The following is a 571,596-nucleotide window of genomic DNA, read 5'->3' as shown; positions in this document are numbered from 1 at the left end:
AACAAACCAGAGAAGCCAGAAGAAAATCTCAGAATCTAGGTTCTCATCCTATGCAGGACCAGTGGCACTATCTGCTTTATCTCCTGCAGTGTGTTTGGCTGATAATTTGTTGAAATGCTTTTCGTAATGTGAAGTAATCCCATTAGGCTTCCTCTGGAGAGGGCAAAGCAGATTACCAATGTCAGAGTAATCAAAACTAGCTGGCCGTGTCGCCTCACTACAGATTCCAATTGTCACGTTGATTGTGACAGACACAACAAGAAAGATCCTGAAATGCCTGGTGAGAAGCTTTATATAAAGTTGAAACTAGAGAATTTAGCATTGAGCAAAAACAATGCAGCCATTTGTTGTTATTTATAACAATATTGATTTAGTGATATGCGGTTAAATTAGAAATTCATTCTGGTTATAGGCAGATTTTTTTAAGTTCCAGACCTGCATGAACATTATAAAAAATTAATGAATAATTAATAAAAATATTTAGGTAGTAATTTTACATGATTGCAGTATATTTTTCCCAGAACACAATTATTAAATAATAATAATAATAATAAAACAGTAGTAGGCTACTTATTCGTAGCCTTTTAGACATAATAACTACTACTTTGTTTTGTTTGAGTATTCATTTTAAACTCAAGTAATCTCATAATGACAAATGTCCCACCTTGCAGTCCAACTTAATGTGAACTTTCATGTGGGACAACAAAAAGCCACTGGGTCATTCCAAACTGTTCACTTTAAATAACCCTTCAAATGGTAATTCTTTAATTAAAAGAAAGGTGTACTGTTCAATCTTTTTTTATATTAGGTTATTGGGAAGTTGGGATTGGTGCAAGCCCTGCTGCTGAGATGGTTTCAGAATCTAGCTTATGAATCAGTAGCATATTGGCAGAAATGGTACCATAAGCACCCATAAGCACAATGCCACAACTAAACCTTAAAAGGTCCTAAGTTTAATCCTTCTTGGTTACTATATGTGTGGAGTTTGACATGATTTACACAGTATAAATCTAGGTTCTTTTTTTGTAAAATGTCACACCTATTACTTTCCAGCTCTAAATTATATACTGGTGTGAGTGAGCAAGTAAGTGATTGGTTGAGTGTGAAATTTAGTGTATTCTTACCTTTCCTTTAGTGTTTCCAGGAGGTGCTGGACCTGCCACGCTCATAATTAAGATAATACTGTTACTGAAAATAAATGAACAAATAAAGTCATGTCTTGCACTGTTTTTGCTATTTTTAATTTGAAACCAAAGTTTGACATTATTAAGTTCCAAATACTAGTGATATAAAAATCTCCAGCGTTCAGGTACTTTGATGGTCTGTCAGTAGCTACAGTATATTGGCTACTTGAAATTCACCCTGGTGTTAGTGAGTGACTGAAGAGTGTGTAATGCCCTGTGATGAACTGATACCTTGTCCAGGATGTATTCCCACAATGCATTCAGTTTTTCCAGGTAGTCTGCTCAGGATAGGAATAAATAATGTAATAAATATACGACTTTTTTTAACGAATTTTTAAAGCAACTTAGAGAACCTGTTAATGTTAGAAATGTTTATGTTTATATTTGTTGACAATATTATATAGTTTATTATATATTATATTTAGGGCTGTCAAACGATTAAAATTTTTAATTGCGATTAATCTCAGAATTTCATATAGTTAATCGCTTTTTTTTTTTTTTTTTTTTTTTTAAAGGAGGTGGTTTTATTGTTATGGCTGATCGGTGTACATACACTAACATAAACAAAAACTCATTCACAATCAACAGTCTTGTTCCTTGGGTTCTGACAACTCATACTAATGACTTGTTTTTGCACCTTATTCTCACATTATTCCACCTGCTGCTATATAAACCCTACGCTGCTAACTGGATATCAGAATACGTTTTTATTAGGGCTGTCGAAGTTAACGCGATAATAATAACGCGTTCCAGTGTTGCCAGATTGGGCGGTTATCCGCCATATTGGGCGGATTTTGTTGGAAAACAATTTAATAGCATTTAAATAACACTTCTGTTTAAAAGAAAATATTCAGTTTTAAGAAGCACCAGCATTGTAGAAGGCTATTAAAAATAAAGTCAATTTTCAATGCTGATTTGGCTTAATAGTGTTGGTCAGTCTGTATCATATTCTTGAAATGATAAAAGTATTGCAAAGGAATATCTTTGAAATTCTTCCTCATAATGTTAAGGTTGCAATATTTTGGTTTTTCACATGTCAGGGAAAATTAAGAGAGAAAAAAGCTTATTATTATTATCATGCGTGTGATATATATCATTTACGTGATCTGCGTATCACGTTACCACTGTGTGTTGTACGTCACTGAGCTGATATGTGTATCAGGTGACCAGCGGGTAACGGCGTGTTATGTTTAAGTGTGATGCTCCAAGTTGTGGATTAAGCAATAAAGACAAACTCGTTCTCCACATAACTAGTGTCATTTGTATTTCGTGGTTAAGTACAAATCATAACAATGCGGGTCTTCGTGATGTAATTCTACATGGCACTTACTGCCTGTATAGGTGAATTTTTCCTGTATAGAATTTGCGTTAACGGCACTATTTTTTTTTATCGCGTTAAATTGAGATCGCGTTAATGCGTTATTATCGCGTTAACTTCGACAGCCCTAATTATATTATATATATATACAGGCACTCCAGAATGGCCCGCTGTTTTTTTTTCCATTCTTGCACACCAGGGGTGTCAAACTCTTATTCACTGAGGCCCACATCTGCATTATGGTGGCCCTAAAGGGCCGATTGTAACATATCCTGCTGTGATTGCAGTCTGCCTTTTAAGTCATGGACAATTTGTTGTTTTTCTTGGAGGCTAAATTCTGTGTTTTGTGTCAAAATTTCAAATTTATACTGTATATTTATAATGTATCTACATTTATATTGTACTCCTTTACCACAGACACGGCCTCATAACACAAGAGACGTACAGATTTTTCTTATTGAAGCACAAACTATTCACTTTCCCATCCTTCATTCAATTACCTTCTGCTTCAGTTTCCCCTTATTGTACATTTTGGGATTATTTGTAAATATTTCTCAACATCACTTGTTGGAAAACCACCTCAGTTAAACGCAGGCCTTGAGTTTGACACGTGTTGTACACTTTCAGATGTGAGTTTTTGGGTGTTATCCTGCAGAAAGACCCATGACCTTTAACTGAGGCAGATGTTGCTTTTCTAAAATGTCTTAATGCTCTTCTTACTACATTGTGCCTTGCACAGATTCAAGACACTCAGTGCCTGAGGCAGCAAAGCAACCCCAAAACAGGGGTCACTCTTGACCATGTATCACAGGGGTCACTCTTGACCAAACAAAATCACTCTTAACCATGTATCACAGGAAGCATTGTGTTCTTTTCTTTAAAAATTTTCTTTTGACTTCTGGCAAACACAGAGTTGATGTGACGTATTAAAAAACTCTGATATTGTATCCAATGCCCATGCCAGAAGGACTGTGATTTGACATCATATATTGAGTTTAAAGATCCGCTTGAATGTGTATTGTTTTTCTTGATACATTTTAACCATTCAAACAACTGTTTGTTAAATCTCTGGAGGTTTGTATGAATAAAATGCAAAGGTACCAACATTTTTGACACTGTGGCACATCTAAGAGCTTATTGTGACATCAGCAGCGAGGTATTAAATGTCTATTTATTACCAACACAGTCCGGACATAGACCTTACTTTCATTTTTCTTGTTATATGTTTATGGGCAGTATGTCAACCAAGAAAGGGTCACAGTGAGACCATAGACTACATGGCATATTGTTTTACAGACATGTGCTCATATGTTTGGAGGAGATAGTTTTACCCTAGTTTTACAACCCAGTACATGTTCCTGAAAGCGTGAGCCTGAAAAAAACACAGAGCTGTAAAATGGTTGCACAAGACCACTGGCAGTTTTATAAGGCTTTTTATAGGCTGGTCACTGTACCAGTATGAACAGTAAATCCAGCTAATTCTTCTGACGCCTTACATGCAAGAAGATATACAAATTTATGGGCAATCTGTTCCCATTTGTAGTTCCAGCTGGATGACATAAGAGTTCGTACTTGTAGCAACTTCCAGGATGTCTGCAGAAGAGCAATTTTAGCATCCACAAAAACAGAGTAAAAATAAATTGCAAGTCAACATGCTGTGCCACACTTTCATGCATTGCTAATTTAAAGCTGTGCCAAAAGGCTGTATAGTCACTCCACACATCGATCTTCCATTTCCATTCTCGCAGTGGCAGGGTTGAGATGCTCCAGGACCTCCTGCTGAGCTGAGAGGTGAGACAGGACATTCTTATCTTTATTCAGCTCCTCAGAGCACTGACAGGAGCAGAACACACCATACTGACCTGACCTCTTTATATGACTTTTTAGATGATATTAATATCACATCAGAAGACTTTCTTTGTGTTAATCTAATTTTGCATAGGATTTAATAGGGTTTTATTGTGGCACCAGTATTTAAGTTTTGCACAATTCTACGTTTTTAGGTTTGATTCTCAAACTTTGTTATTGACTGTGTAAGATTTCTGCATGGTCTCCCCATTGCTGCATGGGTTTCATCAAGTGACTCTAGTTTTGTCCCACTTTTTGCAAACATGCCAGTAATGGAATTGGCTCAACTTATTCACCCCTTGGTGAGACTGACTGAGTGAGAGTTTTTTGTGATAAATATCTATAACTCAGAAAATAGACCTGCACCATGTTCAAGGTTTCCTTCTGCCTTGTACCTGTGTTCCTGGAACATACTCTGGAGCCACCACAACCCTGAACAGAATATGCTTTTAATTTTGCAGCAACAGTTCAGGAAAGACCCTTACCTGTTCCAGCATAACTATGCCCCTCTGTAGAAAGCAGGATCCAGAAAGATATGAAAAAGCTTGGTTTAAAGAAGGCGGCACGGTGGCTCGGTGTGTAGCACTGTTGCCTCACAGCAAGAAGATCATCAATTGAACATCAATTGAGACTTTCTTGACCATTAGTCCTCAGCCATACAAATGCATACAGACAGACTTCCAAGTCTTGCGAAAGGCCTTTTCTGGCTGTTGTTATAGCTATAAAATCACATTAGGTTCACTTTTAATAGCATTTGTTTTTTGAAATGGGAAAATTTAAAGGTAGAACTAAATTAGGGTAGAACATCACTGTGGCTTAAAAGCCACAAACAAAAAGGCTAAAGGGAAAATGAACCAGTGGCCAAAATAACAGAAACAAAGTAACAAATTAAAGACATGAAAAAAGATTTGCAGCCCGTGACAGAAAAAGTCAGTAGAAAAGGGATAGCACATATGTAACCTGTTTGTCACAAAACAACCAGAACATGCTGGCAGGTTCTTTGTTCGAGTGCCATTCTACCCCACCAACTGCCAACTTGCAGCCACAAATGTGGGGCCCACTTCTGAAAAGAGCCTGAGCTCATCCAAGGTCATTTGAAAAGTCAGTAGCCCAGCATCACAGACACTTAAGGAAAAAGCAGGTTTCCCAAATAAGGGGCAGGCAAATGAGTGATAAAGAAACTGGGATAAATAGAAACACCAACATGTAATTGTTGGTTAGGAGAAACTGATATATGTCACTGATCTGCACCTTCATGCCTCCTCTGCTGATCATATCTGACAAGGCAAAAGAATGTGATTCAATAACATCCATGGCAGCTGGACCCATTACAGGTCATTCTCTGGAGTGAAAAATTGTAACACATCAAAAAAAACAAAACATCAAAAAAGATTGTTATATTTATCAATAACAGACACATAGTGTGCCACCAGTGACTGTGACACTCATGTAAAAACTTTTTGTGAATCCATTAAAAGCATTTATTTTTCTGTCACCCTATTTTCTGTCACCCTATTTACATGATGAACCATTTACGCAAACTAAAAAGAAAGCCATAAACAATTTAGTTAGCAACACTAGATAATACCTATAACCTGATTCCATGTTATCATTGAAACTAATTTAGATACTGATAATTAGTTATAAACAAAAGAAAAAAAACAATGTGGGTGCTTTGTTCAGACAGGAAAAAGTACATGATTAAAGCTAAACATATCTGAGAATTCTGGGACAGATACAAAGAGACAGATCACTTGTTATCTCTCAAGCCCTTAGTCCTTCAAAAAAGTAAAGTCTGTTATTTGTTATGTGTGTAATTTTAGGCTAATAATATGCAATTATACTAGCATAATTAAAGTAATTATATGAAGTAGAAGGAGCAACAATAGCTAAATCAAGAGAATGCTTGATTATGACAATTACAGAACTAGTTTCAAGGTGAGCTCACCTTGTAATTTAGAAACATTTCCAGTGGTGCCCTAGAAATGACATACAACCCCGTATTGCAATTAAATGTATACAGTGTATCACAAAAGTGAGTACACCCCTCACATTTCTGCAAATATTTCATTATATCTTTTCATGGGACAACACTATAGACATGAAACTTGGATATAACTTAGAGTAGTCAGTGTACAGCTTGTATAGCAGTGTAGATTTACTGTCTTCTGAAAATAACTCAACACACAGCCATTAATGTCTAAATAGCTGGCAACATAAGTGAGTACACCCCACAGTGAACATGTCCAAATTGTGCCCAAATGTGTCGTTGTCCCTCCCTGGTGTCATGTGTCAAGGTCCCAGGTGTAAATGGGGAGCAGGGCTGTTAAATTTGGTGTTTTGGGTACAATTCTCTCATACTGGCCACTGGATATTCAACATGGCACCTCATGGCAAAGAACTCTCTGAGGATGTGAGAAATAGAATTGTTGCTCTCCACAAAGATGGCCTGGGCTATAAGAAGATTGCTAACACCCTGGAACTGAGCTACAGCATGGTGGCCAAGGTCATACAGCGGTTTTCCAGGACAGGTTCCACTCGGAACAGGCTTCGCCAGGGTCGACCAAAGAAGTTGAGTCCACGTGTCCGGCGTCATATCCAGAGGTTGGCTTTAAAAAATAGACACATGAGTGCTGGAGGTTGAAGACGTGGGAGGTCAGCCTGTCAGTGCTCAGACCATACGCCGCACACTGCATCAACTCGGTCTGCATGGTCGTCCTCCCAGAAGGAAGCTGACGCACAAGAAAGCCCGCAAACAGTTTGCTGAAGACAAGCAGTCCAAGAACATGGATTACTGGAATGCCCTGTGGTCTGACGAGACCAAGATAAAATTGTTTGGCTTAGATGGTGTCCAGCATGTGTGGCGGCGCCCTGGTGAGAAGTATCAAGACAACTGTATCTTGCCTACAGTCAAGCATGGTGGTGGTAGCATCATGGTTTTGGGCTGCATGAGTGTTGCTGGCACTGGGGAGCTGCAGTTCATTGAGGGAAACATGAATTCCAACATGTACTGTGACATTCTGAAACAGAGCATGATCCCCTCCTCTCGAAAACTGATGAGGAGCCCCACAAATGTGGGGCCCACTTCTGAAAAGAGCCTGAGCTCATCCAAGGTCATTTGAAAAGTCAGTAGCCCAGCATCACAGACACTTAAGGAAAAAGCAGGTTTCCCAAATAAGGGGCAGGCAAATGAGTGATAAAGAAACTGGGATAAATAGAAACACCAACATGTAATTGTTGGTTAGGAGAAACTGATATATGTCACTGATCTGCACCTTCATGCCTCCTCTGCTGATCATATCTGACAAGGCAAAAGAATGTGATTCAATAACATCCATGGCAGCTGGACCCATTACAGGTCATTCTCTGGAGTGAAAAATTGTAACACATCAAAAAAAACAAAACATCAAAAAAGATTGTTATATTTATCAATAACAGACACATAGTGTGCCACCAGTGACTGTGACACTCATGTAAAAACTTTTTGTGAATCCATTAAAAGCATTTATTTTTCTGTCACCCTATTTTCTGTCACCCTATTTACATGATGAACCATTTACGCAAACTAAAAAGAAAGCCATAAACAATTTAGTTAGCAACACTAGATAATACCTATAACCTGATTCCATGTTATCATTGAAACTAATTTAGATACTGATAATTAGTTATAAACAAAAGAAAAAAAACAATGTGGGTGCTTTGTTCAGACAGGAAAAAGTACATGATTAAAGCTAAACATATCTGAGAATTCTGGGACAGATACAAAGAGACAGATCACTTGTTATCTCTCAAGCCCTTAGTCCTTCAAAAAAGTAAAGTCTGTTATTTGTTATGTGTGTAATTTTAGGCTAATAATATGCAATTATACTAGCATAATTAAAGTAATTATATGAAGTAGAAGGAGCAACAATAGCTAAATCAAGAGAATGCTTGATTATGACAATTACAGAACTAGTTTCAAGGTGAGCTCACCTTGTAATTTAGAAACATTTCCAGTGGTGCCCTAGAAATGACATACAACCCCGTATTGCAATTAAATGTATACAGTGTATCACAAAAGTGAGTACACCCCTCACATTTCTGCAAATATTTCATTATATCTTTTCATGGGACAACACTATAGACATGAAACTTGGATATAACTTAGAGTAGTCAGTGTACAGCTTGTATAGCAGTGTAGATTTACTGTCTTCTGAAAATAACTCAACACACAGCCATTAATGTCTAAATAGCTGGCAACATAAGTGAGTACACCCCACAGTGAACATGTCCAAATTGTGCCCAAATGTGTCGTTGTCCCTCCCTGGTGTCATGTGTCAAGGTCCCAGGTGTAAATGGGGAGCAGGGCTGTTAAATTTGGTGTTTTGGGTACAATTCTCTCATACTGGCCACTGGATATTCAACATGGCACCTCATGGCAAAGAACTCTCTGAGGATGTGAGAAATAGAATTGTTGCTCTCCACAAAGATGGCCTGGGCTATAAGAAGATTGCTAACACCCTGGAACTGAGCTACAGCATGGTGGCCAAGGTCATACAGCGGTTTTCCAGGACAGGTTCCACTCGGAACAGGCTTCGCCAGGGTCGACCAAAGAAGTTGAGTCCACGTGTCCGGCGTCATATCCAGAGGTTGGCTTTAAAAAATAGACACATGAGTGCTGGAGGTTGAAGACGTGGGAGGTCAGCCTGTCAGTGCTCAGACCATACGCCGCACACTGCATCAACTCGGTCTGCATGGTCGTCCTCCCAGAAGGAAGCTGACGCACAAGAAAGCCCGCAAACAGTTTGCTGAAGACAAGCAGTCCAAGAACATGGATTACTGGAATGCCCTGTGGTCTGACGAGACCAAGATAAAATTGTTTGGCTTAGATGGTGTCCAGCATGTGTGGCGGCGCCCTGGTGAGAAGTATCAAGACAACTGTATCTTGCCTACAGTCAAGCATGGTGGTGGTAGCATCATGGTTTTGGGCTGCATGAGTGTTGCTGGCACTGGGGAGCTGCAGTTCATTGAGGGAAACATGAATTCCAACATGTACTGTGACATTCTGAAACAGAGCATGATCCCCTCCTCTCGAAAACTGGGCCTCATGGCAGTTTTCCAACAGGATAACGACCCCAAACACAACCTCCAAGATGACAACTGCCTTGCTGAGGAAGCTGAAGGTAAAGGTGATGGACTAAACCCAATTGAGCACCTGTGGCGCATCCTCAAGTGGAAGGTGGAGGAGTTCAAGGTGTCTAACATCCACCAGCTCCGTGATGTCATCATGGAGGAGTGGAAGAGGATTCCAGTAGCACCTGTGCAGCTCTGGTGAATTCCATGCCCAGGAGGGTTAAGGCAGTGCTGGATAATAATGGTGGTCACACAAAATATTGACACTTTGGGCACAATTTGGACATGTTCACTGTGGGGTGTACTCACTTATGTTGCCAGCTATTTAGACATTAATGGCTGTGTGTTGAGTTATTTTCAGAAGACAGTAAATCTACACTGCTATACAAGTTGTACACTGACTACTCTAAGTTAGATCCAAGTTTTATTTCTATAGTGTTGTCCCATGAAAAGATATAATAAAATATTTGCAGAAATGTGAGGGGTGTACTCACTTTTGTGATACACTGTATATACTGTATATGCATACATACATTCTCTCTCTCTCTCTCTCTCTCTCTCTCTCTCTCTCTCTCTCTCTCTCTCTCTCTCTATCTATCTATCTATCTATCTATCTATCTATCTATCTATCTATATATTTACCATAGAGAAGCACTTAGTAGTTCTACAATTACTGACTGTAGTTCATATATTTCTCTGCATGCTTTTTAGCCTGCTTTCACCCTGTTCTTCAATGGTTAGGACCCCCACAGGACCACCACAGAGCAGGTAAAAGCAGGCTAAAAAGGTATGTAGAGAAACAGATGGACATCAGTCAGTAATTGTAGAACTACAAAAGGCTTCTATATGGTAAGTGGAGCTGATAAAATGGACAGTGAGTATAGAAACAATATTGTATACATACAATATTGAAAGGTGCAAATTTGTAAATAGGCTGGCCATTCAACTGAAATTAGATTAATATGCCAGTATAGAAATTATAACTATTTTATTCCTCCTGATTGATTTGCTTTTCATGTGTTTTTATAACATCACCAAATTAAACCAGTGTTAATAATCCAAAATGCATATTGTAACATATTGTTAGGAAAGCTTTTCATTAGAATTATTATGTTATGAAATATGAGAGCCATACTTGAGGATGCCATAAAACTATAGTTGCAATATTTTTTACAATGTACTAAAACTGTCACATTTTACCCATCCACCAAAGAATTATAGGCAGAGCTGCAAGAACAAACTTCATACGTCACCTGCTGCCAATTTATAGCCAACTATTTCTTCATTTTTTAGAAACAGTTACATTATCTGGGTTTTAAATGGCCTACTTGTATTGTATACACTGCACCAGTATATTTAGCATGTAGCAAATATTGAGGCAATTATGTTTGCCAGAAATGTGAAAGGGGGTATAATGCACTCTAGAACTGGTTCAGCTTTTACATAAGTACCAGGACACATTTTCTTCTCTAGCAAACATTGAGCAACTGGATTTACCCATATTTTGCTTAATCTATATTAAACATGATAATTTTCTCTGGACAAACAAGGCTACAGTTTAACTCTGGTAAAGTAGCACAGTGATATTCTTGAAGGAAACAAAAAACTTAAAACTAACATCTTTCAGCTTTATTCCAGTTGTAAAGCATGGTGGAATCTTTTTACTTTGCGGCTGTTGTTTGATGCAGGGTCTGGACAGCTTACAGTGGCTGAGAAAACACTGTTTACAAAAATATCATGGGAGAATGTCAGAGTACCAGCCCACCAAAAGCCTAATAGATGTTGGATGATGTAACAAAGTGCATGAGCTGGAACATGAATTGCAAGCCAGGCCTTCTCGGGCAACACCAGTGCCTGACGCAAAATAGACACAACTAAGCGCAGACTCACTCAAAAGTGAGGCCTAAATTTGGGAGGGGTACTTTAAATTAATGGCCCATGGTATTTAAATATAATGTCCAACAAGCTCTTGATCAGGTAACAACATACTTTCGACCTGATAGTTTAGTACTGATCACACAGTGTTTTTTTGCAATAATTTAAATGCTACTAGTCAAGGCATAATGTGCCTTTTTATTTGGATAAAAATCAGGTCATATAATGGGTAATTTATATACAAAAAAAAATAAATATATATATATATATATATATATACAGTATATATATATATATATATATATATATATATATATATATATATATATATATATATATATATATTCAATTTATTTGTTACACAGTACAAATATGTACAGTATATGTACATATATGTACACATTTCTGCAGATATTTAAGTATATCTTTTCATGGGACAACACTGACAAAATGACACTTTGACACAATGAAAAGTAGTCTGTGTGCAGCTTATATAACAGTGTAAATTTATTCTTCCCTCAAAATAACTCAATATACAGCCATTAATGTCTAAACCACCGGCAACAAAAGTGAGTACACCCCTTAGTGAAAGTTCCTGAAGTGTCAATATTTTGTGTGGCCACCATTATTTCCCAGAACTGCCTTAACTCTCCTGGGCATGGAGTTTACCAGAGCTTCACAGGTTGCCACTGGAATGCTTTTCCACTCCTCCATGACGACATCACGGAGCTGGTGGATATTCGAGACTTTGCGCTCCTCCACCTTCCGCTTGAGGATGCCCCAAAGATGTTCTATTGGGTTTAGGTCTGGAGACATGCTTGGCCAGTCCATCACCTTTACCCTCAGCCTCTTCAATAAAGCAGTGGTCGTCTTAGAGGTGTGTTTGGGGTCATTATCATGCTGGAACACTGCCCTGCGACCCAGTTTCCGAAGGGAGGGGATCATGCTCTGCTTCAGTATTTCACAGTACATATTGGAGTTCATGTGTCCCTCAATGAAATGTAACTCCCCAACACCTGCTGCACTCATGCAGCCCCAGACCATGGAATTCCCACCACCATGCTTGACTGTAGGCATGACACACTTATCTTTGTACTCCTCACCTGATTGCCACCACACATGCTTGAGACCATCTGAACCAAACAAATTAATCTTGGTCTCATCAGACCATAGGACATGGTTCCAGTAATCCATGTCCTTTGTTGACATGTCTTCAGCAAACTGTTTGCGGGCTTTCTTGTGTAGAGACTTCAGAAGAGGCTTCCTTCTGGGGTGACAGGCATGCAGACCAATTTGATGTAGTGTGCGGCGTATGGTCTGAGCACTGACAGGCTGACCCCCCACCTTTTCAATCTCTGCAGCAATGCTGACAGCACTCCTGCGCCTATCTTTCAAAGACAGCAGTTGGATGTGACGCTGAGCACGTGCACTCAGCTTCTTTGGACGACCAACGCGAGGTCTGTTCTGAGTGGACCCTGCTCTTTTAAAACGCTGGATGATCTTGGCCACTGTGCTGCAGCTCAGTTTCAGGGTGTTGGCAATCTTCTTGTAGCCTTGGCCATCTTCATGTAGCGCAACAATTCGTCTTTTAAGATCCTCAGAGAGTTCTTTGCCATGAGGTGCCATGTTGGAACTTTCAGTGACCAGTATGAGAGAGTGTGAGAGCTGTACTACTAAATTGAACACACCTGCTCCCTATGCACACCTGAGACCTAGTAACACTAACGAGTCACATGACATTTTGGAGGGAAAATGCTCAAATGGGACATTTAGGGGTGTAGTCTCTTATGGGTGTACTCACTTTTGTTGCCGGTGGTTTAGACATTAATGGCTGTATATTGAGTTATTTTGAGGGAAGAATAAATTTACACTGTTATATAAGCTGCACACAGACTACTTTTCATTGTGTCAAAGTGTCATTTTGTCAGTGTTGTCCCATGAAAAGATATACTTAAATATCTGCAGAAATGTGAGGGGTGTACTGTTAGGTTCCGCCAGCACTTACCTTTCATTTTCAGGGTTTCCCAGCGTTTTGTTTTCATCCCGGTTTGTATTTTGTTTTTCTCCGTTTTCTTTAGTTTCCCCGATCGCTTTTGTTCTTGGTGGTGGTTTGCGTTTGTTTTCCCGTTTTGCTCCCTTCTCCCCCTAGCGGCCTGGAGCGGTACTGTTTTCGGAGGTTGCTGCGGTTCCAGCCAATAGATCGCTGGAGGGCGGACCCCACACACACCTGCGCCTCATTCCTCATCTCATCAACTCCTGCATTTAAACGCCGGCTTTTCTCTCACTCGTCGCCAGATTGTCTGCTTGCCATACGGTACACAGACGGCCGTTCGTTGTGTCCTTAAACCGTGAGTCTTCTTCTTGTACCTTCTCCTCGTTAACGTATTTTGTTTTTCATCGCCTCCTAGACCTTCCCCCCGTTCCTGCGTTCCTGCCGTTCCTGGTTCTCCTGTGTTCCTGCCGTTCCTGGTTCTCCTGTATTCCTGCCGTTCTTGGTTCTCCTGCGTTCCTGCCATTCCTGGTTCTCCTGCCATTCCTGGTCATCCTGCATTCCGGTTCATCACTCCTGGTCATCAGTCCGCCCTGCAGTTCCCCGGCGCTTCCAGTACCGCTCCTGCCGCTCCCCTCTCGTTTTCTGTTATCTTTTTGGTTGTTTGTTTTGGTCGTTTATTTATTATTTGTTTAAATAAATATCGTATTATCACTTCTGGGTTTTGTTGTTTGTGCACTCGCCTTTGGGTTCCCCCCTAGTCCTTGGTGGGTTATTAACTAACCCTAACAGTACAATCTGGCCAACATGGAACCCACGGGTGCACAAACGGTTGAGGGGATCCTTATCCGCCATAACCAGATGCTGGGGACACTCAGCCAGCAGCTCGCTGACTTGACCCAGCAGGTAGTACATCTAATACCTCCTAATCCTGTACCTCTTGCTCCTTCCCAGGTTCCGGTCGTACCTCCGACGGGTCCCGTGGTTCCAGGGTCCTCCGTGGAAACACCTGTCCCCAACCCCGAGCCCTTCTGTGGAGACCTGGAGAGGTGCAGAGGGTTTTTGTTCCAATGCGAATCCATTTTCCGTCAGCGTCCCACTACCTTTGCCACCGAGGCCAGTAAGGTGGCCTTTATTATTGGTCACCTGAGAGGCAGGGCCCTGACCTGGGCCGAAGCGGTACAGTCACAGACGGACCCTCGAGAGGGCTCGTTTGTTGACTTCCTCGCCCGGTTCAGGACAGTGTTTGACCACCCGGATTATTCGGGGAGTGCCTCTTCCCGACTATTTTCCCTGCGCCAAGGTTCCCGGTCCGTGGCTGATTATTCTATTGAGTTCTGGACCTTGGCCGCCGACTCGGGGTGGAACGACGAGGCCCTCCGGGAGGCTTTCCGGCAAGGTCTCATCGACTCCCTGAGGGATGAGTTGGCGGCAAGGGACGAGAGCCCCGACCTCCACTCCCTGGTAGCTCTGGCCATCCGCTTGGATAACCGCCTCCGCAGCCGCCGCCATGAAAGGGCGGCCAGAACCGGTTCCAGGCTACCTTCCCCTTTGACCTGTTCGAGCCCCTCAGAGCCCTCAGGTGCCTCCAGTGTTGCCCCTATACCCTTAGTACCAATGCCTGAACCCATGCAGTTGGGGCGTGCCCGGTTAACCCCCCAGGAGCGGGCTAACCGCTTCAGGGCCGGGCAATGCCTTTATTGTGGTCAGGCAGGCCATATTCTCCGGGCATGCCCTGTCCGGCCAAAAGAGGGCGCCCGTCAGTAGCCGTGGGGGTACTGGCGGGCGACTCTCAGCTATCCCCCCTCCCACAATTATCCCAATCCTCCCAGCAACGCCACCTCCGCATGCAGGCAACCCTTTGTTGCCATGGCTGCTCGGTCCCTCTCCAGGCCTTGGTGGACTCGGGTGCGGAGGACAACCTGTTAGACGAAGGGCTGGCAAGTCAGCTGGGGGGGACCCTGGAGCCCCTGGACCCTCCTATCACTGCGCGAGCCCTGGATGGACGGATCATTGCCCGGGTGACCCACCGTACCGCGCCTTTGTCCCTGATCCTCTCAGGAAACCACCGGGAGACCCTCTCCTTCGTAGTTATCAAAGCTCCTCAGACCCCCCTGGTCCTAGGCTACCCCTGGTTGGCACGTCACAACCCCCACATCGACTGGGCTCGTGGACGAGTTGTGGCTTGGAGCGACTTTTGCCACGCCAATTGTCTGGTCTCCGCCATCCCTCAGCCGGGGAACGGGACAAGCACCACCCCCTCTGCAGCATCCCCTGACCTGTCCAAGGTGCCCCGGGAGTACCACTTCCTCCGCGAGGTGTTCAGCAAGTACCGGGCCCAGTCTCTACCCCCTCACCGACCCTACGATTGTGCCATCGACTTGCTGCCTGGTGCCCCACTGCCTACCAGTCGGCTCTATAACCTCTCTCGTGCTGAGAGGAGCACGATGGAGAGCTACATCTCGGAGTCTCTGGCCGCCGGAATCATCCGCCCCTCATCATCTCCCTTAGGAGCTGGTTTCTTTTTTGTCGAAAAGAAGGATAAGACCCTGCGGCCATGCATCGACTACCGGGGCCTCAACCAGATCACGGTCAAGAACCGGTATCCCCTGCCGTTGATGTCGTCGGCCTTTGAACCCCTGCACAGTGCTACCATCTTCACAAAGTTGGACCTGCGTAACGCGTATCACCTGGTGCGGATCCGAGAAGGCGACGAGTGGAAGACGGCGTTCAACACCCCGCTCGGCCACTTCGAGTACCTCGTAATGCCCTTCGGGCTTTGTAACGCCCCAGCAGTCTTCCAAGCCTTGGTCAACGATGTGCTCAGAGACTTCCTCAACCGGTTCGTGTTCGTCTACCTTGACGACATTTTGATTTTTTCCAAGTCCCGGGAAGAACACGGAGCGCATGTCCGGAGGGTCCTCTCTCGGTTATTAGAGAACAGATTGTTCGTCAAGGTCGAGAAGTGTGAGTTCCACGTCGACTCTGTGGAATTCCTCGGGGTCGTTCTGGAGAGCGGCCAGGTTAGAGCCGACCCCCACAAGATCCGAGCGGTCACAGAGTGGCCTACCCCTACCACTCGGAAGGAGCTCCAACGCTTCCTGGGTTTCGCTAACTTCTACCGACGATTCATCCGAAACTACAGCCACGTGGCAGCACCCCTCACTCGCCTCACCTCGACTAAGATTTCCTTCACCTGGCCCCGGGAGGCAGAGGAAGCTTTCCTCCGGCTCAAGACTTTGTTCACTTCCGCCCCCATCCTCATCCAGCCCGACCCCGACAAGCAGTTCGTGGTGGAGGTGGATGCATCCGATACTGGGGTAGGGGCTGTGCTCTCCCAGCGGGTGAGTCCCGAGAACCCTCTGCACCCTTGTGCTTTTTTTTCACGTCGCCTTTCTTCAGCTGAGGCCAATTACGATGTCGGGGACCGTGAGCTACTGGCGGTGAAACTGGCCTTGGAGGAGTGGAGGCACTGGCTGGAGGGGGCCGCTCAGCCCTTTGTCGTCTGGACGGACCACAAGAATTTGTCTTACGTCCAGACGGCAAAGAGGCTGAACGCCAGGCAAGCCAGATGGGCACTGTTCTTCGCCCGTTTTGATTTTACTTTGACCTACCGGCCTGGATCCCGGAACATCAAACCGGACGCCCTCTCTCGCCAGTTTGCCCCGAAGGAAGCCCTCACCTCTTCCGAGACTATCCTCCCGCCGAGTCGACTTGTTGGGCTCCTCACTTGGGACGTTCGTCGTCTAGTCACCGAAGCCCAGGCCCAGGAACCAGACCCCAGGACAGGAACCCAAACCCGTCTCTTCGTCCCGGCCACAGCTCGCTCGCCGGTCCTTCAATGGGCCCATGAGTCCCGCGTCGCCTGCCATCCCGGGACTAGTCGTACCTTATCCTTCCTAAAGAGGCATTTCTGGTGGCCATCCTTGGAGAAGGATGTTGGGGAATTTGTGGCGGCCTGTACCACCTGTGCACGCAGCAAAGCATCCCATCAATCTCCTGCGGGGCTACTTCAGCCTCTCCCTATCCCGAGTCGCCCATGGTCCCATATTGCCTTGGACTTCGTCACGGGCCTTCCGGATTCCAACGGGAACACAGTCATCCTCACCATCGTTGACCGGTTTTCCAAGGCCGTACATTTTGCTGCTCTGCCGAAGCTCCCCACAGCCTTCCAAACAGCAGAACTTTTAGTTAATCTAGTTTTTCGCGTTCATGGAATACCATTGGACATTGTGTCAGACCGAGGACCCCAATTCACCTCCCAGGTTTGGAAGGCCTTCTGCGGGGCGCTGGGCGCCACAGTCAGCCTTTCCTCCGGCTTCCACCCACAGTCCAACGGTCAGGCGGAGAGGACCAACCAGGGCCTGGAGTCGGCCTTACGGTGCATGGCTGCTCGCAACCCCAAGGCCTGGAGCTCCCACCTGGCCTGGGTCGAGTATGCCCACAACTCTCTGGTGTCATCTGCCACAGGATTGTCCCCCTTCGAGGCCTCCTTAGGCTACCAGCCACCACTGTTCCCCGAACAAGAAGCCGATGTGGCAGTCCCCTCTGTTGGGCACCACCTTCGCAGGTGCCGAAGACTCTGGCGCTCCACCAGGACCACCCTCCTGCGCACTCGGGACGCCAACCAGCAGTCGGCCGATCGTCGTAGAAGACCGGCCCCCCCCTATGCTCCTGGTCAAGCTGTCTGGTTGTCCACCCTTCACATCCCCTTGCGTGTCGAGTCTCGGAAACTCTCCCCCCGCTTCATCGGCCCCTACACCGTCGAGAAGATCATCAACCCCACGTCGGTACGACTGAAACTTCCCCGCCACATGCGGATCCACCCCACATTCCACGTCTCCCAGCTCAAGCCCGTGGTTTCCTCACCCTTGAACCCTCCGACCGAACCCCCACCACCCCCCCGGCTCATCGATGGGCATCCGGCATACACGGTTCGCCGGTTGCTGGATGTCCGTAGACGTGGTCGGGGCCTCCAATACCTGGTAGATTGGGAGGGTTATGGGCCTGAGGAGCGGTCGTGGGTTCCCCGGGTTGCCATCCTTGACTCCAACCTGGTCCGTGAGTTCCACCGTCTACATTCCGATAGACCCGGTAGGCCACCTAGAGGTGGCCGTTGAGGGGGGGGTACTGTTAGGTTCCGCCAGCACTTACCTTTCATTTTCAGGGTTTCCCAGCGTTTTGTTTTCATCCCGGTTTGTATTTTGTTTTTCTCCGTTTTCTTTAGTTTCCCCGATCGCTTTTGTTCTTGGTGGTGGTTTGCGTTTGTTTTCCCGTTTTGCTCCCTTCTCCCCCTAGCGGCCTGGAGCGGTACTGTTTTCGGAGGTTGCTGCGGTTCCAGCCAATAGATCGCTGGAGGGCGGACCCCACACACACCTGCGCCTCATTCCTCATCTCATCAACTCCTGCATTTAAACGCCGGCTTTTCTCTCACTCGTCGCCAGATTGTCTGCTTGCCATACGGTACACAGACGGCCGTTCGTTGTGTCCTTAAACCGTGAGTCTTCTTCTTGTACCTTCTCCTCGTTAACGTATTTTGTTTTTCATCGCCTCCTAGACCTTCCCCCCGTTCCTGCGTTCCTGCCGTTCCTGGTTCTCCTGTGTTCCTGCCGTTCCTGGTTCTCCTGTATTCCTGCCGTTCTTGGTTCTCCTGCGTTCCTGCCATTCCTGGTTCTCCTGCCATTCCTGGTCATCCTGCATTCCGGTTCATCACTCCTGGTCATCAGTCCGCCCTGCAGTTCCCCGGCGCTTCCAGTACCGCTCCTGCCGCTCCCCTCTCGTTTTCTGTTATCTTTTTGGTTGTTTGTTTTGGTCGTTTATTTATTATTTGTTTAAATAAATATCGTATTATCACTTCTGGGTTTTGTTGTTTGTGCACTCGCCTTTGGGTTCCCCCCTAGTCCTTGGTGGGTTATTAACTAACCCTAACATGTACTCACTTTTGTGATACACTGTATATACTGTATATATACAGAGTATCACAAAAGTGAGTACACCCCTCACATTTCTGCAAATATTTTATTATATCTTTTCATGGGACAACACTATAGAAATAAAACTTGGATATAACTTAGAGTAGTCAGTGTACAACTTGTATAGCAGTGTAGATTTACTGTCTTCTGAAAATAACTCAACACACAGCCATTAATGTCTAAATGGCTGGCAACATAAGTGAGTACACCCCACAGTGAACATGTCCAAATTGTGCCCAAATTGTCAATATTTTGTGTGACCACCATTATTATCCAGCACTGCCTTAACCCTCCTGGGCATGGAATTCACCAGAGCTGCACAGGTTGCTACTGGAATCCTCTTCCACTCCTCCATGATGACATCACGGAGCTGGTGGATGTTAGACACCTTGAACTCCTCCACCTTCCACTTGAGGATGCGCCCAGGTGCTCAATTGGGTTTAGTCCATCACCTTTACCTTCAGCTTCCTCAGCAAGGCAGTTGTCATCTTGGAGGTTGTGTTTGGGGTCGTGATCCTGTTTGAAAACTGCCATGAGGCCCAGTTTTCGAAGGGAGGGGATCATGCTCTGTTTCAGAATGTCACAGTACATGTTGGAATTCATGTTTCCCTCAATGAACCGCAGCTCCCCAGTGCCAGCAACACTCATGCAGCCCAAGACCATGATGCTACCACCACCATGCTTGACTGTAGGCAAGATACAGTTGTCTTGGTACTTCTCACCAGGGCGCCGCCACACATGCTGGACACCATCTGAGCCAAACAAGTTTATCTTGGTCTCGTCAGACCACAGGGCATTCCAGTAATCCATGTTCTTGGACTGCTTGTCTTCAGCAAACTGTTTGCGGGCTTTCTTGTGCGTCAGCTTCCTTCTGGGATGACGACCATGCAGACCGAGTTGATGCAGTGTGCGGCCTATGGTCTGAGCACTGACAGGCTGACCTCCCACGTCTTCAACTTCTGCAGCAATGCTGGCAGCACTCATGTGTCTATTTTTTAAAGCCAACCTCTGGATATGATGCCGAACACGTGGACTCAACTTCTTTGGTCGACCCTGGCGAAGCCTGTTCCGAGTGGAACCTGTCCTGGAAAACCGCTGTATGACCTTGGCCACCATGCTGTAGCTCAGTTCCAGGGTGTTAGCAATCTTCTTATAGCCCAGGCCATCTTTGTGGAGAGCAACAATTCTATTTCTCACATCCTCAGAGAGTTCTTTGCCATGAGGTGCCATGTTGAATATCCAGTGGCCAGTATGAGAGAATTGTACCCAAAACACCAAATTTAACAGCCCTGCTCCCCATTTACACCTGGGACCTTGACACATGACACCAGGGAGGGACAACGACACATTTGGGCACAATTTGGACATGTTCACTGTGGGGTGTACTCACTTATGTTGCCAGCTATTTAGACATTAATGGCTGTGTGTTGAGTTATTTTCAGAAGACAGTAAATCTACACTGCTATACAAGCTGTACACTGACTACTCTAAGTTATATCCAAGTTTCATGTCTATAGTGTTGTCCCATGAAAAGATATAATGAAATTTTTGCAGAAATGTGAGGGGTGTACTCACTTTTGTGATACACTGTATATACTGTATATATATATATATACCAAGAAAACAAATTAACATGAAATTATTTAATCATCATTATGTATAAGTATTATTCTGTTTATAAGATTGAAACTGGAGGTTACAATTGCATTTGACTTTCTTGAAAATGATCATATTAGCATAGCATTCTAGGCCTTGAGGATCTGGTTTTAATCCCCATCTCCAGTCACTGTCTGTTAAAAGTTTGGCATTTTCTCCCCAAAACATTCAAAAAGTTTGATTGGCTACTCTATATTAAAATGAAAAGATACATTTATGTCATGTCCAGGATATTCTGTGTTGGGTCTGGAGGTAGCACTGGATCCAGCAATCCTAATAAATAAATTAAGATTAATAAAATGATGACATAACATTGTACGATGCAGCGCACTACAATTACAGCTCCGACAACATAAACAAAAACTTTATGTGTATCCTAGTATTTTTTTGTATTATAAAAGCATTTATATGAGTTACATGTTTTATACTGTGTACTATATTTACTTCATATGGGTAGTATGATATAGACCAGAGTATGACATTTCTAGCATTTATTATTAGGATTTTAATGTCATTTTTACACACTTTGGTTATATTAATGACAGAACAGGTAGTTACTGGTTATACAAGATTCATCAGTTTAAGTTCAATGTCAAACACTGTCATGGACAATTTTTGTATTTCCAATTTACCTCACTTGCACGTTTTTGGACTGTGGGAGGAAACCAGAGCTCCCGGAGGAAACCCACGCAGACACGGAGAGAACATACAAACTCCACGCAGAAGGGACCCAGACTCCTCCACCTGGGAATCAAACCCAGGACATTCTAGCTGTGAGGCAACAGTGCTACCCACCGAGCCCCCATGCCACTCCATTTCTAACATAGACATTGTACATGTCTAGTGGTCACCTTATAGTAACCCTCATTTTAGGCTTTAATAAAGGTTCTGCTTTTTATTTTTCATTTGAGTATTTTTCATTTGAGTATTTTTAATGCCTAGTAAAATTCTGCCAAGTGTCCTTATGCCTGCATCAACCCCTCTTCCTCATAGGTCTTTCAGTATAATTTATCTAATGTTTCCTCATTAGAATATGTACATGGGCACATATAAATCACACCATTGGCCAAGATTTTTAGAGAGTTATTGCCGGAATATCACACCAAAAACATTAATATAACTTTCAATCAGTCCCACAATGCTGCTAGAGCAGCTTTAACTCTTTTTCAAAGGGCTTCCAATATATTGTAACATGGGGGTTGAAAATAGACTTGGCAGAGTCAAGGTCTGATTACTCAGTTAAATGCTTTTATTGAGCTAGTAGAGGAAAGTGCTTTTTTATGGCAGAGGAAATATTGCTCAAGAACCAGAGAACAAACACCCAAAAACACAAATATTAACTAAACTTAAAGAACACACAGACTGTAGATTCCTAAATTTGACAGTTACCATAAACACTGTAAACATTATTAGCGTATAGGACAAGTTACACCAATTAGTGTCTATTACTGCACCAACTCCACATTGCCCTCCCCCCAGTTCCAGACAACACCCCCACTGCTATTTAGTCCCTCACAATAACCATAAAACAACCTGACAAACACTGGTTCCATCATCTAGATGCCTGAACTTGGCTCTCATCGTCCCAGACTTGTAAGCTGTCTAGCCAGCTGGTGCACATGCTCCATCCTCTGCTGCAGCTTAATGACATAGTCGAGGGAGTGCTTTGCTGGAAGCTCATCATCCGGTGGCCAGACAAAAATTTCGATCTACTGTCCCATCATCAAAAACACCAGACTGCAGCTGTGAGACTCCGGCATAGTGGTGAAGCAGGTGAAGAGTACCATGGGGAGGTGGCAATCCCAGTTATACTGCCAGCAGCCTACTAGAACTGCCAGCTGTGGTGTGCTTCATTAACCCATCATCCTGTAGTCTGAGTGTAGTGATACACATTTTGTGAATGCCCATCTGGCTACACAACTTGGGTCCCCAATCAAAAGAAACACTCTGCCGCCATACACTTGCCCTTGCACCACAGTGATAGCTTGCTGCCTCCTCGGTGCTGGAACCTCTAACTGTAACACACTCCAGTGCCTGTACAGGATCTAGTCTATCCCAGATCACCAGGGTGTCTCATATCTCCCTGTGCTGTGCTAATGTAGCTCTGTCTGGTCGTTGCTGCTGCATCCAGTTCACCACTGGGCCTATTACTAGATAACCATGTTGTTCTGCCACCAGTTCAGCTGAGCTCCATCCCTTTAAGATCTCCTGTACACCGACAACCCTGGACAGTTTTGCCACCAATGCATTTTTGGTCACAAACAATGAATGTGCTAATCTTGAGAGTTAGAAGTTGTTTACTTGTTATGCACACCACTTGGCCAGACATTGTTTCCACTTTGAATGCGCCTCAGTCAGAAGTTTTGTTTCCCCAAAATGCTGACTCAAATTACTCTTCAGCAGCTCCCATATGCCAGATCTGTTAGTACCTGTAGCATCTTGTTAGTTCCTTTCAAGCTGGCAGCACAAACCACCAGCACTAACTGTCTTTAGTAAGCCACAATGCATCACCCACCATGCATCCACTGTCACATAGAGAACTGCTGCATCTTTTTCTATATGGAGATATTGTGTCAACACATTTCTGACACCAGTGTAATGTGGGGTTTGCAAAGTCAAGGACTGATTCGCGAGTTAAAGGATTTTATGTAACCGAGGGGATGCTAAATGGAGATATGGCAGTTCATCCATGTTAGAAGTTGTACCCTGCTGTGTGGCCTGTTCTGGCAGGCAGAGAGAGCACAACATAAAATTCAGCAGATTTTAGCCAAGTTGTTTTTTTCTCCTTTTCTTTGCTGTTTTATGACATAGCATGTATTGCTCTAGCTCAAATCAAGCCAAGAACTGTATAGTGCACACATAAAAACACACAATTAGAGCAGCCAATCCATCTGTTGCATTTTTTGGGGAGGGAAAACATGACAAACGTGTCACAGACAGTGATTGAGAGGAAAAAAGCTGCACCGCCATGCTACTTTGTAAAAAATGCATTTAAATACTTTAGTGAGCATAGTGTACATGGTAAAAAAGACACAGGAAAAAATTATGTAATATAAATATCATATGGAAAAAAAGTCTTCAGTACAATACATTAGAATGCTTTAATTTTGAGAGCATCTTCGTCAGTGTCTTTGCAATATTGCCAGTGGTATTGTTAGTGTGTACATAATTCACAATCTCAGTTGAGCCATATGTGTCTTGCACCTCGACTCAGGGTGTCTTTTATAACACTCATAAAACAGTTCTGCATAACAAGTAGAGTACAGCTCAGGCTTTTTTTTTTTTTTTTTTTTTTTACAAATAATTGACTTTTGTGGCAGAATGTGGAATGTTGGGTAAAGTCACCTATGATGTCAACCAAGTGTGTAACTAAAAGAGTGGAATATAAAAGAGACTTCAGTGTCATCCTTAAACATTGAAGATGAATCATCCAAGCGTTAATGACTCAACATCAGTAAACAAAAGAATAAAATGCTACCCTTTGTCCCTACATTTTCAAAATTACTCAGGTACAACTGAACACTTTTAACATTTTTGCATGTCAAATTATCTTCAAGGCGATTAATTGCTTTTACCTAACCCTGACTTTCATGGCATTTTGTGGTTCAAATGACCTATTATGCTTTTTTCTTCCTTTCTTTTTAATATTTTATTTTTGTACACACTGGAAAGAAGGGAAAAAAATAGATGTACTTTCTTATGTCTTAGGACAAAAACAATCCCTAAAATTCTAGGAACCAGCTGTTGATCCATGATCAAATTGTGGCAAGACATACCCAGAATCCCAGTTTCACAGTGGTCCCAATAACTTTGGACCAATTCCTAACATTCTAGGAACCAGCTGTTGATCCATGATCAAATTGTGGCAAGGCATACCCAGAATTCTAGTTTTACAGTGGTCCCAATAGCTTTGGACCAATCCCTAACATTCTAGGAACCAGCTGCTGATCCATGATCAAATTGTGGCAAGGCATACCCAGAATTCTAGTTTTACAGTGGTCCCAATAGCTTTGGACCAATCCCTAACATTCTAGGAACCAGCTGCTGATCCATGATCAAATAGTGGCAAGGCATACCCAGAATCCTAGTTTCACAGTGGTCCCAATAGCTTTTGGAAAATGTAATGTAAATGTAATGACAATAGACCAGAAGAAGCTTGGCATAACCCTGAACCTTCCTAAAGTGGGCTGACTAAACTCTTTGTGCACTATGTCTGGCCTAAACCTGCCACTGCACATCACCTGGCTAATACCATTCCTACAGTAAAACACCGTGGTGGCAGACTTCAGTGTCATCCTTAAACATTGAAGATGAATCATCCAAGCGTTAATGACTCAACATCAGTAAACAAAAGAATAAAATGCTACCCTTTGTCCGTACATTTTCAAAATTACTCAGGTACAACTGAACACTTTTAACATTCTTCCATGTCAAATTATCTTCAAGGCGATTAATTGCTTTTACCTAACCCTGACTTTCCTGGCATTTTGTGGTTCAAATGACCTATTATGCTTTTTTCTTCCTTTCTTTTTAATATTTTATTTTTGAACACACTGGTAAGAAGGAAAAAAAATAGATGTACTTTCTTATGTCTTAGGACAAAAACAATCCCTAAATTTCTAGGAACAAACTGTTGATCCATGATCAAATTGTGGCAAGGCATACCCAGAATCCCAGTTTCACAGTGGTCCCAATAGCTTTGGACCAATCCCTAAAATTCTAGGAACCAGCTGTTGATCTATGATCAAATTGTGGCAAGGCATACCCAGAATCCTAGTTTCACAGTGGTCCCAATAGCTTTGGACCAATCCCTAACATTCTAGGAACCAGCTGCTGATCCATGATAAAATTGTAGCAAGGCATACCCAGAATCCTAGTTTCACAGTGGTCCCAATAGCTTTGGACCAATCCCTAACATTCTAGGAACCAGCTGCTGATCCATGATCAAATTGTGGCAAGGCATACCCAGAATCCTAGTTTCACAGTGGTCCCAATAACTTTTTAAAAAATGTAATGTAAATGTCATGAAAATGGACCAGAAGAAGCTTGGCATAACCCTGAACCTTCCTAAAGTGGGCTGACTGAACTCTTTGTGCACTATGTCTGGCCTAAACCTGCCACTGCACATCACCTGGCTAATACCATTCCTACAGTAAAACACCGTGGTGGCAGCTTCAGGCTATAGAAGTGCTTCCTAGCAGCAGAAACACAAAGACTGTAAAGAACTGAGAGGCTGATGAATGCAACACAACACAATTTTGAAACATCCTTTAAGAGAAGCTTTTCTAGACACTGGGATGACAGGTTATATTTCAACAGCCAAAACAACACTGTTGCAGTAGGTCAAGTGACCCAGCCAAAGCGAGACCTGATGATGGCAGTTCACAGAGGCTTGAATGGGATAAACTGTCCAAGACGGCTTTCAGCCATTGTTGCTTCTACAAGGAACTGAATTTACATTTGTAAATGTAAATTCTTGTACAAAGAATGTAAATGTACAAAGCTTGTAACTTTGTAACTTTTAAGCTTGTAACTTTGTGATCATTGGTATTCCTGGGTGAGGTAGGCTATTGGTTAAAGTATATTATTTGCTGTAACTTGTTTTAGAATAACTTGTCTTAGAATTTATCTCTGCAACTTTGATTATTAACTTGCTTAACTGTGGCTGCATTAATCTGTGTTCTGCTGATTGGTTAAAGTGGTTTCAGGTGACTGTTGTTAGGCCTGTTGTTAGAGGCCTAGGTGTGAATTGAGGGGCAGGGCTAAGCTTAGTATAAAATTAAAGCTCCGCTACTCTTCTCTATCACTAGGTTTTAATATCTGTCTGAATTGTTTAACCTATCTATCTTTTTTACTACTAATCTAAACTAACTTGGGTAAGTACTATCAGTCTCTGACATTGTCTAAACTATCTACTTTTCTTAGCATGTGCTACTCAAACATTCCTGTGCTTATATCTCACAGACCCTGCAGACATCAGAGGGCACATTATAGAAACAGCAACGCCAACAACCTCATCTACCCCCAACTGTTGCAACAGTCTCAAACAGTGGTGGTAGGTGGGGTCTGGAATTGTCAATCAGCCGTCCAAAAAGCTGACTTCATCTCAGCTTATGCACTTTCTCACAGCCTTGACTTCCTGGCACTGACTGAGACGTGGATCACCACCGAGAACTCAGCAACACCAGCAGCCTTATCCTCTGCCTACACCTTCTCTCATACACCGAGAGGATCTGGTAGGGGTGGTAGTACAGGTTTGCTCCTGACAAAGAAATGGCAATTCACTACTGTGAATGTTTCTCACCTTAACATTTCATCTTTTGAATTTCATGCTATTACTGTTACTTTTCCGATTACTCTTAATGTCATTGTTATTTACAGACCACCTGGCGCACTGGGAGACTTCATAGGAGAGCTGGATGTTCTTCTGAGTTTCTTCCCTTCAGATGGAACTCCTCTGACTGTTCTTGGTGACTTTAATCTCCCTTCACTTCAGTCCTCCTGTCTTCTTCCTCTTCTTTCATCTTTCGACCTCCTCTTTAATCACAGCCCTCCGACACACAAAGGAGGCAATCTTCTGGACCTGGTCTTCAGCCGTCCAGCTTCTGTTCTGGACCTCACTGTCACCCCACTGCACCTCTCTGACCATCACTTTGTGTCCTTCTCTCTCTGTCTCCCAACTCTTCCTACCTCCAACCACACTTTCACCCTTACAACACGCCCCAATCTTCACTCTTTATCTTCCTCCCTGTTGATCTCCACCATCCTAACTTCACTACCTAACCCTGACACTCTTGCTACCCTTCCACTTAACTCTGCAACTAATACTCTACTTTCTTCTCTTTCAACATCCCTCGATCAGCTCTGTCCTCCTACCCTCAAACGAGGAAAACCTTCTCACCCTGCTCCTTGGCTTTCAGACGCATTGCGCAGCAACAGAAGAGAATTGAGGGCAGCTGAGAGAAAGTGGAGGAAATCTAAGCTTGGTGTTGATCTCCACTCCTACCACGATCTGCTGTCCAGATTCTCATCTGATGTGACTGCTGCAAAAACATCTTTTTACAAAGCCAAGCTTGAACAATCTGCTGCTGACCCACGTAAGCTTCATGCTATCTTTTCCTCTCTTCTGAACCCTCCTCCTCCTCCCCCTTCTGCCTCTCTCACTGCTACTGACTTTGCAACATTCTTCCAGGACAAGATTGACAAAATCAATCAATCCTTGTCTCCGACTGACCCACTTTCAACTGACCCTCAACCCACCAACACACTCACCAGCTCCCAGCTCCTCTCATCCAGCAATCCCACTACATGCACACTTGACCCTATACCATCCACCATCCTCAAAGACCTCTCGCAGGACCTAATCCCCTTCATCACACCCATCATCAACAACTCCCTGACATCAGGTGTTGTCCCTACTGCTTTTAAGAAGGCTCAGGTCATTCCCCTTCTTAAGAAACCTACACTAGACACTATAGACATTAACAACTACAGACCTGTCTCACTCCTCTCTTTTCTATCCAAAATTCTTGAACGTGCTGTCTATAACCAACTATCTGCCTTTCTTACTCAGAATGACCTCCACGATCCGTACCAGTCTGGCTTCAAGGCAGCACATTCTACAGAAACAGCACTTGTAGCTGTTACTGAGAAGCTTCATGCAGCCAAAGCAGCCAAACTGTCATCTGTTCTTATTCTTCTTGACCTTTCTGCAGCCTTCGACACAGTGAATCACGGCATTCTCCTGACCACTCTCTCCAACCTTGGAGTAACAGGTTCAGCATGGCAATGGATGGCCTCCTACCTGGAAGGGCGCTCCTACCAAGTGTCATGGAGGGGATCCATATCTACCCCATGCACTCTCTCAACCGGTGTTCCTCAGGGCTCTGTACTTGGCCCACTTCTCTTCTCTATCTACACCCGCTCTCTGGGTAAGGTCATAGCCTCCCATGGCTTCTCCTACCACTCCTATGCAGATGACACTCAGCTTGTTCTGTCATTTCCTTCTTCAGACACGCAAGTCTCAGCTCGCATCTCAGCATGTCTGCGAGATATCTCACAATGGATGTCAGCTCATCATCTAAAACTTAATCCCAGCAAGACAGAGATGTTGCACATTCCTGGAGATCTGTCTCCAACCCAGGACCTAGTCATTTCTCTGGATGACTTCTAGATTAGACCATCTGATAAGGTAAGAAGTCTTGGTGTTGTCCTGGATAACCAGCTGACCTTCTCTCCTTATATAGCCAACATGACGAGATCGTGCCGGTTCCTCCTGTACAACATCAGGAAGATTCGGCCATTTCTCTCCAGAGAAGCTACCCAGATTCTGGTGCAATCACTTGTAATCTCTCGGTTGGACTACTGCAACTCCCTCCTGGCAGGAGCTCCCATGGCCACTATTAAACCCTTACAGCTCATTCAAAATGCAGCTGCTCGTCTGGTCTTTAACCAACCTAAACACTGCCACATCACCCCACTGCTACGTTCTCTTCACTGGCTTCCTGTAGCTGCACGCATTCAGTTTAAAACACTGACGCTCGCCTACAAAGCCAAAAATGGACCAGCCCCAAGCTACCTTCGGGGTCTAATCAAACCCCGCTCTGTACCACGCAACCTCCGAGCCTCTAGTCTAGCTCGACTTGAGCCTCCATCCAGGACTAAAGGAAGACAAGCATCAAGGCTGTTCTCTGTTCTAGCGCCCAAATGGTGGAATGAACTTCCTCTGTCTGTCCGAACAGCTGAGTCTCTTGCTGTCTTTAAAAAACGATTAAAAACACACCTTTTCACTAAACACTTAGGCTGATTTGTACTTATTTACTAACACTTTATTCCAATCTTTTCCATTTAAAAAAAAAAAAGAAAAAAAAAAAGGCACTTTGGTTCTAACAGGTTTTAGCAAAGTTGTGTTCTTCGACTGTTGTCTATCTAAACTTAAGGAATGAAATGTTCACTATGGAAGCACTTCTGTAAGTCGCTCTGGATAAGAGCGTCTGCTAAAGGGGTCAGTGGTAGCCTAGTGGGTAGAGCTTTGGGCTATCAACTGGAAGATTGGCGGTTCAAATCCTGGCTCTGCTATGTAGCCACTGTTGGGCCCTTAACCCTGTCTGCTCCAGGGGCGCCGTAAGTTGGCTGACCCTGCGCTCTGACCCCAGCTTCCAACACCAGCTGGGATATGCGAAGAAAGAATTTCATTGTACTGTACATCTGTATATGTATATATGACAAATAAAGGATATCTTTCTAAATGCTGTAAATGTAAATGTAAATGAGAGTTTAGTTTTAAATTTTAAATAAATGTTTCGAAAAAACTAAAGACATATTTACATGGCATCATTATATGTGTGTATATTGATGAATAAAAATGCCATACTGTGTCTCTGAATGTAGATACTTCAATAAATAAACACACAAAGTTGTGTGGTAGGTAGTATTGGTACCTTGGTTTGCTTTGTTTTGAATACAACTTTGAGTACCGAACCAAAAATGTGGATTGGTTTGGATAACTTGCGCCCAGGTGTAAATAAATGTCATACACTGAGTGTCATATCCTGCAATGTACTGGCTTTCCTTTTAGGTTGTATTTTTTAGGTTACCATTATCAGGATACCAACCATCATGTTGGGTGTTGCATCCTAATGCTCTGATTTTCTTTCTTAATAGATAAATTGGTCAGTTTAACTGCCTCCTAGTGTGAATGGGTAAATATGATGCCCTGTGATGGACTAGTACCCTGTTCAGGGTATATTCACATTGCACACAGTGTTTCTGTGTAGATTCCAAGCCCATAATGCAGTGGTTATTAAAACAACTCAATAAATAAATAACTGATTCATAAATAATGTTTAAGGTATCTTCTCAGTAACAGTCCTGATATTAGATTAGACAAACTGAGTTGTACAGACAGCTTATAGTAATGTCCACATTATCAGAGAATTACAGGTCTTTGGGGCTTTGAATTGTTGAATTATTCACTGCAACAGAAACTGCTAATGGATCCAAGACTAAACCAGGAGGAACCACAGCAGGTGTAATACATCAGAATCATGGACTACTGTCACATTAGTAGGTCCTAAAGGGGGGAAGAAACCACAGCAGGACTGTATCAGGATTCTTCACCAGCATCACACCAGACACATACACATCAGAAAGAATAAACAATTTTTCGGTATGAGAGAAGTGTACTACAGGATGTAGCGCAAACAAGGTCTCCTGGAGATCTAGCTGCAACAGCATACGTAGTAAGGAAACTCCAGACAGTACACTGCATGCAAGTCTGGATACCAGGTCTAATCACTAACTGGGGTTATTTGAAGATATACTTTATTTGTCATATATAGATATACAGATGTACAGTACAATGAAATTCTTTCTTCGCATATCCCAGCTTGTTTGGAAGCTGGGGTCAGAGCACAGGGTCAGCTATCGTACGGCGCCCCTGGAGCAGATAGGGTTAAGGGCCTTGCTCAAGGACCCAACAGTGGCTGCATAGCAGAGCCTGGATTTGAACCGCCAATCTTCCGGTTGATAGCCCAAAGCCCTACCCACTAGGCTACCACTGTACCATATTTGAGCCAAATATTAATACATTCTAGGAGTATTTTTTAAGATTCCACTTTTCACCTAAATTATTATGGTGAATATTTAATTTGTAATGACAAACATTGTATTAAATTCATAAAAAAATGCAAAATAGAATCATTTTCACTAGCAGTCTTTTACTTTTAGCTTCCACTATATATTTTCTACCAAATGCTAGTTTAAATATTTTGTTTTATTTGTATTATTTTCCCTTTGCAGAAGTTAGCCCTCAGCACTGCTTGGTTCTCCAATTTGCTCTAAAGTGCAGCGCTAAGTGACAGTATTGCCGCAGCGGATGCATCCATGTTTTGTTGGTTTTGTTTTCAAGCCCTTCAGGACATTGGCAACAAAAACATTATTTCAGAGGTCAGGCATCAGTAGCTCTTTCATTCTTTCTTCTGGCCATTCTTATGGAGAGTGAATTACCTCAGAGAAATAACTGGTTCATGGGATTACAAAGTGCAGCCTCTTTCCCTACACAAATTGATCCATCAAATATATTTATACTGCATAGCAACCAACCAGAATTTGTTTAATCCAGAAAAAGAAAATAATACGCCCCTGGCTGTCCTTTGGTTTCCTTGAATGTATTGTTACTATATCTGAGACATATTTTTCAGGTTATTTTAGCATGGACATAAAGATAAAGACACAACCGTTATTATGGCTCATGTTTGCAGTGATCCAAGGTAGTCCAAATCACAAAAAAACAAGCTTCGACACCCTAGATTAACTCGTTTATGATTTGACTTAGCTAGAGGCAGGACTTAGCTATTAAATTTGTTTTTTTAAGCATTTCAGCTCACTATGGATCATGAACATTTATTTATTTATTAATTTATAGTTTGTTTTACCACTACTTTATCCTATTCAGGGTCACGTTGGGTTCATTTCACTGTAAATAAATAATAAATGCTACCACTAATTTAAACATACAAGAATAATGCTAACGCTAAGCTAAACATAAAACAGGAACCTAAACCCTAAGTTAAGCTGACAATAATCATGAACAAGAACTAGACTACAACAAAGAGCAAGGACTGACTAACAAACAAGAGTAAACCAAAAATCATACACTGGGGAAAGAGCAAACAGGAAAACTAACAAACCAAACCAGGACAGCACAGGACAGAGTCAATTCAAAATGCAAGGAGCAAGTTTGTTTGTTTGTTTATTAGGATTTTAACTTCATGTTTTACACTCTTTGGTTACATTCATGACAGAAATGGTAGTTACTCAATACACAAGGTTCATCAGTTCACAAGGTTATATCAAACACAGTCATGGACGCTTTTGTATCTCCAATTCACCTCACTTGCATGTCTTTGGACTGTGGGAGGAAACCGGAGCCCCCGGAAGAAACCCATGCACACACGGGGAGAACATGCATACTTCACACAGAAAGGACCCAGACCACCCTACCCAAGGAGCAAGGAGCAAGGAGCAAGGAGCAAGGAGCAAGGAGCAAGGAGCAAGGAGCAAGGAGCAAGGAGCAAGGAGCAAGCCACCATGACATGCAAGGCAAAATAGTCCCCATCTGACTGAATCCCAGCTCCCCTCTTAACTGCCCTCAGATGAGGTGCAGCTGGCACTAATTAGCAGGGAAACCAATCATAAAAGGGGCGTTGGCTCAGGACAGAGAGTGCTCCCGGAGAGAGGGGTGTGGCACACTCCTGGAGCACACAGACGCTGGAACCGTGACACTGTCTTTGGTCATAATGGCACTAAATCAGTAAGCATGTCACATTGTACATTCTAATGATGGGAATTTCGGCTCCTTTTAGAGAGCTGTTTCTTTTGGCTCGGCTCACTAAAAAGAGCCGGCTCTTTTGGCTCCCAAGTGGCTCCTAGATTTTTTTGTTGCTTAAATTAATTTATTACCAAATTACATGTAAAATGAATTACTAATGTAAAAAAACATTGTATCAAATGTTTATTATTTCAATTGCTTTATTTATATACTCAACATGGAACAGAGTGCTCCAACAATAAATTATAAAATACAAAAACAAAGACCCATCTCAATTAGACAAAAAGATCTGATTGTGTATATTATTTGTACATTTGCATCTAGAGTGGGACGGCATGGTGGCTAAGTGGTTGGCACTGTCGCCTCACGGCAAGAAGGTCCTGGGTTCGATCCCCAGGTGAAGAGCCCGGGTCCTTTCTGTGTGGAGTTTGCATGTCTTTCCCGTGTCCGCGTGGGTTTCCTCCGGGTGCTCCGGTTTCCTCCCACAGTGTAAAACGTGACGTTAAAATCCTAATGAACAAAACAAAATAAACAAGCATCTAGAGTGAAACAACACAACATCAACGAAGCATCACTCAACAAAATATAAATGAAAATGTGCAAAACAAAAAGAAAATCCAGGTGACAGTATTTGTAAGTATTTAGTGAAGATTGGCATTCAGAAAAACCAAGGAGCTCATCTTTGATGGGTTGATCCTGTTTCTCCTTTCTGTTATGATCTGCCCTGATAAAATAGATTTTTTTTCAGTCTATGTGCCATCTGAAGTCTGAACTTCTCTGTAAAAGGGGCTTCTCATGTCCAAACTTTACTATGTTTCCTCTCACTCATTTTCCTCACCTTTCCAGCGTGTAATGTCTGGCTGTGTAAAGCGCTGAGTTCTCTCGCTCTCTCTCTCTCTCTCTCTCTCTCCCTCCTGTTCGTGTGCACGCTGTCTTTGTGTGTGTGTGTGCGTGTGTAACCCCTCCCCTCCTGCTCAGTGTAAACACACAAACGCCGCCACGTATCTTGACCAATCACGTGCGGTTTTGACAGAAAAAAAAACCCGGAAAAAAATGAATCGGCTCCCAATCAGGAGCCGGATCCCGTTAAAGAGCCGGCTCTTAGAGCCGGATCGTTCGCGACCGACCCATCACTAGTACATTCTAAGATCACTGATGTACTTATAAATAAAGAATGTACTCTTACTATAAGATTAAATACAGTGTAACTGATGTAGTTGTCATATTTTGGCTTATGATTTGTCATGGAAAAAATGTTCAGCCACTACATCTCTGTTATAAAGTATTTTAACATAAGTCAAAAACCTATAAGAACAGGCATAGACAGAAGTACCATTCATATGTGTTTAATTCTTTTTTGTTTGTTTTATACAATGCTCCATACTTTAAAAAAGGAATTTAGAAAACCTTTCTATCAACTAACTTATGCACACCCACACACATAAGCATATCATTTGAATTATTGTGTCAGCTAGCTAGCTAGTGGCTTTTTATCATGCTAACCAGTCCAATTACCTCAGAACAAACTACACCTTATATCTGCTGGCATGTATTCACTTTTTTGTACAAGCCTTTTTGTATACACTAAATATAACATACTAGTAGATGACCACCAAAATACATCATAAATGTGTTCAATGCTGTTTTTAATTCATGTTTCAAGCTTCAACTAAAAGTATTTTATTATTTTAGCTAGCTAAATGACTAGCCTGCATTATTTACAAAACAATACAAACCAGTAAAAAATAAATTTTCACTTACTAGCTGTGTGCTGTGGTTTTTCTCAGCACAGAGCATCTCTGGAGCTTTTAGAACACCACCACTGTGGTTGTATTTTCTGCCTGTAATTAGTGTGTGCACAATAAAGTTTCATGCAAATCAGCATGCCTACGCATACACCCCCACCCCACCACCTGCAGTCTTTATCATATCACCTAGTAAGTGTAATGAAATGGAAAGTGAGGAAAAACCTGTGTGTGATAGAATTGTTCATGTTAATCAGCTTATGGTTATAGGAAAAAACTGTAACAGACCAGATTTCTTGTATCTAGACAAGCACAAGCGCTGAACACTAAAACATTGTTGACCTCACTGACCTAGTATGTATAGAACACAGTGTGTATTCACTATACTGTAAATATTGGCACTCAGGGACAAATTCAGCTTGTATATAAGTAAGTACTTGCAGTCACATCAAACTGTACATTTTATACATTATATGGCCAAAAGTATGTGGTAGATTTAAAACAATGGGCAGTAATATAGAGTTAGCCTCTGCTTTATAGACCGTAAAAGCCTGGTTCTATGTCTTAGTGATATAAAAGTTTATGTATGTGCCCATGTTCCTATATTTATCTGATGCTTGTATTCAAAACAACCTTTGTAACTGAATATAATCCAAGAAATTGATGTTTGATGGCCTCAACAGTGGCAAATTAGCAGTAGTGTGGCTTGAACCAGCAACCTTCTGTTTACTAGTCTCGTATGTTAACCATTGCCCTAAATTTTAAAAATTGACTACAACTATAACAATGCAAGCAATTAAAAGTTAAGGGCCTTACTCAGTAGCAAGTTGGTGACTCTTCAGTGACCCTTCTGAACAAAAGTACCTTAACTGCAATCTACTACTGCTCATTTGTGAGGACACGTACTGTTAAACTCATATCAAAAATGTTTAGTGGAATTGTGGTCAGAACTCCGCATTGGCCACATAGTTTTTTAATTAGTTTAGTTTAATAGGGTCTTCAAACATATTAATCACAGCTATGTTTTAGCAATTCATTTTTCAATTCAAAATTCATTCAAAGGGTCCTTGAATTTTTTTATTTAAGTGTTCATAGACGTGCAGCAATTAAAGATTCAAGTCATCTTGGAGTCATTGCCACACGCTTCGCATGCCTGGATTTGGGCAGTTTATCCCATTCTTCATGACAGATCCTCTCAAGCTCTATCAGACTGAATGGTGAACATCTGAGAAATGCCATCTTCAGGACTTTCTTCAGATGGTTGATGTGTTTTGCATGGGCCATTCTAGGACATTCAGAGACTTACCCTGAAGCCAATCCATTATTGTTTTGGCTGTATGCTTCAGGTTATTGTCATGTTGAAAAGTTGTTGTTGAGTCAGTTTATGCTGTTTAAAAAACTCTTAACTTTTTACTTTTACCAGTGGCTTCTGTCTTTTCCAGGCACCCAACTCCAGAAAGATTCAAAGTTGTGCCAGGATTCTTCCATTTCAAAATGATTGAAGCCATTGTGTACCTGGGAACCCTCAAAGCCTCAGAAATTGGTTTATATCCTTGCCCTGATCTATGACTTGACAAAATCTAATTGCAAAGGTCCTGTATGCTGTATGCATTTTGGAAACAAGCGTATTCTGTTTAGTGCTCATCCACAAGTAACAAATCTCATCGATGAGAGTTTAAATATGACCAATCTGCAACTTAACATATATTTTACATGTACAACATTTTTATTTAAAATTCATATAATGTCTGGTGAGGTTTAGGTCAGGCAACTGTAAATCACCAAGTCCAGGTAAATAAAAAAAAGTAAAATAAAGGCATATTTACTAGTTGTCTCAGGTGTTTGGCCCCCACTTTTATGTCACAAAAAATAACAGTACAGTAAGAAAGCTGTAGCTGGTCCAGCTAATGCTTGTAACTGGTCAGACCAACTAATGCTTTAATACCGTAATACAGATGGCTGGTCTGCCTTTAGCTTATCATACCAGGTGGCAATTACTAAAACACAGACAGCTGGTCAATGAGGATTTTTTTTAATTGGGCATGTTTTCACCTTTTTCTGCCAATCTAGTTGTTTCCTATTCCTGAATAAACTTCCTCTGCCACTAATACCACTCCCGTGCTGGCAGTGTAAAGTCGCAGAATGGCACCTGCCCCTTCCAATTACTTTTTTTCTTCTGCCAGTGGTCGGTTTTCAGAGAGAGCTATACTGCATATACTGAGCTGTACTTGATGTTCCCAGTGTAAATCATCACTTGTGCCGCTCTAAAAGAAAAGGTCACATTTCTGCAGAGGAACTGAGTAAGAAACTTCCCTCCCTCAGGCATGGGCAATTGTGCCTGTAAGACACCCAGCAAGGTTGATAGTACAGCAGAAATTTGAACTCAAGAGCTTGAGCTCTTTGAAGTGGTAGGTCAGTGTATGACCAATGCGCCACCCGAGCACCCTTGTCAATCTACATTTTGGCAGGCTCTCATGCTGCATATATTAGCTATAGTCCATTTCTGTTAAAATCAATAAATACACTAATGGCGAAATTTTTTTGTGGAAGGACTTTTCATAAGACTTTGGAGCATGTATGACAGAATATGTGTCTATTTATTCAAAATAGCATTTGTAAGATCTAGCACTGATGTTGGACAAGAAAGTCTGGCTAGCAATTCCAATAATTCCAGTTTATCTCAAAGTTCTTCAGTAGGGTTAAGTTGTTGTTTCTGCAGACTTCTGAAATGTCACTGTAATTCCTCCATAATAAACTTGTAAAAGCATATAATTTCTTTTATAGAATTGATTTTATACACCAATAGTTAGGTGGGTTAGATGCATTGTGACATGTATTTAGAAAAGCATTGCATTTTTCCATGTAAATGAACCATATACGTACATAGCATTGGAATAAAAGTAACAAGCATTACTTTGTTTCCTGCGTGAGGTAATAATAATTTTATGGCTATTGTTTATAATACAGCAATCCAGGATCAGTCTCTGCCTCTGGTTACGATCTGTAGAAATTATGGAAAGTTCTCCCTGTGCTAGTGTGGGTTTCCTCAGGGTACACAAATTTTCTCCCACATACCAAAAACATGCCAGGAAATAAATTGACTAATCCAAAATGCCTCTAGATTTTAGGGAGTGTGAACGTGTCAGTTGGTTATGCCCTGCAACAGCCTGGCACCCTCTTAAGCATGTATTTTTAAATTCTGCTCATGGTTTTTCAGGCTCTACTCTAACCAGGATAGTTAGTTACATCCATGGCTCCCAAAAAGCTCTCAGACAGCCTACAAATTGTAGTTACAAGGTGTACCGACAAATCAGTCAGACAATTTGAGTAAGGTTACAGTGTTCCTTACAGAGCGGCTGGCATTTTGTTTTAGATTAAATTTCATTCTTTCTGTGTTAAGCTTATTTTACACTAACAGAAGAAGAAGAATGCCTTTATTTGTCATATATACATATACAGGTGTACAGTACAACAAAATTCTTTCTTTGCATATCCCAGCTTGTTTGAAAGCTGGGGTCAGAGTGCAGGGTCAGTCATTGTACAGTGCCCCCAGAGCTGAGAGGGTTAAGGGCCTTGCTCAAGTGCCCAACAGTGACTGCATGCAAGAGCTGGGATTTTAACTCTCAACCTTTCAGCTAATAGCCCAAAGCTCTACCCACTCGGCTACCACTGTCCCTTCTTTACCTTTACCAGTAATGACACGCGTGGTCTTTTACACATGTGAGCTTTACACAGATAAGTTTAAAATACAGAATAATAGATGAAAAATATGAATGGCATTTGTAAAAAGTCATCAAAGGAGTGAATACTACGTTCCTACACACATGGTATGTGTATTTCTTGTCAGACCAAACTTACCAAATTATGTGGTACCATATTATCATTATTAAATGCATCACTCCATAACATAACTGTATGGACACAGAGCAGATGCCAAAAATATTGACTTTAATTTCTTCTTTTTTTTCACAGTGTATCTGTTTTGCATTGGTTTTGTTTATGAGGTAGCTCAAAATTTGCCTCTGTTCTAGAACTAGCCTGTAAATGACTGTGTTTGTTTTCTCTGCAGTTCAACTCTAGGGTGCTTTACACATAATGACAATGTGGTAAATTGCTGGGTAAAGTGGCTTTTGTTTGATTATATTTTTATAGTCAGACTGTGAAACCATCAGTCAATTCTAGTGATATTCTAGTGAGCTCATTATCTAGTGTGACATTTGTGTCTAATTGGCTAAATTTTTTTATGTCTGTGAGGCAACAATATAGCATGCCAGTTAACTTTTAGCTCATGGGTTTCTTTATGTCACTGCATTCCATGCTAACCACCTTTTCTGGTGTTTTATTTTCCATAAAATACCATGATTTCATACTGTGCTCTGTACAACATGTTGTTCTACACACTCCAAACACCACACCCACTTCACACCATTTTACAGATACAGTGGTACCTTGAAACGCAACGTCAGTTGGTTCTGGAACTGGCATTGAGTTTAAAAGGCGTTGAGTATGGGATGTATGGGAAACCTGTTAATGTGTTCCATGTTCCTGTGGACTTGCATATATTTTAAATTTATGTTAAATAATGGGGTTATTTTTGACACTTATACACTGACAATAACACAAATAATAATTTAAAACACTGAAATAAAAAGCTGATTCTTACAATTTCTCAGAACCTGGAGCTGTAACACAAGTTTAAAAGTGAAACAGGAGGAAAATCCAGATAAACACAGATACAGTGTATCACAAAAGTGAGTACACCCCTCACATTTCTGCAGATATTTAAGTATATCTTTTCATGGGACAACACTGACAAAATGACACTTTGACACAATGAAAAGTAGTCTGTGTGCAGCTTATATAACAGTGTAAATTTATTCTTCCCTCAAAATAACTCAATATACAGCCATTAATGTCTAAACCACCGGCAACAAAAGTGAGTACACCCCTTAGTGAAAGTTCCTGAAGTGTCAATATTTTGTGTGGCCACCATTATTTCCCAGAACTGCCTTAACTCTCCTGGGCATGGAGTTTACCAGAGCTTCACAGGTTGCCACTGGAATGCTTTTCCACTCTTCCATGACGACATCACGGAGCTGGCGGATATTCGAGACTTTGCGCTCCTCCACCTTCCGCTTGAGGATGCCCCAAAGATGTTCTATTGGGTTTAGGTCTGGAGACATGCTTGGCCAGTCCATCACCTTTACCCTCAGCCTCTTCAATAAAGCAGTGGTCGTCTTAGAGGTGTGTTTGGGGTCATTATCATGCTGGAACACTGCCCTGCGACCCAGTTCACCCAGGGAGGGGATCATGTTCTGCTTCAGTATTTCACAGTACATATTGGAGTTCATGTGTCCCTCAATGAAATGTAACTCCCCAACACCTGCTGCACTCATGCAGCCCCAGACCATGGCATTCCCACCACCATGCTTGACTGTAGGCATGACACACTTATCTTTGTACTCCTCACCTGATTGCCGCCACACATGCTTGAGACCATCTGAACCAAACAAATTAATCTTGGTCTCATCAGACCATAGGACATGGTTCCAGTAATCCATGTCCTTTGTTGACATGTCTTCAGCAAACTGTTTGCGGGCTTTCTTGTGTAGAGACTTCAGAAGAGGCTTCCTTCTGGGGTGACAGCCATGCAGACCAATTTGATGTAGTGTGCGGCGTATGGTCTGAGCACTGACAGGCTGACCCCCCACCTTTTCAATCTCTGCAGCAATGCTGACAGCACTCCTGCGCCTATCTTTCAAAGACAGCAGTTGGATGTGACGCTGAGCACGTGCACTCAGCTTCTTTGGACGACCAACGCGAGGTCTTTTCTGAGTGGACCCTGCTCTTTAAAAACGCTGGATGATCTTGGCCACTGTTCTGCAGCTCAGTTTCAGGGTGTTGGCAATCTTCTTGTAGCCTTGGCCATCTTCATGTAGCGCAACAATTCGTCTTTTAAGATCCTCAGAGAGTTCTTTGCCATGAGGTGCCATGTTGGAACTTTCAGTGACCAGTATGAGAGAGTGTGAGAGCTGTACTACTAAATTGAACACACCTGCTCCCTATGCACACCTGAGACCTAGTAACACTAACAAATCACATGACATTTTGGAGGGAAAATGACAAGCAGTGCTCAATTTGGACATTTAGGGGTGTAGTCTCTTAGGGGTGTACTCACTTTTGTTGCCGGTGGTTTAGACATTAATGGCTGTATATTGAGTTATTTTGAGGGAAGAATAAATTTACACTGTTATATAAGCTGCACACAGACTACTTTTCATTGTGTCAAAGTGTCATTTTGTCAGTGTTGTCCCATGAAAAGATATACTTAAATATCTGCAGAAATGTGAGGGGTGTACTCACTTTTGTGATACACTGTACATGTGGATGCTTTTAGAGTAAATCTGACGGTTATTCCATACAAATGCAGTTTCGTCTCATATGCACACTTTGATGATGTATTACCGCTCAAGCTGAACAAAGCGACTGTTTATTGTTAATTTTTTAATTAAATAAATAAATTGACACGTTGAGTTTAAGGGTACAAGTTTCTTGACGAAGGCCAATGAGTTTCAAAGATTTTGAGTTTAGGTGACGTTGAGTTACAAGGTACATCTTTGTATTTAAAAACAAGGATTTAAATGTTGAGTTAATGAGGTGTTTTAACCTACACTATTGGGGTAAGGTGAAAAGTAATAAAAGAAAGCATGGTATTGACTTTTGGTTACTACACTGGCTGTATGGATTACTTTCTCTCTATGCTGTATGTTACTGCATGTTATTTTATGTATCATAAGGCACATCAGTATAGACTGTATACAGTGGGGCCAAAAAGTATTTAGTCAGCCACTGATTGTGCAAGTTCTCCTACTTAGAAAGATGAGAGAGGTCTGTAATTTTCATCATAGATACACTTCAACTATGAGAGACAAAATGAGAAAAAAAAATCCAGGAAATCACATTGTAGGATTTTTAAAGAATTTATTTGTAAATTATGGTGGAAAATAAGTATTTGGTCAATAACAAAAGTTCAACTCAATACTTTGTAACATAACCTTTGCTGGCAATGACATGAAACATTTCCTGTAAGTCTTCACCAGGTTTGCACACACTGTAGCTGGTATTTTGGCCCATTCCTCCATGCAGATGTCCTCTAGAGCAGTGATGTTTTGGGGCTGTCGCTGGGCAACACGGACTTTCAACTCCCTCCACAAATTTTCTATGGGGTTGAGGTCTGGAGACTGGCTAGGCCACTCCAGGACCTTGAAATGCTTTTTACGGAGCCACTCCTTCATTGCCTGAGCGGTGAGTTTGGGATCATTGTCATGCTGGAAGACCTAGCCACGTTCCATCTTCAATGCTCTCACGGATGGAAGGAGGTTTTGGCTTAAAATCTCACGATACATGGCCTCGTTCATTCTTCCCTTAACACGGATCAGTCGTCCTGTCCCCTTTGCAGAAAAACAGCCCCAAAGCATGATGTTTCCACCCCCATGCTTCACAGTAGGTATGGTGTTCTTGGGTTCTTCTTCTTCCTCCAAACACGACGAGTTGAGTTTTTACCAAAAAGTTCCATTTTGGTTTTATCTGACCACATGATATTCACTGTAAGCCCGGACTTTATATTTAATCAAACATTTTTAGTACAACATACATAAATTATTTAAGTTTTTTTGCTCTACTATAAAATGCAGAGTACATTGTACTAATTTGAGTACACATTTAAATGTGCTAAAAGATTTAAGTTTACTAAACAAAAAAAAAAATACTTTTCTATCAGATTAACTTAAAAAAGTTAAGTTAAGGTAATAAAACAGAAAAACGCCCCCATTTACATGTAAGTTTCAGCTTGCTGTTGGTGAATCAGGCAGCCATTTGTTTTAACTTTTGAAACCTGTTGTTGAAAATTACTTTTTACTTTTCATTGAAGGCTTTTTGCACAAGTAAACTTGTCTTCCTGAAATGTCTTTTGTGAAGTGGAACCTTTGTTAAACTAAGTGGACAAACATTTTCTTTCTCATTATGCTATTTTTGAGTAGCATGTACACCAGTCTGATGGGGCTTTTTCATCTTCCGTCTAATTTTGGTAAGTGTTGTACTTTACTTAACAATTTTGTTTAAATTAAATGATCTTAATGTTGACACTAAATAAATAATCAAACAGCGCTGCTTTATTTGCCGTATTTAGGCTACATGCTAGCATGTTAGCAGGCTAGGCTTCATACGAAGCAAAGAGTGTGCTGGCTTGCTTTATTTTAATCCTTAAATTAATGCTATTAATGTTGATTTTAATACTTCTGTTTCTTTTTGTTGTTTTACAGGTTCATGGTTACTGTGAGGAGCTGTTTGTGTTTCATCAGAACTTTATATACAGTTTGTACAGTTTTAAAGATGTTTTCTTGACATGTTGTATTTTAAGTAAATACTTCTGAAGTGAAATAAAAAAAAATTATTTTATAATTGTGTCTGTTTCTCTATAAAAATTTGTAATTCATATTTAAAATGTAATTAACATGAAAACTAAGAAAAAATCAATAGTTTTTTAAGATATTAAGTAGAATTATTGGGAAAAGCAGTTGGTATAACCAAAAAAAAGAAAGTTTAATCAACTTGCCTTTTAGGTGTAATAACTTTAAGTTATAAGTTATAAGTTATGCTAACTCAAGTTTTCATTATACATTACTTAACTTTTTTAAGGCAACCGGTTTCCTCAAATTTTTTAAGTAGATTGAAGTTATCCGGGCTTACAGTGTTCTCCCAATCCTCTTCTGGATCATCCATATGCTCTCTGGCAAACTTCAGACGGGCCTGGACATGTACTGGCTTAAGCAGGGAGACACGCCTGGCACTGCAGGATTTGAGTCCCTCTCGGCGTAGTGTGTTACTGATGGTAGCCTTTGTTACTTTGGTCCCAGCTCTCTGCAGGTCATTCATCAGGTCCCTTCGTGTAGTTCTGGGATTTTTGCTCACCGTTCTCATGATCATTTTGACCCCACGGGATGAGATCTTGCGTGGGGCCCCAGATCGAGGGAGATTATCAATGGTCTTGTATGTCTTCCATTTTCTTACAATTGCTCCCACAGTTGATTTATTCACACCAACGTGCTTGTCTATTGTAGATTCACTCTTCCCAGCCTGGTGCAGGTCTACAATTTTCTTCCTGGTGCCCTTCGACAGCTCTTTGGTCTTGGCCATGGTTGAGGCTGTTTGAGGCTGTGCTTGTTTGTGGGTGACCAAATACTTATTTTCCACCATAATTTACAAATAAATTCTTTAAAAATCCTAAAATGTGATTTCCTGGATTTTTTTTTCTTATTTTGTCTCTCATAGTTGAAGTGTACCTATGATGATATATATATATATATATATATATATATATATATATATATATATATATATATATATATATATATATATATATATAGGCAAGCCAAGGCAAGGCAAGTGTATTTGTATAGCACCTTTCATACACAGTGGCAATTCAAAGTGCTTTACATAAGGAAAAAAAAAAATGTAATTAAAAGCATTAAAACATTCCTGAGATCTAGAATCTCAGAAAGACTTCTTGCAAACATTTAGTTACAATTAAGAGAGCATGAAATTCAAACAAGAGATAAAAAATTAAGAACGTGAAAAATTAAAAGAAAATATTGTAAAATATACCCTACAATTTAAGAAATATTAAAATAAAACAAGAGATAAGCAATTAAAACATGAAAACTAAAAGAACTAAAAGAACATATAGTAAAATATACACTACAATTTAGAATGTAGACTGTATATATATATATATATATATATATAATTTTTTTTTTTTTTTTTTAACAAATGTTCTCTTGTTAGGGTTACAATAGGTCAAGCACCACGGTTGGCCAAATAAAGAATACAGTGGGCCCTTGACTTACGAATTTAATTGGTTCCAAAGGGCTGTTCTTAAGTCAAAATGTTCGTTAGTTAAACCTATTTTTCCCATATGAAATAATGTAAATAGAATTAATCCGTGCCAGACCTCCCAAACCACCCCCTTACCTAGCCTTTCTAATGTCTTAAAAGATCTTTTTTGTTATAAATACAAGTATATTTTCTCTTAAATCTTAAATTATAGAATAGACATTCCTGTAATAAACAATAATAAACAACAATACACAGTACAGTACGTGTGCTGTACTATACACCATAATACATTTCCTTCTTTTTTTATAAAATGTATCTACCAGAAACAACAATATTTGTCAACAACAATATTTGTCTATTATTTCCTTCTGTATTTCAACAGTGTTGTATTTTGTAAGTGTAATTGCATGAAAGAAAGAATACTTTACTGAGCCGAATTTCTTCTTCTCTCTCACTCACTGTCCCCTCTGTCTGATACACAGTGACAGCTACTGGCAGAATTAATTATACAACACAACGAATGGTAATAGATTTGTTCATTTTCTCAGCACTGCGCTTCCTCTGCACCTTCTTTGGGGACATTTTAATATTGAATTTTACAAAATATAAAGAAAAAACCGGAAAAACACCGTCCGCTGTCCGAATGTTCGCTCACTGTATATATATATATATATAGAGAGAGACGGTTGGAGTGAACTTGTTCGTGACGTCATGTGTTTCGCGAATTTCTGTTCGTAATCCTAAATTGTTCGTATGTTAAGTTGAAAAAGATCGTTCGTAACCCGAAATGTTCGTACGGTAAACCGTTCGTAACTCAAGGGTCCAGTATATCCTGGACAGGAAACCTGTTTTTGACATGACAGTAAACACACATTCACTCACTCACACCTTAGGGGCTCTAGGGGCAATTCAGCCAACCTACAGAGTACCTACAAAAAAACTCATGCAGAATCAATGAGAACAAGCTAAACTATTTATAGACAATAAACAAAGCAAATGATTGAATCCAGGCTCCCCAGTACCCATGTTGCTGTGCACCACCCACTTTGCAGCACACTGTTTATTGACAGGTAAATACTGAACTGCACACTACTTACAGTCAAGTGTGTAAAACATTTTAGCGTAAGTAAATAATAGTAATAAATACACAAAATGATACACAAGGTAGATTGTTATCAACTTCAAATTCTTACAGCTCTACTCTAAAATTAGAGATGATAATGTTTCTCTCCGTCAGCATTGTTCCTAAATGCCTCCTGGAATTGGGTTCCATTCAGCTGTGACTGAATATGAGAACTTATTGAGCCTTGAAGCAGTTCTCATTTGTCTTGCCCAAGGTATCTCTCTCCCTCTCTCTGATTCTCTCTCCTTCTCTCACTCTCTCTCTCTCTCTCTCTCTTCCTCTTTCCTTCTTCTTTATAAACTGTATTCAAATTCAATCATATTGTCATTTTTCTTACAATTTCCATGTGCTTTGTGAAAGTCTGAGAAGTTTAAATGTCAAAAACACTAAATTAGTGTGTGGCATTGAAAACCATTTGCCGTCTCAGTATGACTTCTTAAGTAACAGAAAATTAAATTGTAAGAAATAGAATATTTAATTAGAAAAAAGGGTAAAAGAGTTTTTCATTTTAAGTGATACTGCATCAGTTTAACTGCTTTGTGGATTGATTGTCGGGTAATACCTGTCACAATGAGCTCCTGTGTGCCACGCCCCCTCTTCGTGAGCACACTCAGTCTCCTGCCATGCCCCTTTTCTAAATGGTTCCCCTTGGCTAATTAGCCCCAGCTGCCCCTGTATATAAGAGGGGAGCTGGGGAATGGACAGTGGAGACTATTTTGTTTTGACTTTGGAAGTGACTCTGTCTAATGGTTTGGTGCCTGTATCTTTCTTGTAACTCAGTCTGGTTTGTTTCTAGATTCTTGTGTTAGCCTGTTTAGTCTTGGTCAGCCTTGTTAGCTTAGTTAGCCTTGTTAGTCTTGTTTAGCTTGTTCAGCCTTGTTTAGCATAGTTTAGCCTAGTTAGCCTGTTTATCATTGTTAGCCTGTTTAGCCTTGTTAGCCTGTTTATCATTGTTAGTCTTGTTTATCATTGTTAGCCAGTTTAGCCTTGGTCAGCCTTGTTAGCCTGTTTATCATTGTTAGTCTTGTTTAGCTTGTTTAGCCTTGTTTAGCCTTGTTTAGCCTTGGTCAGCCTTGTTAGCCTAGTTTAGCCTAGTTAGCATGTTTTGCATTGTTAGTCTTGTTTGCTTTGTTTGTTCCTGTCCTTTTTTAGAAATAAACTCTTAGTTTACATCTCTGCGTGTATATCCGCCCCTTTGTCTTGTCTAGCCCCCACATGACAATACCATAGATGTGTACAGCCGACCACACAAAAGAACTTGACTTTCAAAGGAAACTGAGGCTACTAGAACAAAACTACCTAGATTTGTTGCCAAATGCCACACAATTACAGTCATAAAAAACAATAGAAGTGAATGATCATCTCTCTGATGTGGTCTCAACAAAAACTTCAAAAACAACAAACCTATATTTAATGCATTTTCTTCCCATTTCCCTCTCTATTTTGTGCAGTCAATTTGTCTTCTGCTGCTGAGGGATACCCGATTGCATCCGAGGAGAGCACGTCGCTGCTCACACCTCTTCCGACACGTGCACAGCTCTCCTCTTCTCGCCCATGCATTCTGCGTATGAAGATCCCACCCACACATAGTCCGGTCATCCCACCCTAGCAGATACAGTGGCTAATTAGTATCTGTTGCAGTCACTGCCAATTATGCCCACCAGATGGCGCCCAGCCGACCAGTGGCAACTCAGAGTTTCAAACCGAGGAGTTCAGAATCTCAGCGCTGGTGTGCTAGTGGAATATCCTGCTGCGCCACCTGGGCACAAAAACCTATTATTAAAGGCAGATTCAGAAACATGCTTAAAGTGGTGCCAACAGCACAAAGCTTGGGCTCCTATGCAGTTTATTACAAATATAAACACTCTTTCCTGGATGTTAATGCCTCCCTACTGTTAAATTATTAAAAGTAGTTTGATGAACACCAAGATAAATTCAGTCGCCTTTCATGGCAACTTCAATTATCAGATTTAAGCATCTTAGCTGTTTTTGGAGCACAGACTGTGAAGTGGATTTACAGTTTACAGTCATCAAACAATGGTAGAAAAAACTAGTACAAAATATTCAGAGATTATAGTAAGAATGATTGCCTTACTTCTCATTAACATTATGACAGTTGTAAATTGTTTAAACACATTCATTTTTTCACCTGCTGCTCAAGTCAGTAAAAATGTACAGCTGCAGAAACCTTTGAAACCAGTGAAACGTACTTTTTATACGTTTTATAAATGGACACATGACAATTGAAAGCATGATTGAATATACCATTGAAAATACCACTTGCGTATAAAAAAAGCATGATTAAAAATGAACTGTTTTACAAACTTTTTATACTAAATGCTTATTCAAAGAATAAAAATCGTCACTATTTTTTGCCAGTAGCAAAGAAGACAATTTCAATAAATAAATAAAATAACAAACAAAAACATCTGCAGCCCACAACAGAGAAAGTATATAGAACAGGGATAGAGCAGAAATCTGCTCTGTCCAAACCAGCCCAAATAGCGCCCCCTGTGCATGAAGTGGTGTTATGGGTGGTTCCCAGAAACCACAAGAATGCTGACATCCCAAGTTAGCAGAAAACTGGGCCAAGCATTCCAGCATCACAGCTTTAAAGGTGTGAAAACAAAGGAGGAGGTAAGAATAAAAGGGAAAAGCTGTGATATATAGAGGAACTTTCACCTGGAGAGAATCAGCACTCATGAAGCACTGGTGATTGTCAGTCAAGTGCTGCCATGCCTCACTACAAGTGTAATGCAGTGGGAGGGACTTAGCTGCTGTTTGATTGGCTGGTAAATGTCTATTCTGGTTGGCAACAGGTTTTGATTGCTGTTATGTGCAACGAAACTTAAATAAAAGAAGAAAACATGTGATGCCCATTGCAGTGGATGCAGGGTCTGAAAGGGTTAAGAGAATGATTGACAGGTTGCATGGCTGCACAGCAACATTACATTTATACATTATTATTTATTAGGATTTTAACGTCATGTTTTACACACTTTGGATACATTCATGACAGAAATGGTAGTTACTGGTTACACAAGATTCATCAGTTCACAAGTTTACACTGACTATTTTGTATCTTCAATTAAACTGACTGCAAGTCTTTGGTCTGTGGGAGGAAACCAGAGCTCCCGGAGGAAACCCACGCAGACACGGGGAGAACATGCAAACTCCACACAGAAAGGACCCAGACCGTCCCACCTGGGGATCAAACCCAGTACCTTCTTGCTGTAAGGCAACAGTGCTTTACATTTATACATAAAAGAAACAAAGTATAAGGCACAGTAACCGACGCTCTTCCAAACACAATAACAATCTCTTTCTCGCAAGATATATACGACAACTAACTCAATTTTAAAAGCACAGCATACCTGTGTCTGTTACAACAGGACACCAGTAATTACAGTGCTTTGATTACTTCCCGCAAACATAGCCAATCATATCTTTGTAGCCAGTTTGTTTAACTGATAACCCCTGCGCTAGCCGAGTGCCTGATTAATTTGTGTCGAATGAGCAAGACAACAAAACAGTGCATAATGTAAAGTGTTTTAACTTTTGGTAAAACTAACTATACACTGGATTAACGCAATTACACAAAAATATGCATATATCTGAGTGTATATGCATGTGATCAATTGTAAATGGCATTGTTAATGAACATCTAAAATACATGTACATGACTGTCAGGTTTTAATTAAAAAACAAGTCTGGGGTGATCTTGTGTTCTGAAACCACATCAAAGCTCCACATACTCATTACAAATGTAAATTTATTGAGGCATTTTCTTTGAAAATTGTTAATTAAATTATCATTTTGTGACAGAAAAAATTCTTTGCTGTATGTTTGGATATCAGTGGCTTTCATGCTTTTCCTTGCCCTAGTCTTTTTAGATAAACCGCCATTTCAGTTCTTTATGGAATGAATAATTTTTCTTTATCGCCTATATTAAATGGATCATTAATTCTCATTCGCTTATTGGGCTCTGCCTGAGCAGTAAATTATGTTAGTGGAAAGCGTTTCAGAAGGCAGTCCTTGCTTAGATACTAATAACAGATAGTTACATCTTATAGTGAATAGTTCTGTGTTATCATTTGCAAAACTTGTGAAAAATAAACCTCTATTATTAGACTAGCTGCTGCTTAACCTCTATTTCTGTGTTATGCTAAGAATATCAGTCAACCTGCCCTTTTCAGAGCCCATTGGCAATACATTTTAAATAATTATTTCAAAAACAGTATAATAAGGCATAGCCACAGTCCAAGGGAAAGCCTGAGCATGACACATGTAGATATTTGTATTTTCATAACCATCAGAAACGGTGGTATCTTCATGCAGAGTGATACACTTGTATAAAGGTTGGGTTAAAGCAGTTTGGGTATGTATTCTGATGTATCATCTCAACTCATTTTTACTAACTGCTTATGCTGTTCAGGGTTGCAACAGGTTCGGTTCCTAAAGAAGGCCACCAGTCAACCACAGGTCTTCAGCCATTCCACTCGGACACAGCCAATCATGTGTGTGTGTGGACACCTGGCCAGCCGATAGCATTGCTGAGATCTGAACTTGGATCTCAGTGGCAGTGGGCTAGTGTAACAGACTGACTGGCTGGCATAACTTGCAACAATACATTTGGCTGTTCAGTGGACAATAGCACTTACATTCTGTGGTTTAATTCTGTGTCTTACATAAACTAATTTAATCAGTTTAATCAGTATTTGGCAGTATTCTACAGTATTTATGTTAAAGTAATGTTTTGAAACAAATGTGTACACAAAACCAGGTTGTTATAGACAGGACTAGAAAAATACCATGCTGTTTTTTTTGCGATGACACAGGCAGTAACCTAGCAGGAAATGTCACAACTGTTAAATATGTTGGAATACATTAAGAAAACATAATGAATACATTATGGAGAAGATCAAACCTGAAAACTAAACTTATCATATTAAATAGCTTAATTATATTGTGTACCTATTTTCCAGGGTCTACAATTGTTAAACTGATTATTTACCATAGTGCTATTTAGCATAGTAATATTTGCTTTGTGACATATAACTATGTTTATTGGATGTTTATCAATCTAGAACAACAAAATTGACTTGTATGTGCGTAGTGATGCAGGTTACATAAGCAACAGTTTAACAAAGGTCTTTTCTTGTTCCAGACTGACTGTGCTCCTATTCACAAGTCCATAAAAAACATTAAATGATTTAAATGTAAATAAACTACATTGCCCTGCAAAGACCCCTGACTTTAAAAACATTTTAAACTTTTGGAATGAAGTGAAATTTTGTGAGCCATGTCCACTTGACCAGCATCAATGCCTGACCACAGAAATGCATGTTTGACACACTCCAAAACCTTTGTATAAAAACTTCCCAAAAGACTGCAAAGGTGGGCGGGTGGCAACTCTAAATCTAGCCAATGGTTTTGGAATAGGATTTTCAACAATCTAAGTACTGAAAATCCTATTAGTAATCCAATTAAAAAGCAATCAACTATTTAGGTTACAACTCAAAGCATAAAGGAACTGATGTTTAACCACTGCGCCAGTTTTAGGATAATTATCAATGTAGTGCTAAATGCATACTTAAGCAGCCCCAGTATCCAGTAAAGGAAGTGTAAACAGGCATAATTTTACCTTTGTGCTGTGAGTCCCTATTCAAAAAAAGATCCTTTTACCAATCTTTCATCAGTGTGGAAATGAAAAGTTCTCATCAGTGCCATATGAGACATTTTTGTGTAACGTCAATGGTGCAACAAAACAGCACATGCGAATATCAGGCTCTGCTTTACAAGCGATCTCCCAGTTGAGATAAACACCAGATGGTCATGTTTGCTACAATGACATGCACTGCTTGTTTTATTTACCAGTGAACCAGCCTTCTTCATCAGGTTTGCTTCCATAAAGTATTTACTATTTCCTGAACGCTAGAGATGCATAACAAATTGCTCAGCACTGGGTAAGGGTAGATGGGTGGGTCTCCTTTAACAACCCATCTGTTAGTGCAGCATCTGCAAATTAATTAAATCTAACACCTGACTGCAAGGTGAAGAAGCTAGCTGACAAGTCTTGGTAAATTTTCTTCAAGGGCACAATGCCAACTCATCTAGGAAGTAATTTCAGATGCTGTTGGCCCAATTCCACAATATGGTTATGGTAGCATGGAGAAAACCACTGCTAACCATGTGACATGCTCATCAGACATATGCAAAAAAGACCCAATGGTGTTTTGTGTTTTGCTGGTTTTCTCTGACACTTGTACATGGCTTCAACGTTTGGAGGGTCTCTGAGACTCAGGTGTGAATTTTAAGTGCTGGTATCCAGCGCACTGCTTTTTAGCTACAAACACTGCCCACAAGGTAGGAATGAACTGAACTGAACAGGATACAGATTTATTATAAGACCTGGCTGTTCTTTAATCCATACTAAGACAGACTGTTCTAGTACTGCTCCTCCCCAGTCTTAAATGCAAATCCTCTATATTATTTTTATGCTCCTATCCATCCTGCAAAAATCACACCAAAAGTGTGCACTATTTAAAAAAAAGTTAATGTCATGTTATAAAGACAAATTTCAATTAGGCAGAATGAGTCTAGCATCTAGATGAAGTTTATTATAAATTCACATAATGCAGAACTTTTGAGGTGATTAAATTTTAGAACTTAATAAAAATGATATAGCAATTGTACAGCAATACAAAAACACATTTTGAATGTTCATGTTACTATATTATGAATGAAGTGCATATACATTAGGGGCTGAGATGCTTCCTCTGTCTTGTGTTTAATGCTGACTCTAATTATGATCGACTTCTGGACTTGGTGCAACACAGACTAGTATAGATAACACTCCACTGTACTGATGCAGACAGAGAGGGGGCTACTTTTGCAGCACAAAAGTGACCACACATTTTCTGTTTTCAGAAGTTACTAAAAATATCAAGCTTGCAGCAGTTGTTTCCTCCTGTTATAGACTTAAAGTGACACCATAAATAAGAAACAGCTGTATTTTTACAGACAACATTTCTGCATAATGTTAGACACCCCTTAAGTGTTTTGTGTTTGCTGGTTTTCTCTGACACTTGTACATGGCTTCAACGTTTGGAGGGTCTCTGAGACTCAGGTGTGAATTTTAAGTGCTGGTATCCAGCGCTCTGCTGTATCCTTGACACAGTTTATTTCCTAAAAATTACCAGAGGGACCTAATACAAGCCTGCAAATAATCTGAAGGCAGTTGTTGTGTAGTCAGTGTCTGAGGCATTTCAAGAGTTATTAAACTGGGGTCAAATAATACATTTACATTTTCAGCATTTAGCAGATGCCTTTATCCAAAGCAACTTACAGTACTGTAACAGTTTAAGGCAAGCAATTGAGGGATATGGGCCTTGCTCAGTGGTCCAACAGTGGCAACCTGGCAGTGGTGGGGCTTGAACTAGCAACCTTCTGATTACTAGTCCAGTACCTTAACCACTGAGCTGTGTAAATAGATTGATCTCACCTATATATTTAAAATACTGACACATCATAACAACCTATTCAGACATTAACCGTTTTTTTCATCTCTGCACAGGATGCTTCTGGATGTCTTTTTGAGGGACCATAAGCTTGTGCACTTAAACACCTAAATTTATAGGTATCTGAATTTAAAAATTTTCATACACTTGCATATAGCTAAACTGACTACAAAATGTACTCCTACTAAGCACTTTATTAGGTACACCTATCTGGTACATATACAGTATTTATTGATTCTTTTATAAGCTACATATGTCATACAGAGGAATTGTGTGTGTATACACAATTACTGTTTGACTGTAGCCTGTAGCCCAACCGTTGCTCTGTATACTTTGTTGCCACCTATACCCCATTTATCAATCAAAAGTGACTCCTATAGTGACTACCCCACTGACCAGATGATGTTTGGGTGGTGGACCATTCTCAGCAATGCAGTGACACTAACTTGAAAAGAACATGATAGCGTGTGATGTGTGTATCAGGTGTTGTTTGTATTTTTCATACTGTTAAAATGTTCTAGCATCTAATCACAATGTTCTTTCCAGCATTAACAATGAGGTGTTAAAAATCCTATCAACACTGCTGCACCTGCTACACAACACACATTACCATGCCATTCCCACATTAGTAGGGAAAAAAGCCAGACAATGGTTATACCACCTGAGACAGCTGAGAAAATTCAGAGTCTCCCCAGTGATCCTGAAAACTTTCTATACTGAGGCCATAGAAAGTTTACTGATGCAGTGAATCTCATTGTGGTGTGGTAACTGTTCCGTTCAGGACCGCAAAGCACTGCAGAGAGGGGTTCACTTAGCTGAGCGCATCTGCAGAACTGCTCTCCCCTTTCTGTACAATATCTATATCAGGTGATGCAGCAGCAGCGCAATAAAAATCATCAAGGACACCAACCACCCCAGTAACTCCCTGTTTAGCCTTCTGCAATCAGGCAAGCGTTTCAGCCAGGTCTGATGGCTAAAACTGAAAAGCTCAGGAGGAGCTTCTTTCCCCAGGCCATTAGACTCCTACAAACAGACATGCCGACAAAAACAAACCTTGCCAAACAGAGCTTGCACTGCATGGCACTGCACAATCACTTTCCATTACATAACTCCAAATCAGAAGGGGTTGGGACAGTATGGAAAAGGCAATTAAAAACAAAACACACTGTTACTTACATTTACTTTGACTTTCATTAGAGCAGTCTTTATTATCTAAGCTAAACTGCAAAAAGTGTTGAAGCCAAGACTCAACATAAAGACATACATGATACTATTTAATTCAATACCCAATGGAGTTGTGGGTAACACACACTTATATGTCACTCAGTTCTCAATTCTAGAGTTTTACATTTACATTACTGTTACTTACATTTACTTTCATTTCATTTAAGAGCAGACAGTATGAACCCAAGATATTTCATGTATTGAGTACCACTGAGTGCCAGGATTATTTCCCATACATTTCAGACCTGCAACACATTCCAAAAAGTTCGGACAGGGCTGGTGATAAGGTAAAAAAAAAAAGGTGCTTGTAATCAGCACAGATGGGCAAAGGATCTCCAGGCTGTCAACAAATGTGTGAGAAATGTATTGAAATGTTTAAAAAACAAAGAAAGATCAGAAGGGATTTGCATATTTTTCCAACTACAGTGCATAATATCATTAAACATTTTAAGGAATTTTAATGTGTAAAGGGCGAGCATACAAGCCTAAGCCTAACACCCATGATTTTTGATCCCTCAGAAGGCATCAAGAACCATTAACCATTAATCAATAGCTGATATGATGTAGCGTCAAGCACTACAATACAAAGTTACATTCACAAACACCACTTAAAACTTTACTGTGCCAAAAAGAAGCCTTAACCATGTCCAGAAGTGGCATTGAGTTCTCCGGGCTCAGAGGCATCTGGGATGGACCATCACACAGTGATAACGTGTATTGTGGTCAGATGAATCAGTATTACAGGACTTTTTTTGGAAAAAAGTGTGCTCTGGACCAAAGATGAAAAGGACCATCCAGACTGTTATCAGCAACAAGTCCAAAAGCCAGGATCTGTCATGGTATGGGGCTGTGTCAGTGCCCTTGGCAAAGGTAATTTACACTTCTGTTATGGCAACATAAATGCAGAGAAGTAAACTGATATTTTAAAGCAACATATGCTACTTTCAAAACAAAATTTTTTTCCTGGGACATCCATGCATTTTTCAACAAGACAATGCAAAACCACATGCTACACAAAGGCATGGATGCGGAAGAAGAGGGTACGGTACTGGACTGGCCAGCCTGCATTCCTGACCTGTCCCCAACAGAGGATTTTTAAACAAACAAAAAAATGCAACAACGATGACCCCGTACTGTTGCACACCTTAAGACGTGTTTGCAGGAGAAATGGGACAAAATAATTTCCGAAAAACTTCATTGCTTGGTTTCCTCTGTGCTAAAACAACAAATCTATTGGTCACCTAAAAGTTTTGCACAGTACTCTATATACATACACAGTCACATAGTCAAATGAGTTGGATGAGGTTTAACATTTCACTGCAGGTTGTATGCTGTTTATAACTGTATATGTGACAAATAAATCTGGAATTTAGTGTCAGTACATGGATGACAATTGTTTCCAAATAACTTCCGGTCAGTAGGGTTCCTATAAGCATTCCTTGCAATTAATAACTTTACTTTAGAGGGGTGACAAAGTCTACAGAGCAACAAATGGACAATGATCAGTAATTGTATACCTGCAAAGTTTATCTGTATGAAAGTTGTAGCTTGTAAAATAATTAATGAATATATGAACCAGATGGGCTTACCTAATAAAGTGCTTGGTGATTAAATATTTGTTGTGTTGTTCTGATATGCTTTGTAATTAACTAGTGTGTGGTTTGGGACACAGCCATGGTTCTGCTTCATAGACTTTTTGCTTGTTAATGGCACAGGTCCAGAACAATGTTGCTAACTCACAGCAAAATGTCCTATTTTAAATGTGCAGTATTTTATTTTTATAAACTTTTATTACTTACAAAGTGGCTGCAATTTAAAGGTTTACTTAAATCACCAGCATAGGCTGCACCCTCAGGCCACCTGTTAAATGACTTCTGTGTTATAATGCTTAGTTGATAAATATCTGAGAGTGTAATAGGTGCCTTACCAGGAAGGCACTGGGTAACATCTCCCCCATCCCAATGCATATAAGCACTGAGTACCACTAAGTGCCAGGTTTATTTCCCATTGCTTGCTGGGAACAACACACTGCTCATAATTCAAGTTAATGTTTTAGACTTTGTGGGCAGAGACCATAAGAAGGTGTTTATTTTCTAAGCTAAAACTGCAAAAAAGTATTGAAGCCAAGACTCTTAACATAAAGACATACACCGATCAGCCATAACATTAAAACCACCTCCATTTTATCAGCTCCACTTACCATATAGAAGCAGTTTGTAGTTCTACAATTACTGACTGTAGTCAATCTGTTTCATTTTTAGCCTGCTCTTACCCTGTTCTTCAATAGTCAGGACCCCCACAGGACCACCTCAGAGCAGGTATTATTTGGGTGGTGGATCATTCTCAGCACTTTAGTGACACGGTGGTGGTGGTGTGTTAGTGTGTGTTGTGCTGGTATGAGTGGATCAGACACAACAGGGCTGCTGGAGTTTTTAAATTCCGTGTCCACTCACTGTCCACTCTATTAAACACTCCTACCTAGTTGGTCCACCTTGTAGATGTAAAGTCAGAGATGATCGCTCATCTATTGCTGCTGTTTGAGTTGGTCATCTTCTAGACCTTCATCAGTGGTCACAGGATGCTGCCTACAGAGCGCTGTTGGCTGGATATTTTTAGTTGGTGGACTATTCTCAGTCCAGCAGTGACAGTGAGGTGTTTAAAAACTCCATCAGCACTGCTGTGTCTTATCCACTCATACCAGCACAACACACTAACACACCACCACCTTGTCAGTGTCACTGCAGTGCTGAGAATGATCCACCACCTAAATAATACCTACTCTGTGGTGGTCCTGTGGGGGTCCTGACCATTGAAGAAGAGGGTGAAAGCAGGCTAAAAATGTATGCAGAGAAACAGATGGGCTACAGTCAGTAATTGTAGAACTACAAAGTGCTTCTATATGGTAAGTGGAGCTGATAAAATGGACAGTGAGTGTAGAAACAAGGAGGTGGTTTTAATGTTATGGCTGATTCATTACCCAACAGAATTGTGGGTAACACACACTTGTATGTTACTCTCAATTCTCAGTTCTAGAGTCTTAACTTAAAAAAGTAGATGCAGTGACGAACTTTGTTTACTGGCCAGGATTTTCCAAATGACTCCTGTTATATTCATTACAAAAGCATATTGGTTTGTAATGCAGTGCTGTAATATGGCCTGCTGAATGGGACTAAATTTCACTTTGATCTTGATGTTGGACCTCAAGCAATATTGTGCTTTTAGTGGCTGGCTGCTGAATCAGATCTGTTGATTGGCAATAATTTATTTCTTTTATAACTGTTGCCCCTCAGTGTCAGCTCTCACATAGAAGCGAGGCAGTGAAAAAAGATTAATAAAGCAGATTAAAGGCAGCGGAGAAAGATTAACAAAGAATAATGACATGCTGGGTATGACTGGAGATGCACTGTTCACTCAGGCTAAGGACATTATTTGACTAAGCGGATTAGACTTAATATATACTTTTTAATCCTATTGTATTATATGCAATAAAAAGAAGGATACATTTGTGCATGATCCTTGGTTAAGAACAGGTTAGGTTCCCTGTGGGTTGGCACTACAAAGGTCAGGATCTCTCTTTAATGCCACTATTACTCCATCATTTGTGAAGTCTCACTGGGCAAATCTTAGCAAGAGACTGGGTTTTTAGTCAAGTAATCTTCACTCAACACTGACCTTTGCTTTCACCAAGAACGTGGTTATTTTAAGCCTAGACTTAATTATCACGTGAGTATAGGAAGTGACTTTCATCATGTTACCCTTCGTTTCTATTCATGGACTTTCTATCCTCAATCTCAAAGGCGACATTTCTGAGCTCCTTCACATCAGATCAATACAGATGTAGCCTTTTTTGTACAACACATGCATTTAAGGGGTTGCATCCAAGGTCATCTTTGTCAATAAATTATCTACACATTCTGGGCCTTCACCTTGAGATAGCACCTTACATCTGTATTGATTAGCACTTGGTCAGCAGCAATCAAATGTCAGCAGGGCTGTTCACAAAAGGCCTATAAGCCAGCCATAATTAGACCATTTCTTACAAAGTATATATACTTAAGTACAGACTGCTTAAATGTCTTAACTAACTGCCATCCATTGATTGTCAGTTATTGTACAGAAAATGCATAACAGTGAGGTAATTACACAAGTACCCAATTACCTGATTAAGCTTTTTGTTGTTACAGCTTATTTCTAACACGAAATTACCATATGGGTGTAGTGAATGCATTCAGCATAATATAAATCAATAAAATGCACAAAAGTCTCAAACTGAACAATTGACTGTCTCATTTCTGGCAAGGAAAATCAGTAGCAGCTGCTTATGTTGTGTTAGAGTAGGAAAATCAATAACAATAACAACTTACCTTTGGGGGACATTTTTCACCATGGAAGAAGGCATGCCACCAGCAGCTTCTGCAACATGACTAGGACATGGTTGAATAGTTTTGTCATATCAGACAGGAACTGGTATGAGGCAAAGCTGAATGACAGAAGACTTTGCTTTAAAAGACTTGTGCAGTTGCATTTATTACTGAAATGTCTAGTTTATTTGCAATGTTGAACACTCTTCTTCATATTAACATGTCATTAATTCTCTGTTGTTTCCACTTTCCTAATCTCTGCCCTGTAGTTCAAGCCTCCTGATCTTATTTTTCTTTAGTTTTAGTTTATATATTGTTATGTCAAGTCTGTCTCGCCCATGTTGGTTAATATTATTCTAATTGTTGGTTAATATTATTATGTCTACATCAGGGGTGTCAAACTCATTTTCACAGAGGGCCACATCTGCATTATGGTGGCCCTTAAAGGGCCAATTGTAACATATCCTGCTGTGATTACAGTCTGCCTTTTAATTCTTGGACAATTAGTTTTTCTTGGAGGCTAAATTCCGTGTTTGGTGCCAAAATGCCAAATTTATACTGAATATTTATAATGTATATCTACATTTATATTGTACTCCTTTACCACAGACACAGCCTAATAACACAAGAGACGTACAGAGCAAGCACAAACTTGTATTCACCTTCCCATCTTTCATTAAATTCCCTTCCTTCTTCTCAATTTTCTCTTCTTGTACATTTTGGGATTATTTGTAAATATTTCTCAACATTAGTTAAACGCTGATGTGGAAACACTGCCATCTAGTGGCGGCATGCGGTCATTTTGCACGTCACAAAATCGGCATGCATTGTGGGAGATGCAGTTTATGTACAATTTTACAGTGTATTTTAAGACAATCAAACGTCTTAAGCTCTCGCGGGCCGGATTTGGCCCATAGGCCTTGAGTTTGACACATGTGGTCTACATATTCCAAGCTTCCTGTTTTTTAGCTACACCAACATTGTACCTTCACTCATTAGCTATTTCCTGAGTTACACAGGCACATCTTATATAAAGGTGTTTTTTTTTACCAAGTAGATATACAGTTGCTGACTGTAAGCTATTTATTGCTATGCACAATTTGCCAGGCCCTTATACTCAGTCATTAATGATAAGGGACATTTATAGGAATACTGTAAAGGAGATTAAGGGGAAGTGACCATTCATAGTACTGCACTGACATTTGAAAGGCAGTCATAGCCTAGTGGTTAAGGTACTGGACTAGTAGTTGAAAGGTCACTGATTCAAGCCCCACCACTGCCAGGTTGTGGTGATCAGCCATAACATTAAAACCACCTCCTTGTTTCTACACTCACTGTCCATTTTATCAGCTCCACTTACCATATAGAAGCACTTTGTAGTTCTACAATTTCTGTACACAGCAGTGCTGCTGGAGTTTTTAAATACCATGTCCACTCTATTAGACACTTCTAGCTAATTGGTCCACCTTGTAGATGTAAAGTCAGAGACGATTGCTTATCTATTGCTGCTGTTTGAGTTGGTCATCTTCTAGACTTTTATCAGTGGTCACAGGATGCTGCCCACGGGGCGCTGTTGGCTGGATATTTTTGGCTGGTGGACTATTCTCAGTCCAGAAGCTACTGTGTACACCTTGTGGATCTATTTCTTTTATGTTACTTTTGATACTTTTATTTGTGCTTTTGATACTTTTTGTTCTTTCTACTGTACATCGCGTCTGAGGCCGGTGGTGAACGGTGGATGAGTTTTCCTGGGATCGGCACGATGTTGAACTATTCCGTTGACCAGCTGAGGAAGTTCAACAACTGCACTACTCCATCGTGTATTTCAGTCATCAAACAGCTTGGACTCCTTCGCCGGCCTCGTTATATTCACAGGGGCTCCCGGAGAAAGCTTGTTTATCTTCGAAACGGTAACGCTATTCCATCCTTCTGGTCAGCCGTGCGCACTGTCGCTCCGCAAACACGTCATCAGAGCGCTGCTGCCTTGCACACCAGTAGCGGTGTAGTCTCCATGACAACGCTGTCCACGGAGTGGGATGGGAAACGCGGAGTGGACTTAGCAAATCTCCGTTCTCTTCCTCGTTCCTCACAGCCAACTACACAACAATACCACTTGAAAATGGCATTGCTTAATGTTCGTTCACTCAACACAAAAAGTACTGTACTTAGTGAATTTATATCTGACAGTGAACTAGACTTTTTCTGTCTCACTGAAACTTGGCATAAACCCTTGGATTATTTTACGTTAAATCAGACCACGCCAATGGGATACTCGTATATTGATGAACCTCGTATGGAAGGACGAGGTGGTGGTGTTGCTGCAGTCTATAGGGATGATATTAAAATAACCACTTTGTCTTTTCCTGCTGCTCTTTCTTTTGAACACCTGGCTTTCAAGTTGTCAGGGCCTACTCCTCTGGTCACTGCTGTAGTTTATCGTCCGCCAAAGCCAAACGCTTCCTTTCTCTCTGACTTTTCAGATTTTTTAACCCAGCTTAGTGCCCTCTCATCCTCTGTACTGCTTATGGGTGATTTTAACATCCATATTGATGACAACAACTGTAAATTTGCCAGGGAATTTTTGGAATTGTTACAGTGTTTTAATTTCACACAACATATACATTTTCCAACTCATAAAAAAGGTCATACTCTTGACCTTGTCTGCTCTACTGGTGTCCTAGTTCATCAGCCGTCCAGCCATGACCTTACTGTCTCTGATCATTTGACAATCATCATGGACATTGAGGTCACTAGGCCCATCACTAGAGCTAAACGTAAAATATCCTTCAGGAATCTTCAATATATCTCTCCCTCTGCTTTCTCAGATTCTCTTGTTAAAAAGATGTCTGTCTGTCCTGTACTGTCTAGTAATTCATCTGACCTTGTCGATTACTATAATGACATACTCGCCTCATGTCTTGATGAGCTGGCTCCTTTGAGAACCAAATTTGTTTCATTTAGTCATTCTGCACCATGGTACACAATTGAGCTTCACCAAATGAAATCCCGTAAACGCCAGCTTGAAAGACTTTATAAGAAAACCGGTCTAACAGTACATTATCAGATTTATTCTGATTATCTTCAACATTACAAAGACGCTCTTACGGCAGCCCGATCCACTTACTATTCCGAACTCATACATGCTGGATCAACAAATCCTAAGACTCTCTTTTCCACAATAAATAAACTTCTCAAACCAGTTGACAATACTACCAATTCCTTTACAGTTGACAAGTGTAACTCTTACCTCTCATTTTTTCAAACAAAAGTTGAGAATATCCACAATTTTCTGACAGTTTCCCCTGTCATCTCTGTTTCTCCGCCTATCTCACCTCAATTTATTACCCAGCCTCTGTCTCAGTTCTCACCTGTGTCTCATTTGGACCTATCTGAGATCTTAACAGGGATGCGAAGCTCCACTTGTGTTTTGGATCCTGCTCCATCAAAACTTGTTAAGGGTTGTTTTCCAGTTATCTCATCACTTATCACAGAGATAATCAATTCCTCTCTTAGTTCTGGCTCAGTCCCTCAATCACTCAAATTGGCTGCTGTTACTCCCATACTTAAAAAACCTGGACTTGACTCTAACATTATGAGTAACTTTCGGCCCATTTCCAATCTTCCATTTCTGTCGAAAATACTGGAACGTGTTGTTGCCTCACAGCTCAAAGATCACCTAAATTCCAATAATCTATTTGAATCATTTCAGTCTGGTTTCCGCCCCCAGCACAGCACTGAGTCAGCCCTCCTCAAAGTCACAAATGACCTTCTTCTTTCCTCAGACTCTGGACAAATTAATATTCTCGTCCTCCTTGATCTTACTGCAGCTTTTGACACCATTAATCACTCCATTCTTCTGTCCCGCCTTGAATCCTCTGTCAACATCACTGGTACTGCCCTTTTGTGGTTAAGGTCATATCTCGTAAACAGACAACAGTTTGTTAATATCAACAATTGTAGTTCTGCCATTGCTCCACTGTCCCAAGGCGTTCCCCAAGGCTCAGTGTTAGGTCCCCTTTTGTTTATTCTTTATATGCTCCCCCTTGGTGACATCATACGTCGGCATGGTTTACATTTCCACTGCTATGCTGATGATATTCAGCTTTACATCTCCTCCAAATCCATTAATACTGAACTTCACTCCACTCTGACAAATTGCATCACTGAAATGAAATTGTGGATGAAAGCTAATTTCCTCAAATTAAACTGTGAAAAATCAGATATGATCATCGTAGGTCCTACAACCCTGGCAAAAACCACAAAAAATTTTCAAATTACCATTGATAATGACACTTTGTCTCCGTCTTCTAACATCCGAAATCTTGGTGTAATTTTTGATAGCAACCTCTCTTTTGACCGCCATGTAAATCACATCACCAAAACTGCTTTCTTTCATCTAAAAAACATAGCACGTCTACGTCCATCACTCTCCTTTTCTGCCGCCGAAACCTTGATTCATGCTTTTATTACATCCAGAATTGATTATTGCAATAGCATCCTTTATGGTACATCTAACAAAATCCTAAAAAAACTTCAGTATATCCAGAATTCAGCTGCTCGCCTCCTTACTCATACTCGCTCCCGTGATCATATTACACCTGTTCTACAAAAACTTCATTGGCTTCCCGTTGCTCAACGCATTCAATTCAAAATTCTTCTATTCACTCACAAAGCTCTCCATAATCAGGCCCCATCCTACCTCACCGACCTGCTCCATCAGCACATTCCCTCCCGTAGCCTTCGCTCTTCTGAGGCTAACCTACTGTCCATACCCTCTAGGACCAAGCACCGGACCTGGGGTGACAGGGCCTTTTCCATAGCTGCTCCATCTTTATGGAATGCTCTCCCCAAACACCTACGAGATTGTCCTGACCTGTCCAAATTCAAGTCACTTCTCAAAACTCATCTATTCAATATGGCATTTAACTTGTAACAACACGAAATAAATGCTTTTATTTTTGCTATTCTTTTTAATAGTTTTTATACTTAGATCACGACAGAAATGTGAAGTCCTAGATCCTAAAACTTGTAAAGTTTTCAGTTTCCTGATTGCATGTAAATCTGTCCTGTTTCTGTCTAATTTTAAGAAATTGTTCTATATTTGTTGTTCTCTCTCATAATTTAGCTAATTTTTAATGAACTGTCTTATGCTGCTCTCTTTGTTTTTATCTTAATTATTCTTGATGTTGATGTACTATTTTGATTTTGTACTATGATTTGATTTGTATGGTGTATGTACGTATTTGTTTTGATTATTTGTCTTATGTAAAGCGTCTTTGAGTATCTTGAAAAGCGCTATATAAATAAAATGTATTATTATTATATATTATTTAGGTGGTGGATGATTCTCAGCACTGCAGTGACACTGACATGGTGGTGGTGTGTTAGTGTGTGTTGTGCTGGTATGAGTGGATCAGACACAGCAGCGCTGATGGAGTTTTTAAATACCATGTCCACTTACTGTCCACTCTATTAGACACTCCTACCTAGTTGGTCCACCTTGTAGATGTAAAGTCAGAGACGATCGCTCATCTATTGTTGCTGTTTAAATTGGTCATCTTCTAGACCTTCATCAGTGGTCACAGGACGCTGCACATGGGGCGCTGTTGGCTGGATATTTTTGGTTGGTGGACTATTCTCAGTCCAGCAGTGACAGTGAGGTGTTTAAAAACTTCATCAGCATTGCTGTGTCTGATCCACTCATACCAGCACAACACACACTAACACACCACCAACATGTCAGTGTCACTGCAATGCTGAGAATGATCCACCGCCCAAATAATACCTGCTCTGTGGTGGTCCTGTGGTGGTCCTGACCATTGAAGAACAGGGTGAAAGCAGGCTAAAAAAGTATGTAGAGAAACAGATGGACTACAGTCAGTAATTGTAGAACTACAAAGTGCTTCTATATGAAAATATGGTGTGTGTTCTTAACACACCTTGTATGGCTTTGCATAAACAAAAGTATGCATTAAAAATATTAGCTAAAAATTAAATTGCTAAGTAACAACTAAATGACTGCTGCAAAGCTGCTTGTCCAAAGATGTCCATGGTAAGAAATACAGAGGTTTTTGCAGCAGTTGTTTGATCTTCATCTATTCCTCTTGGCAGTAATGTTCAATTCTCCAAAATGATAATGTTTGTTTTAATATTTTAACACAATAATGGATAGCACATCAATGTTTAAACTTTCTGAATGTCTCCCACATTTCATGTTGTGGGTACAGCTGAGCATTTATAGCTTTGCCTCTGATAGACGTAGACATGAACAATGCTTGAAATTCTGTTGTGTGTGTTAAGTTTCAAAAAACAGTAATTTGTGCAGCTTATTGGTAATGTATTTCAGTCCATGGTCTCTCAGAAACACAGGGCGCAGGGACAAAGAACAGAACTGAGCCCATTTTCTTAGAACCCAGAATGTTGTGTGTCACTAGTTTTCCAGCTGCACCACTGTACCTCACTTATGTACCATCCTGAATAAATATCTAATAAAGTGATACAGGACAGAAATCCACAAATGTGTTTTTATGTATTATTGTTAACATAATATAGGAAGAGCTGAGTCCTGTATTTTCGAAGTTTTTTTTTTACAACCTCAAATGTGATAGATGCTTCAGTACTCTTATATTCAGTTCTTGGATTTCTAGGTGAATAAATAAGTAAATAATTCAGATGGAAAAAAAAACCAGAATAATGTGTTGAAACAGAAAAAGCAAAGAGACATTCTGCTCCTTATTGCGTCCCATATTTCATGGGAGCTGCATGGTGACACAGAATCTTTGCTCCAGGATCCAGAGTTTGATTCTTGGCTCTGGTTACTTTCTTTTTTTTTTTTTTTTCAATTTTAGTTATGCATTTTCTCCCTTTTTCCACAATTTAGCACAGCCAATTAGTCTTCTGCTACTGGGGACCCCGATCACATCTGAGGAGGGTATATTTTGCCTGACACACACTTCCTCTGATGTGTGCACAGTCCACTGACCCCTTCATATTTGCCCATCCTTCAGTGGATTTGCATGTGAGGTCTTGTGCATGGAGAGTCATGCACTGACCTCCGCATTTCTTCACTAACCAGGGTCCTTGCACAGCGTCAAAGACCCCACCCACTTTTTAGTCTTTTCCCACCCAGCAGACTAGTGGTCAAGTTTGTCTGCTGTAGGCTTTGACAGTGTATGTGTTTAGAAACACCTCAACGATCTTGTGGGGTTTATGGGGTTTATGTGCGTATAGAAACTAAGCTACAGTATCTAACTCTAAATGTTGGACCAACAAACTGAATTTGCATAGCAGTGATTGGCCATGCGTGAAAATGATTTTTAAGTTATGCCACCTGATTTATACTGGCACCACATCTAGACACTGTTGAAGTGTTGTAATGAATGGGCCAAGACGAGAGATGAGGGGCGGACACACACACAGAGATGCTTCTATTATTTATGTCAAACAAGACAGGTTTGAACATGACAAGACACACTAACACATGAACTAAGCTAACTGCTAAGCTAAATGCTATCGCTAAGCTAAATGCTAACACTAATGTGACTAAACAATTCTAGAACCTAAACAAATATAAACTCTAAGCTAAGCTAACACAACAGATGAACGAGACAGTAACACTAAACAAGACTTATAAACAAGATTCCTGAGCATTAACAAGAGCATTACCAAGAGCAAACCAACATAGGCAAAAATACCAAAGACCAGACCATACCAAACCAAACCAAAAGAACATGAGCTAGGAACCAAACCGACATGACAAAGGCAAAATAGTCTCCCCTTAATGACCTACAGCTTACTTAAATCCTCCTAGTATTCAACCTAAAACAAGGTGCAGCTGTGGCTCATCAACAGGAGACCAATCATAAAAGGGGCATTGGCTTGAGTCTGAAAGCAAACACTTTTCTAACCCCTAACATGTGACATGTGCTCCCGGAGAGAGGGGCATGGCCCCTCTACCTGACAAGTGTCAAGAAGGTGACTCCGTATTCATCCCACCTCTGACAGAGAACTGTCTGTAAAAGTGCTCAGCTATGTCAGTAATAATGCTAAGACTCAAATCCAGGTCTCCACAGTGATAGAATAGACCATTGCACATCTGTGCCACCTGAGTACCCACTTTTTTTACAGACATTTGAGTAATACATGACATTTATCTAAATATTTATGGACATTGTACTTGCACTTTGACTTTGCTCCTACTGCTATCCAATGTCACACACTTGCAATTCATAGCCAATTCCACACTAACCGTGAATCTTGAAAATCTTGAGCTACAATTTCACTTGTGTGGTAAATAATAGAAAAGGTTTGTATTGCTTCGTTCTTTTATAGCAACAGCTTTGGCTGCAAGCTATAAACTGTGCTGTTTTAAACATCAGCTTTTCTTTAACTAAACCATTTCCAAACAACTGAAAAAAGTCACTCCACTTTTTAATAGCAACCTGCAATAAGAACAAATCAGGTGGCAGGGTACAGCAATTTTCCAGAAATCGTAATGTAAGGAAATTACTTTATTAAACTTTATTAAAATATACATTATTAAAACACAGGAATGTGGCTGCACCTGATACTGTATGATATGTTTTATCATGTCAGCCTGGGTTTCTTCTGGGTACTTTGTGTACTTCCAAAAAACAAGAGTGAGTACGATTGTGTTGCGCTGATGCCCTATCCAGGCTGTATACGCAATGTTAATGGTATAGGATTCAGATCTTTCACCAGTCTGATCAGAATAATATAGTTACTTAAAACGAATTATTGCTCAATAGACTTACACCCTATAAACTGACGTTTTGAATTATGCTGTAAGAAAGCAAACTGGGGCATATTTTCCAAAAAATTAGATGAGTCAGGAGGGTTCTTAATGCCTATAATATACAGTCATGCTGAAGCCATTTTAAAAATAGATATTGAAATGACAGTTCATTGTAAGTTATCAATTCCTGCTCTGACATTTAGCTTCACATTGTGTTTAGCATTCATCCCCAGGGAAAGAGACTAATTAAAGTTCAGACTCAAGCAGAAGGACAGAGGGCAGACTGCTTATGGTCTGCAGTGTGCTGTGGTATTAGCTTCGTACGTGCCTCTATGTATGTGTGTTTAGTATCCATCTACTGATAGTCAATACTGATGATCATTTTCCTCTTTTTATTTTAGGTCGGTAGTGTTTTTAAGTATGTAATAATCCGCAGTGAGGCTGAGACAGTGGATAATGATAATTTAATATTTCATTCACATAGGGGCGATATTATGACCAGTCTGTAATAAAATGGCTTAATTAAATACTTAATTTCACACAGTGATGTAAACCACAGAAAATGATTCCGTTACAAATGATTAATACAGCTATAAGATTAACACTGCCTTTCACTGTGGTGGTTAGTGGGTATTGGAAGTGCACATGCTTATTTTGTGCACAGCCATAGTGACTTATAGCCCAATTAGTCCATGTGTTGACAGAAAAAAATACTGATTCTGAGACAAAACATGCCTCACAAGGAATAGAACAAGCTCTGTAAAAAGCAGAAGTTACTGCCTATAATTGAAGACAAGGAGTAGAGAAATGGTAACTGCAATTTCACCAAACATGCCCTGTGTACAAGAATAAACAAGAAAGTAATAGCCGGTGCTATTAAGCAATTAACAGTGAAGGGGAATAGATCAGAGGTGTAAAGTGGTTAAGGCATGGCCAATTAAAAGGCTTTAGAGCACACACACACACACACACATTTGCTGATTTTTTTAGGTAATGTGATCAGCAGCAAAGAGTAGAATCAGCTTTAAGGTATGTGGGCATCTGATGATGAGCTTTTTGGACATTCCGTTCTAAAACCATAAGCAAGAAATACAGTATGCTCCCCTTCCAGCCTTTATCGACCTCCTTTCTTTATGGTAGACTTTCCTCAAGCATTTGGAGTTACTCAGCTTGTCAAACCACGCTCTGAAACAGTGTATCAAAACAGGAAATGACCTTCTCCAAACTGTTGCACAACATTTAGAACACATTGATTTTATATTATAGATTGTATACACTTATTAGCAATGGGTGTGGATTAAAAGATCTGAACTTAATAATTGGAAGAGGTGATTTTGTTGAGAAGCATCAGTTTTTGTTATGTAATCAGGAACACACAGTAAAGTCATTTTGACACTGAGGACATTGTCAGCTGTGTTTTAGCAGCTTTTAATTCAGCAGTTGTCTTTTTGAGTTCATTAAATTACATTTGACCGTCTGGACAAATTTCCTCTCAACAAAAGGTAACAGTTTGTGTTTTCCTCTTGACCTTGGCAAGAAATCAATGTACTGTTTTAAACCTGCAATCAAAGTAATCCTGTTTAGAAGGATTCAGAAAAAAAACTGCCAACTCTACACACTTAAATCACCAGCAGGATTTGGGAGGCCAAGCCACAAAACAAAGAGCATTATAGAACTTTCTACACTATCAAATTATTAATTAGGTTGCCAAATTGAAATATTTGAACCAGCAGGTTTTCAGAAAGCCCACAATAAGCTTTTTCATTCATTCATTGTCTGTTTTACCACCATTTTATACTGGTCAGGGTCACTGTAGGTCTGATTCATTGTGTGAAAGATAGAAAACACCACAGACAGGTCACCAGTGCAGCACAGAGTGGATACACTCACAGCAATTTTTAGTAACTCCAATTGGCCTGACTGTATGTCTTTGCGAGGAAACCAACGTGGACACGAGGAGAACATGCCAAGTCCACATGGAAAGGACCTTGGTCACCTGACCGGGAAATTGAACACAGGCCCTTTTTGCTGTAAGGTGTCAGGGCTACCCATTGTGCCACCTTGCCCACCAAGATTTTTCTGGAAAAATTAGTATTAGTCAAAGAAAATGAATATTTAAAATCCTTGGACTGCCATGATTTATATGCCCCCTTTAAGTGTATGTAAATGTTGGAGTTTTACTATATCTGCAGGGCTTTAAGGTACACTGTAACAAATTTCTGTAGTTTTTACAGTATTACTACTGTAGAATGATAAAATTCTTACTGTAGAACCTGTACACAGCATTTTACTGTAGATCTGCAAAGGATCATGGTCAAGTTTCAGTGGTGGGCGAATTCTACAGTAAGCATATTTCTGCTGTGAATCACAATACGGTAAGTTTATGCGGGATTTTTCTTTTTCTGTCAGTTTAAACAATAATCCGTCTTTGATAATAGTACAGATTGCATTATATCTAACACAAATACTAGTTTTTTTTTATCACTCAGACAGAAAGACATCTTTATATCATCAGTAACAGGTACAGAAATTAGAATTACTTGATAATAGTCACCTACTCTTTTAAAACGCTATCAAGACAGAGAGCGAGCTAGCTCGCTAAACATAGAACTAATCGTCCAGTTGATAAACAACTAGCTAATGGTCTAGCCAAAAGTGATAGAGAGCCAGCGTTCATAACATTACCAAAATAAGCTATTTGTACATGGTATTTTGTTATCTGGTGATATTTAGTTGATAACGGCATAAGTTGAATGTACGTAGGAGTAACAACACTGTTCGTAACGTTCGTGTGTTCGTGTGCTGTAGCTCCATGTTCCATGTGGTGAAACTCGTCACTCGTTTATTTCTAGTTACCGTGAGGCATGTCTAAGTAGCCTACTGAAGTGGACTAAAGCAAAACAGAGCCCCAAAACAGGTAAGAATTTTAAACAGCACATTTTTAATAGTAGAATGTGTTTATTAATGTGATATCTTTAATGGGAGGTTAGGAATGAACTAAATTGTCATAGTCTCCAGTCTTGTATATACATTTCTATAGCAGTAACAGTAATTCCTTGTTTTATCTTTACAGTCCAGGGAAGAAAACTTCAGCCCAAGATGTGGATTCCAGCAAATGTAAAACAAAGCACTTGCACATTTTTGTTTTTGTTCAGAACAGCTGTGTTTATAAAAATATGAATTTATTTATTTAATTATCTATGTATTTTTAAAATGTTGAAATTCAATAAATGATTTTTTGTTACAAATGCAGTGTCTTAATCTTTACAATGTATAGTTATTTTTCGAATATTATTTTAGTGTTAAATGCTGTAATGCCTTTAAAGTAGTCTGATATTTGCTGTAATTAAAAGACTGTGAGAACAATTACAGTAAAGTGATTACTGCTGTAATAGGTTACAGTAATGTGAAATTACTGTAAAAAGAGCTACAGTACTGTGATTATTACTGTAATAAATATTACAGTATTTTATAGTTACTGTAATTAAATTTGCAGTATGCGTACTGTAAAATTTATTACAGCAACTTACTGGCTAATTGCTGCCAGCAAGTTACTGTACATTTCACAGTGTCCTTTTTACAGTGTAAGGTAAAGCAACCACTTTTGGAATACCACCGCATTTTCCTATTTATTCATTTATTCATTTCCACAGTTTTATCTTGGTCAAATTTGGTGGGTCTGTGAACAGTAAATGTATTGCTACATGGATAATTTTACTCCAGCCAAAGAATGTCTGATTTGTTAATTTTATGAATGAGCATATATGTACAAGTGTTCCTAACAAAGTGGCCAGTGAATTTATTCTGCACTATATAACCATAACTAGACTTAAGCCAGAAGAAGTTAGATGTTTTCATAAAATCAGAAAGCATGTTAGAATTATATGGGGAAGAATTTCTAAAGGAATGGTGGACAAGTCTCACAAGACTCATTAACACTGAGGCAGGCTTCAATGGCTCTGTTCACTGCAGTCCCATAGAGAATATGCTACGCTGCCTTAAACTTGTATTTTAAACTTCATAGTCTAAGTAAATACCAAGAAGTAATGCAATTAAGTTTGCAATATCTGTACAAAATAAATATACACACCAGTTTGCCAGAAGTATATGTACATCTGATCATTATCTTTTAGGAAACCCATTCTAAAACCATTCTCCCTTTCTGGCTAGAACAGCCTCCACTCATTGGGGAAGGTTTTTCACAAGATTTTGGAGTTCTTTCACACCAAATATTCAAAACATATAATTTATTTAATACATTTAATAAGTGTTTACTGGTTTTAAAAACAAATAAATAATCAATTAACAAGAAATCAGAAAGAGCAAAACAAAAAGATACATGAACATAAATAATAACTAAAAAGTAACAAAAGTAAAAGTAACTTAAAAGTAACTACATATATTTTTTTCTTTAAAATGTAATTATCTTTTCACAATAAAACAAATTACCAGTACCAGTAGCTGAAAAGGCTCAACACTATGATACCTCCTTCTGTATGCTTGACTGTGGTAGTAATGCAATTACTGTATAATTTCTCACCAGGTCTTTGAAGACACCTGTCTGAAGCATCAGCACATACCCCATCATTACTCCAAACAACTCTGCTGAACCAATCTAAATCAAACTTTCTATATTCTGCCAAAAACGCAAACCTGTCTTTGATAATTTTCCTAGGCAACAGCTTGATAACATACTCTCAAGACAGAAAACCTGCATAAGCAAGCTCAAGATTTTAGTTCAAGTTCATGGGTAGTTATTCATTTCATTGTAGTCCTTTCCTCAAGTATCTGTTAAAACAAATAACATGAATGTACCTTATTTTCCACTTGAATGAGACAAGGGTGCCCATTACACACACTTTATATTCCCCCGCTATCAAAGGAACCACTCACTTTTCCTTCACAACAATCAACACATTTTTGCAGGGTTTTATCCTTTAAGGGTCTTTTCTAAAACCAACTGACACGCCATACATTTCCAGGGCAAGTCAACTATAACAAATCACTCTCTCATTCATTCACTTACTTAGTCCTCTCAAATAAAGATTTAAAATGGTCATTGTTGTAATAAAAAAAACTCCTGACCTTCCACAAAAAAGCCATTGGCTTATAAGCGGTGAAAGGCAGAAATGAAATTAAAGAGTCAGACACATTAAACTGCAGAGTAACTAATTAGTACTAAACATGTTACAGTAATTTGGATACAATATATGATCTGACGATCACCCACAATCAACTTTATTAAAAACACTGATTTAAATGTATTTCTCTCTGAGATTTTTAGAAAATATTTCAGAATGTTATGAATTTATTCTTGCTACTATAAGTTATTGGTAAAAAATGGTTTACATGATATCTGCTTTTTAAAAGTCATTTCGATAAAATCACAGCTTCTACACATCCTAATACAGCCCTTTTACATATAATTGTGGGGGGCGGCACAGTGGCTAAGTGGGTAGCACTGTCACCTCACAGCAAGAAGGTCCTGAGTTCGATCCCCAGGTGGGGCGGTCTGGGTCCTTTCTGTGTAAAGTTTGCATGTTCTCCCCATGTCTGCGTGGGTTTACACCGGGTGCTTTGCTTCCATCCCACAGTCCAAAGACAGTCATCAGTTAATATTAATTTTGATGATTTAGTAATTGAGAATGAATTAGTAAGGACTGTACAGTTGTTACCTCTGCTAAACTCCTTTCACCTTGAAGTGACCCAAATCATATATTTATGCAAAATTACAGAAGCTAATATGAATTACAGATATTCTTAATATGTAAGTAAACTTTATGCCACCACACCACAGGCTGCTCAAAAAGGTTCCTTGTTTATTTCAAGTATAAATGTAGTTGCAATACAAACTGAATAATTCTCTGTATCATCAGTGCTTAGATCAGTTGATGTACTGAAAACCTGCTAAAACTCACAAAAAATTGTTAAGGTTCTTTTTGGCATGTATACATAAAACAACTTGGCAAATACCTTTAAAAAAGAAAGTGAAAAAGGAAGAATGATTCACAGTGTTTAATCCAAGGATAATGTTGGTTTGGTATGTAAAATAAATGCCTGTTTTAGCACTGACTATAGTTCCTTTTTATTTTTACGACGAGTGTGCATCTCAAATTATACCTTAATTTTGCAAAGCAATGTAATTCTTCTTACACTGGAAATCCTAGTTATAATTATACCTATTAAACCTAATAAACCCATTACAAGCTAAATGGCTTCATTTTGACTAGGCTGGAAATGGCAACATGTTGTACCGTTGCTAATTTGTCCTTTTATTTCATGTCAGAATGAAAGGTCTGTTGCACCAGGTTTGCGCAAGACATGCTCCAATGACACTTTTTTAAAGAAAAGAAAGAAAAGAACAGAACTGCCTGTCCCCGCAGTGCTCAATGCTAACTGCTATCCACAGCAGCACAGTGTGAGTGTGTTTGTGTGTATGGGTGTGTGTGTTGATTAGATGTGACAGAGCCTACAGCTCTAAAGCCTTGAAAAATGAATGTGGTCTTATTGTTAAATGGTCTCAGAAACCGTAGGTGTTTCCTGCCTCTACCATTAAATACAATTTCCTGCAAATGGCATGAACAAGTTTAGTATGTCTGTTTCTTAGAACCATGGTATCAAACATCATATAAGTAATAAGGTAGATGCTTTTGAAGTAAACAAAATAAATGAGTTAAACTGCAGCTGTGTATTATTTTCAGAAGACTGATGTAAGAGCAGAGTGCTAAAGTGCAGAGTGCAAGGGCTAGGAGGATAACTGTTCAGTAATAATGAATAAAATACTACTGTCAGCCCTCGGAAAAAACAGGGTTTATATAAGCATACTTTAATTAATAATTCATTTGTTATGATGTTTTGTTATGAAATTTATATTACAATACATCTAAATACATTCAAATCTCAATCATTATATTTATGTGCTTTTTACTTGTCCTTAATTAAAATTAATTCTAATAAAGTACTGTGAATATTTTTATTCCATTTGTAGCACAAATAAAGTCCCTGAAAACACTGATCAGCCATAACATTAAACCACCTCCTTGTTTCTACACTCACTGTCCATTTTATCAGCTCCACTGTATATAGACACACCATATAGACTGTATAATTAGCCCCCTTTCATGCTGTTCTTCAATGGTCAGGACTCTCCAAGGACCACCACAGAGTAGGTATTATTTGGGAGGTGGATCATTCTCAGCACTGCAGTGACACTGACATGGTGGTGGTGTGTTAGTGTGTGTTGTACTGGTATGACTGGATAAGACACAGCAGCGCTGATGGAGTTTTTAAACAGGAACAGAAATTTGTTATTAGTTTATGCTCTTGATCTTTTATTTGATAAAAGTACAATGACATTTTCAACGTTTACACTGCCCAATGTAATCATATTTTTGAATATAAACAAATGAAGAACTTTACACTTACCACATTTAGTAAATGCTTTTGTCCAAAGCAATTTACAATTTTATACTTGTAGCACATTTAAAATTATATGGGGCAGATGCATGTTTACCTCTGTGTTGCATTACCTTTCCTATTAGTTAGACTTTTTGTAACTGGGAAGGACGTGTCTCACTAAAGAGAGAGCGAGGTGAATCCCCACATTCCTAGTAGAAAAGAAATTAAACCCATAATGCAGAATCTCAAGTCAAGGTAGAATAATTCTGTGACAATAACCACAAACTAAAAGGGGGATAATTTGGAAAGTTAAACAGTCAATGCATAAATACAGTACATTGATTAAAAAAAGTTATAAAACAAATAACAGTACAAAATACACAAAGTCCGTAATCCGCTACAAAGAAAAAGTGGATGGCACAGGAATAGCAAAGAGATGAATGCTGCAATTTGTTTGTTTTATTTGTTTGGTTTTTATGCATTTTCCCATTTTTTCTCCCAACTTAGCACAGCCAATCTTCTTCTGGGGACCCCAATGCATCCAAGGAGGGTAAATATTTGCCTGACATCCATCGTCAGCAAAAACCCGAATGAACCATGTTTGTGGTTTGGCATCACTGCTTCAACAAAAAATGTGTGCCTGCTAATGCACTGGCAAACAGAATAAAGATGTCACCTTATTGGCAGCAACTTTCTCTTTAGGATCCCAATATACACATTTTTGTCAATGGTGTCATCAAACATATGCAAGTCACCAATACTGTGCGTACTGATGCACCCCTATACCATGACAGATGCTAGCTTTTGCACCTTTTGCTGATAACAGTGTGAATGGTTCTGGATCTGACCACAAGACATGTTTCCACTATATTTTGGTCCATCTAAGATCAGCTAGGCTCATAGAACACAGTGGTGTTCATGTACTGTATATAATTGTGTGGCTTTTTCTTTGCATATTTGATTTTCAAGTAAAAGTTTTTTACTAGACTGTGTTCACATTTTCAGCATTTAGCAGATGCTTTTATCCAGAAGGACTTAAATAAGTGCTTCCAACATTACCTTGCTCTAGTTTAAGTAGACAACAGTTCAAGAATACAAATCTGTTAGAGCCAAAGGTTTTTTTTTTTTTTTGTCTTTTGAAGACAGCGAGAGACTCGCTGACAAGGGACAGACAAGGGAAGTTTTACTCAACAGTAAAACTCCTAAAGTTTGCAGACGACACTACGATCATTGGATTAATCCAGGATGGAGATGAGTCTGCATATCAGCAGGAGATTGAACGATTGGTGCTCTGGTGCAGTACACTCTAAAGACTGTAAAGATGATAGTGGACTTTAAAGGAAAACCTTCAACCCTGCTCCCCATCACCATATCCAACAGCACTATGTATACTGTGGAGACCTTTAGGTTCTTGGGAACTATAATTTCCAATGACCTAAAGTGGGAGTACAACACCAACTCCATCCTCAAAAAGGTCCAGCAAAGGATGTACTTTCTGCATCAACTGAGGAAATGCTGTCTGCCACAGGAGCTGTTGAAGCAATTCTACATCGCAGTCATTGAATCTGTCCTGTGCACATCCATCACAGTGTGGTTTGGTTGAGCCACAAAACAGGACAGATGCAGATTGCAAAGAGTGGTGGATAGAGCAGAGAAAATCATCGGTGCTCCCCTGCACACCCTCCAGGACTTATACAAAACAAGAATCAGAAACCGGTCAGAAAAAAAGAATCACAGACTCCTCACACCCTGGACACGAATTTTTTAACCTTTTACCCTCTGGCAGGCGCTACAGAGCCCTGAACACAAAATCAAACAGACACAGTTTTTTTTTCCCCAAATGCCATCAAACTTATTAATAACCAGAACTGAACTGTTGTTTAGATGCCACACTGCACTTTATTCATACTGTACATTACTGTAATTTCATTAAAATGTTTTACTATTTATCTACGCTATTTTTCTAATTTCTGTATATATACAAATTCTGTCTAGCGTGTTAAATTTGTACATTATCTATATAGTCTTGTCGTATATTGTATTGTTTGTATATTGTAGAGAGATAACAACAGCCGGAAACAAATTCCTTGTCTTTGTAATAAAGCTGATTCTGATTCTGATTGATGGATGATTCATGCGGTGTCATTCTGTGTTAAATGACAATGATTTTCAGAAGTGCTCCCAAACCCATGTTGATATTTTTAACACTGTAATGTCATCTAGGGACTCAAAGCAACTTACAATTTAATACTTGATCCACATGCATAAATACATTAATAAAAAATAATAATAAAGGAAATAACAAAAAATACACAGAGATCAGTAACCCTGTGAAAAAAACAGAGGATAGCACATGGATAGCAAAGAAATGGATGCCTCATTTTGTGTCTTGTTTACTATCATCTGCCATCAACACGCCCAAATTAACTCTCGGAAAGTAGGACAGGAAAACTTTATGTGCTTCCCAGTTTGGCCCTGGGTGAGCCCCCCGACCACCTGTGCCTCCCTCGCGCCGCTGTGTTGCATTCATGGAGTGAGTCTCACCTCCAGAAATTGGAACACTGCACCTCGGCTTGGGGCATTCCTCTCTTTTAAGACATGCATGGCGCCAGGCCCAAACCACCGAAAGCGAGTTCCCAGGAAAATAAACAGAATGCTGACATCTATCGTCAGGGAAAACCAGAGCGAACCACATGGTTTGGCATCACTGCTTCAAGAAAAAGAGGTGTCCCAGCTTATGCACTGACAAACAGAATAGAGATGTCGCCTTATTGGCAGCATATTTCTCTTTAAGATCCCAATATACACACTTGTGTCAATGGTGCTTGCAAACATACACTAAGTCACCCATTCTGTGGGTACTGATGCACGCCCATACCATGACAGATGTTAGCTTTTGCACCTTTTGCTGTTAACAGCATGAATGGTTCTTTTTGACACAGAGAGTCTAACAAGAAATGTGGACATATTTGCCACAAGACAAGTTTCCGCTATATTTTGGTCCATCTAAGATGAGCTAAGCCCAGAGAACTCAGTAGTGTTCATGTACAGAATTGATGTAAAAGTTCTTCACTATACTGTGTTAAGTGACAATAATTTTCTGAAGTGCTCCAAAACCCACGTGGCTATATTTAACACTGTAATGTCAACTAAGGGTTCAAAGCTCCCACACATTCAACAGTGGTTTCTGGCCTTGAAAAGTTGACAAATGAGAAAAAAAGACTGAGATACTGTGGTGTACGGCTGGCTTGCCATCATAAAAAGGTAAGCAGATGGCCATCTTGAGTTCCCCTGAGATGCCCTGCCTGCTTACATATCCCATGATGCAGCGTGCCCACAGCTGAAACAGTGATTTGTTTGTTTATTAGGATTTTAATGTCATGTTTTACACTTTTGTTACATTCATGACAGGAAACGGTAGTTACTCTTCACACAAGGTTCATCAGTTCACAAGGTTATATCGAACGCAGTCATGGACAATTTATTATCTCCAATTTACCTCACTTGCATGTTTTTGGACTGTGGGAGGAAACCGGAGCACCCGGAGTAAACCCACACAGACACGGGGAGAACATGCAAACTCCACACAGAAAGGACCCGGACAGGCTGGGGATCGAACCCAGGACCTTCTTGCTGTGAGGCGACAGTGCTACCCACTTAGCCATCGTGCCGCCCCGAATTATTAGTGATTAATAAGGGTTAAAATGGGATTAATGGTTAAACTGTATTAGGAGCGTTTGTGTAGAGTGAGATGTGCTTGAAGTAAAGTGTGTTGTACATAGTAACCTAGGTGTTCATTTTCACTTGTTTGTTAAGTAGTAGGGATCTGCCGTATATCAGATCTGGCCTCTTTTTTCCACACCCTTGTAATTCACATAAGAGCTGTTTTTCTAAATAACAGTGCTATTCTCCTAAGAGAAGGAGCGTTATGTTTCCTTGCGACACCACAATATGCTGAAGCTTATAGTATGTGCAGGGCACAGAGCATAGTAAATGTGCTGATGTCCTCAAGCTCAGGAGCTACTGTGAGTCCCAAGTATCACATTACCTAATAAATAGTAGCAACATAATATTTATCACTGTGGTATGTGGTTTGAGACACAGCCAAACAGAGATTTCTCGTCTGGTATTGGTTGTTTCTCATGACAAGACTTGCTACTAGCCTTTAGGGAGTTCACAGTAATTGCAGCCAATTATTAATATGCTTAAAATAGTTAAGGCTTAACACTTGGTTGGTCACATTAGTGAATCATTTACACTTCAGAAGGGGTCATGATGCACATGATCCTGATTTTAACAAGTCGCCACTGGCCTGAGGTCTACATTTTTCAGATGTTATAGTGCAGTATTTCTCAACCTTTCTTCAGTCATGGCACCCTTTGCTCCAGTACAACACCGTACAATGGCTGACCCTGCGCTCTAACCCCAGCTTCCAAACAAGCTGGGATATGCGAAAAGAAGAATTTCATTGTTCTGTACACCTGTACATGTATATATGACAAATAAAGGCATTCTTCACAGCACCCCAATTTAGAAAGGCTTTTTTGGGGTCAATTTCTGAGATTTATACATTACATAGCCACTAATGTAACTTTTGATACTAACCCAGGGACCATAAATCCTTCTCCACAATAAAGATGACACTATGCATTTGGTCATGTAGCATAATTGTGGTATCTTGCAAACCTGGACTTATCTGGTAAATTGCCAGATTGTGAAGTGTGAATTTACACCACTCTAGCTTATGATGGGAGGTGTACATGGTGATCTAAGGCTTGCAAGCAGCTGCTCAGATTTGGACACCCAATTCATGAATAAATTTTTTTTAATGCATTTTCTCCCTTTTTCTCCCGATTTTTAGCACGTGAGTAGAGCGAGACTGTCACACGCACCCTCCGACACGTGTGCAGTAGCCGACTGCATTTTTTCACCTGCACTAGGCGAGTTCATATGACGATCAGCTTTGTGCACGGAGAGCCACACCCTGATCAGCATTATTCTTCGATGCCATCAACCAGCCAGCAGGGGTCATAATTTGCTCAGTAATGAAGAACCCGATCCTACCTTATGAACAACAGCCAATTCGTTGTTCATGCAGCCATCCAGCCCAGACGGATGGCAGAGCTAAGATTCGATATGATGTATTCGAAGTCCCAGCTCTGGTGTGCTAGTGTGTTTTATTGCTGCACCACCTTAGCGGCTTTTTAAATTTTTTTTTGCTTAGACTAGGGCAGCTTCAGCAGGAAAGAAATTTAACAAAATGAAAATTGTACTCTATGGCAGGACCACAGTATATGTTTGAGTCTTTATCTATGGTGATTGGATGTAGATTTGCTTAATTTGTCAGACCTGTTAATGTTTTTTTTATTGTGTTGAGTTACAGAATCTTGTCAGGTGAATCTGAACTTTCACCAACATTTATCATGCACTCTTAAACATTGAGAAGTGTTTTATATTTTCATTATTTGACTTTTCCTTACTCTAACACAAAATAACAGTTCTGCTAAATAATATTCAGTATTTTTGATATAAGTAAGAAATAAAATTAGTGTCCAGTTAAGTACTTAGGTGTCTCAGGTACTCAGTCTATGTTTAAAGAAAGCAAGAGACAAAGTTGATTTGGCTGCTAGATAAAATTAAAATTCTACCACTTGGGCACCCAGGTAGCGGAGCAGGATATTCCACTAGCACACCAGCGCAAAGATTCTGAACTCCTCGGTTTGAAACTCGGCGTTGCCACCGGTCAGTTGGGCGCCATCTAGCAGGCATAATTGGCAGTGCCTGCAGCGGACTCTAATTGATTACCGTGTCTGCTAGAAGGGGTGACCGGACTATGTGGGTGGGGTCTTCAAACGTTGTGCAAGGACCCTGATTAGCAGATAGAGGCGTCTGTGCAGAATGCATGGACGAAAAGAAGGGGTCCACTAGGACTGTGCACGTGTCGGAGGGGGCGTGAGCAGCAACACACCCTCCTCGAATGCAATCAGGGTTCTACAGCAGCGGAAGACGGATTGTCTACGCTAAATCGGGAGAAAAAATGGGAGAAGATGCATAAATAAATAGAAAAAAAATACATAAATTCTACCACTTGGCTAAATGTACATAAAAAAATATTTATGCTTGCCTTCCTTTAATGCTATGGTGTAGGTCTAAAACAAGCCAGGCTTAAAGGGGGTGAGGGTAGATAGTGAAACCTGGTTCATTTTTGGCTTTGTAAGTAAACATAATTGTTTTAAATGGAGTGCAGGCAGCTAAAGAGAGCCAGTGAAGAGGACAGCATTGGGATAATATGTCACTACTTGGGTGATTTTAGAAAAAAAAAAAAAACAGGCGTACAGCACAATTTTAAATCAGATGCAGAGGTCTAATGGTGAACATGGCCAAGAGATAAATGTGGCAAGAGATAGCTTCATTATTACTGTCTTAAGGTGACAAAAGAATGGGCAAGAATGTGGCTTGGAATAGTTCTTAAGGGTTTTGGGTGTTCTCTTTTTTCTGTAGTCATATTTGTTGTTGTGCTTGGCTTTGTCTTTAAGTTGGAATTTGTTTCTGTGCTGTGATACATTTGTAGTGTTGTTCATCTTTTGGCTACCACGCATAGTCATTAAATTATTATTTTGGCTTTATCAAAATAAAAAAAATCTGGATAATTATTAATGCCTCTGAGTAAGAATTGAGCTGCCATCTTTTAACAGTCACTCTCTACTGCACAACATCTATCAGATGGAGTACACAGATCATCTTTCGTTAGTTTAACCAAGTGGGACCCACTGTGTTTGTAAAAGCAAGAGATGCTGAGAAGTCATCTAACAAGCTGAGTGCTGCTGAAGCGTCTGACATGCCAGGAATATTTAGTGGTATTTTAGCTAGGATCACTTAGGTCTTAAGTGGAGACTGAGAGACAGTCATTAGGAAGCTGTGGCTATGAGAAGAGATAATTGGCTGGTGTCCACCCATACACAAACATAAAAAGCTACTTAGTTAATGCCACTGCAGGCTCATGTCTGTCAGTGAGCCAATTAAGTCCAAGACATCTTACAAATATTGTCTCTGTCTCTGTCCATTGTAAAGGCTGGGCAAAATGTTATGTCACATTTAAAGTTGGTATTAAATTATGATGTAAAACAAGTTGATCTAAAATATAAGTGCATATTCAGATGCAATATTTAACCAATTGCACAAGGAGATATTCTACCCAATAGTTTTCACAAAAATCACTTATTCCAAAACTATAATAATAATGTGAACGATTCATTAATATTTACCTGTCTTGTTCAGTACATCATTAAGCAACCTTTGCAGCATTTTGCATAAAAGATTGGATAAATATTACCATTCATAGCCACTTGTTTTTGTAGTCACTGATTTTGGCAGTCTGCGTGACAGATGCCATCAGAGCGGACAAATAAAACAACGTTTTTAAAGTTTCCTAAATAGATGACCAGACCTGGGCAGTGTGGTTGTAGTTTAATATTTTACCTCGTCTTCATAGTAAACTAAACTAAGCTTTAATTAAATGATGATATACTTTGTAAATAGAGGTATACCTCACAAAAAGTTTAAAGTTTTAAAAAGTTAAGACCAAAAAAATTTAAGAACTTGGCAAGGTAATAAGTAAAATACCATATAATTTAATGTAATATATTAGAAACAATGTTTTATAAAATAATATAAAAATGTAATATAATGTAATTTAAGTTAAATCTCTCGCTCTCTTTGTAAATAAATAATTACAAGGCATGGAATGTTTACTGTTAAATCAACAAAAATGTATTTTACTCTAATTTACCCTAAGTAAAATATAAATACACCAACCAGGCATAACATTATGTCCACTGGCAGGTTAAGTGAATAACACTGATTATCTCTTAATCACGGCACCTGTTAGTGGGTGGGATATATTAAACAGCAAGTGAACATTTCATCCTCAAAGTTGATGTGAAGCAGGACAAATGAGCAAGCGTAAGGATTTGAGCAAGTTTGACAAGGGCCAAATTGTGATGGCTAGGCGACGGGTCAGAGCATCTCCAAAACTGCAGCTCTTGTGGGGTGTTCCCAGTCTGCAGTGGTCAGTATCTATCAAAAGTGGTTCAAGGAAGGAACAGTGGTAAACCGGCAACAGGGTCATGGGCGGCCAAGGCTCATTGATGCACATGGGGAGCAAAAGCTGGCCTGTGTGGTCCAATCCAACAGACGAGCTGCTATAACTCAAATTACTGAAGATGTTAATGCTGGTTCTGATAGAAAGGTGTCAGAATACACAGTGCATCACAGTTTCTAGTGTATGGGGCAGCAAAAGGGGGGCCAACACAATATTAGGATGGTCATAATGTTATGCCTCATCAGTGTATACTTCAGTCACTAAATGCTGTTTAAAGGCACTGTATATCCTTGTAATTAGTTCCCTTGTAATTATTTCTTTTAATGTTTTAAAGATGATACACAAAACCATATAAATCTAGTATCACTTAGCCTACATATATAAAAGTATATTTTTACATTTTAGTTTTTACTGGTATAGCATGTGTGACGTACAGAAGAATAACTGTAGCTAAGAAGCTCTCAATCACAAAATTCTGTCATTCTGTGTTGCATGTTTTGTTTAAACAAACAACTAAAAAACAATAAAAACAAACAAAACAAATAAAAATCTTGTTTTATCACATTAGACAGGCATGTTTGATAGTAAATTGCTAAAGGTAGTAAACTACATATTTAACTGGTCAATATGAATTTCATTGGCACAAGGCATACAGTACCACCCTGGACGGGACGCCAGTCCATTGCAGGGCAGACACACATACACACACCCATTCTCCTATAGGGTAATTCAGTGTCTCAATTTAACCTGATGCATGTTTTTGGACTGTGGGAGGAAACCGGTGCTCCCAAAGGAAACCCATGCAGACACGGGGAGAACATGCAAACTCCACACAGAAAGGACCCAGACCGCCCCGCCTGGGGATCAAACCCAGGACCTTCTTGCTGTGAGGCAACAGTGCTACCCACCGAGCCACCGTGCCGCCCAAAAGTGAGAACTATGTTTAAAAAAACCTCTTTATGGCCAAAATAAGGTAAACACATAAAAAAGATTAATATTAATAACCATTAAATATGGAGAGCTTTCACCCACCTACAGTATGTCTGTATACAGCTAATTCTTCTTTAAATGCTGTCATACAATGGTTTGTGATAAAATGTTGGAGTGTTTTATAGGTAGAAAATATTTTATTTCTGAAATGATGCACTCTGATAGCTGATACATGCTATAAATCAGCTATCATCAACGACCATCAACATAATAGAATTTACCTGTGTAGCTGGATTTGTGACTATCGTTTAGTAATTGTAAAAGTCAATTCCTTTTTCATGATGGGTTTTACTATTTCTTAGTAATTTAGTAATTTTTTTCCTATTAACTAGGAATTGCAGTAGCAGTTTATTCAGGGTCGGCCTAAAAGCAATTATTGAATGGGAAAAACAAAACAAAACAAAACAAAACAGAAACAAACCCCAAAAGTGCTGCTTTATTTTTAGAGATAATACATGCACTCAGATAAATACATCTCAAAAATGACTTTACCTGCTTATCTGTTAAAGCATCTTAGAAATGGAAACTGCCAATAGCCAGCTCTGACTCTGGTCCACAGTATGCATTGTGCTTTGCTAAAAAGCAGGCTGCCATATAATTGTGTTCAGATCTTACCCAGCTGTAAAATGCAATCTGTGTAGTGTATTCAGCGAGAAGTTTCTCGTCACAGTGTCGAAACAGCATCAGATTATTCCAAAGTACCTTGCAAATATGGTGACAAAAATAAATGACTTTTGAAGTTTTGAAATAAATTAAATAAATGACGTTTTAGAGCCAGAAAGAAATGGTAGGTGACACTAAATAAAGACTTTAAAATATTGCAGGTGACATGCGTGAAAGCAAAAACAAAAGTAAGAGCAAAAAGAAAGGTTTGTTTGTCCTGTTATAAGCTGGCTGCTTGACAACTGTGTAGACTTTTAACAGATATGGCCTACACATCTCTGACTACTGTTATGTCTTCTTTCTTTTTAAATTATTCATTACCATGGTCATGCTTGTTGTCTTTAATCTTTGCAAGAAATTTAGTACTATTATTCATTTATTGTTAGGTGGGTTGGTAACAGTGTGGTGTTAGGTGGATGCATCCATGCAAGCTGACTCAGTATGACTCTTGTGCCGGAGCAAATGTGTTCAATTATTCACACACTGATACTGATCACCCCCAAGAGGGTAATTGTACTGGCTTTTTGATACATAAAATTATTTAATGATGTCATTTCTGCACCAATCTTCTATATTCAGATTGTGAACTATGACATTCAGGTAGGTTATCAAATTACACTGAAGGGCCAAACACATTTGGACACTTAATCATGTGCTTGTTGGACATCTCATTCCAAAACAATGGACAATAACATGTCTATTATTTGGGACGTCTTTCCACAAGATTTTGAATTGTGTCTGTGAATATTTATGCACATTCAGTCAATATTGAGAAGGCCTGCTTTACAATCAATACCTCAATTCATCCCAAGGGTTTAATAATTTCATGCTGGAACAGGAAAGACACCAATATGTTGTCACAATTGCAAGCATATCATTCATTTAAAAATGGATAGCACTGGGTGCAGGTAGTGCTGGGCGATTTTCACACGATGTTAGAAATGTGATTGTAAAAGTTTACATACCTTATATTTTAATTAAAATACCAACAAAAGTTATTCTCACAGACCAACTCTCACAGGTCTGTGTGCTAACCTCAGTCACGCACAGAAGAAAAAAACACACACACAGAAGGGGGTGTGTTCGAAAACCTAGTGCGCTCTCTACATAGACGCAGTTTACGTCATCCTACTCGCGCTCCCAAGAAGTATGGCGAACAATGCAGGAGATTATTTTCAGATGTATATAAATTATTACTGAATTTTATTTGTTTTAATTTGTGTCGTTTATTGACAAGTTCGGGCTTGTCAGTGACAATTTAACTGTTTTTGGTACACAGAGGAAGATGTTAGTTGACATGCTAGCGCGTTGTGCCACCTCATCCCATTGGTTTGAATGGCACGATGCTAAATGTGTTAGCTTAGTAAGCTTAGTAAGTAAAACCCAAGGTAATCTCTGTCTAAGTAGTGCCTTCGAATAACCTGAGTTATAAATCGATGACTTATTAGAATCCTCTCTACTGAGGCAGCTGCCTGTGTAGACAGTAAGAGAGCAAGGTAGATCACTAGGTTTTGGAACATACCCAGGGTAATGTTAATGTAAGGAGGTTATGCTTGCACATTATTTAAAGTGAAAGTTGTTTGTGAGCTATTTTTAAAAAAGATATAGCTAATTAAGATTTCTATTTTGTTTTAATTATTGTTATAATTTTTGTTACACAGTTTGTTGTGCTTGCACAGTTCAGTCCCTTAAAAGGATATTTAAAAGTAACCATTATTTGCACAATGTAATAATTATAGGTGGAGCTGTTACTATTTTTGCACTTCTGCAGTCTTGTAAATTAAAATGTGTTTTTTTACTTAATGGCATTATACAAGAACAAACAAAAAAATCTCAATCGGAATCGAGTATTGGTAATAAATTTGAAAATAATCGAGATTTATTTTTTTTGCAATGTCGCCCAGCCCTAGGTGCAGGTAAAACATCTGAGCTGATAATTAGTAGTGGTGTCCACAAACTTTTAGCCATATAGTGTAGTTGCCATAATAATGTGTGAGAACTTAATGCAAATTAAATGTGTTAAAGTGCTGCAGTTACAAAGTAAGTTCAACTGATTCAGGTCAAGAGTTTGGTGTTAATGAGAGAAAAAAATATGATTAATATCATTAAAAATGATTGATCAGTGTTACTACTTAGCTTTAACTAATCTGTGATTTTTTACATTTTTTTAATACTAAAACAGACTTTTCAGTGGTATGTCACTTAACAATAGAAATGAGCCATGTGGCTGGCTGGGTGATGTTTTTCATTAATGATCATGTTAAATTGTTCTCATTAGTGGCTATACTTGCACACTTTTTGACTGTTAGTGACATTCCTTTTTTTAAGGTGTTTGCACATTGAGACTTTGTAGTGCATGATGTAAACACACAGAAATCACACTGTAATTAGAATTTAAGCATATTCCACACCAGCGCTGATATATTTTAATGTGCTTTTTTTTTTTTTTTTTTTGCATTTTCTAAACATCTCTTTCTGAAATGCCTGTCAGTTTAATTGGTCCATATTTAAAATTGCGCTCCACACTTCAGGCAAGTGCTTTTAGCTGTATTTAAGTTCACTTCATTTTCTACCCATAAAATTTATTAGTACCTTGGGGTGCTTAATTGTCATACGTGTACATTATTAAAACACCTAATGCATTAGCTAATGTTCCACACTCAGACTATAATGCATTTTCGTTATTGATTAGAGGGTCAGTGGCCACAGACTACCTAAGGGCATTTTCAGACCTATAGATTGTCAGCTCTGGTCTGAATCAGTCGATGAGGTCCTGTGTTTTGGACTAATGCATATTTTTGTACAATTGAACATGGAGCAATGGCAGAGATGGCATTTGTTTATAGCTGTGGTAATTATCTGGCCAATATACCAGGCTAATACATCAGCAAAATGTTGAACTTTCTTGCACATCCTGAAAAAGCTGTACTGTTTAAGACTTTGTGTAGAAGATGCTGCCTTCAGACAGCTGAACACAATAAGGTAGCTCATATTGAGAATGTACAGAGATGTGCTAGTTGGGTTAGAATGAGGTCGGACCATTTTCTCACCACGAAGAGTTTGTGTGGGACTGAACTAAGACCACCTCTTCTCAGGAGTCTCAGAGTGGTTGTTTTGGTCTTAATTAGGATTCCAGTGTGCTTAGAGCCAGATCTAAAAACACTGCCCTTAGGGTGGGAATAGAATCTGAAATGGACATGTTTATTGCAGAGCATCCAATACTCATTTATCCAATTACTTACTTGCACATTCCATGTGGACAATTTAAAGTAACAATTCAACCAAACTAAAATATTCTTAAATGCTTATTTGCATTATTATTTAAAAATGGCTTATTACTGAAGAGCCTTTTTCATTAGTGAAATATTCTATTGTGGTAAAAAGGTAGTGTTCAGTAAGGTTCAGTACTGTTTGTTTGTTTATTAGGATTTTAACGTCATGTTTTACACTTTGGTTACATTCATGACAGGAAACGGTAGTTACTCATTACACAAGATTCATCAGTTCACAAGGTCACATTGAACACAGTCCTGGACAACTTAGTATCTCCAATTCACCTCACTTGCATGTCTTTGGACTGTGGGAGGAAACTGGAGCTCCCGGAGGAAACCCACGCGGACACGGGGAGAACATGCAAACTCCACACAGAAAGGACCCGGGTCGCCCCACCTGCGGATCGAACCCAGGACCTTCTTGCTGTGAGGCGACAGTGCTACCCACTGAGCTACCGTGCTGCCAGGTTTAGTACTACACTTGTATAAACATTATGTAAAGATATTTTTTAAATGATAAACATCACATTTAAAAAATAGTTTAAAATTTGCTCATTTATTATTCTGGTTATTTGTGTGTTTTCCATTTTGGTTTTACTTTTGGCTTTATAACAAAACTGGTTAAGAATCTCCATCTTATGAACCTTTGTTTCTTTGAGTTTGATTCTTAAAGGAACCAAGTTAATAATTTAAAAAAATAAAAAACATTTAAGAAAGTGATCTACAAAGACCCTTTAAAGAGAATGCCTCTAAAACCATTTAGAGCCCTTTAAAAGTCATTTGTGGCACCAACCAAAAACGTTTCTTAAAAGAACACCAATTGAAAGGTTCCTAAGGGAACTACAAGTGACTGTTTTATAGCATTGCTTCAAATAACCCTTTTTGTTTCTCTTATTTCGAAGAGTGTACAAGTTTTGAGATACAATCCATAGAGTTTAGAAATATTCCTCAGTTCTTTATTAAATTCAGAGTGCAGTGCATGTAATTTTCCCCTTAGTTGGGTACATATTTGACGTTCATTAATTGTGTAAGTGAATTATTATAGTCCACCAGATAGTAGCCAAAGGCACAATGTGTGACTGCTCAACCAAGATTGCTAGACATTTCCAAACCATTCCTTTATTATAAATAAATTATTTGTATAAAAAACTGGCATGCTTCAACCATGGCATATACATACTTAACAAACCAGCGCTAATTTGACCAGAGTAGCCGATACAAGAGACAGAGGCATTTTCCAATGCAGATCTTACACTTTGGGACAAGAATAAAAAAAATCTGCACAACCACAAAATACTTACAATTAGGATAACAATTAACATGGTTGACTCCAACATTTCCATAGTTTTCTTTGTATTCTTTTTTTAAATATATATTTTCTTGCTTTCACTCACATCTCATATTCATGTGTTGATATGCCAGCAGTGAGTGCTGTCCTATTCATTTTGTTGTACAGCCACTAGTTTAACTGAGAAAGAAACAGGCAATCTTTGTCTCAGTCCAATCAGTTTTCTCTCCAAGAACAACAAAGTCTCATGCTTTAGGTCCAGTAAGTGCCATTAATCCATGCCATATCATAAGCAATCCTAGAATTCTCTGGATCTTCAGATGGCATGGTTGGTGTAGCTGACGTACGTCGTTTTCGGGGGTAGTACTGAAAAAGAAAAAAAAAAAATGTTAAAAAAAGACTTTAGTTCTAGACAGGAAGATAAAATGATGCCTGGTAATGGGTGAGGAAACTGCCTGCTATTTAACTCTAAAAAGCTATATCTAGTAATTTCCAAGTCCCTATTGTATTTCCTCTGCCACAGACTAGCACGTGCCCCCTCCGACAAGCATGCAGTGGCCAGTTGCTTTTTATTTACACCAGCCAGAGGTGGATTCTCACAAAGAGCCATGCTCTATGTGAATTCCCCAGCAGTCACGCTGTATCTGTAGAGTTTTTGATACATACTGAAACACAACTTACCAAAATGAATTATTTTTGTATGTGAGCTCTCAGCTTTAACTAAAAAGCCTATACCCAAATACCTGATTGTATGAAAGTAAACAAGTTGGGGTTTGAAAGGACCATGTCTGTGTAAACACATTTGTTCAATGAAAACGCCCTTTCCCCAAAAAAAACCATTAGTTATTTTGGACCTGTGTATTTACATATGAAATACCAAGAAAATTTAACAGGTATTAGGTCAATGAAAAACAAAATGCAAATCAAGACTTTAAGACCAAGCTGGTTAGATTTTATGGTCTGTGCTGGTTTGTATATCCATATATATATGTATATATATGTATATATATATATATATATATATATATATACATATATTGTGATTTAATGATTAAAATTATGTTATTATTACAGAGAAGGGAACTCGAGTTAGCAACCTAAGTCGCATGCAAACAGACTTCAGACTTGACTTGCAACTTGTCCTTAATGACTCCTGACTCGACTCGGATTTGTCAGAAATAACTCGTGAGCAATAAGAGTCTTTCCATTACCATTCAAGCAATGGTCAATGATGTGACAGGTGGGACCCAGCTACCCTGTGAGAGCTAATTGTATTAGTATGTCAAATAAGTATAGCCGTATGCAGTCGCTTATGTGAGTGGTCGTTTTCAACGAACGGCTTTTAATTGTTGGAGTTTACATGTTTTAACATCGAAATTGCCCAAATGCTGAGGAAGACTTTAATGTAAGTCTATGCTTGTTCGTTTATTGAGTGTTTTAGTAACTTGTTATTTAACCGTTGTGCACTGTTGCCTATCTAGAAGCCACTATGCTATTTGTGCTTTTATGCATTGTGCTTATTTTATACTCTGTGAATGAAGCGTGGCCTATTTGTGTGCTTAAAACAGTAAATACTCACCTATTTATGTTTTGGTTTATTGTGGGCTTGAGGGCAAGTGCTTTTGCAACCTATTATCTTTAAAGTACAAAAGTAACTGGCACTAACAAACAGGTAGGCCTTGCACATGGAATCCTTTTCCTCTACTGTTTTTATTGTTGGCTTTATTGGTTATTGTTTTTAAATAGGTCTTAAGGAAGTAGTCAACTGGTATAAGTCAATGTGTATGATTGTTTAATAATGTTTATTAGCAATTAAGAACTTACTGAAACCATTTCAGACCTGAGCTAGTTTGGTGAGGTCTGTATTAATGGTTAGGCTATATTGCTATGGTGCGTTGCCAGAGTCCTGTTATTTTGCTTGGATTTATGGGGGGTGAATGACTTTTTGGTGATTTGCATTGATTGATAGCTGCCCTGTTCTCATTAGCAGACCACCATCGTTGTATTAATACTTTTAATTTCTCTATTCTCTTTAATACCCTGTCCTTAATTCTAAGGCCTAAACAAATTCCACTGCTATTCTAATCTTCAAGCACTGTCTTTTTTTTAAAGATTGCCATACTATTTCTATGTATTTTAAAGCAATTCTATTTAAAGCATTGTGTATTTTGTATATAACAGATTTGTAATAAACAATTTACATTTAATTTGCACTTTTCCCAAATTACTGTTAGAGAACCTTTTTTCTTGGCCAGTCACTACATCCATTATTTAGATTCCCTTTTCCTTTCACTGGGGGTGGCATTAGTACAACCTAAAACCTGGTCTAAAGCATTGAAATAAATGTTAACAGATATTGCTTAAAGGGGAAATGTGTTGGATTTAAAGAAAGGACTTGCTGTAAAAACATCGTTGTATTTTGCACACAAGTAATCTGTTTGTGTTTTTAAACTTTCATATTATTATAATGGCTTTGTGTATGTCATATTGACTTGATACTTGATATGGACTCTAGCCTAAAGACTCATGGCGTGACTTGTATTACATTTGTGAACATTTCTAATATACAACAGATACGTTACTACATAACTTGTTTTTAGTGTACCGTAATGCCTTAAAGTGTGAACATAATGCACAGCAACAGAAAACCAGATTGAATCAACCTTCCTTGTATCACAGCTTCAAACCGTAATATATATTCCACCTCAGTCATCTGTGTCTTTGTGCCCTCTTTGCTGGCCAAAAATGGCAAAGCTGAGGGACTCGACTCTTACATGACTTGCTGCCTTGAGCATCTGAGCCACATTACAGAATAATTATTCTTTGTTCTTAATATTGCTGTTATTATTGCTATTTGTACCTGTTTTAGAATTAATACTGGAAAAGAAAATTCATACTGCATCACAATATGATTGTGGTGGTGCATTGTATCTAACATTGTCAGCTGTGACCAGAATGAATCTGTGCTTGATGCTGGATGTCGAGCCTTTTCTGTAAATCTATGGATAAAACCCAGCAAAAGCTAATGTGCATCTGTTTTCTAAATGCCATGGTACACAGCCCATTATACGTCATGCCATATTTGATACCAATTATGATTTGACTCTGTATCAACCTTTTCTGGTGCAGGAATAAGAGGTTAAGCACTTACTCTAGCAGAGAGGTGTGTTGACAGTTTGTCTCACATAATAATCAGAACTCATAAATTATACAACAATAGATGACTCTTGCACTGCAACTTTATAGGTAAACTAGAATTTTGGTGTGTGGAATGAACTGTCTAGTTATTCTAGGGTCCATCTGATGAATTAAGACTTCTGCTGAACATGTCAGTGTCATTGGTTTTCATTAAAACAAAGGTTCACACTATTAATACATTAGATGCTTAATAAATAAGGACTAGACTCTAAATACTTAAATCTATCTAAACAAAAAGTACAAAGAGTAGTCTAATAGAAATGAAGAGCTTGTGGAGGTTGTGGTGGCTCTGACACAACCTGAAAACAGTGGGCAGGAATATATCCTGAACAAAGTGCCACTCTATCACAGGGCATTCATTTACTGGCATACTCATTCTTGGGGGCAATTTAAATCAGAACCCAAGTATCCTGGATGCTGGTGCCATGAGGCACCCACATTAGCATGCCACGCACCATCAATTGCTTAATGTTATTTAAACAACTGCATGGAAATTAACTGATAGTAAATTGGTAAACTGCTTGAGGGAAATACAATGCTGTGAAAAAAACTGTACCATCTGGTCCAATACATAAAATACTTTCTCTAAATCTGTCATGGGGCATTAAAAGTGCTTAAAAATATAAGGTAGGAAACTCTTTGGAATTTGACTTACACCACCTTGAAACGGAAGTGATGTAACATAATGGCACCTAATGGCTTTAGGCATATGTGGTTTTCTACACAGTAGTGTGGCCAGTACACACCTTTTTTAAATGTATTTGTGATTTTGTAAAGTATTACTAACTACACTATTGTGCTTTTTCAGCTTTTCCAGTTGAAAAGTCAATCTGGCCAGACACATTTTGCAATATTTTTAGCTCTGCCTTTGTGTGTCTGGTGAAAGAATAGTCACATTCTACATGGGTACTTAATACAACAACAAAAAAGTTTGATTTTGGATTTGAAAGAGTACTGTCCCATACCATAATATGCAGTAGAAAAGTGGTATAATCAAGAAGGTAAAAAAAGTGTACTAACTGTACTCACTGTTGCTGTCCACACTCTCACAGAGCTCAGTTTTCACCTCTCCATTTGGTCTCTCACTGGCCAGTTGGCTAAGCTTACTGGACATAGTAGCAGCAGTGACTATAGCCTTGAAGCTGCGTTTGCGTTTGGGCACGTTCTGCTCCGGGTGGAAGATGATTATGTAGACTTTGGGCATGTAGAGCATTCCCAGAGACACAGATGCACTCAGGCTCAGAGACATGGTCAGGGTTGTCGTCTGGATGTACATCTAGAATAAAAAGAAAAAAATCATATCAGCATCTTTAGAACCCCCATTGATTTAACCAAAAAATGTTATGAGAAAAGCATATAAATAAATAAACCACTCTTCCAAAATCGGCACATCAAAGCTCTGACGTTGGTTGCTGATCACATGGACAATGTAAAAGCCCTCTGGAGAAGTGTTGTGTTATCAGAAAAAAAATTTTTTTAGCCACAATGATATTGTTTGTATGAGATCAAAAAGGCATCTAAACCAACAACACTGAACCTACTATCAAGCATAACGATTGTAGTATTATTCTTTGGGCTTGTTTTGCTGCCAGTTGAAATAGTGTATTGCAGCACTAAAACAACCACTGCACAGTTTATTGGTGTTTTAATGAGTTTAAGTCCTTTGTTTTTACAGCACTATGATCAGCACTTGATAGAAACATGATATTATCCCTAATATACTCACTATATGCTCATGTAAGCACATCACTAACTGGTGCCTATTAAAACAAAAACTGACAGGTGAAGACACTCAGTTGACACATGGTTGGAAAGCTCAAACCTAAAATCATTTTTTGTTTGTTTCTTTAGGATTTTTTTCCCCCCAGGAGTTATGAAAATATATGAAAACACAGCACTAAGGTCCACAAAAATCCAAAATCTGTTAATTGGAGGAGGTTCCTCTGTATTTTTAAATTATTTGTTGTGTTATGTCAACCAACCTTTAAATGACTGTGACACTTAGGACAGAACTAAAAATTAATAATGAATAAAGAAACAAAGATATTTTAACAGCAAATGCTTTATCCTTGTATGGTTGGGGGGTCCACACAGCCCAATCAGAGGAAGAGAATACCATACTGCACACAGACAGTACCCAAAGGCAGAAATTAAACCTAGACAGCTGGAGCTGTGAAGCCTTAGGTTTACGAAATACTAAAACACCAAAGAACCATGCTTTGTTTGGTGTAATAGCATTGCTTTGTTGTAGTATTGTCTTACCTGATGCTACACACCCTCACATTTACAGTGGTGGAAACAAGTGTTTGTGTTTAGTCCATATACACTAATGCTATTTGTCACCAGTGTCTTTGGTTGCTTGAGAGTTTGTCATTTTAATGATACATGATCAAATGAAATGAATCATGACCAATTTATTAGCCACTGTTACTATGAATTTTTTTTCCAACATGTCAGTTAGTGTATGACTCATCTCCCCTGAACCCCAGCATCATTTCTCATTCCTTCTAGACATCTGTGCATTGAGAATAGCAAAGTATTATAATTGCACACCTAATTAACTCTTCCCTATTTAAAACATTAAAAAATTGCCAAAATGAATTGTAAAATATGGAGAACTGTATGTTCTGGAAGGCAGATACAAAGGCAAAGTTTCAGACTGCAGTGAGCAGTCAATGTAAAAAAAAAACAACTAAAGCTTCATATATTTATACTGCTTTGCCTCATGGCATTGCTTAATCTACTGTAAAGATAAATAATGGAGAGAACAGGAAATATGCTTTGCAAGTGTACTTGTTTATGTCAATGTATTGGCATTTGGGAAATTTGATAAATGGACAAATTAGTTATAGATTTGAAGAAAACACTTTGTGGTAGTAATTTCTCCAGCAGCAGGAAGTGCAAATCCACCAGTATTAGTTCAAATCGAATTGAAACCCTGGAGCTGCAGTGCTTATTAATGGTAACTCGTTGCACCTGCGTTTGGCTCTATTTAAAAGAGCTGAAACCTCGGCACGGTGTTGAGACATTAACTTTAACCAGTAAGCCAATGTGCGTGCTTCCTCTTTACTGTGAAAGATCATATGCATTTAGCCTTTCATTGGCTTTGTTGCTATCTTTGACTTTTTAATTTGTCTGCTATTAAACACCTTTACGGGGCGGCACGGTGGCTAAGTGGGTAGCACTGTCGACTCACAGCAAGAAGGTCCTGGGTTCAATGCCCAGGTGGGGCAGTCCGGGTCCTTTCTGTGTGGAGTTTGCATGTTCTTCCCTGTGTCTGCGTGGGTTTACTCTGGGTGCTCCAGTTTCCTCCCACAGTCCAAAGACATGCAAGTGAGGTGAATTGGAGATACAAAAATTGTCCAAGACTGCGTTCGATATAAACTTGTGAATTGATGAACCTCATGTAATGAGTAACTACCTGTTCTGTCATGAATGTAACCAAAGTGTAAAACATGACGTTATAAACAAACACCTTTACGAGGCACTGGGTTTGATTCCCAGGTGGAGTCCTTTCTGTGTGGAGTCTGCATAACATAGTTAATTTGCTGACTATAATAGCTTCCATAATTATATTCTGATGATTTAAACAAGACATAAAAACTGATTAGTAATCCAAACGGTAAAACTGCTGAAAGGCCTACTCTGACTCACTGTAAGAAGGAGTGTACAGATTCTTACAGTTACTGTGAGTTTTACCTAATATCTTAACTATCGTTTGTGTTAAATACTTTATGTACAATATTTTCATATACTTAATTTACATGACATTTAAAACTTAAACCAAATGATCGGATTTATAATACTTATGTAATACTTACATTACTTACATTGTACAAAATTTTTTATGTTATGCCCATAATTCCATACTTTTCCATACAATCTAATCCAAAAGCCTGGTAAAATCACTTCTTTTGGGTTTACAGAACTGTCACTCTGGTAGCAATTTTTCATGTTTATGTATTGAAAAGCCATTTCACAAACTGTAAAGCAAGGTTAGGTTTTTTGCTTTCAGGACCTGTTAAAATGTGAGAGAAGTATCAATGGGTGTAGCAGCATGCTACATAAAGAAAGAGATTTTTTTTTTAAACTGAGAGAAAAATGAATAAGGGCAGAGCAGCACACAACATAAAGATGAAAACGTTCTAAAAAGTGGCTGTGGACAGAGGCATTTATTGAAGAAGAAAACAAAAACTTATAGACTATAAATTAGACAGTATAGGGAACAGTTCTGTGGGAAGAGTCAGACACAATATAAGGGAAGAAAGTTCTATGAACTAAGAGTAAAGTGCATCTGAGCAAAGCCAGAATTTCTATAATAAACTGAGAAATAGGCATGTGGGCAGACCCACTCACTGCATAAGGATGCCTGTGGGCATAGCCAGTTTACTATAACAAAACAAACACTTTTAACCTATATAGACCTTAGACTGGACCATATTGGAATTATTTGTGTTACCAGAGCCAGACACTATATAAGGGAAGAAAGTTCTATTAACTGAGGTAAAATGCATTTAGGCAAAGCCAGAAGTCTATATAAGGGAAAAAAAAGTAGGACAGCAACTAATGAGAATTCTGATCCTTTATTCGTGATTTTTTTTAATTATTATTATTAATTAGTTTTTTTATCTAATAACTTCCAAAAAAAAAAAATCACTGTTTTCATCAAATATAACACACAATGCAGTCTTTATAAATGCAGTGGACAATCAATGGTAGCTAAGTGTTAAGGTACTGTACTAGTAATCAGAAGGTTGTTGGTTCAGACCTCACCATTGCCAGGTTGCTGCTGTTGGCTCCCCTAACTTTCAATAGCTTGTATTATATTTGGCCACAAATAAAAGTCGCTTTGGATAAATATGTCTGCCTTCATGTGTTTCATATTTAACACAGTGCATTATAAATAAGAGCAGTTGTAGCCTAGCGGTTAAGGTACTGGACTAGTAACCAAATGGTTGCCGGTTTAAGCCCCACCACTGCCAGGTTGCCACTGTTGGCCCTTGAGCAAGACCCTTAACCCTCAATTGCTCAGCCTGTACACTGTCACAGTACTGTAAGTCACTTTGGATAAAAGCGTCTGCTAAATGCTGAAAATTTAAACGTATATAAAAGGAACACTGTAAACACTGTTTATTCGTGGCATGTCTTGAAGTGTGAAAATGTTTGTCAAGTGTATTTACTATTCATATGAGACCATTTAAAAGGCTATTGTTAGCGCTGTTACTAATAACTACCAAGAAAAATTCAAAAAGACTTTACTTGGTTACATATTTAACAGTTTCATATTTACCCATATTAGTATTTAATAAACAATAACCTCACTGCCAACTATTTTGATAAGCAATATTAAAGGATTTTTTCAATAAATTGTTGAAGGACTAGTGAAAACTGTAAAAAGAGCGAATGTGTGGGCCAGCATGCAGCATAGAAGAAAAAAAGTTCTACAAGCTGCAATAATACATGTCTATGGCAAAAGTCAGCACAACATACAGTGTAAAGAAATAAATTAGTGTGAGATGGTTGTCAGTGGGTGACCCAGCACACTATAGGGAGGATGGGCATTCTAGAAACTGTCAGAGACTGTGGGCTGTAAAAAGCACACACAAACTACTTAGAACTCCAGGTAAGCACGTACTGTGTCTCCCTGACCAGTGAAGGCAGGCGGGTTGCCAGATATTTCAAGGTAAAATAATTATCACATTTGATACAGGATGTCTGTTGAGCCATAAATACCAATTTGTTAGCACTATTTATTTCTTTTACCTCAGTGGGAGCACTTAAGTCCAGTAGCTTCATAAGTATACACAGTGCTAGCCAAATCCTAAAGTTTAAAAATGGATGATTGTTTTCCACTAGCATGATTGATTTCTTTCATTATTGATCTCTTACAGATCACTTAATAAGACTGGTGTTTCTTCGCACAGGGGCATCTCCATCACAGGGCTATTAAGTTTAGATGCACAATGCTGTCTCCTCACTGAGTTATTTCTGCCTGGTACTTTCATTTTGTTGCTTCAGTAAAACTTGAACCTGCAATAAAAACACTGGAAGGAGAAGCACAATGTCCTGCCACAGGTTATTTATTCATTTTGTATTCTATGCAAGTGTGATGGTTAACTTGGCTCTGTCACTTTTAAGGGAGGGGAGGCTGAATAGGGATTCACCTACTTGCCACTGCAACAGGGACTCGTTCGGTGTAGTTAAGAAGCTGGCACACACACTGTAAAATACACAGAATGAGTGTAGTATTCTGCACATGCTCAGACACTATGTAAAAAGAGATAAAATATGGGCCAGCAGCTTCCCACATATCAGGGTGTTAGCCATTCTCAGCCAGCAGGCCGCCGCATAACAAGTTTCCAGAGTGTACAGGAAACCGAATCAGTTCTTCCCATAGGAATCAGTGTAAATTGAATTTATCCGTTCCAGACCCCCATAAATTATGCATTATAAAGCATTTTATCATTTGTTTTATCAGTTTAATAATACAGTATAACATTATAACAGCATAACATAAATACAAAATGCATTAAACCCAATAAATGAGGAAATACATTTTCTCTACCCTTAAATGGTTTAAGGGGAAGGTGGTAAGGAAGGTGAATCACCAGCTTACTGTTTTCCACTCCAAACCAACACTTTTTTAAATCTCTTTAATTGTCTGTGATCTTTGTTTTGTAAGCAGTTTTACACCTTTTGCAACATCAGCTCTCTCGATGGCCTTTATTTTAGATATGGTGCTGATCGTATATTTCACTGTTCCGTAGCAATATCTGAAGTGTAAACGACACTTTCGTATTTTGCTGTTAGTTCTTTTGCTTCAAGTTCTTTTTTTTTTTTTTTTTTAATTCATCATTGTTTTTACAACTTTTCTTTTTGTTTTGCTGAGCCAATTTTTTTGTGTGCTGAACACACAAAAATGAGCACATTTACTCAGCAATTGACTGACAAACACAGGCAAGACGGAATTTTGGTTGAGTACCAAGAATACGGTTTACAATCAACAGTTTTTTATTTCTTCAAAATTATGGTAAGAGAACTGAATTGGTCAATATGGGAGAGGGTGGCACGGTGGCTAAGTGGGTAGCACTGTCGCCTCACAGCAAGAAGGTCCTGGGTTCGATCCCCAGGTGAGGCGGTCTTGGTCCTTTCTGTGTGGAGTTTGTATGTTCTCCCCGTGTCTGTGTGGGTTTAATCCGAGTGCTCCGGTTTCCTCCCACAGTCCAAAGACATGCAAGTGAGGTGAATTGGAGATACAAAATTGTCCATGACTGTGTTTGATATAACCTTGTGAACTGATGAACCTTGTGTAATGAGTAGCTACCATTTCCTGTCATGAATGTGATCAAAGTGTAAAACATGATGTTAAAATCCTAATAAACAAACAAACAATATGGGAGACGTTTGAGAGCAGAGGTTCCACTGTAATTGGATTTCAATTACGTGATGCCCACTTTAATTTGTATTTAAACTCACCCATGGCAAAGTTAACAGATGCTGGCAATATAAATAAAGCACACTTGCAACCAGTGTAAATAGAGGAAAGTGACTCTTTGTGCCACACTAGGTAAAAAAAAGAGCAAATAATTGTTAACTTTGTGTTTCTGTGTCTACTCTGCGCAACATCAAACAAATTCAAAGCCCATGGCTCTGTGACTAACCTCCATGGACGTGGATGGAAGATAAAAACTGATGGAAGATTGCCGCGAGGGATAATTTAAATGATAATTTGTGGATAAAGAACCTCAATCAACCTCCAAACAAATTAAGCTGGCTTGTAGATACTGGGTACAACAGTGTCAGCTCGCTATCTGTCATCATCTGAACAAAATGGGACGCTGTGTTATGGGACCCAGGGGAACTCCAGTCTGGCTTTTTAATGTCTGTGTGTAAGAGGTGAAGTTTACCAGAATTTATGTGAGAAAGCCACAATCTTTTTGGAAGAATGTTTTGTAGACAGATGAGAACGAAACAGAACGGTTTGGTAAAGCATATCATTGTACCATTTACAAAATGAGGCCCTCAACTTAAAAAACACAGTCCCTATGGTCAAAAGTGGTGGAAACTCAAAGATGGTTTGCTCTGCTGCTTCTGGAATGCCTTGACTGTGTGCATGTCATTATGAAATCTGACGTGAGACCCATATTTCTGACAATGGACTCTACATTCTGCTTCAGCCGTCAATGACCCAAAGCCTACTTTATAACTCTCCAGCACTTTGTCTTAATTCATTTCTGAATGCTTTTTAAAGTGGCCAGTAATAAGTCCAGATCTAAATCCCATCAAACATCTGCGAAGAGATCTTATGACAGTGAATAGAAGAGATGGGCAAATCTGAGAGACCTGGAGTTTTTGACAAGATAAGTGGTGCAAAATTGCGATAAAGAGGTGTAAGACACTCGGTTACAGGAAGCATTTTTATTTATTAAGAAATTTATTTATTGTTTTTACAGGTGTGCTATCAAATATTAAATTGACAGTGCCAATAAACACCGATTAGCCATAACATTAAAACCACCTCCTTGTTTCTACACTCACTGTCCATTTTATCAGCTCTACTAACCATTACCATACAGAAGCACTTTGTAGTTCTACAATTACTGACTGTAGTCCATCTGTTTCTCTACATACTGTGTTAGCCCCCTTTCATGCTGTTCCTCAATGGTCAGGACTCTCCCAGGACCACTACAGAGTAGGTATTACTTGGGTGGTGGATCATTCTCAGCACTACAGTGACACTGACATTGTGGTGGTGTGCTAGTGTGTGTTGTGCTGGTATGAGTGGATAAGACACAGCAATGCTGCTGGAGTTTTTAAACACCTCACTGTCTCTGTTGGACTGCGACTAGTTCACCAACCGAAAATATATCCAGCAAACAGTTCCCCTTGGGAAGCGTCCTGTGACCACTGAAGGTCTAGAAGATGACCAACTCAAACAGTAGCAATAGATGAGCGATCGTCTCTGACTTTACATCTACAAGGTGGACCAACTCATACCAGCACAACACACACTAACACACCACCACCATGTCATTGTCACTGCAGTGCTGAGAATGATCCACCACCTAAATAATACCTGCTCTGTGGTGGTCCTGTCGTGGTCCTGACCCATTTAAAGAACAGGGTGAAAGCAGGCTCAAAAGATATGTAGAGAAACAGATGGACTACATTCAGTAATTGTAGAACTACAAAGTGCTTCTATATGGTTAGTGGAGCTAATAAAATGGACAGTGAGTGTAGAAACAAGGAGGTGGTGTTAATGTTATGGCTGATCGGTGTATTTGTCAGTTTAAATTCTGCAGTTCTATGTGGAATAATATCAGGTTTGTTTTTTCATGATGTTCCAATGCAAACCAAAGAAATAAAATGGGTGTTTTTTCTGAAAGTGCAAGGGAGCCAATATTTATACATATACCATGATTATAACTCTCAGTTAGGGAAAGCCTACTATAGCAAATACAGATCGATGCAGAACTTGGCTAACAGTTATAAAAAGAAGCTGCACTTTGAAAAGAGGAAGCAATTAAAACCAGGAATGATTATTCTTTACTAGCCTCTATGTCCTACCAAGCCACATTAAAAGTGTAATATTCTCTTGCACACTACATTAAATTACACAATTAACTTAGACAGGCAATTTAAACAAGAGTAAGGCTTGGAATAAAATATGCAAGTGATATAATGCTTTTTCTCTTTTATATCTCTCCTTGAAGTAGACAGGCGGGCTCTAGCTATAACGACTGTGTACATGTGTAATCAGTGCTCAGATGTGCAGCAAGCACAGTAAGACCAGAAAAGACCGTGGCACACGATAGCTCCTAGGATATAATGATGCCTCAATAAATTCCAGGATTAATATCCATTGCGATGAATTGTATAACGTTCTCCACTGTTCTTTTTGATGCATACCGCTGCTAACAGTAAGAAGACAGCTTTCCTCCAGCAAAACACAGCACAAACATCAGACAAGTAGAATTAAAATAAACAATCAGCATAGACATTACCCATGCAGAGACTGCGTAATGATGCTGCTTGGTTATTCACAGCAACAAAACAACCGAACTAATGAGCAGCGCTACTAAATATTGTGCAAGAACCAGAAACAAAATCTATTGCTTTCCAAATATTAGTTAAAAAAGACCTAACCTGATTATTCAAGCACTAGAATAAACATCTGACCAGAAGATTGCTAATAAAACACTTTACTTAGGGGTTCGTTTGTAACATCTGCATAACTCATGAGTCATGACATTGATTATAAATCTTCATACACATTTAAAACTGTCATTCCAGTTACCAATAGCTCATATAAAGACTGCGTTCATCCGTTCAGCCTTTCGAAGCAATAAACAGATATGGCTGATACAATTCAACCAGTCAGCACAGGAAGAAATACTTCTAGCATGTTAGTAATGTTTAATGCATGCATAGGTGTTAATGACATGACATAAGAGTACACATCATTGTTGGCTTCATCAAAATCATTTACCTTTCTTAAAAATCATGGATCTTTTCTACAATTTAAGGGTTTTGGTAGAACACATCTTGGTGTGTGACCTGATACAACGCTGCACATTTTCCCTCAGCTGTGTGTCTCTGTGTCATCATTACCAGCAGCTCAAATCACAACTGTCATGACAGAGTTTCTTTTTAAATTGGACAAAACTGCAATATTGCAATAAAAGTTCAGGTTTCAGTGTTCCCCTTAAGTTTTGCTGTTTACACACAATGCATTTTCTGTACAACCAGACCAAGCCTTTGCTTAAATGCAAAAGGGTCCATAGACACCCTTAAAGTGAGCTCCTTTTATCTGACATTAGGTGGAGTCCTCGATTCCAGTAAAGTAGCACTTGCAAATTGATGCACAGCATGTTAAATAATCCTTTTTAATTTAAAGAAGTTGGTATTGTTAGTACTTAAAATGTGTTCTAACAATAGTATATGAGTACTAGTAAGTTGCAAATAAACTTCTCTTAGTTTATTGCCATTAAAAACATTAATTTCCAACTAACAGAAGACTAGGTCAGCCAGACTTCATTACTCATTGGAGGGTCACACCTGCATAAAATAGGCATGTAGTTTTTTGACTTATTTTTCTCCTTGAGACTGACACAAGTTCACATTTTCTTGATAAAAAGCATTGACTAAAAGAGACTGATATATTCATACTGAACTGTTTTGTGAGGGCTGATGTTTGGTATGTCTAAAAGACCAGTAATATAAAGTACATTTTTACATTTACATTTTCAGCATTTAGCAGACGCTTTTATCCAAAGCGACTTACAGTATATTGTCTAAGCAATTTAGGGTTAAGGGCCTTGCTCAAGGGCTCAACAGTGGCAACCTGGCAGTGGTGGGGTTTGAACCAGTGACCTTCTACTTACTAGTCCAGTACCTTAACCACTGGGCTACAACTATCAAGATATTTTATGGCAGTTTGTTTTGCATGAAGTTTCTATATGCATGCATGGTAAATTCACTTCTATAATCTGTTGTATGTAATAATGGTATTAGAAAGATGATCACTTTTTGCATTTGCACCACCTCCTTGTTTCTACACTCACTGTCCATTTTATTAGCTCCACTGACCATAATTACTGACTGTAGTCAATCTGTTTCTCTGCATGCTTTTATTTTTAGCTTGCTTTCACCCTGTCCTTCAAAGGTCAGGACCACTACAGAGCAGGTGACACTGACATGGTGCTGGTGTGTTTGTGTGTGTTGTGCTGGTATGAGTGGATCAGACACAGCAGCGCCGCTGGAGTTTTGAAATACCATGTCCACTCACTGTCCACTCTATTAGACACTCCTACCTAGTTGGTCCACCTTGTAGATGTAAAGTCAGAGACGATCGCTCATCTATTGCTGCTGTTTGAGTTGGTCATCTTCTAGACCTTCATCAGTGGTCACAGGATGCTGCCCACATGGTGCTGTTGGTTAGATATTTTTGGTTGGTGGACTTTTCTCAGTCCAGCAGTGACCGTGAGGTGTTTAAAAACTCCATCAGCATCTGCTGTGTCTGATCCACTCATACCAGCACAACACACACTAACACACCACCACCATGTCAGTGTCACTGCAGTGCTGAGAATGACCCACCACCCAAATAATATCTACATTGTAGTGGTCCTGGGAGAGTCCTGACCATTAAAGAACAGCATGAAAGGGGGCTAACAAAGCATGCAGAGAAACAGATGGACTACAGTCAGTAATTGCAGAACTACAAAGTGCTTCTATGTGGTAAGTGAAGCTGATAAAATGGACAATATATGTAGAAACAAAGAGGTGGTTTTAATGTTATGGCTGATCGGTGTATGTAGCTCACTTCTCTTCAGTTGCTTTTCATGTACCATATTAATAAAACTATATTATGATAAAAGTTAAACAGTATGTAGCCTTCAAATAATTTTATGTTAAGTACAAAGAGCTTTAAGCTGATAAAATAAGTATTTCTATGAATTTTCACTTATACCTTGTACATTGTAGATCTTTGTTGGCATTATTAGTTACCCAGCAATAGGGGGTGGGTGTTACACGTGACAGATTTTCATTAAATATTAGATTAGTGCTTGCTGGCATAGCACAGCATAGCATAGCATAGTGCAGACCTCATGGATCTTCCTGCCTAAATACCTAAACCAGGTGTGCCCATACTTTTGTGGCTTGAGATCTACTATTTTCAGTCGACAGGTTATCGTGATCTACTTTTTAAAAAGGTTTGCCTTATCATTTTGAAACTGAAACTTTGAAGCTTTGAAACTTTTTTTAAAAACCTATATTGATATTCAGCATTACACGGCAAGTGACTGAAAAATCACACTAACCTTATTCTGATGATTTGCACTGAATGGTGTCAGCCAGGTTTAAGTAGTCTGGACAATAGCTGCTGATGCCAATTCTCAAGCAGGCTTTCAAGTGTTCACCAGTAAGCTTGGACCGATATTTAGACTTATTATTTTTATGTGGGAAAAGGCTGATTCACACAAGTAGGTTGATCCAAAAAATGCTGTTGACCTGTTTGAATGAGGCACGATCTACCAGCGTTCACTGTGCAATCGACACTGTATTTGGCACCCAAACCATCAGCCTGACCTAAACCATCAGCCAGTCTCACAGCCAGGAAAAGCTCATTATGGGACGATTTAGCTGTTTGTCCAGCTGGTTTAGTCTGACCAGCTTTCAAACCTTTTCTAACAATCCTGACTAAGCCTGGTTACCACCTAGAGCCATCTTGTTGACACAAGCTGTTTAGTTTCTGCCAGTTCACAGGTCATAAGAATGCACATAAAGGGTGTGTTCAAAAAGCTAGTGAGCTCTCTACATAGACAGCATTTTACCTCATCCTATGCACGCTCCCGAGAAGGAGGCTGTTTGAAATCCTAGATGCCTTAATAAGCTGTCTAGTTAGGCATCTTAAAATTTCAATGTTATTTTGACTCAAGAACGAGTGAGCATCGGAAACGCGTCCTTATGCCAAGTTCACACTACACGACTTTCTGATTTGCCGGGTCGCTGTACAGTTCACACTACACGACTGATCAGTGATAGGGGGTTTCACACTACACCATCTATCACCAACTTGAATCACAGGCGAGCTTCTCTGGTCTCCCAAACTACATTTTTTTTTTTTTTACAAAAACACGTGAGAAGTGACAAGGGGTTTAATGATACCACGTCCAAAAATGCACGTCAACAAGTAGCGAGTGATCAAAGTTTGTGCGCTGATGTGCAGCGTAAAATCAAAGAGTAAAAATAAATAAATCTGAGTGGATTTGGCAACGCGACCAGCATGGATTGTTCTATAGTGAGTTGGAGGTTAATTAATATTTTGACAATGCAGTGTTGTTGTTATGTTTTGTAGAGCAGGGGTTTTCAACCCGAGTACTTGTCTTGGGGGGCGCGAGTGCCTGACCGGGGGGCGTGGCATTACGAGATTTTTTTACTTCTAAAACTAAAGCAATTCATTTTTCACCCACGGGAGACATATTTCATTACTCTAACTGACCACGCTAACACGCACGTTTAATGTTATTCAGTTCCGTCTTTAAAAAAATTTCAAAATAGGGCTCACAGCGAAGATAACCGGTGTCAAAAGCAACGACCGCTGTTATAGGACGTGTTTGTGTCTTTAAGAGAGACGCTCTGTTCACAGTATTGATTATAAGTGACTCGGGAGTCAATTTATTTTAAGCGCAGCGTAAGTTTCTTTTCTCAGTCATCTCTCCGTGTTTACTGTTATAATGAATGATGCGGTTGTAAATAAACACCAACTACTACAGAACATTTTGTGTGACTCGCTTACCTTAAAAAGCTCAGGCTTAATTATACTGAGTATTACCACAGAGTCAGAGTCGTTCTGCCTGTGGAGCGAAACGTTTTCAGTCAGAGCAGATGATCCCGAACTAACCAACTTAGTAATTGATGAACTTTTGTCTATGCTCTGTGAAGTAACGTTTTCTGCTCTCATCTACATCAAAAAGCAAGAACCGCTTATAATTTACCAAAGTGAACCACGAATTTATATAATGTGCTGATAGAATCGGCTCAGATGGGGTCGGACTGTATTATCTTTTTAAAATAATATTTTCAATCAGCAAAACTATATAATGTGCACATCATTAATTACGTTCTTTTAGCTTTCTCAATGATTTCTGTGCAGTGGTTGATGAAGGGGAGGGGGGCGTGGCGCGAGTTGGGGGTGGGGTGGGGGAGAGATCGAGTTGTTGAGTAGTTCACACTGAGCGATTGAGAGCCGAGTTTTGATCGCCGAGCAAACGCCGAGTTGCTCCCGAGCCGGCAAATCTAGCACCAACCAGTCGCCGAGCGAAAATCAGGGCAAAAATCGTGTAGTGTGAACTAGGCATTAGTGATCAAGGCAATCCCAGCATTCAGTGCGGCAGCTCTTCTCTAACAGAAAAAAAAAAAACATGGCTGATGGTGCGGAGAAACGAATGGAGTTATTTTCAAACGTAAATAAATGATTATTGATTTTTAACTTGTATAAACGTGCACAAGTGTAATTTATTTGCAAGTTCAGGCTTGTCATCAAATGTAACCATTTTCGGTACACGAAGGGAGATGTTAGTTGACATGCTAGCGCGCTGTGCCACCCCATCCCATTGGTTTGAATGGCAAGATGCTAAATGCGAAACCTGATCGCTGTCTAAGTAGCGCGTTTGAATAACCTGCCTTATAAGTCAATAAATTATTAGAATCCTCTCTACTGAGGCAGCTGCCTATGTAGGCAGTAAGACAGCAAGGCAGCTCCCTAGGTTTTCGAACACACCCAAAGAATGTAAAACTGAAAACTTTAACCTAAGTTTATCCTAGGTTCTATTTGCTACATATTATTTTTTAAACTTGGTTACTGGTTCTTCAGTGTCAATACTTCTGACATCTGTCGTAGGAAACCAGGTTTTTGGCATACTTTGTATCTAAAAAAATTATAAATTGAAGTATACAGTATATGCAAAAATGTAAGAAATCAGGCACTGAAATACAACATGAACTCACCCGTTCTGCAGACTGTGCTGTCCCAAAGAAGATCGGTATGAAGGCGAGCCAGATGATGCAGGTGGTGTACATAGTAAATCCAATAGGCTTGGCCTCATTAAAGGTCTCTGGTACTCCTCTGGTTTTGATTGCGTAAACAGTGCATGTGACCATCAGCAGAATGCTATAGCCCAACGAGCAGATAAGCGAAAGATCCGATATGTCACATTTGAGCACACCACGGGCGTTTTCTGGGTCCTGTGTGCGTTGCTCACCATAATCCACAAAGGTGTGTGGGGGGTCAGCGATGAACCAAACGAGCACACCCATGAGCTGCACTGAGATCAAGCTAAAGGTAATGACCAGCTGGGACGCAGGGCTGATAAAACGTGGTGCCGCCACCGACCGCTTGCCCTGCTCGAAGATACGGTGGATGCGATTGGTCTTGGTGAGCAGTGCGGCATAGCTGAAGCACATGCCCAGGCCGAGGAAGAGCCTGCGAAAAGAGCACACGGCTACTCCAGGTGCTGCAATCATGGGAAATGTGGTGATGTAGCAGAGGAATATTCCGGTAAGCAGCACGTAGCTCATCTCTCTACCAGAGGCACGCACGATCGGTGTGTCATTGTAGCGTATGAAAGTAACGATTACAAATGTCGTGGTGAGGATGCCCAAAATGGCAACGAAAACTGGCACAACAGCCCAGGCAGAGTGCCACTCCAGCTTGATGATTGGGATGGGCTGGCAGCCAGTACGATTGTTGTCAGGTCGTTGCTCGTATGGACACAGCTGGCACGTAAACTCGCTTGCCTGGTAGTGATAGCCCTCACAGCGCTCGCAGTGCCAGCAACATGGCACGCCTTTCACCACCTTTTTCCGCTCACCTGCCCTACAGGGCAGACTGCACACAGAGGTTGGCATGGATGAGTCACCACTTGCCCACTGCATGATATCCATCTGTGGAGAAAGCATTACATGATTATTAGTATCTATTCTAATTGGCCTATTGTGTTTTTATAATAATTAAATTCAAATAATTATAATTTCAACCTGTGTTTAATATTTATTAATATACAATTCATTAATTGCTTATTAAATTCTATTTCTGCAATTTTTAGATGTAATCTATTCATATCCAATTATCCAACTGTATCCCCTGGCTGCTACAGACCCTTACAATGTCCAAGGAAGAAAGAGCGGAACCTAACACACACCCCCTCTGACACGTGTAGTAGCCAACCGCTTCTTTTCATCTGCTTCCTTTCACTGGTCTCCATTGTTGCAGGTGCCATCGATAAGCCAGAGGCTGCAGTGAGGAACCCTTTTGGCCCGCCCTCCCTCGGATATAGCCCGTCATGTCTGTGTAGAGGCCCGGTTGGCTAATATCAGAGCTGAGATTTGAAATTAGGAGCTTGAGATCTCAGCAGTGGTGGGCTAGTGAGGTTTACCACTGCACCACACAACCATTCTAATTATTTAAATATTTATTTTAACATTTATTATTAGTCAAACAAACCTATATCTACAGTATATCTGTCTATATCTATAACCCAGAATAAGAGATATTTGTGACAGTATGAATAAGGCTATTAAAAAAATGTGTTTCTTACATTTACTTTGAGTTTTGTATTTATATCAGGGATCTTCAAAAAAGTTTCTGTACTTTTATATTTTGGTTGGAAATGTGTCTGAGAGAGGGAAGAGTAGTAATTGGTCATGTCTGAGAGACTGAGAGAGCTTATAGTCTGAATTTAGCGCCATCTGATTTCCACCTTTTTGATCCACCCAAAGAAGCTTTAAGGGGAAGAAGATTTTCATGTGATGATGATGTGAAAGCACCGGTGCATCACGCTCAACCAAAAACATTTTTTTGCTAATTGCATTAAAATGTTGTGTAATTTGTTTTTGAAATTAACAAATAGAGTAAAAAAAGTGCAGAAACTTTTTGAGGAACCCTCGTGTATGTATGTGTAACAGCCATAACATTAAAACCACCTCCTTGTTTCTACACTCACTGTCCATTTGATCTGTTTCGCTTACCATATAGAAGCACTTTGTAGCTCTACAATGGTCAGGACCACTACAGAGCACGTATTATTTGGTTTGGGTGGTGGATGATTCTCAGCACTGCAGTGACACTGACATGGTGATGGTGTGTTAGTGTGTGTTGTGCTGGTATGAGTGGATCCGACACAGCAGCACTGATGGAGTTTTTAAACACCTCACTGTCACTGCTGGACTGAGAATAGTCCACCAACCAAAAATGTATCCAGCCAACAGCACCCCGTGGGCAGTGTCCTGTGACCACTGATGGTCTAGAAGATGACCAACTCAAACAGCAGCAATAGATGAGCGATCGTCTCTGACTTTACATCTACAAGGTGGACCAACTAGGTAGGAGTGTCTAATAGAGTAGACAGTGAGTGGACACAGTATTTCAAAACTCCAGCGGCGCTGCTGTGTCTGATCCACTAATACCAGCACAACACACACTAACACACCACCATCATGTTAGTGTCAGTGCAGTGCTGAGAATCATCCACCACCTAAATAATATCTGCTCTGGTGGTCCTGTGGAAGTCCTGACCATTTGAAGAACAGGGTGAAAGCAGGCTAAAAACAGTATGTAGAGAAATAGATGGACTACTGTCAGTAATTGTAGAACTTCAAAGTGCTCCTATATGATAAGTGGAGCTGATAAAATGTACAGTGAGTGTAGAAACAAAGAGGTGGTTTTAATGTTATTGCTGATCAGTGTATAGATAGATAGATAGATAGATAGATAGATAGATAGATAGATAGATAGATAGATAGATAGATAGATAGATAGATAGATAGATAGATAGATAGATAGATAGATAGACACTGTTACCCACTGGTGGAAGAAACTGGCATTCTACACTAGTGCTAATAGATTACTTTTCATAATTTAGGCCTTTTTTTAACGAAAAGTTTTAGATGTCTTGCTTGTTATAGATAAAACTTCTACTGCATTTTACAGGGTCGGGATTTGAAAGCCTGTAGGCATAGCCATGATCATTTTCAGCATAACTAATAACCAACTTTGCAAAAACTTTGCTGAAACATTATCTCATCAGAGCTTAAAGTTGGTCCTGAAATAGTACCCACTAGCAGCCAGTTTGGGTGCAGACAAAATTGAAAATGAAGATAATTATTGTAGTGAAAGTACACCCCTTAAAAAGCATACACAGACTACATGTAAAGGGAAATCCCACATTAGTATCAAATTTCTTTCTAAGGAGGTGAGAAATCTTTGATGTGCAGGATAGAAGTCTTATAGTCAATCTTCATTACTTAAAAACTAGTAATAAAATGTTCTTGTCATTTAATAAAAAAAAATGCTGTTTCATATAACATTTTTCATATTTAACACATTGCTGTCATTGTGCAACATGTGGATCTGATTATAGCTGTTCTTTTTTTAAATGCACTAGTCATTCTTAATATGGCTGTCAGAGCTAATGAATCACATTGCTTGCAGTATATAGTGCATAAATAAATCTGTAATAACACCATTTTTTTTAAACCCTTATGTAGAAACATTTAAAAGGACAACTATTTATGCAAACGTGCAAAATTGACAAGCAATCTTATTTTACTTAATTGTGTGACCGAACTATCCATAGATTTTGTTAAGTCGGTTTTTCCTCCTCATGTATTAAGTTTGTTTACATGTAAGCTTTTAATTAACCAGAGTCTAAGCTATTAATTAAACCAAAGTCATTAAATAAAAGAAATGGGATGCCTCACATTTAAATGAAGTTGATCTGTCCAGTGGCCGATGACTTTGTACTCAGCAGATGAATGATTACTTATTTGATACTGGAAGATGTCGTACCGTCCAGGAGCATCTCCATTCTCATTAAACATTACAGGGGTTTTCGCGCTTCCTGTTAAAAAGAGTTGAAAGCAGAATTAGCAACACAATTAACACTTTTGTGTTAAATACCGAATTTGACACACTTGCCTACTTGGTCTCCTGTGGGCAAGATGAAACGGTCAATAACTGCAGGATTACTTTTCACATCAAAGTTAGAGTTTTTGCATAATTATTAATCCCTTCTCATGATATGCAAATATGTTTAATCAAAAAATGAATCATGACATTACAATTAAAACGTAGTTGGAGTTCAGGGTTAGGTTTTAAATGATAGCGCCTGAGGAAATGTCTCAGTATTAAAACACAGTTACTGCATCAGTGCAGGCCGTTCTTAGTACTGGCCTTTTTAAAATTAACTATCAACTATTTTTAAAGGCAATCAGATGAGTAATGAGGAGGGTGTAGCAACAGGTATCTCAGGAGAGTGGGATGTGATGCATTATCAGTATGCATTACCGATTTTAAACTGTCTTGTGGTGCATCGTTACATCCCTATGTGTCACCCCTGTACCCTGTTCACTAAAGAAATAAAAAGTCTTGTGTTGCCTTTTCTGAATGACAAACAATTAAGCTGCCCTGCTCTGCAAAAGGCTTAATTCCGAATAAACATATATTATAGTTTTTTTATTCAGAATAGTACATGACTAAATTACACATATCTACGAGGAATCTTCAAAAAGTTTCCGAACTTTTATATTTTGGTTGGAAATAGTGAGGGTGGGAGGAGTAGTAATTGGTTGTGTCTGAGAGACTGAGAGAGAGCTTAGAGTCCAGATTTAGCACTATCTGATTTCCACCTTTTTGGATGCTTAAAGAAGCTTTAAGGGGAGCAAGGTTTTCATGTGATGATGATGTTAAAGCAGTGGTGCATCAGTGGCTACACGCTCAACCAAAAACATGTTTGTTGATGGCATTAAAAAGTTGGTATGACGCTGGGAACAATGCATCGGAAGGTGACTATGTAGAAAAGTGATGTCATTTGTTTTAAAAAAACTTAATAAATAGAATTTAAAACTGCGGAAACATTTTGAAGAACCCTCGTATATAATGTGTTTGGGACAAGTAATATTTCATGCACCAGTTTTCTTATTTGTTACCCTTGTATCCTGATAACATTTTTAAAAGAAAGGAAATAAAAATATAATAAATGTTGCCTTTGATGCATGAGGTCAGAATTCACAACTAAGCTGTCCTGCTCTGCAGCATTTACACAGTATTTTGAATGACACTTATCTATATGGCTGGACTGGTGAACTACTCGACATTTTTTGAACTTTGACAACTGGTTAAACCATCCAGTCACCCAAGTACACTCAATAAATGCACAATTTTTTAATTTCCATCAACACCTCTTCATCACGGCGCGTGGCTGTGACTGTTTGCCACATAATTTGAACCCTCACCCTGCCCTAATACTGCCTCTGACAATCCTTTAATAAAATGACTAGCAGGTTCAAAAGATCTGATTCTTCTGTTCTGATTACACAGTCTGTTCTTAATCACAGGTTAGACCCCTTCTGTGAACTCTCAATTAGAAAGCTGTAATTGAGAATGAGGTGTGCAAACCAGACAGGAGAAAATAAATGTCTCTGTAATTAAAGAATCAGTCTATTAAGGAAGGTAATTAAAGGCTCAGCCTTTTGTAATTTTGGCTTAATGTATGTACACAAGTGTCTCCCGTGAGTGTCCACATTTGCCAATATGAATAAATTCTGTCTGCAGTGAAATGAATCATTCATGTCCATATGAATCACTCACGTCCAACCCGCCTCATTAAAGATTCTGCACGTATGTAGTACTGCACCTGGCTGAGCTCTAGAAACTCACATGGAGCTAAGGAATTTAATTTATATATCATGATTTATTTCATTGCAAATTATACATCTAAAATTTTAATTTGGAATAGAAGTGGCTGAGCTACACACTAAATATTGTTTTTGTTAGCATTTAATTTACTGTGCTTAAATAATGCAACATTTTTCTATTTAATGCTTTGCCATAGTTGAACAGACTGCATTATGCAGACATGTGCTGTTATGTATGAACTGATTTCTATGTCAATTACTATGACAAATCCTGAAATTTCATTTTAATTACAATTAAATACATATTTTTATCCTTTGGAAATACCAAAGGATACCACTACATTTCTTTTGAAATGTAGTGCCTTTGATGCTTAGTTTGGGAATACCAGATTGCTAAAGAAATGTGTCATACCCAACAGTAAACAGAGAAAAGAAAAAGAATTTTGAGATCCTACTGGGTGTTCTCTCTTCTCACCTATTAATATATTGTACGAGGCGGTCTATCTCACCAGAGACACTACAACATTTTCTTTCCTGGTATTAAAGTAGTTTATTGAAATGGCTGGGTGGCACTTTTATCCTGCCTTCCTGCCTATAAGAAAGTTATTCTCACAGGAAATGTGTCTGGGTTTTCCCTAAGGCATGACCTTCAACCTCATAAAGTCATCCACAGTCTGGCAGTAATTTCTCACTTTGACAGGGGTTTATATTAGATAGTTTTGAAAAAAACAGAAGAAGCAAGGACAATGACAGCTGTTTATCACCACACCTACTTTGAAACAGGACCTGTTCATTTCACACCTTAAAAGTTTCTTAAAATATACATTGTCATGAAAAGGTGTTTGATTTGCTTTGTTAACATGCCACTAAATTAGAACCTCAAGCAAAATGGACAAGTTAAACATGACGGAACACAAAGCAGTGTTTAAATTAGGGCTGGCTCGATACCACTTTTTTTAATGTCCGATACTGATACCGATACTGCTTCCGATACTGCAAATTGAGTATCTGCCGATACCAATACCAATCCGATACATCATTTCTCCTCTTAAACAACTAAGCAGTAATAATACGTCTCAATGCACCATGGTTAAACTAGCTATTTTAATAACAATGCTCAGACTGTGTAACAAATATTCTAAAGGAATAAATACAGAACCTACAACGTCACACTTATGCAAAACTGCTGTTTTTATTTTCACTTTTACACACAGAACATTTAGCAGCATTTTTGGCTTGTTTAACAAAAGTGTCTACAGTTGGAAGATGTTGATGTCAATCAAACGCGATGGACCAATTAGAATTGACGCAGTGCTTGGTTGAGATTTTCCGTTAACGTTCTGTCACGTTTTTAGATGATTAAAAACCAAAGCATGCTTATTAAAAAAACATGCTGGATTTTGAAGAGGACATCTGTGGCTAAACGGGAAACGGTGTAGTTTGTTTTATTTCATAGCACTAATGGATTAATTGTTGAGGATGTGAAAGATCTCCAAGCCGGGACAAGATAGGTTGTCTTTATCGCAGGTGAGCGATTCATCATTTATAAAGAGGTTTTTATTGTTTAAACAGTGTTTTTAGATGTGGCAGTAGTAGATTATTTTTTTAAATGCTAAAAGTTTAAGTAAATCAGTGTGTTTTAATTTCTGAATGGCTGTTTTGGATGAGTTGTAGATCAGTGGCACATGCTAATGATGTCATCAAGTTACGGCAGTTGCCGAGTGAGCTGGCACTTTGTGTGTAAAGCAAATAACACACGAAGATACGTTCCAACAAACAATGGCCTTATTTACATTAAGTGTTATTTACATTAAGTGTTATTTACATTAAGAAACAGTATTGGATTGGATTACACGGTACATGGATATCCGATCCAGTGATCTGGGCCAATATCGGGCCGATATCGAGTATCGGTGCCAGCCCTAGTTTAAATGATGATTTAATTTATTGAATAAAAAAGATTATCATACAATGGGTGCTGACCTTATCTAAGTTAAGCAGAACTGCAGGCCCTAAGATGTTAATCTGTTCCTTTGTGACTTTCTGATGGTTTTTAGTGCTTTTTTAAAGGAATCTTGATAAGCCGAGGACTACTGGGTAGGTTCACTACTGTTCCAGGCTTTTTTTAATTAGAAATCATGGCTTTTAGTCTTAACCTTGTCAAGACCTTTCATTGTACTTCACATTGCTGTACGGGTTCTATTTTAGATTTAAAAGGATTGGAGGTATGAAGTCTGGGTGTGTCTATTCTACCGGAACCCAGTTATTAATTAAATGTCGTTAATTGATTGATTAAGTAATTAGGGAATTATTTTTCACCCAGAGACAGATGTAATTTTTCCTTTACCTTAATAAAATGATCATTTGATGGATTTATTACGTTTGGTTTGAGAACCTTAATTAAATGTGACATTTTACATAAACTGTAAAAACAACTAAAAAGTTCACCTTCAGACTTTGCTTTCTTCATGTTCACATGACTTTTGATACTCCAGTAGCAAAATCAGTCATTAGAATGGCTGTTCTTAATGAGAGTCTGAGTAAATAACCGTGGTGTCTGGCAATTAATTGTTCATTACCGTTCAGAGTGTTTCTGGACCGACCAAAGTCATGATCATTTATTAGTGCAGCAGGTAGTGTGCGTGAAAGAAAGCACCAGTGTCCGGGGGACATCAGGCAAACCTCACAATGAATACATTTCACTGAAAAGTTTAGATTTTTTTTTTCTGTGATAATGATGAGCCTTTTACTTGTGGAGGAAATTTATCTCACTCTCCAGTGTAGCTAAATTAATACAATTTTGCAGAGAGTGTTTTCAAGCATAAACTGCCCATTTAAGGTCTTAACACATCATTTCAATGTGATGTCATTCAGAAGTGGACTTGCTTATTTGTTTTGGTTAATTGTTCTGCTGCAAAACCAACTGTACTTCAACTTTAGGTTCCAAACTGATTGGCAAACTTTCTTCTTCTTGTTATTATTTTTTATTAAGAGCAGAATTCATGGTTCCATCAGTCCATAAGTTGTTCAGATCCTTTGGATGCAAAGCAGCCCCAGACCATCACACCACCAGCTCCATGTTTGACTTATGTTTTTAAGGTGGTAGTTGTAAGTTGTAACTGGACATACACCGATCAGCCATAACATTAAAACCACCTCCTTGTTTCTACACTCACTGTCCATTTTATCAGCTCCACTTACTATATAAAAGCATTTTGTCGTTCTACAATTACTCACTGTAGTCCATCTGTTTCTCTGCATGCTTTGTTAGCCCCCTTTCATGCTGTTCTTCAATGGTCAGGACCCCCACAGGACCACTACAGAGCAGGTATTATTTGGGTGGGGGATCATTCTCAGCACTGCAGTGACACTGACATGGTGGTGGTGTGTTAGTGTGTGTTGTGCTGGTATCAGTGGATCAGACACAGCAGCGCTGATGCAGTTTTTTTAACACCTCACTGTCACTGCTAGACTGAGAATAGTCCACCAACCAAAAACATCCAGCCAACAGCAAACAGTATGTGGAGAAACAGATGGACTACAGTCAGTAATTGTAGAACTACAAAGTGCTTCTATATGGTAAGTGGAGCTGATAAAATGGACAGTGAGTGTAGAAACAAGGAGGTGGTTTTAATGTTATGGTTGATCGGTGTATGTCTTTCAAGAAGTTTCACCTTTGATTCATCAATCCATATATTGTTGTCCCAAAATGCTTGGTCATCTAGATTTATTTTTTAAGCAAATGCAATCATTCTTTAGATCTAATCTAAAGTAACTAAATGAAAAAGCAAATATTTTTTACATCACTGTACCTCCGGGAACATTTGTTTTACCTTCTTACTACCCCAAAGTAGGTGGATTGGCTGCTCTTAATTTAGCCTAGATCTAAGTGTCAGGGAAAATATGTGCATGTGTGGTAACCTGCAGTGAATTGGCATCCTGTCCAAATTTGTTATTGGCTGTATTAAACTCCAGTTCCCAGCAGTTTATATTTACAGTCACACCTATTCCATTCCACACTCATTCCATAAGCCATCCTATCCTGTCACTCATCATGCATCATTGTGTAATTATTTCTAATTATTTTTGTGATTGTGTATGGTAGTATAGTTCCTTTTCTTGTTTTCTAAGTTAAGTGGTTAGTGTAGCATTTAACTGTGTCGTCATTAGTCCTGTTTGTTTTTGGTCAGACCCTCCTCTCCTCCCCTTAGAATACAAGGCCTTTGGGGTCAGGAGAAATAAGACAGCAAACAATTCACTTGTCTTTACTATAAAGAGCCCAAAACATGTCAAGTCCTGACCTTCTTCATGATCTAATCTGAGATATTCTATCATTTTGGGTCCCCTCTGGCTCAGGAAGCATGATCCCAACACTCATGCTTGGAGGGACAAAAACTGAAAAAAAAACCCAGGTCTCGGTCCCATTCCAATAATCTACCATGTGTTTAGTAAACACAAGGCTACACTCCCCAGATTCTTAGTATCCACTATCAATCAAAGAAACTACTGCCATGGAGGACCAGATTCAGAAGGCCCTTAGGCAGGGATTCATGACCTTCCACATCTTCCACATCAAGTCTGCCAGATTCTTCTTTGTCGACGAGAAAGATAGAGACCTCCATCAATATATTGGTTATTAAACCCTGAACCAAATAACTAGCAATGATTCTACCCCACTACCACTGGAACAGCTGCGTGGAGCTCACCTTACCTTCACCACTAATACTGAGCACCATGAATATTTTGTCATTAATTTTTTTAAAGTTAAGCCATGATTTCTAAGTGCTGTTCTGGATATAATAGTATAATTACTTTCCTTGTTTTATAAGTTTAGAAATTAGCGTAGTATTTATCTTGGTGTGTAGTTTATGGAAAAATTTGCTTAATTTCACAGACCTTGTTTTTGAAGTGGACTTGCTTATTTGTTTTGGTTAATTGTTCTGCTGCAAAACCAACTGTACTTCAACTTTAGGTTCCAAACTGATTGGCAAACTTTCTTCTTCTTGTTATTATTTTTTATTAAGAGCAGAATTCATGGTTCCATCAGTCCATAAGTTGTTCAGATCCTTTGGATGCAAAGCAGCCCCAGACCATCACACCACCAGCTCCATGTTTGACTTATGTTTTTAAGGTGGTAGTTGTAAGTTGTAACTGGACATACACCGATCAGCCATAACATTAAAACCACCTCCTTGTTTCTACACTCACTGTGTCCATTTTATCAGCTCCACTTACTATATAAAAGCATTTTGTCGTTCTACAATTACTCACTGTAGTCCATCTGTTTCTCTGCATGCTTTGTTAGCCCCCTTTCATGCTGTTCTTCAATGGTCAGGACCCCCACAGGACCACTACAGAGCAGGTATTATTTGGGTGGGGGATCATTCTCAGCACTGCAGTGACACTGACATGGTGGTGGTGTGTTAGTGTGTGTTGTGCTGGTATCAGTGGATCAGACACAGCAGCGCTGATGCAGTTTTTTTAACACCTCACTGTCACTGCTAGACTGAGAATAGTCCACCAACCAAAAACATCCAGCCAACAGCAAACAGTATGTGGAGAAACAGATGGACTACAGTCAGTAATTGTAGAACTACAAAGTGCTTCTATATGGTAAGTGGAGCTGATAAAATGGACAGTGAGTGTAGAAACAAGGAGGTGGTTTTAATGTTATGGTTGATCGGTGTATGTCTTTCAAGAAGTTTCACCTTTGATTCATCAATCCATATATTGTTGTCCCAAAATGCTTGGTCATCTAGATTTATTTTTTAAGCAAATGCAATCATTCTTTAGATCTAATCTAAAGTAACTAAATGAAAAAGCAAATATTTTTTACATCACTGTACCTCCGGGAACATTTGTTTTACCTTCTTACTACCCCAAAGTAGGTGGATTGGCTGCTCTTAATTTAGCCTAGATCTAAGTGTCAGGGAAAATATGTGCATGTGTGGTAACCTGCAGTGAATTGGCATCCTGTCCAAATTTGTTATTGGCTGTATTAAACTCCAGTTCCCAGCAGTTTATATTTACAGTCACACCTATTCCATTCCACACTCATTCCATAAGCCATCCTATCCTGTCACTCATCATGCATCATTGTGTAATTATTTCTAATTATTTTTGTGATTGTGTAAGGTAGTATAGTTCCTTTTCTTGTTTTCTAAGTTAAGTGGTTAGTGTAGCATTTAACTGTGTCGTCATTAGTCCTGTTTGTTTTTGGTCAGACCCTCCTCTCCTCCCCTTAGAATACAAGGCCTTTGGGGTCAGGAGAAATAAGACAGCAAACAATTCACTTGTCTTTACTATAAAGAGCCCAAAACATGTCAAGTCCTGACCTTCTTCATGATCTAATCTGAGATATTCTATCATTTTGGGTCCCCTCTGGCTCAGGAAGCATGATCCCAACACTCATGCTTGGAGGGACAAAAACTGAAAAAAAACCCCAGGTCTCGGTCCCATTCCAATAATCTACCATGTGTTTAGTAAACACAAGGCTACACTCCCCAGATTCTTAGTATCCACTATCAATCAAAGAAACTACTGCCATGGAGGACCAGATTCAGAAGGCCCTTAGGCAGGGATTCATGACCTTCCACATCTTCCACATCAAGTCTGCCAGATTCTTCTTTGTCGACGAGAAAGATAGAGACCTCCATCAATATATTGGTTATTAAACCCTGAACCAAATAACTAGCAATGATTCTACCCCACTACCACTGGAACAGCTGCGTGGAGCTCACCTTACCTTCACCACTAATACTGAGCACCATGAATATTTTGTCATTAATTTTTTTAAAGTTAAGCCATGATTTCTAAGTGCTGTTCTGGATATGATAGTATAATTACTTTCCTTGTTTTATAAGTTTAGAAATTAGCGTAGTATTTATCTTGGTGTGTAGTTTATGGAAAAATTTGCTTAATTTCACAGACCTTGTTTTTAAAAAATCACACGTTTCATGGATTTTTAAAGAAATTTTTTTTTACATCAGTCATTAAATAACACTCATAAATTGAATAATAGTATTGATGGAAGCTACAATAACACAGACTACCTTAACGGATACATAAATACTTGTCCGTGTTCTGACACCCCCCAGCGTCCACATAACTGATTGCTTGTGTAACTGAGCGTCTTTAGAGTTTGCTGAGTTTATAAAGTAAGAAATAAACTGTACGTAGACAAACTATCGGGAGCATAATACTTTACTGTCTTGTTTTTTTGAGGCGCCGCACAGACTACAGAGAGATGATCACATGTGTAGAGAAGCACACTTATCCATAGACTACGAAATCCCCAAAGGGACAAAATGCACAAACATTGTCAGCACACTACACCACAGAAAAGTCTGTTTCACTAGCTTAATTATGATGCCGTATGATTGCTAGGACCGCCTTATATTGCGCCTCATATTTTATACGCTATGCAAATGTGATGTTAAATCACTAAACACAAAAAATATATAAATTAACGGCAAATTGTATATTTTACAGGAAGCAGCTCATTTCACGCTCCATGACGTGATTTTCATGGCTGTGATTTAGATAGGGCCGTAACTATATAAGCCTAGCCCAATGTGTCATTACTTGTCACTAGATTTAGCACTACTGTCACTCTTAGCATTTTAGTAGCCTTAGCATTTACTTTGATTATTATGATTTATAGTGACAGGTTTGTATTTTGAGGGTTTTCAAATGTTTCATACCACTTATTGTAAATAAATATCTTGCTCTAGTATTATTCAATCAAGTTCATATTGTGTAAACTAAATCTTTTTAGACATGCCAAAAAAAAGCTCTTTATTTTGTTGCTGATACTTTTCCCCCTGCAATTTAAATAATGAACCTTTCAGGACTGTGGAGTGTGGATTGAGTGTGGTTTAGAACAGTCTTTTTTTCTTTGTTTCTCTGTCCTTGACCTTAGATAAAGTTTATGATGATACACAGTTTATGTGGAGAAAGCTGCACTGGAAACAATGCCTGTGGCATGCCTAACAGAGCGAGTGGAAATATGGATGGGTTGCGTTATAACAAACTACAACAATGACATAATGAGGCTATTTAAGACATAACAAGGAAAACTTTATATAATCCACAGATTGAAACCAGCAACAACAAATTATAAATTGTGTGGTTATTTCAATAATTATTGTAAAGATTTAGTGGTTACATTGTTGTAATGTACCAAAATAGTTTAGTATTTACTTAATTTCAAAGTTATATATATATATATATATATATATATATATATACTGTATATATACACAGTATATATACGTGTGTATACAGTGCCTTGCAAAAGTATTCAGCCCCCTTGAACTTTTCAACCTTTTGCCACATTTCAGGCTTCAAACATAACGATATGAAATTGTAATTTTTTGTGAAGAATCAACAACAAGTGGGACACAATCATGAAGTAGAACGAAATTTATTGGATATTTTAAACTTTTTTTAGAAATAAAAAACTAAAAAGTGGGGCGTGCAATATTATTCAGCCCCTTTACTTTCAGTGCAGCAAACTCACTCCAGAAGTTCAGTGAGGATCTCTGAATGATCCAATGTTGACCTAAATGACTGATGGTGATAAATAGAATCCACCTGTGTGTAATCAAGTCTCCGTATAAATGCACCTGCTCTGTGATAGTCTCAGAGTTCTGTTTAAAGCGCAGAGAGCATCATGAAGACCAAGGAACACACCAGGCAGGTCCGAGATACTGTTGTGGAGAAGTTTAAAGCTGGATTTGGATACAAAAAGATTTCCCAAGCTTTAAACATCTCAAGGAGCACTGTGCAAGCGATCATATTGAAATGGAAGGAGTATCAGACCACTGCAAATCTACCAAGACCCGGCCGTCCCTCTAAACTTTCAGCTCAAACAAGGAGAAGACTGATCAGGGATGCAGCCAAGAGGCCCATGATCACTCTGAATGAACTGCAGAGATCTACAGCTGAGGTTGGAGACTCTGTCCATAGGACACAATCAGTCGTACACTGCACAAATCTGGCCTTTATGGAAGAGTGGCAAGAAGAAAGCCATTTCTCAAAGATATCTATAAAAAGTCACCTGGGAGACACACCAAACATGTGGAAGAAGGTGCTCTGGTCAGATGAAACCAAAATCGAACTTTTTGGCCACAATGCAAAACGTTATGTTTGGCGTAAAAGCAACACAGCTCATCACCCTGAACACACCATCCCCACTGTCAAACATGGTGGTGGCAGCATCATGGTTTGGGCCTGCTTTTCTTCAGCAGGGACAGGGAAGATGGTTAAAATTGATGGGAAGATGGATGGAGCCAAATACAGGACCATTCTGGAAGAAAACCTGTTGCAGTCTGCAAAATACCTGAGACTGGAACGGAGATTTATCTTCCAACAAGACAATGATCCAAAACATAAAGCAAAATCTACAATGGAATGGTTCACAAATAAACGTATCCAGGTGTTAGAATGGCCAAGTCAAAGTCCAGACCTGAATCCCATCGAGAATCTGTGGAAAGAGCTGAAAACTGCTGTTCACAAACGCTCTCCATCCAACCTCACTGAGCTCGAGCTGTTTTGCAAGGAAGAATGGGCAAAAATGTCTGTCTCTCGATGTGCAAAACTGATAGAGACATACCCCAAGCGACTTGCAGCTGTAATCGCAGCAAAAGGTGGCGCTACAAAGTATTAACGCAAGGGGGCTGAATAATATTGCACGCCCCACTTTTCAGTTTTTTATTTCTAAAAAAAGTTTAAAATATCCAATAAATTTCGTTCTACTTCACGATTGTGTCCCACTTGTTGTTGATTCTTCACAAAAAATTACAATTTCATATCGTTATGTTTGAAGCCTGAAATGTGGCAAAAGGTTGAAAAGTTCAAGGGGGCTGAATACTTTTGCAAGGCACTGTATATATATATATATATATATATAGTGCAACAACTTTCTTTAAATCCTACCAAAGATCTGGATGCTGTAAAGGCCAGTCCAGGATATTTCAGGACTGATTCATAAACCAAGCTTTGGTTGGTCACTGTCTTGTGGCAGTGATACTTGGCGGTTATGGTACTTAGCTAAAAATTGGAAGGTAAATACTTCAATCTACAATGCTGCTAATTTGCCACTTTTGGTCACTTCAGTAAGGCTCTTAACCCACAATTGCTTGGTTTGTATTCAGTCACAGTAAATCACTTTGGGTTAAAGCATCTGCTAAATGGCATAAATGTAAATGTCTTGCTGGAAAGTCTAATTATCACCAATTTCAATAAAAAATGCTATTTTGCTATTTTTGTGAATCTATGATGCAAGTCACACAGTCAAGATTGCTAGTACCAACAACAGAAAAACATTACCACATCATCACTGACCCAACTCCATGCTTGACTGCGATGGTGATATTCTTCTGATCACAAGCTTTGCCTTTCCTGTGCTAGACAAATCGCTGATCCAATTTGCCAAACAGTTCAGGTACTGATTAGTCACTACATATACCTGTGTAGCAGAACTCTGCAGGCCTGTTTAGATCCCAGTATTCCTGTGCTTCTTGGTCAAGACTGGTGTCTGGCCATGAAGTTCTTGTTTGTTAAGTGGTTATCTTATGGTTGCCACTGAAACATTTGTCCCAGGTCATCTTTTGCAGGTTTGTTTGGCTGAGTGTATACCACAACTTTATGTCTTGGGTGAAGTGTTAATCACCAAATATAAGTGCTACTAGTATCTGTAAGTTTCCTCTTTATTTGGCATTGCCACTGGTTGCCTATGTGCCATCTAGCGGGCATAATTGGCAGTGCCTGCAGCAGACCCGTTTCTGCTAGGGCGGGATGACCGGACTATGTGGGTGGGGTCTTCATATGCTGTGTAAGGACCCTGATTGGCAGATAGAGAGGCGCCTGCGCAAAATGCATCGGTGAAAAAGGGTTCCGCTAAGGGCTGCACACAGGTCGGAGGAGGCGTGAGCAGCTATATACTTACCTCGACTGCAATCAGGGATCCACCAGCGGCGGAAGACAAATTGACTACACTAAATTGGGAGAAAATGCATAAATAGAAAAAAAAAACCTCTTTATGTTAGCAACAAAATCCTTAAAGTTTAACCCAAACTAAGAAAACATTTTCAATTTTGACTTAGTTTGGAGTTGGACTACAATGAAAATTACGTGAAAGTGCTTCTTTAAGGGCCATAACCTTGAGTGAATGAGACATGGTTGTTGACAAGGGGCTAATTGGCCAATTAATTTAGTGGAATTCATTGAATCAGACTAGGACCCTGATGGCCTTTACTAAAATACAGACAGACAGCACAAATTAGTGCTGCTGAGATCTTTACTTTATTAAGTGCATCCCTAGGTATCGATTGCACTCCCATTTTTTTTTTAAAACCTAATCAGTACGCTACACACTTGCACTGAGAGTGGAAGGGGTATTTGCCCTGGCTAGCATTTATTTAGTGATTTTCACCTTCTTATTCATTTATTTATGTGTTATCTAGTGTGTAACTGAGAAAATATTGCAAGTGGAAAAGATGATGAAATTCAATCTTTCCAGCTCAGGTTCGTAATTGATCACTCACTGTTGGGAGTGTCTGATGCAGTTGCTTTTATGGTCTGTATTTGTCATTAGATAAAGAGCTCTGTTACATGCAACATTTTCTTATTTAGGTAAAGCACAGAGCCTCACGGAACCTTAGCTGGCACCTTTAATTTTTCAGCTTGTATCTACCTATCTCCACCTATCTACAGTGCTTGTAACTTTGTGATCATTGGTATTCCTGGGTGAGGTAGGCTATTGGTTAAAGTGTATTATTTGCTGTAACTTGTTTTAGAATAACTTGTCTTAGAATTTATCTCTGCAACTTTGATTATTAACTTGCTTAACTGTGGCTGCATTAATCTGTGTTCTGCTGATTGGTTAAAGTGGTTTCAGGTGACTGTTGTTAGGCCTGTTGTTAGAGGCCTAGGTGTGAATTGAGGGGCAGGGCTAAGCTTAGTATAAAATTAAAGCTGGTCTTCTCTATCACTAGGTTTTAATATCTGTCTGAATTGTTTAACCTATCTATCTTTTTTACTACTAATCTAAACTAACTTGGGTAAGTACTATCACTCTCTGACATTGTCTAAACTATCTACTTTTCTCAGCATGTGCTACTCGAACATTCCTGTGCTTATATCTCACAGACCCTGCAGACATCAGAGGGCACATTATAGAAACAGCAACGCCAGCAACCTCATCTACCCCCAACTGTTGCAACAGCCTCAAACAGTGGTGGTAGGTGGGGTCTGGAATTGTCAATCAGCCATCCAAAAAGCTGACTTCATCTCAGCTTATGCACTTTCTCACAGCCTTGACTTCCTGGCACTGACTGAGACGTGGATATCCTCTGCCTACACCTTCTCTCATACACCGAGAGGATCTGGCAGGGGTGGTGGTACAGGTTTGCTCCTGACCAAGAAATGGCAATTCACTACTGTGAATGTTCCTCACCTTAACATTTCATCTTTTGAATTTCATGCTATTACTGTTACTTTTCCGATTACTCTTAATGTCATTGTTATTTACAGACCACCTGGCGCACTGGGAGACTTCATAGGAGAGCTGGATGTTCTTCTGAGTTTCTTCCCTTCAGATGGTACTCCTCTGACTGTTCTTGGTGACTTTAATCTCCCTTCACTTCAGTCCTCCTGTCTTCTTCCTCTTCTTTCATCTTTCGACCTCCTCTTTAATCACAGCCCTCCGACACACAAAGGAGGCAATCTTCTGGACCTGGTCTTCAGCCGTGCAGCTTCTGTTCTGGACCTCACTGTCACCCCACTGCACCTCTCTGACCATCACTTTGTGTCCTTCTCTCTCTGTCTCCCAACTCTTCCTACCTCCAACCACACTTTCACCCTTACAACACGCCCCAATCTTCACTCTTTATCTTCCTCCCTGTTGATCTCCACCATCCTAACTTCACTACCTAAACCTGACATTCTTGCTACCCTTCCACTTAACTCTGCAACTAATACTCTACTTTCTTCTCTTTCAACATCCCTCGATCAGCTCTGTCCTCCTACCCTCAAACGAGGAAAACCTTCTCACCCTGCTCCTTGGCTTTCAGACGCATTGCGCAGCAACAGAAGAGAATTGAGGGCAGCTGAGAGAAAGTGGAGGAAATCTAAGCTTGGTGTTGATCTCCACTCCTACCACGATCTGCTGTCCAGGTTCTCATCTGATGTGACTGCTGCAAAAACATCTTTTTACAAAGCCAAGCTTGAACAATCTGCTGCTGACCCACGTAAGCTTCATGCTATCTTTTCCTCTCTTCTGAACCCTCCTCCTCCTCCCCCTTCTGCCTCACTGCTACTGACTTTGCAACATTCTTCCAGGACAAGATTGACAAAATCAATCAATCCTTGTCTCCGACTGACCCACTTTCAACTGACCCTCAACCCACCAACACACTCACCAGCTTCACCCCACTCACCATGGATGAGGTTACACAGCTCCTCTCATCCAGCAATCCCACTACATGCACACTTGACCCTATACCATCCACCATCCTCAAAGACCTCTCGCAGGACCTAATCCCCTTCATCACACCCATCATCAACAACTCCCTGACATCAGGTGTTGTCCCTACTGCTTTTAAGAAGGCTCAGGTCATTCCCCTTCTTAAGAAACCTACACTAGACACTACAGACATTAACAACTACAGACCTGTCTCACTCCTCTCTTTTCTATCCAAAATTCTTGAACGTGCTGTCTATAACCAACTATCTGCCTTTCTTACTCAGAATGACCTCCACGATCCGTACCAGTCTGGCTTCAAGGCAGCACATTCTACAGAAACAGCACTTGTAGCTGTTACTGAGAAGCTTCATGCAGCCAAAGCAGCCAAACTGTCATCTGTTCTTATTCTTCTTGACCTTTCTGCAGCCTTCGACACAGTGAATCATGGCATTCTCCTGACCACTCTCTCCAACCTTGGAGTAACAGGTTCAGCATGGCAATGGATGGCCTCCTACCTGGAAGGGCGCTCCTACCAAGTGTCATGGAGGGGATCCATATCTACCCCATGCACTCTCTCAACCGGTGTTCCTCAGGGCTCTGTACTTGGCCCACTTCTCTTCTCTATCTACACCCGCTCTCTGGGTAAGGTCATAGCCTCCCATGGCTTCTCCTACCACTCCTATGCAGATGACACTCAGCTTGTTTTGTCATTTCCTTCTTCAGACACGTAAGTCTCAGCTCGCATCTCAGCATGTCTGCGAGATATCTCACAATGGATGTCAGCTCATCATCTAAAACTTAATCCCAGCAAGACAGAGATGTTGCTCATTCCTGGAGATCTGTCTCCAACCCAGGACCTAGTCATTTCTCTGGATGACTTCCAGATTAGACCATCTGATAAGGTAAGAAGTCTTGGTGTTGTCCTGGATAAACAGCTGACCTTTTCTCCTTATATAGCCAACATGACGAGATCGTGCCGGTTCCTCCTGTACAACATCAGGAAGATTCGGCCATTTCTCTCCAGAGAAGCTACCCAGATTCTGGTGCAATCACTTGTAATCTCTCGGTTGGACTACTGCAACTCCCTCCTGGCAGGAGCTCCCATGGCCACTATTAAACCCTTACAGCTCATTCAAAATGCAGCTGCCCGTCTGGTCTTTAACCAACCTAAACACTGCCACATCACCCCACTGCTGCGTTCTCTTCACTGGCTTCCTGTAGCTGCACGCATTCAGTTTAAAACACTGACGCTCGCCTACAAAGCCAAAAATGGACCAGCCCCAAGCTACCTTCGGGGTCTAATCAAACCCCGCTCTGTACCACGCAACCTCCGAGCCTCTAGTCTAGCTCGACTTGAGCCTCCATCCAGGACTAAAGGAAGACAAGCATCAAGGCTGTTCTCTGTTCTAGCACCCAAGTGGTGGAATGAACTTCCTCTGTCTGTCCGAACATCTGAGTCTCTTGCTGTCTTTAAAAAACGATTAAAAACACACCTTTTTACTAAACACTTAGGCTGATTTGTACTTATTTACTAACACTTTATTCCAATCTTTTCCATTAAAAAAAAAAAAAAAAAAAAAAAAAAAAAAAAATGGCACTTTGGTTCTAACAGGTTTTAGCAGAGTTGTGTTCTTCGACTGTTGTCTATCTAAACTTAAGGAATGAAATGTTCACTGTGGAAGCACTTCTGTAAGTCGCTCTGGATAAGAGCGTCTGCTAAATGCTGAAAATGTAAATGTAAATGTATCTACCTAGAACTTTAACTTCTAAAAGTTGGGACAATAAGTAAATTATTTTACAGGTATTTTACCAGCAAAATACAAGACCACCTGGAATTAAAAGAAATGGCACTTATAGTTATCTGCGCCTCATTGCCCCCTGCTTGCCCATAATTGCATGGCAGGTGAGCATGATATGTAATCCACGCCTCCTGCTAGTCTATATGGCAGCTGAACCTGTTACAAATATCAATGAAGTATCGACCTGTGGAGCAGAACCTGTTAGTCAGGATAACATTTTATGTATTTTTAATAACATTTACTTTTGCTCAACTAATACAGTTTTGAGTTTAGGAAATATTTGACCACAGGGTTGTAACATTAAATATTACCTAAAAGTTTGCCTTATTTGGCTTTTACAATTTACAGTGCTGTGAAAAAGTATTTGCCCCCACCCAATTTCCTCTACTTTTGCTAATTTGTTACATTTAAATGTTTCAGATCTGCCAATTAATTTTAATATCAAATAAAAACAACCTAAAATGCAGCTTTTAATGATTAATTCATTATTTCTTTTAAATTATTATTCTAATTTTTGGCCCACTACACTGGAACTGCCTGTTTATGGTTTTGCCACAGCATCTCAATGGGTCAAAACTTTGACTCAGCCACTTCAAAATCTTTCTTTTGTTTCCTTCAAAGGTGGCCTGCTGGATAACCCAACTGAGCTTTAGGTTAGGAACTGGTAAGTGGATATTCTCCTACAGGACTTTCTGATAGAAAACATAATTGATGGAACAATGACTTCTGCTCTCTAAGTCATGCAGAAGCAAAGCAGCCCTAGACCATCACACTACCACCACCATGCATATCATGTTCACTATGTGAGTGTTGGTATTATGTTCTTATGGTGGAATGTAGTGTTGGATTTAGTTATTTGTGGCATAAAGCTATGTCTTCCACCTTCCACCCTTGATTCATTAGTCTACAGAATATTATTCCCAAAATTCTTGGGGGTCATCTAGATGTTTTTTGGCAAATGTAAGATGAGCCTTTGTGTTCTTTTTGGTCAGCAGTGGTTTGTGCTTGGCCATTTTTGCCAGTGTCACTTTTATTTTATCATACACACTGACCTTAACTGAGGCAAGTGAGGTCTGTAGGTTTTTTAGATATTCTTTGGGTTCTATTGTGGATAAATTGTCAATGCGTTCTTGATAAAATTCTGGTGGGCCAGCCACTCCAGGGGAGGTTCCCCACTGTTCCAATTTTTCTCCATTTGTTGATAATGGCTCTCACTATGGTTTGCATGAGTCCCAGAGTCTCAGAGCCTTTTCCAGACTAGTTAGATTTCAATGACTTTGTTTTCAATGACTGTATTTTTTTTTATTTCAGAACATGGATTTATGTGCTGTTTTTGAGACAATCTAACCTGCTTCACATTGCCAGACAGGTTTTGTTTAAGAAATGTTTAGATTTAACAGGTTTGGTAGTACTCATGTCTGGATGAGTATAGTGAAATTTGACCCAGTTATCAAGCGGATTTGGTTAACTGGTTGATTTCTGTCACATAGAGCCAGGTAGGGCTGAACATTTTTTTGTCAATAAATGAGTTTAAGTTTAAACTAAAGCTTAATACATATATTAGCTAAGGTATTTGCCAGTGTACTGCCATATAAAAGTGTGTGTGTGTGTGTGTGTGTGTGTAAAACAAAGTAAATGAAATAATGAGGACTTTTATATTTTATCACTAAAATACATTTGCAATTAAGTTAATTAATGTTGCCCCCTCCTCTTTTTACCCCACTTGTTTTTAATTCCTATTGACCAACAAAGTGTCCCAATCACACATCAGTCACTAATCCAGGCAGCTGAGGCTAGCACGTGCTATCTCTAAGACACATGAAGCCACCCACAGCCTCTTTTAAAGCTTAAGCTTATGTAATTTAATTTGGCAAATCATAATGCTTTGGAGGAGTGGGAGGACTGTCCCCACTGTACACATAACATCACAGATGCCAAACATTGGCTGATGTAACATAAGTGACAGCGTAAACAAAAATGTCTTGCACCCAAAGAGCTTGGCCAGTTTGCTTTTAGATATTAGCCATGGATATCATCGGGATTCAGATTTTCCAAGCTTTGGATGACAAAGAAAACCCATTTTTTTTGTGTGTTATTGTTTGTTTTGTTGTTGAGACTAAAAAGGTTTTTGTATAATATTAAAAGTATTCTTTATATATTTTACCAATCTGTGCTTAGTGATAATGTCTTTAAACATCTTCACAACCTGTCTTAATAAAACCTTGGTTATTTTTACCATAAAGATGTTTATATAAGTCAGCTAAACAAGAAATGATATAATGTGAGCAACACATGTGGCGTGACCCAGAAATTAACACATCTTATTTGCTATAATCAACCAAGACATTGCTGTTTAGAGGCACGCTCTTTTCTCAGCATTTCATCCCACGTATAAAAATAAACATATGTATGAAAGCATGAGAGCGCCTGTGATTGCAGCTGACTTGGCAATAGCCCACAGACAGCAGCAGTTTTTATCACTCGCTGCTGGAGGATGTGGGTTGGATGCTATTTTACGTGCCCCATCCCCCCTTCCCGCCCACCGCCTTCTTCGATCTGCTTCATTTATCAGTTGCTTGATTAGAGAATATCCTTTTGCACACATCAGACATAACAAAATTTGAAAAACACATTTGGCTACTCTCTAAATAAAGTGATTTAAGCAAACAGTGCACATGGGGACAAATTATTAGAGAAATGACTTCAGATGTGTAATACATTTACTGTATGGCCAATGGTTTGTGGACATTTCCTCTCATTTGTATTAATGTATTAACAAATGTATGTACTAATGTGTTAACAAAAACATTGACGTTAAACATACTAACAAATAACTTGAATTTAACTTGCAGAAGACCATAATAATACTAACACATAATTATATTACATGCATTGATGTAATTGTATTGTATTACACATGTTTATATTACACTGTTTCATGTATATTAATAAAATATACTAAAACATTTAGGGTAGTGTAATTAGTAATTTTTCACTGATTATTTTTCTGTTACTTATTTTACTGTTGCTATTACTTATTTTTTCACCAAAAACAGTACTTGGAACATAGCTTTTAAAACAAACTATATTTCTGAAATTTATGTAAAATTTTTATGAAAAAAAGAGAAAAATCTGTGATTTTAAACTTTATAGAGCTGTTCCCTATAGAAGCACTTGTAGTTCTACAATTACTGACTGTAGTCCATCTGTTTCTCTGCATGCTTTGTTAGCCCCCTTTCATGCTGTTCTTCAATGGTCAGGACTTTCCCAGGACCACTACAGAGCAGGTATTATTATCATTCTCAGCACTGCAGTGACACTGACATGGTGGTGGTGTGTTAGTGTGTGTTGTGCTGGTATGAGTGGATCAGACACAGCAGTGCTGCTGGAGTTTTTAAATACCGTGTCCACTCACTGTCCACTCTATTAGACACTCCTACCTAGTTGGTCCCACTTGTAGATGTAAAGTCAGAGACGATGCTGCTGTTTGAGTTGGTCATCTTCTCGACCTTCATCAGTGGTCAGAGGACGCTGCCCATGGGGCGCTGTTGGCTGGATATTTTTGGTTGGTGGACTATTCTCAGTCCAGCAGTGACAGTGAGGTGTTTAAAAACTCCACCAGAGCTGCTGTTTCTGATCCACTCATACCAGCACAACACACACTAACACACCGCCACCATGTCATTGTCACTGCAGTACTGAGAATGATCCACCACCCAAATAATACCTGCTCTGTGGTGGTCCTGTGGGGATCCTGACCATTGAAGAACAGGGTGAAAGGGGGCTAAAAAAGCATGCAGAGAAACAGATGGACTACAGTCAGTAATTGTAGAACTACAAAGTGCTTCTATATGGTAAGTGGAGCTGATAAAATGGACAGTGAGTGTAGAAACAAGGAGGTGGTTTTAATGTTATGGCTGATTAGTGTATATTTACCCAGCAGGATTTGATTTCTTACATTTCTATGTAAAAAAGGGTTTATTTAGCTGACAAAAGTATAAAGAAATAACTTCCACTGTTTTCAACCACCAACTTAAATGTATTTTGTCTATAAACACACTGGGACAGAAACAGGTTTACCCCTGTGTTTTATCACCTTTTCTATTAGTTACACTTTTTAATCATTTGGGAACTAAAGCCACTAATTGTTGCAGTTTTACAAGTGTATTTTTTGCCATTTGTGCTTGATAGAAAACTCTAGCTGCTCAATAGTCTGTTGTCACTATTTTGTCACTATTTTGTCACTATTGTCGGATTCTCCTCTTCATGATTCAACATAAAGATTTGGTAGGAGACAAATCTGAACTGCATGCAGGCCAAAAACACACTAAGAAGCCACGCTGTCAAAGCACATGCAGAAAAAGGCCTGTCTTGCTAAAAGAACCATGTCACCTTGGAGGCAGCATGTCTCTCTACAATCCCAAAATATGCCTCTACAGTAATGGCACCTTCACACACATGCAAGTCACCCATGTGCCCTCATACTGTGACATATAATGGCTTTTGCACTTTTCGGTGATAACAGTCTGGATGGCCCTTTTTGTCCTAGAAATGAAAACTCCACATAAATTTTTCTTGAAAACATTGAAAACATTTCCAATGTGTTTTCGGTTTATTTTAGATGAGCTTGAGTCCAGCCAGTGTTTAGCCAGTGTTTTTGCATAGAATGAATGTATGTCTTTGTGTTTGCATTATAGAATTATAGGTTAAATTTTTTTTTTATGCAGAGCTGTCTTGAGTCATGACTGTGTTATGCCAGGTTTACACTACACGACTTTTGGAGCTGTCAGATGGCTGTACAGTTCACACTACACAACTGGATCTCTTGCAACCAAGAGTCTTTTAAGTCGTTGTGGTTTTTACACTACACGACTGACTGACGATAGGGGATCACACACTACACCAACTACCATCAGGAGGAATCGCTGATGAGTCTCTCTGGTCTCCCAAACTTGTGACGAGGGGTTTAATGATACCATGTCCAAAAATGCACGTCAACAATAACCGAGCAATCAAAGTTGTTTGTGTGCTGATGTGTAAAAGCAAGTAGGAAAACTAAATGAATCCAAGTGCATTGGGCTACGCGACCAGCAGGGATTGTCTGTTTTGTAGTGAGTTGGAGGTTAATAAATATTTTTTGCAATGCAGCGTTGGTATTATGGTGTGGCGTGGACGGTAAGATCACAAAAACTGTAAAGCTTGTGTGTGTGCTGATGTATTCTGATAGAAACTACATTATGCCCCTGTCCCACGTTTTTACAACTCCTCCCCCAGGGTTTCCCCTCACCCTGTATCTTGCATTGTCATTGGCTGCCACTCGCAACCTGCTTTAACACATCCCTTGATGTGTCATCTGAGAGTATGAAGGTCACACACATTCACCAGTGGTTTCTGGCCCTGCCCTAAATCTTTTTACAATAGCATATGGTAAATAGTAAGTCATTTTACAAAATGTAAGTAAATATGTACTATAGAGACAAATTGTTGGGTTGTGTGTTGTGTTCAGAATTGTACACATACCAATTATACAGGTAACCAATTATCAGGTAAAGTTAGTGGTCCATGAGAGAGACATCTCAAAAAAAAAAAAAGAACTGGTCTATATTGCAGATGTTTTTGCAAATTAGATACACAGAAGTAGATACACATAATATTTCAGCATTGCTACAAGACAGAAACAGAAAACTAATTGCATTTAGCATAAGCAAAAATAGCATCAGCCCTGTGGTCATATATCTGCTTTATGCAGTTTTCTTTTTACCCTTATTAGGCTGAGCATTGCAATCAAGCCTTTATTACTGTTCTGCCCTAAATTGCCTGTAAAATTCTTCCAACTTTCTTCTCACACCCTTCAAGGTGAGAAAGGTATGCTAATCTTGTACTCAGGTGTTATGTGTGTGGAAAAGAGAGGAAAAATGGCACACTTAAAGCATAATGTATCTGAGTTGTGCTAATGCAAATGCTTTATCACAGATGTATATCAGGACAGATGAGAAAAATCACAGTGAATCCTTTCAAATGATCTGAAAGAAAGAATCCTGAAATGTGATCTGATATGTATCTAAGTAAGCTAATAAACTATCATTAGGACAAAATAGGTACTTGTTTATGAATCAAAACAGTTTATTAGCTTGAAATAAATAACGTAAGTGTTCAGAAAAATTTAGCAAATTGAGCATTTACTTTTGCTAGCGTTAATCAGGCTGCTTTGTTCTCACACTGATTTGTCGATGATTAATAGGCTGATTTTCTCAAGTATTGTTCAAATGACTGATGTTACAGACTAATGTTAAAATTAATGGTTGGAATCAAGTTGATGTTACTTTCAGTATGTGGAATTATAAGCAAAGCCTGAATGCAGACACATAGTCATCCAACAAGTAAGCATAACAACCATTGTGTAGAAGCGAGGAGATGGAACAGAATAAAATAGAATGCCATTATTTGCCATATACATATACGCATGTACAGTACAATGAAATGCTTTTTCTGCATATCAGAAAATGCATGTCAGAGAGCAGGGTCAGCCCATGGAGCCGGGAGGGTAAAGGGCCTTGCTCAAGAGCCCAACAGTGGCTGCATAGCAGAACCTGGATTTACACTAACAATCTTTCGATTAATAGCCCAAAGCTCCACATACTAGGCTACCACTGTCCCACAGTGGTATGATGGACTACAAAGTTACCCAGATTAAATAATAAGTTTACAGTTTCATACTATATGGGCATGATGTAAGCAAAATAAAAGACATTAAAATGTCTTGTCATTCAAAAATAAGAAAATTGTCATCTGTTATATCCATCTAGTCTATTTGCTTTATGTAACAGAACAATTTTGCTTACTAAATACTGTATTACTGTACTAGACCCACATGTATAAAACAAATGCTCCTAACACGATTTTCCATTTAGGCTAAACTGCATAAATGGTTTGTTTAAAACAAAAGTCTTCTAATTAAGAAGAATTTCAATTAGTAGCAATTGTACATGTACCATTGTATTGAGACCACTCTAATCTTTAAAAAGAGAAATAATAAAACTTATATTTTCATGATATTTGTGTAGTACCACCTGCTGAAAGGGGGAGGTATTTTTACACAGCAGGATAGGGACATATACACCTCAACAGGCCTGCATTCCTTAAAATATTTTGTAGCAGTATCACTATCACAGTTATACGTATTATATGTGATGTATTTGGTCTCCTTATTTTATTATATTACATGAATTGCTGTGTTCAATTTGGTTTACAAACTTGATTGACATTGTTGGAAAAGTAAGTAAAGCTTTGTTATAGTATTATCTGTGTGTAATTTAATTACCTTCAAATAACATCGGCAATTCAGTCAAAAATATGAAGGGCTCATGACGAGAGAAGAGGGTGGACACATTTAGATATGTTATAGTTTTTTTATCAATACAATAAACAAGACCAAGTTTCACAGGACAGATATAACAAGACACACAAACACATGAACTATGCTAACTGCTACACTAACTGCTAATGCTACCATATGCACTTAAACCATGAGCACCCAGGGTCAGGGAAAATGGCACATAACATAAAACATGAGCTCCAGAAGACTGGATTTGTGTCAAAGGAACAACCTAAATCATGCAGTCATGTACAAAATTTATTCTAAAAATGTGTTAGCTATTGGTCTTTCAATATACAGTAGACCCTTGACTAACGAACCGTTTACCATATGAACATTTTGGGTTACGAGCGATTTTTTTTTTTCAACTTAACGTATGAACAAATTTCGGATTACGAACAGAATTTCGCATGTGAACAAAACGCGTGACGTCACGAACAAGTTGACTCCGACTGTCTCTCTCTCTCTCTCATTTGGAACATTTGGACAGTGGATGGTGTTTTTTCTGTGTTTTCTTTATATTTTGTAAAATTCAATATCAAAATGTCCCCAAAGAAGGTGCAGAGAAAGCGTAGTGTTGAGAAAATGAACAAATCTATTACCATTATTAGTACAGTATGAAAGTTCTTGTTGTTTCTGGTAGATACATTTCATATAAAAAGAAGGAAATGTATTATTGTGTATGGTACAGCACACATACTGTACTGAAATGTGATGTGTGTTTATGTACAGTACTACTGTGTATTGTTGTTTATTATTGTTTATTACAGTAATGTCTATTCTATAATTTAAGATTTAAGGGAAAATATAGTTGTATTTATAACAAAAAAGACCATTTAAGACATTAGAAAGGTTAGGTAAGGGGGTGGTTTGGGAGGTCTGGCACGGATTAATTCTATTTACATTATTTCTTATGGTAAAAATAGGTTTAACTAACTAACATTTTGACTTAAGAACAGCCCTTCGGAACCAATTAAATTCGTAAGTCAAGGGTCCACTGTAATGAAATATTACTGAATACCTCTGACTAGTTTAAGATCAGTGCATCCATAATTTCAACTCAGTCATTAATGAAATGTGAATATGAGTCTAGTTTGTCAGATGTTCTTATTTAACTTACACACTCCCCATTTTGGGTATACAATTTTGGTAACAATATTATAAAGGAAGTATTTGTGCGGAGCCGTAAGGTGAATATGAAAAAAGAATGAAAACACAGACTGAATCAGTCAAGATCAACTTTAAATTTGACATGACAAGAGAGCTTAGTGAAAGGTTATTATTCATTGCAAAAGTTTTTTGTTTCCTGTTCAGAACTATGCCTGGGTATGATGACACTTAGATCAAAACTCTGGCAACACTGGCTTTCCAAAGTAAAGTCCAAATGCACAAATGTATTCAGTGCAATAATTTTTGGTTTTCTTTGATGTGCAGGAATTGCAATTAAAATCAAATGCTTTTATCTCGTGAATAGATTGGTGCTGGGAAACAAATGGAAATGCTGATTAGTGATGACTAGCAAAATATAAATCTCATGGGACAAAAAGCTCATTTGAAAAAACAAATTCATACATTGCAAATAGATACGTCATATTGACAGAACTGGTTAGTAAACAGTAACATGGGAACAAATAGGAATTTACAGTCTAATGACAAACTGTTGTTATTTATTTATCCTTATTCTGGTCAGCATCGTGGCGAGTCCAGCGCCACCCAGATACGCTACATTAGTGCAAATACACCAAAAGCAGGACAGTTGAAGCCTAGCAGTTAAGGTACTGGACTAGTAATCAGAAGATCGCTGGTTCAAACCTCACCATTGCCAGGTTGCCACTGTTTGGCCCTTGAGTAAGGCCCTTTACCCTCAATTGCTTACAATTGCTTAGACTATACTGTAAGTTCCTTTGGATAAAAGTGTCTGCTAAATGCTGAAAATGTAAAATAAAATAAAAATGCATCAGTCCATGACAGAGCATCAGACACATGCGATCACAAAGCGACTGAATACTGTTGGACAGTTTACTGCTGGACAATGGAGAAAACTGATTTGTAGTTTGGAACCACTTGTAGGGCAGTTTACTAACAGACTACTGTATAAAGCTGCTCTAGAGGCAGTGAATAAGAGGTGCTATAGAGAAGGCATGGTCCACGGTGAATGCACACATTTGGATTAATGACGTCAGAGACTAAAAAGTTTAAGTAAAATATGAACAGAAGAAAAAGAAACACTTGGGACAATGGCTGTACTGCAGAAAATGCCTATTTTTAAAAACAAGATTCTGCTGGAACCAGTAATTAACAACGATATTGTTTTACACTGAGTATATTTATCATTTAGGTCCAATTTTCATTAACTAGGAAACCCTCGGTTAACACCTGTCCAGTGAGAATCAGAAATGACTTCATATTAACAACATACTTCACTGCTTAGCATATAATGGCTCTTTCCTCCTTCCAATATAGTGCACTAATGTAGACAGTCGGCAGTAGTAGCAATGTAAGATTCAGTCTGCCGTAAGAGCTGCTACAGCAGAAACTACTGTAAAAGATGTGTTTACTTTTTGCTATTTAAACCCAAAAAGCCAACCTAGCAATGCATATTTTACTAGACTTTAAAGCATGTGTTTCAACCAGGATAAAAAGATATAAGCCTGGTCTGTAGGTAGAAATAACTGGGTTGGGACATTTCAAAGATCAATCAATACTACCGGTCTAATCCTTATACAATCTCTAACATAGTCTCCTTTATTCCTCCTTTATTATTTTTTCTTTTTTTCTTTGATTTTCCGTTTTCCCTCTGACAAAGCAGGCAAACAAATCAAGAAAGGCAAACAAATAAAGCAAGGACAGAGAAATCAAGGCCAAAATACCGTTGCCAAATGAAACAGCCTAGTTCAATAGAGTGTCATTTTTTTATATATTTATTTTATTTATGCACTTTCTCCCCTTTTTTCTCCCTTTTGGCGTGTCCAATTGCCCGATTGCGTCATGCTTCCTCTCCACCAATGCCGATCCCCGCTCTGATTGAGGACAACGAAGCTAACCCACGCCCCCTCTGACACGTGGGCAGCATGCCGTATGCATATTATCACCTACACATTGACGAGTGCAGTGCAACTCCGCACTGTGTACGGAAAGACACACCCTAACAGCACTCTTTTCTCATCTCTGTGCAGGCGCCATCAATCAGTCAGCAGAGGTCGTAATTGCATTAGTTATTAAAGAGAGACCCTATCCGGCTTAATCCCACCCATATCTGAACAACAGGCCAATCGTTGTTCATGTGGTCGCTCAGCCTAGCTGGCAGGCAGAGCTGAGATTCGATACGATGTATTCGAGATCGCAGCTCTGGTTCCAGCGTGTGTTTTTACCGCTGCGCCACCTGAGCGGCCCAATAGAGTGTCATTTTAAGACATGCGTTTAATTGGTGACTCGTCAAGCTATAAAATACAATAGTCAACTGTCTAATTTCACACAGAAAATATATAAATTTAAACCAAACTGTACATGAATGCAGCATGCTTAAATTTTCCTTCTGATGTCTGTACAAAAGTACACGTCTTTGGAAATACACCTAATGACACAGTTCCTTTTTTTACATACAAATATATATGTATATGCCTTTATGGTTCTTTTGGTTTGTAGTGTTTTACGGCTTGCAACCACGCTATGAATACAATGGTTGCCTTGTTGGAATACTAAAACACTAAACACCAACCTTATGTGAAGGTAATGAGGCCTGCAGTTCCCTAAAATTGACTTTTTGTGACTTTCTGCATGAGTTATTGATGTGTGGATTTTTTTTAACCAATGAAACTTTTAACACAGTTTTTTTATTTGGATGTAACGGTTCTCTTACTGTTGCAGTAGCCCTAGGGCCTTACACACTGTTATTATTTTCATATATACTGTATATATCTATATTTCTATATATCTATATATATATATATATATATATATCTATATATCTATATATCTATATATCTATATATATATCTATATATATCTATATATATATATATATATATATATACACGTATATCTATATCTATATCTATCTATATATATATATATATATATATATATACATATATATGTGCGTGCGTGCGTGTTTTGCATTTCCTTGCAGAAAAAGGAAACCTTGCAAGGGCTGTGCACAACTTGGCACAATAACACATTATCCTTAATATTGGGGCTGGCTCGATACCACTTTTTTATGTTCGATACCAATACTGCAAATTGAGTATTTGCCGATATCGATACCAGTCCGATAACGTCATTTCTCCTCTCAAACAGCTAAGCAGTAATAATACGTCTCAATGCACCATGGTTAAACTAACTTTTTAAATAGCAATGCTCAGACTGTGAAACAAATATTCTAAAGGAATAAATACAGAACCTACAACATCACACTTGTGCAAAACTGCTGTTTTTACAAACAGAACATTCAGCAGTATTAAGTATGGATTAATCGTTGAGGATGTGAGATATCTCCAAGCCAGGACAAGATAGGTTTTCTTTATCTCAGGTGAGGGATTTATCATTTATAAAGTGATTTTTATTGTGTTTGAACTGTGTTTTTAGTTGTGGCAGTAGTAGATGATTTTTGAAAATGCTAAAAGTTTAAGTAGAACAGTGTGTTTTAATATTATTTAATGGCTGTTGCAGATGAGTTGTAGATCAGTGGCACATGTTAATGATGTCATCAAGATATATCTTGTTACGGTAGTTGCTGAGTGAGCTGGCAATAAACGGCACTCTGTTGGAACGTATCTTTGTGTGCTATTTGCCTTATTTACATTAAGTGTTATTTACATTAAGTGTTATTTACATTAAGTGTTATTTACATTAAGAAACAGTATCAGATCAGATTACATGTATTTTACCCTCTGATATCCAATCCAGTGATTTGGGCCAATATCGGAGCCCTACTTAATATGATTGCTCCTGACCTTTAAACTCACAACTTTGAATGCTCGTAGTATGCTAGAGCGTTTGACTGTTGCTCCTCCCGAGCACCTCAGAAATGGCTTATTTTTTTCAATTTTATTAAGTCAATTGTGACATTATATTTCTAAATCAAAAGGGGATCAATTCACTGGTGACATTCAATGAGGGGAGAAAAACCTTAAATTTTTTTTTGCAGATGTAGATGTCACTGAGGACAGCCCGAAATCATTACAAATAAATGAAATGTGGGAAAAATACAAGGTGGAGAAACAATCTATTATGCATTCACTTTACAATCAAGGAGGATATTGAATGTTAAATATAGTCATTACACACACTACAATTTAGCCTTTTAGAAAGGGAAGAGAGAGGCTGTTCAGTTTCAAAAGCTAATTAGAATTTAACAACTGATAGGGTGGAATCAACAGTTAAAAGTACGTTTCATCATTTTGTGTCTTATCAGAGAAGGAAAAAGAAAGAGGATTGTTGGATATAAAGCTGAGGAAGAAACTCACCATTAAAGCTCACATTGCGGATGTACCCAAGCAGTTCCTTGCCATCGATGCTGCTCATGCGTGGGCACAGTCCTGGAATTCCTGAGCACAGGTCTCGGTGCATGCGGTGAAGAGCATAAGCCATGGCATAGACAGCATCCATCACAAACTGCACTTTTCCTTCTTGCTCAAAGCTTGAGTCTCTACCCACCTTCTCCAAACCTAACAGCAAGAAAAATGTCCCAGTTAGTTAATACAGTCCCTTAAACTGGAACTGAAGACACAGAAGAGGGATAATGATGATGTAGCATAAATTAAGGTTTAAACTCGGCAAGAAACCGAACACCTAAATTATTTTGTTAACAGAATCCTGCCAAAGATCATTCATGCAACAATGTGACTTGTAATAGGGTAGATCTGACAGAGTGGTAAAACTTTACACTAAAGTGGTTGTTATTATTCAGTTAAATCAAGATTCAACCCTGTCATCGGCATTCAACATCAAAGCTTTCCAACAATATGCCAATCAAGTCTCTATACCAATCAGAAGAATAAAGTTACGCTATAATGTGAATGTAAAGGTAATGTAAAAAAAAAAAAGCTGTTGAGAGCGATGCAACTTAAAATAGTTTTATTCTTATCACCACCTGCTAGAAGATGTTTCATATTAACGTGACCATACGTCCTCTCTTTCCCTGACATGTTCTCTTTTTTGGACCTTTCTAAATCACTAAAAATGTCCAGGATCTGACTTTGGTAGTCTTTCGACTTTTTGTAGTCACCTTTTTCTTTAGTTCCTGCCTTCTTGCACTTCTCTTAAAATGACTAAGTGTAAATGAAAATTCACAGTCGAATTACAGAAAAAAAATCAGTGTTTGTCTCGGTAGGATCCTTGGGAAGCAAATGCATGACCTGCAATGCATGACATCCCATTCTTAATCCATAGGGTTTAATATGATGTCGGCCCACCCTTTGCAGCTATAACAGCTTCAACTCTTCTGGGAACGCTTTCCACAAGGTTTAGGAGTGTGTTTATGGGAGTTTTTGACCATTCTTCCAGAAGCGCATTTGTGAGGTCAGACACTGATGTTGGACGAGAAGGCCTGGCTCGCAGTCTCCACTCTAATTCATCCCAAAGGTGTTCTATCGGGTTGAGGTCAGGACTCTGTGCAGGCCAGTCAAGTTCTTCCACACCAAACTCGCTCATCCATGTCTTTATGGACCTTGCTTTGCGCACTGGTGACTTTCTTGAAACAGAAAGGGGCCGTCCCAGTCGAATGTGGAATATTTAGTAGTGAGAACATTTTAAGACTTGTTGCACAGGTGGCATCCTATCATGGTAGAGAGAGCGACCCATTCTTTCACTAATGTTTGTAGAAGCAGTCTGCATGCCTAGGTGCTTGGTTTTATACACCTGTGGTCATGGAAGTGATTGGAATACCTGAATTCAATGATTTGGATGGGTGCATGAATACTTTTGGCAATATAGTGTATGTGTCAGTGTTGAATAAAGATGCTGGTTCAGATACAACACAAAACTGCAGCTAAAGACATGAGCTAAAGGGAGTTCGTCAGGTAAATGAACTATTTTGTGAGATCAGGTAAAACAGAAGATATTTTTGCATTTCACACCACGAAGCATCACAACAGCTACAGATCAATGGACTGTGTGTCTGTTTTGTTAAAAAGCATTTCCCTGATTCTGAAACAGCATAAACATTTTCAAATGTGTGTCTTAAGATAGTTCGTCAGTAAAGCTGTTTTTCCAGAATGAAGCGCCATCATGGCGTTGACAATAACCTCTATTTTATTTGTTATTATTACTGTTTAGGGCCAAACGCTAGGAGGGAAATAAGATTATTTGACCATAAATGCATTTGTTAAGTCTTGTTAAAAAGTAGCTGTTTATGTATTAAAGTTAAATTACATAGTTGCATGGTTATTGATGCATTTGTCAAATATTTAAACCCCTACTTTGTACACTTTGCCATGGTGCCACCAATTACAGGAAATTACTTTGCCAATAAATTAAATAATTTGACTTCTAAAGTTTGTCTTATTAAGATCCTCTCTACCTAGTATTATTTGGGTGGTGGGTCATTCTCAACACTGCAGTGACACTGACATGGTGGTGGTGTGTTAGTGTGTGTTGTGCTGGTATGAGTGGATCAGCCACAGTAGCGCTGCTGGAGTTTTTAAACATCTCACTGTCACTGCTCGACTGAGAATAGTCCACCAACCAAAAATGTATCCAGCCAACAGCACCCCGTGGGCAGCGTCCTGTGACCACTGATGAAGGTCTAAAAGATGACCAACTCAAACAGCAGCAATAGATGAGCGATCATCTCTGACTTTACATCTACAAGGTGGACCAACTAGGTAGGAGTGTCTAATAGAGTGGACAGTGAGGGGACATGGTATTTAAAAACTGCTTTGTCTGATCCACTCATACCAGCACAACACACACTAACACACCACCACCATGTCATTGTCACTGCAGTGCTGAGAATGACCCACCACCCAAATAATACCTACTCTGTGGTGGTCCTGACCATTGAAGAACAGGGTGAAAGCAGGCTTAAAAAGTATGTAGAGAAACAGATGTGATAAATATATATATATACAGTGTATCACAAAAGTGAGTACACCCCTCACATTTCTGCAAATATTTCATTATATCTTTTCATGGGACAACACTATAGAAATAAAACTTGGATATAACTTAGAGTAGTCAGTGTACAGCTTGTATAGCAGTGTAGATTTACTGTCTTCTGAAAATAACTCAACACACAGCCATTAATGTCTAAACAGCTGGCAACATAAGTGAGTACACCCCACAGTGAACATGTCCAAATTGTGCCCAAATGTGTCGTTGTCCCTCCCTGGTGTCATGTGTCAAGGTCCCAGGTGTAAATGGGGAGCAGGGCTGTTAAATTTGGTGTTTTGGGTACAATTCTCTCATACTGGCCACTGGATATTCAACATGGCACCTCATAGCAAAGAACTCTCTGAGGATGTGAGAAATAGAATTGTTGCTCTCCACAAAGATGGCCTGGGCTATAAGAGGATTGCTAACACCCTGAAACTGAGCTACAGCATGGTGGCCAAGGTCATACAGCGGTTTTCCAGGACAGGTTCCACTCGGAACAAGCTTCGCCAGGGTCGACCAAAGAAGTTGAGTCCACGTGTTCGGTGTCATATCCAGAGGTTGGCTTTAAAAAATAGACACATGAGTGCTGCCAGCATTGCTGCAGAGGTTGAAGACGTGGGAGGTCAGCCTGTCAGTGCTCAGACCATACGCCGCACACTGCATCAACTCGGTGAGCATGGTCGTCATCCCAGAAGGAAGCTGACGCACAAGAAAGCCCGCAAACAGTTTGCTGAAGACAAGCAGTCCAAGAACATGGATTACTGGAATGCCCTGTGGTCTGACGAGACCAAGATAAACTTGTTTGTCTCAGATGGTGTCCAGCATGTGTGGCGGCGCCCTGGTGAGAAGTACCAAGACAACTGTATCTTGCCTACAGTCAAGCATGGTGGTGGTAGCATCATGGTCTTGGGCTGCATGAGTGTTGCTGGCACTGGGGAGCTGCAGTTCATTGAGGGAAACATGAATTCCAACATGTACTGTGACATTCTGAAACAGAGCATGATCCCCTATCTTCGAAAACTGGGCCTCATGGCAGTTTTCAAACAGGATAACGACCCCAAACACAACCTCCAAGATGACAACTGCCTTGCTGAGGAAGCTGAAGGTAAAGGTGATGGACTAAACCCAATTGAGCACCTGTGGCGCATCCTCAAGTGGAAGGTGGAGGAGTTCAAGGTGTCTAACATCCACCAGCTCCATGATGTCATCATGGAGGAGTGGAAGAGGATTCCAGTAGCAACCTGTGCAGCTCTGGTGAATTCCATGCCCAGGAGGGTTAAGGCAGTGCTGGATAATAATGGTGGTCACACAAAATATTGACACTTTGGGCACAATTTGGACATGTTCACTGTGGGGTGTACTCACTTATGTTGCCAGCCATTTAGACATTAATGGCTGTGTGTTGAGTTATTTTCAGAAGACAGTAAATCTACACTGCTATACAAGTTGTACACTGACTACTCTAAGTTATATCCAAGTTTTATTTCTATAGTGTTGTCCCATGAAAAGATATAATGAAATATTTGCAGAAATGTGAGGGGTGTACTCACTTTTGTGATACACTATATATATATACAGTATATATATATATATATATATATATATATATATTGTGTGTGTGTAGGTAGAACTACAGGCAGGCAGTATTTAGTGTGCCCTTACTTGCCACTAAGCACATCTTGAACTCTTTCGGGGATAATGTCCTGAGGTTTTCTGAAGTAATCTTTTGGTATATTATAGCAGGCTTCTTTCACCATTTCCCAGGGTTGTTCTTCAGATGTAGGTCTGGTTTGTTATTTCTTTTATTTCTTTAATTTAAAGGCCAGTCTATAACTGTCAGTGTTTTATCAGCAGTTTTTTCTCTCCAAACCTATTTTCACTGCATTATTTTTAAATAAAACCTTTCCCAATCAGGTGCTTTCCATAAAGAATGGCATTAAAAATTAAAACCTGTATTTTTCAGCATTTATAATCCCATCAATTCAGACAATATCTCCAACACCACTGTCAGAAATGCAGCCCCAAACTAGAACACCCTCCACCTGTTTCACTGAAGGTCGCAAACACTCACTTTTCCATCTTTCTTCCAACTCTTCTTTTTACATATTGTCAACCATTGGATCCAAAAGTTTCAAAATTGGATTTTTACCCTGTCCCATGTCCATAAAAGTGATTTCTTGGTTGCTACCCTTCTAAAAAAAGGTCAGTTTTTTGGACTGTAAAAGGGTCAACTTGACATCTCAATGAAGCTGCCAGATGCTGAGCCAGGTCCCTGCTGGACTTCTTCCAACTCTGAGAAACTTATCAGATTTTAAAGTTTTTTTTGGCCTTTCAGTCCTTGTTTGTCCTTAACTTTTCCTGATTCTTTACATTTCTTTATACCCGCTTGAATACCATGTCTTTAATATCCAGTTTGTTTGCTGAATTACCTTTGAGAGTTGCCTTGATGGTGCAAAAATATCATTTTATGTCTTGTCAATATCTGTGATATTTGGCATTTTAAATTGTGCTTCTGAATTAGGTGTGTCTTGCACAAACATGGTGTAACAGAGCTTTTTCACAGCAGTCATTTTGACATCAAATAATAGGACAAATGCAGCTGTTAGCAATTATGTTTAGGTTAGAAGAGTCAGGTTCCTGCTGCTGCTCAAGTGTATAGGGAGGTCACACCTAATACTTGCTACTTTAGCGTATAGAGGCTGTGCTTTAGATTTGTACACTGCCTGGCCAAAAAAAAGGTCACACACCGCCTTTAGCTTTGATTACGGCACACATTCGCAGTGGCATCGTTTCCACAAGCTTCTGCAATGTCACAACATTTATTTCTGTCCAGAGTTGCATACATTTTTCCCCAAGATCTTGTATTGATGATGGGAGATTTAAACAACTGCCAAAGTCTTCTCCAGCACATCCCAAAGATTCTCAATGGGGTTCAGGTCTGGACTCTGTGGTGGCCAATCCATGTGTAAAAATGATGTCTCATGCTCCCTAAACCACTCTTTCACAAATTGAGCCCGATGAATCCTGGCATTGTCATCTTGGAATATGCCCGTGCCATCAGGGAAGAAAAAATCCATTGATGGTATAACCTGGTCGTTCAGTATATTCAGGTAGTCAGCTGACCTCATTCTTTGGGCACATAACGTTGCTGAACCTAGACCTGACCAACTGCAGCAACCACAGATCATAGCACTGCCCCCACAGGCTTGTACGGTAGGCACTAGGCATGATGGGTGCATCACTTCAGCCTTCTCTCTTCTTACCCTGATGCGCCCATCAGGAACAGAGTAAATCTGGACTCATCAGACCACATGACCTTCTTCCATTGCTCCAGAGTCCAATCTTTATGCTCCCTAGAGAATTGAAGCCGTTTTTGCCAGTTAGTCTCACTGACAAGTGGTTTTCTTAAGGCTACACAGCTGTTTAGTCCCAATCCCTTGAGTTCCCTTCACACTGTGTGTGTGGAAATGCTCCTACTTTTACTATTAAACATATCCCCGAGTTCTACTGTAGTTTTTCTACCATTTGATTTCACCAAACGTTTAAGTGATCGCCGATCACGATCATTCAAGATTTTTTCCGACCACATTCCTTCCTTGAAGATGATGTTTCCCCACTGTCCTTCCACTTTTTAATAATGCGTTGGACAGTTCTTAACCCGAATTTTAGTAGTTTCAGCAATCTCCCTAGATGTTTTCATATTATATATATCGATCAGCCATAACATTAAACCACCCCCTTGTTTCTACACTCACTGTCCATTTTATCAGCTCCACTTACCATATAGGAGCACTTTGTAGTTCTACAATTACTGACTGTAGTCCACCTGTTTCTCTAAATACTTTTTTTTAACCTGTTTTCACCCTCTTCTCCAATGGTCAGGACCACCACAAGGGGTAGGTATTATTTAGGTGGTGAATCATTCTCAGCACTTCAGTGACACTGACATGGTGGTGGTGTGTTAGTGTGTGTTGTGCTGGTATGAGTGGATCAGACACAGCAGCGCTGGTGGAGTTTTTAAATACCGTGTCCACTTACTTAGACACTCCTACCTAGTTGGTCCACCTTGTAGATGTAAAGTCAGAGACGATCGCTCATCTATTGCTGCTGTTTGAGTTGGTCATCTTCTAGACCTTCATCAGTGGTCACAGGACGCTGCCCATGGGGCGCTGTTGGCTGGATATTTTTGGTTGGTGGACTATTCTCAGTCCAGCAGTGACAGTGAGGTGTTTAAAAACTCCATCAGAGCTGCTGTGTCTTATCCACTTATACCAGCACAACACACACTAACACACCACCGCCATGTGACATCAGTGTCACTGCAGTGCTGAGAATGATCCACCACCATGTCAGTGTCACTGCAGTGCTGAGAATGATCCACCACCCAAACAATACCTGCTTTGTGGTTGTCCTGACCATTGAAAAACAGGGTAATACCAGACAAAAAAGCATGTAGAGAAACAGATGGACTACAGTCAGTAATTGAAGAACTACAAAGTGCTTCTATATGGTAAGTGGAGCTGGTAAAATGCACAGTGAGTGTAGAAACATGGAGGTGGTTTTAATGTTATGGCTGATCAGTGTGTATATATACTGTATATAGTATTATTAATTTATTTATTCCTTCCATTTATTTATTCACTTATAATAATAAACATGATTATGTTTTTTAATAGAAAAAGTCATATGTTAAGTTTAATGTAATTCTGCATTCAAAATAACAAGCATAAACACCTGCTGATTGATTTGTCATTTTTACATATACATTTGAAGAAATCAGAATAAACTGTGGATGTGGGTGAGTGGTTGTGTGTCTGTATGATAATGTCATTTGAAGTCGACTGTGAAAATATTTTCTTGTTTTCTATTAAGCTGATTTTATTTCCTGAGAAGATTAGGGAAACCTCGCTTGTCAGTCTTCTTGATTGTTTTTGCATTTCCTCTGCATGTTACCAATGTGTTAAAAAACCCCAACTATTTCTGTTTGTTTTTATGCATTTAATAAAACGCTTTTATTCTCAACACTGAACTTGCTAGCTGGGTTTTAACAGGTCAAGCCAAAGTCTCTAATCAATAAACATGATTTGTTTGTGTCTTAGGAATGTAATATCCTCTTAAAATTGAGCCGTTTAGTCTTGATGCTTGGTGAGCCTGAACTACTCATTTGTATACAATAAAGGAACAACAACTGGTAAGGTGAGGTCTAGGACATAATTCATTTAAGAAATTAAAAAATAGGCATTTTTTTTCAGCTATGACTCATGCAAAGTCACTGGGCACATAAACACATACAAAGGAGGGTAATAACTGCCCTCATTCAGACACAAAAGCTTACAAATGAATGGCTAGGTAATCTAAAGGAAAGCAGAGTGAATTTTTCTCTCTTGGTAACGAATAGTCATGGATTCATGGACTTTGGTTGGTGGACTATTCTCAGTCCAGCAGTGACATTGAGGTGTTTAAAAACTCCATCAGCATTGCTGTGTCTTATCCACTTATACCAGAACAACACACACTAACACACCACCACCATGTCAGTGTCACTGCAGTGCTGAGAATGATCCACCACCTAAATAATACCTGCTCTGTGGTGGTCCTGACCATTGAAGAACAGGGTGAAAGCAGGCTAAAAAGGTATGTAGAGAAACAGATGGACTACAGTCAGTAATTGTAAAACTACAAAGTGCTTCTATATGGTAAGTGGAGCTGATAAAATAGACAGTGTGTGTGTAGAAACAAGGAGATGGTTTTAATGTCATGACTGATGGGTGTATAAATACAGCTAGTTTCACTGCACCAATCAATGCTAAAGGAAAACAAAGCATATTCATTTACCTCAGCCAAGCTTAACACTGTGGGCCATGGAGAAAAGACCACATTCAAAGCCTTAATTCATTCATTTATTTATTAATTCATTCACTCATTTATTTGCTAAATGTCCTAAGAGCAAGAACATAAACATATTAAGCCTCACAGCACTATTTTAATCATAGCACAATTCTCTTACAAAAGTATCATTGTAAAAAGGTAATGTTTTAATTACCTCCATTCTCAGTCTGTGGCTGAATCTCTTTTATTTAGGACACCTATTTTTTTTTTCATTCAAGTCTCTTAATTTTTTTTAAATAATAGACAGTAAAATCAAGTAAATGTGAATTTTAAGGGGCAAGGAATACCAGTGCTTTACTGGCAGCCATTCCTCAGACCAGTAACGTTTCATGTAAATGAATTACCGTATAAGCTGTGGAAAATTTAGTTCATAACAGAATTCTGCAAAATGATCTTTTCTGCATAAGACACCTAATATTGAGGTGAAATGTCATTAAAAATGTTATTCCAGAACTTTTAAATAACCATTCTTTATTACTATTGTACTAATGTCCTTAACCTGCTGGGTACATTAACTGTTAGATAAGAATTTTCTTACCCTGGTTTTTGTATGTTTAATATAATGGAAAAAATAGAGAAAAAGACATGGTCACTGGTAGCAAAAATTAAATAAAATGAATGAATAAGCCAACTTTTAAGGTCAATATGTTCATTTAGTCCATGGCTTTATGGGTTGCCATTTGGAAATTAGCTTTATTTTTCTAGGCATTTATTCAAATATAACATTATGTACATTTCCCAAATGGTATTTCTGTAAACAACTAGATTATTCATATAAATAAACAAATCCACTAAAGCCAAAAAATCACACAAATGAAATACCTTGTCCTTTATTACTGCCTGCAAACATCAGCAGGATGTGACATAAGGTTTTCTTTTTTTTGTTAGTGATGAGTACCATTATGAATGATGGACAGCCCAGTCATTGAATGTAGGATCTAAATGAGCTTTTGTTAAGAGAACTAAATTCAATTTGACCTTATTGACACGAGCACAAATGCTTTGTCTCTCACCCCCTCTGTCATAATAAAGCAGACAGACATTTTTCTGTAACAATAAAAATGAAAAAAAAAAATGCTAAATGGCAAATGAATTAAAGATGCCATCTGTTATAATGAAATTAATAAAGAAAAATAGGAGTGTACTGTCCCAACACTGAACAAATTTTCATTCATGTAGTTTATCCATCCATCAGTTTGTTATTACAGATATTGAAATACTTGTCATGCTGCATAATGGTGGTACAACATTCAACATTTATTTGCTAAATTTCCTAAGGGCAAGAACATAAACATATTAAGCCTCACAGCACTATTTTAATCATAGCACAATTCTCTTACAAAAGTATCATTGTAAAAAAGGTAATGTTGTGATTACCTCCATTCTCAGTCTGTGGCTGAATTATTCTCTTTTATTTAGGACACCTCATTTTTTTTAATTAATAGACAGTAAAATCAAGTAAATGTGAATTTTAAGGGGCAAGGAATATTAGGGGGCATTTTCATTCATGTAGTTTATCCATCCATCAGTTTGTTATTACAGATATTGAAATACTTGTCATGCTGCATAATGGTGGTACAACATTCACTAGTAACAATTGCTGTGTTGAGTTTACAGGTACGTTTGAGTGTGTGAGTTTTATGGGTGTTCTGACAGGGCACATTCAATAAATATTCAGGGCACTGTCCCAATAAAACTTGAGCCCCTACTTTTGGCCAACTCTAGAGACAAATGAAATAGTCACACTCATGACCATAAAAACTGTCATCAAATATGTGTATCTAATAAGAATCATTAAATGTGTGTAACAATATTTAGTGTGGTAGACTTCAGAAACAAACGACCATCAATTAAGACTTTCTTGACCAACATCAGTGCCCTGACATACAAATGCTCTTTTGACTGAATGGGCAGATTCCCATAAACATACTTTAAATCTTGTGAAAAGCCATCTCAGAGGAGTGGCTGTTATAGCTGAAAAGATCACATTATTTACAAATTAATACTATTTGTTTTTGAAATGGGATGTCCAACAAGCTCATAGTCAGGTGTCCATGTATACTATTTGGCCATATAGTGTAACATGGTTAAAATTACCAGATAATATTAGGATGAAGGTGAATTTGTGTCTCATGAGTGGGATGATACAGTCTGAGTACGTTTATATGCAGAAGAAATTGGCAGACATAGTTACCCACCAAAATAGGATAGAAATGTGCATCAGTTCATTAAACACACCAGAAAGAATTTATGTCCTCTCAATGCAAAACCTCAAGTTCAGTACCTTTGGCACTTGAACTGAAACCGTTTGATACTGGACTAGTGCGGCGTGGTTTTGTGAAGTGTTCATCTTATTTTTGTCTTGGTTTCCCATGGGTACTCCAGGTTCTTTCTCCACCAAAAGCAAACAGAAGGTGAATTTGCTACTTAGAATTACCCCCTGGGTGTGGGTGAGTGAACTGCTAAGGTGCCCTGTCCGGTGTTTGTCCTGGTGACACCAGACTCACCGTAACCCTGATCAGAATGAAGCAGGTATTAAATGGGAATTAATTAATAAGTAAATATGTATGTAGTCAATTGATTCCAGTTGAAAGTGCAGCTATAGTCTGTACAAAGAACCCTGATTTAAAACACACCCTGCCTACTCTGTACAGCTGCAGTCTGAGTTTCTAATCTGAACTTATTATGAATCTCTGTAGTTTAAATTATGAACTCATTATGATATTAAGCATTAAAATCACAACCAGTGAAACTGATTTATGTCAGTAGGCAGTCTGCTGCACATGTAAATCTATGTAGCTTTTTAAATGTTGTTATTTGTCGTTTTTTTCATCGTGTCTCAGTATAAAGGTAAAACTCTGCTCATCATCCTATAATTACTACATTAATGTTGTCAGAAAATGCTTAATTAGCATGTTTAGTTAGCCCGTGTAATTAACTGTTTATTAGTGGCTTTGAGAAAAATATTCATTTTGATTGCTGAACCACTTCTGCTCACAGTGCTAACATCCTAATGTTTTAAATTAGTACCACTTATACTAGACTACGCTGTTTGAATCAATAATGCACATGTGATTCATTGATATGAAACCCATAAAAACACAACATATCACAATCAACTGGCTGGTTATTGGTTAATCATTCACAGTTATGGTTTAGAAGAAATGGCAAAGTCTTTTACTATAAATCACTGGATTGTTTATTATTATTTTTTAAATTATTATTATTATTAGTGCCATCAAGTCAATTATGACCCCTAAAGTTTCTCCAAAACATCCTGTATTGCATCAGTAGGGCAGTGAAAGCTCAATGGTTAAGGTACTGGACTTGTAATCTAAAGGTTGCCGGTTCAAGCCCCACCACCGCCAAGTTGCCACTGTTGGGCCCCTGAGCAAGGCCCTTAACCCTCAATTGCTCAAAAATTTTGTTCAGTCATAACTGTAAGTCGCTTTGGATAAAAGCATCTACCAAATGCTGAAAATGTAAATGTAAATCATTAGTAAAATCACTAGCATCAATTAATTTAAAAGATGCTTTGTATTCAGAAAGCCACAACAAAAATTTATTACTTCATCATAGTTAATACATCATGTTTTATAGATAATAAAAACTCCAGCTAAAAGTGACAAAGAAGAAAGTCCTGTGTTCACTGTTTGGTCTCTCAACTCTGAAATGATTTAATGATTTATAACTGGATAAATGGTGCAGAAAATATTGTAGTGATGTTTTTCCTTTGCGTTTTAATATGATCTAATTGAGATTTAAACATTGCGTCTATCTCATCAGTTTTAAACTAATTGTAAAGTTGTTTTTCACAGTTTTGGAGACACAACTAACATTAGCAGTTTGATAAACTACTGACATGAATCATTACAAATCAATCAAACCAACTTACTAAGATAGACTAACACAAACAGTTTATGAAGTGGGTGGAGCTTTGAGCTATAATTTGTAAGATTGTCGGTTTGAATCCAGGTTCTGCTTGAGCAAGGCCCTTAACCCTGCCTGCTTCAGGGGTGCCACACAATGACTGATTCTGTGCTCTGTCCCCAGATTCCAAACAAGCTGAGATATGCAGGAAAAGAATTTCATTTTACTGAACACGTGTACATGTATATATGACATATAAAGGCATTCTATTCTACAGTATAAGTCTTGGATTTGATACGACTAAATGACTCAAACAGCTGCACAGGAGAGAGCTATTAAGTAAATTGCCATGCTGTATAGTATAATGAGTTACCCTTTGGCATATTTTGAACATATATATTTGAAGGAGCCAAAATGATAAATTGTATTTACAACATATGCCTGCTAAATACAATGTGCTTCAAAATGATGTAAGCAGCCATCTGTTTGCCATCGTTTGGACCATTGATTGCTTTTTCTGGTAGTATAAAATTAAAAGGTAATTTCACAAGACCAGGTGCACCCTGTGGTGCAAATACTCTTTTGTGATAATGTTTTCATATTCCAGAATATTAATCCCTCCATACATAATGCTTATGATTTACTGAACACCAGATTAAACACACACTGTTTCTGTGGCCTCCCTTATCACCAGATTTAAACATCATCGAACTCGTATGAGAAGCAGGTCTCGAGTTCCTTTATCTTTTAAAGAAGTAGATTTTCATTTTGAAGAATGATCCAACATTCAACTACAATCATTTCAAGGCTTGTATGAGGGCATTATAATGTGGAGTAAAGCAGTTCTGGTGGAATCCCATATGGTTCATTACTATTAATATAAGTAATAACACTTTTAATAACACAATAATGATTCCTCAAAGGCTGTCTTGTGCATCCAGGTGCCATTTATATCAATAGTAGTACAAATACTGTATTGTATACTAACACTGATCTCACACTCACCACTTACCATATAGAAGCACTTTGTAGTTTTACAATTACTAACTGTAGTCCATCTGTTTCTCTACATAGTTATTTTTAGCCTGCTTTCACTCTGACCACCACAGAGTAGGTATTATTTCGTGGTGGATCAGCACTGCAGTGACAATGACATGGTGGTGGTGTGTTAGCGTGTGTTGTGCTGGTATGAGTGGATCAGACACAGCAGCGCTGCTGGAGTTTTTAAATACCGTGTCCACTCACTGTCCAATCTATTAGACACTCCTACCTAGTTGGTCCACCTTGTAGATGTAAAGTCAGAGACGATCACTCATCTATTGCTGCTGTTTGGGTTGGTCATTTTCTAGACCTTCATCAGTGGTCACAGGACACTACCTACGGGGTGCTGTTGGCTGGATATATTTGGTTGGTGGACTATTCTCAGTCCAGCAGTGACAGTAAGGTGTTTAAAAACTCCATCAGCGCTGCTGTGTCGGATCCACTCATACCAGCACAACACACACTAACACACCACCACCATGTCATTGTAGCTGCAGTTCTGAGAATGATCCACCACCTAAATAATACCTGCTCTGGGGTGGTCCTGTGGGGGTCCTGACCATTGAAGAACAGCATGAAAGGGGGCTAACAAAGCATGCAGAGAAACAGATGGACTACAGTCAGTAATTGTAGAACTACAAAGTGCTTCTATATGGTAAGTGGAGCTGATAAAATGGACAGTGAGTGTAGAAACAAGGTGGTTTTAATGTTATGACATTAATGTATGTACAGTATATATATACAGTATATATGTATATACTGTATATATATACTATTGTGCTATATGATTTATATAAATGATTTTGATATTAATTTTTATATTTATGTGTATTTCTTTATATCTGAATTGAAAGTTAGAGCTGAACCTATAGTACTATAACAACACTGAAGTTATGAACATCCTGATGTGACAGGTTGTAGTTAGTAAGACCAGCAACTGTGTGCATGGTTCTTACAGGGTGCTCATAATTTCAAGCAGCACCTTTTTCTTTAGGATTATAACTGGCTGTCAGATGTTTTTAGTATTGAAAGCATTGTGTTCTTCATTCAATGTATTCTTTGTTAAAAGCTTGAAATTGTCCATTGAATCACAGCGCATAAGGCGTCAATTACCATAGCCCATACATCTGCATTCATGTGAATCTGTGCAACATGGTGATTCGGAAATGACTCAAAGCCTCTTCCATTATAATGTGGCAGAATAAGTAGGTACAATGACCTACACTGAATCCACAGAATGAAATGAATGAAATGTTTCTCACAGCTCTTTAGGACATTTTAATGAGAAGTGTGTGTGCACTGCTTTGAAGAAGGAAAGCAAGTTCTGTTGCATAGAACAGAAGTTTTGATGAATATTTGCTTCACAAATTGAAAACACAACCACCCTTACATATTGAGTTGCTGTAATGAACTCCACAATGAGTAAAAATCTGAGTAAATAAAATAAATTTAACAAATTTCTAGGGGTGTAATTTCTAAGAAAATATTGATACACCTGTGGATCACAAAATTTTGTTTTGCAATGCTGTATGAATTCCTAATAACATTTATCATAGTTTAAATGCATAAATTCATGGCAAAAATGGTTTGCACAGATATACAGGTAGTTTGTATAAGCAAACTTACCCGACAGTACCCCATGATGACCATTATGAATCTGTACATCTGTCTGAAAACCTAGTGAACTACCTTGCTGCCCATTGCCTACCTAGGCAGCGTTTAAGTAGAGAGGATTCTAACTGACATTCAACTTTAGAAGTCTGATTATTTAGACGCACTGGATGGCACGGTGGCTCAGAGGGTAGCACTGTCACTTCACAGCAAGAAGGTCCTGGGTTCGATCCCCAGGTGGAGCGGTCTGTGTCCTTTCTGTGTGGAGTTTGCATGTTCTCCCTGTGTCTGTGTGGGTTTCCTCCGGGAGCTCAGGTTTCCTCCCACAGTCCAAAGACATGTAAGTGAGTATTATGTCATCGGCTGTCCCTGCCCACTGCCACAGTATTAGCTTACAAAGCTAACAGAGTTAGCTTCAGGCCATTCAAAACAATGGGCTGAGGTGACACAACCTGCTAGCAAGCCAGCTAACATCTCCCTCCGTGTACCGAAAACTGTTACACTGTCACTGACAAGCCCAATTTTGCAAATGAATTACACTTGTACACATTTATTCCAATAAAAAAATATGATAATTACTTGCATTTGAAAATGACTTTGCTTGCTGCTCTGTGTCCCATATTAGAATCAGAAAAATTGTGTTGCACTAAATGCTGGGATTGCATTTGCAAGTGAGAAAGCACACATAGCTCTCTCTTTATTCAGTCATAATATCTCACAGAATTAGACACCTCAGTAGGCAGCATTTTAAGTTATCCCGGAATTTAGACAGGCTTCTTCTCAAGAACGCCCGTAGGATGCTGTCTGTGTAGAGAGCTCACTAGGTTTTCAGACAGACCCTTATACCGAGGGTCTCTCTTTGCTCATCTGAGAGTGTCACTTTGACATGTGACACCTGGACATCAAGGGCCACTGAATTGTACGTAACTACAACAGCACATCGCATAATGGGTGAGTGAAACCCTTTCCTGTAAGTGCTACAAACACGAGTGATGCATGACAGACACACAGGAGAGAACATTGCAGGGATACTTAAGGAAGCTGTTTCTAAATGGAAATAGAAGAGAACGATTCTGTTATTGTAACAAGCAATGCATTCAATATTTTTAACTGTGGCTGGACTTGCAAAAGATGACTCATGATACACAGATGTCTCTCGCCTCACAGAAGGAAATACGAATTTTCTTTTAACTACTTGAGATAAATAAATTAACTGGCTCACATACTACAAGAGAATGTGAACTTTTGAGCAGGATCTTAAATATTGTGGCGTCCGCCACGGTGGATTAGGGTGGTGGGCGGAGCGAGCGTTACCCAGAGGCACTCGCGACCGCAGTGTGAATAACTGTTGCGTTCTTTGTTGTACATGTTCATTGAGTTTGTTTATGTATTTGGTGTTCTGTTTAACATTGGTAGTTTGTGCATAGTGTATTTGTTTAATTAAATGTTAAATCTAAAACCTACCGTAAGCGTGTAGCGCGGGGATAGGAATGGCGTGGCTACAATAGCAGGTATTATGGTGGGTGAGTTGACACGTGTTTTGAACCGTGCAACCAATAAGCTGATCCTGTTGTCATGGCAACTCGCGATTCCATCTCTTCTTCGCAAACGCCACAATTGGTGTCAGAAGTGGGATCGCATTGCCCTCTAGACGACATGGGGGTAATTGCTGAAGAAGTAAAGTTTCTTCAACGGCAAATAGATGGTTTCTCTGTCGCACGGCGAAAAGACGGCGCGGCAAAGACCAGGAAACAGCTCTCTGGAGGGCCGGGTGGATCAAGTTAGCTACGTCCGAAGCGCCAGATTCCAGCGGTTACAGAAGCTGGTGGAGCTCCCCCCGGAGTGCCGAGGTGATTTGGCTGAGCTGATGGCGGCCCTGCGGAGCCGTTTTGGGCGGTACCCGGCAGAACCGGTGGCAAAGCAGCTGCTGGTGGCAAGACGACGTCACCATGATGAGCAGACCAGCGTGCTGGCATCCGAGGTGGCGCTGTTGGTGCGACAGGCCTACTTGACATTCCCGCGTTCCGTGCAACGGGAGCTAGCTCTGGAATATTTCCTAAATGTGCTGGCCCAGACTGTGCTACAGAGGCATGTGCAACTAGCGGCTCCAAGTTCCCATGCTCGCCAGTCAACAGCAGTAGGCAGACCTGCGCCTCGGCAACAGGGGTCCTGGCTGTGTGGCGAGCGCGGACATAGAGCCACCCAGTGGACCACTGCTAGTCCTGCGGGAAACGACCCAGGAGCCACCCAATGAGGGGCGTGGTGGCTCCTGACTAAAATGTGAATCCCTCCTGGTTTTCTTCGGCCAGGGTCGGCGGACGTAGCGGCCCATATGTGGAATTAATGGGACACCGGTCATGGCGCTCGTGGACACCGGGTCGTCTGTGTCGCTGATCCGACCGGGAGTTTTACCGGATATCGGGGGCCAATTTGAACTGTCGGCGGTCACCGGCGACCGTGTTGGATTACTAGGGCTGGGAGTACCAACAGACATGGTGGGGGATGCAGCAAAATGGAAGCGGGTCCCAACTGAACTGTCGTCGGTCACCGGCGACCGTGTTGGATTACTGGGTTGCTGAGCACTTGCGGTCGATTTTGGGGGTGGGCCGGTTACTCATAATTTCTGGTTAGGTCCAATCAAAGACTCGTGCATCTTAGGGGCAGATTTTTTGGGGTGCTTGGGCACTATAATCGACTTTAACAGGGGAACCGTGCGACTGAACGGGTTAACAGTTGAGGTTTGTGATGGGGCTACGGTGTGGGACTGCTCGAACACACAGTCCACCGACACGTGCGGACCACCAAGGGGGCCAGAGGAGTCCCCCAACACCCAAGCGATGCGTGACCTGTGGCAGCGCAGCGGTGCAGGCCTTTCGGAGGTGCAGAAACAGCGTCTGTGGGACCTGCTGGAGCGTTTTGCAGGGGTCTTCGCAGCTTCGGAACAAGACTGCACGAGGACCGGGTTGGTGCAACACGACATCAACACCGGCGATGCTTCCCCAATCCGTCTAAAACTACACCGCCTCCCCCTGGCAAAATGACTGGCGGCCAAGCAACAGATCCAGGCGATGGTAGCCTCTGGGGTCATCGAGCCGTCACACAGTCTGGGTCTGCCTGGTTTAGCTCTCTGGATCTACACAGTGGGTATTGGCAGGTGCCCTTAGCCCCAGGTGCCAAGGAAAAGACCGCCTTCACGTTGGGAACGGAGCTATGGCATTTTAACGTCCTTCCCTTCGGACTTTGCAATGCCCCGGCCACGTTTGAGCGCCTAATGGATCGGGTCCTGGCAGACATCCCCGTGACAAGTATGTGGTATATTTGGATGACGTACTCGTGCATGCGGCAGAGTTCGATGGGGCCATGTCTAATTTAGAACTGGTCCTGACAGCGATCCAAGCGGCAAACTTGAAGCTACACCCCGGGAAGTGCTCTTTCCTTCAGCGGCGCGTGAACTTCCTGGGGCATATTGTCAGCGGGGCAGGTATTGAGACAGACCCAAGGAAGATGGAGGCTGTGCGAGACTGGCCGACCCCCAGGAACCTCAAGGAGCTGCGGAGCTTCCTGGGTCTCGCATCTTACTACAGGCAGTTTGTGAAAGGTTTCGCAGACATTGCGGCTCCTTTGCACCATCTGACCTGGGGTGGGGTTAAGTTCCGTTGGTCGGAGGACACCGATCATGCATTCTGTTCTCTGCGACAGCGGCTGTGTAGTGCACCGATCCTGGCGTACCCGAGGCAGCGTGAGGGTTTCATCGTGGACACAGACGCCAGTAACCACGGGTTGGGGGCTGTGCTGTCCCAGCTGCAGGATGGGGCCGAGCGTTTCATCGCCTACTTCAGCCGGCGTCTGAACAAAGCAAAGCGGAACTATTGCGTGACACGTCGGGAGCTGCTGGCTGTTATGGCAGGCCTAAGGCATTTCCACCCTTACCTGTACGGAGTACCCTTTGTGTTGCGGTCGGACCATGCATTGCTCATGTGGCTGATGAGATTCCGGGAACCAGAGGGACAGCTGGCGAGTTGGATTGCCAGGCTGCAAGAGTACAGTTTCCAGATCGAGCACCGGGCTGGCCAGCGGCACGGCAACGCAGACGCCCTATCCCGTCGGCCTTGTATGGACACTGACTGCCGCTACTATTTGCGCGCGGAGGAGAGATATGTCGGACAGTGTGCCGCCGTGACAGTGGCGGGCCCGTCGGTTCCTTGTCTTGAACAGATGTCTCTTGAGGATTTAAGACTGGCACAGAAATCCGACACAGAGCTCACCTGGGCGTTACAGGGGCTTGACGCATCACACCAGCCAGATTGGGCCGATGTATTGCCGCACGGACCGGTAGCGAAGACTTCTGTGCCGGGTTTGGGAAGGACCAGTGCCAGGGGGCCGTGTTGTACAGACTGTTGTCCCGCGCTCGCTCGGGGCACTTTGGGGTCACCAAGACTCTGAGGCGACTGCGGCAGCGGTTTTACTGGCCTGGCTGCCATACTGACTTTGAACTATTTGTACATTGCTGCGACACGTGCACGGCAAAGAAAAGGCCGCCACAGCGAGCACGGGCCCCGCTCCAACCCATGCGGTCAGGTGCGCCGATGGAGAGAGTGGCGGTGGACATCTTGGGGCCGTTCCCGGTGACAGACTCGGGAAACCGCTACGTGCTTGTGGCCATAGACTACTTCACCAAGTGGCCGGAGGCCTACGCAGTGCCCGACCAAAGTGCGAACACGACAGCGGAGCGACTGATAGAGGAGTTCTTCTGCCGGTTTGGAGTCCCTGAGGAACTACACAGCGACCAGGGGCGGAACTTTGAGTCCGAGGTGATGAGTGAAGTCTGCCGCCGGCTTGGGGTGCGCAAGACCCGGACAACTCCACTCCATCCACAGAGCGACGGCCTAGTGGAACGCTTTAACAAGACCTTGGCTACACAGTTGGCCGTAGTGACCGCGGAGAGCCAGCGGGATTAGGACAAACATTTGCCTGTGGTACTCCTCGCATGCCGCTCGGCCGTTCAAGAGACAACAGGGTTCACTCCAGCAATGTTAATGTTTGGACGGGAGCTACGGACACCTGTGGATCTAGTTTTTTGGGCACCTCCGGATGGGGAAAGTGGTGTTGTACCGGGACCAATCTATGTCTCAGAGCTCATGTCCCGTTTGCAAAGGGTGCACAAGCTGGCCAGGACACATCAGGCGGATGCAGGGGTGAAACAGAAACGAGCCTACGATATGCGCTGTGTCGGGGAGCCCCTCATGCCTGGCACCGAGGTCTGGCTGCACAACCCTCACCGTAAGAAAGGTCGTTGCCCAAAGCTACAGTCCACGTGGGTCGGGCCCTGCACTGTGAAGGGTTGTTTGGGGGAGGTGGTCTACTGTGTTTGTTGGGTGAGACGGCGTATGGTGGTGCATCGTGATCGGTTGGCCCTGTACAGGCCCAAGGTACCAAACACAGAGCGTGGTCCGGATGCAGCGGCTACATCGCCGGCTCCAGAACGCCCCGAGGCCGTGGAGGACAGACCCCGGCGCGAACGGCGACCACCGCGCAGGTTTCGGGACTTTGTTGGGGGTTGAGTGGGTCACCGGGATGGTTGACTTTTGGGAGGGGGGCTGTGTGGCGTCCGCCACGGTGGATTAGAGTGGGGGGCGGAGCAAGTGTTACCCAGAGGCACTCGCGGCCACAGTGTGAATAACTGTTGCGTTCTTTGTTGTACATGTTCATTGAGTTTGTTTATGTATTTGGTGTTCTATTTAACATTGGTAGTTTGTGCATAGTGTATTTGTTTAGTTAAATGTTAAATCTAAAACCTACCATAAGCGTGTAGCGCGGGGATAGGAATGGCTTGGCTACAACAGCAGGTATTATGGTGGGTGTGTTGACGCGTGTCTTGAACCGTGTAACCAATAAAGAGCTGATCCTGTTGTTATGGCAACTCGCGACTCCGTCTCTTCTTTGCAAATGCCACAATATATACTGTTTTTTTTTTTCTTAATTTGTTTACCTAAAGAATACTGCAAGCACTTTTATTTATTTATTTATTTTTTAACCAATATGGGCAAATGGTAATTACTTGCAGAAAACGTAATGCAAGTTACCGGGGCTGTAATAAATGCAGATCCAATTTTTTTTGGTTGCATAAAAAGTAAACATTTCTATTGCTCAGATTTGATGCATGTGTTCGTGTTTTTATACCATGAGAGTTTTCCTAAAGTATTTTTTAAAGTATTACAATATACACTGATCAGGCATAACATTAAAACCACCTCCTTGTTTCTACACTCACTGTCCATTTTATCAGCCCCACTTACCATATAGAAGCACTTTGTAGTTCTACAATTACTGACTGTAGTCCATCTGTTTCTCTACATACTTTTTTTGCCCACTTTCATGCTGTTCTTTAATGGTCAGGACCCCCACAGGACCACCACAGAGCAGGTATTATTTGGGTGGTGGATGATCTCAGCACTGCAGTGACACTGACATGGTGGTGGTGTGTTAGTGTGTGTTGTGCTGGTATGAGTGGATAAGACACAGCAGTGCTGCTGGAGTTTTTAAATACTGTGTCCACTCACTGTCCACTTTATTAGACAGTCCTACCTAGTTGGTCCACCTTGTAGATGTAAAGTCAGAGGCGATCGCTCATCTATTGCTGATGTTTGAGTTGGTCATCTTCTAGACCTTTATCAGTGGTCACAGGACGCTTATGGGGCGCTGTTGGCTTGATATATATTTTTGGTTGGTGGACTTCTCAGTCTAGCAGTGACAGTGAGGTGTTTTAAAACCCCATCAGCATTGCTGTGTCTTATCCACTCATACCAGCACAACACACACTAACACACCACCAACATGTCAGTGTGACTGCAGTGCTGAGAATGATCCACCACTTAAATAATACCTGACCATTGAAGAACAGCATGAAGGGAGCTAACAAAGCATGCAGAGAAACAAATGGACTACAGTCAGTAATTGTAGAACTACAAAGTGCTTCTATATGGTAAGTGGAGCTGATAAAATGGACAGTGTGTGTAGAAACAAGGAGGTGGTTTTAATGTTATGGCTGATCGGTGTATCACAATATATCAAATCATAGCCTCTGTATATAGTATATGCTGCCTATAAACAGTCTTTATATGTCATACATACATAACCTATTATTCATAGAAATATGAAATATAGCAGCAAACATGCAAAATATCATGAATAAACAAGTGCTTGATGTGTAGCAGCCATTTAAAAAATATTAATATGCCTTCCTGTTAGCTAACTGCTAATGAACTACATTGGCCCACGTTTGTTAATTGTTGACCTGAGCTCAGTTATGCGCTCATTTTTTTTATTTTTTTTATTTTACTTATACATTCTGGTCAGGACCTTAGCAGGCAGGTTTGGCACATAGAAACACTGGGCCCAGTACACCTTAGACAGGGTGTTATCCATTAAAGATCGAAATACTCTAATCTAGAGGTAATTTAGAGTTGCCCATCCATCTCCTTCATCTTTTTAGTGGTGAGAAGAAGGTGGAGTACAGATTAATCCCAGGTCTTCATGCCCTATGTTGCTAAGCGGTACCAGATCAGACACCATTCTACCTTTTAATCAGTAGTAGCCAAACCTTCAAATTTATTGGTGGTCAGTACTATTTAGACTGACTTTTAAAAAGCCTTGAAATAAATGATTATCAAAAGTAAAACATGAAGAGTTTACACTGTGCCCATATCCCATAAAACTGGCCTAAATCATGTGAATATAAACAAATTTAGAATGTGATGCCTGTACTACACTCAAAAATTGTGATATAGGCATGTTTACCACAGTTATATCACACATTCTATTAATTATATATTTCAATCATTTGGGAACTGAGGATCCTAATTGTTGCAGTTATCAGTAAATACAGTTTGAGCAATTTAGTTAAAGTAGATATAATGGCCTTGTGCAGGGGCCCAACAGTGGCAACTTGGATTACTAGTCTAGTACCAATGCCCCGGTAGACTTCTCTTGCTTGATAGAGAACTTAAGCTGTTTAACAGTCTGTGGTTGCATGTTGGCCTTTGTATGATGTGCTGTACATTTTCAATAGGAAACAAATCTGGACCACAGAATTAGGCCTTGATGGAAGCATGTGTCTCCCTAAAATCCCAATATATGTTCCTGTCCCCATTATCTTCACATACACTGATCAGCCATAACATTAAAACCACCTCCTTGTTTCTACACTCACTGTCCATTTTATCAGCTCCACTTACCATATAGAAGCACTTTGTAGTTCTACAATTACTGACTGTAGTCCATTTGTTTCTCTACATACTTTGTTAGCCCACTTTCATGCTGTTCTTTAATGGTCAGGGTGGTGAACCATTCTCAGCACTGCAGTAACACTGACATGGTGGTGGTGTGTTAGTGTGTGTTGTGCTGGTATGAGTGGATTAGACACAGCAATGCTGATGGAGTTTTTTAACACCTCACTGTCATTGCTGGACTGAGAATAGTCCACAACCAAAAATATCCAGCCAGCAGTGCCCTGTGGGCAGCCTCCTGTGACCACTGATGAAGGTCTCGAATATGACCAACTCAAACAGCAGCAATAGATGAGTGATCTTCTCTGACTTTACATCTACAAGGTGGACCAACTAGGTAGGAGTGTCTAATAGAGTGGACAGTGAGTGGACATGGTATTTAAAAACTCCAGCAGCACTGGAGCACACTAACACACCACCACCATGTCAGTGTCACTGCAGTGCTGAAAATGATCCACCACCTAAATAATACCTGCTCTGTAGTGGTCCTGTGGGAGTCCTGAGCATTGATGAACAGTATGCAGAGAAACAGATCAACTACAGTCAGTAATTGTAGAGCTACAAACTGCTTCTATAAGGTAAGTGGAGCTGATAAAACGGACAGTGTGTGTAGAAACAAGGTGGTGATTTTAATGTTATGGCTGATCGGCGTATATGCAAGTCACCAATGCTATGGACAGTGATCTGATGCTTCCCATACCATGCTCTGATGCATGCTCAGTAATCTGGGAACATAATGTGTTGCATAAATTAAAATAAGTGTATTTAGTAAAAAATATTTTATTGTATGTTTGTCAGTTAAAGGTTCCATAAAATGTTCATATAATTCTTGTTTTTACTGTACAAAATGACCCAACTTTTCTGAAAAGAAAAAAAGTGGGATAACAGAACAATGTCTGCTTGCATTTTTATCTTATTGCATCTAATTAATTTCTTTTCTACTAGGAGCTCTGAGTATTCCTTTGAGAGCATATCGCAGGAAATGTTAAGTAAAGGTTAACTTAGACCGCAGTGCACTTAATACAGACTAGATCTTAACGAGTAGAAAAACTTTTAATTCATCAAAATCTAACTTAATTCTAGATATGCAAACCAGGTTAAAGAAGAGAGAGTTTGAGCTGCAACGTGTTTCATGAATAGCTTGTAAAAAAGAGCACATCACCTAAGAAGGCAACTTGTAATGGACTGCTAAGACACTGCAGTGTTGACAGGACCAATACTAATCAGGGTAATCTACATTAGAAAACTGCTTGACATATTGCTCAATTTTGTGGATCCTAACAGTTTCTGTGAATCCACAAAGTCCTGTCTGTTCTCTCGAGTGTGTTATTGACGTATTTGGATCGGCTTAGTCTTGTAAAACTGATCCTTTGCCCAAGGGTTTAGCCAGTGCTAATGATGATGTTTCCTCCTCAGTCAGGTTTAACTAACTTGTAATGGCAGCGCCTGACTGTTCCATAGAGATCTGTTCCTAGCGAGCAATATAAGGTTTAATAATTACAAGGACCATAAATTATCAGGTGTGTTAAAGACAATCATTATTATTAATAATAATAACAATAATAAAAATAGGGTGCTAAGGTGGAACAGCATCTTATTAGGCTAGCCAACCACAGCTAAGATTAGAATCGAATCTCAGCAGCACTATCAGCAGACCAGGTGTCTACACAGACATGGTTAGCTATGTCTGAGAAGGGGGTGGTCCAAGCCCTGTGATTGACTGGTGCCCTGTTCAGGATATTTTTGTCTAGCCCCTAGTGTTGAAATAAGTGATAAAATAAATAAGTAATAATACAGAGAAGAATTTAGGGTTTGCTAAAGTGGATCTGGTCTGCATACTGGACTTGGCACAGTTTTTATGCCAGATGCCTTTCTTGACACAATCTTCCTGTTTCCTCGGGGCTTGGGAATGACACTTGGATTGCACTGACTTGTGCACCTCTCAGTTGCTAGGCAGGTTTAGCCATCCCCTTCTCCGGCGACATTTGCCCATCATGACACCCAACTGGTCGATATCACAGCTGAGATTTAAACCCCGGATCCCCATATCTCAGCGGTTGGGGGTAGAAGTATTATTATTATTATTATTATTATTCCCTTATGCTTTTAAAACGATTGCCTCTGCTATGTGACACATTTTTTCCAATCCCCCACCCTAAAATGTTTTGTCAGTGCTTTTTGAATCTGAAGCTAAAAAGTTCAAAGCTTGATGTAGGGTTGCCATCAAAAAGTTCTAGCCATCACAAATTGGTCTTTATATGGCATGGCACCCTTATTTTTAGGTGCAGTAAAGCATGATTAACTAGCTATACCACTGCTTCCAATTTCAAGGTAGTGGTTTCAAAATAATATAGAAGGAAATCTTTTACAGTTCTCTACTCTTAGTCCTCTTGCATGCTTTGTTTTATCCAGTTTAGTCAATAACATGTTTGAGCGATATTACTCAACCCAAGGGGTCCCTGGTGTCATTACTGAGGGTTTACACACTTATAAAACTATAACATTTTGTTATATGTAAAAAGTATTTAAAATTAAAAGTGCAACTGATGTTAATCACAGTAGTACACACAGTACAGTACTACAAAACAAAACTATACAGGGAAGAAATACAGGGCTGGGGGAAAGCAATTCTTGTACAGATGTTTTTAGGTGTATAATAAAAATGTGTTTAGTTCACTTTGCAACACTTGTCCTTAATGGTCTGCAGCTAGACAAACCCACATGTTTACCCACTCAAGCATTCTTTGATCTGGGCAACCTGATCTTGATCTTGTTCTAGTCAATATCATGTTGAGAGTAGGGTTTTTGTAAAATGCTAGGGGTTCCTAGTACCATTGCAGAGGGGTATTATTCGGAATGGAGATTAATATGTCACATTTAAAATGAAAACACCTAAGGAACACCTTCTTGTAACTGTAAGTAAAAAGCAACTACAGTTTATCAGATTAAAACATGGATCATGCCATGTGTTATTGCTACCATCTGAGAGTTTAATGTTATGTACAGTTAACTTTCTGCTCGAAATCGACTAATGTAATTCTGTGCAATTAAACAAATCAGAAGCACACACCAGACAAAAGCTTAAAAACAGGAGCAGAACAGCTTCAGCAGAGAGTAACCTCTTTAACTGTATCCTTTATAAATTTTCATCAGCTGCTTTATCCTGGAGAGGGTCGTGGCAGGTTTGGTCCCACAGGGAAACACTGGGCGCAAGGCTTGAGTGCCCTGGACAGGGAGCCAATCTATTGCAGGACTTCAGCAATCCTCTTTTCTCAACCTCTCCCTTACACAGGCTATCATTTCTGTGTATATGTCCAGCGGTTAGCACCTTTGAGATTTGAACCTAGATCTCAGCAGTAATGCGGTTGTGTAATAGACCGCTGTGCCACCCAATCGCTTAACAATAGTCTTTGTTGCTAAATACAATTTGTAATAATGAGCAAAGATGAAAAATAGTACTATTGTTAGAAGCTTGTTAATACGTTGTGCCAATTAACACATCATCTGACTTGAATTTTTAAAGAATACTTAAGGGTACTGTATGTAGATTAGGATCTGTGTGTTCCTGGGATAAAGGGGTGGGGTTGACAAAAAGGAACCCTGGATTAAAGAATGACACTCCATTCTAAATGTCATCTAAGCCAGGGGTTTTCAACCTGTGGGGTGTGACATTACGAGATTTCATTTTCATTCATTCATTTTTCACCCACAGGAGACATATTTGATTAGTCTCGCTGACCACACACACACACACACACACACACACACACACACACGTTTAATGTTATCTAGCTCAGTCTTAAAAAAGGACCGTTGGTTAGCAAAACTTAAAATAGGGCTAACAGTGAAGATAAATCGGTGACAAAAACAATGACAGCTGTTATAGGACATGGGTGTGAGCGTGTCTTTAAGAGAGGTGTATAGTGGTATATAGCCAAGGACTCCACTAGCAAGGCCATCCATTCCGATACCACCGATGCTGATGAGCAATCTACTGTACATCTTTTGGCTGTCAGTCAAAGCAGAGTATCCTGAACTAGTGAACTTGGCAATTAATGTACTTTTGCCTTTACGTTTAAAGCAATGTTTTTTTGCTTTAAGTACCGCTTATGATTTACAACTAGCTGTAACTGAAATTGAACCACAGATTCATAATGTGCTCGCAGAATAGGCTCAGCCGTCGCATTGAATAAGGTAGTAAATATTTAAATTAGCAAAATTACATCATATGTATGATGTGCACAATGTTAATTATATTATTTTAGCTTGTCAAGAGCTTTCGCAATGGTTTCTGTGCAAGGGTTGTTGTTTGAGGGGGGGTGGGGGCGGTAGGGCACATGTTTTAAAAGGTTGTGTTTCTCAACCTTTTTTCAGTCACGGCACCCTTTAAAAGTATTCAAAATCTCAAGTCACCCCAGTCTAAAATGCATTAAAAAAACTTACACTCTGCATCCCTCGGACTGCTAACACACAAAAACACTACAGGGATGAGACGTACTGTGGTTGCATTGCATTAAGTTTCAGAAAAATCCTCTTTTGTGCAGAGATGAGCCTGTGTTTGTTTCTGCTTTAAAACATACGTGCCATGAACCAATCAGATTTAACATCATTAAACAAGTTTATAGTTTATTTCTCAATTATTTGTCATTATACCACTAGCACTGCTCATTGTCTGCATGGTTTTTCTGTAGCTCGGTTATGGCTCTCAAACTGAAAATCAAAAGAAGCTTTATTGGCATGACAAATAAGGACATTCGTATTGCCAAAGCAAGTTAGAGAGAAATAATAAAAATAACAATAAAAAAATATATATATATACAAAACTGTTACATGTGCAAAAATATAAAATAGAATAAAATATCAATAAAAACAGTGCAAAATAACAATAAAAATTATAATATTTACATTAATTAGGTAATTACCACTCTCTCTCTCTGTGTGTGTGTGTGTGTGTGTGTGTGTGTGTGTCGCTTGCTCTCTCCGCGATACTGAAAGTGATTTGAATATCGACAATAAACAACTCTTATTATGACTGATTAATTCCCTCTACTGATGGAAGCGGAATGGTTAAATTTCAGCCTATAAGAACTGCACAGAAATATACTGTAAATATATATTATAACGGCTCCCAGGGGCGCGACTTGGTTCCTTTTGTTCATTTTAAAGAGCCGTTCAATAGAATCGGATCGTTCGCGAACGACTCATCAGTATAGGCAACACACGCAACCCGCATTCATGTTGTATCATGGGGAAAGGGGTGTGTGAGACAAATTTTGATGTTTGAGGTGGCTAATGGTCTACATTTTCATGATAAGTTGACTTTTTTGTATTTTAAATTTATTTCATTTTCAATATCAGTAACGTCAGAATATTTTTGACGGCACCCCTGAGAAAGGCTGATCTAAGCAATTGCCTTTAATTCCTACTGTCATGTGGTGGTGAGCAACTCATGAAAGATGTGCCAGGTTTAACCCCACACCTAAGATGTAAAAGGAACCATAGAAACAAAAGAAAGAAAAATAATAAAATAAAACAAAACCAACCAAAACTGCTGCCCGAATAAGGAAAGGAAGAGGAAAAACAAAAGGGTGATCACGCTACAGGAGCAGAATCACTACAGTCATGAAACAAAGAGAGACTTGAGGGTAAACAAGAGTGCTTTAGCACAACACCGCCAGCTACTCGGTCCACTGGCAGGTTACAACCCAAACTCTCAGCAGGGAAACAATCTAAGAAACCTAGAAAATGGGCAGTGGCAAAAGAACACTTGAAGACTGATGGGTACAGATGGCAGCTACAGTACAAGAATACAATACCATTTACAGACTGAGTTCCCTGGAAACCAGAGCTGAAGTACGCTAGCAGATGAGCTAGTGGTAAAGGGCAGTCAAACAAATGACTCAGCAATGAATGTTTAATGAGGTACAGGGAATGCTTTGAAGTATAGCTCAAAGGGAACTACACTTTTTGGTCAATCTGTGCCCTCCCCCCACCTTCTAGCCATCTTGGACATGGCAAGTAGGATCCTACAGTCATGCTGTATCTTTTAATTAATATTAAATAGTAATCCAACAAAATTGGATGGTAAAATGCAGCATCATATGGAGCCACTCAAATGAAAAATAACAGATCAGTAAAATATATCTGAAATACGCAATAGAGATATAGCATGTTCTCTGTGTGCTCTAAGCCAGGAATACTCTCTACCTTTAAGAATTCATCAGACAGATATTCTGGTAAATTCAATCAGACAGTTCAATTTCAGATCTGCATGGTTTTTTAAGGTGAATCGTATATTCCTTTTTATAAATCATTTTTGTAAGAGGGGGCAGGAAGAAGAACAGGTGTTTAGGCCATTGTGTATCCTGACAGCATGTTGCAATAATACCAGACAGATGGAGAATTGTGTTGAGAGCAAGCAATTAAATTTAGCTGCAGCAGAGAAAAGGCATTAAACAAAAGATTATGCAATATTTACTGCAATTTTGCTATTTTCCAAAAAGCACGACCAGTGGTACACTAGATGAAAAGCCTTGGAGTGCCCTCCACTTAGCAGTCATCTTTGGCTCACTAACAGTTCTTCCCCTGACACCCATTTCGCTCTCAAATAAAGGGCAGACAACCATTAGAGGCATGGCAAGTGGCCAGTACCAGAGCATAAAATACCACAAGCACAGGAAGGTTTTTTTGTTTATATGTCGATTTATATGGAAATGTTGTGGGCCTGACTCATAAGCGCATAAAGAGATGGCATTAAGCATGTTGCATATGCCTAGTGTCAAAATCAAACTTTTATGTGAATTCAGGGCCCATTTGGGGAATTCTACAATAATTCTTGGCCATTAGCATCAACATGAGAAAACTGCGTTAATAGCTTCTGAATAAGAAGCCTCTCTGCACTGGAGAAATAAATGCTCAACGGTGCATATACCTCAAATCAAATATTTATAACCCCTGTCCGACTGTGGCCCTAGTGTATTATCTCTCGGTCCCAGAAAATTAATAGATGTAGCTATTTGTTCAGTTTTTCCATGAAGCAAGGTCACAGCCTCTGGCACTTTCTAGGTCAAGTGTGATCTCTGCTCAATTACTATGATACATGCACTTCAAAATTTCTGCTATAGTGGCAGAATTGTAAAATATCAACTGGAATAATAAAATGTTGCTAGACTTCATGAATTTACTAAAAGGAAATGCACAATATTACTACTGTCATCACACCTATAAGTATTTAATGTATTATATGTGTCATATTTGAAATAGTACAGTGGTACCTTGGAACTCAACGTCAGTTGGTTCTGGGAGTGGGGTCGAGTTTAAAGGTTTTCAAGGTATTTTTTTCCTATAAGGAAACCTGTTAATGCGTTCCATGGTCCTGTGGAACTGCATATATTTTAGGCTAATGTAAAATAATGGGGTTGTTTTTGACACTTATACACTGAAAATAACAATTGAAAACAGTTAAACACAATAAAACCTGCACTTTACCTTTACTTCTTTATTGTTTCCTTATGCTTCTTAATTGTGGAGATGGTTGATCTTGGAATACTGTATTCCGTCCAGTAAAGGCACATTCACATGAGAAGCGGCAAAAAAGCTTTTGCGCTGGCTGTGCCGTTATTTTCTATGGAGTGTGGCAGTGCACAAAGCTTAATGTGACTTATTGTACTAAAACAACGAGCGAGGAATTTCATTAGTAGAGAAAACTTATTAGCAGTAATAATTAAGAGAAGTTTAGCGTTCCTGTGTCGTTCTTTTAATACATTAAGTCATGTTAAGCTTTTTTAACAATAAGCGTTTTAGACTCATGGAAAAGCTGATTCTCACCACTTCTAAGAACTCCAAGCTATGACACAAGTTTAAAAGTAAAACATTGAGGAAAAGCCAGATGAACACAGATACATGTGGATGCTTTCAGAAAGGATTTGATGGTTATTCCACACAAATGCAGATTCGTCTCATATTCGCACTTTGATGATGTCTTACCGCACCACTCGAGCCAAACGCTGAACAAAACAGCAGTCACACACACTAGGGGACGTTGAGTTATAAGGTACCACTGTATATGATTTAAAATAATTCACATATTTTTATTAAGTGCTTTATTCTAGTCATGGTTGCAGTCTGGTGCGATGTGGAAACACTTAATGCAAGGCAGAAATACACTGTGGACAGGACACTGTGGACACACTTATTTACTTATTCATATCTAGAGGCTATTTAGAGTAGTCGGTTCACCTTCTGCATGTTTTGGGTGGTTAAACAAAAACAGAGCACCCAAAGGAAACTCATGTGGGCATTGTTACTGCAGAAAGCATTTTAATGACTTCTTTATTTGTTGATAAATAATTAGAAGAAAAAATCCTTAATGAGCAGAAAGGGAGGAGGGGCAAATACTTTTAATAATTTGGTGCATTTGTCTTGTGCCAAAACTAACTGATAAAGTCACCTAGTAATTGAGTAATCCAGTGCTAACAGGTATATGCAATTTTTTTGGCTGCTAGTGTATAAATTTATGGGTTTGCCACAACTAGTCATTCTGGTCCGCATATTTGATTTGGCACAGTTTATGTCTGGTACGCTTTCTGATGCAACCCTACTTGTTTTATCCAGGCTTGGGACTGGCACTGAGAGCGTACTGGCAAGTGCATCTTCCAACAGATATATTAAATGAATTATATAAAATAAACTATATGTTTAAATCCTTGGCAGCAATTTGTGGAATGGACCTTACAGTTTTAAATGATTGCCCCACTGTGCAGAAAATGTGGTCTATGTGGGAAAATTCCAATGGCCTGCACAGAGCCCTAAACTCCAACCATTTAAACAACTTTGAAATGAAATGGATCGTTGATTTCAAGTCAGTCCTTTCATTTAATATCAGTGCCTGGCCTCACAAATGCTCTTTTGACTGTAGGGGCACATATTCTGACAGGCGCCCTTAAGAATATTGTAGAAAACCTTTCCAGAACAGTGGAGGCTGTTATAGCAACAAGGGAGAGGGTCTCCATAGTAATGACCAGGGTTTTCAAAATGGGATGTCCAACACTTTTGGTCATTAAGTATACAGCATATAGTGAATTCTAAGATCTGAGAGTCCATTTTTTACATGGTTTCTTAGATATATATATTTTTTAGATATATTTATTCTTTTGGCGAACCTTTGATTTGTTTAAATCCCCTTTAGACAAGTATTAGTAAAAGCTGCAATTGTTTGTTTTTCCAGTTTATTTAAGTTCAAGGTAGGAGGATTTTTGTAGGCAGGCATTACCAGAAATAAACATGCAGACCGTTCACATCTGTCAGTGAGTATCAGTTTAGCTGCAATGGAGTTCAAGTGTGTGGTCTTTCCTCTGTCATTTTACAGCAGCTAAAAGTGCTTTGGTAAGTACATCTGTTCTCAACTCATCCATGAAAACACTGAGGCGTATTTTCCACCGTGTTCTTTCTATGAACTCACATTGTTAAAATCCACTTACAGTGATAGGCAGAGTTTATTAACAGTAATTTTCAAAGTAATGAATTGTTTAACACTGACCCCAGTCCACTTATTCTCACTCAAGTGTGTGTTTGCACTAGAGAGTAATTATTTCTTGGCATAGTACAAAGAAACACTCTGGTATATGATATGACCAGTGACCCAAATGGACTAAAATTACAGGGTATGACAGAAGTGAGTCAGAGAACCTAGACATCAACATACAGTGTTCTCCAGTCCATCCTAACGTCCATTTATAGTCCAAAGTACACGGACACCTCTCTTAATACGGAGTTTATGTGTTTAGCCACACCCATTGATAACAGGTGCATTAAATCAGTAATAAAATTAATGATGCCTTCACTGCCTAGTGGCTACACTTTGGAGTAAGAACTTTCTGTTTATAGCATGACTACTCAAAAAACATCCATAGAAGTGTAATTTAAAACGTATGGAGGTGGCACAATGGCTTAGTGGGTAGCACTATTGGCTCACAGCAAGAAGGTCCTGGGTTTGATTTCTAGGTGGAGTGGTCCAGGTCATTCTTGTGTGGAGTTTGCATGTTCTCCCCATGTCTGCGTGGGTTTCCTCCCACGGACATACAGTTGAGTTAACTGGAGCTTCTAAAATTGCCCTGAGTGTGATGGTGTGTGTGTGCAAGCTGTAGACTAGTGGTTATGGAACTGGACTAGTGATCAGAGCGTTTCTGGTTCAAGCCCCACCACTGCCAGGTTGCTGCTGTTGGGCCCTTGAGCAGGGCCCTTACCCCTCAAATGCTCAGACTGTATACTGTAACTGTAATGTAAGTTGCTTTGGATAAAAGGCGTCTGCTAAACGCTGAAAATGTAAATGTGTGTGTATGTGTGTTTGCCCTGTGATAAACTGGCAACCTGTCCGGGGTGTTTCTTGCCTTTCGCACAGTGAATCGGACCCCCTACGACCCTAAATAGCATAATGTGATAAAAAAACAGACACTGAATGAATGAATGTATGATGAAAAGTTAAAGAACTTAAGTGGGATGATTTTGAATATTGATTGTGAGCTGGTTCTTTATGTACATCAGTGCGAGAACCTAAACACAACCAAAAAATAAGATAAAATAGAATTCAAAAGGTTTTATGTTTAGTCAGAGTTGGGCAATATTAATTTTCGTTACCCAGAGAGAAGTAAAAGCAGCAATAATATTTACATTTACATTCACATATCTAAGTAATTATTTCTTGGCATAGTACAAGGAAACACTCTGGTATATGATATGGCCAGTTACCCAAATGGACTAAAATTACAGGGTATGACAGAAGTGAGTCAGAGACCCTAGACATCAACATACAGTGTTCTCCACTGTCATCTCAACGTACATTTATGGTCCAAAGTATACAGACACCTCTTTTAATATGGAGTCTAGATGTTTAGCTACACCCATTGATAACCCCAGACCAATTGATACATCACATACATACACCGATTAGCCATAACATTAAAACCACCTCCTTGTTTCTACACTCACTGTCCGTTTATCAGCTCCACTTACCATATAGAAGCACTTTGTAGTTCTGAAATTACTGACTGTAGTCCACCTGTTTCTCTACATACCTTTTCAGTTTGCTTTCACCCTGTTCTTCAATGGTCAGGACCCCCACAGGACCACCACAGAGCAGGTATTATTCGGGTGATGGATCATTCTCAGCACTGCAGTGCCTATGACATGGTGGTGATGTGTTAGTGTGTGTTGTGCTGGTATGAGTGGATCAGCCACAGCAGTGCTGCTGGGGTTTTTAAATATCATGTCCACTCACTGTCCACTCTATTAGACACTCCTACCTAGTTGGTCCACCTTGTAGCTGTAAAGTCAGAGACGATCGCTCATCTATTGTTGCTGTTTGAGTTGGTCATCTTCTAGACCTTCATCAGTGGTCACAGGATGCTGTTGGCTGCATATATTTTTGGTTGGTGGACTATTCTTAGTCCAGCAGTGACAGTGAGGTGTTTAAAACTCCAACACACACTAACACACCACCACCATGTCAGTGTCACTGCAGTGATGAGAATGAACCACCACCCAAATAATACCGGCTCTGTGGTGGTCCTGACCATTGAAGAACAGCATGAAAGGGGGCTAACAAAGCATGCAGAGAAACAGATGGACTACAGTCAGTAATTGTAGAACTACAAAATGCTTCTATATGGTAAGTGGAGCTGATAAAATGGACAGTGTATGTAGAAACAAAGAGGTGGTTTTAATGTTATGGTTAATCGTTATGGTTAATCGGTGTATATCTAAGGGGCATTATGTTTAGTTCCTTAGTTTATAGTATCCATAGAGAACGTTTAGCCCAAAGGTACTGGTTAAACTCAACTCCAACTATTTCTTCATGTGACCAAAACAAGCTAATCAGCCATTTAGTAAACAGTGGTGTTTCCTGCATGATATCATCTTTGTACTATACTATAGATGGGGTTGGCTAGATTGGTGAGTGATAAATGGCTCTGTAATATTGTGGTGTGATTTGGAATCTGTTTACTGATTTAAAATGAGCAGATAAGAGAGACGTTAAAGCAAATTGTCCACATTAAAATAAAGCCGCATACATTCATCTCATCTCCACATTACTGGTGCAGCAAAAACTGCGACCGAGGAGAGCTTCTGCAGTACCTTTTCCTGCTGTGATGATAGCCTTAGGCTGTCTGTTTTACTGCTGTGTTATTCACTTTGTATGCCTGCTCCTGCATGCAAACTCATACTGCTATACTCTGTATTTGCTCAACTTTATACTACTATCCTATATACTCCCTAGCCTTTAGTGTATATCAATCAAATGCTACTTTTTAAAAGTATCTGTACTTGAAATACTGAAAATACTTGTGTCCTGTGCTGCTAAATCTTTCAAATTCCTTTTTTATTAATATGATCTGTTAAAAGATAAGCAGTTAAATACATTACAGTAAAATTAAATAAAGTGAAATTCTAAATCTTTATAATAAGAATTGTTAAACAAATGAAAGAGGTGGAGATTCAAAGACTTAAGACAGCACAGCTGGATTAATTAAAGCCGGTACTGAATTGTAGGCAGCAAATAAAGCTTAAGTAAATGATGAACAGATTTTCATTTTCTGCGCATGCAGAGACATTTTCTATTTGCCAATATGTGCAAGTACGGAGAAAAACACTCACTAGCTCATAATTATTCCATTCATTAAACACAGAAAAGCATTTCTGATCTTTGCAGAAGTTTTGCCACGACTGTGTTCTGTCAAATTCAACTTCTATCACTAGAAGGTAATTGTAAACATTGTGACCTAAACCAGTTACATTTTTCTTCTTTCTTTCAACGTTTAATAATAGGTCTATTGTCTCTTGAATGGGCTTAATATACAACCCTAAATCAGAAAATGTTGGGACAGTATTGAAAAAACTGTGTACTTTTACTTCATTGCAGAGGGCAGCACAGTGGCTCAGTGTGTAGCACTGTCGCCTCACAGCAAGAAGTTCCTGGGTTAGATTCCCAGGTGGGATGGTCCAGGTCCTTTCGGTGTGCAGTTTGCATGTTCTCCCCGTGTCTGCGTGGGTTTCCTCCGGGTGCTCCGGTTTCCTCCAACAGTCCAAAGACATGTAAGTGAAGTTAATTATAGAAACAAAAATGTCCATGACTGTGTTTGATATAACCTTGTGAACTGATGAGTCTTGTGTAAAGAGTAACTACCATTCCTGTCATGAATGTAACCAAAGTGTAAAACATGACGTAAAAATCCTAATAAACAAACAAAACAAACTTCATTGCAGACAGTATGAACCCAAGATATTTCATGTTTTGTCTGCTCAACTTTATTTAATTTATTTTAATAATATGCATCCATTCTCCTGGGGTGGCATGGTGACTCTGTGTGAACCACTGTCACCTCACAGCAGTTAGGTCCTTCATTTGACCCCTATTGGGGCAGTCTGGGGCAGTTCTGTGTGGAGTTTGCATGTTCTCCCTGTGTTTGTGTGGGTTTCCTCCGGGAGATACGTTTTCCTCCTACAGTCCAAAAACATGCAAGTGAGATACATTGGAGATATAAAATTCTCCATGACTGTGTTTGACATTAAACTTGAACTGATGAATCTTGTGTATCGAGTAATTGTCGTTTCTGTCATAAATGTAACCAAAGTGTAAAACATGACATTAATATCTTAATAAATAAATATAAATAAATCCATTTTGCTGCATTCTGAACAAGAAAATGGACAGCTGTACAGCAATGCGTTACAGTAGTTCAACTGACATGTACAAGTTTCTTAACACCATATAGATATACTATAGATCTTACTTTGCAATGTTTTCTAAATAAAAAAAAAATCATTTATTTTAACAAATTAGTTCATCCTGGTTAGGATGGTGGTGGGTCCAGGACCATCTAAAACACTGCACGGACAAAACCTATGCTCAGTGTTTTTTTTGTTTGTTTGTTTGTTTTTTTAGTTGAACCCATCTTTTGCTAAAAATATATGGCTTTAGCTTAGAGATTTTTCTCTCCTCATTTAAAGTTGCTGTATTTCCTGGTCAGATGCAGATGCATCAACATATGACAATGTGGAGGATGATATGTAATGATGCAACAAATCAAACCTTCTGGTCCCTGTCAGGTTTGTGGTTAAGCTACGGAAGCATGTCATAAAGTGGCAACTGACATTGTGAGAGAAATCAATTCTATATACATCGATCAGCCATAACATTAAAACCAGCTCCTTGTTTCTACACTCACTGTCCACTTTATCAGCTTCACTTACCATGTAGAAGCACTACTGACTGTAGTCCATCTGTTTCTCGGCATGCTTTGTTAGCCCCCTTCCATGCTGTTCTTCAATGGTCAGGACCCCCACAGAGCAGGTATTATTTGGCTGGTGGGTCATTCTCAGCACTGCAGTGACAGTGACATGGTGGTGGTGTGTTAGTGTGTGTTGTGCTGGTATGAGTGGATAAGACACAGCAGCGCTGATGGACACCTCACTGTCACTGCTGGACTGAGAATAGTCCACCAACCAAAAATATCCAGCCAACAGCGTCCAGTGGGCAGCTTCCTGTGACCACTGATGAAGGTCTAGAAGATGACCAACTCAAGCAGCAGCAATAGATGAGCGATCGTCTCAGACTTTACATCTACAAGGTGGACCAACTAGGTAGGAGTGTCTTATAGAGTGGACAGTAAGTGGACACGGTATTTAAAAACTCCAACAGCGCTGCTGTGTCTGATCCACTCATACCAGCACAACACACACTAACACACCACCATCATGTCAGTGTCACTGCAGTGCTGAGAATGATCCACCACCTAAATAATACCTGCTCTGTGGTGGTCCTGTGGGGGTCCTGACCATTGCAGAACAGGGTAAAAGGGGGCTAACAAAGCATGCAGAGAAACAGATGGACTACGGTCAGTAATTGTAGAACTGCAAAGTGCTCCTATATGGTAAGTGGAGCTGATAAAATGGACAGTGAATGTAGAAACAAGGAGGTGGTTTTAATGTTATGCCTGATCAGTGTATGTTAGGTACATGGCATTATTATAGTACACAAGCATCCAGTACACACATGTACAAACTAATGCATATAGCACACCATGTAGCAAGATGGCTAAAATGATATAAATGATGCCCAGAAGATTTTTATCTTCTCTTTTACCAGAGGTCTTGCTGAATCAGCTCTTCAACCTATGGTATGATTACTGCACAGACATGAGCAGGCTGCTATACAATTCATTCATCCAGTTCTTTGAAAACTCAATTTCAAGCTGATAAAATCAATTCGATCCTCACTGCTGGCCTCCTGAGACCTTCACGAGTATTCAAACCATATTTCTTATGGCTGGAATGTAGAAGCAAAGATGACTGTGTCAATTCGCTTTTTTTTTTTTTTGATTGTTTTATTAACATTGTTGACCACACATTTCTAAATCTAGTTTTATTTGCTGGATATGTCTGGGGGATTCACCAAAAGTGCCTGAAAGCTCCAGGATCAACTGGGATTTTTTGTATTGTAGACTTGAAAACATGTAACAACTGTAGTAACTGTATCAACAGAGAAAGAAATCTTTGAAACCACATACATAATATATAGGATATACAGTATATTATATAAAGATCCCAAATAGTGGTGTTTTTGCTATATCAATAATTGCACAATTGACACTGGTCATAGGCAAGGGTTGAAAATTATTTACTTGTACATGGTGGACTGTGTGCTAATTTATTCTGATAGCCATGGCAAGTTCAGTATGAAGAAATCCCACAAAACAAGAAAGTAAAATACTTAATACAATGCAATTCTAATGTAATTAGGCTGGTTGCAAGTCAACAATGTGGCACCAGATTCAGCCTCACATCTGCAAGAATTAAAAAATTATCTCATTTTGCAGGATGTTTAACCAAGGTAGAATAATGCTATGGCTTAAAAGCCACAATTAAAAAGGGTAACACATGAAGGAAGTGGTCAAAACAATGGAAACAAAGTAACAAATTAAAGACACAAAACAACTGCAGCCAGTAACAAAGAAAGTGGATAGAAATGGGATAGAAAAGGGAGAAATGAAAAATGCTTCTCAGAATATGGCAAGCTGCTGAGAGCACCTGCAACAACCAGGTTCTTGACTAAAGAGAAAAGAAAGGAAATCCAAAAAAAAACAGCAGAAGATTGACTTGACCAAGCCCAGCATGTCGGTTTCAAGAGAAAGCCTGGTTTCCCAGCAGATGAGGTGTAAAGAGGACACAGTGATAAATAGAAACATTTCCACCTTGGGTGAATTAATGCTCAACGAGGTGCGGGTAACTTTCAGTTAATATGAGCTGACATGCAGGCACTGGGGTGGCGTAGCAGTAAAACACGCTAGCTCAGCAGTGCTGGGATATCTGCTCGCTGGGTACCTACACAGACACATGATTGGGACAATGGCTCAAACAGAGTTTCTCATCACTGGCCATGTACAGTCTCTGCTGGCCATTCTAGGGTTATGCAATAATGCAATCTTTGGGACCTCTCCCCTGGCAGGTGAGAAGAAGCGGTCAGTGGCTGTGTGCATGTTGGAGGAGTCATCGTTAACATACTGTAGGTCTTTTTTGCACAGTAAAGTTTTAAGTGCCAAATTTTAATGTACGTAACTCCTTATTGAAGTGCCTGACAAAGGTTTGTCAAGTTTGTCAAGTAATTTCTTGCCCATGTGGTTATATCAGCTATTGAATATTGACTGTTCTTGATACAGTGCAGTCTGAAGGATTGGAGATCATGGGTGGCATGTTTAGGCTTGTGCCTTGCTCTCACTAAAATTCCACTAGATTTCTTGAATCGTTTAATGATATTATGCACTGTAGAGGGAGAAATATGCAAATCATTTTTAATCGTTCTTTGAAATACATTGTTTTTAAACATTTCAATAATTTCTCACACTTTTTTTTATAAATTTTCTCCCCATTTTCCTCCAGATTTAGCACACTCTATTTTGTCTTCCGCTGCTACCAGAGATACCAGATTGCATCCGAGGAGAGCACGACGCTTTACACGCCTCTTCCGACACGTGTACAGCCCTCCTTTTCTCGCCCCTGCTTTCTGCACAGCCGTCTCTTCCGCCAATCCTTACACAACATATAAAGACCCACCCATCCACACATAGTCCGACTCCCACCCTGCAGATACGGTGGCCAATTAGTATCTGCTGCAGGAACTGCCAATTATGCCCGCTAGATGGCACCCAGCCGACCGGAGGCAACACCGAGTTTCGAACCGAAGAAGTTCAGAAACTTGGTTCTAGTGTGCAAGTGGAATATCCCGCTGCGCCACCTGGGTGCCAATTTCTCACGCATTTGTTGACAAACTGAAGATCCATCTTTACTCATCAAAGACTCAGCCTTTCCTGGATGATGCTTTTGTACCAAACCACGATTACAATCACATGTTGACATCACCTGTTTGGAATCGCATCATTATTTATTTTTTTCACCTCATTTTTAGCCCTAAATTGCCCCCGTCCCAACTTTTTTTGGAATGTGTTGCAGGCCTGAAATGCAGGAATGGAGGTATATTAACAAATGAAATGAAGTTGAGTGACAAAACATGAAATATCTTGGGTTCAAACTGTCTGCAATCAGATAAAAGTCAAAGTAAATGTAAGGAACAACTTTTTCTGATTTGGGCTTGTATATGACAAAGAAGACAACAAAAACACATTTTACCACACTTTAATGATATTAGCTTGATTATATTCTTTAAGGACAATGATAAAACATCAGTGGATGCTGTTGCCAGAAGCTTCTATCTGCAGTGTTCTGAGCAGGTACACACAGGTCAGAGGAAAGAAAGGGAAGAAAGATGAGAGAGGGAGAAAAACAGGGAACGCTGAGAACTGCTATGCTACATCCACTGCTATGTAATTATTCTTGTTAAGTGAAATAACCATGCTGGAACAATAGCCACACTTTCACAAGAGTGCCACAGCTGCCCGTTGCTCTCCACAGTTCTACCCATGTGATGCAAACAGAAGAAAAAGAGACATGGAGGAAGCAAGGCTGTTTGTGTGTGTAGGATGCAGCTGCCATGATTCTATTACTAAACGAGAAAAGCTAAGGGATTTCACTCAATAAAATGTGTCTTATTTAAAGCCATCAATTGATGCCATATTACAACGGAATAGTCATGGTCACGGTTACTTTTATAACTTCTAAAGCTCTAGAGATTAATGTACTAAGCATGTGCACCCTTTTCACACTCAGTTCATTCAGTTTTAATTAGATAGTTTCAAACATTCAACCTTCAATATTCAAATACTTTTATAGAGAGTTTGCAAGTGAACAGTACAGCAAATGAATAAAGAAAATAAATGATGTAGTATTTTTGATAAGCAGGATATTATGTTAATACTGTCATGTCACAATCATTTAACCCCTTCATAATACTGCTGATCTTAAAACCTACCACTAGTCTGTAGGATCTAAAGTTGGGTTACAACATAATTAAACCACTGGGATTCATGATGTGTTATATAAACACCACCCAGAGATTTTCGTGTTTTTACGGGTACGATACAACCACACTCTTACGGGAGCTGGGAGATGAGATCATTTCACTCACCCACTCACTTTCTTAACCGCTTATCCAATCAGGGTCGCGGGGGGGTGGTGGAGCTTATCCCAGCTTTTCAATGGGCGCAGGGCACACAGTAACACCCTGGACGGGGCGCCAGTCCATCACAGGGCAGATACACACACATGCACACTCAGGGCAATTCAGTGTCTCCAATTAACCTGACTGCATGTTTTTGGACTGTGGGAGGAAACCGGAGCTCCCGGAAGAAAACCCACGCAGACACAGGGAGAACATGCAAACTCTGCACAGATAGGACCCGGACAGCCCCACCTGGGGATGGAACCCAGAACCTTCTTGCTGTGAGGCGACAGTGCTACCCACTTAGCCACTGTGCTGCCCGAGATCATTTCATTGCAACAAAAGGGCAACGGGTATGTAAGATTTCCAAGTCTTTAAACATTCCTAGAGACGACATTGGGAGTACTCTCCAAACGCTCCAAACATGTAGTGCAGCAGCAAACCTGCCTGGACATGGAATCTTACTCATATATCATATACTTAAGGTCACAGCAACAGCAGTTAATCTAAGTAAGTAAGTAAGTAAATTTTATTTATAAAGCACTCTTAAAACAACTTACGTTGACCAAAGTGCTGTACATCGAACAAGCATACATAAGACAACATTATGTTAAAAAAGTAAAACCAAATAAAAATACAGAGTAAGAGACAAAATAAAACAGATACAAATAGACTAAACAATTAAAATTAACACAGCTCCTCACTGTTCAAATGCCAGCTTATAAAGGTATGTTTTTAGGAGTGATTTAAAAACAGCAGCCGAAGGTGCTTGTCGAATATTAGGAGGTAGAGTGTTCCATAGCCTTGGAGCATAAACTGCAAATGTTAGAGTACGTCCCTTAGCTCTCCATTTTCCCCAAGTCTTGTTATTTTACCCCGGTCCCTTTCTGTGAGTGTGTTGTGTGTGTGTGGGCGTGTGCGGGCTTTCAGGGATCTATTGGTGGAGCGAGTTGTCTTCAGAGCACCAATCAGATCTTCCAGCCACTGCTACCTCTCACCTGATCCTCATTACCTCCTCGTTAAGCAGTGCATAAAGACAGCAGCTTTCTCTCCACTCCTTGCCAGATCGTCTGCGCTACGTTGCTGGTATTGTGCTGAAGCACGAAATGCTAAAGCTACCTTTAGGCTCCTATGCCTGTTGTATTTCCTGGTTTGTTCACTGCTCTTGTTTTTTTGCCTGTTTCAGTTCCTACCTCCTGCTTAACTCCGTGGTACCACCTCCCAGCTGTGTTCCTCGCCGCCAAGACCTTCCTGTCCTGACTGTCCGGATTCAGTCGACCAGCTTCTTGTCTCGTCCTGCTACGCCACACTCTCTGCCTCCTGCCTGTCCGTCCGGCTCTGCCCTCCTGGCCCCCTTGCCGTGTTTCCAGCCTCGCCAGTCAGCTCCCTGTTCCCATCCAGTCTCTACCAGTACCTTTACCTCCCTTGTATTTGCTATAGTTGTTGTTAATAAACTTATCGCCCCGTACCTGGTCTTAGTCTTATTCTCTGCATTGTGGTTCCATCTTTCTGTCCAGTTGGTCTTAGACCATAACAGCAAATGCACGATCACCTTTTAGCTTCAAACGAGCCCTAGGAACAGTCAACAAATTCTGAGTGGCTGATCTTAAAGATTGCTGTGTGGTTGCGGGAGAAGCACACTACTGAGATAAGCCGGGGCTTGACCATTAAGCGCTTTAAAAACAAATAAAAGCACTTTAAAATGAATCCTGTGCTGAACAGGCAGTCAATGTAGTGAGCCAAGGACGGGTGTAATATGGTTTATTTTCTTGGTATTAGTCAGTAACCTTGCTGCTGCATTCTGGACTACCTGTAAGTGCCGCAACAGAGACTGATTAATTTCAATATACAGAGAATTACAGTAGTCAATTCTTGCAGAAATGAATGCATGAATAACTTTTTCCAGGTCAGAATAGCAGAGAAAAGGCTTAATCTTCGCAATATTTCTGAGCTGGAAGAAGCTATTCCTTACCACAGAGTCAAAGATAACACCAAGATTTCTCACAGATGTTTTGACACATGTAGACAAGTGACCAAGGTTATTGGAGACACTATTGATGTGATGAGGACCCCCAAAAGTGATAACCTCTGACTTGCTTTCATTCAGCTGAAGGAAATTGTCAGCCATCCACCTCCCTATGTCCTCAAGACAACTGCTAAGAGACGTTAACGAGCCATTGTCATTCGGTCTAATGGGAAGATAAAGCTGTATGTCATCAGCATACAGGTGAAAGCTGACATTGTGCTTCCTAACTATTTGACCTAATGGCAGCATATAGAGAGAAAAAAGGAGGGGCCCTAGTATGGACCCTTGTGGAACACCACAAGAGACATCAGCAGAAGAAGAGAAATAGCTGCTAAAATTCACTGAAAAGGTTCTATTCTTAAAATAAGATATGAACCAATTCAGGGCCTTTCCCTGTAACCCCACCCACTTTTCCAGGCGACCAACAAGTATGTCATGGTCAACAGTATCAAAAGCAGAACTAAGGTCCAATAAAATGAGGATGGCACAATTACCCTCATCAACAGTAAGTAGCAAGTCATTTGTCACCTTCAGAAGAGCAGATTAAGTGCTGTGCATAGACTTAAAGCCAGATTGAAAAATCTCAAAAATACCATCTCTACTCAAAAATGGTAAAAGATGAGAATATACAACCTTTTCCAGCAATTTTGCCAAGAATGGTAATTTAGAAATCGGCCTATAGTTACTAACCACTGTAGCATCAAGATTATGCTTTATGAGCAGAGGTGTAACTACAGCATGTTTAAAGCATGCCTGGAACAGTACCAGTGGCAAGGGAAGTATTAATGATATCCAGGACAAAAGGTCCTAATTTATCAAATGTCTCCCTAACTATCTGGGGGGGCATCACATCAAGTGGGGAGGTTGTTGGCTTTGTTTTCAGCACCAAATCTGTTAATTCTGAGATTGAAACAGCCTCAAACTTATTAAACACACCTGGGCACGGCGGTGGAAGTGGAGAATCTATACCCAAGTAAGTAATGCCAGACCTAATTGTTTCAGTTTTTTCCACAAAAGGTGGACAGAGCCCTGACCCCAGCCTCACTGAATATATATGGAATGAACTGGAACATCAGTTGAGGCTTTCTTGGCCAACATCAGTGCCCAGCCACACAAATGCTCTATTAACTAAATGGGCAATAATTCCCACAGACATACTTCAAAGATTGTTGTAATAGCTGAAAAAAATCACATATTTTAGATCTTTCTTTTAAAATCAATAGGATGATTGTCTGCTGTACAAACACTTTTGACCGTATCAGTTTTAAATATGTGTGTGTGTGCGCGCTCATCCCTCTGTTAGTAGGTCTGTGTCCATTGTGTAGTGTGCTCAGCCTCATATTCATCTTTTTGTTCCCATGCTTAGTCACTCTAATTACAGCCGTTGCAGTCTGCCTACTCTTGGGATGTCACTAGCTATATATTTCACACTGAGATAATGAATAAAAGAAATGGATCCCAACAATGGTCTATCAACCCATTGACAGATTTGCTGCTAGGTGTTAAAGACTCTGTTTGCAACTTCTGATCCAGAAAGTGAAAGCCGCTCGATTGCAGTTTGAAGTATTCCTGCTCCAGCGCTTCTTACTGGTTGCTGCCAACTATTGAGCCATCCCAGTTATTTAGTATTTGATTAGGCATTGACGTATTCATGACCGTTTCCTTGCTGCTGTTTTAACCTTGTTGAAGCTATTCTGCTTTTAAATAGTAGAGTTGGGTAATAATCCTGGCCCAAAATGCTGTAAAATTTGTAGAATATATAGATATAGGCCTCCTGCCATACACTTAAACAGGATCTGTCAATAGATGGCATCTTATGTACCAGACTCTTTTTTCCAAAGCAACTTCCATTATACAGTCTAAGCAATTCAGTGTTAAGGGCCTTGCCCAAGGGCCCAACAGGGGCAACCTGGCAGTGGTGGGGTTTGAACCAGCAACCTTCTACTTACTACTCCACTACCTTAACCGCTAGGCTACAACTGCCAGAGTACTCACATATATTTTATGTGAATATAAATGAACATACAGTGCCTTGCAAAAGTATTCAGCCCCCTTGAACTTTTCAACCTTTTGCCACATTTCAGGCTTTAAACATAAAGATATGAAATTGTAATTTTTTGTGAACAATCAATAACAAGTGCGACACAATTGTGAAGTGGAACGAAATTTATTGGATATTTTAAACTTTTTTTAGAAATAAAAACCTGAAAAGTGGGGCGTGCAATATTATTCAGCCCCTTTACTTTCAGTGCAGCAAACTCACTCCAGAAGTTCAGTGAGGATCTCTGAATGATCCAATGTTGACCTAAATGACTGATGGTGATAAATAGAATCCACCTGTGTGTAATCAAGTCTCCGTATAAATGCACCTGCTCTGTGATAGTCTCAGAGTTCTGTTTAAAGCGCAGAGAGCATCATGAAGACCAAGGAACACACCAGGCAGGTCCGAGATACTGTTGTGGAGAAGTTTAAAGCTGAATTTGGATACAAAAAGATTTCCCAAGCTTTAAACATCTCAAGGAGCACTGTGCAAGCGATCATATTGAAATGAAAGGAGTATCAGACCACTGCAAATCTACCAAGACCCGGCCGTCCCTCTAAACTTTCAGCTCAAACAAGGAGAAGACTGATCAGAGATGCAGCCAAGAGGCCCATGATCACTCTGAATGAACTGCAGAGATCTACAGCTGAGGTGGGAGAATCTGTCCATAGGACACAATCAGTCGTACACTGCACAAATCTGGCCTTTATGGAAGAGTGGCAAGAAGAAAGCCATTTCTCAAAGATATCTATAAAAAGTCACCTGGGAGACACACCAAACATGTGGAAGAAGGTGCTCTGGTCAGATGAAACCAAAATCGAACTTTTTGGCCACAACGCAAAACGTTATGTTTGGCGTAAAAGCAACACAGCTCATCACCCTGAACACACCATCCCCACTGTCAAACATGGTGGTGGCAGCATCATGGTTTGGGCCTGCTTTTCTTCAGCAGGGACAGGGAAGATGGTTAAAATTGATGGGAAGATGGATGGAGCCAAATACAGGACCATTCTGGAAGAAAACCTGTTGCAGTCTGCAAAAGACCTGAGACTGGGACGGAGATTTATCTTCCAACAAGACAATGAACCAAAACATAAAGCAAAATCTACAATGGAATGGTTCACAAATAAACGTATCCAGGTGTTAGAATGGCCAAGTCAAAGTCCAGACCTGAATCCCATCGAGAATCTGTGGAAAGAGCTGAAAACTGCTATTCACAAACGCTCTCCATCCAACCTCACTGAGCTCGAACTGTTTTGCAAGGAAGAATGGGCAAAAATTTCAGTCTCTCGATGTGCAAAACTGATAGAGACATACCCCAAGCGACTTGCAGCTGTAATCGCAGCAAAAGGTGGCGCTACAAAGTATTAACGCAAGGGGGCTGAATAATATTGCACGCCCCACTTTTCAGTTTTTTATTTCTAAAAAAAGTTTAAAATATCCAATACATTTCGTTCCACTTCACGATTGTGTCCCACTTGTTGTTGATTCTTCACAAAAAAATTACAATTTCATATCGTTATGTTTAAAGTCTGAAATGTGGCAAAAGGTTGAAAAGTTCAAGGGGGCTGAATACTTTTGCAAGGCACTGTATAAGCAGTGATTCACATTTGAATATGAAATGCTAGGTGTGTAATGTGTGTCTTATTATGATTATGTTTATTATTGCATGCAGAACACATCTCCAATGTTCCAAGGTCTTTTTCTACGTAGGGATCTTGGGAAATAAGTTTGTTTCAATTAGCCTCAGTCTTTTTTTAAACAAGCAATCACGTTTGAGTCTCAAATGAAATTAGTTTAGTTTATAATAAACCAATAAATCAGATTGCATTTAATGAGTGAAATATGCTGGAGCTGGTTAAACACTTTTCAGATACACAAAACAACGTTCTGATATAAATGTGTGGATGATTCATGTCATTATTTTAATTTCGTGTTCATTTGGGAAAAATAAAATAATGAATGAATCATGCTTCTATTCATGGAACTAAATACTGGTTCACTGCATATTAGTCAACTTACTGGAAATGTCCAATAAATAATAATTGTTAAAGGATATAAAAATCAGTCAAAGTTAATTTGCACAAGAAGGACATGTAGCTAAATTTTTACCACAGGCTTGCCATTTATAGCTGCATTTATGTAGGTAGAGGAGTTATTGTATAGACTATAAAAGCATTATAACCGAAATAGTGTGTGAGTAAGAAAGCAAATGTGCACCAAAAAGCAAGACTCAAGAACAGGAATGTTAATAATTATATGTGTTGGTTTAAATAATTAAAAATAATAAGATGTTAAATAAATGTTTATAGACTAGGGGAAACAGACATGGGCACAGGGAGAACATGCAAACTCCACACATTTTTCTCCTGACTGGGAAATCAAGCCCAGGCCCTTTTTGCTGTGAGATGACAGCACTAAACAATGTGCCACCATATAAATTAACATAACATTGTGAATGTAACACATTTCAGACATTGGTTCATTGGTAGTGGACTAAAAATTACTTGTCACTGGATTGAATATTACACAAGGTACATGGGTGTAAAAATATATATCAGGGATCTTCAAAAAGTTTCCGCACTTTTATATTTTGGTTGGAAACGGTGAGGGTGGGAGGAGGAGTAATTAGTCGTGTCTGAGAGACTGAAAGAGCTTTTATTCTGGATTGAGCATCATCTGATTTCCACATTTTTGTGGAAAGCTCATAGAAGCTTTAAGGGGAAGAATATTTTCATGTGATAATGATGTGAAAGCAGCGATGCATCAGTGGCTACACGCTCAACCAAAAACATGTTTGCTGATGGCATTATAAAGTTGGTAAGACACTGGGAAAAATGCATCTGAAGGTGACAGTAGAAAAATGATGTAATTTGTTTTTGAAATTCTTAATAAATAGAGTTTAAAAACAGTGCGCTGCAGTTGAAGTGGTACCTTGTAACAACATCCCTTAAACTCAAAATCTTGGAAACTCAACGCCCTTCGTTGGGAAATTTGTACCCTTAAACTCAACATTTCCCTTAAACTCATTGTGTTCAGTTTGTTTTAAAAAAATTTATTTACTATATTCATTTAATTTCATATCAACAATAAACAGTCGCTTTGTTCAGCTCTCGGCTTGAGTGGTGCAGTAAAAGTGTGCATATGAGATGAATCTGCATTAGTGTGGAATAACCATCAGATTTCAGTGTTTTTATATTATATTTGTGTTATTTTCATTGTATAAGTGTCAAACACAACCACATTATTTAACATAAGCCTAAAATATATGAAGTTCCATGGGACCTTGGAACACATTAACAGGTTTTCCATACATCCTTATGGGAAAAACTCCCTTGAAACTCCCTTGAAACCTTTTAAACTCAACACCAATCCCAGAACCAACTGATGTTGAGTTTCAAGGCACCACTGTATTTTTTATCCCTGCAGTATTGCAGATGTATCACTTTCAATGATTTCAAATCCTTAAACAAAACATGATATTGCAAATAGGAACCTAAGTAAATCATAACACATTTTCTCCTTTTTTGCACTGTCCGAATTGGCAGTTAATATGTACAGCACACCCTGCTATGCTTTCTGTATCCTTCTGCCTCTCATGTTGTTTCACCTTGTCCAAAAAGCATGAGTCATTGTTGCACTGTCAAGAAGAGGATTCATTGTCTGGCATTCAGTTTAGCTAATTGAACACAGTCATGTTTGAATTTGGTACAGCCCAATACAAGTCTTACTTATCTAGAGGATGGGTTCCTGCTGGGTTTGGTTCCTCTCAAGGTTTCTAGCTGTAATTTTATGGGAGTATTGTTTTCCCGCTGTCACTTTTGGCTTGCTTTTATATATAATATCTTTATATATAATTTTTTATTTATGCATTTTCTCCTTTTTACTCCCTTTCAGCGCGTCCAATTGCCTGATTGCGTCATGCTTCCTCTCCACCAATGCCGATCCCTGCTCTGATTGAGGAGAACAAAGCTAACCCACGCCCCCTCCGACACATGGGCAGCATGCCGTATGCATCTTATCACCTACACTTTGACGAGTGCAGTGCAGCTCCGCACTGTGTACAGAGAGACACACCTTGAGAGCACTCTTTTCTCATCTCTGTGCAGGCGCCATCAATCAGCCAGCAAAGGTCGTAATTGCATTGATTATTAAAGAGAGACCCCATCTGGCTTAATCCCACCCATATCTGAACAACAGGCCAATTGTTGTTCATGTGGCCACTAAGCATAGCCGGCAGGCAGAGCTGAAATTCGATACGATGTATTCGAGATCCCAGCTCTGGTTCCAGCGTGTGTTTTTACCACTGCGCCACCGGTGTACTCTTGGCTTGCTTAACAGGGGTTTTTGGTCTATCGGCCCTGGATTCTGCACAGTTGCTTTGAGACAATGTCTATTGTAAAAAGCGCTATACAAATACATTTGATTTTACTTTTCTTGACTAGAAGGTTCTATAAGAACATCATGTCACATCTAAGAAAATTCCAACAGACATGGTAGGACACGTTGACTCCACCAAACACCAGTAGCCATTATCCAAAAAGTGAAGTGGGTGACCCACTAAAATTTCTCTAATAAATCAGCATAAACTCATTCTCAAAAATAACCACATTTAAAAAAAAAAAGTGTAGCACAGAGAAAACCACTTTCTATTTAAAAACACAAACGGAATCTCATATAATTTGTCTGTGAGCTAAAGCAAGGTCGGAATTGGATTCTGCAGCACAATAATTAACATCTAAAAGCATTAAGTTATATCTGATTTTGTAATAAATTGTGTGAAGGTTCCTGTAGCATAGTGTCGAATTTAAAATAGTTCTTCAAATGAGAGTGAGCCAAAATTCTTCCATAGCAATGTTAAAATTTAGTGTAACAAATATACAATAATAAAGTCAATCACATAGGGATGGTTACAATTTACATAACTTTAAAAGCACATCAAGTTCACATTTTAATTGGTATAAACAAATCAAAGTAGTGTATTGTACAAACAATGCCCTGCACAACTTACATGTAACCATAAGGGGAGTGTTTAAAGTGGTGTGCAGTTTGAATTCTTATCTCTACTACAGGTGTGCAAGTGCATTCTAAATCTACCACAACATATTAAGCATTGAGAAAGCAAACACAGCTTCATTTTAAAACTTTTCACCTTTCATAATTTAACCACGACCCTCTTACTGAACAGATGCTTTGTCTTTAGAGAGTTAATAAGCTAACCAGTAAAAAATTGTTTAATTATGTTGTGGGTCATGAAAGATTTCATAATTGGATAGGTGAACTTAAAATAGCACAGGGTTTGGAACCATTGACATATTGTACAGAGGAAGAATGATGCAGGCATATCTGTTTACTGACACTCACTAAAGACAGTTCTTTTACTGAAGAAAACTCAGTTAAGTTTAGTCAGATGTCAGGATGATGAATCTTTCTACCCTGGAGGATTTACACAACAAGAAAGCAAACTTTTTAATGATTTTTATAAGACTTAAGACAAAATAAATGGCCTTTTCCTACCTGTGCATTTCTTTGGGCTCCCGGGACGCTTGCCATGCATCCCCAACTTGCATCCAAAATTCTCCTCCCAGAACTCAGCAAACCAAACATTCCTTCGATTGTTGGACAAGGAACGGCTTTTGAAGTATCTGTCAAAGGCTTTGGGGTTGAAATGTAAAAAAAAAAAAAAAAGCAAAATTACTAAAATACTCAATGACATTTGTTTTAGAAAGAAAATTGTCTATTCTTTACATTATTTAGGACTCTCCCAGGACCACTACAGAGTAGGTATTATTTAGGTGGTAGATCATTCTCAGCACTGCAGTGACACTGACATGGTGGTGTGTTAGTGTGTGTTGTGCTGGTACGAGTGGATAAAACACAGCAACGCTGCTGGAGTTTTTAAAGAATAGTCCACCAACCAAAAATATCCAGCCAACAGCGCCCCGTGGGCAGTGTCCTGTGACCACTGATGAAGGTCTAGAAGATGACCAACTCAAACAGCAGCAATGAATGATCGATCGTCTCTGACTTTAAATCTACAAGGTGGACTAACTAGGTAGGAGTGTCTAATAGAGTGGACAGTGAGTGGACATGGTATTTAAAAACTCCAGCAGTGCTGCTGTGTCTGATCCACTCATACCAGCACAACACACACTAACACACCACCACCATGTCAGTGTCACTGCAGTGCTGAGAATGATCCACCACCCAAATAATACCTGCTCTGTGGTGGTCCTGTGGGGGGCCTGACCATTGAAGAACAGGGTGAAAGCAGGTTTAAAAAGCTTGCAGAGAAACAGATGGACTACAGTCAGTAATTGTAGAACAACAAAGTGCTTCTATATGGTAAGTGGAGCTGATAAAATGGTCAGTGAGTGTAGAAATAAGGAGGTGGTCATAATGTTATGCCTAATTGGTCTAAGTTAATATTTGCATTATTCAGAGTGCAATTGAAGTATTGCATAGTTGATTTGTGGTCTAAATTACTTTTTTTTTACATTTCTAATCATTTATACCTATTTAAAAATGCTGTTAAAATCACACAAATAAAATAAGGTTTTAACATATGACAATAAAACTAGAAAAGCTGGGAATACAGTGTGTTCAAAAAGGTCATAAATATATACATATGCTTGTAAAGCAATTAACTAATAATATCAAAAATTATGAATGTTACAAACGGTACTAACTACTACATTAGTATGTTTCTTGATCTGAAGTACATACTACAGTTCACTCAAATAACAGTAAATTAGTGATACTGTCATGGAAAAATTAGATTTTATGCTTAATATAATTTGAATATTAGTATTATGCTGCTTTGTGCATTAAAGACTAATAGGCATGTGGCTGGGAGTGGAATGCACGGAGATAAGCAACATGTCTGTTGTTAAGCTGCTAAAATGTTGTAAGCAGATAAGGAACAATTATCACAGAATTCATAATTATCACAATTATCCAAAGTCCTACACCCAAACTTTAGAGGAAGTGTTGAAACTGTGACTAGAGCAGTATAAAGAAAGGCCCACAGGTCTGTTTTTTGTTCTTCAGCTAGTACACTGCTGTAGGAACCCACAATCGAGCAACAGATTTTTGTTTGTTGTTATATGCCACACACCTTGTGTTCCTTTTGTGTGTGGCAAAACAATTTCTTACCACTGGGGATGGTGGTGGGGTGTGTTTAAGTAAGATGCCAATGGAGATCTGTGATTTATAATTCATTAGGGCAAGACCAATACTCGCTGTCATAATCCAAATTAGTAATCCAATAACAAGCAGATAAGGTTACCATAGGCAGAACCATACTCAAAATCAGAAAGGAAACAGGTACAGGGACCAACTAGAATATCAATACAATAACTAGATACAGCAAACAAGGAAATAACCAACATTTAGGAATTGTGCTACAGAAACAATTATTCACCAAGAGAAAAAAAGCAAACACTGGGATATAAATGCACACCAATGCTCAACACATGTGTGGACTATTGACAAAGAAACAAATCACAGACATGGGTCAGTAAGAGGGTGTAGCAACTGACAGCTAATAAAAAAACACACATGGTGCACTGCCATAGAAATGCCAACAGTGTAAGGGAGATAAGAAAGGATCTCACAATCCTATTATGATCATTTACGTATAGTATGAACCAACAAATGAGTTCTGGATCTGCCTTTACTGATAAAACTAATTTCACTTACTCATCTTCTTAACCGTTTATCCAATTAGGGTTGCATGGGGGGTGCTGGAGCCTATCCCAGCTTTTCAATGGGTGCAAGGCACACAGTAACACCCTGGATGGGGCGCAAGTATGTGTGTCTGTAAAGGGCACATACACACACACATACATACCCATTCACCTGTAGGGCAATTTAGTGTCTCCAATTAACCTGACTCCATGTTTTTGGACTGTGGGAGGACACTGGAGCTTCCGGAGGAAACCCACACAGACGCTGGGGGAACATGCAAACTCCACACAGAAAGGACCCGGACCGCGCCACCTGGGCATCGAACCCAGGACCTTCTTGCTGTGAGGCGACAGTGCTACCCACCAAGCCATCGTGCCACCCTAAACTGATTTCAGTACACAATTTTATGAATCTGTCTGTGTGTTCTGCATCACACAGGGCTCTAAATAAGTAACCAATTATGTTGCAAATGAAGGGATCAACCACAATTAGTAGGAATCATACTTTATATGAAGTCACTCATGAGCAGTCAATTCCATTGGCAAATAAAAGCCTGTACAGTATGTACACTGTGTCTAGTGCAGTGCATACTGTTACACAGGCATGGGTCAAGAGCCTCAGGTTCACATCAATCATCAGAATGGAAAAATGCAATTTGAGTGATTTTACCTGTGGCATTGTTGTTAATGCCAGGCAGCTGATTTAAGCACATCTTTCGATGAACAACAAACCACAAATCAAGAATCACAATTTGTGTGGAAAAAAAACATCTAGTAAGCAATTGTTCCTTAATCAGAAACTGCTTGCTGATTAGAGAGGTTAGAGGTAAATGGGCAAACTTGCTAAGACAAACAGAAAGGCTACAGTGATAAAAATAATCACTTTTTAGAACTGTAGAGAGTGAAAAAGAATTTTACAGTGCACAAACTGTCAAACTCTGTGGCGGATCGGCTACCGCAGAAAACCACAAGAACAGAACAGAAATCTAAGCCTGCAGTGAGCACTGGGTCACTGAAACAGGACACCTGAATATTGGTAAAAGATTGTCCAGTCTAATTATTCTCACTTTTTTTTAGGGTAGACCAGAACCCAGCATAAATGGCATGAATATATGTGCCCAACCTACCTTTGTGTTTACAGTTTAGGTTAGTGGTGGTGGTGGTGTAATGGTGTGTGAAATGGTTTCTTTGTACACATTAAACCCCTAATACAAACTGAGCATTGATGGAAGAGCACAGCCTATCTAAGTATTGTTGCTGAGTGTTTGCATCCCTTTATGGCCATGATTTACCCATCTCATAATGGCTAGTTTGTTTGTTTGTTTATTAGGATTTTAACATCATGTTTTACACTTTGGTTACATTCATGACAGGAACGGTAGTTACTCATTACACAAGATTCATCAGTTCACAAAGTTATATCAAACACAGTCCTGGACAATTTAGTATCTCCAATTCACCTCACTTGCATGTCTTTGGATTGTGGGAGGAAACCGGAGCACCCGGAGTAAACCCACGCAGACACGGGGAGAACATTCAAACCCCACACAGAATGGACCCGGACAGCCCCACCTTAGGATCGAACCCAGGACCTTCTTGCTGTGAGGCAACTGTGCTACCCACTTAGCCACCATGCCGCCCTCATAATGGCTAGTTCCAGCCTAATAATACACCATGTCCGGAAACACAAGTTATCTTAAACTGGTACCATTAACATGACAATACGTTTTGTGTGTTTCAGTGGCCTATCTAGCCATCAGCTTTAAATTCAATAGAAAAGGAAATTCACAGCTTACAAATTAACAGCAATGCAACCATGTCAATGTGGGCCAAAGTATTTAAAAAGTGTTTCTAATACCTATTAAAACTTATAATAGAAAGAATTACATTTTGAGGGCAGAATGGGGGGGGGGCAACCTTTTAATTATTATTATTATTATTATTATTATTATTATTATTATTAGCAAAGTGTTCCTAATAAATTGGCCAAAAAGAGTTTACATTCTACAGCATTTAGCAGTCACTTTTATTCAAAGCAACTTACAATTGTGACCATCAATCCAGGTAATTAAGGGTTAAGAGTCTTGCTCAAGGGCCCAACAGTAGCAAACTGGCAGATGTTAGGCTTGAACCACGACCTTTAAATTACTAGTCCAGTATTTAACCACTGAGCAGCCATAACATCAAAACCACCTCCTTGTTTCTACCCACACTGTCCATTTTATCAGCTCCACTTACTATATAGAAGCACTTTGTAGTCCATCTGTTTCTCTGCATGCTTTGTTAGCCTCCTTTTCATGCTGTTCTTCACTGGTCAGGACTCTCACAGGACCACCACAGAGCAGGTATTATTTGGGTGGTGGATCATACTCAGCACTGCAGTGACACTGACATGGTGGTGGTGTGTTAGTGTGTGTTGTGCTGGTATGAGTGGATCAGACACAGCAGCACTGATGGAGTTTTTAAACACCTCACTGTCACTGCTGGACTGACAATAGTCCACCAACCAAAAACATCCAGCCAACAGCGCCCCGTGGGCAGTGTCCTGTGACCACTGATGAAGGTCTAGAAGATGACCAACTCAAACAGCAGCAATAGATGAGCGATTGTCTCTGACTTTACGTCTACAAGGTGGACCAACTAGATAGGAGTATCTAATAGAGTGGACAGTGAGTGGACACGGTATTTAAAAACTCCAGCAGCGCTGCTGTGTCTGATCCACTCATACCAGCACAACACACACTAACACACCACCACCTTGTCATTGTCACTACAGTGCTGAGAATGATCCACTACCCAAATAATACCTACTCTGTAGGGGTCCTGACCATTGAAGAACAGGGTGAAAGCAGGCTATAAAGGTATGTAGAGAAACAGATGGACTACAGTCAGTAATTGTAGAACTACAAAAAGCTTCTATGTGGTAAAATGGACAGTGAGTGTAGAAACAAGGAGGTGGTTTTAATGTTATGGCTGATCAGTGTAAATATAACATTCTAGTAATTTACAGTATCATTGAATACTACACCTGTACTTCATGCTTTCTGGCGCTGTCCGTAGCATGAAAGAACTACAAGCTTATTGGAGATCATGCATATTAAGCTCAATATGTTTGAGGTTTAAAGACAAGCACTTGCTTAAAAAACACAATTTAAGACTTGCATACAAACAGCTGGCAACCTTTGATGTATGAGCTGCAAAAAGTTCATTTTCAGATCTAGTCCAGAAATTAATGAATGTAGCCACATAGCAGTGTGAAGTCTGATCATTTTTGGTACATCCATTGATCTTACATCTCTGTTAAGTGTTCTGACTGTTTGGAACGTAGCATTAATTACACCATGTTTAATTTTTTCATAATGATTGTCACCTAAGGCACTTAAAATCCTAAAAGTTATTCTACTATGTATATACTTGCCTGTTACATTTTTGTAACTGAATTATTTTTAATTAGTGCAGAGTACATTTAATTAAAACTCAAGTTTGTTGCGACTGTGGTGCTTAGGGTCCAATTATCTACCCAAAAAAGGTACACTGCATTCAGTATCTAAAAAAGTTAGGTACGTAATATTACAAAGGATGCAAAAGTGCAAGTGTGTGCAAAAGTTAAGATGGTAGTCAGTAAGTTAGAATTCCAAGGGGCCTAAATTCCTAAAAGAAGCGGTTGTTCCTTAAACAGAAACTACTTGCTGATTCGAGAGGTTAGAGGAAGATGGCCAAACTGGCTAAGACAAACAGAAAGGCTACAGTGATAAAAATAATCACTTTCTAGAACTATAGAGAGTAAAAAAGAATTTCACAGTGCACAACATGTCAAACTCTGTGGCAGATGGAAGAAAATGTAAAGCACTGTACCGTCCACTGAAGCTCGTTTAGGCAGGATGGTGATGGCTCCCTCGGCCACTTTCTCCTGCTGGTGCACAGGGGCGATCTTCGAGCCCCAGCTGTCCGAGCCCACCCACATGAAGTGATTTGTGTGGTTGTTTCGTTTAGCAGCATTTAGGACACGTCTGAAATATAAACACACACAGGTTACAATGATTAGCATTCATAATGTGGCTGCAAAGTCCCCACCTGCCACGCTCAGTTTGGTCTGGCAGGGTAGAGGCGGCTCAGTTGGATGGAAAGTGTAGTTCTCTCTGAAGTGCCCTTAAAAGCGTTTCCTGCTTCTCATCAAATGTTACTCGCTACAACTAGGAGCGATGCTTTAAAGCAGGGGTGCACAACTTATTTTTACCAAGGGCCGATTTCACATAAACACCTAAACCAGAGGGCCACAAATTTCATTTTTACAGACCTGTTCACATGAATTTGTAATACGTACAGTTAGGGCTGGATGATATTGCAAAAAAAAAAAAAAAATCTCAATTATTTTCAAATATATTATCGATTCTCGATTATGATTGCGATTTTTTTTGTTTTTGTATAATGCAATTGAAAATTTTTAATTTAAAAGACTGCAGAAGTGCAAAAATAGTAACAGCACCACCTAATTATCCTTTCAAGGAACTCAAACTTTATAACAATAACAATATAACAATAATTAACAATAATTTAAAGAGTCTGTATTAGTATCTACACTAGGGGACATCAAGTAAGCAGTCAGCTCAGCTTTGATTTTGTCCTCTTGTGACTGGGGGGTGGATGGACGGGGCACATTCTGCGTCTAACAATATGGACTACTATTCCCATGCTCCCATGGACTCTCACGTGACTATCACATGTACAGGGTAAGCCAATCCTGATCGTGCTCACCGTCTCCGGAGTTTTGATTCAGTTCAGCTGTGTTCAGTTCCATGCGCATCTTATTTAAACTCTTCTGTTTGTGGGTCTCGTTGTGAAGTTTTGCCGATCGTGTTTGCGGTCCTTATTTCTGAATCTATCCATTACCGTGTATGATCCTTGCTGTCTTCCATTTGCTGCCTGTCTGTTTATCCTCTGGTTTTGGATTTTGTACACTGTTTTGCCCTTTTGATATTAAACTTTCCCTGATTTATATTCCGCGAGCGTCTGGTCAGTTTCTGCCTCGTGACATGTTGGTATTTTAATTAAAATATAAAGTATGTAAACAATCGTGATTGTTACATTTCTAACATCGTGTGAAAACGTTCATTCGAATTAACCAAATTAATCGTGAAAATCGCCCAGCCCTAAATACAGTTACATAAAATCAGGTACTTACAAGAAATGTCTTGGTCAGTGGGAGATATTGCAGTGTCTTTCTGACACCAACTGATTAATGTGGTCGCAAGCACACCAGACATGAGAAAACGCCATGGCCCGTTTAATAAAAAAAAAAAAATACTTGTATGTCCATTCAGGGTTAAATTTCCTATGCTCGAGATCCACTTTTTTTTTTTAAATTGTACTTGGTTTGGACAAACATGGTACTGCTAAAGTAATTTGTATTTACATAATTTACTTTTCAGTCGCAAGTTCATGGAATTACCCGGTGAATTTAAAGTGACAGCATCATTTATTTAAAAAAGCACTTCATTTGGCGGGCCGGATCGAGAGTTTTGCCGGGCCGTGTCTGGCCCGCTGGCCGTATGTTGTGCACCCCTGCTTTAAAGAGTCCCTGGGACTCAGCTCGGGGCATCTTAAGGCTATCCCTGTGCTTTCAGTGCATTCGTGTGGAAAATTGGGGGGAACAAGGCAAAAAAATGTCAAAGGTAAAGATGTTAGATAAACTCTACTGTTCACAGGTTCAGACATTTAAGGTAATTGTTGGCTATACCTGAGGGGTTTATGGGGTAAATGGCCTCTCTTGAGTGGCTGATTTATTTCCTATCTATGTCATAAAAATTCCTGACTGGGGATACTAGTTTTCCTGTGTTAGCATTTTCCCATGTTTATGATTCGGTATCAAATGGGTTTTCATACATATCACAGCCAAGGGCTTCTTTGTGTGCACAACCCTCATTGATTTATTTTATGGAAACAATAACTCAAATGTTAAGAACATTGGCGAGAAACAGAATGGTAACTAATTACATTCGTAGCACAAGTGTTATCAAAATTTTAGTTAACCTGTAGTTATAAAAAAGATGAGCCTGTCTGTCAGAGCACAGTTATGACAAAAACCACATCTTCACCGTTTGGCAGTTTTAGATATATCTATATTTGCAAATCTCATTATTTAGAAACTGTGGTTGTCTTCAAACTCAGGCAGAAAAAGAAGTGTCTACCTCCAGTGTTAAATTTATGCTTATATTGGCTTATTTGGGTGGCACGGTGGCTCAGTGGGTAGCACTGTAATCTCACAGCAAGAAGGTCCTGGGTTCGATCCCCAGGTGGGGCGGTCTAGGTCCTTTCTGTGTGGAGTTTGCATGTTCTCCTTGTGTCAGTGTGGGTTTCCTCCAGGAGATCCGGTTTCCTCCCACAGTCCAAAGACATGCAAGTGAGGTGAATTGGAGATACAAAATTGTTCATGACTGTGTTTGACATTAAAACTTGTGAACTGGTGAATCTTGTGTAACGAGTAACTACCTGTTCTGTCATGAATGTATTCAAAGTGTAAAACATGATGTTAAAATCCTAATAAATAAATAAATATTTATTATTATTTTAATATTTACACTCATTAAGAAAGTCATTTTGCTCTCTTTTCAGTGGCTAGTTGGAGGAACAATTGGCAGGGCTTTCACTAAGACTTCTAGACATAGTACTTTTATACGCACTAGCCTATTACTCACTTATACATTGTACACTTGTACATTGTAAGCATGGGGTGGCACGGTGGCTAAGTGGGTAGCACTGTTGCCTCACAGCAAGAAGGTCCTGGGTTCGATCCATGACCCATGTTCTCCCCGTGTCTGTGTGGGTTTTCTTCGGGAGCTCCGGTTTCCTCCCACAGTCCAAAGACATGCAAGTGAAATAAATTGGAGACACTAAATTGTCCATGACTGATGTCGATATGTTCGATATAAACTTGTGCACTGATGAACCTTGTGTGTAGTGTAATGTACCGTTTCTGTCATGAATGTAACCAAAGTTACAATTCTAATAAACAAACATTGTGAGCATGAGAGAGAGAGAGAGTAATACGTAAAATGTTTACTAGGTAGCCCAGTGTGAAATCTGAAACTAAATACCTAGCATTAGTCTAATATAGTACCACCAGGGACATGTCCATATGTGGGCTGAGGAGGGCATTGTCAGTTTTAGCAGGTTCCACAGAGATAAGTCACCTGTACAGAGCCTTGACCTCAAGCCTATTAAATCCTCCTTTGAGATGATTGTGAGTCAGGTCTCTCATCAAAATTCAGTGCCTTGCCTCATAAATGCTCTTTTCACTGAATGAGCACACATTACCACACAGACACTTCAAAGTCTTGTGGAAAGCCTTCCCATTAGAGTAGAGGCTGTATTTGTCACAATAGAGGGTGGGATTTTAACTCTATAAAAACAGTCATGATTTTGGACTGGGATGTTTAACAAGCTTATTGTCAGGTGTCCACATACTTTTTTATTTATTCATTAGGATTTTAATGTCATGTTTTACGCACTTTGGTTACATTCATGACAGAAACGGTAGTTACTGGTTACACGAGATTCATCAGTTTAAGTCTTTAATATCAAACACAGTCATGGACAATTTTGGACTGTGGGAGGTAACCAGAGCTACTGGAGGAAACCCATGAAGACACTGGGAGAACATGCAAACTCCACACAGAAAGGACCTGGACCACTCCACCTGGGAATTGAACCCAGGACCTTCTTGCTGTTAGGCAGTGGTGCTACCCACCTTTGGCCTTATAATATACACAGATCAGGCATAACATTATGACCACCTTCCTAATATTATGTTGGTCCCCCTTTTGCTGTCAAAACAGCCCTGCAACTGTGATGCACTGTGTATTCTGACACCTTTCTATCAGAACCAGCAATTCTTCTTTAGTAATGTGACCCTGTCACCGGTTTACCACTGTTTCTTTCTTGGACCACTTTTGATAGATACTGACCACTGCAGACCGGGAACACCCCAGAGGAGCTGCAGTTTTGGAGATGCTCTGACCCAGTCATCTAGCCATCACAATTTGGCCCTTGTCAAACTCGCTCAAATTCTTACACTTGCCCATTTTTCCTGCTTCTAACACATCAACTTTGAGGATAAAATGTTCACTTGCTGCCTAATATATCCCACCCACTAACAGGTGCCGTGATTAAGAGATAATCAGTGTTATTCACTTTATTTGTCAGTGGTCATAATTTTATGCCTTGTTGGTGTATCTGCATACCTCATCCTGCTATGAACTTGTTTTAACACTAGATCCATAAGCCCAGATCTGCTTTATTTTTTGCTTTATCATAATTTATCTTACACTAATAAAACATAAGTGCTATTAGTTTTTACTTATTTTTTTAAGAGTGCATTATTTATGTCTGACAAGTCCATTTTTACTGTGTCAGAAATTCTTGTAGCATATCCTCGAACAATTTATTTTTAAGAGACTCCAGTGCTCTTGATAAAGATTTCATGGCATTCATTTATCATTTATATGTTTTGTAAATGCTTCATCCTGGTCAGAGTTGCTGTCAGGCATATCCCACGAATCATTTCAAGGTTATATTTAAGTCTATAGCTGTTATTTAAGTCTATAGCTGCTCTTACTTTTTTTATTTTCATTTATTTATTTATTTATTTTTACTATTCAATTGCATTGCAAAAACGTTTTAACTAGGGCTGTCACGACTTCTAAAAGAACTAAGCAAAATTTTATTAGTTATGCACATTTTTATTGCAAGAAAATGTTTACCAATAAAAAAATGTAATAAAATTATGATAAAATGATTAAATCTAAATTATATTTAGAAAGCCAGCCAATGCCTATATAGAGCTGTTAACTGCTACCCATCTTTCACCCAGTTATTCAAAATGACAAGTCTGTTCACATTATCTGACAAAAGTGAGAATATTTTCCTGTTCATAACCCTGCCACTGAAAACAGGCGCTCAGGGTACTACAATGAACCATTTCTAGATGCAACACGTATAACGTCATGTCGACCCACATTGTTAACTATGTTAAAGCATTTATACAGTCCATTGCAATCCATTTAACAGCAGTGTTTGTAATTTTCCCATGACGTGTACAGTCCATGGGCTTTACATCCAAATTCCTCTGAAATACAGTTGCCTGAGCTCATTTTGCCTGTAACGCGTATCCGTCGCGTGATGAGACAAAGGCGTGCTTTGACCAAAAATGTTAAAGCGTCAATTAATAACTGTAATTTTGTCCAGTGATGATTTCTCATGCTTTTTGAAAACAAAAATTATTATTCGAAACACCCATACATTTCGCAGCAGCAGCTCGAGTAATTTGTAACTCACGACCGCAAACTTGAAAAAGACCGGTGTTATCGCTACAGTATAAACACAATGTTGCTGTGTTAAAGCAGCGCAAATTACCACAGTGACACATATTTAAAGTGGCACAAACATAGCCCAATAAAATTTTTTATTCTCGATTCATTTTTTTTTATCGCAATTACAATTTTAACGCGTTAATCGCTCCCAGCATGGATAGGTGGCTCTGAACCCCCCTAAAAACTGAATGCTGTAATTGTTTGTAGTCAAATTAAACTACACCCTTTTTTATATACCCCATTTAGGCAAAGCAGCATTTTGTACAATACAACCCCAAATCAGGAAAAGTTGGGACTGAATGGAAAATGCAAATAAAATAAAAATGCAGTGTTTCTTACATTTACTTTGACTTTTGATGATTGCAGACAGTTTGAACCCAAGAAATGTCATGTTTTTTCTGCTCAGCTTCATTTCATGTTAATATACCTCCATTGCTGCATTCCAGGCCTGCAGCACATTCCAAAAAAAGTTGGGACGGGGGCAATTTAGGGCTATTAATGAGGTGAAAAAACTAAATAATGATGTGATTCCAAACCGGTGATGTCAACAAGTGATTGTAATCATGGTTTGCTACAAAAGCAGCATCCAGGAAAGGCTGAGTCTCTGATGAGCAAAGATGATCAGAGGATCTCCAGTTTGTCAACAAATTATTGAAATGTTTAAAAACAATGTACCTCAAAGAAAGATTGGAGGGGATTTGCATTTTTCTCCTCTACAGTGCATAATATCATTAAACCATTCAAGGAATCAGGAGGAATTTCAGTGCGTAAAGGCCAAGGGCTCAAGCTTAAGCTGAACACCCGTGATCTTCGATCCCTCAGACAGCACTGCATCAAGAACCGCCACTGACTCAACAATAGCTGATATAACCACATGGGTGAGGGATTACATTGGCAAACCTTTGTCAAGCCCTACAATACAGAGTTACATGCACAAATGCCACTTAAAACTTTATGGTGCAAAAAAAGAAGCCTTATGTTAATCATGTACAGAAGCGGCGTCAACTTCTCCGGGCTCTGAGGCATCTAGGATGGATCATCACACAGTGGAAACGTCTATTGTGGTCAGATGAATCAGCATTCCAGGTCTTTTTTGGAAATAATGGACGCCATGTGCTTCGGACCAAAGACGAAAAGGACCATCCAGACTGTTATCAGCAACAAGTCCAAAAGCCAGGGTCTGTCATGGTATGGGGGTGTGTCAGTGCCCTTGGCGAAGGTCATTTACACTTCTGTGATGGCAGCATTAATGCAGAAAAGTACAATGAGATCTTAGAGCAACATATGCTGCCTTCAAGACGTCATCTTTTACAGGGACGTCCATGCGTTTTTTAACAAGACAATGCAAAACCACATGCTGCACACATTACAAAGGCATGGCTGTGGATGAAGAGGGTACGGGTACTGGACTGGCCTGCCTGCAGTCCTGACCTGTCCCCAATAGAGAATGTGTGGAAAATGTAAAAATGGAAAATGTGACAACGATGACCCTGTACTGTTGCACATCTTAAGACGTGTTTGTAGGAAGAATGAGACAAAATAAAAGCTGAAACACTAAATCACTTGGTCTCCTCAGTGTCAAAACGTTTTATTATTTGCATTTTCCATGCTGTCCCAACTTTTTCTGATTTGGGGTTGTAGTTCAAATGGCCACCCAAAGATGACGTACTAGTAATGTCAAACTCTAAGAGGAAAACACACCTGATGTCATCCTCATTTGCAAACATGATGATGGCACGAGCATTAGGAGTCTCCAGCAGACGGAGGATGATCTTGTCGAACTCTCCAGGTCGAGGCTCTCTGGGGATCTTGAGGGACTGTGCAATACAAACACCACCTGAGGGAAAAGGGTAGGAGGAGAAGGAGGATGAAGGAAAAGAGAGAGAGAGAGAGAGAGAGAGAGAGAGAGAGAGAGAGAGAGAGAGAAATGGATAAATTACAGAGTTATATGCACAGGAAGTTAGAAAGAAGACCAGAAGGAGAATGGGAGGAAGTGTGGGAGGAAGAGAGAAGAGAGGAAAATGAGACATAAAAATAAAAGGGATACAGAGTCGCAGGTACAGACAGGAAGAACGCGATAGAGAAAGACTGAGTTATACAGACAGCATGAAGGAGTGAGAATAAATAAAAAAGGACAGGCTCGGAATCTGATTCTTGTCAAACAAGGTCATCAGGCAATCAAAATTAAATAGAAAGATGAACACTCCTATTCAGGGCTAGCGTCATTGTACAGAGAAAAATGCGTTTAGATTTAAATCAGATCAACCTCAAGGTGTCTGGGGACAATATGCCATCAAGTACATCTCTCCTTATTTACTCTGTTTAATGTAATTCTGAAGGATCCCGGCTTTACTTTAAAGCAGGACAAGAGAGAAAATTCACATTTTGAAATGTTGTGATATCCACATTACAAGCAGCATGACATGAATACTTACGAACAATACGTATAAAAGAAGAATTCTCTATATGTCTATATACACCGATTAGCCATAACATTAAAACCACCTCCTCCATTTTATCAGCTCCACTTACCACACAGAAGCACTTTGTAGTTCTACAATTACTGACTGTAGTCCATCTGTTTCTCTACATACATTTTTAGCCTGCTTTCACCCTGTTCTTCAATGGTCAGGACCCCCACAGGACCACCACAGAGCAGGTATTATTTGGGTGGTGGATGCTTCTCAGCACTGCAGTGACACTGACATGGTGGTGGTGTGTTAGTGTGTGTTGTACTGGTATGAGTGGATCAGACACAGCAGCGCTGCTGGAGTTTTTAAATACAGTGTCCACTCACTGTCCACTCTACACTTAGACACTCCTACCCAGTTGGTCCACCTTGTAGATGTAAAGTCAGTAATTGTAGAAACTCAAAGTGCTTCTATATGGTAAGTGGGGCTGATAAAATGGACAGTGAGTGTAGAAACAAGATGGTCATAATGTTATGACTGATTGGTGTATATATTTTAATAATATAGTGAAATAAAGCCCTGATACATTTCTTGTCAATGATAACAGATATATGCTTATTGGTTTTCAGCAACTTTATTGTTAGGCCAGGGTCATGGTGCATCCAGAGATTATTCTGGGAGCAGTGGGCACATTGGGACAGAAATACACTCTGTATGGGCGACAATCAAAGCTGTTTATGCAGGTATTTAAAGTGTTCTTTCAGACCCAAATAGATGAAAATTTGGTATGAAGGGTGATAAATAGATTCCAAACAGTACAACAATCTATCACATTTAATTCACAAATTCACACATTCACTTCTTTACCCACACCAAGGGACAGTTTTTAAAATCTATGTAGTTGTGCTTCAACCATTTACTTTATAATTACAGTGGAAACTTGAAACTCAACGTCAGTTGGTTCTGGGAGTGGCACTGAGTTTGAAAGGTGTTGAGTTTCAAGGTATTTTTTCCCATAAGGATGTATGGGAAACCTGTTTATGCGTTCCATGATCCTGTGGAACTGCATATATTTTAGACTTATGTAAAATAATGGGGTTGTTTCTGACACTTAAATAACACAAATAAAAAAAACACTGAAATACAATTGGAAAAAAGATAAATACAATAAAACCTGCACTTTATCTTTACTTATTCATTGTTTTCTTATGCTTCTAAATCGTGAAGTTGCTTGATCTTGAAATACTGCATTTCTTAGCGGGTTCAGTAAACACATGAGAAGTGACAAAACCGCTATTGCGCTGGCTGTGCCGTAATTTCCTATGGAGTGTGACGTGCACAAAGCTTAATGTGACTTATTGTACTAAAACAACAAGCGAATTTTATTAGTGAAGAGAACTTATGAGCAGTAATAATTAAGAAAGGGTTTAGTGTTCCTGTGTCGTTTTTTTTAATAAGTTAAATCACATTAACCTTTTTTGAAGTGAAACAGGAAGAAAATCCAGCTAAACACAGATACATGTGGAGCTTTCAGAGTGAATTTGATGTTTATTCCACACAAATGCAGATTCACCTTATATTCACACTATGATGATGTTTTACCGCACCGCTCCAGCCAAGTGCTGAACAAAACGGCAGTCGGGGGGACAAATTTCTCGACAAAGGGCGTTGAGTTTCAAAGATTTTGAGCTTAGGAGACGTCGGGTATTTAACTAAAGTGATTCCTAAAAAGGTATTTCTAACCATCTTTATGATGTTGTTACGTCAATAAACATATAGACATATAAAGTTGCAATTGGAAATATTAACCTCCTCGTACTTTAAAGGTTTTATGTTGACCTGTATAAAATTCAGTGAAAATATACAACAAGAAATCTCAGTAAACAGTGAAATAATATTGTGGCGAGCGGCCGGCTCACTGTCATGGAGAGGCAAGGGCATTCCCCCTGCTGATGCCATCAGTCGTGGGAGCGTGGTATCCCACAATGCCATGCACCCACAGCCGAAACTTTAATAAGGGTTAAAATGGGATTAAGTGCTGAGTTATTTTGGGAGCGTTAATGTACATAGTTGTGTTCAAAAGCAAATCTTGTGTTCATGTTTGTGTGAGTGTGTAAAGTTACCATCTTCGTTAAATGTGTTATGTTTATTGACCTTCTTGTTCTGTTGTCTTGTTATAGAATAGTGGGAGGATCTGCTGATATCAGATCTGGTCTCATTTTCATGCTTTTGTAACTGACATAAGAGCAATTGAAAATAAAGAGTACTGCTTCCTACTGTTTAAAGAGCATAAATGTGTCCTTACGTCTCACCAACGCCACAATATTTATTGACAAATACAAGCAATTTTAAGACATAATATTGACTCAAAAGAAAAACATCTATCTCTCCTGACAAATGGTCATGTGCACTATTATTCAGCTTCCAGCGTCAGTGCTTGGTGCAACATCCTTTTGCTATGATAACCTCTAATAAGCGATTCCAGTAGGTGCTAACAAGCTTCAAACACACACTACCATGCTGTTACCATGTTAGAATCATTGCAGTGCTGAGAATGGTCCTCCACCCAAACATCATTAGTACAGTGTGGCTCCAGTGGGCGCCCCTTTCTATTGATAAATGGGGTACAGGATAGTGACAAGCAACAAGGGTGTACAAACCAACACATGATCTATAGCCAGTAATTGTATACCTACAAAGATCTTCTGCATGGTAGTACTTTGTCACCAGTCATTAGTTATTCATTTTGGGTAAAATGACTACACGGTGTTCACTCTTCTTCTTACAATAGGACCATTCTCAGTTACACATTGATTGAAAAGTACTTGGCTTCTATATGGCCTTCATTTTCTTCTTCTCATCTTTTAATTGTAAACAGTCCACAGTTATGATCTAATGGTTTTTCAAGCATGCTTGTCATTTTCAAATAAATGATTCTATGGTTATTAGAGTGATCATACAATCATGAAGAGGTAAGGAATTCAAGTTGCCAGACGGTGTTTATTTCTCCACGTTATTCTCATAGACAAATTAACAAATCATAGATTGCAAATAATTTTAGCTTCCCCTATCCATTTAAATAAGATGTTTTTGAGAGGCGATGTGCAGGCCAAATATGACACTTTTTAAACAATTTGGTACCGTCAGCTACCATTATGATACAAAATACAAAAAAAGTACACTTGTTCATTTAGTTTTTTTCAGTATGCAGTGCCTATTTAAGAAACTCAATGCAATGTAGGGACAAACCCTGACAGGTTGGCATTTACATTTAATTGCAACTACAGTCAATGTAGCTGTGTAGCACAAACATTACCTCCTGTGCCACCCTGATATACTACTACTACTGCTTCTAATAATAATAATAATAATAATAATAGCAATGCTACTACTACTACTACTACTAATAATAATAATATTAATAATAATAATACTACTACTATTACTACTAGGTATGTAACGATGCACCACATGACACCACAAGTTAAAAATCGATTCACATGTGTAGCGATTCAAATTGGTTTACATGTATAATGAATTGATATTCACTTTAATCAGCAGAGGGCACTGGCGCTATTCACCTCTCCTGGCTGACGTCACTACTGGGTTGCCAGATTCAGACTTTTCCAGCCAAATTTATTTATGTGAGGATACTTTCTTTATTTGCATTATTCATTTATTTATTTAATGTGGGATTTGTTTTAAAATTTCATTTAAGTTTTTTTTTACACAAAAATGGAAATGTGCAGCATTATTTGGCATAGTTTGTACCTACCTCAGAAATAAAAGGGCATTAATTATTTAGATTAATAAAAGATAAGCACAAATACAGTATTTTATTTTATTTTTTTAAAGAGAAATAATAAAAGAAAACTTTGTCATAATTTGTCTTAAATCTCATTTTGTTCAGGAAAAAATTGTATCGTGAACCCAGTATCGTGAATCGCATTGCATTGTGGGTAGTGTGTATCGTTACATCCCTAATTACTACTACTAGTAATTATAATTATAGAGCGACACAGTGGCTCGGTGGGTAGCACTGTTGCCTCACAGCAAAAAGGTGCGTAAGATATGTAGCATATGTCATACTGAACAGAACAGCTCTTTTCATGTGTAAAGAAACACACACACATGCAGGATTGAACGGCACAAACTGGAACATTACATCAAAGATTTACCTCGTAATTGCCCTGATTATATATATACAGTGTATCACAAAAGTGAGTACACCCCTCACATTTCTGCAGATATTTCAGTATATCTTTTCATGGGACAACACTGACAAAATGACACTTTGACACAATGAAAAGTAGTCTGTGTGCAGCTTATATAACAGTGTAAATTTATTCTTTCCTCAAAATAACTCAATATACAGCCATTAATGTCTAAACCACCGGCAACAAAAGTGAGTACACCCCTTAGTGAAAGTTCCTGAAGTGTCAATATTTTGTGTGGCCACCATTATTTCCCAGACCTGCCTTAACTCTCCTGGGCATGGAGTTTACCCGAGCTTCACAGGTTGCCACTGGAATGCTTTTCCACTCCTCCATGACGACATCACGGAGCTGGCGGATATTCGAGACTTTGCGCTCCTCCACCTTCCGCTTGAGGATGCCCCAAAGATGTTCTATTGGGTTTAGGTCTGGAGACATGCTTGGCCAGTCCATCACCTTTACCCTCAGCCTCTTCAATAAAGCAGTGGTCGTCTTAGAGGTGTGTTTGGGGTCATTATCATGCTGGAACACTGCCCTGCGACCCAGTTTCCGGAGGGAGGGGATCATGCTCTGCTTCAGTATTTCACAGTACATATTGGAGTTCATGCGTCCCTCAATGAAATGTAACTCCCCAACACCTGCTGCACTCATGCAGCCCCAGACCATGGCATTCCCACCACCATGCTTGACTGTAGGCATGACACACTTATCTTTGTACTCCTCACCTGATTGCCGCCACACATGCTTGAGAACATCTGAACCAAACAAATTAATCTTGGTCTCATCAGACCATAGGACATGGTTCCAGTAATCCATGTCCTTTGTTGACATGTCTTCAGCAAACTGTTTGCGGGCTTTCTTGTGTAGAGACTTCAGAAGAGGCTTCCTTCTGGGGTGACAGCCATGCAGACCAATTTGATGTAGTGTGCGGCGTATGGTCTGAGCACTGACAGGCTGACCCCCCACCTTTTCAAACTCTGCAGCAATGCTGACAGCACTCCTGCGCCTATCTTTCAAAGACAGCAGTTGGATGTGACGCTGAGCACGTGCACTCAGCTTCTTTGGACGACCAATGCGAGGTCTGTTCTGAGTGGACCCTGCTCTTTTAAAACGCTGGATGATCTTGGCCACTGTGCTGCAGCTCAGTTTCAGGGTGTTGGCAATCTTCTTGTAGCCTTGGCCATCTTCATGTAGCGCAACAATTCGTCTTTTAAGATCCTCAGAGAGTTCTTTGCCATGAGGTGCCATGTTGGAACTTTCAGTGACCAGTATGAGAGAGTGTGAGAGCTGTACTACTAAATTGAACACACCTGCTCCCTATGCACACCTGAGACCTAGTAACACTAACAAATCACATAACATTTTGGAGGGAAAATGACAAGCAGTGCTCAGTTTGGACATTTAGGGGTGTAGTCTCTTAGTGGTGTACTGACTTTTGTTGCCGGTGGTTTAGACATTAATGGCTGTATATTGAGTTATTTTGAGGGAAGAATAAATTTACACTGTTATATAAGCTGCACACAGACTACTTTTCATTGTGTCAAAGTGTCATTTTGTCAGTGTTGTCCCATGAAAAGATATACTTAAATATCTGCAGAAATGTGAGAAGTGTACTCACTTTTGTGATACACTGTATATATATATATATATATATATATATATATATATATATATATATATATATATACTGTATATATATATATATTTTTTTTTTTTTCTTCTCCCCTTTTAGCGTGTCCAATTGCCCAATTGCGTCACGCCCCCTCCGACTTGTGGGCAGCAGCCGTATGCATTTTGTCACTTACATTTTGACAAGTGCAATGCGGATCAGCACTGTGTACGGAGAGACCCACCCTGACAGCACTCTTTTCTCTGTCTCTGTGCAGGCGCCATCAATCAGCCAGCAGAGGTCGTAACTGCATTAGTTATAGTAATACAGAGTCTCTATCCGGCTTTTAATATCCCACCCCTATCTGAACAACAGGCAAAAAGGTGTATTTCAGATCCCAGCTCTGGTGTTCCAGCATGTGTTTTTACCACTGCGCCACCTGAGCGGCATAATTGCCCTGATTTTTAATGCAAAGGGGGCTAGTACAGTCTTCCTTTATTTATTTAAAAACAAAAACTTCAATCAAAACTAAGGGAAAACTATGAAAACCAAAGACTACAACACAAATTGGCTGTTATTGTTTGTTTATTTTTCCATAAGTGGTCAGTGTGTCTGCTCAGCAATAAATGCGTGCTTGTTATTAAGGTATACTATTTGTGGACACAGCATAAATCATTTCCACCAGAAGGATAAGAAGTAAAAAAAAATGCACTGTTTGTGAAAGCATGCCTTTGCATATTTTTGATATGGCCTACCTAACCAAATCAAATAGAATTGAAGTAGATACAAAATTTCTTTAAATTGGATTAGATTGGATATGTTTTAGGAAGTTTAAAAAGACTAAGTGAAGACAAGCATGACTGAGGTGAACCGTTCACTGCCTTCTAAACAGAACAGTGTGTTTATAACACACACATAACCCCAAATTCTAACATACACAGTAAAGTTTTTAAACTTCAAAAAGTCCTCTCATATGCAAATGAAATCAAAACTATCCTTAACGATCAGCCAAAACCTTTTGTATATTTTGTTTTGTATATGTTCCTCTTCTGGCCTTGACGAGGTAGAGACAGAGACAATACAGGATACAGCTGTTATATTGTTTGCTCTTTTATATTATTTTGATCTTCTAACTGCTTTAATGAGCACAAACACTGTCACTTTCTTCTCATTATCTTCTTATTCTCTAGTTATGACTGATGCAGCATTGGATGACTGCGTAAACACTATTTGATTTGGAGACAGGACAATCTTCTGTGTGAGGCCAAACGTGAGGCTGTAATCACTCTTTATCATCTCTCTAACACACTATTACACCATTAGCTTTCCACTCTCTGGCTTAAAACACTCACCTCCCTGATGAAGCCTTGCTCAACTTGTTACAGACCGTTTAATGAACAGCTGTGGGTGCGGCGTCCTTCCTCGGGGCTCGATCCGACCGCACCGTTTGTGCTAGCGTTCTCTCAGCCAGTGATTATACAAAATACACGGCTGCTTTCAAGGATAGCGGCCAAATCAGTGGGTCTTTGTAAGCTCATCACTTCTTTTTTGTTGTCATCCTAGTCATCACTATGCAAGAAGGTTGCTATTACCACTGTAATGTTTAGTAAGAAGGTGTGACATGGTCTTTCAGGCTTAATTGTTGTTGTAATCTAGGTGAATGAATTGACTGTTTAAGCTCCTCTGAGTATTCAGCTCTGCTCTGGCTAATCCACTGCCATATGCGTGATGCCCACACACTTGAATCAGATCACTGACTTGAGAGACACTTCCTAAGCCTGACTGGCATTGGTCACAGCTTTCATAATTGCGTGGTCCACACTACAAGATTTATACAATCCTAATGCCAGACCTACGCTACAGGATATCCAGTCCAGACACAGCCACTCTAATCCTAAATGTAGCATCTTCTAGTGTGTAGAAAAGGCAGACTGTCTTGTAAAAAAGCACAATTATTATGACATGTAATAAACTGCCATATTAATCTGCATTTTTACACAATTGATCCTGTTGACAAAGAATTTAATTCGTTTTAAATCCATTAGTTTCACGCATTAGCCTCAGAACTCACACAGCGGGGGACGTTGGATGCCACATCACTCATTTTTTCCGCCTTAGCGCCGGGACTAAATTGCTGTCCATCCTCTTTAGATTATCTAAATGAGGTGCTTTGAACTATATGTACAGAACATCTTTGCTGTGCCACTTGGTGTCTGTAAGCTACCTGGCAACAATGTTTTTCTGCCACTTAGCGATGCTATGTATTAATCTTTTTAAATATAACAACTACTCAAGAATAAATAGGCAATTTACCATGTTGGCATTAACACACCCTGGTATGTAAGTGAAAGGATGTACACAAGCAGAGTGTTTTCTTCCCACCAGCATTACCTTCATCCTGGCAGCCTCATTTTAGAGGTAAATAATTCCTCTTGTTTCTGTAGTGCTATTAAAGGTAGTTTATTAAGTTTGTATGCTGGGCGCCAACACAAGCTGTATGAGAGATTATGATTAGCTATTAACTTGTCTGCCTGTATGTGTGTGTGTGTGTGTGTGTGTGTGTGTGTGTGTTAGGGGCTTTTTCAGTTCTGCAGTGTTATGTTAAAACACAAAAGCTTAATTAAGATAAACATGTTTTGTTTGGAGGTAGCACATGGCTCGGTGGGTTGCCTCACAGCAAGAAGGTCCTGGGTTTAATTCCCAGGTGGAGCAGTGTGGGTCCTTGCTGTGAGGAGTTTGCTTGTTCTACCCGTGTTTGTGTGGGTTTTCTCCAAAGACATGCAGTCAGGTTAATTGGAGCGATTAAAATTGCCCTTGGTGTGATTTTTTGCCCTGTGATGGACTGGCGACCTGCCAGGGGTGTTTTCTACCCTTCGCCCAATTAATTGTACCCACCGTAACCCTGAATAGGATAAAGTGGTGGTAAAACAGACAATAAATAACTGAAACGTTGTTTGGGTGTGAGTATTACAATTGGTTTGTAGTTTGGTAGTTATTTTATTATATTAATGTGACTTCATAGTCCATTACCGTCCCCAGCTTCATTTTGTGACAAATCGGCCCAACGTAGTCCAAAACAGACTACAAATCCCAGGTGCTGTAGCACTAATAAGCACTAATGCTTATTAGCACTACAGCACCTACGGGGTGTGTAAGTAAACCCCCAAGACTAGTGCCATGTTGAGTCATTTCTTCACTCAGTCTGTTAGATTGTCAGCCGGTATGCGTTCACCCTTGCTTCTTTTTCAAATTTGCCTACTTGGTGATCTGTTTACCTTAGTGTCCACTTCTGTTTTACTAAAAGTCATTTTCTCTTATTTTGAATCTCTAGTGATTCGATTCTTCGAACCAACTCTGAGTCATTTTCTTCTTTTATGTTTTTTTTTTTTTTGTTAGATTATCCTTTAAGGAGAGAAGCACCAGAAACTCATGTCAGCTTATTGGTGGACCAAGTAGCTGGTTGGATGACCGTGGTCACGGTTCCTTTTAGCACTCTCGTCCTTTAATTGTAGTTAGACAGGTGAAATAATCTAGGTTAAGGAAGAGTCGACTCACTGACTTTCCCCTGCTTTGGTGAACAGTGGGCCGGGCTGTCTTTTGACCTACATAGGCGAGCAGTTGACTATAATGCTTTATGGCCAGATATTGAATCCTCTTCTGGCATTGATTTTTCTGCTTTCCCCTACAGTCCCTTTTGTGTAATTGCATATTCCTCCCTTGATTTAATTTTCATCTGAGATTTATTGCAATCCTTTTGTTAGTCTCGATCAGCTGGCATAGGCCACAATTACAGCATCAATAAGGAAACCCATTTGACCATTCCCTCTATAAGACACAGTCAATCATGTCTGTGTGGGTGCCTGGTTTATAGCTCAGCCTGAAATTTAATGAATAAAGAATCTAATATATCGAGTATGCCTATCGATATATCGAGTATGCCTAGGATACACAGTTACCATTTGAGAACATTCAAAACAGAGCACAAAAGCAATAGTTTCAGCAGTGTTCAGAATGCTTTCTTTCGCGCATGAGTGGGTGGGCGAATCAGAAACGACTCTTTTTAAACGAATTATTCATTCGAATCGAATCAGGGAGCTGTGCTCTTATCTACGGTAAAGATTCATTCGTTATGTTCACTCTATTTCATTATGGTGTCGTGCGTAAACAACTCCATGAATCAGATCATTTGTTAAAGAGAGGTCAGGTCTTGGAAAACAGCTCTATAATCAACCAGAGCTTCCAAATTCAGATTTTGTGTGGAATTTCAATCTCTCTCTTTATTTGGTTGTAGATGCATAAATGACAGTTTGGTGACCGAATTAACAGTTTCAGCTTTTTTACCACAAAAGCCAAGAGAATGATTGATCTGAAATGGTTTTCATTAGTTGGGTGGACAAACACAGTTGAATATACATATATATATATACACATTCGCTCGTCTGCCTTCACATGCATATGAACTTGAGTGACTCCTATTCTTAATCCATAGGGTTTGATATGATGTCAGCCCACCCTTTGCTGCTATAACAGCTTCAACTCTTCTGGGAAGGCTTTCCACAAGGTTTGAGAGTGTGTTTATGGGAATTTTTGACCATTCTTCCAGAAGCATATTTGTGAGGTCAGACAGTGATGTTGGATGAGAAGGCCTGGCTCGCAGTCTCTGCTCTAATTCATTCCAAATGTGTTCTATCAGGTTGAGGTCAGGCCAGTCAAGTTCTTCCACACCAAACTCGCTCATCCATGTCTTTATGGACCTTGCTTTGTGCACTGGTGCGCAGTCATGTTGGAACAGGAAGGGGCCATCCCCAAACTGTTCCCAGAAAGTTGGGAGCATGAAATTGTCCAAAATCTCTTGGCATGCTGAAGCATTAAGAGTTCCTTTCACTGGAAATAAGGGGCCAAGCTAAACTCCTGAAAAACAACCCAGCACCATAATCCCCCCTCCACCAAACTTTACACTTGGCACAATGCAGTCAGACAAGTACCTGAGGCCAGTGAAGTGGTTGTAACAACGGAATTCAATGATTTGGATGGGTGTATATATATACCTATATATATATATATATATATATATATATATATATATATATATATATATATTCTGAAAATATTCTGAAAATATTCTGGAAACATACAAGATGGCCTCCAAGAAAAAAAACAAGTGGATTATATCCCTAATGGAACAACACATACATATAGATTTGCTATCAGTTTGAAGAAAATAATCTTAGGTAAGCAGCGGTTATGATTTTATGCTGCTGTGTGGTTAATCTGTGTTGCAGTGCTGCTGTTTACCATACGCTATCATTTCGCATTGATATCAAAGCATTCTCAAATATTGAACTTTTTCTGGAATTTTTTGATGCTCATTAATTAAAATGGACAGCATAAATTGTGAGATTCTACTGGTTTGTTTGAAATAAATATTGTTGATATTAATACAAATACAGCCTTGTAATAGTACAAAATATAAACAATGTAAATGTAAACAAAATAAGATAAAATACGGGCAGTGGCCTGCCATTGTACTTTAAGTTTACATTATATCGTATGTCGCCACTTCTCAAAAGCATATCGAGATATGAGTTTTTTAGCCATATCGCCCAGCCCTACTTTACATATTGGAAGACAATGTATAGAATAACAGATACCATGTGAATGTTTCTACATGCGTGTATGTGCTTTTCTTTAGGTGCGTTTTCTCCCATCTCTCAAAATATGCCAGTAGATGGACTATCAACTCTTTTCTGCCTTAGGTGTAAATTAATGACTGTGTAAGTGTGTGGTGCAATGTTCTCTGTCCTTTTGATATTAACATTGACTTATACTAACAGCGCATTGTAAAAACTAACTGAAAATAAGATTGTGTTCAAAATAAAGTCCTAAAGGCCTTTTGTGGATTAGGTTAAGATTGCATTCTACACTCCTCGCTCCACAAGCCGATCTGAGAAAGTAATGATTTAAGACTTAAATCAGGACGCCTTTTGCAGTGAGGGACAAATCAGCCTTAAAATCTGCTCAGTTATCCTGTAGCGCGAGTCTGGCACAACTTGTTTTGTTTTCTCGGTAACAAATCTGCACATGCAGCTACCAATCACGATGTCCTGTGTCACTGATACCATTGTCACATCTACAACACAGCTTGAGGCACATTGTTCTTTTGTCAGCATTTACGCTGCAGCCAGCTATCTCCGAGCACAATCCCGAAAACCTCCATCAAAGTGCAGACGCCGCTGTCTCATGTCCTCGAGCGCTGTTTGTTTCTTTTTGTCTCCCAAGAGCCTAAACTAGATGCCATTTCCTTACTTTGACAAAGTCTATATTTCAGCCAGTGGCATTTAATTCTAAATTGGATTAAGGGTTTTGTAATTAGGAAAGATTTCTCATGGCATGAAGCACAGTAATTAAAAAGGCAAATAATTGTGCCTCGTTTAAGAGTCAGGGCTGTGAAGTACTTGAAGTGATAAATACGGCGATTTTTATGCTTTGTTAATGACTAGCTTAAAAGTTAAACAGTAAAAAAGACCAGAACAAACAAGCAAAGTCAAATTTACATGAAAATATAAGGACATATGCAATTTAAAGCAGCCAGTCACCGTTCTGCATGTTTTGTGAGGTAGGAACAAACTAGGAGAACCTGTAAAAAACCCACATTGACACAGAGCAAACATGAAAGATAAGGATCAAACCTAGGTTGCCAGAATGCATTTTTCTGCACTAGCTGCACTGTCATTATTATTATCATCATCATTATGGACTTAATATATTTATTAATTATTTATTTATTTATTTTTAGTAACACCTTTTCCTTAGTCAAAGCCTTGGTTGCTCGTAAACACTGAGCAAGAGGTAGGAATACACACTGGACAGGACACCCATCCATGGCAGAGCACCACACTTGTACATTCACTTACCGACACCTAGTTTAGAGTAGCTAATCCACTTACTAGCATTTTTTAAGATATGGGAGGAAACCAGGGGGCCACAATCAGACCTCAGAAACCATGTTGCCATGCTTCACCCACATTGGAAAATAGGGAAACAACCAGAAAGCACTACTTCATTGTGCTTTCCTATGAACAGTATAGGATATATATATATACTGTATATATACTGATACAGTATATATACAGTATATATATATATTCTACACTCACTGTCCATTTTATCAGCTCCACTTACCATATAGAAGCACTTTGTAGTTCTACAATTACTGACTGTAGTCCATTTGTTTCTCTGCATACTTTGTTAGCCCCCTTCCATGCTGCTCTTTAATGGTCAGGACCCCCACAGGACCACCACAGAGTAGGTATTTTTATTTAGGTGGTGGATCATTCTCAGCACTGCAGTGACACTGACATGGTGGTGGTGTGTTAGTGTGTGTTGTGCTGGTATGAGTGGATAAGACACAGCAGCGCTGCTGGAGTTTTTTAAACACCTCACTGTCACTGCTGGACTGAGAATAGTCCACCAACCAAAAATATCCAGCCAACAGCACACTGTAGGCAGCGTCCTGTGACCACTGATGAAGGTCTACAAGATGACCAACTCAAACAGCAGCAATAGATGAGCGATCGTCTCTGACTTTACATCTACAAGGTGGACCAACTAGGTAGGAGAGTCTAATAGAGTGGACAGTGAGTGGACATGGTATTTAAAAACTACAGCACAGCTACTGTGTCTGATCCACTCATACCAGCACAACACACACTAACACACCACCACCATGTCAGTGTCACTGCAGTGCTGAGAATAATCCACCACCTTAATGTGTGTGTGTGTTAATAAAGCAGATTTTAAATGCTGCTTAAGTGAATTAGTTTAAACTGGGGCTTGAATGTAAAGATGTGCACACACACACCTGCTTACAAAATAGCACCCGACTGGTGGATCAAAACATTTGAACCACATTTTATTAATCCCAAGTCAACCAAAACTGCATAAAAATCCTGACTGGGTGACCCCTGATATGAGAGCAAATGAAAGGAGAAAAATAATTCTTTCAGCTGATTTCAAGGACTTGCTCAGCTTTTTTGCCAGTGCTTTGTTAGATCTGTTTCAGGGAACTCACCCAGTGGTATTGTACTCTTATACTGTATTTATAAAGGTATTACAAGAAAACCACCCTGAAAGTGAGCTGCCTCCAGTGGGAGAGTAGTCACATTTTATGGACACTGCAAGTTTTACTGAGAACTTGTGGTGTCGCTTGCTAGAGGATCGATAGACTGGCACTTGTGGCAGATCAGCCCCCATGTTTTTTGTCCTTTTCATCCCTGTTTGTTTATTCTTTCTAGACTATTGCAGATTAGACTCCTGAGGATCAATCATCTTTTCTATCCTGACTTTCTAGGCAGTTACGTGGCATGGGGTGATCTCTGTTCAGACAAACGTGTTCACCAATCCTCTTACACCGCATTGGGCTGCGACTTATGATTTGTCTTTGTTTTTAGTATTTTTACTTTTGGCTATTTATAAATTGAGTTATTGTTTTCCTTATTTTTGTGTAGTATTGACTAGATGCTTACCACCCTGTTATGCTTTCCATTACTCCATCATTTACATAGTTTTAATCATGTATTAATTATCATAAGCATATATCATCTATAAGTGGCAGCATGCTAATGTAGAGGATAGCACTGTCACCTCATAGCAAGAAGGGCCTGGGTTTGATTCCTCAGCTGGAGTGCCAGGGTTCTTTCTGTGTGGAGTTTGCATGTTCTCCCTGTGTTTGACGTGGGCTTCCTTTAGGAGCTCAGGTTTCCTCCCACAGTCCAAAGCTATGCAGTCAGGTTAATTGAAGCTACTAAAAACTGCCTTAGGTGTGAGTTAAGCCCAGTGATGCACTGGCGATTTGTCCAGTGTTTTTCCTGCCTTTTGTCCAATAAATCAGACCCATTATGACCAGACAATGCTTGACTGAATGAATATATTATTAACAGTGTGTGGTCAATTCAAATAAAGGTAAAGTTATTTAGCCATAGTGACCAGAAGTATGTTTGGTGGTGGTAGCATTATGCTCTTTGGTTGTTTTGCTTTACTTTAAACATTGTGCTGTTTACTAGTCTCCCTAAACCTATTAAGAACATGTGCACTAAATTGAAAAAGTGAAGTTCTTGCAAAATAAATGAATAAATACATACATACACTGATCAGCCATAACATTAAAACCACCTCCTGGTTTCTACACTCACTGTCCATTTTATCAGCTCCACTTACCATATAGAAGCACTTTGTAGTTCTACAATTACTGACTGTAGTCCATCTGTTTCTCTACGTACCTTTTTAGCCTGCTTTCACCCTGTTCTTTAATGGTCAGGACCACCACAGAGCAGGTATTATTTGGGTGGTGGGTCATTCTCAGCACTGCAGTGACACTGACGGTGGTGTGTTAGTGTGTGTTGTGCTGGTATGAGTGGATCAGCCACAGCAGTGCTGCTGAAGTTTTTAAATACAGTGTCCACTCACTGTTCACTCTATTAGACACTCCTACCTAGTTGGTCCATCTTGTAGATGTAAAGTCAGAGACGATCGCTCATCTATTGCTGCGGTTTGAGTTGGTCATCTTCTAGACCTTCATCACTGGTCACAGGACGCTGCCCACTGGGCGCTGTTGGCTGGATATTTTTGGTTGGTGGACTATTCTCAGTCCAGCAGTGACACTGAGTGTGTTTAAAAACTCCAGCAGCATTGCTGTGTGTTATCCACTCATACCAGCACAACACATACTAACACACCACCACCATGTCAGTGTCACTGCAGTGCTGAGAATGATCCACCATCCAAATAATACCTACTCTGTAGTGGTCCTGTGGGGGTCCTGACCATTGAAGAACAGGGTGAAAGCAGGCTAAAAAGGTATGTAGAGAAACAGATGAACTACAGTCAGTAATTGTAGAACTACAAAGTGCTTCTATATGGTGTGTGGTAAGCAATGTGTTTAAATCAGTATCTTTTTATTTTTCCTTTTCTTTCATTTGGATTTACTTTTTAAAAGGTTTGGTTAATCACTGTACAAAAAAAGAGCAAGTTGGCTGAAGGCACCATCATTTTTAAAGTTTTACTCAATAAAAGAAAACATCACTGGAAACAAACACAGAGAGACCAAACCATCACTTGTCATATCTGAAAATTCTATTATTGTTGAATGAAGGAAACACATTTTTGCTATAATAATGGATTTGATACAGTTTGACAGCTAGGGCTAACCAGATGTACCATATCTGGAATCAAAATAGTTTTTTTTTAATGCTAACGGACAACACAAGACTAATAATGAACATTTTATATTAATACGATAGATTCCTTTAATTAATCCCTTCGCAATTAAACTACAATTTCTTGGAGGACTAAAATAACCTAGTGTTTATCAGATGCTACAAGGTGTCACAAAGCAAACATTTTCAAACACTTTGAAATGACAGATCAGTACATGCCAATGTTGATTTGTTTCACTTTACAACTCCATTGTCTGGCAAAAGCAAGAGATGTTTTTTTGGCCATGCAAATGGTGCAGGATGATCTGCCATCTTTCTCAGGCACAAAATGGCCATCGCACTAAAGCGTGTTAGAAAGCGTGGGAGCAAAGCCTTTGTGTTCAGCATGTAAACAGCTGCAGCCATTCAACTAGCATAACCTGCAGCAGGCGGCGCACAAACAGGCTTATCACATTTTGTGACATGAAAAACACGAGCACAGGCTCAAACGATTACACAAACCTTTCTCTATTTAAACCAAGCTTTCATGTTGAAAACATACTCCCACACTGTGAATTAAGTCCAAATATATGGTGTACACTTTTGTTTTTACCAAAAGCAGATTTGTAGCTTTAGTAAAAATCATTTAAGACCACATTTTGAGGTCTGTGCAGGATTAGGATGGACTTAATACTGAAATTGTGGCAGTGAATGAGAGTGTATCTCTGAATTTAAATTCATGCAGCTCATGCTGGGCAGGTTCTACAACAACACAGGTGCGCTTACAATTTACAATTTGAATGTAATTGCTTTTTGTTACACAATATCCACTTCAGGAAAAAGCACTATTACATTCAGGATTGCTGTATTTGTTGTAACAAAAGTGTATCCCTCCTTTTTTCTCAATCTAGTTGTGGTCTATTTAAATTTATCTCTCTTTTGTCACTGCTGCCACCCCCACCCCTGATTGAGGAGGGCTGAGGCTGTCAAGCGCCATCTCTGTCACATGCACAGCTGAGAGTTTCTTTTCACCTGCAAAATGCAGCATTTGCACGGACAGCCGTGATCAGCCATCCCCGATGCAGGCATCTCGACCGGCCAGCAAAGGTCACAATTGCCCCATCGATGAGAAACCTTGTTTCAGCCAATGTCCCTCCTACTGCAGACTTACAGCCGATTGTGTGTCTGTGTTGGCGCCAAGCTGGGTGATGGCAAAACTGAGATTCAAAGATTCAAGATCTCAGCACTGGTGGGCTAGCGTGTTTACTTGTGTGCCTTCCAAGCATCCATCTATCTATCTATCTATCTATCTATCTATCTATCTATCTATCTATCTATCTATCTATCTATCTATCTATCTATCTATCTATCTATCCATCCATCCATCCATCCATCCATCCATCCATCCATCCATCCATCCATCCATCCATCCATCCATCCATCCATCCATCCATGGTGGCACGGTGGCTAAGTGGGTAGCACTGTCGCCCCACAGCAAGAAGATCCTGGGTTCGATCAGAAAGGTGGGGCGGTCTGGGTACTTTCTGTGTGGAGTTTGCATGTTCTTCCTGTGTCAACAACAGCTCGAACGTAAGTGAAACCAAAAATGCTGCTAAATGTTCTGTGTAAAAGTTAGAATAAAAACAGCAGTTTTGCATAAGTGTGATGTTGTAGGTTCTGTATTTATTCCTTTAGAATATGTGTTTCACAGTCTGAGCATTGTTATTTAGATAGCTAGTTTAACCATGGTGCATTGAGACGTATTATTGCTGCTTAGCTGTTTGAGAGGAGAAATGAAGGTATCGGTATCGGACATAAAAAAGTGGTATCAAGCCAGCCCTAACCATGACATTATAGTGTATTTTACTGGCTACTATCTACAGAGTGTATAAAACAAACAAACAAAAAACAATTTGATCACAAATGAGATTCCTTCCTACCCAGTTTTTAGCACAAATCAGCAGTGTTATTGCTAAAAATCTAAATCCTGGAGATAAATCGTTCATGTATAAAATTCATCCCTACGTAGTGCATCATTGTCTGTGAAGTCAGGAAAACTGTGTTCGTTCTTTGCAATCGCTGCTGTCTGTTTGTGATAGGATTACACTACTACATGTGTTTCTCTTTCATCTCTAGTAGGAACTATTATCTAGGAATCAAAAAAGGAGCCTACTGTTTAATGGTGGCAGAGATAATGCGCTGCTTAGTGCTTAATTCCTATTGGTAATCGCTACATTGCTTTGCTCCTAATTTGCATAAAGTTAAACTTTGCTAAACCTTTTGTGCCATTGATTCTGCCTCCTGCTGCTGGAAATCGCCAGCTGTAATTAAAAATAAATGACAGCTAGTTGCTTTGTTGCGTTGCTCTGAGGCTGGTCTGTACGTAGGGTAATAAGGTCATGGTCAGATGTACACATATTTTTTGGTCATATACTGTAGTTGAGTATGTTGTTAATATAAGTGCATAAATCTGTTTTGAATATGACATAAATAAATGTGTTTGTGATTTGCATTTATAAGCTTTTTATAATAGTACTGTGACCTTACTGAAAATTTTACCAACTGATTATTTGTTTTAGAGGACGTAAGGGATTAGACACCACTGCTTCTAAATTGGCCGCCTAGGTCTCCAGTGATAAAATAAAAAAACATTATTTCTCACATAGAAACCTTTAAGCCAGTGAAAGCTGGCTTGCCTGTGGGCAGTGTCACCTACGCTTTAGCAGCTTGTAATTCATAGGAAACCTGTATTTCCAAGGTATTGGATTGCATTGAATCATCTGGACATATTTCCTCTCAGCATAAGGCGACAGGTAGATGTATTTGTCTTTGTCTAGAACCACTGCTTCATGTACTTTTAATAAATACAGTTAAGCAACCTACATTTATAAGGCCACAGACATGTTAACAGCTGTAGTCAGTCATAGACAGTGACAAGAATGCCATCATACACAGTTAAGTGACAACAGAACTACATCGCCAATTTACAAACCACATTTCTGGAAAAGTTAGCAATTGGGTAAAATGCAATAAAAACAAGAATTTATTATTTGCTTGAGGCATAGTGTATGGCATTATGACACAATTAGGTTACTTCTTCTGTTCATCATTTACTCATACATTGAACAACTAAATGATATTTAATAAAGTTCTGTGTCAGGCAGCAATGTGCAAACATTCCAAAAATATCAATAATTTTCAGCTCCCTAACTAGTGTAATTAATATGAAAGTTAATGTGTTATTTACTAAGCTGTAGGAATCAAATTCTAAGAATACTTACATATACAAGACACAATTACATTGGTAATGGTGTAAATCATTTAAAAAAAAAAGTGGAAAACTTTTCTTTGTGCTTTTGTCAAAAAGTTCAAGAGAATGAACTAATCACATATTCTTGTTTTTTATTACATTTTACAAAATGTCCCAACTTTTCTGGAAATAGACTGCGTATGTATACATATATACGAGGGATCTTCAAAAAGTTTTTGCACTTTTATATTCTGGTTGGAAACGGTGAGGGTGGGAGGAGTAGTAATTGGTCATGTCTGAGAGACTGAAGCTTTAAGGGGAAGAAGATTTTTATGTGATGATGATGTGAAAGCAGCGCTGCATCAGTGGCTACACACTCAACCAAAAACAACCAGTAATAGAACAATACAATATAATAGCACAACATATGGAATATACACTGATCAGCCATAACATTAAAACCACCTCCTTGTTTCTACACTCACTGTCCATTTTATCAGCTCCACTTACCATATAGAAGCACTTTGTAGTTCTACAATTACTGACTGTAGTCCATCTGTTTCTCTACATACTTTTTTAGCCTGCTGTCACCCTGTTCTTCAATGGTCAGGACCCCCACAGGACCACCACAGAGCAGGTTTTATTTAGGTGGTGGATCATTCTCAGCACTGCAGTGACACTGACATGGTGGTGGTGTGTTAGTGTGTGTTGTGCTGGTATGAGTGGATCAGACACAGCAGTCCACCAACCAAAAATATATCCAGCCAACAGCACCCTGTAGGCAGCGTCCTGTGACCACTGATGAAGGTCTAGAAGATGACCAACTCAAACAGCAGCAATAGATGAGTGATCGTCTCTGACTTTACATCTACAAGGTGGACCAACTAGGTAGGAGTGTCTAATAGAGTGGAAAGTGAGTGGACACTGTATTTAAAAACTCCAGCAGTGCTGCTGTGTCTGATCCACTTATACCAGCACAACACACACTAACATACCACCACCATGTTTTTGTCACTGCAGTGCTGAGAATCATCCACCACTTAAATAATATCTGCTCTCTTGTGGTCCTGTGGGGGTCCTGGCCATTGAAGAACAGGGTGAAAGCAGGCTAAAAAAGCATGTAGAGAAACAGATGGACTGCACTCAGTAAATGTGGAACTACAAAGTGCTTCTATATGGTAAGTGGAGCTGATAAAATGGACAGTGAGTGTAGAAACAAGGTGGTGGTTTTAATGTTATGGCTAATCAGTGTATATACTTTTCTGACAAAAAGTGTGTTCTTCCAGCCACAAAAACAACTTTATAAATCATTACAATACATACCAACCAGTGATATATAATATAACAACATATGGAACATACATATGTTACAAAGAACATACAACATTAAACCACTGCATATTGGATGCAGGGTCAGCTGAGAGGGTTAAGGGCCTTGCTCAAGGACTCCATCGCAGAGCAGGGATATCGACTCTTAATCTTTTCACTGATAGCCCAAAGCTCTAGCTACTAGGCTACCACTGTCACTAGTAATGACAGAACTGGCAAATGTGATCTACTTTTTTCTTTCTCACTGCCATCACTAAGCTGTGTTTACAGTACTTTGTTGGAAACTTTTCCAGAAAGAAAATGACAGTGTTTACCATCATAAATCACAGTACTGCCTGGGGAAGGCTGGCACCTGCCTTTGAAGTGGAGTGGCAGCAAGTTAATGCTGCAGACAAATACAAACCTCTGCCTGCTTCTGCCTCAGATTAAGCACTCACAGCTAATTGCTGTGGAAAGATGCATTTGGCTTGGAAGAGACACACTTCCAGGGTGGAAATGCATTTCTGTGATAACATTTACCAATTTAGCTATTTAAATAGGGCAAGCCTTGGTTGGAACCTGAGTGACTGAGTTTGTCAGCTTATTACAGCAGGCTTGACCTACATCAGAATAGATTGCTTATTGAGAATACTTAAACTTAAAAAACATGTTCATTTGAAATATACAGTATAAACCTGTGATGTGTTGCTCGGTGTGACTCAGATATGATATGCAGGCGAATCTTACAGCAAACACTTCCGGATTCAAATTGAGATCTAAAGTGGGAGATCAGAAAATGACAGCTTTTCGTCTCATCTTTCACAAGTGAGCCGAGAGCTACCCTCTCTTCATGTTTGGGTGAAAAAAGCTGTAGAGCAATTGATCTTCATTACACATGCCTAAAGAATGTGTGAGTGGGTGTTCACCGAGGACAGACTGTTTTCATGGCGCAAAAATAACAGAAGATCCTTTCATATGCCTAATGTAGAGAGATGTGGAACTGACTGGCATTGAAGAGTACCAGCAGTACAGCTAATGCATTCGTCTTACACATTCTTATACGTTGCCATCTGTATCAATTTTTAAATGTTCATCATTCTAGTCATAGCCAGGTTTAAAATAAAATGAATGCATTATATATTGGCATTCTAAAAAGCCAAATTTCTCTACTGCAAAGGACTATTTGCAATCGGACAGTGACTCCGTGGGTCTGTTCGAAAACCTAGCGAGCTACTGCCTACATGGGCAGCTGCCTCAGTAGAGAGGATTCTAATAAGTCATCGACACTTTGTAGTTCTACAATTACTGACTGTAGTCCATCTGTTTCTCTGCATGCTTTGTTCAATGGTCAGGACCCCAACAAGACCCCTAGGTATTATTTAGATGGTGGATCATTCTTAGCACTGCAGTGACACTGACATGGTGGTGGTGTGTTAGTGTGTGTTGTGCTGTATGAGTGGATCAGACACAGCAGCGCTGCTGGAGTTTTTAAATATCATGTCCACTCACTGTCCACTGTATCAGACACTCCTACCTACAGTGTATCACAAAAGTGAGTACACCCCTCACATTTCTGCAGATATTTAAGTATATCTTTTCATGGGACAACACTGACAAAATGACACTTTGACACAATGAAAAGTAGTCTGTGTGCAGCTTATATAACAGTGTAAATTTATTCTTCCCTCAAAATAACTCAATATACAGCCATTAATGTCTAAACCACCGGCAACAAAAGTGAGTACACCCCTTAGTGAAAGTTCCTGAAGTGTCAATATTTTGTGTGGCCACCATTATTTCCCAGAACTGCCTTAACTCTCCTGGGCATGGAGTTTACCAGAGCTTCACAGTTTGCCACTGGAATGCTTTTCCACTCCTCCATGACGACATCACGGAGCTGGCGGATATTCGAGACTTTGCGCTCCTCCACCTTCCGCTTGAGGATGCCCCAAAGATGTTCTATTGGGTTTAGGTCTGGAGACATGCTTGGCCAGTCCATCACCTTTACCCTCAGCCTCTTCAATAAAGCAGTGGTCGAGGTGTGTTTGGGGTCATTATCATGCTGGAACACTGCCCTGCGACCCAGTTTCCGGAGGGAGGGGATCATGCTCTGCTTCAGTATTTCACAGTACATATTGGAGTTCATGTGTCCCTCAATGAAATGTAACTCCCCAACACCTGCTGCACTCATGCAGCCCCAGACCATGGCATTCCCACCACCATGCTTGACTGTAGGCATGACACACTTATCTTTGTACTCCTCACCTGATTGCCGCCACACATGCTTGAGACCATCTGAACCAAACAAATTAATCTTGGTCTCATCAGACCATAGGACATGGTTCCAGTAATCCATGTCCTTTGTTGACATGTCTTCAGCAAACTGTTTGCGGGCTTTCTTGTGTAGAGACTTCAGAAGAGGCTTCCTTTTGGGGTGACAGCCATGCAGACCAATTTGATGTAGTGTGCGGCGTATGGTCTGAGCACTGACAGGCTGACCCCCCACCTTTTCAATCTCTGCAGCAATGCTGACAGCACTCCTGCGCCTATCTTTCAAAGACAGCAGTTGGATGTGACGCTGAGCACGTGCACTCAGCTTCTTTGGACGACCAACGCAAGGTCTGTTCTGAGTGGACCCTGCTCTTTTAAAATGCTGGATGATCTTGGCAACTGTGCTGCAGCTCAGTTTCAGGGTGTTGGCAATCTTCTTGTAGCCTTGGCCATCTTCATGTAGCACAACAATTCGTCTTTTAGGATCCTCAGAGAGTTCTTTGCCATGAGGTGCCATGTTGGAACTTTCAGTAACCAGTATGAGAGAGTGTGAGAGCTGTACTACTAAATTGAACACACCTGCTCCCTATGCACACCTGAGACCTAGTAACACTAACAAATCACATGACATTTTGGAGGGAAAATGACAAGCAGTGCTCAATTTGGACATTTAGGGGTGTAGTCTCTTAGGGGTGTACTCACTTTTGTTGCCGGTGGTTTAGACATTAATGGCTGTATATTGAGTTATTTTGAGGGAAGAATAAATTTACACTGTTATATAAGCTGCACACAGACTACTTTTCATTGTGTCAAAGTGTCATTTTGTCAGTGTTGTCCCATGAAAAGATATACTTAAATATCTGCAGAAATGTGAGGGGTGTACTCACTTTTGTGATACACTGTAGTTGGTCCACCTTGTAGATGTAAAGTCAGAGACGATCGCTCATCTATTGCTGCTGTTTGAGCTGGTCATCTTCCAGACCTTCATCAGTGGTCACAGGACACTGCTCACGGGGCGCTGTTGGCTGGATATATTTTTGGTTGGTGGACTATTGTCAGTCCAGCAGTGACAGTGAGGTGTTTAAAAACTCCATCAGTGCTGCTGTGTCTGATCCACTCATACCAGCACAACACTCACTAACACACCACCACCATGTCAGTGTCACTGCAATGCTGAGAATGATCCACCACCCAAATAATACCTACTCTGTGGTGGTCCTGTGGGGGTCCTGACCATTGAAGAACAGCATGAAAGGGGGCTAACAAAGCATGTAGAGAAACAGAAGGACTACAGTCAGTAATTGTAGAACTACAAAGTGCTTCTATATGGTAAGTGGAGCTGATAAAATGAACAGTGAGTGTAGAAACAATAAGGTGGTTATAATGTTATGCCTAATAGGTGTTTAAGTCAGGTTATTCAGATGCACAGACAGCGATTACATCAGTTTTCGCTTACTAAGCTAACACAGTTAGCCTTATTCAAACCAATGGAATAAGGTGGCACGACGCACTAGCATGTCAACTAACATCTCCCTTCATGTACCGAAAACTAGTCACTGACGAGCCAGAATTTGCAAATGAATGACACTTGTACATGTTTATACAAATTAAAAATCAATAATAATTTATTTACATTTGAAAAGCACTGAATGCTGGGATTGCCTTTACCACTAAGGAAGCATCAGATGGTCTCTTGTTATTCAGTCAAAATACCGGTCAAATTTAAGGTACCTTACTAGACAGCATTTTAAGGTAGCAAGCGTAGGATGACGAAAAATGCTGTCTATGTAGAGAGCTCACTAGGTTTTCAAACAGATCCATGGGTCTGTAGGGGTTTATCGAGATGCTTTGGATTTCTCTTAAAAACATGCACATAGGTGGATTGACTCTAAATTGCCCATATATGTAAAATGTGGATGGGGAAGCAGTACACGCCCATAATAATATTTTATGTGTAAATAAGAGTAAACCTATAAGAACAAAAACGTACAGCCTGTCAGTGTTCAAAAATGAGGAGTGAAAAACAAATATAATAAATCTGTCTACATGTGTGATGAAATAAAATCTTATGTGATCATAATGTTCACACTTATTTACCACCTGACCTTTTTATTGACAAACCCCCACTTGTAATGTCGGCGCTCATAGAAAAGTCCTCATTTTTGCTAGTTTGTGGTGACATTCATTTGTGCTTATGTCACAGTGACTTTTTTTTTCAGACAGGACCTTAAGGCAGCATAAAATCGAAAGTCTTTCACTAGAACACTTATCTAACACCTCTGACAACAAACTGTTTCATCTTTACAAGAATGTCATATCTTCAGTTTTGACAAGGTCAGCCCAGAATGGATGCTTACAATAAAAAAGCACCAATATTTCTCCATGTTAAAAACATCTATTGCATTAAAAAAGTAAACTTTATTCATAGAAACCTGTATATAAGACTTTCAAAAGTCTTGTTCAGTATATTTTGTGTTTTTGCTGACCACTGAAGAACAGCATGAAAGGGGGCTAACAAAGCATGCAGAGAAATAGATGGACTACAGTCAGTAATTGTAGAACTACAAAGTGCTCCTATATGGTAAGTGGAGCTGATAAAATGAACTGAGTGTAGGAGGTGGTTTTAATGTTATGGCTGATCGGTGTATAGACAACATGAGTAAACACAGAATGCAGCTTTTAAATAATCATTGAAGATAAAGATGTATTCAAAAAATATATCACTCATATGAAAAAATAATTGCTCTCACAAAATAATAATTGTTTGTGCCACCCTTGGCAGTAACAACTTCAATCAAATATTTGCAGTATATCAAAAGTCTTTTAAATGGCTGTGGAAGAATTTCAGCCCACTCTTTTAATTCAGCTACACTGGAGGGTTTTTGAGCATGAACTGCCTATTTAATGTCTTTCTACAACATCTTAATTGGATTCAAGTCAGAACTTGAGCTTTTGATCACAAACTGAAGAGCGGACCTTTGGGATTTTCTGGGAAGCAAAGCAACCCCATACCATCACACTACCTCCACTATGTTTGACTATTGGTGTGATGTTCCTATGGTGGAATGCGTTGTTAGCTTTACACCAGATGTAACGGGACCTACCCTGTGTTTATGTGGGTTCTCTTTGTCTAAATTTAAAAGTAGTTTGATGATCTGCAACATTTTAGTGTGATAAATATGCAAAAAATGAAGAAATTTGAAAGGGGCTAATACTTATTCTCAGCACTCTTAAATGTTATTATAGTGATTAATTTCAGTCATATAATTATGGTAACCATAATCTACATTATCTACACATTTGATCAGAAGTTTATGTTACCAGATACACTAATATATATGCACTTCATGCCCATATGTATGCAGACACTCTTCCTAATTATTAGTTTTTTGTTTTTTTTATATATATATTTTTTGTTTATGCATTGTTTATGCTCCCCTTTTAGGGCATCCAATTGCCCGATAGCGTCATGCTTCCTCTCCACCAATGCCGATCCCTGCTCTGATTGAGAAGAACAAAGCTAGCCCACGCCCCCTCCGACACGTGGGCAGCATGCCGTATGCATTTTATCACCTACACTTTGACGAGTGCAGTGCAACTCAGTGTTGTGTACGGAGAGGACACACCCTGAGATCACTCTTTTCTCATCTCTGTGCAGGCGCCATCAATCAGCCAGCAGAGGTCGTAATTGCACCAGTCATGGGCGAGAGACCCCATCCGGCTTAGTCCCGGCCAAATCTGAACAACAGGCCAATCGTTGTTCATGTGGCTGCTCAGCCTTAGCCGGTAGGCAGAGCTGAGATTCGATACGATGTATTCGAGATCCCAGCTCTGGTTCCAGCGTGTGTTTTTACCGCTGCGCCACCTGAGCCCCCCCCCCCCCCCCCCCCAATTATTAGTTTTAATTATTACTTATTATTGTTATTATATGTTCAGATGTTTCAGCCACACTAAAACATCTAAACTTGGATGGAATTAATGTAAATATAAAAAATCAACTTGTTGGCAACAGTTTGGGGAATGCTCTTTTCTGCCCTAGCATGACAGAAGTCCTATGTGTACATCATACCTATGTATCATAAGTAGCTGATATCACAAATACTCCATTCACTGAAGTAGCTGTCAAAACAGACATGATTCAAAACCCTGTTGAAAGCCTTTACAGTACAGGGGAACTACATGGAATGGATTAGGATTTTGCAATAAAAACAAGAATCTGAATGCAACAAGTTCATTTGGGCCAGCAAGCAGCACTCAGGCTTTTTTACTTTATCTTTTTATTGGTTTTCAACAAACAGCTAAATAATCAAAATAATAATAATAACACAAAAAAAACACACACACACACACACACAAGCTAACAAACCAAAATATGAACAATATCTTGAGGGTTAGCTTTCAGCAGGAGGTCAGCTTCACAGCCTCATATTTCCTTCTGCACACACACATACAAACTTAACAGAAAGGACACTATGGGGGAACAAAACAGGTTTAAATATACAAATTATAACTACTAATCAACCCTCAAGTTCATCTCCCAATGTCCTCTTTTGTTGCATACTTGACGCAGAACAAACTTAATTTTTATGATTGGGAATGGAATCAGATATAGGTGTTTACATGGCTATTATCATTCTATTTAACTGGTTACGTGAAGGATTACCCACTTTGTTTTCATTCGAATAGACATTATATTCAGATTTAGAATAGCCTCAATCAGACTAGTCTATTTCGATTAAGGTGCACATGTAAACATTTTCTATTTCAGCTGAGCTATTAAAGGAATAGGAACTGATTGTCAGGCTACGTGTAAACATGGCTACAGACAAGAAGTTATTTGTGTGGTGGATCACTTTTACTACTCCAATGGTGTCGCCTCACAGCGATCCCCAGGTGGGGCGGTCCAGGTCCTTTCTGTGTGGAGTTTGCATGTTCTCCCCGTGTCTGTGTGGGTTTCCTCCGGGTGCTCCAGTTTCCTCCCACAGTACAAAGACATGCAAGTGAGGTGAATTGGAGACATTAAATTGTCCAGGCCTGGTTTCGATATAACCTCGTGCAAACTGATGAACCTTGTGTAATGAGTAACTATCGTTCCTGTCATGAATGTAACCAAAGTGTAAAACATGACGTTAAAATCCTAATAAACAAACAAACAAACTACTCCAATGGCACTGATGTGGTTATTACATGATGGTGTGATTTTGTTTTGGTCTGAGTTTATCAGAAGCAGCAGTTTTGTTGGGTTTTTCTTAATATTTTTTTAATTGCTGGAGGGTGGCACGGTGGCTCAATTGGTAGCACTGTCACCCCACAGCAAGAAGGTCCTGATTTTGATCTCTAGGTGGGGCGGTCCAGGTTCTTTCTGTATGGAGTTTGCATGTTCTCCCCGTGTCTGTGAGGATTTCCTCCGGGAGCTTCGGTATTCTCCCACAGTCCAAAGACATGCAAACAAGGTTAATTAGAGATACAAAATTGCCCATGACTGTGTTTGACATTGAACTTGTGAACTGATGAATCTTGTGTAACCAGTAATGACCTGTTCTGTCATTAATGGAACCAAAGTGTGTAAAGCATGACGTTAAAACCCTAATAAATAAATAAATAGAGTGGGCCATGGTAGTGTGTAAATAAACACACACTACCATGCCATTACCCATAAGTGTCATTGCAGCACTACGAGTGATCCTGTGGGAGCCCAAGTAAGAAATGGAGTACAGAAAGATGACAAAGTGTACAGAGCAACAGCTGGACTACAGTCAGTAGTGTCTAAAAAGTCCATCTGTATGGTTGGTGTAGCTTGTAAAATAATGAAGAGGTGGTTAACAAAAATTAATATACTATTTTATAAGTATTATTTGGATGTAGTTTTTAAGAAGTGAGGAATCTGAATCTGTAAAATGATTAAACACACATGTGGAGTAGGATATAAAACCCAAGTGGAATTTTTGCTTGATACAGGATTTAGTCTTTTTGTTTTGTTTAAGTTGCTTAACAGTCTGTGGTTGCAATTGTCTGATTCTCCTCTTTATGATGCACTATACATTTTTAATGGGAGACAGATCTGGGCCACAGGCAGGCCAATCAGGCACACACACTCTGTCTACAAAGCCATGCTATTGTGATGCATGCAGAATGAGGAATAGCCTTGTCTTGTTGAAAAAACAATGAAATTCCCAAAAAAGACATCACCCTGATGCAGCATGTCTCCCTTAAATCCTAATATACACCTCTGCATCAGTGGAACATTCACACATATGCAAGTTGATTGGCTGCTTGTCTGTAAAGAAGGGAAAATGTTAAAAATTCATTGTGCCTCTGATGTCTGGTGGAGGTGCCTGCTCAAGATGATCTGGAGAGCTTGATGCAGCTGTTTCCATTGTGGGCAGTTCAAAAATATTGTCCGGCAACTATACACATGTCAAAGGGGGCGCATGAAATTCTCAGCCCTCCTTGGCCTGAGTGGGGGTGGGGGAGGAGGGGGGGGTTGTGTTGGCAGTGCTAGCAGCCAGCTAGAGTCCAATAAGAGGGAATTGGAGATGACTAGACTGAGAACAAATTGATAAAAAAAAAAATTGGAAGTCTTCCCAGCAGAAGGTCTTTTAATGTGATGACACCAAAGTGAAGCTTAAATTCTATGTGAGGTGTGAGGTGTAAATCCAATGAAACACTAAACCCACTGTAAAATAGGGCAGTTGTAGCCTAGCGGTTAAGGTACTGGACTAGTAATCTGAAGGTCGATGGTTCAAGCCAGGTTGCTACTGTTGGGCCCTTGAACAATGCCCTTAATCCTCAATTGCTCAGACTGTATACTGTCACAGTACAGTAGGTCGCTTTGGATAAAGGCGGAAGCATTAGAAGAATGCTTATTATCAACTTGTACAGATTATCTTGTCCGGATTTAAGAGAAAAAAAAATCATGCAGTGATGACATTTTGAATAAAAATCTGCTTCTCTCTGCCAGAAAATGTGTACAAAAGATGCAGTGAGGTGGTTCAAAATGAAGAAAAATACATTTCTTGAGCTGCCCAGTCATGATTTCAAATCTATATCGGAACTGTAGCAAGACACTAACATAACAGCCATAACATTAAAACCACCTCCTTGTTTCTACACTCACTGTCCATTTTATCAGCTCCACTTACCATATAGAAACACTTTGAAGTTCTACAATTACTGAGTGTAGTCGATCTATTTCTCTACATACTTTGTTAGCCTGCTTTCACCCTGTTTTTTAATGGTCAGGACCCCCACAGGACCACCACAGAGCAGGTATTATTTAGGTGGTGGATGATCTCAGCACTGCAGTGACACTGACATGGTGGTGGTGTGTTAGTGTGTGTTGTGCTGGTATGAGTGGATCAGACACAGCAGCGCTGCTGGAGTTTTTAAATACTGTGTCCAATTACTGTCCACTCTATTAGACACTCCTACCTAGTTGGTCCACCTTGTAGATGTAAAGTCAGAGACGATCGCTCATCTATTGCTGCTGTTTGAGTTGGTCATCATCTAGACCTTCATCAGTGGTCACAGGAGGCTGCCTACGGGGCGCTGTTGGCTGAATGTTTTTTTGGTTGGTGGACTATTGTCAGTCCAGCACTGACAGTGAGGTGTTTAAAAACTCCATCAGCGCTGCTGTGTCTTATCCACTCATACCAGCACAACACACACTAACACACCACCACCATGTCAGTGTCACTGCAGTGCTGAGAATGATCCACCACCCAAATAATACCTGCTCTGTGGTGGTGGACAGTGAGTGTAGAAACAAGGAGGTGGTTTTAATGCTATGGCTGATCGGTGTATGTTTTATGGGTCTTTTTTTGGGCTTTGCTGAGAGAATCAGTGTCTTAGTTCAAAATGTTAGTTTGAAGTTAAATTGATTTACAGTAAATCCCAGCTTTCAAAACAAATGTGGAATTTAATTATTAAACACACATGTGGATACGAAACCAATTTGTTGGGTGGCACAGCAGTAAACACGTTAGCCCGCCAGCTCTCCTATTAGTTGGTGGGGTGCTTACACTGACACAATTTACTGTGTGTCAGGGGAAAGAACAATGGCTAAAACAGGGTTCCTTGTCACAGTGCAATAGCAACCTTTGCCGACCAGTCGATGTGCCTAAAGAGGGTGGATGCTCACGGATGGCAGTGCGTGGCTCTCCACACATAATACTGTGTTTTGTGAGGAAAAAAAGCAATCGGCAGGCGTCTTGGAGGGGTATGTGACAGCCTCGGCCCTATTTAATCAAGGATGGGGATGGCGACAGCAACAAGAGAGAGATAAGCTCCAATTGAACATGACTGGATTGGATGGAAATAGAGGAAAACGCTCAGTAAAATGGTTGGGGGTGAATTCACATAGGCATAAAAGCTACATTGGCTACTGCAATGCAATGTAAAGACACCACAGCATTAAATGTTGTGTTTTTCATTTCTCGCAAAATGTAAAAGTCTGCCCTGTGGTGCTTCGATCTTCAAATAGCAAGCTCAGATGATATCTGTTATCTACACTCATTTACACAATAGGTGTTGTAAAAACAGACTAGAATAAGTGTTAAAAATGGTTTTTGTTGGGTTTAAGTGTTGTTTGTGGAAGCAGTCTGGGTTTTTTTTATCATTGGCACAGAATATATCCTCCATTTATCGATTTGTACCATTTAAATCAGTTCTTTTTCAGTGTCGTGCTGCAGCTTTGTTTGCTTGGCTGACTCCAAAGAACACATTTTATTCATTTAGCTCACCTACGTGTTACTAATTAGTGGCATAATAAAACCACTATTGTGTGTGATACAACAGTATGCCACCTGGTCATTCACATTTTACCTCATGATTCAAATGGTTTTGCTTCTCAGCAGAGCTAAAACAGAAAAACAACATTATGTGATAGGTTTGGACTACTACGTGTTTCCATATGTTAGCAGTTAAATAGCTTTAGTGACTCCAGCCTTGTCATTTACATCACCATGTAGAGTTTGAATGTTTTCCAGGTGCTTAATGGGCCTGGTTGGCAATGTGCCGACTTGGGCTCAGAGGCTTCCACTGCTGTCCAATCTGTCTTTATCTTAGCCAATCGTAATGTGCTTCGAAATTATTATCGTCTGTGCTGTGATGAGCTGTTTACGGATGGCACTGCGGTTTCGGGGCAAATAACCCGTGAAGCATATTAGAATTTCCTCCTCACCCACACAGCACAGGGCCTGTCAGACATTAATGAAACTGCACAAAGACTTATCACCTTGATTAAATATGTCAGGCCAGAACAATGATATACAGTAGAGACATATATGCCGCCGGAAGGGTTTGTAAAGTGCGACAGGTACACATTTCATACACACAAGAATCATTAGCTCTCAATCTTTACTGGTTGAATGGATAGTTCATTGCTGAATTGAAATAACAACAGCATTGATGTATTAATGTCTGCGAGATGTCATTTTACTGATTTCTCATTTATGAGTACTGACTGCCTAACAAGAACATCTCTGACAGTATTTTGTGTCTAAGTTTCAAAAGCTTATCCTTGCTACCATTGGTTCCTACCTTTACCACACCCTACAAAGTAATGCATTAACTCTTTAATTTAAATTTTTGATAACAGCTTCAAATTTATTAGTCATTGTGGGTCTGACACTTGTACAGGGTGCAGCCAATCTATCGTCTGTATGTTTTTGGGATGTGAAAGCAAACCAGAATATGAGAAGGAAATCCATGATGACATGTGGTAGGTTTTAACTCTGGCACCCAGGACCTAGTTACTATAAGGCACCCACAATACCTACTGCACCACTGTGCTGCCCACTTATACTAATTAGTTCATTTATTGATTTCCACAAATGCATTACTGTGGTTATGGTCATGGTTGAACCAGCAATACTGTGGAACACTCTCACTCATTTTGTAAACCAGTTATCCTAATCGGGGTTGTGGCGGGTGCTGGAGAAGACGGAAGCACTCTGGACAGGGCGCCATTCCATTGCAAGGTAGGGACATAAACACATACACACACATCTAAGGGCAATTTTAATATCTCCAATTTACCTGACTGCATGTTTTTGGACTGTGGGAGTAAACCGGAGCTCCCGGAGGAAATCCACACTGCTCCACCTGGGAATCAAACCCATGCCCTTCTTGCTGTGTGGCAACAGTGCTACCAACCAAGCTACCCTGCCACCTCGAGCCACTGTGTAACTCTACACCGGAACACTAAGTGCAAAACTGGACTGGGTGCCAGTCCATTTCAGTGCATCACATACTCACAAATTCACTTACACCTAGTGGCAATCTTAAGAATCTTTTGGGAGGAATGACATGCAAAACTAGCTACTGTGTCACCTACTAGCACTGAAATTAAGTACAAAGAGAAACTTGCTGTTTTTAGAAGATTAAAACTACAAATACAGTAGCAATTAAGTAAAGATTTCTTTTCTGGGTAATTGGAATACAAACATTCTTGTCCCTAAAGTTAATGAATTTGAATTCCTTTATAAGTTAATTAATAGTGGGGGTTTTTTCCCTCTTTTTTCCGACTTTTACCTCCAATTTTCTCCCCTAATCCATGCATCACCTTTACCGATACAACCCTCCACTGCTGACTGAGGAACTTTGCAACTGACACATGCCCCCTCCGACACGTGTGCAGTACCGACTGCATAATTTCACCTGCAAGAGGCGAGTTCATATGCGGATCAGCCTTGTGTACAGAGAGCCACACCCTGATCAGCATTATTCCGCAACTCTGCGCAGGTGCTATCAAATAGCCAGCAGAGGTCATAATTGCACCAGTTATGAGGAACCCTGGTCCGGCTCATGCCACCCTGAACAACAGCCAATCACTGTTCATGTGTCCGCACAGCCCAGCTGGATGGCAGGGATGAGATTCTATACAATGTATTCTAAATCCCAGCTCTGGTGTGCTAGCGTATTGTACATAAGTTGTCTGAGCAAAACATATATAGCAGTTTAGATCATTGATTTATGGTGCAAAAACGTCTACAATTTAATTTAACTTTGTAGCAGGTACTCATTATTTATTGGTAGTGATTATCATTGACAATAGTAGATTTTCTGTAACCATATATATATAGCACAAGTTGTAGCTGACACTTCTATCCAAATCAACTTATACAACACAAGCAATTGAAGTTTAGGGCCTTGCTCAAGGGTCCAACTGTGTTAACATGGCAGTGGTGAGGCTCAAACCAGGGACCTTCTGATCACTAGTCCAGTACCTTAACCACTAAGCTATTGCTACCTTTCAAAAGTAGTTTTGGACTAAGAAATATTTGTTTCTTTTACGTATCTTTAAATATCTTTTAGTTCCAAAATAGGAACATTATTTAAAGTTGACCAATGACTGCCACGACATGTGTGTAATTTACAAGTGTATGTAAACACTTTAGACTGTAGCAATAAACAGGGGGTGTATAGGACTCTGGAATAGAATGCCTTTATTTGTCATATATTCATATACAGATATACAGTACAACAGACTTCTTTCTTTGCATATCCCAGCTTGTTTGGAAGCTGGGGTCAGAGTGCAGGGTCAGCCATTGTACCACACCCCTGGAGCAGAGAGGGTTGATCATGCTCAAGGGCCTAACAGTGGCTGCATTGCAGAGCTGGGGTTCAAACTCTCTTGACAGTCCAAAGCTCTACCGACTAGGCTACCACTGTCCCTCTGTACAATAATGTGGCTATGTCGCTGTGAATACTGTATTTTTTTCTTAAGATTAACTCAAGGTCTGGTTAAGAAAAATAGCTGGTGTTCGAAGTACATTGAGTCACGTCACATTCTGAGAGTAGTTGCCGAGCAACAAAACAGCAGGGAGGGTGTAAGTTCCAGTTGCGATTAATGATAAACTGAAAAGCAATTCAAGTGTTATGAATGCAATTTATACTCAAAAGGTACAATTAAATGACTCACAAAATGTAATGATTAAGCCATTACTAAATATTTCTGTTTGTTTTTAAAACCTCACAGGAAAATGCCAGTACATTTTAAAATTACATTCTCCTATTAAATAAAACAGAAAACATTCTGAACAGACTGAAAATGTTGTTGGAGTAAATCTATCTAAAAAAATCAATTTTAGTAGAACTTGTGTTAATAAAAAATTATCATTTTTTAAATACTTGTAACATTAACAGAAAAACAGAAAAATAAGCAGCACGATTGATTTGATATACATGAATGCAACAGGTCATAAATGTAATAGCATCTAAAATATGCAATTGGCTATTATCCTGATCAGAGTCAGTATGGATCTGGAGCCTGGCATGTTTTTCTGTGAACGTAGGCCTCTGTAGGAATCTGCTGTTGAGCAGTAAAAAAGAAGCAGCCATGGACTGCACACATGGAGAGGATATATTTTTTTTGCAACTTTGTTCACCTCTGCTATTTTTGAATGGTACAAAATAACAGAAAACAGCAAAAAATGAATACATTTAGGCTGTTTTTTATTGTACATCAACTTTATGTTACTTCAGTAAACATATGCATGTGCATTGTAATGAAATTGCATGTCTGACTAAAACATACTTTTAGAATCTAGAAAGATTGGTCAGCATAATTACTGTAAATAATAAATTCATCAATAAAACCGATGCCAATTGGAATTTACACCGATCAGCCATAGCATTAAAACCACCTCCTTGTTTCTACACACATTGTCCAGTTTATCAGCTTCACTTACCATATAGGAGCACTTTGTAGTTATACAATTACTGACTGTAGTCCATCTGTTTCTCTACATACTTTTAGCCTGCTTTCACCCTGTTCTTCAATGGTCAGGACCCCCACAGGACCACCACAGAGTAGGTATTATTTAGGTGGTGGATCATTCTCAGCACTGCAGTGACACTGACATGGTGGTGGTGTGTTAGTGTGTGTTGTGCTGGTATGAGTGGATTAGACACAGCAGCGCTGCTGGAGTTATAAAAAAAAAACCTCACTGTCCTTGATGGACTGAGAATAGTCCACCAACCAAAAATATCCAGCCAACAGCGCCCCGTAGGCAGCGTCCTGTGACCACTGATGAAGGTCTAGAAGATGACAAACTTAAACTGCAGCAATAGATGAGCGATCGTCTCTGACTTTACATCTATAAGGTGGACCAACTTGGTACGAGTGTCTAATAGAGTGGAAAGTGAGTGGACACGGTATTTAAAAACTCCAGCAGCGCTGCTGTGTCTGATCTACTTATACCAGCACAACACACACTAACACACCACCACCATGTCATTGTCACTGCAGTGCTGAGAATGATCCACCACCTAAATAATACCTGCTCTGTGGTGGTCCTGTGGGGGTCCTGACCATTGAAGAACAGCGTGAAAGCAGGCTAAAAGTATGTAGAGAAACAGATGGACTACAGTCAGTAATTGTAGAACTACAAAGTGCTCCTATATGGTAAGTGAAGCTGATAAAAAGGACTGTGTGTGTAGAAAAAAAGGAGGTGGTTTTAATGTTATGGCTGATCAGTGTGCATTGTAATGAAATTGCATGTCTGACTAAAGACATACTTTTAGGATCTAGAAAGATTGGTCAGCATAATTACTAAATAATAAATTAATAAATAAAACAGATGACACTTTGTTTGCCAGGTTCACCTGATCTGATCCTACTGCCTTTGAGTACCTCAGAAAGAACTTCATTCATTAAACCTAAGATGTCCTAGAATAATGTGACTGAATATAATGACCTTTACTAAAAGGAGATTTTACATCATTTTCATTTATTTCAACATTCTCAAATAAAGTATATTAGTATGTGAATCCAGTCTAATAAATTGCTGAGAGATTCTTCAATATAATTAAAAAATGTATATGAATAATTACATATCCTAATCACTGTTAAACACACACTTAACAACAACTTAACGTCTCAAAGGCAGCTTTGTCATTATCTTGTCCTGTAGATCCCTCGTGACCTGTCTAAGTTCTAGTTGTAAATTATCTCATGGTCTGAAGATCACACAGTGAAAAAAAAAATCATTTTCTATTTGCAAGGACATAGTTCCACTGCCATTACACTTTATGAACCATGACTGCTACAACCATTTAGTTGAGACAGATCATGGGTCATTCTTACATTTTACTGGATATGCACTCTGACTGATATGCAAACATGTCAGTTGTAAATGTAAATAATTGTATGGTAAGTGCAGAATCTTATGATGACACGTTTGATCATAAAAATGTCATACATTTCCAAAATGAATAAACTCTCACAGCGCCATGGTGAACTGAATGACAGAAAATGATGACTAGAAAAGAAGAAGCATGACATGAAAGAAGGTCTGAGATCAAAAGATGTGCTATTCTAGTTCGGCCATTATTTCTGGAGCTTTTGGCATTTGGTGAATTCTTGTTACAGGATTTTTGTGCTGGGTTATCATTAAACTTAATGACAGACACCTAGATTTTTAGTTCACCTGATGCACTCAAGTGTGTTGAGCTATATGAGACATTTACCATAAAAAATACTAATAGTAACAGTTTTATTGTTGGTTTATTGATCAAAGCTCTCTTAAAACATAATAATTTTAAATCTTGACCCCAAGCTGTAAAGAACGCCTCAATTGCCTGAATCTTCTGTGTCTAGCCAGGGTCATTTATTTAAGCAATTAGCTTATCTTCAATCTGTTTAAGATGGCTTTTTGTTTAAGTAATTAAAGCTCAGTAGAAGGTTTTCGGTACAGGGGTGGATAGAATATCAGATTCTAAACTGGATTCTACAAACAAAGAAAGGTTCATTTACATACATTCGTAATGATTGGCATATTTTATTGATTTTTTTTTATTTATAGCTAGTCCAAATTTGCCAGAAAAAAGTGCTAAATACAAAATGAAATGAGTACCTATATGATCCAGTTTTAACCAGATTGTTGTGAGTTTGGATACCTTTATCTTTAAAGGAATCTGTACAATGACTTTAATCTCTGAATGAATGCTGCCAATTGTTTAGACTGGTAGGCAATCCATAAAAGTATGGGTAGCCACTTTGTGGAAATTATTAGGGCACATTCACATGAGAAGCGAATAACAGCTTTTGTACTGGCTGTGCCGTTGTTTTCTATGGATTGTGGCGGTGCTGCTTAGCTTGCCGGCACCACGTACTTTCGTCGCATTGGGCTTGCGATTTTTGTGCTTGCCGCGGCGCTCAAAGTTTACCTGATTGAATGTTGACCCAGTTTGCCGCTGACTTTTTCAAAGCGCCTCCAATGAGACGAACTGTTTGATATGACGTAATTAAAGCGACTCAGGCCAAATGAACAATGCTTAATGTGAACAAAACTTAACATGACTTATTGTATTAAACCACAACAAGCGAGAAATTTTATTAGTAGAGAGAACATATGAGCAGTAATAATTAATAAAGCAATAAGCCACGAGAGACCGTGCGTTACTGCGATTTTATCACGGGGAAGGTTGTTTCTAAAACGTCTTTCCCCATGATAAAATCATAGCAGTAACGCACGGTCTCGAGTGGCTTATTGCTTTTATAAAACGGCAGTCAACATAAAATATTATAAAATACAACAATGTTCAATTTATAAATGTTTTTATTTACAAAAACACTTACAAAAAGCATTCTTCCACGACCCCAGGTAGTTTGTTAACAGTGTTGCTAGGCAACATGAAAGCGAACATAACGTTCACTTTTTCTTTTCAGTGGCGTATTAATATGGAATGATGTGAGGTGGTCATAGGTGTGCGTTTATCGGGGATTTTACAACGGCTTCAAACGCGGCTCAGCCAATCAGATTTTAGGACCGGAACTATCCGTTTTATAAGAGAGGTTTAGTGTTCCTACAGTGTATCACAAAAGTAAGTACACCCCTCACATTTCTGCAAATATTTTATTATATCTTTTCATGGGACAACACTATAGAAATAAAACTTGGATATAACTTAGAGTAGTCAGTGTACAACTTGTATAGCAGTGTAGATTTACTGTCTTCTGAAAATAACTCAACACACAGCCATTAATGTCTAAATAGCTGCAACATAAGTGAGTACACCCCACAGTAAACATGTCCAAATTGTGCCCAAAGTGTCAATATTTTGTGTGACCACCATTATTATCCAGCACTGCCTTAACCCTCCTGGGCATGGAATTCACCAGAGCTGCACAGGTTGCTACAGTTTTCGAAGGGAGGGGATCATGCTCTGTTTCAGAATGTCACAGTACATGTTGGAATTCATGTTTCCCTCAATGAACTGCAGCTCCCCAGTGCCAGCAACACTCATGCAGCCCAAGACCATGATGCTACCACCACCATGCTTGACTGTAGGCAAGATACAGTTGTCTTGGTACTTCTCACCAGGGCGCCGCCACACATGCTGGACACCATCTGAGCCAAACAAGTTTATCTTGGTCTCGTCAGACCACAGGGCATTCCAGTAATCCATGTTCTTGGACTGCTTGTCTTCAGCAAACTGTTTGCGGGCTTTCTTGTGCGTCAGCTTCCTTCTGGGATGACGACCATGCAGACCGAGTTGATGCAGTGTGCGGCGTATGGTCTGAGCACTGACAGGCTGACCTCCCACGTCTTCAACCTCTGCAGCAATGCTGGCAGCACTCATGTGTCTATTTTTTAAAGCCAACCTCTGGATATGACGCCGAACACGTGGACTCAACTTCTTTGGTCGACCCTGGCGAAGCCTGTTCCGAGTGGAACCTGTCCTGGAAAACCGCTGTATGACCTTGGCCACCATGCTGTAGCTCAGTTTCAGGGTGTTAGCAATCTTCTTATAGCCCAGGCCATCTTTGTGGAGAGCAACAATTCTATTTCTCACATCCTCAGAGAGTTCTTTGCCATGAGGTGCCATGTTGAATATCCAGTGGCCAGTATGAGAGAATTGTACCCAAAACACCAAATTTAACAGCCCTGCTCCCCATTTACACCTGGGACCTTGACACATGACACCAGGGAGGGACAACGACACATTTGGGCACAATTTGGACATGTTCACTGTGGGGTGTACTCACTTATGTTGCCAGCTATTTAGACATTAATGGCTGTGTGTTGAGTTATTTTCAGAAGACAGTAAATCTATACTGCTATACAAGCTGTACACTGACTACTCTAAGTTATATCCAAGTTTCATGTCTATAGTGTTGTCCCATGAAAATATATAATGAAATATTTGCAGAAATGTGAGGGGTGTACTCACTTTTGTGATACACTGTATATCATTCTCATATAAGCATTTAAGACTCTCTCGGAAAAGCTGATTCTCACAATTTCTCAGCACCTTGAGCTGTAATACAAGTATAAACATGAAACAGTGAGGAAAATACAGCTAAAAATAAATGTATGTGGACGCTTATTTCACACAAATGCAGATTCATGTTGTGGTGCACTTTGATGACATTTTACAGCACCTCTCAAGCCAAGCGCTAAGGAAAGTGACGATTTATGTAGAGGCTCACGGTTTTTCCGCTTCTCATGTGAATGTGCCCTTATGTCTATTGAATGCTTTGCATGATCATATAACGGCCAACAAATATGACACAATTTTGCAGGACCAGGTGAAGCCTATGGTGCAAAACTCTTACCTGCTGATGTAGCCATATTCCAGGATAATAATGGCTCCATACATACCGCTAGAATTATTTAATATTGGTTGAATAAACACCCATTTACATTTTGTATACAACATGGCAATTTGTTTATGCTCTAGTCTTTAGGTCTCATGATTTTCTTTTTTTCTATTTTATTGATGCATGTTCTCCCATTTTCTCCCAATTTAGCGTAGTCAATTTTGTCCACTGCTGGGGGATCCCTGTTTGCAGTTGCTCACGCCTCCTCCGACACGTGCACAGCCCTTTGCAGAACCCTTTTACACCCTTGCACTCTGCACAGGTGCCTCTCTATCTGCCAATCAGGGTCCTTACACAGCGTTTGAAGACCCCACCCACATAGTCCGGTCATCCCGCCATCCCGCCCTAGCAGAATAGTGTCCGCTGCAGGCACTGCCAATCATGCCCACTAGATGGCGCCCAGTCGACTGGTGGCAACGCTGAGTTTCAAACCAAGGAGTTCCAAATCTCGGCGCTGGAGGTCTCATGGATTTCTACTAAATTATTTCTGACAAAATCAAAACAATTTACTCATTACATAGATGAGGGTCCAGTAAATAGCCGCATAGTAGTGCTGTTATTTCCTAGGTATCCTAAACATTCGGTTTGATTACAACATTTCATTTTGGTATTATTAAGGTAAAGTATTTATTACATTTTTTTTTTCATTTGTATACTATAATACTATAAGTGACTAGGAGAAGCAACAACTAAGACTTAAAGCAATAATCCACATAAGCTTACTAATTGGGACTGTGGAGGTCTGACATGTCTGCAGAGCCCTGAACTGAACATATTAAGTACAGTGAATATTAATTTTATTTCTTTATTAGGATTTTAACATCATGTTTTACACACTGTGGTTACACTCATGACAGGAACAGGGCAGTTGTAGCCTAGCGGTTAAAGTACTGGACTAGTAATCAAAAGGTCACTGGTTCAAGCCCCACCACTGCCAGGTTGCCACTGTTGGGCCCTTGAGCAAGGCCCTTAACCTTCAATTGCTTAGACAATATACTGTCACAGTACTGTCGCTTTGGATAATTTGGATCATTACACAAGATTTATCGGTTTACAAGTTTAATGTCAAACACAGTCATGGACAATTTTGTATCTCCAATTCACCTGACTGCATGTCTTTGAACTGTGGGAGGAAACCGGAGCTCCCGGAGGAAACCCACACAGACACAGGGAGAACATGCAAACTCCACACAGAAAGGACCTGGACCTTCTTGCTGTGAGGCAACAGTGCTACCCACTGAGCCACCGTGCCACCCAAATACAGTGAATAAATTGGAACTCAGATTGTGAGTCTGGCATGTTTCAAAATCTAGTGGAAAGCCATCTAAGAGTTTGCTATAGCTGTATAAGGACAAAATAATTTGATTCTCGTGGATTTGAAATGTTCAGCAAGCACTGTCCACATACATTGCCTGGTTTATAAAAAAAAAAATCTCTGTTTTATACAGAGAATAAAACTTTTGAGAAAGTAATATTTGAAGTTTTCTTCTCAATATTCTGGAATTGTGCATTGTGATGGATGAAGTTCTTCATAGAGTCACAATCTACTAAATATTTGAAGTAACGAGATGAAAATGTTCAGCAACATCTATAACAGAATGGATTTGTTGTCTGTTTATGAGCTTAGCGCTGCCTCTGAGCTACATCACATAAGGATTGATAGAGGACACACATGTAGCCACTCAGCGTTTGCTGTCCCAGACATGTCTGTGGTTACGTATACTTTTAAAACATACAGCAAAGTCATGTAGCTAGATGAGCCACCTTTTCAGCTTATGAGAATGGTAATGATAAAATCTCATTGTCTCCAGATCATTTGAAATGCATGCACAATAACACAGATGCAGTATTCATGAGAGCGTTCAGCTAAGAGCTGACACCATTGTAACAGTGCTGAAAAGATAAGCCGGATGGAAATAGCAAAAGCTCTGATAAAATGTCTCTTGTAGCAGAAAAAGATAAGGCTGTATAATGATGTTGTCTCTTCGTTCCAAAGTTGTGATAGGTCTTTAGTTCTTTAAGAATCCGTTTGCACAGCTATTTCTGTACAACAAACTCACCACTCACTGGAACAGTGTGTTCTTCCAACTGATAGTCTTAATACAGAGCAAAAGAGGTGCTAATTTATTTTTATTATTTTACCTCAGTAGTTTTAAAAATTCATTTTGAAGGTAGAAGGAACATTTAAACGTTTGTTTGTTCATTAGGATTTTAAAGTCATGTTTTACACTTTGGTTACATTCATGACAGGAACGGTAGTTACTCATTACACAAGGTTCATCAGTTCACAAGGTTATATCAAACACAGTCATGGACAATTTTGTGTCTCCAATTCACCTCACTTGCATGTCTTTGGACTGTGGGAGGAAACTGGAGCTCCCGGAGGAAATCCACACAGACACGGGGAAAACATGCAAACTCCATACAGAAAGAACCCGGACCTTCTTGCTGTGAGGCGAGAGTGCTACCCACTTAGCCACCGTGCCGCCCTATTTTACTCTTATAACATAAATCATATTATTTTTACATTTAGCATCTTAGTCAAAACATTTCTACAAACCCCATTTCTATAATAGTTGGGACATTTTGTAAAATGCAATAAAACATAAATCTGTGATTTGTTCATTTTCTTGAATCTTCATTTAACTAACAAAAGTAGAAAGAATTGACCTTTAATGTTGTGGATGACCAACTTGATTATATTTACAAAAATAAACTAATTGAATTGCCAGTTGAATGAAGTTGAGGTCAAGGCAGAGTTCTATGTTTATAGAATATTCAGGTTAAGATGTTTTGAAGCATTCCACAATAAGCAGGTAAATTGGTAACAGGAGAGAGTATAAAGTATAGGTCCTTGCTCGACCCAAACATTGTTAGAGATCAGTAAGTTCAAAAAGAACATTTCTCAATGCAAGATTACAAACAGTTCAAGTCTTTTACCATCTATTGTACTGTATTGTAAAATGATTCATTAAATAAATAGAAATCTTAGTTTGTACAACCGCAGGAAACCCACATGGACACGGGGAGAACATGCAAACTCCACACAGAAAGGACCCGGACCACCCCACCTGGAGATCGAACCCTATTTGCTGTGAGGCGACAGTGCTACCCACTGAGCCACCGTGCCGCCCCGATATAGAGTGCTGCATTTGTAGCTGCAGCAACAGGGATTTTCTGAAGTATACCAGAGACCAAGTGGTTAAATTCATAACAAAAGCATCTCAAGCTTCAGTGCTGTTTGAGGAAATAAAGGTCAGTGACATTCATTATTGACTTTTGTCATTTATGCAAAGATGGACTGTAGAAGGTAATATCCCCGAGTTTCTTAGAATTGTGCATTGAAAAATGTTGGACTAATGCATCCTTGCTTTTTGTTAATACTCATTGAATTCAACAATTATGATAGCATTACCTGTTACCTGTTTATATGACATATATATCATATATATACAGTATATGTGTGGTATGTCCCATAGCAGCTGGTTTTAATCTTCTTTCCAGTCTTACATAGCCTGTCTTAACATTTTTGGAAAATGTTTCAGTCATCAAATTATAAATTTGCATATATTAACAAACAAACAAACAAGCAATAAATAAATAGATAAATAAATAAACAGGGAAAAGAAAAAAAAGCAAGAAAAGTGAATGTGGTAAAATGTTAAATATCTCTACTTTGTTGTGCTCCTTAAGCTGGGATTAAATCAATCCACCAAGATGCATAACACGAAGTGCAAGTGTATTGGCGTCCTTGGCTGCCTTCTCCTTTTATAGTCCAATTTCTTTAGCCTGCTGTGCCTCAGAGCTGTTGCATTCTCATTCAGTAGTTGTTTAGTCTGGGAACATACTCCAAAACTTGATTGCTTCAGTTCAATGCTGCCTGCAAAAGCTTAACTATGGCAATCTTCCTGTTTGTACACACTTATAGCACAGCAGCAGTTACCCAGACTAACCTGATACTAACCTGCAAGAAATTCCCGAATGCCAGATTTAATCATCTGAACAAATAGAAAACAGTGCTAAAATGTTACAGACATCAAATAGGATTCAATTAATATTAGAGGATGAGCAGAGCAAACATTCTGTTCACAGTACAAAGTTGGCTGCTAGCCATAGCTGATTAAACAAGAAGCTTGTATGGAAGATAAAAAGCCCTCTAAACGACTGACTGATGATCTCTCTGAGGAGGAAAGGTTAAGAGGTTTTAAGTGTGGAATACAGCTGACTTGGCTATTAGGCTAGTTAACCATGCTTTTAATAGCAAGATGAATTAATGGCCAAATGTTTTCTTTTTAAATCATTTAGAATATTAAATCTCATATATCTCATACAGTCCTGTATGTTCATGTTCATGTCTAACATGCCTAAACGTTTCAGTTAGTCTGGAAATTTAAATCCCACGCATCTTGAACTTTAATACCAGTGCAAACAGCCACCTTATTTTCGTCTACAGGAGCACAAGGCCACAAATTAAGGAATAGCAAAATGGCTAACGGAAAAAAAGTTATAATATATGGTAGCGAAATGGTTCTCGTAGAAAGACCAAGCAATGCCACTAGTTTTTACTGCCTTTTATTTAAAATAGAGAAATCAATGCTATGCAGACAGCAAAACCCAAACACATTAAAGTACAAAAACAACATATACCCCCGGAATGGTAGATATCCCAGAAAATAGATGTCACTAGCACATACAATTATTTACATGGTGGCATAATCAGACATATTTATCCATAGCAACTGTGACTGAATACAACGCAAGCAATTATGGGTTAAGGCTGCAGCGTAGCTTGAACTTGAACCTGCAACCTTCTGATCACTAGTCCAGTACCTTAACCACTGAGTTACCACTTTCTAAAACATTTATGTTTACACTTACATCAATCAGCAGATGCCTTTATTTAAAGTGGCATACAATTATAGCTAATTACGGTGCAAGCAATTGTGGGGTAAGGGCCTTGCTCAGGGGCCTTACTGTGGCAACTTGCTGGTGGTGGGGCTTGAACAAGCTATCTTCTGATTACTGGTCTAGTACCTTAACTTTTAAATTAAAATAATAACACTTGGGCCGCTCAGGTGGTGCAGCAGTAAAAACACACGCTGGAACCAGAGCTGGGATCTCGAATACATCGTGAACAACGATTGGCCTGTTGTTCAGATAAGGGTGGGATATTAAAAGTCAGATAGGGACTCTCTCATAACTGATGCAACTACGACCTCTGCTGGCTGATTGATGGTGCCTGCACAGAGACAGGAAAAGTGCTGCCAGGGTGTGTCTCTTTGTACACAGTGCTGATTCGCATTGCACTCATCAAAGTGTAGGTGACAAAATGCATACGGCTGCTGCCCACATGTCGGCGGGAGCGTGGGTTAGCTTTGTTCCTTGCGATCTCTGCTGGCTAATCGATGGCACCGGCACAGAGCCTGGGATAAGGGGGATCAAAGTGTAACTCTCCTTGCGTGATATGGATCCCCATGTGAATCTGCCTTGTGCAGGTGAACAGAAGTGGTAGGCTACTGCACACGTGCCAGGGGAGGTGTGTGTTAGTTACGGCCCTCCTCGGTCAGGAGTGGAGGTCAGTAGCAGTAGAGGCGAAAATACAAATAGGGCAATTGGATAGATTGGAAGGAAAATTTGGGAAAATCTAATGTTTCACTATTCCTGTAGGGATAAATACAACAAAATATCTCTTCTCCTTTTAGATATTGTTGCCTCTAGAGAAATCTTAAAGTTATTTTAACAAAAAAAAAATGACCTGGTTATTAAATAAAACCATTTAAGTGTCCTCTTTTATGTGGAACTGCAGTTTATTGTGCTAAAAAGCTCTGCCGCTATCCCACTACATTAATCTATGTCTTGTAAAATCTTTGGTGAGTTTATCAGTGACCAATAGAATCATTTCTGTTAATTACATCTTATCTAGATATTAAGCTACTTTGCAGTCTCTAAAGCTGAACTGAGCCACCCTGCAAATGAAATCATTAGTCTGCTACTGACGTTCTTTAATCAGAAACACTTCGCTATCTCTGTGTAAAAGCCACTAAGGAGCTCCCACACCTTGGAAATGCTTAAATTCAAATTGATTTTATAAGAACACACCAGATCAGATCTTTTTGGTTAACACCTTTACTGATTTCTCTTTGAAAGACTTCTGGGTTATTCATGGTGAAAGCCACTTAAGAAGTGTGGATGTGACTGGCATGAAGTCGGTCTGAAAAAACAAAGCCTTAGGAAAGCAAAAAGAAGTGCCATGGACATCCTAAACTGTGCTTAAAATTCACCTGTTGGTTTGCCTATCAAAGGGAAAGTGAGGACTTGATGTGCAGCATATATGTTGCCTTATAAAAGGCAAAAAAACCACAGCTTTACAGATCCAACACACTATTATTTACACAGTAGTATACTGTATTATCTTTATAATGGTCATTGTCATCATGGACAGAAAAACAATGTTGAAAATATGAATAACCTTTTCTATTAATACACTAACTATATGGACAAAGTACAGGGACACCCCTTCTAATTATTGAAGTAATGTGTTTCAGCAACAACAACTGCTGACAGGTGTAATAAATTAATTATATCAAGGAATTATATACTATAATTAATATGACTAATTAATTAATATGATGATAATATGATGTTGTAAATATAACCACTAAAATCATACATCGAATCTCAATAAACTAAATATTTCAATCAGAAATTTAAATAGGGTAATTAGTTGAGAATGAAATAATCAATCAGCTAAGGCCTGAATTAAAAAAAAAACTGAAATCACAAGCTGATCCAATTTGAGTGAAGTTTATCGCTGCAACTCAGAATGTGACTCAGTAGTGTGTATAGCCCTCACATCTGGGCATGCTCCTGATGAGAATGCAGATGGTGTCGTAGAGCAGTGGTCCCCAACCACCGGGCCGCGGACCGGTAGAGATCACTACAAGAGCAATTAAATTTCCAAAACTCTTCAGGTGTTATTGTCCCCAATCACCACTAGGTGGGAGCAGCATCTCGTTGCAGTGAAAAAAGCTCAGGATTCAAACTGATTTTCCATTCTATATTTATTCTATTTGAAATCCCCCCTGCCGGTCTGTGAAATTATATCTTATATGAAACCGGTCCATGGTGCAAAAAAGATTGGGGACCGCTGTCGTAGAAGATATCCTCCCAAACCTGGATCAGGGCATCAGTGAGCTTCTGGACAGTCTGTGGTTCTACTTGGCGGCGTTGGATGCACTTATACATACTGTCCCAGAGGTTCCAATTTAATACTGGTCTGGGGAATGTGAGGGCCAGTCAATGGCATCAATGCCAATGTCATCCCGGAACTGCCTACACATTCTGGCCACATGAGGCCGGGCAATGTCCAGCACCAGGAAGAACCTAGGAACCACTGCACCAGTGTAAGGTCTGACAATGGCTTTGAGGATTTCATCCTGGTACCTAAAAGCAGTCAGGGTACCGCTGGCTATTACGTGGAGGTTTGTTTACAAGAGAAACCTCCCAAGACCATTACTGACCCACCACCAAACCAGTCATGCTAGATAATGTTGTAGATTCTTTCTTGTCTGTCACATGTGCTCTGTTTGAACTCGCTCCCATCTGTGAAGAGAACTGGATGCCAAACGCAGATCTGCCAATTCTGGTGTTGTCTGCAAATGCCAGTTGAGCTATATGGTGCTGGGCTGTGAGCACATGTCCCAGCAGAGAATGTCGTGCCCTCATGCCACCCTCTTAGAATCTGTTTCTGACAGTTTGGTCAGAAACATGCATACCAGTAGGCCACTGGAGGTCATTTGTAGTGTTATACTATGATGAATAAGTGTTCCCTTAATTTTTGAGCAGTGTATATTTATGTATGTATTTCTAAATTAAAATAAATTGTTTAACTGTCACAAACAATTTAATTTAGTTGAACCAATTAAGGTTGAGCAAGAGGACATCAACTGTCCTAAAACCTATTTACCAAAAACAAATTTGAGTGTCTTAGCAAAAGCTTAGCATTGGTTGCCCTGTAATGAATTAATGTGCTGTCTGTCCAGAGTGGGTTTCCACTTTGCACTGTGTTTCCAGATGGCATTGGACCAACTACAACCCTGGCCAAGTTAAGTAAAGGGATGATGATGATTTCTCAGGTTTGAAAGGTCAATCGATTTTTGAACCTTTATATTTTTTTCTAAATAGAAAGCTGCAATGCAGCTAGAACCTCTAGCCTTTAACCTTTAAGTCAAGGCAGTCACAGTCTATTGTGTAATGTGTCCTTTTGCTTAGAGACAAAAGAAAGCAAAACCTAGATAAACAATTATGGAGCTAATGAAAGATTTAATTCTTTATTAATTTAAGCACCTTTGTTCTCTTAACCACATTTTTTTAATTATACCAAGAACTGGTCTTTTTATGTCTTGGTTGACCCTTGGTAAAGATTAAAGCTGATCAGAGGAAATTAGCTGGTCTTTTTATGTATTGTGTGGTGTCTGAACATTGACTATCCTTCATGGCTCAGGGCATGAAGGTGCAGTGAAGACGGTAGGGTCAATTAAATAGTCTAGGCAAGTGGAAGCGGGAATGTGCAACCCTGAGGACAAAGGGAGAAAGATGAGACACATACACCAGTACACCTCAATTAGTTGTATATTAAAGCCACTTTATCCTGGTTAGGAGTATACTGGGTCAGGCTTCACAAAATATTGGATACACCCTGGACAGAGCAGCAATTCCTCACAGGACAACACAAATTCACTTACTTACTGCAATTTAGCACAGCCAATCCACTTTCTGTAGAGGAAACACACATACTAACATAAAAAGACATGCAACACTTCTCCTAGACATCCACTGCAAATGAAAATCATACCTAGGTCCCCAAGGCCAATGTTTCTTTGTGGCACCCACTGAACCCGCTGTGCCACTGCGCCACCAAGAGAAAAATACATTTAATATTTATATTATTTATCTTTATTAACCGCTTAATACTTCTCAAGGTTGTGGCGTGTTCAGAGCCATAAGGAAAACACGGGTGGGAATACTAAATAAACATAGCTCACTCAATCACATGTAAGGGTTCACATCCCAGTGTGTGGGTCAGTATTGCTGCTGTGTTACAATTTTCTCATGCAGTCCCATTCATAGATATACAGGGTTGTGTGTATTTTGGGATCAAAAATACTTTAATTCACATAAATGACACTGTTTTTCCTTTTTAACATGAGCAGGAAGGTTATGTCCATGGCATAAACCAAGCAGACTGAGCTAAAGTGTCTGGTGCTCTACAGTATATTTAACAACCCTAACTGGGAGAAAGTCATTTGAATGTAATATTTGAATTTGGTTTAGCACTCACTGCATGGCCTGTACCTCAGATGTTTGTGCTGTGTCTGTTTATAGCTTGAAGCTAAGATCTGTGCTCTTTGGGAAAGGAGAAACACCATTCCTCGCATCCCTGTCAGTCATGTGGCATCTGTGAGCTTCAGTGACCACTGAAGTAAACAGACAAATGAATGAATAGTTTTTCATTATTATTTAAATTTACACTGATCAGTCATAACATTAAAACCACCTCCTTGTTTCTACACTCACTGTTCATTTTATCAGCTCCACTTACCATATAGAAGCACTTTGTAGTTCTACAACTACTGACTGTAGTCCACCTGTTTCTCTACATACCTTTTTAGCCTGCTTTCACCCTGTTCTTCAATGCTCAGGACCCCCACAGGACCACCACAGAGCAGGTATTACTTAGGTGGTGGATCATTCTCAGCACTGCAGTAACACGGACATGGTGGTGGTGTGTTAGTGTGTGTTGTAGATAAGACACAGAAAAGAGTTTTTAAACACCTCACTGTCACTGCTGGACTGAGAATAGTCCACCAACCAATACATCTAGCCAACAGTGCCCCATGGGTAGCGTCCTGTGACCACTGATGAATGTCTAGAAGATGACCAACTCAAACAGCAGCAATAGATGAGCGATCCTCTCTGACTTTACATCTACAAGGTGGACCAGCTAGGTAGGAGTGTCTAATAGAGTGGACAGTGAGTGGACACAGTATTTAAAAACTCCAGCAGCGCTGCTGTGTTTGATCCACTCATACCAGCACAACACACACTAACACACCACCACCATGTCAGTGTCACTGCAGTGCTGAGAATGATCCACCACCTAAATAATACCTGCTCTGTGGTGGTCCTGTGGGGGTCCTGACCATTAAAGAACAGAGTGAAAGGGGGCTAAAAGGGTATGCAGAAAACAGATGGACTACAGTCAGTAATTGTAGAACTACAAAGTGCTCCTATATGGTAAGTGTAGCTGATAACATGGACAGTAAGTGTAGAAACAAGGAGGTGGTTTTAATGTTATGGCTGATCGGTGTATATCCACTGCTGTATATTTATTGTACAATTGCCTTCAAACAACCCTATACCCCAAAATGTGCCTCTTTTTTCTTGTTTTTCCTTTTTTCACCACATTAAATGTATTTTTCTTCCATCATCCAAAAATGACACTGTTGATTTTAAGACCTGCTGATTTTTCTTCTTTCTGATCGAGCGAGGAAACGTAGAGAAAGAAACTTGGCTGAGAACAGGAGAGGATCTCTTTTCCCGTAAGCCTGCCCCAGATTTGCTGTTGCTCATTGCACTCTTTTTGAACACTGTCCAACAAGCCATGCACTAGTGATCAATTAGGGCAGAGCAATACTTCAGAGCGGTAGTCCACTGGCACATTAATTCTGCTGGCTGCCAGACAAAGCTTAAGGCCATACAATATTTAGTACAATCAAGATGCAATAGGATCAGGGAGCACTCCATCTCCAGCAAAGGCATCCACACTTCAAGCCGTCAGGATTAATGGGTATGATGATGTAGGGAAAAAAAACCCAGATGATGTATTTCAAATAGATGTAATGCCTACAGCAATCACTAATGCATATCCAGGTGTCTGGTGTAATAGGCTGTTTGTAAAACATGCATATGTTCTTGCAAATTTTTTCACCAACCCTCTCTTGCCATCACTGTGATGCCTGTTATATGAATTGTTGCTATTCCCTAGTGCCAAGTTGCAGTGCCTGTCAGTGCCTTATTTTTATGTCAGTGGAAGCATAAATCGCAGCATAGATCAATTAATCTGCAATAAACTACACAGTGAATAGACGATAACTGACCCTCTGTGGATTGTCATAAAGCAGATCAGCATGGCATTTTAGCCATTAATCGATTTTATATCATGGCACTGTTAAATCCTGAATTCTGACTGCTTTAGTGTTCAGTGTTTTCTATAGCAGCATGGTATAGGCATTAATAGCTCTGAAATAGTGCTGGCAGAGTTAATTATAAGTGTTGATAATTACTTATGTTTCGATTTTATAATTATTATGACTTTATTCTGACAATATTAGGACTGGAACTGAAATATAAAAAAATACTGTGGCAGTTTAATTGTGCTCTCCTTAAATAGTGCACACACTAAGAAACATTTATTCATTCACTCATTTATTGTCTGTTTTACCACCAGTTTACCCTTTTCATGGTTGTGGTGGGTACATTTCACTGGGTGAGAGGTAGGTAACACCTCAGACAGGTTACCAATCCATCACAGGACAATGTTAAAAATTAAGATTCAGCATTTTAACAAAATGCATTAAGCAAACAGCACACACAAAGTGTTAAAACCTAAACGAAATTGCTAATTTCTCCTTACAAATAACCGCATTATCACAAATGCTTTGTGTACTGCACACATTGTTTTATTCTTTTTTCTTATACTCTCTTATTTCTCTAAATAAACAGAACAATTAGTTAAAGCAATTGTCTTTACACACCTTTTATTTACTCATTAAATATAAGAGCAGCCACAACTACCAGTCCATGTGTTACTTCCCTATACTCAAACCTGTGTTATAAATAAACATGTCATTGTAGAACCATTACTATTAACAATTCTGTATTAAACCTGGGTACCCACAGTGGCTGGAATAAAGCCCACTCATTTATAGGTGAGGAAACATTTGTCTTTCATAGAATTTAATAGCTTTGACTTGCTGAACAGTTATAGCTGGACCAGCAGCAGAGGAAGACAAAGGGGCTTATTGAATCCTTCACATTCCAACACAAATTAAATATGCAGGTATGAAGGATTTATTTGCTTAGATTGTATTTATTTATAACTGTTGACTGTGACATAAAATAGATTAGAGTAGATACAATTAGAAGTGAATAACACTGATTATCTCTTCATCACTGCACCTGTTAGTGGGTGGGATGTATTAGGCAGCAAGTGAACATTTTATCCTCAAAGTAAATGTGTTAGAAGAAGGAAAAATGGGCAAGCATAAGGATTTGAGTGAGTTTGACAAGTGACAAATTGTGATGGCTAGACGACTGGGTTAGAGCATCTCCAAAACTGCAGCTCTTGTGGGGTGTTCCCGGTCTACAGTAGTCAGTATCTATCAAAAATGAACCCAGGAAGGAACAGTGGTAAACCGGCGACAGGGTCATGGGCGGCCAAGGCTCATTGATGCACGTGGGGAGTGAAGGCTGGCCCGTGTGGTCCGATCCAACAGTCAAGCTACTGTAACTCAAATTGCTGAAGAAGTTAATGCTGGTTCTAATAGAAATGTGTCAGAATACACAGTGCATCACAGTTTGTTGCGTATGGGGCTGCATAGCCGCAGACCAGTCAGGGTACCCATGCTGATCCCTGTCCACCGCCGAAAGCACAAACAATGGGCAGGTGAGCATCGGAACTGGACCACAGAGCAATGGAAGAAGGTGGCCTGGTCTGATTAATCCCGTTTTCTTTTACATCACGTGGATGTCCGGGTGCATGTGCGTTGCTTACCTGGGGAACACATAGCACCAGGGTGCACAAAAGGGGGACCAACACAATATTAGGAAGGTGGTCATAATGTTATGCCTGGTCAGTGAGCACCATCTGTTTAGATACTCTGTATCATGAAAAGTATCTTTATTTTACTTTAAACTAATTATAGCATGACTCTAGCAGTTACTAAGGCTAAGGAAACATATCTCGGAGATTCAAGGCCATAGGGATGACATCAGATGCTAAATTCAGCTGCCTTGTTTGTGTTCTCAATCTTGCTAATAAACAAAACAGGTATTGAACATCTAGTCTGCTGGTCTTGTAGCTCCCTAATATTTAATGACTTTTAGTTTAGTTTAAGCTAGGATTGCTGCCTCTTAGGAATTGTAAATCTACTCCCTGCTTGCAACAGAGCTCCAAACTAAAGGAACAGATTCTGAATGCTTATAGCTTTCTAGCTGGTCTTTATCCAGGAGACAAAATGCATGAAGCCAGGTGTAACTTCAACATAAAGCCTGAAAGTTTGAAGCACTTGGGATTCACTATGGTCTCAACCACCTAAGGGTGGATTTGGTGAAGTGATGTATCAGACCTTTTAGCAGTGCTTTATTTGGCTGTGGAACCCTACAGCCTGTTTTTTATGGTACTGCTGCCCCAACAGCATTGCATGTAAATGAACGTTTGGTGACATGTAGATGTTGCTAGCACATTCATGTTGGTTCGAACAGAACCAGTGGCGTAACTAGCGGCCCAGTGCAAAAAAAAAATATATATATATACATAATACATATAATTATATATATAAATATATATAATTATTTGAGTCTTTTGCTGTGTGCGGTTGTGGAGTTGTGGGAATAAAGGCACACGACAAGGTAGTTCACTTTAACTGTTTAGTCAGGACTTCAATGAGCGTTACAACACTTTTGCCTAGCTCCAGCACCCCAAGTTCAATGCTGGGGCCATGCGGCGAGTCTCATATACAAAACTTACTAATTGCAGAACGTCCGAACGCACATGTATAAACCAGGTGCTGCATTCTGATTGGTTGAGCTGAATGTCACTCACATATTGCCGCTACAATATTGTAATATAATATAATACGGACCTGGCGAATGAAGCCAATGGGGGGCAGTGCGGTGGGGGGTTGAGTTCATGTCGTGGAGCCCCCCCCCCAGCCATGAGCCCCCTACGCCCCTGAACATAATTACAGGTTTTGTGAAAGTCTATATTTTAAATAATCTCAAATTTATGGTTTGCAATGTGGCCTTAATAATAAAAAATATGTAATTATTATTATTGTTATACATCTGTGGATCACTATGGTCATTATTCTGGCTAAACAGCAGCTAACTCTCATTCAAATAACAGGCTGCCAGTGAAACAGTAAAAATACATGCAGCTGGCCTTTTTTCACCTTCCCCCTCTAATGATGTGCAGCTAACAAGCTGTCAGCCAACCTTCAAAGTAAATCATCTTTGCAGTGAAGGTTTGTGCTGCTGGTTTGTTCATTTTGCAGCTGCAATGATGGATTGTTTTACGAAGAATGACATTTTGTGTTGTCTGTGGCATATATAAATCATGATTGTGACATGATGCAGAAAATGGTACACACGGGCATGGCTGGATTACTGACCGGGCCAGTGGGGCCAGCGCCCAGGGGCCCTTGAGGTCAGGGGGCCCCGGGGGTGCCCTGGCCCAAAACATTTTGCGATGCCTATCAACATTTATGATACAATATATTTTTATTTCCGAGGGCCCTCCATTTTAAGGATCCTCTGACTATTAGGGACTTTGACCCCAGGGCCTCTTGGGGGCCCTAGCCATGCTTTTGGGCCCTAGCCATGCTTTTGGGGCCCTTAGCCATGCTTTTGGGCCCCTTATGAAAATGGATGAGGCGTTGTGGCACTGCTCTGACTTCGACTTCTGGCTATTAGGGGTCCTAGGAAAGAGGGGGGCATATTTTTAGAGGGCCCTGGTTATGAGAGCCCCTACCAGGGGGCCCTAGAGAAGAGCAGGGCATACCATTAGAGGGCCCTTGATCACGAGGGCCCCTGCTATGGGGCCCTTGACTTCCATAGAAGTCGTTTACCATGGCTCCTTGACTTTCTAGGGACCTACAAATTGCCAGGCAAGCTACCATATTTCATAACAGACGTTTTGTTGCAAATATGCGATTCAGGCCCTTACTTAATGTTTCTGAATTTGTATTGTTTCAAAATTATTATGTTCAATATCTCTTAAGCGCAGAGACACAAATTAATTTAGCAATTTTGCAATTATTAAAATTTAAGACAAGCAATTTCAAGCAGTTTGAATGCATACACACACTTAACTGAGCTATTTGATGTTCTTTTCATGCCTGACAATATGTCCAACAGTGAGCTCACTTAAAGGCCAGGGGCCAAGACTATCCTTAATCCGTCCTTGCACACGGGTCATTTCAGTGCAGATTTTCATTTCTGTTTACAAGACAGATTTGGGTCAGTTACAAAAAGGAATGTTAACCATCATGACAGAAACATTGCATCTGAGAAAGTATGTTAGAATTATGCAATGAGACTTGTGTAACGTGTATGAAGTCTGATTGGGCTGCTTATAATATTACACACTTACTTAAGAACACTGCACACATTTGATCATTTGTTAAATCACCTTTTAAAGTATTTCTTAAAGGAAAACACTAGCTAGTAGATATGATTGTAGTGCTACACTGTAATTGAATCTCATCGAGTAAGGCTGATATAAAAGTGGTTTTGAAGAGCTTCTCTCTGATAAAAATATACAGTACATAATAAGTACCTTATCAGAATTGAAACACTACTGCTCTACTGGGTGGCGTAAATGCATTACTCAGAAAAAGTCCATACATTAATGTAGATTTTTTTTGGTAAAATAAAAAATCTATATATTTGAAACTTTTTACATTGTTTTTTTTTTTTTATTAATTCTTCGCCGCTCAGGTAGTGCAGCGGTAAAACACGCTAGCACACCAGAGCTGGGATTTCGAACACGTCATATAGAATCTCAGCTCTGCCATCTGGCTGGGATGGGCGGCTACAAGAACAAGGATTGGCTGTTGTTCACACAGGGTGGGAAAGCCGAACCAGGGTTTCTCATAACTGATGCAGCTACGACATCTGGCGCCTGCACAGAGTCGAGGGATAATGAGGATCAGAGTGTGGCTCTCTGTACACAAAGCTGATCCGCATATAAACTCGCCTCATGCAGGTGAAAAGATGCAGTCGGTACTGCACACGTATCGGAGGGGGCATGTGTCAGTTGCGGTGCTCCTCAGCAGTGAGTAGTATCGGTATAGAGGAAGCATAATGCAATCGGGGTGATTAGGGAGAAAATTGGGGGAAAACATCTTCATTATTGTTAGGTCATTTATCCATTCATTTGTTTTTAGCATCTACTGCATCCTAATCAAAGCTCACATCCTAAATAACATCTGGTCATTTGGTGTCCTATGACGATTCATTTTAATTGACAAATAGGGTGAAGAGGGGTGACAAAGTTTACAGAGCAATAGATGGGCTAATAGAATCTATTTATGCTTACAAATACAAACATATACGAGTTTTCACACTTTTTTAACTTTAATTATTAAGAATTTTGAAAACAAATTACATCACTTTTCTACGTTGTCACTTTCCGATGCATTTTTCCCAGTGTCTTACCAACTTCTTAATGCCATCAGCAAAAAGTGTTTTTGGTTGAGCGTGTAGCCACTGATGCACCGCTGCTTTCACATCATCATCACATGAAAATCTTCTTCCCCTTAAAACTTCTTTGAGCGGTTCAGAAAGATGGAAATCAGATGGCGCTAAATCCGGACTATAAGCTCTCTCTCAGTCTCTCAGACACGACCAATTACTACTCCTCCCACCCTCACCGTTTCCAACCAAAATATAAAACTGTGGAAACTTTTTGAAGATCCCTCGTATCTAGCATTTGGGTGGCGAAGCAGTAATTTATGCTATCCCACTACTTTTGGGATCCAGGGTTCGAATCCCCATTTGTGTTATTGAGTGGTCGGTTGAACATCTCCATACAGACCTGATTGGCTATTACCAAGATGTATCACTCTATATTACTCCATTGTGCTCAGTGATTCCAGGGAAGCCGAACTCACTGTGATCCTGACCAGGAATAAGCAGGCTTTCAATATTGCACAGCCGCTTAGTAATGTAATTTTGTAACTTGAACTTTGTTAACACTAACTCCTTAAACAAAGGTAAATAAAATTCAGAGTTGGTGCCCTAAAGTGGCAGTGGAATGCCAGTTTGAATTTTGATGGTGCAGCAGCTTTTCAAGGCAGCATAATTGTACCTTATGAACTGAATGAACTGTGCTCAGACTGAAATTCACTTCGTTCTTAGCCCCTACAGCAGTGTTTTTTTTCTTCAACATGCTGGACACATTGACCAAAAGTAAGTCCTGCTAAGCACATTTGAAATGGTAATGCAGCTGCTAGAGTAAGTGTCACACAGCAACACGGCTCATACTTAAACCCTCTTGTGTTTGCAGACCGGGGCGAGGTGTAAGAGCATTTCATGAGCCTGTACTAAGAGTTTGTCCACGGTCTACTGGATTTGTGTTGATCATAGTTTTGTAAATATTTTGCCTTGATCCATAGCCTTTTCTATGATAACCTGTTTGCAGATTGACTGACCTTGCTTTGTTCTTGACCATGTGTTTTGGATTGTGATTTTGAACTGTTTGCTTGTGACTCTGCCTCACTTGCATTTTTACTCGCCTCAGCCACCACAGCTACTTTTTTTTTATATACTTTTCTATTCATCATTTTACTACTTCATCATCAGACATGCTGTCTTATTTGAGGTGAAAGGTAATGCTCATTAGTATGTTAGGTATAGCCTCAAAAGAAGTTCAAATAAGTAACACAGTTTTTTTCTGCAAAGCATAACACACTCACTTATTTACAACTAAAAGAAATTAAGTGTTTCCAGTCAGCCTACATGGATGTTCTTTGGAAGATGGAAGAAACCAGAGTATCTATAGAAAAACCCATATACAGTGCCTTGCAAAAGTATTCAGCCCCCTTGAACTTTTCAACCTTTTGCCACATTTCAGGCTTCAAACATAACGATATGAAATTGTAATTTTTTGTGAAGAATCAACAACAAGTGGGACACAATCGTGAAGTGGAACGAAATTTATTGGATATTTTAAACTTTTTTTAGAAATAAAAAACTGAAAAGTGGGGCGTGCAATATTATTCAGCCCCCTTGCATTAATACTTTGTAGCGCCACCTTTTGCTGCGATTATAGCTGCAAGTCGCTTGGGGTATGTCTCTATCAGTTTTGCACATCGAGAGACAGAAATGTTTGCCCATTCTTCCTTGCAAAACAGCTCGAGCTCAGTGAGGTTGGATGGAGAGCGTTTGTGAACAGCAGTTTTCAGCTCTTTCCACAGATTCTCGATGGGATTCAGGTCTGGACTTTGACTTGGCCATTCTAACACCTGGATACGTTTATTTGTGAACCATTCCATTGTAGATTTTGCTTTATGTTTTGGATCATTGTCTTGTTGGAAGATAAATCTCCGTCCCAGTCTCAGGTCTTTTGCAGACTGCAACAGGTTTTCTTCCAGAATGGTCCTGTATTTGGCTCCATCCATCTTCCCATCAATTTTAACCATCTTCCCTGTCCCTGCTGAAGAAAAGCAGGCCCAAACCATGATGCTGCCACCACCATGTTTGACAGTGGGGATGGTGTGTTCAGGGTGATGAGCTGTGTTGCTTTTACGCCAAACATAACGTTTTGCATTGTGGCCAAAAAGTTCGATTTTGGTTTCATCTGACCAGAGCACCTTCTTCCACATGTTTGGTGTGTCTCCCAGGTGACTTTTTATAGATATCTTTGAGAAATGGCTTTCTTCTTGCCACTCTTCTATAAAGGCCAGATTTGTGCAGTGTACGACTGATTGTGTCCTATGGACAGAGTCTCCAACCTCAGCTGTAGATCTCTGCAGTTCATTCAGAGTGATCATGGGCCTCTTGGCTGCATCTCTGATCAGTCTTCTCCTTGTTTGAGCTGAAAGTTTAGAGGGATGGTAGATTGGTAGATTTGCAGTGGTCTGATACTCCTTCCATTTCAATATGATCGCTTGCACAGTGCTCCTTGAGATGTTTAAAGCTTGGGAAATCTTTTTGTATCCAAATCCGGCTTTAAACTTCTCCACAACAGTATCTCGGACCTGCCTGGTGTGTTCCTTGGTCTTCATGATGCTCTCTGCGCTTTAAACAGAACTCTGAGACTGTCACAGAGCAGGTGCATTTATACGGAGACTTGATTACACACAGGTGGATTCTATTTATCACCATCAGTCATTTAGGTCAACATTGGATCATTCAGAGATCCTCACTGAACTTCTGGAGTGAGTTTGCTGCACTGAAAGTAAAGGGGCTGAATAATATTGCACGCCCCACTTTTTAGTTTTTTATTTCTAAAAAAAGTTTAAAATATCCAATAAATTTCGTTCCTCTTCACGATTGTGTCCCACTTGTTGTTGATTCTTCACAAAAAATTACAATTTCATATCGTTATGTTTGAAGCCTGAAATGTGGCAAAAGGTTGAAAAGTTCAAGGGGGCTGAATACTTTTGCAAGGCACTGTAGTTGGCACCCAGGTGGCACAGTGGGATATTCCGCTAGCACACCAGCAGTGTTGCCACCGGTCGGCTGGGCGCCATCTGGCGGGCATAACTGGCAGTGCCTGCAGCAGATACTTATTGGCCACCGTATCTGCAGGGTGGGGACCGGACTATGTGTGGGTATGTGGGTCTTCATACGCTGTGTAAGGACCCTGATTGGCGGAAGAGACACCTGTGCAGAATGCAGGGGCGAGAAGAGGAGGGTCGTACACGTCCTCGGATGCAATCAGGTATCTCTCAGCAGAAGACGCTAACTTGACGCTTAAATTAAGTGCGCTAACTTGGGAGGAAAAAGGGGAGAAAATGCATAAAAAAATAGAAAAACCCATATAACATTCGGAGAACATGCTTAACTCCTTAAAGACAGTGACAAGAGGTAAAATTGTATTGTTTAGTGGCAAAACTAGTGTAGCCAGCTGTAGCCTAGTGGTTAAGGTACTGGGCCAGTGATCAGAGGGTTGCTGGTTCAAGCCCCACTACTGCCAGGTTGCTGCTGTTGGGCCCTTAAGCAAGGCACTTAACCCTCAATTGCTTAGACTGTATACTGTAACTGTAATGTAAGTCGCTTTGGATAAAGGCGTCTGCTAAATGCTGAAAATGTAAATGTAAAACAGCAGCTAATTCAACAAAATTACTATTACACTGCATTCATTCATTTATTTCATTTATTTATTCATTGTCTATTTCACCACTGCAGGATCAGGGTCACAGTGGGTCTGATTCATTGGGTGAAAAACAGGAAACAGGTCACCAGCATATCGCAGGGCACATACACACACTCACACTTACGGCAATATTTAGTAGTGACAATTAGCTTGACTGCATGTCTTTGGACTTGTAGAAGGAAACTGAAGCATCTGGAGGAAACACGAGCCGACGCTGGGAGAACATGCAAACTCCACACAGAAAGGACCCTGACTGCCTGGCCAGGGAATTAAACCCAGACCCTTCCTGCAGTAAGGCAAAAGTACTACCAACTGTGCCATGATGTGTGAAATAGACACAAGTCAATAAACCTGTGTTGCTTTTTTAAGCAGAGAAAACCACATGTTGGCAATATCATATCATAAACAGTATTGGTAAATGTGTATTGATCTGTAATACTTTGCATATGTATGAACCTTTATTAAACAAAATATTAATTAAATTAATTTCATTGATTTAAGTTTACTGTGCTTATATATTAAGTTTTAATATCAGACAGCCAAGCATGTCTGTGTAGACGCCCGGCCAGCCGATATCACTGCTGAGATTCAAACCCCCATCCCAGCGGTGGCGGACTACCATAATAGACCGCTTCTGTTACGAGACACGGTGATCTCGTGTAGTTTTGTATTCCCAGCTGTTATACCAACCGACTGGGTGGACTCAAAAGCAGAGCATAAGTCTCGCAGTTAGCGGGGTTTGAACCGGGATCGCTGGCGTGGATGCGCAGCGCTTATCCCCGTGCGCTATGGAGGAGTAATGAGTGCTTGTGACTGAGCGTTTATGAAGCGAAGGTCCGCTAGGCGGCGGATACTGAGATATTGCGGGATATGAATATACACACGAGGACTGAGTGTATGATAAAAGAAAAGAAACAAAAACGGGATAAAGTAAATGAGATCGGTGGCAAGCACGATCTGAGTAAGGAAAACACAAAACGTGCAGTCTCGATCCCCGGACGTCGGGGCGAGGGCCTGTCACTCTAACCGCTATGCTGCGGAACGAACTGAGAAAACTGCGACCTGAATCGCTTGATGAGGGAGTCGCCTACAAACAGGCGGGAAGCGAAACAAAGGAACTCAGAAAAACAAACAAAGGAGCGCAAACTCAGGAAAAGAAAACTAACAAACTACCCGCTCGCCGTCGGGTAGTTTGGCTGGAACTAAAAGGAACCTCAACGCTGGTGTGAGGGTTTTTTTAAAAGGAATAATATTCAACGTCTAACGTGGACACCCTGAATGGCGTTAAGGAAGGAAACAGAGAAAGGGTTTTTTGGGAAACCGTTCCCCGAGAGAGAGAGAGAAGAGGAAATGTCTTTTACGACGAAAACCCACAGAAAATTACCGGCGAGGTCTGGCAACAATGATTAACACAAGACTCTGCGCCGAGTGAGCCGTGCAAAGCCCTTTTAAGAAGTGCCGCCCAGGTGATGTCAATTAGCTTGACTCGCCCTAGGTGTAGCGCGCGATCGCCCCCTAGCGGTGGGCGGATGGCGGTGTCTTACAGTACTCCCCCCCCGAGGGGTGTCTCCTGACATCCCCAGGCCGGCTGCTCGATCTTGATTAAACGTCCGAATGAGTTCGGGGTCGAGGATTCGGGCTGCTGGTACCCAGGAGCGTTCCTCCGGGCCATATCCCTCCCAGTCTACCAGATATTGGACCCGATTTTGGACTCGTCGGGAGTCGAGTATCCTGTTAACTGTGTAGGCTGGGGAGCCGTCAACCATGCGAACAGGGGGGGGTTCCGGAGGACGCGTCCCAGGGGAGCACAGGTAAGGTTTGAGGCGGGAGACGTGAAAGGTTGGGTTGATCCTGAACGAGGGTGGGAGTTGCAACCTGTAAGAAACCGGGTTGATACGTCGGACTATTTTGAAGGGTCCCACGTACCGAGGTGCCAGTTTCTTCTTGCCTACTTTTAGAGGTAGGTCTTTGGCGCTTAGCCAGACTCTTTGGCCCGGGCGGAAGGTGCTCGCCAACCTCCTCTTACGATCTGCCGTGTTCTTTCTTGAGGCAGTTTTGTCTACTAGAACTGCCCGAGCGCGTCGCCAGGTGGATCTGCAGCGACGTACCATGCGGCCGGCTGAAGAGGTGGCCAAGTGAGTCTCCTGTTCGGGGAACAGGGGGGGTGGATAACCAAATTGGCACTCAAAGGGGGACATGCCCAAGGAAGAGTGCCAGAGAGTGTTGTGTGCGTATTCCGCCCACAATAGGTGATCAGCCCAGGTGGAGGGGCTGGTTGAAGCCAGACACCTCAGAGACTGTTCTAGATCTTGGTTCACCCTCTCAGTCTGCCCATTGGACTGGGGGTGAAAACCTGAGGAGAGGCTGACCGAAGCCCCTAAAGAGGCACAGAAAGCCTTCCAAAATTGGCTTGCGAACTGAGGGCCTCTGTCAGAAACCAGGTCTGTGGGGAGACCATGGTAGCGCACGACCTGTTGCAGGATAAGGTGGGCTGTTTCTCTGGCTGAGGGGAGTTTGGGCAAGCCTATGAACCTGGCGGCTTTGGAAAACCTGTCCACGACTACTAGAATTACAGACAGGCCCCTAGACTTGGGCAGGCCTGTAATAAAATCTAGGGACAGGTGCGACCAGGGACGATGGGGAATGGGCAAGGGGTGTAACAACCCTGGTGGCTTGGATCTGGGGTCCTTGTTACGCGCACAGGTTTCGCACGCGGAGACGAATTGTCGGACCTCCCGGGCCATATTAGGCCACCAGAACCGCCTCTGAATTAACATCAGAGTGCGGGTGGCTCCAGGGTGTCCTGAAATGAGGCTCTCGTGTCCCCATCGTAAAACCTGCGTTCGGGCAGACGTGGGGACATACAGGCAATGGGGAGGGGTTCCACCTGGGTCGGGTTCGGCAAGCAGAGCCCTCCTGACTACCTCCTCCACTCCCCAACGCAGTGGTGCCACGATGCATTCTGGAGGGAGGATGGATAGTGTTGGTCTAGGTGGTGGTTCCTCCCACTGCCTGGAAAGGGCGTCGGGTTTGGCATTCTTGGTGCCAGGTCGGTACGAGAGAGTGAAGTCAAAACGACTAAAAAATAACGTCCAGCGGGCTTGCCTGGGGTTTAGTCGTTTGGCTTCCTGAATGTAGGCAAGGTTTTTGTGGTCCGTCCAGACCAAGAACGGATGTTTGGCCCCCTCAAGCCAGTGCCTCCACTCTTCGAGCGCCATCTTGACCGCCAGGAGCTCTCTGTCCCCTACCCCATAATTGCGCTCCGTGGGGGTCAGTTGATGGGAGAAGTAGGCACAGGGATGGAGTTTTTTATCCACGCCTGAGCGTTGGGAAAGAATTGCCCCAACTCCTACCTCTGAGGCGTCGACCTCTACTAAAAAAGGAAGTTGGGGGTCAGGCAGGTGGAGGATGGGTGCCGAAATCAGTCTGCGCTTCAGTTCGTCGAATGCCTTTTGAGCTTCGTCTGTCCACTGAAATGGTCCTGGCCCTTTACGGGTAAGGGCCGTTAGAGGGGCTGCTATGGAGCCAAAGCCTCTAACAAACCGCCGATAGAAATTGGTAAAACCCAAAACTCGTTGGACCAGCTGGATGGAGGTTGGGCGTGGCCATTCAGCCACCGCCTTGAGTTTGGCGGGATCCATGGCCAGCCTGCCCTGGGACACGACAAAACCTAAAAAGTGGACCTCAGGCACGTGGAACTGAGACTTCTCTAATTTAACAAAGAGGTGGTTCTCGAAAAGCAGCTGCAGGACTCTTCGTACATGGCCTACGTGTTCTTTCACAGATTTGCTGAAGATGAGAATGTCATCCAGATATACAAAAGCGTAGCGACCAAGGGTCTCTCGGAGGACCTCGTGGATCAGGCGCTGGAAGACGGCTGGTGCATTCATCAACCCAAAGGGCATGACTAGATACTCATAGAGGCCGGTCGGGGTGATGAATGCTGTCTTCCACTCGTCGCCTGGTCTAACGCGCACGAGGTTGTAGGCACTGCGAAGGTCTAGCTTAGTAAACACAGACGCTTGCTGTAGTGTCTCAAAGGCCGACGTCATAAGGGGTAAGGGATATCGGTCTTTGACTGTGATCTTATTGAGGCCCCTGTAGTCGATGCAAGGTCTTAGACCCCCATCCTTTTTCCCTACGAAAAAGAAACCTGCTCCCGCGGGAGAGGAGGAAGGCCGGATAAAGCCTTGGGCTAAGGCTTCTTGAATATACTTATCCATGGCTGCTCTCTCGGGTCCAGAGAGGGAGAAAAGGCGCCCCCTAGGGGGAGATGTGCCGGGAAGTAGGTCGATAGCGCAGTCAAATGAGCGATGGGGGGGTAGCACCTCCGTTTTGCGTTTGCTAAAGACCTGCTGGAGGTCATGGTAGGCCCCCGGAACCTTGCTCAAATCGACCGGCTCAGGAGGGCGGTTGCCAGGGTTACCCCTGGGAGCCAAACAGGAGTCCCGACAATATGAACCCCAGTGTCGGACGGATTTGGAGAGCCAGTCGATTTGCGGGTTGTGCCTGACCAACCAGGGAAACCCCAAGATGATCGGCAAATCCGGTGCTTGCGTCAGAAAAAATGAAAGCGATTCCGAATGTTGACCCACACTCACAGTAATGGGTTTGGTCTGTCTTTTAATGGACCCGGACCGGAGTGGAAATCCATCGATGGCCGCCACCGGCAGTGGTGTCACCAAAGGTTCCATAGGCAGTCCGAGTTCAAGGGCCATCGAAAGGTCCATGAAATTACCTGCAGCCCCAGAATCTACAAAGGCCTGCAGCCTTTTTTCAGTGTGTGAATTTTCCCAACTCAACGTGACAGGGAGGAATAACCCACTGGACTTGGGACCTAAAACTGGGCCTACCCTGGGGCCCCCTACCGGGGGTAGGCCTGGCTTTTTACTGGCCTGACTGGGCATTTAGCCAGTTTGTGAGTCACATCCCCGCAGTACATACACCGCCCCCCTTGGCGGCGCTGTTCCGCCTCTTGCGGGGTCAGGTGAGCACGCCCGATCTGCATCGGCTCGCCCCCTTCAGCCAAATCTGTTAGTCGGGGACGGACCGGAGGCTCCACTGGGGCCAGGGTTCGTAAGGTTTTCTTACTGGTTCGCCGGCGTTCTCGTAAGCGATTGTCAAGTCTGGTAGTGACCTCATACAGGTCCTCCAAACTGGTGGGAGCGTCTCTGGTAGCCAAGAGGTCTTTAAGCTCCTCATTAAGCCCCTGTTGGTAAACGGCCATCAGAGCTTCCGGGTTCCACCCACTCTCCGCTGCCCAAGTGCGGAAGGAGATGGTATAGTCGGCGACCGAAAGTGAACCCTGCCGGGCGTTCAAAAGTGCCGAGGCTGCTTCGGCACCCCGTACCGGACTGTCGAAGGTCCGTTTCATAGCTGCGGTAAAATCCGCCACGGTACTGCAGTCCGGAGACTTGCTTTCCCACAGGGCGGTAGCCCAGATTAATGCCCTGTCCGAAAGGAGCGAGATCATATAGGCGACCTTAGCTCCTTCAGTGGGGAACCGAGCGGGTGCTAGCTGGAACGTCAGCGAACACTGAAGCAGGAATCCCCTGCATGCCCCTGGTTCACCACTGAACCGCACAGGGGCTGGTAGCATGACGTCCTGCACAGAGGCGGGTGGTTGAGCAGTGGAGACAGAAGGAGTCTCTTCCTTGGGTGGGGAAGTTAACTGTTGGACTACCAACGTTAACTCCTGCATGCGTTGGGCAAATTGGGTAAGCGCCTCCTCATGCTCCCCTAAGCGGGTCCCCTGGTTTACAATAGCCTGCTTTAAAGCTTTATTCTCTACTGAGTCCATGCTGGCAGAGTCTTACTGTTACGAGACACGGTGATCTCGTGTAGTTTTGTATTCCCAGCTGTTATACCAACCGACTGGGTGGACTCAAAAGCAGAGCATAAGTCTCGCAGTTAGCGGGGTTTGAACCGGGATCGCTGGCGTGGATGCGCAGCGCTTATCCCCGTGCGCTATGGAGGAGTAATGAGTGCTTGTGACTGAGCGTTTATGAAGCGAAGGTCCGCTAGGCGGCGGATACTGAGATATTGCGGGATATGAATATACACACGAGGACTGAGTGTATGATAAAAGAAAAGAAACAAAAACGGGATAAAGTAAATGAGATCGGTGGCAAGCACGATCTGAGTAAGGAAAACACAAAACGTGCAGTCTCGATCCCCGGACGTCGGGGCGAGGGCCTGTCACTCTAACCGCTATGCTGCGGAACGAACTGAGAAAACTGCGACCTGAATCGCTTGATGAGGGAGTCGCCTACAAACAGGCGGGAAGCGAAACAAAGGAACTCAGAAAAACAAACAAAGGAGCGCAAACTCAGGAAAAGAAAACTAACAAACTACCCGCTGGCCGTCGGGTAGTTTGGCTGGAACTAAAAGGAACCTCAACGCTGGTGTGAGGGTTTTTTTAAAAGGAATAATATTCAACGTCTAACGTGGACACCCTGAATGGCGTTAAGGAAGGAAACAGAGAAAGGGTTTTTTGGGAAACCGTTCCCCGAGAGAGAGAGAGAAGAGGAAATGTCTTTTACGACGAAAACCCACAGAAAATTACCGGCGAGGTCTGGCAACAATGATTAACACAAGACTCTGCGCCGAGTGAGCCGTGCAAAGCCCTTTTAAGAAGTGCCGCCCAGGTGATGTCAATTAGCTTGACTCGCCCTAGGTGTAGCGCGCGATCGCCCCCTAGCGGTGGGCGGATGGCGGTGTCTTACAGCTTCACCCCCTGAGTCATTGAAAGGAGCCATCCCTTTAGTATTCTAACTCACTTGCAAATGTCTTCATTCAAAGTGCAATAGGAATATGATTGAGCATTGTGATCCAAGAATTGGCAATTTAGGGAGCAGGATTTAAATCCATCCATGTTACACACTAGATTTACACATGTAGAATGAGCTGTTCAGATACATAAAGTTTGCAATCTTAAATGTACATTTAAGAGCTCAGACTCATACTCACAGTTAAAAACTACTAGTCAGAGGTTCCAATGCCTCCCTATTTTGTTTATATTACAAATTTTTAATCATATGCATTATTATATGGCCCACAAAGAAATTAACTGTCAAGCAGAAGCAAGTTTTAAGCCCTTTTAAATCTGCTGAAAAGCCACATTGATTTTCACTCTAGCCTTTCCTGTGGTTTAATCCCTGTTCTTCTCTGATACTTTCTCTTCCAACACACACTTTACTTTAAGACTGTTTTGTAGAGTAAGTTGTTGGCAACAGTGGAACTAAAACTTTTGGCTGGGCGTCATGCTTCTCCGCTATTACTTTCCCAAGATAAATCGATAAATCCACCATAATCCTAGGTTTATCGTTAACTCCATCCAATTCGGACTTCAATTCCTGTTCATTTATAGCCTAGCCTTGTATGGGCTTGTACAAAATCTCTGACAGTCTTCTCACAGGAATGTTTTATGATCGGTTAACAGCTGGGTCGTTTCAATTTTTTGTTGTTGACTACACAGCCCAGGAAATATTTGCCCCAGCGAAAGGATAAGTGTGTGGTGCCCTGTAATGACTTGGCACCTTGGGCAGAAAGTATTCCTCCTTTGTACTCATTATTTTTTAAATCAGTTTTGGATCCACCACATTCTTGTTGTAATTAACTCATCTGCAACATAAACTGGGGGGTTATTGTATCATGCCCACCAGCCAAGCCATTATGGGCCGTATTAGTGTCTTGGTAGGGTGACTTGGTAAGGTTAAGGTCAGGACTCTGTCTCGGCCATTCCAAAACACAAACCTTCTTCTTTTTTTAACCAGGCTTGCTGCATCACCCAACGTCTATTCAGCTGGAGGTAATGGACTGCTGCTCTGCTTTTACATTTGACAATAAATGAATATGAACAGAAGTTTTTGTAGTTTGTAAAGTCTGATTTTACCCTTTCTTACTTCCTTTGGGATTGCCCAATGTGCTTTTTGAGTGATCTCCTCCTAGGAAGCGTAGCAACAGTCTTCTGAAAGTTGTTTGCCTCAAGGCATGGTTCATAATAACCAATCTTTCTTAAGATTTGTCAGTATCTAAGCTGTGTGTGTCTTTCTTTAATGTACAAAGAACCTGTAAATCCCAAGCTTCTGATTTCATCACCTGTCATTAAGTAGAGAGTAAGAAGTTGGCTTACTCTTTCTTCCTGCAACAGCAAATGCTGAAAGCAGACCCATAATGCAAGGTGTAAGGGCAAGTCGTTCTTGCTTGCTGACCAAGGTTAGGCAGTGCAGTGTGCTCTGGATGATTTAGTGAGTGTTTACTAATTATTTAGTGAGTGTTAGTTTTGTTTCATTATGTAAGGGTTATCATTGAGTGACCAACCAAGATGGTTGGTCCCTTGGGGGGAAGGGGGGGGGGGGGGGGGTATGTGGCGAGCTAGTGCTTAGTTTACACTACACAATTTTTGCCCTGATTTTTGCCAGATCGGAGGCGGTCGCTCTGGGCTCGAAAATCGGCTCTTGGTCCCTATGTGTGAACTGTTCAACGACTCGATCCGAGTGGCTCACTGAGCACTTGACTCAAGAAAAATATCTAAAAGCTAATTCAGGTAAGGGCAGCACGGTGGCTCGGTGGGTAGCACTGTCACCTCACAGCAAGAAGGTCATGGGTTCGATCGCCAGGCAGGGCAGTCCGGGTCCTTTCTGTGTGGAGTTTGCATGTTCTCCACATGTCTGCTGTGACTGGAAATTAACAAGCTGACTATTCTTGTAGGATGATAAACAAGTTTGGTGTGGAAAGTTGGCCTTGGGCTGGGTCGCTAAGCAGAGTTAGCCTGAAGGGGGCAGTAAAGCGGGGTATAAATACTGTAATACGGCAGACGGTATCCACCTTTCTCTCCTGTAAAGGCATGTGTGTGTTTGCATTATGAGATCGGTCCTCAGCTGAGTAATAAATTGATTATTTTGCTTTCACTATTACCCCGGGTGTCTATGTCAATCTTCAAGGGTTATTTTGAATTCCCACAACACTGCGTAGGTTTCCTCTGGTAGCTCCGGTTTCCTCCCATGCTGAATTGCCTTATATGTGAATGGGTGTGTGTGTGTGTGTGTATGTGTGTCTGCCCTGCGATGGACTGGCACCCCATCCAGGGTGTTACTGTGTGCCTTGCACCCATTGAAAAGCTGGGATAGGCTCCAGCACCCTCCCCGCGACCCTGATTGGATAAGCGGTTAGGAAAGTGAGTGAGGTTCAGGTAAACAGCAGCCATTTCGGTTTTCCCCAGACGTTACACCCAGGATACACCGTGTCGACTGTTCAAATAATTCAATTCATGTTTAACTAAGTGTCCTTAGATTTGTATAGAGTAAATTGTGTAATTTTTTGCAACAGCTGATATAGGTTGTGTCATATTTTGTGCAAATTAGCTTGTTGCAAATTAGAGTTCACATGTAATGTAAAGCTTTTGGCGGTCTTGGCCTATGTTTTCAACATCAATGTCTGTTTGGAAGCAGACTTCTGCTCCACTTGTTCAACAGAAAAGTATAAAATGATTCCTGTTGTCTTGTCCTTGCCTGTGTCAACACCACAATATTGTGGTTGCAGGATAAAACAATACAACAATGTACCTTTTGTAAATTATATATAAAGAATATAGTCAGTCACTGTGTATAATTGGTTCTTTCAAGCAAATAAATGATTCATACTGTAATCACTCAACAACATAGACTCTCTGCACAGTCTGTGTACAATTAATGCTTTTCAAACTATGAGACTGGTCCTCTCAGATAAACAGGAGAAAGGACAGCTGAGTTTAGATTCTATTCTAGAAACACATGGTGCAGCTGATATTGACTAGCTGATGCTAGTTCATCGCAGTGTACCACACATTTACTCACACCTTGGTGCATTTTAAAGGAGACAGTCCCAGACACAGATGTTCGAAAGGTGGGAGGAAACCAGAGAACCCAAACAAAACCCATATGAATAACATTCCAAACTTGAAACAGATAATACAGTGGTACCTTGAAACTCAACGTCAATTGGTTCTGGGAGGGGCGTTGAGTTTCAAGGTATTTTTTCCCATAAGGATGTATGGAAAACCTGTTAATGCGTTCCATGGTCCCATGGAACTGTGTATACTGTATTTTAGGCTAATGTAAAATAATGGGGTTGTTTTTGACACTTATACACTAAAAATAACACTGAAATACAATTGAAAACAGTTAACACAATAAAATAAAATAGAACCTGCACTCTACCTTTACTTCTTTATTATTTCCTTATCTTACTTCCTAATCGTGGAGATGCTTGTTCTTGGAATACTGTATTCCATCCAGTTAAGGCGCATTCACTGTGCCATAATTTCCTATGGAGTGTGGCATGCACAAAGCTTAACGTGACTTATTGTACTAAAACAACGAGCGAGAAATTTCATTAGTGGAGAGGTTTAGTGTTCCTATGTTCTTTTAATACATGTTCTTTTATGTTCTTTTAATACATTAAGTCACATTATGCTTTTTTCTAACAAAAAACGTTTTAGACTCACAATTTCTCAGCACACCAAGCTATAACACAAGTTTAAAAGTGAAACAGTGAGGAAAATTCAGCTAAGCACAGATACATGTGGACACTTTCAGAGTGTTATTCCACACAAATGCAGATTTGTCTCGTACTTTGATGATGATTTACAGCATCGCTCAAGCCAAGCGCTGAACAAAGCAGACATGCACACATGTTGAATTGGTAAACATTGAGTTTAAGGGTACAAATTTCTCGACGAAGGGCATCAAGTTTCAAAGATTTTGAGTTTAGGGGACGTTGAGTTACAAGGTACCACATTAATCAAGAATTCACAGTTCAATACTGGAGCAGATTCTGGAGCAGTTTGGAGATTTTATTACTCAAATAAACTAAATTAACCCCATAAGTTTATAACTATGCTTAGTAAGTGTGATAAAGCAGAGAATTACAAAAGTATTTGTACCCATGCAGTAATTGGATGCAAGAATTGAAGCTGGGTTCATGGAGTTGTGTATGTGCTCATATCTGTATTGTCAGCCATAGTAATAGTAAAAAAAATCTTAGAGTTCATATATGCCTTTGGCAAAGTTTTTTTTGTTTTTGTTTTTACATTTTACTGCCCTGTACATACACACTTGCAGACAGAAGGCATGGCAATGGTCTGGACTTGTCTTCTCTTTAAACTCTGTCATGATTAGTTTTTTTTGTCTTGTAATAAGCTTAAATTGTTCCAGAATTGGAAAACTGGTCTTTACACAATGCACTCTAACTGCATTTTACTGTAGCAAAAAAGGATTTCTGCACATAAAAATGTAAAACAGCGTTTGCTAGAACAAATGCCTGAAAAACACACAGCAGGTGACTACAAAGATCTATGGCTAACGCTAGGTCCCAACTCCCAGTGGCGAGTTATTCTCTTATTTGGATAGAAAAGGTGAGTCTGCAATGCCCTTCTGACAGCTCATCATATGTGGTGTATGGTCCTTACATTTTCAACAAACTTGTAAGAACTAAAGAAAAAGAAAAGAAGAATATGATTCAGTTTCAAAATTGTATTCAATAATAGCTCAGATATTTTGTCTCTGACATTTAAAATATACTGGCGCAGTTTAGATCGTGATTAAACATGGATTAGATTTTAATGCTTACAGTTTTGACACAATAAATGCATGGTGAAAATTGTGCATCAGATTAAACCTGTTTTTTCTTCATAATAAACTTTATGTGCAAGTTTCATAAATAACAATGATAAATAATTCTGGAGTAGTATTACAAAACAGGCCCCAGTATACAAGAAATTAGAAAATCAGGAACTTTCTACACAACTAATTGTCTAGAAAATGTAATGACCATTACTAATTGGTAATCTTTCTATTCAGAGCTAAGTTACCTGGGACAATACACCTATAACTTTGAGACAACATAAAAGTCAGTATTAATATATTGAAACTTTTTCATCCAGCCTCCAGAAGGTAAATCGTTCACCAGCTTTCAAGTCATGTGGCCTAACATGCTTTGACTTTGACGTGACTGGATCTTACTAGCACAAGACAGTTTTATAACAGTGTTATAACAGTTTGTCTAGTTAGGGTGTAACATGATAGGTTGTGCCTTGCTATCAAAGAAGCTGGCAAGTGTGAGAGGAGAAAACATTGATATACAGTAAAACTTTCAAACTGACACATCAATCAAGAGCGCCTCTGTGCCCCCTCTGCTGGCCAAAATGGCAAAGCAGAAGGACACGACTCTTAGTGTGGCACATAGCCAAACTCATTACACAGGGGCTACTGAAACAGTCTCTATCACACCTGTGGTGGGAAAACTAGACAAGAGCTTTAGCTCAGAGCACTAGAAAAGCTAACAGTGTTTCTTTGCAGTTCAGATTGGATATAAATTGTAATGTCCACGAAATGAAATAAGCAAGAGTAAGCCCTTCAGGTCCAATTTTATAGTTAGTGGTTCCCTTGGACGACAGACAGGTAAACATCAGTCCTTACCCTGATTTAATGTCATTTCTACCTGTGTTTCCATAGAAATTAATGTCCATAAGGGCAAAATTATATTTCAGGTGCATAATAAATCAATCATAATTGACATCGTGTAATTGTTGTAGTCCTTCATATATGCTGCGGGGGTCTTACACAATTTGCACAGATCTTTCACATGTGTAAAACCCTGCAAGTTTGCCTGAATGCAGGGCTCAGCAGTGTCTGGACATAATAATCGGGATCTAATAGGGGCTTGTTTAAGTAAAAAAACCACTGAGTTCTCTTTATGCTCTAGTAAAGCTGCAGTAATGTTGCACCTGATTGCTATTGTACAAGCTTTAACCACGTCCTTTTTTTATTAGATTAAATTAGATTTTTCCTACAGAATAGAAGTATGGAACACCTATTCATGAGCTCTGCAGCAGTCAAAATATTGCTTCAAGCTCCGTCAGTGGATATGTTGAAAAGTTAATGGAAAAAACATATCTATTTTTAATTTTAAACACATGTAATATTTTTGCTTTCTTATGTTTCCTTCTCTTATTTTTACTTAACAAATAGAGACAGATGATGAATATGAATGCACTTTAAGGTGAAATACCTACATAAAATGATCTGAAGGGATGTTATTCAAGGCATAATAATAATGTGATGTGATGATAAATATTTAAAATGGGCTTCCCTAAATTCTAACTGCCAAACCTCAAACATGAATTAATATTTACTGGCAGAGATGAGAGAAACTGGGATAGTAAAATTGCCCTTATTTTACTTACAGCTACATATAGTTTATAGTTATCTAGTATCACAGTGTAACTTAATTAATAAGGATGGTCCAATTAGCATTTTGTAAGGCTGACTTAATAACTTATTATTGTTTGCAAACAGACTGATCAAAAGCTAATTAAAAATTCAATATGTGTATGTCAGAAAAGGATTTCTCTGTCAACATTTTTATTTAGAGCCAAGTGTAATAGTGATTCAATAAGCAAAAATAAATATTAAAAAATATGGAAAAATACAAACCTCAAAAAAAAAAAAAAAAAAAAAAAAAACATTTAAAAAAAAAAGAAGTCAAAGGTGCTTGAGTGGCATAGTAAATCTCCTGACTTACATCCACTAAAAATTCATAGAGGATTTTGATTCATAGAGACAATTTTGAAATTGTGAGTCCACCTTAAGGACCTTTGTGACCTTGTGCAACTGAAGAGGGTTTACAAAGATAAATGGGTACAACAATGCTGCCAAAAAATAAGTACTTCCTTCACTAGAGGGCTCGAAGTTGTGGCCCACCAACTGCATTTTTAAACATACTCTATGATGCTAGTAAATAGATCTTGTTTTACAGAGAATGTGTACCCCTGAATGTGTTCCATTCACAAGCACTGCAAATAACTGATTTACAAGATTCTAATTGTACTAAAATCTAGCTTGTGTAACTTGGGTCATTGATTGACTCTTATCCATCAGTTAGATAAAGGCAGATTTTCTTCATGTATTTACACTAACAGTCAAAAAAGTTCATTCTGTAGTGGAATGACGGTTCCATCCCTAATCACTTAGATCAGAATTCTGCAACAACGCAGGGTTACAAATCCTCCCAACTAAACTAGTTTTAAACAACAACAGTGTAATAATGCAAGCTCAGTGGAAAGCATTACTCAGGCACACTGTCTCAATTTGAAAGAAAAGTCCAAATCAGCATTTTCATTTCAAAACTGGATATGTTTCACTACAGTGTAAACTGGCTTACCAGAGAGAAACAATTTTCTTAACAGCATGAGAAAATAGAAAGTAATTAATCCTAAATACAAAGCAATAGGCAATAACACAAAATTGTAGCTATAGCTCAAGACACAATCTTTAGGTCATGCGATGTGTTGGTCCATGTTGCACTAAGGTTACATTTTTTCAGGGGGGTTCAGGTGAGGAGGAAGATTACATGAAGTGATGAGCAACTTGCAACAAGCAATGAAAAATAAGCAACTCTTACTCAGTGTATTGTTAAGCACAATTACCTGTTTTGCAGCCAACTTACCAAATCTACCTGTATAATAAAGTCACTGGTCGATTGCTGTTTGTTTTTCAGAATGACTCAGTGGAACATCAATCAGTCTGAAAGTATTCATACATACAGTTTATCACTAACACAATGTTTGTTTACATGACCAACCGTTCTCTTGATCATGACTTTATTTCTATTATTATTGGTATTAACAAAATTGTGCACAGAAATAGAATTTTGCTGCTACTTAAATTGGACTTTTGCATGTGAAACAAAGTTGGGTTTGGAAAAACAGAAGTCTTATCAACACAGTACAGTACATATGACTTGAGAAAGATTTATAGCCAATGCCAGGTCTCGACTCCCTGCGGTGTGTCTTTTTTCTAACTGGAAAAGGAACCTTTGCCAGGTGGACCTGCAATGCCTTGCTGACAGTTTTTAAAATGTATAGCATTCTTACACTATTCTGCTTGAGCAATAAGTAAAAAGAACTACTCAAGGTAGCAGTCTTATGTAGTGTACATTTGGCTTTACCAAACATGCCAGTGTAAAAACTTTGTCATCATTTAAAATCCCAAATACAAAGTAATAACTTACACATGCCGTCAAACAGATGCATTGAGTTAGTGAGCTTAATGCAGTTGATTTATGAGCCACATTAACTTCTTCTGTTTTGCCATTTTGGCTGGCAGAGGGGGCACGGAGACGCAAGTTTTAAAAACTGTCTTTTCTTTTAAAACAAAGATGCCATAATATTGTTTAATTGTTTCAATGCAAGTCAGGGTACAGACAGGACTAGACTGCTATGTGCCCCATGCTTGAATAATGTGTTTTAATTGTGTTTTAATAAACTGGATTGCGTAAAAAAAAAAATTTATTACTGTACGTGCACAAGATGTAAAACATTCTATATTGCATGTCTCTCCAAAGACACACACATAAAACACTTAATAGAAGAATAGAATTATGGAATAGACACAGCTGAAACTCATCCTAGCTCCTAATCAACAAGACCTTACCATCTAGCACTGCAGTTCGCAATGGACACCAACATCCAAACCTAATATTAAAGAAATTTTTACAACGGAATCTTAACATCCATGCGTCACATCAGAGTCCATGTATTTTTATATGATGTTTTTTTTATCCAAAGACGAAACAATTCCTACAACAGGTTCCTTACAACCACGCTTCACATCAGAGTTTATGCCAGTTTCATAAATTGGACAATTCAACATCATATCAAAGACTGCTGACAGCTTTATTCAAACAACTAAGCTCCAACCAACTGTTTGCTACCAAACTTTCTCACCATCCGTCGCTAATTCACTATCGTTCACACCATCTCAAACCATCCGTAAACACCACAACACAAAACTGCAGCATATCGAAGCTCCAAGCCCAAGTCTGCCAACTACACGCTTCAAAACCATTCATCCATCACAACCCTCCCCCATTCATCCCACATCCATTCCACCTCTGTTCATCTGACCCATACTCACCCCAATCCTGCCATTTAGCCCACCCCCTTCCCCTTCCAAAAGGAAAGAAGAGGACAACCCACAATAAGACGGATGGACACTATGAAAGGACAAATTACTTAAATTAAAGCCCAAAGACACAAGAAAGCCTCAGAGGAGAAACACTAACTTTTGTTTCTATCAGGAGACAACACAGTGGCACTTAACAATAATAATTCACCCATTCATCCCACTCCTTTCCCATTTCATCCTAATTATTTTATTCCACCCCAGCCCACCTTGGTATCAATATTCATGGAAACCTAGTAATGCTGTCTACCCATGTATGCTTTGACTACACACTCTCCTTTGGCATTCATATCAGTGCTGTAGCCAAGACTGCATTTAACTTTCTAGTATTGCTCATCTCCAGTAAGCCTAGCAGATGTTGAAACATTTGCAGGAGTGGTTGGGGATGTTGCCTGCACTTGTAAAACACATATTGCTTTTAGAAGTGGTTGAACTGGGACATTTGATACCATATCTCACAATGTGTTACACTCTTGTATGTGCTGCATTTGGTATTACTGGATCTACTCCTTTTAGGGTTTCCTCTTGTCTTAGTGATTAACGGCAGTATGTAGCTATTCAGAACCATACATCACTACTGTGCCTGTTACTAAAGGTGTCCCTCAGGGTTCAGTTTTAGGTTCGCTACTCCTAACCATATTTATATGCTGTCGCTTGGCCATATAATACACCGTCATGGTTTTTCCATTTTTATCTAGTTCAACTGTGCTTGGTATCAATATTAATGAGACCCTGGTATCCACATGCACAATCTTTAAGAGCTCTTTGACTCCACACTGTCCTTTGGCATTCATATCAATGATGTAGTCAAGACTGCATTTTTCTAACTTCGTAGTATTGCTCGTCTCCAGTAAGCCCGGCGGATGTTGAAACACTTGCACATGCATTGGTAACATAATGATTAGACTACTGTAATCTGGCCTCACTGGTAAAACCCTTAGTAGGCTACAGTCTGTACAAAATGCCACTGCTAGGATTACCACTTGTCTAGCATTGTCTGAGACTGATCACATCAATCACATCCTTCAAAATCTTCACTGGTTACCTTTTGTATCAGATATCCAGCACAAGGTTTGTCTCATAGTGCCAAAGCTATGCACAGCTTGGCTCATCACTACCTGGTTGTGCTTTTTTGTTAGTATTCCCACCTCGTACCTTTCGATCCCAAACCTTAGGCCTTTTTGTTGCTCCTCATCCACTATAGCTAAAGGCATGACCTGCACTCATAAAGTAGAGTTATGGAATAACTAATGTTTGGGAGAAAGGACACAGCTGAAACACCTCCCAACTCCCAATTGACAGCCTATATATTTACCCATCATTCCCTTCTTTCCTCTTTTATAGATTCTTGCTCCCACCTCCTTTCCATTTACTTCACATCTTTGTTTTCCTAAGTAAATAAAAAAGGAGGGTGGGTTGGTGTTCGGCTGCCAAGCACATTTTCCGAGTTCTTCCTCCATTTCCCAGACTGTCTCATAATCCTTCCTCACCCACTATAGTTGAAGACATGGCCTGCACTCGTAAAAACATATTGCTTTTAGAAGTGGTTGAATTGGGACTCGGTAGGGAAAAGTAGAACATGCAATATAGCTACATCTTATAGCCTTTGTCATTTGATATAAGTGCCACAGTGGCAGACAGGTAGTGTGGGTGCCACACAGCTCCAGAGTCTTACAGACCTGTGGATGCTCCATCATAAAACTTGCAGAATACGAACTGGTATTCTAAATAGCAGTGGTTTAAGTAAGTGAGTAAATTCATGGGAGAGTGTGTGATACCCTGTACGTCTGTCTGTCTCGCACCAATTTCTTTTTTCAGGTGGCGCTGGAACCACTGCAATTCTTACTCCGATAAAGCAATAGCAGTTGATACATTCTAACAATGTCCCTTGAGCATATTGTATTTGCAACAATACAGTAACTGCAGACGTTGACTGAATTGCACATTTGATTAGTATCTGTCTTTCAGTCTTATCATTTTTCTCCCAATTTAGTGTAATCAATCTGCTGTAGGCATTAGCCAATTACGCCTGCCAGAGGGCGCCTAGCCGACTCAAACCTAGGAGTTGAGAATCTCGGCGCTGGTGTGCTAGCAACCTACCGCACTGCGCCACCTGAGCACCCTATTTATCCAGTATTTTGCCATTAAGTTTAAAAATAGGAAAGTACAGACAGCAATCCATTTTTTGCAGCTATAATCAAACATGATTGTTTTAATGTACAAAACAGTAGTAAATCAGGTTTTGGGTATATGGGTCAATAGTGTCAAACAGAATAGTGTTTTATTTTAGTAAAACCTTCAGTAATGTTTGATAGCTTGTTTCAGTGAAACAGCAACTGAGTGCTCTTAATGCTACAGCGCAGCTGCAGTAATGCTGCATATGATTACTGTAAAACTTTCTTGTTTATAAGTCTGACTTAAGTAGTACAATACACAAGTATGGGAGGCACCAATTGCTGAACGAGTCAAATTTAGTTTAGCTCTTCATACATTAACAAACTGTAAGCAGTATCTTGCTTTCATACCCAGCATCATATCAGTGAATCTGTAGACAATTTATTGTGAGAGCATTCTGTTTACCCACTTCATACATCTACTTCTCCCTGATGTTGACTAAACAAATAAAGATGCAGAATGTAAGGAAATGAAAAGAATGTAAATGCACGTTAACATATCTGAATAATCTGAAGGGTGCTCAGCACATGGGTTGTTTCAGATATATTAATAATAGGGTAGAATGATATATATTGAAATCATTTTCCAACCACCAATAATACATCTAAATTGTGACTATTCTTGGAATTTGGATTAAAAGGAAAACAGCTGAGCAATACTAAACAGGTAAGAGCAATGCTGTGTGTTTAATGATGTGTCTAGGTGAAATATGAAAGGTGGTGGAGATTAGTTCCTGATGACAAGAATTCAGGTGATCTGCTGGAAAGCATTTTCTATTATGTCACCTGTAAAATTGCAACATTCATTTTGACATCTTGACAGAATTTAAATTGTGTATGGAAGGCCAAATATGGGACTCAGACTGAATCATTAAATACTTATTTAATACTTTTTAGTCTCATTGGCAAATGGAACTTTTACTAACTCAATAAACTCACATACAGCAATAAACCCGGCACTATCTAGAATCCACATGAATGAAAGTGCTGCCAATAACACAACAGTAACATGTATATTAAAGTAATTTATAATTTGCATAACAGAATCTTAACAAAGTGTTTATTGTAATGATTCAAAACAGATTCCCAATTATGTACACAAAATAAAGCTTAATTCATGATGAATAAATACTTTCAAAATGTTTAATTCACGCATTTTTTGAGGAAAAAAACAGGACATTAATAAGTCCTCAATTTAATAAAGTGTCACTGTTTTTGTTTTTTCATAATTCTGTATTTAATTCTCAGTACAAATCGAATTTAAATTCTGCACAAACATCTTGATATTCCAAATAAAACAAAAAGCGTATTACACTAATGCAAGCTCAGTAGAAATCGTTTACACTGACTGTCTCAATATAAGTAACCCTGACATGCATTTAATGTTGTTAAATAAATTCCTTGTTTTCTTTCTTTTTATCCTTTGTGGAGGTTTTGAATTACAGTGTGTGTGATTTTAATGGTTGTTTTTGCACTTTTTTAATTTACAACTTTGCCGTAGGCTATTGATTTAGGAGTCGAAAACTTGCCTAAAAGCATGAAGGAAGTATAATGTAGTCCACCTTTATCTATAATTTACAGGAGAACACACAATGCTTGACTTGTAAATAATACATTATACATTGTATTTTGGTAAAGTTCTAATCCCATTTTGGTAATGTTTTTATCCCAGTTCTCTCCAAACAATTTAGGCAGAATGTCAAAGACATGATGCTTAGAAATTTACATTTAGTTAAATATTAACAAGCCTGTAATTCTCAACGGGCACAGGCATAGCACACAGGCAGCAGTGCTACATTACGGGCATCATCAAAACTTTTAAAGTCTATTACTTTTTTATGCTTGATATATTTACCCACTGCGATCTGCCACTTCCAACACATCAGCAATATTTTAAAATACTAATTCACTGTATTGCAAAATTACACCATAGGGCCGAAAGTATGTGGACACATGACCATGAGCTTGTTACACATCTGATTCTAAACACAAGTTTTAAAAATGGAAGTACAATAAAGAGGTATGTTTTCTACATAGTGTTCAGACCCTCTAGTGTAATGAACACCCATGGAACCTCAATTTGACAATTTGAGAGTCAGCAGGAGAAAATATATGACAGGAAAGAAGCAGCCTAAACTTAAAATATAGTACATCAGTAAAATGATCAATACTGATCCAGCAAAATAAACTAACATCAACTTTATTGTACAGTACAGTTTTCCAAGTGATCCAGTTTCACTTATTTTGCCTTCTCTATACTGTTTTAACTCATACTGCAGTTACAAATTAAACATATACAGTTAATGTAAATAAAATAAACAAATACAAACATTTTATATGTGATAGAAAGAAGACAATGTGTCTATCTCCTTTGTGGCCATGACAGTCTACACTCTTTTTTAAGGCATTCCATAACATTTTGGAGTGTGTATGAGGAAATTTGTGAAGCAGAGGCTTATATTGGTATTTTGGAGAGACATATGCTGCCATGAAGACTACGTCTTTTCACAGAATTTCATATCTTTTGCAGCAAGACAATGACAGGCCTCTTATTGCACAAATTACAACAGTGTGGCTTTGTAGACATTGAGTATGTGTGTTTGACTGGCCTGTAATCTGTCTTCTATTAAAAACCATATGGTGCATTTTAAAGAGGAGAATCAGACGGTGACAAACGGTGACGACGGACTGTTGAACAGCTCAAATCTTGTATACAGAATAGGCAAAAATTCCACTTGCCAAACTGCATCAATTTGTATCTTCAATTCCCAAATGATTAAAAAGTATAATTAAAATAAAGGATGATGAGACCCAGTGGTTATCATGGTTATGTCCCAGCTTTTAAAGTGTGTTGAGGCATCAGTTTCTACATTTTTTTATATTTAACATATAGAATAATGTTTATCACTGAAAACACTTGGAGTTGTGTTGAGTAAAATAACAGGAGTTTATGGTTTAATTATTTGCATCAGGTTTAACTGAGATAAAACATGTCAAATACATCTTATGTATATGATATATTATTTTTAAAAAAAAAGTGTAGATGTTGCGCAGCATCTTTGTTCTGCTAACGTTAAGATTTTAAAAATTTTCTCCAGGTAGGCCCTCTCATCATTATCAGAGATCAACCCACCACAACAGTGTCATCAGCAAACTTGACAAAAGTGGTAGAGATTATAGTGGCCATGCTGTCATAGATGTGAGTACATTAGAGGACTTAGGCCGCAACCCTGGGGGGCACCAGTGCTGAGGGTGAGGATGGGTGAGACGTTTGTCTACCTGCACTGGTTGTGGTCTGTCTGTTAGGAAATTGGAGATCTGGTGACACATGAATGGATGAAGTCCTACGTTCTCCAACCTGGTAAGTTTGCAGGGAATAATAGTGTTAAACACTGAGCTGTAATCAACAAACAGCATTTTAACATACAGTGTATCACAAAAGTGAGTACACCCCTCACATTTCTGCAAATATTTCATTATATCTTTTCATGGGACAACACTATAGACATGAAATTTGGATATAACTTAGAGTAGTCAGTGTACAGCTTGTATAGCAGTGTAGATTTACTGTCTTCTGAAAATAACTCAACACACAGCCATTAATGTCTAAATAGCTGGCAACATAAGTGAGTACACCCCACAGTGAACATGTCCAAATTGTGCCCAAATGTGTCGTTGTCCCTCCCTGGTGTCATGTGTCAAGGTCCCAGGTGTAAATGGGGAGCAGGGCTGTTAAATTTGGTGTTTTGGGTACAATTCTCTCATACTGGCCACTGGATATTCAACATGGCACCTCATGGCAAAGAACTCTCTGAGGATGTGAGAAATAGAATTGTTGCTCTCCACAAAGATGGCCTGGGCTATAAGAAGATTGCTAACACCCTGAAACTGAGCTACAGCATGGTGGCCAAGGTCATACAGCGGTTTTCCAGGACAGGTTCCACTCGGAACAGGCTTCGCCAGGGTCGACCAAAGAAGTTGAGTCCACGTGTTCGGCGTCATATCCAGAGGTTGGCTTTAAAAAATAGACACATGAGTGCTGCCAGCATTGCTGCAGAGGTTGAAGACGTGGGAGGTCAGCCTGTCAGTGCTCAGACCATACGCCGCACACTGCATCAACTCGGTCTGCATGGTCATCATCCCAGAAGGAAGCTGACGCACAAGAAAGCCCGCAAACAGTTTGCTGAAGACAAGCAGTCCAAGAACATGGATTACTGGAATGCCCTGTGGTCTGACGAGACCAAGATAAACTTGTTTGGCTCAGATGGTGTCCAGCATGTGTGGCGGCGCCCTGGTGAGAAGTACCAAGACAACTGTATCTTGCCTACAGTCAAGCATGGTGGTGGTAGCATCATGGTCTTGGGCTGCATGAGTGTTGCTGGCACTGGGGAGCTGCGGTTCATTGAGGGAAACATGAATTCCAACATGTACTGTGACATTCTGAAACAGAGCATGATCCCCTCCCTTCGAAAACTGGGCCTCATGGCAGTTTTCCAACAGGATAACGACCCCAAACACAACCTCCAAGGTGACAACTGCCTTGCTGAGGAAGCTGAAGGTAAAGGTGATGGACTAAACCCAATTGAGCACCTGTGGCGCATCCTCAAGTGGAAGGTGGAGGAGTTCAAGGTGTCTAACATCCACCAGCTCCGTGATGTCATCATGGAGGAGTGGAAGAGGATTCCAGTAGCAACCTGTGCAGCTCTGGTGAATTCCATGCCCAGGAGGGTTAAGGCAGTGCTGGATAATAATGGTGGTCACACAAAATATTGACACTTTGGGCACAATTTGGACATGTTCACTGTGGGGTGTACTCACTTATGTTGCCAGCTATTTAGACATTAATGGCTGTGTGTTGAGTTATTTTTAGAAGACAGTAAATCTACACTGCTATACAAGTTGTACACTGACTACTCTAAGTTATATCCAAGTTTCATGTCTATAGTGTTGTCCCATGAAAAGATATAATAAAATATTTGCAGAAATGTGAGGGGTGTACTCACTTTTGTGATACACTGTATTTACCCATCTTGGTGTCCATGTAAGTCATGTTATGTGGAGCAGATAAGTGATGCCATCATATGTAGAGCGGTTTTGGCAGTATGCAAATTGTAAAGGCTCAGTGAAATCTGGAAATGCGGGGGTAAAGACGTTTCCAATGAGCCTTTTAAAGCACTTCATCATGACTGATGTTAGAGCTACTGGGCAAGCGTCATTTAAGCAGGCTGGCTTGGATTTCTTTGGGTCAGGAACAACGATGAATTGTTTGAAGCACGTTGGGACAATGCAAGCCGATCCGCACAGGCTTTGAGGGTTTGGCCGGGGATACCGTCTGTTCCTGCTGCTTTCCTGATCATCACCCTCCTGAAGGCTTTCCATACATCACTCTCCTTGATGATGAAAGCTCTGCGTTCTAAAGGGCTTCACGGGCTTCATGTGCATGTCAATCACACTGGTAGCATGATTAGCAGCACTAGCACCATTAGCGCTGTTCGCATCCCCAGCACCATTAGGGCTACTGGCTGTACCCTCAAAGCGAGCATAGAATGTGTTTAGCTCATTTGCTGGAGACACGTCCGTACTCACCAGTCTGGAGGGTGGACTTTTATAATCTGTAATTGCTCTCAGTCTCTGTACTAAACATTTTGCCCAATTTTTTTCCTCAGTTACATACATGCACAATTAGGAAAGTTAAACTACTGGAGCTTGAAGTGCTATATCTTTGTGGACATATGCACATTAAGGCTGACAAAATTACACACACTGTTCATATTCATGTAATGGACTCGAAGACTGTTTCAGTTTAGCTCACAGTAGACACTGGTTCATCCGTATCTATCCTGCCCCGCTCCATCTACCAGCAGCATTTCAGCAACATTCCACCAACCCCCGCCATGGCCAGGCTTGTGACGTGTTCCAAATTTCACATTCCTGTTATGGGCTATTTGTTAGCAAAGGTGTTGACAGGAAACATCACTGCACCCGCCATATCAATGCTAAATTGATGTGTCAAAAACTTGCATTATATGTGCATTATGTAAAAGTGTCAGCCACAGTGCAACCAGTGTGTCAAAAGCGAAGGCGTCTACCACTGTCTGTCAGGGAGGCTGTTTCCAATTAACTGAAACGTTTGCTTTCTTGTGACATAATTGAAAAAGTTAATGCCTCTAGTTGGGTTTCTTCTATTGTTGTGACACGGAGGAAATCAGGGGGAATCCAATCCTGTGTGTTGATGTAAAAGAGCAAAATGAAGCAGTGATCACTGACTGTGATCTCTTTCCCACATGGTCGAGCTTCTTTCTGTACTTAGGGGCACCACAGTTTTTTCTACTATTGATGTAGCAAATGCGAACCAGCAAATGTGCCTTTGCATGAGGACAGTCGTGACTTGACAGCATTAATTACGCATGACCGACTCTTCAGAGACTGCTGTGTGCAATATGGGTTGGCATCAGCTCCTTCTGCATTTTACAAAGAACTACACTGATGACATCATTCCAGTGCATATAAAGACGTCTACACACCCCTGTTAAAATGTCAGGTTTATGTGATTTTAAAACATCAGACCAAGATAAATCATTTCAGATTTATGTAAACCTTTAATGTGACCTATAAGCTATTCATTTGAACCAACTGAAATTTAGAGGTTAAATTATGTGGTTGCATAAGTGTGCACACCCTCTGATAATTGGGGATGTGGCTGTATTCAGAAAGAACCAATCACATTCAAACACATATTAAACGGCGCCCAGGTGGTGCAGCAGGATATTCTGCTAGCACACCAGCACTGAGATTCTGAACACCCCGGTTTGAATCTCGGCTCTGCTACTGGTTGGCTGGGTGACATCCAGCAGGCACAATTGGCAGTGCCTGCTACAGACACAAATTGGCCACTGTGTCTGCTGGGTGGTGAAATGACTGGACTAAATGGGTGGGGTCTTCAAACGCTGTGCAAGGACCCTGGTTAGCGGATAGAGGCGCCTGTGCAGAAGCACGTGAGCAGCAATATACCCTCCTTGAATGCAATCAGGGATCCACAGCAGTGGAAGACAAATTGGCTATGCTAAATAGGTAGAAAAAGGGAGAAAATGCATAAATAAATACAACAAAAACACATATTGAAAGTAATAGTAATAGTAATAGTAGTAGTATGTACACATGCTAATAATGAAAGTGACTAATTAAACTCATATTAAGTTTAGCTGTTATATAATTTACAACAAAGAGCTTACAGACTGTCAAAGGGATCTCATTGTTGAAAAGTATTAGTTGGGAGAAGAGTACAAAAGATTTTCAAGGCGTTACAGCACATTAGGCATTGTGTACCATGGAACACAGTGAAGATGGTCATCAAGCAGTGAATGAAATGTAGCTTAAAAGTGATATTACCAAGAACTCGACAGCCCTCCAAAATTAATAAAAAGACAAGAGGAGCAACATTAGAGGAGCTGCAGGAATTTTTGGCAAGTACTGGTTGTGTACCAAATGTGACAACAATCTCCTGTATTCTTTATATGTCTGGACTGTGGGTGGCAAGAAAAACATCCAAGCCTGGCTACATTTTGAAAAAAAACATGTGAAATTGGGAAAATGTGTTACAGTCTGATGAGACAAAGGTTTAACTCTTTGGCTTTTATGCAAAAAAAAACCACTATACCTACAGTGAAGCATGGTGGTGGCAGCATTATGCTTTGGTGCTGTTCCCCATCTAAAACTCAGACTTAAGTCAACCTTGAGGGATGTATGAAGTATTCCATGTATGTAAAAGTACATTTTGGCACTAAACCTTTAGGCCTCTGCTAAATAAGCTGAAGATAAAGATGAATTTTACCTTTCAGCACAACAAAGTCACCCTAAAGATGGATAAAGTTCAGAAATTATTCATCTTGGTTTCATTTTTACGTTGCAAAAATCTGGCATTGAAAGGTTGACACTGAAATGCTCAAAGTGCCTAAAATGGTTAATAGATGCAGGACTAGCCTTAAACGATAAAAAAAATTCCAGGTTTCTACAGTCTAGTCTTTAAATTCTGGGAGAAATTATTTCTTCAGATGGCATACATCCCTATATGGCCCACATTGAAGTGATTACCAATGCACAAGCACCAGTCTATGCCCCTACACTTCAGTCTTTCCTTGGACTCCTCACATGGTACTTCAAATTCCTGCCCAACTATGTGATTATAGTTGATTTAATGTATGACAGCATTAGACAAAGTACTGAATTCACATGGACTGCCAATGCAGCTCAGTTTCAAACAGGTAACAAAACCTGCCAGTTCACCTAAGCATTTTTTGATACTGCAATGCCAACAATAATATCTACTGGTGTGTCTGATTATGGCCTCAGCGCAGTGTTTATGCAAATATACACTGATAACAGTAATAAAAGAGTGGCATTCACTCCTCACACCCTTTCACCAGCTTAACAGTAACATTCAGTTGTTGAAAAAGAGGCACTGGCCTTTGTTAGAAGTGTGGAAAACTGATGAACTGGCACACAGTTCACCAAGCACTGACAGCCCTGTTAACGACAAATGGTAATGGCAGAGCCCACATGCCTGTTGTATTGCCCGTCTGCATGACTCCCAAGTTTTAAATATGAAGTGGAGTTTTAACCTGGCTTTACAAATGCTACTGCAGACTGTCTCGCATGACTCTGCCTGTCTCTCCAGATCAAGTAAATGACACTGAGCCTGAGTATGTTGTTATGCTCCCTGCAGCCCTACACTCACTGTCGGCTTCTGAATTTGCATGTTTCTTCTGTATGCCCAGAGATAAAGGTGTTACGTTCTTACATATTACACGCCTGGCAACCATCTTCAAAAGTACCAAACCTTTGCATTCTGCAATACTTGAGTATTAGAACTGTCACTTAAAGACGACTTCTGGGAAACTGATTGATAGGTCCAATTGCTCTGGGCTCCACTCTGGTTGCAATGGCGCATAAAAGCCGTCAAGGTGTAGTATGTAGTAAACAGTGCCTCTGTGGTGGCCAAAGATTGATGCACTGGTTCATAACACCATTTCACTTTGCCAAACATGCCAGTTGAATGACAAATCTTCTACTCCTCATACAGATTTGCTGGATGGTCCATGGCAGAAGGTCATCATGGAAGCCTGTGTAGCCTTGTGATATACCACAGCTAAAAGTTTGCATACCTCAGTTTAAAGAGGGCAACAGAGTGCCTATGAGAAAATCACTGCATGTGCCGAAAGGACATCCAGAATACAACTACCCTGTTGACTCCTGTAGTTCAGGTAGCTGGATCTCAGATAAGTGGGTCTCATACAGACTGAAACTTCCCAAGTCTATCTTCCCAAGTGGCTGTTAAATGAAGCTTGGAGAGCTCAGCAGTGCTTAGTCTTTATTTTAATTTTGACCCAGTTGGTAAGATTGACGGCCAGTGCTGCGATACCTTGCTCTTTTAATAGAGAGAGTTCTTCTGCCACTTCTGACATTTTTATTGCTTTGTTGGACTCAAAACCGCACATTTACTTATATGCCTCATTAAGTTAACGCTCATACTCAGTTCAGCCATCTGACTCCCTTTAGCAATTTCTTTTTTTTTTCCTAGTTATGGTTGATGGATAGGCATTGGCAAGTTATCATGTCTCAGTGTGCTAGTGGATGGAGTAGCTAGTGCACTGGTCTCTTTGGGTGATCCTTTACTTTTGTATTCATTTTGTTTGTCACACGTTTTAATGTAATAGCCTGATCAATAGACTTCCTATTTTGTTCAGATTCTGTTCAGCCACTGCACTTCAGCTCAGAATCAACGCAGCGATGAGTTTCTGTGTCCCGCCTTGCCACTGCAATGTTACAGTTTCCTTGCAAGGAAAGTCATTTGACAAGTATGGTTTGTGGAGCCAGCAATTGCCAGCATCATGATTAAAATAACTGCTTTTACTTTAGGGACCAAAATATTTGTCTGACCACTACATAACATTGTCAGCTGGTCTATTTTTGGAATAAATACAGACTCAGCTCCCCCTTAACAAAACTGTTTCATGCAGCAGACTGCTGACCTTCTTTTCTGCCAACTCAAGCCTGCAGGGAATAAGATATATTGATAATAGAACTCACACACCAAAGCTTTAACTATCTTAAGTCTCTGAATTGCTGAGACAAGAGCTTTGACAGATCTGTCCAGCGCAGCTAGACAGCTGTCCATAACACATAGTACAACAGCATGTATGTGGTAGTGCTAGTGTCCATTTAAGTAGCGTGGTTAATTATTTGGTGTTTTTCCATTACCCAATCACAGCTGTTATGTGAGGAAAATACTAATCACCCAAACATCAAAGCAAATATAGAGAGGTCCAGTACCCTTAACATCTAGATTTAAATGGCAAGAAAAGCAATTGTGCTGAATAACAATGACTGACACTGCAAAGGTTTTTTTGTTGTTGTTGTTTTTTTTTTTTTTTTTGCAAACTCAGGCTATGACAGCTTCCAGCTGCGAGCGCTCTTTTAATCCAAAGTTTCTTGAAGCTTTTCCACTATACCTGAGGCATCTCTTACCTTAGGCTACCAAATCGCTGATGATGGAAAACATTTCAAATGTGCCAATCATAGCTAGACTCAGTGACTCATTCTCTCTGAGAGAAGATAACCTGTAGATCCTGTGGTACAACAAAGCGACAATTTGTTACTGACTACATTTCCCAGATTATTGTGTGCTGTTTTGTTTATTCCTTACCACTCAGAAGATTATCTTAATAATTCAAAGATACATCGAAGCAATGATAGCTCAGTGGTTAAGGTACTAGACTAATAATCAGAAAGATGCCAGTTCAAACCCCACCGCCACCAGGTTGCCACTGTTGGGCCTCTGAGCAAGGCTCAGTTGTTTAAAAAATGTAGTGAGTCATAATTATAAGTTGCTTTGGAAAAAGTGTGTGCTAAATGCTGCAGATGTAGGAAAAAATATTATATTCAGTTGTCTTACCTTAACTCATTAATTTAAAGTGTGGCTAAAACTATGACCGAAATGCTGAGTTTTCTTTAACAAAGACACTGGAGTTTTTTAAAATCTTCATTAGTTCAGCAATGAACAGAGGGACTAGCAGACTGTTTAAGTTACTGCAATGTATGCTGGTAAAGTAAAGCAGGAGTGGCCTTGCAGCACATAAATTTTTTGTGAGTTGTGTAATCGCTTCTAAAACTAAAACTAAAACTAAAACTAAAAACATACAGTTTAAGTAACTACAGGACAAAAACTAGAGAGTCAGATTTAACTTGTATCTTAAATTAAATAGGAAAAACGTTTAAGACGTAAATTGTTTTAAACATTTTAGTTAAGACACAATCTGTAATATCATGGTCTGCTAGTGACAGATTTTTACTGACTTCAGTCCCTAATGTGAAGCCCAAGTTATAAAGGATGTGTGGCAGGATGTAGCGATTTCTGACAAACATACTTTTAAATTCTAATAATAAAAAATAGTGTAGATTTGCTACCACTGTGCTAAAGTCTTTTCTTTTTCCATTTACAATAGAGACTTTCTAAATATGTTAGGGCGAACACAAGGCTGAAATACTGTATATATCTTTCTAATCAGATAATAAAATCACTGTTTGAGCTACACAGCTTTGAACCACATCACATCAGTTATTCAAACTGTTAGAGGATTTTAAGGTCCCAAAAGAGTACGCTTCCTCTCTACTGATGTTGATCTCCACTCTGACTGAGGAGAGCCATGACTAACACACGCCCCTTCTGACACGTGTGCAGTAGTCAACTGCATCTTTTCACCTGCTTGAGGTGAGTTCATATGCGAATTAGCTTATGTACAGAGAGCCACACCCTGATTCTCATTATCCTTCAACTCTGTGCAGGCGCCATCAGTCAGCCAGCAGAGGTCGTATTTGCATCAGTTATGAGGAATTCCCTCTGGCACCCTGCCCTTAAACAACAGTCAATCGTTGGTCGTGTAGGCGCCCAGCATGCAGGGTGGCAGAGTTCAAAATGTCTGCTCTGGTGTGCTAGCATGTTTTACCGCTGTGCCAACTGAGCGCCTGTAAGCAAGTTTTCAGCAGGTAATTAGTTTACATGTTAGCTGCATGCATAGCAATATGGATTGATGTTTGGGTAGTTTTAAATACACCATAATAATATAATTAGTTACAGAAATCTCACTCGTTTCTACGTGTAAGTCACAAGGTCCCTGACCTTTTTGTTGGTGTTTGATACCTGTCATTTGCTTCACCCATAGAAGCTATAAATGGTACAACAAATATGAAACTGTATGTTCTGTACTCTTGCTCTACCTACAAAACATTTCAAATAAGGTTAAAAGTTGCATTTTCCTTAAGGCATAGAGTGAGCCCAGGGGGACTTGTTGGGTATAAATATCCAACAATATTACAACTGGACAGGTGCAATCTTCCACTGCTCATTGGAAGCCGGAGATAAATGGCCCTTGGTAATAGGTAAGTGCTACGCTGACACAGAGAGTGCATGTATTGGCTATTACCAGGTTCCTCTACACTCGCAGTGTAATGTGTAATGCAGTGACACTTAATAGGCTCATTGGTTTAATGGACCTCTGTCTGGCCCATTAAGACACTGTACATATTGAATTGATTGTAACGACACCTTATAACATATTCAAACAAGCCCCACATTGATGGCATTTTACTGTTTGTAATTTTTAAACAGAAGCTCTGTAGCCACTTTGAAGTACTAGAAAAGAACTCTGATCTGTAACATCTCACACTTTCTATGCATATTTCTACATTCAATTTCTTCACCTTTCTTTGCCTTTTTTATTCAACCTTCATGGCTTTTTAGTCTCTGCCACCACAGACTCCATTTCAGATTTCTCTATTTGCTTTGCTACGATGCACTAGTCACCATTAGATTAAAGGAAAGCCTGCTTTTAGATATCCTTCATCATGAAAACGCCATTGTAGCTGTGCCTGTTTGCTGCTAATCCAGGGTGATGTTGATCTTTGGCAATGCTAACACTGGCCTGTATGCTATCACAAACAACGTGCTGAAGTAACACCTACTATTTACAAAACTGCAAGTCTTCAGTATCTAACTTGTTTTTTTTTTCTTCCCAAACATGGTATAGAAGGGAAAAAGGGAAAGCAAATTGTTTATTAATATACACTGTATTGCCAAAAGTAAATGCACCCTTTTTAATGATGCTTACAGGACTATTAAATTAATCAAAATGTGGACACAGTTTGGCCTTTTCTTGTTGGAGTAACTGTACCGCTGTGCAAAAATCAACGATGGACAAATTTAGTTTGGACCTTAGCTCTATGGAACACCTTATTATTAATTGGATTAATTGGAACAACTGCAAATTGGTAGCCTTGCAGCGCATACATCATTTGCGTTTTTTCAATTTTTTGTAATAGCTCTACATTTCAAACTAAAAACACACAGGCCTTGTAACAGCATGACCAAAACAAAGAGTCAGGAGCTTGATTCACCTTCTTTACTGAATTATAAAGGAGAGACCAGCTTTTAAGTGTTCACACATTATAAGTTGAGACACAATCACTTAAAAATAATGGTCTCCTAGTGACTTCTACCGACAGACAGAAGTTAACAGGCAACATCTGACTTAATGTGAGGCCCAAGTTATGCAGGGTATGTGGATGTATCTGAACCAATTTTAGGTCTGTGGGTTAATACAGCTGTGTGTTGATTGGGTGTAAATAAGTTTTCTGTTAGTTAGGCATGGCTACAATGCAGTTTATATGATAAAGGATATTTCAGTTCAGGCCTTATAGAGCAACAGCTGCAAAGGAGTAGTGTTGATACCTCAATTTTAATTCCTATGGAATGTCCAACAAGCTCACGGTAAAGTGTCCACATACTTTTGGCCATATAATGTGATTGCTAATATTCCCTTATAAACAAGTGGAAGAATGATCTTCCCCTTCCTGATCAAGCATGCTAGGGAAAAACAAGTCTTTTGACCTTGCACTTGTATTTATAATAATAAAAAATTTGTTTAAAATGATTACCTTTATTCAATATTTTATGTATGTAAAGATTAAAATAGAAATAAATCAATTTTGAAGCGTCATCTTACAAATAAATATTTTAATAAATTTCAATTGCACTTACTGTATAAAATATGCTGCAGTTGTTGCTGAATTCTTGGGAAAAGCTACAGAGCAAAAACCTTAACCATCCCTGTAAGTAAACTGTTTTAATAATCGCAATGGCACAGCACTGTCGCCTCACAGCAGGAAGGTTCTGGGTTCAATCCCCAAGTGGGGCAGTCTGGGTCCTTTTTGTGTGGAGTTTGCATGTTCTCCCCGTGTCTGCGTGGGTTTCCTCCGGGAGCTCCAGTTACAAAATTGTCCATGACTTTGTTTGACATTAAAGTAGTGAAATGATGAATCTTGCGTAATGAGTAACTACCATTTCTGTCAAGAATGTAACCGAAGACATGACATTAAAATCCTAATAAACAAATAATAATCGCATGTGTCAAGTGGCTTTTAATACTTTCAGACTAATAATAAGGTAGGTAAGAGAAAAGCCAGGAATCATTCAAAAAGATTTGCAGGATGACTTGAAAGCAGCAGAAACAACAGTTTTGCATTAAACAATGTACTACATAGCAATTATCTCTATTCCTACATCACATACAATTTAGAACAAATTAAATATAGTCACATGTCACATGACATGTGCATAAACCTGTCTGAATACTTGTTTCCTTACCACTAGATGTTTAGATTAAGGATGACTCCACACGTCTTATTTATTTTTTGCTACATGCATATTTTCATAGTGAAAATAAAAAAAAACACAGATGTGTCTACAAATGAATGTATTAGTTCTGACAGTGTCTGGTATGTAAATGTATTTAAAAATGCACAGGATGTATTATATTAGCAGAATAAAATATAGTGTTGGGCAACTGACAATTTTTGCACCAAGCTGCCCCATAATGGCCGAAAACAGAAAATGGAAAACCATTTATTATATTTTCTAAAGAAACAACATTACTGATTCAAAAAGATTTAATTCTTTTATTTGTTTGTTTTATTATAGATATTCCTAATCAATTTTTTGTTTGCTTTGGGGTGATTGGTGAAATAACAGAATGGAAGGTTATGTCTTTGTCTCATATTTCCATTAGCAAATCCATGGTTCTAGAAAGTAAGTCACAAGCTTATGTGTATACACTATTTATATACTTGGTCATTAAAAGTGTGATGCAATGAGAAAACTATAGATAAATTAAAAGTGCTAATTACACTTGAAAATAAGAGTTGTCATGTCTTCATCTACCTACAGAGTAAATCTGGCATTTACAGCATTTAACAGACGCTTTTATTCAACTGTGTCGGCTGTAAGAGACTAGGTGTCGTGCCCCTTTACACTACCTAATTTGGCTAGCAGATTGGGCATGGAGACGTAGTGCATGATTGTCATCCCTCTTAAAGAAAGTCACCTGCGTCTCATGAGCACTGTCGGGTCTGCTCATTTGGGGTTTAGACTAGGTTCTTTTTAAAGCTGCTCTGTGGAAATGTTTATTAGTACAAAAACTATACGAACAAAACTAAGTCGAATTGCTATCCAAAGTTACATAAATTAGCTAACAATCTACATGTTTACTGTATTTTAGTCAAATAGATTTGCTTGATTAATTGGGTCTGTGAATGTACCCAGACAATGTGTACAGAAATTAAATAAGGTGTTGATGCAGTTAGGTTAAAAAATAGCTAAAAGACGTTTTAGAGCAGAGACAATGTAACCTTTGCAATACTCTGGTCCACCTGGATATCTGTTTGACAGTATTATCTTAAGGTGAAGCATTATCACATTATCACAGGCATAATTATCTGCTGAGGAATCCATAAATATGTGGAATAGTCAAGGGATGCACAGAACGTCTGTAAATCAACATGCAGCGTCGGCTATAACCTAATAACTATCATCAAAGGGATTTGCTGAGAAGGTTGTCCTGGTCAGAATAAAATGAAATATTCTCTCCTAACTATGTGAATTGTTCTTTTTCACATCCCATTCTAATGATTGCTATGACATTTAGCTTGACCTATTTTTGTTTACATATTCCCTGTGATTTAACACATTACTGAACAAGAAGCCCTTATTTGTTTTGAAGGATTGCTCAACAGAAACTCCTATATTAATAATAAAAAAAAATGTTTAAATTCACTAAAGATAAAAATAAAAGTCCTGTTCAATTTCTGAAAGGATAAGTGAGTTGTGCGCAGCATTTGGGTGGTCAGGTCGACACGGCTAGCCCGAACCATCAGACATTTTTCCATGTGACATTTCAGTCTATATGGGCAGTTTTTCTAGTAATTATTGTTGAACCATGCACAGAGATGAAAAAATATATATATTCCACATGAACTAAAGACAGCAATGCTCAGAAATCAAATGTCATCAAAAGAAATTATACTGTTATGCCTTTTTAAAAATTATAAGAAGATTTTTTTTCTGAACTGATTATGCTAAAGTTTCTATAATCATTCAAACTCCACAAATCATTTTGCAAAAGAAAAAAAATGTCATCAAGCAAGCTATGAAACAAATGCCACAAAACCATATAGTTTAACTTACATTTTAACTTTAATGAACTAGCACCAATCCCAAAAGAATAACTAAACAATGCTGACAGAAATATTGTATATCCATAACTTTACCATTCATATGGTGCCTCTACCCAAATGTTCATGCTTACGCATATTAACCCCACTTATGTTTGTTTGTTTATGTTTCAATAATCTGATTTGCTAAATGAAGGATTTGTACACATCACAGAAGGGGGTGAAAGAAAGAAAGAAAGATATCCTTTATTTGTCATTTATACATATACAGATGTACAGTACAATTAAATTCTTTCTTCGCATATCCCAGCTGGTGTTGGAAGCTGGGGTCAGAGCGCAGGGTCAGCCAACTTACGGAGCCCCTGGAGCAGACAGGGTTAAGGGCCTTGCTCAAGGACCCAACAGTGGCTACATAGCAGAGCCTGGATTTGAACCGCCAATCTTCCGGTTAATAGCCCAAAGCCCTACCCACTAGGCTACCAAACAATGGTCCAATGTGTGTGTTTTTTGTGGGCTGCATGTGATGTGCTGAAAGAACAATGGAGCAACTTATCTATGTTTGCTTTGTTAAGGTCTCAAACAACAATGAATGCGACCACTGGACAAGCGGTTTCCCGCTTGTTAATAGCCTCGTACAGTCTCCAGAGTGCCAGGTTCATATCAGCCTGTGGCGGTATGTACACAGCGATAACAATGACCCCTGAAACCTCTCTCTGTAGCCACAGTGGTCTGTAGATTGAAGACTGTAGACTGCCTGTCAGAAAATACGGTATCCTGTTTGCATTCCTGGTGGCTTTTTAATTATCATATCGGAATGTCTTTAGGACCATGATGTCACCATGCGTCAGGGCATGTTCTTGGCATGGTTTGAGCATTCATGCATTTATTGATGTAGCTCATGACTGTGTCTGTGTATAGGTTGATGTTACCCTCTTTGATCATTTGGTAGTGATTTCAGAGCAGTCCATTAGTATGCAAACAGAAAGCAATGCCACAAACCAGCACCTTTCTTTACCTTTAAACTTTTATTTTCACAAAATACAAACCCTGTTTCCAGAAATGTTGGGACATTTTGTAAAACGCAACAAATAAAAGAATCAAATCTTTATTTTACTAAAAAAGTGAAATGATTACCAATATTATATTTTTACTGATCAACTTCATTCTATTTTGTAAATATAAAGGAAAACATTTAGAATTTGATGCCTGAAACACACTCCAAAAGTTGGGACAGAGGCGTGTTTACTACTGTGTTCCATCACCTTTTCTATTATTGAATATACGAAATGCTCCTTTAACTAATTAAAGTGCACACTAACACTGTTTATAGCAAAAATCCACCTGCTGCTGTTAACGTAATATTAACAAATGTGGGCTTTCAACAAACACTCCATAAATAACACCATTATTTAAATGCAAAAATTGTCCAAATATAATTTATAATCTAAAATAAGAAATTAATTATTTAATTTAATTATTTTAATTTTATGTAAATGTATATGTTTATATAACTGTTATTTAATTAATTATGTTAATTACATTATGTAGGGACATTGTGGCACCTACATTTTTGTTTTAAAAACAGTTTTATTATTGATACTTCAGTCTATAGAGCACTCTCTTAGTGGCTTTGGGGATCATAGGTGATTTTTTGCATAAGTAGGTTTACATCTCATTTGTTTTGTATCATAAAGTCTGACCTTAGCTGAAGGTAGAAATAACCGCATTTCTTGGTGACTACCTGGATTAGTAATCACTAAACCAATAAAAATATTTAGGGATACTTAGTGCCAGAAGCTGGAGTTTTGGGGGGTTCAGCTGCCCAGCACAAAGAGGGATGCACCCTGAACTCCAGCCCAGAGTGCCATCCCCCATATTCTTTACTGTCTTATAATCACTTCTTATTCATTGTGGTTAAAAACATGGCTTACACTCGTACAATAGAGTCTTGAAATAACCAAGGTTTGGGAGGAATCATTCCCCTCTTTCATCTTTGCTGAATCCTCACACCCACCTCCTCCTGAAATATTTAATCTAACCTAATGTAATTACCAAAATGCAAAATGATTATTTGATGATGCCTCTACAACACAGTTGTTAGGTGTTCTGCACATTTCAAGAGAAAAAAGATTTCAGTGAGGTGGTTCTGTGGCTGAGCTTCAAGACTAAGCTTTAGTTTTCTTTTAAAATATGCAAATTCTTTCCTAATCCATGACAGCTTATCCCAGCCAATGAGGTCAGTGCCCTTGCATCTGAGAGGGAAGATTTCTACTGTACCAGCAGCTTTGCCTTGATTCTTTAATGAATATTCTATTTCTGCCTGGCCCGAAAGGGACTTGATTTCTTTTTGGCATTTGGAAGCTCATTAAGTTGTTTAAACACTGTAGTCTCACTGTAGTTACCCACAGTAATATTGCAGGTATGGCTAATTGATTATAGTCAGCTATTTTCCAGTAGCCAGATTATGAGACTTGTGATTATGTCAGGAGAACTAAAGCATTACTGTAGGTGCATGGGGACAGTATGGACAGTAGCAAAAACTAAACATTCTTTTAAAATTAATACTAATTCATGTTTCAGGCATAATTGGGAAAACAAATTTAATTGATATAGCGGTCATGGAAAATGAAATAAGCTTGATAATATACACCTCAGGCATAAATCATGTTCAAGAAAGGGGCTGAGAACATGGACTGCCAGGCTGCTAATATTCACCTGTTACGTAAATGTGAATTGAAAAATTACTACCATTCTGTCAGGCTGACTGAGTGATCGAATGGATAATTTAACTGGTTCATTTAATTATGCTTTTAATACAAAATGTGAAGGACATTTGCAGCATAGGCTCATTACTAAGTTAATTTCAACAGTCTTCTTATATCCAGCTTAAGAAAGGATGGTTTTGGATTTAGAGATTTCACCACTAAAGTGTCGTTTAGACATCAAAATTCATAGAAAAAGTATGGCCCTTTTATTAAAGACATTCTAAAGGTCCAAAAATTTATTATGATGAACATTCATTTATTCACTGTCTGTTTTACCATCTTCTTATCACAGTCTCAGTTTTAGTGGGTTTGATAATTGGGCAAAAGGTAGGAAACACCCCAGACAGGTCACCAATCCATCACAGAGCAAACACACACAAACATACACACATTTACACTCCAATTAGTCTAACTGCATGTCTTGTGGAAGGAAATCGGAGCACCCGGAGAACATGCAAACTCCACACAGAAAGGACCCTGGCCACTTAGCCAGGGAATCAAACCCGGGCTTTTCTTGCTGTAAGGTGACAGCTAAACTATATGTGAACTCTTTTAGCGTACATTTATAACTTATTGGTGTGACTAAGGCTGTTGGACTGTTTGAAAGACCTATAACCTTAGTTTGTGCATTGTTTCTTACAGTAGCATTAATGTAAAATGTCAATTTGCAGATGCTATTTATCCTTACAACCATTTTTATGTCTTTGAGTCTGATACAATAATAAAACAACCTTGACTGTCTAGTCAGCCTGTCATGTTGATAGTGGTGTTTCTTATAGTTCAAATTTGAAAAATCTCTGAAGCAGCAAAGACCCCTTTTAACAAAATGCTGCATTTACAGAGACATTTTCATCAGAAGACAAATTATGTGATTTTGGTTTGTCAGTGTTTCTCTGAGATTATAAGCTGCTAACCCTGTACCCTAATCATAACCATAACAGTTAGAGACTTTAGCTCACACTGACATTGGACCAAGCTGAGACTTCCTTTTCTATTTTTACTGATTAATTGTGCCGCCCTGCATTTGACCTGAATATAAAAAAATCGTTTCTCCACCTCTGAGATCCAAGTTCGAATTTCAGCTGTGCCACCTACCGAGCTGGGTGTCCAACAAACACAAGTGAAGAAGAAAGCAGACAGCAAATGTCTAAAATAATGTTAGATACTTAAATACTACCCACTCTGCATATACACTGATCAGGCATAACATTATGAACACCTCCTTGTTTCTACACTCACTGTCCATTTTATCAGCTCCACTTACCATATAGAAGCACTTTGTAGTTCTACAATTATTGACTGTAGTTCATCTGTTTCTCTACATACTTTTTTAGCCTTCTTTCACCCTGTTCTTCAATAGTCAGGACCCCCACAGGACCACCACAAAGCAGGTAATATTTAGGTGGTGGATCATTCTCAGCACTGCAGTAAGACTGACTTGGTGGTGGTGTGTTAGTGTGTGTTGTGCTGGTATGAGTGGATCAGGCACAGCAGCGCTGCTGGAGTTTTTAAATACTGTGTCCACTCACTGTCCACTTTATTAGACACTCCTACCTAGTTGGTAGTCAGAGACAATTGCTCATCTGTTGCTGATGTTTGAGTTGGTCATCTTCTAGACCTTCATCATTGGGCACAGGACGCTGCCCACAGGGCGCTGTTTGCTGGATATATTTTTGATTGGTGGACTATTCTCAGTCCAGCAGTGACAGTGAGGTGTTCAAAAACCCCAGCAACGCTGCTGTGTCTGATCCACTCATACCAGCACAACACACACTAACACACCACCACCATGTCAGTGTCACTGCAGTGCTGAGAAAGATCCACCACCCAAATAATACCTGCTCTGTAGTGGTCCTGGGAGAGTCCTGACCATTGAAGAACAGGGTAAAAGAGGGCTAAAAATATGTAGAGAAACAGATGGACTACAATCAGTAATTGTAGAACTACAAAGTGCTTCTTTATGGTAAGTGGAGCTGATAAAATGGACAGTAAGTGTAGAAACAAGGAGGTGGTCATAATGTTATACCTGATCGGTATATGTAGATTACTAATGACATTGATTCACAAGTAAATAAGCTTGTTTACTGTGTTTATGTAAAAAGTTCTATTTAACTTAATATCTGACATGTCTATGTTTAAAAAATGCTCAATAATGCAGCAGAATTAAGTATGTCTGCTGGAGATTCAGTTAATTCTGTTCTTTACATACAGTAGCTTTACCAGTATAAATACAATTCCAGACCTTAACTTTTTATATTTGCTAAAAGATTATTTGAAATGTAAATGATTTTTAATTTTATGTTTTGAAAGCAAATAAATTAAAACGCCAAAGGGGGTCATGAGAAAGAACATAATAGAAAGTGTGACTCATTAGAAGTTAATTTATTCATTGTTTATTTTACTAACACTTTAATGTATAATGATGTTGTGCAGTGTATATGGAGAAATAAGCAAAATACTTCCAATCTTTCTTTATGGAATATTGTTTGTAAACATTTGAATAATTTTCTCATGCATTTGTTTACAAACCGTGCATCTATTCTACTCAAAGACTTAGCCTTTCACTGATACTGCTTTTGTAACAAATAATGATTACAATTACCTGTTTGAAATGAAATGATTTCGTTTTTTATGTCATTACTAGCAATGGTTTTTTTTTTACTTTGTTTATGCATTTTCTCCCCTTTTTCTACCGACTTTTATCGTGTCCAATTGCCCGATTGCATCATGCTTCCTTTCCACTAATGCCGGCCCCGGCTCTGATTGAGGAGAACAAAGCTAACCCACGCCCCCTCCGACATGTGGGCAGCAGCCGTATGCATTCTGTCACCTACACTAGACAAGATCGGCCGCAGACCAGCTCTGTGTAAGAAGAGATACACCCTGATCAACAAGCTCTTTTCCCATCTCTGTGCAGGCACCATCAATCAGCCAGCAGAGGTCGTAGTGCATCAGTTATGAGAGAGTCCCTATCCGGCTAATGTCCCACCCCTATATGAACAACAAGCCAATCGTTGTTCATGCGGTTGCTCAGCCCAGCCGGCAGGCAGAGCTGAGACTTGATTGGTTTGAGAGTCAGATTGACTGAGCTCTTGGGGGTAGCAAATATAACCTCACGTTTTTTTTTTGTTAGTGTTATTGTGACTAAGACAAATTGTTTGCCAAATTTCTAATGTCACACAAACACCTTTCAGAATTACAATTAAATCAGACAGTTTCCATTAACTGAGCTGAGCTTTATAGTCAACCAATCTCCTCTCAAAGGACTGATGGAGAAGATATTGCCTTACTGCCACCGAACAGCTTAGTAAATGCCTCATATACATAAAAATAATTAAACCTTTTAAATCTGTAAACTCTACTGGACTGTGTTCATACAATTCCAACAAGTTGTTGTTTGATGAGAGAATAGCAATAGAAAAGATTGATCAACTATTCAATCTGTGCGGGGCTGCGATGTTTTAGCCTGCCATTTGACACCCTTTTGACCATAAATCCAAGAGTAGTACATGAATCCTGGCACATAACACATAAACAGAATGAAAAAAACTGGCAGCTTGTATGAGCATGTAACAAGATAAATCAAATACATGACACATCACAGAATGACAGATTGTACTGGTTACAACACCCCACTCAATGAAGTGCAGCACAGGAAGAGAGAATGCTGTTGTTTCCTAGGGTTAGATTAGAAAGTAATCTACTTCTCTTAATGTTATGTTGTTTTTGGGCAGGCTTGGATTGGCCATCAGGAGATTTCCCAATGGTCTACACTGGCATTTGTCTAGGTCCATCAGGCAGACAACATAGGTAAAGCCTTTGCAACAAGCAGCCTGCCTTAATGAAAATACATTATGACAATCAATTTGCAGCAAGTTCATAGGCAATAATAGTAAATCATTAAATGGATGGATTGGCGACCTGTCTGGAGTGTTTCCTGCATTTTGCCCAATGGATCAGACCCACAGTGACCAGGATAAAGCAGTGGTAAAACAGACAATGAATGAATAAATGAATTAATTATTTAATTAATAGTGCAGTTGGCGCAGTTTGGGACACAGGCAGGGTGTATGCTAGTAAATTACCTAAAACTTTGTTTTTCTTATCGTACACAACCAAAGAGGAAAATAGAACACAGTGTTCTTTTCTGTATTTATTTTTTGTTTTAAGTGTTTTTATGCTTTATTTTGTTTAAATATTTTCAGTCCTGCCTCTTTTATTGTTAGGTAAAGGCTCTGTATTAGTAAAAAAATATATATCTACAATACTTCTCCAATACTACTCCAATATACAGTGCCTGAGAGCCAGCAGTCAGTCTATGCACTGTGTGCACTGTGTGACCTGGGTTAGAAGTTAAATTCCTTTTCTGAAAGACTGGCATAGCCCGACCCCCCGAATGCTGAAGGGCCTTTTGGGAAGAATAGTTGGATCACAGTAACCAAAGTTGCTTTGATAACTAATATGCAAACACAATGTAGAATACTGCTCTGTAATTGAGGACCAGAAGACCAGCTAATGTAGAAAAAATCTTATTGCAAATTTTACATTATTTATTTTCTTTACATTTTAACTTCATTTTTGACATATTTTATCCTTTTAAATTGTATTTGTGTAATTATGAATCTTTATGTATGCATCTTTATGTCTTTTTGTAACTATATTTTGGCATGATAGACTACAGTCATATTTCTGAACCAAAACACAGGGTTTTTTTTCATTATTTGCAGTTCAAATTCTGAACATAAGCTTTTTCCTGAAGACATTTCTACACCAGTAACAAATAACATTAAGTTTATTGTTAATGTTTTCACCTTATTTTTTACAATATTTTATTAATATATGTTTGGCAAAGAATAATTTAAAATACATACAGAACATCATTGCCATGAAATTATAAGATGTGGTAATTTATTCATTTATTTACTATTATCATTAATAGTTTATTTTGTTATTATTTTATTTTCATCAACTGTTTTATCCTTTCTTATTGACAATGGTCATGGACAGGCTAGTGGACAAGGTTAGGCAGTAGTCTCAATGGAATATGATGGTTGCAGTTGACATTGTAATTTGTTGCAAGAGTAGAAGGCAGTTTGAGAAGAACCTGGAGAGATGGATGTTTGCATTGGAGAGAAAGGGAATGAAAGCAGTGAAATGGAGCACATGTGTGAATGAGAGGGAGGGCAGCGGAAAGGTAAAAGGTAAAATTGCAAGGAGTTGAGGTGATGAAAGTTGACGAGTTTAAATACTTGGGGTTGAGTGTACAAAGTAATAAAGAGTGCAGGCAGAGTGAAGTGGATGGCATATAGTGGTAGGAGAGATTTGTGATAGAAAGCTATCTGCCAGAGTGAAAGGGAAAGTTTACAAGACAGTAGTGAGGCCTGCTATGTTATATGGTTGGGAACCAGTGGCACTGACAAAAAGGTGTCAGATAATACTGAGATTCTCATTGGTAGTGACGAAGATGGACAAGATTAGGAACATGTTTATTAGAGGGACAGTGCGGGTAGGATATATTGGAGACAAAGTCAAGGGGAAGAGATTGAAATGGTTTTGGCAGATGAGCGCTATATCAGGAAAAGCGTGCTGAGAATGGAGCCTCCAAGTAGGAGGAGGTTTATAAATGTGGTGTGGAAGGACATGCAGGTGGTTGGGGTGACAGAGGAGGGTTCTCAGGGCTGGGAAAAATGGATATGAATGATTCGCCTTGACGACCCCTAATAGGAACAGCCGAAAAAAGAAGAAAGATGTGAACCATGATTTGTAATGTGAACTTCTATCTTTAATGTATAAACTTGTTCTTAAAAGCTGAAGAAATAAAATTTTGCTCTACAGTGTAAGTTTTTGTTATAATTTAAGCAAAATAATTTATCATTTAATACCAACTCTGAATATACAGAGAGCAGATCTCAAGGCACTGAGCTAATGACCTTCTTTAGATATAATGGGTCATTCTACATAAGCACTTACACTGTGTACTGGGTCTGGCAAATTGTGCCTACAACTGCAAATGCAACAATATAAATAACAGGCATAAATTATTACTTTATTATTGCTATTTCTAAAAGAAGAGATATTTAAGGATTTTATAAGCTATCTGCTAAACAATAAAATCAGTGAAGTAATACAAGATAAAACACAATATTTTGGCTTTTAAAAGGTTGTATAGTTAAAGTGTTTGCCTGCCTTCTATTTCTGCTTTCTTTCTCCAAAATTAAAAACCACTCTCTGGACCAACACTTACTTAGTGACCATACAAGTCATTAACAATAATTTGTCCTTTATTAAATAAAACAATGCTTTTTTTGGCAAAACTAAACACCTGAATTAACTAAATCATCCAAAAACATACAGTCTGGCCAAACAAGTCTTTTAGCATTTTTCACAAGTTTAATACAATGTTTTCCATTATATCTCATTTCTTTGAAACATATTTAAAGGTTAGCAAATGTAATTTTTGGCGAATATACAGTATTTTAAAAATCAAACCCTATTCAAATGTAAATAAATTTATCTTTACAATAAACATAATAGATAAAATATGTCTGGCTAACATTTGCTTTTTTATTTTTGGACTGATGTTATTTGAATGTGATTTGATTGATACGAGATTCACACCAAGGTTTTTAACAATAGCTTTTGATTTTACATATTTGTGTTGTCCCATCTTAATCATGGGATGGTTTTAAAAAATAGCTACTCACATGAAAATGACCATGTTCCAATCAATTGGAAATTGAATTTTACCTGGAAAAGGGACCCTAGTTTGTTCTGCCTTCACGTACAGGATGGTAAGAGGAGCAAAAATTTGCCAATGATGACTGGGGAAGTTTTCAAAACTACCATCAGATGCTTCCTTCGTGCCAATAGATTATTTGAAAGTCTTGCCAGGAAAAAGCCTTTCCTGTCATCTAACCACAAATATAAGCACCTGGAGTTTGCTAAATGCTACTGAGACTTTGACTGACATCATGTTCTATGGTTAGGTGAAATAAAAACTGTGCTTTTTTGAAACAAACAATGGTTTACTAAACAGAAAATCCAGCTTCTGTCATGCTGATCTAAACTCAATAAAAAAGTTAGTTTGGTGAGCTAAAGAGGAGAGTGCACAAGAGGACCTAGAACCCTAAAAAAACTGTAAAGTTTTGGAAGGAGTTATTTTGTAATAAATTATGCTGTTTTTGGGAAGTAAAGATGTACAACATAAGGTAAGATAATCCTTTATTAGTCCCACAGTGGGGAAATTCACATATTAATTGTGTGGTGTGTGACATGTGGTTTTCCTCTCCACCAATGCCGATCCCTGATCTGGTTGAGGAGAACAAAGCTAGCCCACGCCCCCTCCGACACGTGGGCAGCATGCCGTATGCATCTTATCACCTACACTTTGACTAGTGCAGTGCAGACAGAACTCTTTTCTCATCTCTGTGCAGGCGCCATCAATCAGCCAGCAGAGGTCGTTATTGCACCAGTCATGGGAGAGAGACCCCATCCGGCTTAGTCCCGCCCATATCTGAACAACAGGCCAATTGTTGTTCATGTGGCTGCTCAGCCTTAGCCGATACGATGTATTCGAGATCCCAGCTCTGGTTCCAGCATGTGTTTTTACTGCTGCGCCAGCTAAGCGGCCCCAAGGACTCATTTTTGAGTGTAAAATTTAACAAAAGCTGAATTTTAAACTTTTTATTAGGGGTGCCAATAATTGTGTAGGGGACTGTATATACATTCAACAGTCTCTACTAATTACAAAAACAATTGATTAGAAATTAGAATATATAGATAATGTTTAAAATGACTATATATAGATTTTGGGTGTGATAGACTTCTATTAATTGTTAGCTTCATCATTGTAAATCATCAGTTTGGCTTTTATCCTTACTTTTTGTCATTGTCTGTGTTTTTGTGGTTTTTCTCCCACATCCCCAAAATATGCCAGTAGGTGAATTGGTTGTTCTAATTTGCGCCAAGCTGTGGGTAAATAAAAATGTGTGAGTGTATGTTGGCCTTTCATGGAGTAGCACCCTGTTTAGGATGTATTCCTGGTTTGTGCTCAGTGTTTCAGGGTTGTGCTAGACCCGTAATCCTAGTGAATAAATGATTGCATGATGTTTCTTTAGTAGCAGCAATAAACGGTTGATTTCATAGCTTGCATTTTTATTGCTTGCTTCTTCTTCAGAGCCAGTATGATTAAGCTTCTTTACTGTATATTTTATGTGCTAAATAACTTTTTTAAGGAAGAGTACAAACTGTGATTTTGGAGCAAAGCATGAAGTATCATTCATGGTGCATGTCGCACTAGTCTTTGATGTACGTTTGATGAATACTGTAAAGCTCTAAAACAGATTCACCACCTACACTAGATACTCAAACACACACTTAATGAGTATGGAGGTACAGTGCAAGCTTAATCGTTCACATGCACAGCTCACCTTATGAATTTTAATTTTATAATTACACCTTAATTAATTCAGCAGCACTGTGCCTACAAGAGTGCAAGTGTGCTACATTGCAATAATAAATCAATCATGCAGAACAATGTGAGAATCATTTCATTACGATGCCCTCTTTTGGCAAACAGTTTGTATGTGGAATTGTCCCTTTCCAAGCATGTCTCTATAAATATGTCCACATGCATTATTAAGGTCTACTCTTTTCTTGTAAATGAATTACAATACGGCATGATTGTTACTTGCCCCAGTATTGCACCAAGATTCCTGAAAATGGCATACGTGGAGAAAAACCTTTAAGAAGAAAGCCTTCATAAAAATCAGCTATTCTTCTATGTATAGTATAGCAGGACTAGTATCAGTTTCAGCTTTTACATTCATCTTTTAAGAAATATTGAACAATTCTAACATTTCATTGAAGTAATTAATTAGTAAGCACATCATAACAACAACAATAATAATTATTATTATAAACAAATAATCATCCACAATCATAACCTTAAGTAAATGCGACTTCTTACATTCTTTCGATTGTTAAATTGCCGATAAAAAAACAAAATTATAGCAGACAGCTCTGATTAAACAGAGGGTTATTACCTGTCTCTGTCATTGGTTAGACTGAATGGTTGTGACTGTCTCATAAAGAAAGACCTCTGACGTCAATTGCTCATATTGTCTGCCCCGACTTTAAGGTTTTCTTTGTTGTAACAGCAAATTCTCTCCAATCTTCTTGTCGTTTCTTTGATTTTTTTTTTCTGCAGTGCCTTGTGTCAACATGTTCATGTAACATAGAAAAGGCTGAGTGCCCAACCTGCATGGTGTCTGAACAATTTGCTAACTTATCAGATCCAAACCTAGACAATAGTATCTTATAACAAGGTGGCAGCCGCCTATGAGCTGCTCTGTGTTTGGAGTTTCGTCCCTCTGTGCGGCCTAAGTTTGCTGGCAGTCACCTGCCAGTCACCTGCACCTCATAAGCATTAAGTTGCTTCAGTCAATTTCCTATATATCACAATCCTATATAATTGATGGCACACTTCTCTAAGGCTGTGGTGCCGGACTGCTCGTTCTGGTCCCATTTTCTGCTGATGAGAGTTGTTAGCATTCTGTTGATTCCTGAAAATGTGCCCAGGTGTTGCAGCTTGTTGGGCCATAAAAGGGAGCCACCTTGGGAGAATGAACTGCCACAATGGCTATGACATCCCTTTCCCGGAGTGGGATTCACCTGTAAATCCACTGTTATGCACAGTGGAGCACAAACTGGTGCGATAGGGTTCTGCTCATGTATTGCCCGAAGCGGCAAGTTTGGACAGTTCCCTATCTTTCCTCTTTCCCACAAACACAGTATTGTTCTACCTTTATTAGCAAGGTAAATTTGCAAGTTGGGTTTCTATTTTTGCAGGTTTGTGCAAAAATACCTTCTCTGGGGTGATACGCCTTCCAGACCCATTACAGTATCACATGTAAATAAAAAGGTCTCTGACTGTTATATTGAGGACACTGGTTCTTAAATCAAGTCTGGAACACATAGAAGTCTGGCAATCCTTTAAAATACTCATATTGATTGAGTTTGAGATGATGTTATAGCCATGAAAAAGAGGCCAATCAACTATATATCATAGAGATGGCAAGGAGTTTTCTTTAAAAAAGTGTATTGCATGTTCATCAGAAGCTTGTACATACCAATTAGTTTCACTTCATTTGAGTGGCTATGCCCACAATAGTGACAAAAGCTTGGAAATGAGCCAAACAATCTGACTATTTTGGCTATAATAATTAACAATTGGAGAGTTTTAGCCAGTTAATATATGCATCAACATCAACAGAAATCAGTGATAAATACTCTTCAAGCTCAGCCTCTCTTTTATGCTTTCAAAAGCAACTATAACTCCAAAACTTTTAACACAATTAAGTGAGGCATTGAAATCAGTTGCTTCAAATGTGTACATAATTTCCAGCTTTTTACTTAAACATTGTCAGAAATGGAACCTTGCTGGCTGTTCAACTGCAGTTTCCCAGTGTACGAGATAACTTGAAGAATGTGTTTTTTCATTAAACTGACAAGTGGTGTTTAAGAAGCTGGTAATTGAGCTATTCTTAAACCACATTTACACCAGTTTCAGCAACATTTCACTAGCAATACAATGTAAGGAAATGAGGATTTAGAGCCTTGCAAAAGGACCTAACAGTGGCAGCTTAGCTGTGGCATAGCTTGATTTTTCCCTTCAGTACCCTAATTACTAAGACATCTCTTCCCACACTTTTTTAAAAACCAGATTTATTTTGTTCTAGCTATCAACCAAAATCAAACTTAGCCAATAACCCTTAATGGGTGCCAGTCCAGAATTTTCCACAAACCATCAGCCCAGACCACCAAGCCCAAAACATGGGCACACACATTATTGACTGAAGCCAGACTTTTAACAGGTAACATCATCATTTGTTTTGATAATCATCCATTGTTAAATCTTTAAAAATGCCTGATTGATTGCCTTTTTTACAGAATGTTACATGTCATTATTACAATATATTAGTAACTGCTTGATGTACCCAGACTTGAGTTTCCAGAGAGATCTGGCACTTTAGGGTTAGAGTTGTACCATAACCATTAAATCATCACTGCCGACAGTTAAAAACACAAAAGCTCTCTAACAAAACACAGTCACCTCATAACCCCAAAGAGTTCAGTAGGCATCCACCATTAGCCTGGACCACCCACTACCGGACAAACCTACTCATTATTTACTGATAGACTGCCATCAGGTTACAGCACCATAAATATAAAAAAACTTAATGGCATAATAACATAAACTTTAAAAAAAGGTTAATTACATTTTACTGAGCAACTACTTGACATACCTGTTTCCCGGGAGATCTGGACAAAGGCCTCAACACCACTTTCACCATAGTTGCCTTCAGAAGCAAGAGTGGACACATAGTTCCACCCCATAGCCATGACGATGTCCACCATGGCCTGAGCCTGGTAAGAGTCAGGTGGCACCACACGAGAAAAGAAGTCATAGCGGGTGTTATCGCTCAGCTCTGGTGCAGTTGATGCATAGCTGATCTGAGGGATCTGTGGACAGAGAAAGAGAAATAACAGTCACAAAAAGTATCAGTAACTCTGTACAGAATTAAATAAATTTTAAATGTTTTCTGGAAGACTGAATGAATGATATTTACCAAATAGAAACTTACTACAGTTGCATTATAAAATCAGATCCTGCAGTTTCCTACACAAAACTCAAAGCTAATAAAAAACTCCACAGTGTACGATCATGTTTACAACTCTGAATCGACTAGATATAGCAAGCATAGCAAGAGCATGGAATGAGAAGAGAGATGTAGGAGGTAGGAGGCTCTGGTTGGCAGAAAGGCAAGCTGGATAATGGCTCTTTGGAGGCAATTGACGGACTGATTGATTTCTCCTCGGCCAAAAGGCCAGGCTGTCGGCCAGAGCCCCAGAGGCTGAGCTCATCGGCATTCGACGAGAGAGATGCTCAGAAAACCTGCCCGCAATACAAATGACACTCGCCACCTGGCAGCTCAGGTACAGCACAACACACTCAACCTAAGCTATAAATTGCAAGCTTTTGAATCTAAATGCCACAGATCGGCATGAAGTGTCAAACCTGCATGCACATATGTGTGAAAACCGATATGTGGACTAGATGTTGTTGACGTGTGGTGGAGAAGGAGCTCTGTTAAAGATGTAGTAAATCAGACGTGCAAAGAGTACACCTGACATTGGTATGGGGTCATTTGTACAAGGAGAAAAATTGTGTACATTGAATGCAGGTTGAATGTGTAATGTTTAGTCCAGTGGAAACACTAAGTTTAAAAAAAGATGAATCTGTCCCCACAGGCGATGCCTGTCAAGCAGGCTGTCAGGTTAAATATATAACTTCCTATCTAAAACAGGATGTCAAAGCCTAAGTGAGTGATCAATGAAATCCTGAAGTGTACTATATCACAATAACATCTCAAGGATATTATATTGTTTTGGAAGTTTATTTGTGGTAAATAAACCCTAAACCACAGGCAAAATAAGACCTGCAATTAGTCAACATGATCGAGCGTACTGTATTTGGCCCAATTACAATACAGGCTAATTGCAATATATCACAGAACAGATTACATCTGCACAGAATATGTTGTGAAAAATTAGTCCCATCATTAGCAGCTGTGCAGACGAGAGAACCACCTGACTGTGCTTTTTCTTCTGCAAGGATGCAGTGAGTTTGGGCTATAAATCATGCACTAATTCTGTAATGCAACTGTGGCCATCCAGATGTCATCACTCTGGGTGGTATACAATAAGTGGAGGCAGTGGGTTTGGTAGGTAAAATAGATACTTTGGGTTCAGAGATTAATTTTCACATCCACATAGGTTACAGTGTGATGCACTAATCATGTACTTTATACAGTCCATTAAATCAACATACAGTCCATGGCAATTTATTAGGTACATCTGCCTTTACCTACTGTATGTTCACTGGCTATTTAATCAGTGGTGAGAAGTAATAGAGTGGAAATACTTGGTTACTGTATTTAAGTACATTTATGTGATATGTGTACATGACGCAAGTACAAAGTCTTTGCTTGAACCTTTATTTAACAGACAAAACTATAAATAAATTACTTTTAATGTTTTGGTTTTTTAATCTAAACACATGGGACAGGGGCAAAACAAGAGTACAAAGTTAATAGAATATTTCAGGTACAACATTTAAAACATTCCACAATGAGCATGTGAACTGGTAACAGGTGAGGGTATCATAATTGGGTATAATGATTAGAAGGATCCACCAAAGGCTCGGTTTTATTTTTCTCTTTTTCTCCAATTTCCCCCCCCAATTTTCTCCCCTAATCTAGTCGCATCCGATTACCTTGATTGCGTTATGCTTCACCTCTTCCGATACAACCCTCCACTGCTGACTGAGGAGCTTCGCAACTGACACACGACCTCCTGACACGTGCACAGTACTGACTGCCTCTTTTCAGCTGCCTGAGGCGAGTTCATATGTGGATCAGCCTTGTGCACAGAGAGTCACACCCTGATCAGCATTATTCCTCAACTCTGCGCAGTCGTCATCAATCAGCCAGCAGAGGTTGCAATTGCACCAGTTATTAGTAACCCTGGTCCGGGTCATCCCACCTTGAACAACAGCCAATCATTGTTCATGTGGCCGCCCAGCCCAGCTTTGATGTGCTAGCGTATTTTACCACTGCGCCACCTGAGCGGCTCAAAGGCTCAGTTTTTGCAAGCAAATAGCAGTTTTTGCACCACTTGTGAGAGAATCAGTTCCAAAAAAAATTCTCAACACAAGACATCCACTGTACATATATTTGTGAAAAGATTCAGGGAATCTAGAGAAATTTAATTTTGGATAGGGCAAGGCTGGAAACCCCTGTTGAATATGCATGATGACCTTTATGCATGATGACCTTTAAACCCTCAAACTGCATGAGAAACTGTTATGCTACTGTAAATGTAGCCACATACTACGTTAGAAAACAGTTGTCACTTGTCTACTGTTGCATTAAGCACAGAGAATACCATACATTAATGGACAGTACATCAACTATGCCAAGTTCTTTGAGCCCAGTGGAAATGTGGGCTGTTTCAGATTATTTGGAACTGGATGTCCATCCAGACTCTCGTCAGCAAAATGTGCAAAAGCCAACATTTGTCATGGTATAAAGTTGTATCATTAGCCATTGTGGTAAGGTAGCGTACTGTGAAGCGTGTGAAGGTAACGTACTGCAATTTACAGTGCTGTGAAAAAGTATTTGCCCCTCACCCAATTTCCTCTATTTTTGCTAATTTGCCACATTTAAATGTTTCATGTCCTAAAACCCATTTAATATAATATCAAAACAACAAAACCTTAATTTTAATTATTTTTTAAATTAAAAGTGACAAAGTGATGGAATTCTGCTTCACTACCATCACAATGTTTAACTGTTGGTATGATGTTTTTATGGAGGAAACCAGTGTTAGCATTATGCCAAATGTAACAGGACTCACGTCTTTTAAAAAAAAATTTGCCTTTGACTCATTAGACCACAGAATATTATTGCAAAAAACTTGGCGGCTCATTTAGATTAGTTATTTAACAACGGCGAGATGAGCCTTTTTGTTCTTTTGGGTCAGAAGTGGATTATACCTTTCAACTCTCTCTCTTGAAGACCAGTGTGTTTCTTATTATGGAATCATGTACATTGACCCCAACTGAGGCAAGTAAGGCCTGCAGTTCTTTAGATTTTGTTTTTTATTCTTTTGTGATCTCCTGAATGAGTCATTGATGCGTTCTTGGTTAATTTTTTCGTTACTTTGGACAATTAACTTCCACATAGGTCCAGGTAGGGCTGAACAGCATTTTCTTTGATTAATAAAATCCTTATTTTAAAATGATTTTGTGTTTACTTGGGTTATTTTTGTCTCATATTAAAAGTAGTTTAATAGCACACCCAGGTGGTGCAGCGGGATATTCCGCTAGCACACCAGTGCCGATATTCTGAACTCTTCGGTTCGAAACTTGGCATTGCCACCGGTCGGCTGGGCGCCATCTGGCGGGCATAATTGGCAGTGCCTGCAGCAGATACTAAATGGCCACCGTATCTGCAGGGTGGGGGCCAGACTATGTGTGGGTGGGATCTTCATACGCTGTGTAAGTATTTTAGCGCACTCAATTCAGACGAGACGCCTGTGCAGAATGCAGGGGCGAGAAGAGGAGGGCTGTGCTTTCCTCGAATGCAATCGGGTATCCCTCAGCAGCGGAAGACAAATTGAGTGTGCTAAATCAGGAGGAAAAGTGGGGAGAAAATGCATAAAAAAAGTAGTTTGATGATCTAAACATATGACAAATATGCAAAAATAGAAGGAATTGTGAATGGGGGAAAATACTTTACACAGCACTGTATGCTTTATCTGTTTATGTAGTTCAAAGTTATTCCAACAAGTCAATGCTAGGCATTATTTTACACATTAAAGCAGCAGGTCCTCAGAGTGCCACTGCAGGTATTGCCAGTGCCACACAGTTCTAGAACCTGGGACTGATAATTATCTTAAGTTACTGCCTGTATGGCATGTTTTATGTGCCCACATGTCAGTACCGGATTCATTTGGATATTTTTTTCTCACTTTCCAGAATATATCACAAGGTGAATAGGCTGTTCTAAATTAGGTCTAAGTGTATTAAGTGTGAATCAGTGAGTGTGTGGCCTTCAGCAGAATAAAGCAGATAATGAAGATGACTAAATTATTGCCAAATTATCATTTCCAGTTATTCATGCATCACTTCTTCTTATTACTAATAAATAATTACTGTTCTCTACTTAAAATATATGTATAATAATCACTTATCACCTTGGATCACAGTGCATCTCACATTTATCTATAGCCTAGTGCAATTATGAGTGCCCAATCAATAATCTGCATGCTTTTGGAATGTGTGAGTAAACTGAAGTGCACTGAGAGAAGCAGAGGTGAGACTAGAACCTCTGAATACTTGCAGATAGATTAGCAGGGGTAATATAATAGCCAGACAGAGTAAATGTAATCAGATATGATTTCAAACAAAACTAAAAACAGGCTTTTTGGCAGCAATGACAGCTGTGAGTCGTCTGGAATATGTCTCTACAAGCTGTGCACACCTAGATTTGGGCAGTTTATCCCTTTCTTCATGGCAGATCTAGCTCATTCAGATTGAATGGCAGTGTAGTGCCATCTTTAGGTCTCTCCGTATACACTAATCAGCCATAACATTAAAACCACCTCATTGTTTCTACACTCACTGTCCATTTTATCAGCTCCACTTACCATATAGAAGCACTTTGAAGTTCTACAATTACTGACTGTAGTCCATCTGTTTCTCTGCATGTTTTTTAGCTTGCTTTCACCCTGTTCTTCAACGGTCAGGACTACCACAGAGTAGGTATTATTTAGGATCATTCTCAGCACTGCAGTATCACTGACTTGGTGGTGGTGTGTGTGTGTTGTGCTGGTACGAATGGATCGGACACAGCAGCGCTGCTGGAGTTTTTAAATACCGTGTCCACTCACTGTCCACTCTATTAGACACTCCTACCTAGTTGGTTCACCTTGTAGACGTAAAGTCAGAGACAATCGCTCATCTATTGCTGCTGTTTGAGTTGGTCATCTTCTAGACCTTCATCAGTAGTCACAGGACGTTGGATATTTTTGGTTGCTGGACTATTCTTAGTCCAGCAGTGACAGTGAGGTGTTTAAAAACTCCAGCAGTGCTGCTGTGTCTGATCCACTCATACCAGCACAACACACACTAACACACCACCACCATGTCAGTGTCACTGCAGTGCTGAAAATGATCCACCACCCAAATAATACCTACTCTGTGGTGGTCCTGACCATTGAAGAACAGCATGAAAGGGGGCTAACAAAGCATGCAGAGAAACAGATGGACTACAGTCAGTAATTGTAGAACTACAAAGTGCTTCTATATGGTAAGTGGAGCTGATAAAAATGGACAGTGAGTGTAGAAACAAGGAGGTGGTTTTAATGTTATGGCTAATCAGTGTGTTTGATAGGTTTTAAGTATTGGCATTGTCTTAACCATTTAAGGACATTTAGAGACTTGCTCTAAAGACATTCAAGTGTTGTTTTTTGCTGTTAGCTTTGGGTCGTTGTTGTGTTGAAAGCCCAGCCTAGTCTGAGTTTGCATGCATGCTGAAGGATGTTTTGTTTAAGAATGTGCCTGTATTTGGCTTCATTACCAGTTATATCAATCTCTTAGTGCCTGCAACAGAGAAGCACCAGCATAGCATGATACTTTTCCCTGTGTTGCCACAGCACATGCCATTTAGCAGCCCTTTACTCAACTGTGTCATCTGTTTTGCCACTCTGCCATAAAGGTCAGATGAATGGAGTGCTGCAGAGATTGTTGTCCATCTGACAGGTTCTCCCATTTCTGCACTCGACCTCTGGAGCTCTTTTAGAGTTTAACTTTTGGTTTCTTTCTTACCTCCCTCACCAATGCTTTTTTGCTCAAATACCTAATTTTGCAGGACAACCAGCTATAAAAATGTTCAAGGTTACGCCAAAATTCTTCCATTTAAAAATGATTGGAGCCACTGTGGTCCTGGAAACACTCAAACGTTATGAATTGTTTTGTTTTTCATCCTTGCCCTGATCTATGCTTCGGAACAGTTTTATTTCTGAGATACACAGGCAGTTTCTTGCACTTCATGACTTGGTTTTTATACTGACAGCTCTGTGTAAATTGTGGGCTGTGTATAGACCCAGGTTTGTGCCTTTCCACACTATGTTCAGTCAATTTCAAATGCAGTTTGCAAAGGACTGCAGTTAAGTTCTACACACTCAGTAATAATTAAAGCAAACAGGATATGCATGACCACAATTTAGAATGTTACATCAAAGGGTGTATACCAGTTTTTGTGTTTTTTTTTCAATTTTCAATCAGCTTCACTTACCATATAGAAGCACTATGTAGTTCTACAATTACTGACACGTGTGCAGTAGCCGACTGCATCTTTTCACCTACACGAGGCGAGTTCACATGCGGATCAGCTTTGTGTATGGAGAGCCACACCCTGATCCTCATTATCCCTCGACTCAGTGCAGACGCCATCATTCAGCCAGCAGATGTCATAAATGCATCAGTTATGAGGTCTCTATCCGGCTTTCCGCCCTGTATGAAGAACAGGCCAATCGTTGTTCATGTAGCTTCCTGGCCCGGCCAAATGGCAGAGCTGAGTTTCGAACTGACGAGTTTGAAATGTCAGCTCTGGTGTGCCAGCGTGTTTTACCACTGCGCCACCTGAGCTGCCAGTTTTTGTTTTTTATTTTATTTTTATTTTTTTATAAAATGTGGTCACTTAATTTTTTTCGGTGATTAAGTGTAGATTGATGGGTAAAAATGCCAATTCTATCTATTCAAAACCTAAATGTGGTCACTTCATCATTACGTGTAGATTGATGGGTAAAAAGCTTCTTTCTTCTAACATACAGAATGCATAGATTAAGCCAGTATTGTTTCTGTGCTGGTATCTCTTTTGTATCTGTTTAAATGCAGACAATTACCTGTGTTTCATTCCGTAATGGAGCTGTCAGAGTTAGAAAAGTAATTTAATTCTGATAGAATACATGAAAACAGTACTAATTAACCTCTTGGGTAAAAAGATCACTTCCCCCATGAGGTGTACATAAAAGATGTTTGTTCTTAGGTTTTGTTTTTTTTTTCAGTTTTTTTTATTATTCTCCTCCAAGCACATCTTTCTGACTGCTCGTAGTTCCTCTGAGAGTTTGATATTGAAACGTTCTAACACAGAAAACAGAGGGTTTACTTATCTGTCTTCTTACTTATCTCCTGTTTGTTAATAGTGAGCCTGTATATGCAGACACATTCTGTAGTCCTAGGTCCAGCTATGACAAATACCACAAAACCTACAACACTCGGTCAAGATTGATGTGAAACCGAGATTGCCCTGTTTTTTATTTCTAGCATGCTCAATGCATCATAGAATAAGATAGACTTTTGCCACAGCAGAAAATTCCATTCTGCTCTATCTATATTTTTTGATTTCACTGCCCATGGCAACAAATAAGACTTGATTCTGGAACATACACCCCTTTTTAAATTGAGAGGCCTCATTCCTTTTTTTCGTGGTACATGTTCAAGCTTTAGCCTGGAATAATACTGTGCCTTACTATATGGATTATTTCTTTCTAGATGAGCACAAGTACACTTAGACTCAATATTTTATCAAGGCTGGACATTACAATTTGCTCTGTACAATTAAAAATGGGTGCTCGGGTGATGCAGCAGTAAATTATGCTACTCCAAGCCCTTAACCGGACCCACCGCGATACTGACCAGGCTAAAGTGGTGGTGGAACATATACAAAATTCATTTACAAACTCCAAGTTGTGACAGTAAATGCAGTAAAATCTGAAATCTGTAATTTGTCTGTTGTTTTTAATATGTACAAATCCAGTTTGGTGTGTTATTAAAAACTTTCAAGCAAATTAACTAAGTAACTAAGTTTCTCTACTTTTCTGGAAATGTGGTTTGTGAATAAAATTAAATAAAATGAACCCAGGCCACTCAGGTGGTGCAGCGGTAAAGTACGCTAGCGCACCAGAGTTGGGGTTTCGAATACATCATATCGAATGGGGGCCTGTGGTAGCCTAGTGGGTAGGGCTTTGGGCTATCAACCGGAAGATTGGCGGTTCAAATCCAGGCTCTGCTATGTAGCCACTGTTGGGTCCTTGAGCAAGGCCCTTAACCCTGTCTGCTCCAGGGGCGCCGTAAGTTGGCTGACCCTGCACTCTGACCCCAGCTTCCAACACCAGCTGGGATATGCGAAGAAAGAATTTCATTGTACTGTACATCTGTATATGTATATATGACAAATAAAGGATATCTTTCTTTCTTTCTTTCTATCTCAGCTCTGCCTTTCCAACTGGGCTGGGTGGCAGCATGAACAACGATTGGTTAGTGGGTAAAACAGTCGGATCATAGGTCCTCATAACTGGTGCAACTGCGGCCCCTGCTGGCTGACTGATGGCGCCTGCACAGGGCTGAGGGATAATGCTGATGGGGGTGTGGCCCTCCGTACACAGCGCCCGTCAGTGTATGAACTCGACTCATGCAGGTGAAAAATGCAGTCTGTACTGACTGTACGTGCCGGAGGGGGTGTATGTCAGTTGAGAGGCGTCCTCAGTTAGCGGTGAAGGGTCGAGTCAGTATAGAGGACACATTCAGGGTAATTGGACACAACTAGATTAGGGGAGAAAAATTGGGGGGAAAGCGGGGAAAAAAAAAAAATGCAAAAAAAAAAAAAAAAAAAGAAATAAACTGAACCCGCTATGTGTAACTCTGTAAAATAAAGTGTAAAAAATAAAAAATGTGGTTTTGGTGGCCTCAGGGTTAGATGATTGAGTCATAGCATATGTACACATTATCAAATCAATGCAACCAGGTCAGAAAACAAATCTTAATTAAAAAAATACTCATGCAAAATAAAAAATGAATAAAATATTACATTTGTACACCATATGAACAAAAGTATTGGGATACCTCATCTATTTATTAAATTAATGTGTTTCAGCCGCAACAATTGCTAACCGATGTAATAAATAAATTATAAATAGAAAATTATATGCTTCCATCAATTTAGGGATGGCTATGTCCTGTTCCAGCATGACACTTTTTCCTGTTCCAGCATGACTGTGCCACTGTGCACAAAGCAAGGTCTATAAAGACATGAAAAAATGCTTGGTTTAAAGAAACTCCGGTGGCCTGCACAGAGCCTTGACCTCAGCCCTACTGAACAGCTTTGGAACGAACTGGAACATCAATTGAGGCTTCCAACAGACATACTTCAAAGTCTTGTGAGAAGCCCTCTCAGAAGAGTGGCTGTTGTTATAGCTAAAAAGATCTTATAGAAATTATTCTATTGTTATACTATTTGTTTTTAAAACAGAATATATAACAAACTTATGGTCAGGTGTACAAAATGAAGAATAATGCATTGAACATTAAAAAGTGTTAGAAATTTATAATTACTAATTTATAATATTTCGACTTTTACATAATGAATGCCATTGTAGTAAATAACGTCACTTACTTCAATCTGCTCTTTCAAATTTGACAGCAAATTAAATGCCACAAGCTCCTGTTTCTTTGGGAAAAACAAAATGCATTGCATTTGCCAGGATGCATTTGTCGACCCAGCTACATCAAATAATTCCTTCAAGAAAAGCCATGGATGAGTTTTTATTTGTGATGCACCACTGGAACTGGGAACTATATACTTTTTTTACTTCTCTTTTGATCACTGCTTGGGGTAAGCCATAAAAGCAGCCAGTCAGATGTTTACTCCTTCCCCCTCCCCTGTTTCACATGCAGATTCTGATTTGTGCTTCATTAGGTGCCTGACTAGAAGTGCCTAAATAAAAAAGAAAAATAAGTAGAGAGATAAAATAGATAAATAAAAAGACTCCAAAAAGCTAAAGTAACGAGTCTGTTTTGAAAGTAGAAAGCACAGATGTCTTAGGTACAGTAAGTAAAAAGTTAAGTACAGATACCTAAAAATTAAGTACAGTAACAAAGTACATATGAGCTTTGCTTATCACAGTTTTAGGGCGCCTTTACATGAGAAGTGGCAAACCGCTTTTGCACTGGCTGTGCTGTTTAGCTTGCCACTGCACTTCCCTAAGCGGCGTGCACTTTTGCTGCGTTGGGCTTGCGGTTTATGCGCTTGCCGCGCCACTCAAAGATCACCTGATTGAACTTTGACCCAGTTTGCTGCTGATCTTTTCAAAGTGCCTTTAATGAGACTAACTGTTTGATATGACACGGTAAAAGCGACTCAGGCAGTACGAACAACGCTTAACTAGAACAAAACTTAATGTGACTTATTATATTAAAACAACGACTGAGGAATTCCATTAGTGGAGAGAACTTATGACCAATAATATTTAAGAGAGGTTTAGTGCACTTTGATGACGTTTTACCACACCACTCATGCCAAGCGCTGAGCAAAGCAGTGGTTTGTGCCGAGGGTTGTGGTTTTGCTGCTTCTTATGTGAATGCGCCCATACTGTTACATAAGATGAGATTTCTTTATTGATCCCCATTACTGCAGTGAAGACTTTACTGGTGTGTATTATCAGTCCTATCACAGTAGGGTGTTGCATGATATACAGTATTATAATGGTTCAGTTCCCTCACAGATCTTTATATACAAATGTCACATCTGAGAATTTATGATATATAAAAATTCTTATTTTTCCTTAATTGTATTTCCAGGTTTGTTTTAGCATTAATCTTAGATAAATGCAACTAGAAAACTCTTAATACTCTCATATCCCATTTTCCCACTGGCTTTATGTAGCTTTATATAATTTCCCAGATTTCACATTTTAAGGCTTTTCAACAGCCCTAAAAGCCACCTACCTAAAACAAGTGATTATGACTATCTGCTTTGTAACGGGTGCAGCTGCCATGGAGATTGGCAGTACAGCACAATTTACAGAATCATGCCCATCTGCCATGCTACTTATGGTCGACAGGGGAGTCATGGCGCTGCAGATAATTGACATACCAGTTTCTCATAACTGGCAGTAACCTGTGCCTTGTTGACTGTTAATTTGTTCCAGATTGAGTTATGTATATTTAAATCATGGTTTCTGCATTAGGCAGACACTGGCTTGTTCTTTGGCATGCTGTTCTTCTCTGAAACTGTGATGCCAGTCTTGATCCAGTGTGGTTTTCCACCTGTACAGATCATCTTTTCTTAGGAACCCAGCCTGTGTCGCCACATTTTTTGGCTGCCACCCTTCAGAGGTGATGTGATGGCCCTTTCTGTTGTGGCACACATTTGGATATATGCCTCATTAATTTTGCCTCATTAAATTAATTAAAGCTCCTTTTAGTACCGGAGTCTCGGGTAATAGGGTAACCCTAACCTTGTTGTGCAAATTATTTGAATAGCCTCAAACAGTCTCCAGATTTCAACTGAAGACCAACATCTTCACAAAGTGCCTAAATGAACACTAACCTTGCATGAACTTTCAAAACTACACATGACTTGTAATTTCCATTTTACTTTTTTCTACCCATTCTACCACTGACCACCAGGGTTTTAGCTAAATGTAATTCCTAGATTGTTGTCTATTTATATTTAAGTTGATATGTTCAATATGGCTCAGGCTATAAGTTGAGAACGTGGTATACTGCCTCTACTGTTTTGTACCTTTAATTACTTCTCTTATATGTTCATGTTGCATATGCAAACAATTAGTTACTAAGAAACAGTAGTGTAGGTTATTTTGAACCCCCAACTCCTATATGTTAAACTACATGAACTGTACTATACCCTTGTCTAGCTGTGACATCGCCCACAAGCTACAGCATTACTTAGCTGTGGTTTCCAGTCTTGTGTTTGTAATAGCTTTTTTTCTTTGCTCTGGTCTGTTTATTTAGAGTTTGCCCTCGGATTAGCACTTTTGTTTTCATAGTTCTGTGCTTTGACCTCAGCCATGGACCCTTACACTGGTTTTATGACTTACCATCATAACACATTTCGAGTACACACTTGTATTCTGCATGCCCATGTTACCCAACCTCTGCTATATGTTCATGTGTGTGTATGACACACATTACATCATTTAGCAGACGCCATTATCCAAAGCAACTTACAATTATGACTGAATACAATTTAAGCAATTGAGGGTTAAGGCCTTGCTCAGAAGCCCAACAGTGGCAACTTGGCAATGGTGGGGTTCGAACCAGCAACCTTCTGATTACTAGTCCAGTGCCTTAACCGCTGAGCTACCACTGCCCCCATTAAAGAAGTGTTGTTTTTGAATAAACCGCTGTTGACATGATTTGAAAAAAGCTCTAAACACATACATATAGAAAGCATACAGATACTTACAACATTTATTTAGAGTAATAGGCATTTAACTTACAACCAGCCAGCTGCCAATGTCAATAGCGTATACTTATTACACACTGTTATCTTCACATCACTGCCCCTAATAAGCTTATGCATAGGTTTGACCATGTAAAAAGCACCACCTAAAATGTCAAATAAAATACAGGATTAAAACAAAGGTTATTGATGGTAAACTGGAGTAAGCACATATATTTTTTATGTGTAAAAAAGTAGAACACTGTGTTACTGACATTCCAACCTGACGCACCTGCTGCAATAGAATAACAATAACAATTTTGACACATTGTCAACAAATGTGATGTTATCAGGATCTCCCTGCTTTGGATGATTTGTTCTGTTCATGTGTGCGTGGTTCCCTAAGTCACTTATCACTGCTTGTATCTGTGCTGTTAGTAGGGGTGGGCGATATGGCCTTTAAATAACATCACCATATTTTGGGATATTTTTGCGATAACGATATTTACTAGCGATATATAAGAACACTTTTTCTTAAAAACACAAAACATTGTAGTTCTGATAAATTCTGACTAATTACAGTGTTTATATTTTTTATTATTACAAGCTGTATTTATATTGGCAATATTTATATTAAACAAACCAGCAGAATCTCACAATCACATTTATACTGTCCGTTTTACTTCAAATAAATGAGCATCGAAAAAATCCCGAAAACGTTTAATATTTGATAATGCTTTGCTATCATTGCACAATGAAAGCGCATGGTAAACAGCAGCACCGCGATCCAGATCAACCACACAGCAGTATAAAATCATAACGGCAGCTAACCTTGGAGGCCATCTTTTATATTTCCAGAATATTTCCAGAATATAAAGATCCATATTTAACTGTGTTTATCCACCTAACTAATGAAAACCGTCTTAGATCATTTAACCTAATTTATTCTCTCAGCTGTCGTGGTTGAAAGCTGAAACTTTCAACTAATTAGTTCACTTATCTGTCAATTATACAGCAACCAATGAAGAGAGAGATTCCGCCCAAAATTTTAATTCGGAAGCTCTGATTGGTTTATACATCTGAATCTCCTGAATCAGAGTTGTTTTGCCCACAGAGTGAGCAAAACGAATGAATCTTTACCATAGATAAAAGCACAGTTTTCTGATTCGATTCCAATGAATAATTTATCTGAAAAGAGTCGTTTCAGACTCATTGACTCAGTGATTCAGTTTCCATGCTCATACGCAAAGGAAAGCGTTCCGCTTAGCGCTTTTGTGTTTTGAACGTTCTCAGATGGTAACCTGTGTATTATATGTTCGTTCACTGACACAATTTTTGGCCTCACATCATTCTCTGACTCACGCAGTGACTGACACTCCTCGTACTCACGCGGGTGCTTTTGCTTTAGGTGGTGAAATAAATTTGGTGTGTTGCCACCTTTTGTCGTCACAGTATTTTTGCACGTTTTGCTAATTACAGTCGTTTGTTTGAGTCTGACCTTCTGTATCCGAAAAACGTCCACACTAGTAATGTAGCTCCCCTTTTAGGGACTAGTTCGTCCTCAGTGCTAACTCCGGTACTACTCTCTGCATTGGTCGCCATTATTTCACTGTTAACAATATCGCAATATGGCAAAAATCATATAGAATTTACAACTATACGATATTATATCGCCCACCCCTAGCTGTTAGCAGATTAAATATTTTTCTTTGACCAAAAAAGTGATGTTACTTCTTAATCACACCACTGATAAAACACCACTGTTTGTTTTATCATCGTTTAGTTAAATGTTTTATTGGTTGAAACCTACTGCATGTCTGATTCTGAATAAACAAATTATAACAAAACTATGACAGTTAGCTAGTCTGTTAGCTATATGGTAATGTCACATAAAATCATGGTTAGAAAGTATTAGGCTAATAATTAAGTCAATAACAATAATGCTGAACAAGAATCTTACTGAAACTCTCTTGTTTGAACCCATGATTGCTGTAAGTAGCAAATTGCTTGTCAGCTTGTGCCAGTTTTCCAGCTGCTGATTGCAGACAGAACCATTGGAGCTGACTGTTTTTCTGGTGTATTAGCTGTGTGCTTATATTGTTGACATAAAATGTATATTTATTAAATAAATACTTTGACATTTGCCTTTTCTTAAAAGGTTGCCAAGAGTTTTTGAATAGGTTTATAGAATAATCAAGTTAAAAAGTTTTGTAACAATCCACAATAAGCAGGTGAATTAGTAGGAGGTGAGGGAATGATGATTGGGTATAATAATTAGGAAGATCCATTCAAGGCTCAGTCTTTGCAAGCAAAGATGGGTCATGGCTCACCACTTTGTGCCAAACTTCGTGAGAAAACTGCCAGTAGGATTAAAAAAGCTTTTCTTATCACAAGAAATCCTACATATACAGTGTATCACAAAAGTGAGTACACCCCTCACATTTCTGCAGATATTTAAGTATATCTTTTCATGGGACAACACTGACAAAATGACACTTTGACACAATGAAAAGTAGTCTGTGTGCAGCTTATATAACAGTGTAAATGTATTCTTCCCTCAAAATAACTCAATATACAGCCATTAATGTCTAAACCACCGGCAACAAAAGTGAGTACACCCCTAAGAGACTACACCCCTAAATGTCCAAATTGAGCACTGCTTGTCATTTTCCCTCAAAAATGTCATGTGATTTGTTAGTGTTACTAGGTCTCAGGTGTGCATAGGGAGCAGGTGTGTTCAATTTAGTAGTACAGCTCTCACACTCTCTCATAGTGGTCACTGAAAGTTCCAACATGGCACCTCATGGCAAAGAACTCTCTGAGGATCTTAAAAGACGAATTGTTGCGCTACATGAAGATGGCCAAGGCTACAAGAAGATTGCCAACACCCTGAAACTGAGCTGCAGCACAGTGGCCAAGATCATCCAGCGTTTTAAAAGAGCAGGGTCCACTCAGAACAGACCTCGCGTTGGTCGTCCAAAGAAGCTGAGTGCACGTGCTCAGCGTCACATCCAACTGCTGTCTTTGAAAGATAGGCGCAGGAGTGCTGTCAGCATTGCTGCAGAGATTGAAAAGGTGGGGGGTCAGCCTGTCAGTGCTCAGACCATACGCCGCACACTACATCAAATTGGTCTGCATGGCTGTCACCCCAGAAGGAAGCCTCTTCTGAAGTCTCTACACAAGAAAGCCCACAAACAGTTTGCTGAAGACATGTCAACAAAGGACATGGATTACTGGAACCATGTCCTATGGTCTGATGAGACCAAGATTAATTTGTTTGGTTCAGATGGTCTCAAGCATGTGTGGCGGCAATCAGGTGAGGAGTACAAAGATAAGTGTGTCATGCCTACAGTCAAGCATGGTGGTGGGAATGCCATGGTCTGGGGCTGCATGAGTGCAGCAGGTGTTGGGGAGTTACATTTCATTGAGGGACACATGAACTCCAATATGTACTGTGAAATACTGAAGCAGAGCATGATCCCCTGCCTCCGGAAACTGGGTCGCAGGGCAGTGTTCCAGCATGATAATGACCCCAAACACACCTCTAAGACGACCACTGCTTTATTGAAGAGGCTGAGGGTAAAGGTGATGGACTGGCCAAGCATGTCTCCAGACCTAAACCCAATAGAACATCTTTGGGGCATCCTCAAGCGGAAGGTGGAGGAGTGCAAAGTCTCGAATATCCGCCAGCTCCGTGATGTCGTCATGGAGGAGTGGAAAAGCATTCCAGTGGCAACCTGTGAAGCTCTGGTAAACTCCATGCTCAGGAGAGTTAAGGCAGGTCTGGGAAATAATGGTGGCCACACAAATTATTGACACTTCAGGAACTTTCACTAAGGGGTGTACTCACTTTTGTTGCTGGTGGTTTAGACATTAATGGCTGTATATTGAGTTATTTTGAGGGAAGAATAAATTTACACTGTTATATAAGCTGCACACAGACTACTTTTCATTGTGTCAAAGTGTCATTTTGTCAGTGTTGTCCCATGAAAAGATATACTTAAATATCTGCAGAAATGTGAGGGGTGTACTCACTTTTGTGATACACTGTAACTGTAAAAATTCTGGCGTGGCCAGAAACATTAAACTGGAACTTAAAACTCAAAAAGAAACGCAAAAAGAAAAAAAAGCCATACATTCATTCTATATATAAACAATGTCAAGTTCTCTAAGTCTAAACTTATCTCAATAGACTAAAAGACTACTGAAATGTCTGCTGTAGTTAGATGCATCCATGTCAGCTTGTTTTTTCAGAAATATGAATGTTGTCTTCTTTGTGTTTACAACAAAAAGATGTGGAAGCATCTCTGCCCACGGCATGGGTGAGTTGCAGATGTGCACATGTGTGATGGTACTAGTGACCCGAAGTCGTATATTGACATTTCAAAGAAAGATATGCTGCCATCAACACAACATCTTGTCTCAGGAAGTCCATGATTTCAGCAAAACAATGCCATGCCACATTCTGCAAGCATTACAACAGAGTGGTTTTGTAGACATAGTGTGTGTGTGTGTGTGTGTGTGTGTTGGTGTGCTTGACTGGCCTGCCTGCAGTCCACATCAGTCTCCTGTTGAAAATATATTGTGCATCCTAAAGAGAAGAAAGCAACCACCTTATGTATCCTTAAAGGTGTCACAATGGTAAACATGCCTCTGTCCCAACATTATTAAAAGTGTGTGACAGGCATCAAATTTAAAATTTGTTTATATTTACAAAATGCAAATACAAAAGTTGGTCTGTGAAAGCATTCACATTTACACTTCAGTGTACTTTTGTTGTTGCATTTAAAGAAAAGGTCCCAACTTCATCATAAATTTCACACAATCTACATAAAGTCACAGTTATTATTGTATAATCCATAACTTTTAGTTTCTATCAAATAATCACAGAGAAATGTAATCATGTGAATTAATACTCCAGATTTTAAATTGGACTTAGCAAATAGCATACTGTACTACCAAAGTCAGATTACTAACAACACCTCTGGTAGTGCATTAATTTAACCTAATATTTAGTACAGTTGTATGTGGTTTGCAGTACAGCCAAAAGGATGAATGGTGTTTATTTGTATGCATATTTATAAATAGGTGTATATTATGACATTTTTAATAAGACCATACTTTTATAGCAACCTATACACTGACCAGGCATAACAAATTGTCCACTGACGGGTGAAGTGAATAACACTGATTATCTCTTAATCACGGCACCTGTTAGTGGGTGGGATATACAGTATTAGGCAGCAAGTGAACATTTTATCCTCAAAGTTGATGTGTTAGAAGCAGAAAAATGGATTTGAGTGAGTTTGACAAGGGCCAAATTGTGATGGCTAGACGACTGGGTCAGAGCATCTCCAAAACTGTAGCTCTTGTTGGGTGTTCCCGGTCTGCAGTGGTCAGTATCTATTAAAAGTGGTCCAAGGAAGGAACAGTTGTAAACGGACGACAGGGTCACGGGTGGCCAATGCTCATTGATGCACGTGGTGAGAGAAAGCTGGCCTGTGTGGTCCGATCCAACAGACGAGCTACTGTAGCTCAAATTGCTGAAGAAGTTAATGCTGGTTCTGATAGAAAGGTGTCAGAATACACAGTGCATCGCAATTTGTTGTGTATGGGGCAGCAAAGGGGGACCAACATAATATTAGGGAGGTGGTCATAATGTTATAGCTGATTGATGTAAGTCGTTATTGTTTTACATACTTTATTATTTACCAAAATTCTAAAAGAGATTTTAGTTTTATCATCAGTTTGTCCAGGTTCTGGTGTTTCCTTATTTAACTCATGCTATCCAAGCCCTACTGGACCTGTGCAGCTTGTTAAAATCCTCAAATGAACATTCTTACAACATACTTACATCCAACCAATTGTGTATTTTAGGTATTTCAAACATTTTTGTAATCTTCTTACATTATTTGCTTTAGATTTATTCACTGGATATAAACTTTAAAAGATTCTGTACAACCCAGTCATTATTCTCTTAATAAAATCTGTGAATGTGGTGGCAGTGCCAGTCATATGTCATCCACACTGATTTAGGTAATTTTATACGGTTGGTCATTGATCATGATGACAGCTCTGCTGCTTCTTCCACCACAAATGAGATAAACCTACTGCTTATTATTTCTTTACAGCTTCATAATCAATTCTTTTTCAGCCTGATACTGCATGAACTCTCAAACCCACTGCAAGTGTGAACTGCCAATGGTGTGCCATTTTCAACTTCACACCGCTGCTCAAAAGCATGTGCACTTCGGGGACTACTGTCTGAGATTCATGCATTTGATGCTGACGACATCTCTCACCTTCAGTTCATATGGTTTACTTTGCACCTGCATTAGGTGTCTGGGATAATTTTAGATGTTTTGCGTGCATCCTGAAAAAAATATGTATGACGCAAACACTGATGAAAGTGGCATTTGCAGCTGAGAAAAATCTAACCGTGAACATTCAGCTGAAGGACACTTATTTTATGATGAAGGTAATTACGTTCACCAAATAAAACACAAACCAAGGAGATACAATTAACAACATAGTGACAATGATACAGTGTCTAGGACTAAAGGGATTTCTACTCATTTTTACTAAAGAGAAGGTTTATCAGCTGTAGTATTTACTCAAACAAGAGAATGATTCTGTATCTGTTCTGTTGATGTTCCATAGTGGTATAAACTAATACACTGACCAGCCATAACATTAAAACCACCTCCTTGTTTCTACACTCACTGTCCATTTTATCAGCTCCACTTACCACATAGAAGCACTTTGTAGTTCTACAATTACTGTCTGTAGTCCATCTGTTTCTCTACATACCTTTATAGCCTGTTCTTCAATGGTCAGGACCCCCATAGGACCACCACAGAGCAGGTATTATTTAGGATAATTCTCAGCACTGCAGTGACACTGACATGGTGGTGGTGTGTTAGTGTGTGTTGTGCTGGTATGAGTGGATCAGACACAGCAGTGCTGCTGGAATTTTTAAATACCATGTCCACTCACTGTCCACTCTATTAGACTCTCCTACCTAGTTGGTCCACCTTGTAGATGTCAGAGACAATCGCTCATCTATTGCTGCTGTTTGAGTTGGTCATCTTTTAGACCTTCATCAGTGGTCACAGGACACTTCCCACGGGGCGCTGTTGGCTGGATATTTTTGGTTGGTGGACTATTCTCAGTCCAGCAGTGACGGTGAGGTGTTTAAAAACTCCATCAGCATTGCTGTGTCTGATCCACTGATACCAGTAAATAATACACCACCCAAATAATACCTGATATGTAGTGGTCCTGGAAGAGTCCTGACCATTGAAGAACATCATGAAAGGGGGCTAACAAAGCATGTGGAGTAATTGTAGAACTACAAAGTGCTCCTGTATGGTAAGTGGAGCTGATAAAATGGACAGTGAGTGTAGAAACAAGGAGCTGGTTTTAATGTTATGGCTGATCAGTGTAGCACATAGTTAGGCAATCTGTAATATGAGTCCATTTGCTTCTTTTGCAACCCCTTCTGTTTTAATCCAGGCTTGTGACTGGCACTGAAAGCACACTGACAATTGCTCCACCCAGTGGCTAGGCTGTTTCGGCCAGACCTCGCCTTACCCTACAGACATTAGCCAATCATGTCCGTGCAAACACCCGACCGGTCAAAAACATTACTAAAATTTAAACCCTGGGTTGATAGAGCTCAGCAATAGTGGGCTAGCATACTTCTTGGCTTTAAGTAAAGTTCACTTTTACTTGTTCCCTCTGTTCTACTGGAGAACACCTATTAAAAAAATCTTTTTTATGGTCTTTTCACTTATCCTTCTAACATATAAATAATAATAAAATAAGGAGAAGAAGAAAAAGAATTTCATTTTATTAATTTTAGTAGTTTTATTAACCACTTTTATCCTGGAGTCGTGGACCATTTCCCAAAATAAAAATTCTTGTATAAATACTTCTAATATTAGATCTAATTGGGTAAAGCATGTGGAGTCACTCATACAGTAAAATGTCACGCTCCTTTAATTGAGGACTCATAAAGTATATTTTTTGAAATAGGAAAATGTGACTTGGCTGACTCAATCCACTATAGTAAATCATAATTAATCATCCTATGGAGTTTTAAACATGTTAAATTCAGAGAACTTTAATGACAGCAAATTGTACTACTACTGTTCTACATTGCGTTTTCCTCAGTTTTGCCAAGTTGGACATTTTCTATGATTTTTTACACTTCTAACTTGTTTCCAAGTCAAAACTATACTAACCCAGTTACAGAAAGCTGTTTTTGCCCTCCTTTATTTTCTCTCCTGCAGTGCAGTGCCAAGGTACATTTTAATGTGTCACATCTTGATGAGTTGCATAATTATTTCTCTAATTTAAGCATCAAACAAGTCTACTGCAGATAATCTCATCAAAGAATTGGGGGTCCAATTGGTTGATGAGTAGACATGCTAATAATGACAACACAAGTGAGTGAATATGATTTAAAAGAGCGATAATGAGGCAAAGGCCTGAAGGCGCTGTACATTGCACTGAGGTTCTGTCAGCGTGAAGGAACAAACAAGATTTGCTTTCTCAAAGGCAAGGCTGGCGATTTAGAGATGGCATTAGCATAAGTCTCCCTGGCGGGCAGCGCAGAGAGATATCTGCCAAGCCACATTTTATTTTTTGGGTCGCATGAGATGGGATGTACACAGTAAAGTGTGATGTAAGAGCCACAAAATGGTAAACTCTTCAGGGTTCCAAGCTGGAAGTGCAAAGAAAATGGTGACATGATGAGTTCTGACTAAATAAGCTATAGGCTATAATATGAATACTATTATTTTTCTCATTTCAATAATTCAAAATACCATCATCTCAAGAGTAACATTTGAATGAGAACATTGTGCAGAGTAAAGGAACTATTTGATGTTTCCAGTGCTCCAGGGAAGGACATAAAATCTTATATTTATCATTATGCAATTCATAACATTTCCATATATGTATTACAAATAGTGTGTCAGTTCTGATAGTGGCATTTTATCTGTGTGCTACTGGGTGGTCAAACATGTTCTGCCCTTTTATTCAATTCTGTCTTCAACTGCCTTACTCTGATCATGCTGGGTCCAGTGCCTACCCTAAAATACTGGATGCAAAGAGTCATGGATCCTCAACAGTGGGTCAATTTATCACATGGCATTATACACTCACTTTCTTACTCACACCTAGGAGCAATTTATAGCAGCCAAACCACTTGCTACATGTTTTAAGAAGTGAAATAAAACATGGGGACAGTTGGAAATGCTCATTTGTATATAAATAGAAAAAAAACAAAGCTCCTTCATGGTGGGCAAGTGCCACAGTTTGGATCCTGTGGAAGGGAAGAAAAAATTAAATATCTAACATGTTAATCCAAAATCACACAAATTAGGTTGAGATCTGGTTATTTAAAAAAAAAAGCATAGAATGTGATTTAAATAATTATCACATTTATCAAACCACTAAGGCATGTGGATGCGGGCACTGCCATCTGGAAATAAGCACTTCTATGGAAACAGACATGTTTCATCATACTGATCAGGTGATTGTTCATGCTTCTAATTTCATTAGATTGATGGATGGACGGACGAACAAAAGACAGACAGACATAAATAGATAGAAAGATGGTGTGAAGATTTTTATTGCCTATTACTGCTATGTTAAACTGGTTGTTCACAGGCTGCGCATTAATTAGTTACTCAAGATTAGTTACTTAATCACCAAGAACAACATGGGCACTGGCAAGGCCATAAAACTAAACCTCAGGACAGTTGAGTGACAGAACATCTCATTAGGGTGAGAAACTGCTTATGCCTAAGGAAAGATGGCTCGAAGGACTCTTGCCTTGGAGTGCTTTAAAAATCTCTAGTCTCGCTGTGAGTCTGTGAGTTGCATAAACCCCAGAGATAAATGACTCATTGCATATAAACCTTATGAGAATTTCTACTTGCTTTGTATTATTACTATGATAAGGTGAACTCTTCCTTTGGGATTCCAGCATATTGCAGCCTGCACTGACTCAATGTACTATGCAAGTGTTAATCACACTTCTTATTGATGCTGTGATGTTCCAGCCACAGGAATATTCCTCCTAATGTTCTTTTTATACTGTAACTTCAGTCAGTGTATGGACATCAGACTACAGAGGTATTTTCTTGAAACCCAAGTCTGGCACTCACACCAGAAATCCACCTTGTATGATCTACTACCTCCTACCTTTAGGTGCCTAATGGAGGAGGATTTATGTTAGACATCCTGGCCTGAACAAATATTTTTTATGCTGCTCAATGGCTCCCTTGCTTGCTTTCCAGACAGACATTTATCTAACCACGCTCTTGAAAAATATTATGCTTGCCCACCTTCAATCACTTTCTAATTATCAGAATAGGTGGCCCCCGCTGCTACCTATCCATCACAAGGAAAATTTTTCCACTTCACAAACTAGTATACAGTATATTCACCTGGTCTCAGGGCAAATGTTAGCTTTCAAGAATGTCAACAGCACACATGATTGCAAAATAAATAGACCTATTTAAGCATCTCTTAATGAAAAAAGTTTGACTAAATTATTAATTTCATTTTTTTTTTTTCATAAACTGATTTATCCTTGTCAGGGTCACAGCAAGCCCAGTTCCACCAGGAAATACTGGTGGGGGGTTTCCTGACTCCCCTCCCTTAAACATTGCCAATCATGTCTGTGTAGATGCCCGACCGGCTGATCATTAGCATTGTAATTTGATTGTTATTGTAATTTAAATGCGCTAATAAAAAGAGAATATATTCTATTTAATTATCCATAATAGTAAATCACACACACATACAAATACACACATACAAAGGTACTAGGATGTTTTTAAATGGTGGGAGGAAACAGAAGTAAAATTAAATGCCAAACAGATAATAACAATCAGAAAGGATCAAACTTGGGTCTACTGGAGCTGTGTGGTGCTAATTTGTGCCATTTTAAAAGTGGATTCGTGTGCTGAATGCATAACGTTTATAATACCGTTTAATTATTGTTATATTAATGATATAGAAAATTAATTTAATGCATCAAATAACTTCACTATTTAGGAGGGATGTCTACGGATGTTGGGTCTTATAGTGTATTTAAAAGCCAAGACCTAAAATGTATTTTACATTGTAACTTAAAGTATATTAAGCAGTAATAAAAAAGTGTAATGACAATAAAAATAAATAAAGTCTATTTTTTTCTAGCTGTATTTATACATTACAATCTTCAACATCAAAGTATAAATTATACTTCTAAAATCCGATAAATAATTATAGTTAGTAAATATTAGTAAATACCATTTAGTAAGTTTAGTAACCATTCTAAACTTCTAAACCTGCCAGATTGCACGCCAAGATAATTGGCGCACTTGATGCACACCTGACATCAACTGTAGTGGTTTGCTTTAGAATAAAAACAGCTTTTGCTTAAGGATTTCACTACTAGTAGTTCATGGTAACAAAAATTTACAGTAGTTGGAAAGGTGCTTTTAAAATGGCTCTGTGATAAATTTGTAGAAAGTAAGGAAAAGAATACTAAAAGATTTCAGCGGCTTTAACTATAACATGGAGAGTTTATGGTACCGCCAACACCATGCCAAGATGGGCAGTCCCTCCAAGCTGGATGGAGGATATTGTTCAGGGAAGCAATGACAACTTACAAGACTAACAAGTCTATTTGGCTGACATTGTTTGGTCTGTGCATGCGAAAACAATCTTTATACAAAACTGGCCAATAACAGGGTGGCAAGAAATAACTGCTCCTGAAAAGTGCCTTGCTGAAAGACTTGGAAGATTCTAATGCCATTCGGCAGAATATGGTCAGATGAGACCAAGTTTTATCTTTTTGGACACATTGGACTCCAATCCAGTATATGCTTGGAGAAAAACAAACACAGCACACCATTAAAAATACACCATACAACATGGCAACATTATGTTATGGAAATGTATCTCTTTAGCAGGAACTGAGCATTCGGTCAGGATTAAAAGGAAATTAGATGCTGCCAAGTACACATTCTTAAAGAAAGCATGCAGCTCTCCACCAGACAGCTGAAGATGGGCAGGAGGTTCGGCTTCCAGCATGACAACAACACTGAACACACGGCCAAAAAAAAAACAAAGCAGTGGCTTACGGACAGGATCTAATAGAATCTGATAGAAAATCTGTGGATTGACTTGAAAGAGCAGTGCATTACCATGAAATTTGACTGAACTCAATTTTGCAAGGAGGAATGAGCAAATATTTTCCAATCTGTGAGTGCAAAGCTCGTAGGGACATCTCCAAACAGACTGATGGCTGTAATTAAAGCAAACAGTGGTTCTATCTAAATGTACTAAATCGAAGAACTTATCCAGTTTCCAACCCTGTTTCTAGTTGTTATTTTTTTATATTAATTTTTAAACAGTTGAAAACAGTTTCTTTTTTCTCATTACTTGAATTTTCTCTAAGGCAAAATGTGTAAATAAAGCTGGAGAAAGACTTTTTTTTATTTCAGGCTGTAAGCCAAAAACAGTGGCTGTTTCGAAAGAATATGATGATTTTCTAGTTACTTTTCATAAACATATATATTTATATATTTTAACCACATTTTTGCCACTACAAAGACAAAAGCAAATGAACAAAATGTTTTGATACAGGTCTTTATATAATCCACAAGTAAATGAGAGCTAACACTGAGCAGGGTGCATTAACTACAAAAAGGGGCACATGCTTTTTGCTTGCCATTTACATGTAGTCCCTGAATAAGGATGATAAAACACAATGGAGAAAAAAAGAAGACATAGCAATTAAGGGAAATATTAGCCTTGCTGCCTGCGTCAAATCCACACTTGGTTATGTAAGATGCGTGGGGCATGAGACAGTCCCATCCATCACCAACCTGCAAATTACCACCATATTCTTACACAATCTAGTGTTTGTAATAAGCAAAGTAAAAAGATTACACCCTCCTTGGGTGCATATTAAGCAGAAGAAAGTCTACAATTTTCAAAACAGCCCACTGATAAGGAACAAATCGTTTTAATAACTCCGGCATTCGTTCAACATACGCACGCATACCCAGCATACTCACAACCCTCGTGCTGAAGTGACAAATGCAGACATTAATGCAAAAATGATGAGAGGAAGAAGCATGAATGCAAACAGGGTTTTCAAAACCGAACCAATCCAACAGCGAATCAATCATGCTGTGGGTTACATGTAAATAGGAATGAAGCTGTAGCACAGTCTGAGAATATTTTAGTTCACATCCCGGCTCTTTAAAAACTCGTTTATAAATTAACTAACGTGTATGAAAAGGGAGATCCTTCAAGCAGTCTATGGTGTATCAAAGACCCTCCATATGCAGAAAAAGTATGTAAGAGAGAGTGTTTTTCATATCTGGCTCTAAATAATCATCTTAGCATATTCTATGTAGATGCTGACCTTTACCATCTCCAGAAGCATTTCATAAGTGTCAGAAATATGAGACCATATTTATTGCAGGGCTAGCCAAAATAATCATATAATATTGATTTCCAAGATGAGATTTTATGAGTGTATTAAGCAATTTACTTCATTAATACTTCATTTATGAATTTTTACTAAACACTATTCTGGGCAGTCAATATTCAGATTGGTCTGGCACTACCTAAAACACTGAGCACAAGGCTGGGAGACACCTTGGACAGAATGTGAGCACACGCTCACATTCTTTCACTCACCTATACCTAGGGGAAATTTAGAGCTGTTTAGCATGTTTTTGAAAGGTGGGAAACTGGCAAATACTAATCTATTGCTGGGCATTTCTAACATCGTGTTCAAACACAGCAAATGCTTGTCAATTATTAGCCAAAGCCAAAATATATGTGTTTAAAATGCAGCAGACCTCTTTAAATCCCAGCCTTTTCATGACTTTTTATGACATAATTTCTTACCAGTGTTGGTAAATAAAGTACTATGTAAGATCTTAGAGTGCTTAGTTGTTAACAGTCTGCACTAGTTTTAGTGTAAAGTTTGCATAACAACTAACTCAGCATGAGTGCTAATGGATTACATTAATTCATTGTCTGTTTTGCTCCATCCTATTCAGGGTTAAGTGGGCCCAATTCACTGGGCGAAAGGCAGGAAACCCCTTGGACAGGTCACCAGTCCATCATAGGGCAAACACACACAACTAGGGGATTTTTTTGAAGATCCAATTAGCCTGACTGCATGTCTTTGTACTGTGGGAGGAAACCGGAGCACCCAGAGGAAACCCACACAGACACAGGGAGAAACTCCACACAGGAACAAACCGAACCGCTTCATCTGGAAATTGAACCCAGGATTTTCTTGCTGTGAGGCAACAGTGCTACCCACCAAGCCACCATGACGCCCATACAATATAAACAATTTTACTTTTATAATGCTGTATTTGGACCAACAGAGACATGTTACATAGCAAACATGGATTCTTAACATTTACAATTATTTATTAAACTTAATATTGTGCTTTAAATTTAACTAGCATAAAATAAAAACAAAAAAGTAGAAATTATTACAAAATTAGTCTGTTGCCATTGTGACTCATACACACAACCTTCACACACAAAGCACCCACCGCTGCTGACCATAGGTTGTCTTTGTCAAAACAAGACCAAAATTATATATCTTGGTGCAACAATAAAGCTTAATAACTCTGTGCAACAATAAAGGGGTGAGAATGAAGCAGAGGCAGTGCTGGGCTTTATTAAATACATCTGTGTATTAAATGCTTTATATGACTGCACCATAAAATACACTTAATACACAACACATAATTTTTGTGCAATACAGTTTGTTTGTTTGACATTTAAAAAAGGTTTGAGGACCTTTGAAAATGTCAAAGTCAACAGTGTGGACTTTTACTTCAGCTTAAAAAATTCTAGATGATTATGAGTTTTAATCTAAAATTGTAGCATAGTTATAGCAGACAACAGTGATAAGTGATAATGGGCAGCAACAGCTCAGTGGTTAAGATATTGGAGAAGTAATTGGAGGATTACTTGTTTATGTCCCATTTTGAGCCCTTGAACAAGGCCATTAACTCCTAATTGCTTGGAATGTAAGTTGCTTTACATAAATGTTACTGTAGACAACTTGTGCCATAGGAATCAAATGTAGGAAATGTAACTGCAAACCTGCACTCTTAATTATAGTTACTGGAATTGTATTTAAAATACATTTCTCAAAAGCGCTGTAATGGACCAACCTGCTGTGGAGATCAGTGGCATGGCTTGGTTACAGAATAATGTCTTACTGCTTTTCCAAATATGGCTGGCAGATGGGGTATGAAGGTGCAGATGATTGACGCACCAGTGCCTCTTTCTGACAGTTATCCTTACCTCTTTGAGCATTCGCTCCATGGGGATATGTTTCTACTTATAACGGTTTATATCTCAAAGATTTGCCAGCTACTTTGTTGGGAAACCCACTTTTCTCTTAAAACTGTGATGTCAGACTTTGTTTGGTCTGTTTCTGTGCTGGCATATGAGGCCAGTATATATTTATATATTTCTGGGAACTCAGACAGCATTGCTTGCTGTTTTGGGCATCACAAGGAAACCACCCAGAGGTTGCGTGACAAGTTTTTTCTATAGCATACCCATGATTGGACCCACACTGAGCACTGGCCACACCAGTTGATAGGGTGGGGAGTCACAGTTCATTCTGAAGGTGTTCAGTGGGGCTGGCTCTGTGCAAACCACTGGATTTTTTTAAAATCAAGCTTTTCTTCATGTCTTTATAGGCACAGTCATGCTGAACAGGAAAAGGCCTTTTCTTTAACTGTTGCTGCAGTGTTGGAAGCATATAGAAGTTACTGCACACACTCTGTAGGGCCGGGTTATGGTGTGTAAAAAATTAATTGTCATACATAATAACACAATTACCTGAAGCCTACATCCTCACATTAGGGGGGAAACATTAGTGGAGGGCGATAAAAATCCACATCTAATGTTGCTTGTTCTCATTTTATCTAATTAATTTGTAATGTTTAACTATTAAGGAGGGTTTTTTTTTTCAAGTGGAGCATCCATCCACCATCAATGTCAAGTTCTACTAAAAGAATGTTAAAATGTTAACGGGTGCTCTACATTAACTCATCAATAAAGGTCATTTAGATTTACATTTACATTTTCGGCATTTAGCAGACGCTTTTATCCAAAGCCACTTACAGTTGTGACAGTATACAATCTAAGCAATTGAGGGTTAAGGGCCTTGCTCAAGGGCCCAACAGTGGCAACCTGGCAGTGGTGAGGCTTGAACTAGCAACCTTCTGATTACTGATCCAGTACCTTAACCACTAGGCTACAGCTGATTGGCAAGTAATGTTTAGTAAGTATTCAGGGTTTATTTATTGATTTTAATTAATTATTATGTAAATTATTAATTACATTCAATACTTTAAATAAGATAGCTATTCTCTTTTAAAAGTCTTACTGGGCATTACGTCTTTTGGTTTATAATACATTTTCCCAAGCCAAAAGGCAGAACCCTTGATTACCACAATACGACAGTGTAGTGGATTGTTTAAAAGAAGAATTGCTTTAAAAATAGTGAAGCTGCAGCTGAAGTGAAGCTAATTAAATATGAGAATGCATGATCAATGTGTGTATGAGTTGATGATAACTATAGTTTGGGTTAAATATCCTGCACATATACTGCATTACTGAATACTGGCATGTCTAGTTAGGAGCGATTTAGCAGCATTTATAAAAGTTTCCAAAGTTTGTTGTATATTTGGTTCCTCATGTCTGAAAATGTTTTTATTCTGTTTTTGCTGTTCTTTGCTGATATAGTCATTAGTATGATTTTTGCAGTGGTAGAACAAACCATTAGAAAGGTAGAAAGTATTTTTAATAATACATTTTTACTTTAAGTAAATTTAGTTTGTACTTCTACTTGAATAAACTATATAAGCCATGCTTCAGCTTTTACTCAGGTATTTGTAATAGATTAGTAGTATTTTTACTTAAGTGAAAAATTTGCGTACTGCTACCCCTCTGTAATTAGGATAGTAGCATGTGATTGAAAAATTTTGTGATTTGGGTCTTGCCAGTAGTAAAGTTTCAGCTCTGACCTGCCCCCTGCTGGAAACGGTTTATCATCTTGAAGGCACATAATAACAGATGAGCCTGGGCCTAATGGTGTTTGTAGTCCACAGCAGCTTAAGCCTTCTTCTACACTCTTACACATTCGCACAGAGCAGAGCCTGATCCGATTTGTACCCGAGAGGGCATCGAGCTGTCTGCATGCATAAGTGTTAGTCTTGATAGATAAGCATAATAGAATTGGAGAGCAGAGGAATGGGACAAGATGAAAAATGTCACAGGTAATCAGTGTACTCACTTTGTGAGTGAAGTGTCTGGTCCACTGGAAATGCACTTTCACCCAACCAAACACTTACATTTATGTGGTGATGCCATGCTATAAACAATATGATGCATTCACATCAACTGCAGACTTACAAAGATGCTTCATTTACATGCATTTAAATGCTTTGTTTCTGGAACCTGTCAGATGATCCAACAACTATGCCACAATCTTTTTTACTTCATTAAACTTATCAGCAAATTCATTAAAGCTTTAAGTAAAGGGTTCAGGTTCTGTAGTCTACTGCACAATTGTACTAGAGGACTGCAACATTTAGCCACAAAATACACTGTAAAAATGTTACCCACATTTTCTTTACTGTTATATACAAATCATACAATAGTGTTATCTATTTCAAGCATTTTTATTATTCTGAGTCATTTTATGAAGTAAAACAAATTCATAGTAATGTCTTCTTTAGAAATAAATGCTTATCTGTCCATAAATTCTAATATTTCTTACTTAAGATACAACAATGTCTAGAATGTAAAGGTTTAACTATGTTTGTATTCTAAAATCAATTCTATATCTCAAATCTAAGATGGTTTGTAAATATTTATCACTCTGTAATTGTGTGATCAACATTAGCTGCATTTAGCACACCACAATTTAACACCTTTTCTCTACTTTAATTCACTTACGCAAATATGTGAAGTGTAAACTTCATGTAAATGTAGCAGGTACATTGGCACTTAGAGATTTGTATCAAATGTAAAGTGCATTACAAATAAAATGTATTATTATTATTATTATTATTATTATTATTATTATTATTATTATTATTATAGGTAACTTAACAAATTATAGTAAAATAACTTAGGGGGTAAATACTTCGATGATTTAATATCATTGACACTGTTTAAAAAAATTATGATGTTGCCACTAAATGTTTACAAAGTAAATAAATTGAATACATTAAATATCTGTTTTTAAAAGCTTTTAGGTTGCAATTTTACCAAAACTAACCATAAAAATAATCTTTTTTAAACAAAAGGTGGCAGAATTTTTTGTGAGAAAGCATAGAAACTTTTTTTAAAAGTTATTAACTGTGTTTTAGGCTTTCATGTAAATGATATTTTTCCAGGGACGGAAAGCTGTTTTTCTCACAGCAAAACATTTCAGAAAGTGTTTTGTCAGCTTTAAAAAATGACAGCAAAAGCAATTGGCACATTTGACAATTAGATTTGACAATTAAAACAAGTGTTAAGTGTGAAAAGTATGCCAAGGCTTAGGAGTTCTTCTAATACGCTGAACAAAATAATTTGTGTTGCTCTTTGAATATTATTTCAATATCAATGAAAAGTAATTTCATAATATAAAACCTTTGATACATATTATGAAATAATGACGAAAATATTAGCAAATTGTTAACTTACTTGTTAATTTTAATATTACTATAGGAATAAAGTTTTAATACTATGGCATCCATTATGTAAGATTTTTTGGACAATTGCTCCAAAATGTCACTATACTTCACAGTAACTTTAAAGTATTATGCAGACAACCTTTATCCTGTGTCACTAAGAATTCTCTTTTTAGCAGTTTGTGTTATAAATAAAAATGACACAATATAAAAATACAACCCCAAATCAGAACAATCTGGGATAGTATGGGAAATGCAAATAAAAAACACACTTGGTTTCTTACATTTACTTTCACTTTTATCTGATTGCAGACAGTTTGAACCTGAGATATTTCATGTTTTGCCCCATCAACTTTATTTCATTTGTTAATATACATTTATTCCTGCATTTCAGGCCTGCAACACATTCCAAAAAAATGAGGACAGTAAAGCATACAGGGTTGTCATTATCACATTTTTCCTTTCAAAATTCTCCACATATTCTCTATTGAGAACAGGTCAAGCTTGCAGATAGGCCAGTCCAGTACCCGTACCCTCTTCCTCCAAAGTAATGCCTTTGTAATGTGTGCAGCATGTGCTTTATCTTGTTGAAAAATACATGGACTGACATGTTTTGAACGCAGCGTACGTTGCTCTAAGATCTCAGTGTACCTTCCTGCATTAATGCTGCCATCACAGAAGTGTGAATTACCTTTGGCAAGGGCACTGACATGGCCCCATACCATGACAGACCCTAGCCTTTGGATATGTTGCTGATAACAGTCTGGATAGTTTTTTCGTCTTTGGACCAGATCACATGGTGACTATTTCTTCCAAAGAATTTGTAATTCTGATTCATCTGACCACATGTGATGATTGTCCATCCCAGATGCCCCCAAGGCCAGAGAACTCAACATTGCCTCTGGACATGGTCTAGCATAACACTTTTTTGCACAGTAAAGTTTGAAGTGGCATTTGAGAATGTAACTCTGTATTGAAATGCTTGACAAAGGTTTGCCAAAGTAATCCCTTGCCCATGTGGATATATCAGCTATTGATGAATGATGACTCTTGATGCTGTTTGAGGAATCAGAGATCATGGGTGTTCGGCTCAGGCTTGCGTCCAAGCTTTTTACACATTGAAATTCTGCCAGATTCATTGAATTGTTTAATGATGCTCTGTTGAGGGAAAAAATAAGCAGATCCTTTCCAGTCCTTCTTTGAGGTACATTGTATTTAAACATTTCAATAATTTTCTCACACATTTGTTGACAAACTGGAGATCCTCTGATCATCTTTGCCTTACTGGGATACTCCTTCTGTGCCAAATCATGACTATAATCACCTGTTTGAAATAACTGCATTTTTTTTTTTACTTCATCTCAAGCCCCAAAATGCCCCCATCTCAACATTTTTGGGAATGTGTTGCAGGCCTGAAATGCAGGAATGGATGTATATTAATAAATGAATATATAAGTTATATATAAGTTTACCAGACAAAACATGAAATATCTTGGGCTCATAATGTCTGCGATGAGATAAAAGTAAACATAAAAACACTGTATTTCATATAAGCATTTTCCATGTGGTCCCAGCTTTTTTTCAGATTTAGGGTTGTGTATCTTTAGATCTGGCTGAGTGATGTCACTGTCAGGTAGTCCCAGATGAGAAACAGCAAATCTCTTTGGATGCTTTTACGAAAAACCATACTGTTGCTGTAGCTGTGCCTCATTAGGTTTAGCCATATCTGCCTGCTATGTAATGGAGCCCCCTGGTGTGGTAATTGCTGGACTTTAGCCAGACCTGTCCAAGACATCTGATGCTTCTATGCTTCAGTGCAGGTGCCTTCAATTGTGTCTGACTGTGGGTATCAGACTGTGGAGTGCTTTAAGCCCACCTGCCAGCAGCAAAGCACAACTGAATGCATTATCATAAAACTGCACAAATTGAATGTTTACTGTGGGTTTTATATTTCCTATAATCAAGAATAACTACATGTGCATATATAGCTAAATGTTGCACTGCTAATTTAGTGGATTTTTTTTACCCTATATCAAAGGCTGTCTCTAGCCTTTTGGGAGCCCTAAGCGGTATTTTTTTCACCACAATAATTAATCTGTTCTGAGCAAACCTCTGCCTTGCCCCTGTGTACTCAGGTATGCCTTGGTCCTACCACATCCACAAGCTCTGGATGAAGTGATTATTAAAAATCATTAAATGAATTATTTAATCAGCGCTTGTCTGAGAATGAGAAAGAAATATTAGTTACCTGTCAGTTTATGAGCAGCACACTATCTGTTACCCTAGTGAGTTAATTTTATTAGTTATGCAGCAGTGAACATTTTCACTTTATAAATATGCTTTCTGCAAGCAGATTGGATTTACCAGGTACAATCTGCCTTGAAGGCTAAATGAGCTACACTGTCTGCTTGGACCAATCAATTAGAAAGACAAGCGTGCTAATGGTGAACAGATTAAAAAAAAATACATTTTGCCATTTTCAACCATCAATCATTTTTACCCCTATAATACTCCATCAGGTTGGATGGCAAGTGTCTATAAACTCATTTGCAAATCTCTCACCAGATGTTTCATAGGTTTCAGGTCTGGATGTTGGCTGGCCCACTCAAAGACATTCAGAGACTTGACCCAAAGCCACTTGTTGTTTTGGCTGTTTGTCATGTCTGTGTGAGTTTGTGTGTGTTCTAGAGAAGGTTTTATTCAAGGGTGTTTCTGTATTTGGCTCCATTTATCCGGTCCTTCAATTCTTACAAGTTTTACTATCACTGCCGCTGAGCATGAGGCTGCCACCACCATTACTCTAGAAGGTTGGGATGGACGGACGGAGAGATGGATGAGTGGATGGACAGTGGTTTACATTGTGCTGCTTAAAATCAAAGTCTGGTTTATTGAGTGCTGTAGGGAAACAGGACATTCAAAGCTCTTTGAGAATGACTGTTGGATTCTTTCTTACCATCCTGATCAAGGCCCTTCTTGGCAAGTAAATGGCAATATTTCATATCCACAGCATAATAAAGTGAACAAAAAGTAACGGAATCGGAATATATTGTGAATCCACTGTATATATTAAATTAATACATATAAAAAGGTGTTATCTATATTATAATGGAAAAAAACAGTATAGTGTATAGGGCCTATGTTATTAATGGGGCCCTGTGCAGATACTTATGTTACTAATTAGGTAGAGCCATGGCTCTGCCTACATCTCCTAAGTACCTTTCAACAGTGCTTCAACACATTTTTAAGTGCAGTGACAGCAACTTTTCCAGAACTGTTTCTAAAACTTAATTTCTGTCTTTTAGAATTAATTAGTTGCTAACCTTTCCACAGGAGTCCACACTGCATCCCAAAATAGTTCAACTTTGCTGGATCTTAGTTCTGTATTATCTAAATAGTGCCAAAAAGGAAAATTACTCTCAACCTGGGTGATTTAAAAGCTTAAGGTTATTATTGTAGCAAGTTGCTTCCTATCAAACAAAAAACTTGGGACAGCTCTTGGTACCAGTGTTGGGAATTATTTTGCACTGCTAACCTGGTATCTGTCAATATGGCTTTTTACAATGGTATAATCAGCTTGTTGCTGCTAATTAATAATAATCCCCCAATTAAACGAATCAGTACAACATATGGATTTAAACACTGCCGCATTTCAAGCAAGCAGTGTGGGTTTTTGTCATTCTGTTACTTACATTTCATGCCTAAAAGATTAGGTAAATGATGTTAAATATAAGCAGCAGCTGCATCATTCTTTGATAAATGATCACTGCTTCTGTGGGCTGCATTTGTTAGTTCTTTTTTTTACTTTTTAAATTTGCAGTTATTTGGTGCATTGCACAAACTATAGTGACACAGCAGCTTTTCTACTCTGCAAGAATGTATTTAGTTGTACTTCATTTGTGGCACAGCTGGTAGAGTGGGTGCTGCACCGCAAAATAGATTATGAGGACCTGAGATCAATCATCATATCCGGTCACTGTCTAAGACACTTCACATGGTTTTGTTGTGTTAATAAGGGTTTGCTCTGGGTATTTCATTTTCTTAGAAAAGCATGCAAACTGTAGATTGTGAATAGGTAAGCAAGTCATATTCTGTGATAAATTGGAGCCTTATCTAGTGTGTATTACTGTCTTGCAACCAGTGTTTTCAAGAAGAATCAAACTGACCACAACCCTGACCTGGATAAAGTGATTAGCTAGCCAACCAGCCAAAATGAAATCAGTCTACTCTTTTAGAGAGAGGGGAGTTTGCCCCTTCTTCATTTACACCAGGCAGTACCTAGCTACATACTGCTACATAAGGAAGCACACTTTCAGACTGGTAGTTGTGTGATTTGGAAACAGGATTTCTAATGATTATGTAAAGTAAGTTGTATAAAGCTAATTCCAGATGAGCATGAAAGGGCAGCTCCACCAAGCTGCCAATAGGAACCCCTTTAATGACAATAAGTCTTTAATTGAATGTAACTTTTTTACAGCTTTTTTAAAAATTACACAATTTACTAATGAAAATATGCTTCCTTGTTACTAAACAATGAGCAACTTGGTTGGTAATGTCCATCCAACACCAGAGTGTGATGAAATGAAGTGACTAGAGTAGGGGAAGATCAAAAAGCTGTTACTCTACACTTCGAATGCCGTTTTCTATTTCTCCAAGGTGAAGCCAAGGGATTTCCTGTGTCCAGCTGCCAAGTTAGTGACTTGATCAGGCTTCCATTCATAAAAGCATTGTGCCAAGCATCCTCTTCAGTTCTTATTTAACCACTCAGCATCCAATTCTGGCAAACCTCCAACCATAGTGATATTATTCAGTAGATACCCAGTGCAAGGCCATTGCCAAGAATCTTTCAGCCAAAGCAATCCATACTGCACAAATCATTTAATATTTCTTCTGAAGTTCAATAGGAATTGGAAATGTCATGCAAAAAAGATCTGATAGTTATTTAAATCTCAATACAATCAATTTTTAAAATGAGGATTAGCACACATGCACAGCCTGGCATTGATCTTTGCTAGATTGAAATAAAAATGCATTTTACAAATTGACTTAGAATAAAGAATCTTTATTATCAAAGCTATGAAAAGAACAATATAAAGAGATACAATCCAATATTTATCAGTCAGTCAAGACAATCAAATCAACCATCATTTTTACAACCCTCTCGAGATGACACTGGAACGACAGTGCTGTAGAAAATACACTTCATACCTCACCATTCATAACTTTAGGTCTGCTGCAATCTTTTGTTGCTTTATATGTTTTTTTTTTTAATCCTAAAGTAACAGTGCTGCAAAATTAAAATGTATGCAAATTCACCAGTAATATATTCTGTATAAAGTAATGTATGCAATTGGTGTTTAGTTTTAAGCAATGTAATTAAAGTTTTACCATTATCTATTAGTCAAAACAAGCATTAGTAGCTTGTGCAGGATTGTATTTTGTGGTGTACAAACTGCAACAATACTGTTAAAAAGAAAACAATAGAGAGACAGGCTTTATTGCTAATAAAATAATGCTCAATTCATGTACTCATTAAAAGCTCATAGACAGGACTTGTTCATTGTTAAATGCAACTTTACATTTGGGTCCTAGTCACAAAACATGCCTTCTGAAAAAGCATAAAAGTGTACAAGATATAATCCTGTATATTCTTTGTTATAATCAGGAGCAAATAGGAAGTTTACCCTCTTGAATAAATACATAATGTTTAGTCTTTACTTTTACAGTTAACATCTTCCCTATAACCTGCATTTTCTACACACTACACTGACTTCATAAGATGTGTACAAACTTTCAGTTTGCATTAGTAAAAGAAGATAAAATTTCACCTGAAATCTCAGAAACTTGAGTAATTTAAGTTTTCCCCATCTGAAAATTTGACTTTGTTGGCAAGTAAATGCACACAAACTATATATTTCCTTGGCTGCACTGCACCACTGGAGAAAATCCTAATGAAACTGATGGTTGCCCTGTGTTGGATTGGCTTTAGGTGTTCCCACCTTGTGCCCTGTGTTTATGGTTGATGCTGAACTCACCATGACCTTGATTAAAAGTTATTGAAGATAAATGAATACACGATGAGTTGGTATCAAGAAACTGAACTAAGAATGATTTTAATTCCAAAATAACTTGGTATTGAACCTAGGTATTTGTTTGGGTTTGTTGGCAGAAGGATCTAACTCATGGATGGAACTCAAACGCAGGGCTAACACCAGTAGCTTTTAAACTTTATATCTACTATGCTGTAACACTGACCATGACCATGTCTCTCTGCCACAGGTTAAATCACACAAATACCAACAAAAGCAAGGTTTCCCTATTTTATTTCTCAGCATGCAGCAATGTACATTATACATGATTACATGATTGTCCAAAATCAGTCCAGCAGAAGTCAGGATAAACAAACAGGCATGTCTAAAATATTTTGTACTGGGTTCATCCTTGCCTCAGATCACTCTGTAATAAATATGGCATGTTTTACTCACCTCTGTGTGGGTTTTTGCTGGGTGATTTACAGTTATAAATTCGAAAAACGCAATTATTTAGTAAGCTGTGCTCCTGCACTCAATAATGTATTGAATCCAAGCACCACTTAGATACTCCTTGAATGTATGTTTTCTTATCAATGCTTGCAATGAAATATTTTCACCAGAGAGGTCTCACTGTCTCAAAAAGTGTATGTACTGCAGCTTTAAGAGCCCTCTGCAGACAAGCCTTTTCACCAGCAATTACTTTACAGCAATTGTGACTTGGTTAATTAAACATCCAATGCTCAGCTCAGTGGCACAGTTCACAGTGTTCCTGCAGCTCAGCTTTGATAGACCACCTTTGATCCCTATTTCTAGTTACAGTCTGATCAGAGATATACTATTCTTGTGTCTGCATGAGTTTCCTTTAGGCACATCTGTTTCCTAACACCTACCAAAAACATTCCAGAACGTTTTTGCTGGTTCACATTGACACTGTGTGATTGTGAAAAAGTGGCACCAGTAGACACAAGCTCCACCATGACTCTGACCAGAATAAAGTAGTTAGTGAAAATAAAACAACAAATAAGTGTTAATTGTGGGGCAGGTTAATATTAAAGCAAGTCCTAAGGCAGCACAGCTTCAGAGACCAAATTAGATTATTGCCACTGGTTACAGTCTGTGTGGTGTTTGGTATGTTCTTTCTTTGTCTGCATAGACACTGAAAGGAGTCAATGTGACAGTACGTGTGTGTGTGAGTGAGTTAGTTTAAATGAGAAAGTGTGATGTTCTGCTGTGTATTGGCATCCTGTCCATTGTGTATCCCCGCACTGTACTTATTGATTTCCTTACTACACTTTCCAGAATAAAGTGGTTATTAAAGATAAAAAATGTATGATGCTGTTGAACATTAAGATGAAAGTACAGACATTTGATGTGTTGCCCCTAGTTGATGTAAAATTAAAATAAATGGTATCCTAAGGTTAGGTGGTTTCTACTTGGGTCCACTGATGTATATGAATATGCAGTAAAAATATTCAAGAATCATTTCTGTAAAATAAATCTTATTATTCTAGATCTTTCAAATAAGGGTGAAAAGTAATTTCTGTACCAATCACTGAGTAAATTTCTCTTTTTTTAACTTCAGAAAGTCTTTCCTCTACCCTTTCTCACTTCGGTGATTAACTGCCGAGGTCAGCCACAGCCTGTGCAGACTTGACCAGACTGTTTAAAACTTGATGATGAGGAATGAGGTTTTAGGGTTTTCCTTCCCTGAAGACTTCTATCCCACTGCTTCTATTTTATAAGAATTACTCAACATACTGATTCCCAGAGCGTATGACTCGTGTGCTTATGCTTGATTATTTTTTCTTGAGTGAAAATGAACAACTATAACGATATTTAGCTCATTAATTGCACTCTTTCTGATTCTTGTCTATTTAGTGCAGCTCTCCTGAGAAAAGTACATGTTTCATGGGACTGTAGGCCGAGCATTGACCTTAGTCTAATCATCTAGCACAGTTCTTACTGAGTCTGCAAACTGAGTCTACAACATCATTTTACTTTGATCAAACTGCTCGACATTACACAATTTGGTTACCTTTTCGTTTATGTTTTATTTATTCATTCGGCTTTAGTACATGCTTTATTCTGATCAGGGTTGCTCTGGGTCTGGGAACCTTTTGAAACACTGTGTTAATTAACTGAATATAATGTAATATAATATAATAAATAAATGAATGATAATGGGTGGCCATGTGGTGCAGCTGCTAAACTGGGTGCTAGACAGCAATATGGGTCGTTAGGACCAGGTTGTAATTGTCATGTCCTCCTCTGGGTACTCCACTTTCCTCTTTTCTTCCCAAAACATGCTGTTGATTTCAGTGTGAGTGTGTGATTGATTTTGAAATTGCAAATCACGATGCTGCAAAAATTAATGATGTCTTGGCCGCTCAGGTGGAGCAGTGGTGAAAACACACGCCAGCACACCAGAGCTGGGATCTCTAATACATCGTATCGAGTCTCAGCTCTGCCATCCGACTGGGCTGAGTGGCCACATGAACAACGATTGGCCAGTTGTTTATATAGGGGTGTGGTATTAAGCCGGATAGGGACTCCTCGTAGCTAATGCAACTCTGACCTCTGCTGGCTGATTGATGGTGACTGCATGACACAATCGGGCAATTGGACACACTAAAAAAAAGTCGGGAGAGAAAGGGGAGAAAATGCATAAACAAAATTAAAAAAAAAAACTACTGATGTCTTAAAGCTGTATCTGTCGATAACAAACTAGCTAAAAAATTGTTTACCAATGTAATTCATTTACTGTTTAATACATTTTTCAACATAGCTTTGTAACTTCCCATAAAGAAATAGTTTTATAACTACACATAAATGTGTAAGTGGAAAGGCAAATGTAATAATGTGTGTAAATTTTAAAGTGGATATAGGCACTGGAAAAATATTATATCTAAAGTGGTTGAATACCTGACACTTCATGAATGTTTATGTAAAGCTGCATAATTAATTTATTCATTCATGTTCAGTTGCCACTTCATCCTGATCAAACATAACAGAAACAATGGGTAAAATAAGTAAATAAACTTTGGACAGGGTGTCAGACATAAGGTTCTATTTAGATCAGCTAAATTGGAGCAGCCAGATGGCAGGTTAAATAAAGCTGGGGGAAACTGGAGTAGCCTTTTAATGATCCTTTATAGTGTAAAATACTAGACCAAATAGACATAAGTGCAACGTGAAGCTTAATCTAATAGCTAAAAGAGGGCCAGACATAATCCAATATATAAAACTGGCAGTAGTCTTACAATAACAAATACAAACAACACAAATCATACATACTGTGGAAATGACAAATAATGTGAAAATATATTAAGAACATATTACAGATTAGTTTAAACTATCTGATTTAAACAAGTGTATTGTCCACCAGGGAAAACATCACCTGAAAACACACGGTAAAGTACGCTAGTGCACCAAAGTTGGGGTTTCGAATACATCGTATCGAATCTCAGCTCTGCCTTTCCGACTGGGCTGGGTGGCAGCATGAACAACGATTGGCTGTTGTTTAGGGTTAGAGGGTAAGAAAGTCAGATCATAGGTCCTCATAACTGGTGCAACTGCGGCCCCTGCTGGCTGACTGATGGTGCCTGCACAGGGCTGAGAAATAATGCTGATGGGGGTGTGGCCCTCCGTACACAGTTTCCGTCAGTGTATGAACTTGACTCGTGCAGGTGAAAAATGCAGTCTGTACTGACTGTACGTGCTGGAGGGGGCATATGTCAGTTGAGAGGCGTCCTCAGTCAGCGGTGAAGGGTCAAATCAGTATAGAGGACGCAATCAGGGTAATTGGACACGACTAGATTGGGGGGGGGGGAATTGGGGGAAAAAATAGTTCCACTGTTATGTAGAGATGGTTACTTTGTAATTACTAAATTCCATCCAGTGCTCCTTTATATGTAATGCAACTTGCAGGACTTGATTCAAGCATACACCCTTTTATATAGTAAAGCAGCTTATTCATTCATTATTTATTCATTTATTGATTTATTTTGTTTTTCATTTATCCTTAGTAATTGCTTTATCCTGAAAGGTTTGCTGTAGTTGGTAGAAAATAATGGGCACAAAGAAGGAATAAACCCTGGACAAGTAAACGTAACATTTTAAAAACTTGATTTTGAATGCAAGCTGCAGTTTGTTTGGGTGCTGGAAAGTTTTGCTGTCATGTGGACCTGGATTCTAACCTCACCTAAGGTCGCTGTCTTTAATGAGTTTATGATCATCCCATTTTCTTGTGAGTTTCCTCCCACTCTATAAAACCATGGTAGTAAGTGGACTGAGGGAAGTTGTCCGTGGTGTATTTCTGCCTCGCAATTAGTGTTTTCAGACCCATGGTGACCCTAATCAGGATGCTGGTAACAAAGATAAATAAATGTAACAATTAATACTTTAATGCTAATTTACCTGTCATTAAAGACTGGCAGTTATGTTTGCATTTAAACAAGAAAATAAAGATTGTGTTAAAGCGGTAATATCTATCTATAAAATACACTGTGAAGCTATGAGGAGTAATATAATACACTGAGAAGAAAGATAGCAAAAAACAAACCAAAAGCAACAATGTGTATGTTTTTTTCTCCATGGTGTTTTAGACACTTCAGATATCAAACAATACTAGCCACCGATTTAAGGTTGGCTCCACAGAATGGATCTGGCCTGATCTTTCAACTTTGTGGCAGGCTATTTTTTGTTCCAACATGACTGCCCATGTGCACAAAGCAAGGTCCATAGACATGATTTAATAGGTTTGGTGTGGAGAAAGTCCTCTACAAAACCCTGATCTTTGGGATAAATTGAATTGTCAATTGCAAACCAGACCTTCTGGTCCAACATTATTGCCTGACCTCACTAACGACCAAATGGGCAATACTTCCACTGGACACCCCAAAATTTTGTGAAAAGCCTTCCTAAAAGAGTGGAGGCTGCTTAAGCTCTCAGACACATGAAAAGAAAATAAATAAGCCAGCAGTCACTCAAAAGCACAAAAATTATATCTGCATAGCATTTGCATAATACCCTATTGTAAAAAACAGCTAGACTAGCCTAAATTGTAAGATAGTTATGCTGTTTATAAGGTAGTCTAGTTTAGGCTGTTCATCTTCATTAGGCTGGTCAAAGCTGGTAGCTGGCTTATGTTGGTAGCTTGCAAAAGGTTGATGTAATGCTGATTATACCAGTTACCATTTAGCAAAACAGAGGCCGAGGAGAGAAAACTGACTGTGTCTGAGGGAGGATAGGTTGAATCTGGAGTATGCTGCAGTAACATATTTCTACCAGAGTAATCTCTAAAGCCCCACAACGCAAAACCCTGCATCTAATAACTATATCATAGTGAATACCACATCAAACATTGATGTTCCGTTTTTATGTTTTGCCCTGTCATATAAAAAACAAGCTTAATCTAAAAGCTGAGGACCAGGCATAATCCAAAATATAAAACTGGCAGTAGTCTTACAATAACAAATACAAACAACACAAATCATACATACTGTGGAAATTACAAATAATGTGAAAATATACACCGATCAGCCATAACATTAAAACCACCTCCTTGTTTCTACACTCACTGTCCATTTTATCAGCTCCACTTACCATATAGAAGAACTTTGTAGTTCTACAATTACTGACTGTAGTCCATCTGTTTCTCTGCATGCTTTGTTAACCCCCTTTCATGCTGACTTTTTATTTTGTTCGCAACTCAACCAACATTTTAAACATGCCCTCTAGGGTCCTGCATTCATTAAACACAGAATGGTCAGACGCCTGTGCTTAAAAACAAATAGTTCCACTGTTATGTAGAGAATTTGGTATGTATTTTTACCAGAGTAATCTCTAAAGCCCTACAATGCAAAACCCTGCATCTAATAATTACATCATAGTGAATACCATATCAAACATTGATGTTCCTTTTTTAAGTTTTGCCCTGTCATATCAAAAACATATAACAAAACATTTTGTGTAGTTTGATTTTGTTGTTTAGTTTGAAATACTCAAATTTGACTCTCTGTTGTGCTTTGATTAGGCATATGAACATTTATTCTTGAGTCTGTTAGTCCTCTTTCTTTCATTTAACATTTTTTGGTAAGCCAGATTGCTAATTTAGCTTGTTCAAAAATAAATTCCAGCGGGACACATTATTGTAATTTCTTGGTTTATAATAGGGCCCCATGATGTATGCACTGTAAGCCCGGATAAGTTCAATCTATTAAAAAAATTTGAGGAAACCGGTTGCCTTAAAAAAGTTAAGTAATGTATAATGAAAACTTGAGTTAGCATAACTTAAAACATTAAGTTATTACACCTAAAAGGCAAGTTGATTAAACTTTCTTTTTTTTGTTATACCAACTGCTTTTCCCAATAATTCTACTTAATATCTTGAGCTCAATGGAAAAAACTATTCATTTCTTCTTAGTTTTCATGTTAATTACATTTTAAATATGAATTACAAATGTTTATAGAGAAACAGACACAATTATAAAATTATTTTTCTTTATTTCACTTCAGAAGTATTTACTTAAAATACAACATGTCAAGAAAACATCTTTAAAACTGTACAAACTGTATATAAAGTTCTGATGAAACACAAACAGCTCCTCACAGTAACCATGAACCTGTAAAACAACAAAAAGAAACAAGAAACAGAAGTATTAAAATCAACATTAATTTAAGGATTAAAATAAAGCAAGCCAGCACACTCTTTGCTTCGTATGAAGGCTAGCATGCTAACATGCTAGCATGTAGCCTAAATACGGCAAATAAAGCAGCGCTGTTTGATTATTTATTTAGTGTCAACATTAAGATCATTTATTTTAAACAAAATTGTTAAGTAAAGTACACTTACCAAAATTAGATGGAAGATGAAAAAGCCCCATCAGACTGGTGTACATGCTACTCAAAAATAGCATAATGAGGAAGAAAATGTTTGTCCACTTAGTTTAACAAAGGTTCCACTTCACAAAAGACATTTCAGGAAGACAAGTTTACTTTTGCAAAAAGCCTTCAATGAAAAGTAAAAAGTAATTTGCAACAACAGGTTTCAAAAGTTAAAACAAATGGCTGCCTGATTCACCAACAGCAAGCTGAAAAAAGGCGGACTTACATGTAAATGGTGGCGTTTTTCTGTTTTATTACCTTAACTTAACTTTTTAAGTTAATCTGATAGAAAAGTAATTTTTTTTGTTTAGTAAACTTAAATCTTTTAGCACATTTAAATGTGTACTCAAATTAGTACAATGTACTCTGCATTTTATAGTAGAGCAAAAAAACTTAAATAATTTATGTATGTTGTACTAAAAATGTTTGATTAAATATAAAGTCCGGGCTTACAGTGTGTATCCATCATAAGGTTGAGAGTAATTTCTTTTTAGAAATTTCTTCTTAGACATCAATGAGTGGCTTTAGCCACTTGCACTATGAAAAGATGTGTTCTCTTGTTTCTGGTCTTTTGCAGTAGGACTAGTCTTTATTTATGTTTGGGGCAAAACGTGAGAGGTGTTTCTTCATTGGGATCACTCCATTTATTACTCTCCACTGTAAGTCTCCTGTACTTTTGGGTATTGGCAGTTTATACATTGTTTTCCCCCCTTATGGATTATTGTTTACTGGTCACCAAACGAATTCCTCCATTGGTGTTCTCTTGTCTCTCTCAGTTCTTTCATGTGGTTACATTTTGTGCAAACTGTATATATAGATTCTTTACTTCCTAAAGAGTCCCTAGGGTTACAGTTGAAAAGGATAGCAATTTGCCTTTGTCTTTCTGCTCCCCATCTATTGTTTCCGGTTACTTTAATTGAAGGGAAAACTGTTTCTTTTTTTGTCTTTAGGCTGTTTCAGTTGTTCCTTAACTGTTCATGGCTGTTTACAGACTTTATTTCTTTCGATTAGTCTGACATACTGTATTATTCCTGTTTGTCTTTAAAGCTGCTGTGGTGTTTTCCATCATCTGGTTTCCATGTCTAGCAAACTTTCAAGTCTTAATATCCAGCTTTCATGAAATTCTTGATCATCGTAAGTGGGTATAAGTTTTACAAAGGTATACTAGGGTTGTAGAAGACTACTTTTATCCATGGTGTTGGTTCTTTTTCATTCTCTCAAAATACATGCATGAGTTTCCATGCCTGTATAAATGATTTATGGAAACTGGTCAGGCCACTTAATTCAAGCTCCTCAGTGTCCATTAAGGGCAGTTGTTTGTCTATCCTTTTGCATCCTGCAAGTCTTAGCAGTACACACAGTGCTTCTTTCCAGCAGACCTGTTTGTTGTATAGCAGTTTTTGCACGATCTAAATCTGTTATTCTGCTTTCTATATCCACCAGTCCATGTCCCCCTTCTTGTGTAGGTAAGTATCCCAGGTATCCTCCTTCGTATAGCAGCTATTCCATTTGGAAGGGTGGGGTGTTAAAACAGCTAGCCATTGCCATAATGTTGATGCTGCCTGATTATTGATAGTGTTCTCCAATATGACTTCTGTGGTTGACACCATTTTTATTTTATTTTTTTGTTTTACTTCCAAGATGTTTAATGTTTTTTCTTTTTTTCCCTTGATCTCTTCTGTTCCTATTTTTATTCCCAAGATTTTCATGCCTGTGCTTCCCTGTTTCTAATTGTGGGGGTTCCTTTCCTCTCCATGGTCCACGCAGGAGGGCTTCGCTGTTTTACAAGTTCACTTTTGATGATGATATATTACCATATACTTCTACGGACTTGGGAACTCTCATTTTCCTTGACAAAGACATGTCATGTGCATACATTGTGACTGTAACTTTGGAGTTTGGGGAGTTGTTATAAGAAATTCCTTTTAGCAGTGTTTCTTTTACAAATGTACTATTGAGCTGAGAGAGGGCACCCTTGTCTTATGCCTCTTTTCAAGGGTATGGGCTTGCTTAGTCCCCCACCTATTGTTGTGAAGCATGCAGCTTCTGTGTATAGCGGCTTTGTGTATCTCCTAAATCTTTCTCCAATGCCAAACCTGCTTAGCACTCTAAAAAGGTACTTATGAGTCACTCTATCAAAATCCTTCTCTTGATCCAGTTAGATCAGGCGGTAGTTTGTGCCATGTAGCTTGGTAAGGTCAAAGATATCTCTCGTTAGGGATAAGTTGTCTATGATTGATTGTCCTGGGATAAAGTAGGATTGATCTGTATGGATGATTTTTCCTAGGGTCTTTTTTATTGGCCAGCACCTTTAAAAGGATTTTGTAGTCTGTACAAAATAAGGCCATCAGTCTCCAGTTCTTTAAATCACACAGATAACCTTTCTTTGGTAGTAATGTTAAAATTGCAGCTAAATGGTAGTAGCCCTTTTGAGAAAATAATTCATTTAGTGTGAAAAAAAAAGGCATTGGCCTATTGTGGCCCAGACAGTTTTATAGAATTCTGCTGGGGGAGATCATCTGTTCCGGGTCCCACCATTGCCTGAACAATTCATGGTCTAATTTATTCTTCCACCATTTGCTCCAGAAAAGTGGAAATTGAGAGCAAAAATGCATCTTGTAAAAAGTTTTACACTGAATTTCCAATAGGTTGTTGTTTTCTTCTGAGGTTTTATATTCATGTATAGCATTATAGAGTTGTGGTAGGAAAAGCCTTCTGGAAAGATTGATGCACCAGTTAGTTTATTACACTTTTTTAATATAAAACCTGTCTAGTCTGGCTGCACTACGTCTCTTTCCTATTATTTTTATGCCATGTAAACTGCTTTTATTGTTTTTGTATTTTTTTTTTATCTCCAGGCATCTACAGGTTCACATTGACAGATTACTGTTTTTGGTATTTCGATTGACATTAGGTGGGGCTTTACCCATTTCTGTTTCAATCGATTACAGTCCTCACCTACAATTAAGGCAGTATTGATAACATGCAAGATTTATTGCTTAATCAAATTAAAGAAAAGTCACTTTTCTCTGTCTTTGTTGGGTCAATGAGGCTGTACTCCTGTCCATTTTAGTTAGCTCACACTGTTAGCATGCACTCGTTACTTGCTGATATTGGTGTATTAGGAGAGAAGTGTGTTGCTACCCCGCCGCAATATTTGACTGAACCACTGTAGTCTCCACTATATTGTGTAATTTTCTGCAAAATAAATAAAGTACAGTGGTACCCTGTAACTCAACGTCTCCTAAACTCTTCTCATCTTTGAAACTCAACACCCTTTGTCAAGTGTCAAGAAATTTGTATCCTTAAACTCAACATTTTCCTTAAACTCAACGTGTGAGCGACTGCTGCTTTGTTCAGCGCTCGGGTTGAACGGTGCGATAAAACGTTATCAAAGTGCAAATATGAGACGAATCTGCATTAGGACAGTATGGAAAATGCAAATAAAATAAAAATGCAGTGTTCTTTACATTTACTTTTATTTGATTGCAGACAGGATGAACCTGAGATATTTCATGTTTTATCTGCTCAACTTAATTTCATTTATTAATAAACATCCATTCCTGCATTTCAGGCCTGCAACACATTCCAAAAAAAGTTGGGATGGGGGCAATTTAGGGCTAGTAATGAGGTGAAAAAACTAAATAATGATGTGATTCCGAACAGGTGATGTCAACAGGTGATTGTAATCATGGTTTGGTACAAAAGCAGCATCCAGGGAAGGAGTCTTTGATGAGCAAAGATGATCAGAGGATCTCCAGTTTGTCAACAAATGTGTGAGAAAATGATTTAAATGTTTAAAAACAATAAACATCAAAGAAAGATTGGAAGGGATTTGCATTTTTCTCCCTCTACAGTGCATAATATCATTAAACCATTCAAGGAATCTGGAGGAATTTCCGTGCGTAAAGGCCAAGGGTGCAAGCTTAAGCTGAACGCCTGTGATCTTCTATCCCTCAGATGGCACTGCATCAAGAACCGCCACTCAACAATAGCTGATGTAACCACATGGGCAAGGGATTATGTTGGCAAACCTTTGTCAAGCACTACAATACAGAGTTACATGCACAAATGCCACTTAGATCTTTACTGTGCAAAAAGAATCCTTATGTTAACCATGTCCAGAAGTGGCAACGACTCCTCAGGGCTTGAAGACATCTAAAATGGACCATCACACAGTGGAAACATGTATTGTGGTCAGATGAATCAGCATTCCAGGTCTTTTTTGGAAAAAAATGGACGCTGTGTGCTCCAGACCAAAGACGAAAAGGACCATCCAGACTGTTATCAGCAACAAGTCCAAAAGCCATGGTCTGTCATTATTTGTTTTGTCCATGCCCTCCCAACTTTTTCTGATTTGGGGTTGTATTTTAGGGTTTTTTATATTATACTTACTATACTAGTTTCAGTGTATAAGTGTCAAAAACAACCCCATTATTTTACATTAGCCTAAAATATATGCAGTTCTACAGGACCATGGAATGCATTAACAGGTTTTCCCATACATCCTTATAGAAAAAAAAATACCTTAAAACTCAACGCCTTTTAAACTCAATGCCACTCCCAGAGCCAAATGACGTTGAGATTCAAGGTACCACTGTATATCAATATTTTTGTTTTTATTACAATGTGATATTCACATTTGTGCACATGATTTATATATAATGGAAGCAATATTAAGAGTCTTCATTATATTGTGAGGATGGTGAGAAGAGAGGGTTTGGTACCTGTCACGAGTTCCGCAAAATGAGGGAGTGATGTAAAATTCTTCATATTATTTTGCCCAATTTTTGAGTCTGTATCTTCTTCAAGGGGATAATGACTCCAAATCTTCTGTTTTGTTTTGTTTTATTCTTCTCAGGAATGTCCCCTCATCTTTTTAACTTTAATGTTACATTTACCTGTTGTTTCATCTAAGAATTTGTTTATCTGTGTGAGGCTGTGTAAATCTTTTTGTTGCTTTGGTGTTCCTATTGAGGTTTCTGAGAGAACTGAGTCATCTGAGAGGACGCTTTCTGATTGTGTTTCTTGGTTTGACTCTTTTGTCGTGCTTCTGTTCATGTTTTTATTATCTGATGTTTTTCTGTGGTTTTTCTTATTTTGTTTTTGTTGTGTTTAGTTTTCCTTTTCCATTTGTATCTGTTGCTGCTCGTTTTTAAGAAAGAAAGAAAGAAAGAAAGAAAGAAAGAAAGAAAGAAAGAAAGAAAGACAGACAATATGGGGTGTAAAGGACAAATATTGCAGTATGTGTATAGGCTAGCTTGGATTTTTTTACATTGCTTTTATGTGATACAATTTTATATATCTAATAGCGTAAATTGGGTAAATTGAGTGAGAATATGTAGCAGATAGTATGCTGAGACTATTATGTCTGGGGGCAAAGAGTATTAGGATCAAACATTTTAGAATCCAGTTTAGAGAATTTAACAGACACACCACACACATACATACACCCCACACATACACATTTACATTTATGGCATTTAGCACATGCTTTTATCCACTGTGACTTACATTTATGTAACTGTGTAATACAATTTGAGGGCATTGCTCAGAGACCCAACTTGGTTGTGGTGGGGCTTGAAACAGAAATGTTCTGATAACTAGTCCACAACCAGTCCAAAAGAGTTACCACTGCCTACAGACATAAACACCTAACGCATTTGCCACACACAACATTTACACACCACACATTCACACGGCATACAAACAACATACATAAACACTACACACATTCAGTACTCAGAAGCACTCTGAAAACAGTAAACAAATCATGTTGAAAACATATCTTAAAAGAGACAGTAACCAAAGATGAGGATCAGACTGTAAGCCAACAACACTAACTGCGTCACATATAAATCGATCAGCCATAACATTAAAACCACCTCCTTGTTTCTACACTTACTGTCCATTTTATCAGCTCCACTTACCATATAGAAGCACTTCGTAGTTCTACAATTACTGACTTTAGTTTATCTCTGCGTGCTTTGCTAGCCCCCTTTCATGCTGTTCTTCAATGGTCAGGACTCTCCCAGGACCACTACAGAGTAGGTATTATTCGGGTGATGGATCATTCTCAGCACTGCAGTGACAATGACATGCTGGTGGTGTGTTAGTGTGTGTTGTGCTGGTATGAGTGGATCAGACACAGCAGCGCTGCTGGAGTTTTTAAATACCGTGTCCACTCACTGTCCACTCTATTAGACACTCCTACCTAGTTGGTCCACCTTGTAGATGTAAAGTCAGAGACGATCGCTCATCTTTTGCTGCCGTTTGAGTTGGTCATCTTCTAGACCTTCATCAGTGGTCACAGGACGCTGCCCACAGGGCGCTGTCGGCTGGATATTTTTGGTTGGTGGACTATTCTCAGTCCAGCAGTGACAGTGAGGTGTTTAAACACTCCATCAGCATTGATGTGTCTGATCCACTCATACCAGCACAACACACACTAACACACCACCATGTCAGTGTCACTGCAGTGCTGAGAATGATCCACCACCCAAATAATACCTACTCTGTGGGGGTCCTGACCATTGAAGAACAACATGAAAGGGGGCTAACAAAGCATGCAGAGAAACAGATGGACTACAGTCAGTAATTGTAGAACTACAAAGTGCTTCTATATGGTAAGTGGAGCTGATACACTGGACAGTGAGTTTAGAAACAAGGAGGTGGTTTTAATGTTATGGCTGATCGGTGTAAATATATATATATATATATACAGTATATATATATATATATATATAACCTCTTGCAATAAAATTGCTTTAACTTTGTGAAATTGTGTTTAAATCATTGCTAGTAATTAGAACTGACTACATCTGTTGTAGTCTGTTGACTACATCTGATTCTTTGTGTCCATTTAGATAAGGCTGGATAAGGCTTCTGCAGCCTTTAAGCCCATATTAAGCTTCCTTGACTGCAGACAGTGTTACACATCTTACAGCAGCTTGTATTTCATGGCAAACATGTTTTTGTGGTTTTTGGATTATATATTTTTGTCTGTTTGGACAAATGTCCTTCTTGGCAAGTCTCATTTATTTTATGTGGATACAGTCAAACTAGCCCCTTGTATAAGGAAAGTCATCAGTCATGGTCAGTTAATAACTGAGTAGGAGACAATGACATAAAGGTAAATGTCATTACAGTTAAATAACATTCAAACGTTTTTAAAAGTGTACGTTTCAATCATTCAGTCATAGAAAAAGTGCAAAGAATAATTCAAACCTTGGCATGACATTCATATCTCTTATTAATGGATGTAAACCTTTGACTTTTGCAAGTTTTTAAATGCTTTAAAATAGAATAAGGTGACACCAAACTAAAAATTCATTAGTGATAAAGTAAGAATCTAAAGGTTTCAACAACGCCCGCCCTTCAAAACATACACACATTTCAGTGCCACAATGTTTTGACTAAGAAAACCTAATGGATACATTAAAAAAATAACACATAGGGTCCTTCTGACATTTAAGTGCTCATTTGTTGTTCTCTTAAATGTCAAGAAAATCTTTGTGCACTTTAAATTTTCAAAACACAATTTTAATACTAATGCTTGCTGTATGAACTACTCTCCACAAGCTTTTTTTAACGTTGTTGTAACTTTTCTATTGCAGCATAATAGTTCTAATAAATATATGCTAACAAAATCAGTACTTCTGTTCAGGGGCAGTGACAATGACCATCTATCTATAACCTCATTATGCACTTATTATGCAAATCTATTCACTTAACAGTTAGTCTTTTATTCAGATATTTACTTTAACAAGTACACATGGGGTATGTTTAACAGTCTAGACAATAACAGCAGAATTTCAGACTTTACAAAAATACTGTAGTGCTGACTATCTATCCACAACAAACACTAGAATGCAACAAGCTTGCAAGCATGTCATACATATTTCATTTTGCTGAAGTTTCTAAAATAAGTAGTCAACATGGGTTTCCTATAAGACGTCTCAGCTATAAACAGCAGTTATAATACCCCAATTACAAGTTTGGTGGATGTGGCCCCCACACCCACTAATGTTACATCCCCCTCCCTCACCTAATGTTCAGACAGCGTTTAGTAGTCTCTGTACCTGCACAGCAACAGGTTGTCTTGACCAGTGGTGGTAGCGGTGAATGCAATGTCCCTCAGCTGATTATGAGGGCTGGGCCGTTCTGCCCGGTCCACCAGGTAAGGAGTGGACAGCTTTGTTTTTGTCTGGATCAGTGGCTATCCCCTCTGGGCTAACCCAATGTTCCAGAAATGCTAGCTCAGGCTGCATAAAGATGCCCTTTTTAGGTTGACAGATAAACATGTTCAATTTTTCAAAGCATAGCTTCGAGTCTCTGAAGGGTTGTAGGAAAATCGGTAGTGTGTAACAAGAGGTCATCAGTATACACTATACACCAGGTGGGTGGCATTCCATTCAGATGTACTTGGACTACAAAGGCCGAATGGAAGGATGGTAAATTCCCACAGTCCTTTAACTACTAAAAAGGCTGTTTTAAGTGTGGCAGCAGGAGATAGCCGTAAATGCTAGTATCTACTTCCTAAGTCCACTGAGCTGAACCAGGTAGATCCCAAAAGCTAAGTCTAATACCTCACTTATTCAGTGAATAGGGTAGAAGTCTTTGCAAATTACCACATTAAAACAGTGGTATTCCACACAAAATCTCCACGACGAGTCCTTTTTTCTGGCTAACACCACAGATGAGGCCCACATGCTCTCTGAGGGCCAGACCACCCCACCAGCCTTTGCCATCCACCAGCAATCCACTTCCCATTCTTCAGCTGCAGTGCAAGCAGAGAAGGAATGATGGTGGCTTTGAGGGTGGCGAGGATGTCAAAACCCATGTCAAATGCACATGTCTCCAATGTCCACTACCACAAAGTCATGCTTGATCTGCTGTTCAGAGTGTTCTAGCAGCAGCTGTTTCAGCAGCTGTTGCCCTGGGAGGCTGCATTGTTTCTAAGGCAGTGATGGAAGCTTGTGGCATTGACTGGCGTTGGTCCAGCCAGAGCTGGAGTAGCATTTGACGAGGACTCCGTGTAGGATTTCTAATTGCACTATCAACCACTGCAGGTCAAATAGCGCATCAAGCGTCATCAGGAGGATGTACTCTTTACCAGGGCTGTGGGTATTTTGCACCCCATGGTCACTTATGCTTCACCATGGCTTGCTGTCTTCCCCCGGAGCTGTGGTTTTTACCAGCATTGCCTCCTTCCGCCACTGCAGCGCACCCATCATGCTTCTGTTATGCTGGCAGCTTGGTCATTCTGGCACTTTTGACATCAATGTAGCATTTTCTATCTATCCACATAAGACACTACAATGCAACAAGCTCTTTTGTGCTCTAAAATAGGCAACCATAATGCAGCTTAACTATATACAGCAGTCATAATACCCCAATAAGAAGTCTGGTGGGTGTAGCCCACAAACTCACCAATGTTACAATATAAAATGCAAATTGAAACTATCAGGTCATTATGTATAAGAACTTGACACGTCAGCTTATCAGAGCATATGGCACAATACCGAACCCTTTTTTAATTACCATTCACACAGTGGCAAATATATTAGGCATGTCATCAAGACAAATCTTGCACTTCTAATGCCCTGTCAAAGAGCAAGACAGAATGAGTAAAAGTACCCACAATGAACGAATGGTAAATGAGTGAAACAAAGCACTGAAAATACTTGTTAAAATGCAGTATGTCTATTTGACAAATTATGTCATTCCTTTCCCCCTGATAATCTGATTCATTATCCCTCGAAAAGGGAGACTTTCTGTTAAAATTACCTCTGTCATTAAATTTTATGGTTGCAGGGACAAAGATGTCAGTCATGATGAAGAGGGAAAATTGACTACGTTCTTTGAAATGGAATTTCAAAACTCATTTCAGCTTAACTAATCTCTCATTCACACCCCATCAGTTCTAAGCAAACACTTCAAATGATTTTGTCCCTGTTGGACTGCGTACAGATTAGCAAATATGTCAATAGGTATGACAAGGATCACTGGACACTGGATGCTCAGAACTGTCAATTTGCTACATTGACAAGTGTTAAAGCATGTATGTAGGACATTACATTTGTCAGTTTTTACATATAGCAAATGACAAATTTCTATAGCGGCAGTGGTGTCAAACCATTCTTAGCAGGTTAAAAAAAAAATAATGTTCACAATAGTAGTCAGCTAATTTACTAGATTTGCACTTAGCTAATTATATATGGTGACAGCAAGAGACATATATCTTCTGGCGTACCTAATCTGTCTTTTTATTGCTTCTATTCAGTGTGACATTTGCCCTTTAATACAGTAAATTGAGGCAAATTCATGTCTGACAAATAATTACCAGCCGAGGACAGGGCTAACCTCATTATACTCCAGTGGTACTTTTCACAAAGAGCAATGTGGCAACAGGTTTTCATTTCAATGAAGTATGAGCTATATCTTACTCCAACTGCTTAATCAATTGGATTTGGTCTTCAAGCTACATATCATGTGCATTTCCTTGCTAAACTAATTGAAATTGCCTCTGCTTGTTATACCACTAGTGTCTCTTTCATATCTATAGACTTTTTTGCTTAGAATGTCACCTATACATATGGTTTAATTTTACTTATTCTCATAGTTTAATTTTACCTATTTATGTAGTACATTTAAACCATCACTATAATTACAAGACTACAATTTCAAGAAGAAAAGTAAAGCCCAATCACTGACCTGGATGTATGCATCAATACACCGATCAGCCATAACATTAAAACCACCTCCTTGTTTCTACACTCACTGTCCATTTTATCAGTTCCACTTACCATATAGAAGAACTTTGTAGTTCTACAATTACTGTCTGTAGTCCATCTGTTTCTCTACATACCTTTTAAGCCTTCTTTCACCCCGTTCTTTAATGGTCAGGACCCCCACAGGACCACCACAGAGCAGGTACTATTTGGGTGGTGGATCATTCTCAGCACTTCAGTGACACTGACATGGTGGTGGTGTGTTAGTGTGTTTTGTGCTGGTATGGGTGTATCAGACACAGCAGTGATGCTGGAGTTTTTAAATACTGTGTCCTCATACTGTTCACTTTATTAGACACTCCTATCTAGTTTGTCTACCATGTAGATGTAAAGTCAGAGACGATCGCTCATCTATTGCTGCTGTTTGAGTTGGTCATCTTTTAGACCTTCATCAGTGGTCACAGGACACTGCCCACGGGGTGCTGTTGGCTGGATATTTTTGGTTGGTGGACTATTCTCAGTCCATCAGTGACAGTGAGGTATTTAAAAACTCCATCAGCGCTGCTGTGTCTGATCCACACCAGCACAACACACACTAACACACCACCACCATGTCATTGTCACTGCAGTGCTGAGAATGATCCACCACCCAAATAATACCTACTCTGTAGTGGTCCTGTGGGGGTCCTGACCATTGAAGAACAGGGTGAAAGCATGCTAAAAAAGTATGTAGAGAAACAGATGGACTACAGTCAGTAGTAACTACAAAGTGATTCTATATGGTGGAGCTGATAAAATGGACAGTGAGTTTAGAAACAAGGAGGTGGTTAATGTTATGCCTGATCGGCATACTGCTGATATAAAAGGGTAATAGAGGCAGCAACAAATTAAAATTTTTATCAAAAATTTTAAGTCTATCAGCTAAAGTCTTATTTTTGATGCAACAAAGACTAAATTAACACCAGAATTATTCATTTTAAAATAACTGAGTCAAAGTCATGACCCTAGCATAATTGAGATGATCTGGAGTGACTTTAAATGGGCTGTCCATACAAGTAATCAGAAAGTACCTTAATGTTCATAGTGTGACTTCCCTTACCCGAAAGGATTATGGGCAGAGCAGGGTGCCAAATCATCACAGGAAAACACACTCAAATTTTCACTCACCCACACATATGGGGCAACTTAGAGTAGTCAATCCACTTATTGATGAATTTTTGGGAAGGAGGTAGGCAACCAGATTCAGAAAACCCAAGGGCTTTTAGGGTTTGGTTGTGAGGGTTTGGTTTATTTGTTCTTTAAAGTGTTCATGTGACTTGTAAAAACAAGATATATATATATATATATATATAGCAAAATATTAAATAGTAAAAAGAACTAAAATTAGATTCACATTGCAGGTGAACGGATGCAAAATAATTTTGTTCAGGTGTCATCTGTACACAGCAAAAAAAAATATATTCGTAAACTTGCTGAAACATGCTAAATCTGTTTAAAGCATTATGCCACCCAAAATTCCTTGAAAAAAATTTCAACTGATTCAGGAGGTGAATTGTTTACAAGACTAACACTGGTATTGATGACAGACACACAAATATCAGTATTGATAGGGGCAGGTAATCTCATAACAGGAACAATCCCAATGGTATTACATTGATTTTGCCTGCCAGTGGAACCTTGTTTATATAAGCCTACACAACCCATGGCTGTTTAAAACAAGGGATTGATTTATGCATGTGAGTGTGTATTAAAGAAGAGTTGTTACCTACACAAATAATTATTAATTTCTAAGTTTTACTCAACTGTTGTTAAAACATGTCGGCATACTTGACGATTAAAATTAGGAATTGTGCTCATTAGCACATCCTCAGGGGAGATGTGTGTCAGGGAATGATTGCCTCAACGGGTGTAATTAATTTTGCATGCTAATCCACATTTTCCATACAAGAGGTCTGACAAGTTAGAGAAGCACATGAGTGTAACATCAGATATCTCCTGTACCAAAGTTACTCAACCGTTTACAGACAAAATGTCCATAATTGATATCAATTATTTAGGGACTTTTATGATCTCAGCTCAGCTTGCATTATTAGACAGATGTGCAAGATGAAATGAACCAAGAAATCAATTTATTTAATTTTCTCATTATACAGTTTCAGATGTTGTTCTAAACGTGTGTGTGTGTGTGTGTGTGTTGGCCACTGGTCACATAGATTCCGACCATGCAACCCTGATCAAGATGCACAGTTACTGAAGGCCAGTAATAAATTTGTTGTATTTAGGGTGTTAAGATGGCACATCAGGTAGTTTGTCAAACAACTACAGGCACCAGGGTTCACCCATGCCTCTGTTTACTATTTGTGTGAAGTGTTGCATATATTTATGTAGGTTACCTGGCACCACCCAAAACCATACCAGTAGTTGGACTGAGTGCTCTGAATTGCTCCATGAGTAAGTGAGGCTCTGCAATAATACTCTGTTCTTGTCTTGTATTTCCACTGTGACATATGATGAAGCTATTACTGAAGATATATGAATAAATTATTGAATGAATCGTACTGGTATTTGGTAATTGGTGGCACAGTCACAAATCCTGGGTTTGAATTTCTCTGCTTACTGTCTCTGTGGATAGGATTTCCCCTAGGTCTGGTATCCTTCCATTTATCAAAAGCATGCCATAGTTAGATCTGCTACTCTAAACTGCCCCTAGGTGTGAGTGGATAAGTGGGTGAGAGTATGATGCCTTGCAATTGACTTGCCCATTGTTCATGGTGAATTCCTGCCCGAGGTCTACCACGACTCTGATCAGAATAAAGTAGTTACTGAGGTAAATTATATTACACATTAATTAGGGACGTTTATGTTCTTAGCTCTTTTTAATTTATGAGTTCATTAAGCAAGATTAAATTTAATGAGAAAATGAATCAAATTAATTTTAGATTGTTGATTTAATTGTTATTGTTTTATTTATATGATTCATTGTATGGCACCAGGGTAGCTGAGTGTGCCAGCCATCTTCAAGGGTTTGATGCAGTTACTGTCTGTGTGCAGTTTGGCAGGTTTTTCTGTGTGTGTTGTACTTCTTTTGCAAAAATGGATGAAGGTAGTTGTGAAAGAGAAATGAATGTGGGGGTAAATGGGGGAGGAGCTAGGGATGAATAGGAGAAGGTTGGATGAATAGGATTGTAGATTGGCAATTTGTCAGTACTGATTATTAGATAGTTTGTAGTTGTAGTGAAGGATGGCTTGGATGCTGTGAAAATTGCTATATTGAGGCTTTGTGTTGTTTAAGGGGTGGGGTGGGATTTCGCCAAAGTAAAGGTGTGGTGTTTACGTGGCAATTTCATCGTGTTGTGAACACGCCATATGAAAAGGTTTTGTTTTCTTTTCTGAGCTTTGAAAGGCATGGAAAATGAATTCTTTGGTATTTGGATCTTTGAAGCTTGTGGCAGTCTGGGCTGAGATGTTGGGAGGGTAGAAGGTTCTGAAGCACATATGTTTAAAGCAGGAGCTTCTAGTTTGCTGGCATGGGGAAGATGGTGGTTGCAGGGGACCAGTGGCAGATGGTGACTACTGTTTAGTAGCGACTGCTTATTCTGATATGGAGTTTAGATGTTGAAACCCATCTTATGAAACTGCATGCTGTCTGGTGTGAAGCGATCCTCTTGTAAAACTGCTTGCGAGAATTCATCAAGGTTGAGAGAGAGGAATGATGGGTAAATATATAGGCAGTTTTAGCCATGTCCTTTATCCCAAACCTTACTTATTCCATAACTCTATTAGCAGTAAGACTGAGATATTTGCATTACACAGCAAGGTTGATCAAAATAATAGAATTAGGTTGTATTGTAGTGACTGGTAGAGCTTAATGTATAAATCTGACTGTCTTACCTCAATACTCCTAGATAAAATTATTCATGAGGTCTTTGATTCCAGTGACATATCAATTGCTTAAAAATGTATCACAAGCCCTCACTGAATGAGCTGTACTGCAGTTCAGTGTCTTATCAGACATGCAACCCTTGCCAAATTCCCTGACTGGTTCAATTACACTCACAAAGTTTTTTTGTGTTAATGGGATATTCGGTGTCTGTCGCTAGCCCAGGTCTGCACTTCTGAGCTTAATGACACAGTCTGAAAAAATAAATGAAATAAAGTTGTGATACACCAAGCTGTATTTCTAAAATCCATGCTTATGCATTTTTTTATGTTGAAAACGTCCTCAAAACCTACATTTAAAAACACTTTCATAATTATACACCGATTAGGCATAACATTATGACCACCTCCTTGTTTCTACACTCACTGTCCATTTTATCAGCTCCACTTACCATATAGAAGCACTTTGTAGTTCTACTGACTGTAGTTTATCTCCTTCTCTACATACATTTTTAGCCTGCTTTCACCCTGTTGTTCATCTACAGGACAACCACAGAGCAGGTATTATTTGGGTGGTGGATCATTCTCAGCACTGCAGTGACACTGACATGGTGGTGGTGTGTTAGTGTGTGTTGTGCTGGTATGAGTGGATCAGACACAGCAATGCTGCTGGAGTTTTTAAACACCTCACTGTCACCGCTGGACTGAAAATAGTCCAAAAACCAAAAATATCCAGCCAACAGCGCCCCGTAGGCAGCGTCCTGTGACCACTGATGAAGGTCTAGAAGATGACCAACTCAAACAGCAGCAATAGATGAGCGATCGTCTCTGACTTTACATCTACAAGGTGGACCAACTAGGTAGGAGTGTCTAATAGAGTGGACAGTGGACGGTATTTAAAAACTCCAGCAGCGCTGCTGTGTCTGATCCACTCATACCAGCACAACACACACTAACACTCCACCACCATGTCAGTGTCACTGCAGTGCTGAGAATGATCCACCACCTTCATAATCTGACCATTGAAGAACAGGGAGAAAGCAGGCTTAAAAGTATGGAGAGAAACAGATGGACTACAGTCAGTAATTATAGAGCTACAAAGTGCTTCTATATGGTAAGTGGAGCTGATAAAATGGACAGTGAGTGTAGAAACAAGGAGGTGGTTTTAATGTTATGGCTGATCAGTGTATGTATCATACAGATGTGTCATTATTTTATCAAGTCATTAAAAGTGATTTCACAAGCTTTCACAAGCAATCACAAGCGTAGTAATGAGTTTTGTTCTTTCAAGTTTATACACATACAGTTAGAGTATCTAGCGTCCCAAGTGTTGCTCTTCACCTTTCTTATCATTCATAGATTTTTGCAGTCTGCATAAACATGAGTTGGCCTACTCTCTTTTTCCTCACCTGACCTAATAGAGTTTATTGATTAAGATTGCAGTTCTACATTCAATCTGACTCCCTAATGGTAAAGTGGGAGTATCAGTAAATCCCTAACTGTAAGATAAATCTGGCAGAATTGCACATGTAATGAAAGAAGGTTCACATTAACACATTGACACTTTTTCATCTTGAGATCTTAACCTCCTAAATCCCATCTGCGTCTCATCTGTATTTTATGTTTGTTTAGGCTGGGTTTGCTTAATGCTTGAAAGGCCTACAGGTTAAACGATCAAGGCATTACCTCCATCACCTCTGATGAGCACTGCTCCCAATGTGACTATTACAACCAGTATGTAACTGAAACGGTTCATGCTGGTGCTTTTCCTTTCCTCATAAACAATTCACTCATGCATTTCATATTTATAGCTTTTGTGAGGTTTAAAATAAACATGAGCCTGATCTGAAACTGCAAAAATAACACAGAACGTTCTCCCACTTATAAAGCAAAACATTTGCATACTTTCTCATATAGTAACTGTTGTGTGTGCACAGTTTGTACAGTTATTTTATACGTTCTAATTCTGTCTTTGTATCTTCGTAGGTTCATAAATAAATGCAGTGGAAGGAAGCTGTTATAGCCACAGGGAGGTTGCAAAGCTAACCAGCTTATGGTCAGGTATCCACATACCTTTGGTCATATACTGTATATCTTCAATGGATTGTTAGTCTTGACAGACACCTTGAATTTGATTTTGAATAAATAAATTTGCCACTTTAACCCATTATTCTTTAGAAGTACAAGTTTTTAAACCTGGATTTGTAAGGTTCTGTGGCGTTTGTGGGACTTACCACTCTTCCCCGACGTCACAGGCCTTACAGAGCAGTACGGAGCTAGGCCTTTAATAATAGGCCAGCTCGTTAGGGCGAACGACCTGCAGCTGCGGCTCCCTTATTTAAGGGCACGCCGCCTGGCTGCAGGCGTCGCACCTTCTGTCTTGTTTGCTCCTTTCGTTTTGGGCACTGCGGTGTCCGTGGGGACTGCTGACGGCTCCCCCACGCTTCTTTTGTAGTTCTAGAGGTACCCCCGGTGGCATAAGGCCATCAGGGTGTGTAGACCGCAAGGTTGAGGTAATTAGCTTTGCTTTACCTTTCTTAGAAGTAGCGTGGTGCGATCCCGTGCAGTCCTCGAGCTGCTTTTTATTTTCTTCGTAGCATTTAGCTTTAGCGGGTGAAGCCAGCCCCGTGAGACGGCGCTGGAGCTTTCACCGCTTTAGTCTGCTTATTAAATCTAACTTTTGGATTCTGCAACCGTGGGGTGGCAACGCCGTAAAACGCTCGGTTGGTTCGCCAGCAACCCCGGTTCAAATCCGCAGTAGAAGCTTGATTACCTGTATCATTAACCGGTTCTCTTTACCTTTTTTCTCGGACAGACTGACTCCAGCTGCGGCTAATGAAGGAGCCTTCTGTTCCCCCCGAACTGCACCAGAGGTGATTTCGGGGGCATCCTCTTCCTAGTGGTCCATGGGGTTCTGGAACTGCCTGGTGGTGATGCCGCCAAGCGCTCGGCTACAACGCCACTACCCAGTTCCCCCAACTGGTTTAAGCTGAGCTCGAGTGGGTGCCGCACTGCCTGATGGTGAAGCCGTCAAGCGCTCGGCTATTACGCCTTCACCCGGTTCGGATCCACGTTTGTGAGCTTAACTAGCCAACTAGGATTTTCTCTCTATTCTCAACGCGCACTAGCGCCTTTAGCGCATTGCGCCACTCGCTTACTCCCCGCTGCAGTAGTGCGCTGGTAACACGCCCGGCGCTCCCCTGAGCGACCGGGGTTCGCGTCCAGCGTCCTTTAGTTTTTTCCCCTTTTTCTTTTGTTCTTGCCTGCAGCATCCAGCTGCGTCCATAGGGGTTCTTATGTTTGTTTTAGATTTCTGTTTTGTGTGTTTGTTATTTTTCATTTAAAAAATAAAATTATTATTTCAATTTAAACCTCCACGCTTGAGTCCTTTCTCTCCCCACGTAACAGGATTTAGGCAGTTTATCCCATTCTTCATAGTAGATCCTCTCAAGCTACATCATATTCAAAAGTAAATGTTTATTAAGTGCCATCTTTAGATATAGATCTGTCTTTCTACAGTGTTCGATAAAGTTTAAGTCTGGGTTTTAGCTGGGACACTCAAGGACAGTCAAAAACTTGCCCGATAGCCACTGTAGTATTGTTTTGGCTGTATATTTTAGGTCACTGTCATGTTGAAAATTAACTGTGTTGCCCCACTTTCAGTTTGCATGTTTAGAGAAGGTTTTCTTTAAGTATGTTCCTGTACTCATTTTAAGACTCATTTTTCCATATTGCCACATTCATTTACATACCATTCTCATATTCCATTTCAGTAGTGGCTTCAGTGTTGCCACTCTCCTATATGGGCCAGATTTATGGAGTGCTGCAGAGATAGTTGTCTAGCCAACTGATTCTTCCATCTTGGCACAAAATCTCCCTTAGCAAGGCCTTTCTTGCCTGAATGCCTGATTTGGCCACCACTGGAAAGGTTTATGAATTGCCAGAGTTTGATCACAAAGACAGCCACTTCCTTGGACAATGCAATGTAAACTGTGGGTCCTTATAGACCCAGATGTGTGACTTTTCAAACTATGTCAATTTAAATTGCAACAGGTGTACTCCAATTAAGTTCTAGACACATTTGGTTAAAGGCATGTCCCTTCACAACTCAAGAGGGATAGTAGATCCTGGGGACATTAAAGCTACATACCGGAAGAGGGTAAAAAAGACACTACATTGACCTGGATGATCAAAAATATAGCAAACAGCAGCTGGGCTAAGGTTCAAAACAGACTTCTAGATCCAGGGTTGAAGTCTTGCAAAGCTAGAAACCCCCATCAATGACAATAATGATTAGGCCATGGAGAACTGGAGTAATGTCATCTTTTCTGATGAGTGCAATTCTCAGCTCTGCCCCAACCCTAATCATCTAATGATTAGTAAGAGACTTGAAGGGCCCTACAAGCCAGTGTCTTTTACCCACTATGAGGGTACTTTATAAAGGGGGTGGCATGATGGCTAAGTGGGTAGCACTGTTGCCTCACAACAAGAAGGTCCTGGGTTCGATCCCCAGGTCGGGCGGTCTGGGTCCTTTCTGTGTGGAGTTTGCATGTTCTTCCCGTGTCTGCGTGGGTTTCCTCCGGGTGCTCCGGTTCCCTCCTACAGTCCAAAGACATGCAAGGGAGGTGAATTGGAGACACTAAATTGTCCATGACTGTGTTTGATATAACTTTGTGAACTGATGAATCTTGTGTAATGAGTAACTACTGTTCCTGTCATGAATATAACCAAAAGTGTAAAACATGATGTTAAAATCTTAATAAACAGACAAACAAAAATTTTATCAAGGCTACATACATTCATACAAGTTATGCTGAAGGAAAACCTGCTTCCTTCTGCTCCAACAAAGTTCCCTAACTCTGATTTTTGTTTGTTTTCCACAGTCAGGTCAATCAAGGTTTTGATAGAGGATGACTGGATCAAGACCCTGTCTTAGCCAGCCCAATCTTCAGACCTGAACTCAATAAAAACCTCTGGAATGTGATTAAGAAGAAGGTAGGTGATCACAAGTCTGAACTGCTTGAATATTTTTGCCAAAAGTGGCCAAGAGAAATAAAGGGGGGAGTTATTCCACCAAATATTGATTTCTGAACAACAACAACAATGCTAATAACAATAGTCAGAAAAATCCATTCAAACATTCCAAAACAGCTCATTAGATAGACTCACATCACTCACATCAGCATGATTAAATTTACCATCTGAAAAATGGCCCACTGCCAAAACAATTTTGAAAGCAAATTACAAATCAGAAAACATAAACAGGAACTTGCAACTGCATGCGCTATGCAAATGTACCAAAAGTAGTATTGGTATTTATTTATACTTTGAAGAAATATATCTGGCACAAAATTTCTTTAATGGCATGTTTTATAGAAATACATGTTTTACAATAAAGAGTAAAAATGTAACAATTATATTGACCGGACAAGTGCAAGATTTTTTTTTTTTTTTTTACAAATAATGTACAAGACAATTCTACAGCCTATCATACATTAGCTATAAAACTACCTCCCATCATTGTCACCCATCACATCTTCAGAATTCAAACTTGTGCACCCAGAAAAAGCCTAACCAAAAAAATGGGGCCTCAGGCAAAATGAACAGACACCTCAGGGCATTACACATTCACACATTAACTAACTTACACCTAGGTGATATTTGCAGTAGATGAACTCAGGGCAAGACTGTGCCAATCAGATGCCTTAGGGAAGCACTATACATGCCACCCTGTAGTAAATTCCAATAACAAAGAAAGGTGCATTTCATCAGCCATGCTCAGGCACGCAGGAAGATGCTTTGAGTAGGGGGCTCCCACCTGAATGTAAAAGTATGAATGTATGCAAAATCATGCTCAAACATTGTCAAGTTAACTTTCTACAATTTTATTTACATAATAATAATATTATTCTTACAATTCAATTATCAACAGAAACATCCAAATGAAATTATTAAAGCTTTTAACTGTTTACTATAAAAAACAAAACTCATTGTACCAGACTATACACATAACAAAGAGGACACTGCTTTAGCCGTCAAGCTGAATTACTCAAAATTGTAGCCTTGCTAAAGGTCACATTCTTATTTAGCACACTGTTTAGTATATGGGATGGTATTTAGCTCTCCTCTGCTGATACAAGTTCAAGTAAATATAGTATGCACACCCTATAATGAATTTGTCCATTTCATAATCCAATTCTCAGATTTTCTCACTCTCTCTATCTACTTAAATTATAGGGGGCTGCAGCATCTTCATCTCCTTCACATACTTATGATATAACCAATTGGCCCAGAATGTTTACTGTGTACTTGCAGTATGGCTAGGTGTGGCCACATCCTCTGGTTCATAGTGTTTCACTACGAAGTAGGTCAATGTTGTTATTTTCTGCACCTATGGCTTTGTCATTCCTTACATAACACCAGTATCATATTACAGCACAAACATACACAGTCAAACTAATATAATTATTCATTCAATCTTTCATTATCTGTTTTACCACAGCTTTATCTTGGTCAGGGTCACAGTGCGACTGATTAATTGGGCAAAATCTAGAAAAGACTCCGGACAGATTGCCAGTCCATCACAGGGCGCACACACACACACACACACACACACACACACACACGCACGCACGCACAATCACATACAGACACTTAGGTCTATTTGCTTAGCTTCATGTAACCAGACAGGCCTTTAGACTAACCTGGAGAACCCAATGGAAACCAAACAGACACAGGGAGAGCATGCAAACACCACACAGAAAGAGACCCTGGCCATCTGGTTGAGAAATCAAACCCAGGCACTTATAAATATAAATAATTAAATAACACCAAACAAGAAAAACCAAAAAAATCCACAGCCAGGAAAAAAGCTCGCAGAAACCAAAGTTGCTCACAGACTCTGCAGGTGAGTACACAACACAATGCACCAGCGACAAGCTGTTCCCACAAGGTCGGCATTGAAAGCTACTCTCACGGCTGAAGCACATCAACACTTAATGGCGCACAGAGTCATATGATTCAAGAAATACACACTACAAGTCCTCTGCACCTCCAAACCACCTGCTGATCCTTATGGCTGGCAGGTAAGCCTGAGAGTGCAATTCATGTCCTCTGCCACTCTATACAGCAGGTGGAAGTATTACAATTTCCATTCAAAATCAGTAATACAAAAGGTCTTAACTATTTACAAATAGGGTTTTAAGTTTGGGGCACTTTAACAATCAAATTTAATTAAAGAAAAAAAAAAAAACATCTTTAGGTTCTTAAAAAGTGCAATCCTAGTAGTCAAGTTGTGTTTTAGCAGTAAGTAGTAGTAGTAAAATTCCTTTTTTCAAATCTGGCTCAGAATGTCTGAAACTTGAGCTAAAAGGTAGAGTGAAAAAACACATACTACAGCAGACCTGGACATTGTACATCCGGCCCACAAGCCATATAACAGGATTGTTTTTATTTTGACGTGAGCGCTATTCTTTAAAGTTTCGATTTACAGAACTGAGTGCGACTGACAGAGTTTTTAACAAGACATGAACTTCAAAAGTCAGGTGTAAAGCTGTTTAAGGATCACAATTTAAATCTAGGGTTTATATCGCCATTACGGTACTAAACCCAAAGAACTGGAACGATGCAGAGCGTCACATCTGAAGCTTCACTAACTAAACTGCAAACAACCATGGACTTTTTATAAAGTTTTACACATCCAGGACTGGAGCAGTTAAGCTTTGTGATATCCAAGCATAAACCTATTTCTAAAGTTACTTAAGATACTAAATTCATGCACATAATTTCTGTAAGACAATTAGTTTTAAAGTTCTGTACCTGCAGTCTACTGGCATTTTGATTAGATTATTTACTTGAGCTAAAAATTACTATACATTCCTTAAGATGACTATGGTGACAAAAGTATATTGAATAATTACTTGAACTACAAGCAAGGTTTAGCATCCATCTTTACTAATGTGGTAGCCTAATAGCTTTGGGATACCAATCAGAATATTGTGGGTTCGAATCCCGGCTCTGCTATGCAGCCACTTTTGGGCCCTTGAGCAAGGCCCTGCTCCAGGGGTGTGGTACAATGGCCGACCCTGTGCTCTGACCCCAGCTTCAAAACAATGCATTAATTGTTTCATTGTTCTGTACATGTGTACATGTATATATGACATATAAAGGCATTCTATTGTATTATTTATTTTCACTAGCCAATTTATCTTGGTTAGGGATATGATCGGGCAGGCGCCATGCAGAAACACTTAATTATTTACTGGTTCAATTCGTGTGTGCCACATATGAATGGAAGTAAAATTTCAGATTTGATGAAGGACAAAGTGATGCAGACTTTTTTTGGCATGAGAGTGTAGATGGATGCAGCACAGAATGTAACAATTTGACTTAAATGTGAGCATCTTTGCTCTAACCAAATTGATTAAAATAGATGCATGCTGGGCACAGTATAAACTCACACAGATCAGCCTGTACCGCACAAACACAACACATTTTACATTTTAATCTAGTCTTTCCTGTACAGAAATGAAAGTGTAATAACTTATATTTTGATTTGTAAATGTTTTGCTGGAATTGTTTATGATTTTTTAAAAGAAAATTTTTTTCTTTAAAAAGGTTTTAAAAAAGCACATGACACCACATGGCTAAAACAATCCCAATGGTGGAACATGGTGGTGGCAGGGCCATGCTATGGGGGTGCTTCTTATCAACAAGAACATGAAAACTGGTAAGACCTGAGAGATGGATGAATGCAGCCAAATACAAGAACATTCTTGAAAAAATTGCTCCACAGTGACAGTTTACTATTACACATACCAAAGTATACAGCCAAAACAACACTGAAGGGGCTTTGGGACAAGTGTCTAAAAGTCTTAATACCCTAGCCAGGATTTAATTGAAAATGTTTAATTGCTTAATTATTTGAATATTCAATAACATTTTATATCAGTAGCTAGCCACAAAAGCTAAAATTTTGATTAGTTCATATCATGTTTTAAATAAAAAAAAACTGTAAGAATAATTGAATAGTACTCATAAGTATGTGTTTTATTTTATAATATGGCTCTTTATGGATAGGGGTATTTATTGATTTTTAAAATTCTGTTGTCTAAACCTACAAAATTAAAAAGTAAGGATATTTTGCAAAATGCAATAAAGCAAAAATCTGTTATTTGTTGATTCTCTTAAATCTTTATTAAGAAAAAAAGAGTCTGAATGTTTTCACTGCCCAACTTAATTGCATTTTGTAAATGTAAACATATTTGGAGTTTGATGCCTACAACACAGTTGGGACGGAGGCATGTTTACCACTGTGTTACATCATCTTTCCCATTGATTACACTTTTTAATCATTTGGGAACTAAGGAGACTTCTTGTTTTCTTTGCAAAGACTGAGCCTTTGGTAGATCCTCTTTTTATCCCTCTTATGATTCCGTTACCTAACTTGAATATTCTATAAACTTTTCGCTCTTATTTTGTCCCTGTCCCAACTTTTGTAGTATTCAGTGGATGAAATGGATAGTGAAAATATTCAGACACCTTCACACCCTAATTACCCAAATGTTTTAATATAATAATGTTTAAATATTGAAATTAAAATGTTGAAATCTCTTATTTACAAATGTATTCAGCAGAAGCCCAACTGGCTGCAATTACTGCTGCAAGACTTGTTGAATACTTCTCTACAAGCTTTGCACACCTGGATTTTGGCAGTTTATTACATTTTACATGGCAGGTCCTCTCAAACTAAGTCAGATTGGATGGTGAGGATCTATCAGTTGGCATCTTCAGGTCTCTCCACAAATGCGGATGGTGTTTAAGAAGCACCTTCTCAACATGCTGCTGCCACCATCATGTTTTACCATAGTGCCTGTTTTTATTGACATAGTGCTCATAGTTCTGCCCAAGAAATTACATTTTTGTCTCATCAAACCAAAGAATGTTTTCCTTTATGTTGCCAGAGACCTTTATATGAATTTTAAATGTGTTACTTCACAGTGGTTTCTGTTTTCCCACTCTGCCAAAAAAGCCTGATTTATGGAGTGCTGCAGAGATGGCTGTTCATCCAACATGTTTTCCCATTTCTGCACAGGCCTTTAGAGTGACAGTTGGGTTATTACCTTACTAACCAAGGCTCTTCTTGCCCGATTGCCCAATTTGATCAGATAGCCAACTCCAGAAAAGACTGTGCCAGGCCACTTCCATTTCAACATTACTGGGACCACTGGGCTCCTGGGAACATACATAGGCTATGATACACAGACAGTTTTTTAGACCTCATGGCTTGTTTTTTGCCCAAACAACACAGTGTTAATTGACTCTTTGAAACCAGGTGTGTGCCTTTTTAAATTATGTACAATCAATTTAATTAAATCAGGTGGACTTGTTGAGTCCAGTTAAGTTCTAGACACAATGATTAAAGCAAATACAATGCACCTAAACACTTTTGTACATTTCAAAAACACATAAAAACATTTAAATTTAAATCCACAACACACTGAAATCAAGTGGTCAGAATACTTTCTAAATCAACCGCATCTCAGAAAAGTAACAACATCATTTATTTTTATATACACTTTCTAGTGCCCTTCTATAAAATGTATAGAACTTTGTTTAAATGCAGCCCTAGTGTGAGACATTTTTTCTTTAGCTCAGATTCACAGATGCAGAAAAACAATAATCAGAATACTATGTATTTTAATCAAATTGGCTATGCTCATTTAAGGCTGGCACAGACTTGCACTACATAGGTATTCCACACTTTTTGTCTCTATCTAATAAAAAACACAAAATTTACTTATTGGCTGGTATTTTTGCTTCAAATGGCATATTCTCTTGCGATCACAAAGTGGTCACAAACCGCTGTAACTTCAAATCAGCACATAAAACCCATTCAAAATCCCTAATAAATGGCTTTAAAAAGTGCTACATGGCCTGACAACGCTACCCTATTGAGCTAGCACACTACACAGATTAGTGCTGACAGGACAACAAGGGCCACTGCCAGAAGTGACTGTGTAGTACAATTATGCCACTGAAAATTTGCTAAGGCAGTTTTTTTTTCAGTCTGAGTCAGAATATATCTAAACTTAGAAACAGTAATGACTACATTAAGTTTAAATGCAAATATGAAATTTGGGTTACAAATCAGTCATATTGTATGTAATCATATGTCTCTTTACAATTTGTGCTGCCTCTATTTTTTGTTTTGTATTTTTTTAATTATTATTGTATTGTATGTGGCAAAATGGTGATACAGTGGGTAGTGCAGTTGTCTCACAGCAAGAAGGGCTGTCTGCGTGTGTTTCCTCCAGGTGCTCTGGTCAAAGTTGCCCTAAGTGTGTGTCTGCCCTGTAATAGACTTATGACCTGTCAGGGGTGTTTCCTGCCTTTCGCCCAAAAATCAGACCAAGACTCTAACCAAAATAAAGCAGTGTTAAAACAGACAATGAATAAATGAACTGATGTGCTGTATGTTTTATAATATTTGTAAGGTAACAAAGTCTTGGGGAAAAAATGTGTTTTCAACCCACCCAGAAAATATGGATGACAATATGGAGATACTAAATATGAAAATATTAACATACTTATCTAGCTTCAGCATATTTACAATGCTTTAAAAACTGAGAAGCATTTCCCTGTGAAATAATTTACTGAACTAAAACAAAGAAAACTGTGAAAAAGTTACGACACTACATAAAATTTAAATAAAAAAAGAAAGCAATTTGTAAAATGACTTTGCAGGTCCTTTATTGAAAACAGAGAAAAAACATATTGTTTAAAATATACACCAATTCATCATGTGATACCTTTAACACATTTCATGTGGGATGGGGCTAATTAAGAGCAGGAATGTAGAACAGATGATCCTGCCATGATTAAGTATAAAAGAAGCATAAATAAAAGGCTCATTTGTTTAACGATGTGCAAGGATGGAAGGAAATTCACTACATGATAAATATACAACAACATCTACAGTCCAAAACATCCAGACAATCAGGAGGGATATTAATTGCATAAAGTGCAAGGCCAAAAAATAATGCATAATGTCCATGATCTTCTACCCCTTATACGGCACTTCATTAAATATTGATGTGCTAGAGGTGCTCAGGTGGTGCAGCAGTCTATAACGCTAACTCACCACCACTGAGACCCATATTCGAGTGTGCTCTACCAGGCACAATTGGCCATGTCTGAGAATGTGAAAACCAGATGGGATATTGCCTCATTGATGGTGCAGCATCAACTCCTGCTGTCTGGTAAAGGTGCCTGCACAAGTTGTGAAATGAAAACCTCAGTCTTGCATGTTCCTCTGTGCATGTTACCCCTCTATTTGCAAATCCACTGCTGTCTGGTGAAAAGAAGAGCCAAATGGTTTTACATATGTTGAATGAGGTGCGTGCAAGTGTTCAGTGTATTATTGTAAAAAAGTACATTTTTCTGTAATTCAGGCTTAAGCTCATTTGAGACAGACTGAGACAAAAGTGAGCATGTGTGCTGTGGTCTTATGAGTCTGTGTTTTATATTGTTTTTTGGAAATAATTGATATTCTCAGACCAAAAGGGAAAAGACTATCCCTATTGTTACCAACACAAAATTCAAAAGCCAGCACTTGTCATGATATGGTGGTGTGTTAGTGCCAATGGCATGGGTAACCTCATCTGTGAAAGCAACATTAATAGGAAATTAAGAATATATAATATTTTGTAGCAACATATGTCACTATCTAGATGGCATCTTTTTTCAACTATGTCCATGCTTGATTTTGCAAGGCAGTGCCACATTTTGCATGTAATACAACATTTAGAAGTAAGAGAGTGCAGGTGCTAGACCGTCCTGCCTCCAGACCTGTCACATAAAAAGGTGTGGAGCATTATAAAGCAGAATACAACAACTGAGACCCCTGGATATTAAGCAGCAACAGTGTTATATCAAGCAAAAAATGGACAAAATATCCACTTTTACAACTAAAAGACCTAATGTCCGCAGTTCCCAAATGTGATGTAAAATTAAAATGAGCATGACTATACAAAAACAAAAGCTGTTTAACTGAAACAATAAATATGTTGTCTTTGTACTGTTGTTAATTGAATGCAGGTCAGAAAGGATGTGCTGCCATAGCTGTCTGTTTTATTTTAATTCACTGTTTACTGTACCATCTTAATTATAGTAAATAATGAGTGATTTCTTTATTTAAATTGCTAATAGGTTTAAAGACCTTTTGTTTTGTTAGCATAATTACAATTAGGAGACATCCTTACACATACACGTGTAGTTTTTTTTAATTAGGCACATATAAATGAGTTCACCTATTGCATTAGTCTACATGTGTAAGTGCTGGGCTTTCCCTAGTCAAGCTTCGGCTATACGATATGACGCTCCTTGAAATTGAGCCCTCCCTGGGTTTCCAAAAGCTCCCCTGACAATTTTGACCTGACACCAAGTCTGGATTGAACTGAAATTAATACAATAGTCAATAGTCCTGTCTGATACTACACATAGTCATAGACATTTCAAAACAGTTGGGACAGAGCAAATTGAGAGCAGGAATCTAAAACAGATTATACTGCCATGACTGTGTACCTGACATGATTCAAAAATTTTAATGTTTATGGAACACCAGTGGCCTGCACAGAGCCCTAAATCTTTAAGAACACAATCCCTTTGAACACCATTGAGATTAATTAAAATGTTGATTGCTAGTCTGGGCTTTCTCATTTAAATCACTGCCTAAACCTCATAAATGCTCTTTTCAATGAACTCCCACAGACACACTATAAACAGAACAGTGGAGGCTGTTATAGCCACAAACTCCATATTAATGACCATGGGTTTGAAATAGGATGTACATCAAGCTCACAGTCAAGTGTCCAAATATGACTGGCAATATATCATATGTACATTATAATGTAGTACAATACCCATTAATTACAATATAAAGTTCTCAAGCTAATGTAATCTGTTTAAAATCAAAGTAGCATTTGAGCAGTTAAAGGTTTTGTTTTCTTTTTTTAAATGTGCATAATTTGCTTGTTGCTTGGATGCCAATGATTAACTGGTTCACCGGTTCACTGTCAAAGAAGTCATTGTTTGATTAATGCAGTTGGTTAAAAATGTCATTTAAATTAATTTCCAACAGCTTACACTTGGTTCCAATTGAGAGCGCAGCTATAGTCTGTACAGAGTAAGTGTGTGATTTGAAAACCACCAAGTACGCCTGTGCCAGCTCTGTGCACAGATGCATAAGGCGTTTCTTATCTGAACCTTTTTATGTATTTATGTCATTTAAATATGTAACAACACATCTATTATGCAATAAAATCACAAATATTGAAGCTTTTTGGTGTCATTATGGAGTCTGAATGCATGTTAAACTCCGCACATGTGGAGTTCTGTAGGGTTTTTTGTGTTAGTTTTATTATTTTTTGCTTGTTTAATTTTTCTTACTGAAATTATGTGAATATTCTGCATCATGTCCCAGTATAAAGGTAAAACAAAAAATAAGATGCTTATCATCCTATAATAACTAAACTAATGTTATCAGGAAGCGCTGCTTAAATTTAGCAACTGCAACTTAATGCTTTGATTAGCATGTTTAGTTAGTGCTTGTAATGAACTGTTCGCTACAGACTAAAATCTACATTAAGAATATTAAATTGGGAAGTGCTCAGGTGGCGCAGCGGTTGAACACACTGGCACACCAGAGCTGACATTTTGAAATCGTTGGTTTGAATCTCAGCTCTGCAGGCTGGGCGCCTACATGAACAATGATTGGCTTTTGTTCAAGGGCATTGTTCAAGGGCAAGCCGGAGGAATGCAATTACGACCTCTGCTGGCTGATTGATGGCGCCTGCACAGAGTCAAGGAATAACCTTATGCCTTGTGCAGGTAAAAAGATATAGTCGGCTACTGCACACGTGTCAGAGTATTAGTCACGGCTCTCCTCAGTCAGAGTGGAGGTCAACATCAGTAGAAAGGAAGCATAATGCAACAGGGTGATTGGATATGACTAGATTGGAAGGAAAATTGGGGGAAAATGCAAAAAATAAAAGAATGTTAAATTGGTTCTGTTCACAGTGTTTATGTTTTTCTTACTGTTCTACATTACTGCCATATTTACTGCATTACACTGTTTATTAATACAAGTAGTAAATTTGACTTGTTGAAGTGAGACTCAGTGACGTGTTTTAAACTTATAGGACACCAAAAGCTAGTTGGTTATCTGTTAACTGTAAATTAATGATGGTTGGTAATCGGTTGCAAAAAATGGCAAAATGTGAATCCTTGTAATAACCATTTCCCATTTGTCTTTCCTTGTTTTTAATATATTTAAAGCTGCTTAAAAATATTACTATTTGTATGCACTAATTTGATATATTACCAAAACTAATATATAAAAATAAAATATTTTGCTAACTCACTAACCATTTGAAACCCTCTGGCACAGACAACAATTGTATAAGTAAAATAGTTCACACTAAAGAAGTCAGAGACTTTTAGCTTGGCACTGTCATATAATAACATTGTCATCATTTTGTTCCTTACATTTCTGCCCAGCTGTAGTTAAATTGCCTAAACAGCTGACGATGATTTTGTATTGTGAAGTAAAAACATTTCGAAGCCACAGCAGCTTAGTTACATAACAACATGCCATACAAGCTCAATGAATATGCTAAAGCACTTCAGCATGAGAAATCCATTTTTCCGTAGTTGTAAACACTCAGTACAGGGAAAAAACTGCATTTCAAACAACTTTAGCAAACAAACTTTTATTTGAACCTGGATTTATTTACTCAAGCAGCCACACAGAAGTCTAAGAATCACCATGTATAGTACCAAACCTTAGCCTAAGTGAAGCAGAGCACACTACCATTGTGTAACAGTACCAATGAGATAGCAGGTGTAGCCCCACACATTAAAGAATAGGAAATGAGCCCAGGTTGCACAGCAGGATATTTCGCTTACACCAACTCTCCCGTGTTCGAATCTCAGCTCTGCTACCAGTTGGCTGGGAGTCCCATAGCAGGCACAATTGACAGTGCCTGCAGCAGACAAAATTGGCCATTAGTCTGCTGGGTGGAAAAAAGGACTGAAAAGGGAGTGGGGTCTTCAACGCTCTGTAAGGACCCAGGTTTGTAGCCTGAGGTGCCTATACAGAAGTGGAGGAACATGGAGAACAGTCTGTGCGAGACAGGCTTCCACAAAAGTGCGAATCCACAAAAGTATGGGCAAATAAGAAGGGTACGCGTCTGAGGGAACGTGTCAGGCAAATATATCCTCCTCGGACACGATCAGGGTCCTCAGCAGTGGAAGAGTAATTTGCTACACTGAAGTTGGGAGAAAAAAGGGAGAAAATGCATAAATAAAATAGTAAAAAAATGCAGGATGCTTTACCAAGGTTGAACGTTACTGTGGCTAAAAAGCAACAAACCAAAAATAAAAGCGGTGACCAAAAATACAGAAACAAAGTAACAATTGAAAGACATAAAAACATCTGCAGCCAGCAACGGAGAAAGTGGATAGAAAAGAAATGTTTGTCACAGAAACTGGTTGTCACAATGTGGCTAGCTGCTGATAGCACCTGCAACAACCTTCTTCTTGAAAAAAGAAGAAAGGAAATACAGAATAAGCCGGGGAGATGAATGTATGACCAGCACCCTACTCCCACAGCTGGCGCAGCCCACTTCCAGCATACAGTGTATCACAAAAGTGAGTACACCCCTCACATTTCTGCAAATATTTCATTATATCTTTTCATGGGACAACACTATAGACATGAAACTTGGATATAACTTAGAGTAGTCAGTGTACAACTTGTATAGCAGTGTAGATTTACTGTCTTCTGAAAATAACTCAACACACAGCCATTAATGTCTAAATAGCTGGCAACATAAGTGAGTACACCCCACAGTGAACATGTCCAAATTGTGCCCAAATGTGTCGTTGTCCCTCCCTGGTGTCATGTGTCAAGGTCCCAGGTGTAAATGGGGAGCAGGGCTGTTAAATTTGGTGTTTTGGGTACAATTCTCTCATACTGGCCACTGGATATTCAACATGGCACCTCATGGCAAAGAACTCTCTGAGGATGTGAGAAACAGAATTGTTGCTCTCCACAAAGATGGCCTGGGCTATAAGAAGATTGCTAACACCCTGAAACTGAGCTACAGCATGGTGGCCAAGGTCATACAGCGGTTTTCCAGGACAGGTTCCACTCGGAACAGGCTTCGCCAGGGTCGACCAAAGAAGTTGAGTCCACGTGTTCGGCGTCATATCCAGAGGTTGGCTTTAAAAAATAGACACATGAGTGCTGCCAGCATTGCTGCAGAGGTTGAAGACGTGGGAGGTCAGCCTGTCAGTGCTCAGACCATACGCCGCACACTGCATCAACTCGGTCTGCATGGTCGTCATCCCAGAAGAAAGCCCGCAAACAGTTTGCTGAAGACAAGCAGTCCAAGAACATGGATTACTGGAATGCCCTGTGGTCTGACGAGACCAAGATAAACTTGTTTGGCTCAGATGGTGTCCAGCATGTGTGGCGGCGCCCTGGTGAGAAGTACCAAGACAACTGTATCTTGCCTACAGTCAAGCATGGTGGTGGTAGCATCATGGTCTTGGGCTGCATGAGTTTTGCTTGCACTGGGGAGCTGCAGTTCATTGAGGGAAACATGAATTCCAACATGTACTGTGACATTCTGAAACAGAGCATGATCCCCTCCCTTCGAAAACTGGGCCTCATGGCAGTTTTCCAACAGGATAACAACACCAAACACAACCTCCAAGATGACAACTGCCTTGCTGAGGAAGCTGAAGGTAAAGGTGATGGACTAAACCCAATTGAGCACCTCTGGCGCATCCTCAAGTGGAAGGTGGAGGAGTTCAAGGTGTCTAACATCCACCAGCTCCGTGATGTCATCATGGAGGAGTGGAAGAGGATTTCAGTAGCAACCTGTGCAGCTCTGGTGAATTCCATGCCCAGGAGGGTTAAGGCAGTGCTGGATAATAATGGTGGTCACACAAAATATTGACACTTTGGGCACAATTTGGACATGTTCACTGTGGGGTGTACTCACTTATGTTGCCAGCTATTTAGACATTAATGGCTGTGTGTTGAGTTATTTTCAGAAGACAGTAAATCTACACTGCTATACAAGTTGTACACTGACTACTCTAAGTTATATCCAAGTTTTATTTCTATAGTGTTGTCCCATGAAAAGATATAATAAAATATTTGCAGAAATGTGAGGGGTGTACTCACTTTTGTGATACACTGTAAGTCCAAATGTGGGGTCGGCTTAGGAAATATGCTGTCCCACCGCCTTCTGGGTGAACTTGCTCACCCAGGGCGGTTTCCTCATGATGCCGAAAAGTGCAGTGACACTGGGTGAGTTCCCGAAAAGAGATAAAAGTAACTGGACAGAACAATCTGGGCATCACGGTTCCAAAGAAAAGCAAGTTTGTCAAGGGGGGAGCTGACTGGTCTGTAAGAGAGAAACCGTGGTTAATACAAACACTTCCACCTGGCATGACTGTCAGTTTAAAGGAACTGACACGTCAATCATCTGCGCCTCCATGCCACTCCGACAGCTATATTTGGAAGGGCAGAAGGACATGATTCCATAACAAAGCCCCCTTGTCGATCTCCATGGCAGGTGGGCATGTTACACCTAAGCAGTGTTTTGGAGTAGTAAACAACATTACCACCTTAATAATAATAATAATAGAATTTTATTTATAAGCGCCTTTCAGGTCACCCAAGGACACTGTACAATACAAATATGATCAAAAACAAAACAAATGACAGCCAATAAGGTACCTTGAAGTCTGACAGACTAATCTAGGCTTGGGCACATGCCAGGAGAACATCGCTGTTGGGTTGTGTCCCAAACAGTTCTAGGGAAGATGGATGCCACAATTATATTGCAAAGAATTATAATTGCTAAAACACAATCCTTCAGGATTCAGCATTACATTGTTTCATGCACAAAGCGAGGCCCATAGATTCTGTGTGAAAAAACTTTAATGACCCGGACCTCAACCACATCTAGAACTTTAAGTATGAATTGGAGCAAAGCAATGCACATAGAGGCTAACCTTACTAATGATTTTGAGGCTGGATAAAAATAAGTCTTTGCTGTCATATTCCAAAATCAATTGGAAAGACTTGGCAGAAAAATGGAAACTGTCACCAGAGCAAGGGGGGCAGCTTTATATTAATGCCCATGTCTTTATGTAATAGCTGAGTGTCCACACGTACAACTTAATCCTATAAATACATATTCTCATAAGGATTGTATGGTATGGTATAAAAAGGTATGTTTTTGGGTCTCCTTTGTGTTCTCTGGTTTCTTCTAATCAATTAAAATCATTCAGATGATGGATTGGCCCGCTCCAAAATGTGAGAGAAAGTGTGTGATGCTGCAGTAAATGTATTGATTTTATACATTAAAACACTGTCTGTTTTACCACTGCTTTATCCTAGTCAAGGCCACGGTGGATCGAGAAAGGTTTCAGACTCAACTTTTTGACATGGGCAAGCCAATAACACAAGTTAGTGCAACAATCTGCAGTATTTAATAGCTTGAACATATGATAGCATTAATACATATTGTGGATTTATCTCTCTCCCACAGTGTTGCTGTTCCTGACTAATCCCTTTAGCAGATGCATCAGATATGCATTGGGTTATTATGCTGAATTCTTACATCTGATAAATCCAGCTACTTTGTGTATCCAATTACATGCCATCTAAATATAATGTGTTATTCACATAATTATTTATTACTGTCACATAATTTAACACACACACGGTAACCTGGTAGCAGCACTTTGAGCTCCAGATAGAAAAAAAACATGCTCTGGCACACAAATATTAACAGCTACTCTAGTGTAAAACATATCAAATAACATTGCAAATGTAATTAATTGCATTATATTAGCAGATTCCTGCTCAGTGATTACATGCTGATTAGAAAAAACAGACTTCATAAAGGTAAGTTAGCTAAAAAGTTAGTGTAGGGTTTAATGTATTTAGTAGGGTTTACTGTATACGAATCCATTTATGTATTTTTAGTAAGTGCTTCATCTTGGTCAAAGTCACAGTGGCTCCAGCACCAGTTAGAAATACTGAGTGCAAGGTATGTATAGCCTGTAAACAGGGTAAAATCCATCACAGAACAACACACACTAACACATTACACATTTTCTCACTGACTTATTACCTAGGGGCAATTTAGTCCAGCCAGTTCACTACCTGCATGTTTTTGAAGTCAGGAGGAAAAGGAGCATGCAAAAGGAAAACAGTGTAGACACAGAGAGAACATATCCAAAATATATTATAACTTTATCAGCAGGATGCCTCAATATTCATTTATATATACAGTATTATTAAAATAATATAAAAGATAGGGACTTGGCTGGTGCAGCAATCTAATGTGCTAGCCCACCAAATCTTAGAGTTAAAATCCCTGGACCTGCCCAAAACAAGCACAATTGGGTGGAAGGTCAACTGGGCTTCATTGCTGCTGTACACATGCAATCTCTGCTGTCTGACTAACACTCCTGCATTACGGGTATGGTATTTGTGATGTTCATAGAATGTCTCTCTATATGCGGTACGGCTCTCTGTGAGACTCCATCACTGGCAGGTGAAAAGATGTGGTCATCGACAATGTGTGTGTCAGAGGGGACATGTGATAGCTCACCTCAAATAATGAATGGTACAAGCGTCAATATAAGTGCAACAGGGAAATTAGCAATTATTAGATTGGGAGAAATAAGGGAAATATGCACAAAATATTAAAAGGACTACGTATGTAGAGTGATATTTCTCAATGTTATTGTCAGTGGTGGTTCTGTGGGCTGTGGGAAATTAAGAAGCTGTCAAGGGTTGGGGTGTCAGGGTTTCTGAACACTGCCACTGTGCCAAAAGGATTACATAGCTGTGGTTACCCAAATGTGGAGTAAAATTAATACATTTATGTGGTAACATGATTAAGGCTAGCAGAATTATAAAGGGCTAACCCTTTTAAAAAATGAAGCACATCAATCTAATACATTTCATTAAAATGTTCCTCTTCTTTAAAAGACAAATATTTATTTATTCATTAATTTAATCTTGGTTAGGGTCATGGTGAGAAAAAATTCTACAGACAAGCACAAATTTACTTACTGACTTAAACCTAGGGGCAATTTAAAGCAGTCAATCCACATTCTGCCCTACAGACAGTGACTGGATTTCTTTAGAATCAATGTACTATGCAGGATGAGCAATCTGAGATAATGACTTGGTATTTGGATTTGTCCGATAAGCCATGTGAGGTATTGGGTACACAACACCTGACATTATCAAATGTTCTTCTACTAATTACTTGCAATAACACATTACCATCAGCGAGGACTCCAAATCCCTAAATTTCCAAAAGATACTTACTGCAGCTTAAAGTACAACTCAAACCCACAATGTGTTCACCACTTACCTTAAAGAGCCGCAGGATGTTGGCCACCATGATGGAGACTGAACTAGCAGATGCACCAATCACCCCCACAATCTTGTCAGGCTTGGCAAAGATCGGTTGCTCTCCGCTGGCACAGCGTACATCTGAGGGGTCACGCTCGATGAGCGCCTGCACAAAGGTGAGTGATTGCTCCAAGGCATACGTGTCCCTTGAACATGTATCTAAGATACGAGCGCCCAGAGTGATGTTGGGCAGCAGCTCCGGGTCCTTGTTGATGAGGTCAATAGCAAACAGCATGGCCTCCAAGCGATGAATACCTTTTTCTTTTTTCAGCTCGCCGCAGGGGGCACCGCGCTCCCCTCGCGCGTGCACCGGAAAGAGGCCTCCGAGAATGATATCGCCATCGAGTCTGATGGAATGAGCATACTCGGGAGCTGGGGGAGCAAGAGGGTCCACTAGGCGCTGGGGTCCATGGATGATAGAACAGCTCGCCACAGACAGCATAAAAAGGATAATGTGCCACACTGAGTACCTCGCCATGACAGAGCAGGGTTAAGTAAGCTGGCGTTAAAGTAAAAAATGGGATCTGCAGCAGGTGGGCAGCAATTACTGTAGCAGGTGGTCAGTGGGAAACGATTCCCAAATACATCTCAGTGTTAAGTGACAACCTGTGCATAGAGTGACCATTCTTCAGTGTTTTTAGAGCGTAAGGTAGTTCATCGGTATGTCAGTGCAGCGTATTAGGCCATCATACATCTGGTGATATGGATCTGCGCTACAGATCTTACAGAGCCACACAATGCCTGTGGAGGAGAAAAAAGGAGGAATACTGAGGTAATCACCTCTTATCAATAAGCTCACACACATAATGTTGCAAGTTACTAAGTAATGTTAATAGACACACACATTCTGCATAAACTTCACTGCATGACCAAAAGTATATGGACACCTGACCATTCCAAAATCATGAGCTTTAATATTGTGGCCCTGCTCCATCTTGTGTGAAGACTTTTGACAAAATTCCATTGATGTTTCAGTTTATACCAGTAGGGATGAGGTTAGGGCTCTGTGCAGGCTACTTTAGTTTTTTCCTACTCCAAACATGTGTTTATAGACTTCACTTTGCGCACATGGAAACAGTCGTCCTGCAACAGTTTCCCCAAACAGTTTCCACAAAAATGGAGCCATGTCATTTATTTTATATAATTTATTTGTTATGCCTTTTAGCCATAGGTGTGGCAAAAACAGCTAAACTCAATATTTTTAAAAAAATGGACGCAAAGCTGGAATACAAGAGTCTCCTCATCCTTTTGGCCATATAGTGTAACAAACAAACATTTGCATTTCTTATGGATGTGTTTACAATAAACCCATTGAGGACAGGGCACCTCAACAACCCACATCACAATTTTTGAGAACCATTTTGGTAAGTGTTTTAATGGATATATGAACAGCTACTTGAGGCAGGTTTTAAAGGTTTCTGTTGTGTTTTTAATCTTCTGCTTTTTGTATTGCACATGAAATTGGCGGAATAGTCGCAGGATAGATGGGAAGTAGCATCATGTTTGAATTTCCTCTATCTGTAGACCATTTGTTTTGTTCTCAATGAATGCAGGGTTTAGAAATGCTTTCGTTTTCATGTTTATTTAAGCTTAATGCATCTAAAGAATCTAGAAACAAATCCTAGATGGTTATTGGGAAGAGCAGAACGTTTGTCTCTTGCTATAGTACAGGCATCCCTAACACCCACTTCAATACTGATTTAGTAAAACAGAACACCTGACTTTTGGGGGAAGCCTCGAGCTTCCTTAAGTTGCTTTCTAGACTGGACTATGAATGATTAATCAGAGGCAGTCTTAGAGGCAGTATTAATCTGAGCAGAATGTGTTTGTCTATTATTATGATTTACAGATTAGACCACATTTTAAGTCTAATTTATACAGAAATTATTATTTAAGTTATTTAACAGCTTTTGAGTTATTGCACATGTATGAATGCCAATCACAGAATCTCTGGAATATTTTCTGAATATTATATATAGTTTCTGAACATTGCCTACATAACAAATTTAATCACAGACTGCGTACAAGGCACATGCAATGAGAACCTAACAAAACAGTGAAACCTATAAGTATAAAGCATTCCTGAATATAATGCATGCGATTTGGTAATGCGTGCAATCTTGACTAAGAAAAAAGCACCAGAACAGCAGCTGAAAAAGTGGGTGCTGCAGAGCGATATGGATCCTGGGACCTTAGTTCAGTCCTCGGTTACAGTCTTAGTAAGGAGCTAAACATGTTCTCTCCGAATTCTCCGTATACTCCATGCCGTCCACCCCGTGATAGTCTGCGATGGGTTGGCGCCCTGTTCAGACTGCTTTCTCACTGCGAGCCTGACCAGGAAGAAGTGTTTAGGGAATCGACCAAATGAAAGAAGTAACACGTAGTAGGTTCCTCGCAGCGTTGATTCATTCTACACACACGCACCGGCGCGCGCACGCCCGCCCGCGTGCACACACATGCAGTTATCATTTTAATTATCCGCACATGCGTAAAACAATTCTTGCAACTGTCATCATCGTATGTAGTTAGCTGTTAGTGGACCAATCTGAACATTAAAATGTCTTGATAAGTCTTTCCTGACTGATGCATCTTGGAAAGAATTGCAATGAATTAAATACCGACGGTGCATCCAAGAAACGGCTTAAGAATCAGTGTCGCATTACATTAACAAGTTACAAAAAATGGTCATTTATACATTGCACAAAACCTGTTGTTTTTCCATTTAATTTGCATATGTAAAGCATTTGATCTTTGCGCCTATCTTCAATTAGAAACATCACAAGACAGGTTCCCCGTTGCTATCTTCTGTATTGCTGATCACTGTCACGAGATTTTGGAAACCCCTTTCTCACAGAGGATCACGTCTATAGCTCTATCTAACATTTTCTGTTCATAAAAGCATTTTTTGAATAAAGATTATAAAGCGAGCACCTGAATGACTGCCCGTGGTGCATCAGCTGTCGGGAGCAACATCTGTCGCACCCGGGTGCGCGCACTCATCTCACGCATAATTGTAGTTCAGTATATCAGCAAAACAAAATCCGAATAAAACCTAAAAGACTATCATTAACTGTTCAGTCATTTCATGTATTAAAAAGCAAAATATAAGCACATATAGTAAATCAATTACCTGCTGGTGATGGAGCTGGTGTTTGGAGGCTGCTGTTGCTGAAGAAGAACACGCGGATTGTGGATTGTAACTGATCGGATCTCACGCTAAAACGCATCAGTATTGAAAACCACTAACACGACCAGTCTGATCCTTCTGCGTGTGTCTATAACATGTTTCCTTTATCTTCACCCAGTCCAATTTAACACTCTCCAAGTCATTAACAAATCTATACGTCTATACATTATGTTACCGAAATTTAAAGTTGATCCACTTCAAACAAAATGTCAGTAGCAGACGCTATCAAACAAGCGAAGGTTGTTAAAATGTAAAATCAGGACTGATTTAGGCATTCATTAGAGAAAATTGCATAATGCCGATGCAATGCAATGCAGGTGCAGAATCACAGAGCTGCAGCTTTTGTGCACAAAGAACAGAAGCTGCAATGAGACTGATGCTGTTTGACGGAAAATAATAGTGTTGTGCCACCTGGTGTTCATTCTACTAAATTACCTAATCCTTAGCTAGTTTGGATCAACAATTACTTACTACTTACATTCCTTCATTTTTCTTCTTCATCCTGGTGATGAGGGTCACAGTGGGTCACCTACTCGAAGCTTGTATTGAGATGCATATTGATGCCTATAGCTTCCCATACCCAGGCCAAACAAACCAGAGATGGATAAAGTAGACTCAAATATTTATTCATTCAATGTCTGTATTATCACTGCTTTATCCTAGCCATGGTCACGTGGGTCACCCAGGACTGGTCGTCAGTCCATCACACACACACACACACACACACACACTTTAGTCCAACTGTAAGTCCCACGTGGGGGTGGCACTGTCGCCTCACAGCAAGAAGGTCCTGGGTTCTATCCCCAGGTGGGGCGGTCCGGGACCTTTCTGTGTGGAGTTTGCATGTTCTCCCTGTGTCCGCGTAGGTTTCCTCCGTGTGCTCCGGTTTCCTCGTACAGTCCAAAGACATGCAAGTGAGGTGAATTGGAAATACAAAATTGTCCAAGACTGTGTTTGATATAACCTTGTGAACTGATAAACCTCGTGTAATGAGTAACTACTGTTCCTGTCATGAATGTAACCAAAGTGTAAAACATGATGTTAAAATCCTAATAAACAAATAAACAAGTCCCACATGGACACAGGGAGAACATGCAAACTCCACACAGAATGGACCCTGGCTGGAAGTGAACCCAGACATTCTTGCTGTACCCACTGCACCACAGTGCCTAAAATTGCAAATTTCTTATTAATTTATTCACTTATTTCACTTACTGTTTTATCCTGGTAAAAGAGGCAGTAGGTCTGGCACCACTGAAACACTGAGCGCAGGGTAGAAATACACCATGAACATGGCACCAATCCATGTAGAAAATAATTCATGCACTCATCGACTCGCTTACTTGCACCCTGAGGTCATACTTTCACCTATTGAATATTTTTAGGAGAAGGAAGCAAACCCAAGTAGCTGATAAGAAACTCAGAAGGACAAGCTGAGAATTTGCCAAACTATATGCTGTGCCACCATGTCACCTAAGTTATTACAGTCAGTAAATGTATTGACTATTTTATCCTATATAGAATTAGGGTAACATTAAGCTCAAGGCAGGAATACACTCTTGATAAGTGATGAGTGCAAATTTATTGCAGGGCTCCACACTCTTACCCACTTATTTAGCCATGTCACTTTCTGCATGCATTTGGAGATGACTAGAAACCAGAATAACCATGGTAATAATAATCATTCTGCAGAATAATTCTGGTAATCATAATCATTCTGCAGAATAAGTTCACACATAATGTGAAAACATACCAAACTCCTCACAGTGATGTTTTCTGATGTTTAGTGAAGTGCATCATTCTGGTAAAGGTTGCAGTAGGTCCTGTTCCACCCAGAAACACTGGGCACAAGACAGAAAAATTACTCACATACCTGTATTTACTTACTAAACCAATTTTATAAAGAAGCAATCAAGAAAGCCATCTTATTTACTGCAAGTGAAGTACCTGGAGGAAACCCATGAAAAAATGGGGAGAACTTGCCAAACTCCTCACAGACCATAAACAAATGTAAGGTTCAAAGCCAGGTCCCAATGACTACGTTGCTTTGTGGCATCCACATTACCTGACGTACTGCCATGGCACTTTTAATATTTACAACACAATTTATTTACTAACCATCCTCAGTGACCCATTCATCGGGATCATGGTCACAATAGGCACCATCCAAAAAATGAACGCAAGGCAGGAATACACCCTAAACAGGGCATCAATCCTTTGCAGAGCATCACACTGAGCGCAGGGTAGAAATACACCATTTAGTTACTTTTAACAGCAGCAGGTGATGGACTTACAACATTTTATTTGTTAAAATAGAAGCACTTTGTAGTTCTACAATTACTGACTGAATCTAGTTCTCTACATACCTTTTTAGCCTGCTTTCACCCTGTTCTTCAATGGTCAGCACCCCCACAGAGCAGGTATTATTTGGGTGGTGGATCATTCTCAGCACTGCCGTTACAATGACATGGTGGTGGTGTGTTAGTGTGTGTTGTGCTGGTATGAGTGGATCAGCACATCAGCACTGCTGGAGTTTTTAAATACTGTGTCCACTCACTGTCCACTCTATTAGACACTCCTACCTAGTTGGTCCACATTGTAGATGTAAAGTCAGAGACGATCGCTCATCTATTGCTGCTGTTTGAGTTGGTCATCTTCTAGACCTTCATCAGTGGTCACAGGGGCGCTGTTAGCTGGATATTTTTGGTTGGTGGACTATTCTTAGTCCAGCAGTGACAGTGAGGTGTTTAAAAACTCCAGCAGCGCTGCTGTGCATGTCTGATCCACTCATACCAGCACAACACACACTAACACTCCACTACCTTGTCAGTGTCACTGCAGTGCTGAGAATGATCCACCACCCAAATAATACCTGCTCTGTGGTGGTCCTGTGGGAATCCTGACCATTGAAGAACAGCATGAAAGGGCTGCAGAAAAACAAATGGACTACAGTCAGTAATTGTAGAACTACAAAGTGCTTCTATATGGTAAGTGGAGCTGATAAAATTGACAGTGAGTGTAGAAACAAGGAGGTGGTTTTAATGTTATGGCTGATCAGTGTATAATAGCAACAGTAGCAATAATAACACTTTGTAGCTGCTGATCACACTTGCACTTCTGGTGAGGAGATATTTTAATTTGTTTGAACTTTCATGTATTAACATTCCTTTTAAGGGTCTTACCACAACATCTAAGATCTGAACTCTGACTTGGTTATTAACAAAAACTGTTTTCCAATCATCTAATTTCTGGTGAGCTCCAGATGATGTATCACACCCCTGACATTCACTGGTAAATTGAGTTTATTGTTCCACTGATGACTGCAAGCTGTACAGGCCTTAAACAATGATGCATTCTAAACCATGCTTTGCAGCTGGAGTGAGATTTCGGTGCAGTGCCTTTTCCCTCCAATTAGACCATCTGTCGAAGAGTTTGTTTTAGCTTTTTCTATCTTTACTTGTTTGCTATTGAATGCTATTGATTTGCTGAGGTTAACAACCACCACCACTTATATCCCCATATCCTATTTGGGGTCACGGTGGGTCCAATTCACTGGACCACACACACACCTAGGGCAATTTTAGGATCTCCAATTAATCTGACTTCATGTCTTTGGACTGTGGAAGGAAACCAGAGCATCCAGTGGAAATCCAAACAGACATGGGAAAGACAGGCAAACTCCACACTGATAGGACCTGGAAAGGTCCATTCGGGAATTAAACCCAGGACTTTCTTGCTGTGAGGCAACAGTGCTACCCAGTGCAGACTCATTTTTTGTTTGCTTTTTTTTATAGGACAGGGCTCCCCTACAACCCACACCTTTAATCTTATTTAGTGGAACATTTAATTTAGCAAAAATTCAATCTTCAAATAAGACATAAACAGTTCCAATTATGTTCTCAGTCTGTCTGTAATGACTTGGGTAAAGATTATACAAGTATGTAATACATAAATCAAAATAGTTGTACAATAACACTGAGTTATAAGTTGTTAATGTGAATAAAGAAAAAAAGAATACACAAAATTATTTTTTAAATTAGATTCTGATTTTATTTGAGCAAAATTAATTCTACTGAAAGCAAGAAGTGTAATAATACAGTAGAGGTTTTGCAAGCTATTTTTACAATGTTCCACATTTTTTATAATATAAACAAAAGCATTCGGTATGCACGCTAAGCCAGAGTTGTGATTAATTTCACTTAGATTAAATTGTAATTGATGATTAAATACTAAAGTAGACTTGAGGTAATGTTTAGATCTAAATACATTGTTAACTATTTTATTTGCTAATAATAGTTATACAATACAAAACAGGGGCAGTAGTATCCAGTATGGTTGGATCACAGTTGCAACCTGTTATTAGATATAAACACAAGTCATGCTCCTTCAAAAACCTTTGTCTTAGCGCACCATAAGCAGCAGTGAATTATTAAAGGGCAGCAAAAATAAGCACAAACAGTAGTTACGATGCAAAAGATTTAGCAGCATTTCATTCAGAGAGATGACAGAAATGAATGAAGTTCACTCTGTGATTTTTGGAAAGTGTCAAATTCTCTTCACATTTTAACAGTAATTAATAGAACTTCTGCTTGAAGGAAAAAGTAAGTTACTGTGACTGTCCTTCATTTTACAATAACATTAACTGAAATCTACCATTAGGATCAAATGTGTTAACTAACTGTAGATGGAGGCACCCTTGCATGCCTGCCAATTGTTTGCAAAAGCAGAAGCAGAATGTTTACATACTAGCAATGTGATTAAAAATAAACTGCAAACTAAAGGAAGACAGTCAATGCAGTAACTTACCAGGTCACTTTAGTCTAAAATAATGGGAAAAATGCTGTAAAGGGCTCTCCTAGAGTAACCATCCTATTAAAGAACCAATTTATTAAAGGAGCAACTTCCACCAGAACAACACAGTGCAGTTTTACAATTTTATCTTAAGCATCTCCGGAAAAAATAAAAAACTAAATATGCTTTTATATGTACATATATGTAAATCTATTGAAATCCTTTAGTTCTTTAATGTACTTAATTTAGAACGTGTATTTATTCATTTCAAAGTGGTTGTAGAGCATTACATTTCAGTAAATGAATTTAATCTAAGCTTAGCAATGTAAACTGAAAGCAAATTGTCCAAACCGATAAAGAGATAAATACATTCAGTCCACTTCCGTTACTCATCAGTTTTAGAGTGAATGCAGGAATGAAAGCACGAAGTAATGGATTTGCCATGTTTCCTTCTTAACAAAATTGTTTAAATTAACATACTGTTTAAATTTCTATAGTACTTGAGTAAATGAACTGGTCAAAATTCATACTAAAATAAATGTACTGTTAACCTACCTTTAAGCATCAACAAATCAAGTACTAAGAAAAATACAAAGCACTTCTGTAAGTCAAATACAAGCAGCTGCTAAATGCTGTAAATGTCAATGTAAATGAGTAGCCCTAAAACAACTAAATAAAAACAGCAGCTTAACAAAGAACTACTCATGCAACAAGTTACTCTTATAAAAGTAAGCCACTTCTTTTTCAGCCATCAACAAAACTGCAGTGTTAACTACTAAATTCAAATAAGATTTACTGAAGTTCAAACAAAGCTGAGTAACCACATGTAACTAAGTGAAAATATATTCCTTACTAGTATGCTTCAGGAAAACTAAAAAATGTTGTCTAAAGACCCAAAACTGTAAGTACATGTAACTAAGTGACCGTCTGAAGAGATTATTTGTTTGGACACAGCGCCCTCTGTAGTACAAAATTAAAAAGAACTATTGGTACAGGTGGGTTTTATCCACAGATATGTAATCGTCCTTCCTCTTAAAAGCAATTATCCTTCTGGTAAAGCTTTCTATTTTACCCACTGCATTATATTTTCTGAAGATCTAGACATTCAAGTGAGTAGGTGCAATGAACACGCAGGAGAAAATCTAAAAAAGAGAGAAAGAAGAGAAAAAGGGTCACTTCACATAAATATAAAGACTTGTGCTTTAATGTAACAGTTAAAAAAAATTGTAAGGACGGGCCTCTTAAGAAAATACACAACTGTATTGACATTTATTTGTACAGCACATTATGCTAATACAATAAGTCATAAAACAGCTTTACAGAGACTCACTTGCAGCAAAGATCCAAAATGAAAAAAATGACTAACTTTTTTGCTGTAAAGTTGTGTTATATTAACTTGGTATTACATGCATTATGCAAATTAAAATAGGACCCAATGTCTTACAACATGCTGCCTGTGACATTTTACAAAGTACACTTACACAAGTCAAATGCTTACATACAGTGGTGTGAAAAAGTGTTTGCCCCCTTCCTCATTTCCTGTTTTTTTGCATGTTTGTCACACTTAAGTGTTTCGGAACATCAAACCAATTTAAATATTAGTCAAAGACAACACAAGTAAACACAAAATGCAATTTTTAAATGAAGGTGTTCATTATTAAGGGAGAAAAAAAATCCAAACCTTCATGGCCCTGTGTGAAAAAGTGATTGCCCCCCTTATTAAAACATACTGTAACTGTGGTTTATCACACCTGAGTACATTGTCTCTAGCCACACCCAGGCCTGATTATTGCCACACCTGTTCTCAATCAAGACATCACTTAAATAGGACCTGCCTGACAAAGTGAAGTCCACCAAAAGATCCTTAAAAGCTACACATCATGCCGAGATCCAAAGAAATTCAGGAACAATTGAGAAAGAAAGTAATTGAGATCTATCAGTCTGGAAAGGGTTATAAAGCCATTTCCAAAGCTTTGGGAATCCAGCGAACCACAGTGAGAGCCATTATCCACAAATGGCGAAGACATGGAACAGTGGTGAACCTTCCCAGGAGTGGCAGGCCACCCAAAATTACCGCAAAAGCGCAGCGATGACTCATCCAAGAGGTCACAAAAGACCCCACAACAACGTCCAAAGAACTGCAGGCCTCACTTGCCTCAGTTAAGGTCAGAGTTCATGCCTCCACCATCAGAAAGAGACTGGGCAAAAATGGCCTGCATGGCAGAGTTCCAAGAAGAAAACAACTGCTGAGCAAAAAGAACATTAAAGCTCGTCTCAATTTTTCCAAAACACATCTTGATGATCCCCAAGACTTTTGGGAAAACATTCTGTGGACCGATGAGACAAAAGTTGAACTCTTTGGAAGGTGTGTGTCCCATTGCATCTGGCGTAAAAGTAACACTGCATTTTAGAAAAAGAACATTATACCAACAGTAAAATATGGTGGTGGTAGTGTGATGGTCTGGGGCTGTTTTGCTGCGTCAGGACCTGGAAGACTTGCTGTGATAAATGGAACTATGAATTCTGCTGTCTACCAAAAGATCCTGAAGGAGAATGTCCGACCATCTGTTCGTGACCTCAAGCTGAAACGAACTTGGGTTCTGCAGCAGGACAATGATCCAAAACACACCAGCAAGTCCACCTCTGAATGGCTGAAGAAAAACAAAATGAAGACTTTGGAGTGGCCTAGTCAAAGTCCTGACCTGCATCCTATTGAGATGCTGTGGTATGACCTTAAAAAGGCCGTTCATGCTCGAAAACCCTCTAATGTAACTGAATTACAACAATTCTGCAAAGATGAGTGGGCCAAAATTCCTCCAGAACGCTGTAAAACACTCATTGCAAGTTATCGCAAACGCTTGGTTGCAGTTGTTGTTGCTAAGGGTGGCCCAACCAGTTATTAGGTTTAGGGGGCAATCACTTTTTCACACAGGGCCATGTAGGTTTGGATTTTTTTTCTCCCTTAATAATAAACACCTTCATTTACAAATTGCATTTTGTGTTTACTTGTGTTGTCCTTGACTACTATTTAAATTGGTTTGATGTTCCGAAACACTTAAGTGTGACAAACATGCAAAAAAAACAAAAAATCAGGAAGGGGGCAAACACTTTTTCACACCACTGTACATATATAAGAAGCATCTTCAACAACTGTATTGATTTATGCACACATTATATAGTTTTGTCTTATCCTTAATAATTGGAGCATTTTTTCTACATGAACCACATTGCATTGCAGCCTCTAAACCTGTGGCAATATACTAAATAGATAGATACTTTATTTGTCCCGAAGATATAAGGTATAAGAACAAACACATGCTTGCTCTGAAGAATTGAGGGATTTTCAATATGCTGCTTGTACATAGCCAGAAACACAATTAAGTAATCCCTGCTAGTACACTTAAAACTTGGAGATACTATACTACTATTTATTCATTAGGATTTTAACGTCATGTTTTACACACTTTGGTTACATTCATGACAGGACAGGTAGTTACTGGTTACACAAGAAGTGAAGACCTCACTTGCATTATTTCGGAATGTGGGAGAAAACCCTCCTGGAGGAAACCCACGCAGACACAGGAAGAACATGCAAACTCCACACAGAAAGGACCCAACCCGCCCCACCTGGGGATCAAACCCAGGGCCTTCTTGCTGTGAGGCGACAGTGCAACCCACTGAGCCACCGTGCCACCCAAAATAAGTGGCATTTGTCCACTACCAATGTTGGCTTTACCATGTTATTGTCAGAAGCAATAAAAACGTTAATTAGTAGCCAGCTAATCTCTAATAACAATGTTAAACAACTAAGACATACTATGCACAGTAGTCTGCAAGTTTGGTCCACAGCCAGCTGTAGTGCAGCAAGTGCAGGTTTGGTCACTTGCTGACTGACTAATTTTTACTTTTCAAATAAAAATACAGTGCTTAATAAAAATGATCTGCAAATGTGCAGGAAGTTTTTTTTATAAACACATCCCTTTTAAGTAGGTAATTGCAGTTAATTAACAGTAATGTTAGTTGTCCTATACATCTGTGTTGCATGACTTAAGTTTATTTGATACATTATTAAGAAAATGTCTGGTAATGCTAAAAGCTTCCGTTTATACATCTTACTAATGCAAAATAAGAGCTATAAACTGACCATTTACTAAATTTTAACTGACAAATGTATAGTCACCCGTAAAACAAACTACATCAGAGAGTTTTATATTAACAAATCTTTTTTTTTTTTTATGTTTTTATGCAAAAACACCTTAACACTGCAAACGTGACAATAATGTAGATACATGATCAGCAAAATCTAAAATTTTTTATTGAAACCTGAGACAAATGCCCAAATCATCCTTGTTTGAAGATAACGATTGTTTACCAGTAGCTTTGCAATGATGCAAAACAGATTCTCTGATTATGGTTTTAATTATTTAAGTTAGACTTGCTGTTTTTAATGTAAGTGTTTATCACTTTCCTTGTTTATTATTTAAATGTGTAAAGGTTTTGGCCTGTGTGGGTGTTGTGCAACCAGCAAAGGTTAAAAGAGAAAAAAAGATGTACTGTATTCAAATATATAAATTATTTTATCCACTAACATGTTATATGCTTTTAGTCTTATGTTATTGTGGTGTCTATGGAAACAAATTTAAGTGCTGGGTTGGTCAGGATAAGAGCTGTTAGGTGCAATTTCCCTAAATTCCTTTATTGTTCTAAATGACTAAATCATTATATTAAGTTGGTTGATGCATGACTGGGTGAGGCGGATTCGACAGATGTCTTTGTAAACACACAAAAAAAAAAACTGTGGCAAAAAGAGGCAATTGCTGCTATAATGCTATAATGAAAGTAAATAAACAGTTTTGTATCAAAAAGTTCACATCCTCAAGGAGAACTAGGAGAATAATTATAATTGTGAGAAGGTGCAATGTGCAGGCAGAAGAAAATCGGGGGCTAACAAAACATGCTAATTCTAATTAATAAAGATGCTCTGGGTATATTAAGGTTTTATAAAAGCACTGTAATTATTATAAGATGATAGCAGTTATACTTTTAAACTGGGACATGATGCAAATGATCCACATCATTTATACTGTAAAAATAATAAAATAGAATAACATTACAAGCAAATCACAAAATCCTCTGTAATGATGCAAAACAGCTTTCATTTGCAGTTTAAATGCGTAACACTTTTGTTGTTTGTTATTTCAAGGATTTTAGGTTAGAACTGAAGTGCTGTCTAGAAATGTGTTTGTAAACAGAACTGGGTGGGTAAGAAAGAGTCACAACACATCAGTCAGGAGTCTGCTCTCACTGTAACACTTGTGTTTGCAGAGATAAGTAGCTCTGCTCTCAAAGCAAATTACCAGTCAGCTGTTAAAATAATTTTTAACCAACAGCATTACCTAACCTTTCATCAGTTATCTGTTAACCATTAACATTCCTACATGACACTATTGTAATTGCATACATTGCAACCTATTAAGCTGATTGGCCAGATTTATACCTGCTGGAAAACAATTTTGGAGCTAATTTGTCTTTCAGATGCACAGAAGGTATATCCACAAGTGATGCACATGTAGACATAGTCACACAGAAAGTATAGTTCTGGCCTCTGGCCTAAAAGAAAAAAATGACTTTGTGTTGCCATAGGATAAGCAGAATAGAGCACTCCGTGGTGGGCTGTTTTTGGAAATTAATCCACTTTGGTGTTCTGCTTTGCATCAGACACACAGTCATGCTGCATTTCCTTAATTTGTAGGGATGAATGATCAGAGTGGTAACATGTGTGCATTGTTCTAGTTTGCACTAATACTTTTGATTTTTATGTTGTTTTGAAACCTCCAGAGGCAACACAGCAAAGCATATTTGCTATTGGTCACTAATTGACCAAAATAAAGTGGTGGTAAAACACAATGAGTGACTGAATGACTGAATGAATGAATGACTCAGACTGAATGAATGACTCATGGCCCTAAATAGCCAGCTGCCAAAATTGCACATTGTTGCAACTAATTATGAATCAGAAAGTATTGCAAGTGTAAACGTGTGGGTTTAGGCCACCTAAATAGAGAAAAATTTGCTAATTTGCCATTTAGGAAAAATAATTGGCTATAAAAGCTTTAAAAATTTGACTTTTAAGCAAACAAATAAAATCTGTGCACATCTATTTATTATTTTTACAATATTTTACAATACCAATGTATTGACTTTCAGCCACTGATTTGGCAGAAATGTCTTTTAATATGTAAAAAGTGAATATAAAACAGTCACCAAAACTGTATAAATGCCATGCATGACTAACATACTTAAATGTCACAGATGATAGACAGCTTTATTAAATTTATTTATATATATATATATATATATATATATATATATATATATATATATATACTGTATATATATATATATATTTAAATTCAAGAAAAATGGCTAAATGAGCACTGGCATCAAACATTTTAGCAGTTAGTGTAAACTGAAAAAATGACTACATTAGTTTTATGTTAAATAAATATTGTACATCTTTCCTACATCTTAATTCTTATTTTATTTTGTTTGGTTTAAACGTGCAACTATTTTGATCAGTGAGTATATATTTAAAGCACATTACTTCACTCCACAGAAAGTCAAATTTAGAAGCTGCTAATGCTCTAAATAAGTGACTCACCATATGAGTGCCTTTGACCGTGTACTTCTTCCCTGTACCTTTGTGCCTCCAGCTGCGGTATTAATGCTGGTCTTATGGCTTCGTCTGTGTGTCTCAAGAAATACCTTTTTGGCAAATGCCCGACTGCACATATCACATCCGTGCAGGGAAAAGTTCTTTGTAACCCTCACCTCTGTGCTAGACTCCTGGCTTCGAGTGATGGGAGTTCCTCTGGTGGGTTTGTGGCTCCGAGTAACATGTGGGTTCTTTGGCTCTTGAGGTTTCTTTTCTTGTTTACATACTTTGGCAGGCTGTGATTGTTCCTGTTCGCGTTTCTCAGTGTTAAGTGACGTGAGGGCAGAATTCTTTCGCGTGTTTTGGTAGACAGAGGATTCGCTTTTCTTAACAGAAGACGAAGAGGAGTCCTGTTGACTGACTGTAGCCGGCGTCACTGGCTCTGGTTTTATCTGTGTGCTGGACGTTGCAACATGGTTTTCCTCTTTTGAAGGCAGATTCTTGTTTAGCACAGCCTCAGCTGGCTTTTTCACTGCACGACTTTCCAGCGCAGGCATGATCTTGGCGAGATAACGGGAGGACTTCTTGTGAACCACAGTAATGTGCCGAATGACGTCCCGTTTTCTCCGGGACTCATATTTGCATATCGGACAGCAGTAAAACTTAATGTAGATGCTGTCGTTCCCATCCATGTGTAGCTCAGTGATGTGCTTGGTCAGGTTCTGACTGGTGCTGAACTGTCGCTTGCATAACCAGCAATACAACTGCTTAAAGTCAAAACTGAATGGGAGGTTTCCACAGTCCTCTGGGATTTTTATCTGAAGATCTGTATCATTTGTAGAAGATGTACTAGAGGAAGAAGAAACACTTTTGCTTGGGCAACCCTCATCACTGGGTTCAGACTTTATCTTGTTATTTCTTGAAAAAAGGACACGGCTGGTGTAAGATCCTTTTTCAGAGGTGTGAATCTTATGGACAATGCGCATGTGCCTTCTTAGCATAAGTTGGGAGCTATACTTCCTCTTACACAGTCTGCAACGACATGTTGCTAAACTGTACTCCTTTTGCTCTGGCTTGGGAGAAGGGCTAGGTGGTTTAGGGGGAACTGGTGAACTTTCAAGCATGAGCAGTTGCCCAGGTCGAGTAGCTATGTCAGGTGTAATGCAGTCTCGTTTTAAACCCCTGTGAACCTCATCAAAGTGGCGCCGGACATTAGCCTTGGTGGCAAAAGACTTTTGGCAGACAGGGCAATTCTTGCTAGGAGCTGGTGAAGAATCTTCTGCATTCTTGGTCTTTACCATAGACAGCAAGCTGATGGGTACAGTGCGAGTCTCTGTAAATTTGCACAGCTCCTCCAGCTTCTGTCGGTGCATCTTGCGGCAGTGGCGGCGAATGCTGCTTCTCGAGCTAAATTCCTTTTGACAGAGGCAACAAACTATTTGAGCGCCAGACTCTTCATCTTCCCCACTTTTGTCCTGTTCTGTATTTTTTGTTTCTTGGAATTCAGAATCTTCCCTATCTGCAGATTTTACAGATGCTGTATCCATGTCGTCATCATCAGTGTACTCGAGATCTTGCTGTTCAATCTTTTTTGGAGCTGTAGCAGGCTTCCGGCGATGCTTTTTCTGCTGTCCTGGTTCTGAGGGCTGGGAATTAGTGGATGGAGTCGCATTCTCATTCTCATTCTCATTCTCATTTTCATTCTCATCAAAGCCCTCAACAGACAGATGTTGAAAAACTGCGTTAGGGTTGGACTCTATAACCTCCAGTCGAATTACTTGCTCTTGCTTTTCTTGTGGGTAGATTGCCTCTAGAAAGTCTTTGATGACCTGGTTCTGACTGTTTGGCTCTGATGAATCTGCTGGGTAAAATGATCACCTTCAATTATCAGTGAAACGTAACGTAAATAAACTGGGTTTTCAAAAGATTATAAAAACAACACACATATTTAGGAATACTTCAGCCTCTTTAAGCTCATTTAAAATATTTACACACATTCAAACACATGCAAATTGGAAATGGCTCCATGTCACCACATAAAGCAAAACATCCACCAATTTCTTTGTCCCAAGCCACAACTATAATTTACGTTATTAAATTAGATCAAATTAGTGCACTACCCCCAGTGTCATTAGTACTCTGACTTTAGTAGTGCACAGTATGTAAATAAGGATGCACCCAAATCAGCAACCTGCTCTTTTAGCATTCAGACTCTATAGCCTCAGAAAGGGTGGTTTGATGTCATGTGGCCACTTCCAGTCTGAAGAGACCTTAAACCTGCAATCCAAAACTCAGTATCTAAGACAAGTAATGTCTTTAAATGTTCTTAGTTTGAATTGCATGGATGAAATGTGCAGATAGCCAACAAGCTGGCCAAATAGGCTACGCTTGTTACCAATTAGTAGTGAGCTCTAGATATTATCATTCTGTAGTGATTTGTATATCAGATGTTACAGGCTTAAAGTTGTATAGTGTCAAAAATGTAATTACATGTTACATGCCCCTCCATACCTAGACTATGTCTGAAGTAATTTTAAAGTCTTTATTTTAAACAGAAATATAAATATATATATATATATATATATATATATAAAATCATTCATGTTTCACTATTTAAAAAGCAGGGGCAGTTTTGCATGCCAACTAGTTGCTAAGTACTGGTATCAACAAAATGGTAATATTGTTAATGGTAGTATTATTAAAGTTGATCCATGCTTTACCGCATACACTCACCAAACACTTTATTAGGTGGACCTTTCTAGTACGTATATTCATTGTTTATTTAAAAATCTACACCTACAACAGAGATTAAATTTGTGGGTATACAAATACTGTTTAAAGCTCATCTGTTGCTCTGTACACCCCATTTATCAATTCTCAGCACTGCAATGATACTATATGGTAATGACATGGTAGTGTGTGGTGTACTTGTATGACTGTAGCAGGTGCAGCAGGATTGTTGGCTTTAAATACCTCAATGTCAATGCTAGAAGTAGAATAGTGCTGCAACCTGCGATAAGAATGTGTCTACTGATGAAAGACTAGCGGTAGATTAACAGACATTGTGCATGAAAAAGGAAACGGCTCTAGTATCTGTGCACCTACAATAAGTGCTAACATGGTGCGTGTTCCTAATAAAGAGGCCAGTAAGATTAATTATTATTTATTATAATTTTAATGTCATGTTTTACAAACTTTGGTTACATTCCTGACATGACACACAAGATTCATCAGTTCAAATCTTTAATGTTAAACACAGTCATAGACAATTTCTTGTCTCCAATTCACCTCACTTGCATGTCTTTGGACTGTGGGAGGAAACCGGAGTTCTCGGAAGAAACCCATACAGACACGGGAAGAACATGCAAACTCCACACAGAAAGGACCTGGACAGCTCCATTTGGAAATCGAACGCAGGACCTTCTTGCTGTGAGACGACGGTGCTACCCACCAAGCCACCGTGCCGCCCGTAAGTCTAAACAGTATTTAAAAATCCCAGCACCTGATACTCTCATATCAGAACAACACACACTACAATGTCATTAACATTTTAGTGTCATTGCAGTACTAAGAATGGTTCATCGTTTGGTCAGTGGGGGTCCTATGGGGGCTGTTTAAACATCAAGCTGCTAATTAAACACAGACCTGCTTTAAAATGACATGAATTGATCATTAAAAACTGCAGAAAAATCTTATGTCTAAATAGCTAAAGGTTTGTTAAAAAACAAAAAAAAGTAATACAGACCATCTCGCTCCCGATGACCAGAAAAGCAGTAGAACTCTTTGTGCGTCACCAGATTGGGAAGGCCACGGAAAAGACTTCGGCAGAGCTTGCATTCAAAGATGGTGTCAACTTCTTTTAACAACATGTGCCTGAGCTGGGGTGTACCTGCAAAAAAAATCACAGACAAATCTAGCAGGTAAGAGTCCACTACTTTTATGTGGCAATGAGACATTTACTAGTCTAGAGTCACTGAGCTCATATTTCTCTGCTTTTTAATAATCACGTTTCATTATTCTTTCATCAAAAAAACAAAAACAAAAAAAAACTCAGCCTTACCTGAGCGAAAGCACTCAATAATTTGATGAATTCCTGATTTGGAAGTCTGGAGCTGCTGTTGAAGTAGAGGTGGATCTCCTGGCTCAATAACATGCACTAGAAAAGATGTCAAAGTGTAATGATTTTAAGAAAGGTTCATGTCAGGCTGTGACACCTGATATAAATACAATAGAGAGATACCTAACTGCCTTTGTTCTCATTAGTGTGACTAAAATTCAAGTAACCTTTCAAATACATCACTCTTTGCCAAACTGCCACAGCTTGTGGAGGTCTGTCAGTTGTGGAGCTTAACAATCCAATAACACAAATGACACCTACATTAGTACTATTAGTAGAACACCCCTATTTGAACAGTATATAGGGCAGTGGTAGCTCAGAAGTTAAAGTAACTGGCCTAGTAGGATAAAAGTGTTTGCTGATTGCCACAAACGTAAATGTTGATAGTACAAACTAGTACTTTAGTGTTGTGTGAGTGAATTTCTTCCTTGTCATTTTCCTCAAAAAAAGCATTTAGCACTGTGACTGTGGAAGTAGTGGTAAACACAAAATGTACTGTTCAGTTGCCTTTTTTCCAAGTAAAGTTTTTAAGTGTTCTGTATTAAAAATGTTAAGGATTAACCTGCTATTTGCCAGTGACAGTGATGCTGCTAATAAACGGAATAACATTTCTCCGCTTTGCAGCTACAGGTAAGTAAGATAAGCATAAACGTATATTACCATTATGAAATTAGCAAATTAAGCATATTATTATATGCACCATTAGCACTTCTCAATGCCACCTCAGTGAGATGTAAATAATTTGAATGATAAAAACATTATTTCCGACTGTCACAAACCAGCCCTCAGAAATTGAGGAACCCTTATCCTACAACTGGCTCCTACTGCACATGAATTAGTTTTACTGGTGGGTCTGCTCCAGAAAAGGGATGCCATGTGGCCACTGTGGCAATTCGTTCTACCAGTGTGGTTTAATCATGAGGGCCAAAATGCCACAAGACTAGGGTGAGCTCCTAGAAACCAAAAAAAAAATGCTGACAGCCTACATCTAGAAAAAAACGGAACCAAACTGAGCAGTCTTACATCACAGCTACAGAAAACAACAAGTGTGCAAACAAAGAAGCTGGCAAGAATAAATAGGAGGAACTGTGACATATAAGGGAAATTCCATTAGGAGCACATCAATGCTAATGAGGCACTGTTGATTGTCAATCAAGTGGAACTGACAAATCACACACTACTCCGTCCCACCTGCCGGCAAAATAGGCAACATAACTTAATTGTATTTTGTAAATATAAATAAACGTAAATTTGATGCCTGCAACATACTCAAAAAGCTATGTTTACGATATTGTACCACTGTTTAATCATTTGGGAACTGAGGATCCTCAATGCTGCAGTTTTGCAAGTGGAATTCTTGGCAATTTATGCATGAATCAACAGTCTGTGGATACCGTTGTCTGATTTTCCTCTTTATTATGTGCCATACATTTTCAATAACAGACAAATCTGGACTGCAGGCCAGTCAGTCAAGCACACTCATTCTGTATCTACAAAACTATGCTTCTGTACAGTGTGCAGAATGAGGCTTGGCATTGTTTTGCTAAAATAACCATGGACCAACTGGGAAAAGACGTTGCCTTGGTGGCAGCATATGCCACTCTAAAATCTTATTGTATGCCTTGTTTGCCTTTACATACATGCAAATCATTTATGTCATGGGCACCCCAATGTTGCCTTTTGCCTTATGGTCTGTGCATTGAAATTGATGGGCTTTCTCTCTAAATAAGATATTGCATTTTTTGAAGAAGTAGCAAGCACTGTTAACACTTTTCTGAAATACTCCAGAACTCATGTGTCTATATTTATAATTGTTGCATGAAGGTCATCTAAGGACTCAAAGGTCACATGCATTCAACAGTGGATCATTCTTTTTTTTACTCAATCATGATATAAATGAATCATGCCTCCTGTTAACAATTCACCTGCTTATTGTGAAATGTTAAATGTAAAATGGTGTTAACTTAAATAACTTAAATACAAAAACTTAAAATACAAAATCAAGTTGGTCAGTGAACACAATGGAAACCAGCCTAAAACAACAATTGATTTTTTACCTTTTTTTCCATTATGTCCTCCTCAGTGACTAGTGACTATTTAATAATAATCCAATACAACGAAAATTAAAAATAAATAAATAAACATTACACAATTTTAACCAAGTGGCTGTGTATAAATATTTGATTTGGAAGGCACAGATACAATTTTTCCCTTCCTATAAAAATACCAATACCTGATTTTTCTGTACCAGGCAATTCACATACCAATGCCCACTCTATCAAACATCTTCCAAACAATCTTAATATTTATACAATTCCACTTCAAAATTATTTTATTTTGATACAGCAAATGTTTGTGTTTGGTGTCATTGTGGCATGTAAGCTAGTAGACTGATTTGAATTATGTGTGAATTATGTGTTTTGCTGCTCATAAAGACTTGGGACAAACTGAATGGCTCTCCAAGCGCTGTGTTTACTATAAGCAATACCAACAAAAAGAGTGAGAGTGAATAGAACAGCACTGCGGACTAATTCACATTCACTCATAAAAATGGTGGGAAAAGTGATGCTTTGTTTTTGGAACTGAACTCTTACGACATTTATAGTTGTATAAACTTGTCGGACCCTATATTAAGCCATACATACATTAGTCATCTAGTAAAAAAGGATTTAGTGGGTTAAATAAATACATTTGCATTAGAGATGGAACGATCGATCGGCTATGAATCGGTATCGGCCGATTTTTAATCAAAATATGCTATCGGCGATCGGCCGATATCTCCTAAAAGTAGCCGATCCGATCGTGTGATATATAAAGATCACGTTAAGCTTAACAGCTCAGTGGATTGATCCAGACTTTGAGCTACAAAGCACCAACCATCGCATCAAAATTCGTCAACAATCATACAGAAACCATCGTGAAAGCTCTTCATGACCTAAAATAACACGATTAACGTTGTGCATCATACATACGATGCAATTTTGCTGATTGTAATATTTACTTTAAAAAGATAATTCAACCCGGTCACATCTGAGTCGATTCTATCAGCACGTTATATAAACTCCTGGTTCACTTTGGTAAATCGTGAGCAGTTCTTGCTTGTGATGTAGATGAGAACAGAAAACGTTACAGAGCCAATCCGAGGCAAAAGTTTATTAATTACCAAATTCGTTAGTTCAGGATCATCTGCTGAACTTCATCATCAGAAAACTTTTAGCTCCTTAGACGGAACGAGTCTGAGTCGGTTACAGATCTGTGGTAATAACAGTTTAATTAAGCCTTTTAATTGAGCTTTTTAATGTAAGAGAGTCACACAAAATGTTCTGTAGTAGTTGGTCAAAACCACGACATTTAATTAATAACAGAAAACACGGAGAGATGACTGAGTAGAGAAACTTACGCCTCACATAAAACGAATCGACTCATGAATCAATGAATCACTTACAGCGATACTGTGAACAAAGCGTCTCTTCTAAAGGCACACACACACACACGCGCGTGCGCGCGCTGCTCCGGTTTATCTTCACTGTGAGGCTCGTTTTAAGTTTATTTACTTTATTTACTGCTAACCCCCCCTGTGTGTGTGTGTGTGTGTGTGTGCGTGTGTGTATGTACATATATATATATATATATACACAGGGGTTGGACAAAATAACTGAAACACCTGGTTTTAGACCACAATAATTTATTAGTATGGTGTAGGGCCTCCTTTTGCGGCCAATACTGTCACGTGGGTGGAAGAAGGACTCAAGCGCGGAGTTAAATAAAATAAAAGTTTATTTATTAAATGAAAAACACAGAACATTACACACAAAAACAGAAATCAAAACAAACATAAGGAACCCCGATGGACTTCAACTGGGGAATGCAGACAGCAACAAAAAAGAAAAGAAGAAAACTAAAAAAACGCTGGGCGCGAACCCCGGCCGCTCGGGTGAGAGCCGGGCGCGTAACCAGCGCGCTGCTGCAGCGGGGGACAGCAGATGAGTAAATGCACTTAAGGTGCTACAATTATTCTACGCTACAAAGCCTCGAAATCGCCTCAGGCGCAGTTCGAGGTAACAGACGGCTCCGTTATCAGCCGCAGCTAGAGCCAATCTGTTAAAGCATACGAAAGGAGTGCAGATTCGAACCGGGTGAGCTGGCAGTACGGCCACGCGCTTGGCGCTGTCGCCACCCAGCGGTTGCAGAATCCCAGACTAAATGTTTTCAGCTACAAAGCCCCGAAATCGCCTCTGGCGCAGTTCGGGGTAACAGACGACTCCTTCATCAGCCGCAGCTAGAGCCAATCTGTTAAAGCACACAAAAAGGGTGCGGATTCGAACCGGGGAAGCTGGCAGTACAGCCACGCACTTAGCGGTGTCGCCACCCAGCGGTTGCAGAATCCCAGAATAATTATTTTAATCTACAAAAGCCCCGAAATCGCCTCTGGCGAAGTTCGGGGGAAACAGAGGGCTCCGTTATCAGCCGCAGCTAGAGCCACTCTGCTATGAAAACTAAGTAAAGAGAACCGGTTAACAAAGCAGTTCACCAAGCTCCTAGTGCGGATTCGAACCGGGGGGTACTGGCAGACCAACCGAGTGTCTTACGGAGTCGCCACCCACCGGTTGCCGAATACCACCGCTAGATTGGCTAGGGGTGACATTAGCGGTGAGAGGACCAGCGCCGTGTCACGGGGCTGGCTTCACCCGCTAATGCTAAATGCTAACGGGTAAAAATAAAAACAGTACGAGGACTGCACGACATCGCACCACGCTACTTCTAAGAAGGTAAAAGAAAGGCTAATTACCTCAACCTTGCGGTCTACACACCCTGATGGCCTTATGCCACCGGGGGTACCTCTAAGGCTAAAAAGAAGCGTGGGGGAGCCGTCAGCAGTCCCCACAGACACCACAGTGCCCAAAACAAAAAGAGAAATGAAAGCAGAAGGTGCGACACCTGCAGCCAGGCGGCGTGCCCTTATATAAGGGAACCGCAGCTGCAGGTCGTTCACCCTAACGAGCTGGCCTAATTCTTAAGGCCTAGCTCAGAACTGCTCTGTAAGGCTTGTGACGTCGGGGAAGAGTGGTAAGTCCCACAGACGCCACACACCTTACAGTACCCCCTCCTTAAAGGGACCTCTCCTGAGGTCCCTAGCCAGTGGTCCAGTTCCCCCAGGTTGCTACAGGCAACCGGGGGATTCCCCCAGGTTGCTATAAGCAACCAGGGAGTGCCCCCCCAAAAAAATTATTGGGAGAGAATGGGGTCCTCCACTGAGTCCAGAAATGGTCGCACCTTTCTGTCACGTGGGTGGAAGAAGGACTCAAGCGCGGAGTTAAATAAAATAAAAGTTTATTTATTAAATGAAAAACACAGAACATTACACACAAAAACAGAAATCAAAACAAACATAAGGAACCCCGATGGACTTCAACTGGGGAATGCAGACAGCAACAAAAAAGAAAAGAAGAAAACTAAAAAAACGCTGGGCGCGAACCCCGGCCGCTCGGGTGAGAGCCGGGCGCGTAACCAGCGCGCTGCTGCAGCGGGGGACAGCAGATGAGTAAATGCACTTAAGGTGCTACAATTATTCTACGCTACAAAGCCTCGAAATCGCCTCAGGCGCAGTTCGAGGTAACAGACGGCTCCGTTATCAGCCGCAGCTAGAGCCAATCTGTTAAAGCATACGAAAGGAGTGCAGATTCGAACCGGGTGAGCTGGCAGTACGGCCACGCGCTTGGCGCTGTCGCCACCCAGCGGTTGCAGAATCCCAGACTAAATGTTTTCAGCTACAAAGCCCCGAAATCGCCTCTGGCGCAGTTCGGGGTAACAGACGACTCCTTCATCAGCCGCAGCTAGAGCCAATCTGTTAAAGCACACAAAAAGGGTGCGGATTCGAACCGGGGAAGCTGGCAGTACAGCCACGCACTTAGCGGTGTCGCCACCCAGCGGTTGCAGAATCCCAGAATAATTATTTTAATCTACAAAAGCCCCGAAATCGCCTCTGGCGAAGTTCGGGGGAAACAGAGGGCTCCGTTATCAGCCGCAGCTAGAGCCACTCTGCTATGAAAACTAAGTAAAGAGAACCGGTTAACAAAGCAGTTCACCAAGCTCCTAGTGCGGATTCGAACCGGGGGGTACTGGCAGACCAACCGAGTGTCTTACGGAGTCGCCACCCACCGGTTGCCGAATACCACCGCTAGATTGGCTAGGGGTGACATTAGCGGTGAGAGGACCAGCGCCGTGTCACGGGGCTGGCTTCACCCGCTAATGCTAAATGCTAACGGGTAAAAATAAAAACAGTACGAGGACTGCACGACATCGCACCACGCTACTTCTAAGAAGGTAAAAGAAAGGCTAATTACCTCAACCTTGCGGTCTACACACCCTGATGGCCTTATGCCACCGGGGGTACCTCTAAGGCTAAAAAGAAGCGTGGGGGAGCCGTCAGCAGTCCCCACAGACACCACAGTGCCCAAAACAAAAAGAGAAATGAAAGCAGAAGGTGCGACACCTGCAGCCAGGCGGCGTGCCCTTATATAAGGGAACCGCAGCTGCAGGTCGTTCACCCTAACGAGCTGGCCTAATTCTTAAGGCCTAGCTCAGAACTGCTCTGTAAGGCTTGTGACGTCGGGGAAGAGTGGTAAGTCCCACAGACGCCACACACCTTACAAATACAGCGTCAATTCATCTTGGAAATGACATATACAAGTCCTGCACAGTGGTCAGAGGGATTTTAAGCCATTCTTCTTGCAGGATAGTGGCCAGGTCACTACGTGATGCTGGTGGAGGAAAACGTTTCCTGACTGGCTTCTCCAAAACACCCCAAAGTGGCTCAATAATATTTAGATCTGGTGACTGTGCAGGCCATGGGAGATGTTCAACTTCACTTTCATGTTCATCAAACCAATCTTTCACCAGTCTTGCTGTGTGTATTGGTGCATTGTCATCCTGATACACGGCACCGCCATTGGATGCACATGGTCCTCCAGAATGGTTCGGTAGTCCTTGGCAGTGACGCGCCCATCTAGCACAAGTATTGGGCCAAGGGAATGCCATGATATGGCAGCCCAAACCATCACTGATCCACCCCCATGCTTCACTCTGGGCATGCAACAGTCTGGGTGGTACGCTTCTTTGGGGCTTCTTCACACCGTAACTCTCCCGGATGTGGGGAAAACAGTAAAGGTGGACTCATCAGAGAACAATACATGTTTCACATTGTCCACAGCCCAAGATTTGCGCTCCTTGCACCATTAAAACCGACGTTTGGCATTGGCACGAGTGACCAAAGGTTTGGCTATAGCAGCCCGGCCGTGTATATCGACCCTGTGGAGCTCCCGACGGACAGTTCTGGTGGAAACAGGAGAGTTGAGGTGCACATTTAATTCTGCCGTGATTTGGGCAGCCGTGGTTTTATGTTTTTTGGATACAATCCGGGTTAGCACCCGAACATCCCTTTCAGACAGCTTCCTCTTGCGTCCACAGTTAATCCTGTTGGATGTGGTTTGTCCTTCTTGGTGGTATGCTGACATTACCCTGGATACCGTGGCTCTTGATACATCACAAAGACTTGCTGTCTTGGTCACAGATGCGCCAGCAAGACGTGCACCAACAATTTGTCCTCTTTTGAACTCTGGTATGTCACCCATAATGTTGTGTGCATTGCAATATTTTGAGCAAAACTGTGCTCTTACCCTGCTAATTGAACCTTCACACTCTGCTCTTACTGGTGCAATGTGCAATTAATGAAGATTGGCCACCAGACTGGTCCAATTTAGCCATGACACCTCCCACACTAAAATGACAGGTGTTTCAGTTATTTTGTCCAACCCCTGTATATATATATATATATATATATACAGTGTATCACAAAAGTGAGTACACCCCTCACATTTCTGCAAATATTTCATTATATCTTTTCATGGGACAACACTATAGAAATGAAACTTGGATATAACTTAGAGTAGTCAGTGTACAGCTTGTATAGCAGTGTAGATTTACTGTCTTCTGAAAATAACTCAACACACAGCCATTAATGTCTAAATAGCTGGCAACATAAGTGAGTACACCCCACAGTGAACATGTCAAAATTGTGCCCAAATGTGTCGTTGTCTTTCCCTGGTGTCATGTGTCAAGGTCCCAGGTGTAAATGGGGAGCAGGGCTGTGAAATTTGGTGTTTTGGGTACAATTCTCTCATACTGGCCACTGGATGTTCAACATGGCACCTCATGGCAAAGAACTCTCTGAGGATGTGAGAAATAGAATTGTTGCTCTCCACAAAGATGGCCTGGGCTATAAGAAGATTGCTAACACCCTGAAACTGAGCTACAGCATGGTGGCCAAGGTCATACAGCGGTTTTCCAGGACAGGTTCCACTCGGAACAGGCTTCGCCAGGGTCGACCAAAGAAGTTGAGTCCACGTGTTCGGCGTCATATCCAGAGGTTGGCTTTAAAAAATAGACACATGAGTGCTGCCAGCATTGCTGCAGAGGTTGACGACGTGGGAGGTCAGCCTGTCAGTACTCAGACCATACGCCGCACACTGCATCAACTCGGTCTGCATGGTCGTCATCCCAGAAGAAAGCTGACGCACAAGAAAGCCCGCAAACAGTTTGCTGAAGACAAGCAGTCCAAGAACATGGATTACTGGAATGCCCTGTGGTCTGACGAGACCAAGATAAACTTGTTTGGCTCAGATGGTGTCCAGCATGTGTGGCGGCGCCCTGGTGAGAAGTACCAAGACAACTGTATCTTGCCTACAGTCAAGCATGGTGGTGGTAGCATCATGGTCTTGGGCTGCATGAGTGTTGCTGGCACTGGGGAGCTGCAGTTCATTGAGGGAAACATGAATTTCAACATGTACTGTGACATTCTGAAACAGAGCATGATCCCCTCCCTTCGAAAACTGGGCCTCATGGCAGTTTTCCAACAGGATAACGACCCCAAACACAACCTCCAAGATGACAACTGCCTTGCTGAGGAAGCTGAAGGTAAAGGTGATGGACTAAACCCAATTGAGCACCTGTGGCGCATCCTCAAGTGGAAGATGGAGGAGTTCAAGGTGTCTAACATCCACCAGCTCCGTGATGTCATCATGGAGGAGTGGAAGAGGATTCCAGTAGCAACCTGTGCAGCTCTGGTGAATTCCATGCCCAGGAGGGTTAAGGCAGTGCTGGATAATAATGGTGGTCACACAAAATATTGACACTTTGGGCACAATTTGGACATGTTCACTGTGGGGTGTACTCACTTATGTTGCCAGCTATTTAGACATTAATGGCTGTGTGTTGAGTTATTTTCAGAAGACAGTAAATCTACACTGCTATACAAGTTGTACACTGACTACTCTAAGTTATATCCAAGTTTCATGTCTATAGTGTTGTCCCATGAAAAGATATAATAAAATATTTGCAGAAATGTGAGGGGTGTACTCACTTTTGTGATACACTGTATATATATATATATATACAGTGTATCACAAAAGTGAGTACACCCCTCACATTTCTGCAGATATTTAAGTATATCTTTTCATGGGACAACACTGACAAAATGACACTTTGACACAATGAAAAGTAGTCTGTGTGCAGCTTATATAACAGTGTAAATTTATTCTTCCCTCAAAATAACTCAATATACAGCCATTAATGTCTAAACAGCCGGCAACAAAAGTGAGTACACCCCTAAGAGACTACACCCCTAAATGTCCAAATTGAGCACTGCTTGTCATTTTCCCTCCAAAATGTCATGTGATTTGTTAGTGTTACTAGGTCTCAGGTGTGCATAGGGAGCAGGTGTGTTCAATTTAGTAGTACAGCTCTCAAACTCTCTCATACTGGTCACTGAAAGTTCCAACATGGCACCTCATGGCAAAAAACTCTCTGAGGATCTTAAAAGACGAATTGTTGTGCTACATGAAGATGGCCAAGGCTACAAGAAGATTGCCAACACCCTGAAACTGAGCTGCAGCACAGTGGCCAAGATCATCCAGCGTTTTAAAAGAGCAGGGTCCACTCAAAACAGACCTCGCGTTGGTTGTCCAAAGAAGCTGAGTGCACGTGCTCAGCGTCACATCCAACTGCTGTCTTTGAAAGATAGGCGCAGGAGTGCTGTCAGCATTGCTGCAGAGATTGAAAAGGTGGGGGGTCAGCCTGTCAGTGCACAGACCATACGCCGCACACTACATCAAATTGGTCTGCATGGCTGTCACCCCAGAAGGAAGCCTCTTCTGAAGTCTCTACACAAAAAAGCCCTCAAACAGTTTGCTGAAGACATGTCAACAAAGGACATGGATTACTGGAACCATGTCCTATGGTCTGATGAGACCAAGATTAATTTATTTGGTTCAGATGGTCTCAAGCATGTGTGGCGGCAATCAGGTGAGGAGTACAAAGATAAGTGTGTCATGCCTACAGTCAAGCATGGTGGTGGGAATGCCATGGTCTGGGGCTGCATGAGTGCAGCAGGTGTTGGGGAGTTACATTTCATTGAGGGACACATGAACTCCGATATGTACTGTGAAATACTGAAGCAGAGCATGATCCCCTCCCTCCGGAAACTGGGTCGCAGGGCAGTGTTCCAGCATGATAATGACCCCAAACACACCTCTAAGACGACCACTGCTTTATTGAAGAGGCTGAGGGTAAAGGTGATGGACTGGCCAAGCATGTCTCCAGACCTAAACCCAATAGAACATCTTTGGGGCATCCTCAAGCGGAAGGTGGAGGAGCGCAAAGTCTCGAATATCCGCCAGCTCCGTGATGTCGTCATGGAGGAGTGGAAAAGCATTCCAGTGGCAACCTGTGAAGCTCTGGTAAACTCCATGCCCAGGAGAGTTAAGGCAGTTCTGGGAAATAATGGTGGCCACACAAAATATTGACACTTCAGGAACTTTCACTAAGGGGTGTACTCACTTTTGTTGCCGGTGGTTTAGACATTAATGGCTGTATATTGAGTTATTTTGAGGGAAGAATAAATTTACACTGTTATATAAGCTGCACACAGACTACTTTTCATTGTGTCAAAGTGTCATTTTGTCAGTGTTGTCCCATGAAAAGATATACTTAAATATCTGCAGAAATGTGAGGGGTGTACTCACTTTTGTGATACACTGTATATATATATATATATACAGTATATACATATATATATATATATATATATATATACAGTTAGATATATATACAAAAGATAATTAGTGGAAGCTGCAAATAGATCTATGAATCTGCCACAGATGTCTGAAAACAGAATTTATACTGGCCACCAGATAAGATACAAATTCAAGCTCAACAGCACAATTCTTCGAAAGACAGCGCTCCTGGCACGTCCCATTACCACCATCTGCAGCCCTTTTAAGGGGTAGCCCTTTAAGTACATTCTTACATTGTTGTTTGACTCTAGAGCTTATGCCACAGCAGCTAGATTTACATTTTACATTTTCAGCATTTAGCAGACGTCTTTATCCAAAGCGACTTACATCACAGTTACAGTATACAGTAACGGTTACTCATTACACAAGGTTCATCAGTTCACACAAGGTTATATCAAGCACAGTCATGGACAATTTTGTATCTTCAATTCACCTCACTTGCACTTGTCTTTGGACTGTGGGAGGAAACCGGAGCACCCGGAGTAAACCCACACGTACACGGGCACGCAAACTCCACACAGAAAGGACCCGGACCGCCCAGCCTGGGGATTGAACCCAGGACCTTCTTGCTGTGAGGCGACAGTGCTACCCACTTAGCCACCGTGCCGCCCCAGTGCCATGAAGGAAAAACAAGAATGTGAATTATTCTAATGTTTTAGTACCAGATTTTCCTGTCTCTCACTTTATTTTAAATATGTATCAATATATCTGTGATTAGCAACTAAGCTTGTGTTTTTGCATGTACCAATTACAGATGAAGCTACTGACTGTGTAGCGTTCACTGCCCAGCAACCAACTGCAAGTCCGATAAATATAAACAGCTAATGAGTGAGCCAGAAATACAACCATATTTAAAAAATTTACCTAATGACTTGTAAGACACTTCATCAGCAACTGGCACATCGTCTGCTCCTGTGTGCACTGTTTTTTTTTTTTTTTTAGAATTTTAACATCATGTTTTACACATTTTGGTTGCATTCATAACAGAACAGGTAATTACTGGTTACACACTATTCATCAGTTCAAGTTTAATGTCAAACACAGTCAGTGTGCACTGTTTCAAAGTTGTGTAGTGTGTGCTGGACTCGTTACTGTGCTTCATAATCACATTTTAACAAACAACAGTAATTCTGCAGGTCATAAATAAGATCAGACCACACATACTACTACACCCAACTCGGAGTCCTCCAAATATATTAGAAGCAAATCCTGCCTACCTTGGGGTTGGTCACAGCCCTCTTGTTGGATTGAAGTTAGCTGACTGCAGTGCCACAGTGATTCTGTTTGACAGCACTTGTCATTGCCTGGGCTTATTCCAGTGCCAGTTTTCTTCATCTTGAAGACCCCTATAAACAAACACAACTCTTAATTCCTAAAGCAGTGGACATTGATGGACAGTTAATCTTCTTAGCAACTTTGAGAATGATTTTATTTAAATAGTTATTTAATATACTTTCAGTGCATATATTTAAATTGATGTCATTTACATTTTTGACAGAATAAAAACATCTCTTCAAAGTCTTCGGCTGTGCTGGGAACAATCAACACCCCAGTTATTGTTTTAAACCCTTGCTCTGATCTATGCAACGCTACAGTTAAATCCCAGAGATCCACATACAGTCCCCTGGACTTCTTGGCTTCATTATTTTTGTCTTGAAAAGGCCAGGTGTGAGTATTTCCACAATTTAAAGTGTTAAAGGTAATGGACTTAAACCTTCTGGAAATAACATTTTTAAAAATCATATTTATTTAAAATTAAAGTGACACAGCGCCCAGCTGGCACAGCGGGATATTCCGCTAGCACACCAGCGCTGAGATACTGAACTCCTCGGTTCTCCTCCTGAAACTCGCCATTGCCACCCGTCGACTGGGCGCCATCAGGTGGGCATACTTGGCAGTGCCTGCAGCAGATACTAATTGGCCACCGTATCTGCAGGGTGGGGACCAGACTATGTGTGGGTGGGATCCTCATACGCTGTCTAAGGAGCCTGATTGGCGGAAGAGACGCCTATGCAGAGTGCAGGGATGAGAAGAGGAGGGCTGTGCATGTGTCAGAAGAGGCGTGTACAGCAATGTGCTCTCCTCGGATGCAATCGAGTATCCCTCAGCAGCGGAAGACAAATTGAGTGCGCTAATCGGGAGCAAAATGAGGAAAAATGCTTAAAAAGAATTTAAAGTCACACAGTAAAGTGACTTGCAATTGACTTGATTAAGAGAAAAGGGGAAAATTATTAAAGAGTTATTAAATATTTATTAAAATTAAACATTTAAATAGAAAGCGAGCCACAGAAAAACACTACCATTTCAGTAGAACTGGCATAATAAATCACAAGTGGAAAGTTAATAAGAAGAGATAATAAGGAGAGCGTAATTGTCTGAGGCTACTACCTGCAAAACCATTTCCTTTTTGGAGGTTGCATTGCTGTTACCTCTCCAGTGCACCTGTTATTTTCATTTGTACCAAAGCAAGTTAAATTAATTTACAATCACCTCTGCTTTCTAACTAGACAGATTTACATCCCTGAAGTTTAAGTGTTATACTATGATGAGATACAACATTTGATAGTTATTCAAAGAAATAAAAAAGGGGAAAAAATAAAAATAGAAGATAAGTTTAAGTATCCAAGTTTGAAATGGCTGGCCTACTCGAACAGCTACACACAACACACAAATGTTAAAACTTTTCAAGTTTTAGATTAGTAATTATTGATACAAAATATTGTTAAAACATACCAATACTGCATTTTCAGATATGGAAGTACTAAAATGTACCTTTGCTTGGGTAATTCCCTTAAGAATACATAAAATGTATGCATGATTTATCATGCCATTGACTTCATTTAACATAAAGTTAGACAATATACAAATATACACAGTAAAAGAGCACTATGTTAGATACAGCTACCTTGTACTGACCCTCATGTAAAGTTGATGCCAAACGTATACATGCTAATAGAATAATTCCAAACACTTTTTATGTCATTGTACATTTATTTTAACAAGTTAATTAGGGCATCTACTATGTTCAGATCAGAATTTGAAAGCTGTCAGTTCCACTTCTCCCAGTCATTAATCCAAAGAGACCCCCACAGGGCCCACAATAACCAGATGTTATTTGGTGGTGGACCATTCTGAGCACTGCAGTGACACTAACATGGTAATAACATGGCTTTTATTTTTTAAGGAGCACTAATTTTTGCAAAAATCCAGTTAACACTTCTGCACCTAATACACTCAGTACAACACACATTACATAAGAAAGCCATACATCAATTTTACGCAGACATGCCACCAAGTTCTCTAAACCCAAGCTCATGCCTGATGGACCGAAAAACAGTGGAAACATGTGCTGTGGTCATATGTTCTTAAGCTCATAAGTTCAAAAATCAGCTCTGCTATCAGCTAGCTGGGCACCTACCCAGACAGTCTAAAGGAAAAGGCACAATAGCTGAAACATGGTTCCTCATCGATGGGGCAAGTGCGGCCTCTGCTGATTGGTCGAGGCACCTGCATGAAGGAAGAGGGGGCACATGTGATACTGCACTCTATGATGCGCCACCTTTGGCCATCAGCAGATACATGCGTGTCAGAGAGGGAGTGTGACAGCCTCAGCCATTCTCAATTGAAGGTGGCAGCAGCAACAACAGTTACTTAGAGTTTGTTGCCACCATAGCATATATTTGGTTAGTTTCATGGCATACACTTGTTAACATCAGGATCAATTCTTTACTACAATAATTACAGTATTATATTAAGTGTTTCATGTTTAAGTGAATTAGAAAGTCCAGAATGTTTCTCGGTTGAGTTGACAAGAGAGAGATAAGCTCTAACTGGTCAAGACTACTGGTCATAATGAATGTGGGGCATTTTAAATAATTATCAAACAAGGAAAAAATTGAGGATGACGTTGAGTTATCCATGCCAAAGATAGACTTACTTCTAAGCACGAAAGCCAACATGGTATAAGGAAGCATCAGTGCCCACACCATGAGAGACTTGTATATGTGTGAAGCAACATTAACGTTGGAGGCGTATTTTTGCACTTTAGGGAGACATTTGCTGCTATCATGTCTTTTCCCAAGAAATCCATGGTTATTTCAGCAGGACAATGCCATTTCTCAATCTGCACTCTGCACCACAACAGTGTGTAAGACTGGCCTGTCGGCAGTCCAGATATAGTTATATACACGTATATAAACAGCTTAATGTATAGGCATAGTAAGCCATTGTAATGCACTGTTTAAACCATGCTAATCATAATGCATAATGCAAATAATGAACATTGCACAAATCCACTCAATACTGACACATCCGATTGTGATTTTAATGCATAAAAGTTCCATCATTCATGAATTTTAAAATATATACAGTATCCATAATTTTTTTGTTCAGACTACTGTGGCAGCTCACTCTAATTAGGTTTGTGCATGGTAAGTCTCAAATCAGCAGCAGTCAACTCTCAGTTGAAATCAACATTCAGCCATTGGAAACAAATGGTTATTTGAATAAATAAATTGCTTGATTAACGCTGTTGGTTTAAAATGTCTTTCAAATTAATTCCGAACAGCTGACACTTCCACTGAAGAGCTTAATTTACTGACTGCATTCCTATTTTTGATTAGCATGTTTAGTTAGCGCTTGCAATGAACTGTTCACTACAGACTCTGTATCAAACTATATGCTAAATGTTGAACTGGTTCTGCTCACCGTGTTTATATTCATCTTACTATTCTACATTACTGCCACATTCACTGCTAAGCCGTTGTCTAATTAGTAAAGCATAAAGGCCTGTTAAAATGAAACTCGGTGATGTGTTTCATATTTTAATGAGATGTTATATGCTTGTCGATTAACCGGTGACTAATGACGGTCAGTTGTCAGTTTATATAAACAATTAGTATCCTTTACCAAAAAATAAAAGGTTCAGTAATAGCAAAGGTGACGTAACAGTGATAAACATGCCCTTTTCTCCACTTTTAAGTGTGTTGCAGGCATCAAATTCAAAGAAATTCACAAAATACAATAAAGCTGGTCAGACAAAACATTAAAAGTTGTTTCCTTCTACTTTCTATTGTCAGTTAAATAAGAACTTAAAGTTAACATATTAACCAAGTATTTAAGATTAACATAAGAGGGTTCTTTAAAAAGTTTCCGCACTTTTTTAAAACTCTATTTATTAAGAATTTCAAAAACAAATTACATCACTTTTCTTCCTTTACGATGCATTTTTCCCAGCATCGTATTATTTTAATACCATTTTTGGTTGAGTGTGTAGCCACTGATGCACCACTGCTTTCACATCATCATCACATGAAAATCTTCCTCCCCTTAAAGCTTCTTTGAGTGGTCCAAAAAGGTGGAGATCAGATGGCGCTAAATCTGGACTATAAGCTCTCTCTCAGTCTCTCAGACATGACCAATTACTACTCCTCATGCCCTCACTATTTCCAACCAAAATATAAAAGTGCTTAGTTTGAAGATCCCTCGTATCTGCAGTACTGCAAAAGGGTCCTACGTCAGTAGGTTCTTTGAGGCAGATTAGCACTGAATATGGCCAAGGGCTTTAAATTATATTTTAAATATATGAAGCATCCCTAAAATACATAAATGTAGTAATAAAATAACGTCTTTTTACTTTGAATAAAATGTCCAAAATGTCCAAGTGATGTAATTTGTTGTACACTTTAACAGCATTATAACAGACCTAACTGTCACTGTGCAAGGTATTTCATGAAATGGTATTCAGAATCAGTTCACACACTTGACATTATAATGAGCAGATGAAAATATTCAGCTGAATACAAATGGAAGCACCTGCACAATCCTTACCGCACAGTAATGCAACAAGCACCCCTATGAGAAGTATTCAGATGACTGATTAATGATCTGACATGTTACAAATAGAGCAAAAAATGTAATAAGCACTTAAAGATTCCTTACTGTATGTGGGTGGTTGGCTCCTTAAGTAGGATAGAAATCTTTAATGCAGCCTACATGATTTCAAAATTTCAAAGGACACTAACAACAGAGCAAGTCGCTGACCCTTAATGTAGATTTAAAGGCTAAAGGTCAGTGACTTCTTTTATCTAATTGTTTTTGCTGAAGAAGACAATACTGATAATCCACATCCAGTAAAAGTCAACTACTCTGTGTTCCCAACAATGCCACACATCCAACACACATGCATTTAACCATCATTGACAGGCAATTCAAACACAATTGTCTTCAACTGACAGAGTCTAAACCAGCATGGGACCAGGTTCTCCTAAACATGTATCTAGTTGTCAGCTTTTAAAATATGGGGAGTCCTCTGTGGAATGTAAAAAACTTCTTTACTTGGCAATTACTTAGCCCCTTCAAATATGAAGCTACTGTCAATTGACTATTTAGTTCAACCCTTAATAGCCCAGCAGGACAACTTAGAAACAAAAAACAAGGATAAAACATACAAAGAATGTTTTTTATGCAGAGTCTATGGGAAAGCACTGGTCCTTGTCATTCCTTAAAACTGCTCCTAAAAATCCCCCGATCCCAGTGCAAAGCTAAAGAAATACTCATGTTGTTTAAATAGTCCCGTTAATAGAGAGTACAAGAGCATGCCGATTGAGCACACAGAACATTATTAGCGAGCATACTCAGCGAAAGCAAGCACAAGATGCTGTGAATTGCTTACAAAGAAAAGCAACAGTTAAGTCAGTGCATGGAGAAGTACTCTATTAGCACTCTGCTGAGCACTTCCAGGTGTGATCCTCTCACCAGTACCTCATGAATCAAGGTAATACTTGGAACTTGGAACTTTATTATTTAATTTTTCTACAACTGCATAAACCCAGAGCCAAGCAATTCCAACATCCTGGTACTGCAAGTGTTTTTTTGTAATTCTATTTTTTTCCCTCATTTAATTAAAACTGACATTTCTATAGAAACAACTCCTAAGTGCATTACACTAAGTAAAAAAATCATTATGTGCACCCAAGCTTGTGCACTATGTGTCCCACATTAAGTCAGTTAAAATTCACCCTGCTTTCTAGATGTTGTTGTGATGTGTTCTGGTTTTTCGTTTGTTCCTTTAATTAAACATGATTAAACAGTGTTAAACAAGTATTATTTTCTTCAACTGAACTGGTATGAATTTTACTGGTCAACATCTTGTTAGGTTTAAAGATAGGTTTTAACTCAAGAATCTTACTGAAGTCTTGAGCTATGTGCTAGATCTTCTTAAGGTGTACACCTTATGCTGCATGTCTAATTTGGCAGCGTCCATGGCTGCTGCAGTCCTACTCTACCCCAGTTTGAGGAAGTTTTAAGATCATATGAAAAAAAAAAATTTAATACTGAAATAAAAATAAAACAGAGTGGCCACATGGGCACTAGCCCTGTAACAATCTGACTGGTCCCTTAAGTACCCCTTTCCTGTCCCTCACCACTTCCAAAGATCCCAAGAATCATCTGTTTAAAAAGCACTGTTTTAGCATCTTTTTCATCAAAAATGGCTAATAATCTCCAATAATTTTCTGCCCATTCTGGCTTCCTTGTCCCCCACCCCCAAGTTTTACTGCTTTACTTTGAGGCAGTAAAATTATACAGATGAAGTGACAGAAAACAGATTTTGAACCAGTTATGTCCTCTGGTTTATGTACACCTTGCTTCTGTGAATACACATAACTACAGATGTCCACTCCTGCAGGAACTTATGCTTTGACCAATCTGCTCTTTTTTCAATTAAAAAAAAAACTGTGTACAATTCCTCAACACAACAGTTATTAAGTACAGTAATTTGAACATGGTTAATACTATTTTTTTGTTTTTATAATAAATACAAAGGTAGGCCCAGCAGCGTCCAGTTGCAAAATTTAGTCTACTTGCTGCTGCCTTAGGATCCACATTTGTTTACTTATAAAATATGTCCCAAACTTTTGAACAAAAATGTATTTTGCAAACTAAATAGTAAATGTTGTTTATTGTACTTGGATAAGAAACAAATGAAACTCTGTAAAAGCATACAAACTCAAAGGCAGTGGCGGCTCCTGCCAAATCTCTCTTAATTCAGTCTTCATCAGATAGCATTTTATTTTAAGTGCAGCAGATCCTGAGGTAATAGTAGTCATGTTGACGAGATCGCTAGCTGGTCCAATTATCGCTACACCAGGTTACGTGTGACGCAAGCACGTAAGTGCGAGCCCTCCCGGAACCCATACAGATTGTACTGCAGTGCGTACAGTTCGAAGTGCCTTAACATGAGAGTCTATCAGAGCAATCCGGGCGATTTTCAATCAGACTGAAATCGCCCAAAAGGGGCGGTACTGTACGGAACACAACTCTACGCTGATTGGACTACGATATTCAGAGGCAAGACAGACTGTCCAGAACAGTCACAGCTAGTTTAACACTTTCTTCCCTTTCGCCCTTTGGTGGTGCGTCGCCTGATCGCCCTAAGGAACGAGCCGCCCATGCTCAAAGGTATATAGTAAGATTAAAATTCAGGTAAATACAGTCACCTTCTGCAAACTAAATTTATTTAATTGTTTGTATCCCTGTAAATATTGAAGGAGCTAGCTACATTTCAATGTATGTGGCCCAGACGCAAAACGTATGACCTGTTTGTTTACACATTAAATTACAAAAAAAATTTTTGCTAAAATGCTTTCATGCTGGCTCCACGTTGCCTTCATGTCAGTGACTATGTCATGAGGCTGTTAGTTGGTCAGTAAGTTGCATGGAACTTTCAGTGAAAAAAGTGTTTCTTGCTACAGTCGCATTATGGCAAAAGGTGTGCATTATGGCTAAACAGTGTTTTGAGGAGACTTCAAGAAACCCAATTGCTTATGCATTAGAGGAAATGGGGAGAAGACTAACTTTCATGCCGAAAGTATGTGCAGAAGAGCAGCCATTGGTACACCGAGGGATGGAGAGGGTAGGTAACACCAGCTGGTGCAAGTTTGGTAAATGCACTAAAATGCTGAAGCAGCCTAGCTATTGGGAGGCACACTTGTCAGTGCACTCTTAATGTCGGTCTCAAGCCCAGATAGAAATAGACAGGTTGTGTCAGGACGGGCATCCGGCATGAAAACTGTCCCAAGTCTGGTACAAAGTCATACAAAGTGCTTGCTACAGACTCTAGTAAGTACTGCTTGCTGCTTAGGTGAACTATCTTTCTCAGTTTTCTCTATAACATTCATTGCAGCATCCAGAGGCAATGCAAAAGTGACCACCTTTTATAAATTTTTGGTTGGGCTTTCTTACTTTCAACTGAATCAGCTAATGTAAATTAATAAAGGTTTTACTCTAGGATACGATGGCACTACATACCATTTAAACAGCTTATTATTTTTAATCCCGATTCACTGACTTAAACCTGTAAGGAGTGGAAATCCATTATGTATGTTTATGCTGACTATGTCTACTGTTTTATGTCCACTTTGTTGTTTGTTCTATAGTAGTTTATAAGCTTACTGGTGTAAATGTTCCAAGTGTTAAAAAAGAAAGTACACTTAAGAAAGTCCATGCAAATTTAAGTAGCCTGCTATAAAATACTGGTCAATATTTAATTACTACTATAATTGAAAATAAGATAAAATTATATGTGGAAAACACATAAAACTGAATTGTCAGAACAATGGAATCAAAGCAAGTGTATCATAAAAATGAGCAAACGTAGGCTTGAGATAAAGCATAAAGATGTATAGCTTTAAAAAAATGTCTAGTAAACACTGGTTTCAATACAGTTCTCCTGCTAGTCATGTTATAAACATGTAGCCAGAAGTCATTTCACTACACTATAGTAGTTTCTGCACACAAACTCCAGTTGTAGCCTAGTGGTTAAGGTACTGGACTAGTAATCACGAGGTTGCTGGTTCAAGACCCATCACTGCCAGGTTGCCGCTGTTGGGCTTTTGAACAAGGCACTTAACCCTCAACTGCTTAAACTGCTTACTGAATGTAAATATATGAGAAGTCATTGTAGGTAGTTGTAGCCTAGTGGTTAAGGTACTGAACTAGTAATCGAAAGGTCGCTGGTTCAAGCCCCACCACTGCCAGGCTTCCACTGTTGGGCCCTTGAGCAAGGCCCTTAACCCGTAATTGCTCAAACTGTTTACTGAAGCGTCTGGTAAATGCCAAAAAATGTAATAAAAAAAATAAATAAATAAAAGAAGAAGTAAATATACAAAAGGTCATTGTAGGCAGTTGTAGCCTAGTGGTTAAGGTACTGAACTAGTAATCGAAAGGTCGCTGGTTCAAGCCCCACCACTGCCAGGCTTCCACTGTTGGGCCCTTGAGCAAGGCCCTTAACCCTCAATTGCTTAAACTGTTTACTGAAGCGTCTGGTAAATGCCAAAAAAATTAAAAAAAAAAAAAAGTAAATATACAAAAGGTCATTGTAGGTAGTTGTAGCCTAGTGGTTAAGGTACTGAACTAGTAATCAAAAGGTCGCTGGTTCAAGCCCCACCACTGCCAGGTTGTCACTGTTGGGCCCTTGAGCAAGGCCCTTAACCCGTAATTGCTCAAACTGTTTACTGAAGTGTCTGCTAAATGCCAAACAATAATAAAAAAAGTAAATATACAAGAAGTCTTTGTAGGCAGTTGTAGCCTAGTGGTTAAGGTACTGAACTAGTAATCGAAAGGTCGCTGGTTCAAGCCCCACCACTGCCAGGTTGTTATTGTTGGGCCCTTGAGCAAGGCCCCTAACCCTCAATTGCTCAGACAGTATACTGTCACAGTACTATAAGTCGCTTTGGATAAAAGCGTCTGCTTAATGCCAAAAATGTAAATGTAAATGCAACATACTTGCAATTAGTGGGTCTGCTTTGTTTGTAAACAAGAGCGTGAGCATAGTTGCCCAAACTAAACTAAACCTTCTTTTAGAGACTTTTTACTCACAACCAGGCATAAACTGACTTCTAAGCCATATTTTGACAGCGGTTTTAAAACGGGTAACTTATAACAGCTTATAATAGTTTTAATTCTGCAGGACAACTCTGACAAACGTGTGGAAGAGATAAATGCAATCAATTTAAGATGCTACTGACTAAAGGCGAGCGATCGTAGGGCATCTTTAGACAGCTCAAAAGTTTGTACACCTGACTAATGTTTCTAAGTTGTGTGCACCACCGGATAGCGACGCCTGTGCCGCGGATGACCATGTGCGGGTCTTAACGCGAGAACGCACGGGCAACTTCACCATCGCCAACTCCATGCTAGTCTAGATACACAATAAACACGCGGTTTCTACAGGACATAAGCAGGTTACACTACGCGTAGGAAGAATCGCGTTCGTTTCCGCATTGCAGACAGGTTGATATGTTGTTTAGCTGTGGTTTAAACCTGTCGGATAAGGTGGAGTGTAGTATTTGCACCACTGATGGCCGTCCTGCGCAACCACCGAGGCGCAGCACTGTACACAATCCCGGGTTAGCAACTTTTTTGTCACTGCCGTGCACGCGATTCACTGTGTGCAACTCTGCAACGCTCTCAAACAATGCTTTATCTCGTAAACCTTTTTAAACGACTAGGATACGGCCCGAATCAGCCATGTTAGAGCATGATATGCGCCGGATTATCTTAGATCATCCATCTTTTTTTCAGAATGGAGCTGTACAACAACAAGCCTGTACGCTCACGAACCGACTCTTCCCAGCCAGTGCAGCGTAAAGGCGGGCTAAAGCGAGAAGCCCGTACAAAGAGCGATCGCACCATCCATCCACCCACCGGATTGCGTTAGTTTAAATGGTTTGCGCACATCGGGTCAGTCTAAACCGGGATATGTCGAGTGGGCAGTGTCTGAAACTAGGACACGTCCGTGTGTGGAAGTGCTGCGCCTCGCAGTGCTGTGCCATCTTCCCGAAACAGCTTTGGCGCACAGGTCTGGTGACCCTTCCGGCTTTACGCGTCCTTATCGTCGTGTTTTTCTCTATAAGCAGCGCTATATTTATACCTACACAAGCTCTCGGCTCTAATCCGTTTAGAGATATCGTTTGGGTGTTTCAAATGAAACCGGAAAGGTAAAGTAAGCTCCGGGAACAAGTGCGTTTTCCCCGGCCGCACAGCCAGCACGCTCGGTGACGCCATTTTTTCTGATGAGAGCAGCCACGCTCGGCGTTGAAGCCAAGCCACGGGTCCGCTACGCGATGTCGGGCCCAACGCACAAAACCAATGTTTAAAACAATTCCATAACGCGCTAACAGATGGTTCTTACCTTTATCTGAAAGCGCTAGCTGGTTTTGGCCTTCGCGAGAAACAAGTTTGGAGTTCGGGAGGAGGGTTTATCTGAGTGGATGTGGAGACGCTTCCTCTCGCTGTAACGCTGCTCGCACTCACTTCCACGCTACTGCTGCTGCTGGCTTTGTGCACTGACCGGACTCCTCCAATCCAAACGAGGTGGCTGTTGCGCAAAGGCGCAGTTTGAATGCTCAGTCCGCACTAACACGCCTGACTTCACCCCTTCCACTTAGGACAATCGTAACTAAACCTTTTAATCTGTTACATTAGACCATCTTTCAATGCTGGAAACGCATACCATTCACTAAATTTAATGTGATTCCAGTAAGTAGTGGGAACTTTTCCCGACGTTTGGAATACTGCACTTAAACTTTGTACGCCTGTGCAATTCCTCAAGAATAATAAAATTCAACATTCTAACATTTCAACATTAAACTGGTCTTTCTATTAAATAATGAACTATGTTATAAAAGAAAATAAGATAGGCATCTGACCACTAACATGCGTGACAAAATTTTGGTTAGCCTAGCAATTAAACGTGCACAACCTGCCATTTAAAATGACACAGAATAGTTTAAAATATTAGCTACACTGTAAGAAGGTACTAAAATGTGCATTTCAGTCTACAAACGACATAACTTGTGTAGTGCCATATTAATGATCAATTCTGTACCAAAAAAGTTTATTTAATGTTCTTTTAAGACTTATTTAACACTGATATTTATACATAAGTTTGTAATGAGTTCAACATTATCCACAGCGTTTAGAGCTTAGCATTTTAGTAAAATAATATGTTCTATAATTTAAACAATAAACTCTAAAACCAACCAAGTTTTACTCAAGATAATGAACTGTGTTGCAATAAAGAACATTTTACTTTTTGTTAGTTGTAAACAACAGATTATCAAGCTATAAATCTTCTTGTTCCTCAGCCTTTGTCCCGTTTTTCGGTTACGGGGTCGGCATCTCCGGCGGGATTTGGCACAGTTTTACGCCGGATGCCCTTCCTGACACAACCCTCCCTATTTATCCGGGCTTGGGACCGGCACGACAAAGCACTGGTCTGTGCATTCCAGAGGCTAGCGGCATGTCTTTGGACTGTGGGAGGAAACCGGAACACCCGGGGGAAACCCACGCAGACACGGGGAGAACATGCAAACTCCGCACAGAAAGGACCTGGACCGCCCCACCCGGGGATCGAACCCAGGACCTTCTCGCTGTGAGGTGACAGTGCTACCCACTTAGCCACTGTGCCGCCCGTAGATTACCAAGCTATAAATAAAAACAGCAGAGAACAATATTAGCTGGTTGCTGGTTTAAACTGGTTTCTGTTGCTAAATGATAATCAATAACTTGACACTGCTGGTTGTGTTTGAAACACAAATAATGCCATGACCAACAGAAAGCAGCATATACTGTTTACAACACTACAAATGCTGGTCAGTAACCAGACAAAATCTGCATTTACATGTTCACAACATAGTACGGGTTGGTAACAAGCAAAACACAACGGAAAACTGTTTAAAACAAGTGCCTTTGCACGCAGGGAAATCTAATATTTATTGTTCATGTGGTGAATCAAACCACATGCAGTATCTAGTGGCTAATTAACAGCACATTCTGCATTAAACCAGTACTGCCCAGTTTGAATATATATAGCAGTTACTGACAGCAGAAGCCAATGTATACCAACAACCACCTTAGTAGCATGGTAGCCCAACAATTAATTGGATGGATTAATGAATGGTAACTCTTTCTCTAATGCACTTTTGTTTTCAAGCTTTAGTTTTAACCCTTGATAAGTTTATAGTGACTTTCTTTTTCAAATTCAGAATTGTATTTGGAACCACCCTTAGTACCTTTAGTTTCTAGTGACCAATTACCAGCATATTCTGTATTAAACCAGTACTCCCCAGTTTAAATATACTGTATATAGAGGTAACTGACAGCAAAAGCCAATGTATACCAACAACCAACTTACTAGCATGGTAGCCCAACAATTAATTGGATGATGGATGAACTCTTTCTCTAATACGTTCTTGCTTTTATGCCTTTAGTTTTAACACTTGATAAGTTTATAGTGACTTTCTTTTTCAAATTTAAATTGTTTTTGGAATGTTGTACTTTAAGGCTACATTTACATTGTTGGTACCTCATATAACAGAGCTGTAAATGTATAGTCAACTTCTTTCTCAACTCTCTGTGTGATATATTCTTAACTAAACATAAAAAATATTTGCATAGTAACCACAACCCATTCATTTGCATTTTTAACAATACATTTTCATAATTATTATATTTTAAGTATGGTCATTTGCATTAATAATCTGTATATTGTGCATAACCTAAATGAAACTTTAAATTTTTTTTTAAATTTTTTTTTTTTTAATATTACACCCTACATAATCACAAATAACTTTTATTTTGGCATGTTTATAAGAAAAGAGTGGGATGCAATTGCTTGCATGACATACAAGTAACATTTGTGGTACAGTAACAAGCCCAAAACCTTTACTTTTTACAAATTATGCATAGTAAGGATGCTAGGGTGCTTTAAAACTTACAGATATTACTTTTAACATGTTTATGGATGGATTGATGGATAAATAACTAACATTTCATTAATGTGAGGCTGAACCCTCTAACGTTGCATTATACATTTAAAAGGTATAAATGATACAGAAATTTTTTTTAAAGGTTTGCAAAACATGCATAATGTGTTTATTTTGAAATTCTGCCTAGTACAAACTTTACATTTATAGGTAAGTAATAAAGATGAATAAAAAGAAACTTCTGGTGCAAATGTTAAAGCATTGGGGGGATTTACAATTATTGTATGCACAAAAGTCTTGATTTCTTTAATTTATTAGGCTTTAATTGACTTATTAGGACCTCTTAAGGTTAAAATTGTCATTGTCAGCTAATTTTATATATTCCTAAAATTTAGAACAGACACTCAACAACCACATACTCTTTTCTTTGTTTGTTTTATTAGGATTTTAATGTCATATTTTACACTTTGTTTACATTCATGACAGAAACGGTAGTTACTCAGTACACAAGATTTATCAGTACACAAGTTTTAATGTCAAGCACAGTCATGGACAATTTTGTAACTCCAGTTAACCTCACTTGCATGTTTTTGGACTGTGGGAGGAAACCGGAGCTCCCGGATGAAACCCACGCAGACATGGGGAGAACATGCAAACTCCACACAGAAAGGACCCGGACCGCCCCACCTGGGGATCCACCCAGGACCTTCTTGCTGTGAGGCGACAGTGCTACTCACTAAGCCACCGTGTCACCAACAAACTCTTTTAAACTGCTGACTAAAATTAAGTTTAATATGGCATACAAAAGCAATATGAGCTCAGCATTTGGTACTGGACTAGTAATCAGAAGGTTGCTGGTTCAAGCCAAGTTGCTACTGTTGGGCCCCTGAGCAATTGCTTGAACTGAAGTTCAATTGCTTAAACTGAAGTTCAATTGCTTGAAATGTATTCAGTGATAACTGTAAGTCGCTTAGGATAAAAGCATCTGCTAAATGGCACAAATGAAAATGTACAAATCAGGGGGAGGTAGAAGTGCCTGCAGCTTTAAGTTTCTAACTGTTTGAAATATTACTAAGACATGACACCAAGAGGACCTGTAGAAGTTACAGCAGCATCTGGAGGTACAACAAAATTCTCAGATGAATTTATTTGTATGCTGGCTGGAAAGGCAAAATACCCATTGAGCAAAAGACTGAACAAAATTCAGCTAACACAATAAAGTTGGTGTAGCATTTCTTGCAAGAACATGGTCTGCATGGAAATATCATCAGAAGAACATTATCTGTGACCTCATCACAAAAATCAACTTATGCATTATACAAAAACATCTAAAAAGCCAGATGTATCTTGGAAGTGTTTTGAACTAATGAACTCTACAATCAACAAATTGATATTTTTTCAAAAAGAAAAAGAAGGAGCATTTGGTAAAATAATGCAAAGCCAACTGTAAACCATATAAGGAGTCTCTACCAAATGGGGTGTAACTAAGTACCTAAGACATTGTAAGGTGTCCAAACTTTGTCCAAACTGTGCACATGCTGCATATTTTTGCATTTCAAAATACTTAATTTGGCCATTTGCATAAATTTTTTTTCAAGTACCTCCTAGTTTTTTTCACTGTATGTCAAAGAATTAAAAAATACATCAAACAGACACCAAACACTATATTTTCATGTGCATTAAGAGCAATTAGAATTTTTAGGGATGTTCTGCTTTATGGTGAGTTGAGAATTTTTTTTTTTTTTTTTTAATAGAAGATAAAAATATATTAGAAACTTTTAATAACTTTAAATATTCATCTTTATTAACCTACTGGCCACTTGTATTTAGATGATGAAAAAAATATAATAAAACAATGCCATTGTACGTAGTTGTAGTTTTATTCAAAAGCCTTGGTAAATGGCAACAAATAAATGAATGGCAAATATATTTAAATTCCGACTGGTCTTCTATGTCTTTAGTGTTAATAAATAAAGAAGAGTGACAATTTTTGCTTTCATACTGGATACACTGGAGTTACGAGGGTTCTTTAAAAAGTTTCCACACTTTTTTTTAACTCTATTTATTAAGAATTTCAAAAATAAATGACATCACTTTTCCACAGAGTCACTTTCCGATGCATTTTTCACAGCGTTGTATCAACTTTTTAATGCCATTAGCAAAAAATGTTTTTGGTTGAGCGGGTATCCACTGATGCACCACTGCTTTCACATCATCATCACATGAAAATCTTCTTTCCCTTAAAGCTTCTTTGAGGTGTCAAAACAGGTGGAAATCAGATGGTGCTGAATCCGGACTATAAGCTCTCTCAGTCTCTCAGATACGACCAATTACTACTCCTCCCACCCTCACCGTTTCCAACCAAAATATAAAAGTGCGGAAACTTTTTGAAGATCCCTCATAAATTAAAATATTTAAAGCATGGCTATTTAATTAGTGTAGAATAAGTGCCTTATGAGCACCCAGGTGGTGCAGCGGTATATTTCACTAGCACACTAGCGCCACCCTGGTTCAAATCTTCACTGGTCACGATCTAGTGGGCACAATTGGCAGTGCCTGCGGCAGACAATAATTGCCCATCGTGTCTGCTGGGTGGGATGACCGGACTAAGTGAAGGACCCTGGTTAGCAGATAGAGGTGCCTGTGCAGAAAACATGGGTGAAAAGAAGGGGTCAGAGGAGGTGTGAGCAGCAACATAACCTCCTCGAATGCAATCAGGGATCCCTAGCAGCGGAAGACAGATTGACTACACTAAATCTGGAGAAAAAGGTGAGAAAATGCATAAATAAATTGGAAAAAAAGAATGAGTGCCTTATTTAAAATACTATATTAAAAAGTGAGGAGCAACAAAGGAAGCTAGCTCCTAATTTTTTAAAAGGTGTTATAAAAAGGTTAGCGTGGGTTGACATAAAATTTCTTTAAATAATTATAATAAATTGTCACATCAAGCTGACTTTACACAATAAAAATAAACTAGTTTTGAAGTCATTAAAAAAAACAAGAATGATAAAAGTTATCTAACTGATCATGCTAAACATTTGATATTGAAATAGTTCAGCTATATCTGCTTAAATAGAGTTGCTTAGCTATGCACATTAATGATAACTGAGAACTTTGCCAAGCACCTCAGTGGCACAGCATTTAGTGTAGGTCCTGAAAAGCACAAGGGGTCCAGGGGACCTTGGTTCAAACTTTGTGTCTTGTCGTTGCCCTGTCATGTTTTCCCTATTTCCGTACAGCCCCTTTTGGGAAGTCCTTTCTTTTTCTTTTAACTCCTCAAACCTTGCAGAAGGTAAACTGGCTACTGTAAAATGCCCTATGTGTAGCTGCGTCAGTATATGTGTATATGTGTGATTCTCTGTGGTCCCTGAATTGGACCAATTGTCTTGCACCCAGTGTTTTTGGGTGGTTGCAAATCCACTGGCAGCCTGGTCAGTATTGAGTGGTTATTGAACATGAATGGATAAATAAATAATAATAAATGCAACTTTTGTGGTGTGTAATTTCTGCTTTGCACCTAGTGTTTAAGGGTGGCACAGGGCCTACCATAATCCTTATCAGCATGAAACAGTTCTTGAATATAAATTAATAAATGATTAATGTGCCTAAAGCAACTGGTATGGTTAGTTAGTTGGTATTTACTATCTAGAGCACCAATTAAATTGTACTCAAGGCCCAGATCTGTCACACTAACATTTAACTGAATAGCCTTGGTGTAAAATACACCTCTTATGTGGACGGTATTACCAACATCCCTTCCATAACGTTTATCCTCAAAACAAGTCTAGCTAGCTTTAATACATTCGATAAAATTGTTCTCAGAAACTATCTGGGTAAAAACTAACTAGCTTTCAACAATTAAGTGAGTAGTTTATGGCTGATAGTCATAATGCTTTATTCTGTGTTAAAACAATAGTGTACTTTGTCCTTGTTATGGTTACTACCATAGCAGAACACATTGCTGGTTCTGACAGTCAAAATATTATTACCTACACACTGTAACAGGCCTAATAAGGAGTTTTTTTTTTTTTTTTTTACTAAAAACTAGAACACTTTTATACATAGAAAATGTCTCTTTTATTTTGCCCCTGTAAAAAGATCTAGAAACAGGACAAATATTTCATTCAGAAAAGCAGTGTGGACACATTTAGAGCTAAGAATGTTAATAAATCTGTGCTGATAGAAGAGGTCAACTACACCAGATTATCTGCTTAACCACAGAAAAAGCTTTGGTCGTCTCTATCATTACATGTTCTCTAAATTAGTTTTTTCCTCTTTACAAATCACTTGCTCATAATGAAGCAAAAATCAAATACAAAACTCTTCCAGGGTTTGCAGGTTTATGCATGTTTTATGATCAATGTTTGTGGACAGCTGACACCTATACATTACATCTAAAAGCGTTTGAGGCTATAACAGTCACCAGTGTTTTAAAGTTTTTCATTAGATATTGAATAATGACTGCAGATATTTACTTCCATGTAGCCACAAACATATTAGTGAGGTCAGACAGTGATGTTGGGTGAAAGGCTTGGTGTTCTGTTTCATCTAACAGCTGTTGAAACTGGACCTGATGAGTATTTAGTTTTAAATAATTAGATCCTCCTGGATATAGTTATGTTTACAATCCATGTTTAAATGTATGACAGAGACTGTAAAAAGTGTTATCCAAGAAAAATTGTTTAAGCCTACCCATCAATCAGGATTTAGGCCTCATTATGGTACTAAAACTGCAGGGTAGCAGCTTTTGAACAATGATTGGCCTGTTGTTCAGATAGGGGTGGGATATTAAAGCCAGATAGGGACTCTCTCATAACTAATGCAATTACGACCTCTGCTGGCTGACTGATGGCGCCTGCACAGAGACGGGAAAAGAGTGCTGTCAGGGTGTGTCTCTCCATGCACAGTGCTGATCCGCATTGCACTCGTCAAAGTGTAGGTGACAAAATGCATACGGCTGCTGCCCACATGTCGGAGGGGGCATGGGTTAGCTTCGTTCTTCTCAATCGGCATTGGTGGAGAGGAAGCATGACACAATCAGGCATTTGGACGCACTAAAAGGGGAGAAAAAGGGGGAGAAAATGCATAAACAAAATATATTTAAAAAAATAAATAAATCAATGCTATAATTACATAGCAAAGTGAAATTCTTTCTTTCTCAGGGGGCAGTTTGTGGTTCATCTATTGTTTACAGCTTACATGCTGTACATACAGAATTGTTTTCTGTTTATCAATTGATAGACACAGTAACATGGCATCTGTTTTCTCATCTATGTAGATAATCACGATTCTGACCTTTTTGTTGATGTACACCTAAGGAATACTACCAGAATAAATTTCTCTCATCTGTGTAATATGTCTACACCACAAAAATTTGCTTTAATTTATGTATAATGTTAAGAAACTGGTCTAAATGGGTGCTTTAGTTAGTCCACAAACTAGCAGTAGTTAATTTTGAATGAAACAGCTCAAAAGCAAATTGCATCATATTATTGCCGTTCTTCTGACTTGGCACAGGTAGCCACTAAAATTCTGCATAAGTTACAAAATGCTTCTTACTAACATGTAAAGCTTTACATGATCTGTGTATTATTAACATAAGTCATAGCAGGGGGAACAGCGTTTTCTTACATGGCCCCCAACTTTGGAATAATCTCCCTGGCACCATTCAATATTTAGACAAACTCTCAATTTTGCTGTGTACCCTCCCACCTACTTAAGGTGGAATCCTTTGCACTTGAGGCTGTCATGTCAACAAAGTAATTCCTGATGGATTGGTAAATGTCAAATGAATCTGCAATGATTCCACACTGGACCCAATGCCCAGACAATTACCTCTAGCATTTATTTTATCACTGACTAAACTTTAGTATTATGACTGTAGTATTTCCCTTATACAGTTTAGGGAGTTTTCTTTGCAAGTATACACAAGGCTTGCTTATTAGGGGTTTTCTTCACAGCTGCTTTAAGGTAAAGGTCTGTTGTCTGTTGTTTGACTTGTCTTGATTAAGTTGTTAAACCAAACTTTTCAAACAGTTTTCCAAACTGGTGCCACAATGCTGAAAGCTATAGGATATTACTGTATACTTTGGTCATTGTCTTGTTGCATAATTTACTCTTCACCATGCTTCATATAAGGTTGCTTTTGATGCAGGTGTCCTTTTTAATTGTGCAGTATGCATTTTGCCAAAAATTAAACCTTTGTATCCAAAAAACAGAAGTTGTTACTGCCAAGAGTGGCACAATCAGTTATTAATGGTTATAAATATTAGATAAACATAAATATTATGTATATATTAACATTTTTGGCGGATCTGAAACATTTAAATGTGACAAATTAGCAAAAATAGAAGAAACTGGTTAAGAGGCAAATACAGCACTGTACATTGTCAAAAGTGTGCAAATGTGCAAGTACAAGTTTTGCAAAAAAAAAAAGGTTCACTATTAGTCATTTCTCAAATGAAAATGTAGAAGGCCTAAATAGACAATTTACCCTAATATGTTTTATTTACTTTGCACATTGCAATGTCTATAGTGTAATTAAAAAAGTGCACATTGTTAACATCAAGCTACAAATGAAAGTGTGAATTAATAAAGTTATAACATTTATAAATTCTGAGTTGTATTATTTACTTATTTATTAGGATTTTAATGTCATGTTTTACACACATTGGTTACATTCATGACAGAACAGGTAATTACTGGTTCCACGAGATTCATCAGTTCAAGTCTTTTAATGTCAAACACAGTTATGGACAATGTAGTATCCCCAATTCATCTCACTTGCATGCCTTTGGACTGTGGGAGGAAACCAAAACTCCCGGAGGAAATCCATGCAGACACCTGGGAATCAAACCCAGGATCCTCTTGCTGTGAGGCGACAGTGCTACCCACTGAGCCACTGTGCCACCCCTGAGTAGTATAATTAGGTAATAATGTTTAGATTTGTTTAAAATACACACCTACTAAATGGATTTAAAAGAAGAAAACGTTAAACAGAAAGTGTTAAACAAAGACAATATAATAAATCACAATTGATTTAAAAGTGCAAGAGTTCAAAATGCTTCAAGAATACAAAACAATAAATTAGTGTTTTCTAAAACTGTAACAGTTTAGCTTAGTTAAATAACTTTGCCATTGGGACTAACAACTCTCCAAAGTTATTATGAGGGAATATACAAATTTGCATTGTTCTCACAACATTAAAAGGTTTCATCTGGATACAAATAACCCTGTATGTACTTGTACTAAGAAAACAATTTAATCTTGAAATATAAACTATTAATAATAATACATTCACCAGGTTTATAGCTTGGCTAAGCCACCTTTGGTACTAATTACAGTCAGTAGCCTTTTATATACAGTGTATCACAAAAGTGAGTACACCCCTCACATTTCTGCAAATATTTCATTATATCTTTTCATGGGACAACACTATAGACATGAAACTTGGATATAACTTAGAGTAGTCAGTGTACAGCTTGTATAGCAGTGTAGATTTACTGTCTTCTGAAAATAACTCAACACACTGCCATTAATGTCTAAATAGCTGGCAACATAAGTGAGTACACCCCACAGTGAACATGTCCAAATTGTGCCCAAATGTGTCGTTGTCCCTCTCTGGTGTCATGTGTCAAGGTCCCAGGTGTAAATGGGGAGCAGGGCTGTTAAATTTGGTGTTTTGGGTACAATTGTCTCATACTGGCCACTGGATATTCAACATGGCACCTCATGGCAAAGAACTCTCTGAGGATGTGAGAAATAGAATTGTTGCTCTCCACAAAGATGGCCTGGGCTATAAGAAGATTGCTAACACCCTGAAACTGAGCTACAGCATGGTGGCCAAGGTCATACAGGACAGGTTCCACTCGGAACAGGCTTCACCAGGGTCGACCAAAGAAGTTGAGTCCACGTGTTCGGCGTCATATCCAGAGGTTGGCTTTAAAAAATAGACACATGAGTGCTGCCAGCATTGCTGCAGAGGTTGAAGACGTGGGAGGTCAGCCTGTCAGTGCTCAGACCATACGCCGCACACTGCATCAACTCAGTCTGCATGGTCGTCATCCCAGAAGGAAGCTGACACACAAGAAAGCCCGCAAACAGTTTGCTGAAGTCCAAGAACATGGATTACTGGAATGCCCTGTGGTCTGACGAGACCAAGATAAACTTGTTTGGCTCAGAAGGTGTCCAGCATGTGTGGCGGCGCCCTGGTGAGAAGTACCAAGACAACTGTATCTTGCCTACAGTCAAGCATGGTGGTGGTAGCATCATGGTCTTGGGCTGCATGAGTGTTGCTGGCACTGGGGAGCTGCAGTTCATTGAGGGAAACATGAATTCCAACATGTACTGTGACATTCTGAAACAGAGCATGATCCCCTCCCTTCGAAAACTGGGCCTCATGGCAGTTTTCCAACAGGATAACGACCCCAAACACAACCTCCAAGATGACAACTGCCTTGCTGAGGAAGCTGAAGGTAAAGGTGATGGACTAAACCCAATTGAGCACCTGTGGCGCATCCTCAAGTGGAAGGTGGAGGAGTTCAAGGTGTCTAACATCCACCAGCTCCGTGATGTCATCATGGAGGAGTGGAAGAGGATTCCAGTAGCAACCTGTGCAGCTCTGGTGAATTCCATGCCCAGGAGGGTTAAGGCAGTGCTGGACAATAATGGTGGTCACACAAAATATTGACACTTTGGGCACAATTTGGACATGTTCACTGTGGGGTGTACTCACTTATGTTGCCAGCCATTTAGACATTAATGGCTGTGTGTTGAGTTATTTTCAGAAGACAGTAAATCTACACTGCTATACAAGTTGTACACTGACTACTCTAAGTTATATCCAAGTTTTATTTCTATAGTGTTGTCCCATGAAAAGATATAATAAAATATTTGCAGAAATGTGAGGGGTGTACTCACTTTTGTGATACACTGTAAGTCTGAATAATTGCATGCATGTTTGAGCAATTTTGGTCTGTTCATGTTCATAAAAAACCTTTAAGTTTTGCCAGGTTAATTTAGTAGCAGTGGTGTACAACAATTTTGAGATCTTGCCACATATGTACATTAAGCTTAGAACAAGGATTTTGCCACTAAAGGACATCAATTACCTTCTCTTTAACACACTTTACTGTTGCTTTGGCACTGAAATTGGTCATTGTCTTGCAACTTTATTCTCAAAGTATGCATTTGGGAGATGTGAGGAGAATTTTATACAAGATCTTCAATTTGATTTAAAATCCTGACCAGATTCATTGTCTTTATGGCAGTAAAACATCCTTATGACATGATGCTACCAGCACCATATTTTACAGAGGGAATTATGTTACTTGGCTGATGTGCCTTGTTGGAGTTACACCAGTTCACAAAGTTCTACTTTAGCTTTACCAGACCCCAAGACTTGCCTGTAATGTTGACCTAGGCAGTGTGGATGTAGTTAAATATGAACCTTACTTCTTTATAATAGACTGATGTACGTTCTAATCTATTTGAAGTGCTTTTCAGTTCCTCACTGTATTTGGATCCTGGACTTTTTATTTTTATTTGTGGAGTGTATTTACCATACTGATAGACCTCTCAAAAAAGGTTGTTGATATAGACTTGTTTTTATATTTATTTGTCATGTGGAGAGTATTTACTATACTGATAGACCTCTCAAAAAGGTTGTTGATTTAGATGCCATAACAGTTCATTTTATTTAGCTCTTAGGAGGGGGCTCTATGGTAGGTATAAGTTGAGGGTACTTGGTTTAGCTTTGTGCCAAAGCCAGATGAGCAGTCATGCTTAAAGACAGCAGGCACTTAATCACTCTCACAATGAGCATTCTTGCACAGACAAAAACTGATGTTTTTTTTTACCACTAGATGGCACAGTTTCTTTACAAACCGCCACCTTTTACATTGGAAGTTGTTTGTAGGTAGTAAACAATCGTTGTTCCGTTTGATTAATCTCTTTGAAGGCAATTTTATTATTTAATTAGACGGATTATTGCCACCGTTTCCTAGCTGTTTGATAAAATATAGACTTACAATACTAATCAGTTAACCCCCACCCCCAAAATGAGATAAAAAAAAACACCTAGTTTCAGGGGCCGCCAATGAGCTAAACTAACTTCAGTCAAAATGTATAAATTAGGTAGGAGTAGTCTATGCACTACGGACAGGTAGACATCCGCCCAGGGTCCTAATAAGCCAAAAGAATACTGCAAAATACAAGGACATTATGCCAATGCCAGTCATGGTTGTAATGAACTATTCCTTGTTGTTACCTGATGACAGTAGCTTGAAGGCTAAATTGTGGAGAGGAATTTCTTTAGTATATTCTGAGGATGACAACTAAATTATCTCAGAGGAGCAGAAATGCAAAAAGGTAGAGGTAAAAAATGAGTAACGTTTTTTCCACCTCAGTCTAAACATAGTCCAGCACAGGATTAGCAGAGTATTATGGCAGCGTTAATGTTGTGGCCATTGTCTTTTAGACTATGCTTCGTAGATGAAAGTAATGGTTTGTGACACTCATGCTTGTTGCATGAGTGGCAGTTTATAATGGTACATAGGCTAACCACAAATTAAGATAGGATGAGTTTACACCAAGCTGCTTCTAGTTTTATTCAGATTAAAACTTAATTAGCCATAATAACCATAATTCATAATTTAGTAACTGCTTTATTTTGACCGGGGTTGATTATGTAATTTTCTTACTCATTTGACAGATATTAATATTACTGTCTGTGTGGAGTTTAGTGGAATTAAACCTCAAATTGAATTAGAGGTTTAGTTAAAATGATCTAGAGGCAAGTCATAGAAACTACCTTGTCACAGACAAAAGGGGGTAAAAACTATTTTTATATTTTCTAACTACAATAGTTCTAATACATGTATTTGTATATCATGTTTAACCTTGCACTGGTCAGCTTCAACTGGTCAGCTTAGCTACATTTTGGCTTTTGCAAATTAATACACATTCACAAACATATATAGCAACACTAACTGAACACAAATGAGTTTAGTAATAAAAACAACAGAGAAATAGTTAAAAGTCTTTAAAAATCCTTAAGGCTGTGTCTATTCCACAGGTCAACAAAGGTTTTTAATAACCTCAGTAGCATTAACCTAAATAATCCTGATAAAACAATAATAAATTGTAAATAAAATCATCACAGATAACAGTCTTAATGCACTTTGTCAAACTAAAACCTTGATTAGTTGTAAAAAGTATTAAGGTATAAATGAAGCAGCTCTCCCTGCATACAGTTATGATCATAAGCCGCATGGAGAAGACATATGCCTTACTGTAAAACAACTTACATGGCTAAAATCTGAAATTCTAGTTGCTGATGTAGCTATTCAGTCTTATTTAGGTAAAAATAAAAATGTTTAAGCATATTACTATTTACTAGCCCTTTCTACTAGGTCTTTCTTTTGAGTTTATTCAAATTTGCTATTTTTCCATATAAGTACTATCAACCAAAAAGACTTAAATTGAAGACTTTAATATTCAGTGTCTACTTAAAACAGCATTTGATTCCAGTTTAAGATTTTATGGGTATCACCCAAAATTTAATGGGATCTACTTTATCCTTAATAAACTCTGTGGTATAATGACCACACACATGCTCTAAAACAAACAGCACGAAAATTGGTGGCACACTAAATTGAAAGTCTATCAGATAGCATGAACGACTTGGCTGAGAAACCTCGTATAAACATGACCTTACAAAAGCAACATCTTTATATTTTTCTTCAACAATAGAAAGTACTAAATAATATTTCTAGATTCCTATTTAATACAGTATTCAATCTTACTTGAAATCTCACAAAAACTTAATCTAGTATATCGACAGTACAAGCAATGATTTTGTAATAGCCTTTAATGATGAGATGAAAAAGATACAACTTCAAATTCAAAGTGTGCCACTGCAACACTAGAAACACCACTAGTGCTGATAGCAGCTATTCCATCAATGTTATTTAACTGAATTCCTTTAATCCAATCTTGCAAACTGAGCTAACCTCACTGATTAAATCAGCAGTCATCATCATGTCTGCTTGATCCCAACACTCGTACTTAAAGATTTACTCCCTGCTGTCATAGATTCATTGCTTAATATAATAAATAAGTCTCTTAGCCTTGGATAAGTAGAGTAAATCTTAATCCATACATGCTATCTAATTACAGGCCAATATAAAACCATTTTTGTCTCCAACATTTTTGAAGCATGAAACATTTCATTAGAATTTAGTCTATAGTGCCATAGTGCTGAAAATTAATTAGGGTAGTTAATGATCTATTAACGTCTTCTGATAATGGATGTCTACACACACACATTTTATATATATATACTGATTAGGCATAACATTATGGCCACCTCCATGTTTCTACACTGTCCATTTTATCAGTTCCACTTACCATATAGGAGCACTTTGTAGTTGTAAACTTACAGACTGTAGTCCATCTACATGCTTTGTTAGCCCCCTTTCATGCTGTTCTTCAATGGTCAGGACCCCCAAAGGACCACCACAGAGTAGGTATTATTTGGGTGGTGGGTCATTCTCAGCACAGCAGTGACACTGACATGGTGGTGGTGTGTTAGTGTGTGTTGTGCTGGTATGAGTGGATCAGACACAGCAGCGCTGATGGAGTTTTTAAACACCTCACTGTCACTGCTGGACTGAGAATAGTCCACCAACCAAATATATCCAGCCAACAGCGCCCCGTGGGCAGCGTCCTGTGACCACTGATGAAGGTCTAGAAGATGACCAACTCAAAGAGCAGCAACAGATGAGCGATCGTCTCTGACTTTACATCTACAAGGTGGACCAACTAGGTAGGAGTGTCTAATAGAGTGGACAGTGAGTGGACACAGTATTTTAAAATACTCATACCAGCACACAACACACTAACACATCACCACCATGTCAGTATCACTGCAGTGTTGAGAATGATCCACCACCTAAATAATACCTGCTCTGTGGTGGTCCTGACCATTGAAGAACAGGGTGAAAGCAGACTAAAATAGTATGTAGAGAAATAGGTGGACTACAGTCAGTAATTGTAGTACTACAAAGTTCGTCTATATGGTAAATGGAGCTGATAAAATGGACAGCTGATCAGTATATACTGTATATATATATATATATATATATATATATATATATATATATATATATATATATATATACCCAGCAAGTTTAAAAAAAAATTACACCACTGGAAAGAGTATTCTTATACAGTGGGGAAAATACTGTAAGTATTTGACCCCCTGCTGATTTTGTAAGTTTACCCCCTTACAAAGACTTGAACAGTCTATAATTTTTATGGAAGGTTTATTTTAACAGAGAGAGACAGAATATCAACATAAAATCCAGAAAAAAAACATTAAATAAAAGTTATAAATTAATTTGTATTTAATTAAGGGAAATAAGTATTTGATCCCCTACCAACCAGCAAGAATTCTGACCCCCACAGACCGGTTATGTGCCCATGAGGCACACAAATTAGTCCTGTCCCTGTATAAAAGACTCCTGTCACAGAATCAGTTTCTTCCTTTCAAATCTCTCGACCACCATGGGCAAGACCAAAGAGCTATCAAAGAACGTCAGGGACAAGATTGTAGACCTGCACGAGGCTGGAATGGGCTACAAGACCATCAGCAAGAAGCTTGGTGAGAAAGAGACCACTGTTGGTGCGATCATTCGAAAATGGAAGAAATACAAGATCACAGTCAATCACCCTCACTCTGGAGCTCCATGCAAGATCGCACCTGGTGGGGTAAGAATGATTCTGAGAAAGGTGAGGTCAGTCCAGAATTACACGGGAGGAGCTTGTCAATGATCTCAAGGGAGCTGGGAGCACAGTCACCAAGAAAACCATTAGTAACACACTTCGCCGTAATGGATTGAGATCCTGCAGTGCCCGCAAAGTCCCTCTGCTCAAGAAGGCTCATGTACAGGCCCGTCTGAAGTTTGCCAATGAACACCTGAATGATTCAGAGAAAGCTTGGGAGAATGTGATATGGTCAGATGAGACCAAAATTGAGCTCTTTGGCATCAACTCCACTCGCCGTGTTTGGAGGCAGAGAAATGCCCGGTGGGGATGGTGTTCTTGGGGTCATATCCAGCATTTCTCTGCTCCCAGCTCCCTTGAGATCATTGACAAGCTCCTCCCGTGTGATTCTGGACTGACCTCACCTTTCTCAAAATCATTCTTACCCCACCAGGTGAGATCTTGCATGGAGCTCCAGAGTGAGGGTGATTAACTGTGATCTTGTATTTCTTCCATTTTCGAATTATCGCACCAACAGTGGTCTCTTTCTCACCAAGCTTCTTGCTGATGGTCTTGTAACCCATTCCAGCCTTGTGCAGGTCTACAATCTTGTCCCTGACGTCCTTTGATAGCTCTTTGGTCTTGCCCATGGTGGTCGAGAGATTTGAATGGAAGAAACTGATTCTGTGACAGGAGTCTTTTATACAGGGACAGGACTAATTTGTGTGCCTCATGGGCACATAACCGGTCTGTGGGGGTCAGAATTATTGCTGGTTGGTAGGGGATCAAATACTTATTTCCCTTAATTAAATACAAATTAGTTTATAATCTTTATTTAACGTTTTTTTTCTGGATTTTTTGTTGATATTCTGTCTCACTCTGTTAAAATAAACCTTCCATAAAAATTATAGACTGTTCAAGTCTTTGTAAGGGGGTACACTTACAAAATCAGCACGGGATCAAATACTTATTTTCCCCACTGTACATGGCCCCACAACTTTGGAATAATATCCCCACTTCTGTTTGTGATTCAGACACAGTCTCAATATCTCAAAGTCCAGAATAGAACATACCTATTTACTCAGGCTTTTGATTGGTCTGTGTTAAATAGGGGTGTGTGGCTGTAGTCCTCATGGTCTGATGCTGTCTTTGTCTGTATCACTTATTTGTTAATGATATGTTGGGACATCTGTCTGTGCTGAGCTTTGACCCCTTTACCAGGACAGTCCACCCTGGCATTAGACAAAGGCATAGCGATTGGAGGTTCATGGCCATAGAGCTTTGCAGTGATCAGTGATCAGTGATGCAGTGACAGTGGGGGAGGTGGGTGTTGATGTCCTAAGAGAACTCATGGCTGTAGCAGTTTATAGTTCTCACTTTAAGTAATGCTGTAATAATTAGAGATGCCAGAAGTTCCAAGCTATACATGCTTTGCACAATTGACATTATTATTCTGTTCATATCATATTTAAACTACATGTTGCATTTTAGTCTGGGGTGGTTCTGTTGTGACTTTTTTCACCCACCTGCAGCTGTAGACCGTAGATTTGAGGCTGTTACGCCAACAGTGTAATTCTTGCTGGATAACATGGGAATCTGCAATGACTACACTGACAATGTCCAGAACTTATTATCAGACACTATTCCACCTTAGTGAACAATCATTTGATGCACTCATGATGTAATTTCATGATGCTTTTATTTATTATAACTTTTGTTAAAAATAATTTTGTATCTAGTTCATGTAATCAAAATCTGATTATTTTAAATAACCTCTATGCCATTAAAGAAGTATGGGTGCCTGTTAGATCTGGTTCCTTTCAAGATTTCTTCCTTGTAATATTTAGAGATGTAATAGCTGTTCCACTTGGCTTGCTCATTAAGGGTTTTTGGTCCTGGAATCTGTAAAGTTGCTTTAGAACAATGAACATTTCACTTGATTTTAAAGCTATGATTCCTATACTCTGGTTTAATACATTTTAGCTTATATATTTAAAAAGGTTTTTTAAAGGTCTATCAAAGAAACTGACACTTTTTACATTTTCTGAGTTAGAATGAAAATATTAGTTAATTCATATTAATTTATATTTTATTCTAGTTTATGGCGGGTGCAAAGCAGGAAAACACCCTGGACAGGGTGACTTAGGCTTCTCATAGCTGAAATTTAAATTCTACATTGACCTTAGAGGCTATCATGGAAGAAAGGAGGCCCAACCACCTCCACCCCCCCCCCCATTTTTGCTAATTAAATTTAGACATAGATTGACAAGTCCAAGACAATGTCAAGCTTTTTTCTCTGTAAACAATGTCACCCATGGTTTAGCAACTTCATTTGTGGCAGACCTGTTTTTTGTGGTCCTTGAATATCATATGACCATTTGGACAAATTTCCTTTTCAGTGTATAAGTGACACTTTTCGGGTTTTCTTTCTGACATGGATAAAGAGACTACTGTTCCATCTACTTTCTACCAAAAATAAGTCACAAGTACAGTCAATCATAATCACTTATAAGAATTTAGGAGGCCATTCTTCAAACCTAAATGAATAATCTAAGTTGCTGTATTAATATATTATTATACTTATATAAAATACTATTTTACTATGAACTAGACAGAACTGTAACTTAAATTTAAGGTCAGGTCTCTGTGCTGGCCACTGGTGTTTATCCACACCAGAGGTGGAAAGTAACGAATTACATTTACTCGCATTACTGTAATTGAGTAGTTTTTTTGTGTACTTTTTAAAGTAGATTTTACAACCAGTAATTTTACTTTTACTTAAGTATGTTTTGTATTAAGAATTTAATTCGCTACATTTTAAATAACATCCGTTACTGAGTAAAAAAAATCGCGTCTGGGAAACTGCTGCAGTGAATGCTGGGATGAAAAATAAACTGGTGCTAAAATAAAGGAGCTGTAATCTAGGTATAGAGTAGGGAAGGGTGATTTTAAAAGTTTAACATGTTTGGAGTTTAATGTTTCGTTGCTTGACAACATAGTCTGATGTCAAAGAAGTTTTGTCTTACATCTTGAAGGTTTTCTTTGGTGATGAAAAGAAGGCTGGTCTATAGAATCCACAATTTATGCCAACTTCAGTGGTTATACAGTTTGAAAAGGTTTTATGGGAGGGTCTGTACTAAACTGACACATTACACATCCCTAAATGTTTTAAATGTTGTATCAACATTTTTTTTTCTATTATATTTTTATTAAAAACAACTATTGTGAGATATATCCTCTTGTCCTGTTTGCATTACACAGGAGAGACACCATCTCCTGTTAAAAAAGTCACTAACTAAGAAAGTAACGTTTACTCTGAGTACATCTTAAATGAGTTACTTTTTACTTTTTACTTGAGTAGATTTTTAGACTAGTAATTTTACTCGTACTTAAGGAAAAATTCATTAAAGTAATAGTACTTTTACTTCAGTACAATGTTTAAGTACTCTTTCCACCTCTGCTCCACACCAAATCCAATAAACCATGTCTTAGTAATGGGCCTGTGCAACAGAGTAAAGTGATGTTATTAGAAGATTTTCAACAGAAAGAAGAGTTTCCCAAAATTAGAAAGCATATAATTTACTGAAAAGTTCATTATATAATTTATTTAATAAACCTGTTAGCACTTACTTTTATACAGATTCCTTAAACGTGTATAAAGCTTTATGCATTTTATTCCAATATTTTTAACCATTACATCATAAACTATCATGTTTAAAAATATTTATGTGTAGTTAAAATTCTGCCAGTGAACAATAACCAGTTTAGACAGTTATACATAATATTTTTATGTGTGTGTGTTAAACTGTTTAGTGTTTACACACAAAACGTCTGCATACTTATAACCGCTCATACTTCTCCATAGACAAAAATATTAAGAAACCAAAATTATTAGACAGTTAAAATAATTTTTTTTTCTACTGAGTGCAGTTATTTATACAGGAAAAATGTTAATTATATCTGGTATGTGGCTGAACTTTTGAGTAGGCCATCCTTCCTGAAAAGAGAAGAAAAAATTTATTGTTATTCTTTTGCATGTTGCGCAGGTTCAGAAACAAAACTGAAACAACTAACAAACATGATAATACACTGAACCATTCTATACCGAGTGAATTTGTATATCAGCTTATAAATACTTTTATTCAGTGCAAGGTGCTCACATGGCACAGTGGTAAACACTTGTCAGTGTGCTTTCAGTGCTAGTCGCAGGCCCGGATAAAAATTCGGCATAAAAAAAACACTGTGCCAAGTCAGGTATGCGGACCAGATCTACTGTGTGACCCGTAAATATGGGAGCAGCCTAAGGTAAAAAACTTGCCAAACAACAATAACTTTTAGGAAACAATAGAGATAAAATGTCCTCTTAGCAAGTCCAACCACCACACATCTGAATAATGCATATATTAATCAATGTATTCAATGTTTATGATCTGAAGCCTAAGTATCTAAAAGTATATGTCACATAAAAATAATACATGAAAGTGATAATAGTCCCTGTAATCATGGTAGTTAATAAAGCCCCTCCTGTCAAAATTGTCTACTAATTGTTGTTTCAGCAAACTTATGATGACCTTTACATAATGCTTATAAAACTTTACTAACATTTTATTTAACTTTGAAGTAGGAATAAAATAGTGCAATACTTACGCTTCTCGTTTAAATGTCTCAAGTGATATTCTGTCATTTTCAAGACCATTAGGACATTCATTGAAATTCTTGATGCCAAGGATCTTCAGTGCTGTAAAGATGTATGTATATTTTATTTGTTGTTTGTTTAAAATGTATCATCATTTACTTGGCAATACAGTTGTATGCAAAGGTTTGGTGTTTTACAATTATTTATAAACAGTTACAGTTACTGACATAGGTACATAGATATTATTCCAGTGTTTGTACTGACCAACATTATTGTATTGTGTAAGTATAAACAAATTTAGTTTCTGTCAGAGCCATGTTTAGCGCTGTATAACATCACTTTTCCTGTTAATTACACTTTTTAATGGTTTGGGAACTGAGGACACTAATTGTTGCAGTTTTGCAAGTGGAATTTAAATCCAGTCATCAGTGATGGCATAGTTACCTTGAAAAAGTAATCTGATTACTGATTACTCCTTTAAAAAGTAACTTAGTTACTTTATGGATTACTTGATTTTAAAAGTAACTAAGTTAGATTACAAGTTACTTTATTAGTTATATAATGCGGAATATTTCAAAGATATTCCTTTGCAATACTTTATCATTTGGCTGCCAACTTGTGTGTACTGATGAGACTCAATTGAATCCCAGAACATGCTAGTGTGAATGCATGGAAAACAAATTTTAATTTTCTTTCAAGAATATGATACAGACTGACCAACACTATTACACTAAATCAGCATTGAAAATTGACTTTACTTTTAACAGCCTTCTACAATGCTGGAGCTTCTTAAAACGGAAGATTTTCTTTTAAATAGAAGTGTTATTTACCTGCTATTAAATTGTTTTCCAACAAAATCCGCCCAATTTGGCGGATAATCGCCCAATCTGGCAACACTGGAATGCGCAGAGCCAACTGGCGCTTTTACTCGTAGCGCGCCACGAATACTACTAAATACAGTAGTACTACTTCTGTAATTGTGTTGGTGGTTGACATTTATGTTGAGTGTATTACTGCACTGTTTTGGTGAAGAACTACTCATCTGAGGTGCGCTGCTCCTGCGTGCAGAAATGCTTCCGCTAAAAAATTGCCGGCAAAGCGGTGGTGGGGGGGCCAGGGGGGTGGCCGAAGATTACTTTATGGTGGCCATGGCAACCACTGGCCACACCCTGGCTCCGCCCCTGCCAAGAAGAAAGCAAAAATATCTTTTCACTAAGGAAAATGACAAAAATAGTAACGCACAGTAATTTGGATAAGTAACTTTAATCTGATTACTGGATTGGAAATAGTAACGCGTTAGATTACTCGTTACTGAAAAATGTGGTCAGATTAGACAGACCATCAGTGCCAGTCATACATTTTCACATAAGCAAGTCACTCATGCCATGGGCACTGACAGTTGTTGGATTTGCACCTGATCACTGATATCCGTCTGCATGGCACAGAGAACTCAACATCCATCTGACCACAACACACATTTTCTCTGTCTTTTGGGTGCATCTGAGATATGCTAGGGCCCAGAGAATGTTCATGATGCAGCAGCGGGCTCTGGTGACAACAGTTTTCTAAAGTACTCCCGACCCCAAGTGGCTATATTTATCACAATAGCATAATGGTTTCTCATTCAGTGTCTTGTAAGGGGTTTAAGGTCATACACATTCAACAGTGGTTTCTGGCCTTGCCCTACATGGACTGATTTTTCTCTGAATTCTTAGAAATGTTTCACAATATTAAGTACAGTACATGGTTAAAGAATTATTCACGATCTTGCATTGAGAAAGCAGTGTAACTTAAATATTATATTATTCTATTTTACTGTATTATACAGTGTATCACAAAAGTGAGTACACCCCTCACATTTCTGCAAATATTTTATTATATCTTTTCATGGGACAACACTATAGAAATAAAACTTGGATATAACTTAGAGTAGTCAGTGTACAGCTTGTATAGCAGTGTAGATTTACTGTCTTCTGAAAATAACTCAACACACAGCCATTAATGTCTAAATGGCTGGCAACATAAGTGAGTACACCCCACAGTGAACATGTCCAAATTGTGCCCAAAGTGTCAATATTTTGTGTGACCACCATTATTATCCAGCACTGCCTTAACCCTCCTGGGCATGGAATTCACCAGAGCTGCACAGGTTGCTACTGGAATCCTCTTCCACTCCTCCATGATGACATCACGGAGCTGGTGGATGTTAGACACCTTGAACTCCTCCACCTTCCACTTGAGGATGCGCCACAGGGGCTCAATTGGGTTTAGTCCATCACCTTTACCTTCAGCTTCCTCAGCAAGGCAGTTGTCATCTTGGAGGTTGTGTTTGGGGTCATTATCCTGTTGGAAAACTGCCATGAGTTTTCGAAGGGAGGGGATCATGCTCTGTTTCAGAATGTCACAGTACATGTTGGAATTCATGTTTCCCTCAATGAACTGCAGCTCCCCAGTGCCAGCAACACTCATGCAGCCCAAGACCATGATGCTACCACCACCATGCTTGACTGTAGGCAAGATACAGTTGTCTTGGTACTTCTCACCAGGGCGCCGCCAAACATGCTGGACACCATCTGAGCCAAACAAGTTTATCTTGGTCTCGTCAGACCACAGGGCATTCCAGTAATCCATGTTCTTGGACTGCTTGTCTTCAGCAAACTGTTTGCGGGCTTTCTTGTGCGTCAGCTTCCTTCTGGGATGACGACCATGCAGACCGAGTTGATGCAGTGTGCGGCGTATGGTCTGAGCACTGACAGGCTGACCTTCCACGTCTTCAACCTCTGCAGCAATGCTGGCAGCACTCATGTGTCTATTTTTTAAAGCCAACCTCTGGATATGACGCCGAACACGTGGACTCAACTTCTTTGGTCGACCCTGGCGAAGCCTGTTCCGAGTGGAACCTGTCCTGGAAAACCGCTGTATGACCTTGGCCACCATGCTGTAGCTCAGTTTCAGGGTGTTAGCAATCTTCTTATAGCCCAGGCCATCTTTGTGGAGAGCAACAATTCTATTTCTCACATCCTCAGAGAGTTCTTTGCCATGAGGTGCCATGTTGAATATCCAGTGGCCAGTATGAGAGAATTGTACCCAAAACACCAAATTTAACAGCCCTGCTCCCCATTTACACCTGGGACCTTGACACATGACACCAGGGAGGGACAACGACACATTTGGGCACAATTTGGACATGTTCACTGTGGGGTGTACTCACTTATGTTGCCAGCTATTTAGACATTAATGGCTGTGTGTTGAGTTATTTTCAGAAGACAGTAAATCTACACTGCTATACAAGCTGTACACTGACTACTCTAAGTTATATCCAAGTTTTATTTCTATAGTGTTGTCCCATGAAAAGATATAATGAAATATTTGCAGAAATGTGAGGGGTGTACTCACTTTTGTGATACACTGTATCATACCCTTACCCTCTTTATACTGTATGTATGAGATGTGGCCTTGATTTGTAGGGTCAAGGATCCCAAACACTGCATCCAAGTTGGAGTCATCAAACAGACATGGACTGTCAGCTTCACTGAGCTTGGATGCTCCCAGTTGTTCAAGCTTGGCAATCAGGAATTCTCTTGGCCGGTCTAAAAAGACAATCACATTCATAATTGTAGATTTATGTCATACAATATTCCCAATTTTTTAAATTGTGGTTAAATGAAAGTCATTTGTGCTTTGAGTTTAAATGTGGTGGACTTCTTATAAGGCTTGCAAACTGTACCTATCAGGCATTAGTCCATGGAAAACAGCCTGAAGCTGTTAAAAATTGAAAGACAAAAATATTATTGTAATTGTCTTGTGCTAAATATGAAGATTGAGATGACTGTGGTATATTTATTATAACAATTTTTTTCTATTTATGCACACAGTCACACCCCAATATCTATTATCCACCGTGGTACAATGGTGCAAGTGCCATCGATCAGCCAGCAGAGGTGACAATTGCAGCAGTTATGAGGAAACCCTGTATACCTATTGTTCCTCCCCCTACAAAAACACAGACAAACCTGAGTATGTGCAATCACTTGGCTGGCTGATAGCAGAGCTCAGATTTGAGAGTTAAAAATCTCTACACTGTAGGCGCTCAGGTGGCGCAGCGGTAGAAAACGCTAGCTCAACCATCCGGCAGGCTGGGCGCCTACACGAACAAACATTGGCTGTTGTTCTGGGGGGTTCCAGATGGGACCTCATAACTGATGCAATTACGACCTCTGCTGGCTGACTGATGGCACCTGCACAGAGACGAGGGATAATGCGTTGATCAGGGTGTGACTCTCAGTACACAAAACTGATCCGCATATGGACTCGTCTCGTGCAGGTGAAAAGTCAGCTACTGCACACGTGTTTGAGGGGGCGTGTCTTAGTCTCAGCTCTCCTCAGTCAGGGTGGAGGTCAAAATCAGTAGAGAGGAAGCATAATGCAATCGGGTAATTGGATATGACTAGATTGGCATGAAAACTGGGGAAAAATGTGACAGTAAATGATTTTAGACATCAAGTATATTATTACATACAGGAACAAGTAAAAAAATTTTTGATGAACAAAATTATCAAACTACCACGACATCCTTGTGGAAAGTAGATTTACAGGAACTATCAATAAAGAAAATTTTTCAAATAATGTAGTTTAAAGTAATTTTAAAGCCACTTGTACCAGGGTAAATCGATCCAGGAGTGACCAGCCTGCTTAAATTTCTTCAAAATCATCTGAAAAAAATTTGCAGATGTATCTGACCTCATGACTTTACAACATGACAGTGTTAAAATGGGAAGCAAAGAAGAAACCACTACTAACCAGAAGAAACATTTGCAAAGACATCTGGATAACCCAGTTCCCTTTTACGGGAGGCTACCCATCATGCTGTGAGGCACCCATTATGCACCACTGTTTTAGTTTATTTGTTTAATTGTCAGGTTGTTTCTTGATTACTATATTTTAAAGTTCTGGTCCATCATAGTTCTTCTATTCTGCGCAGGAGATCATGAAAAAATAACACGCAGGCATTGTCTATTCCTTAGTAGATCTGACTGCAGCCCCGATTCTGGACTGCTTTGCTTGGGAGGGCAGTAAAACATACAGTAAAACAACATGGGTGGGCACGTCGTTAGTCATATTTTTAAAACCAGAACTTTATTTAGGGCTTGATTTGTGGAGGGATTATGACAGCAGAGCTAATGATACTGGTTTAAATTAAAAATATAAGATTAAGAAACACACTGGTGGTGTCTGACTTGACATGGAGGAGCCCTCAGATGTGACACTGGCAAGTTTGGATGATTTTTTTTAAATCAGAAAACGATGCATAATAGGTTTTCCTACAATGTATGTTTATTAAATGCAAAAATCACAAAAAAAAAAAAAAAAAACCATACAGAAAGGTATCAAGTAAAGTCTACTAACTAGCAGCTAATTGCTAATAAAATTATTTTAAAATAATAAAAGTAAGTAATATTAAGCAACAAATCACCACGTTAAGCAAACATTACCATGTGGAAGTGAGTTTAAACTCGAAGAAGTGTTTTAACTTGCCCTGATATGTAATCGCCTCTGTTCACACTGACAACCTGTCTGCACTTTTGAGCTGCTCAAAGCAGTCTGCCTGTTTTATATGACTCGAAGAGCCAATCGCAAATAAGCAAAGAAATAACTTAACACTGAGCAGCAAAAAACGTGTTTTTGTGATTGGTTCAGAGATATACTGGACCCTTGAGTTACGAACGGTTTACCATACGAACATTTCGGGTTACGAACGATCTTTTTCAACTTAACGTACGAACAAATTTCGGATTGCGAACAGAAATGAACGTTCGTCATGAACAAGTTCACTCCAACCGTCTCTCTCTCTATATACAGGGGTTGGACAAAATAACGGAAACACCTGGTTTTAGACCACAATAATTTATTAGTATGGTGTAGGGCCTCCTTTTGCGGCCAATACAGCGTCAATTCGTCTTGGAAATGACATATACAAGTCCTGCACAGTGGTCAGAGGGATTTTAAGCCATTCTTCTTGCAGGATAGTGGCCAGGTCACTACGTGATGCTGGTGGAGGAAAACGTTTCCTGACTCGCTTCTCCAAAACACCCCAAAGTGGCTCAATAATATTTAGATCTGGTGACTGTGCAGGCCATGGGAGATGTTCAACTTCACTTTCATGTTCATCAAACCAATCTTTCACCAGTCTTGCTGTGTGTATTGGTGCATTGTCATCCTGATACACGGCACCGCCATTGGATGCACATGGTCCTCCAGAATGGTTCGGTAGTCCTTGGCAGTGACGCGCCCATCTAGCACAAGTATTGGGCCAAGGGAATGCCATGATATGGCAGCCCAAACCATCACTGATCCACCCCCATGCTTCACTCTGGGCATGCAACAGTCTGGGTGGTACGCTTCTTTGGGGCTTCTCCACACCGTAACTCTCCCGGATGTGGGGAAAACAGTAAAGGTGGACTCATCAGAGAACAATACATGTTTCACATTGTCCACAGCCCAAGATTTGCGCTCCTTGCACCATTGAAACCGACGTTTGGCATTGGCACGAGTGACCAAAGGTTTGGCTATAGCAGCCCGGCCGTGTATATTGACCCTGTGGCGCTCCCGACGGACAGTTCTGGTGGAAACAGGAGAGTTGAGGTGCACATTTAATTCTGCCGTGATTTGGGCAGCCGTGGTTTTATGTTTTTTGGATACAATCCGGGTTAGCACCCGAACATCCCTTTCAGACAGCTTCCTCTTGCGTCCACAGTTAATCCTGTTGGATGTGGTTTGTCCTTCTTGGTGGTATGCTGACATTACCCTGGATACCGTGGCTCTTGATACATCACAAAGACTTGCTGTCTTGGTCACAGATGCGCCAGCAAGACGTGCACCAACAATTTGTCCTCTTTTGATCTCTGGTATGTCACCCATAATGTTGTGTGCATTGCAATATTTTGAGCAAAACTGTGCTCTTACCCTGCTAATTGAACCTTCACACTCTGCTCTTACTGGTGCAATGTGCAATTAATGAAGATTGGCCACCAGACTGGTCCAATTTAGCCATGAATCCTCCCACACTAAAATGACAGGTGTTTCAGTTATTTTGTCCAACCCCTGTATATACAGTGAGCGAACATTTGGACAGCGGACAGTGTTTTCCAGTGTTTTCTTTATATTTTGTAAAATTCTATAATAAAATGTCCTCAAAAAATTTGCAGAGGAAGCGCAGTGCTGAGAAAAAGAACAAATCTATTACATTTGTTGTGTCGTATAATTATTCCTGCCAGTAGCTGTCACTGTGTATCAGACAGAGGGGACAGTGAGTAAGAGAGAAGAAGGAAATCGCTGAGTAAAGTATTCTTTCTTACGTGCAATTACACCTACAAAATACAATACTGTTGAAATAAATAAGGAAATAATAGAGAAATATGAGCGGTATTGTTGTTTCTGGTAGATACATTTTATATAAAAAGAAGGAAATGTATTACGGTGTATAGTACAGCACACGTACTGTACTGAATGTGTGTTTTTTGTGTACAGTACTACTGTGTATTGTTTATTATTGTTTATTACAGTAATGTCTATTCTATAATTTAAGATTTAATGGAAAATATAGTTGTATTTATAACAAAAAAAGACCATTTAAGACTTTAGAAAGGTTAGGTAAGGGGGTGGTTTGGGAGGTCTGGCACGGAATAATTCTATTTACATTATTTCTTATGGGAAAAATAGGTTTAATTAACGAACATTTTGACTTAAGAACAGCCCTTCGAAACCAATTAAATTCGTAAGTCAAGGGTCTACTGTAATAATAATAATAATAATAAAAAGCCTTTGCTTGCATTGCGCTTGGGGGGGCAGTGAGAAAATCTGGGGGGGCAGTGCCCACACCAGCCCCCCACCCCCCAGCGCCGGCCCTGTCTGACTGTGTTTAATTTCTCAGTGGTATATACATATATACAGAAAACAGCAGATGAGCTAATGTATAAACAGGAAACAGGATGTGGACTCTTTACAATGGAAGCTTGTGCATAAAATCGTAAGTGTGATGCAAAGATCAGTTAGACCAAAAACAGGATAACTAGTGTCCTCAGCAGTTTTTAAGAGAGTAGGTACATGGCTAGAAGCATATCAACAAAAGGGTGATCATAGGTTATAATACCTGGTGTTCTTTTATGAAAGAAAGGTGGTGAAATATAATTCATAAAGTTCAACTTCAAATGTTAGGTATAAAACTCTGTAGTACTGCAAACTGTTTCTTCATCTGTGTTTTAAACATTGGGCTACATTGTCAGTTTCACTGTAATTACAACGTTGCTTTACATGCAGTGGCGTAACTAGGAGCTCATGGGCCCCAGTGCAAAAAAAAACATTTGCGCCCCTTCAACAAATGTCATATATATGAGTTAATGTTGTGGAGCCCCCCACCCCACCCCGGGCCCCAGTGCACCTGCCCCCCTGCACCCCCTGTAGTTACGCCACTGTTTACACGACTTACATTTGACTAGTACACATTACATTACATTACATTTACATTTACGGCATTTAGCAGACGCCTTTATTCAAAGCGACTTACAGTATACAGTCTGAGCAATTGAGGGTTAAGGGCCTTGCTCAAGGGCCCAACAGCAGCAACCTGGCAGTGGTGGGGAACCATCGACCTTCTGATTAGTCCAGTACCTTAACCACTAGGCTACGGCTTGCCCCATAGCACACTATAGTTAAGTAAGTATAAAGTCGAAAACGTTTCACCTGGTCTGTGAAAGAGAAGCATGCTGGTTAGATTATTCATTAAATCCAGTATTTTGTGGTTTTCGACGTATTCTTCTGCTTCTCTCTCCCGCGGTGTGGACATGATCATGATCTTCCACACGATGTTTACACTGGTTGCTATGATACCGGAGTTTCCACGTGACCGCTGTTTTGCGTTTTCTTCGCACTCTGAATTTTAGCATGCCCTGTTTGCGTAATTGCTAAATCGCGGCATTGACTTGCACTGCTTATTATATTCATTTATCAGTGCTAACCCGCATATTTTCTTATGAAGTTGTTTAAACTTTACATAACTGTTAAAACCAATTTATGTGGTTAAATAACTACAGGGTGCATTTAAAATCATACAGAATGACATACCATCTATTTAAATGGCATTTTTGTCGTATTGTAATGAAAACATGGAAAGCAGTAACAAGTGGAAAACTGTTTTCAAAACATCCTTTGAAAATAAATTCACATGCAAACCTGAATGGGTCTTTCCAGAGCCGTAGATAGAGAGAGTTGCGACACTCCTTGTTCTCGCCGCTACGCGGTCACGTGGTTCATGTAACCCTCCAATAGTTCCAAACAAACCCGGCGCTATCATGTTCTCATATGGGACAGGCAGCAGTGAATGAAATATTAAACATTAAATAATAAACATTTGTACAATTTCTGGGTATTTTCACCTGCCTTTACATTTACTGCATCTGCTTTAAAGTCAATTTGGTGTATGAAGTGGAAGATTGATGGTTATAATGACTTGTTAATAGGTCGTTCTTGTTAGCACACAGTACATTATATTACTGCGGTAAAGTTAGTTTTATATTCGACATTCGTTTAACATTCGCCATTCCGATCTGTATAAATGGTTGAAAACACACCTGACATGTACAAATTTTACGATTTCTTGCACAGATTTAAGTAGGCTACATACTACAAAAACTATTTTATAATAATTTTAAGGTTAAATGTGTTTATTTAAAGAAAGATTAAAATGAAACCGCTGATCAAGCGCCAACTTCAGCTAAAGCGTTAGGGAGCGTCATAAAACTAACAGAAAAACGTAGGAAACATTTACTCTGCACTTATTACAGAGAAATAAATCCATTACAGTCTTGTAATGTATTAATGGATTCATGTCAATCTATTTCTTATGAACACAAATTAATGTATCTCACAACCTACAAACCTTGTTTTATAGATAATACATTTATTTTTATTTTCTTTAATTTAGAATTAAGATCAATAAATCCATGATATTTTGATATTGGAGACAAATAAATCTATTAAACTCTGATATGATTTAATATAATGAACCCAAACTATTTTTACACATTAATGTCCCTCACATCCTACAAAAGTTGTTTTTTAAATAATACATTTATTTTATTTTAATTTATAGTTAAAATCAGTAAACCCATAATACTTTAATATTGGAACTAAAGAAATCTATTAAACTCATACATGATTTAATTTCATGAACCCAAACTATTTTTAATGTACACACATTAATGTCCCTCACATCCTACAAAAGTTGTTTTTTAAATAATACTTTTATTTTTATTTTATTTTTATTTATAGTTAAAATCAGTAAAAGAAATCTATTAAACTCTTACATGATTTAATATAATAAGCCCAAACTATTTTTATTATACACATATTAATGTCCCTCACATCCTACAAACCTTGTTTTTTAAATAATACTTTTATTTTTAATGTATTTTAATTTATAGTTAAGAACAATGAATCTATAATACTTTTATATTGGAACTAAACAAATCTATTAAACTCATTCATGATTTAATATAATAAACCCAAACTATTTTTATTATACACATATTAATGTCCCTCACATCCTACAAAACTTGTTTTTTAAATAATACTTTTATTTTTATTTTATTTTTATTTATAGTTAAAATCAGTAAAAGAAATCTATTAAACTCTTACATGATTTAATATAATAAGCCCAAACTATTTTTATTATACACATATTAATGTCCCTCACATCCTACAAAACTTGTTTTTTAAATAAGACTTTTATTTTTCATTTATTTTAATTTATAGTTAAGAACAATGAATCTATAATACTTTTATATTGGAACTAAACAAATCTATTAAACTCATTCATGATTTAATATAATAAACCCAAACTATTTTTATTATACACATATTAATGTCCCTCACATCCTACAAAACTTGTTTTTTAAATAAGACTTTTATTTTTATTTTATTTTTATTTATAATTAGAATCAGTAAACCCATAATACTTTTATATTGGAAATAAATAAATCTATTAAACTCTGAAATTATATAATATAATAAACTCAAACTATTTTTAATATACACATATTAATGTCCCTCACATCCTACAAAACTTGTTTTTTAAATAAGACTTTTATTTTTCATTTATTTTAATTTATAGTTAAGAACAATGAATCTATAATACTTTTATATTGGAATTAAACAAATCTATTAAACTCATTCATGATTTAATATAATAAACCCAAACTATTTTTATTATACACATATTAATGTCCCTCACATCCTACAAAACTTGTTTTTTAAATAATACTTTTATTTTTCATTTATTTTAATTTATAGTTAAGAACAATGAATCTATAATACTTTTATATTGGAACTAAACAAATCTATTAAACTCATTCATGATTTAATATAATAAACCCAAACTATTTTTATTATACACATATTAATGTCCCTCACATCCTACAAAACTTGTTTTTTAAATAAGACTTTTATTTTTATTTTATTTTTATTTATAATTAGAATCAGTAAACCCATAATACTTTTATATTGGAAATAAATAAATCTATTAAACTCTGAAATTATATAATATAATAAACTCAAACTATTTTTAATATACACATATTAATGTCCCTCACATCCTACAAAACTTGTTTTTTAAATAAGACTTTTATTTTTCATTTATTTTAATTTATAGTTAAGAACAATGAATCTATAATACTTTTATATTGGAATTAAACAAATCTATTAAACTCATTCATGATTTAATATAATAAACCCAAACTATTTTTATTATACACATATTAATGTCCCTCACAACCTACAAACCTTGTTTTTTAAATAATACTTTTATTTTTAATGTATTTTAATTTATAGTTAAGAACAATGAATCTATAATACTTTTATATTGGAACTAAACAAATCTATTAAACTCATTCATGATTTAATATAATAAACCCAAACTATTTTTAATATACACATATTAATGTCCCTCACATCCTACAAAACTTGTTTTTTAAATAAGACTTTTATTTTTATTTTATTTTTATTTATAATTAGAATCAGTAAACCCATAATACTTTTATATTGGAAATAAATAAATCTATTAAACTCTGAAATTATATAATATAATAAACTCAAACTATTTTTAATATACACATATTAATGTCCCTCACATCCTACAAAACTTGTTTTTTAAATAAGACTTTTATTTTTATTTTATTAAATAACCTTTTTTTATTAATTTACAGTAAATATCAATAAATCTTTTGTCTTTTATATTGGAGATAAATAAATATATTAAAGTCAGATATGATGTTTTAATTTTGGTGAAACCACACATTCTTTTCTCTCACCTACTACAAACCTTTTTTTTTAAATGCATTTTATATATTTATTTGTAGTGAACGTTAATAAATATGATAATTGTGATAATTGTACAGTGCTCATAAATAAATCTATTAAAACTTTGTGTGATTTCTTTTATTGATGGAAAACCATGTAATACACACACAATAATGTTTCTCATTTACTACAATTTTTTTTTTTTTAGAAAATGCCAAATTATTTGTATATACACATATTACACATACTACTATTATTATTTTTAAATAAAAATGTTAAATTTATTTTGTAATAATTTCTAGTCATGATCACTAAATGTATGATAACTGAATGTAACTGTATCACTGATGTAATTACATTTATTGAAGTGTTGTATATATATATATAAATATATATATATATATACAGTGTATCACAAAAGTGAGTACACCCCTCACATTTCTGCAGATATTTAAGTATATCTTTTCATGGGACAACACTGACAAAATGACACTTTGACACAATGAAAAGTAGTCTGTGTGCAGCTTATATAACAGTGTAAATTCATTCTTCCCTCAAAATAACTCAATATACAGCCATTAATGTCTAAACCACCGGCAACAAAAGTGAGTACACCCCTTAGTGAAAGTTCCTGAAGTGTCAATATTTTGTGTGGCCACCATTATTTCCCAGAACTGCCTTAACTCTCCTGGGCATGGAGTTTACCAGAGCTTCACAGGTTGCCACTGGAATGCTTTTCCACTCCTCCATGATGACATCACGAAGCTGGCGGATATTCGAGACTTTGCACTCCTCCACCTTCCGCTTGAGGATGCCCCAAAGATGTTCTATTGGGTTTAGGTCTGGATACATGCTTGGCCAGTCCATCACCTTTACCCTCAGCCTCTTCAATAAAGCAGTGGTCATCTTAGAGGTGTGTTTGGGGTCATTATTATGCTGGAACACTGCCCTGCGACCCAGTTTCCGGAGGGAGGGGATCATGCTCTGCTTCCGTATTTCACAGTACACATTGGAGTTCATGTGTCCCTCAATGAAATGTAACTCCCCAACACCTGCTGCACTCATGCAGCCCCAGACCATGGCATTCCCACCACCATGCTTGACTGTAGGCATGACACACTTATCTTTGTAATCCTCACCTGATTGCCGCCACACATGCTTAAGACCATCTGAACCAAACAAATTAATCTTGGTCTCATCAGACCATAGGACATGGTTCCAGTAATCCATGTCCTTTGTTGACATGTCTTCAGCAAACTGTTTGCGGGCTTTCTTGTTTAGAGACTTCAGAAGAGGCTTCCTTCTGGGGTGACAGCCATGCAGACCAATTTGATGTAGTGTGCGGCGTATGGTCTGAGCACTGACAGGCTGACCCCCCACCTTTTCAATCTCTGCAGCAATGCTGACAGCACTCCTGCGCCTATCTTTCAAAGACAGCAGTTGGATGTGACGCTGAGCACGTTCACTCAGCTTCTTTGGACGACCAACTCTTCTGAGTGGACCCTGCTCTTTTAAAACGCTGGATGATCTTGGCCACTGTGCTGCAGCTCAGTTTCAGGCTGTTGGCAATCTTCTTGTAGCCTTGGCCATCTTCATGTAGCGCAGCAATTCGTCTTTTAAGATCCTCAGAGAGTTCTTTGCCATGAGGTGCCATGTTGGAACTTTCAGTGACCAGTATGAGAGAGTGTGAGAGCTGTACTACTAAATTGAACACACTTGCTCCATATGCACACCTGAGACCTAGTAACACTAACAAGTCGCATGACATTTTGGAGGGAAAATGAAAAGCAGTGCTCAATTTGGACATTTAGGGGTGTAGTCTCTAAGGGGTGTACTCACTTTTGTTGCCGGTGGTTTAGACATTAATGGCTGTATATTGAGTTATTTTGAGGGAAGAATAAATTTACACTGTTATATAAGCTGCACACAGACTACTTTTCATTGTGTCAAAGTGTCATTTTGTCAGTGTTGTCCCATGAAAAGATATACTTAAATATCTGCAGAAATGTGAGGGGTGTACTCACTTTTGTGATACACTGTATATATATATACATTTATATATATATATATATATATATATATATACATTTATATATATATATATATATATATGTATATATATATATATATATATTTATATATATATATATATATATACACAACACTTTAATAAATGTAATTACATCAGTGATACAGTTACATTCAGTTATCATACATTTAGTGATCATGACTAGAAATTATTACAAAATAAATTTAACATTTTTATTTAAAAAAAAATATGTGTAATATGTGTATATACAAATAATTTGGCATTTTCTAAAAAAAAATTGTAGTAAATGAGAAACATTATTGTGTGTGTATTACATGGTTTTCCATCAATAAAAGAAATCACACAAAGTTTTAATAGATTTATTTATGAGCACTGTACAATTATCACAATTATCATATTTATTAACGTTCACTACAAATAAATATATAAAATGCATTTAAAAAAAAAGGTTTGTAGTAGGTGAGAGAAAAGAATGTGTGGTTTCACCAAAATTAAAACATCATATCTGACTTTAATATATTTATTTATCTCCAATATAAAAGACAAAAGATTTATTGATATTTACTGTAAATTAATAAAAAAAGGTTATTTAATAAAATCAAAATAAAAGTCTTATTTAAAAAACAAGGTTTGTAGGTTGTGAGGGACATTAATATGTGTATATTAAAAATAGTTTGAGTTTATTATATTAAATCATGTATGAGTTTAATAGATTTCTTTAGTTCCAATGTAAACGTATTATGGATTCATTGATTCTAACTATTAATTAAGATTAAAAAAAAATAGAAGTCTTATTTAAAAAACAACTTTTGTAGGATGCGAGTGACATTAATATGTGTATATTAAAAATAGTATGTGTTCATGAAATTAAATCATGTATGAGTTTAATAGATTTCTTTAGTTCCAATATAAAAGTATTATGCATTCATTGATTCTAACTATTAATTAAAATAAATGAAAAATAAAAGTCTTACTTAAAAAACAAGTTTTGTAGGATGTGAGGGACATTAATATGTGTATAATAAAAATAGTTTGGGTTTATTATATTAAATCATGAATGAGTTTAATAGATTTATTTAGTTCCAATATAAAAGTATTATGGATTCATTGATTCTAACTATTAATTAAAATAAATGAAAAATAAAAGTCTTATTTAAAAAACAAGGTTTGTAGGTTGTGAGGGACATTAATATGTGTATATTAAAAATAGTTTGGGTTTATTATATTAAATCATGTATGAGTTTAATAGATTTATTTAGTTCCAATATAAAAGTATTATGGATTCATTGATTCTAACTATTAATTAAAATAAATGAAAAATAAAAGTCTTACTTAAAAAACAAGTTTTGTAGGATGTGAGGGACATTAATATGTGTATAATAAAAATAGTTTGGGTTTATTATATTAAATCATGAATGAGTTTAATAGATTTATTTATTTCCAATATAAAAGTATTATGGGTTTACTGATTCTAATTATAAAAAAAAAAAAAAAAAAAATAAAAGTATTATTTAAAAAACAAGGTTTGTAGGTTGTGAGGGACATTAATATGTGTATATTAAAAATAGTTTGGGCTTATTATATTAAATCATGTAAGAGTTTAATAGATGTATCTCTTATACACACTTATTACGTATTCATTGATCTTAACTATAAATTAAAGTACATGAAAAATAAAAGTCTTATTTAAAAAACAAGGTTTGTAGGTTGTGAGGGACATTAATATGTGTATATTAAAAATAGTTTGGGCTTATTATATTAAATCATGTAAGAGTTTAATAGATGTATCTCTTATACACACTTATTACGTATTCATTGATCTTAACTATAAATTAAAGTACATGAAAAATAAAAGTCTTATTTAAAAAACAAGGTTTGTAGGTTGTGAGGGACATTAATATGTGTATATTAAAAATAGTTTGGGCTTATTATATTAAATCATGTAAGAGTTTAATAGATGTATCTCTTATACACACTTATTACGTATTCATTGATCTTAACTATAAATTAAAGTACATGAAAAATAAAAGTCTTATTGAAAAAACAAGTTTTGTAGGTTGTGAGGGACATTAATATGTGTATGTTAAAAATAGTTTGGTTTTATTATATTAAATCATGTAAGAGTTTAATAGATTTATCTCTTATACACACATTACGTATTCATTGATCTTAAGTATAAATTAAAAAAATACAATAAAAATAAATGTATTATCTATAAAACAAGGTTTGTAGGTTGTGAGATACATTATTTTGAGTTCATAAAAAATAGATTGACATGAATCCATTAAATACATTACAAGACTTTAATGGATTTTTTTCTCTGTAATAAGTGCAGAGTAAATGTTTCCTACGTTTTTCTGTTAGTTTTATGACGCTCCCTAACGCTTTAGCTGAAGTTGGCGCTTGATCAGCGGTTTCATTTTAATCTTTCTTTAAATAAACACATTTAACCTTAAAATTATTATAAAATAGTTTTTGTAGTATGTAGTATACTTAAATCTGTGCAAGAAATCGTAAAATAAATAGGTGTTAGGTGTTTTTTGAACCATTTATATAGATCGGAATGGCGAATGTTAAACGAATGTCGAATATAAAACTAACTTTACCGCAGTCATTAAATTAGCATACATTACATAATGCCATATCATTAAGTAGTAGAGACAATATACAGTACAGAGATTAAAGTTTTTTTATGTTTTGTTTTTTACATAAACTAATCTCCCTTCACTTTCCTGAGGATTCATAATAATAATTATTATTTTGGTTAAACGCTAAGCCATGTGCTGGATTCATAAGGTTTACCTGCACTGAATGAACAGATTCATAAACACACTACCGTACCTTTAACATTATAGTGCAGGTACATGAAATAGCATTCATTCATCTCTTATTTCATGAGTGATTAATAATTGATTCCTACATGTAATACATTAATGAATTCATTATGAATATGCACAAGTTCATTTTTTCTAATGTAAGTGGTGGAGAAGGTACACAAACCATGTAGTTGAGTTAAAGAAGAGATATCCAAGGTAAAATATTACTCCAGTAAAGTAGTAGTAAAAGTAAAAATACTCTTTACCTCCACTTGAGTAAAAGTACTAAAGTATTTACCTTCAAATGTACTTAAGTATGAAAGTAAAAGTAGCATGATTTATTATGGCTCTAATGTTTTATGATCATTTCTGTAACAAGACTCTTGATTAATGAACTCATTTTAGGTAAAAAGACTCTAGTGTCATTAATTAAGCTTAACTGACTAAGCTAAATTCGGTTATACCTATTAATTAAGATAAACATGTAACATTTAGTGCTGAGCAAATGCTAAACAATAACAGTATTAAGTATATTAATGACATCAAATTCATTATTTTTTTTAAAACAAAGCAACAAACAGCTGAAAATGCTTGCTAAGTAGTGGAAATGAATGGGGCTCTATGGGTTGTTTGGAACTTTTGAGCAACCCAAGATGCGGAAGCCGCGCAGAAAAAATGTCCCGCCCCCTTTACAACGGTTCCCTATAGGAGCGTCGCCACTCTGTTCTCTCTACCGCTCTGGGTCTTTTATCCTCTTTCTTCACTGTCCAGGCTTAACATCCATGTGTGGCTATCAGCCATATCAAAGGTTTCTTCAATTGTAGCTTGGTGATATGCTAACTGATTGGTTTTATCCTATATCCTTCTATATCCTTGTCAATTTGACCGCACTTTTTGCAGTGTTCGATACTCCACTTGTTCCTATGTTCTATAATAATTGCTAGTACTTCTTCAGGAACAGGTGGGTCAGCACTGTCGCCTCACAGCAAGAAGGTCCTGGGGTCAATCCCAAGGTGGGGCGTTCCAGGTCCTTTCTGTGTGGAGTTTGCATGTTCTCCCCATGTCTGCGTCCAAAGACACGCAAGTGAGGTAAATTAGAGCTACAAAATTGTCCATGACTGTGTTTGACATTAAACTTGTGAGCTGATGAATTTTGTGAAACAAGTAACTACTGTTTATGTTATGAATGTAACCAACGTGTGTAAAACATGACGTTACAATCCTAATAAATATATAATAAATAACTTCTTCAGTGTCCGTCATCACTATCGCTGCATTTAAAAGCATGTTATATTCCTTTGCATTATTCTTCATACAACACAACAGCTTCTATAGTTCTTCTGGTGATGTGACCAATAATATGTCAACATACCTGAGATTGCTAATGGTCTTTCCACCAATCTCATAAATTGTTCTCAAAAGGGTGGTAAACAGACATGTTGAGATGTGACATTCTTGTTGGACTCTCTTTCTTACCTTGAAACATTTTGGCATGTGATTGGCTGTACTGAAAACAGCATGTTGTCTATATGGATTTAACATTGTAAAACCTTAAAAATCTGCCATTTCGTAGTCAAGTTAGAAAGGGAGTAAAAGGCGGTAAGGCACTTGTGGCCTAGGGGTACTGGACTAGTAATTAAACGGTCGCTGGTTCAAGCCCTACCACTGCCAGGTTGCCACTGTTGGGCCCTCGAGCAAAGCCCTTAACCCTCACTTGCTTGGACGATATACCGTCACAGTACTGTAAGTTGCTTTGGATAAAAGCGTTTGCTAAATGCTAAAAATGTAAATGGCAACAACCCTTACTAGTAAATTTTATTTAAAAACAGGTTAATAAATAAATATTACTGCCCACAATTAACTGACACACTTTCAATGAATAAGTAATCATAACTTATTAATCACTATCTTTAGTTTAATTTAAAATGTTATTTTAAAGAAAAAACATCATTTTGAGAGCCTTATATAATAACATTACTAGTTTTAAATTATAGTTTTACTATTACATTTTTACTTTGAGGTGCTCAGTAAAAACATCTCAAAATACGGAAGCAGGGTAGGTTAAAATAATGTAATTTGTTTCCTACAGTATGTTAGCCCTAACCACTTTACAATTTAAACACAACAAAATAAATACTACTATCAGTATACTGATTTAAGTATGTGTTGCAATACACCACAAAACAATTACAGAGGCTGAAAACATTTTGCACAAAGGTGGTGAGCACAGTTACAGGGTCTATTCTGCACAATGTCTAACTTACAGTTATATATTGTTAAAGCTTTACTTTTAATAAATATAATAATGTGTCATTTTTGTTACAGGTAACAAAGTAACAGGTCTGATTTTGGTTTTCCTATTTTGTTTGAAGCTTCTAATAATTAATATTTTGTAATTCCATTCATTTTAGTAAGAGTTACTGGCAATTCTTGTTGCCAGTAAGCTGCAAAATAAAATATGCATTATAGATAGTAAGCAGTAAACCTGGGTTACAAGTACTATAAATAGTAACAGTATAAACATTTTTCATACACAAACCATCTGTAACTTGTATTTTTTTTTTGGCAAATTACTATACTTTTTTTTTAACAGTAATTAACAATATTTTTATTAGCAGCTGTTGTTTGTAGTGACATTTAGATGTAAAGATGCAGCACATAAACAGAACCTAGGAGCCGTTTTTACTGCTGACATTCCGTTTAGCTTTTTCTGTCTTTGCAGGAGAGAAAATATGAATAACCTAACACATGTAAATCGTGCCCGCATAATGTAAACAAAGCGCGCCTCCTGCCTTACCCAATCAGCGTACGATTGAAGTGAGTCATGTGACACTCTGACCTTCGGTTATTGGCTTAAATCATGTTCACAGCTCTCGTGAACTACAAATGGCAGCATAGAGGACCTGCGCTTATGTACAAAGTGTAAGTGAGTAAACTCCTCTAAAATAGGTGCTAATGCTAATCTCTCTTTTTTTGTGTTTACAACACCCTGAAAAGACCATTTATATTGTTATTATTATCATAATTTATATATTTGTACATTTTTAAATAAATAAACACATTTTAAATAAATACATTACATATATAGACTGCCTTTATTTGTCATATATACATATACAGATGTACAGTACAACAAAAATTTTTCTTCACATATCCCAGCTTGTTTGGAAGCTGGGGTCAAAGCTGGGGTCTGCTATTATACGGCACCCCTGAAACCGAGAGGGTTAAGGACCTTGCTCAAGGGCCCAACAGTGGCTGTATGGCAGAACTGGGATTCGAACTCTCAACCTTTCAGTTGATAGCCCAAAGCTCTACTCACTAGGCTACCACTGTATCCAAACATGGCGTAAACATAACACAATAATTGCATAACATGCAGCATAACTTAAATAAGAATGTTTAAGATTAAGATTCACCACTGATAAAAAATACTAGTTAGTAATTATGAGTTTGAGGATCGAGAAGTAGTACATTTTTATACTTTTTGATATCGGTTATGTCGGTAAAGGTTACACAAATGACTGAATGATGGTGTATTTTTATTTAGTTGTGAGAATAAATTTGGTGCATGTATGGGTCAAGATCATTGCAATTTAGGGTGTTGTGGTGGTAATGTATGCTTACACATTACAGAGATCCAATGATACCAAAATCCATCTGCACGAACAGGATTGGCTAATACATAAATAACAGAATTGTGTTGCTGTTTACATTAGAAAAAAAAGTTTGAATATACAATAGGGAGCTCATGAGCGCAGTGGACTATTATGCTGCCCCACCACCACCGAGATCTGGGTTTGAATTTCAGCTGTGCTATTAGGCAGCCAGGCATCTGCACAGACAAGATTGACTATAGGGTGGAGTGGTGAAAGGCTTGCGATGGATTGACACCCTGTCCAGGGTATTTCTGTTATGAGCCTGGGGTTTAACGGTGACTGGACTTGCCAGAACCCTGACCAGGATAAAGTAGTGAAATGAAAAAGGGAAACATCTTATAACTTCTTATATTTGTTAGTAAAATACTTATTTATACTACTTTATATATAATTTAATATATATTCATCCATGTGTAGGTTGACCATTTTTTGGTTTTCAAAAAAAGACGACACTTGGCACGATGTCAGCATGGGCCCGACAGACACCTGCACTGTGGATGGAAGGTTTGGTCTGTGGGGGTGAGGACGTATGGTCACCCTATCCATGTGATCTATGACATCTATGTTATCAATTAGATTGTAATCTATTAACATATTAAACCATTTTAAAGGTTGTATATTCTATTACATCAATGATTAATTGTAAATTTGTTAATTATTAAAAAAATAAATAGTAAATAGAACTGTAAAAAACTGTAAATAGAAAATAAACTTTAAGATATGTACATTTACGTCTATTAAACATCTGACAGTATTTTAAGTAATTCCTCAGGCAAAAATTGACGCAATCTATAAGCGACAGTACAGCGGCCAGGGCTCGCTGTATTTTTGCGCATGCGCAGAGAGCAGAGTCCTTGGCTGTGCAAGCGGGTGTAGGTGAGGCGCTGTGTTACGGGACACACTGTCGAAATGCAGAGCTGGAATCAGCTTTATCGCGCTCTTGCGACGGTAACTATCCTGCATATTCATCTAACAGACTGTATTCAGCTTTTTGTCACTGACCTGTACATAGAAATCAGGCTATGTGTCGTATAACATCGCCACGTAACTTATCTTTTTCTCATTTCGAGGCCCAGCTAGCAAACTAGCCTGTCAGCTGCTCTTTATCACTAGTTTCTTCATCCAGCGGCTAACCAAGCAGCGTTTTTATTATTCTTATTATTAATTCTAATAATAATATAGTGTTATTTTTTTAAATAACTGTATCTGTCAGACATGTCAAAGTTATTTAATGAAGTATTATTAAATCTATGTAGTAGCAATGTCTAGCTTAAAGCTTTCAAGGTAGTTTTTTACCTGCAGGGTCAACTAGCATTATTTACCTAGCGTAGCGTGTGTTCTAACGCTGCAATAAGTTTTTAATAAATACATAATACGAATTTTTATTAAATGCAAAACTTGAACACACATACATTCCAAACATGACGTGAATATTTACATTTTCAGCATTTAGCAGACGCCTTTATCCAAAGCAACTTACAGTACAGTTACAGTATACAGTCTGAGCAAGTGAGGGTTAAGTGCCTTGCTCAAGGGCCCAACAGCAACAACCTGGCAGGGGTGGGACTTAAACCAGCGACCTTCTAATTAATAGTCCAATACCTTAACCACTAGGCTATGGTTAGTGGTTAATATAATACACCAATAACATTAAGTAAGAATTCACCAGCCAGTTTTGTGTGTCTGTGAGTTGAGGGGGTGTATGGATGAAAGCATTCATCCACCATTATGGAACAGAAAACACCAAGGAACCTGTTCTTATTTAATGTATAATGTTGAAAAGGTGTAGGTTAATCGTCAACTTCTGCTTATGCCCTCTTACTCTTCTTTTCATACAAGAAATATCTTGAAACCTGACATCTTTAGTTTAATTAGTTGCTATTGGATGATTTCCCAATATTTTATTAATTGAAGTGTTAATTTTAATGGAGACAACTTAAACCACCCAAACAAACACTTTGTACAGCATTTCATGTTTAATGTCTTATTTACATTCTGATACAAATAGAAACATAAGGGATTCCCTTGTTAAAGGCTTTGCATTTTAAGTAACAATGGTTACTTGTGTAGTTCACCTTGTAACTGCCACAAATATAGCTTAAAATTAAGATACTTTTTTGCAGAACTTTGTGCATGTAAACTATATGGTGGTTGATGTATTTGCCCAGGCACCCCGCTTGTCAGGCAGTACCTTGACATTCAAAATAAAAACCTTAGGATGTTGAAATTCTTTGATTTTTTTCTCAGTATCATTCATAAGAATCTGAGTCTCTTGTAGAATTATTAAGATATTTTATGATTTCTTTGTTTTTCTACAGCGAGGTCAGCACCTGCCTTGCAAGTTGCATGGAGTCACAGCAGTATCTGTAAGAACATATGCTGACAAGGCACCAAGTAAGAGCTGCTTCACAATAGTTTTATTACTAACTCTTTTTTGGTATTGAATTTTTTCTGATTCCCTTAACTAGTAACTGACTGTCATTAATCAACAGTTAAGCATTATTTGACAACCTTATTATAACCCTTCAAAAATAAAAAACTTGGCAGTAATGTAGCCCCGTAAGATAAACATGAACTTCAAGTGCAACTGGTTCAGTATTCGGAACTAACAGGTAATTACAAGAGGCAGACTATACAATTTTAAAAGTATAGATGCAGCTGGTGTCTTAAAGCTTTTTCTGAAGGCATTAGTGTATACCAATCTCTATGTGTTCTACCTTTACAATGGAGAATGGCAAATTTTCAAATCGTTTCTGTAAAAAAAAAAATTAAATGCTGACTGCATTAATTATATGCCTTTTTTGTAGGCAATAAGATCGGATTAATTAACAGCATCCCTAATGTATGTGCTTTCAGTCCTAGTTTAAGTTTTACAAAAGTGGCTAATTTGACTTTTTGTTTTTATGTGCTTTGGTATCTAGTTGATGCCGATGTCACTGTGGTGGGCTCAGGACCTGGAGGGTATGTTGCCGCCATCAAAGCTGCACAGCTTGGTTTTAAGGTAATAACCAGTATTTATATATTAATAAAAATCTTTTTTCTGTTTTAACCATTACTTTCTATTGCAGACAGTATGTGTGGAAAAGAATGCCACTCTTGGAGGGACCTGTCTAAATGTGGGCTGCATCCCATCAAAGGTATTCAATAGCAAGTTAACTGGGGTCATCATTTACCAACCTCAAATATTACTAAATCTTCATTTTATTAAAATATTTGTATAGTAAAATATGTATTAAAGTGATGTCTTGACATTTGTCTTATGTATTTAAGGCCCTGTTAAACAACTCTTATCTGTATCACCTGGCACATGGAAAGGACTTTGAAAGCAGAGGAATTGAAAGTAGGTACAAAACATGTCACACATTATATGAACAACAGTATTGGGACATCTACAGGAGCTTTTATGACATACCATTCTAAATCCCTAGGCAGTAATATAAAGTTGCCCTTCTCTCTGTCTGTGAGAATTTTGGCATATTTCTCCAAAAGAGCATTTGTGAGGTCAGACATGTTGAACAAGAGAGCCTGGCTGGCAGTATCCATTCTAGTTTATTCCAGTGGTGTTTAATGGGGTTGATGTCAGGGTCCTGTGCAAGCAAGTTAAGGTTTCCAACACCAAACTCACTCAACCATGCCTTGCTTTGTGCACTGAGACACAGTCATGCTTGAACAGAAAAGGGCCTTTCCCAAAGTAGGGTCCACCAAAAGGCATAGTTTTTGTTTTAAAACACCAGCAGTTTCCTTGGGCTGAAATTGATCTTGGATGGACTAAAAGAAAGTGGAAAGGTGTGCTGTGGTCATTTTTTACTTTAAATTTTTTCAGGAACACGAATGTTGAGTTTTCTGTGCCAATGACGAAAATGATTATCCACTGAGTATCGTCAGCGAAAGGTGTAAGAGCCAACATCTGTCATAACATCAGTGCCCACAGCATGGGTAACTTGAATATGTATGTGTAAAGGAACCATTTGTGCGTTATTGAGATTTTAGTTAGACATATTTTAGCAAGAGAACGTCAGGCTTCATTCTGTACACATTTCTACAGCAAAGCATGCCTGCAGTCCAGATCTCTGTAGTATTAAACATGTATGACACAACCTGAAAAGGAGAATCAAACCACAGTGACTATTGACTGCTAAGAAGCTAGAGTCTTGTATCAAAATAGAATGGGCAAAAATCTTACATCAGGAAAAATAGATAAATGTTTTTAATTGTGTAGGTTAAAGAACTTTTGGCTGTGCATATTTGAACTAAGTATTAATTATTGATTAACATGTAAAACACGTATAGAACAAAAAAAAAAAGATAATTTAAATAAAAGTGAATGTCTTAAACTTGTTTAAAGACTAACTCAAACCTATTCAGAAATGAATTAGTATATTTCATTTCTTGTTCCTTTTTATTTTTAAGTTCAAGGAATTTCACTGAACTTGGAGAAGATGATGGCGCAAAAGAGTGGTGCAGTCAAAGCCCTGACAGGAGGCATTGCACACTTATTTAAACAGAACAAAGTAGGCTTATTTACAATTGTCTTTTCTCTAAATTGCCACATATTAATGCATGTAGAAGTAGGCTGTTGCTACACTGTCAGTTTTTTACTTTCTTTATTATTTTTCTAGGTTACACATGTCAATGGATTTGGAAGGATAACGGGTAAAAATCAAGTCACTGCAAAGACAGATGATGGTGATGAGCAAGTAATTAACACCAAAAACATCCTGATTGCCACAGGATCAGAGGTCACCCCTTTCCCAGGAATTGAGGTGTGTCTTCAAAAACATACTTTAAAACATCAAATCTCATTTAACTTTTTTCTTATATTAAGTGCTAAACAGATTAGAAAAGATTAGCATAGAATTGAAGTTGTTTCTATTAAGGTGCATTCACATGATTTGCAGCAAAACACTTTACTGCTTGCTGTGCTGTCGACAACTATGGAGTGAGGCAGTGCCCTTCCCGGCACTCACCACACAGATGTGCAGCTTTGATGCTTGGATTTTATTGTTTACTAGTTTGTAAACAAACTTTTCAAAGTGCTACCTACATATGAGGCAAAATATGATTTATTAAACGAAGCACAGGCACGGCGGAGAGAAAATGGTTTTCACTGTTTGACAAAATCCTGAACTGTTGTGTTTATTATAACAACTGTGAAACAGGGAGACTGGGTTTGCATATTCGAACATGCAATCCCACCGTGTATCATGTGAAACACTTAAAAGCTTTAATAAGTGGCAAAATTATCCCAACCTTGCTGTGAACAAAGAGCTTTTGTAAAAGCCTTCTAAGCACATTGAGTAGGAGTGATTTCATATTGCTGTAAATATGAATAATTGATAACATTATGGTCATATTTTAGTCTTAAGGTCAATAATGTATATTCACTGTGTGCCTTGTTATAAACAGGTTGATGAGGACACCATAGTATCCTCTACTGGGGCTCTGTCCCTTAACAAAGTCCCTGAGGAGCTGATTGTTATTGGAGCAGGGGTCATCGGTGTTGAGCTGGTAAGTTGGTAAGCCGGTAGGTTTAGTGCCAGGAGATAAAATCACCTGGCACTAAAAGACAGCTCTGCTTTACTTTCAGCAGTAGAAACCAAAAATTATTCAAAATTGACTCCAATCATGTTTTTATTGGATTAAAAATTAGGGATGCTGTTTTATATATGTATATTAATCAGTAAAACAGGCTTAAAATGTATTTTAGAGAAACAGAATGAGAAAAGAGTATTGCAATACATTTTGGAGCAAAGGCTTCTGTGTTGAGTGGCAGCATCTATGCCTATGACAGTATATACACTATATTGCCAAAAGTATTCACTCACCCATCCAAATCATTGAATTCAGGTGTTCCAATCACTTCCATGGCCACAGGTGTATAAAACCAAGCACCTAGGCATGCAGACTTCTTCTACAAACATTAGTGAAAGAATGCGTTGCTCTCAGGAGCTCAGTAAATTCCAGTGTGGTACCGTGATAGGATGCCACCTGTGCAACAAGTCCAGTCTTGAAATTTCCTTGCTACTAAATATTCCACAGTCAACTGTCAGTGGTATTATAACAAAGTAGAAGCGATTGGGAACGACAGCAACTCGGCCACAAAGTGGTGGCCACGTAAAATGACAGAGCGGGGTCAGCGGATGCTGAGACGCATAGTGCGCAGAGGTCGCCAACTTTCTGCAGAGTCAATCGCTTCTTTGTCTGGCAATCTGATGGACGAGTCTGGGTTTGGCGGTTGGCAAAGAGACCACTGTTTCCTGTTACTTTATAACAGGTTCAGTTAAACTAGCCCGGTTTATGTGCACACAGAGAAGTCACAATCTGTAGTAAATCATCATCACTAATTAGGAATTAGGTGGTCATGGCATGAATTTAAATGACATTAAACTGTTTTTTACATCACCAAATTTCCATTCTAACTTGCTATAAGTACGTTTTATATATTATATTTATTCTAACTTTTTATAAGAATGTTTTATATTGAATATCTTAAATTCTTAATTTCACAGGGCTCGGTGTGGCAGAGGCTGGGCTCTACAGTGACAGCAGTGGAGTTTTTGGGCCATGTGGGAGGATTGGGAATCGATATGGAGATCTCTAAAAACTTCCAGCGTATACTCCAGAAGCAAGGCTTAAAGTTCAAGCTGGGTACCAAGGTCAGGGGTGCCACCAGGAGGCCTGATGGAAAGATTGATGTGGCGTAAGCGTTTATTTAAATGTTACATTAATAATTTTGTTCCCATGTCCCCCTGTTTTTTTAAACTATATCAGCTTGTTAATCGAACATTTCTAGCACAATAGCCAGGCTAATCATTTGGGCTAAACTGTTGTGTTTCTCCTGCAACCTCATTTATTGCCATGAAGTGTATCCTGCTCAACAATTGTATGTAACACTGAGCTGCAAGAACTTGCTTTCTACACAGTTACAGCTCTTTAAAGACTTATTTTTTTCTTTCTGTCGGAAAGAAGCAACATAGACATCTTGTGTAAAAATAAATGAATTAAATAATACATTTAAATAATCCAAAATTAATTACATGAATAAAATAAAATAAACAATTTCTGTACAGTATGCCAAAGTCTGTGAGCAGTCATAGAATTGGTTTTTGTGTGCAGAGTGGAGGCTGCTGCTGGTGGCAAAAACGAGACCCTATCCTGTGACGTGTTGCTGGTGTGCATCGGCCGTCGGCCTTTCACAAATGACATCGGCCTTGAGAATGTCGGAATTGAATTGGACAATCGTGGAAGGATCCCCATCAACAACCGTTTCCAGACCAAAGTACCCAGGTGAAATCTTATTGCTACAACACAAGCAATACTGCCAGTGATAACAATATGTTTGTTACAGTGCCGCAGAGCCCAATCCATTCCTTTACCAAGAAGCTATCTTTTTCCTCCTTGCTTTTTTGCTGCATATCAGCACACAAAGAACTTAGATTGCACGTTTTTTGTTGATGTCCATTTTTGAAAGCAATAAACATCACACATGGTATCATCATATCCCTTGTCACTTCTCGCGTGACAAAACGTAGTTTATGCCAAGTTCACACTATACGACTTTCCAAGTCGTCAGATCGCTGTACAGTTCACACTACACGACTGAGTCTCTTGCACTCGGGAGTCTTTCAGTCGGTGTATATTTCACACTACACGACTGATCGGTGATAGAGGGTTTCACACTACACGATCGATCACCAACTGGAATCGCAGGCAACTGGTCTTTTTTTTTTTTTTTCTTCTTTACAAAAACACACGTGAGAAGTGACGAGGGTTTTAATGATACCACGTCCAAAAATGCACGTCAACAAGTAGCGAGTGATCAAAGTGTTTTTGGTCTGATGTGCAGCGTAAAATCTAAGAGGAAAAATAAATAAATCTGAGTGGATTTGGCAACACAAACAGTATATGGCTTGTTCTGTAGTGAAGTGGATGTTAATTAATAATTTTGTAATGCAGCGTGGGTGTTATGTTTTGTAGAGGACGATCAAATCAGAAATACTGTAAAACGTGTGTGTGCCGGTGTATTCTGATATAAACTATATCCTCTTCTGCATTTCCCTTCACGCTGTATCCTGCGTTCTCATTGGCTGTTCGACATGTCACTCATTCCCAGTTGCCCATCTGAGATCAGATATCTGACGTGCTAGAAAACTCGATCCGGTCGGCGAGCGCTCGGCGAGCCGGTCGGGTCGAGTTGTTGGATAGTTCACACTTAGCGACTGAGAGCCGAGTTTTGATCGCCGAGTGAACGCTGAGTTGCTCCCGACCCGGAAAATCAATCGCCGACCAGTCGCCGAGCGAAAATTAGGGCAAGAATCGTGTAGTGTGAACCAGGCATTAGGAGACCAGACAGACTCATCTGCGATTCCTTCTGGTGATCGATTGTCTAGTGTGTGTGACTTTCTATTGCTGATCAATCATGTAGTGTGAAAACCACAATGACTAAATAGAATCCCATTTACAAGAGATTAAGTTGTGTGGTGCGTACTGTACAGTGATCTGACCACTTTGAAAGTCGTGTTGTATGAAGGTAGTATTAGGCACACCATAGGTACAGTATATACAGAGTTCACTCACTCACTTTCTTAACCGCTTATCCAATTAGGGTCGCGGCGCAAGGGCGCAATGGGCGCAAGGCACACAGTAACACCCTGGATGGGGCACCAGTCCATCGCAGGGCAGACACACATACACATAAGCATTCACCTATAGGGCAACTTAGTGTCTCCAATTAACCTGACTGCATGTTTTTGGACTGAGGGAGGAAACTGGAGCTCCCGGAGGAAACCCACGCAGACACGGGGAGAACATGCAAACTCCACACAGAAAGGACCCGGACCGCCCCGCCTGGGGATCGAATCCAGGACCAGGCGACAGAGTTGTTTTTAATCATTTACTATGACTTTTTTCCACATTTTTATCAACCGCTATATCCTGGTTAGGGTCGCGGTGGGTCCTGATCCACTGGGGAAACACTAAGTGATAGCCAGGAATACACTGCACAGGATGCCAATCCATCACATGGCTTCGGCCACGGCTGCCCTTCCTTTAAACATAGTCAGCCATGTCTGTGTAGACGCACAGCTGGCCAATAGCCAAAGTGTCCAAGTCAGAGCATTTTAAAGATACCATAAAACTTAATAAGGTTTATATTATTTTATAATGAAACATCCACAAGTCAGGGGCCACATTCTTTGTCTACATGTTTTAACCAAGAGTCTCTCCACAGCATTTATGCCATCGGTGATGTAGTGGCTGGGCCCATGCTGGCACACAAAGCTGAGGATGAAGGCATAATATGTGTTGAGGGAATAGCAGGAGGAGCCGTTCACATTGACTACAACTGTGTTCCGTCTGTCATCTACACACATCCAGAGGTCGCCTGGGTCGGAAAGAACGAGGAGCAGCTCAAGGAGGAAGTAAGTGTTTCTTTCAGGCTCCTTGACACATACTTTCTTGTCCTGCTTTATTAACATGATGGGTGATTCATCTGTTTTTGCAGGGCATTCCGTACAAAGTCGGCAAATTCCCCTTCGCTGCTAACAGCAGAGCAAAGACTAATGCTGATACTGATGGGCTGGTGAAGATTCTGAGTCACAAGGAGACCGACAGAATGTTGGGAGCTCACATCCTGGGATCGGTGAGTGGCCTAAATAAGTGAATCTGTGTTTCGAAAATAAATCTTGACAATGTAACATCATAAAAAGGTGTCACTTCCTGGCTGTTTTAATAGGTACACTGTACTAATATCTGGTAGAATATCTGTAATGTGCAACACTTGAATTCTGCATATTATATTCAGTTCTATGCACCATTCTGTCCTTAATCAGTGATCACAAAAATTATTTGGTCTTGGTTGTTTTTGTTTTAGGACAATTGTGTAGTTACTCATATAACTCATTAAATATAACTCATTAAATGAGCGCATTTGTATGTGCTCTTAATTTTTGTTCATTTCTTGTTAAGCAGAATTGCACAGCATGACAGTGCTTTTACAAAGGACTTAATTTTGCAGGGAGCTGGAGAGATGATCAATGAGGCTGCACTAGCAATGGAATATGGAGCATCATGTGAGGATGTTGCAAGAGTGTGCCATGCCCATCCTGTAAGTATCGCAACCAGATCCTAATTTCCTTAAGTTGCTTATGATCATTTCTCTTGTAGAATTTAGTATCATTGTTGATTACTACAATTATTGTTTTAAAAAGTTTGTATTTATTTTTCTCAATTTTAAAAGGTACGTATTCAACAGTTATATAGAGCAGTTAACATTCTTAATTCCCTACTGTTATAATAAATAGTAATAACACAATGATACCGCCTGTATATTTTACAGTGCGACTGGTGCTGATGCTCTGTTAAAACATAAAATTCAAGCCAAAGTGTCTTCCCAATAACATTTTGCAAATTCTTAGAACGTTCTTCCTTTCAAGTCTTTAATAAATGACTCTTCTGAAGTAACACCTTGGTTAGGGCTAATCTCTTCATTAACCACAGATGTGGCCTCTGACTAGGGTTGGGCGATATTGCCGATTTTCATACCGTCTTCAAAAAATACAGCGGTATACGGTATTACCGCGTAGGGGGAGGGGGCGTGTCTGTTAGTGATGGGTCGTTCGCGAATGATCCGATTCTATTGAACGGCTCTTTGAAATGAACTAAAGGAACCCGAGTCGTGTGTTCGAAAAGCTAGGGAGCGCTCTACATATATTTGTATTTTATAATGACTGATTAATTCCGTCTACTGATGCGGAGTGGGTGAAATACAGCCGATTAGAACTGCGCAGTTATCATGGGGAGCGACACACACACACACACACACACACACACACACAGATAAAGAAAGCGCTAGTAGTATTATGACATAATTGAGAAAAAACTCGTTTAATGATGTTAAATCTGACTGGTTCATGGCGTTTATGTTTTAAAGCAGAAATAAACACAGGCACAAACACATCTCTGCACAAGAGAGGATTTTTATTAAACTTACTTAATGCAATGCAACCAGTCTGTCTCTTTCCTGTAGTTTCCTTTTAAAATAAATCTTTTTTCTCATTTAAGTGTTGTTTGAATTATGCCTACATTTAAGGCAAGGTAGCAAAATGTTCGTGATCGTTCATCATTGATATTAATATCGGGCTGTCTTATACTAAGCTAACAGTTAGCATTTTGCCATTCAAACCAATGGGATGGGATAGCACAGTGCGCAAGCATGTCAACTCACAAGCTCGATTTTGCAAATAAAAACACATGTGCAAGTTTATACAAGTTCAATAATCATCAATAATCATTTATTTACATTTGAAAATAATTCCGTTTCTCCGCACCGTCAGCTATGTTTTAAGCCAAGGACACTTCCGATGCTCACTCGTTCTTGAAATGTTAAGATACCGAACTACAGCTTATTAAGGCAGCTAAGGTTTCAAACAGCTTCCTTCTCGGGAGCGCGCATAGGATGACGTAAAACGCGTCTATGTAGAGCGCGCACTAGTTTTTGTGTTATCACCTCCAATCACAACCAATCAGTGAGCTCCAACCGCCTACCCCTCCCACCTCTCCCTTACTGTGGATGTGCGCATGTCCTAAAGTCTCCGTTTTTAAGGTAAACCCGAAGCAGAAATTTGGCACTTCACATTTTTAAAAAATATCGTCACCATTTTGGTTGAAATGACTCCTGTGAAATTATCCAAATTAAGTAGATTAGATTAGTTAATATTCAGTGCATTTGAGATGTTCTTGTATCCTTTGTCATCCCTGGTTTCAATAGACTTTACACTTTATTTAATTATGTGAACGAAATTACTTACAAGACTTTAAAGAAACATTAAAATGTTAACTGTTTTTTCTTTTTTTTCCAGACTGTTTCAGAGGCCTTCAGAGAAGCCAACCTTGCTGCTTCATTTGGAAAAGCTATTAATTTCTAAGTCACCAACTATGTGTATATAAAGATCTGCTTCATATTTGGGTTTAGTACTTTGACTGCGTACAACTGAGATTTCGGACCCCTAGTTTTCAAAACTTCTCATGCATCACTACAGTACAAATCTGTATTACATTTAGTATGTTATTTAAATGTTCCATTAAACGCTTTGGGTCTTAGTGGTGTGAACGAGTCACTAATGTTTAAGTCATCATTTATCTGTGTTAACTGTTAACTGTTTACTATTTAATAGACACAACTTATCCTATTAACTGAGTACAGTGCAAGCAATTGAGGGTTGATGGCCTAGCATTGGTGAAGCTTAAACCAGCAATGTTCTGATCACTTGCACTGGTGATAGCACTTCTCAAATACCAAGACTTGCCAAGATTTAATAACTCAAGTGGGCAGTACGGTGGCTCAGTGGGTAGCACCTACACCTTACAACAAGAAGGTCCTAGGTTTGATTCCCAGGTGTAGCGGTCTGTGTCCTTTCTGTGTAGAGTTTGCATGTTGTCTCTGTGTCTGTGTGAGGTTTCTTTCCACAGTCCAAGACATGCAAGTAGGGTTAATTGGAGATAAAAAATTGTTCATGACTGACATTAAAGACTTGAACTGATGAATCTTGTGTAACCTGTCCTGTCATGAATGTAACCAAAGCGTGTAAAACATGACGTTAATATTTTAATAAATAAATACATAAATAATAACTATAAGGTTCAAATTACCCCCAAGTAAAATGATACACAAGGTTAATGAAAATGGTACTATAAACTGGTGCAGTAGAAGGGTAGGAATAAAAAAAATGGAAATATGGGGGCAGTGGTAAATGTAATGTATTTTGATACTGAGTAGTGTCCATCCTCACCTGCAGCTATAGAAGCTTTCACTGTTCTGGAAAGGCTTTCCAAAAGTTTTCAAAGTGTGTGGGGGGAGATCTGGGCTCATTCATTCAATATAGTATGGGGCCAGGGCTCGGTGCAGGTGCCTGGGATTTTTTAATTGTTTGGGAGGGACCCAATACATTAACATGCTAATAGCATAATTTAATAAACAGTTATTAAAAAAGACATTCCAGGCTTTGTTCTTGCTTGCATCAAACATTTATTTGGTTTATGTTTATTCCAAATTCGTATGAAAATGTGCACTAGAAAAATAGACACTTTTAATTAAAAATCAATTAATCAAGAAAATAAAAGGGCAGACATGCAGTCACTTGGTCAAATCTGTCAAACTTTACATTCATTCTCTTTTCATATATGGGTACTTAAAAATTCCTACTTACATTCTAATTTTGTGTAACCAAAACTTTTGAATATACTTGACTAAATGATTGTCATACATATGGGGCCTAGTTTCTCTGTTGTTAAAACAGGCAGGTGCTGTATACACTGGCCTTCTGGCTAATTTCTTGAAGTAGCTCTTTCACAGCTTTCTCCAGGTTAACCAGCTGGTTAGCTTTGTCCTCCAGTGTCTTCTGGTTTTTATCGTATGATTTCTCCAGATCTGTAAACATAGGACTTTATTATTATCTCAAGAAGGTAAAACAAAACAATATAAAACATGGATGCTTTAGTATTTCATGGATCACAGATTAAAGTGTAAAGCATTTTCGATAAAGTCAAAAAGAAAAAAGTCCTGACTGCTGAATTTCATGCTTTTATTGTACGTGTTTGTTCTGAAAGTTAAGGACAGTACCTTTAAGGAGTTGTAGTTTGTCACTAGCTTGCAGCAGGAGGTCTTTTGCTTCCTGTTGAAGCATCTCAGCTCTTTTCTTGGCATCTGCTACACCTTGAGCCTTAAGAGTGATCAGCTCCTCCACAGTACCATACTTGTCTTTCAGCTCTGTATCCATATCCTTCAGACACACAGGCAATCATATTACATTATGTGTAGAATACATAACACTTATCTAACTTAAATTATTTTGCTGTGTGATTTATACTTCTGCATAGATGCACAAACTGTCTGTATTATGATAAGGAGTTATTGAGAGATTCTCAGAAAGGGGTCAACATGAATTCCTTTAAAATCACAATTATTAGCTCTGTCAAGCAAACACGATATGTTTATAACCTTCAATGTGTTGTCTCATGCATGTCATCCCTGCCCCCTTTAACACCTGTTAAGCCATGGCACTCATTTTTTTACCAGCCAGTGGTGGACTCCTACTTATAGCCACATAACATGATTGGAGGCACATGCTATACTCCCAGGTTTTTCTCCACCGCATCAGACACGGCCAACTATGTCTATACAGCGCCCAACAAGGCCGGTAGCACTGGTTGGCTAGTGTGAAAGACTGCAGCACCACCCGAGTGTCAAGCAAACTGGTTCAACTTTTTGCTCAGTGGATATGCGCATGTTACATATGAACATTTAAGCAAACACCTACGCAGACATCCACTCACAGATTTTGTTTGCCAACTTGCCATTGCACAGCAACAGTATGAAGCAGCCCCTGATCTCCAATGACATATCATGCCATATTTTCTGTTGGTACTAACAGACCTGTATTGTTTACACAACGATTTAAATTCATTACGGAGCGTACAAGTACCTTTTTGATTTGCTCTGCCATCTCGTTGACTCTATCCGTGCTATTCTCAGTCTTTTCAGCAGTAGCGGAGATGTTGTTGGCTTTTTCTTTCAGCAGAGCCACATCCTTCTCTAGCTGCAGCAGCCTCTGGGTAGCATTGCTCAGCTTGAACTCGGAATCTGCCGTCTCTGACTCCACCTGTCAACCACGAGATAAAAAAAAAAATCAAGACATGCTTTACTGCCATGCTGCATAAACCTAGTCTTGTAATAAACACTTCTACATTGGCTGCAGGGAAGAAAGTACTTTGTAACAAATTAAGGTGGCTTGAAAACCTCTACAAATCTGGATGTTAATAGCCAATAGTCTTGTTCAGTACAAAAATGACTACTAATCAGCTAGGATAAGCTTTCCACAGAAGCGTGCCTGTGAACATTTGTGCCTACTCAGTGTTTGTAAGGTCAGGCATGTTGGACAAGGTCTGTCTTGGCATCAACATTCCAACTCACCAACCGTGTTTAATTGGGTTGAGGTCAGAGTTCTGTGTAGCTTTGTGAATTAGTTGTCTTTTTGTGTTTGTTTTAATTAAGTGACCAACCGGAATACGGCTGAACAATAAACAGGAACCTAATTTCGGCTAAAAATAACAAAAATATGACAAGAAAGCCTTTAAATTTATTGATCTGTCATTTCACCTCCTTAAAATCCAAAATATTAGTAGGTATTTGTGCTGTTTGACTTTTGACCTGCACTGACTGCAAACATTAATCATTTTAGAAGCTGACTTTACAGAAGTTTTCACCCCTGGTCCTCATCCTTAACCCTCTACTACTAATTCAGTTGTTAGTGGCTGTGTGTGAATTAAAGGTAACTTACAGACACGAGCAGATTCTGGGTTCCCTTGATGTCTGTGGATGCTTGCTTTAAGGCTTCAGTTACAATAGACTGTGCCTTATCTGCATGATCCAGAGCTTTCTGCACCATCTCTGCTGTGCTCCTCACATCTGATGCCTCCTTCCTAATACACACAGAGAGATAGTAGTAAACTTTTATTATGGTTAATAATGACTAAAGGGCCACTTGTTTTATTTTGAGCCCAGCCACAAGATGGTGATAGCACACTGCACATTAGACTAAAAGAACAACATAATCAACTTAAAAGATATACAGGACAAATGTCTGTTAAAATAATTTAATTTAAATAAAGAACCTACTGGCTATCCATCTTAAGGATCACAAAACATGTTAAGTAAGCAATACAATCTGTTTAAAATGCATTGGAAATAGTGAAGACTCAAATGTGGAAATTTAATGAAAAGTATGTTACATCATGTGTAGATTATACATTTTACAACACCAGATTTAAAATTAATAAGTGTCGTCTAGTTGATTCTGACTTCTTGTGAGAATCTTAATGGCAGGTTCATTGTTCCTCTAATTGTATCAATTAATTATGTTGCTAGAGCAGTCACAGTCAGGGCAGGTCTCAGAACTTAAATCACAGATGCTGAGAATTCTGTTTGTGTCCACACATGCTCTATTTTAGGACTAAATACTATAAGCTTTAATTTTTCTGCATTTTCTTTGAGATAACATCAATATTTGGAACATAGTAAAATATTTGTGCTAAAGTCAACCATCTGACCTGGCTCTTTGGGCCTGCTCCAGCAGGTGCTCGGCTTTTTCGATATCGGCAGCGCTCTGGTTTAGGATGTCCTCCACATCAGACAGGCTAGCTACGCGCTCTCTGATCTCCTCTGTCAGGTTCTGCAGTTGTGCCGGTGTGGTGGGCATCTGCATCTGAAGCACCTCGTTAGCTACAGCCTCAATGCTCTCCAGATCTGCTCCTTCTTCTAAAGATGGCATCAAAAACAGCAAAGATGTTTTCAAACTAATATTTAAACATAATGAATCTGGCTGCTACTGTTGTTTCTTGTATTTTTTAAAGCTCTATTAAAATCAAAATCAAGTGTAAAAATATTACATATAAGAAAAAATTACACTGCTTCTTCCATTTAAATGCACCAAAAAGAACCACATGTATGTACAAACCTAAGTTCCTACACTTTTAGCTCACTTTTAGCTCAATGCTTACGTTTATTAGTTGACAGTATCTTAAGTTAGTGAGGCCTGCAGTTCCTGCAAGATTCACTAGTTTTAAGGGTTTTATATTGTAGATATTGACTCTTGCTCTGTTTAGCTGGAGTCTCAGATATATTTTAATAGGTTTTGTAATTAAGGTTTTTAATTAAACCCAGTTATCAATTAAGTTTGGTGAACTGGTTAATTGAGGAAATTAAAGGGGTAATTACTTTTCCACACAGGGTCAGTTGGTGTTTGATCATTTTTGATAAATGAAACGATCACTTTAGGACTGTATTTTGTGTCTATTCAATTTGTTTGGAATTTATTGCATCACAACATTTTGACTGATCGCATGAATTAGAAAAATCTAGGTTAAAATGTTGCTTGTTGCTCATCTGAATTATGAGCTGTGCCCACATACATAAGAAAATAAACACCTGGCTGTGACTTTATTGCTTGGTTGTGTGTACACAGTGTTTTATCATCTGTTTTATCATCATCTAATCTGATCTGTGTGAAATGTTTAATTAAAAGCTTACGAGTAAGAAAGTCTCGAATCTGTTTGATGAGCATGCGCAGCTCCTCGTTGCTGTTGTCCACACGCTGCTTGGTTTCGTTGGCCTTCTGCAGCACCTCTTTAGCGTTCAGCTTGGCCTCATCCGCTTTAACCTTTGCTTCTGAAACCTGGATGCATAGCAACAGCTCGGTATGAACTACTCACTTATCAATGACAGGATTAAATATTATAATTAGATATGTTTCAATAGTTTACTCACCATCTTAGAAAGCTTTTCCACTTCTTCCATGGCATCAGTGATATCCTGGTCAAAGTCTTTGGCTTTCTGCCAAGCATTATTGGCCAACGTGTAGAGGCCATCACATCCCTCTCCTCCACACTTTCTGTTTCCTTCAGCATCCAAACAGCCCAGGCCTCCACATGGAGAGTCAGCGCAGGCTTCAGAGCCAGCAGGGCTGCCACAGGTCTAAAACCAGACAGGAACAGATTTAGCTATTGTACTGTCAACCAATGGAAAGTGGTTAGCATTAATGTTTTATGATAATAACAGCTGTGTAAATGCACCCAGACTAACAGCTTGTGTCTACTTACATTAAGAGCACAGTTAAATATGTAAAAAACAAAAAATCATCTGTTTGATTGACGTGCTGAAATTAAATGTAACACTGCAAACAGTAGTAATCAAACTGATTTGTTTACACTATAACGTTTAATCTTATAGACTTTCTGTTTATGACTGTTGCTAAGAATTAAAGAAACAGACATATGGTCATATTATGTAAAACTCTATTTTGTTATATATAAAGCAAAAAAAACAGAATTTCTGTTATTTCTCATATTTCAGTAACTGAAGGGGTTACACTTTAGAGAATCTGCCTTGACTTGTCTAACCCATTGACACTTAGATCAGCCAATCCACATACTGGCATATTTGGATGGTAGGAGTACCCAGAGGAAACCCATAAAGACACAGGGGTACAGTAGTAGGCTTTGACATGACCCTATCTACAGGAAGAAAAACAGACCTGTAATGGCAAGGCTGTGTTTCTTGATTTCAAAACCTGATATGAAATGCTAATGTGGTCTTAATGTGATTCATTAGTACATAACAAAAATATAATATAAAAATATTACAGATTTCTGCACAACACAGAACACATAATGCATGCCTTCTCAATTTATAAAGGGATTACTGTAGACTTTAATGCTTAAGATACCTGCTCGCTAAGTTCAGACAGATCAAGGGTCTCAAGTTGGCCAGCCAGATTGTCCAGAGCTACGGAATGCTCATTTTGCTTTCTGTCAAACTCCTCTTTAGTGCCATTCATCATGGTCTCAGTTGCCAAGCGCAGTGAGGCAGACTGCTCCACCAGGCTGTTTGGGTCGCTGACAGAGGCATTCACGCGAGCCTCTGCTGCTTCCGACATTTTCAAGTATCTGTTTACACTCTCTGATGCTCCTGCACACAAAGAGTAAAAAGAATTAAGTAAGCCCATACAGCATGTTTTTTTTTTTTTTAATAATAGTGATAATATTGTTGCTGACCTTGCACATCTGAGTTCTTTATAAACTCAACTTGGTCTTGCAGCTCTTTGACAGTCCGCTGCAGTTTCTGAGCCTCCTCAGTAAGCACCTCCCGCTTTGAGTCAGTATTGTTGTTTTCAGCAGAGATCTGAGACATAAGCTCATCCGTCTGGTTCAACTTGTCATTCATTTCAGACATCAAAGCTCTGAAAAATAATAATAATAATAATAAAAAAAATAAGTATATATGTTTAGGAAACGGCTACTAAAGCACTGCAATGCATTTGCACCCTGTCTAGGATATTCCTGCTTTGTACAAACTATTTTAAGCATTCAACACATAAGGGACCGCTCAGGTGGCGCAGTGGTAAAGTACGCTAGCACACCAGAGTTGGGGTTTCGAATACGTCGTATCGAATCTCAGCTCTGTCTTTCCGACTGGGCTGGGCAGCAGCATGAACAACGATTGGCTGTTGTTCAGGGTTAGAGGGTAAAACAGACGGATCATAGGTCCTCATAACTGGTGCAACTGCGGCCCCTGCTGGCTGACTGATGGCGCCTGCACAGGGCTAAGGAATAATGCTGATGGGGGTGTGGCCCTCCATACACAGTGCCCGTCAAGTGTATGAACTGGACTCGTGCAGGTGAAAAATGTCTTTACTGACTGTACGTGCCGGAGGGGGCGTATGTCAGTTGAGAGGCGTCCTCAGTCAGCGGTGAAGGGTCGAATCTGTATAGAGGACACATTCAGGGTAATCGGACACGACTAGATTAGGGGAGAAAAATTGGGGGGAAAAAGAAAATTCAAAAAAACAAAAAAACAAAAAAGCATTCTAGGGCAATAGCTGCTGTTTGGGACAGGGCCCATTTGTCTGATGTGGCCATAGCTTGGTCAGTACATGTAAATATGTAAAATTGGTCTGGTTTTCCTGCAGGATGGATCTACTACAATAATGCTGAGGCAATATTCACCAAGTACTTTAGTCATTACACAAGTTCACTCTGTATGCCACAGACGTTGTTGTGATCTATGTAGGCTTTGTTGTAAAATATGTAATATTTTAGCATTGTGTTCATCAAACATTATATTTAGCAATTTTAAAACAGCCATTTAAGCACACTTACAACGATTTTATACCATTATGTAGGCATGCATTACTACTGCTTGTCCACCAGATGGCACCAGCGACCTTTTGACATCTACTGGTAAAGCAGCGTAATTGCATGTGCACTGTTCAAAAGAGCCTAACATTCGGGAAATTCTGTGCAAACAACATTCAACATAGGAAGGCCCTTATTTGTAAGTGTATATAAATGTATCATGCATTAGGGTCAGTGGTAGCCACTGTTGGGCATTTGAGCAGGGCCCCTAACACTCTGCTCCAGGGATGCCGTACAATGGCTGACCCTGCACTCTGCAAAGAAAGAATTTCTTTGTACTGCATATCTGTATATGTATATGACAAATATAGGCATTCTATTCTATTCTGTACTATTGCTTGTTATGACGCTTGCATGGCAACCTCTCTAGGCCAACACCCAAAACTCTCATACTGGTATTAAATCAAAAATGTAAAAACTTGAGTTATGATACAAACTGGCACCTATAGCATGGCAAATATTTGACATTTAGTTAAGAACGTACATGGCTTGCTCCATCAGGCTTTGGATCTCCGTGAGAGGCTGAGTGGCAGGGTTCTGTGCCAGAAGTTCACGGATGGAGTTGGCACTCCTCTCCACATTGTTGATAGTGTTCTGATAGGGTCCTGTGATGCCATTGGATTTAATAGTGTTGACTTTCTGCACCAATCTGTGGGTCTGATTGGTGAGGTCCCCTATTATCACATCCCATTCAGCAAAGCACTGGTGGCAGCGCTCACAGTGGGGAAATTCTCCGAAATATCCTCGAGCACAGGTATCGCAGCGGGGGCCGGACACACCCTCCACACACACACAGTGGCCTGTGACTTTGTTACACTGCTCCTCTGCAATTCTTCTAGGGTCACAGTCACACGCTAAAAAACACAAACACACATTTAAATATTCATCTAATTAACATTTACACAACACATATCAACCATATAAGCTGGATACATGTTTTACTGTCATTTTAACACCACATACTACCTTTAATTTTTCCGTTTAATATTGCAGTAAGAATCAAAAGAAGATGCAACCTGAGTTCATTGTTTTGTTAATTTATTTTTGTGTCTAATATTAAACAAATAAAACTTAATGCAGATATGTTATGTATACTTTTACTGGCCACTGCTTCTGTAATCACAGCTGTATGTTGAGCACTTAGGACATGTGAACATAAACAGCTCTTATTACATGTAAAACTAGTAATGGGCTTTTTGATCATTTTTGCTAATACAAGTTTTTATTAAATTAATAGTTATTGAGTGCAGGCCACACATTCAACTATATTGAATGAAGAGTAACTTTGAGACTGTAAAGGAGGAGATGGGAACTCTTAAGAATGTTGGGCTGGAATTTAGGGTGGCTCCCTCTTTCGGGCAGCCGACCCCCCCCCCCCCCCCCCTTTTTATTTATTTATTGATTTACACAAACAAAAATGTAAAGTGCTGTAAAGGCAATAGGGAGGTGGAGGGTGCAAGGACTCATCAAAGAGAGAAGGGAATTATAGGTAAACATACAAGCAGTCAATTGGGAGTCGACAAAAGTTTCAGCTGTGCCCTTTTCTCTCAAGCTTAGGGTAGTTTAAAAATCCATATTATCCATTACGATATTAAAATAAATATTTTAAAAACTGGTTAAGGTTGACATTTTGCTTATTATATGTAGCCTTTAGGAGCAGGTTGACATTTATTTAAAAGTTTAAAACATGAATAAAAGCATCCATAAAAACTTGTATGTTATACGTCTATAAATCTGCTTAATGCCAAAAATGTAAATGTCTTTGACTGTATCTAGTGAAAAAGCTTTGCGCTCAGCGCCCATTTAACCAACATATGCACAGTTTAACTCTTACTGAAGTTTGTAAAGGTTGTTTAGAATTTATTTATGTTAACTTACTAGTTTTCTGGTACATTCAGTCTGTGTTTTTATTTCTGTGGCAGAACTGTGAATGTGTTTATACTGGGTGTATAGAAAATCACTTGCTTGCGTAAGTTTGGCAGCAGTGTTTGCTCTTTATTTAATGGTCCATTAGTCTATTACAATGATTTGGTTAAAATGCCCTGTGCCTGTACGTCTGAGCTTATTCAACTATATAATAGGCTTGCTAATCATTAGCAAGGGTTAACAAAACTTTATCAATGCTACAACAAACTCAATCACTGCTCAAACAAGTCAAAGGTCAATGGTTTTGTTGCATATATTGTCTCAAAACAAAGCTCAGTAAACACAAAATTACAATTGGCCGTGCACCTTGTCGTCATGTACTGGACAGGGATCACGGCAGTCACTTTTGTGTTTTGGAAAAATTAAATGATTTTCTTTGTAAATAAACTCTGATGCTTCCTGTTGATTGACCAGTGGCTGACATTGACTACCTCATAGCTAGGTAACCTAGGTAGGCATGCATATAGGAAATGTCCTTAAGGAATCATTTTAAACCTCTAGATCAACATAGTTAATCATAACTGTTTTCCCCTACACTGACATTGTAGTAACAAAAATAATTAGTTAAATATTAGCGTAATAAAAGCCTGACAGCCTGAACACTACTTGGAGACAAAAGGGTCTCACGACTACACAATTAGGTGCAAGACACTAAGCAAACATGCCCTCAGAACTCACTTTATGCAGGCAACTTTTGCACAACCTCTTAACTCACACAAGTCACACAAAGCCAAAATTCTTCTAACAGAAAACTGTTTGTATTCACATCCCCCACATACAGTGCCTTGCAAAAGTATTCAGCCCCCTTGAACTTTTCAACCTTTTGCCACATTTCAGGCTTCAAACATAACGATATGAAATTGTAATTTTTTGTGAAGAATCAACAACAAGTGGGACACAATCGTGAAGTGGAACGAAATTTATTGGATATTTTAAACTTTTTTTAGAAATAAAAAACTAAAAAGTGGGGCGTGCAATATTATTCAGCCCCTTTACTTTCAGTGCAGCAAACTCACTCCAGAAGTTCAGTGAGGATCTCTGAATGATCCAATGTTGACCTAAATGACTGATGGTGATAAACAGAATCCACCTGTGTGTAATCAAGTCTCCGTATAAATGCACCTGCTCTGTGACAGTCTCAGAGTTCTGTTTAAAGCGCAGAGAGCATCATGAAGACCAAGGAACACACCAGGCAGGTCCGAGATACTGTTGTGGAGAAGTTTAAAGCCGGATTTGGATACAAAAAGATTTCCCAAGCTTTAAACATCTCAAGGAGCACTGTGCAAGCGATCATATTGAAATGGAAGGAGTATCAGACCACTGCAAATCTACCAAGACCCGGCCGTCCCTCTAAACTTTCAGCTCAAACAAGGAGAAGACTGATCAGAGATGCAGCCAAGAGGCCCATGATCACTCTGAATGAACTGCAGAGATCTACAGCTGAGGTGGGAGACTCTGTCCATAGGACACAATCAGTCGTACACTGCACAAATCTGGCCTTTATGGAAGAGTGGCAAGAAGAAAGCCATTTCTCAAAGATATCTATAAAAAGTCACCTGGGAGACACACCAAACATGTGGAAGAAGGTGCTCTGGTCAGATGAAACCAAAATCGAACTTTTTGGCCACAATGCAAAACGTTATGTTTGGTGTAAAAGCAACACAGCTCATCACCCTGAACACACCATCCCCACTGTCAAACATGGTGGTGGCAGCATCATGGTTTGGGCCTGCTTTTCTTCAGCAGGGACAGGGAAGATGGTTAAAATTGATGGGAAGATGGATGGAGCCAAATACAGGACCATTCTGGAAGAAAACCTGTTGCAGTCTGCAAAAGACCTGAGACTGGGATGGAGATTTATCTTCCAACAAGACAATGATCCAAAACATAAAGCAAAATCTACAATGGAATGGTTCACAAATAAACGTATCCAGGTGTTAGAATGGCCAAGTCAAAGTCCAGACCTGAATCCCATCGAGAATCTGTGGAAAGAGCTGAAAACTGCTGTTCACAAACGCTCTCCATCCAACCTCACTGAGCTCGAGCTGTTTTGCAAGGAAGAATGGGCAAAAATGTCTGTCTCTCGATGTGCAAAACTGATAGAGACATACCCCAAGCGACTTGCAGCTGTAATCGCAGCAAAAGGTGGCGCTACAAAGTATTAACGCAAGGGGGCTGAATAATATTGCACGCCCCACTTTTCAGTTTTTTATTTCTAAAAAAAGTTTAAAATATCCAATAAATTTCGTTCCACTTCACGATTGTGTCCCACTTGTTGTTGATTCTTCACAAAAAATTACAATTTCATATCGTTATGTTTGAAGCCTGAAATGTGGCAAAAGGTTGAAAAGTTCAAGGGGGCTGAATACTTTTGCAAGGCACTGTACATCTAACGGAGACTCAGTCTCCTTAAATGCATTCCAACCTGAAGTGCTTTAGACACACACATGCATTCTCCGAGAAAGACTTCATCACCTCAGGGTCCTTATATGAACAAAGGGCACTGTGGAAGTGGGGGCTTAGCTCAGAGGTTAATCCTGCTATTGTAAAAGGGGGCCTTAGTCAGTGCATAGAGGCACAAGTTGCTGAAAATATGCAGTGAATGTAACCCCTGCAGTTAAAAGTTGTCTGGGCGTCTTTTGTGTGTGTTTAAGGGAAAGGGGACTTCATTCCTAACACTATCACTTACACACTAACAGAAAACAAAAACAGGACAAATAAACACAATTTGTCACATGAAGAATATTCTGTTGTTAAAAAAACACTGTCTAACTTTACAGGGGGTTATTATTTATTCATTTTTATTAACTGCTTCATTCTGGTCAGAGTACTTCTGGCTCGGGTTTAAACAAACACATCTGGCCAACATCTCATTCACAAAGCTTTTAATTCTTTGGTTATATAACATCCTGAAATTATTGTAGTTTGAGCATAAGATCTTTTTTGCATGTTGATAGAATACATGCATAACAAAAAATGCATGCATGACAAAAAAAATAATTGTAACAAGCCCATCTGACGCTTTGGTGATTTGGGGTTTGGATTGGTTATGGAATCATGTCCTTCTGGTTTTTCCAATTTTTGGCTGGCAGAAAAGGAATAGGGCACGTATAATTGACATATCAGTTCCTCTCAACTCTCAATTAGTGCTACGTGAGCAGTAATTTGTTCCAGATGGTAGTGTTTTTCACTCACAGATTTGCCAGCTCCTCTGTTGGCATCCTGCTTTTTTTTGGACAGGGTTCGATCTGGTAAAGTTTACTGCTGGCATACCACCAAAATGGCAGCATCCCTTTATTTATTTTAGGGAATTCACTTTTTTTAGCCTTTACAATGAAACTGCCCTGTATGAGCAAGTTGCCCATAAAGGAGTATGATAGGCCTTCTCCGGAAAACCACAATAGGTGTCCAGACGATGCTGTGGTGGTCCCACTTGTATGTGGCCCCTGGCTTGTTTTAGGGTTAACTATCTTACCTCTTTTTCCAAGAACTGGGTTGTCACCGATGGCAGGAGTGGCCTGTTTTACAGTTTTTTCGGTTATTGCTATCACTTTTGTATCCACTTTCTCTGTTGCGGGCTGTAGATCATTTGGTATATTATTTGTATTATTAGTCTATTAAGTAGTCTATTATCTGTTATTTTGGCCACCTCCGTTACTTTTCATTATCACATTTTTGTTAGTGGCTTTGTATTGTAGAACAACATTATTTTGCCTTGGTCAAGCATTCTGCAGTTGGATTTTTTAAGCGTTGTAGCTGAGGGCCTTCACCTCATGCTTCCACCCTTTTACAAAACTATTATTCCTTAATATTACAACCATGGTTGTATGTTTAAAGTAGAGATGCATGAGTACCGATACTGGTATCGGGTATTTGCCCGATACCGCGCTTACTGACTTGTACTCGTACTCGCAAAAAAAAACTCGTGCTGCGTTATGCCTAGTTCACACTACACGATTTTTGCCCTGATTTTCGCTCGGCGACTGGTCGGCGCTAGATTTGCCGGCTCGGGAGCAACTCGGCGCTCGGCGACCGGATCGAGTTTTCTAGCATGTCAGATATCTGATCCAATAGGTATTGGTATCGGTATCGGTATTGGCAAGTACAAAAATACATGTACTTGTACTTGTACTCGGTTGGGAAAAAATGGTATTGATGCATCCCTAGTTTAAAGGTCATGATGTGCTAGAACATCATTTGCATTAGCAAAGTCACATGAAAAGCACAGTTTCAGAAAAAGCCAAACACAAGTAAAGCAGAGATGAGCAGCAATCCTCTGCTGATACAGTTTGGAGCATACTGAGGGTAAGCCAACACAGTGATATTCAGGAGGTAACTAGATCTTAGAGAAACATAGGGACTTCCTGCCATGTTTAGACAAACCAAACAATTTTTTTCTCATTGAAATAACTTGCCGGCTGATTTAAAAAAATAAACCCTGTCCTGTGTAAGCACAGTTTCTTCTGCCAAGATTAAGAAAAACTTAATGGCAGCAAGGCAACAATGTAAAACAAAATCAACAGTGGGTCTCATCCTGTCTACACCAAGTTAATATTTGCAATGGAAACATTTGGTGGATAAAAGTAGATCATTTCAGTTTGTTACCACAATATTTGTAACAAAATGTACAACATGCTCATATAATTGTGTAAAAAAACACAACATAATTCAAAACCTTTCCCTAATAAATTTACAAGCCTTTTAAAAACCATGCAATGTGCTTTTTTCATTCCGCTGCTGTAAGGAACAAAGGTTGATTTCAGCTCAGCACTGAAGCACTCTCCCGTATCCCGTAAGGGAAAAGCCCATCAGAACACAAGGGTGCATTGTGTAAAGGAGAGGATATTAAGAGGCTTGGACAGATACCCCCTGAGCACATCATGGTAAAGCAGATCTAAAGCTTAGATTTTCATTTTCTACTTTTCTATGTAAACTTTGTATCCAAGTTTAGATTTTCGTAACAAGGTATGAAGTGTAAACAGTCAATTTAACTACACAAATGTAAATCAAGGTTCTTATCTTACCATGGCATTTGACCTCTGGGTTACCCCAAAACAGTTCTCTGCACTCCCTGCATGTCCGCCCTCCAAAACCAGGCTTACATGAACAATGGCCACTTATCTACAATACAGACACAAAAACATATTACCTTACAAGCTGCACAAGTACACCAACATCCAGCCTTAAGAGATAAATGTAAACTAATACTACAAACATACTCAATGGCTAGAGTATTATTTTTATATTTATATTGCTACATCAACATATTAAACCCATGGTTTGGAAACCTTTCAGAGTATTTATCAGATATTAACCCGAATTGAATGGTGATATCTAATTATCCATTTTATGGATATATAATCATGTAAAGCTAATACAGAGGAGAAATATTTGGACCTATTAATAAAAGAGCTGTGTATAGACTTGCAAAGAGTCATAATGAGAAATTGTTTTAAAGTACATCAGGAGTGAAATTGTTCAAACTTAAATTTCACCACATCTGTTTTATGTGGGATTGATATTATGTCACATCATGTTTATAAAATTTATAACTATACAAAACTGATTTTGCTTAACAACCCAGTTGTTAACATTTACATAAAAGACTTACCTCATTGCAGGAGGAGCTGAAAGAATGGTTGGGGTCACAATCACAGGCCTCACAGCCTTTTCCGCTAGCCATGTTCCAGGTATCTGGGGCACACAGGTCGCAGTGCTGCCCTATCACGTTAGGAAGGCACTGGCACTGCCCGTTGTTCTGGTTACAGTGGCAGTCACCCATAGAAGGACAGGTCTCTTGCATCGTGCCCATGTGGTTACACACACATCCTGCAGAACAGCAAACAGAAACCAACTGACATTACAACAACAAATCTAAAGAAAAAACACACCAGTGTTACTGACACAAGAAATCAGGATAAAACATTGAAGGTGTATGTGGTAGACCTTTTTAATAACATATCCTTTGGGAATCACTATCAAAACCCTTAAGTAATATTTTTATAAATGTTATAGTTATAATTTAGATATAACAGGTAAAAACTATAGCAGTTGGTGACATTGTTTTCTCTTTTCTATTTGTATGGTTTTCCTATTTTAGTGAGCAGTGTTCAAAGGTGGACAGATAAAAAATAGCAGAAAGGTGTTTGTTCGTTTGTCTTAATTGCTTACCTAAAACAGCATGTAAAAAATGATTAATAAAAATGCCCCACTGAAAAAATGTATAACCAATGTGTTTCAAAATTTAACGGTTGATTATTAATTGGTGCTCTAAATTAATATGATGTTTTCCATGACAAAGGGTCATTGGCTGCAAAAACTTTTTGGCGAATGCAAGTGCTTACTTCTGCAGTTCTGGCTGAGGGCATCACCGTAATAACCAAGTTTGCAATGGCTGCAGCTCTCGCCCTTGGTGTGGTACAGGCATTTAAGGCAGACACCAGTCAGCGCATCACAGGAGCCTGGGTCCACCATGTTGATGTTATTATTGCACTGGCATGGACGACACTCTCCACCAGCCTCATGAGGATTTCCGTAGTAACCTGGAGCACACTCATCACACCTTGCACCTATATGAAGAACAAAAGAAAAGACACTGTAAACAAATATACAGAAAATATCTTAAATACTTACGTTAGCCACTTTAAAACACTATGTTTTTTAATGTTAAAAATATTTTTAAACATATTGTGCCTTTTAATTATTTTGTACACAAAGATTAATAGACAAAGATTATAGTCTGAGCTATAAATCTGTTATGCACGTGTTCAGATACCTTTATAGCCCTGATTGCAGACACAGAACACCTGCAGTGAGTCATCATTCTTATAGCACATCCCAGCAAATTGCCGGCTGCTGCTTGGACCATCTGGACACATGCAAGGACGGCAGTGGTCCCCAGAACCCAGAACTGGGTCACCATAATAACCATTCAAGCACCTGCACACACAGACAAGATTAATAACAGATTACCATTAAAAATCAGATGGAAACGACATGCCACAGAGATCACTGGCCTCCCTGTATAAACTTTTCTCCAGATTCTGTCAATCTTTTTATAATTTTTTTGTACAGTCAATTGTAAAATACCTTCTTTCTTTGTCAGTTTTAAAACAAAGGTTTAAGATAATTAACAAATCAATTATTATTATGATTTTAATACAGCCTAGGGAAAACACTGCACTATTGCAGTTACCAACCTTTCACAGTTGTGGCCATTGGTGTGATCCCTGCAGTGTAAGCATTGGCCAGTATGAGGATCACACTGTTCTGCATGACCGTTACAGGTACAGGGACGGCAGTTAGGAAATCCCCAATGTCCAGGAAGACAGCGATCACACTGACGTCCATGTGCTCCAGGAATACATACACACTGACCAGTAGCCTCAGAGCAGAATGCATGTACTGAACCCTGAGGGTTGCACTCACAAGCTGGAGAATACAAGAGAAATTAGAAAAAAAAGAAACTCACCCAGTTTAATTATTAGCTAGAAAAAGTTTGAACAGCTATTAATTACTTACGTCTGCAGCCTTGAGGTCCGAACTGAAAGGTAGCAGGAGCACACCTATCACAGTTTCTGCCCACCACATTAAGCCTACACTGACACTGTCCACCATTCGGGTCACACACCGTACTGAGAGAACCTTGAGGGTCACACTGACAGGCTATAGGTATAAGAAAAGGAAAAAAAATTAAAAATCCACACTTAATCAGAAAGGAAATCTTGAATTGTGTCTGTATATAAAGATGCTTTTTCACAATTCACAAACACATTTGTTAAAGACAATTTAGTAGCACTTGATGCATTCCTTAGAATAGGTCACTTCACAAGAAGGATTGTGAGTAGTTTGTGTTGACCCTAAAGGATGACAGCATCTATCAAATTCTTTTGTTTTGTTTTTGCAGGTCAAAGCATATTTCAATGTCTTAGTGCAGCCAATGCCTATTCAAGGAACCCTAGGAACCGCAGGTAAAGAAAATTACTAATTATGCCAAGGGTATTTGCCCTTGTGGTCTATAAAAATACTAAATGACATTTGCAATGCATGTGAAACAGCTAATACTAAATGTTAAAATTGAGGTTTAAGGACAATGTTGTATTACCTCATGGCTTTGAAGACATTCCTTATTTTCTCAAAATAAAACCAAAGAATACTAAACCTATTAAATCTGTGTTTGTACCAAGCAGTGGAAGAACTTGAAGTACATAATTTATCAAAGGTGAACTGTCCGAACAATGTAAAAAACAGTAAATTGTAAGATCTTTAGTAAAATTGTACATTATGTCTTTTCTTTCCCAACTGAGACTTTGTGGGCTTAACTTCTGATCATGATTGTATGGCAGTTTCTCCTTAATATTAAATAAGCATCAAAATTTAAAAAGGTTTACCCTGTGTGCAATTGGCCAGCATTAAAATACAGATGATAGCTTTTATATTCTCAAAAAGTGCATTGTCACATGAGTTATTGCAATATCAACATTATACAATCAAATCCATGCTTACTAAAACAATTATCCATTAAATAATAGAACATCTGTTGGTGCTTGCCAAAAACATGGAATCAGACCTTTTGTTTTCTTTCTCATTGCATTCCTGTGATTATATCCTAGTGAATGGATGTCTTCAAGGTGTATTCTATTACCTGAAACCTAAACGTGTAATAACTGCTCTGACAGCCATTTGTTTCCTGTCTAGAAGACTCGTCTGTCTTTATCTGAGCGCAGCAAAAGATGTACATGACTGAGAAAGTTGGCCTCATTCAGGAAACAAGTGAGGCCCTATAATCAACCCTAAGGCGCACACACAGGTTGTTGCACGCAGAGAGAGCTGCAGCTAACAATGGAGATGAGTGACAGGAAAAAAAGAATGGAGAACACACAGTGTGTCTGTTAATGTATACCTTTAGCTCCCTGGTGCAGTAGTGCAGACACACTGAAGATGTAGTTCTTGCAGATGTCAGGCATTGGGGTCTTCACTACAGCTTGGCTGTTCTCTAAGCAGCGGTAGCGCTGAAAGGTGTCCCATGCACTGTTGGTCACTAGGTCACTGCCCTCTGATCCAAAACCAGAGAAGATATCCATATTCCTACAGTGGGGCATCAGCACCAGCTAAAAAACACAGAGCAGAATTATCAGAAATGCTGAAAGCAATGTAACGATTATTGGTCTCAGATATGAAACTTTCTTTTTGACAAGAATAGAGACTTTTAAGTGTATTTAAATAGATAGATAGATAGATAGATAGATAGATAGATAGACAGACAGACAGATAGATATAGCACATCATTATTGTAATTAGTAAATGCTACTGAAAAACACCTTATCGTACTGCTTTATCAGATAACTGAAGTGCACATACAGTGTATCACAAAAGTGAGTACACCCCTCACATTTCTGCAAATATTTCAATATATCTTTTCATGGGACAACACTATAGACATGAAACTTGGATATAACTTAGAGTAGTCAGTGTACAACTTGTATAGCAGTGTAGATTTACTGTCTTCTGAAAATAACTCAACACACAGCCATTAATGTCTAAATAGCTGGCAACATAAGTGAGTACACCCCACAGTGAACATGTCCAAATTGTGCCCAAAGTGTCAATATTTTGTGTGACCACCATTATTATCCAGCACTGCCTTAACCCTCCTGGGCATGGAATTCACCAGAGCTGCACAGGTTGCTACTGGAATCCTCTTCCACTCCTCCATGATGACATCACGGAGCTGGTGGATGTTAGACACCTTGAACTCCTCCACCTTCCACTTGAGGATGCGCCACAGGTTCTCAATTGGGTTTAGTCCATCACCTTTACCTTCAGCTTTCTCAGCAAGGCAGTTGTCATCTTGGAGGTTGTGTTTGGGGTCGTTATCCTGTTGGAAAACTGCCATGAGGCCCAGTTTTCGAAGGGAGGGGATCATGCTCTGTTTCAGAATGTCACAGTACATGTTGGAATTCATGTTTCCCTCAATGAACTGCAGCTCCCCAGTGCCAGCAACACTCATGCAGCCCAAGACCATGATGCTACCACCACCATGCTTGACTGTAGGCAAGATACAGTTGTCTTGGTACTTCTCACCAGGGCGCCACCACACATGCTGGACACCATCTGAGCCAAACAAGTTTATCTTGGTCTCGTCAGACCACAGGGCATTCCAGTAATCCATGTTCTTGGACTGCTTGTCTTCAGCAAACTGTTTGCGGGCTTTCTTGTGCGTCAGCTTCCTTCTGGGATGACGACCATGCAGACCGAGTTGATGCAGTGTGCGGCGTATGGTCTGAGCACTGACAGGCTGACCTCCCACGTCTTCAACCTCTGCAGCAATGCTGGCAGCACTCATGTGTCTATTTTTTAAAGCCAACCTCTGGATATGACGCCGAACACGTGGACTCAACTTCTTTGGTCGACCCTGGCGAAGCCTGTTCCGAGTGGAACCTGTCCTGGAAAACCGCTGTATGACCTTGGCCACCATGCTGTAGCTCAGTTTCAGGGTGTTAGCAATCTTCTTATAGCCCAGGCCATCTTTGTGGAGAGCAACAATTCTATTTCTCACATCCTCAGAGAGTTCTTTGCCATGAGGTGCCATGTTGAATGTCCAGTGGCCAGTATGAGAGAATTGTACCCAAAACACCAAATTTAACAGCCCTGCTCCCCATTTACACCTGGGACCTTGACACATGACACCAGGGAGGGACAACGACACATTTGGGCACAATTTGGACATGTTCACTGTGGGGTGTACTCACTTATGTTGCCAGCTATTTAGACATTAATGGCTGTGTGTTGAGTTATTTTCAGAAGACAGTAAATCTACACTGCTATACAAGCTGTACACTGACTACTCTAAGTTATATCCAAGTTTCATGTCTATAGTGTTGTCCCATGAAAAGATATAATGAAATATTTGCAGAAATGTGAGGGGTGTACTCACTTTTGTGATACACTGTATATCTGGTAAAATGTAGGTATTGATTATTTAATATATTATGAGAATCACTTTGTTGTAGAAAATAAGAGTGTAAGAATGTAGCGTGTGTTTTAGATCTAGCTTAAAACTTTGAAGGAATAAAGTACCGAGTCAATGAGAGTGTATGGGGACTGGATGTCACTGCTGGTGGAGTAGCGAGGAAGACTCAGGCGAACAGTATAATTCAGTCCATCCTCAAAACATACTGGCCTGGGCAACACCACATATCTGACAAAAAACACAGTGATTTATCTTCATTCATTTTTTTATTTCAACATGTTCCTAATAAACAAAACAAATGATGTAGCTCAGAAACAGATAAAGTGAAATGTCAAACACACTTATACATTGTGTATACACAAAAATACTCACCTAGAGCCAGGATGCAGGGATACCATTTGGTTGTCGTCATCTGGCATGGTGTTGGCACAGCGGCTGTCAGCAGTGATGACACGAGGCCTAATAACAGTCATCAGTACCTCTTCCCACTGCTCCGGAAGCTACACAAACACAAGCATACAATGAAAGCAAGAATGACAGGACAGATTAGGTAATGTAAATGAAGATGGCATGCTGTGCTTAAACAACCAAGGTTACTATAACTATATATTTTTGTTAACAAAAACTAAAAAGTTCAACACAGTTTGCACCAGACTGGACAGAGTAATTTCAGTCAAATAAAAAATTCCAAACTATAAATCTCCACAGCGTTTAGAAATTTGTATGTGTAACTAAAATAAAAGCTGACATTATTTCTTTTTTGGGAGTTTTAAATTTAATATACACAAGTTTTGTGTACAAGAAAACAAATCCCTATTTTAAAAATGTGTTTCTGCATTTCTTTTTAAAGATTGAACATAAAAAAAAATAAAAAAACTACAACTAATTAAAAATATAAAAATGCACACATATTTAAAATGAATTAATAAATAAAGAGAAACTGATAAAAGCAGTCCCTAGCCAATTGAAATGTAACTAAATTTCAGGATATAAATCTTTATATTATTTCAAATGATCTAAAAATCAAACAAATCATAAAACCATAGTATGTGAAATGTTACACTTGATAACCATCTTATTAATATGGTGAACCAATTTTGCAACTACTTCTACTACAGAAGTGTGCTGGAACTAACCTGGGGTTCATAGCGAATAAGCACATCATAGTCCATGGAATAGGGAATATTGTCAATGCTGAACTCTAGATAAGCCCCTTCTGGAACGTTAACAAAGCCAACACCCGTCCAGGTTGGGGTGCGGTCCTGGGGGTACGGTCTCTGCACAACTGTAACACCCTAGAATCACACAGATTTCAAATTAAAGACGTTTTGTATTTGATTATTACAAGAGACGAAAAAAAAGATTTGAGACGTACCGGTCCAAATTTAGCATCTTCTGCCTCATAAACGTAGTGGTCCAAAGCAATAAAGTAAAAACCCGACTCCACCTGATCACAGCGTCTGCCAGACATGTGCTCCCGACACTGACAGAACCCTGTTTCTGGATTACAGCTGAGAAACACACAAACCAGAATCATCAACACAATGCCCTGTCATTTGTATCTAATGAATACAAAAGATTTATTTAAATTGTGACATGTCTAACAAAACTTCTTTACATTTTTGATCATTTAAGGTGTCAAGAACCCCTATTCAACAGCAAAAATCTTTATTATAAAACTGATAGTTCCAGTCCTAAAATCTGATTGGCTGAGCCGCGTTCGAAGCCGTTGTAAAATCCCTGATATACACGCACACCTATGACCACCTCACATCGTTCCATATTAATACGCCACTGAAAAGAAAATGTACAAACTTGGTTGAACACTATTTTAAGTCATGTACTATACATGGAAATGTCCAGATTAATATAAACAGTAATCCTAATCATTAAGCGGGTTTTTAGTCCAAGAAATAGTGTAATAGTGTTTGTGGAGGAATGTTAATTGCAAATTTGTTTTTTTGTAAATAAAAACATTTATAAATTGAAAATTGTTGTATTTTATTATATTTTATGTTGACTGCCGTTTTATAAAACGTTTTATAAAAACTTCAGACCATGCGTTACTGCTATTATTTTATCACGGGGAAAGACGTTTTAGGCACTCCACTCCGTTACCGCTTTGCAGTAACGCACGGTTTCATGTGGCTTATTGCTTTAATAATCTTTCTTATTAATAAATAATAATTCTTTTTCATATAAAGTGTTAACATAAAACCAGCAACTACACAAAAACTGTGAAGGTTTTTTTTTTAAAGTGTGGGTCTATTATTACTATTTTTATTATAATTTGTGTTAAATGTAGAATTAACACTAAAATGAATTTGGATGCACACAACATAACATAATCTGTGCTATTTTACTTTTCATTAGTAGTCAAACCCACACATAATGCATTCCAATACAGAAACAAATTATAAAATAATAAAATAGTTTTTATTGTTAACACCAGCACATAATGGTGTCCGTCTCCACAATGTCTCCAAATACTTTTTATGATAGTATTTGAATGATCATACTCTATTCATAGCCAGTCAATTGATTAATGTATAAAAAGACACATTAAGCTAAATGAAATACTGTACTCACTTGTTATTCAGAGCACCTCCGGCATCACAGTCACATGGTCTGCAGCCGTCTATGTCATTGCTGAGCCCCCAGTGCTGAGGCTGTAAAGAAATCAGCTTGTAATAACCTGCTTTGAACAGCATGACATTTATGACAGACCTCCCAAGATGACAGATTAAACATTACACATTGGAAAGGCCGGATTTTGGCTTGATACATAAACATTACAGAATAAAAGACTGTGTAGAGGTCACTAGTAAACTGTAATCTAAGGGGTAAAACAACAGTAATATTCTTTAATAGTAAGCTATTATGTCAGATTGCTGTTTCCTTTCCAAAAATAATACAATCCAGTGTTACCTTACAGTTAATAATAACCTACCAAGCACTGGTCACAATCTCTTCCCATGACCAAGCGTTTACAGTAGCAGTTTCCTGTAACTGTGTCACAAGGACTTCCTCCAGGAATTGTACCCACAGAGTTACAGGTGCATGCTGGGTAAAACAACAGAAACAATATGAATGTGGACAATAGTACACTGGTTTGTATTACAAACACATTTGTTTGTAAGGCAGAAAGAAATTTATATCTGCAAACTTACGTTTACATCCCAGAGGGTAATCACTGAGGCCATAATGGCCTTGTTTACACTGGTCACAGCGTTCACCTTCCACATTGGGCTTGCAGCGACACTGGCCTGCGATCAGTCCAAGTGAGACATCTGTTCGTGCATCACAGATTCCTCCATTTAGAGAGCCAACACGATCACAGTCACAGGCTAGAGAGATAATTATTATTGTTAGATGAAATCATTGTCATATAATGAACAAAAGATGAAGCACTGTATGATGTATAGATTTGCAAGGAGTATTAAGGCTGTTCTTTGTGAAAAGAAATGGCCCTACTTCTTAAAATAAAAATAGTGTGGCTTAATTATTCTTTCCATCCCTGTAAATGCAGCACATAAAATGTGTTTATGCATAAAGAACCCAGGTAATTATGAACTTAAGAAGCCAAAGTCAACCTAAGATGATTTGCGCTCCTGATTAAAACATTTGTAATTGTAGTCATATCATGGTGTTAAATGTTGTGGAAAACAGTAATTAAATATGGCAAATGCCAGTCAAGTGTTTACACTCCTGGCTACATGTGTGGTCTGAGGGCCTGGCATGCACCTCAAACACTACACAAAAGGAAGTGTGAAACTTCAGACCCCACTGCATTATTGGCAGATTAGGTTTTTCGTTCTGTGGTGACTGGGAACACTTCAAAGACCAGGTGTTTCCCACAACCAGCCCTCCCCCCACTATCCCCAACCACAAACAAAGTGAGGGGTTCAAAGAGTCTGGCACACATGCCTTTTATACTACAACTAGACCAGAAAGAAAGAAGGAGAACAGATGACTGTAAAGAGGAAGTGGTGAAGTAAAGGGACAAGACAGAAAGGACACGCACACTCGCAGATGTTAGGGTCGCGAATATCCCTCTCAGGATGCTGGAAGAAGAAGGGCTTGCATTGCTCGCATTGGTGGCCCATGGTGTTGTGCTGGCAGTCTTCACACACTCCTCCACTAACGTTGCCCGAGGCCCGGTACACAGCCATGTCAAAGTGGCAAGCATTACTGTGTTGATTACAGTTGCACTCTGTAGAGGAAATTATAGATTATTTAGGTTGTCATATACAGACTGTAATACATGTAATTTAATAAAACAGTAAGAAAAAAATGTAAAGATCTGATGCATTGAACATCTTAATTACTGACATAAAATAAAGACATTATTGTACTTGTTCATTTGTTTTAGCATGTCCAATGTAAGTCTAATGCAAACTATATGGCCAAAAGTATTTGGACACCTGACCATGAGCTTGTTGGACATCCCATTGGTTATCTTTCAGCTATCTGGCCTTACTCATATAAAGAACCTTCAGCTGACAGTTATACTGGAACTGAAATGTTGTGATCCTAGAGCCTTGCATAAGTACTAAAGCAGCCGTTTAATTTATAATGTCATATTATCCGGTTCCATCTTACTTTTGCAGGCGTTGGTGTTGCGTCCCTCTGCAGGCTTCCAGGGCAGGTCATGGTAGAAATCCTGACAGCGCTCACAGTTTAGACCCATGGTGTTGTGATTACACACACAGTGGCCATGAACCTGCAGAAAACATACCAGAACAACTATAAAACACAAGCATCTAATAACATTTTACTCATGTGCAGTAAAAAGGTAAAACAGTCACAATCTTTTAGATCAACTGCATTTTTAGCAATTACAGAAACCCTGAGTAATGAATACTGATTAACCAAAAACAAACACCAGATTTAGAAGGCTTCCGCCTGTGTCTGTTTTTATTGCACATAATCACTATCTCTATGATTCACCTGTGCTGTAAAATCACATAATATCCTTTTAAATTATACGTTTAAAAACGTATATGAAAAAGCTGCCCTAAAGTACAGCAAAATCCCCAGCCAGATGGCTGCGGAAAATGTTTATACTTGATGCATCTGGTCTGCATTAACAAACTCCAGCTCTGGCAGTAGACACAAACAACCCAGAAAGCTCTCACTGTACCGTATCATTACTAGAGTAGATCTGGCAACATAACAATGAATATTAAAAATAAAGTATTAATATCTTAGTTCCAGATGGAATCTTGTTCATTTCTCTTAAAAGTTAAAATGAAGGATTTTGGCAGACAGGGAAGAAAGCATGGAGACTAAACAGGAAGTTATGTTAGACTCCTGTCCTTTTACAAACAAACTTTCAGACACATAAGCACACAGGACAAGACTGTGCTCTGCCTGTAGCATGATTTCTCACAACCCAACAATTCACATCTGTCTCAGTAAGGTACTAAACGGTGCACATTCTTTTGTTCTAATAGGAACCAAATTCCAAAGAGTGTGGCAAAATCGCCACAAACGTATTAAAGTGACTCATTTTCACAAGCAACTGATGCATACCAAAGCTAGAATTTTACTTTTTAGGAATAAAAGGCTAGACTGAGCCACTTAAATGTAATGTAACTGCTTTCTAATGCAAGTAAATGCATAAAATGTATTTTAAACATGATATTACATAAAATATTGCCATAAATGTGTGCACAACTACAAGCCCTATTTTTGAAAAAGTTGAGACATTTTTCACTGATCGGCTTCATTGTATTTTGTGAATAAAAACACATTTCTACCACTGGGACAGGCTACTAGGCTGGGACAGTGGTATCCTAGTGGTTAGAGCTGTAGGTTCAAATCCTGGCTCTGCTATGCTGCCACTGTTGGGTCCTTAAGCAAGGCCCTTAACCCTAATGGCTTTAGGGGTGACGTACAACAACCGCCCCTGAACTCTGTTCTTGAGAATAAAGAATGTTATCATACTGTACACAAGTATATGTGACAAATAAAGGCATTCCCTCTGCCCTAGATTATTATGATTATCAATATCATTTAGAATTTGATGCTTGCAACACACTTCAAAAAGCTGTGACATAAGCAAATTAAAAGTGGCTACAAAAAAAACTCTTGTACTGTAGGTCCAAACAGGTACTTTTGTTAAGACATAACTTACCATTCCATCCACCACCACTCCTCCTGCATCAACTGGTGCACACTCAGACGCGTGGCCATAGCAGAAGCAGTTACCCCTCACCACCATGTCATAGATGGCATAGTAGTACTTCTCTTTTATCTCAATACGTGAGTCCAGCAGGTTATCGCCCAGAGTGTGCAACTTAGTGAATTTTACTCGCAGGTTAGTGATCTTTAGCATATCTGCAATCAAAAAAGAGGCCATGAGTGCTAAGCAAATGTACAGTTCATACTTGTACAGTGTATGTTTTGGGAATGGTTGGTATAGCTTATATTCCTGAACACTGGTATTCTGGTATTTGATTATAAATCTAATATTTAAAACAATACGGTTGACAAGGTGTTCACCACGTTTTAATGGTCCTCGCTATATGCACACAGCACAGATATACTGATGCAAGAAAATTTTTTTACCTAGACAGCTGCCACAAAGTTGAAAGCATATCATCTATTTTATAACATTTATTTTGCACATTTTATATATAACTGATTTTGATTTTACCAACAGGTGTGGCTGAAACACATAAATTCTATAATTACAAGAACTGTCCAAATACTTTTTGTCATAAGGTGTATTTCAGTTAAGTAGTCTAAAGTATAAAATCATTATTAAATATGTGTGTATTTTCAGGGGAAGTAGAGCACTCACTTTGGATCCTAGGGCTGTAAGGATCATCAATCCTAAATGCTGGATCCAGTACTCGAAAAATGACCTAGATGAGAAAAGAATTAACATAATCAATAAATGTTTTAGAACCAGCTCATACTAATAAAGTTATTCAATACATTGCAGTTCACAACCAAGAAATAAAACTTACCTCGCCCTCAGTAGATGGCTCAATGTCAGAATAGCGAGAGTCACAAATAACATCATCCACCTTTTTCATGGGGCCCTGAGAGACTGTGGGGAAGGAAGACTCGCAGTCATAGGCAAAGGAACGATATACTTGCCAGGTCTTTCCAAAATCTGAGGAGCGCTCTATCACCATGGAAGCTGGTCGGAATGTCTAGAAAAATTTAACCACACGATTTATGATAAGTACAGAGACTATAGACAGAATTACAATAAATACGGTACAAATAAATGACAGTAGTAACAGGTTCTTACGTATGAATATAATGTACCTAATGCTGTAAACCTTAACCTTTTACCAGATCTCTTGTAAATGCACAAGCTTATTTACTTAAGTTGTGCAAAACATTAAATGTGTAACATTGTCAGGCTTACAAATTACAATGTTCTTGCAAACTGTAAGGTTTTCACTTTATTAAATGCCTTATCCTAGTCAGAGTCATGGTGGTTCTGGTCACAAAGGTGACCAAATGTGAGAATTAAACATTCAAAAACTATCTAGCTGTGAAGCACTCAAAGATAAGTTGAGGGGTTAGGGGGAAGCACTATACTGCATTGTATTTGCGGATGTACCAGGATGTAATGGCATTCATTTCAAGTCTAATTACTCCACAAAACATTATTCCATAAGACATGGGAGTCATTCGAGTACTTTTGGCGAATGTAAGACCAGCCTTTATGTTCAGTTTGGTTATTTGTGTTTTATTTTTGCCTTACTGAAACCATTTTGCCATGCATAATACCATAACCCTTCCTTCAATACCATTTTGCCAAGCATAATACCATAACCCTTCCTTCGATACCATTTTGTCTATTCCTTGATTAATAGCAGTTTCAAAAACACAAGTAAAGCCTGCAGTTTATTAGATGTTGATCTGGGTTCTTTTGTGACTTCTTGGTTGAGTCAACCATGCACTCCATGAGACATTTTTTGTTGGTCTGCCACTTCCAGCAACATTACTCAGTGGCTGTCAGTGCACTGATAAAGAGTCACAGAGACGTAAATGGCTTTGTAACCCTTTCTAGACTGTTATATGTACATAATTTCCTAATCTCTTCCAGTATGATCATAGTATGCTACTTGTTGAGACTGCCTTTATTGTACCTTAGGTTGCTAAAAAAGTTATATTTAGGTCATGTTTAGATTCAACAACACTGATAAGATTCACGCCTGGGTGTGTCTTATTTAGTTAAAGCCAATTAAGTGCAAAAAATAGAAGAATAGAAGAGGGCAAATGTACTTTGCAATTAAATTAAAACTAAAGTGACGAATTTTAACTGCAATAAAAAATAATTTTTTTTGTCAGAGACAATCTTTACGTTTGGTTAAAGTTTATTTGTTTGACACAACAAACTTAGGTCCCTGCAGGGTGCATTTCACATAAGACAGATGAGCATGTAAGGGTGTCTTCTAATTAAACAGCTGAAGTGGGCTTTTTATCAGCTACATTCCTATCTCCTCAGTCATGAGAACAGCTGGAGCTCCTCCAGACCTCCTATTGTTCTCACACTGATCTACTATCACCTCCCACCTTTCTGTTCAATCCCACCAACACCTCAGCCTGGAGCCGAGATGACGTGAACCCCCAAAACACCTCCCCCATTACAAACCTGTGATCATCTGTGATGCCCCAGCCTGTCATTAAAATTACCTTAAAGGTCATGATGAGATGAGTGAAGTGGAACTCTGCCTCTAGGTTCAGCTGGATGGTCACATTCTCCATCCCTGAGAAAGGAGAGGTTTAAAAAAAAAAATGAACCCAATAGTTAAAAAAGGGAGAAGGCAAAATAAGGCTGAGATTAAAAGGTAAACACTTTGCTAGAACATTAATGTATGTATATAGTCACTGTTTTAGAAACACATGCACAGAAGCTTAACAACTATTTCATTGTAACATCTGCAGCTTGTACAGTATGGAAAAATGCCCATATACAGTCACGGTACAGTACTACAGATAGATGTGAACATCTGTTTTTGTTGGGCGCATGCCATAACGTGTTGTATATCATAAGGCCGAACGTCTGCTTCCTGTGCTTCCCAAGCCCATTTGTCCAGCTGGATCTTGTTCACGACTGATTCTGTAAACTCCCACCTCCAGCTCTGCTCTCCTGATGCAATTCAGCCTTATATTCACAGGACTCTCTGGTTTCAGTCATATCCCTAACTTCCTCTTTTCTTCATTTCACATTCCCACTCTCCCATACAAGACAAGACCACCCTTTATCTTTTTCATTTTACTGATAATGTATGGCTATGAAAAATTTACCAGAACTTACTAAAGCTGCAACAAAACAATGCAGCTGTAATAATAAAGTAATTTTATAATTAAATAAGAATAATAAACGTTTGTTCAGAGTCCTGGTGGACATCTGCTTTCCTTAAATTAGCAGTGATTGTTATTACAGGGGGAAAGCTATTACTGCAGAGTTATAACAGTGTAGATCATCATCTTAAATAGTGAGCTATTAGGTGTTTGCTTTGAAGCTGTAACGCCTACCAATGGTCTGATTACAGGGGGGTAGCCAGCAAGTGGGAAACTGTGTTGCCTCTAACAAGCCTTTTGGCAGGATTCCTTTTCCCATGGGAACTAATGGCTTATTTCTGCAAGTCATTTTCTGCTAATGTACAAGCAATAAACTATGGAAAACTATTATTAATTATGAAGTGCCAAATTAAGTTGATTCTGATGTCTGGCAACCATATGGATATGATAGTCCAGTATATCCTGTTTTTTGCTTGCAGGCTTTTTCAATCGTTCCTTCATTGTTCCTCCAATTGTACCATTCATCTTGTTACTGGTGGTTTACTTCCTTATTTTATTTTTAATGCTTCCGGGCATAATTGTCTTGTTTTGTTCTTCACTTGTGTCCAAAATAAGTGGGCTTCAGTTTAGCTATCTGAGTTTTGAGTGAGAGGTTAAGTTTAATAAAAATATCTATTTAACAAGACCATTTTATTGTTCCCGAAATAACAACCAGAAAAAAAGAAACATGTATAATTGGCAATAAAAGGTTTAAAAAACTCACCATTTTCTGACTGCCACCAAGTCTTAAGTCTGTTAACAAACGTGGTCACTACATTTTCGATTCTGTGGCTGGTTGTATGTGCTGTCTCATTGTATGACCCCCTTGAATCACACGCAAAGCACTTCTTCTCTTCCTACACGTTAGAGAGGAAATGATGAAAAATGTGAATGCATTTTTAATGACTTCTCCATAGCTTTATTTATTGTTGTACATTGGCTGTCTACAATGAAACTGATTTCCACTTTCTCAAAGTGTGGAAATAAATGAACCATTGATTAGGAGACCACAGTGACCTTGATGTGCACACACCACAAGAAGGTTTTGTGTATTGACCCCACTCAGCCATTCACTCCTACTACCAAATACCAGAGTACTGGTATGCTTACAAAGATAATTAGTAACTGTGCTGCTCATTTTTAGCTTATGTTATTTGACTTTTCTTAAGGTAATCCTTGCAATAACTGTAAGAGACAGCTGAGCAAACAAAATGAAATAATAAGAAGTAACTTAATGTACAACATTCAGTGTGCTAAGCCTACTTTTTGCAACTGTCTGTTTATATAAGGGGGAGTTGAGGCAGCTCAGACAAATTCTTCTCCAAACAAGGAAACCCTAATAAAGTTTAGCTGGTAGTAAGCATATGTTAATGAAGCTTTAGTACAGCTAATCAAGTAATAATTAAAATAAAAAATATTACTTACTTTAACCCTATTTTAAGTAAATTTAGGACGTTCTGTAAAATAAAGAATCTTATCTTAACTATATGTTTTGGCTGTATTTTGTAAATGTAAATGGATTTTGAATTTGCAACAGGTAACAGGCTTAATTTTATTTTACCACCTCTTTATCCTAATCAGTTCTGCAGTGGGCCTGGCTTCCCCAGAATCACTGGGTGAAATGCAGTAACACACCCCAGACATAGCCAATCATTTCTGTATGTAGACACCCAACCGGCTGATAGCACCGCTGGGAATCTAAACCCTGGACCCCAGCAATAGAAGGTTAGCGTAATTTACTACTGCGCCACCCGAACGCCTGATAAAGCTTTTATTTCATAAAAAAATTTATGACATTTTTAATGCTTACATTTTAGGTTGTTGTCCTAATGAACAAAAATACATTTCATATTCAACTTCTTGAATTTTTTTTGGAAATAAACTCTAAAACAAATGTAAATGTTTATTTTCCTTCAAAAACAATGGGTTATGGGTCTTGACACTTAAAGTACTTGTATTTTTGTTTATCATTAGCCATTTAAAAAGTACTAGCCAGGAAATACTGCAGACAAACCAAAGTCCTGACCAGACTCATGCCTTAAAATAAAATGCATGATTTCTAAAGCAAATGTGGGTACATCCCAGGAAGACCCACATGAAGTGATGACTTTCAACACAAGCTTACAAGATTAAAGCCCTAAAGGACTTGAAAAGAGCTAATGGTAGTAAAAAAAAACCTTTTGAAGACTTAAATGTTTGTGACGCACACTGTTTAATCAGATTAAGACTTTGACTGTCTGAACAGCTTTCTGAAACTCAAGACTACATTCAATAGTTCCAAATCTATCTCATTAAATTTACAGCCCTAGCTAGTGTTATCTCTCTGTCTATAGGGGTACACAGCTAGACAGGCAGAATTCCTAAAAAACGAACAAAGACTATACAGACCATTGAAAGTCTGAAATAGAAGTCTCTAAGAAATCAGTCAAGCAAACTATGATAAGATTAATCCACCATCCTTAAACATTCAAGAAATTATATGTGTTCCTACATTTCTTTTAAAAAGAACTGGTGAAATTAAATAATTACAATCTAGCCTGCAACACAGCTGGATATCTTTCCAAGCTCTATAATAAACTTTATTCTGTATGTACATTCTGTAATATGCTTTTTAATCTTTTAAACAACTAAATGTATGTCTTTGAGATATTTGACTTTCTGTAATCAGATTCATTTGGCAGTAGAAGAAGACAAGACCAAAATTTTTGCCACACTGTTGAGTTTACTTAATGTAGAGATTAAGCAAACAGTTAAATTACCTGTAAGTGACTGACGATGCAGAATGGCTCAGCTTTGTCTAGGCCACATGTGGAGGTGGCAGTCAGTTGATGGGCTCGGCCGATTAGCAGATCTCCTGTAGCAGGGTAACAGCTTCCCTCAGTGCACACATCCCCCCGCTCTGGCAATTCTGCCATGGCGCAGGCCCCTAGGACTTTACCATAAAAGTTCATGTTACTTCTTTTTACATTATTTCAAATGGAAGTAGAATTTTTTTTACAAAAAACATCGAAGACCATACACTAAATTCAAAGCGGCATGTACTAATGAAATATGGTAACATTTAATATTTTCTCAAAATTAGGAATGGTTTTATAAATAAGGTAACAAATGGTGTATATTTGTATTAAAAAGTAAATCTCTTAAAAAAGAAAGTAGGTTATCATTCTACAGAACTTACTTCTATAGTTTAGTATTATACTATACAGATATTAGACTATAGTTAGATTTCCCTGACATACTATAATTCCATTTTGATAGACTTAGACCATTATAGATTTCACTTTATTAGTGAGATTCAGACATGTAGGCCTACATTTTAAGTCACGTACAATATACTATAATTAGTCTTCATTTGTTAGTTATGCCTAGATCACATTTAAAATTATACTATAGATTTAACAGCAAATAGTAGAATGTTAACACTGTCCCAACCTTAAAACATGTGTCACAAATTATATGACTATATAATTATAAAAATATATAATATATAATAAATATATATATATATATATATATATATATATATATATATATGCATGCTTTTTTTTAGTTGACTAAAAGTGTCCAGGCTGTAACTTGAAGTACTAGATGTTAAGTACTATATATATATATATATCCTACGTGATATAGGTCGAAGCTGAACAGTTTTAAAGTCTAACTTGCATTTCAAGCCCTGATTAGTTGGATTTCAATCTATAAACTGACTCACAGTGTGGAATATCGATAGTGTTAACGGTCACCAATACAGCACCGGTTACTACTGCTGTTTAAATGGTCATAAGACGCTCCTATTGTGTTAACCCACGTTAAATTAACTAACGCAACTGGAATAATGTCTAAATTGTATTTAAAACACTTTGCATTGGTATTTAATTGCATTTAGAGTGTAGATATTATACACAAAAAACTGCTTCTGTGGTAAACTCAAACTAAACTACATGTAAAGTTAGCTAACCACAAGTAAAACTAAAGAAATGAAATAAAAACAGGATAGACTTACGGAACAGGGCTGCGAGATGTAATATCATGATTATTGGGAGGATTGTTATCCGCTGTTACATGCAGAGTTACACTTTATCCAGCCTCTGTGCTCTGCTCCTCTCTAACTAAATTGAACTAGCGTATACTCTGTCTATGTAAGCTCTCTCTCCCAGCGTTTACCGCTGGCGCATGCGCACACTGCTCCCAGCTCCAGATGTTAAAGGCAACGGGAGTAGCCAGGCGTTAAACTACAGGAAAGCAAACTTTAACTTGTCCCCACCGAAACGTTCAGATGACCGTGTATCTACCATTAAGTTTATTACACATAACTCAATAGTAACGTCTCAAACTAGACGTTTGCACAGGTCCACCTCCTCTTCTCTGTGAAAACAAAGAGATCTTTGATGTCGAGGGGCCCACTTATTTCCACTCATCCTCAACATGCAACAGTGCCAGTGTTATATTGTGATTTTAAGTGTAGGCTGAGCAGACACAGCCAAAAAAAGAAGCTGGGCAGCATTCCACCACATTTGGTTTAGTTATTAATTTACTTCCAGTGACATATTTTCTCTTTCTGCTTACATGAACAGAAAAAGCTAGAACAAACACATTAAAACATTAAGACATAACATAACAGGGTAGCACATGCACCGTCATACATATATATGTGTAGTTATAGTTATTTTTCACCATCCTTATATAGTTATAGTTACAGCTGTATAGTTATTATTTACACATCTTTATTACTATTACTGTTATTACTAATATATACCTAAACTTTATTATTATTACTGTTATAATTATAATGTATACCTAACTAATCTTTATTATTACTATTATTATTATAAAACATACCCATTTTTATTCATATGCTTATTGTTTTTATTGCTATTATGTATATAGTACTATGTACCTAGATATAATTCCATATATGTAAATAGCTATAGTTATAACTATATATTTATATTAATCATAGACATATGTTTACTGATATTCTGTGTTTATTTGCACAATGCTACTATTTGCACTTCTGGTAGATGCTAACTACATTTTGTTGCCTTGTACCTGTACTGAGCAATGACAAAGTTGAAACTATCTAATCTATCTATCTATAACAGCTTTAAGTACAGCTTAAGAACAGCTTTTAATAACTGCTTTTCTCTATTCATCTTGGCAATTTGTCCTTCCCACATACTGCTGTGGCAAAAGTTTGGGGAGGGTCTTTCCCGTATCAAAAAAAAAGTCATGTTTCAACATGACTGTGCCCCACGACTCCGCCTCAAGTGAGGTTCACAGTTTGGCTTGGCAAATTTGGCATCGCCAGTGACCTGAACAGAGCCTGGACCTCAAGCATATTGAACATTTTTTAAATCCTTTATTCTGACCCAAACAGTTTGTTAATTAATAATTTTATCAATTAGCAAGTATATTGCGTAATCTCACACATGAATAATAAATAAGTCATCTGTTTTATAGTCTGTTTAAGCTTTATGGTATGTAAAATGTCTAACCCCAATTATAAGCCACCCAGGGAGGATGGGTCCCTGTTCAATCTGAGTTTTTCCTTATAATATTTAGGGAGATTTTACTTGTTACTGTTGCCCTCAGCTTGCTCATAAGAGTTTTCTACCTGGAATCTGTAAAGTTGCTTTTAGACTATCCATTGTAAAATTGTTATATAAATAAATTAGACTTGACTTAAGGGTATGAAATCTCTTGCCTTTCAATCATGTTTATTTAAAGTATGAGCTTAGTATTGTTTTTTAGGTCGCTGAACCCAGAAGAGCTATTAAATAGTCCTGTGAATTTGTCCATTACTAACTCCAAAATTGCCAACATATAAAACCACCCAATATTATCAATAACAACATTAAGTCATTTGAACTAAGACTAAGATAAACTGGGCTAAAAGAACTTCTTTCATTTTGCAAATTAAAGTCACAGGGAATGGTCATCTTGTCAACATCTGATACGAACAAAAGATAAAGCTGGTTCTCAGCTAAAGACAACTGAATAATCATTTCAATCTCATTAGGCATCCAATTCAAACCTGTTGGTTTAATCTTATTACACAGTCAGTCTGGATGTTACAGGAAATAACACTGTTAAGCTGAAGCCAGTATTGGACAGAAGTATAAGGTTTCTACTAAAAAAAAATATATATATATTTATACTTACTGATCGTATGATATTACAAAATAGAAAACATACAAAAATGATATGGAACACTGATTAATTAATGAATCTTAATTTTATTTGGGTAGTAATTACAAATACCTTTATAATCAGTTCTTATGCAGATAGAAACTAAAAATGTAATTAATTGATTAGTCCAGTCTTGGCAAGGTGGATTTTAAGGTGGGTTAAAGTCTGATGACCATATAATTACATGACTGGACCAACGTTGGCCGAACAAAGACAATTAATTTGGTGCAACATTAGTTTGTAGGGGATGAGTTAGTGGTATTCAAATTCTTTAAAAAAAGACCCCTCTTCTAATACACAGGGTAAATTTATAGACAAGCTCAGGAATGTCCTCTAACCCTTCTTGCCCATGCCCAAAATCAATACCACATAAACAATAGAATACAAGCACATTAGGCACAACAAATAGAATATTTAAATTCACACAAAAGATTTTAACATTTCTACTGACAATAAGGTAAAATACATACTGCTTTTGTACCACCATACTTTAAATTCCACTGATCTTAAGTAGCTTATCTAAAGAAAAATCAGGACAGCACACCCAGCATTGTCTCTGCTTGGGACTTAAGAGACATCTGCAGACTAGGTAGTGCATACCAAATAGTATGCCACGCTTTCACTAATGTTTTTCCACAAATCTTCTGCCTCTGTCATCAAGCTCTCCAGTTCTATCATTTTGTCATTTTTGCTTTCTATAGAATCTTGAATTCTTTTCTCCAAATCTAAAAACAATTAAAGAAAAAACATTTACATTTTAGTATATGTTATTATCATCATCACTTTTCTTTATTCAGTGCATTTCCAAGGAATTGCTTAAGGAAATGATTGATTTACAATAAAAACAAATGAAATCACATTAAACAGTACACAACAAAACGACAAAATGACATTACATGTATATCATTTAAATACAGACGGAGCAATGTAAAATGTCGTTATCAGAGATTTGACTGAAGAAAAAGGGAAGACATCATGGATATACTTGGGAAAATTATTTTATAAATTGGGAGCTATCATACTAAAAATCTTACCACCCATAGTGGTCAACATAAACCTTGGAACATCAAAAAGACCTATAGTTTGTGATCTTAAGATCCTACAAGATGATATAATATATATATAATACATTATTTTTTTTCAAAATGTCTCCCCTAATCTAGTCGTGTCCAATTACCCTGATTGTGTCCTCTATACTGATTCAACCCTTCACCGCTGACTGAGGACACCTCTTAACTAACATACGCCCCCTCCGGCACGTACAGTCAGTACAGACTGCATTTTTCACCTGCACGAGTCGAGTTCATACACCGACGGGCACTGTGTACGGACCACACCCCCATCAGCATTATTCCTCAGCCCTGTGCAGGCGCCATCAGTCAGCCAGCAGGGGCCGCAGTTGCACCAGTTATGAGGACCCATGATACGACTTTTTACCTCTAACCCTGAACAACAGCCAATCATTGTTCATGCGTTGAGTGATGGAAGTGAGCAAAGCAGCTAGGGCTCAAAGGTACAACACACAGCATGCAAATGTGCTAATTGTTTTGTGTTGTTTTTCTTGAGTGTTTGTTGCCAAAAAGCTCATCTTTCTTTCTCTATTTTACTATTGAACATGGTTTCATTCAAAGAGGTAGTAGAAGTAGCATACACCAGGTGCTTACATTTGTGGTTAGATTATAGAAGTGTTTGCATGGAGGTGGCATCTGGTGGTAGGTTTGGACACTAATAATTTTGTTAAGTTTCTATGGTCTTAAGTTTCTACGGTGGACTTTTAATAGCATTTAGTACTATATCCCAGATGATGCATGTTACAATGTTTGTTTATTAGGATTTGAACATCATGGTTACATTCATGACTGGACAGGTAGTTACAGGTTACACATAATTCATAAATTCAAGTTCAGTGTCAAACACCAGCATGGGCAATTTTGGATCTCCAATTCACCTCACTTACATGTCTTTTGGCTGTGGGAGAAAACCGGAGCACTCAGAACAAACCCACATAGACACAGGGAGAACATGCAAACTCCATACAGAAAGGACTCGGACCACTCCACCTGGGAATCAAACCCAGGACCTTCTTGCTGTGAAGCGACAGTACTACTGTCAGGTCCAATCATGCTACATTACTGAATATGAGACAGTCATACCTTCAATTAGCTTCTTTTTATTTTCAACATCTTTAGCCATATCTTCAGCCTCTTTTGTAATGTTCATTAGACGCTCTTTAATATCTTCACTTACATCCTGGGTATTGTTTTTCAGTTTTTTTAACTGCTCTTCTACTTCTTTAAGATTCTGAATAGAAAACAATGCAGGTTGAAAGCAGAGCATGTATTGAGTTAGAGTACCCGGCCAAAGCAATTGGCTGGTGCTTCTTACCTTTTTGGCATCTGTAGCATTGACTAAAGCTGCACCAGCAGCTTTTTTAGCATCCAAAGCCTGAGCTCTGTTCATTTCTGTTTTATCTTTTAGAGCCTCAATTTCCTCCTGCAGCTTTTTGGCTGGAGTTGGGCTCAGGTTTTCTTCAGCATTTGCTAGTTTAGGTAGGCTCTGTTGGAGAAAAGCAGAAAACTATAATCAAAGAAAACAACATAAAATATTAAAAATGTAGCATGGATAAAATATTAACCTCGTCTATTAAATCTTTAGCAGCATCTATGTTGTTTTCAGTCTGATCCAGATTTGGCTTAATTTTGTCATGTAGCTTGGTAGTATCCTTCAGGATTTTCTCTATATCACTGACATCAATATCCTTGGTTTTGTCCCTGAAACATAACAGGCGTAATAATTATTTGGTATTTTTGTGAGAACACGATAATATTTTTGGTGGTTTCATGAATGAATGAGGAAAAACTCACAAGATTTCATTAGCCTTATCTTTCAAGTCTTTGGCTAATTTGGCTTGGTCCTCCAACTTTTTCAGGTCCTCATTAAATTGTGTGAAGTTGCCCATTTTTCTCTGGATTTCCTCTATCATTTTTTTAATCTCATCTGGGGACTTGGGAAGCTTGATAGCCAATACAGCAGAGGCTACCTTGTTAATGTCCTCTGGGTCCAGTGCGTCTTCTATAGCAAGAAAATAATAGCCATATAACTGTAAATAAACATCCAGATCAGTGTCAAAGTTGGTTTGACCCAGGAGTTGAGAAAAGCTTAAGAGCCCAAAAGTGGCAGAGCTAGGATTAGAACCCACAACTTTTCAAATGATAGCCCAAAGCTCTAACCATCTAACTTTAAGAAATTTGACAGGGATTTTTACAGAAGCCTTTATGGATATTTAACAGGTCTGACCCACTGTGACATGAACAAGGAGTGTGTGGTATCTGGCAGGGATGGACTGGCCATCGGGAGAGTGGGGAGTTTTCCCGGTGGGCCGCTCTGTATGTGGGCCGCTGAGAGAGTGAAAAATAAATTCTGTTTTAAATATTCCTGAATAATAATCCTGAAGTGTGCATTGGACCACCACAGTATCCTCACTGCATGTACATTGGCCAATCACAGAAATGTCCCTTCCCCAGGATAAACCATAATAAAAAAATACATATTATACAACAGATAGTTTGGCTCCAAAAATCTGATTGGCTGAGCCGCGTTCGAATCCGTTGTAAAATCCCCAATACGCACACCTATGACCACCTCACATTATTTCATATTAATACGCAGAAACTTTCTGATGCAGGGAAATGATGGCTGTAACTGGCCACCGAAGTGAATTTTCACTGCACTCGTACTGGCACCCTAACTTCAGAGAGCTGCAAGCAGATGCAGATAAGTGCAGGAAACTGGACAACCTGTTTGGCAGTGAGGAACTACAGCACAGCCAAAGAGCAGAAAAGGTGTAGTTAGAGTTCAGCGCCTATGCTTCGTTAGTAACGCAGTTCAAGAAGAGACTGTGGGCCCATCTTAAATGTCGCCTATGCCCTACTTAGGGTAAATCCTAACAGTACAAAACATTTCTTTTAACAGTCACTAAATGATTAATAAGTACTTATCTAAGCTACTGTTGGATACCAGGGGCTTTAAACCAGCCGTTTTAAGAACTGTTTTTGTGAAAGTTGTATTATGTCCTGTCCAACATAGTGCACTACATAGGGCGGTGGATATAATTTGAGATGGTATCATTAGTCTCTGCTCCTCATAAAAAGTAAACACTATCTTGTCCTCTATAATACAGAAAGGAAAATGCAGTTGTTCAGGAATTTTTTTAGAGTGATTATGTGCATAGCTCACATGGTTAATTTCCCTTGTCAACATATTAAAGTATTTACACATGCAATCTATTTCTTCGCTCATCGGAGCAATGCGCTAATTTGGAACAAACGTGAATCACGTGTGAATAAAAGTGCGAAAAAAAGCATATTTACCAGTGTTAAATGTTTAAAGACTGATTTTAATTCTTGCGGTTTAATGAGACAGGATGGGGAAATCCAATAGAACCATTTAAGAAATTGTAAACTTTAGGAAATATTGTAGAATTTGTAGTTGTGGGTGATAGATGGATAGAACTATCAATCCCAAAGGAAAGTGTTGGAAAAATAATATATATATATATATATATATATATACAGGGCTCTCAAGTCTCACGCATTGAGCGTGAGACACACGCATTTCAACAAGCTAACACACCACACATGGCATTTCTCACGCTAAGAAATGATTAACTTCGCCGCACAGAAAATACTACAAACGATTGAAAGGCAGACTAGCCTAGGGGTGCATCTGGATGACAAACTGGACTGGTCAGCTAACACAGACATCCTGTACAGGAAAGGACAGAGCCGGCTCTACTTCCTAAGAAGGCTGAGGTCCTTTAACATTTGCAGGAAACTTCTCCACATGTTTTATCAGTCTGTGGTCGCCAGTGTCCTTTTCTATGCTGTGCTGTGCTGGGGTGGCAGTATTAAGAAGAAGGACGAAGCACGGCTGGACAAACTGATCATCCGTGCTGGGGCAGTGGTCGGCATTGAACTGGAATCTCTGGTGACTGTGGCTGAAAGAAGGACACTAAGCAAACTTCACTCCATCATGGACAATGTGAACCACCCCCTGCACACTGTTGTTGTAAATCAGAGGAGTATGTTCAGTGACAGACTGCTGATTTCTGGCTCTCACAGACCTGTAACTTCTTCTTTAAGAAGCTCTTCTGTCCTCCACTCGTTACCTGTATTAATGGCACCTGTTTGACCTCGTTATCTGTATAAAAGACACCTGTCCACAGCCTCAAACAGTCAGACTCCAAACTCAACCATGGCCAAGACCAAAGAGCTGTCGAAGGACACCAGGAAGAAAATTGTAGACCTGCACCAGGCTGGGAAGAGTGAATCTACAATAGGCAAGCAGGTTGGTGTGAATAAATCAACTGTGGGAGCAATTGTAAGAAAATGGAAGACATACAAGAACATTGATAATCTCCCTTGGGGTCAAGATCTCATCCCGTGAGGTCAAAATGATCATGAGAACGGTGAGCAAAAATCCCAGAACTACACGGAGGGACCTGATGAATGACCTGCAGAGAGCTGGGACCAAAGTAACAAAGACTACCATCAGTAACACACTACGCGGAGAGGGACTCAAATCCTGCAGTGCCAGGCGTGTCCCCCTGCTTAAGCCAGTACATGTCCAGGCCCGTCTGAAGTTTGCCAGAGAGCATATGGATGATCCAGAAGAGGATTGGGAGAATATCATGTGGTCAGATGAAACCAAAATGGAACTTTTTGGTAAAAACTCAACTCGTCGTGTTTGGAGGAAGAAGAATGCTGAGTAAACACCATACCTACTGTGAGCATGGGGGTGGAAACATCATGCTTTGGGGCTGTTTTTCTGCAAAGGGGACGACTGATCCGTGTTAAGGGAAGAATGAACGAGGCCATGTATCATGAGATTTTAAGCCAAAACCTCCTTCCATCAGTGAGAGCATTGAAGATGGAACGTGGCTGGGTCTTCCAGCATGACAATGATCCCAAACACACCGCTCAGGCAACGAAGGAGTGGCTCCGTAAAAAGCATTTCAAGGTCCTGGAGTGGCCTAGCCAGTCTCCAGACCTCAACCCCATAGAAAATTTGTGGAGTCCTTGTTGCCCAGCAACAGCCCCAAAACATCACTGCTCTAGAGGAGATCTGCATGGAGGAATGGGCCAAAATACCAGCTACAGTGTGTGCAAACCTGGTGAAGACTTACAGGAAACGTTTGACCTCTGTCATTGCCAACAAAGGTTATGTTATAAAGTATTGAGTTGAACTTTTGTTATTGACCAAATACTTATTTTCCACCATCATTTACAAATAAATTCTTTAAAAATCCTACAATGTGATTTCCTCATTTTTTGTCTCTCATAGTTGAAGTTTACCTATGATGAAAATTACAGACCTCTCTCATCTTTCTAAGTAGGAGAACTTGCACAATCAGTGGCTGACTAAATACTTTTTGGCCCCACTGTATATACATGTATATGTGTACTTAAGTATATATTTATTTAAGTATATTGTTGTCATTTTTTTTTTAGTGTGTATTTGATTTGATTTGATGTACAGTGCTACTGGGACTCTAATTTCCTTCGGGATCAATAAAGTATCTATCTATCTATCTATCTATCTATCTATCTATCTATCTATCTATCTATCCATCCATCCATCCATCCATCCATCCATCCATCCATCCATCCATCCATCCATCCATCCATCCATCCATCCATCCATCCATCCACCTATCTATCTACTGGTTCAAAATTGTCATTTGTCAAATTTCTCAGCCAATCAGAAAATAGAATTTCTTGTTGCTGGGTGAGGAGTTCCTGGACTACCAGTTGATGGACATCCCTATGCCCCAAGACCCAGCCATGTTTGACATTGAGGCTTTCTGGGGGAATATGACCTCACTGAAGAATAGGGTAAGAAATATTCAGCACACACCCATTGACATGAGCAACTTAATAACTGCAAAAAATATGTAGGAGTGTAATTAGGCTTCCTTGGTTAATTTTTTTCAAAGGTGACTGGTATGAGCAGATTTCCGAGGCTGTCTACGATTGCCAAACTGGTTTTAGTTCTGCCACACTCAAATGCAGATGCAGAGAGGGTTTTTTCCATGGTGGGGCTTAATAAAACCAAAACCAGAACTCTGTCATCCATCATGATCGTGAAAATGGCTGCCATTGGCTGCCATTGGACCACAGTGCTTTAAATGGGAGCCCCCAATATCGGTCATCAAGTCATCAAAATCTGCCACAAACACATACAACACACAACATCACTCATAAACACAAACACACACAGAGGGACAGAATAACCACCACTGTTCAAGGGGCCCATTTGTTTTTCTTTATTTAATTTGTCTGGTTTTTTTTGTTTGTCTAGAAAGGCATAGCTAAAAATTTTTTTTAATATTACAGAATTTAGTGTAAAGTGAAGAGACAATGACCACTGCTGTTCAAGGGGCCCATTTGAGGCAAATTGTGTTTATGCTGATAGGACACTGGGAGGGACCGCACACCTGCAAAATCCCCCCCCTCCCCCCCAAATCTCACTCCAAGCCCTGATGATATATATATATATATATACAGTGTATCACAAAAGTGAGTACACCCCTCACATTTCTGCAGATATTTAAGTATATCTTTTCATGGGACAACACTGACAAAATGACACTTTGACACAATGAAAAGTAGTCTGTGTGCAGCTTATATAACAGTGTAAATTTATTCTTCCCTCAAAATAACTCAATATACAGCCATTAATGTCTAAACCACCGGCAACAAAAGTGAGTACACCCCTAAGAGACTACACCCCTAAATGTCCAAATTGAGCACTGCTTGTCATTTTCCCTCCAAAATGTCATGTGATTTGTTAGTGTTACTAGGTCTCAGGTGTGCATAGGGAGCAGGTGTGTTCAATTTAGTAGTACAGCTCTCACACTCTCTCATACTGGTCACTGAAAGTTCCAACATGGCACCTCATTGCAAATAACTCTCTGAGGATCTTAAAAGACGAATTGTTGCGCTACATGAAGATGGCCAAGACTACAAGAAGATTGCCAACACCCTGAAACTGAGCTGCAGCACAGTGGCCAAGATCATCCAGCGTTTTAAAAGAGCAGGATCCACTCAGAACAGACCTTGCGTTGGTTGTCCAAAGAAGCTGAGTGCACATGCTCAGCGTCACATCCAACTGCTGTCTTTGAAAGATAGGCGCAGGAGTGCTGTCAGCATTGCTGCAGAGATTGAAAAGGTGGGGGGTCAGCCTGTCAGTGCTCAGACCATACGCCGCACACTACATCAAATTGGTCTGCATGGCTGTCACCCCAGAAGGAAGCCTCTTCTGAAGTCTCTACACAAGAAAGCCCACAAACAGTTTGCTGAAGACATGTCAACAAAGGACATGGATTACTGGAACCATGTCCTATGGTCTGATGAGACCAAGATTAATTTGTTTGGTTCAGATGGTCTCAAGCATGTGTGGCGGCAATCAGGTGAGGAGTACAAAGATAAGTGTGTCATGCCTACAGTCAAGCATGGTGGTGGGAATGCCATGGTCTGGGGCTGCATAAGTGCAGCAGGTGTTGGGGAGTTACATTTCATTGAGGGACACATGAACTCCAATATGTACTGTGAAATACTGAAGCAGAGCATGATCCCCTCCCTCCGGAAACTGGGTCGCAGGGCAGTGTTCCAGCATGATAATGACCCCAAACACACCTCTAAGACGACCACTGCTTTATTGAAGAGGCTGAGGGTAAAGGTGATGGACTGGCCAAGCATGTCTCCAGACCTAAACCCAATAGAACATCTTTGGGGCATCCTCAAGCGGAAGGTGGAGGAGCACAAAGTCTCGAATATCCGCCAGCTCCGTGATGTCGTCATGGAGGAGTGGAAAAGCATTCCAGTGGCAACCTGTGAAGCTCTGGTAAACTCCATGCCCAGGAGAGTTAAGGCAGTTCTGGGAAATAATGGTGGCCACACAAAATATTGACACTTCAGGAACTTTCAATAAGGGGTGTACTCACTTTTGTTACCAGTGGTTTAGACATTAATGGCTGTATATTGAGTTATTTTGAGGGAAGAATAAATTTACACTGTTATATAAGCTGCACACAGACTACTTTTCATTGTGTCAAAGTGTCATTTTGTCAGTGTTGTCCCATGAAAAGATATACTTAAATATCTGCAGAAATGTGAGGGGTGTACTCACTTCTGTGATACACTGTATATATATATATATATACAGTATATATATATATATATATACAGTGTATCACAAAAGTGAGTACACCTCTCACATTTCTGCAAATATTTTATTATATCTTTTCATGGGACAACACTATAGAAATAAAACTTGGATATAACTTAGAGTAGTCAGTGTACAACTTGTATAGCAGTGTAGATTTACTGTCTTCTGAAAATAACTCAACACACAGCCATTAATGTCTAAATAGCTGGCAACATAAGTGAGTACACCCCACAGTGAACATGTCCAAATTGTGCCCAAAGTGTCAATATTTTGTGTGACCACCATTATTATCCAGCACTGCCTTAACCCTCCTGGGCATGGTATTCACCAGAGCTGCACAGGTTGCTACTGGAATCCTCTTCCACTCCTCCATGATGACATCACGGAGCTGGTGGATGTTAGACACCTTGAACTCCTCCACCTTCCACTTGAGGATGCGCCACAGGTGCTCAATTGGGTTTAGTCTATCACCTTTACCTTCAGCTTCCTCAGCAAGGCAGTTGTCATCTTGGAGGTTGTGTTTGGGGTCGTTATCCTGTTGGAAAACTGCCATGAGGCCCAGTTTTCGAAGGGAGGGGATCATGCTCTGTTTCAGAATGTCACAGTACATGTTGGAATTCATGTTTCCCTCAATGAACTGCAGCTCCCCAGTGCCAGCAACACTCATGCAGCCCAAGACCATGATGCTACCACCACCATGCTTGACTGTAGGCAAGATACAGTTGTCTTGGTACTTCTCACCAGGGTGCCGCCACACATGCTGGACACCATCTGAGCCAAACAAGTTTATCTTGTTCTCGTCAGACCACAGGGCATTCCAGTAATCCATGTTCTTGGACTGCTTGTCTTCAGCAAACTGTTTGCGGGCTTTCTTGTGCGTCAGCTTCCTTCTGGGATGACGACCATGCAGACCGAGTTGATGCAGTGTGCGGCGTATGGTCTGAGCACTGACAGGCTGACCTCCCACGTCTTCAACCTCTGCAGCAATGCTGGCAGCACTCATGTGTCTATTTTTTAAAGCCAACCTCTGGATATGACACCGAACACGTGGACTCAACTTTTTTGGTCGACCCTGGCGAAGCCTGTTCCGAGTGGAACCTGTCCTGGAAAACCGCTGTATGACCTTGGCCACCATGCTGTAGCTCAGTTTCAGGGTGTTAGCAATCTTCTTATAGCCCAGGCCATCTTTGTGGAGAGCAACAATTCTATTTCTCACATCCTCAGAGAGTTCTTTGCCATGAGGTGCCATGTTGAATATCCAGTGGCCAGTATGAGAGAATTGTACCCAAAACACCAAATTTAACAGCCCTGCTCCCCATTTACACCTGGGACCTTGACACATGACACCAGGGAGGGACAACGACACATTTGGGCACAATTTGGACATGTTCACTGTGGGGTGTACTCACTTATGTTGCCAGCTATTTAGACATTAATGGCTGTGTGTTGAGTTATTTTCAGAAGACAGTAAATCTACACTGCTATACAAGCTGTACACTGACTACTCTAAGTTATATCCAAGTTTCATGTCTATAGTGTTGTCCCATGAAAAGATACAATGAAATATTTGCAGAAATGTGAGGGGTGTACTCACTTTTGTGATACACTGTATATATACAGTATATATACAGTGTATCACAAAAGTGAGTACACCCCTCACATTTCTGCAGATATTTAAGTATATCTTTTCATGGGACAACACTGACAAAATGACACTTTGACACAATGAAAAGTAGTCTGTGTGCAGCTTATATAACAGTGTAAATTTATTCTTCCCTCAAAATAACTCAATATACAGCCATTAATGTCTAAACCACCGGCAACAAAAGTGAGTACACCCCTTAGTGAAAGTTCCTGAAGTTTCAATATTTTGTGTGGCCACCATTATTTCCCAGAACTGCCTTAACTCTCCTGGGCATGGAGTTTACCAGAGCTTCACAGGTTGCCACTGGAATGCTTTTCCACTCCTCCATGACGACATCACGGAGCTGGCGGATATTCGAGACTTTGCGCTCCTCCACCTTCCGCTTGAGGATGCCCAAAAGATGTTCTATTGGGTTTAGGTCTGGAGACATGCTTGGCCAGTCCATCACCTTTACCCTCAGCCTCTTCAATAAAGCAGTGGTCGTCTTAGAGGTGTGTTTGGGGTCATTATCATGCTGGAACACTGCCCTGCGACCCAGTTTCCGGAGGGAGGGGATCATGCTCTGCTCAGTATTTCACAGTACATATTGGAGTTCATGTGTCCCTCAATGAAATGTAACTCCCCAACACCTGCTGCACTCATGCAGCCCCAGACCATGGCATTCCCACCACCATGCTTGACTGTAGGCATGACACACTTATCTTTGTACTCCTCACCTGATTGCCGCCACACATGCTTGAGACCATCTGAACCAAACAAATTAATCTTGGTCTCATCAGACCATAGGACATGGTTCCAGTAATCCATGTCCTTTGTTGACATGTCTTCAGCAAACTGTTTGCGGGCTTTCTTGTGTAGAGACTTCAGAAGAGGCTTCCTTCTGGGGTGACAGCCATGCAGACCAATTTGATGTAGTGTGCGGCGTATGGTCTGAGCACTGACAGGCTGACCCCACACCTTTTCAATCTCTGCAGCAATGCTGACAGCACTCCTGCGCCTATCTTTCAAAGACAGCAGTTGGATGTGACGCTGAGCACGTGAACTCAGCTTCTTTGGACGACCAACGCGAGGTCTGTTCTGAGTGGACCCTGCTCTTTTAAAACGCTGGATGATCTTGGCCACTGTGCTGCAGCTCAGTTTCAGGGTGTTGGCAATCTTCTTGTAGCCTTGGCCATCTTCATGTAGCGCAACAATTCGTCTTTTAAGATCCTCAGAGAGTTCTTTGCCATGAGGTGCCATGTTGGAACTTTCAGTGACCAGTATGAGAGAGTGTGAGAGCTGTACTACTAAATTGAACACACCTGCTCCCTATGCACACCTGAGACCTAGTAACACTAACAAATCACATGACATTTTGGAGGGAAAATGACAAGCAGTGCTCAATTTGGACATTTAGGGGTGTAGTCTCTTAGGGGTGTACTCACTTTTGTTGCCGGTGGTTTAGACATTAATGGCTGTATATTGAGTTATTTTGAGGGAAGAATAAATTTACACTGTTATATAAGCTGCACACAGACTACTTTTCATTGTGTCAAAGTGTCATTTTGTCAGTGTTGTCCCATGAAAAGATATACTTAAATATCTGCAGAAATGTGAGGGGTGTACTCACTTTTGTGATACACTGTATATATATATATATGTGTGTGTGTGTGTGTGTGTGTGTGTGTGGCGCGATGTGCTTGTAGTGGGCTGGTCAAGAAAAAAGTCCAGGGCTGAATTTGGTTCTCAGTCCAGCCATGGTATCTGGTACCAAGACAGTACCAGCAGGTCCTTCAACTCCTGTGAATTGTAAGATGGGTCACCTTACAGTGCATCCTCGTGCCATATCGAGCCACAGCAGGCCTTCTGTTGATATGTACCAGGTGCCACCACCTCTGGAATCAAAGCGATTTGGCAGGCCAGCTACCTGTTGCTGATGCGTTTCTTGTCCCTTCTCGGACATTGCCTGTTGGTATTATGGCTGCATGAGAGTGCCGTTTGCTGTTCCAGAGACACATCAACTCACTCATCTGGCCATGATAATTTGGCCCTTATCAAAGTAACTCAGGTCTTTATCCTGCTATATTTGCTGTATTCAACATGTGTACTACAAGTAAGTACCATCAGAAGTAACATGCACAACTGTGAAATAGAACAGTGGTAGCTCAGAGGTTAAAGAAATGGACTTGTAATCAGAAGTTTGCTGGTTTAAGCCCCATAGATTGCCACTGTTGTTTCCTTGAGCAACACCCTTAATCCTCCATTGCTTGGATTGTATACTCTACAGTGACAATTGTAAGTTGCCTTTGGGTGAAAGTGTCTGCTCAATGTCATAAATGTAAATAGGCCTTGTAGTGTGAATGTCAGTGAACTACAGCGAATATGTATTTAACATCTCATACCTTTGAGGTAATCGGAGATACGTTTGATAAGTCTTTTGGTAGAATCCTTTTCTTTCTCAAGCTTGTCCTTAGTTTTTGTGATTTTATCCCTCATGCCGTTTGCCTTGTCTTTCACATCCCTAGTAGTTTTCTTTACTTCTTTAATCTAAAATTTCAGATTTCATGAAAAATAAGACACTTACTACGATGCAATTATATTATTTATATAATATTTCAACATATTAAAATTATATTGATGAAATAATCCTCCAATATCTCAAAGTGGTCTAAGTGATCATACCTTTGTCTCTGCGTCTGTGAGATTTCGCAGCAGTTCACGGATGCCTGTTTCAGTCTTCTTTGCTGTGTCAAAGGTGTCCCTTATGATAGGTAGACTTCCTGTACAGGATGGCCAGCCACACAATCCACATAGAGCACCCTCACACTTTACCTTCTTACACTCTTTATCATCTTGAGCTCCACAAATCTGTAAAGTGATTATGGAGTCATTGTGTCTGACATGCTTTTTGAATTTTTTAACACACATTCAATTCATAGTAAATCGAATAGTAAATTCTCTAATGTACCACATACTATCACTACTTTATCTTGTATACATTATTGGGACACCCCTTATAATTTTTGAATGTATGTGTCAGAACAGCTGCTAACAGTTGGAATAAATTAATTATATATAGGAAATTATATGCCCCAAACTTCGTAGCAACAGTTTAAGAAAGGCCCTTTCCTGTTCCAGCATGAGTGTGTCCCTGTGCACAAAGCAAGGTCAATAAAGACATAAAGCTTGGTTTAAAGTAACTCCAGTGGTCTGCACAGAGCCCTGATTTTATTCCGACTAAACGGTTTTGGAATGAACTGGAACATCAATTGAGAGTTTATTGACCAACTCTCTTTCATGCCAAGCCATACAAATCTCCACCTTTTGACTGAATGGGCACAAATTCCTACAGCCATACTTCAAAGTCTTGAGCAAAACCTTCTCAGATGAGTGGCTGTTGTTATAACTGAAAAGATCACATAGAGCCTGTACTTTCAGCCACTGTTATCAGACAATTTTACCATACAGATGCAACTTTATTTTAATACAATATGTTTTTGAAATGGGATTTCCAACAAGCTCATAGTCGGGTGTCAAAATACTTATGGTGCAAATGAATGTAAATAGTGACATCTGACAGTGGAGAGGTGGAACTGCAAGTAAATGTAACCAATGACATCAGACGGTGAAGACATTACATTGTGCTTAATCCTGTGGTAAAAACTTGCCTCCTGTAATGCTCTAAATAAGTGTTAACAAATGGCATAAAAATGTAACTAAATATACATATACACTGATTATAGGTTAGTATGAGTGTTTTATTGTACCTCCTCATTAAGCTTGGCCACACTGAGGTCTTTGACCTTTTTCTCTAGTTCATCCAGTGGTTTCTGTTCACACTTAGCCAGTTCCCGTTTAGCGTCCTGCCGAGTCTGCATGGAAGCATCCAACTTTTTTTTAGCATTGTTTACACGCGTTTCATCTTTTAGGAAATTAGCATGGAGCTTGCGAATTTTTTGGAAACCATCTGTAAAATAAAACAGCATGCCACAATATTAGACAAAAGTGTCAGATAGAATAAGTAACTTTAGTAAGGTTTTGTTGTATTTTATTCAGTCACTGCTGTTAGAATTGTGTAAATTATACACTGTAAAACTATAGTGAGTCAGCTCAAGTGGGCGATTAATGACACGCTAGTGATGATGTTATAATAGTTATATAGTGAATATCAGCCCAACATTTGTATGATTTTATGCATTGTGCTCTTGCTACAAGGACTGGCTGACTTAATAATTGCAGGAATAGGAGTGTGTACAAGTGTTTCTAAAAATGTGACCGACACATGTATATATGTACACTAATTTATCAGGAGGCAAATCTTACTTAAACTAGTTAAATATAAGTATGTATGTGTATGTATATTCATGTATATATACAAGGGTTCTTCTGCACAAATTACACTTTTCTACATTCTGATGCATTTTTCCCAACGTTGTACCAACTTTTCAATGCCATCAGCAAAAAATGTTTTTAGTTGAACGTGTAGCCATTGATGCACCGGTGCCTTCATATCATCATCACATGAAAATCTTCTTCCCTTTAAAGCTTCTTTGAGCATTCAAAAAGGTGGAAATTAGATGGCGCTAAATCCAGACTGTAAGCTCTCTCTCAGTCTCTCAGACTCGACCAATTACTACTCCTTTCACCCTCACCGTTTCCAACCAAAATATAAAAGTGCAGAAACTTTTTGAAGGTCCCTCGTATATGTATGGTTACTTTGGCCCAACTCATTGTGAGATACTTGTCACTTTACTATTTAATAACTTAATTACTACTTAATTTTTACTTTAGAATCTATCTATAGTAACATACTTCAGCACACTTTTTTTTAGCATATTAATGTAAAAATGTCTAATTTCTAAATATCTAAAGTTTAATTAATAAATCACTGTTAGTCAACGGTGTAGTTTTCTTTCAGCACACTTACCATTTATTGATTTTATGTCAATTTTTTTGGCATCTTGAACTTTTTTCTGCAGCTTATCCAGAAGCTTTTTGAACTCATAATGAATGTTATCAATGTCTGTGTTCAGCAGCTTAGATGGATCAATAATTACTATGTCTGTATCCATGTTGTCCATAGTGTCCCTAATATAAGAGACAGAAGAGAACGTTTACATTGCAGATATGCATATTTTTAATATAAAGAATTCAAAATCAACATTAAAATCAAGTTAAATCTATTTAAATTATTTTATGACTGCACCTGATTTGATTTAGAAGATTTTTTATGCCCCCAAACATGTCAGGGTCACGACGTAACAATTTCACTACGTTCATCAGTTTGTCTTTTAGTTGATTTATCTTCCCCTGAAGTTTCAATTCACTAAGCTCCAGCTTTCCCCCAAGTTTAGACGTCAAGGAGAGCATTTTCTCAGTACTCTTGAAGATGTTGGTGAAATTTTTTTCCCACTGTTGGTAACAAGAGCTGCATGGTTCACAAGTAGGAAAGGTTGGATCATGCCCTGGGGCACACTTATCGCAGAAGTAGCCCACCACTCCCGGCCGACAAATGCAATCTCCAGTTTCAGGATCACATCCTGGGTAGACTGAGCCCTCCATGTTACATTCACAGGCTGTAAAATAAAAGGTTTGAAATAGGATTGAAAGCCTGTTTTTAAATGATGAAACATGAAAAGATACTTTAAAGCTGCAGAGTGTAACCTTTGTGACATTACAAGTAATTTGGAGAAAAGATCCCATTTAGTAAAATTTAGTCGTCCTTGCCAGCTAAATAAATCTCTTCTTCATCAAATAAGAAGTTGGTAAATTGTATCCTTTAGATAATGCAGAAGTCTGAAAATGAGATATTCAGTTAAAAGACCAATGAACATAGGTATTGGGAAGCTTGAATTGGGTACATATTTTTTGTAAGGCCATTTTACCCTTTCATTGGCTGCTGTCCCTGATGTCAACAACATTCATTTTCTTTTTCAAATAAGGATTTTTTACAGATTTAAAGTGGAGATTTGTGCTGAATTTAGTCAAATTTTTCACAATGTGCAATTCCACGAACCACCACCAGATTAACCCTGCCTATGTTCCAGTATTGGCTGTTTGAACTTGCATATGGAAGGGCATTTGGCATAAAAACCAAATCAAATATGCCGAAAAATATCCACTGTGGCAGCCGGAAGGAATCATTCATTCATTCATTGGTTGCTTGAACTCTCGATCACAAACCAGCATTTATGGTATATGTTTATTTGTGTAGGACAGCATTTAATTAGTCTAAACTGTCTGTCTGTTCAGACTTATTTTCTATAAGCTATGTGTTTGCCTAGAGCTATGGCGTGTTGAACTTACTTGACTAAATGCTTTTTGTATTATAACTGAAGAGTTTATACTACACTTAATGTTAGACAGACTTGAAGCATAATATACAAAGTCCACATTTTAATGTACAATTACTGTAAACAGTACTATATACTTTGCTTTGAGCTTTTTGGGGAATTTAGCCTTTTGCAACAGGAATCAGGAAAAGTGCTCTGCAAAATCAAGGATTTTAGCATAATTTAGATTTTAATTTTGATTGTTTAACTCTCTAGTAAAGGTTAATTCATGAATTTTTTTTATGCTTTATTTTTAGAGCATCAATTCATGATGACATATGATGTTTAAGACATTTGTCTTAAACATGACCTGTCAGATCTGACTATAAAATAGTTATTGTATGTTTTAAATAAAAGATTACATACTACAGGTTTAAAATGAAAATTATAGACATAAAGAATGTATAGAGTGTTAAGCTACATACGCATGCACTGAATGTCTGGATTTCCAAAATGATTGGCTGCACATTTTTCACACTGTTTGCCACCATATCCTGTCTCACAAGTACACTGGCCTGTAACCTGAATATAAAAAGAAAAAGGTTAGAAACATCTGAGGTTGTTTTCTAATCAGCATTTTTTGGCAGATGGATATCGTCCCCAGTCCAGGATGAATTTCTGCCTTGAGCCCAATGTTTTAGGTTTGCACCCAAAGTGACCCTATTGAATATCAAATGTTTTGTAAAAATTTAAATACAAATTCATTTTTAGGCAGTGTATTGATAATGAAGGTCTTCTACCTTGTCGCACACATTGTTGAGAGAGTTCGCTACGTCACAGTTACACGGCTGGCAGCTTCCAGTCATATTCCAATATCCATCAGCACAACGATCACATAGAACACCAACCACACCAGTGCGGCACGGGCACTTCCCAGTTACCTGATCACACAAACAGGGGCTGCCCTGGGGGCACTTGGATGCTATAGTTCCTTTAGGGTCACAAGAACATTCTGTAGACACACACACACACACACACAGACAGACATTTTAATTTACTGAATAGTAAACAAGCCAGCTTTAATTTACTTTAAGCAAGAAGCAGTTCGTAAATATATGTATTTATTTTATTTTATTAGGATTTTAATGTCACATTTTAAACACTTTGGTTACACTCATGACAGGACAGGTAGTTACTGGTTACACAAGATTCATCAAGTTCAAGTTTTAACGTCAGTGGACAATTTTGTATCTCCAATTCACCTTACTTGCATGTTTTTGGACTGTGGGAGGAAACCGGAGCTCCCAGAGGAAACCCATGCAGACAGGGGGCGAACATGCAAACAACACAGAAAGGACCTGGATTGCTCTACCTGGGATTTGAACCCAGGACCTTCTTGCTGTGTTACCCACTGAGCCACAGTGCCGCCCTAAGCAGTTGGAATTTAGAATATACAGTAAAGAAATGTAGATGCAGTGTGACACTGGTCTGGTAGTCTCTCACTGCAACAAAAGCTTCTAGGTGTAAGTGTTGTCCTGGCTCCCTTTCTAGGGTGTATTTCTGCTATGTGTTCAGGGTTTTTGGGTGATGCTGGATATGATATGACCCTAACCTTGAAGGATGTGGTGAAATAGCTCATTACTTGACAGATTATTGTGGTAAAACTGTGTTAATGTTTCATAACTAAGCCAAGAATAAAGTTTGGTGTATGAAAAAACATTAGTCAGTCGGTTGGTGGGTGAGGCTGAATGCAGATAGAAGGGGTACGCTTGGTAAAACGGGTTAGCTGAATAAGATTGGGGTTTTATTTTTAAGTTTTTTTTTTATAAACCTTGGTACGACTTTTTTGAGGAACCAAAGAAATGTTCCTTTGTTGCATAAACCAAAGGAGGTTCTAAGGCATCACTCCAAAGAAATGTTTTGGTGTCATCTGGCATCTTCTCAGACACAATAAAGTTTAAATTAAAACAACAGTAAAGCACCAGTTATCAGTGGCATCTCTCTCTCTCTCTCTCTCTCTCTTTTATTTTTTATACTAAACTAATAACATTTTTCTTATTCAAAAATGACATTAAAAATTCATACGTTTGCAGTCCTGGAGCAGAGCGTTTCCATAGTAACCTGGCTTGCAGTTCTGACACTGAGGTCCAGCAGTGTTGTACAGACAACGACGACAATCTCCAGTAACAGTGTCACATGCTTCAGGATCACTTGGGTCAATGTTGTTGTTGCAGGAACACTTCTTGCATCTAGCACCCGGTAATATCAGATTACCAAAGTAACCAGGTGCACACTTATCACAGCGTAAGCCTGTGAAAGAAGTGCACAATCACAAGTGTTTATCATACAGAAGCAAAAAAAGTTTGTAAAGAGTTTGACTTTGATTAATTTTCACTTTTACTGTCCGATCATAATAATAAACACAATTTTTCCCAAAATGATAACGCACATACACAGATAAGCCAAAACAGGTTAGCATAGGCACTTTTGACTGATCTGGGAATATCAGCCTCATACACAAAAGGATTTGATGCACTGTGTCAGAATCGAAATTAACTGCAATTTGAGCCTCAATAACTGTCACAAGTGGTCTGTACTAGACACCATAGCTTTCAAGATCTCTGGAATCAATGATTCTTGGTGTCAAACAACCTATAGGTGGTTTTTGACTTGTCTCTTCTCAGACTTGCCAGGGGTGCTCACAAAGCAGCCCCACAACATTATGGATCCTCCACAATGTTTTACTGTAGGTAGTGTGCACTCTTCTTTATAGGCTTTATTTCATCGTCTATGAACATAACACTGGTATGCATTGCCAATGAGCTTTAGTTCGGTTTTATTTGTCCATATAACATTTTCCCAGAAGATTTGTGGTTGGTCAATGTAAGCTTTGGCAAACTTTGGTCATTGAGCTTGTGCTTGATGATAATAGCGTTTCTGGTCTGCTCAAACAGCTGCCTTGTCTTTGCCATTCTGAACAAGAAACAAGAATAAAACTGGCCTTGTAAGCATCACGCATCACATGATCACTGATAAAGTGGGCACAGGTGAGTCTGATTTCTAATTAATCACAAGTCAGTCTGATTTTATCTTTTTGTTTTAATCCAAACAAAAGGTGCCATTAATCATGTCCTGGCATTTTATTTTCAAATGTATTAGGTTATTTTTGTGTCTTGTGCATTTCTTTATCAAACATACCAAGCAGTTTCACTAAACATATTAGGACATATTTTACAAGTTGTAGCCTAGTGGTTAAGGTACTGGACGAATAATCAAAAGGTCACTGATTCAAGACTCATCACTGCCAGGTTGCCACTGTTGGGCCCTTAAGCAAGGCCCTTAACCATAAATTGCTTAGACAATATACTGTCACAGTACTTTAAGTCGATTTGGATAAACGCTTCTGCTAAATGCAGAAAATGTAAATGTTTATAGAGCATGCTTTGTGTACAGGGGCACAGTCATGCTGAAAGTGGAAAGGGCCTTCCCTAAACTGTTGTCTACTTAAAGTAGAGTAAGGTAATGTTTACTATGGAAGCACATACTGTATGTAAGTCACTCTGGATAGGAGCGTCTGCCAAATGCTGAAAATGTAAATGTAAATATTCAGGGGTGCCGATAATGTAGAACACAACTGTATACCATGAATAACTACCATCAGTCAAACATTTAATATATCCCTGAATATCACATGCACAGTTGTTATGAAATAGGCATTATCATGCACATTTTGAGTGGTGTTCCAAGTCTTTTGGCTCATCAGTGTAACCCCATCACTAAAACATTGATTATGAATCCATACTTCAGGTGAAAAAAAATACAAACTATTGCATTTAATAAACAGCAAAACCTTGAAAAGCAACAATAACATTTTACTGTAACTGCTGATCAGACTCACCATTCTTAATTCATTAATCTGAATGTGCAATGTGCTTCATAAATGTGAGAAAACTAAGAACCAGTAAGCCCATACCTTCATGCCCAGTCTCACATACACAGGTCAGGCTTACAGAATTCGGGTCTTTGTGGCAGGTGCTAGCAAAAAAACGTCCACTGCCTTTTAAATCTGGACAGCTGCATGGCTTGCAGGGCTCCCTTGACACAGGGTCACCAAAGTAACCCTCCTCACACCTGCAGAACATCAAAGAACACATTTATTGGTTTTAATCTCTTAAGAAAATTGCCTAACACTGACTGTTATTTGCAGTTTAAACAAAAAATTTTGAAATATATATTTACTACTGTATTACATCAGATCAGTTTAAGTGTTTATTTAGCAAGAATAAAATTTTCATTCCATTATAGTTTATTCTTTATTTTACCTTTCACAGTTGGGTCCAGTTGAATGCTCTCTGCAATTCAAACAAACTCCAGTAATCTGGTCACAGAGGTTAGCCAGCCCATTGCACTGGCAACGCTTGCAGTTAGGAAAATCATAAAATCCCGGCATACACTGGTTACACTGTCTTCCTGTAAACTGATTATGACATGGGCACTGTCCAGTGATGGAGTCACAATACTCATCTTTGGAGCCAGCTGGATCACAGTCACATGCTAAAAACAAAGTTTAAGTCAGTCATGCATCTGAACTTTCTTGATTTCCTAATGACACACATGATATGGCCAAAAGTATGTGGACACCTGACCATGAGCTTGTTGGACATTCCATTTCAAAAACAAATTGTATTAAAATAGAGAGCCATGTACGTGATCTTTCCAGCTATAACAACAGCCACTCTTTTGAGAAGACTTCTCACAAGACTGTGGGAATTTGTGCCCATTCATTTAAAAGAGCATTTGTATAGCTGGGCACTGATTAAGAAAGCCATAATTAATGTTCAATTACATTCCAAAGTTGAGGTCAGGGCTTAATGGGGAGTTACCATAAACCAAGCATTCATTCATGTCTTTATAGACCTTGCTTTATGCATAGGGGCACAGTCATGATGAAACAGGAAAGTGTCTCTCTTAAATCCACAAAGTTGAATCAGTTCATCTGGACACAAGTTTGTTGTAGAGATACGTTTCGTCACTCAATCCGAATGACTTCTTCAGTCAGTTCAGACTGAAGTTCAGACTGAAGAAGTCATTCGGATTGAGTGACGAAACGTATCTCTACAACAAACTTGTGTCCAGATGAACTGATTCAACTTTGTGGATTTGTGTACCTGGATTATTGAGCATGCATCAACTGTCTCTCTTAAACTGTTGCTGCAAAGTTTGAATTATATAATTTCCTTTATATAATTGATTTCTTACAATTGTTAGCAATTGTTCTGTCTGAAACACATAAATTTGAAAAACAGAAGGGGTGTCCATGTAGTGTAGGTTTGGAATGTGTTACTTACGGAAGCAGCCATCTGAGCCAAACCCATAAGTAAGAGGTGCACAGGTATCACAGCAGCGGCCAACCACATTGGGTTTGCAGTCACATTGTCCTCCAATTCTTTTGCAAACTGAGCTGAGTGACCCCTCTGAATTGCATCTACAAGCTGAAAGACAACACACAGACAATTAGGGCACATTGCCAAAAGGGACATTATACTTGCACTGCCATCTTCTGGATACTTTCCAGCAAGTTAGAAACACAAGCAATTCAAAGTGCCCAGTAATAGTTTATTTTGCATCTTTTCTATGCTGAGAATACATAAACATATTCAGTAAATACTGAGATACCATTACACTACTGTAATACTTTAAAAACATGGCTAAATCATGGCTAAATACTAAACACACTGTCCTAAATGTAATCCATTAATTTGTCTCACTGAATATGTTTCAGACTATCAAACGTATTTTAATATTAGACAAAGATAACCCAAGTACAAACACAACACAAAATGCTTTTTAAAATGTTGACCTCATTTGTTAAAGGAAATGTGCTTACCTGGCCCTATACGTAAAACTAAATTTACAGCATTTAGCAGATGCTTTTATCCAAAGCAATTCACAATTATGATAGAACAACCTGGCAATGGTGGGGCTTCAACCGGCAACCTTTGAATACTAGTCCAGTACTTTACCCACTGAGCTACCACTGCCCACTCAATGCCACTAAATAAATTGTGTCAAATTCAGTAGCCACCCCCAAGCATGATTACTGCCAGACCTGTTACATCTAAACATCACTTAAACAGAACCTGTCTGGCAATGTGAAGCAGGCTAGAGGATCTGAAAAAGCAGCACATGATACCACATTCTAAAGAGGGTTACGAAGCTATTGTCTGGGACTCTAGTTAACCACAGTGAGAGTTATTCACATTATTCACAAATAGAGGAAACGTGGGACTGTGGAGGCCGGCCAACCAAAATTTCAAAACTTTCACCATGAACATCTTAAGAACTGCAGGCCTTACCTGCCTCAGATAAGATTAATGTACATAATTCTACAATAAGTAAGACACTGGAAAAATGACATCCATCTCAGAGTTGCAAAGTACAAACCATCAAATATCAAAAAGAACACAAATACTGATCTCACACCAAAAGCAAGACTTTTGGGATAATAATTTTTTGTGTATTAATGAGTGAAAGGTGGTTCTGTCTGGAAGACATGGGTACTGATATATCTGACATAACGCCAACACCACATTCCACCATAAGAACATCATATCACCAGTCAAACCTGGTGGTGGTCATGTTATGGTCTGGGGCTGCTTTACTTCTGCAGGACAAATTGTCATGACTGATGATGACTTTTGCTCTCTATCAAATAATCCTGAAGGAGAATGTCTGCTCGTCAGTATAGGACCTAAAGCTGGAGTGCAGTTGGGTTATACAGTAGGACAATGATCCAAAGCACACAAACAAGGGCTCAAAAATTAGGGTTTTCTAGTGGCTGAGTCATTAAGACAAGGGTAGTTAATGTTCAAAAACCTTTTAATGTAAACAAATTTTAAAAAATCTGCAAAAAATGCACAAACATTTTTACAATGCAGATGTAGTGCAGGTGATCATTAAATCAATAGTTTATTAAGATGAGCTGTGCCTTTGATGGAATTCAAAAGACACTGAAATGGAATGGCTGCTTTACATGTAGAAATGCTCATTTCTAATCTCTTAATTTTTTGCAGACCTGTATATATAGAAGCAGCACAATTATTATTGTCTAATTAAACAGCCGAGGTTATACACACCGCTATGGTAGATATTGGAGGAATACTCACAGATTGCACCATTATGGATATAGGCGGAAATGCTGGCAAACAGTCTTTCACACACCTCAGGTAGAGTACGTTCTCCTGCTTGTGCACCCAGCTTCTCACAGTCATAATGCTGGTACTGAGCCAGATCTGTATCTGAGCAGAAATTTGGAAGAGACTCTATCTTTGGTAAAAGTCCCACCTGTAAGAACATAAAGTCTAAATAAGTAAAATGTTTGTAATCTATTTTGCAAATGCCTGACCACAAATGTCATTTATGCGAAGCAACACATGTAAGGCTGTATGCAAATTTAAGTGAATGTGGCTTGGCACCTTTTCATGTACTCAAACAGAACCTTCACACAAATATTGTATTTACATTGTGCATATGTTGTTGCTCACACTACCAAACAACCACTCATCCATTAAAATGTCCTAAATATGTTATATTCAGTTTGGAAATAATTGAACAATGTACTTCTGTTCACTCCACATCAACCTGTAAAGTTGTGGTGATTTATTTTGTGGGTTGACACCAGTATACCCAACAAAATATGTTCTCACAAGATACAATTATATTGTTATTAATAATTTTTAAAAGAGCACAAAATATTTTTTCAGATGTAAATGTTTTGTTAATTTGTTAGGTTTCCATAAAGAAAACAATCACATTTGCTATTTTTTATTAGTAATGCCAGCAGTTTCAAAAATCTTTTAAGAATTGTGCCTGTTTTTTTTTTAAATGATAAAAAAACGCACCAGAGAAACCTGAAAAAAAAAAACAGTGTAATTGTATCTGTTTTGTACAGTGAGGCAACTCAACTCCCAATTATCAATGTGGTGGCATAAATAAGGAGATGCATGGTTTATTAGTAAAAAAAAAAAAAGTTGTTTAAATAATATAGTCGTGTTTGTATAACTTTTTTTTATGCATTTTCTCCCTTTTTCCCCAATTGCGTTATGCTTCCTCTCTACTGGTGCTGACCTCTGCCCCAATTGAGGAGAGCGAACTGACACACGCACCCTCTGACACGTGAGCAGTAGCCGACTGCATCTTTTCACCTGCACGGGGTGAGTTCATATGCGGATCAGCTTTGTGCACGGAGAGCCACACCCTGATCACATTATTCCTCTACTCTGTGCAGACGTCATTAATTAGCCAGCAGAGGTCATAATTGCATCAGTTATGAGGTCCCTATCCGGCTCCCTCCCTGAATGAACAACCAAATGTTGTTCATATAGCCACCCAGCCTAGCCAGATGGCAGGGCTAAGATTCGATACAATGTATTCAAAATCCCAGCTCTGGCGTGCTAGCGTAGTTTACTGCTGCGCCACCTGAGCGGCGTGCTTGTATAACTTAATTATGTAATATTTTAATTGTCTTTTTTTTGTATTATAGTCATATTTTTTGGCTTTTTTTTCCTTGGAATGAGTATTAAGAGTAAATAATGCATTTTGATGAGCTGGCATTACATAGCATTTTCTGCTTTTTCCAATAAAAAAGCCACATGTGACTGTACCACTGTACCACAAGTCTTTTGGATTTTAGGTGATTTTTTTAGGTTAAATATTTCTAAATACTTTATTTAACACTAGTAAAATAACAAATTATCTATTACACAATGTCAATAAGTGTGGTCTTTTGTGGTTCATGAGGACACAATATTTGAATGCTTTGCTAAACCGAAGTTATCTATACATGGGTAGTAACTAACATGCTATATATACTAAATTAGATCAGCTTAAGTAACTAATTGTGTTTGTAAAAGTACTTATAAATAGAAGCACATTGTACTTTATAGTAAACCACTAATCTAGTCTTGACTTGCGTGGTCTTTACATAACCAGAAGGGCGGCACGATGGCTAAGTGGGTAGCACTGTCACCTCACAGCAAGAAGGTCCTGGGTTCGATCCCCAGGTGGGGCGGTCTGGGTCCTTTCTGTGTGGAGTTTGCATGTTCTCCCCGTGTCTGCGTGGGTTTCCTCCGGGAGCTCCGGTTTCCTCCCACAGTCCAAAAACATGCAAGTGAATTGATGATACTAAATTGTCCATGACTGTGTTCGATATAACCTTGTGAACTGAAGAACCTTGTGTGAAGATAAACTACCGTTTCGTGTCATGAATGTAACCAAAAGTGTAAAACATGACGTTAAAATCCTAATAAACAAACAAACAAACATAACCAGAAATTAGATTGTCCCAATGTTGCTCTCATACTGAAGACGAACACTAAAATGTTGTAGAATTACATTTATCAGTGGTTTAGAATAATGTTTAATGATTTTGTAACCCTGTAGTTGCGTTTGCTGGGTAGGTCTATACTTACTGAATCAATAAGGATATGTGAGCTGCAGTCAGGATTGTCCTGTTTCTCAAATGTGATATCCACATAGTATCGCACACCAAAGCTGACACATAATGGGGTGTCCAGGGTGGCGGCCCTAGATGTGTTAGGACATAAAATAATACGCTTAACAGTGCCCCACAACAAGAAACATTATTCTGCAGGTGTACCTATGATTAAATATATAGCAAACATTACTATTCGTGCGCATATCTTACCTGCCAGTGCTTGGAAGTGTGAGCGTTTTCTCATTTGGATCATACGGACAGCTTTCATCAGTAGATTCCAAAGGCAAAAATTTTACAGTTGCTTTCCAGTCATCTGTGGACTATACACATACACAAATTATATTATAATTATAATAAAAAAGAAACTTCACACGGATTTTTTGCCATCCAATGTCCATGTCACATTGAAAGTCACTGACAGCTTTAGTATGTTTCATTCAACTACTAATGTTTTTTTTTAACATTGCAAGGTTGTATGCTTGATTTTGTGCACCTGTTAGCTATGAGTTTGGCCAAAATTCACAAATAATCTAAACCTTTTCTATTTTGTTTGTAGCACAGCTTGTTATAAATCTTCATAGATAAGTATGATTACTACAACAATTCTGAGTTATACAGCAAAAGTATTGACAAACCTGTGGCTCATAACGAATAACAAGATTGTAGTTAAGACTCAATGGGATGTTAGTGACTGTAAATCGAAGTCCTGCTCCGTCCTGAACCTGCACAAATCCTGGTCCAGTCCAAGTGATAGGTCCATCTGGAGTTTGTGATCGGAGGATAACCTCATGAGCTGATCCTGGTTGCAAAGAAATGGTTCTCTGAAAGATAAACAACACCTTCATTCAGAGATCTGAAATGCATACAACAGATTAGATGTGACAAAATGTTACATATTAGTACAACTATACTTGGTCTTGTCTTCGCTTTCGGCGACTTTCACGTTTAACCACCACAAATCTTCCATCCCTAAAGTAAACGTCAAAACCCTTGCTTCTGAAGTAGTCTGCACAGTTGGGCATTTGGGCCGGTTTTGTTGGCACAGGAGCAGAAGTAGGATATTTCGAGGGTGCTGGCGGGCAGTAAGGACGCCTAGTGGGTTTTATCTTGGAAACAGAAATAGGTATAACATATCCAACATCTTTACAGAAACAGACAAATTACAAGAGTAGATGTATCTATCATGATTACTCACTGTGGGACACTTGCTGTCCAGAGGAACAGCATTTTCAGCCTCATACAAATAGAAGTCAAAAGGTGCCAGGAAGAAACCAGGTGCAGGCTCACTACAGCTACGTCCCACCATATTAGCTCTGCACTGACACTGACCATTGTCTAAGGAACACCTACATAAAGATACATACAGACATATGCAATGTACAAAAAAAGTTGGTACATTGTGTAAACCTAATTAACAAATCACAGATTCTTCTTTTAATTGTGTTTTACAAAACATCCCAACCTACTGAAAATAGGTTTGTATAAACACACAAAGATTAATACAATGCTGTATAGTCACCCATACATACTGTATTATATACAAATATACATGCATCCTTATTTTGCACAAATGCATATTGTATATATTTGAGATGAACAACATAATGGAATTCCATATTTATGTATCTTTTTCGGGAGACTGGGTTACTTTTTTAGTTCTGTGGCTATTAACACTTAGGATTTCACAGTCACAAAATACATACTATTAATACCCAGACCCAATTCCGTGCAGGTTCCAGATGTTAGTAGGAACAGACTATCTTTATCAGTGGGCTTTGCTGATGCAGTGTATCTATGACTTGAGACTCACTTACTCACTCACTTTCTTAACCACTTATCCAATTAGGGTCGCAGGGAGGGTGCTGGAGCCTATTCCAGCTTTTCAATGGGCGCAAGGCACACAGTAACACCCTGGACGGGGACACATACTCACACACACATACACATTCACCTATAGGGCAATTTAGTGTCTCCAATTAACCTGACTGCATGTTTTGGATTGTGGGAGGAAACTGAAGCTCCCGGAAGAAACCCACGCAGACATGGGGAGAACATGCAAACTTCTCACAGAAAGGACCCGGACCGCCCCGCCTGGGGATCGAATCCAGGACCTTGCTGTGAGGCGACAGTACTACCCATCGAGCCACTGACTTGAGACTGTTTAAACTAAAACAGTAAAACATTTAGTATTTGGGGCTGACAATTCTGTCACCCATTTCACCAATGCTGACTGAAAATGTTCCTTTAAAATAAATATACTTTTTCATGTGCTGTTTCTATTATTTTGTCCATCCCTTGTACATCCATCCAAGCGCCCAACCACTCATCCATTTCTCTATTCATCCATCCATCCATCCCTCAATTTCCTTTGGGATTAATAAAGTATCTATCTATCTATCTATCTATCTATCTATCTATCTATCTATCTATCTATCTATCTATCTATCTATCTATCTATCTATCTATCTATCTATCTATCTATCTATCTATCTATCTATCTATCTATCTATTCATTCATTCAATATGCGTGATGCATAAAATACATGTGCGATCCTGCGATTTTTAAATGACCAACTATATCATCTAAAGAATGATGTGTGTTTCAGTAACTTGCTAGCTTACATGGTATTGAAGGCTCCACCTATGTCACAGTCACATGGAGCGCATCCATGAACTGTGTTTCCAAGTCCCCAGTAACCTGGCTGAAAAAATAGAAAAATAATAATAGTTACGACACATTCATTTATTTCAGACTTACATTTAAACGTTATTCAATGCTTTGTGTTGGAAGTTATAGTACTGTGGAACAGTCTAGTAAAAGATAAATTATTTAATTTGAGAGGCAGGGAGTTGCTGCTAGTAGTGTTAGTAATACACAGCTCCAGGAACCAGTCATAAGGCAGAAAAACAATGAGTTTTAGTTGATGCTGACATGGTTAGAACATGGTTCGAACATGGTTAGAATTAGGTATAAGCATGAATTCATGGAAGTTTTAACATGCAGCTGTAGCAATATATTTGAGAGACTTACTAGACACTGGTCACACTCCAGTCCACTGGCAAACAGTTCACAAATACACTGGCCTGTGTTCTGGTCACATGGGGATGTGCGTACAGTGCCCAAGAAGTTACACATACAAGCTGGTCACATACACAAGTGGGCAATGAGAGGAGTTATTACTAACCTGTAAAAAACTATATACTTTGTAGTCTATTGAGAAGTGGTTTATACATCTATATACGTATATAATATATAATATTTAATAATGCCGCTAAAACCAACAGTAATGTTTTTTTTGTAATTAGGAACAACAAAAAGCTGTCGTACCTTGGCAGCCACTGGGGTCTTCCTGTTCAAGTCCATAAAAGCCCACTCTACAACGGTCACAGCGTTCACCCTCTACATTTTCCTTACATACACAGTGGCCAGTGACTGAATCACACAGTCCTCCATCCACTGACCCAACTGGATCACAGTTGCAGGCTGCAGATAAACAGAATAAAGCCAACTAAAGTATAAAAATATGTAACTGTATTGAAGTGATGCTATTTAAAATCCGGGGGTGATGCTCACTTTATTTTTAAAATACACTTACGTATACAGGAATAAGGATCATCTACAGAGCGCAGAGGATCCTGGTAGAAGCGTGGACTACAGAGTTCACACTGAGCACCCATGCGATTATTTCTGCAGTCATCACACACACCACCACTGGTCTGCCCAGTTGCCAAGTAATGTTCCAAGTCAAAGTGACAACTCTCTGAGTGGCCATTGCAGTTACACTCTGAAAAACACGAATAAAATATTAACTGACAACCATACAGTGATTAGGCCAACATGTCAAAACACTTTTTATTTCGCTTTTACAAACCCTATTTCCAAAAAATGGTACAATTTATAGAAGTGCTTTGTCAATTATCATGAACCATTATTTAACTGACAAAAACACAAAGAAAATATTTCAGGTTTTGATAACAGACAGATCCAGGCTGCAGGTAGGCCAGTAGACTTACTAGGGAAAGATATTGCCTTGATGGCAGCATGTGTCTCTCTAAAATCCCAATACACGCCTCTGTCTTAATGGTACCTTCACGTATATGCAAGTAACCCATGCCATGGGCACTGATTCACCCACTTATCATGGCAGATGGCTTTTGTGTGGACCTTTTTACCAATAAGAGTTGTTGTCTTCGGCGTGGATAACTTAATCTCCATTTCCCTCCAAAATCAAGCTAAAACTTTCACTAATCTGAATAAAAGCAATTTTCACAGTTTTTCCGTCCATCTAAGATGAGCTTGGGACAAGAGAATTAAGCAGCATTGCTGCATACAACTGTTGCATGGCTTTTTCTGTGCAACTTGCCATCAATTAAAGCAACTATAAGAGGAAGCCATTAAGTGCACTTCTTTAAGCAGTTACAAACGCTTCAAGTGGCTGGCATTATGTCTTTTTGGTGTGTGTTAGGGACCTATTATAGAGGTTACTTTATTTACTTTTTCAGCTCCCATAACTACTTCTACTATTACAAGAAGGTGTAAATTGCTTTTATTTTGACAGGTGAAAATGTACGATTCAAGAATTGACTTTACTTCTGCAAACATGCGGGTCAGTGATTGTAGCTGGCCTCCAGGGGGCGTCGTTGTAAAAGGGCTGGCACTTCTCACAGTTGTTCCCCATAGTGTTGTGTTCACACGTGCATCGTCCGTGAATCTGAGAGCAAACGAGGCACAGATTACACAGTATTACTGTATTAAACACTGTAAAAATAGAATACACGGTGTGTCAAACCATTATGCCATCTCTAGTTCTTTAGTTTTACTTTCCTGACCATTTTGCCTACAACAAAAAGCCATAGCCCAGTGGTTAAGGAACTGGACTAGTAATCAGAAGGTCGCTGGTTCAAGCCCCACCTCTGCCAGGTTAAAGCTGTTGGGCCCTTGAGCAAGGCCCTTAACCCTCAATTGCTCAGACTGTATACTGTAACTGTAATGTAAGTCGCTTTAGATAAAGGCGTCTGCTAAATGCTGCTGTGGCTCTTTAACTAGTCAAATTTTAATGTTTTACCACTGCTTTATCCTGGTCCGGTCCACTGTGACTATGACCATGAGAAAGCAATAGTAAAACATAAAAAGGAAATGTATAAAAATCAACTATTCATTTTCCACAAACAATGGACAAGAGAATCACAGAGCAACAAACTGTGATTTTCATACTTCATAATATATCATTTAAATTGACTGACAGTTTGAAAAGGTGCACACCTGGCTCTGCAAAGGCTTACAATTCACATTGTATTGTCAGGACAAAAAACAAGCCATGAAGCCCCAAAAACTGTTTGTGGACCTTTGTGATAAAAATGTGACAAGGCATAGATCAGGGCAAAGATTTAAAGCAAGATCTTTAGGGTGTTCTCAAGACCACAGTGGCACTAACATTTTAAAATGAAAGAATCTTGGCACAACCTTGAGCCTTGATTTAGCCATCTGGCCAAACTGGACATCCATGCTAGAAAGGCCTTGGCCAGGGATGTAAAAAAGAACCCAATAGTCACTCTAAATGAGCTCAAAAAGTACTGTGCAGAGATGGGAGAACCTGTTGGACAGACAACTATCTCTTCTTCTCCAACATCCAATAAATCAGGCCAACAATAAAAGTTAAAGGCATATATAAGGGACGCAACTATCAGAATGTCCCGTTAACAGCTCCAACTTCAGCGGAGCACTCCACATTTCCTGAGGACTAACACCTGCATACCTGCTTATCAGTGACACTATTTAAAGCCCATTGTCTGATAGCGTCTTTTACTTTATATACTGCTTGTCTTTGAAAATCCTTGAGTGGCTCAGCGATGGACCAGACTGAAATCCCATCTGTGGAGAGACCTGAAGATGGCAGTTCACAGATGCTGACAGACTCTGATAGGATTTGCAATGATGAATTGGATAAACTGCCTAAATTTAGGTGTGCAAATTGGCTAAATACTTAAGAGATTTTAGTTTTTGATTTTCAAGTAATTAAAAAAACAAATCCACAACAAAATGGATCTGAATACTATTTAAATCCATTCTAAGTATTCAAAACACTGTGTGTGAGTAAAAGTGGTTAAAAAAGAATGCTTCAAACTGTAGTCACACTCACCATGCCTGGTTGATTGAAGGTATCTCCACGTGTGCCATCAACAGGCATACACTGGCTGGCATGGCCATTGCAGAAGCAGCTCCCTCTGACCACCATCTCATAAAGAGAGTAGTAATATTTTTCTTGTGGGTATCTTCTCTTTCTTCCCAGCAAGTCATCCCCCAGGGTGAGTAAACGTGTAAAGTTCACTCGCAGGTTAGTCATGGTGATGAGCTCTGACAGCAAAAGAAACAGATATTGCTTACATTTGGTATCATACATTATATTAAAATTGTTTTACTGGTGTTTTAAACATGCAGTTAGTTTTACCCTGATCAGAGTCGTAACATACACTTAAATATTCACTCACTCACTAAACCCAGGGGTAATTTAAGGTTGCCAATCCATATTTAAAAGCTAGGAGAAAACCAGAGTACCAAAGATTAATTCTAGGACTTTAGGACTCACATTGTTGTGCGGCATCCACTCTCCAAAAGCTGTTATTGGTTTTAGTCTACATACATTTAGTCATTTCTGCTGAATGTGTAAGTTCAAATTCATTTATTTATTTTACTAAATAAAATAAACTGCTGTATCTTGGTCATGGTTGTAGTACATATAGACTCACTCACTAACTTACAGACTACCAAAACCCTAGGTTCTTAGTACCCATATTGTTGTGCAGTGCCCACTCTCCAGCTGGGGCAACATATTACCCTAACATAAATGCAAGGTAATGCATTTAAAGGACATTTTTTTTAAAACCAAACCTTGAATAGTGGGGTCATATGGATCATCAATATGAAAGTTGGGGTCCAGAGCCTTAAAAACCACCTGCAAAAAATATGTATTTAAAACACAAATAATACTTGTTAAACATTCATTAAAGTCAGATGTTGAATGTGTATTACCTCGCCTTCAGTAGAGGGCTCAGCTCCAGAGTAGCGGGTGTCACAGATAAGATCGTCTATAGCTTCAGCTGGACCTTCTGAGATTCTGGGGAAGTCACTGGCACAGTCTACAGAAAAGTATCGTAACACCTTCCAAGTACGCCCAAAGTCTTTTGACCTCTCCACCAACATTGCTGCAGGTCGGAAACTCTGTACAATAAGAGTCCAGGGTGTTGTGGAGATGATAGATGACAACCAAACACAATAAAAAAAACTCAACCTCAACAAAGTGGACATACCTTAAATGTAAGGACCATGTGGCTAAATTGAAAAACGGTCTCAAGGTCCAGCTGAACGCTGACTTGATGCACACCTAAAATAATAAATAATACATTTAATAAATTTGATAGTATTGGCATTCCTAATACACTAGCAACACCATACATCATATAAAGAATTTCAAAATTTGATTAAATAATACATTGCACAGTATTTTATAAATAAAATGGCAAAGGAGTATCTTACATGAAATGTCATTCATGTCAAATTGGTCCAACACCATTGTTAATATTAATGATAATGTTTCAGCTGATTAGTGCATGTACTAAAAAGAAATTATAAGAATATTGGTACCACCTGCTAAAAATTTGCATGGTCCTAATGTTTTGGCTTATTGTTGTAGTATGTTGGTGTAGTATTAATGTAGTATGGAATTTGGGACACAAACAGGATGACTACTAACTGCCAACAAGTAAGCAGTTGTGATATTGCCATTCTAATAATTAATATGTCTGGTGTTATTGGCCTAGAACTATACTAGACTCCATTCCATGAAAACTAGTTTAGAGTTCAGGGGTACTTTAATGATTATTTAATGATTAGACATAATACCATTTTTTAATAAACTGGAATACTCACCATTTTCAGACTGCCACCATCTCATTTTGCGCTCTGGTTCAAAGTTGGTGATAATGTTATCTACTTGGTGGCTGTTATGGTTGTTGTGCAGATTGTAAGGACTTCTAGAGTCACAAACAAAACACTTCTGTTCATCCTAATAAAAAAAAAAAGAATTAATTTATTAATGAAATATCACATTTTAAAAGTTCACCAATACTTAAACTTATCTGCTTAATTTTCACATATTTATTTATTTCTATAAATGGTGCATCCAGAGCATATTCCATGAATACTGGGTGCAAGGTGGACTACACCCTGGTCAAATACACCCTGGACAGTGGCAGTACTTACATCTGTGCAATAGCCAGAGGTGTGGATCAAAACCAGCTTCTGGAAGATTGAAGCCACACTGCCTCATGTACCAATTTGCTACCCCAACTTCAGCACTTAACTTTCAAAACCCACCATGTGGGTAAATTCATAATATGTGATCACTTATGTGATCATCCTGACCAGGGTAATGTAAGTCTGGAGCCTGGGATGGAAACAATGGGCACAAGGTGGGAAAATACCCGTAAAAAAGCACCAATCCGTTATATGTCATTTTCTAATCCTGGAAGCTTGGCCACCTTGCAAATTCTATACTGTTTCTCTCTTCTTTAGACAGAGAAAAGCTAACATTATTCCAAGTCAACACATTTACTATTTAAACAAATTTAGAGCAAATTTGTAATAAATTAGTATAAATCAGGGCTGCATGGCAGTTTTTCGATTAGCATTATATGCAGTGACAGCAATGGAAAACACTGTTAAAGCCAAATGTTAAAAAAATGCGTAACACATCGTTTCATGGGTAGGCATGTATTAACAAGACTAAACTAATCCTATCAAATAACTACAACATTAACATATCCCTGTCACTAGTTGTTTTAGTGAAGCTATAACTGTGAATTCCTCTGTGTCTACAGCTGATTGTCCAGGCCAACAAAAATAGAGAACAAAGTCAGTCCTTGGAGACGCACCACACCTGTATCACCTGTGCGAAGTGCGATGAGGGTGAGCAATAAAAAAGACATACATTTGTCTTTAGGGAGGAGAGAACACACACACTGGCAGATCCAAACACGCCTGTAGTATGCAAGTACAGAGTTAGCTGCATTGCTGTTAGTCTACATAAAAAATTTCCTGCAAAATTGCTTACAAATGCAAGCTTTGTGATAGAATTTCACCCAAGACATGTAGGTCTTTTGAGGAAGATAATGTCTTATAGTATGTGTCATACATGAGCCAAGTCTAACTGCATCAAAAAGAGGGACGGTTAAGCAATATTCCTATATCGGTAAGAGTTCAAGTCATTCCTGAGGGCACAACAATATAGACCTGGTAGTACCACTAAAATATGAAGTTTTGAAGACTAAGAAATCATTTCCACTGATAGTTTACAGTATACAGCTGGTTCCTGTAAGAGCATAATCAATGGCTTTGGTTTTGGATGTGTTGGTTTAAAGTTGTCTAAAAATGTTTGGAGTTGGTTTCCTGTATTCTGCCTACATTTGTTAGAAACATATTTTATTAAATGCGTACAGATAAAGTTTTAAATCATCTCAAAAGTGTTGTGTCAGTGATGAGGTAGTTGTTTCATGTCGAATCATTTTTGAGGACATTGCTTTGTGCACAGGGGTACTGTCATACTAAAACTGCTGCCACATTGTTTATATCATAATTTCTTTGGAACAGTATTATAAGCTGTACCACCTGTAGTTTATTTTTCACCTTTTCTAAACTAAAACTAAGGGTCCTTACCTAAAACTGACTAAGATTGTTATTCTTCCTTCATGGTAGCCAAGTCAAGTCAAATTTATTTATACAGTGCTTTGTACAATGGACATTGTCTCAAAGCAACTTTACAGAATCCAGGACCAACAGACCAAAAACCCCTATTGAGCAAGCCGAGGGCGACAGTGGCAAGGAAAAACTCTCTTAAAATAATAGGAAGAAACCTTGAGAGAAACTTAGCAGGGACCCATCCTCTTTGGGTGGATACTTTAAATAAATAGGATTTACACAAATTATACAAACACAAAATTGAATTGAACTGAAAGTTAGAACTAGCAAAACAAATAATAATAATTGGAGTTCTTTATTGTTCAGTCCAGTCTGTAATAAAGTCCGTTGTAAGTTCTGGACATTTTTGGTGGCCAATTGTAAGCATTGACTTCAACCAACCCCAGATTTATCTGTTCAAACTGGTGATATGTGATTGATCTACAAAAAAAAATCCACTGCTTTAGGATCCAACAGTGGTGTGATATACACCACTCTAGACACTTGCCATTGCACATCTTATTTCTATGTGTGGCTTTTCCATGAAACCTTAATCCATAGAGCTGCTGACAAATAGTTCTAGTGCTAATTCAGCTTTCAGAGCCAATTTGAAACGTGATTGCAAGTTCCATGTGTATATGACATGGCCTTAAACAATTAGTGTTTAGGTAATGTACTGTAAGTTAATAGCTTACAGTGGGGGCCAGTGATAGCTCAGTGGTTAAGGTACTGGACTAGTAAACAAAAGGTTGCCGGTTCAAGCCCCGCCACCACCAAGTTGCCACTGTTGGGTCCCTGAGCAAGGCCCTTAACCCTCAATTGCTCATTAAGTAAGTCGCTTTGGATAAAAGCGTCTGCTAAAATCTGAAAATGTAAATGTAAATGTAAATGTTAACGTTGCCTACCACTTAGAAACTGAGCTGTTGTTGCTACTAGAAATTGCAACACAGTTGATCAGGGCAGCTCCACCAGTCCAGAAAAATAAGAAACTAATTGCTGCCAGAGGACATAAACGTTATAGTTCCTGGTACAGACCAGCAGAAAGACTACTGTGGCTCAAATTGCAGATAAGTTTCATTTTAGTGATGAGATGATTGTTTCATAACTCAGAGCATCAAACCGTTTTGTTTATGGCATTTGCTTTCAGGCCAGCCAAATTGTCGCTGCTAACTCCTGTCCATCGTTAAAAGCATCTTGAATAGGCACACAGGCATAGGAGCTGGACATGTAAGAAGGTCGACTAGTTTAATAAATCCTGTTTTCTCCAAGATCAAGTGGACAACTAGGCATGAGTGCATGAGAGATGGTACCAGGCTTCATTGTAGGATGATCTACCACTTAACATGCAGTAGTTCAAGGACAAGGTGGTAAAGTCCTTTACCAGATATAACAGGGCTCATTCAAATGTCTTGTGGAGTTTATGTTTGGAGGGTTAGCGCTGTTTTGACAGCACATTAGGCAAGTGGTTCTATTGTTTTGGCTAATCAGTGTACAATTAAAGTTTCTACATTTAACATATGAATCATGTCACAATATTTTTGGCAATGCCACCAGTACGAGGCCAGTTAACTTAGTAAAACATTGTAGTTTACACTGACCTCCAGATATCCCAGGATGCAGTAGTTTTGGGGCCCATTTAAACCACATGTGGAAGTGGCAGACAGCTGGGCAGCACGACCCACCATAAGATCGCCTAGGCTGGGATAACACAAGTTTCCATCACACTCATCCTGGAAATAAGCGGGCACTACCAGCACTATAAATCAGAAAGGACAAATGTTAGAGCTGTCCACATTACACTGAGTCTACATTCCTCTGCCATACAGTACTTGTCTTTTTCAAAGAATATGCATACACATGCTGTTGTCTGAAAGAAAGACCTACTAATAGCCAAATCAATTTGCTGTTAGGATGCAACTGAAAAAAGCATTTTAAGTATATTAAAGAGATGCACACTAAATAATCACAATTTAGTCTCCACCATTATTTGACAAGTCTGGGTAGATGAAGGTAAACGTGCTTTAACTGAGACACTAGATACAGCTAGTTCCTTTTTGTCGGCTAGTGTTAATTTGATATGAAATAAACAATGTAGGGCGGCACCGCAGCACATGTGTGAAGAAGTGTTATGGTCATCAGGGATACCAGTTCAAAAAAAAGGTATCAAGCCCAAAGTCTGTCTAAACACGCCCTTGAGAAGCTGAAACTAGGCTAAAATCAAAAAGCCCAAGGTGTTACAGACAGTTGAAGAAAACTCTATAACTCTTTAAACTCTATAAAGTCTATAAATGGCCAAAGAACTACCAGTGTACTACTCTTAAATCTTCTGTAAATCTTACTTTGTTTTTCATTTTATATTCTAATTTACACATTTTGTAAAGCATTACAATTACAAATGTGTTGTTAGTTGTATTATCTAATCATTATATTATTAACAATATTTTAATATTACTGTTTAACATCCTAATTTCAGATCCCAGTCAAGAACATTTAATAGTAATACAATGAACATTAAAAGGACTAAATATGACTTATACTTACTATTTTCTTTTCTTTCCTTTCCTGTACTCTCCTCTTCCCTGTGATTCTCTTTGTCAGTTTTGTCTTTTCATTCTCTTATGATTTCTGATTAGAATTTTAGGTAACATAAAGTGCTATTTTGAACTTTTGGACAGTCCTTCTCATCTGCTTTCTGTTGCCATTCAAGCTCAAGCATACATACAGTTTTAACCTTTTGTTATTTCCTGTTCTGTCTTCTTCTGTCATGGCTTTTCAGAACTCCTTCCAAATGCTTTATATTATTGCCTTGTTGTGGTGCTTCATTTTGATTTGAGTTTTGATTAAGAACTTACATTTACAGAACTTTACAGTCTAAGATTTTTTTCTTCCGAATATTTTGCTCTTTTCCTTATGCTCCTCAGCTAGTGTACTGTTTGTAATAAAAGCTTTTTGGAGCCTGTGTTAAATTTTAAAAACGGCCTAAAAATCCTTTGAATTTTCACCTGCAATTGCATTTTTAAACAGGACCAATTTGGTACAAACCTAGCTACTCTGTTGACCATAATGTAAAGGAAAAGCACTGAGCAAGCACATCCACACATTCAAAATGACTTTTCAGAACACAGTGCATTTTTTTATTGGATGAGCAATGCTTAACTTTCTCAGCCCACCTAAAGACATGCCCCTGCAATACATTAACCTGTCTAGCCCAAAATGTGTACCAACATCCCTGAATAACATTATTCATCAAAGGATTTATAGTGTGTAAAGCCATTTGGAGCAGTTCTGTAAATTTTAACTATGCCTGGGTTTAACAGGTACTTAGTCATTTTTCTTTAGTTGTGTCAACAAAAACACACAAATCACCAAAAGTACATTTGGTACAAAATTTGGTACATTTGGTACAAAAGTACAAATTACCCAAAATACAAATCAAATATCTGAGATGAGCTAGGGCTCAGAAAACTCCCTGGTGTTTCAGCATACAATTGATGTACAGTGTTTTTTGTATAATAGAGTTTCAGGTTTCATTTCTTGATGAGGCAAACTGTGTTAGGTGACAACAGTTTTAAAGGTACCCCCAAGCACAGTAATGCCATCTGATAGGTCAAAGGTAGAGCACATTCACCAGTGGTTTCTGGTTTTGCCCTACACAGACTAAGATCTCTTTAGATTCCCTGAACCTTTTCACAATATTGTAAACAGTAGATGGTGAAAGACCTAAATTCTTTGCAATCTTGCTTCTTTTTGAACTGGTAATTGTCTCTCTCTATAAGTTTGGCACAAAGTTGTGAGTTACAATCCATCATTGCTTGTAAAGACTGATCCTTTAGTGGATCCTCCTTTTATATTGAATCATGGTTCCTTTACTCGTTACCAGTTCACCCATTTATTGTGAATTGCTGTATTCTCTTGCCTGTTCACTTCTACTTTGCATCCATCCTCACTTTTTTGGAATGTGTTGCAGGCATCAAATTCTAAATGTTACTGTTTACAATATTCAATAAAGCTGATAAGTGAAAACATTTAAAATGTTGTCTTTGTACTCATTACTTAATTAAAGAGAATTAACAATTAACAGATTTTCATTGTGTTTTACAAAACATCCAAAACTTTTAGAAATGGGGTTTGTATTATCTTGGGAAATGGGAATTTAACTGGGTGTTTGCACTACATTGGTGCATTGGCTCCTGTAAAACTACTTTTTATTTACTGATTGTTTTACTCTCATGTATGGAAATATGGTAAAATAGTCATCCATAGTCTTCCATTGCTAATGGGTCAACATTTTATTGCAGCACGGGTGGTTGAATGTAGACAGTGCTTAATTAATTCTGTGGTGTTACTGTTATTTAATTTTGTAACTGCATTTTAAGGCTTTTTAAGTTTTGTTAATCCTTGTCAGTAAGATGGAACTTGCTGGAACTGGTTCTTGTTTTTTCATGTGTGCTACTGCCATGGTTTTTGAATATTTTCATGTTTTTAGAAGAATAGTCTTCAGGTTTGTTCTAATGTACCTACAATTTAAGCACTGATTATTTGGAAAATAATATTGGATTTTGCTTTGTTGTAATTTTGCAGTGCTGTGATTTACTTAACTTCCACATAATTGTTGTAGATATTTAAACAAAGTATGAGTGGCAAAATTTAAAAAAATAAGAAAAGGCAAGTGTCAGCAAGTAAAAGGCAAAAATAACCATCGCAGTCCAACAAGTAATCACATGTTTTTGCTGATAGGCACTATAAGGCAGTTTCTCTGTCAAATATCAGCAATGTCAAAGTAAATATTATCAAACTTACCAAGGAGCAGCAGTGCAGACATCACCTCTCCACCCATTGCTGCTCTGGCTATGAAAACTATGTGCTGATGGGAGGAAAAGTAAAGTCTATATTTTTAAGAACTCAATCAGTAAATACAAAGCATCACAATACTGACATGTGCATTATCTGTTTCTAAACTTAAACAATTAGGTTTCACAACAAAACCTATTTTGTCATTTTATTTTAAAATAATGGCACACTGAACATATTACTTTCATAAATCTATAAGCACAGAGGGATTCCAAAAAATGCAGTAAAAGTCCTTGGCAGTCTACAATGCCCTAAGCTATTTAAATCCAACATGTACAGTCATATGAGTTCTTCTGTTGCAGCAGTCTTCAGCTCAAATGAATGACATGTTAAGTATGCTGCTTTTCATTTAGTAACCTGGAATTTATTTCACTCCAATTACCTGGATGTGGAACTTCTCAAACATTCCAGACCTTCTATATGGTATAGTCAATATTTTAGTTTAAACCCTTTGAAATTCTAGATGTCTGCAGTAGTTAGAAATTAAATCTGCTTAAATCAGGTCATATTATTTAACACTTTTTTGTATAAACTATAAACAACTATATATCTGGAATCTTATATAGATTAAACATTCACTGTTTAGGCTGGAAAAGTATGTGAATCCAAGATTTTCTGAGCAAGTCTAATCAGAAGCTGTAGGAAATTGTTTTTTTACTGCAAAAGAAGTATCAATTTTAAGTAAACATGCAACTTATTTTATTATTTCAGAACTTGGATAAAGATATGGTTACTTTTTATGAGGAATTAATGCAGAACCACAGGGAATGTCAAAGGGTTTTTTAAACATTCTTGCTACTGTACAATAGACAGACCAGGTGCTGACTTCTTGGGCAAAATGTTCACATTCTGATTTAGTGAATCTGGCCTGGAGCTGTGGAATAACTTAATGACAGTGGTGGCACACTGAACTGAGTTAAGTGCTAGCTATAATTTTTAAGAGTATAATATTTGTT

The 571,596-nt window shown here is 39.0% G+C and overlaps 6 protein-coding genes and 1 long non-coding RNA gene across 8 annotated transcripts; 2 read left to right on the top strand and 5 right to left on the bottom strand.

Annotated features, from left to right (window-relative positions):
• Positions 1 to 13,385: 13,385 nt before the first annotated feature.
• On the top strand, positions 13,386 to 14,041 carry LOC134310667 (uncharacterized). The gene is made up of 2 exons (XR_010011329.1): positions 13,386 to 13,651; positions 13,746 to 14,041. It is a non-coding gene; the product is annotated as an uncharacterized LOC134310667 (long non-coding RNA).
• A 75,394-nt stretch (positions 14,042 to 89,435) lies between these two features.
• grm8b (glutamate receptor, metabotropic 8b) lies at positions 89,436 to 397,876 on the bottom strand. 2 transcript variants are annotated; one of them, XM_062992277.1, is made up of 10 exons: positions 397,331 to 397,876; positions 317,016 to 317,232; positions 206,880 to 207,015; positions 199,666 to 199,820; positions 193,640 to 193,777; positions 142,124 to 142,324; positions 112,082 to 112,221; positions 108,332 to 109,267; positions 93,848 to 94,094; positions 89,436 to 89,986 (listed from the first exon to the last, which is right to left on the bottom strand). In XM_062992277.1, exons 1-10 carry the CDS (start codon positions 397,847 to 397,849, stop codon positions 89,937 to 89,939), a joined length of 2,739 nt encoding a protein of 912 aa, XP_062848347.1. In that variant the 5' UTR covers positions 397,850 to 397,876; the 3' UTR covers positions 89,436 to 89,936. The 2 variants fall into 2 exon arrangements, with proteins under 2 accessions (XP_062848347.1, XP_062848352.1); XM_062992282.1 differs by lacking the exons at positions 193,640 to 193,777; positions 397,331 to 397,876 and having other exon boundaries at positions 317,016 to 317,170.
• Positions 397,877 to 412,006: 14,130 nt separating this feature from the next.
• Positions 412,007 to 428,585, bottom strand: znf800a (zinc finger protein 800a). Its single transcript, XM_063002462.1, has 4 exons — positions 428,468 to 428,585; positions 416,065 to 416,160; positions 415,750 to 415,893; positions 412,007 to 413,862 (listed from the first exon to the last, which is right to left on the bottom strand). Exons 1-4 carry the CDS (start codon positions 428,583 to 428,585, stop codon positions 412,007 to 412,009), a joined length of 2,214 nt encoding a protein of 737 aa, XP_062858532.1.
• Positions 428,586 to 459,402: 30,817 nt separating this feature from the next.
• Positions 459,403 to 469,315, bottom strand: si:dkey-42p14.3 (EF-hand calcium-binding domain-containing protein 10). The gene is made up of 4 exons (XM_063002457.1): positions 469,158 to 469,315; positions 463,844 to 464,008; positions 460,430 to 460,520; positions 459,403 to 459,779 (listed from the first exon to the last, which is right to left on the bottom strand). The coding sequence occupies exons 1-4, from the start codon at positions 469,264 to 469,266 to the stop codon at positions 459,737 to 459,739; spliced, it is 408 nt and encodes a 135-aa protein (XP_062858527.1). The 5' UTR covers positions 469,267 to 469,315; the 3' UTR covers positions 459,403 to 459,736.
• A 12,644-nt stretch (positions 469,316 to 481,959) lies between these two features.
• Positions 481,960 to 494,283, top strand: dldh (dihydrolipoamide dehydrogenase). The gene is made up of 14 exons (XM_062992268.1): positions 481,960 to 482,239; positions 483,610 to 483,685; positions 484,213 to 484,292; positions 484,360 to 484,428; positions 484,562 to 484,631; positions 485,702 to 485,802; positions 485,911 to 486,054; positions 486,698 to 486,799; positions 487,801 to 487,991; positions 488,408 to 488,578; positions 490,521 to 490,710; positions 490,794 to 490,931; positions 491,307 to 491,396; positions 493,150 to 494,283. Exons 1-14 carry the CDS (start codon positions 482,201 to 482,203, stop codon positions 493,213 to 493,215), a joined length of 1,527 nt encoding a protein of 508 aa, XP_062848338.1. The 5' UTR covers positions 481,960 to 482,200; the 3' UTR covers positions 493,216 to 494,283.
• A 14-nt stretch (positions 494,284 to 494,297) lies between these two features.
• Positions 494,298 to 527,329, bottom strand: lamb1a (laminin, beta 1a). The gene is made up of 33 exons (XM_062992258.1): positions 527,251 to 527,329; positions 526,010 to 526,182; positions 523,975 to 524,107; positions 522,600 to 522,673; positions 520,913 to 521,101; positions 520,744 to 520,807; positions 520,075 to 520,277; positions 518,538 to 518,658; positions 517,960 to 518,148; positions 517,106 to 517,282; positions 516,886 to 516,998; positions 516,525 to 516,604; positions 515,311 to 515,446; positions 515,072 to 515,230; positions 514,308 to 514,435; positions 514,043 to 514,163; positions 511,866 to 512,073; positions 510,485 to 510,628; positions 510,163 to 510,394; positions 509,739 to 509,902; positions 509,308 to 509,532; positions 508,575 to 508,792; positions 507,988 to 508,084; positions 501,522 to 501,891; positions 499,898 to 500,082; positions 499,570 to 499,811; positions 498,612 to 498,818; positions 498,375 to 498,519; positions 497,396 to 497,603; positions 496,627 to 496,768; positions 495,772 to 495,948; positions 494,910 to 495,069; positions 494,298 to 494,717 (listed from the first exon to the last, which is right to left on the bottom strand). Exons 1-33 carry the CDS (start codon positions 527,276 to 527,278, stop codon positions 494,578 to 494,580), a joined length of 5,352 nt encoding a protein of 1,783 aa, XP_062848328.1. The 5' UTR covers positions 527,279 to 527,329; the 3' UTR covers positions 494,298 to 494,577.
• Positions 527,330 to 530,021: 2,692 nt separating this feature from the next.
• Positions 530,022 to 570,644, bottom strand: LOC134319372 (laminin subunit beta-4-like). The gene is made up of 34 exons (XM_063000548.1): positions 570,590 to 570,644; positions 567,388 to 567,545; positions 563,984 to 564,119; positions 563,365 to 563,438; positions 563,087 to 563,275; positions 562,946 to 563,009; positions 562,197 to 562,411; positions 560,648 to 560,768; positions 559,653 to 559,841; positions 559,385 to 559,540; positions 559,088 to 559,197; positions 558,679 to 558,758; positions 557,252 to 557,402; positions 556,968 to 557,162; positions 556,692 to 556,877; positions 556,267 to 556,376; positions 556,031 to 556,145; positions 553,727 to 553,904; positions 551,909 to 552,052; positions 550,883 to 551,114; positions 550,534 to 550,691; positions 548,646 to 548,870; positions 547,361 to 547,572; positions 547,046 to 547,142; positions 545,495 to 545,864; positions 545,216 to 545,376; positions 544,056 to 544,255; positions 542,971 to 543,156; positions 542,691 to 542,835; positions 532,301 to 532,508; positions 532,072 to 532,207; positions 531,822 to 531,992; positions 531,590 to 531,737; positions 530,022 to 530,161 (listed from the first exon to the last, which is right to left on the bottom strand). Exons 1-34 carry the CDS (start codon positions 570,624 to 570,626, stop codon positions 530,022 to 530,024), a joined length of 5,397 nt encoding a protein of 1,798 aa, XP_062856618.1. The 5' UTR covers positions 570,627 to 570,644.
• Between the last annotated feature and the right edge of the window lie 952 nt (positions 570,645 to 571,596).

Source organism: Trichomycterus rosablanca, chromosome 1, assembly GCF_030014385.1.
Source record: "Trichomycterus rosablanca isolate fTriRos1 chromosome 1, fTriRos1.hap1, whole genome shotgun sequence".
NCBI lineage: Eukaryota > Metazoa > Chordata > Actinopteri > Siluriformes > Trichomycteridae > Trichomycterus > Trichomycterus rosablanca.
Note: the sequence above shows the minus strand (reverse complement) of the source record. Positions and strands in the feature narration are given on the sequence as shown.

Coding starts and splice junctions, on each gene's coding strand:
- znf800a (XM_063002462.1), bottom strand. CDS start 428,585: ATGAAGAAAACTGGCACTGGAATAAGCCCAGGCAATGACAAGTGCTGT. Junction 415,894..416,064: donor TATTGAGTGCTTTCGCTCAG/GTAAGGCTGAGT, acceptor TTTTTTTTGCAG/GTACACCCCAGCTCAGGCAC. Junction 413,863..415,749: donor TGGTCATCGGGAGCGAGATG/GTCTGTATTACT, acceptor TTTACCCAGCAG/ATTCATCAGAGCCAAACAGT.
- lamb1a (XM_062992258.1), bottom strand. CDS start 527,278: ATGATATTACATCTCGCAGCCCTGTTCC. Junction 509,533..509,738: donor CTGCAATCAGGGCTATAAAG/GTATCTGAACAC, acceptor TTCTTCATATAG/GTGCAAGGTGTGATGAGTGT. Junction 508,793..509,307: donor CCTCAGCCAGAACTGCAGAA/GTAAGCACTTGC, acceptor GCTGTTCTGCAG/GATGTGTGTGTAACCACATG.
- LOC134319372 (XM_063000548.1), bottom strand. CDS start 570,626: ATGGGTGGAGAGGTGATGTCTGCACTGCTGCTCCTTG. Junction 563,439..563,983: donor ATGGTGGCAGTCTGAAAATG/GTGAGTATTCCA, acceptor TTATTATTTTAG/GTGTGCATCAAGTCAGCGTT. Junction 557,403..558,678: donor GGTGGAGCCTTCAATACCAT/GTAAGCTAGCAA, acceptor ATCTTTATGTAG/GTGTTCCTTAGACAATGGTC.
- grm8b (XM_062992277.1), bottom strand. CDS start 397,849: ATGGCGAGGTACTCAGTGTGGCACATTATCCTTTTTATGCTGTCTGTG. Junction 317,233..397,330: donor ACATCCTGCGGCTCTTTAAG/GTAAGTGGTGAA, acceptor CTCTGTCCACAG/ATCCCTCAGATCAGCTATGC. Junction 109,268..112,081: donor CAGATCAACTTCATTTAAAT/GTGAGGCATCCC, acceptor CTTTCTCCACAG/ATGGATATCATGCAGTGGGC.
- dldh (XM_062992268.1), top strand. CDS start 482,201: ATGCAGAGCTGGAATCAGCTTTATCGCGCTCTTGCGACG. Junction 482,240..483,609: donor TTTATCGCGCTCTTGCGACG/GTAACTATCCTG, acceptor GTTTTTCTACAG/CGAGGTCAGCACCTGCCTTG. Junction 486,055..486,697: donor CCCCTTTCCCAGGAATTGAG/GTGTGTCTTCAA, acceptor TGTTATAAACAG/GTTGATGAGGACACCATAGT.
- si:dkey-42p14.3 (XM_063002457.1), bottom strand. CDS start 469,266: ATGATCATGTCCACACCGCGGGAGAGAGAAGCAGAAGAATACGTCGAA. Junction 464,009..469,157: donor GCTTCTCTTTCACAGACCAG/GTGAAACGTTTT, acceptor TTGTCTTTTTAG/ACCGGCCAAGAGAATTCCTG. Junction 459,780..460,429: donor GAGACATTTAAACGAGAAGC/GTAAGTATTGCA, acceptor TTCTCTTTTCAG/GAAGGATGGCCTACTCAAAA.